Source organism: Paramisgurnus dabryanus, chromosome 1 (assembly GCF_030506205.2).
Source record: "Paramisgurnus dabryanus chromosome 1, PD_genome_1.1, whole genome shotgun sequence".
NCBI classification, from domain to species: domain Eukaryota; kingdom Metazoa; phylum Chordata; class Actinopteri; order Cypriniformes; family Cobitidae; genus Paramisgurnus; species Paramisgurnus dabryanus.
The window spans coordinates 66687026-67263741 of NC_133337.1; the positions used below are offsets into that span (position 1 = coordinate 66687026).

General features: G+C 38.0%; 16 protein-coding genes, 2 long non-coding RNA genes and 1 pseudogene across 22 annotated transcripts; 12 read left to right on the forward strand and 7 right to left on the reverse strand.

Moving 5' to 3' along the window:
* Positions 1-5298: 5298 nt before the first annotated feature.
* Positions 5299-8284, forward strand: LOC135734502 (uncharacterized). Its single transcript, XM_065253349.1, has 6 exons — positions 5299-5575; positions 5700-6050; positions 6199-6228; positions 6362-6514; positions 6667-6701; positions 7235-8284. The coding sequence occupies exons 1-6, from the start codon at positions 5533-5535 to the stop codon at positions 7343-7345; spliced, it is 723 nt and encodes a 240-aa protein (XP_065109421.1). The 5' UTR covers positions 5299-5532; the 3' UTR covers positions 7346-8284.
* A 1539-nt stretch (positions 8285-9823) lies between these two features.
* On the forward strand, positions 9824-14041 carry LOC135734501 (uncharacterized). The gene is made up of 6 exons (XM_065253348.2): positions 9824-9906; positions 10049-10402; positions 10779-10826; positions 10944-11096; positions 11265-11299; positions 11997-14041. The coding sequence occupies exons 1-6, from the start codon at positions 9864-9866 to the stop codon at positions 12099-12101; spliced, it is 738 nt and encodes a 245-aa protein (XP_065109420.1). The 5' UTR covers positions 9824-9863; the 3' UTR covers positions 12102-14041.
* A 27447-nt stretch (positions 14042-41488) lies between these two features.
* LOC135734500 (uncharacterized) lies at positions 41489-43700 on the forward strand. The gene is made up of 6 exons (XM_065253347.1): positions 41489-41534; positions 41696-42046; positions 42234-42281; positions 42408-42551; positions 42728-42762; positions 43103-43700. The coding sequence occupies exons 1-6, from the start codon at positions 41495-41497 to the stop codon at positions 43202-43204; spliced, it is 720 nt and encodes a 239-aa protein (XP_065109419.1). The 5' UTR covers positions 41489-41494; the 3' UTR covers positions 43205-43700.
* Positions 43701-64721: 21021 nt separating this feature from the next.
* LOC135739210 (uncharacterized) lies at positions 64722-66801 on the forward strand. The gene is made up of 6 exons (XM_065257460.2): positions 64722-64775; positions 64935-65285; positions 65454-65507; positions 65642-65800; positions 65969-66003; positions 66514-66801. Exons 1-6 carry the CDS (start codon positions 64733-64735, stop codon positions 66613-66615), a joined length of 744 nt encoding a protein of 247 aa, XP_065113532.2. The 5' UTR covers positions 64722-64732; the 3' UTR covers positions 66616-66801.
* A 9502-nt stretch (positions 66802-76303) lies between these two features.
* On the forward strand, positions 76304-79229 carry nitr12 (novel immune-type receptor 12). The gene is made up of 6 exons (XM_065253346.2): positions 76304-76397; positions 76477-76827; positions 77137-77511; positions 77743-77862; positions 78009-78058; positions 78329-79229. The coding sequence occupies exons 1-6, from the start codon at positions 76349-76351 to the stop codon at positions 78428-78430; spliced, it is 1047 nt and encodes a 348-aa protein (XP_065109418.1). The 5' UTR covers positions 76304-76348; the 3' UTR covers positions 78431-79229.
* Positions 79230-80616: 1387 nt separating this feature from the next.
* mettl9 (methyltransferase 9, His-X-His N1-histidine) lies at positions 80617-94403 on the reverse strand. Of its 2 annotated transcripts, XM_065253505.1 has the most exons (6): positions 94268-94403; positions 93963-94124; positions 87102-87292; positions 85129-85338; positions 84842-85026; positions 80617-81371 (listed from the first exon to the last, which is right to left on the reverse strand). In XM_065253505.1, exons 2-6 carry the CDS (start codon positions 94122-94124, stop codon positions 81163-81165), a joined length of 957 nt encoding a protein of 318 aa, XP_065109577.1. In that variant the 5' UTR covers positions 94268-94403; the 3' UTR covers positions 80617-81162. The 2 variants fall into 2 exon arrangements, with proteins under 2 accessions (XP_065109577.1, XP_065109576.1); XM_065253504.1 differs by lacking the exon at positions 94268-94403 and having other exon boundaries at positions 93963-94139.
* A 677-nt stretch (positions 94404-95080) lies between these two features.
* Positions 95081-102996, forward strand: cdr2b (cerebellar degeneration-related protein 2b). The gene is made up of 6 exons (XM_065257459.2): positions 95081-95151; positions 95254-95338; positions 96143-96255; positions 98566-98714; positions 98799-98960; positions 100813-102996. Exons 2-6 carry the CDS (start codon positions 95260-95262, stop codon positions 101585-101587), a joined length of 1278 nt encoding a protein of 425 aa, XP_065113531.2. The 5' UTR covers positions 95081-95151; positions 95254-95259; the 3' UTR covers positions 101588-102996.
* A 448-nt stretch (positions 102997-103444) lies between these two features.
* polr3e (polymerase (RNA) III (DNA directed) polypeptide E) lies at positions 103445-122910 on the reverse strand. Of its 2 annotated transcripts, none has more exons than XM_065253502.2 (21): positions 122754-122910; positions 121756-121833; positions 121613-121663; positions 119120-119197; positions 118909-119024; positions 118730-118812; positions 117538-117645; positions 117187-117236; positions 114795-114914; positions 112763-112848; positions 112597-112641; positions 111515-111606; positions 111305-111425; positions 110669-110750; positions 110497-110556; positions 110252-110409; positions 108533-108594; positions 107002-107480; positions 106435-106512; positions 105756-105881; positions 103445-105122 (listed from the first exon to the last, which is right to left on the reverse strand). In XM_065253502.2, the coding sequence occupies exons 2-21, from the start codon at positions 121792-121794 to the stop codon at positions 105066-105068; spliced, it is 2091 nt and encodes a 696-aa protein (XP_065109574.1). In that variant the 5' UTR covers positions 121795-121833; positions 122754-122910; the 3' UTR covers positions 103445-105065. The 2 variants fall into 2 exon arrangements, with proteins under 2 accessions (XP_065109574.1, XP_073671983.1); XM_073815882.1 differs by lacking the exon at positions 122754-122910 and adding an exon at positions 122326-122390.
* A 1256-nt stretch (positions 122911-124166) lies between these two features.
* On the reverse strand, positions 124167-135524 carry LOC135734636 (WD repeat domain phosphoinositide-interacting protein 1). The gene is made up of 12 exons (XM_065253498.2): positions 134960-135524; positions 134602-134684; positions 133758-133927; positions 131000-131096; positions 130748-130845; positions 130567-130659; positions 130412-130482; positions 130135-130242; positions 129310-129468; positions 129098-129205; positions 128837-128958; positions 124167-124897 (listed from the first exon to the last, which is right to left on the reverse strand). The coding sequence occupies exons 1-12, from the start codon at positions 135091-135093 to the stop codon at positions 124776-124778; spliced, it is 1365 nt and encodes a 454-aa protein (XP_065109570.1). The 5' UTR covers positions 135094-135524; the 3' UTR covers positions 124167-124775.
* A 496-nt stretch (positions 135525-136020) lies between these two features.
* Positions 136021-170584, forward strand: LOC135734637 (arf-GAP with dual PH domain-containing protein 1). Its single transcript, XM_065253499.2, has 11 exons — positions 136021-136439; positions 145905-146029; positions 147306-147397; positions 153351-153433; positions 159531-159643; positions 160898-161044; positions 163574-163657; positions 163859-163921; positions 164156-164227; positions 167732-167960; positions 168151-170584. Exons 1-11 carry the CDS (start codon positions 136361-136363, stop codon positions 168177-168179), a joined length of 1116 nt encoding a protein of 371 aa, XP_065109571.1. The 5' UTR covers positions 136021-136360; the 3' UTR covers positions 168180-170584.
* Positions 170585-172942: 2358 nt separating this feature from the next.
* On the reverse strand, positions 172943-176840 carry sox8a (SRY-box transcription factor 8a). Its single transcript, XM_065253497.1, has 3 exons — positions 176238-176840; positions 175653-175837; positions 172943-174332 (listed from the first exon to the last, which is right to left on the reverse strand). Exons 1-3 carry the CDS (start codon positions 176624-176626, stop codon positions 173656-173658), a joined length of 1251 nt encoding a protein of 416 aa, XP_065109569.1. The 5' UTR covers positions 176627-176840; the 3' UTR covers positions 172943-173655.
* A 563-nt stretch (positions 176841-177403) lies between these two features.
* On the forward strand, positions 177404-220878 carry lmf1 (lipase maturation factor 1). Of its 3 annotated transcripts, XM_065253494.1 has the most exons (11): positions 177404-177641; positions 178098-178407; positions 178570-178580; positions 182580-182728; positions 189808-189873; positions 208692-208859; positions 213701-213881; positions 216425-216578; positions 216709-216892; positions 219350-219462; positions 220245-220878. In XM_065253494.1, exons 1-11 carry the CDS (start codon positions 177422-177424, stop codon positions 220417-220419), a joined length of 1731 nt encoding a protein of 576 aa, XP_065109566.1. In that variant the 5' UTR covers positions 177404-177421; the 3' UTR covers positions 220420-220878. The 3 variants fall into 3 exon arrangements, with proteins under 3 accessions (XP_065109566.1, XP_065109568.1, XP_065109567.1); XM_065253496.1 differs by lacking the exon at positions 208692-208859; XM_065253495.1 differs by lacking the exon at positions 189808-189873.
* A 3161-nt stretch (positions 220879-224039) lies between these two features.
* LOC135734633 (ras-related protein Rab-26) lies at positions 224040-391252 on the forward strand. The gene is made up of 9 exons (XM_065253493.2): positions 224040-224658; positions 226840-226950; positions 305908-305949; positions 311253-311319; positions 329636-329688; positions 385912-385977; positions 386390-386446; positions 386912-386988; positions 389468-391252. The coding sequence occupies exons 1-9, from the start codon at positions 224488-224490 to the stop codon at positions 389568-389570; spliced, it is 747 nt and encodes a 248-aa protein (XP_065109565.1). The 5' UTR covers positions 224040-224487; the 3' UTR covers positions 389571-391252.
* A 33100-nt stretch (positions 391253-424352) lies between these two features.
* Positions 424353-428648, forward strand: LOC135734496 (uncharacterized). The gene is made up of 5 exons (XR_010527367.2): positions 424353-424523; positions 425053-425147; positions 425912-426043; positions 426126-426185; positions 427571-428648. It is a non-coding gene; the product is annotated as an uncharacterized lncRNA (long non-coding RNA).
* Positions 428649-430623: 1975 nt separating this feature from the next.
* LOC141282197 (uncharacterized) lies at positions 430624-437532 on the reverse strand (annotated as a pseudogene).
* Positions 437533-463599: 26067 nt separating this feature from the next.
* Positions 463600-547489, forward strand: pemt (phosphatidylethanolamine N-methyltransferase). Its single transcript, XM_065253491.2, has 7 exons — positions 463600-463622; positions 463784-463888; positions 496337-496452; positions 514402-514547; positions 520137-520248; positions 542547-542621; positions 545010-547489. The coding sequence occupies exons 2-7, from the start codon at positions 463784-463786 to the stop codon at positions 545062-545064; spliced, it is 609 nt and encodes a 202-aa protein (XP_065109563.1). The 5' UTR covers positions 463600-463622; the 3' UTR covers positions 545065-547489.
* Positions 504068-507954, reverse strand: LOC135734632 (uncharacterized). The gene is made up of 6 exons (XR_010527436.2): positions 507862-507954; positions 507090-507117; positions 506139-506246; positions 505826-505993; positions 505548-505643; positions 504068-504447 (listed from the first exon to the last, which is right to left on the reverse strand). It is a non-coding gene; the product is annotated as an uncharacterized lncRNA (long non-coding RNA).
* An 11700-nt stretch (positions 547490-559189) lies between the features above and the next one.
* On the forward strand, positions 559190-560564 carry rasd1 (RAS, dexamethasone-induced 1). Its single transcript, XM_065257632.2, has 2 exons — positions 559190-559542; positions 559650-560564. Exons 1-2 carry the CDS (start codon positions 559272-559274, stop codon positions 560174-560176), a joined length of 798 nt encoding a protein of 265 aa, XP_065113704.2. The 5' UTR covers positions 559190-559271; the 3' UTR covers positions 560177-560564.
* Positions 560565-560699: 135 nt separating this feature from the next.
* med9 (mediator complex subunit 9) lies at positions 560700-561890 on the reverse strand. The gene is made up of 2 exons (XM_065257633.2): positions 561769-561890; positions 560700-561575 (listed from the first exon to the last, which is right to left on the reverse strand). The coding sequence occupies exons 1-2, from the start codon at positions 561843-561845 to the stop codon at positions 561356-561358; spliced, it is 297 nt and encodes a 98-aa protein (XP_065113705.1). The 5' UTR covers positions 561846-561890; the 3' UTR covers positions 560700-561355.
* Positions 561891-576716: the final 14826 nt, after the last annotated feature.

Here is a 576716-nt window from a genome sequence, read left to right on the forward strand (position 1 = left end):
TAAGAGGTTACAAGAGTGAAAAGTCAACTATGATCCAAACCAAACTGCAAATTCAAGTTTCATGGTGTTCATCTATGACCTTTCAATGTTCAAGAGCTTAACATATACTTGTAACTAGTTTATTTGTGACAAAGAGAGAAAGTGAAAATTATTATTCCTATTTATTCTTAATGCTTACTTTTTCATTATGTTGTTATGCTTATCATTATATTTGTGATGACACAAAAAGTAAACATTTTGGTAATGACACCTGCTGATTATTTAGCCTTGTTTAGTTTTAATGTTGCAAAAACAATAAGCTACTGTACAGTCAAAAGATAATGAAGCACGCACAGGACTTTAACTCATTTAAACTTAACAGATACTCATTCACATGTTTTTCCTGCGGTTTTCTCTGTAACATAAGCAAGTAAAATGTTGGTTTACATAAGTTTTTACACATTACAGGAAAAACATATTATGACTGACTTGACAGAAACGCTACTTTCCAAAGTACGTCTGCTAAAACCACAGACCCCTGTACACATGCACAACTGACAGTGTGACATTTAACACAAACATTTGAGTTGTTACCCTGTGTTTATGTGATTTAGATTTGTTTCCACTTAAATTTATTTATTTGAAATATAATCCTGCTTGACTAAAATTTATTGAGATGATTAAAAGAATTTAAGTCTGTATTTTATCCAGTGACCTTCATAGGTAAGGAATAATTGATGACGGTCTGTTAAATTATTTGAAAATAATGCACACCCAAGGTGGTAATGCGGCACGAGGCGAGTTTAAAGGAGGAAATTATATAGTGATGGGTAGCTTTGCGATACTGTACATTGCAATGAGTCATCCCAATGAATGAATTTCTAAATTAAGGAAATTCTAAATCAAACCAACATACATACAAATATTTGTAGTTCTAAACGTAGGTTCGAGAGGAGCCTAAGCGTTCAGGTCTGTCAATCATGATTATGGGCATATATAAGGCAGCCTTCCCCCCTCTGGGTCCAGCTGCAGTTTTTCCGGCATCCCTCCTCCTCCCCATATCCTCCTTATTTGCTCTTTTTCTTCCTCTGTGCATTTTTGTTGCAAGGGGGATGTGAACTTGGGGCTCAAGCCCCGGCCTCAGGTTCGCTCTCTCTGAAGGTTCAGAGCTCAGCTGCAGAGCTCCCTTCAAGGACAGCAAGACAAGTTTGTTTATCATTAATCATTAAGATCTGAATGCGCAGGCGAACTAGTGAAATATTTGTCATTGTCATTTATCATTGCCCCTCCTGCAGCCATGGTACGGCAGAAAAGTCCTTGATTATTACACCAGAATGAGAGTATAGTTCACCATATATCGGCCTAGAAAATCACAACTTTTAATTTTCCGTTGGTCTTAGTACACGATGTAACTACAGAAGAGTCAAGTTTTAGATAAGAAAAATATTGAAACTATTTGGTTATTTTTGAGAGCGATGCTAATGGTCTAATCAGATTCAATGGATTGTGCTAAGCTATGCTAAAAGTGCTACCTTTTTTTTCTTAATGTAATTTCGCAGCTTTTTCACAGAAATAAATCAAAGAGATTTGGTGTCATCATAGAAGTGTGATCACAATTATACGATATAGTTTTTCTCAAATATGGCTTTTAGACTTTTTTCATCACACTACAAAATTAAAGAGTATTTTGTTTGTGGTTATGGAAACTGAAATCCATAGTGTAAATGATGTTTATGTGGTTTAGCTGCAGCGAGAGGTGTGAGTAAATGTTTGGTCACTCACTGGCACGCACACATTTATTTTTTTACAGTGCACTTGTTAATTTATTGTATACTGTATTATTTGTAAACCATGTGTATTCAAAAATTAATGCATCACCTTAGTAAACATCAGTGACTCATCAACATGTGGGTTTTTACCATCACTAGTTGTATGAATACACAATTCTTTGTATCTTTTAACTCTCATTATTTTCTGATGAGCCTCCTGTAACAGAATTAAAGGTCTATTCAAGAACTTGGAGAATCTGACTGGGCCAAATTTTTGGATCAAATTTAAGGTTTCTTAAATGTTTAAGCTATGGGGAGCTGGAAAATTAGCATATTTTCAAATAAGTGGAGTGTCCCTTTAACTTAAAACAGCAGTGTTAGCAGTTGCCTGTTTGATTCATGGTGACTTGATGTAATTGCTCTCTCTCTCTCTCTCTCTCTTTCTCTCTCTCTCTCTCTCTCTCTCTCTCTCTCTCTCTCTCTGTCTTTTCGTGTCAGACTTTACAGATTCACACCAAGCTTTATGAGTAATTCACTATTGTGCAACACTGACACTTTAGATCAGATCTTCAGACTCCCTTTTGTGTTTGGCTTTTGTGTTGTTTTTTTCTCTTTCAGTGCACAACTGTAAATGCAATTTTGTGTTGATGTGCAGTAGCACACAGGCCTTGACAATGCACAGCCAAAGAGCACATTCACATTGAAGACGTTAAATTCAATGCGTCTAAGCTGCGGTCAACCTTTGACTCTGAAAACAGAAAAAAAACACAGGCCTTAAATGCTGCTTTGATCTCTGTGGGCAAAAGTTTCCATACCTCATATACTGCAACCACACCTCAGTGTCATAGTTAAGGACAAAGTTGTGATCTGGCCATATTTAGTATTTCTCCACTTACATGATCAACCATACCTTCACACACAGTCATTATTTAAAGTCCTTATCTGATATACTTAATTGTTTAGTCTGAATTATTTATAACTTACTCATTAAAAGTGAAGTGATTATTGTTTTTGTGGTTATCTAAAATAGAGTATAATACAGTATACTACATATGAAATCATGGAAGTATAATCAAGAAAGTAATGCAGAAGTGATTAAAAAAAATGGTCAAACCACAGCTGTCACTGAGGCGGTATCCTTTTAAAAGGTCTTCATGTTCCAATACAGTCAGAAATTAAAACATTTGGTACCAATATTTACCTTTGAGATGCCAATATGAACTCTTTAGATGCACAGCTGTACTTTTGAAAAGGCATACCCTCAGTGATGGCTGGGGTACATATTTTGACCCCTTTTTTAACTTCTGGTCTCTGTTTGTTTAATGGTCGGACTAGTGATAATAGAACTCTGGAACAAATCCCTAGTTAAAAATAATAAATGTTTTGGTTTCCTAAAGACGAGGGGAGACAGCGATCATGAATCACCGCTATATGAAGGGAGGTTTGGCAGATGATCGGTAGTTAATATTGTATACACTATACAGTAGACATTTTACACAGTAACGCTTGCTCAGTGTAGTTTTTTATACGCTTTAGCTATAATTTGAACTAAGGTAATCTGCTTGTTATTTATTTAGCTTTGCTAAATAAACGGATAACAAGCTAACTTGTTGTTATTGATTCTTTGTGGAAGTTTACCTGAAGTTACGCTTGTTCCACAAAAGCCATTTATGTTTTTATGTTTTATGCTATATTTGTTTATGTTGTTACTGCTGAAACCGTCTATAAGACAACAAAAAAGGGTGGAGACAAGTGCACTTTTCTGCTGATGTTATGTTGGTGTTATATTGTCTTCACAAGTCTATTATACAGTAAGACTGAGTGATTTTCCCTGACATTAGAAAGATCTAGTGAACTGGATCTGAAGTTGGATCTCTGGCGTCTAACAATTTTGATGCAGCTATAGTTGGATCAATAGGGAAACAGAAAAGTCTGTGTTTAATGTTTTGCTCTCAATTTATGTCTTAAGAAAACTTAAGTTGGGGCCTGTGTAGCAGTTTGGTCCTGGATAAATGTTGTAATGTGTTTTAACATTTAAAGAGCTTAGAGAACTGAAAAGAAAATAATTTTATAATTACTTAAGTGTTCAATGTAAGATAAAAAATGTATGATAACCAAAGTGTTAGGATTTTTGACGTGCAGTGCAGACGTTAAAGAAACAAAAAATGGATTTGGGCTCTGGTGCCGCCGGTCACTAACGTGATCTGTGAAATGATGTAAAATTGTAGAATGTTTTTTATCTTGTGCATCCTCACATTGGAGTCCCAAGTTCATGTACAAAGTTTGGTTTCAATATGTGAAAGATTTCCTGAGAAATGAACTACTTCCTGTTTGGCGACTACACCACAGGTATCTTTTGGACGGTGATGGGCAAACGCTTCTAAAAAAATAAAAAATCCTTCTAGTAAGTTTTGTGAGACTTGGTCCAAGGATCATGTATACGTCCAGTTTCGTGAAGTTCGGACAAAATTTGTAACCTGTGAATCTTTTTTTTAGCTTTTCTGTTCAATCCAATATGGCGGAAGAACGACATTGATCTGTGACCTCATGTCTTCAAGCAACTTAGAGCGGCACTGCCTGCCTCAAACGGTCTTGTCACAGGAGCTGGTCAAAAATTAGGGCGGAATAAGAAAACTTATGAAGAACAATAAGTGCTTTTTTTAAGTTTTGTAAGCACACTTAATAAGGGATTTTATTAAACAAACTGGGAAAAACAAAACCCACAAGGGGGTAAAACAAGAAAAGATAAATACAACACTAGACTAACACTAAACTAAACGTGAAAACAAACTTTACAGTGACATTCAACAGATCAGACTAAGATAACTTTAAAGAGAGAGAGAGAGAAAATTGACAGCATAATTGAGTTTCAATTTCATCAAACCATCATGGCAATCAGTGTCTGCATTTCATCAGCTCATTTGCATTTAAAAGGACACACCCAAAAGGGAAGGAGGAGTTATGCCAGAAGAATTGCAGCTAGCGCAGAGGCATGGAGATGGCCTTACATGTTTTTAATGATGATTGACAGTCCTGAATGTTTAGGCTCCTCCTGAACCTACGTTTAGAACTACATTAAATGTAAATAATGTAACCATAACTGTTACCAATGCTTAACTAAGTATTCATTTTTGGTGTGTAACAAGTCCCACAACATTAATGTTATGAATATATTATGTTATCTCAAATCATACAGCTTAATGAAGAGATTTGAGCAACCGCATCACTCATTATGAGAGCTATATGACTTAGATCATAAAATATATTTTAAAAGAAATTTCACAATTTTTATCCAAAAATCAGTGTAGGAAAAGATAAGGAAATTGTAACATCAGCATTAGAGACGAATTCAGACTCAACCACAGCACCATTGCACTAAATGTTGTCAAAGCCTTTGACCTCTAGGTCACATCTCCTAAACTGATTTAATCTTACAGAAAACAATTAGATGACAGACAAATCAACTATACACCAATAAGACACAAGGCCTGTTTTAATGTTAAGCCAGTATTTAGGAAAGGAACCATTATAAGGTACAACACTGATTTATTTATGATATGTCACTGTATGTTTACGCTCATGTTTATTTTTCGTTATGTTTAATTTCATATTTTGTGATTATTTTGTCTCTCTGCAGCTGTGGGTCTCCTGTTGATATTTTTATTTGGAGTCCAATCACAGTTAGTTTTTGACAAAGCCACTCCTCCTTCTTCTACCGCATATAAAACACATTGATATTGCCCACCTAATCTTCTCTCCAGCCCTGTTTTGACTCAGTAAAGAAATGCCGCATATTTCAACTACAAGTTTAATGCTGTTTGGCACAGGTAAGAATGATTATTTACTGTAAGATACAGGTTCAATTTTAGATACATAAGAGAGCTTTAAATTGTGGAGTCAGATTTTAATAATGCAAAGTGTAATCTTTTTTCTCACTTTTTTGGGTTTCAGGATTTTTAACACTTTTGTGTCCAGTGGTCAGTATAGAGGTTCTGAAAGGAGAAAATGCTGCTATATGGTGTGAACACAACATCCATGTTATTGCAGACTTGTGCTGGTTCAAGCAAACATCTTATGTTGTACCAAGAAAAATTGTGTGCATGAAGTACACTCATAGTTTTCAAAGTGGTGAGGCAAAATATTTCTCCAATTTCACAATAAATCAGATGATCATGCATCTGTACCGTAAATCCACCTCTTTAACAATACTGGATGTGAAAGTTTCTGATTCTGGCTTCTACTTTTGTGGAGCTGCTGAATATCAAATGAAATTTGGCAATGGAAGCAGACTTGATGTGAAAGGTAATCTGTTTAAGAAATATTACTAGTTTATTGTCTTGTCCATTTTGTTTTCATCTCATTTAATTGAGTCTGCATTGTGAAAAAGTAAATTTTGCAAAGCTTTGTAAATGTCATGACTCATAACAGTAAATTGTCTTTATTTATTCAGATAAAAATGACACAGAAACCTTGAAAAATGGTATGTTTGATATTTTAGTTCAGTTTTTAATTTAGTAGTGAAAATGTGGATGTTGATTTGTGTTTACTTTCATATTATTGCTCTTTTGTGAAGTCATTTGATTGTAAGAGTAATATTATGTCTATTTTTATAGATCATGATAAATCCTCTGTGTCTGTTGATGATTGTTCTGGAAACATCTTTTTAATCTTGACATTCATATTTGGTGGATTTATTATTTTTACTTTCAATATTCTGCTCATTTGGGCAATTATCAGAAAACACAGAAGACTGAAACAAAGAAAAGGTGATGGTCCTTTTGGTAAATGGTTAAACGTTTTAAATATATTACAATGAATTACAAATATAGAAAATAATATTTTTGTAAATAAATACATAAAATTCGGAAACAAATTTTATTTATCTCAAGATCAAAACAATTAATTTCAATTTCTCTAGCGGCTGAACTCCAAGAACAACAGCAAGATCACAAGGTAAAACTTTAAAGGGGGGGGGGAGTCTTACAATTTGAAACACTAATGAAAATAAAAAATATTAAAACATAAAAACTCAAAACATTTCAATCTCAGTTTATAAGTCAGAGCAAACCTCTGATTAAAAAGTCATCATAATTTGTGTTTGCATTTCTTTGACACGTTAGATATTTTCTACCGCTGGGTAAATTATTGATGTGGACAATATGCAGATGTTATTGGTTAAATTACCCCTTCAAACATCCAAAAAATATACAGTAAAATAAACCAATCAACTATATTACTCCAACTACTTTATTGTATAGTTAAACTAATTCATCATTATTATTAAAATTTAAAGCTATTCAGATTTGTTTAAGTTTTATTATACAGTATGCCTGTTCTAAAGATTGAAATTATGTGTTGTTTATATCAGCTTGTAAATTTTTATATTTTGTATTTTTTTTGTATTAACTTCTGGAAGTTTTAGTTTAAGGCCTATATTTTCTATATTTTTGTCTGTATATGAATATGTTTTTTTTTTTTTTTTGCAGGAGCAGGAGTCTGATTCAGTGGAATATTCTGCTGTGCACTTATCAAAAAAGAAACCCAAGAGAGCCGAAGAGCGTACTGATATGTATCAGATGTATACTGATGCCACATGATGCATAACTCACTTATTCAAACTTTTGTTCATAAAATATTTATTTTTATAATCAGCACGTTACTGTTACTATTACACTCTAAAAAGTGCTGGGTTGTTTTAATCCAGGGTTTGGTCAGTATTGGAAAACAGCTGGTTTATTGTTATTTAACCATGAGTTAAAACAACCCAGCACATTTTGTGCTATTCATTTATTTATTTTGATACATGCTTTTTGCTAATCCTGATACCAACAAAATGCTGATATTGCTGAAGTTATAGTATAGGAATATGTGTAATAAGTGAGTTTTATAGAGAATATGGTCATATTAGACAGATTTGAATTGGTCGGGGCTGAGTTTGTCCCTTTTAGACCCAACGCTGGGTTTTTAAATAACTAAGCATTTTTACAGTGTGTGTTTGCCAAGAACTGCTGTTTTGTTGTTGATCGACAGGTTTGGCATAGTTTTATAAAATAAACCACACCCCTTTAAATAAAACCACATTACTCTCCTTCTCCTACAGTAGTTTGGCATTTTAACACTTATAAAAGGTTTTAATGGAGCAGCTGAAGCTGTAACATGCAACCATTCACTTGCAGGATGAACAAATAACAGCCAATAATGTTAATACAAAAGTCAATTAATCAGAAAAATTATTTGTAAAATCGTAAAACACATTAAATAAATTAAGTTGTAATTAAATACATGTTGTTTGAATAAACAAAAATGTTTATTCATGTCATTTGAATTTCTGGTTGAATGTGTGTAAAAGTCTACTTGAGCTGCATTTCCTGAGCTTGACATTGGTAACCAGCCATGAGTTTCATGACAGCCATAAGTCATTGTGCACATCTAGCCTGTATGCCTTCAGTTTGAGGTTTACCAGAGGACTTATGAGGTAGGGTGAGTCAAGTTTAGGTGTGATTCATTCCGGCCCTTTCACAACACAAGAAAATGTTTCCCTCCAATAAATAAGAACAGACAATAACATCCATTCAAAAGTATACACTACACTGTAAAAAAAATCCCTAGAAATTACAATGTTATTGCAGCTGGGTTGCCGGTATACCGTAGATTTACATTTATGTTATTTACTGGCAAGAGTTTGTTCAAAGTTAAATAAATTTTAAATATTAACAAGTCTTTATCTTTACAGAATAAAGCTATACAATAACAGCCTCATGCAAAGCATTCTGGGAACCAGAAATGATCATCAACCTTTTTCTGTTTTTTGCTTCAGATTTTGTTTCCCAGAATGTTTTGCTTGATGCTGTTTTTTTAGTTTTACTCTGTAAAGACAAAGACTTGTAAATGTTTAATGTTCATTTAACTTTGAACAAAATATTGCCAGTAAAAAACTTAAATTTAAATCTACGGTAAATTACCGGCAACCCAGCTGCAATTTCTACGGAATTTTTTTACAGTGTACATTTCATAGTTACACCAATTTAAATTGTTCAAATGTTTGCATATTTTTCTTCCATTTACTGAACTTTTATTAACTATTTTGTATTTTGATAGCTGTTCAAGTGAATCTGTTGTTTAATGGAAGTTAAATTTTGTTGCAGGACTCTTCAGTCTATAACGCTTTAGTTTCTAAAACAGAAAACCACAAGTTATGTTTTTTTGCAAGAAGATTGATGGTCAAAACCCACAGCTTTAGGTGAATACACTTTCAAAAAACACATTCATACAAATAATTTTATGATATTAAAAGAAATAGCCAGTGCCCAACTTAAAAATAAATGTTTGTGTGCAGCGAGTGCACTTGCATGGTTTAACCGTTTCTCACAGGACAACCAAACATTCAATCACACATCTCACTGCAGCTAAACCACATAAACATCATTTACACTATAGATGTGTTTCAGTTTCCATAACCACAAACAAAATACCCTTTCTTATATCTCCTTGGTCAATTGTTATCCTTGTAACGCTTTGTTTCATTTGTTTGAAGAACTACTTATTTATCAAAATATGAAGGAATCAATTATAATCTATGTAAATTTAACAATTTATGTGTAATAATTATTTTACTATTATGTATTTAGGTTATTTTATTATCAGTATTCATTTGAGTTATTGTATGTTTTACAATCATGTGATGGGAGAAACAAAGCTTTTCGAAGCTTCGAATCAATTGAACCAATTGCTTTGAAAAATGATTCACTGTTTTGAACCGCTTGAAACACCTAAATATAGCGCCACCTGCTGGTGAAAAACATTGTAAAAGTCCCTATCTCAGTTCAAACATTTTACACTTTTTTCTAAATAATTGCAAAGGTTTTTCTAAAAAAAGAAAAAAATATAATATGATAAATGATGGTAACCACACAGTTGACGATTTATTTAATAATTTCATATTTTGTTTTTTATTATTATTTTTTGCTCTCTGCAGCTGTGTGTCTCCTTTTGACTTTTCATTTTTTCAGTCCAAGCATAGTCTTTGACAAAAGCCACTCCTCCTTCTTATACAATTTATAAAACACATTAAATCGTCCACCTAATTTTCTCTTCAGCCCTGGTTTGAGTCAAGAAATGCTGCATATTTCAACTACAACTTTAATGCTGTTTGGCACAGGTAATTTAAACTGTAATTGATGAGATACAGTTGTTTTTCATTTTAAAATCATTAGACAGTTGTGAAATCACACATTTTAGTAATACAATAATGCAATTTTGTGGTATGTTACGTATTAATTTCATCGTTTAATGGGTTTCAGGTTTTTTCACTGTTTTGTGTCCAGCGGTCAGTATAGAGGTTCTGCAAGGAGAAAATGTTGCAATATGGTGTGAACACAACATCCATGTTACTGGAGACCTGTGCTGGTTCAAGCAAACAGCTTATGCTGTTCCAATAACAACTGTGTGCATGGTATACACAGAGAGTCGTCGTCAAAATGTGGAGCCACGATATTTTGCCAATTTTACAATGAATCAGATGATCATGGATCTGTACCTTAAATCCACCTCTTTAACAATACTGGATGTGAATGTTTCTGATGCTGGCCTCTACTTTTGTGGAGCTATGGGATATAAAATGAAATTCGGCAATGGAACCAGACTTAAAGTGAAAGGTAATCTGTTTAAGAAATAGTACTATTTCATTGTCATAATAATATATTTATCATTATTTGTCTTTCTCTCTCTTAAGCAAGTCTGCATTTGTGATGTAAAGGAATTGTTGAAAGACACCACACACAACAAAAATGCTGTTTTTTACAATCCAGCATTTCGCCAAAATGAACGAAACAAACCTACTGAGTTTAATTTCTGGGTTGTTTTAACCTATTGTTGGGACAAATATAAAAATGTTTTGGGTTAATTTAACCCAATAGCTGGAATTGTCCCTTTTTGCCCCAATGGAAAGCTGGGTTGTAAATAACCCAGTGCAGTTTAGTAAATGCCACTCACTAAATGACCTGTAACAGTAAATTGTTTTCACTTTCACAGATAAGAATGATATGTCAAGAAAAAATGACACAGAAACCTTAAAAAATGGTATGTTTGATATTTTTGTTTTTCGTTTAAATGTGGTTTTATTATTTTCATATTTTATTCCTTAATTGTGAGATCATTTAAATGTACAAGTAATCTACTCTATGTCTGTTTTTATAGATCATAATCAATCATCTGTGACTGCTGAGGATTGTTCTGGAAACATCTTTTTTATCCTGACATTCATATTTGGTGGATTTATTATTTTTACTTTCAATATTCTAATCATTTTTGGTATTATTAGAAAACACAAAAGACAGAAACAGAGAAAAGGTAAACAATTTTTTCAAAGGGTTAAACAGATTAAATGAATTACAAATAAAGAATGAAAACTTTAGTAAATAAATACTGAATAAAAAGTAAAATAGTGAGTAAACCTGCGTTGGAAAAGACAACTGATTTATCTCAAAATCAAAGCAATTTTTCTGCTTTGTGCCGCAGCTGCTGAACACCAAGCACAACAGCACGATTACAAGGTAAACTTTAAGTTTAAGTAAGATGGCAAAGTCTTATCTATAGACTTTAACAAATACACAAGAAAACATGATACAGTAGAATTTAAAACAATCAAAGGAAAGACGTTTATAAAAAATTTTTCAATTAATAATCATGTGTGCTACTTATCATTACACTGGCAATATGCTGATGTTTTTTCACTTTAACATCCCACAAAATAAACATAACAACTATGATACAAGAATTTAAATGCAATAGAATGTATGAGGTGTTATTGTTTTATCAAGCATTTATTGAGTATTAAAAGTTATACAGATTTGTTTTATGGGTAACACGTTACAATAAGGTTTATTAGTTAACATTAGTTAATGTATTAACTAACATGAACAAACCATGAGCAATACATTTGTTACAGTATTTATTAATCTTTGTTATTGTTAGTTAATAGAAATAAAGCTGATAATTGTTTGTTCATGTTAGTTCACAGTGCATTAACTAACGTTAACAAGATTTTAATAAAGTATTAGTAATTGTTGAAATTAACATTAACACAGATTATTATAAGTCTTTTCATTTTAAAATTTTGTTTTATGTGTTAACTTCTGGTTGTGACGCTTTGGAAACTTTTTATTTTGTACTCTGTAGACTTTGAAAATAGAAAATCATACCGGACTTCTGGAATATAACCTTTAAAGCGTATTTAAACTTTTTTTGCAGGAGCAGGAACCTGAGTCAGTGGAGTATTCTGCTGTACATTTCTCCAGAAGAGAAAGACAAACTGATACAGTAGTTATGTATGAGATGTATACTGATGCCACATAACTTACATATTCAAAGTTTTGTTCATAATATATTTCATAAATAACACTTCAATGTACTGATAATAGTACTGATAGTCATGTGTAGGTTTTGATACTCTGTTTTGATAATTCTGGTAACAACCATACCATAACGACAAAGATACATTGATATGATTGAAAGAGTTTTTTATATTCTAAATATGTTTATAGTATGTAAATATATTGTGTTGATGGTTCCTTGTTTTTAAACAATAATCTTATTAAACTTATACACTGTGTATAAATTGAAAGCTGCTCTACTTAAACATTTTTTTTTACAATTGGTAACACTCAATTTAAGTGAAACATTTAGGATAAAAAAGTTTTTTAAGAATATTTTAGGAACTTCTTAAGTTTTTCACTTAAACTGAGAAAAGTTGATACAACTTTTACTTTTTTACAGTGTTTGCACAAATTTTAACAATGAAAATTAAGTTGCTATGCTTAAACAGTTTTCACACTACACTCTTAAAAATTAAACTTCCTAAACGCTTCCAAGCTTTGTTGTTTGGTTTCATAAAAAACTTTTCACACACAGAGAAGCTTTCTGTTGCATTAAATGTCATTTGTCGTGTATAAGGTTCAGACTATAAAAATGTAAGAAAAAAAAAGATTCTTGACTGAATGGTTCAGTTTGGGGAACCAAAAATTAAAGAAAAACAAGAAAAAATGTAAATGCACATCTGTTAAGTTTAAATGAGTTACAGTGGGTGCTTTATTATTGTTTTAATACTGTATTGTTTTAGCAACATTATAACTGAACACAGCTAAATAAACAGCAGGTCTCATCACAAATAGATCCATAAAAAGACATTTAGAAACTTATTCTAAAATTGCAGTTTTGTTTGGATCATAATTTGATATGCATTTAAGAGACTTTTCACTTTTGTAACCTTTTAGTACAGTCAGTTAACTGTATTTCATTTGCAATGTATTTGTATATACAGTACAGGTGTGCAATTTAACTCATTAGAAATTTGATTTAGGAGCGAAATAATTATTATAAATGACCATCACTCTCCTGAAATTATAGTTTTAAGTATTTGTGTAAAATTGATGATAAACAAGGTATTCATGGGTATTTTACAATTATTTTTATTAAGCTAGTAAAATGTTAGGTTTACAATTTGATTAATTTTTTTACTAAATCTTCAAATTAATTTATTGATTTTTTTCTATATAGCATGCACACAAGCTTTTCCACTTCTGTACACATTACAGGAAAAACATATCAAGACTCAACACGTCTGCTAAAACCACATAGACCTCTACATGCACAACTGACAGAGTGACATTTAACACAAACATTTAAGTTCTTAGCCTATGTTTATGTGTTTTTAGATTTGTTTCCTCTTGAATTTGTTGATTTACAATAAAATGTTTGATTAAAATTTACTAAGATGATTAAAAGAATGAGTCTGTATTGTATGCATTGCCCTTGCTAAATCATTTATTCATTTTGTAACTATTAAACTTATTAAAAGTTTGACATTTTCTAACTAAATTCATTTAGGCTTATTTTTTAAAAGAAAAGTGAACCATGCATTTGAGTATTTGCCTTAACACCATAATTACCCTTCAACAGTAGTTTTAGTGCGATGTAACAATAGCACAATTTTTGGCTCTACATAGGTGTTATATAACACTTAAAGTGTTTCCCATATGATCACAGGCCAGTAAATCACTTTTAGTGCTATTTAGCACCGTTTTTAAAGTTTAATTAAATCAGTTTATTTTTTTAAGAATGTGTTTTTATTACTTTTTGCAGATTTTTCTTCTATTTCCCAAACTTGTTTAGATCTAAAGCCTATACTCTTCCCCACACTAGTCCATATAATTCAGATTTTATTGAGCTGTTCAGGTGCATCAGTTGTTGAATTGACCTTAAATTCTGCAGGAGGCTCATTTGTCTCTTTGCTCTCTGCAAAACCGAAAACAATCAAAAGAAGAGTCGAAAGAAGTAAAGAATTGTGTATTCTTAAATACAAGTGATGGTCAAAAACCCACACTGTAAAAAATCTTTGCTGCCTTAATTTTGTTTTGTTTAATCAACCCAGATTTACAATCATGTCAACTTACTCTTATAAATCTTGATAAGATATGAGTTGCTGATGAAGTTGACTTTATTCAACTATATTTTATAAGTTATAACAACTCATGTAGTTATAGAAACAAATCTCTAGTCAAGATAAATAATAGTAAGTTGAAATAACTTGTAAATCTGAGTTGATTCAACAAAAAAATTTAAGGCAGCAAAGATTTTTTACAGTGCACAGCTTTATCTTAATGAGCCATTGATGTTTACGAAGATGAAACATTATTTATTGAATACCAGAGGCAGACACTACTTGAGTATTTTAAGTAAATCTGTGATTTATCAGAGTGTTTGTCTTGGGAAAATTTTTTACTTTACTTAAAAATGTTCACTACATTCTAAAGCATAGAATCATATTGTGTATTCCTTTTATATTGCATATTAAAATTGATTTAAAACCTAATTACATAAAAATTGTGTACTTTTACTTTTATTGAGTAAAAGTACAAAAGTACTTTTTACTTAAGTAAAAATAAAAAAAATACTAGATGTTTGAATGTACTTAAATATTAAATATAAACCAAAAACTTGAAATTATGAAATGTAGTGGAATACAAATTATGATAATATGCTTTGGAATGTAGGTTTTACTAAGAAAAACAATGATAAAATCCGAATACTTAAAAATTTACATTTATGTAGAAAGTAAAAATACTTAAGTAGTGTCTGCCTCTGTTGAATTCACATGGTCTTACAAACAGTTATATAATATATAATTAAATAAACATTGCACAATGTAAAAAAATAAATGTGTGCATGCCAGGACTGACCAAACATTCACTCACACCTCTCACTGCAACCACATAAACTGCCAAATTACATTAAGATGAAAAAGTTTTTTTTTTCCGTTTATTAACTTTTGTGTGGAATTTGTCACATCTCTCTCGCTCTTTCTCTCTGTCTCATGTATCAGACTGTAACAGATTCACACCAGGAAGAAACACAATATTTCTCTCCTAAAGCTTAAGAGTAATTCGCTGTTGTGCAACACTGACACTTAGATCTTCAGACTCCCTTTGGTGTTTGTGTTGTTTTCATCTCTTTCAGTGCGAAACTGTTAATGCAGTTTTGTGTTGATGTGATGTTACATGCAGGGCTTGACAATGCACCGCCACACATCACATTGAGATGAATTCAGTGCATAGTGTCTATGCTGCGGTTAATCTTTGACTCTGAAAATAGAAAAAAACAGGCAGCCTTAAATGGTGCTTTGATCTCTATGGGCAAAAGTTTCCATACATCATCTTATTGCAACCACACCTAAGTGTTATAGTTAAGCACAAAGTTGTGATCTGACCATATCTAGCATTTCTCCACTTACATTACCAACTGTCTTCAGTTCACACTTAAAGATTCATTATTTAAAGAGATAGTTCACACAAAAATGAAAATTCTGTCATCATTATTTACTCACTCTCATGTTGTTACAAACCTAAGCAAGATATTTTGAGAAATGTTTGTAACCAAACCAATCATGAGCCCCATTCACTTTCATACTAGGAAAAAAAAGAATACAAGTGAATGGGGCTCATGAATGGTTTGAAACTATCCCTTTAAAGTCCTTATTAGATTTAAAGGAACAGTATGTAGGATTGTGGCCAAAACTGATATTGCAATCACAAAACTTGTGGCTAAAACTGGTACCGCAATCAGACAACTGGTGGCCAATACACAAAATGACAACATAAACATCAGTTGAGGGCTGCAACTCCACTTTTTAAATGACAATATCCTGGCCAGACCATTGTTGTCAGTGATATAAGTATTTGAAATGAAAATGATTCTTAATGTCTAGTGATATGTCAAGGCCAGATTATTTAATATACATTTCTTACATACTGTTCCTTTAAGTACAAATCATTTAACACTCACTCATTACAAGTGAAGTGATTGATGTTGCAGTGGTTATTTTAAAATAGAGTACACTATAGTGTGAAAGTGAAAGTGTGACATGCTTGTCAAGTATACTCGAAATGTGACCTCTGCATTTAACCCACCCCAGTGAGAAGTGAACACATGCACTGCAAGTCGTAACTAATATAATTATCCAGGGACAGATACAAATGTACAGCGTACAAATTAAAGTCTCCCCTCACTATTAAATTGGGTGCATATAAACTAAACTACTGGTATATTACTACTGGTATATTATAAAGATTTCCTGCTACTATTAAACAGCACCCTCTGGTGTCAGAGCGTTTTAATCAATAATTTGGAGATATATGATAAAAAAAAGAGTATTACCAGCTGGCTGGCTATTGAACCGAAAGTCTCGTACTGGAAAGGAAATACGTCATATCACTTACTTCCGCGTTCGAGAGAAAGGTGGATAACAATATCCCAATATTGCCTAAAGAATATAGTGTTGTATTTGATGCTATTCCAGCTGGTTTTTTAAGACTATTACAGGGTAATACAGATTCTGATAAGCAATTGACCTTTCAAAAATAATTTTTTTTAGATGGGATTAATATTAAAGATTTCAAATGTAATAATAGGTTTTTTAGAAGCTTGATTCATCATCCTGTAACATGTAGAAGCAAACAATATTGGAGAAATATTTTTGGGAATTTGAATTGGCCTTTAGTTTGGACTTACAATAATAAGATCTATTTCGACCTCACTGAGACCGTCACCACAGTCTTACCTTGAATGATGCAATCCTTCAACCTATCCTCGAGACATTATATCAACAAAGTCATGTGACCTCGGGAGGCCTGGCCGCCGTCTATAAAACCCCCCCGGTGGCCACGCCTCTTCCTCTTTGCTTTACTCGCCTCATCCGAGACAGGTAAGTGGTGTATTTTGAGACACAAAACTATTTTGGGACTCCGCTGTTGTTAATCCGTCACTTTTTGTGCAGGTGCCTTGTGTCCCTGAGGATTGTGTGTGGTGTTCCCATTGACAGAGAGTTGTTTTTTCTCTACAGGAGTAAAAACCCTTTACTATTACTATTTTGAGTTCATTCCCGTTTGCTTGCTGTCCGCAGTAAGTGGGGTTTGTTAACTCCCCCCCCCAGCGTGCGTTCGCGCACCTTATATGGGGGAGGTGTATTTTTTGTTAATATAAAATATAAAGTAAAATTATTTAAAAAAAAAAAAAAAAACGAATTTTTGTTTGGCCTTTTTCTGTTTGTAGAACATTGGCAAATTGTGTTTTTTCACTTATTGAAGCTGCCCAGCAGTTAGACTAGTTAATTAATTGTTAAATTAATTAGGTAATTGGACGCATACTGTGTGTATTGCTCTTGTCTTTTGTTACCCTTTTTCCGGCTATACGTAGCTGTTGGGCCCTGACTATTGTGGTTTTTTGTTCGCAAAAAACTAAAACATATCATAGTGATGTCGGCACACTTGTGCCGTTTTTGTCGGGTGGCACTGGATGCCCGTGATGGCCATCGTGAATGCCCCTCTTGCTTAGGCATGGCTCATTTATTAGAGGACATTGAGAACCCCTGTACAGCTGCGCTAGAGCTGTCTGCTGAGGAGCGTGCCCTGAGAGCCCAAAGGGCGGAGAAGTCTGTTCAGGCTTCAGCGGTACAGCCTTCACTGGGTGACACAGGACCTGTTTCTAAAAAACACTCCAAGAAACGTAAACGTGAGCACTCCCCTGAACACAGAAAGGGGCAAGGCTCAGATTCACAACCGGACACTCAGTCCCAGATCTTAGCTGCCATACGTGGTTTGTCTGATCGTTTGGGAAAGATTGAGGCTCAACATTCTGTGGCGAGGCCCACTTCAGAGGCAGGACCCTCAAGGGTTTCCTCCCCTGACAGGTTGACCTCCTATCAACAGGGAGATGAAGATCACCCTGACGCCCTTTCTCTTTATGCCCCAGCCTCCCCTTTTGGAAGTGGTGGGCAGGCTGTAGAGGCCGCTGAGTCTGACAATTTTTTAGATGGACTGTCTGCTTTGTCCGACCCAGGTGACAATGAGCCCTCAACCATGGATATTATCTCCAAGGTGTTGAGTGCGGCAAAGATTGTGGGTCTTGATGTTCCGACTGTGCCCCCGGCTCCGGTGGAGGGAGTGTGGGCAGGTATCTCCCAGTCCCAGCAATCGGTTTCGGTCCCTGTGGCTGGGGATTATTTGCAGATGCTAAGAAAGGCATGGAGCGCCCCTAGTGGGGCCCCTCAGTTCAATGCGGGCTGCCGGAGATTGGCTAAAATACCATATGCTCCCGACACTGGTATGGGAGATATGCCTCCTGTTGAACGGGAAATGGCAGCCTTGACGTCTCTGGGCCCGGAGCGTGTGACGGCTACTCCACGCTGTCCGGTTAAAGAGTGCGATAAGACTGATAGTCTGGTGTGTCGCACCTACAATGGCGCCACAAGGGCGGCTCGCTCTGGTAACGCGCTTGCCATTTTGTTGGCGGCCCTTAGGAAGACTGCCAATCCTAATGACAAGGATACTATGAGTCTCATAGACTCCGCCCTTGTTACCCATTCTCAGCTAACCAGAGATATTGGGTCTACTATGGCGTCAGCTGTGATGTCACAACGGCAGGTTTGGTTAGCGCAAACGTCTCTACCGGAAAATATCCAGAAAGAGCTTGTGCAAATGCCGGTTGTCCCAGGACAGGTTTTTCATCCTGACTCCCAAGGATTGTTGGATAAGGCTGAGCAGTCTCGGCGAACTAGAGATTGTGTTCAACGCACTTTCGGCAGGGCTGCTGTTGCCAGGTATATGCCCAGGGGCTCCCGGCCTCCGCACCAACCCAATTGGGGGCATGGCAAGCAGCAGACTGTGGCGTTCTCACCTCCCGATGGTGGTTATGGACAGCCACCCCAACGCAGGCAAGGTTTTCGGCCCTACCCTCCGGCCAGAGGTACTCCTCAGAGAAAGCGCATCCCCAGAGGCTCAGGGCCTCATGGGGGTCACCCCTAGGGGTATGGGGGTAGACGCCGGAACTCGCCCCCAGCTGTGCCTGGACAGCTGGGTGAGAAAGATTTCAGACCCGTGGGTACTGGCTACTGTATCAAACGGGTACCGGCTACAGTTTCGGCGCCGTCCCCCTCCTTTCTCGCGGGTCCGCATGACTCTCGTCAGGGATCCGGTCCAGGCTCAGTTTTTAAAACGGGAGATTTTAATCCTTCTACAGAAGGATGCAATCATGAAAGTCGATCCCAGGGAACAGCTCGCTGGCTTTTATTCCACGTATTTCCTCGTTCCAAAAAAAGATGGCGGGTTGCGCCCCATCTTGGACCTAAGGCGGTTAAACACCTTCATGAAGGTTTTGCCCTTCAAGATGCTGACCACAAATCAGGTTTTGGAATCTCTAGAGAGAGGAGAGTGGTTCACCTCCATCGATCTAAAAGATGCATACTTTCACGTGCCCATCTTCCCAGCCCACTGGCCTTTTCTTCGGTTTGCTTTCCAGGGACAAGCATACCAGTTCAAGGTCCTGCCATTTGGCCTGTCCCTCTCCCTGAGAGTGTTTACCCGGGTGGTAGGAGCTGCCATGTCTCCACTCCTACTATCAGGGATGAAAATCCTTCCCTATCTGGACGATTGGCTGGTTTGCGCTCCATCTCCCAGCCAAGTCTCAGAGGACACGAGGTCACTTCTCTCGCATATCCAGTCCCTGGGCTTCACAGTGAATGTGAAGAAAAGCAACCTCAAGCCAAGGCAGCAGGCAGTCTTTTTGGGTCTCTGCCTGAATTCTGTCACAATGTCAGCGTCTCTCACTGTGCAGAGGGTGCAATCGATTCTGACCCTCTTGGTCCAATTTCAGCTGGGCAGGCGGGTGAAACTGGTTCAGTTTCAGCGGCTACTGGGCATGATTTCGGCTGCTGTGGCTGTCGTTCCCTTAGGCCTTCTCAGGGCTCGGCCGCTGCAGAGATGGCTGAATGCCCTCGAACTCCACCCGAAGGTGGACAGAAACATGTAAAGATTCGTGTGTCACGCACATGCCTCCAAGCTCTGTGTCCGTGGCAGGACCAAGCACTTTTGGTCCAAGGAGTCCCTCTGGGGCTCATTCCTTCGCGCCGAACGGTGGTGACAACAGATGCCTCCCTGACCGGTTGGGGAGGAGTCTGGGAAGGCAGGATGGTGCGAGGTGTGTGGGAACCACCTTGGACGGAAGCACACATCAATGTTTTGGAGTTGAGGGCGTGTCACCTTTCTCTGAAGGCTCTCCTCCCTTTTATTCGGGACAAACATGTCCTAGTGAGAACAGACAGTTCCTGCACTGTGTATCACATAAATCACCATGGAGGCTACAGGTCTCTACAGTGTCTCCAGGTCACACAGGAACTCCTGTTTTGGGCCATTCAACACCTGGCTTCGCTCAGGGCAATTTACATTCCGGGAGTCCTGAACCGGGCAGCGGACCTTCTGTCCAGGTCTGGCCCTCCCCCAGGAGAGTGGAGACTCCATCCGGAGGTAGTAGCCCTCCTGTGGACTCGGTTTGGCAGGGCACGGACCGACCTGTTTGCATCAACAGTGACTACCCACTGCAAGATGTGGTTCTCCATGCTGGGTCAAGGAGGTCCCCTGGGCTTGGATGCACTATCTCGAGAGTGGCCGGAAGGATTACTGTATGCTTTTCCTCCGTTCCCTCTGCTTCCCAAGGTTCTCCACAGGGTCGCCATCGGCCATTACAAGGTGCTACTGATAGCTCCTCGATGGCCAAGAAGGCATTGGTTCCCTGCACTCCTTCGCTTGGTGTATGGGGAGCCTTGGGCCCTGCCAGTCAGAGCGGACCTGCTTTCTCAGGCGGAGGGGCAAATATGGCACCCGAAGCCAGCCATCTTGCAGCTCTGGGCTTGGCCCCTTCTCAGCCCCTCTCTCAGGGGCTAGATAAAGGGGTTTTGCACACCATAGATAACGCCAGGGCTCCCTCCACTCTTTATAACTATGCCCAGAAGTGGAGGGTGTTCTCAAGATGGTGTCGCAGTAGGCAGGAGGATCCAGCAACTTGCTCTGTCCAACATGTTCTTCGCTTTCTTCAGTCGCTTCTGGACTCAGGGAGGGCGTCTAGCACAATTAAGGTGTATTCTTCTGCAATATCCCTTTTCCATAAAACTGTAGAGGGTGTTACTGTAGGGAGACATCCCTTGGTGTCCCAATTCATTAAAGGCGTGTGTAGACTACGCCCATACAGGTCCCCTAGATCTCCTTCATGGGAGCTTCCCTTGGTGCTGAAGGCCTTGACTCAAGCTCCTTATGAACCCCTAGAACAGGCTACACTTAGGTTTCTGTCTCACAAAACAGCCTTTCTCTTGGCTATATGTTCTGCTAAGAGGGTTGGCGAACTGCATGCTCTATCCGTTAGTGAGGACTGTTTAAGATGGAAGGCCGAAAACACTGGTGTGTCTCTCTGGCCGAACCCCTCTTTTCTACCTAAGGTGGTCAATCCTCAGACTCTTAACCAGGTGATTGAGATAAGCTCCTTTCAGCTTGACCCGGCTCTTCCACCGGAGGATGCAAGCTTGCTTACTTTATGTCCAGTAAGGGCGCTGCGGGCTTATCTTGCCCGCACTCAGGCTCTGAGACGCTCTCATACCCAACTTTTTGTTTGTTTTGGTGACAGGAAGTTGGGGCTCCCTGTGTCTAAACAGACCTTGTCCCACTGGATTGTGGACACCGTCTCTGCAGCCTATTCTGGACAAGATCTCCCAGTTCCAGCTAATCTGGTGGCCCACTCGACCAGGGGCGTGGCCGCTTCCTGGGCTGCTCTTAAAGGAGTTCCTCTTTCAGAAATTTGTGCTGCAGCAACATGGTCTGCTCCCTGTACTTTCTCCAGGTTCTACAGAGTGAATGTGGCATCCCCTACACCACTGGGTTCAGCCGTTCTCCTCTCGGCCGCGGGACGCGTTTGTGACGGGGCAGAGCCCCCTGTTCCTCGCGACCCTGATGGTACTTGTCATCCAAGGTAAGACCGTGGTGACGGTCTGAGTGAGGTCGAAATAGATTGTAAGTTATGACTATAACTATGGATCTATGAGACCGAACGATGACCGTCACCATCTCTTGTCGCTCGGAACGGGCTGAGGCGTTCCAGGCAAAAGGAAGAGGCGTGGCCACCGGGGGGGTTTTATAGACGGCGGCCAGGCCTCCCGAGGTCACATGACTTTGTTGATATAATGTCTCGAGGATAGGTTGAAGGATTGCATCATTCAAGGTAAGACCGTGGTGACGGTCATCGTTCGGTCTCATAGATCCATAGTTATAGTCATAACTTACGTTCTGTATTACTAACAAAGTTACTGAGGTTTATTTTAAAATTATACATTTAATTTACCCGACGAATCAATTCCTGCAAAAATTCAAAAAGGATCTTTCAGACTCTTGTGTATTTTGTAATATTAACACTGAAACTATTGTACATCTTTTCTTTGATTGCATATATACAAGATTTTTTTGGATCGACATTGAAAATTTGTTTGAATTATTCTGTGGAGAAAAAATCAAAATACAGAAAAAGATGTTTTTTTCTTTCATGGAGAAAATGATTTCCTTAAAGGTCATATCTTTTTATTAAATCTTATTATCTTATATGGTAAGTTTTACATTCATAAATGCAAATGGGCTCGGACTAAGCCCAATATTACCCAATTTAAGGTTCAGATGAAGAGTTATTTTGAAACATTGAAAGGACTTTCAAACCCTAAAGCTACCAAGACTATGATATATTACAATGCGTTAAATTCCTCATTTTGAAAGTATTGTATTGTATACCCTCTTTATTTTTATTTTTATTTATTTTCTTTTCTCTTTTTTTTCCTTAAAGTGTATTTCTTTTACTTTAAATGTTATTTGTAATTCTTTATGCTTGCAATGGTGCTACATGATGCTTTGATTGTACAATTATTTTGATACAAAATAAAGCACAAAAAAAAAATCACGGCAAAACATTTACCACAATAAGCCGATTTCTGGAACCGCTTAAAAAAAAAAAAGAAAAATAAGAAATGTGGATAACATCCCTAGGTTCTGTCATTCGGAAACACGACTTTCCTACCACTGCTATTCGGATGACACACAACGCCACTTGTCAATCCACCGTGATGATCCAACAGGTTCTGCATGCATCTCGGCATGCCTAAGTGACATTTCAATCTGGATGAAGGATTATCATCTGCAGCAGAACCTAACAAATACAGAACTGCTTGTGATCTCGTCTGACCCAAAGATCCATTACACTCTTTCCATTCAACTAGATTTATCAACCATTACACCTTCCAGGAGAGCCAGAAACCTAGAAGTGGCAATTGATAATCAGCTTAGCCTCACGAGTCATGTTGCCATCACCAGTGGCGGTTCTACGCGGAGGCCAAGGGTGGCCCGTGCCTCTGTAGACATGTCCCTGGCCACCCCGTGCTGACCAAATAAAAAAGTATAAATTTATTTAGATTTTACACGCGAGCGCCAAAAGCGGAACTAATGCGACGCAACGTTCTACGCGGGCAAATTAGAGCGGCGCACCTAATCACTGTAGCCGCCTGCTGGTGCTGCTCGGCGAGTGTCTCAATTCGTTTTCCAATCTCCCGATGTTGAGAATGTGTATGCAGGTTTGGTCACTGGTAAGGACTCTAGCTCACTTCACATTGGGACACTGTTCACTTGTTCTCCTGTGACGTGGCTGCTTAAGCGCGTTGTGATCATTCACAGCTGTTACTCATTAACAACCGGCAAAACCATCATATCTAACTTTTTAAAGTTTACACATTGTAAAAAGCGCTGTAATTATGCTCTTACATATACGTGCATAAAATTGGAGGAATATAATTAAATGTTACATATAAAAATGTTTACAATTAGAATAAATATTATTTTAAATACTGATTAGATTGTGGCCCCTAACTGTCTAGCAATGTGTGTTTATATGTAAACTAAAACAAACGTTTGTCTTTATAAAAGTTTGCATTTCATAAAGTTTATTGAGTAAGCTCGCATGATTTTCAGTTGGGGGGCTTTAGAAAAGAGCCCAGCTCCCCTTTTGCACCTGCACTCACTCTTGTATTAAATAAATACACTAGTCAACATTCGAAGTGGATCAAAACCATTCAAAAAAGTTGACACAAAACCAATCCCTAATACCCATTCTTGTCTCTGGACAACTTTGATAAACTTTTTTGATCCACTTCAAATGTTGACTAGTATATTTATATGATTGTAAAGTAAAATAAAGTTTACGGGGCAGTTTCCCGGAAAGGGATTAGACTAGTCCTAGACTAAAATAAATGTAAGAGCTGTCCAAACTGAAAACAACTTGCAATGCCATATCCTAAAATACACCAGTGCCCTTTGTTTTGCTTCAAAATGCACACAAGTAATGTATTTAGTAAGGCATGTTTGTTAAAACTATATATATTCTATATTATATTATATTTCCTAATTTAACTAAGGCCTAGTCCTGTCTTAAACTAATTCCTGTAACCACTCCTATAATCTTTTAATATAATTTCTTGCCATTTTTTATGTGCCCCTCTGGTAAAACCCTGGCCCCTCCTTGGCCCCCCTAGTGAAATTTGTCTAGAACCGCCACTGGCCATCACTGCCCAGTCCTGTAAATGTATCCTTTACTATTTAGGAAAACAAGACCTTTACTATCTGAGCATGCTATGCAAGTGCTAGTCCAGGCTCTTGTCCTGTCCAGACTGGACTATTGCAATGCGTTACCGGCTGCACTACCAAAGCTCAACAGATGATCTACAATGCAGAGTGGTTATCAGTGAGCTTAAGAGGGCTGACATCAATCCTCTCTTTGTTAAGTTATTGGTTTCCTAAAGTTGTTTGCATCAATTTAAAAACCCTGGCCTTCAAAACCACCACCCCCTTACCTTCACACGCTTATACAGACTTTTGTGCCTTCTAGATCCCTGCACTCTGGCAACGAGCAATGCCTTGTGGTATTGTCACAGGAGTGACGATCTTTTAGGCGGAACCAAAAATTTGGAAGTTTTGGTTCCGCCCGGATGTTTCCGCCCGGACCGGTAAGAGAAAACACCGGACATCCGGTGGCGTCGCGAACGCTGTAATCAGCCAAATTACACACAGCTGGGAGCTATTAAGAGGAGCGCCGGGTGATTGGAGGAGATCAACACCCAGGGGAGTATTTAAAGACAGGTTAAACCACAGTCTTGGCTGATGTTATCCACTGTTGTGTTGGTGTGTATTGTAGCGCTGAGTTGGGCTCGCCGGATACGCTATATTTGGATCGTTGTATTGCTCTCTCTCTCTATGTTCGGATCGTAGATCGATGTAAACGAGGATATCGAAGACCTTATAGGTGAAGTACTAGACGGACACCGACATTGGATGAGAGAAACGGAAGAAGAGGAAAAACTTACCGTTGTGAGTATACATCTGTGGAAAAGTGGTGTTGGTGGCTGGAAAGCGCCCTGTCTAGGTACCTGGAGTTATTATAGCGTGAAGACAACCTAGGACGAAGAAAGACGGAGATTGTGAGTAACCAAATCCCTTGAAGTAGGTGTTTGTACATATTTGACTTATACATCGTTTGAGTGTTTTTAAGAGAGATTGAGTGGCCCTACCCCTGTACCAGCGTGGTGGGTGAGCCGAAGGTTTCGTGTGAAAGCAGCTACAGCGACGACAACAAACAAACGCTAGGCCGTCTGCCATCTCCCTATTCTCGCCCAGAGCGAAGTGGAAGAGGACGGGTGTCTATTGTGTGCACTGAGCGTGGTGGGTGAGTCTTTGGAAATTTTCACTTGAAGTGGTGCTGTGTAATGCCGTGTATTGCAGTGTGAGTGCTGTGTCTTGTTTGACGTAACCCCGCCTTCAGTCACTCGTCCCGGGACGACGAAGAGGAAAGAACGGCGCTAGAGAATACCTGTACAATAATGCTGTAGTGTGTTTTCAGTTTCACAGAATTACAGAGTGGCGGCGAAGAACTGTGCGAGTGGCAGTGTGTGTGAGTATTACACCTACTATTGTTACCTTACTTGTGTCCTTTTCATCATCACAGAGTAGAGGCGAAAGAGATCCGCTGGCCCGAGGTCTCGACGAAAGGGCGCCCCGGTCCAGTTTTCGATTGACCAACGGGTCTCGAGGAAAGGGCAGCGCTCGACCCGGTGTGCCGGCGTGGCTTTCTCGCCCCTCTGCCCATTAACGAGTTCGCCGAGAGGGTCTTGGCCCCCGGCGTCCCATTACAAATCATTGCTAAATCGCCGCATTGCAGAACCAGCGCAGAGGTGAGCGAACGTCTTGAGAACGATTCACTGTGTCCCTGTATCCCAACAGCCGTCTGTGGAGAGAAAGAGAGCCAACGTGAACACTGAGATATTGAGCTGTGGAGAGAGCCATACCTACCTAGAAGCTGTAACCAGCGCAGAGGTGAGCGAACGTCTTGAGAACGATTCACTGTGTCCCTGTATCCCAGCAGCCGTCTGTGGAGAGAAAGAGAGCCAACGTGAACACTGAGATATTGAGCTGTGGAGAGAGCCATACCTACCTAGAAGCTGTAACCAGCGCAGAGGTGAGCGAACGTCTTGAGAACGATTCACTGTGTCCCTGTATCCCAGCAGCCGTCTGTGGAGAGAAAGAGAGCCAACGTGAACACTGAGATATTGAGCTGTGGAGAGAGCCATACCTACCTAGAAGCTGTAACCAGCGCAGAGGTGAGCGAACGTCTTGAGAACGATTCACTGTGTCCCTGTATCCCAGCAGCCGTCTGTGGAGAGAAAGAGAGCCAACGTGAACCCTGAGATATTGAGCTGTGGAGAGAGCCATACCTACCTAGAAGCTGTAACCAGCGCAGAGGTGAGCGAACGTCTTGAGAACGATTCACTGTGTCCCTGTATCCCAGCAGCCGTCTGTGGAGAGAAAGAGAGCCAACGTGAACACTGAGATATTGAGCTGTGGAGAGAGCCATACCTACCTAGAAGCTGTAACCAGCACAGAGGTGAGCGAACGTCTTGAGAATGATTCACTGTGTCCCTGTATCCCAGCAGCCGTCTGTGGAGAGAAAGAGAGCCAACGTGAACACTGAGATATTGAGCTGTGGAGAGAACCATACCTACCTAGAAGCTGTAACCAACGCAGAGGTGAGCGAACGTCTTGAAGTCGATTCACTGTGTCCTCGTGTCACAGTTGGAGTCTGTGAAGAGAGAGAGAATAAGGAAGGCGAGTCAGTCAACGAGCAAGGATCTGTGAGAAGTAGGCGGTGCACCGCCGTGCGCTAAGTCAAGGTACACTGACAGAAAAAGACCCATACCAGCACTCATTGTGTTTTATTCTGCCTCCAGGAAGGAAGAGGAGCGCGCCACGGGTAGAGGGAACCCGAGGCAGGAGCCAGTTCCCCCACGTAAAACCCCCCACCCTCAGTCATTCATTTGGCCGTGGCCCCCCTGGAGGGCGGATCCTGAATTTAGTTTTAATTCCCCCTTTCCCAAGTTCCCCTATATTTTAACTATTTAAATAAATAAAGGACATTTTATACTTACTTGTACTCGTTGTTGTCTGGTCATTGGGTTGGTTTTGGGGACCTCCTCGAGGTGGAAGTTTAGAAGGGGCGTGGCTTAATCACTAGTAGCCAGCCCCTGGCTTGTGACAGATTTTGGCGTAGTCGGCAGGATTCCACCTCGAGTTGAGTAACCAGACTAGCCCAATGACCGACAACGCGGGGCCCGCAGCCCACCCCCGTGCGGTGCCTGTCTTTATGGGCAGCCCTTGGGTCCAAAAGTATGGAGGGACAGAGTCGGGAGTACGACTAACTGAATGGAAGGCCCAGTTGGAGTATCTAGCCGACCTGCAAGGCCTTAGTGTAGCCCAGCGGCTCCAGTTCGTGTTAAACTCCCTAGAGGGAGAAGCGCGGCGAGAAGTACAGGCCGCCCCTGAAGCTGTCCGAGCCAGTGCCCAAACGATATTTCAGTTCCTTACCGAGCAATATGGTGACCACACCCCCGTAGCCGTCCTCCGTTCCCAATTCTTTAATAGTAAACAAGGCCCCCGACAACCCATTAGAGCTTTTGCCCTGAGACTGCGAGAGCAGTTCACCCGGCTACAGGCCCGCCGCGATCATGGATTGGGAGATGGAGAGACTTTGCTGCGCGACCAATTCCTTCTGGGGATGAAAGAGGGCCCCGTGAGACAGAGTTTGAGGGTCCAGTTTCGGAGAGACCCCGACCTCACATTTGAAGATCTAAGGAAGGAGGCGCTAGCCTTGGAGGGCGACGAGGTCGAGGTGAGTGAGACCCCAGTATGTGCGGCTGTAAACGAAAGCGTGCCACCACCACCAGAGCGCACGGATTGGAAGCAGGCTCTAAAAGTAGAACTGTTGAAGGATGTCCGGGAGCAGATGTCAGAATTATCTAAAGCTCTTCTGGGAGAGCTGCGCCAAGGTAGGGCGCGGGAGGAGCCAAGGCCGGCACCCCGAGAGCAAGTATACTCGGAGAGGAGCCGAGAGCCGCCGGGACGCCCAAACCGCTATAATCGGCCCCGTTTCGAATGGGATGACCAGGGGCGACCAATTTGCAATCGTTGTGTTGAGCCCGGGCATTACAGTCGTCAGTGTGGGCCTCGCAGGGCATCGGAAGGGGTTTTTTAGGACGACCGGCCACAGTGGGTCGTGTGGCCGGGACCCCTCAAGAAGACCCGGGAAGAAGGAACAGTTCAAGGCAACAGATGATCGGGCATAGCCCGGTGGCAGAAGTAAAAGTGTGTGGCAAGTGGATTCAGTGCCTGGTAGATACGGGCTCACAGGTAACGATGTTTGCAGAAAGCCTCTCCAAGGAGATATTCGGACGGGAAGGAGTACAAGGAGCGGAGGCCCCCTGGTTGACGTTGAAGGGCACTAACGGCCTGGAAATCCCCTACATTGGCTATCGCCTAACGGATCTGGAAGTGCATGGGGTAGTCGTCCCCCAAAAAGTTGTGGTCATTGTGGAGGATAGGTGTTTAGGCACCCACAGAGCCCTATTGGGCATGAACGTCCTCTCTGAGTGCTGGGAGGAGATATTTCAGGCTAGGCCTGGTCCAAGGATCTCACCTGCCGAGAGGCCCAAGTGGGAGCGCGTAGTGGCCGACTGCCGCCGGGTCCAAATGAACCAGGTTCGTAGAGATCGGGAGGAAGTGGGAAGAGTAATGTGTCGTTTTGCTTTGTCTATTCCCCCTAGGAGTGAAGCTATCGTATGGGCAAGAGTGCCCCTTCGGGAAGCGAACCCAGAGGAGTGGGTGTTGGTAGAGCCACACACGGATTGTCCACAAGTGGAGGTGGCACGGGGACTAGCGCCGGTCTACCGGGGAAGGATCCCTGTGAGAGTGAGAAATGAGCACCCCTATGCAGTCCAATTATATCGACACCAACGACTGGCCCGGCTGACGATGGTCACGCCTCACCAGGTGAGAGAAGAAAGGGACGTCAGTTTTCGTCAGGTGTGCCCCACTGTGATCGAGGTGGCCCTGACCCAGATGGATGCCCCGGCGAGTAACCAGGGGGGAGGTGTGCCGAAACATCTGGCGGGTGAGTCACTGCAAGGGGATGACCTGGGACAGGTACAGACACAGAAACTGCAGGCACTCCTTCGGAAGTGGCAACATGTGTTCGCAAGGCATGATGAGGACTATGGGTGCACCCGGGTGCTGGAACACCACATCCCCACTGGGGATGCGGGGCCAAGCAGGGAGAGGTATCGACCGATCCCACCTACCTTATATGCGGAAGTACGTACACTTCTGCAGGGCATGTTGGGCCGGGGCATCGTCAGAGAGAGTAGTAGCCCCTGGGCGGCCCCCATCGTGCTCGTACAAAAGAAGACGGGAGCCTGGAGGTTCTGTGTGGACTATCGCAAGCTGAACCTGGTAACAAAGAAAGATGCTTTCCCTTTACCACGAATTGAAGACTCCCTCGCTAGCCTCACGCAGTCAGCCTGGTATTCCACCTTAGCTCTGGCCAGTGGATATTGGCAGGTGCAAGTACCCGAGGTAGACCGGGAGAAGACGGCCTTCACGACCCCATTCGGATTGTTCGAATGGGACCGGATGCCTTTCGGACTCTGCAACGCTCCAGCCACCTTCCAACGCTTGATGCAACGTTGCCTTGGAGGTCAGTTGATGGAGTCGGTATTGGTATATTTGGATGATGTGATTGTGTATTCCCCAGATTTCGATTCCCACCTCCGGCACCTAGAGGAAGTCTTTCGAGCCATGGAAAGATACGGGCTGAAACTGCAGCCGGACAAAAGCCAACTGCTGCAGCGAGAAGTGAAGTTCCTGGGCCATGTGGTCAGTACAGCGGGGGTGGCCGTGGACCCCGAGAAAGTCTCTGCAGTAAAGGAATGGAATGCGCCTAAGACTGTGAGGCAAGTACGATCCTTTTTGGGGTTCGTGGGATATTACAGACGGTTTATTAAAGATTTCTCCAAGATTGCCAAGCCTCTTAACCAGTTGCTGGTTGGCACGGGACGAAGCCGGGGCCGTGGATCGCCCTCTATTAGCTGGGATGATGATTGTGAGATGGCTTTTCAGAGGCTGAAGCAGGAATTGTTACAGGCCCCCATCTTGGCGTACGCTGACTTCTCTAAACCTTTTTTCTTATATACAGACGCGAGCAACCTGGGACTGGGGGCGGTATTGGCCCAACGACAAGAAGGAACTGAGCGGGTGATCGCCTATGCGAGCCGAAGCCTCCATCCGGCAGAGAGGAACGACGCCAATTACAGTTCCTTTAAGCTGGAACTGCTGGCCCTGAAGTGGGCCCTGAGCGAAAAGTTCAAGGACTACCTTTGGGGAGCTGAGGTAACAGTTATTACAGACAATAACCCTCTAGTGCACTTACAGACGGCGAAGTTGGGGGCCGTGGAACAGCGATGGGTGGCTCAGCTGGCCAACTTCAACTACAAATTGCAGTATCGGCCCGGACGCGAGCACTCGAACGCGGACGTCCTCTCAAGATTGCCGGAGGCAAAGAGCCCTAGACGCCAGGGGTATCGAATGGAGGATAGCCACGAAGAGGGCTACATGATAGGGGCCGTGGAAGCGCCAGGAGGCCAGAAGGAGGCCGTACCAGGGAACTGGGGGTGGGACCCCCGCTGATGGATAGAGAGGCAGGCCCAGGACCGGGACGTGCGCCAGGTGAAGGTGTGGGTGGAACAGGGCCAACGGCCCACGCCGGCGGAAAGACTAGCCCAGACGGAGACTGGGAGAAGGTTACTGGGACAGTGGGAAAAGCTGGAGCTACAGGAGGGGGTGCTTTGCCGGAAGACCCGCGACCCGAAATTGGGAGAAGAAGTGTGCCAGATTGTGGTGCCCGCCGACCAGGTAAATGCATTAGTCTCAGTCTATCATGACCAGTTGGGACACCAGGGACAGGAGAGAACCGTATCCCTACTACGTAGATTCTTCTACTGGCCGGGGCTGGAGGCGTCTGTGCACAACTTAATTCAAGCTTGCCCCCGGTGCATGTTGTTTAAGTCTAGACGAGAGGCCCGAGCACCGATGGTACCCATCCATGCGAAAGCCCCCCTCCACATAATGGCAATGGACTTCCTGACGCTGGGCCGCCCTCAGGACCGTTATCAAAACATTCTGGTAATCACCGATCTGTTTACCAAATACGCCTGGGCAGTTCCGACGCTCGATCAGACAGCCAATACCACCGCCACAGCTTTATGGCGCCATGTTTTTCAGACATTTGGATGCCCCGAGTTCCTGCACTCCGACCAAGGGGCGAATTTTGAATCCAAGGTAATCCGTGAGTTGTGCCAGTTGTATGGATGCACGAAGACCCACACAACGTCGTATCATCCCCAGGGGAATGGAAGCTGTGAGAGGTTTAATCAGACCCTATTGGGGCTACTGGGGACCTTAGACCAACAGCAGCAGAGAGATTGGGTGAGTGCTTTACCGAGCCTTTTGCAAGCATATAATAACAGTGTTCATAGCACAACGGGGTATGCCCCTACTTACCTGATGTTCGGCAGGCACGTGCGAATGCCCACTGACCTGGTCTTGGGAGTAGCAGCAGACCGGGAAGAAGTGAGTGTGACGGAGTGGGTGGGGCGCCATCACCAGCGCTTACACTTTGCGTATGAACAGGTGTCGAGGAGAATACAGACGGCAGGAGAAAGGAACAAACGGCTGTATGATCGGACTGCCCGAGATGCCCCCCTGTTACCAGGTGAGAGGGTCCTGGCGAGAGATAACCGGCGGCAGGGAAAGGGCAAGCTAAGCGACCGCTGGGAGGCTATCCCGTATGTGGTCTGCAAGCAGCAGAGGCCGGGACAACCGGTGTACACTATCCGGCCCGAGGGAAAACCTGGCCCCGAACGTGTGGTACACCGTAATATGCTTCGCCCTTGTCCAAACTACCCTGAGGCCGTGATGAAGGGGCCCGCTGAGCCAGTACCGGAGGCCCCCTGGATGGAAGGGTGGGCTGTGGTACCAGGGAGACCCATGGTAGCGCTACCCCCGGCCGCCCAGAGGCAGCCAGAGATGGCACCCGAGCCAGTTGAACCCCCAGTGGCCCAGATGCAGCCTGAGCTGGCACCTGAGCCGGTTGAGCCCCCGGCGGCCCAGATGCAACCAGAGGTAGTACCCGAGCCAGCCGAGCCCGATTCACCCGTAAGGCGCTCCCAACGGGAGAGTCGAGGACGCCCCCCTGCCCGGTACGGGGAGTGGACAACGCCGAGGCATTCTAGGGACTAGAATGCATTGGTGGGGGAGGATGTCACAGGAGTGACGATCTTTTAGGCGGAACCAAAAATTGGGAAGTTTTGGTTCCGCCCGGATGTTTCCGCCCGGACCGGTAAGAGAAAACACCGGACATCCGGTGGCGTCGCGAACGCTGTAATCAGCCAAATTACACACAGCTGGGAGCTATTAAGAGGAGCGCCGGGTGATTGGAGGAGATCAACCCAGGGGAGTATTTAAAGACAGGTTAAACCACAGTCTTGGCTGATGTTATCCACTGTTGTGTTGGTGTGTATTGTAGCGCTGAGTTGGGCTCGCCGGATACGCTAGATTTGGATTGTTGTATTGCTCTCTCTCTCTATGTTTGGATCGTAGATCGATGTAAATGAGGATATCAAAGACCTTATAGGTGAAGTACTAGACGGACACTGACATTGGATGAGAGAAACGGAAGAAGAGGAAAAACTTACCGTTGTGAGTATACATCTGTGGAAAAGTGGTGTTGGTGGCTGGAAAGCGCCCTGTCTAGGTACCTGGAGTTATTATAGCGTGAAGACAACCTAGGACGAAGAAAGACGGAGATTGTGAGTAACCAAATCCCTTGAAGTAGGTGTTTGTACATATTTGACTTATACATCGTTTGAGTGTTTTTAAGAGAGATTGAGTGGCCCAACCCCTGTACCTGCGTGGTGGGTGAGCCGAAGGTTTCGTGTGAAAGCAGCTACAGCGACGACAACAAACAAACGCTAGGCCGTCTGCCATCTCCCTATTCTCGCCCAGAGCGAAGTGGAAGAGGACGGGTGTCTATTGTGTGCACTGAGCGTGGTGGGTGAGTCTTTGGAAATTTTCACTTGAAGTGGTGCTGTGTAATGCCGTGTATTGCAGTGTGAGTGCTGTGTCTTGTTTGACGTAACCCCGCCTTCAGTCACTCGTCCCGGGACGACGAAGAGGAAAGAACGGCGCTAGAGAATACCTGTACAATAATGCTGTAGTGTGTTTTCAGTTTCACAGAATTACAGAGTGGCGGCGAAGAACTGTGCGAGTGGCAGTGTGTGTGAGTATTACACCTACTATTGTTACCTTACTTGTGTCCTTTTCATCATCACAGAGTAGAGGCGAAAGAGATCCGCTGGCCCGAGGTCTCGACGAAAGGGCGCCCCGGTCCAGTTTTCGATTGACCAACGGGTCTCGAGGAAAGGGCAGCGCTCGACCCGGTGTGCCGGCGTGGCTTTCTCGCCCCTCTGCCCATTAACGAGTTCGCCGAGAGGGTCTTGGCCCCCGGCGTCCCATTACAAATCATTGCTAAATCGCCGCATTGCAGAACCAGCGCAGAGGTGAGCGAACGTCTTGAGAACGATTCACTGTGTCCCTGTATCCCAACAGCCGTCTGTGGAGAGAAAGAGAGCCAACGTGAACACTGAGATATTGAGCTGTGGAGAGAGCCATACCTACCTAGAAGCTGTAACCAGCACAGAGGTGAGCGAACGTCTTGAGAACGATTCACTGTGTCCCTGTATCCCAGCAGCCGTCTGTGGAGAGAAAGAGAGCCAACGTGAACACTGAGATATTGAGCTGTGGAGAGAGCCATACCTACCTAGAAGCTGTAACCAGCGCAGAGGTGAGCGAACGTCTTGAGAACGATTTACTGTGTCCCTGTATCCCAGCAGCCGTCTGTGGAGAGAAAGAGAGCCAACGTGAACACTGAGATATTGAGCTGTGGAGAGAGCCATACCTACCTAGAAGCTGTAACCAGCGCAGAGGTGAGCGAACGTCTTGAGAACGATTCACTGTGTCCCTGTATCCCAGCAGCCGTCTGTGGAGAGAAAGAGAGCCAACGTGAACCCTGAGATATTGAGCTGTGGAGAGAGCCATACCTACCTAGAAGCTGTAACCAGCGCAGAGGTGAGCGAACGTCTTGAGAACGATTCACTGTGTCCCTGTATCCCAGCAGTTGTCTGTGGAGAGAAAGAGAGCCAACGTGAACACTGAGATATTGAGCTGTGGAGAGAACCATACCTACCTAGAAGCTGTAACCAGCGCAGAAGTGAGCGAACGTCTTGAAGTCGATTCACTGTGTCCTCGTGTCCCAGTTGGAGTCTGTGAAGAGAGAGAGAATAAGGAAGGCGAGTGAGTCAACGAGCAAGGATCTGTGAGAAGTAGGCGGTGCACCGCCGTGCGCTAAGTCAAGGTACACTGACAGAAAAAGACCCATACCAGCACTCATTGTGTTTTATTCTGCCTCCAGGAAGGAAGAGGAGCGCGCCACGGGTAGAGGGAACCCGAGGCAGGAGCCAGTTCCCCCACGTACAACCCCCCACCCTCAGTCATTCATTTGGCCGTGGCCCCCCTGGAGGGCGGATCCTGAATTTAGTTTTAATTCCCCCTTTCCCAAGTTCCCCTATATTTTAACTATTTAAATAAATAAAGGACATTTTATACTTACTTGTACTTGTTGTTTGGGCATTGGGTTGGTTTTGGGGACCTCCTCGAGGTGGAAGTTTAGAAGGGGCGTGGCTTAATCACTAGTAGCCAGCCCCTGGCTTGTGACAGTATCATCCAAAAAAGGGAAAAAAATCGCTAACACGTACCCTCTCTGGATCTGTCCCACATTTGTGGAATAATCTGCCTGTTGTGACAAGATCTGTTGACTCTGTAGCCATCTTAAAGAATCTGTTAAAACCCACTCTTTTCTGACCACACCTGGCTCGCATAACAGATTTTGATAATCTTTTCTATCTTTTTATTTTCTGTTGTTAAAAAACGTAGCTTTGTATACTGTGTTACTGGATGATAAGACTAGTTCTTGTAGACTTATTGCTGCTCTTGTGTTGTTCTATTTGCTTCTATTGTTGACCTCATTTGTAAGTCACTTTGGAGAAAAGCATCTGCTAAATGACTAAATGAAAATATAAATGTACAACATTTTCCTGTAATATACATAATAACTATCAATTCCTGCTTCCTTGACTACATTTAATCATAACAAAGACAGACATACATTATATACACAGACAAATTATTTCTATTCATAACTAGTTTTTATATTTAGTTTATTAGTTATATATTCATTTCATTATACCTATTATTCTATTCCACATAACTTTCCATTGTTGATGTTTTATTTTTATGTTGGTTTAATTAACATTGTCTTCACAAGTCTATTTTAGAGTAACAGACTGAGTCATTTTCCCTGACATGAGAGACAGTGAACTGGATCTAAAGTTGGATCTGTGGTATCAAACAATTTTGACATAGCCATAGTTGGATCTATTAATGGGGGGACATTATTTAAGGAGCTTAGAGAATTGAAAAGAAACGTATTTTGTCCTAAAATTATTTAAGTGTTCATTGTAAGATCAGACATTGATGATAACCAAAGTATTTAAAAAATGCACCACTAGAGGGCCACATTAAATCTGTACTCAAATGTGCTCACTGTAGGCTTAACATGCTCTGTATATATAACAAGATAAAATTGTAATATTACAAACATAGCAAAAAAGATTAATTAAAAATATTTGTGAATATTATTCTGTGATTCAAGAATTCAGAAATACATCTGTGTTATATTTCTTTCTTAATCTGGTTTTGCTAAACGTATCAATTAATAAATCTATTTTCATTTATATTCATTTTATTTTACTTATTCAAAACTAAAAAAATGTTTTTTTATTTTTATTATTTTTGCTACTGCTTGTTTTTGTACTTAAAGGTGCAATTTGTAAGATATTTGCAGTAAAATGTCCAAAAACCACTAGGCCAGTGTTATATATTTTGTCCAGCTGATTACTATCAATATCTGTAATGTTTTCAACTACTTGTAAATCATGAGAAAATTTCCATTCAAAACATTGACACGGGGCAGTGCAGTCTCCTGTCAATGACGTTAATATCCATGTGACCCTTTGTCACCGCCTTTACTGACGTAAACCACATGACAACAGTGGTCGAGCTCGAACAAATAAAATGGCGGCCAAGGAATCAGCTGGAGCACAAATTTAGTGAAAATAAACGTATATTTTCGCTTTTTAAGCATTTTAATTGCATTTCTAGCGAGAAATTAGTATTGTAGTTTTCAAATATGTGATTAGTTATCACAAAGGCGCTCTCTGTTTATATTTCAAACACGCTGCCTTTGAAGTGCGTCGGAAAGCCTTTCTCTGAGCGGCCTTCAGGCCTCCGAGGCCGAAGTCATTTCCTCAAGAGGCAGCGAGGCAACAAGTCCTCACTGCCTTGAGTTTTCGGACGCAGCGAGCCAGTGTTGTGGACAAATGCGGAACTATGCGAAAGCGCCTGTCGGGCTACGCGCTTGCTTATGAACTTATGGATATCTCTGTACCGTCTGCCGCTGGTTGTGTCAGCTCCTGTAAGCGTACGGGCCAACCAAACGACCCAAGAAGAGTTTGGAACAAAACAAGGGAGGATCAATTTGTTGCATTATCTGGATGGAGAGAGCTTCACGACAACATTTAACTAGACCGAGATTCTGATCCTGCTTGTGTTTTACGCGATGGGTGAGTTGTTTTGATTCGTAACCCTTCAAAAAACGTATGCTATTATATTGATCACAACATTAGTGTGTAGATTGTAATCAGCGCGTCTTCCCGCGGACGATATGCACATCAAAGGTATTGTACAGCAATATAAATGGTCATTTTAAGACACTTCACAATAAGATTTGTACTGTCAATAATTATGTCAAAAATCATTGTAGATTGTAAGTTGAAAACTTAATTCTGTGCTGTGTTTACCATCGAATTTGGACTAATAGTGTAATATCAATATGACTAACAATTTCGTTTTGAACATCACATATAAACTTACATAATGAAATAAACGATGTCATCAAACGCAACATTTATAAGACTTGATTACCTTACGTGATTTCTCGTTCGCGTCTGATTGATGGCCATCAGTGGTTGAGTTAAAGACTACAAATCCCATAATTCCACGCTGCTTCAGAGCGTCAGTAAACAACATCATTGTTATTGTTTGATCTGGCGCCATCTAGCGGCGAAAATTTTACAAACTGCATCTTTAAGTGGGGACATTACCAGACTCTTACATTTACATTTAGTCTTAGCAGACGCTTTTGTCCAAAGCGACTTACAAATGAGGTAAACAATAGAAGCAATTTTAGCAACACAAGAACAGCAGTACATAAGTGCACTGGAAATAGTCTCATCAGGTCCAACACAGTATACATATAGAGAAAGATAGTAAGTCCTATATTAGGAAGTGAGGTAATGATGGGTCTTTAGCTGATTCTTAAAGACAGTTAGCAGTTCCTGTCGCGACCGGCAGATCATTCCACAGTTGTGGAACAGTTCCTGAGAAGGTGCACGCTAATGTTTTTTTCTCTTTTTGAGATGGCACCACAAGCCGTCGCTCGGTGGCAGAGCATAGGAATCGAGAGGGTACATAAGGCTGTTTAAGCAAATGAAGGTAAGGGGGTGCTGACCCAGTGGTGGTTTTAAAGGCCATGAGCAGAGCTTTAAATTTGATGCGAGCTGCTAGAAGCCAGTGTAACTTGACAAAGAGATGAGTGACGTGCACCCTCTTTGGCTCATTGAAGACCACTCTTACCGCTGCATACTAAATCATCTGTAGGGGTTTGATTGTGCAGGCAGGAATTCCAGCCAGTAGCACATTGCAGTAGTCCAGCCTGGACAGGACAAGAGCTTGAACTAGGACCTGCGTAGCATGCTCATTTAGGAAATGTCAAATTTTCCTAATATTGTAGAGGATGAATCTACTAGAGCGAGCAGTGCTGGCAACATGCTCCGTGAAGCTAAGCTGATCATCAATGACCACTCCCAGGTTTTGGCTGTTCTGGAAGGCGTGATGGTTGAGGAACCTAGCTTAATGGAAAGGTTGTGCTGAATCTTTGGTTCAGATGATATGACAAGCAGTTCTGTCTTCGCAAGGTTAAGCTGGATATGGTGATCCTACATCCAGAGTGAGATGTCCCTCAGGAATGCTGAGATGCAGGCAGAAACCGTGGGATCATCAGGGTGGAACGACAAGTGGAGTTGAGTGGCAGTGGTTGGAAAAGCCATGTTTTCGAAATGACAGAACCCAGGGATGTCGTATATCGAAAAGAGCAGTGGTCCAAGCACAGAGCCTTGAGGCACCCCGGTACCGTTGGGATTCAAAGATGTCACCTCTCCAGGATACCAGAAATGACCTACCTGAGAGGTATGACTTGAACCATAGAAGCACTGTGTCAGAGACACCCATAGCCATGAGGGTCGACAGGAAGATGTGGTGATTGACTGTTTCAAAAGCGGCAGATAGATCCAGTAAGATCAGCACAGATGATTTGGAGGCTGCTCTTGCCTGCCTTTGGACTTCTATGACTGAGAGCAGTGTAGTCTCAGTGGAGTGACCACTTTTGAAACCAGACTGATTGCTATCCAGGAGGTTATTTTGTGTGAAGAAAGAGGAGAGCTGGTCAAACACAACACATTCAAGAGTCTTGGCAATGAAGGTAAGAAGAGAAACGGGTCTGTAGTTCTCTAGCATAGCAGGATTGAGTGTGGGTTTCTTCAGCAGCGGGTTATACGGGCCTCTTTAAATGCTTCAGGGAAGGTTCCAGTGGAAAGAGATTAATTGTTAATGTGGGTTAGAACAGGGATAACCGATGGAGAGATGGCCTGAAGGAGATGGGTGGGTATTGGATCTAGCGGGCAGGTAGTCGGATGGTTAGAAGCAAAGACCTGGCAAACGTCCGCTTCAGATAGGAGAGAGAAGGAGGTAAGCGAGGATTCCTCAGAGGTTTGAGCATGCGTAAGATGTGGCGGTTCAGAGAACTGACTACTGATAGTATTCAATTTCTTTTACAAAAAAGGAAAAAAAATCATCAGCCATTAAGTCAGATGAAGGTGGGGGGCAGGCGGACAAAGAAGAGTAGAGAAGGTCTTGAAAAGAGTGCGAGAGTCAGGTAAGCTGTTGATTTTAGAGTGATAGTATTGGGTCTTAGCAGAAGAGACATCCACAGAGAAGGAAGCAAGAAGAGACTGATAGGGACAGAGGTCAGCAGGATCTTTCGATTTGCGCCACTTCCTCCCTGTAGCCCTAAGTCTGGAGCGATGCTCACGGAGAACCTCGGATAGCCAAGGGGCAGATGGTGTGGGCCGGGCCAATCCAGATGTCAGAGGGCATAGACTGTAGAGACAGAATGTAAGAGTGGAGCATAGAGTGTTGGTTGCGTTACTTGTATCTAACAGAGAGAGTAGGTTGGGAGGGGGGAGCATGGAAGAGACCACAGAGGATAAGCGGGAGGGAGAGAGCATGGGCAAGTTGCGCCGGAACATGACCAATGGGGGAGCATGTGAAGTGACTGGGGGAGTTAGGTCGAGTTCAAGAGTGAGGAGGAAGTGATCAGATGTGTGTAGTGGGGTGACCTGGGTGTGGTAAGTAGAACAGCAGCGTGTGTAGATAAGATCTAAAAGGTTGCCTGACCTGTGGGTAGGTGAAGTTGGGACTCGCTTGTGGTCAAACGACACAGGGTGTTGATGTCCGCTGCCTGTGGTTTCTCAAGGTCGATGTTGAAGTCACCAAGTACTACTAAAGGAGTACTGTCCTCTGGGAATGAAGACAGAAGTACACCCAACTCCTCCAAGAGGTGTCCAAGTTTACAGCAAACTGAAACTCAGCAGGCCACGCTCGAGAACAATCAACAACTAATGGCCGAAACTATTGCGAGGACGCACTGGAACAAACGGGATTGCAGCACGTGAGTCAAAGGTTAACAAGACAGCGTAAAACTTTACAAGTCTATAAACAAATACACTCACACATTACTGTAGACTCCTGTTGATAACTGCTTCACCTCAAGACTCTTATAAAAGCTCTTTACATAGCATTGTTTAGCATGTAAATATTTATGACTATGTTTTTCTCATGTGGATTATTTGTTGCTGAATGTAGCAGATTTCAGCTTTTGCTACTGTGGAGAAATCTGGTTGCAAACGAATGAAAGCAAAGAGAAACATAGAAAATAAAGCACATCATTAAAATATTCTTCTGACTCCATTCAGCTTTAGATGGCTGATAAGTCACAAATATATTTCACTAGTTCACCTGCCCATTCAGTTCAGTAACTTTGCATTGTATACATTTTTAATGATGATTGACAGGTTTAAATGTTTAGAATATTATTTATTATCATTCACCATTTTTATTCAAAAATCAGTTTAGGAAAAGATTAGGAAACTGTAGGATCAGGAAATTATATATTTAAGTTGAATTAAGACTCAGGTCATTTAAAGCACCATTGCACTGAATGTTATCAAAGCTTTTGACCTCTAGGTCACATCTTCTAAACTGATTTAATCTTACAGAAAACAATTAGATGACAGACAAATCAACTATACACCAATAAGACACAAGGCCTGTTTTAATGTTAAGCCAGTATCTAGGAAAGGAACCATTATAAGGTACAACACTGATTTATTTATGATATGTCACTGTATGTTTACGCTCATGTTTATTTTCCGTTATGTTTACTTTAATATTTTAAATTATTTTGGTTCTCTGCAGCTGTGGGTCTGCTTTAAATTTGTAGTCCAATCGTACTTAGTCTTTGACAAAGCCACTCCTCCTTCATATACAGTATTTAAAACACATTAAATCGCCCACTTAATTTCCTCTTCAACCCTGGTTTGACTCAGTAAAGAAATGCTGCATATTTTAACAACGTTAATGCTGTTTGGCACAGGTAAAATATTATTTTCTATAATTTCTGTAATTGATGAGATATATTTGTTTTCATTTTAAATATACATTAGAGAGTATTATTTTTTTGTGGAGTCACACATTTTAATAATGTAATAATAAAATCTGACGTGCTAAGTATTATTTTCTAATATTATGTTTCAGGTTTTCTCACATTTTTGTGTCCAGTGTTCAGTATAGAGGTTCTGCCAGGAGAAAATGTTGCTATATGGTGTGAACACACTATTGATGCTTATGCAGACTTGTGCTGGTTCAAGCAAGCATCTTATGCTGTACCAATAAAAATTGTGTGCATGAAGTACACTTATAGTTTTCAAAGGGCTGAGGCAAAATATTTCTCCAATTTCACAATAAATCAGATGATCATGCATCTGTACCGTAAATCCACCTCTTTAACAATAGTGGATGTGAAAGTTTCTGATTCTGGCTTATACTTTTGTGGAGCTGCTGAATATCAAATTCAATTCGGCAATGGAACCAGACTTGATGTGAAAGGTAATCAGAAATTCCACTAGTTCTTTGTCTTATAATATATAATATAATAATATATTTATTTATTTATGTTTGTCCCCATTGTCTTTAACTCTTTTAATTAAGTCTGCGCTGTGAAAAAAGTAAATGTTGAAAAGCTTTGTGAATGTCACTAAATGACTCATAACAGTAAATTGTTTTATTTATTCAGATAAGAATGATATGCCAAGAAAAAATGACACAGAAACCTTGAAAAATGGTATGTTTGATATTTTAGTTTAGTTTTTAATTTAGTAGTGAAAATGTGGATGTTGATTTTTGCTAACTTTCACATAATTGCCCTTTTGTGAGGTCATAAAGAGTAATATTATGTCTATTTTTATAGATCATGATAAAACCTCTGTGTCTGATGATGATTGTTCTGGAAACATCTTTTTAATCTTGACATTCATATTTGGTGGATTTATTATTTTTACTTTCAATATTCTGCTCATTTTGGCCATTATCAGAAGACAGAAAGAAAGAAAAGGTAAAGATACATTTGGTAAATGGTTAAACGTTTTAATTAAGATTAAAATTAATTACAAATGTAGAAAATGATATTAAGTAAATAAATACTCTCAATAAATTAATTTGCTTTGTAAAATTTTTTTTATTTATCTTAAGATCAAAACAATTGATTTCACTTTTTCTACTTTTTGATAGCGGCTGAACGCCAAGAACAACAGCAAGATCACAAGGTAAAATTAGACTATCGAACATTAAAGCAAATAAACAATAAACATAAATAAAAAATAAACATAAAAATCAAAACAGTCCTCTGTTTTTAACGTCTGTGTTTGCTTTTCATTTTCTACTGCTGCTGGGTTTATTATTGATTTATATGCGGACAATATGCAAATGTTCTTGATTAAATTTCATAATTTTACTGAGAATTAAAAGCTATAAAGATTATGTGTCATTTATATCAGTTTTTTAATTTTAATATTTTGTTATTTTTGTATTAACTTCTGATGTTTTAGTTTCAGGTCTATATTTTCTATATTCTTGTCTGTATTTGAATATGTTTTATTTTTGCAGGAGTCTGAATCAGTGGAATATTCTGCTGTGCTCTTCTCAAAAAGGAAACCTAACAGAAGAGAAAGACAAACTGATACAATAGATATATATCAGATGTATTGAGGTCACATGATACATAACTCACTTAATATAACATAAAATATTTATTTTTTATAATTAACACTTTACTGTTACTATCGCACTCTAAAAAGTGCTGGGTTGTTTTAATTCAGGTTGGGTCAGTATTGGACAGAACACTGCTGGTTTATTGTTATTTACCCATGAGTTGAAACAACCCAGCATTTTTTTTGTGCTATATATTTATTATTTTGATACATGCTTTTTGCTAATCCTGATAACAACAAAAGTATGCTGATATTGCTGAAGTTATAGTAAATATGTATAATAAGTGAGCTTTATAGAGAATATGGTTAAATTACACAGATTAGAATTGGTTGGGGTTTGTCGTTTTTAGAACCTACGCTGGATTGAAAATAACTCAGCATTTTCACACAAATCTCTTAGACACTTTATAGCTAGGACTTTCTGCTGTTATATTTTTTGATTGACAGGTTTGTCATTTTCTGTTTATAGAATAAACCACACCCCTTTAAATAAAACCACATTACTCTCCTCCTCCTAGTTTCTTTATTGTGTTTAGTGTGATATACCACTGACACACATATATATGCATTTCATCTCTGTTGTTCTGTGTCATAGGGTTAGATAACCCACTTCAACTGATCAATACAGTAAATAAACTGGAGATTAAGAGTGATTTTATTTATCTACTGCAGTGATTCCCAACCTTTTATTCCAGTGTTATGATCCTGTCTCTTTGTCACAGTTTTCTGGCTCTTTGTGGCAGGATCATGGCAGGTCCCTGTGTTTTGTGTGGAAGTACATGGCCATTGGCTGTTTTTAGTGTGCTTCCCTGTCTCGTTTCCTGACCCTTTCCTTGTCTTTTTGTTAATTATCTTGTTACCGTTTCTTGCCCCTCACCTGTTGCCCTCTTAGTTTTCTCCCCTTTTTATTGTCCTTGTGTTTGCTGTCTTGTGCAGATTTGTTTTAAAAGTCTACCAGTGTTTAGTGAACTCTTGTCGTAGTCTAGTGAGCCCGTTGTGTATCCATTGTAAAGTTTATTGTTTTGTTTAAGTCTGTTCATTAAGTTGGATGCATGCCTTCAGTTTGAGGTTTACCAGATAAATAAATCAGCAGTCATGAGGTTGAGTCACGGTTGAGGGAGGTGTTAAGTCCGGCCCTTTCACAACACAAGAAAATTTTTCCCTCCAACCTTAAAATGAGCAATAGACAATAACATCTATTAAAAAGTTGATACATTTGATTGTTAAATTTAATTACAATTTTTAAATATCTTGCATATTTTTCTTTAATTTCCTGAACTTTTATTTATTTCTATTTTCTGATTTTGATAGCTGTTCAGGAGGATGTGTTGTTGAATTCACATTTAATCCTTTTGCAGGAGTCTCAATCTATGATGCAGAACAAAAAAACAGGAGTTATGTCACATTAAAAAAACAAATTATTTTACAACACAAAATTACATAGCCAGTGCCCAACTTCTGTTTATGAAAACAATAAATGTTTGTGTGCAGTGAGTGCACTTGCATAGTTTGACTGTTTCTCATACACAGAAATGACCAAACTCACACCTCTCACTGCAGCTCAACCACACTTAATTTACACTAGATGTGTTTCAGTTTCCATAACCACAAACAAAATACCCTTTCTTATTATAGTGTGATGAATAAAAGCCAGAGGATTAAATTAAAAATGATCAGATAATTATGTATAAAAATCTTCTCTCTTCAGAATAAAAGTGAAACTGCTGAACTCCATTGGGACTGTCAACTGAATAGATGTCATAGACAGACAGACAATCTTAAGTCAGACTAAAACTGTAATGTATAAATAATTCAGTTTATGGTCATATGAGGACATTACACGTTTGTTTTGATATAATATTTATTGTTAAACAGCTAGACAGATATTTTAAAATGAATTAATGTCACTAATTGACTGTTGAATTCTGGTGACTCAATGTCATTTTTGATTCAGCTAAAAAATCCAACAAACAAATAATTGCCCACAAATAAAAATTAAAAACAATCCCTTCTCAATTTGTCACTTATCACTCTTTCATGTGTAGTTCAAAATAACCAGATTAACACAATAAAGAGACACAATATTTCTTCTAAAGCATTATAAGTCATTTACAGTATTATTGTGCAACACTATTGGGATCTTCAGACTCCTCATTTTTTTCTTTGGCCTTTGTGTTGTTTTCTCCCTCTCAATAATTTTGTGATGATGTGCAGTTGCACACAGGCCTTGACAATGCACAGCTAAAGAGCACATTCATATTGCAGACGATGAATTCAATGCAGTGTCTAAGCTGCGGTCAACCTTTGGCTTAAAAAAACAGGCAGTGTTTTCATCTCTGTGGGCAAAAGTTTCCACATCATCTTATTGCAACGATACGTAAGTGTCATATTGTAGTGCAAAGCTGTGATCAGGCCTTATTTAGCTTTTCTCCACTTACATTTTCAACTGTCTCTTTACAGTCATTGGTTGAATCCTTATCTGATGTACTTCATTGTTAAGTCCAAATAATTTTAGCATGAAACAAGTGAATTGATTAATGTTGCAGTGGTTAACAGAGTAGGCCTACACTACAGAGTACTATGTATGAAGTTAAGCTGTAAGTGTAGAAATCAATAGTAGATTGCAAAAGTGATTGTTGACCACTCTCATATCACTCCCACACTGTTAGATTTTTTTTTTAATGTATCTTAAATATTTTAAAATATGTCAGTACACAATGTTTTTAAATTAAAAGGGACATTTCACAAGACTTTATTAAGATGTCAAATAGATGTCACGGAGTGACTTTTGAAGGGCGGAACCTAAAGTGATGGAGATTAGTTCTGCCCGGACGACAATCCCCGAACACCAGTCACTTCCGGGAACTCCGGGCAACCTAAATCTGGGTTTTATTGGCAGCAGGTGTGCAGATGAGTGTGGCGATTGTGGATTGGGCGATTCAGAAAAGAGGAGGCGTATAAATGAGGCATGCGGGGAACAGCAGAGAAGAGTTGTCTCGGGAGTCGTTTCGGGCAGTCCTGTGTCTGCAGCCCGCGCTGGGCGGCCGCGGGGGACACCGTGAAAAGGGGGACGCCGAAGGCCTGAAGCCGCAGCCATGAGTAACGCCAAGGGTGGACAGCACGTAAACCTTTTAAGAAGGAGTCGGAAGGCCCTGTTGATCCGGCGGTTGCAAAGTAGCGAAGTGGAAAGAGGATGGGGCTGAAGAAGACGAGAAATACGAGAAGGTTATTCCAGCAGTTATTGTGGGTGCAACGGAGCGGTGGAGACGATTGGAGAGACGAGTGTATGGTGGATTTTGGAGATTGGGCAAAAGGAGACACACACGGAGTTGAGTATATGGATAACCTTTATTGAAGTGTTGTATTTACGTGCGTTGTGTTCTGGAAAAGATAACACGCATTGAAGAGCTGCTAGGACTACAGTTGAAGGAGATTGTACTGCCAGCCGTGTCTGACGTCAGATATCTGGAAAGGAAGTGAAAAGATCCAGTGTTAATGAAATCGTGAGTACATAGAAACATTCATTGTTTCAGTGTTTACCTTGAAAGTGTGAAATATCAGTGTACCTCTTGTGAGTTGTGACTAGTGTGCAGGCGGCCCCACCGTGAAAGGATTGGTGGGTGAGCTGGAAACAGCTGATGAAGGAGTGTTGCCTTTGTCGTGGCTGTGACGCTTTCATCTGGCCATCCGCTGCACCGGTGCCCTCAATTTCACAGGACGAGTCCCTGGTCAGATGTGGTTATGACCTTATTTCACTGTGAGCGTGTGGAGTGCAGTAGTTGAGTCTTTTCTTTGTGTGTGTACACTTGGAAATTGCAGTGTCGTGCTGTGTCCATATTGTCAGCAATCACCTCCTAGGCCAGGAAAGAAAACCTGTCAGAGAGAACCAGTACTGGTGCTGGTGGATGACCACTTTCTTATGTACGCTGCTTGTGACTCCTGATCCCTTTTCCCTCATTAGTATGCCCAAAGCAAAGATCCTGTGTGCCCTTCTGTATACTCACCATACGCCCAAAGCTAAGAGCCAGCGTATTACCTCTGTATACTCACCTGTATGCCCAAGTAAAGACCCAGTTTCACCTTCTGTATACTCACCGTACGCCCAAAGCTAAGAGCCAGCGTATTACCCCTGTATACTCACCTGCACGCCCGGAGCCAAGAGCCCAGTGGACCCAAATGCCCCTCCCCGGTGTGTGCCCATGAGACTGAAAATCCCCTTTTTTTAAAGTATGTAATTCCCCCTACATGTTTTTTTTTAATATTTAATAAAACTTGTTAATTTTTATTCTTTTGTCTGTCTGGTCATTGGGGTGTTTTGGGACCTCCTCGGGGTGGAAGTAGAATGAGGAGCGTGACCCGCGACAGGGGCGGTCCGCTCCCACCTGTGACATAAATCTGCACATACACTATATTGCCAAAATTTTTGGGACACCCCTCCAAATAATTGAATTTAGGGTTTCCAATCACTTCCATGGCTTATAGAGACTCTTAATGCTTCATCATACCAAGACATTTTGGAAAATTTCATGCTCCCAACTTTGTGGGAACAGTTTGGGGATGACCTCTTTCTGTTCCAACATGACTGTGCACAAAGCAAAATCCATAAAAACATGGATGAGGAAGTTTGGTGTGGAGGAACTTGACTGGCCTGCACAGAGTCCTGACCACAACCCAACAGAACATCTTTGGGATGAATTAGAGTTGAGACTATGAGTGAGGCCTTCTCGTCCAACATCAGTGTCTGATCTTACAAATGTGCTTTTAGAAAAATGGTCAAAAATTCCCATAAACACACCCCTAAACCTTGTAGAAAGTTTTCCGAGAAGAGTTGAAGCTGTTAAGTGCAATGGGTGGGCCATCTCCATATTAAACCCTATGGATTAAGAATGATGTCATTCAGGTTCATGTGCATATAAAGGCATGTGTGCCAAAACGTTTGGATAGTGCAGATTAAGGGGTGGTATTATCCCATTTTGACATCACAAGGGGAGCCAAATTTCCGTGACCTATTTTTTCACATGCTTGCAGAGAATGGTTTACCTAAACTAAGTTACTGGGTTTTTCTTTTTCAAATTTTCTAAGTTGATAGAAGCACTGGGGACCCAATTATAGCACTCAAACATCAAAAAAGTCATTTTCACTATATGTTCCCTTTGAGACCCTTTATTCTGACAGTGTAGAGTAAGTTTGTAATCTAGAGTTAAAGAATCAGTTGTAGAGTTTGACTGATGGTCTGGTTTAAAATAAGAGGATTTATGAAAAAACTGTAGCTAATTTGGACAAAGAAATTAGACTGATTGATAACCTATCAAGGGACAGATAAAAATGTACAGAGTACAAAATTAAAGTCTCCCTTAATTTAGGGTGAGTACACATTGCTTAAAATCCCCATTGGGTGTGTATATGCTGGAAAAACTGCTGGTTTATTATAAAGATTTCCTGCTACTATAAAACAGCACCCTCTGGTGTCAGTAATCTGACAAGAGTGTTTATATATATATGTGAACCTGGTAATTATCACGTTGTGGGGAACAATTGTCCTCACAAAGATAGGAATACCCTTTTTGTGACCTTGTGGGGACGTTTTGATGTCCCCATGAGGAAACAAGCTTGTAAATCAAACAGAATGATGTTTCTTGAATATGTGAAGTCGGAGAAGGGTTTTTTGTGATGGTTGGGGTTAGGGAATGGAGTAGGGAAGGGGAATAGAATATACAGTTTGTATGGTATAAAATGCATTATGTCTACGGAATGTCCCCACAAAACATGGAAACCAGAATGTGTGTGTGTGTGTGTGTGTGTGTGTGTGTGTGTGTGTGTGTGTGTGTGTGTGTGTGTGTGTGTGTGTGTGTGTGTGTGTGTGTGTGTGTGTGTGTGTGTGTGTGTGTGTGTGTGTGTGTGTGTGTGTTTGTGTGTTCATGAACATTTCTTTATATATTTTGTTTACTAGTTACCAGGGCCGGCGCCACGAGGGGGCGTGAGGGGGCGTCGCCCCCTCACTGGCACTATCCCGCCCCCTCAGATCACCATTAATGTTGAATGGGATTTTAATGATAAAATGCGCTATTTAAAAATCACGTTTGCCTTGTGTATTGTCTTCCTAAAGGGAATTTTAAAGTCTAATTATTTAACAAAACAAAAAAACAAGTGTGCATGTATTCTACCGTGACACACGCCCACTCATGTGTAGCCTATAGGCTTGTTCGAATTCATCAGGCGAAGACGTCAAAATGCCGCGAGAGCGAGACGAAACGACACTTAGTATGATTTCTCGAATCGTTCTCGCGGTACTTTGACGTCATGTGGTTGTTGGTTCTTGCAGCCGCGCCTGAAGTTGAACAAGTTTGTGTTGACGGCTTGAGGCACGCCGACAATGAGCCCGCGTTCTGAGTCTCAGAGGGAAATCAAGATGTCGAAGTGGGAAATTATATAAAAATTTACAGACAGGAGTGTGAGAGTGACCTGGGCCTGCCCTGTAGCAATGGATATATGGAAAATAGCATTGGAAGTTCTACAAACCGGACTCCGGATTGTCACACATCAATTAATGCCGTGGCGTGGATGAATTATCGGAGCATTTCAGGTGCAAAGATCCAAATATTCGGCTGTCATTAAGTCAATTCGGGCACCATGAACTTCAGCCAGACTGTACATAGTTTTGAAAAGTTCAGATGTTCATGTTCTTCAGCATCCTTGCAAGTCAACGTACAACCAACAGCCTATTATTGTTCTGCATTTAACGTTAAAGGTAAGCCTGTACGATCTCTCTCTCTCACACACCTGTTTATCAGGAGTAAATAGATAAAAAACAGACATTGTTAAATTTATAATTAACGAATTTGAATTAGCCTATCCTACAGCATAGCTGTATATGTAAACGAGTTATTGCCATTTTGCTATTGTGGTTCTCTAGCTGCTTAATCGCTAGCTTGGTGCATTACTTGTGGCAGTTAAAATAACTACGTTATATGATCAAATTGAACCAAAATGTTGATAAAATGTTGCGTTTGGACCGTTTTTGGGCTGAAAACCATCAACTCTATTTGCCAACACTGCCCCCCACCATTACGTAAAATGTATTTCTACCTCTGGGTCTGCACTTCTAATGAGTAGTGTTGTGCTAATATGTGACGTTAGGTATGCGTTTTTTTGTTGTTGTTGTATTGTTCAGAGCTCTGTACGTTGCTCACTATAGCTGTAGTTTTTGTGGTTGTATTACAGAGATGTTTGTTTATAACACTTTAAAACTTAATGTACCAAACCTATGTATTTTCTAGCTGGGGGAATTATATGCATTCATGTGATCGCCCCCTCTGGTATTTTAGACGCCCCCTCATCAGCGCTCGGCTGGCGCCGGCACTGCTAGTTACACAGTCATGTCATTCATTTTTCTATTTTGCATGACTTTTCATGGCTGATGTTTAATCTTGTGTTTGTGTTGTATTGTCTTTACAAGTAGATATGGGTTACAGAGTTGACTATCTACCATGGGCGGATTGGCCATGGCAATCCTGGCAAATGCCAAAAGGGCTGGAACATTTATTAAAATGTGGGGCCGTCAGATTTCTTTATAAATATATACCCGATTATCAGAGGCTATGTAGCACTGGGAGTTTTCCCCATAGATATGTATTAAAAGTGCTAGATATCTTATGGTGGAGTCTCGTTATAATGCCATCACTGGCGGCCATCTTGTCTCAGGCAGCTCGCTCACTTGCAGCATTGTGTTTTAATGGTGGATGTACTTTTAAATAACCATAACTTGCTCAATTTTCTACTGATTTTCAAATGGTTTGGTTTGTTATAAACGTGGCTATAATTCTGTATGCTTGAACATGTTTCATATTCTTCTTCCTTTATTCCTTTCAGCCATTCCAGCACCTACGGCTATATAGATGGCGAGAACCAGTTAATCCATACACAAGTTTTAACCAGACAAAGTTGATCCATACACAGGTTGGGGGGGGACAGCAAAAGTGTAGTGAACAGCACGGGAATCCCCAAAGTGCTCAGTGTGATGGGCCATGGCAGTAATTGCGAAAGAGTCTGTGAATAGCATAGTTAGCAGCGTGGGAAAAGAAGATATCTTATATATTGTGACTTTTATTTTTGTTATATTATTTTCACACATTTAAACTGTTTTTATTGAAATCACATTTATTTTCATTTAATTCATATTTTAAATGCTCATGTATTTAAAATTTTTTTGTATGTCTCCTATTTGTACATACTTTTTTCTTTTATATTGTCTTCTAATTCTAAGCACTTCGAATGACCTTTGTCTGAAATGTGCCTTGCTGCTGTTATTGCTGCTTCCGTAAAAACACACAGTGGCTTAGTGCAGAGCACATCAGTCTCAAAATGTTAAAGGAGTAGTCAACTTTATAGATGGGGCCCATTGACTTACCATAGTATTTTTTTTCCTACTATAAAAAGTCAATGGACCCCATCTTTAAAGTGGACTACTCCTTTAACAAATCAAAATGAAAGAAGGCGGGAGTTTCTGTTCATCTCGCATAGAAGCCATGTGAACGACTCCCAGCCAATCGCATTACATGCAGAGCAAGATTTTTAACCAATCAAATGAAAGAAGTCGGATGTTTCTTAAGACGAACGCGAATTCCAGTTAATCATATTACAGAGCTAAGCCGAATACCAACCAATCAAATGAAAGTAAGCGGGAGTTTCTGCATCTGTTTTCAAAGCTGCATTACAGATAAAGCATCCTTATTAAAAACAATACAGATAATTAGCAAATCCAGGAATCATGCAAACTACTTACCTTTAGGTGAATTTTGTGTTTTTAAATTAAAAAACAAATTAAGATTTTTTGCCATGTAACGCTTTTGCTGGAGTAACTGTCAGTCAAGCAAATAGAAACAACAGATGTTTATAACATATAAGATAAAGTATGAATGTATGTATACTGTGGATTAAATAAAGAATTCACGAGAGGCCAGAACTGTTATCACAAGTAATGAAATGACTTGGTTGTTTTTTATTTTAGGCTTAAGTTATTTACTGTAGCTCCCTTTCAGTCGGTCACTACGACGTCACGTCATGACCGACGAATTGGGAACGAGTCTCGCGAGACCAATATACTTCGAGAAACTTCTAAAACGCCAATGAACTTGGCATGCAGGTATTTGCATCTGCCGGCTCTGATTCGCCGCGCGAGTATTTAACGAGAGGCAGGTGCGAATATGAAATCACAATTTTTCGCTTCGAAAGCCGCAGATCATCTGCTATTGAGATGCTCTCTCTCTCTGCTCGTTGGATACGCTGCGTGCTGATGTTGTTGGAGAAAGAGCACTTCTGCAGGGGCTCGTGGATTTCCACCTCTTTACTTTCGGTTTTGAACGTGAACTTGAGTGTGTGCGTGGCACTCCCCTATGTCCTTCATCAACTCAGCACATCAGAGATTTCCTAAAAAGAGCAGCACGAATTGAATTTGTGTCTTTTTAAAGACAGCCATTCTCTCGTGGCATAGCGAGTGCGTCTTTTTAAAGATGTCATTCGTCCTTGCAGTTCCGGATGTGACAGATATATGATTCCTCGGTATGGCCGCGATCATTGTCTCTCGTGCCTGAGCATGCTGATGCAGTGTTCGTGGAGGGATAGTGTTCCGCATGCGTGAACATGAACTTCTTGGATTTGCAGAGACGGGTTTTTTGCCTCTGGGAACGTCACCCCCCCTTTCTGTTGCGGAGCCCCGTTAAAGGTGCGGTGGCAAAACTCCGGAAAGACGATCTCCGTATAACAGTGCTGAATCGGTCTGCTGGTTCGTCCAGTGGCTCTCAGCACCCTGATCCATAGCCAGAAGTCCCGTTGGAGACTGGTAGCACGTGTTCTACGACGCTTTCATTCTCTGTTGGTCCTCACAAGGATTCTGTGTCTGTCCCAGCGTGGGAGAGGGGGCCGTCTATTTTGGATGCCGACTCGGATCCGCTCCCTCTTGTGGGTAAGGTTTCGGAGCCTGGGTTCGACTCCAAGATGGCGCCCATGTTCGCTCGGGCTGCGTAGACGATCGACTGGAGTGAAGAGCTCCTCCCCCATCAATTCGTCTCTGATTGGTACTGGGGGCCGCAAAGACAGCCCCCACCTGTACCTTTCTTTCCTGAGGTTCATGATGGTTTACGCGGTCACGGAAAACCAGTTTTCCTCCCGGAAACCGACTGTCCAGCCATCTCCTCTCACCTCTCTTGATGGGGGAGCCGCTAAAGGGTTACTTTGGCATACCAAGGGACCAGCCACCCTTCCCTCATGGGCCATGAGCCTTGTGGGGAGGCGGGTTCTGCCCTACACGCCATGGTGTTTCTGCAGGTTCACCAGGCTAAGGCACTGAGGGACCTGCACAAGAGAGGTCACGATTCAGCGGTCTTTCAGACACTGTGCCGTCGGACGTGCGATGTCCACCCTTGGTGGTCCAGGAACGTCACCTCTGGCTGTGTCTTGCGGGCATGAAGGAGGTCGACAAGAATCATCTTCTGATTGCTTTGGTTTCTTAGACCAGCCATTTCGGCGACGTGGCTGAGAGCCTCATACAAAGTTCTCGGGCCGCCCAATAGCAGTCTGAGGCCATCATGCCAAGTCGGAACCCAGCTGCCCTGTCCACTACGTCGGAACCTTAGCCTGCCCCTTGCCGAGGGCGTCCTGCTACGGCGTTTTTCGATCCTCCATTCTGGCAGCTTTTGAAGAACCGCCGTTAGCAGTCTGCCCACTCAGCCCGCCAAGATGTAGAAAATTATATCCAAGCGGCCCTTAGACCGGCGACCTGGAGATGGAGGGGATCGCTCTTCGGGAGATGGTTAAGGGCCACTCCTTGATTTTCACGGGAGCTACGGACCGGCTCATAACCCAACGTCCTCCCCCTCCTCTATCGCCAGCGGGTGTGTCACAGCGGCCTGGGACCCATACTACAGAGTCTCTCCAGCTCTGTCACCCATCAGCGGAGCCAGGTGAGTGTTGCATTTCACAACACTTTTGTCCATGTGGCCAAAGAGCATTCATTCGCATTCACCTCTGCTCCGCTCACCGCGGTACACCGATCGTGTCGTTAATCCCTCTCGTTCAGTGTCTGGAGACTTGGAAACAGCTTTCCAGCCCGTCACATTGGCTTTTACCACAATCCCTCTCGCCTACGCAATTCAGTTTACCAGGCTCCCCCCAAATTTGTACGCTTTACTACAGTGAAAGCCCCCAACATGCACGTACTACGTGCAGGAATTGCTGTCCTACTGGCGAAGGACGCGATCGAGCCGGTCCCTTCAGCCGAGATGAGGTCAGGGTTTTACAGCCCTTACTTTATTGTACCCAAGAAAGTGGCAGGTTGCGACTGATCCTGGACCTGCGTGTACTGAGTCAAGCACTTTAGAATACTGTTTTTAAATGCATATTTCAATGTATCCATCCACAGGATTGGTTTGCAGCCATCGGTCTAAAGGACGCATACTTTGATGTATCCATACTTCCCCAACACAGAACGTTTCTTCGTGGTGTTTGAGGGGCGGGCATATTAGTACAAGTCTTACCGTTCGGGCTTCTTTCTCTCTCCGTGTCTTCACGCAAGTCGCAGAGGGGGCTTTAAGACACCTGAGAGAGAGAGTGGTGTTCGCATCCTGGAGTATCTCGACGACTGGCTCATAATAACATAGTCACGTCAGATGCTTTGCACCAATATAGATCGTGTGCTCAAACATCTCGCTGTCTCGGCCGTGCAGAGGATCTCTTTTCTCGGTAAAGAACTGGACTCGGTCGGTCTAACAGCGCGTCTAACGGATGCGCATGTCCAGTCGATTTTGTCTTGCTTGAATACGTTCAAAGACAAGACAGCGGTCCCACTGAAACAATTTCAGAGGCTCCTGGGGCATATGGCTCCTGGGGCATATGGCTGCAGCGGCGGCTGTGACATCGCTTGGTCTGCTGCATATGAGACCGCTTTAGCATTGGCTTTACGACCGAGTTCCGAGGAGAGTGTGGCTCAGCGGGTTTCTACGGGTAACAATTACACCGACATGCCGCCTTACTTTCACTCTGTGGTCAGACCCAGCATTTCTCAGGGCAGGTGTACCACTGAGATAGGTCTCCAGGCATGCCATTGTGTGCACAGATGCCTCTACCACAGGGTGGGGGGCCACGTACGGCGGGCTTGCAGCCTCGGGGGTCTGGACATCACCCCAGCTGCACTGCCATATAAATTGCCTTGAGTTGTGGGCTTTATATCTTGCTCTCGGCCGTCTCAGCAGTGAGTTGCAAGGCAAAGATGTATTAGTTTGCACCGACAACATTGCGACTGTTGCAAAAATCAATCGCCAAGGCGGTTTGCGCTCTTGTCACCTGTCGCATCTCGCCAGTCATCTCTTCCTTTGGAGTCAGAAGAATCTGAGGTCTCTTCGTGCCATTCACATCCCGGGGTCGCTCAACACAGTGGCAGACACGCTTTCACAAGCAGCGTGCCCTGGCAGGTGGCGACTCCATCCCCAGTCGGTTCCGTTGATTTGGAAACCTTTCTGCATAGCACTCCTTTGGAGTCAGAGGAATCTGAGGTCTCTTTGTGTCATTCACATCCCGGGGTCGCTCAACACAGCGGCAGACACGCTTTCACAAGCAGCGTGCCCCGGCGAGTGGCGACTCCATCCCCAGTCGGTTCCGTTGATTTGGAAACGTTTCTGCATAGCACAGATAGATCTGTTTGCATCTCCAGAGACAACCCATTGTCGCCTGTTTTTTTTCACTAACCGAGGGAAGACTCGGTTTGAATGCACTGGCACACAGCTGGCCGCGGGGTCTGCGCAAATACGCGTTTCACCCAGTGAGCCTCATTGCACAGATCTTGTGCAAAGTCAGGGAGGACAAGGAGTACATTCTTTTAGTTGCTCCATATTGGACCACCAGGAGTTGGTTTCCAGAGCTCACCCTCCTCGTGACAGCCCCTCCCTGGCGGATTCCCCTGAAGGAGGACCTTCTTTCTCAAGAAGGGGGCACATTATTGCACCCACACCCGATCTGTGGAACCTCCATGTGTGGTCACTGGACGGGGCGCGGAGGTTCTAGGTGATTTACCCCAAGCGGTATCTAACAACATTGCTGCAGCGCGAGCACCGTCTACGAGACAGACATATAGGCTGAAATGGAATCTGTTTGTTGACTGGTGTACTTCTCAACGAGAAGACTGCCGAGAATGCTCGATCAGAGTTATGCTTTTATATCTCCAGCACCGCTTGGAGAAGAGACTGTCACCATCTACTATAAAAGTAGATATCACGGCCGATAGATGGTAGGTCTGTGGGTCAGCACGATCTGGTCATTAAGGTTTTAAGAGGTGCTCGAAGGCTGAATCCTTCGCGCCCTCCCTCTATCCCTTATTGGGACCTGTCCATGGTGCTGAAAGCCCTGTAGGACGCCCCTTTTGAGCCTCTGCATACTGTGAGTATTAAGTTTCTCACTATGAAAACTTTAATGCTCCTCGCATTGGCTTTTGTTAAGAGGATAGGGGACCTTTATGCATTTTCGGTCAATGACTCGTGCCTTCAGTTCGGGCCCGCTGAATCCAGTGTTACACTGAGACTCAGGCCTGGCTACGTGCCTAAAGTTCCCACCACTCCTTTCAGAGATCAGGTGCTGAACTTGCAAGCGCTGCCTTTGGAGGAGGCAGACCCAGCTATGGCTTTGTTATGTTCTGTACATGCACTACGGTTTGTATGTGGATCGGACTCAAAGCTTTCGCATCCTCAGAACAGCTCTTTGTCTGTTATGGTGGTCAGCAGAAAGGGAAAGCTGTTGCTAAGCAGAGGATGTCTCATTGGATTGTAGACACAATCGCCCTGGCTTATGAGAAACAGGGCATTGCTTGCCCCTTTGGGTTGAGAGCCATTCAACCAGAAGCGTGGCTTCATCTTGGGATTTGGCTCGTGGTTCCTCGCTTTCAGACTTTTGCAGAGCTGCTGGCTGGGCAACACCTAACACATTCACTAGAATACAGTGTTCGTATTGAGCCGGTATCCTCTCGAGTTCTCTCTTCAGATCAGTGAGAACATCTAGGAACGGCTCCTTTGTCGGCTTGCAGCCTTCCTTTTTGGTGCTGCACAACCGCACCACTATGGAAGGCCTTTAAGACAAAAATGTTACAAAAACAGTTTTTTGTCTCCTCTACCGCTAGGTGGCCGATGTTGCGGAGCATTGGCTGCCAGCCTCTCACTAGATGTTTCCTTGAGAACCTGGGTGAGGCTAGCGTCCACATTGCGTCCCCCTTAGGGTTCCTATGTGAGTATTTCCGTGGAAAGTTCTTTTTTTACCACGCTTCCCTTAGCGGAGCTCGCTCCATGCCTTTCTAGTACGAGATATTACTAAGGGAGTTCATGTTATGAACTTGAGTCTTTAAACCATCACCTTAGTAGTTGACCCCTAGAGGGTACTCTTTCCCGCCTGACGAGTTCGCTTCCCAGTTCGCCTAGTTCACTTTCGTGGGTTAAGGAACAAGTAGTGACGGGCCTCTGCTCCAACCCCATTTCTGTCTCCCTTAAAAGGAGGGTCAGAGGGTTTACGCAGGCACTGGAAGGGTCAGCTTCAGTGGCGCTTTGGTAGGGATTCCCAATTTGTTGGTCACGACGTGACGTCTTAGTGACCGACTGAAAGGGTCTCGGTTAAATATGTAACCCTCGTTCCCTGAAGGAAGGGAACAGAGACTTCATGTCCCGTCGCCACAGTTTGCTGTTCCACTGCTGATAACGGCCGGGCACTGATGCTCGGCTTTCTCAGCGAAAAGAGTGATTTGATATTCGCACCTGCCTCTCGTTAAATACTCGCGCGGCGATGTGGCGCCGGCAGATGCAAATACCTGCATGCCAAGTTCATTGGCGTTTTAGAAGTTTCTCGAAGTAGATTGGTCCTGCGAGAAGCGTTCCCAATTCGTCGGTCACGACGTGACGTCTTCGTTTCCTTCCTTCAGAGAATGAGGGTTACATATGTAACCGAGGCGTTATCTTAGTTTGTGTTAATACAATTGTATAAATCTTAATAAACAGTTTTTACATATTTTTTTAAATGTTTTCTTTGAAAAAGAGATTTTGTTTGTACATTGATTTCATTTGTTCCCTTTTGCTTAGACAAAAAGAGTCGTATATGATTGTTGGAATCATGCAATATCCATACAGTATATCCAAAAACAATGTATCTATAAATAGACTTGCGTCCTCCTCAGCATCTTTAGCAAAGTCTGTTCACACCATTGATGTAGCCTAAGACAGCTTGCCCACTGAAGCTAAGCAGGGCTGAGCCTGTTCAGTATTTGGATGGAAGACCACCTGGGAAAACCAGGTTGCTGCTGGTAGAGGTGTTAGTGAGTGCTCACCCTGTGGGCTGCGTGGGTCCTAACACCCCAGTATAGTGATGGGGACACATTATATGTGAATGCAGGGTTAACCCCAAAAAGAGGTGCTAACCCTGCTTCAATTTCAGGGATAACCCTGCTTCTAAATTACAAGTGTGAAATGATCCGTGTTAAAAGCAGAGTTTAGAACGAAGACAACCCAGGGTTAAGTGTGAAAAGGCCTTTTGGGTAAGAAAGTCCGGGCCACTTTTTAGTCCCAGTCTGCCCCTGCTATCTACTACAGTGGTTTTCAAACCCTGGGTCGCGACCCTCTGGTGGTAACTCCTAAATAAAAATAAAAATGTGTTTGGTCTGATTTAAAAAATATATTTTTAAATGTATTTGATTGGTTTGTTGATAGTGAGCACGGAAATGTTTAGTTGTTTGCTAAGCAGCGCCACCGTAAAGACACGGTTGAGTGTTGCAGTTAGACTGACACGTTATGGTTCTGCTGTTATCTTTGAACTATTTTCGCTGCTGAAACAACAAAAACAGTCAACATTGCGTCTAAAATGTAAGTGACTAAATATGAATTACTTGTTTCGTGAACTGTCATATGAAATCTGTAAATTTTCAACTAAGATGTGATGCTGCTTAACTGTATCATGTTATTAAAAACTTCACATTTTTACCGCAGTATGTTTAACCCACTGTTAGCTCACTATGTGTTTGCTGTGCTTATTTGTTTAACTTAGCGTTATTACATTATGCACTTTCAGTTGCCATAGAGACTAAAGGATGCAGAATCATTATCGTGTTTTGGTGATTGTTATTGGTGTTTTAATCTAACGTTACTTGTCCCTGATAAGCGGACAAGTGTTGATGTAGAGCCCTGCGACGTGTTTTTAGACTGCTTCAGTAGGCTAGGTCCAATCTTTACGACTCCTCCATTGTGTTGCGTACGTCAGTTCTTCCTCGTTTTGTGTCCATTATCTTAATTAATGATATTGTCACGGAGTGACTTCAGTAGGGCGGAACCAAATGAGAGGGAGTTAGAAGAGGCACGGCTTTGTGTTATTATTGAGTTTGTCGAGTGCGTTGGGCAGACGCTGGGCCACCTCCATTGGATTAAGCTGGGACTGCAGGGAAAGTGGTATTGGGCGATTGCTGGAGATCTGCACAGAAAGAGAGAGACACAGTGAGAATCAACGAAGGGTGAGCAGCAGAGTAAAAAGAACATTACGAACGATCGGATTGTTGTTGTGTCTACGGAGGCTTGGGCAAGCTGTCTCCACGGAGCCGTGTGAAGCTGAGGACGCCTAGAAGAGAAGAGAAACAGAGGAAGAACGCGACATAGTCGTAAGTACTGTAAACACCGTTGTTTGAGAAGGTTATAACATTAGAGGAGGGTGTGCTTTACCTTCTTAGCGGCCCCATTTAGTGGAAGTCCGTGGGAGAGCCGGACATTGAGTGAGCTGGAGGGAAACCACAGAGCCATGAGTAACTGTACCCATTGTTGTTTGGAAAGTCTAAAGTGTTAAAGGAGTGTGTGCTTTACCTTCTTAGCGGCCCCACCAAGTGGAAGTCGGTGGGTGAGCTGAACATCGAGCGAGTGGGCAGAGACCGTCAAGACGTGAGTACTGTAAATACGGTTGTCTGAGAAGTCTGTAACATTAAAGGGGTGTGTGTTTTGCCTTCTTAGCGGCCCCACTAAGGGAAGTCAGTGGGTGAGCCGGACGTCAAGCGAGTTGGATAGAAACCACAGAGCCGTGAGTAACTGTATACCTGGTTGTCCAAGAAGTCTAAAATATTAGCAGTGTGAAGAGTGATCGGTTGACGTGAGTACACTAAGTTTGCAGTGTGGTGCCTTATTGTCTGTGCTCCCCCTCAGGGAAACGAAGCTTCCTGTGAGTACCATCGGCAGCCGCCGCGCCGACGAATACCCAGCCCATCTTACACACGCCAGGATATAAGTCCTGTAGGGACCCACGGACGCGGTAAGGGAGGCACTGAGAGGAACGTGGTAGACTGCTTGAGAACCATCGGCAAAGGAGCCGCTAAGAGGAGGGCCAGGGGCCCAGGAGCTGTGGATACGCTGTGTGTGGCTCTTCGCCTGCCCTAGGAGAAAGGGAAGAGGACGTGTGGATCCCGTTAGCTGGAATTCACGGATAGCGAGGCGCCGCCGCGCCGGCCGCAGTAACAGGAGGAACCCCCGCTCCCGTGCCAGGCTCCGTTGGTGATGTGGTGACGTATACCCCTTTTCTCCACTTCCTCCAGTGCCATACTTACTGTGCAACGAACTAAAGCTAAAACTTACCCAGCCCGTCTTGAATGCCCTGTAGAGAGGATATAAATACTGTGCAACGAACTAAAGCTAAACTTACCCAGCCCGTCTTGAATGCCCAGAGATATTTGTTGGAAGAACATACTTACTGTGCAGCGAGCTAAAGCTAAACTTACCCAGCACGTCTTGAATGCCCAGAAATATTTGTCGGAAGAACATACTTACTGTGCAGCGAGCTAAAGCTAAACTTACCCAGCACGTCTTGAATGCCCAGCGATATTTGTCGGAAGAACATACTTACTGTGCAGCGAGCTAAAGCTAAACTTACTCAGCACGTCTTGAATGCCCAGAGATATTTGTCGGAAGAACATACTTACTGTGCAGCGAGCTAAAGCTAAACTTACTCAGCACGTCTTGAACGCCCAGAGATATTTGTCGGAAGAACATACTTACTGTGCAGCGAGCTAAAGCTAAACTTACTCAGCACGTCTTGAATGCCCAGAGATATTTGTGGGAAGAACATACTTACTGTGCAGCGAGTTAAAGCTAAACTTACCCAGCACGTCTTGAACGCCCAGAGATATTTGTCGGAAGAACATACTTACTGTGCAGCGAGCTAAAGCTAAACTTACTCAGCACGTCTTGAACGCCCAGAGATATTTGTCGGAAGAACATACTTACTGTGCAGCGAGTTAAAGCTAAACTTACCCAGCACGTCTTGAACGCCCAGAGATATTTGTCGGAAGAACATACTTACTGTGCAGCGAGCTAAAGCTAAACTTACTCAGCACGTCTTGAATGCCCAGAGATATTTGTGGGAAGAACATACTTACTGTGCAGCGAGTTAAAGCTAAACTTACCCAGCACGTCTTGAACGCCCAGAGATATTTGTCGGAAGAACATACTTACTGTGCAGCGAGCTAAAGCTAAACTTACTCAGCACGTCTTGAATGCCCAGAGATATTTGTGGGAAGAACATACTTACTGTGCAGCGAGTTAAAGCTAAACTTACCCAGCACGTCTTGAACGCCCAGAGATATTTGTCGGAAGAACATACTTACTGTGCAGCGAGCTAAAGCTAAACTTACTCAGCACGTCTTGAACGCCCAGAGATATTTGTCGGAAGAACATACTTACTGTGCAGCGAGTTAAAGCTAAACTTACCCAGCACGTCTTGAACGCCCAGAGATATTTGTCGGAAGAACATACTTACTGTGCAGCGAGCTAAAGCTAAACTTACTCAGCACGTCTTGAATGCCCAGAGATATTTGTGGGAAGAACATACTTACTGTGCAGCGAGTTAAAGCTAAACTTACCCAGCACGTCTTGAACGCCCAGAGATATTTGTCGGAAGAACATACTTACTGTGTAGCGAGCTAAAGCTAAACTTACCCAGTACGTCTTGAAGGCCCGAGATACCTGTTGAAAGAATATACTTACCATACAGTGAGCCAGAATAAACTTACCTCGCACGCCCGAACACCTAGCGATACCTGGAAGAGAAAATACTTACCGTGTGGTGAGGTGAAGTGACACGAATCCAGCTCGGCCCGAGAAACCTGAAAAAGAGAAAAAGAGAAAGGACTCAGCGACGAAGACGTCGAGTTAGCCCAGTTTATCATAGCACTCACCCTGTGTTTTATTCTGCACCCAGGAGGACGAAGCGGGCCGCGAGGAGACTGTCTACACAGGAGGTGGGCCGAGGACGAAGGAGCTCTGCTCGACCCTTGCCCTGTGATTCCTTGGCCCTACAGAACTGACCTCTCCCCTCCAACGTCCCAGGCCCGTAGTATTCCCTCATCCCTTATTAATGTAAGATAGAAAATATATAACCAATTTTTTTTAAAACAAAAATGGACCACTAGAGGGCGATATGAATGTAGAACTCAAATGGGCTAATAGGCAAAATTTTAATTTTGCAGAAATACAAAAAAAGTAAATTTCACTGAAGGATTTTTAGTTCTGAGCTTTTCAAAGAAACCAGTGTCTGTATGTCTATTTATCTATTTTTTTGGGGGGGACAAATATGTACCCAAAAGTGAGCAAAACCTCAAAAAACTCCCTTTGGGGACATCCTCGTTTCTAAAAAGTAGAATATTGTAAAAAGAATTATTATGTTTTTTAAATTGTAAAAATGCTGAAAGTTTTGGCTTAGGGTAAGGTTACACTCTTAAAGGCGGAGTACACAATTTCTGAAAAACGCTTTGGAAAAGGGAGTCAGGCCGACTACCAAAATACACTTCAGCAGTAAGGGGCGTGTCTTCTAACCGACATCGTTGCCTGGGTTCCGTATGTGTGGGGCGGGTCTATCAAAAGAACATCCAGATTCTATTGGGGTAGGGGCATGATTGTTTAGGTGATTTTTAAAATATCAACACTAGTCCCTTTCACACATACAGTCTTTACTGGTAATTTACTGGTAAATTGCAGTTAACCTGTCATGTGTGAGCAGAACCTTTCCGGTAAATCAGTGCTCCCAATTTACCAGTAAGACAGGTTGTAAGATTACCAGTAATTTACTGGTAAGCGCTATGTGTGAACGAAAAATATAGGATTACCGGCATTTAGAATGGATGACGTCAGACCGCGCTGAAAGCTCGGGCCAATCAGAAAGTTTTTAATACAGCCCCGCACTGTTTACGTTCGTTTCCACAGACATGCTGCTTAAAATTCGAGCACACCTGAAGTTAACATCCACATTTCTTCACCAAAGTTGTTTAAAACAGCTTACCATCTATTTGCTATATTGCTGACGTCCTTAGCACACCATCTGTGAAGCCTAATGTCCAAACGCAGGTTCCATTTGACGCCGCCTAACGCAATATATTTTGTCACGAGCAACTTCGCGACCATTTGCCACAGATGTGAAAACAACATAATACGGACCGTGGATATTAAGTCATAACTCGCCATTGTTTACAAATACGACACGGACGGAGCTCGGCGGCCGCGCGCCACAGGTACTTCCGCTTTCTCTCCGAGTTTACCGGTATTTTGATACTGATGTGTGAATGATGTCTTACTGGTAAAAAGACGGAACGTCACTGCATGTGTGAACAGCACATTTTTGTATTTACTGGTAAATTCATTCTGGTAAATTTATGGTATTTTACCAGAACTACTGTGTGAAAGAGACAACTGGCTTTCAAACATTGTGCACTCCGCCTTTAAGGAATAATCTTTGCATACTTAATAAAACATTGTTTGCCATGTAAATATTTATGACAATATTTTCTCATTGTTTGTTGCTTAATGTAGCAGATTTCAACTTTTACTATGGAGAAATTTGGTCAGAAATCACCCTAAATGTTATCAGAGAGGTGCATTACCCACTAGGCCACATCTCCTAAACTGATTTAATCTTACACAAAACAATTACACCCTAAAGATATGGTGCTAAATTGCATTAAAAGTGGTTCAATGGCTCATAATTATAGGGGCAACCACTTTAAGTATTCACTCTTAAAAATAAAGGTGCTTAAAAGGTACTATACAGTGATGCCATTGAAAAATCATTTTTGGTTCCTCAAAGAAATTATTCAGTCAAAGGTTCTTTATAGAGCATTTTTTCTTACATTTGTATAATCTTCAGATGTTAAAGGTTCTTTATAGAACCATTTAGACAAAAAAGGTTCTTCAATTGCATCAAAAGCACCTTTATTTATAGCACCTACATGTATGTAGAACCATAAGTTGTGATATAGCCTGAAAACCACAGTGATCGGCCAACTTCAGATAACCATAACTTTTGTTACAGACAAGCTATAAAAATAAAATCAGTTTTGGAAAGGATTTGAAACCAGCTTTCATAGTAACATTTATAGTCCAATCATACTGTAGTAACTTTGACAAAAGCCACTCCTCCTTCTTGTACCATATATAAAACACATTGATATCGCCCATTATCTTTAACCCTGGTGTAACTCAATAAAGAAATGCTGCATATTTCAACGACAACTTTAATGCTGTTTGGCACTGGTAAAATGATTATTTACTATAAATTATACTGTAATTCTATGATAAGATACAGTTTTTACTTTAGATACATTAGAGAGTTAAATTTTTTGTGGAATCACATATTTTAATAATGTAAACATTTAATCTTGTGGTGTAATATTTTTTATTATTGGGTTTCAGGTTTTCTCACAGTTTTGTGTCCAGCGGTCAGTATAAAGGTTCTGTCAGGAGAAAATGTTGCTATGTGGTGTGAACACAACATCCATACTACTGGAGACTTGTGCTGGTTCAAGCAAGCAGCTTATGTTGTACCAATAAAAATTGTGTGCATGAAGTACACTCATAGTTTTCAAAGTGCTAAGGCAAAATATTTCTTCAATATTACAATGAATCAAATGTTCATGCATCTGCACCGTAAATCCACCTCTTTAACAATACTGCATGTGAGAGTTTCTGATTCTGGCTTCTACTTTTGTGGAGCTGCTAAATCCCAGATAACATTTGGCAATGGAAGCAGACTTGATGTGCAAGGTAATCTGTTTAAGAAATATCACTAGTTTATTGTCTTGATAATATATTTATTTATATTTGTCCCTTTTGTCTTTATCTCTTTTAATTAAGTCTGCATCTGTGAAAAAATGTATGTTGCAAAGCTTTGTAAATGTCACTAAATGACTCATAACAGTATTTTTTATTCAGATAAGAATGATATGCCAAGAAAAAATGACACAGAAACAATGGTATTGAAAGATGGTATGTTTGATATTTTAGTTCAGCTTTTAATTTAGTAGTGAAAATGTGAATGTGGATTTTTGTTAAATTTCATATAATTGCTCTTTTGTGAGATCATTTGATTGTAAGAGTAATATTATATCTATTTTTTTTAGATCATGATAAATCCTCTGTGTCTGCTGATGATTGTTCTGGAAACATCTTTTTAACCCTGACCTTTATACTTGGTGGATTTATTTTTTTTACTTTCAATATTCTGCTCATCTCGATCATTATCAGAAAACACAGAAGACTGAAACATAGAAAAGCTAAAGGTACTTTTTACATGGTTAAATGATTTTAAAGATTAAAATGAATTACAAATGTAGGAATTAATATTTCAGTAAATAAATTCTGTGAATAAATTATTTTGCTTTGTAAAACACATTTTATTTATCTCAAGATGAAAACAATTGATATTTACTTTCTCTACTTTCTGATAGCGACTGAACGGCAAGAACAACAGCAAGATCACAAGGTAAAATATAAAGGGGGGGGGGGGTCTTAGACTATCAAACACTAAAGCAAATAAACAATAAACCTAAATACAAAATAAACATATAAATCAAAACAATCCAATCTCAGTTTATGAGTCAAAGAAAACCTTTGTTTTTAACTTCGAAATAATCTGTGTTTGCATTTCTTTGACATGTTCATATTTTAAATTATTGATCTGTGCGGACAATATGCGAATGCTCTTGGTTAAATTCCCTCTTCAACATCCCAGAAAATACAGTAAACAAAACACATCAACTATATTACTCCAACTCATTAAATGTGATATTTTTACTCAGAATTTAAGCTATACAAATTTGTTTAAGTTTTATTATATGCCTATTGCCTATTATAAAGTCTTAAATGATTCGTCATTTATATCAGTCTTTTAATTTAAATATTTTGTTATTTTTGTATTAACTTCTGGATGTTTTAGTTTCAGGTCTATATTTTCTATATTCTTGTTTGTATTTGAATATTTTTATTTTTGCAGGAGTCTGAATCAGTGGAATATTCCGCTGTGCTCTTCTCAAAAAAGAAACCTAACAGAAGAGAAAGACAAACTGATACAATAGATATATATCAGATGTATTGAGGTCACATGATACATAACTCACTTATTCAAACTTTTGTTCATAAAATCTTTTTCAGAAATAACACTTTTAATGTTTTGCTATTAATATTTATTTATTTTGGTACTGCCTTTTGCTAATCCTGATACTACCATAACAACAAATGTCATGCTGATAAAGCTGAAGTTAGTATGTACATATGTATAGTAGGTATAGCCTACACATTACCACATTACACAGATTAAAATTGTTTGGTGCTGAAAAATAGCAAAACAAACATACCTTACAGAAAACAACAGTGGTGTGCATTTTGAGACAAAAAAAAAATGTCACTGGTATAAGATATGTCAATGCAAGCTGATTTCAATTAGGACAACTCAAGCAAGCATTTTTGTATTTGACTAGACTTAAGCCCTGCCTGGGAAACCACCCTATAGTCTGTTTATAAAATAAACTTCAAATAAAACCACTTTACTACCTACAGTAGTTTCCTTATTGTGTTTATTGTGATAAACTAATAATATACTGTATTTGGCTTTCAGCTTTGTTGCTCTGTGTCAGTGTGTCATCATGGGGTATTACTGTACTTACTACACTCTCAGTAGAAAAAACGTACAAAAGTTGTCATTGGGACAGTACAGTACCTTTTAAAAAGGTCCTATTATCATAGACCACTTTGGTACAGATATGTACTTTTGAGGTACCAGTATGTACCATTGTGTACCTCTGGGGTACCAATATGCACCTTTTAGGTACAAAAGTGTACTTTTTGAAAAGGTACCGCCCCAGCAACAACTTATGTAAGGTTTTTTTGATAACCCACTTCAACTGATTATAGTATACAGTAAATAAATTGGAGATTAAGAAATCTTGGCATGGTTTCCTGGACAGGGATTAGTTTAAGCCAGGACTAGGCCTTAGTTTAATTAGGAAATATAACTAGTTTTACCAAACATGGCTAACTAAAAACATTACCTGTGTGCATTTTGATGCAAAACAAAGAGCACTGATGTATTTTGTATGATGTATGTCAGAGCAAGTTGTTTTCAGTTTGGACAGCTCTTATATTTATTTTAGTCTAGGACTAGTCTTGTCCCTGTATGGGAAACCACCCCTAAATTTATCTACAGTGATTTCCTTTTATGCCAGGAGACACTATTTTATTGCTAAAACAACACTATTTTGTGTATTTGGTATAATACAGGGGTGTCCAAAGTCGGTCCTGGAGTGCCTGTATCCTGCAGAGTTTAGCTAAAACTTCCCTCAACACACCTGCCTCAAAGTATCTAGTCTGCCTAGTAAGACCTTGATTAGCTGGATCAGGTGTGTTTGATTAGGGTTGGAATAAAACTCTGCAGAGACACCGGCCCTCCAGGAGCAGGAGTGGACACCCCTGGTATAATACAATGTATTTGCGTGGTTTATGGTTAAAAAACACACTGTAAAAAATAAAAAGTTGACTTAACTTAAATTTTCAAGGCAACTTGCTGCACAGCTTTTTTGAGTTTACTCAACTCTTGGATGATGTAGTTCACCTAACTCAATTTACTGAGTAATGTCAACACATAAAAGTTGAACCAACTTAAACTGATTAGGTAATAAGCAAATTTCTATGTTTACTCAACTAGTGACTAAGTTGGGTAAAGAGTAATTTAGTATATCCAAATTTAACTAATCTACATGTTTTGGATTGTGGGAGTGCACACAAAAAGGTCTCATAAACAAAGTCTTTGTCTGACTTAAACCAGAGACCTTTTTGCTGTGAGGCAACAATGATGCGTGCTAACTCATTGTGCTGCCCTCTACACTGAACAAACACTTCTCAATCATGGTAACAATGAACAAACATAATTCTTTAAAAATTATTCTAAATACAACATATAACTAACATTAACAACATAACATAAATAAAGCCAGCAAACATTAAAACAGTCATCTTTTTTAGTAAATATTAACCAAAGAAGTGAACATGTCGCAATGCATGCTGGGACACATTCTGACCATTGTTTTTTTTTAAATTGCTTGTTCAGATTACTCAGTTTGGCAAGTTGGGTGAACGAATTGGACAAAACCTTATACATCTAAGTCCAGTCAACAAAATAATATTTGTTAGCTGAATGATTATGCTCTTTTCATTCAGTGAACACAAAATAATCAACTGAAGCCCTTCAACAAAGAAATCTTTGTTCAAGTTACTTAATGTTCTTTGTTGAATGAACATTTTAAAGTTGGATTTTTATCATTCTCCACATACCGTACATTTTTGTAACTCCAGATATCCCTGCCTTCCTCAAACGCTCTGATTTGTTACAAAGCTCACCGATTTGAAAAGCGCAGTGTCCTCCGATTGGCCAGCATACCAGTATGTTGTGATTGGCCTGAATACCTCAGACGTTCGGCGAAAATGTTACCATGTTTTGAAGTTCAGCTCCCAATGAAATATTGACAGGAGTTAATATCATCTTTATCAATACGAGCCGAATCTGATCTAGAAAATGCAGTGGCCAAGCTGATCTATCAAATTTACCAGCGCGGCTTGAGCAAACAGATTGGTAAAGTAATGATTACTAAAACTTAAAACCATGTGTGCATGTGTGATTGTATAAACAACAAACCACAAGTTCTACTCCGCACTGCACAAAACTTGTGTTTGAATCATGGTTTAGTCAGTAGTACAGCCTGTTAGTCCAAGCGGGAGGAATTATGATAATGAACAATGTCTCCACGTCAACAGGTCAAGAAAGTAAACTGTTGCATAATGCCTACAATACATGTGTTTGTTATAATCCAAGAAAAGAGATTTACTTGGGAGAGGAAAACTCGCATCATTGTTCACTTTGGGGTTTCTACCTTTTTATATCGTTCACATGTACTAGTACACACACACAAAAGGAAATGTAAAATGGCGAATCAGATAATTGGTGCTCTTTAACATTCACATTTTTAACACTAACAAAGTTTTTAATGGAGCAGATAAAGCTCGAATATGCAACCATCCACAGAAATAGATTTTTTACTTTTTTTAAACTCAAATTCTAATCTATTAATATAAATGTCAATGAATCAGACAAATTATTTGTAAAATCTTAAAACATACATCAAATAAATTAAGAACAATAATGTAACTAAATTAATGTTGTTTGAATATTTATACATTATAAATGAAATGATAAATGTGTGTGAAAGTCTATACACATCTAGCCTGCATGCCATCAGTTTGAGGTTTACCAGAGAATTTGAAGCAGTCATGAAGTTGAGTCATGGTTGTGGGGTTCAAGTTTAGGTGTGTGAAGTGAAGTGATAGACGATAACAATCTGTTTAACAGTATATACTTTTGATAGTTACATCAATAATGTTTTGCACATTTTTCTTCCATTTTCCGAACTTTTATTAACTATTTTGATAGCTGTTCAGGTGAATATGTTGTTGAATGGAGCTTTAATTTTGTTGCAGGAGTCTTCAGTATATGATGTTCTACAGTTTCTAAAAACAAGTTGTTTTTGGCAACTAGATATGTGATAGTCAAAACCCACAGCTTTTTGAAATGTTTCACCAGTAATGTTTATTAAAGCGACACATTTGTTGTTTGAATACACATTTGATAAACTTGGTCATACAAATGATTTAACAATATAAAATGACATTTTATATCCTGCGCCAAACTTAAAACACAAATGTTTGTGTGCAGCGAATGCACTTGCATAGTTTGACTTTTCTCACACACAAGATTGACCAAACATTCACTCACACCTCTCACTGCAGCTAAACCACAAAAACATCATTGTGTTTCAGTTTCCATAACCACAAACAAAATACCCTTTCTTATTATAATGTGATGAATAAAAGTCAGAGGATTAAATAAAAAATGATCAGATAATTATCTATAAAAATGTTCTCTCTTCAGAATAAATTTTTTAAAAGTGAAACTGCTGAACACCATTGGGACTGTCAACTGAATAGATGTCATAGACAGACAGACAATCTTAAGTCAGACTAAAACTGTAATGTGTAAATAAATCAGCTTAGGGTCATATGAGGACATAACAAGTTTGTGTTGATATAAAATCTATTGTTAAACAGCTAGACAGATCATTTAAAATGAATTAATGTCACTACTGTATATTAAATGTAACTCAATGTCATCTTTAATTCAGCTAAAAAAAAGAAGTGAAACCTTTTTCACGTTTTGCTCTTTCATGTGTAGTCCAAAATCAAAAATCATATTAACAACAGGATGATACATATTATTTCTCCTAAAGCATTATAAGTCATTTACTGTACTTTTGTGCAAAACTATTGTGATTATCAGACTCCTCTAATTTTCTTTGGCCTTTGTGTTGTTTTCTCTCTCTTAATAGTTTGTGTTTATGTGCAGTTGCACAAAGGCCTTGACAATGCACAGCAAAAAAGCATTGAAGACGATTAATTCAATGCATAACATCTACGCTGCGGTCAACCTTTGCCTCTGAAAATAGATATAAACAGGCAGTGTTAAGTGCTTTCATCTCTGTGGGCTAAAGTTTCCACATCATCTTATTGCAACAATACCCAAGTGTCATAGCAAAGTGCAAAGCTGTGATCTGGTCTTATTTAGTACTTACATATCAACCGTCCCTTCACACAGTGTCATTATTTTAATATATTTGAATGATTTAATATCCTTCATTTTTAAGTGTGAATGGTTTTAACACTCATTTAATATAGGTGGAGGGACTGATGTGTTTGATGTGCTAACTGGCAATATACAGTAGGGCTATAATAAAAATCCTCTTTGGTCTCGTATTCATCATAGTCCACCAACAAAACATTGAGTGTCCATGGGACTTTTCCATTAAGCAGCCTTGATCATCTCATGGCTACACATAAATGACCTCTTTTAAACTTTGTGTGTAGTTTTGAGACAATCAAGGCTTTTCAACTAAAAAAGGGTATGTTTATCTAGTGTTTAATAATGTTTAGATACCTTAGACTTGTTACTCTTTCCTTTAAGAACCCAAGATCTTACTCAAATCGGTTACAAATTTTTTTTAACCAGATTTCACAATCTCATGTAACTCATGTTACTGCCTGCAAGTTTAGTTTAAAGACAAGATGGCAAACCTTTAATTTATGTATTGTATATTTTTTATTTGATTGATTGATTGATTACATGGGCTTTTGCATTTAATATGTAGGGAAGTTGAGAACAGACACTGGATGGAGGGAGAAAGAATGAGAGATATCAGTGGGTCCAACAGGAGCCAGCATACGGGACTAAAAGGGCCCACACTGTAAAAAATCAGCATTTGGTCAAATCAACATCTATTTTTGCTACTTAAATTAAGTTAAATAATTTTAACTTGTTTTTTATGCTGCATTTTTTTACATACACTCTAAAAACAAACGGTCCTATATAGCACCAAAAGTGGTTCTTTGCTCGAAATCATAGAAGAACCATTTTTAGTGCCATATAGCACCGGTGAAGCACCTGTAAAGCACCTGTGTAGAACCATATAGGAGTCATATAGCACCAAACATGGTTCTACATAGCACTATATGGTTCTACACAGGTGCTTCACCAGTGCTATATGGCACTTCAAATGGTTCTTCTATGATTACGAGCAAAGAACCACTTTTGGTGCTTTATAGCACCGTTTGTTTTTAGAGTGTATAAGATATTTAAAACAGGCAGTTCTGGTCCTTCATTCTGATTGGTTGAAACGCGTTCTAAGCCATGATAAAATACCCCGGTAACCATAGATAGGTATAAAGGCTAGATGTCTCGCCCGCGCTGCTGGTCAATTGAGTGGAACGTCAGCCTTTGGCAGCCATCTTACCACAGGGCGCTCACTTACTCGTAGCATTGAGTTTTATTGGGGCAGGTATTTTTAAATGACCATAACTTGCTAATTTTTCTACCAATTTTCAAAGCATACTTACAAATACAACACATACATTTTTTTTTCAAATTCATGAAACATGTTAAAGCACCCAGAATTATAGCCACGTTAATAACGTTTGTAAGGAACCAAACCGTTTGAAAATTGGTAGAACATTGAGTAAGTTATGGTCATTTTAAAGGTGTAGCGGAGGATTTTCTCGAATTTTAGAAAACAACCGCCTTCTCCATGTTTTTAAAAAATGCAATTCGGCAACACTCCTGATTGACAACAAGGATGACCAATAGCCTTGATGATCCACCCAGAAAAAGAAAATCCTCCGCAATACCTTTAAAGTACCTGCACCATTAAAACTTAATGCTACGAGTGAGCGGGCTGCCTGTGGTAAGATGGCTGCCAGGTGATGACGTTAGAGACTCCGCCGTAACACATCTATCCTTTGGCTGCGTTCCACTCCAGTTTTAGACATGCACTCGCGAACTTCCCCAAACACTTCCCCTCGGGAGAATCCCTTTTGCCATTTTGAAGTGCGTTCCACTTCGTCAAGTGGACGAGGGAAGTTTGTATGGACAGACCCTCGCTCCCTCGATTTTGACTGTTTTTTGTATTTTTGACAGAGTCTACTTCATATGTACACTTCATGCAGCTCCATATCCCACAATGCAACATGATTGTGACATCACTTTAGCAACTCACGCTTTGCACAGTTCAAATGATGGAGGGGGTGGTCTCCACTTTCCATGTGATCAAGGACTTAGGGCGATGAACCTACTTCAAGTGTTCCAGCAGTAGTGGGCACTTGAACAAAGTAAGCAATGACGTACATCCAAGTAAATGAGACTAATAGCCACAAACCTTATATACTTTTTAATGTTTTAAATAGGTTAATTAATCCTCCAGATCAGGCTGGTATTGTCCCTTGCGCTCTTTTGTGTGACAGATTTTGTAAATTTTTCATTGATAAAGTGTCCAATATCCGAACTGCAACCCATCATGTTGTGCCTGATCCAAGCATTATATCACTATGTACAGCTGTCTTTGAAGATTTTGTACCAGTATCTATTACCGATTTATCCAAGACGGTTCAAGGTTTAAGATATTCCGTTTGCTCTTTGGATAGTCTTCCAGCTAAACTATTTAAAGATGTTTTTGAGACAATTGGGCCTTTTGTTTTAAGTCTGATAAATATGTCCCTATCAGCCGGATATGTTCCAGTGGCTTTTAAAAAGGCCATTGTACAACCCTTACTGAAGAAACACAACTTAGACCCCTCCGTTTTGTCTAATTATAGGCCTGTTTCTAAGCTCCCCTTTCTATCCAAAGTTTTAGAAAAAGTGGTATATGCCCAACTACAATCACACCTAAGTTTAAACAAAATCTGTGACAAATTCCAGTCTGGTTTTAAATCTGGCCACAGTACTGAAACTGCTCTTTTAAAAGTTTTTAATGATCTTCTGCTAATTTCGGATGCTGGTAGATCTGCTGTACTGGTACTTTTAGATTTGACTGCAGCGTTTGATACTGTTGACCACAAGATTCTATTGTCCAGACTTGAGTCTTGTGTTGGCATTAAAGGTACTGTTTTGAATTGGTTTCGGTCATATCTGTCAGAGAGGTCTTTTACAGTGAACCTTGGACCTTTCAATTCAAAAAGCGCCCCAATTACTAGCGGGGTCCCTCAAGGATCAATTTTGGGCCCAGTTTTATTTTCATTGTATATGTTACCTTTGGGATCTATTTTCCAAAAATACAACATCTCTTATCATTGTTTTGCGGATGACGTCCAAATTTACTTACCGTTGAACACTACAACAAACTCAGTCGAAGTACTGAGAAATTGTTTGGGTGAAGTAAAGGATTGGATGTCACTGAACCTTCTGAATTTAAACAATGACAAAACTGAAGTTATAATTTTTGGAGATGCAGATATCTCAGGCTTGGATGCTTTTGGCCCAACATTTTCAAACTGCTGTTCTTATGTAAAAAGCCTTGGCGTTTTAATTGATAGCACTTTTAAACTTGACAGGCAAATTAGTTCTGTGGTAAAATCAAGCTTTTTTCAACTTAGACTTCTTAGGAAGGTCAAACCCTATCTGCCACATAGCCAACTGGAAAAAGTTGTGCATGCTCTGATTACAAATCGTCTAGACTATTGCAATTCATTATACTATGGTCTTGATCAGGGCTCGATCCGCCGTTTACAATTAGTTCAAAATGCAGCGGCACGTCTTTTGACAGGTAAAAAGCGAAATGAACACATAACCCCTATATTGTCGACTCTACATTGGTTGCCTGTTGTTTTTAGAATCCATTTTAAGATTTTATTGTTTGTTTATAAATCTTTAAACGGATTGGCACCTTTATATTTATCTGACATGCTTACTTTGCATACTCCAAGTAGGACTCTGAGGTCTACTGGCCAGCTGTCTTTAGACTGTCCAAGGTCCAGACGAAAAACAAGAGGAGACAGAGCTTTCTCAATAGCAGGTCCAACACTTTGGAATTCGCTCCCTCCTTATATTAGAGCAGCTACCTCTGTGGAATGTTTTAAATCATTGTTAAAAACCCACTTGTTTGCATTGGCTTTCGAATCATGACTGAGCAGTGACATTTTATTTTATTTTTTTGGTTTTTTTAATATTGTTGGAATATTTGTATCCTGTGTTTTTACTGTATTTTATACTTGTACAGCACTTTGGGGCAGTGGTGTCTGCTTGTAAATGTGCTTTAGAAATAAACTTTGACCTTGACCTTGACCTTGACCTTGAGGGAAGTTAGCGAGAGAAGGTCATAAAAAAACAAACTGGAATGCAGGACTAATTATACATATCTATGCTGGAAACCCCATGGTTCAGACTCCATTGCATAAGTATTACTGCACCACTGTTGCTATTTGATATATTTTATGTTTATTTAAAGAAGATAATTCTTCTGGAAGCCATTAAACTAATACTGGGTGGCAACTTTTTAAAAAAAACGCTGATGGGGAAAGAGTTAAGCATTCTTCCAAGCATATTTGATCATCACTTCAACAGTTGCATGAAGTAATGAATACAGTATATATATAATATATAATATGAAGTAACCGTTTTATAAAAGCAATAAGCCCCGCGAAGCAGTGAGGTTCCAGTGCATTTTATAACCGCAAATATAACAGCTGATTCTTCTTATGCTTCATTTTATAGTCTTTAAATAATTATAAAATTAGGTATTTCATTAAGCAGACTAATTTTAAATAAACTTAATTTAAAGTGTGGTCTATGGTTTTATGGTAGTTTGATGGATATGTTATGGTACCATGTTATGACCGTGATTTCATGTAGGGGGCGCCAGTCCATTAGTTGTCTTGTAAGCAGAAACGGTAAGGGAAGGTAATATTTTAGAAAATAAATGTAGCTTTATAAACATTTATAATTAACATTTTACCAAGCCATTTAGCAATGTAAAGCAATTGATATAACAGTCATGTATGTTAAATAATAACTGAGCTACATTACAGGTATTTACAATGAGAAGACTCCATGAAATGGATTGACCAGAGCAGTTTCATTTCCTGTATTGATGTATTTTTCACTTAAAAGTTTTGAACTATCTTTTACTTGTACTAGGAACATTGGTAAAATGATGTGCACAGAAATGCTATATTATGCACATATATTTTTAGGACTAAACTTTGAGTAGCAAATGCCATTGGAAATTCCACAAGAAGCATACAAAAAAACAAATAAGCCACATCACATGATAAACTTCTCAGGTCTGAATGGAAAGACGACAGCCAATCAGACATCATCTATATCAGTAAAAAAGAAACACCCCTGAACCCAGAGGTTCCACACTTTCATCCAGTTGACAAAGGAGGGACATTAATCTCCAAAAATGTTCAAACTACTTCTAATCATTTTTCTAACCTTTAGGACATGTGCATGTGTGTAACTTTATTTTGTAGTCACTTGTCATACTGTGCTATTCAGACATAACATTTCTTGTCATTTTCTTCTCCACAGGTTTCATCACATCTGCTGCTGTATTTCAAACTGAAGTCATGAAGACTTTTTCTGCAGGTGAAACTGTGACTTTACAGTGCTCAATATCTCAAAATTATGAAAATTACTATTATTGGTTTAAACAGTCTTTGGGTGAAGCTCCAACCTGCATCCTCAGTGTGTATGGCTCTGAAATGATAACATTTACTGGAGACTTCAAGAGTGACAAAAGATTGTCTGTTAAAAAGAAAAAGGAGTATTTTGCTTTAATTATAAACGACACAAGATCATCAGATACTGGAATATACTACTGCGGTGCCCGGGACTATGATCAGATCACTTTTAGTAATGGGATGTTTTTAAATTATAAAGGTAAGCAATACAAAAAGCAAGTTAAGCATATTCATATTGCTCAGAAAATATACAGTGACCTCAAGAAGAATTTAAGGCTAAATTTATAATTGTATAAAATTTTGAAATCACTTGTTAATGAGCAAGTATTTTTTGTGAATCTGAATCAGCTCAGAAAAAGGTAACCATAGTTGTTTTTATCACATCTTTTATTATTACATGTTTTATTTTAGCATGATTGTGCTTGTGTCATATTTCTGTAAAATAAGTGAGTGCTGTAACATTTATAGATTTGGTCTAAATTTTTAAATATGACCTTGCATTTTCTAGTTTCAGGGGAAAGTACAATACAACAATATATACAGCAATTTTTGCCAAAAATGGACTTAGCTACTTCAAATAAGCATGCGTTTAATCCAGGAGACTCTGTGAATTTGCAATGCACAATTCTTACTAAACGATGTGTGGGAAATCACAGTGTATACTGGTTTAGACATGGAGCAGGAGATAGCCATCCAGGAGTGATATACACACATGAAAACAAAAATGATGAATGTATGAGAAACTCTAGTCTAGACTCACACTCCTGTATCTACAATCTCCCGAAACTCAAAGTCACTTCATCTGATGATGGGATGTATTACTGTGCTGTGGCTATGTGTGGAGAGATATTGTTCGGGAAGGGAAGCAGGCTTGCAATCGAAGGTAAAACAAAAATATATATCACATAAACTGTTTATAAAAAGCTAAATAAAAGCTAAATAAATAAAATTAAGTGTTGAGTTTGAAATTGCATTAAAACTGAGTTAATTACAGATTATAGTCTAAGAAGGTAAATGAATGGAAACAAATATGTAAAAAAAAAATGCTTTAAAAAATCTTACACAAAATATTAAAACTTGACATTCTGTCTACTTTTCTTGTTTTTTATCTCAGCACAAAATTCCCTTTGGAGCGACTTAAAGGTCTCAGCTTTGGTAGCATCAAATATTTTATGTTTGTTGATCATCGCTGCCCTTTTATATAAAAGGAAATCAAAAACAAAAGAAACCCTTGGTGAGCTGTGTTCACTATCACATAACTGATATATCATATTATATAATAATGTTTGATTGTTAAAACACAATTAACATACATTTTAGTATGAGGATGTCTATATTTAATTGTGTGATTGTTACTAAAAAAATATATATTCTGTACAGAAACTTCCCATCTATTACATCAAATGCCATCTGTGGTTTCTGCTGATGAGGTAACACTATACAGCATATAACATACTGTAACAATTTAAAACCTCACATGTGTTTTTTTGTAACATTTTTATGTGTATCCCCATGTAAAACAAAACATATTAAAAAACACACATTTCACATGTGATCACTTGTTTTTCACATGTGAAATTGATGTTGTTCTCAATTTTTCTGTTAGATACATATGATTTTACCGTAATAGTATTGTTTTCTTTTATATAATTTTTTTTTGTCACATTCTGGAGGTGTAATTGTCTTAATATTGGTTTTAGGGTGCATTAAGCTATGCAGCAGTAAATTTCCCAGAGAGACGCAAGACTGAACGAAGCACAGACACAAATGTGGTTTACTCCACTGCCAGACTGGGCAAATAATATATCTGGAAATATACAGCAAAGTAAAGGTATAGTTTTTAAAAGTGCAACACTCTTAAGTGCTCTTAATACAGTCAGGACCTTAATGTATTTGTAAGATTTTTTTTTACCAATTGTGATATAGCCTACTTACCAAAATGTTTAAAGAAAGTTGTACAGTGCTGCTACAGTGTCAAACATCCAAAATGTTCTCTCAACAAAAGTAATAGGGTAACATGAACAAAGATTTTATTTGTATTTTTTAGTAGGAAGGGTAAATGTATTATTTTGTGTACACTGAATAATATTAGTCATCGGCATGTTACTAACAAAGATTATGTTGTTTGACTGAACTTACAATATACTCAAGTTATACTCAAGTTTGCCCAAACTATTTTACAATAAACAAAGTTTGAAAATTCCCAGCATTCAATGCAACATTCAAAATTATGTTGTTCATATTTTTAAAGTATTGCTGTTGTTTTCTGGTTTTGTTGTTGTTGTTGTAACTGTTAGTTGCCTGTCGCTATAGTTTAAAAAATCTTTTCTTTTTTTTGAGGTTTGTGTCAAGCGTTGAGGTCTCAGTGCATGATGCTGTGTTGCTTTGCATAAAAGTGCATGCAACACGTTTTAACAGTTAATTGACCAGTAGTGTGGTCTCTCTTACTGTAACCGTTAAAAAAAGTTTAACATAAAAAAGTAAGTTACCTGGTTGCATTACTGAATTTTGAGTTAATTCAACTTAAAAATATTACTTAATTAGTTACACAATTAACAAAACTTTTTTTAAGAAAACAAATATTTTTAAGTAAAATTTTAAGGCAAATGTAACTTACTTTTTTAAGTTGAACCAACAAATCTTTTTTTACAGTGTATAAACCGTATGTGTATGATAACAATAAACCAATGCTAAATAAAACTTGACTAAATTGCCTAATTAAATTGATTAAGCCTAATTAAACTGATGAAACAGTATTTTCAATTAGGTTAACTGCTTTGCCCGAAACTTAAAAATGTCCTGAAGTGCAACCTCAGATGTTTTTATTGTGTACACTTTCACCTCTCAAGCACAGTGCATCAAAGCCACAGATCAAAATCTGAGACCACAAATAAGAAACACCAAAGCTGTATGGCCCTTTTTCAGAACTGCATGTCCTTATGTCTTAAAACTGTTGATTCATCCGAGTTGATGAAATCATTTCTTTGAATCAATTTATTTACAGCAGAGTCAAGATTGTTGTTTTGTTTTTACCCAACCATAATATAGCAGTTGAGTTGAACAAGCTCAGCATTGGGTAATTATTAACCCATCACTGTGTTCTGTCCAATATCTACCCAACACGGGGTTGAAGATAACCTAGTGTGAGTGAATTTTGTGAATAACAAATTAAATAAATTTTCACGAATATTTACTTTAGTTTGCTTATGCACGGTTGAATGACATGTTTTCTGGAAACGGTGTGCAACATGATATAGGTTTTCTCTTGTTTGGTGGCTGTGTCAAAAATGGCAGCCCAATCAGCAGGAACATCAACTCGCACAATGGGTCCAAGTAAAGTCGTTTACAAATGTGTTATCTTATATTGAGGACAGCGGGTGTATTTTACAGTATTAAACGTGTATTTATAATGATTTCCTCAGGTTCTGAAAAATTTTCACAATACAAAGCATGGCCTTCTCAGCTGCCATAGTTGCAACTGTTGCATCATCAGAACAGCGTGTTCAACCCACCTCCGTTTCTGTTTTAGTTTCCGTTTCAGGTCATAGTTTAATTAAATGGATAAGCACACAATTGACGGTGACCTCCGTAATAGCAAAAACAAATACTATGGAAGTCAATGGGTACAGGCAACTGTGTGCTTTACAATCACTTCTCAAAATATCTTCTTTAGTGTTCAGCAGATTAAAAAAACAAAAACATGAGGGTGAGTTAATGTTTACAGAATTTTTCATAAAGAATTTTGACAGACACTTTTTTTAGGTGATCCATCTCTTTAAGAGGGCAGTCATAGCCCTGTTCCTACACTCTTGACTATTTTAGATCCAACTCTGTTTTCAGCACACCTGCCTCTAATTTTTGGATAGATAATTTTTGGATTCTTGCACAAAGGTTTCCTGAGAAAGTACAATTTAGTTTTTCCTTAAGCCCTGCAGAGGATAATACTACAACACAAATAAGAACTAAAAGAAAATTCTGAGATCAAAAGTAGTTTTGTGTAAAAAGTACTAATTTAATCAATTTTAGGAGAATTAGCTTCAACAATATAATCTGATATATGTACACTAACAGAGCATGACAGATACCCATATAGTGTAAATATTAGCAACAGTTACAGTACGTTTAAACACTGTGTTGTACACAGAACAACAGACATTATTAATATTATTGAATATTGTTAATACAGTACAGATAAATCTTACATTGGTCCAATGATTCATAAGAAATTCAGGGCGATATGAACTCAAAAAGTTCAAAAAGAGTTTTTAATACCTCCCTATTCACAAAACTAATAAGTTAAATTTCTTGCTTATTCTTTCTTGGAAATATCTCTCTAAACTGTGCTACAGTGTAGTATAATTACAGTACAGTACATAAGATAAAACTTTTTTATTTCAAGGTTTAGTTTTCCTGAGATGTTAAAGAAAAGCAACGCTATTTAACTTGAGCTATATCATCTCATAAAAATGTTAACATTTCTCTATAATTCAGTAATTCCATTTCAAAGTCAATGATTGTGCATGGCCACACAACTTTAATCCTGAGGCTTCAACACAAACACGGCATCATCCAGCACATAGTAATCTCTGTACATGTCTCCTTCACACAAGTATGGGACGCGTGTGATCGCCTCTACATCAAATCCGTTCTTCTGAAAGACTTCTGTCGTCAGGTGCATCACCTGCTCTTCCCACATTTTCCCGATGACCTTGATATGTTCTTTTGGTCGCACCCAACTCCCACCTGAGAGAATAATAATAATAATAATAATACAATCATACACAAACTACAGTATTATTAGCATGAACTACATCCTGTAAAGTATCAGTTGTGGGTTAGGGTTTGTGCAACATTTGTGGGGGCACAAAGTCACAATTTATGAACTACTAAATTTACTTCTCTGTTTACTCCATTAATCTTAGTTAGAATGTAACGATGTACAAAATAAATATTTACAGAAGCCTAAATTTCTTTGCGAGCCGCTGTTCAGCAAGAAACCATCCTAAACAGCGCACATCTGTGTGCATCCCTAAAAAATAAATGTAATTTGTAATGTTTTATTACTTATCAGTATTTATTTATTGATGTTTAATGAAGTTTATTTAACTAAGTTCGGGAGGAGCATGGTCATGTGATCCAACCAATCAGTGCAAAGAGGTGCCTATAAATGGCAGTCCCTCACCTCTGTCCGGCGACAGATTTTTTGCAGCATCCCTCCTCCACCCCATCACCTCACTCTCATCTAGATTAATTTATCACAGTTAAAGAGAGGGGAGTACTCTGGGTTCGGGATAAAATTCCGAGCTCGGAGCCCTCTCCTTGGACAGCACGCCAAATATGCTTTAACTCATTCCCTATCGATTACATGTTAATGCGAACTCGTGAAATGAACTAAAATACACTAAAATACAAAATGAATAAAATACAATAAAAAAGATGTACCTGATATGTACCTATTATACACCTATTACACAAAAATACCTTTTATGTTATTTATGATTAGGTAATTTTTTGTTTTATCAACTCAGATTTGCAAGTAATTTCAATTTACTATTATTTATCTTGGCTAGAGATGAGTTGTTATAACTTATAAAATATTGTTAAAATAAGCCAACTTCATTTAATAAGTTGTAGCAACTCAGCTCTAGACAAGATAAATAATAGTAAGTTAAAATGATTTGTAAATCTGAGTTGATTAAACCAAAAAATTAAGGCAGCAAAAATTTTTTTACAGTATAGTGTTGAACAAGCTTATTTTATAAGGATGCACCAAAAGAACAATTATTGGCTGAAGTCAAATTAAATAAAACACTCAAAACATTAATTTTCCCAATTGCTCTTCCAATTTTTCACCATTAAATAAGTTACGTTTTCAGAATGTCTCTTGTAACAAAAAACAATATTTATTTCACAATGAACAGTTTTTTTTTTATTGTATTTTTACCCTTGCTGAGCGGATTGTTATATTTACATTCGGCAACATTAATAAGTCTTGGCTAAATGAATAATAATCTGATCCTCTATTCTATAGTATTGCTTGGTACAAAGTATGCTTGCTTCAGTGCGCACTACTGTACAGAGCAGCGGGAGAGTGAAACGGCACAATGATTGACAATAGCATGACAGGAAAAAGTGCATAACAAAACACTGCTATCTAACAGAAAACTTTTGTTAATAGATATTTTATTTCTTTGTTTAAAATAAGTGTGTTTGCCATTTTATTGGTTCTAGAAAGTTTATATTACGCACTCCTATCACTCTTCATCGTTTTGGGGTGTACACCCCAAACGCGAAATCAATGGTTTGTGCGAGTAGATTATTCATGCGCGATTGCCATAAAACACTTGTCTTTGCGCAAGTTGAAAACATTCAACTTAAGTGAAAAAATTGCATAACATAAACCCCAACCTCTCCATGTAAACAAATGGGACGTTGCCAAACTTTAAAAAAAATCTAATTATACTTCAAATATTTTCCCAGTGATGGTTTCTGTTATATTGTGTATATTTTCATGTTCATTTTTTAACAAGTTTGGTTTAAGTTGTTTCTTAGATGCTATTAAAAAGGGATTTAACAACTTGATTTGTGTGTTTGTTTTGGAGTCAAAAGGGTAAATGGGAGGGGCCTTGATACCACGGCTTCACCTCACAATCACTACTGTGCAGACTCTGACTCAAATTACATCATCGGCGCAAGATGTCAGCGGATATTTTGGAGATATTTCAGCTTCTTTTTTTACAATCGACATCTATGGAGACACTTTATCCTTCTGTTTTACAGTCTATGTTCTGCCTTAAAGGGATAGTTCGGCCAAAAACGATATTAAACCCATGATTTACTCACCCCCAAGCTGTCCGAGTTGCATATGTCCATCGTTTTTCAGACAAACACATTTTCGGATATTTTAGAAAATATTTTAGATCTTTCAGTTGATTAAATGTAATGTTACGGGGTCCAGCAATAGTCCACGACCTTCAAGTCCAAAAAAAGTGCGTCCATCCTTCACAAATTAAATCCAAACGGCTCCAGGATGATAAACAAAGGTCTTCTGAGGGTAATCCGTGCGGTGTTGTTGTAGAAATATCCATATTTAAAATGTTATTAACGTAATTAACTACCTTCCGGTTTCGCCGCCATCTTAGAGTGATGCGCATTCAGGATGAGCGCTTACGCAGCATACAGCGGTTTCTCTGTTGCTGCTCTGTCCCCCGCCCTCCGAATTTGTCATACGTCACTAAGAAAAGTGCGTACACTACGCTAATACTCTCTCCTGAGTCTAAGATGGCGGCGAAACCGGAAGGTAGTTAATTACGTTAATAACATTTTAAATATGGATATTTCTACAACAACACCGCACGGATTACCCTCAGAAGACCTTTGTTTATCATCCTGGAGCCGTTTGGATTTAATTTGTGAAGGATGGACGCACTTTTTTTGGACTTGAAGGTCGTGGACTATTGCTGGACCCCGTAACATTACATTTAATCAACAGAAAGATCTAAAATATTTTCTAAAATATCCGAAAATGTGTTTGTCTGAAAAACGATGGACATATGCAACTTGGACAGCTTGGGGGTGAGTAAATCATGGGTTTAATATCGTTTTTGGCCGAACTATCCCTTTAAGAATACATGGTGGAAATAATAAAGTACAAAATTAGTTAAAACTAGCAAAAGTTTCATTTTTTTCTACAAAATATAAAAATTATAAAGGTGAAAATCTGACGGTGTGCGTACAGTGCACACTATTCTGATGACAAAATATGCATCAGGTTATTATAGTACTTAATAAATAAATAAAAATTTTGGGAAATGGAAAGACATTATTGAAAGATTTAATTGTCAGAAATAAGACAGAAATTATTCAGAAATAAGTTATAAATTATAGGGGTGGTTTCCCGGACAGGTATTAGATTAAGCCAGGACTAGGCCTTATTTTAATTAGGAAATATAACTAGTTTTAACAAACATGCCTAACTAAAAACATTACTTATGTGCCTTTTGAGGCAAAACAAAGGGTACTGATGTATTTTAAGATATGTCAGTGCAAGTTGTTTGCCGTTTGGACAGCTCTTACATTAATTTTAGTCTAGGACTAGTCTAATCCCTGTCCGGCAAACCGTCCCATAAAGAAACAAGTGTTAAGACTAACTATGTACATTCTGGAAATATCAAATGTGGTGAATGACACAAATCATTTTGGTTACATCTTACCTATCTCCACATATGGCTGAAAGGGCAAAACAGCCGCTAAGATGAGCCGCCCTGTTCCTGGCACAAGTGATTTCTTTATGTCGCTTAGTAGTTTAAGTGGTTCGTCACATCGGTCCAGCAAGTTTAGACAGCTGATGAGATCGTACTTGAACCCTGTTCTGTGCCATTCATCAATTCCTAACACGCTGCCAAATTGAAGTCATTTGAAAGTCATTATAAATTGACAATAAGCAAAAAGCAAAGATATATAGATGAAAGGAGGCCGAGGATCATTCAGGTGTCTATACCTGTAACGTTTTCTTTGAAGCTGCCATTTCATCGGTGTAGAGACCTCTGTTGCATACACTTCTTTAAAATGACAACCCATCACTTCTGTAACACCGCCATCACCGGCTCCTAGGTCCAACATCCTTTCCCCTTTCCATTCTGGGCTGATCCGAAGCAGACGTTGAAACTGTTCTTTAGAAATGACAAACATGGAACCCCGGCCCAGAAAGCTGTGGACAACACAGGGCACTACATTAGGGTTGCCAACTTTGTCACTCTAAAATACGGGACGAAATGTATTTGTGTGAATATACAGTTTTTTGGTTTTAACCCATGTGTCAAAATGATAGCTAATCTCCAAATTAAATATTAATTTATAACTCTTATGCTGGCAACATACTGTAGGTTTATTAATAGTTTGTTCATTTACAGCAGGTACCTTTAACACTTTGCTTCTCTGAAATGCATCAATTGGTTTAATTTAACCATTACCTTTACTAGCCTTTCTGTCTAAAACACTTGTGACTCCTGCATTAAGGGTTAAAAAACTTTATTCCTTCATGTTAAAGCATCACTTAAGAGTTTTTGCTCTTTGCTCCCCCTACAGGTTGGAAGCGGAATTGTCTATTACCACTGTCGTAAATAATTTAGCCTACTGCAGCAAAGCTGGCTCTGATTGGATTGTCTGCCTAAAGCAAGTTTTTGTAGTTTTCACTCGAACTACAGGACCACGACCCGACGGTTGGAAACTTCTTTAGTGCGGTTTTGGCCAATAGAAGTGCCGTTCACCCTCTTTCAAGTGGATGAACGACTGAAACTTTTTTGGAAACGTTATTTTAAAGTAAAAAAAACTCTTTGGTGTTGCTTTAAACTTATGTGTGACAAACTAAAAATAACACAGATCCTGTAAGTTGTAGTTTTGCAGAGTAAACATTAAAATACACTTAAAGGCTGTGAATCAGAAGCGAGAGAATGGCCTAGCAAAGTTGGAAATGCGTTGGGGCATTTCAGATTGAGGTGTAGATGCACGGAAAGCATGTAATTATATTGTATTATATGATCTCTTTAATGTTTACTGATTGTGCTTGAGGTGGTCTGTGATTGGTAGACAGGTATCCCATGTCTGTGATAATTCTCAGGCGTCGTGATGCTGTTGCTGCTTGTTTGACTTCATGCGGCGCTATAAGAACCGACACTCGGATTACATCAATGACAGCATTTTGATAGCAGTCTCCTCTGTTTGATTTCTCGAATCGCTCTAGTGGGATTTTGATGTCATCTGCCTCTCGTGCCACATGAAGTCGAACAAGGCTGTTGTATCAGTCACTAGTTAAAACACGTTAACTGCCTCTGTCCCGTAAGCGGGACACTGGAGTTTACTTCAATATTCTGCAAGTAAAAGTTAATCTATAATGACAAACTATATATTGTTGGGAAGGTCTTATAATGTAGTTTTCATATTTCAAAACCTTTTAGCAGTAATAATAATGCAATGCAGTGACTGTAATTTAATAATTTTTGAATGTAAAGAGTAAAGAGTATGCAGGAAACCTTACAGCAACCAACACAAACCTCTTTGTTTTATAATTTTCTGTACAAAATAATACTATAATTGCATTATTTTTATTTATTACAATACATTTAAACTGCTATAAACTTTTTTTTATTTAATATTTCACCTCCAGACACTTCCGTAAAAAACTTGAAAGTGTCGTCTTTAAAGCACGACCGAAATTAGGCTTCTAGACCAAAAAATGACAGAGTTAATTGGAAGGTGTACATCACCTTGTCACCCCCCACCTAAAAAGGGCTGTGCCAGGTAAAGGGTATGCGGTAGGTCCTGTACAGGACAAATCAATTAAGCCCAAAATATGGGCCATCCCGGCTAATAATAGTTGGCCGTCTAGATGCATGCTGTCAAGTGTGGAATAAGTGACTATGAAAGAATCAGAGACTACTTAAAACAGAAAAAGGGCAGAGGCTACTTACTTACCCATTAATTGATGTTCGAGAAATGACAGGGCTAAAGATGGTGGAGAACAGTGAGTGATACAGCTGGGTAAAAAGCCAACTGGATTTCTCTACACTCCTGTTGAGAAATGCCTGGGTCTCAGTATCCAAATGGCTCTGCACAAACAGTGATCTGACCTTTTCTTCAAGCATGTCTGGAGAGCATTGGTACCACTGCAAAGATATTTAAGGTAAGACTTAAATCCCCATAAACAGCATAGAAATCTCAAAGTGCAGTGGTTACAATTTATTTTTAGGCAAGGCAAGGCAAGTTTATTTGTATAGCACATTTCATACACAGAGGTCATTCAAAGTGCTTTACACAGAAATGAGAAAACAATATATAAAAATGAAAAATGTAAAAATAAGAGATACACGATAAAATCACAATAAAAACAAAGATATATGAGAATTTAAAATTACAATTAAAGAAGATAAATGTGATTTTAATAAAAACAGTTTAAAATGTTAAAAAGAATAAAACAGGAGTAAAAGTGACTTGAGTTAAGATAATTCACTTCAAAATGAAAAACCCTGCCACCATCCACCCATCCCCACGCTGCTCCAAACCCGCACACACCCCCCCCCCCCCCTCCGACGAACACAAAGAAGATACCACGAGAAATGATGGCAAACAAACAGCAGCAAGCAATCATAGACCTCCATAGTAGGAAAAAAAAATATTTTGTAAGTATTTGGATAAATGACTAAGAAAACATTTTGTTAAATGATGGTAAGAATACCATATTTTTTTTCCTACCATGGAAGCCCACGGCCACCCACCGCTGCGTGCCCACCACCACCTCCCAAAATACCCTCCCCCATGCCCACCAGAAAAAAAAGAAACCCACACAGGTCCAGAACAACACGAGGATGAGAAAACGATGACAGAGCCCCCATTCCAAAGTGCAGTCAGTGTGAAGCAGCACAGTGCTCATTCAGTAAATGCAGAGTTAAACAGATGTGTTTTTAATCTAGATTTAAAAGTGTTTACTGTTGAAGCACATCTGATCTCTTCTGGAAGTTGATTCCAGCTAGAGGTGGCATAATAACTAAATGCTGACACACCTTGTTTTGAGTGAACCCTTGGTATTTCTAACTGACCGGATCCTAATGATCTGAGTAATCTTTTAGGTTTATATTCAGTTAGCATATCTGTCATGTATTTGGGTCCTAAACCATGAAGTGATTTATAAACGAGTAACAATACTTTAAAATCTATTCTAAATGTGACAGGAAGCCAGTGTAAGGACCTGAGGACTGGAGTGATGTGCTCAGATTCTTTGGTTCTGGTCAGAATTCTGGCAGCAGTGTTTTGTATGAGCTGCAGCTGTCTAATGGTCTTTTTGGGGATCCCAGTAAGGAGTCCATTACAGTAATCCACCCTGCTGGTGATGAAAGCATGAACAAGTTTCTCTAAGTCCTGTCTTGAGACAAAACAACTAATTCTGGCAATATTTCTGAGATGATAGTAAGCAGATTTGCTTATCGCTTTCACTTGACTACTGAAATTGAGGTCAGACTCTAAAATTACACCAAGATTTCTGACTTTATTTTGTGTCTTTAGACCCCTAGAGTCAAGGTATGTGTTAACCTTGAGAGTTTCATCTTTATTTCCAAATACAATGACTTCAGTTTTGTCTTTGTTTAACTGGAGGAAGTTTTGACGCATCCAACAGTTCATTTCCTCAATGCATTTACATAGAGAGTCAATGGGGCTGTAGTCATTGGGTGACAGGGCTAAGTATATCTGGGTGTCATCTGCATAGCTGTGGTAAGCAATTTGGTTCTTTTTCATTATATGACCAAGTGGGAGCATATACAAATTAAACAGAAGCGGTGCAAGAATTGAACCCTGTGGGACTCCACATGTCATGGATGTCCACTCAGATTTATGGTTACCCATGTTCACATAGTAACCTCTCCCTTTTAGGTATGATTTAAACCATTTGAGGACCATCCCAGAAACCCCTACCCAGTTTTCCAGTCTATGTATGAGTATGGTGTGATCTACTGTGTCAAAGGCAGCACTAAGATCTAGTAGCACCAGCACTGATATTTTACCTGAATCAGAGTTTAAGCGAATATCATTTATTATCTTTATGAGCACTGTCTCTGTGCTGTGATGCTGACGGAAACCAGATTGAAAATTGTCTAGATAGCCATTTGAGTTTAAGAATTTGTTCAGCTGATTGAAAACAACCTTTTCAATGATCTTGCTTATAAACGGAAGATTTGAGATAGGTCTGTAGTTGCTAAGTATGGTTTTGTCTAGGTTACTCTTTTTTAGGAGAGGGTTAACAACTGCTGTTTTTAATGACTCTGGAAAAGTGCCTGTGATCAAAGAGGTATTTACTATTTTTAAGAGGTCAGTTTCTAAACAGTTAAGTACCTTTTTGAGAAAAGATGTGGGGAGCGTGTCAAGGCTGCAAGTTGACGCTTTAAGAAGTTGTACTGTTTCTTCCAAGGTTTTTATATCAATTATGTCAAATTCTGAGAGAATGACTAATTTCTGAGGTTGTTGCAATGATATCTGACTGACCAAAGTACAATTTGAGGCCGTATTGATCGCCATTCTGATATTACTGATCTTCTCAGAGAAAAACTTAGCAAACTCATTGCATTTGTTGTCAGAGAGCATTTCACTAGGAACTTGATTTGGGGGGTTTGTTAGTCTCTCTACAGTAGCAAAGAGAGTGCGAGTGTTGTTGATGTTGTTGTTTATAATGTTTGAAAAGAAGGTCTGTCTAGCTGTGCCTAGTTCTACATTGAAAGCACGAAGACTGTCCTTATAGATGCTATAGTGTACTTCAAGTTTTGTTTTCCGCCACATACGTTCAGCTTTTCTGCATGTTCTTTTCATGTGATGTACTGCTGTTGTGTTTCTCCAGGGTGCTTTACGTCTGCCAGTGATCACCCTGACCTTTACTGGAGCTATACCATCAATGGCATCTTTAACTTTTATGTTAAAGTTTTCAAGGAGAACATCAACAGAGTCTGCTGATATGTTTGGCAACTTTGATATAGCATTCATAAATACCTCACTGGTGTTCTCATTAATGAGCCTTTTTTTGACATAGACAGATCTAGCATCAGTGGCAGGACAGATCAATAAATCAAAGTAAACACAGAAATGGTCAGATAGCGCTTCATCCTTGATTACAGTGGATGAAATGTTTAGACCCTTGCTAATGAGCAGATCAAGAGTGTGTCCCCGATTGTGTGTAGGACCTTGCACGTGCTGGGTCAGATCAAAAGTGTTTAAAACATTTAACAGTTCAATTGCAGTATTGTTTTCTGCATTGTCTATATGAATATTAAAATCTCCAGCAATAACAAAATAATCAAATTCAGAGGAAATTGTTGATAAAAGTTCTGTGAATTCATCAACAAATGCTGAGGTGTATTTGGGAGGTCTATAAATAATTGTAAACAGAATGCGTGGTGTACCTTTTAGAACAATACACAAATATTCAAAAGACTGGTAATCACCAAGTAACACTTGCTTGCATTGAAAGGCATCTTTGAATAAAGCAGCTATTCCTCCACCTCTTCTAACAGCTCTACAGACATTTATAAAGGTAAAGTTGGGTGGGGCTGATTCATTGAGGACTGTAGCACTGCAGCTGTCATCTAACCAGGTTTCATTTAGAAACATAAAGTCCAGGTTGTTAGTGGTGATAAGATCATTAACTAAAAAGGATTTGTTCTTTAGTGAACGGATGTTCAGAAGTGCTAACTTAACAGTCACTGGTTTTGGCACTGTATCAATCCCAGAATGACGTAAAATAGGAAGTAGATTAGATAGAATTGCTTTGCGGTTAGAGAGGGCCTTCGTCTTTCTATCACATGTCAGGACAGAGATAGGGAAAACTAAAGGGACATCGGGCACCCGCTTGTTCTTAAAATATTTATGATTGTTACTGCTGACGTAGCGGGAACCCAACACATATCAGTTACCAGTGCTGTTTGCAGATGAGGGCTGGTGTGATCCCTGACGTTGAGGCAGAGGTCGGAGTGCTCTCTCAGATGGAGGGGGAGGGCGGGCTGGGCCCGAAGGCTTTGGTGGTTGAGGAGCCCGCCGTTTCTTGCTTGATATTTGGGGACTCGCAGCAATAGAGTGGGAGAGCTTTGTTCCAGCAAATACCAGTTTCTCCATTTTCTCTGAAAAGCAGAGAAGTGGTGATGTTGGAGAGAGGGAGAGAGAGTGTGACGACATCAGCTGTGATTCTGGTGTTCCTGAAGGCTGGGAGGGAGTGTTGTCATTCCTTATTTCGTTGTTATCAACAGAAATGTCCTTGGGTGTTGATTCACAATCCAGCTGTAGCGAGGTCTGTGGGCAGGGCTCAGTCTGAGCTGTGTCTGTGAACAGTAGTTGTTGTGACTGCAGAGTTTTATCCTTGTCATCTGAATGTCCATCCAGGTGCTGGTGTAAAATCCTGTGGTCATTTCCGCTGTTCAGTAGTGGACTGGCATACTCAGCTGATGGATGATGCATGAAGAAAAATATATTGTCTTTAAGCAACCTAGCACCTAGTTTGTTTGGGTGGATACCATCTGTGTTAAAAAGTTGCCTTTGACTCCAGAAGATATTGAAATTGTCAATGTAATTCAGTCCTCTCATGGTGCAGGTTTTTTGCAGCCATGAATTTAAACTTAATAGCCGAGAAAACATATTTTTAGGCATCCTTGTTACAGTGAAATTGCACAAATAAGTGTCTGTAATAAGTGAGTACTACTAACAACAAGCACTTGATATTAAAAGGGGACATTTGATTTCACAAGACTTTTTCAGATGTCAAATAAATCTTTGGTGTCTCCAGAGTATGTATGTGAGGTTCTAGATAAAAATATCACATAGATAATTTATTATAACTAGGGCTGGGCAAAAAAATTGATTTTTAGATTAATCGTTTTTTCAAAAAATCGATTCTCAAAGAGCAGAGTCGATTTTTTTCATATTTATTTCCGCAAACATTTAATGGAGGAATGGAAGCATTTTAGATTTCGCAAGCAAGACGTGTTGTGGCTTTTAATTTTGTAGTGCTGCACAATTAATCGCATCGCAATCGCAATCGCGATGTCAGCCTGTGCAATTATAGGACAGCAAAATGTTGCAATTATATTAAATAAATAAATGTGTGGACTTGTTAACACAAACTTTCTGATAACAGTTTGATGATTTTCCTTGCTGTTTAAAAAAAAGAAAGAAAAATGAACAAAAACGGCAATGCACGTGTGTTGTGTGCTTCGTCACTTATACCAGAGCGAAGATGGATGCAGAGGAGGTTGACAGTGATCTGGTAGCTAAAAAAAAACTCTATGTCTGTTGTATGGCGGTATTTTGGATTTAGGATTACTGACACTGAGCAGTTGCTACATCACGTGGCAATACGAAAACATTTCTAGTTTTACAAATACAAATTTGAGCTAAACTGTGTGTGGATTTTCTTTAAAACCCATCAAGTTGACTCATGATACCATTTAGTATAATCGCAATCGCACATCGCAATTTTAGCATCAATAACCGCAATGGGAAAAATTACCCAAATCGTGCAGCCCTACTTTTTATTAATTACCCACTTGTAAACTGCTGTTCACTGTTCTTTTTTATTAATATAGTATGTGTATTAAATCTATATTCATTGAGTTGAATCGAGAATAAAGTATAAAAACCTACCTGAGAACCGGAATCGAAAATTTAATCGAGAATCGGAATCGAATCGATTTGATAGCTTGTGAAATTTCTACTTTGTAGGTGTGAGCAAAAATGTGCAGTTGGGTGTGTCCTTTAAAATGCAAATGAGCTGATCTCTGTATGGCAGTGCCGTTGTTGGATAGTGCAGATTAAAGGGCCATATTACCCCCTTCTGACATCACAGGTGGAGTAAAATTTTAATGACCTGTTTTTTCGACATGCTTGCAGAGGATGGTTTACCAAAACTAAGTTACTGGGTTGATCTTTTTCACATATTCTAGTTTGATAGAAGCACTGGGGACCCAATTATAACACTTAAACATGAAAAAGTCAGATTTTCATGATATGTCCCCTTTAAAGTTAGGTTTATGGATGTTACGTGTAAACTATGTATAATGTATTTTCGGATTCTACCAAAACTATTACATATAAAGGTACCTTCTGAAAGTGCTGGATATATACACACATTCAAAACTTACTATTACTGTAATTGCAGTATACACTATATTCACAGAACTATCTTGTGATTACTACACGTTTTTAGTAAAGTTTCAGGGTACACTGATGGTTGTAAATGGAAATATAATGCCATGGTATTTTAGAAATAATTGACGACAGGCCATTGAATTATTCAAATGTAATGCACGTGGCTTTATTTTCAAATAATTTAAAGGACATGATAAATTTTTCCACTTATACCAGTTCAACACAGATATTGCTAGAACATTGCCCTGGTCGTTTTTTTAAGATATTTGTCACGTTAGGTGTGCGTTTAACGAAAAATAATGCATACCCATGGAACATTTCTCATCCAATAAGAGTAAAGCATTCAACATCCCTGTGGTATAATGTGATATTTACAACAGTAATGGATGAGTACTTTACTTATTAACTATGGTGATTTTACAAGGTACTATAGTAGAATTGATAGAAATAAAATCATGGCATTACCCATGTAAATGTTTAAATAAAAAAAGTGTACATCTCTAACATAATATGAAAACACGATGAGCACCATATCTACAACCTTACTTCTTGTTAGCGTCTATTCAAAACAAGTTCATATCAAAGATCTGTGATCTAGTTCAAACTAGAATAACTACTGAATATTTTCTGAAAAACCCAAACAGAAAAGGCTTCACTTACTTTTTGGGCTTCATTTCCAGATGTGTCACTTTCAGTCAGCATGTTCGTGAAGAGAGTACGAGCAAGTGGACTACGAACATACTTCCCAGTCCACATTTTTCGTATTGACAAAAGAAATGACACGTAAAACAGCACCCACCCCACAAATATCAGCGTCCTCATCTGTGAAAGACACATATTAAAGACAGAACGTCTGTTACTGTCGGTGTGTGATCAGCTGATGTGTCCTAAACTAGTGAAAAACAATGAGAAGGTGAAACAAGAAATACCCCAAACCCCCCACTCCGACAGACAAATAAACAAACCTGAAGGTGGGGTGAGATTTAACCGGCGACATCATTGTTAGGTGTAATCCGCAGGACAAATAATTTGACAACAAATCAATGGGCTTCCAACAGCAGCAGACGTGTACTTCCTGTGTTACATGTAAAGAGTTCGTGAGAAACACGCTAGGCTTGTTCGATTTCATGCGGCGGCAGCGGCGCAAGAACTGGGAGGCGGATGCCGTCAAAGTACCGCGAGAGCGAGGCGAAACTAGACTTCTCTGCATTTTTTTCTGAATCGCTCTCGCGGTATCTTGACATCATCTGCTTGTCGGTTCCTGCGGTGCCACATAAGTCAAACATATCAACTATTTTTTTTTTCATATGCGGCACTACCACTAGATGGCGTATATCAACAACATCGGAACTTGCAGCCACAATTTTGTACTAGAAATAGTTTCTTCTTGAAAACCACAAAGTGCGAAAGTAGATTAATAATAGATTATTTGTATTTTTAATACATGCTATTTCCGATACCACTATATAATCAAAATGATTATACATTGTATCCTTTGGATTATACATTACCTTTTATTTTTTCAGACTTAAAATAAGTATATATGAATTTATAATAGTCGTATTACATTATTTTGGGGTTTCAGAATGTATGTTTTTTCTAGATATAGATATATATGGATCTTTAAGTGAGGATAAAGGCAAGTCAGAAACATTTTACAGAAAGATTCACAACCTCTGTGTATCAATTGTAAGATTCGCTGTATCACAGGAAATCTTTGCTCTCACCTGCAGGTGACGTCACCGTGTACTTTACAGTACAGAGATCGCGTGCCACGTTGAGTTCCTCCTGCGCGCGCTGCTGATGCGAGAAGAACACCGCGCTCTCATTCATTACAGACTGAGCTGAGGTTATTATGCACAGACTTTATTAACATTAAGTCTTATGAAATAATTATTTTTAATTAAAATAATTAAACCTACAAGATTTAAAGACTTTCCTGCTTTTACAGACTGAAATGCTCACAGATATGATTGAAGAAGAATTTGACATTAAGGAGGAAGAACCCTGGTACGATCATCGGGATCTTGAACATGGTAAGTTATTCTTTATCTAATATATACATTTTGTGCATCTATAATATATTATACTACAATATATATAATAAAAATGCAAGCTTGTAATAATTTTCAAATTAAATAGATTATTATTTTATTGACAATGCTGTGTAGATTACGTATCTGTTTATTTTTTTTATTTTGGGTAAAGTGTTCTTTGAAATTAAATTTAACTAAAAACAACAGTGATAAAAAAATAAGCAATGAAACATGTTTGTTTTTGCATGGCTCTTTACCACATCCTGTATGACAGTCAGTTTTACACAAAACAGCGAAGATCAGTTTTGTAATGAAAATTAGCTGACACAAGTGACAGTTAGATTGGCAAAGGGAAATTAGTAAAAAGGAGAACTAACATGAGCTATACACTGACAGTGTAGCTAAACTAAAACCTAACCCTCAAATCTATAAATCATATACTGTTGCGCAAGGATAGATAAACACTAAAGTTCTTTTATTAAAAACTACTGAATAAATTAACTAGACGTTTAAACTGTGACCAATCTAAATAGTGCAAAGCCTTATATGGTCATGAGCCACAAATGCACTTTAAACTTATAAAAGTCCATTTAAATTACAGTAGGTCTATAAGTATAATTTATCACTCCAGATACCTCCTCTTATAGCAGGCTTATCTCACCTGCATCAGTGATTTCACATACATCTTTACTGGCTTTAGAGACAGCATGAGTTATAGACTATTTGTTTAAATGGCTTTCCCTTTAGACTACATGTATACATGTATGATGTGGAAAATCATTTTCACTGTCCGTATTTGTGCAGATCTCCATTTGGCCGCTGAACTGGGTAAAAACTTACTGGAGCAAAACAGAGAGTTAGAACAGAGACTTCAACAGAAGTATACCACCAACCAGGAGCAGCTTCAGGAAATAGAGGTTCAGTACCAAACTATTATACAATTAAAGGGATACTTCAAATATCAATATCAAAATAACCCCAAGATTTTCTCACCCTCAAGGAATCTGAGATACTTGTCCATCATCTTTCAGATAAACACATTTGAAGTTATTTTTGAAAATGTTCTTGTTCTTCCAAGCTTTATAATGGTAGAAAACAGGCATCAGTGAACAACTTCTGACTTCAAACACCCAAAAAGTGCATCCATCCTTTACAGAAGTAATCCACATGGCTCCAAATGGTTAATAAGGACTTTTGCTGGTAATCAATGTGATTTTGTAAGAAAAATATCAACTATATAAACTTTAATAATAACTTTTTTCTGGTAACAACGCCATCCTGGACTGATGCAGTTCACGAGAGAGTTTTAGTGTAGTGAGCGTTAGTTGCCATAGGTACGTTGCGCAGTGACTTTCATGAATCACGTAAGTCCAAGATGGCGTTGTTACTGGAAGCTAGTGATTATAGTTTAAAATATGAATATTTGTTCTTCAAAATCACATTGATTACCCACAAAAGACCTTAATAACCCTTTGGAGCCATGTGGATAACCTCTGTGAAGGATGAATGCACTTTATTTTGGCTTCAAAATCAGAAGTTGTTCCCTGATCTCTGTTTTCTATTATAAGCTTGTAAAAGCAGGACGTTTACTAAAATAACAAAAAATGTGTTCGGTCTGAAAGACAGTGGATATCAGATTGCTTGAGGGTAAGTAAATCAATAATTTAGATTTTTGGCTTGAGTATCGCTTTAAGGAATATGCAAAGTAGACAGTGTTTGTGAAACTAAAGGGGTTGCATGTATAAAGCCCTCATACAGTATGTCTCTCTTTGCATAAAACAATGTTTCAATAATCTTTGCATGTGCATTATAAACATTTAACTAAGACATGAAAGTGTTTTCGTCACTCGCCTATTTAGCTGTATGAAGAATGTCAAAGGGTATTACATTTTTATTTCAAATGATAACTGAATGAAAAAAGGCTGAACATTTTCCTTAAAGGGATAGTTCACTCAAAAATGAAAATTCTGTTATCATTTACTCTCCCTCATGTTGTTTCAAACCTGTATACATTTCTTTGTTCTGATGAACACACAGGAAAATATTTTGAGCAATGTTTGTAAACAAATTATTTGACTTCCATAGTTTTTTTCTTTCCTACTATGGAAGTCAGTGGTGTTCATTTTTCTGCTTAAAGGATTAGTCAATTTTCTTAAAAAAATCCTGATAATTTACTCACCACCATGTCATCCAAAATGTTGATGTCTTTCTTTGTTCAGTTGAGAACGAATTATGTTTTTTGAGGAAAACATTCCAGGATTTTACTCATTTTAATGGCCTTTAATGGACCCCAACACTTAACACTTAACTCAACACTTAACAGTTTTTTCAACGGCGTTTCAAAGGACTCTAAACAATCCCAAACAAGGAATAAGGGTCTTATATAGCGAAACGATTGTAATTTTTGACAAGACCAATAACAAATATGCACTTTTAAACCACAACTTATCATCTATCTCCGGTCCTGTAATGCGCTCACATAATTGCTTAGTGACGTAGAAAGGTCACGTGTTACATATATGAAACACACATTTGCAGACCAATTTAAGCAATAAACTGAAACAAAGCCATTCATTATTATCATTCGACATACAACAACATCGGGATGGTCCTCTTTCTCCACACTTTTAAACACTGGGGCGTAGTTTCGCAAACATCTTCCGTAACCTCTTGACGTGATGAAGTATTTCGTGAGGTCGTGCTGAGCCATCACAGGACTGGATATAGGATGAGAAGTTGTGGTTTAAAAGTGCATATTTAAAATTTTTGGTGTCAAAAATGACAATCGTTTCGCTAGATAAGACCCTTATGCCACGTTTGAAATAGCTTAGAGTCCTTTGAAACTCCGTTGAAAAAAACTGTTAAGTGTTGTGTTAAGTGTTGGGGTCCATTAAAGGCCATTAAAATTAGTAAAATCCTGGAAAGTTTTCCTCAAAAAACATAATTTCTTCTCGACTGAACAAAGAAAGACAACAGCATTTTGGATGACATGGTGGTGAGTAAATTATCTGGATTTTTTTTAAGAAAATTGACTAATCCTTTAATTACAAATATCTTACGTTGTGTTCAACAAAACAAAGAAATTGATACAGGTTTGTAACAACTTAAGGGTGAGTAAATAATGACAGAATTTTTATTTTTGGGTGAGCTATCCCTTTAAGAAAAATCGCTACGTGTATTTGTACGTATTAATTCGATTTTTCTCTAACATCCTTGTTTCCCTTCAGCATTTGTCTAAACAGGTGGATTTGTTGAGGTCAGTCAATGATCAGCATGCTAAAGTATACGAACAGCTGGATGTGACGGCACAAAACCTGGAGCAGAAAAACCAAAGACTGCTTCAAGAGAACCGAGCTGCTCAGCTGAAGATTAAGGGGTAAGATTGCAAACAAAAATAAACAAATCTGGGGACATATGAAGAGGACTGTATAAAGTAAGCTCATGAACCTTTTCACTGCAGGCTCACAGAGACTGTGGATGGGCTACAGATGCAGGTGGATGAGCTCCATCGAGAGATGAAGAAGTTGGTTTCTTCTGAACAGAACCGTTCCAGTACACACTCACAAACCCTACAGCCTGATCATCTCCAGTGTCACATGTGCTACAAGTGCCAATTGCACAAGTAAGATTACATCATATTTTGCTTTTCCTGATTACATTTTCATTGGTTTTGGTTGTGAAACCCGGGTTTGTCAACATCCTGGTTTTCTGCTAGTTCAAATGAAACTAACTTGACTGTTCTAAAACAGCCATACACTCTAAAAAACAAACGGTGCTATATAGCACCAAAACAGTTGCTTTGGATCGTAACGATAGAAGAACCATTTTTAGTGCCATATAGCACCGGTGAAGAACCAGTGAAGCACCGGTGAAGCACCAGTGAAGCACCTGTGTAGAACCATATAGTGCTATGTAGAACCATATGTGGTGCTATATGGCCCCTATATGGTTCTACACTGGTGCTTCACTGGTGCTTCACTGGTTCTTCACCGGTGCTATATGGCACTAAAATGGTTCTTCTATCGTTACGATCCAAAGCAACTGTTTTGGTGCTATATAGCACCGTTTGTTTTTTTAGAGTGTAGTTAAGTGGATTAACAGACATTACACATTTACACCATGCTTAACCCTGGTTTGAACTTCGTTTTAAATCTCATTCGACACCGCAAGGCAGGATAACCCAGCAAAACCAACAAGATTTCGTACCGGGGTTTCATAACCTTTAAAAACTTTTAATCTCATGTGTTGACAGAGTTTAGTGTTAAGCAAGTGTCTTGTGAGTATTTTGTGAACGTGAGCAGCAGGCAACATATTTTGACATGACACATTATGGACATAATTCACATGACATAACAAACACATATTTTGACATGACGAGCAACACACGTGACATATTTTGAATTCGCCCCCCTCTGAAGAGAAGTCACCGCCACTGAAATTGAATAAGGGTTTTTCTCCAACAGGATGGTCTTACCCAAAGTAAGAGGCTCAATAGGATTGTCACTTTGATTCTAATGAACATGTCAGTGTACAGAATTAACACAGGACGATTAACTTGACCCCTCTCAACCTGAATAGATCAATCTCATTTAAACATCTTAAAGGAGTAATTTCGGAGTCTTTATACAGCTTTTCTCCATAAAATGACAACATCTGTCAAGCTTCAAAAAAGGAAAAACATCCACACAAAGGTACTGTATATTGATGGTGATACACTCTCAGAAAAAGTTGTACAAAAGTTGTAACTTGGGTAGCACCTTTTCAAAAAGTACAAATTGGTAACTTAGAGGTACATACTGGTACATCAAAGGTACATATCTGTACCAAAATGTTACATATAGGGACCTTTTAAAAAGGTACCATCCCAGGGACAACTGTTGTACCCTTTTTGTTCTTTGAAGTGTATCTATGAAGCAGGTTAAACATCAATGATATATCAAAGTTCATTGATTGTCAGGTGTTTTGTGACCAACGTCACTGATGTCAAACCTGACAAGACATCTTTTATGTGGCATATGTGATATAAAAGTGAAATGGAGGAGAAGATTTACAAATAGATCAAATATAATTTCATTGTGTTCCTCACACAAAGCTATTTTTTGGGCAGCTGTGGCCATTTTGCATTTCTTTGCAAATGTTAACTGTACCATAAAATTTTTACCAAAAGTTTTTAACCATAATAATATCTCACATGTCAATTAAACACCCATCATGAGGGGTTTAGGAAAATATTAACAGATTACTAATTACATTGTTTTAGAAAGTTTTGACTGAAAATGTCATATCCATAATGCTTAAACTATTCTAAACTGTTCACAATCTCTTATAGCTAAATTTGTTAAAAACTAATACAATTTTGCTTTGACCCATACAATATGTGTGGCATTGCGATAATTTACCATTTCTTTACAATCCAACAATCTTCATTGATCCCACTGACTGCTCTTAATTTAACCTTGCTCCATTTCTTTCAGAAACTCCCCTGAGCACTCCTCTTCTGCCAGCCATTCAGCTTTAAAAGAGGAGGTACAGGATGAGGCATGCATTGACCTCATGCGCTCCCTGAATTCCCTGCAGGCCCAGCTAAACACAGAGCGTTCTCTGAGAGAAGCTGCGGAGCGGGAAGCCGATGCTCTCACTCGCAACCTCAGCGAACTGGAGCCAAAACTAGCACTGCTGGGAGACTACAGGGATCGCATGGCTGAGATGGAGGCCGAAGTCAAGGAACTACGACAAATGCGGTCTAACACCATAGCTCAAGCCACATTCCCTCATAGCCTGCCTTTAGACACTGTATTCCTTGCGTCTGATGAGGAAATGGGCGTGGTCAGACAAAGGGGGCGTTGCTTGAATCGCTGTAGCAGTGAGAGGCAGTTGCACAGTTCTGGCTATGATGAGGGAAGGGCTACAGATGAGAATGGACAGGGTTGTTTTAAACAGGGCGAGGGTGCGAAACATCACGGTATTTCTTTGCTAAATGAGGTGGATGCGCAGTACACAGCCCTGCAGGAGAAATATGACACATTGCTGCGGCGATGCGAGAGTTGGATGGGACAACAGAACCACAAAGCCGTTCAGACACCCGTGGACAGTTCTGCCCAAACACAAACACACTCCCAGGGTGTAAATACACAGGAAGATGCCCCGCTGCCTGAGTATAAAGTCCTGTTTCAGGAGATTTTCACTTTTATTCAGAAGAGCACAAAGGACCTGAAGGAAAACAGGATCAAGCCCAGTCAGGCTAAATGAAGCTATTTTCCAAACCCTAAAGACATGTGCTCATTGAACTTGGTATCTCTGCCAAAGGGCATTAGTCTGACAGATATAATCAGTAATCTGATTGTCAGAGTTAAAGACCTTATGGGTGTGATAAAACCAGCTCTCACCTGAAATCACCCATGCACTTATTGAAAAGTGACTCCAGAAGTATTTGGACACGCCAGAAGACAAACTTAAAAATGTATGAATACCATAACTTACTAATGCCCTTGATCTAAAAGTTTTTATACTTTCTTTTGTAGTTACTTTAAATAGTACCCACTTTAGTGGGTGTATGAAGTACTGTACTCTTAGAAATAAAGGTCTTTGCTGGGAGATTTGGTTCCATAAAGAACCTTTAGCATCCACATAACCTTTATGTTATGAAAAGTTTATTTTTTAAATGGATAATGATTCTTTTAAGAACCTTAACTAAGGTTCAACCTACTATTTTAAGTTTTGACTTGTGTGTGATAAGTTGACAATACTTATTGACAAAACAAGTTGCAATTGTTTAACTTAATTTGTTAAGTTAATTGAAAGGAGACATTTCATGAAAATCTTACTTTTTCAATGTTTAAGTGCTATAACTGGGTCCCGACCCGAGTGCTTTTATCAACCTAGATAATGTAAAAATAAACAATTCCTTTGTGATGTCAGAAGGGGATCATTTTATAATAATACCGCCCCTTAATCTGCACTATCCAACTACAGCACTGCCATTTAGTGCAGAGATCAGCTCATTTGCATTTTAAAAGACGCACCCAAAAACGGCACATTTTTGGTCACACCTAAAAAGTTGAAATTTTATCATGTTATAATATATTATCTAAAAACAAACGGTGCTATATAGCACCAAAAGTGGTTCTTTGCTTGTAATCATAGAAGAACCATTTTTAGTGCCATATAGCACCGGTGAAGCACCTGTGTAGAACCATATAGGGGCCATATAGCACCACACATATGGTTCTACATAGCACTATATGGTTCTACACAGGTGCTATATGGCACTAAAAATGGTTCATCTATGATTACGAGCAAAGAACCACTTTTGGTACTATATAGCACCATTTGTTTTAGAGTGTATTTTGAGCTAAAACTTTACATATGTACTCTGGGGACACCAAATATTTATTTTACATCTTTAAAATGTCTAGTGAAATGTCCCCTTTAACAAAAAAAGATGTGATTTGACGTTTTTACAGTGTAGATGTTAAAAACAAAAAGATTTCTGTTTCTGTATTTTGAAATCAAAATACGTCTATTTTTATTGCACATTTCATATAACAATGTCCATTACTTAAGGCAGACCTTTATCTAATAAAGTAGTCAATCAATTTTTGTTGTCAATCTTCAGAAATTTTAATAAATAAATATTTTTATAGTATTTCCTTTTTGATAAATACACAAACTGGGCTAGCACTCTAGCAGTCTGCAGTGAGGTTTAAATCATTGTATCTGTTCATCTTAATCATCTGTATCTGTTCAGAACACAGCATGGACTTTGAACCTTTAGATGTATTTTTAGAGCGGGGACATCAGAGAACAGTCGCCCTTCTGGTGGCAAAGCTTCCTCTAATCAACTCACTTGATAACATTATAGTGACAAAGCATGCAATTAGTAACATCATTATCAGGCTGAACTGAAAAAAAACACACTGTAAAAAGACACACGTGCTTCCTTATCTTCATCACATGGGGTAATAGTGCAAGTGGGTTTTCAAATTTATAAATGTTGATTTTATTATGTACGGAGTGTGTTTGAGCATTTCAAATGTAAGTATTCAGTTTTTCTGAAAATTCAAAAGTGCTTTAGCAAAAAAATAATTACTGAAGACAAGATTTCAGCTGCAGCTTTTATTGTGTATGATAGAAAAAAAAAACCTGATGTCTGCCTTTACTTGCTGAAACCCTCCTCTTACAGTATATGATATACAGAATTGGCAAAGAAGTTTACAATGTGTCCAAATCTGAGGAATGCTTAAAAAAAGACAGGTGATGTTTTATACTGATGATACTAAAGTTAAGTAACAGCTATACAATAATTCCCCTGAATATTTAAGAGGCACTTTCTTATACACCCAGAAAAGCAGTTTAGGAAGTTTCTCAAACAACTATACTGTTAAAGTTCCTTCATTTTTTAGTTTATAAATTACAATTAATTTCAACTTTCTTTGTCTAGTGATAATAATATATATATTTTTATCATTTATAGCAACTTCTCACTAGACAAGAAAGTTAAAATAAAATCCCTTTAATTTTCAGAACTTCAGTTTTAACCAGTATGACAAGGAACATTTGCATTTTCTTGACACTTTTTATTTAAAGCCTTTTGTGGCAGTAAACCTGAATGTTCTTCAATGTGGCCATTATTGCAAGAGAGGCGAGGTCTTTTAATGTTTTAAATGGTTTGAAAAGAACTGGACAAGTCTGCACTTAAATATAATTTTATCAGACACAACAGCAAATGACATAAGTGTCTCTTCAAAATCTCTGATCTGCCTCTGATCGAAATATATCTTCAGATTCAATCTCAAAAAATCACACCAAAAAACCTTAGGATCAGTTGTATTCATTATTAATAATTAATACATTTACCTTTCAGCCAGTCATCTGTGACAATATTCATAATCTTTGATCTAATCTGCTCACAGAATCCAAAATATCGAAATGTTTTATCCCACGAGAACCACTTATAGTTGTCAAAAGCTTTGGTTTAACTGATACATTTTAGTAGGGGTGTAAACATATTACATAGAACATGGCACCAAAGTGCATAAAGTGGAGCCTAGAAATTAATTTATTTAACATGACCTACTGCCCTTTTATATCTTATAAGTGTTATGTACTTGTAACCTTTGTTCCTTGGTTACAGTACATCATATATATATAAGTGTGGGACAAAAACAAAATAAACACCAAATCAAAAAATAACCAATACATAAAATAGTAATCATTAAATGTCTTTTTTTTAAGTTAACTTACTGTTTGAAACAAGGCCATAATCAGTCAAGAAGCTCTCAAAGGCCACAACCAGGATAAAATCATATAACCATTATCTCTGCATTTCTTGTATAGTAATAACTTTTTATATTAGCTCATAAAATAACAACAAAAAGCCATTAATTCACAGTCCACGTATGCATTCAGCATACAACATCTCCTTTCTATGAACTTAAACATTTACATAGGATCAAACAGATCCAGCCCTTTTTTCTGAGATGGTAATGTGATTTTTGAGCTTGGACCAGATATGGTCTTTAACCCTTCTGGATGCATAATCGAGTGTTAATAACATATGCAGATGGCTCCAAAGTGGTGGATTGACGTCCCCTACCCTGGTCTTCTTCAACCGAGGGCAATGATTGGTTTAGGTGTCTGCTCGGCCTCCCTGTGCAAAGTTTACTCTCACTAAACTCTAAAGGGGCAGCGTTGATCGATCTGATACCCCGGACTGCTGTCCAGCCTGTCAGGAGTGGACGGTACCCTTCAGGTACCACATCCCTCCTAAACTAGTACAGCATTCCTGAAATAAATGAACACGAGAGAGTCAATGACTGACAGCACAACAAATAAATACACAATACAATCCATTACAAAGAATGATCCCAGCAGCAATTTTGCATTTATAAGATGTCGAATAGCTGTACAAACTAAAATATGGCAAAATTTGAGCTGTCAGTGAAAATTTTTAGATGTCAAATTATAGCCCAAAAATAAATTTAATAAAAAAATACAACTTGTAATCACCGTTGACTTGACATGATGTAGTAATATACATCTTCCAAAGTTATTTGGGCAAAAATGAGATGATGTAACTAAATTTAAGTGTATTTTGGCTAGATATGATGGGAATTTTTTTTATTGAGATTTATACATCATCTGAAAGATGAATAAAGAAGCTTTCCATTGATGTTAAGGACACTATTTGGCAGAGATACAACTATTTGAAAATCTGGAAACTAAGGGGCAAAAAAAAAAAAAAATTTGAAAAATCGCCTTTAAATTTGTACAAATGAAGTCCTTGGTACTGCATATACCATAATAACAACAAAAGTTTTGATATATTTACTGTAGAAAATGTACAAAATATCTCCATGAAACATTAACTTAACATAACATCCTAATGATTTTTGGCATAAAAGAATTGTTATGGTACCTTGAGCAGTCGATCCACGTCTGTTTTAGTGACGGCATCCCCGAGTTCCTGCGTGAGACGAGATTGGATCACATTTCGCCTGGCACGAAAGTTCTTCATGAAGACCTCAAACAAAACCTGCCGGTGCTGTGGAAGAAACAAAATGCTGACCTACATCTACTTTACAGTCCTTACAGAAAGAAATGTCCTTCCAGAAAAACAGAGTTTTTTGTGATTGCGGGCAAAAATCCTTGATCTTGCGGCACGTTTTCTTAAGAAATGCGATGGAATTTGCAGGATATTTCTGCAATTTTATTCGATGAAATAAATGCAAAAAACTGCGGGAATTTGCAAAACCTGTTTGCAGCTTTTAATGATGTTGACGTCACATAATCACATCACTTCATAACGTTCCCATGGCAACAGGAGACATTGCTGCGCTTGTGTGAAGTAAATGCAACATTTTTCAAATTTCTGCTTAGATTATCATTTATCATCGTCACAATAAAAAAGAAAATTAAAACGGCATGTCTAATAACACTGCTTTGGTTTTATGAAGATTAAAGAAAAAGTGGATTTCTCTCATTGTAAAGTGGTTGTGTTCACACACTGCCAACACACATTTATGTCCAAACACCTTGTAAAGGTGGATTTGCATAATAGGTGCCCTTTAAATGAAGATTTGTTTTTTAATTATTACCTTATCAAAGGTTTCTCCACTCTCCCACAAACCAAAGACTTTCTGCTCATCTGCTGAAGCACTGCTCTGAGGAGGAAACTACACACCATACACACAGACACACACAATCACAGATCAGCCAAGAAAAAAAAAGAAATAAACTATTGATATTATTACTATTATAACTATTACTATTGATTGATCAGAATTTGTCAGGTAGAATGTGGTCATTATTTTTTTTATATATAAAAGTGACCAATTGTGTCTCAGTAAAATAACATGAGACAAACCAAACACAGACAATCAGATTAGGTTCTTAGGAATTAGTCTCTACGACTAATGGGTTTTAACTCCATTAATAGTGATTACATAAGTCCTGCTTTCCGTGTACCACACCCCCTAAATCTTAAAAGCCCCAAGAAGTATTGTGCCAAACCTTAAACTCAAACACATTACATCTTTATCACTTCGACAGACAGTGGATCACACTTTAAAACTGGTTCAACCCTACTTGTATTTAAGAAACAAACTTAACTAATAAAATGAAAGAATCAAATATCTGTATCTTACAGATCACTTAATACTTACAGGCAATAAGATTTGTTTGCACTGGCTCATAAGAATGGTGTCCTGTAGCATCCGGTCTGTTACGTGACCGTACACAGCGTGACCCGTGGGCAAACTGGCCAGATGCAGGTTAAAGAGCCTTTTTAATTCGCTCAGACTCAGCACATAATGTTTTAGGAAAGTATTGCGCACAAAGGCCTGGAGCTCAGGGGTGGGTGCATGGCCAGACCCGTGCCCGTTATGAGGGTCCATTATCGGAGAGTTCGGGTAACCGTTTGCGGTACCATTTGCGAGAGAGCCTGAGGTGTCCATGGGCTCTTCAGAGTCACTCACGGGCTCCTGTTTGACTTGCACTAGAGGGTTGGCTTCACCGGAGGCACTCGGAGTCTTAGATGTCTTCGATTTACGAGCATCCATTTCCCTCTGCAGAGCGGTGTGCTTCTCCCGAACGTTGTCCTTTGCAGCTTTCAGTCGTTGCTCACCACTAATATGAATAGGCTCTGTAATAAATACAGAACTGATTAGTATATGTGAGTCACAATAGATGGGCGATTATATAATTGCAGGTACATATGGTATCTTAAGTCATTACTTTCTGCTTTTTTCAAATGGTTATATTTAAAAAATGTTATCATTTGGTACTCATTGTCAAAAATAACAAGATGTTACAGACCATACCAATATGATTTTTTGTAAAAAGTTTCTTATATAGCTGATAATCATGATTACCTAGTACCCCATGGGTCAGGTCGTGCCAGCACACTTTACTTTAGCTTGGTTAGCTTTTCTATCGAGTTTAGTAGCACTGCTATAACATCATACAAAAAGTGGGAGCGAGCAACAGAGGGAGCATAGTTGGAATGCAGTTTCTCATGCAATTTGCAACAAAATCAAAAGAACACCAAAAATAGATGTTTGCACATCACATTTTATCACTACCTCTGTCTCACATGACCGTTTCTGTACAAACACCCGTGGCATCATTCGACCTGCTCTGCTGACCCTCATTTATGTTGCAAAAATGCTGTGCTACTATGCGTCACGGTTGTGCCGTCAAAAACTGCAAGTTTGTTAAACACTGGTATGGTGTTCCAGATTCTGGATGTTTTCACCACTAAAAGGGAGTTTGGGCAATGAAAACAAAGCACAGATGACAACAGGTTTGCTTGAGACATTGCACGCACAAAGGTAAAGCTAATCTTGCATTATAGTGATGAATATGGTAGTGACAATTCTCTCAGACCAATCTGTGATCTACAGTGTTCACGTCACGTTTTAGTATCAACTCGGCTCACTTGGAACTAAAAAACGTATCTGGTACTACGTACTGTATCCAGTGGAAAAGCCCCCAAAAGTGAGCTGACCCGACCCGTGGGGTACTACAGTATGCAATGGAAAAGCGCCAGGGGCTGTGACATCTTGTGATTCATGAGTAACAAATAATTTGAATTGAAAAAAGTTGAATTTGAATATCAAAATGTACCAGCAATTATATAATCACCCATGTGACGTTCTCAACATCTCATATTATGCATTTCAATTAAAAACATACCCATCTGCGCATCCTTTTTAGGCACAAAGTCATCTTTAGAGAAGCTGAAAACTTTTTCCAACCTGTAATATAGTGCTTTATTTAGACACACTGAAAGACAGCTACAGTATTATAACCTTCTTATAAAAGGCAAATTAATCAATTGTTCAACCTTGTGTGATTTTAACCCCTTTTTTTTTTACACACAATTATTTTAAAGTAGTGGTGCAACGGATCGCAGTTGATCCGTGATCCGTACGGATCACGACCCACGGTTCGGCTCGCATGTGATTCGCGGATTAATACGCAAATTTAAATAGGGAAAGTTTATAATTTGTAAGTGTTATAAAGGTTTGCAAATGTTAACATTCAAGTGATTTTAAACAGTTTAACTGCAAAACGGCGCTAAAGTGATCAGTTTACTTTACGCACAAACGCACGCATGCGGTTAAATGCGTCCGGTCCAGCTCGAGTCAGACGTAATCATCCTTCAAAGATCAGAACTCTTGATGTTTAAATTTCAGAGAGTTGCGCTACTCTCTCTCATACTGTAGTGTATTAAAATACATTTGGCTAATAGAGCAATGAAAAACAACGTAACGTTTTTATGTGGGACGACTGTAATGCTGCGCCGTCTGTAATTCACCCTTTGTCTGTGTCTGTGCGCTCGTTTAAGGGGACTCGGTAGTGCACAAACAGAGAGATGCAGTCTGTGCACATTTGGTCTTAAAGAGACAGTAAGCTCAATTGACCTACTTAAGTCTGTGTCATTAATGTTAATCAAACAACCCAAGACAAAGAGAAAATCACTTCTGAAGCTTTAAAAAAATAATAATTACATTTAATTAATACAATAAATGCAGTGTTATTATTCATTTGATTTCTGTAACTAATGATTTTAGACCTTTCTTAATGTGCAACCTTGTTCTTTTTATAAATGTTTGTAATTTCTTGATTTGTTATTAGAATTTTCCCATACTTTTTTTTTTGCTGATCCGAAAAATGATCCGATCCGTGCCTCAAAATCCGTAATGTGATCCGAACCGTGAGTTTTGTGACCCGTTGCACCCCTATTTTAAAGCTAATTTTGCACTTAAATAGCAAAAAATATTTTCTGTGGTCAAATAAGTGAAAAAAATAAAAAAAATTTTTACAGAACAATGCAAAGTGAGAGGCTTGCATGCTTTATAAATGCAGTAAGCTTTTTGGAAGGGCTGTTAAAAGATTAATCGGGATTAATCGCATACAACATAAAAGTTTGTTTGTTGGTGCACACATGAATGTAAATATGTAAAAATATAAATATCTAATATATAACATATATACATACATATATATATACACACACACACACACACACACATATTATATATTAGATATTTATATATATAATGTTATATATTAGATATTTATATTTTTAAATATTTGAAATAATACTCTTTATATTTATTATATAAATAAAAAAAATACATGTATTAATTTAAGAAACATTTTCTTTATGTTTAAACACAATACACAAACAACTATATTATGCAAACACAAACTTTTATTTTGTATGCAATAAATTGCCATTAATCTTTTTACAGCCCTACTTTTTTGCTTTTTTAAGCATTTTAAAATATCTGAGAAAGAGGTTTATTTTGCTATCTTTGGCCGAATAGTTTTGGTTGTCGAAAATTCAGTGCAACCCTACAGTACATGGGCCTAAATATTGATCGGAGTGAATTATAAGAGACTTACTTCGACTGAATGCCTAGCCAAAGCATGTGTTGTCTTTGTGCCACATCAGGGTGCTTTTTAACAAAGTCGTGATCTGTAGGCAGCAGGAATTCCCAGCCTCTGTTTAACCTAGGCACAGACATCTGCTCCAGAAAATCTTTCACATCTTCTGGAGGCAGCTGATGTCAACATGAAGAAAACAAATATCAGAAAGTCACATCTAAACAAATCACATGATCGCCCTCAGATGAATTCAACACACCAACCTTTATAATAGCAGCGACTTCTTTTCTCATCAGGGTTCTCTCCTGAGTAAACCTCCACATCTGAGAAGACAAAAGAAACCTTATTCATGAAAAAAAAATCATTTATTCTGAAATGTCTGTTGACTATTTAGATACAAAATTCAAGCTACAATATACACATTTTAGTGCATACCACAAAGTCTCGACCCCGACAGAGGACTTCAGCTGGAACTCCACTGTGTGAACTACATGTGTTCTTAGGATACAATACATCACTGCCAAAAAAAAAGATTACATGATTTTAATGACCTTCACCAAAATAAATCTCTCAAAAATACATGAATATAATATCATTTACATGTACGCATTTAGCAGACACTTTTTTAATGAAAGCAACACTAAAGAGTTATTGCTCTTTGCTCCCCCTACAGGTTAGAAGCGTAATTGTTCATTACCACTGTCGTAAATACTGCAGCATAGCTGGCTCTGATTGGATTGTAGGTCTGCCGTAAAGCAAGTTTTTGTAGTTTTTACTCAAACTACAGGACCACTACCCGACGGTTGGAAACTTCTTTAGTGCGGTTTTGGCCAATAGAGGGCTGCAAAGCGAACGTGAAAGTGCCATCCACCCTGTTTTGAGTGGATGAACCACTGAAACTTTTTTGGAAACTTTATTTTAAGGTTAAAAAAACTATGACCTAAGAATAAAACCAATGACCTTTGCGCTGCTAATGCAATTCTCTACCAATTTAGCTAAAGAAACCATTTAATCTAATAAAAGTTCAATTATGCACCAGTTGAAAATTTGGTAGGCAAAAAAACCACTCACCTCTTCACCACCCAGTTCCCCTGGACAAGCAGCGCCACCTGCTGTATGCAGCGCAGTACAGCGGTGGAGTCTGTGCCTGATGCAAGCAGTCCCATCAGATTGGCAAATGGCATAACCTTGACTGGGAGAAATAAAAAGCTCACATTAACAAAACAGAAACCGGCTAAACTGACACAACAGCCCAGAGATGATGTTGTAAACCAAGCTAACCATTCTTCATCAGCGTCTTGACTTGATCACCCAGAGGAAGGGTGCGCAGTTGGGCCATGGAGAGTACGTTGCTAGGACCCACAGGCTTGACACTAGGGAACGAGGAAAGAAAGAAATGGACACAAACACCCATTTAAAGATTTTATAAAGCAGAATGCCAGAGGAGGCCACGTAGTTTTATTGTGCTTTTATTATGCAGCATACAAGTAATACTATTAACTTGTTTATACAAAGCAACTTGCCATATGTGGCAGTCAACAATACATTGTATTGGTCTTTTTTATTCAAAATCAAATATAACTAGAATATTAAGTAAAGATTATGTTCCATTAAAATATATTGTAAATGTCCTACAGTAAATATATAAAAATGTATTTATGGTTAGTAATATGTTGCTAAGAATTTAATTTGGAAATTTTTAAAGGCGATTTTCTCAATATTTTGTGATAGTTCTTGGCCAAATTTTGTCCCATCCTAACAAACCATAAATCAATAGAAATCTTATTTATTCAGCTTTCATAGTATGTATAAATCTAAATTTAAATGACCCATATGACTGGTTTTGTGGTCCAGGGTCAAATATTACATTTATGGATTTAGTAGATGCTTTAATCCAAAGCTATTTATTTTACAGTGACACATTTAAACGCTTTGTGTTCCCTGGAAATTGAACCCACAAACTTAAACTAAAATAATAACATAATACTCTACCAATTGATCCACAGAAACACTATATTATCATTGGTACCCCATTAACACTGATTGAGGGCACAGGCGTCCAATCAGAATTTACACAACTAGGGTTGCATAACAATTCATCTCAATTAATCTATTGCAGAATAAAGGTTTTTGTTTACATCATATATGTGTGTGTACTGTGTATAATAACTTTATATAAATATATTTTTTCTTAAAATTATACATGTATGTGTGCATATTTATATACATAATTATTATTTACAGTTCACACAAATATATGTTGTAAACAAAAACCTTTATTCTGCAATAGATTAATTGAGATGAATTGTTATGCAGCCGTAATCAAAACTATTTGTTTCATAATACAGCATACATTTACTTACACTTTTTCTTCCGCCAAAGGTGGCATAAGCATAGACAGATATTCACTGTGAGAGAAAAAAATTGTATGAGCTAAAAAGAAAATATTCATTCATGCCATTTTGTTATAAGATATAATGACTCTCCCAGCGTTTAAAGATATAATACAGTTTTTCCCCATGTACTAACCTTGGGGTTTTCACCAGCTCTGTGTTCTCTGTGGTATCCATAGCCTGACAGTAAAGATACTGCCGCTCATGTTCAGAGCGTGAATCCTTCATGAAAATAATTAAATGAGAAGTATACATGATCATAATTTGCATTTATATTATTTCATTCAATTACTGAAGTTATTGCAAATACAGTACTGTGATGGTGGTACAATAGCTCTATACTGTATGAAATAATCTTTTTAAGTGCACATTTTATTTGGTTTGCTCAATGGCATTATATCATTTTGTATGATGCTGTACTGTAAATTGTGTACTGTATATTACTAGGTTGTTTAGTAAGTTGTGCATGTTTTGCATTACATACAATAAACTATTGTACATGCAAGGGAGGGAAATCAGCAATAATATTTTGTTTCTTAATGTTATGTTAGCGTATTTCAATAATTTGATATATTGCGATTTAAAACAATTGCCAAATGGACAAAAGAGAAAAATAATTATTTTTTGGAGTATTCATAAATAACCATGTATTACAGCACATTCAAAAAGTATTCTCACACCCTTAACCTTTACTAATTTGATAAGTTTGATACTTACAATCATTAAAATTCATTTTGCATTAATCTCCACTCAGTACTCCATAATGAGAAAGTTAAAAACTAATTATAAACATCGGTAAAAATATTAATAACAAAAAAATTAAACATCACGTTTACCCAAGTATTCAGACCCTTTGCAACAACACTTTGAAATTTATTTACAAACATGTAAATTGTAGGCAAATACACGTCCGGGTAAACTCAGTCTCTGAGCAAGACTTCAAGGGGCGATTTTCTGGACAGGGTTTATTCTAGTCCCAGACTAAAATGCATCTTTGATTTGCTTTAATTTAAAAACACCTTGTACTGTTTAATTTCAACATATTTTGTTGACAGTGTTTTGTAGAGATGCACCGATAGGATTTCTTTGTTACCGATGCCGATACCGATATTAAACACTTGTATACAATACTATACAGTTGGTCTATTAGCTAGTTTATTTCTGCATCAAATAATTTTTACTAATCATGGATTGTATCTAATTAACATTCAACTGACCAACATATTAAGAGAGGCACAAATTAAAGCAATACTATGTAGTTTTTTTTACCTTTAAATAATGTCTTTAAAATTATTTCAGTGATAGAACAACTTTTAACTGGACAAATTGTACTGTTGCTGCAACCTGAGCAGCCTCCTAGCTGCTACAAGCACACTCTGAAAGTGGCGGTGGAGGGTAGGAAACACAGCCCCGCCCCTCCCCCTGCCTGCAGAAGAGTGTCTGATACCAGGCACTGTTGCGCTTTTCAACCACATGGGGGAGCTGTAAGTCATTTTTACATGGAAACTACATAGTGTTGCTTTAAGCTAAAACAAATATAAGACGACAGCATGACAACCTTCAAAGGTGGTTTTTGCTATTCAGCATTTATTTTATTAACAACATTAACTCATTTTTTACATATAATGGATTTTTTATGCAGTTAATTAATAAACAATCGGTATCAGCCTTTCTCATGCTATTGCCGATATGCCGATGGTTTCAAATTCATCAAAAATCGGCGGCCGATACATCGGAGCATCACTAGTGTTTTGTCTTAAGATGCAACCCTGTAGTGTTTTTTGTAATGACCTAATATTAATAGGGCCTAGTGCTGGATTAACATAAACCCTGTCCGCGTAACCGACCCAAAATGTGTTAAAGCCTTGTTTAATAAGCATTGATGTGAGAACCAAATTACCCCCCAACCACATGTAGTTTGTGTAATGCCATATCATTTACATAGAATTTACATTATAAAGCATTTTGCAGATGTTGTTATATAACTCTTGACCTTTGTACTTATAACACAATGCTCTACCAGCTGAACAACAGGAACAGCGCATATAACACATATTGATTCGGCATGCTAACTGTGATCTTAGGATAAATCCACCCAGTCAAGTTTCGGTGCTTTCTTTTTAACTGATTTGTTTGTTTTGAGATTAGCCTGTCACGTGACGCCTTACCTTTATACCGTGATAGTGCAGATGGGCCCAGGGTTCTTCAGCCTGTTTCTTCTGCAGGAACTCGTATGACTGGATACGCCGCTGACGGGCCTGTTCAGACTCGGGTCTGGAAAACCTCACCTGGTCAAAAACAGCAGGAATGAGGATGTGTACTGATTCGGACTAGGGCTGTCAACGAATATTCTAAATTCGAATATATATTCGAATAGTTAAAAAAAAACGAATTTCGAATATGAAAATTAATATTCGAATAAATTATTATATATTTTTTTAAAGCCCGCGGTAGTAGATGCGTGGCTGTCTGCTTTGTAAGTGGGCGCACTAATGCAGTGACAACCGCGTTTACAGAAACTTTGCATAGTGTGTAGCCTACATAACCGAAATGAACAACTAGTTAATACAGTGTTTAAACGTGCATCATGGACACGAAAGGTCTCTCTTCTGAAGAAATAAATTATTACAAGGGGGAAAAGTCTTCTGTATGCGCGGTACAAAGAATGACAGGGGCACAAGCGTTTGCTGACTAGTGTTGCCAGATCTTGCACTAAAAACACAGCGAACAAGAAAAATCCAATAATAAACTAAAATAAATCCAAACGCTTTACCTCAAAGATCTAAATATTGGGGCAGGCACCTTCACATTTTAACAACACCAAAAACTTGATCGCTTCATGAGCCAAAAGCCATAAACGGTTCAGTGCTAAAATGGTGTGCGAGTACAAAAAAGACGAGGACCTGGCAACACTGCAAGAGCGCGCGCAGCCTCACAAATGCGTACAATACACAACGACACGACGGAGGTTTATTGCAAAACATAATGCTGTTAAATTATTTTCATCAAAGCTGTGAGTGATAAGCATGTGAGACGGCAGACCGTTGCTATGGTTATCTCCGTGTCAATCATCATATTTTCACATTTAAATGCGGTTGTTGTCACTCCTGAAAGTTTGCATTGTGAACGAGACCACAATTGTGGAACTCCAGCTAAACAGTCACGTCTTAACACTTACTTTGCATCGCCCGCCACAAGCTATTTGTCTGCAACACAACAAGAGGTCATAACGGAGAAATTAATTTCGTTCATTTGTAAGGACATGACACAGATCATTGTCGAGGATGGAGCAGGCATCAGAGACTTTTGTCAAGCAATGTAACCGAGGTACCATATCATTTTGATGTCTCTTGATTTACTTGTTTTGTGTATGTAATATACGTTGTCAAATATGTTTAAACTTAAATAGACTACCTATAGAAGCAGTTATGTCTCTTTATATTAATTTGTCCTGTTATTGACGTAATGCGTCATTAAACGTCGTTAAAAAAAATGGGCTACCAGATATTCGAATAGTTCGAATATTCGTGGGTTTTTTAGGGAGAATATTCGAACGTCATTTTTGAGCAATTTTGACAGCCCTAATTCGGACATAGACAAATCTCATTCGAGTATTTTGTGTAGGGGTGGGCGATAAACCGGTAGACAAAATTAACCGGTAGAAATTTGTCAACCGGTAGAGATTTTGGACTATCGTTTCTATCGAGGTTACGTGCCCACGTCACGCTCCTGTGCGTGTGGTCGCGAAAACGTAACGTTTGTACACGTATTTAAGCACTGCAGTTTTAAAACAAGTTATTTTAAGCCATTGAAACACAGACAACAGATCTGTATGCGTGCGTTCTTTCTGTGTGTCAGGAGCGGACAAGTCGCGCAACCGCTGCTCTTTCTGTCTGTGAGGAGCGCGCAAGTCGCGCGACCTCTGCTTATTAAGCTCGTGAGCATTTTTCCCGCTTTATTGGCCTTAAATACACATATGCGTCAAAATTCCAGTCTTTGCAAGCATCATCATAAACACGACCAGTAAGGTCTTAAGAGAAAGTAAACAGCTAAAAGAGAAAGCGCATGTGTAACAGTGAATTGGATCCGGACTTTGGTCTTAAAGGGGAAGTTACCTAATTTTGCTCCTGTCTGTCACTCGTGTTAATCAAACAGCATTGAGAAAAAAATCTCTCACTGCTCCTGATTAAATCACTTTTCTACCTTAAATAAAAATATATATAGGCCTATACATACATGCATAATTATTTATTATCATTCTTATTGACTGTGTATCTTCAGAGAGCTTGAGTTTTGTTTGTTTTTATCTTCTTTCTATGCTTGTATATGTTTTTTGTGAGAATTATGAACATTTCTATGGTATTAAAGATTTAAACCTTATTAAAACATAAAAAACTCTACCGTGATACATATCGTTATCATGATATAAAATTAATCCTATCGTGATAGAAGATTTTGGTCATATCGCCCACCCCTAATTTTGTGTGCATTAAAGTTCCGTTTCGGTATGTCAGTTCTTTGCAATTGTATAAAAACATTTGAAACGTTTGCAAGTCTTACTGTGATTTGTTTCACGTCATCTTCGGCCTCATCCTGAGAAGAGTCTCCAGCTGTAAATAACACAAATGTAAGCACTAGCAGCAAAACCATCATAAAATGGCTTTAAATCTTTTAATTATTACAAGACGATGAAGAAAGTATTTGATGAACGTATTATCTAATATTTTAAAAGTGGTGGCATTTAGCAGCTTTTGCATCTGATCTCTTCATATATGTGTGTGCGTGCGCATTTTATTGTTTGCTGCCTATCTACCGTGTCCACTTATGAGTTAAAAACAGAATAAGATTTGTTTGTAACAAAATACATGACAGTAAAGATCTTAAATCTTGAAAAACATAAAAACTGTCTACCTTCATTGGCCGCTTCTCTTTCTCTATGTTTAGTATCAGCTCTGTCCAAGTATGTGAAGCTTGGTTTCATCTGGAGAATTCCTTGCAGAGGAGTAAGATGAAGCTCTCCTGTCAATACAAAAATCAAAGTTTCATAAAGCACATTCATGGTCTCATTGAACATGATTCAGTGTGCACATTATCCTTATTTGTAATGTTTCTTTTTAAAACTAATGTCACCAATGTTTCTTTTACAACCTCCAATCACCTTGATTTATTCTGGCTTATTACACGGCTCTCTGGAATGCTTGATTCTGATTGGTCAGTTGAGACATTTGCAGGTTCGTTCTTTTCAAATAATAACCGCTCCAAAATAATAACGCATAGCCGGACTACTTGCACGAGTAAAATCGCTCCGCGCCAATAAAGATCAATAAAGATTACTGTCTGTTTGGCGCCATCTTGTGACAAACACTCGACAACCACGACAAGACACAGAGAGCTTACTGAGACTGAACTTGACAAAATAGAGCATGACAGCCACGAAGCCAACACACAAAAAAATACAGAATGGGCATTAAAACTTCTCAAAGACTGGTTAAAGAGAAAAAAATGGAGACAGACAAGTATGAAGCAGAGGATCTTAATAAGGTATTACGATCATTTTATGCATCTGTGCAAAGTTTCGCGGAAGGATAAAAATGTTAATTTAAAACAAACATGCCAATAAAATGTTTCAAATTCATATTCATGTCCAGTTTTTTTTCTTATGTGGCAAGTAGCCGTGTAATAAGCGGGATAATGTAGAGGCAGCCGGTAGGTATTGGGAAATAAGCCCCTTCAGTGTGATACAAGACCCTCCGCTTCGCGTCGGGTCCTGATCACACTGTCGGGGCTTATTTCCCAATAACTACCGGCTGCCTCTACATTATCCCTTACATGTTATGCCCACTTTTCACAACCCAATTCAATTAAACTCACATTTATTTCGCTTTCACAATTTTACACAGCAGCAAAGCAGTTTTACAGTAAATATAGAGTAATACAGCCAAAACTACATAAAATGAAATATATAGGATATATCCAACTAAAATAAACTTAAGTCCCACTTGGAATAACTCACTGTACAAAAGTAAAGCAGACTGCAAACAGTTCTTCTCCTACACTTAAAAAAAATGACATTTATGCTACAGAAATGAAATGGTAACCATACCTTTACGAAACACTGCTGCAGCATAGCGAGATGTATTTGTGGTAGCCTGAATTGATGAGAATGTTTGCTTGTCCATCATTTTCCTGCATCCATCGTATTTGGAGAACAAAAGGACAGCTTTATATTATAACTAATACTAAGAACTGAGTCTAAATGTGTAAAAACTTGATAATCCTCACGTGGAGTAAGTATTTGAATCCTCTGAGGAAGTGCCGTCTACATTAAGGGCGATTTGCTCCCCTTTACTGCGGCAGTAGTTTGGGCTCAGGGTATCCATGGCGACCTCAAGTTCAACCTGCATATGGGGAGGAAAACCAATGACTGTGAATGACTGTTTCATAACACACATTTGACTTCAGCTTAAGTTACGAGCAGTTAATGGCATGTTACCTTTTGCTGCTTGGGTTTAATTCTGGCTGCCAAATGAGTCGCATGATTGTAGCTCATACTAGCAGGACGCACGGGGTACTATGAGATGAAAAATATAATAAATGTAAGTAATAATACATCGAATAATCAGATATCAGAGAAGCATTAGACAGGGCTCAAAATTGTGACTGTTTTGGTCGCATATGAGACCGAAATTTAATCTGTGCGACCTTAAAATATATTTGGGAGCATTTTTGCGACTGCCTTTTTTGTTGTGGTGTGACTTGATTTGGATTGTGTATGCTGTGTGCTGTTCCAGGTTCAGTGTTCTCTCCAGCATTACATCCCAATCATACCAATCAAATTTCACCATTAAGTTCTTGCGTTTAATTGAAGAGTGCAGATTGGCTGATATGAATGTCAATCATTCCTTGTTGCCATGCTACGTTGGTACATAAAGTGCGAAAATGTGAAAAGACGAACTGCGAGCATGAAGAGAACGAGCCGACTACAGCCAATGTTACTACTGTATTAATTCATAACGACAGTCCGGATTTAAATGTAACTTCACCACCGGAAAATAAGGCTAAACGTTAAACCTTTCGGAGAGACTGGCTTAAAGATTACAAGCGGCTCCGCTATGAAAATGACTCGATGTTACTGTGTTTACTGTAAATCCTGTGAAACGGAGGTTGCAGGTAAAACAGCGTTAGTGGCAGAATCCACACATTTTACGAGCGAGACCCTGCTTAAACATGGCGAAAGTGCCAAAAACACAAGAAGTGTTGTGACAAATGTGTTCATTATTAATGGAGACACCGACCTGTCAAATAGTGTTTGATGTATGTGTGCATCCTGCTTGAGGGACATCCGACAGACATCCTTGTATTCCAAGTTGAGGTGGAACACGACATACTGATGGTATGTTTTTAAAAACATTGCCTAATTAGTAGTAATAGCATCCTGGTAATGCAGTTACCAATATATATTAGCCTTCTATATTAGGGTCACTTTTGTAATGTCACAATAAATCAGTGTTTTACATGTTTTCTATTGTAATCATAATGATGTTACCTGTAATTGTTAAATTATTATTGCTGCTATATTATTTAAACAGCATTTGGGTATTATTTTAGAAATCTATGCAGCAAAAAAGACCACATTTCAAATCCTGGCCATAGGATGTGTATAGCCCAGCTGTGGTGTTTAATTTTTGATAAAATAAATCTATTAACTTATACATTGTAATTGTGGTGCTTCATAATTTTTGGATTAGTGCGCCTAAATTTTTGCTGGTACTCCTAACTCTTTAAAGTTGGGAGCGCCAGTGCTACCAAATAAAAAAAGTTAATTTTGAGCCCTGATTAGACATTATAACAGAAGTGTTGTCCAATAAATTTATAGTGAATGGATAATGTCAATGGACAATAATTAAGGTTAAATTAAAATTTTACTAACTTTTGAAACATGTACCAAATAATTTAATGCAATCTGTATTATGTATATGCAGGCACCCAAACAAAATATTAATTTCAATACCCTCCCGCTCTATAGGTGACACTTAGAGGCTAGTTTGCCAAAAGCCACAAACATCACAAGAAAATGCACTCATGTTTGGCAGATTTGCTTTTTGAACTCTCAAAGTGATGGAAACCATTGACTTGCATTATATGAATCACAGAGCACTAAGATTTGGGCAAAATATCTTCACTAATGTTCTACTGAAGAAAAAGTTACTAAGATATCAGATGGCCTGAGCTTGAAAAAATAAACAGCTATTTTTTTATTTTGGGTAAACTAACCCTTTAAGAGGCGGTTTCCCGGACAGTGATTAGACTAGTCCAAGATTAAAATAAATTTAAGAGCTGTCCAAACTGAAAACAACTTGCACCAACATATCTTAAAATACATCAGTACCCTTTGTTTTTCCTCAAAATGCACACAGGTAATGTTGTAACATGTTTGTTAAAACTAGTTATACTTCCTAATTAAACTAAGGCATAGTCCTGGTTTAAGCTAATCTCTGTCCGGATGCCCTTCCCAGAGCTGCCTTCATGCTGCCGAAGTCAATAAGCTTGTTTGATTTCATCCAGTGCTGCAAGAACTGACAGGTGGATGACGTCAGAGTACAGCAAAAGAAATCATTCGGAGGAGTGTGCTTTTAAATCGCTCTCACGGATCCGGCTGTCAGATCTTGCGGCGCTGCTTCAAGTCGAACTAGCCTATTGCCTCATAAGGCAGCAAGTCAGCTGCCTAAGCTTTCGAATGGAGAAATAGTGAAAGGCCTTGGTCACTACCCCAGTTCCTGGAGATCTACTTTACTGCAGCGTTCACCTCCAACCCCAATCAAACACACCTGAACCTGCTAATCAAGCTTTCCATGGCTACCTAAAAATTAGAGGCAGTTGTGCTGAAGCAGGGTTGGATCTAAAGCATGCAGGAGGGTAGATCTCCAGGAATAGAATTGGTGACCACTGGTCATGTAAACGCACTCATTTTATCCAACACTCTTACCTGGAACAAATACAGCTTTTCCACGAGACTTTTGGCCAGGTACACATCAATCTAACAAGAAAGCAAAAGCAGTAAGAATGTTTAATGTCGTGTTTATATACTATGTAAGAAAAACAGAAGAAAATGTAAATGTCCATATGTACCTCTTGTATAATTGGGTCGTCATCATCACCACTGGCCATAATGAAGAGACTAGAAACCTTTGCTGGTGGACTTCAAACCTGCAGACACAGCATTCCTACATCACTCACTAATATATTGAAGCAAAGTAAATCAAGATTTAAGGTTTGTTTTGGACTGGGAAAAAGTAATGAATGTGTCAATTTCCACATTATAATAAAAGTTTTTTTTAGCATTTATTATTTTGGTTAATGTTAGTTAATGACAGCACAATTGTTTATGTTGGTTTATTGTGCATTAACTAATGTTAACAGCCAAAACTTTTGATTTTACAATGTATTTGTTAAATGCTAAAATGAATGAATGCTGTAGAAGCATTGCTGTTCCTTTCAGCTAATGTATTTCCTAATGTTAACAAATACAACTTTATTGTAAAGTGTGACTAGATTATTTAATTCTACATTATTTAGCTAACAGCATAACCACTTTTCAACATGAATGAAACATACATGTTTCTCCAATATCATCAATAACATGACATAATAGACAGGTACTGGTTACTTCCTATGTATATAGAGGATAATAATACTTACATGATGCAATATACACATATTAAACTGTCAGTCACTTGTTATTGTCATGACCAAGTAACGAGATACTGAGGGCCAAGAAGAACTGTAGAAAACATACAGATCTCGCTACAGTAACTTACACTACAATTTATCGACATAATAACGATATAAAACGCACTTAAATAAAACAGGTCAGCAAAATAAGCAGCATGCTAAACTGTTAGCAGCTCTGTCAAAGACAACATAAAAACTCGTTTAGCACAAAACGGATCATTTGACCACCATCCTCAGTCAGTTTATGCGCATATTAATGTTTTTACGTTGGTAACTTTGATACAAGTGTTAACATTTCTAGCATGCTGAACACAACTGACTGACACACAGACAGCCGAGGCCTCTGCTGTGTCAATAAATAAGCAAATGACTGAAGTTAAAGTGATCAAACTAACCTGTAGTTTACTAGACAAACGTGTTTATTGCTTGAACTCGGGGGTTTTGACTTCTTCAGGTGCTTCAGTCAAGCGATGTGCGTGTATGTGTAAATCACAGGAACCGCTGTTGCTACCATGTTACTGATCGCAGAGCTACAGTCAAACACGTGGGGAGGAGCTGTGTGTGCAGGAGACATATCCCAGCATGCAATGCGCCAGCGACACACGCGTCACCCACTACATTATATTTAAGCATTTAATAAAAAAAATTGTAACAATAAAAAACCCACTAAAAAGGTACGTTACTTTAATATAATTGTAAATTGTGTATTTACAATACGTAAAAATGTAGAATAGAAATGGGTATATTTAATGTTCATTTTATTTTTCATAATTTAACATTTTTATAGTTACTTATTTTATTATGAATATCATATACGTAAAAACATAGCTCTTTGCAAACATCAATTTAATCATAAAAATTAAAGATACACACATGCATTTATGATTACTATTTAAGAACTTTTTTAAAGATGAATGGGCTTTATAGAAAATAATCAAAAATACTACAGCTTTTGGTGAAAAAAAAAAAAAAAACACTTAAACAGCACTCCGTACCAAAGACCAATGCAATAGGCAAAAGCTATATTTTGCAAACATAATTTTATTTGGTAAGGGTGCCATTTAAAAAATAATCAATGCATTATTGACTTTACAAACTAAAATTTGTATATGTAATAAATATCTAGTGTCAAGATCCAACCTTCTTAGAAATAAAGCATTAAAATGTATTTTTCTACCCGCTATCCAAAGTCAGTTTCACTTCATATTCAGTATTTTAGCTTGCATTTGTGTATTTACACACAGACAATTAAAATATTCTCTTATAATATATACATTTGCATTTTAAAACATATGGAAATGTATGGAGAAATATTTTACACTTAGGCCTGGCTAATGGATTTTATAAACACTCACGCACATACGAAAAATAGCACTGTTTGCTGTGGAGATATTTTTATGGGGATATCAAATATTGTGAAAAACATTCAAATATACTGAAATGTTGTTCAATAAACAACATCTTTTAAACACATTGTTCATGAAAAATATGCTATACATCCATTTTTAAAAGATGTTTTGTCACTGACCCATTATGTTAAAATGGGTGCCTTTTAATTCTAAATAATTTCCTTATTTTAAATTGAGGTAGCAAACAGAATGCTGAATTGTAATTCAAATTTGTTATTCAATGATAAAAAAGTTCACCTATAAAAATGTATTTATTTTATTTATACTTATCTCATTTATACTTTGTGCATTTGTGATTATTATTTAGCTCCCAGAATGCTCTTTCTTACCTCAAATTTTGTGTGTGTCTGAAAGCTCTAAAATTGTGCCTTCAGAGACAGCATTCCAAGGCATGAAGGCATCAAGGCACATCTAAATCCAATGTTAGGTTTACTTCCTGTCTCCTGAGATGCCTTCATTGTCCTGTCCCACAATTCTATGCGTGTGTGTGCACGAGTAATGTGATTGGTCAAGCCTGGTCGAGTTTGAAAAAAAAAAATGGCGACCAAGAAAGCGGCTGAAGCACAAATTTAGTGAAAATAAAGTTTTCATTTTTGTTTTCACACCTATTGATTGCATTTCTAGCGAGAAATTAGTATTGTACTTTTCAAATATGGGATTGGTTATAGCAAAGGCGCTCTCTGTTTATATTTCAAACAGAACTCGATTACGCTGCCTATGAAGTCTGTCCGAATGCCTTTGCCAGAGCTGCCTTCATGCCACCAAAGTCATTGCCTCATGAGGCAGCAAGACAACAAGTCAGCTGCCTAAGCTTTTGGAGTCAGATGTTTTGTGCTTGCTATAAAATAAAAATTACTTAATGATATTAAGATCTAAACATCCAAATCCAGCACTGCATACAACACTTTGTTTGCCACATCCTTTAAAGATGTAGTTTAAAAACAGAAAGACCTGCCAAAATGAAACCCAAAGTCCTGAAGATATAAAAAGACACATGGAGTTTACTCTTCAGGTATTCTGAAAGTTAACTGGAGGAAACTCCTGTTCATCATCGAGACAGACCGGTCCATCTGCAAACTCATGTTCTGGGATCAGCTCTCCTTTCTTTGCACCTCCATCCTCAGAATAACCTAAAGAAAAGTTGACCATCATCAAGTCATTTACTTTAAATGCTGTACACAATACATGCTACTAACGTATCTGGGTCAATGAGCTAATGATCACTTATTTTAATATGAACATCAATCACCATTACTCAAAACCCACTTACGCTAAACCCTTAAAGGGATACTTCACCGATTTAGCATTCAGCTTTGTATTTGTAGAAACCCGGCAGTATTACTGAATGACCATGTTTCCCTCCCTCATTTCCCCCTGAGAGGAGAGATATCTGCATTTTGGTTCTGCAAAAAAGTCCTCCGATGATGTAATATGACGATTTTTGCATCATCGGAGGACTTTTTTGCAGAACCAAAATGCAGATATCTCTCCTCTCAGGGGGAAATGATGGAGGGAAACATGGTCATTCAGTAATACTGCCAGGTTTCTACAGATACAAAGCTGAATGCCAAATCGGTGAAGTATCCCTTTAAGTATTATGGTGCAAACAACAACATAAAATGATGTCCACGTATGTGGACATACAGGTCTTAGGATGTTAAAGGGGACATATCATGAAAATCTGACTTTTTCCATGTTAAGTGCCATAAATGGGTCCCCAGTTCTTCTGTCAACCTAGAAAATGTGTAAAAGATCAACCCAGTAACTTCAAGCATGTGAAAAATTAGGTCATTGAAATTTGTCTCCCCTTAATATTGTCAGAAGGAGATAATACGGCCCCCTTAATCTGCACTATCCAACGGCACTGCAATTTAGTACAGAGGGAAAGAGAGAGAGGGAAAAAATTATTGACAGCACAATTGAGTTTTAATTTCAACAAACCATCATTGTGATAAGTGTTTGCATTTCATCAGTTCATTTGCATTTAAAAGGACACCCCAATACGGCACATTTTTGCTCACACCTAAAAAGTGGCAATTTTAACATGCAATAAAAATTTATCTATGGGGTACTTTGATCTAAAACTTCACATATGTACACTGTAAAAAAAATCCGTAAAAATTGCAGCTGAGTTGCCGGTAATTTACCGTAGATTTAAATTTATGTTATTTACTGGCAACATTTTGTTCAAAGTTAAATGAACATTTAACATTTACAAGTCTTTGTCTTTACAGAGTAAAACTAAAAAACAGCATCAAGCAAAACATTATGGGAAACAAAATCTGAAGCAAAAAACAGAAAAAGGTTGATGATGATTTCTGGTTCCCAGAATGCTTTGCATGAGGCTGTTTTTGTATAGTTTTATTCTGTAAAGATAAAGACTTGTTAATATTTAAAATTTATTTAACTTTGAACAAACTCTTGCCAGTAAATAACATAAATGTAAATCTACGGTAAATTACCGGCAACCCAGCTGCAATAACATTGAAATTTTTACGGACTTTTTTTACAGTGTACTCTGGGGACACTGAAGACTTATTTTACATCCTAATAAAGTCTCATAATATGCCCCCTTTAAAGGGATACTTCACCGATTTGGCATTCAGCTTTGTATCTGTAGAAACCCGGCAGTATTACTGAATGACCATGTTTCCCTCCATCATTTCCCCCTGAGAGGAGAGATATCTGCATTTTGGTTCTGCAAAAAAGTCCTCAGATGATGCAAAAATCGTCATATTACATCATCGGAGGACTTTTTTGCAGAACCAAAATGCAGATATCTCTCCTCTCAGGGGGAAATGAGGGAGGGAAACATGGTCATTCAGTAATACTGCCGGGTTTCTACAAATACAAAGCTGAATGCTAAATCGGTGAAGTATCCCTTTAATTCTGTGTTACTGGAACCTGTTGTACACAAATGTGGACAATTACACTGATTCATGTTCAAAGAAAAATATTTGGTTATTATATTTATTAGTTCTTCCTAACCCCAAAATAGCTGGAAGAAATCTGAAAAAAAAAAGACAAACCAAAGCTCTGGTCTTAGGAGGTTAAAGGTGAATAGTGTCATTTTTGTTCCACTATAGTCACTAAACGAAATGGCAAAACTGAATACCACAGACAGGTTTCCCAAACATCACCCTAAACTCAAAGCACCAATGTTGCTGTGTCTGGCTTAACGTTATTGTATTGTTTATAGGAACACAAAGATGTAGTATACACTTAAAAACTAAAAATCACTCTTACTAATGTCTCTGCATAGTAAACTGGGATTCAAAAGTATTTTAACATTAAACATAACACATATCCCCTTTAAGATCTGCAGGCTTAGAAAATACCAAAACCCTATGAGGAGAGGACGTTTAAGAACTTTTAATAGTCATACTGATTGATATATATATATATATTATATATAGATATACAGTGGATATAAAAAGTCTACACACCCCTGTTAAAATTGCAGGTTTTTGTGATTTAAAAAATGAAAACAAGATGAATCATTTTGGAACCTGTTCCAACTTGATTCCGTACTTCCAACCTATATATTAAAGTAAATAACAATAAGAAAACTTTTGTGGTGAAAAAATGGCAAGTAAAGTTGTATAATAACCAGGTTGCATAAGTGTGCACACCCTTAAACTAAAACTTAGTTTAGGCACCTATAGATTTTATCACAGCGTTCAATCTTAATGGGTATGTGTCAATCAATTTCACACTTTTTGAATTTGCAATATTTTGCCATTTCTCCTTGCAAAAGCATTTTAAATCTGTCAAATTGGCTGGGTGTCTCCTGCACAGCCCTCTTCAGATCACCCCATAGATTTTGAATGGGATTTAGATCTGGACTCTTGCAGGGCCATTCCAAAACCTTGATCTTGTTTTGGTGAAGTAATTCCTTTGTTGATTAGATCTGTGCTTTCTGTCATTGTCATGCTGTAAGGTGAAATTTCAATTCATTTTAATTGTTCTGGCAGAAGCTTTTAGGTTTTGGGCCAAAATTGACGGGTATTTGGAGCTACTCATTATTCTATCCACCCTGATTAAAAACCCCAGTTCCAGCTAAAGAAAAGCAGCCACAAAGTATGACGCTGTCACCTTCATGCCTTACAGTGGGTATGGTGTTCATTTGGTGATGTGCTGTGGGTTTTATTGCACCAAATATATATTTTGGTATAAGGGCCCAAGTTCAACTTTGTTCTCAATGGACTATAATACATTATTCCACATGGATTTGGGATATAGAAATATTTGTTTTTACAAACTTTAGATGGACTTGATGATATTTTTGGTTAAAAAATGCAAATAGCCCGAACATAAGGAATTCAGGAGATTTTCGTCACATGTAGGGAGCAAAAAGTACTTGCCAGATATTGTTACAATTCTTTTAATGTTGCTGTAGGCCTCTCGGCAGCCTTCCTTACCATTTTTTTCCTGGTTGTCTCATCAATTTTAGGTGGATGCCTGGTATTAGTAATGTCAATGTTGTGCCATATTTTCTCCACTTGTTGATTATTGTTTTTACAGTACTCCATGGTATATTCAGTATCTTGGAAATGTTTTTAACCCTCTGTTGATTGATATTTTTCAACAATTGGATCATGTACCTGCTGAGTAAGCTCTATACAGCCAATGGCTTTTCGAGTTGGATGATACTCAGAAAAATCCTTTAGGACCAGGCACACTTCATTAATAGTTAAAAAGTAATTTTAATTGATGACAGGTATATGTACTACTTCATATTTAACTTAAGTCTAAATGTGATTGGTTGCTTCTGAACACTGCCACAATCACTATTGTAAAAGGGTGTGCACACTTATGCAACCTGGTTATTGTACAACTTTACTTGCCATTTTTTCACCACAAAATTATTCTTAATATTATTCACTTTTATATATAGGTTTGAAGTAGGGAATTAAGTTGGAACAGGTTCCAAAATGATTCATCTTGGTTTCATTTTATAAATCACAAAAACATGTAATTTAAACAGGGGTGTGTAGACTTTTTATATCCACTGTATATTTCAAGCATAGAAATAACAGATTAATGCATAGTTTAACATTCTGACAAACCCGTGAGTGAACTGGAGGATGGAGAGTCTTGGTGTGCGGTTGTGGCAACAGTTGCGGCATATGATGGGCTACCAACATCTATGTCTGACACCACTGGATTTTCATCATCACTGTCAAACAATCTGTTGAATATATAAAATGCAAAATAATGACGATTGAATTTTTACATTTTAAATGAAAGCAGCCAAAGTGTGAATCTGATGGAAAAATTGTAACTCTGCGCCAAAAAAATTATGATTGCACATATAGCAACTAGCTCACCTGTGTTTCTTGACTAAATGACACTCTCCACCTTCCTGGAGATCTAAAGTGTAAATGTAGAGATGACCATCTAAAGAAGCCAACAAAAGATGTGGGACCTTCTGGATACTGAAAACCATGACGCAGAAGTGCAAATAATAATATTTAGATACTTTCTCATACTTGCAGCTTCTACTTCATATACAGTAATTACTATTATCCTTTCGACTCACATGGCAAGAGCCGATACGTTCTTCATGCCGGACACACTGAGACGGACGGTAGCAAACGCTCTGTCCTGATGCATCATGTCTGACACTTGAGAGGGCAGGTACGTGCTGGCAGCAGAAAACATCTTTCCCATATATGCTGACCATGTTGGACTAACCTTACTAGTTCAAATAAGCAAAAATAACAAATGATGAATAAGGATAAGGCTTAACATGATGCAAAGACAAATACTTCTTGTCATCATCAGCACATGTTTTAGCTTATGTCTTATCTATACAGGGAATTTTTTTCTTGTGCTCGAGAAAATGCAAAAGTGTGCAGAATAGTTAAATTACTGTTAGTAAACAGTAATGTGTATTATGTTCGGATTGTGATTTACTCTTTTTCTGCTTTTTAAGCGATTTAAACATATCCTTTGTTCAAAATTAGTTAACTGTGGGAGTCATTCTTATTATTTATTATTATTACATTATTTATTTATATGTCGATAAACACCTGACACTAGCGTCACATCAAAAGTAAACATGTTTATACTTTAAATCTGCTTGCTGCCACATGAAGCTATCGCAAAATATAAAGTGGGTTATTTGTTGGCCTTGAATCTTGTTTAGGGTTTTAAGTTACTGTTGCTGTTTTTAAGAGGTTGCATCTTCTGTGCTGGTGGTCCAGACTGTGTGCCTAATTTATGCAACCGGTCTTTTTTAAATCACAGAGGTGTAGATATTTAAAAGCTTACCTAGAACTTCTGAATATGCACACATTGTGCGGATAAAATAATACAGCGTCAAAAACTAATATTGATGCTTGGATGAGAGGTGTGGTTGTACCTGGGACTGTGGGGCTCCAGTTTGAAGATATGAACAGTCTCTGTGTTACTAGAGGCACACAGAAACTCTCCATTGGCACTGAACGACAAAGAACTGATGCTAACGTACCTGGACAAAAAGATAATAGGATACGCATTACACTTAAAAGAAATAGTTCACTCAACAATAGAAACGGTCATCATTTAATCACCCAAATGTCATTCCTTCTTTTTTTTGCAAAGGGATGCACAACATTAGAAGATTAGTACTAAATCATCAGACTTTACAGTAAATGTACCTCTTCATTCCTCTGCGGAACTCGAACAGTTTGACTCCATCGGGTATGCTGAAAACTCTTATAACAGTGCCCTGGGTTATCACAAGATTAAATAAAGAAACCTGGTATGATGAAGATATTTCATTTTATCGAAGTAGATAGCTTTTCCATCTTACTCTTTCTGAAGCACTGGCAAGATTGGTTCCTGAGGCATTGAATGAGATGGCTGCCACAGGGCTGGCATGAGCAGAGATCGTGGTCACCATAATCTAAAACAATTAAAGTGTATAGTGTAGGTGTAGATTTCCTTATAAAGCAAACTAAAGAAGTTTGAATTTGGGCTCTAAACATCCTTACCTGATTCAAAGCATCATAAAGGGCAATTTCTCCGGCAGTGAAACTGTAAGGGTATGCCAGGTATGAGTTGGAATAATTTACAGAAAGTGCGCACAGACCTGTCAAAAAGAAGCTTTGATATTGTTACTACAAATTTACTTCATATGAAAAAATGAAAATAATGGTTTTAATGACCACAATGCAATCTTTAATACACAGATAGTTACATTTTAAACTTCATCTGTTTGTTTTTGATGCACTGATAGTGTTTACCTCGGGGGTTTGGTGGCGTGTTGAGAAGAGACTTCAGAAGTTTCATATCCTTGATATTATGGATGTACAGGGCCTCCTCCAAACAAACGATAAGTCTCTGAAAAAAATACATACTACTGCCATACTGAGTAAGATCAAACACTGAAATGAATCACTAAAACAATTTACTTTACCCAAACCAGCAGCAACCCAAGACTGTAAATTTAGGTGGGGCAGATTATATGGCTAACCTGTGATTAACTGCTAGTGAAATAAGTTTTACATCTAAACGACTGAACGCATGCAGAAGAGGTCCAGTGTCCTTGCAAAATCAAAGTATTTTTATGGAAGTCGCATCACAGGTCTGTTTATGTTTAATGTTATGAAGTACTACGGCTGTTTGAAAGGGTAATGGCTAACCAGAACTGTTAACATCCTAATCCTACCCCCAAACCTAACCCTAAACAAAACATCTCGCAAGATTTTAGGCCAAGGATTTCTCATTTTAGGACACTTTAACACTTTAGGAGTTTTAGGGCCAGGGGGTGTAGTAGATGAGGGCTTGGGGTGAGGATTCCGGGCAAGCTTGATGGGGGGCTTAGGAGAGACAGGCTTGGTGGAGGGTAATCGGAATAGGATAGTTCCCAGGGGGGCATCTGGGGCCAGGGCATGGCAGGGAAACCAGGCTGTGGTAGGGCAGGACCGGAAGTGACGGAGGGAATGGAAGGGAACAAGGCAGGGTTCCAGGGCAGAGGAGGAGTTGGAAATGGGACGGGTAGGGGAAGTCCAGGGCTGATTGGGTAGGGAAGAGAGTTCAGGAAGGTCATACAGACAGTCGTATGGGACCAGGCAGACGAACAGGACAATGATGGTGCACGGGAGGAAACTGCTGATGGAGCTGGTGAGACAAGGGGTGCTGCAACTGGCAGCGGAGGTAAGACAGGGACAGAGACAGAGGGCGCTGTAGCGGGCTGGGAGGCCAAGACAGAAGGTGCTGCAACGGGCTGGGAAGCCGAAACAGGGAAAGCTGCAGTGGGCTGGAGAACCGAGACAGGGAAAGCCGGGCCAGTTACCAGGGTTGTCAGCATCCTCTGCTAGCTAGACGTGAGGGGCTCATCGAGGCATCTAACAAAGATTATCTTTAATTCGGCAGTGTTGAACCTGGCTAGGTGTGCCTCCCCCAGGAACTTCTAGGCAAAGGACAGAATATCTGCGCCCTTCTGCCACATACTGAACAGCAGGTGGGCATGTTGACTGCAGCGGGCAACAGAGGACGAGTCCATAATGTCTGCTGGGTTCTATTTATGCTACGTTCATTCTGTCAGGGAATTTGATAAACGAACCCAGGCGCAGACAGATATAGAAAAAAACTGAACACTTTATTAAACCAAAACGAGAAAACAAGAACCAAAGAGGAGGCAAAACAACATTAAACAAAGCACTAGAACATGAGAATGTTAAGCACTAAACTAGACAATTGTTTAATCTAAACAAGTGGTTTTCAAACTGGGGGCCGCAAGATGGTGCCAGGGGGGCCCCAGTTTTATGACATTTTATGAAATACATTAATTTATCATGAATTCTGTGTAATTAAACCTAAAAAAATAAGGCTACTAACCAAAAGCACTACTTTTTGTATAATTTAATGTTTTTTTTATTAAAATGTTGAGTTTTTTGTCACAAATTTTCTTTGGGGGGCCGCAAAGGAATGCACCGTACACAAGGGGGGCCGCACGCTGAAAAAGTTTGGGAACCACTGATCTAAACAATACAGAGACCATGCATTCCCCACACAAACATTGTCCTGTCAGAATCCTGCCATGCTGAACTGGATATTAATACTTAACAAGAATCTGGCAGGATCCTGACAGTTTTTACTGGAATACACCCAAAAACATCACTTCCCATTGGCGTGTTGCATGCGGTGTAGTCGCACAAGTTAGCCAACTGTGCAATATGCACAACTTACTTATGCATTCCTGTTAAACATAGTAGATCGCTTCCGGTTCTGTATGCTCTACGCTGACATGGTGCTGTTTTCATACATGAAGCCTTTAGGAGCTACCAAAGACGAGAATAACTAATGTCCAGAGGATATGCTTGTTAACATCTTAAACCTAAGTAAAAGAAAATGTACTACCTTTTTTAAACTTTATAGCTTTTGACAAAGGCATTATCACATACATTTAGATATTACAATATAAAGAACATAACACAAATAATTATACTATGCGTCTAAGTAGAAAAAAGCTGCTCAAGTAAAAGTACACAATTTAAATGTAATTAGGTATTAAATAAATTTTAATATGCAATATTAAAGGATACACAGTATGATTCTATGCTTTAGAATGTAGTGAAAATTTTCCCAATACAAATACCTTAATAAAGCACACATGCTTGTAAAATTGAACTAATGTAACTAAGTATTGTCCACCTCTGCTATCAAGTCCAACTAAATTCAATTTAAGCGTATAATAGTCCGTTTTACTGGCATTTGCGTCGCAGCCGCTATGAAAGCCAGCCATTTTGTTGAACGACAGGGCGAGTTTGGCGTGGTCACGTGGAAAAGTGACGTCAATGCATACAGTATTCCCATACATATTTCATCTCACTTTACGACTTAAAATAATGTAAAAACTCTGAAAATATTTAGCATTTTATATATTTTCAATAGTGGATTAAACCTTCCCATATCGAGGAGACACTGAAACTGATGTTTGTAATAGCAGGCTATAGAAGCACTAGGATGCCAAAGTGGACATACTGAGCTAAATGTTACCTGTCGGTTAAGTTTGACAGCGAGGATGTTGCTGGAGTAGCTGTAGTTACAGATCTCTGTGCCTTTCTTGAAATGGTAGATGTTCATTCTGAATGGTGTAGATTTGCTCACAACTACCATTAGACTACTGGAGAAGAGCCGTTCTGCAATGTACACATCAGGGCTTTCGACTACTCACAAAAAGACAAAAAAATCACTTTGTCAAAAATAAAAGATTTAAACACTCACTTTTTCTTTTATTAAGTATTTAAGCCTGACATTTAAGTCTGACATGACCTGACCTTTGCCTTAGTTCTGTTTATTTTAGAAACTTCACAAAACGCTGGCAGCAACCAAATGTGTGCCTGCCTTAAAGGGGACATTTCAAAATACTTTTTTAAGATGTAAAATAAAGCTTTGGTGTCCTCATGTGTACGTATGTGAAGTTCTAGGCCAAAATACCATATGGATAATTTATTATAACATATTAAAATTGCCACTTTTGAAGGTCTGAGCAAAATGTGCAAAGTGCAAATGAGCTGCTCTCTGCACTAAATGGCAGTGCCGTGGTTGGATAGTGCAGATTAAGGGGCGGTATTATCCCCTTCTGTCATCACAAGATGAGACAAATTTCAATGACCTATTTTACATGCTTGCAGAGAATGGTTTACCAAAACTAAGTTACTGTGTTGTTATTTTTCACATTTTCTAGGTTGATAGAAGCACTGGGGTCCCAATTATAGCACTTAAACAATAAAAAGTTTCATGATATGTCCCATTAAGTCACAAAACCTCCTTTTGTAGTTAAAATAGTAATGGGTCGTAAGGTAATTGGTACATAACATGATGTGCTATTTTAACTTACCACTCTGATGAATACAATTCATTCTTTCAACAGAGGACAGAGAAAAAAGTCTGTAGCCATCCTTACAACCAACAACCAAAGACCTAAAATAAAAGTATAGAGTGTGGTGTAAATGCAACATAAGTCAGTAGAGAGTACAGAAAATTCTTATTGTATGTAATAATTATGGTATAGTATTCATGTATGTGTGGATGGGCAAATAGGCTTTTATTCACACAATAAAAAATACAGGAGTTTAGAAGATTTTCCCCAGACGTTGTGGCATTACAGAGGACTTTTATTGTTTAACTGGTAATAAATTGCATTTTAATGTATTTTTAAATCCCACAGGCTATTGTAAAGCAGTAAGTGCTCTCACGTTATGTCCTGGTTGAAGGAAGCACAGAGGAGTCTTTGAAATTTCGGAGATCCATCCAATCTCTCCCTGTGGAAGGAAGAACCAGACTTTTGTACCTCCTCTCCAGTTCGGACGTCTGGGATTGTTTGGATCATGTCAATCTGTCCCGCACCGCAAAGATTACAAGGGCAACTCAACTAGTTTGGCTAATGTGTGCCTATAAATATCGTCCGTTAAAAAAAGAAAGATTTTTTTACTTGGCAACACGTAAATGTGTTATATTAATATTACATAGTTGATTAACGGCACGCACAGTAATCAGTTAACGTTACACTGGGAAAAACAAAAACCAAGTGACGTTATCGGGTCCCGTCACGGAGCTACTAAAAGCCTTATTGGTTGAAGGTAACGTCTATCTTGCGTTGGAAGCTTTGTCTGATTGGCTCACACACGTGTACCTAGGACGGTGAATGGGCGTGTTTTTGCAAGACGTTTGGTGATTGGCTGCTTTCACTCTCAATAACAGCACGAGGAGTTGTTTTGGTCAAGTCATACATCAACCGCAGTTGGAAGCAGCACATACAGATACAGAAACAAGATTATAAATATTAACCATAGTTTAGTTATGATTTTTTGTATCAAAACCATACTAATTTACCATACTTTACATTTTTAGTAAAACTAATAGCTAATAAATCATGGTTAATTTTCCTATCATTTGTATTTGTAAGAGAAACAAAGTTAAGTACAGAAGTATACATTACAGAAAATAAACAAGTGTAAATAAAATAGTGTAAAAAGGAGTCATAAACGAAAAGTGCAAACAAGCAGACACACACGTTTATAAGCATCCAGTGTATTACAAAGTATGTTAATAAGTTAAATGGCACAATAAGCTCATTATAATAATATGCGAATGGTCTTCGCAGCGACATATGGCATCAAAGAACCGCAGGCAGAGCGATGGGAAAGCTAAGATCTCGCGGTTTTCTGATGTCATATTACGGTCAGTCTGCGCAGCACCGCAGTCGAGCACAACTACGTAATAGACAATGGCGCAATTCCAAAACTCACCACTAGGTGTCTCTGTTTTTTCTATCTGATTTTGGTAAAAAGAAGGGAGGTGGTAAGACGCTCAATTCTCTGGAGCGAAAGAAAAGGATCTCTCTCTCTCTCTCTCCCCGCCGTCTGAACCTTGCGCGCAAACACAAAGAGGAAAAGAAAGATTATAATTCGTACAATTTCCATTGCTGTACTATCTGGAACAACACAACCTCAGAGCAGACGTGCTTCCGAATATTTTGCGGATATTCAGCGTAAAATCTTTGACGTGACCATCGCTGTCCCATTCATCAACCTGCTCGCGATAGAAAACCCCTGCGGAAACGTATCGATCCCGTTCTCCGGTTGATAAGGCGAGTCATGGAACGGAACAGCTGCGTGCTGCGCGATCTTCGGCAGCAGCCCGGTAATGACATTTGTGCGGACTGCGGGGCTGCAGGTAAGAGCATCTCACCTGGTCAACTGCTATACTGTATGTGCCGCACCTGTCACTGATCGATCCTTTTGGTTGGGGTTTGTATGGCTCGTGTGAGATCAGTCAGGCCCAGAATGAAGTAAGATAATACAGCTTTTAAATGCATAAATATTTATTAGTTATGTTTATTCATTATTTATTATGTTGTACTTTTGCTGTTAATCATATATTAATATTTTTGGTTTAGATTGCATATACATTTTAAAAAGGATAATTAAATTATTTTTATGTTTTAATTATTAAAAAATATATGCCATAATAGTATATAGAGAGGGAGATAGATAGTGCTGCTTTAAAATACATTTATATTGTTATCATGTAAGCTGCAACAAAATGGTTATTAAGTTAAAAAGCATTGTTTATAGCACAGATACTCATTGTAAACACACAAATTCATGAACACGTAATGTAAAGTGTGACAGAGGGAAGCTTTGCCTGTGACCACATGTTTGCATTTCCATTTTGGGGGACTTTTAGAGTGTCATTAAAGTGATTCAGCATTGCGTATGATGCTCCAGTCACATGTCATTATTGTGCCTTAGGGAAACAATATGAACCTTTCATTGACACTAAGCTATTCGTAACATTGGTTGGCCCCTCGGTGTCAGGAGCAAATCTGTGATCCAGATGATGTCATTAATAATATGTGTCGCTGCCTGTGAAAACTCATAAAAATAAGTCTTTAGTCACAGACAGGGTCACATACAGTCATATACTGTATACAAAACCATATACATCCACCCACTCCTAAAAGTAGCTAGGTAACAGACAGTATGGAGTCACCTATGTTGTTTGTGATGTGGGTCTTTCTTGTGGCCCATTTTGAGGGGTGTTGTCAGAGCAGATGTGCGTGTATGTGAGTCACATAGTGGGTGACTCAGCTGTATTTTCAGGTCTCTTTGGATTTACCTGTAAAGCTCCTTATTGAGTTTGAATGAGAAAGTCAATGTTTTTAAGTTTAATGGCTCTGATGTCATCTTATACTGTACATACTTTTCTGCATTGCAGATTTTCCGTACAGTAACACATACATTTGCGTATACAGTACTTAACCTTCCATATGCATGCTGTCCTATTAAGACAGTAATAATATTGTGACTCCCATAAGAGAATTCTGGGATTTTTGCCCAGCATTGGATGTCAGCCCTTTCGCTCTGTTTTACAACTGCGGGAGATTTATGGGCTGGATGAGAACTTAGCATATAGGCCAGACAGACAGCAGAAGTCACATCAGACCGACCAATGCTTGCCCACCGGTATGAATAGCACATTAGACAGTTGAGATCAGAGTTATCTATTTTCTACATTAAAATGTATACCGTATGTGTGACAGGCACTTCAGAAGACCTATATTCATAAAACATCCCACAATTCAACTCAAAACACCTGAATATGTGTGTCAAAACCTGGGCTGCGTCCGAAATCACATACTGTGACAGTAGGTACATTTTTTAAATAAAACAACGCCCTCCGTCTTTCTCTTCATTGGTTAACTCTTCTCCTGGGGATCACGGGATAGCAATGTGTACATCGAATGAACACTTCAGGATCAGTATCTGGATACTTTTCTCCTTCTGTTTTTCTAAAACGGTGAATTCGGACATACTACTTACAGTACCTCGCCTTCTGCTTTTTGCCTACTACTTAATAGTATGGAAGTAGGTGGTTTCGGACACAGCCCTGGTCTTCCACTTTTTATCACATCAAAATAAATAGAGGCATATCTGTCTCAGAGTATCATGAGAGGGTTTTTACAGAACTCATTGTGAAATAGTGTCAAAGAATTTCCCTAAAATAGGAAACGCTCAAACCACTTCTTTCACAGGCTTTTGAAGTATCGGTGATGTAATTATTAATTTCAGTGCAATTTTTGCCACAGAAATTTCCACATACTGCCTGTGCTTCAAACATGAAGTATGTTTTTAGGAAAAGGGTGCTGTTACTTTTGTAAATAAGAGAAAAACAGGAAGGTTCCTTATTTAGTAAGTAGAATAGTAAGTTAAAGGGTGGGTGAGTACCTATAATTTGGGCAAGGAAGCAAACACCCAGCAACATATCCAGAACAAAGTACCACTCGGAACATCTAAGCAACCACATAGCAACACCCTGACAACCACATATTGTCATGAAGCTAACTATAGCACAAGATAACACCACTTAAAATCTAAAGAGAAATGTCAAAAGGTAAAAGTCTAAATTTTTAGCTATATTTCATCAAATATATTGTAATCCATCCATCTACGCATTTACCTTGATTTATGCAGTATGTAAGAATAAGATCTGTATTGTCACTGTACATGTACAACCTCCACATGGCACAAATACTAGGGTGACCATACGTGCCATTCTTCCCGGACGCATCCCGTCCAGGATTTCGGTGTGTCTTCCGGAAGTCGTATTTGTTGACCGCATACGCCATTCAGTTAAAAACATAAGATATACAATCGTAGTTTCATTAACCTTAAAATGTAACGGTTGCTTTTCTGTAATAATAATAATAATCCTCTATGACGTATGCGGTCGACAAATACGACTTCCGGAAGACGAACACAAAATCCTGGACGGGATGCGTCCGGGAAGAATGGCACGTATGGTCACCCTAACAAATACATATATACAAATAACCATGTACAAATTAAGTTTTATACTTTAAAGGTTATGCTATTGTACAATACACTATACACAATACAATGCAATATACACAATATAATACAATACACTTTTTTTATCCATGAGGCCACATGAGCTTTTCCAGATTCAAAAAGAAAATAAATTCAAAATGCCAGATACTATAATTGTATATGTTTAACATCACCTGGGTAAATTATGTTTGCGGTTGTTGTTGAGGGGGAAAGTTTACCCAAAAATTAAAATAATGTCATTAATGACACCCTCATGTCGTTCCAAATTCATAAGACCTTCGTTCACAGTTTAAGATGTTTTAGATTTAGTTCGAGAGCTTTCTGACCCTCCATTGAAAACGTATGTACGGTATACTGTCCATGTCCAGAGAAGTAATAAAAACATCATCAAAGTAGTCCATGTGACATCAGTGGGTCAGTTAGAATTTGTTGAAGCATCAAAAATACATTTTGATCCAAAAAAAAAATTATGACTTTAGTCAGCATTGTCTTCTCTTCCGCGTCTGTTGCGAATGAGCGTGCACAGTGATGCTGCTGACGTATGATGCTGCTGACGTGTTATCCTCAGACATGTTTGCGAAGATTTTTTTCACACTTACAGCATGTGTCTCCCTCTGACTGTAAGCGAAGATAACACCAGATAACACCTCAGCAACGTTGTACGTCAACAACGTCGTACGTCAGCAGCATCAATGCAGTCTCATGCACGTGGTTCACAACAGACCCGGAAGAGAAGATAATGCTAAATAAAGTCATAATTTTTGGATCGTTTCAACACATTCTAACTGGCCACTGATGTCACATGGACTCCTTTTATGATGTTTTAATTACATTGCTGGACATGGATAGTATACCGTACATAGATTTTCAATGAAGGGTCAGAAAGCTCTCGGCCTAAAACTAAAACATCTTAAACTGTGTTTCCAAAGTCGAATGGATTTCTTACGAGTTTGGAACGACATGAGGGTGAATCATTAATGACATTATTTTCATTTTTGGATGAACTATCCCTTTAACATGTTATATGTTGACAAACATACAGTTCACACGACAATGAAAAGATGCTGGAAAACATAGGATACCGAACACACACATACTATACAAAACGCTGTGCTCCAAAGGGGTGGCACACCAAAGTGTTTAAACGTGGTAGACACAGATTGTAGGCGCTTGCCAGCTTTTTTTCAGCCGATCGCTTCGTTTATCAGTCGTTGAACAATGCGCGGGTTGGTTGTTGTGATATTTGTCGCACCCCTCCTTCACTGAGATTGGACGAGTGAGAAGTGACATTGACGAGCCAAGCTTTTCACCCAAAGTTTTTACACCTATTTACAACTCTTTGCATGGAGAAAACCCACCAGCTGCTGGCTTTTTTGAATAGCATGATGCCTCTATTGGAAACAATTGAAAACCTATGCCTGCCACTGGAGTAAACGCCTTGGTGTGCACGCCCACTTAGGGATATAAGCCCGACAGTGTGATCAGGACCCGACGCAAACCCCCCCCAAGGGGTTTATTTAAATACTGTATTAAATACTGATATTAAATGTTTTATTTGCTCAATTTTAATGAATGTATGAGGAAAACATGTTTATTTTAGGTTTTAAGATAAGACAAGATGTTCAAATGTCACACACTATTTGGTTTAATCATTTGTAAATATAATGTCATATATGTTATTAAAAGACATATTTATGTTAATTTTTTGTGTAATATTGAACTGGACCTGTCAAAATGATTTGCAGTCAGGGATACCATGTGTTATTAGTTTTGAGCGGTTGTTATCTGGGAATTACAAACTTTCAAATGTCAGGACTGGCCAATCGGAATCAAGCATTCTAATGAACCATGTAATAATGATCGCTAAGTAGGTACTTTATAATGTCACAGTATGCAATTTCAAACAGGAAGAAAGACGAATCTTTTGAAAATGTGTCAAATCCAAAATAAATATAGCCGTGAACTAAGAACACATATAGCACGATTCAATCTATATACAGAAAGCTATCATTTGTTGGGTGCTGTAGTTTCACAAGTGCTTTTTGCAACTAATGTAGCAGCTCAAATTGTAGGCTTTTTAATCTCTGGTGCAGCACACTTTTCGCACTTTGTTACTAAGCAAAGGTCATAGCGAATAGTAAGTGCACATGTGCACATGTTCTCGAGTCGCTTTAAGAGTAAATGTCACTGTCTCGGCTGTTTCTCTACTCCCTCTGTGTTAAATGAGCTGTGTTATAGAGGCCGCAACTCTTGCCCTTAAAAACCCGATGAGCACGAATCCCAGTTTCAGCTCATTTTAAGAGGAATTGTAAGTAATAGTGGATAGTCAGGAGTTTCCTGGTTGCAGACGGAGCCACACCTTGATTAGCAGATTATTGGCCAAGAATTCAATCTTACTAGTGAAAAGAAAACACAGAACAAAGTCCATTTCATTTGGTCACAAGTGTGTCTATCTCCCTCTCTTTTTTTCTTTGCCTTGTCCTCTTTCTCGTCTAAACAATAACTTCAGTGTTTTTTGTACACAGTTGGTCCTAGAAACATGCATATGATACAGCTTCTCACAGATCTCATCATTTTCAGAAGTCAAAAAACCTGACTTTCAATTTATGTCTGACTGTTTTGTCACAGTCGAAAGCCGGCACGCCCTTGCATGCCCCCGGGGTGTTTAACCTTTGGAGTTCCCAGCGTTTAGATGCTAGTCGCACCTGTAATTCATGTGTAAACCATGATTTTTGCAGTTTCTTTGTGACACAGACTGAGCTGTTGTGTTGGGTGTGAAGAGATGTCTGCGTGTGTAAAAGAGGGCGTGTATGTGTGAATTATGGGTGACGTCGCAGACCTTCCTGTCAGCCTCTTTTTGTGGGTTGGTGTTTACCGTTTGGCCTTTGTATTCAGAAAGTTAGCTGACTTAAATGGGTTATAGTTATTATTATTGATATTATTATCCGTGCTTTGTCTGCGTTTTTTAAAGCCACTTAACTGCAGTGAACAGTAACACATAACTGGATTGTTTTGGCCAGTATTAAAATGGGGTCTTGCTGCAGTTAAATATACCATAAAAAGTGGTAACCTACTTCTACTATGCATACTACGGTTTATTCAGTTATGTTATATTTTATCTTTAAACACAGTTAAACCTGTTCTTTTACAGCATGAAGCATGTTTGATAGGTTACCTAACGAAACATTTGGCAGTGGTGCAAGGATGGCGAGTAATGTAAATCTAAATTTAAGTGAAAGTGAAAATCAAACATATTTGTCGAGTATGGAGGACATACTTGAAATGTGACCTGCATTTAACCCATCCCAGTGGGTAGTGAACATGAACCACACCTGGAGCAGTGGGCAGCTATCCTTACAGAGCCTGAGGAGTCTGCCCCATGAATATAAGGGAATCTTAATTTTATCTGCAACAGATAAGGAGTTGGTCGATTGTAATGCTTTCATTTTAGTTTTATTAGTTAAACACTTTTTCTAGTTAATGTGTTAAACTTATAAACCTTTGATGTTTTATATAGCCAGACCATTAAAAGCTAGTGGTTCAACGGATCACAAAACTTATGGTTCAGATTTGGTTCAGCACAGTTTTTGAATCATGGATCGGATCATTTTTAGGATAAGCAAAGAATGAGGTGGGGTGAAAATAAAATATGAACAAATCAAGAAATTACATGCATATATATAAAAAAGAACAAAGTTACAAATAAAGTAAGGTCTAACAGCAGTACAGACACAGAAATGGAATCAAATGTCTTGATTGTGTCAATACAAAAATAATAATTGTTATTTAAACCTATACATTTTCTATTTGTCTTCTGTTGTTCATGGACACGATTTTCCTCTTTTTTTTTGTCCTGCCAATAATCAATAACAACACATCATTTTACACTCTAAGAGGCTGGTCACACCAAACACGTTTATGGCAGTTGCAGGCGTCGTTTTTGAATGATTTTCTATGGGGGGTAAGCATTAGGCGTTAGGCTAGGTTTTTGAAGGAGCGCTGAGAGCGGAAAGCGCTCGACTTCATCTGCATTTTTCCATTGTCCCACGAATGAGGGGAGAGGCGCATCTTCCGTTGGGGTGAAAGAAGTTTACAGGTACTTGCTTGGAAAAACCTAATCGGACAGCAGTCACTCATTGTCTTCTGTGTGTTTGTGCACCTCTAACCTTCATGACTGTTACTGTGCATTCAGACCGCCACCGGCGAGAGCGTCAAAGTGGCCGGAAGTCATTCATTTTCAATGAGAGCCGGCGGTTAACTCCGGCGAGCAGCGGCGCGGCGCGTCATGTACAGCGTGAGCGTCGAGAAGAGTTGAAATCAGCTCAACTTTATGGTAATGAGATATGACGCGGTTCGGCGGCAACCAATCAAAAGGCGGAAATGTTCACCGGCAACCAATCGGAAGGCGGAAACCTCCGCCTGAGAGGAGTTCAGAGAATGCATTCGAGCGTCAGAGCGTCCACTACAACTTTTCTTTAGCGTCGTTGTCAGGGAAGCCAGAGCTTTTATTGACGCTCTCGCCGGTGGCGGTCTGAATGCACAGTTAGCAGCAAAAGAGCGCTCACGCTATAATATTTGATTGACAATATTTGATTGGCAGGCCTTGTGCTTCCAAGCATTTAAAACACGTTTGGTGTGATTGGCCCCTTAATTGGGGTGCACACCAAACCTTTTAAATGCAGCTGAAAACGGCAGGTGGACGCCAACTGCCAGCTTTTTTCAACTGATCGCTTTGGCTTCAATGATACTTTTGCTTTGTTTATCAGTTGTTGTACTATGCGCCGGTTGGTTGTTGGGATGTTTATCTCACCCTTCCTTCACTGTGATTAGACGGCCGTGTGAGAACTGACACTGACGAGCTGAGCTTTTGACCCAAAGTTTAATATTTTTCAACTCTCGGCGCTCAGCGCTGAGCATGGAAAATCCGCGGAGGCTTTCAGCGTGGAAAAATTTAAAACATACGCCGGCCACTGGCGTAAAAGTTTTGGTGTGCACGCCCCCTAAAAATGGCTGGGTAATTTTTGACCCATAAAGGGTAAACATTTTACAGAACACACCGCTGGGTTACAATTATCACATTTTTACCCATTAATTGTCAGAAATAACACAGCCATTTTATAGTGAACAGTAGTTTATTTCTATATGAACTTAATTTAAATTATAGGTAAAGAATATCATACTACACAAAGCGTTACTGTATAAAATTAATGTATACAATGTTAACAACAGATTGGCTGCCAAACGTCCCTTCATATAGGAGTGGTGATCCATGATCGCATCTCCCATTGTCTTTATGAAAAAATACATTTGTTATTTTCGATGAGGTATCTGTTCAAGAGTTCAGTTTAGTCACTAGTCAGACAAAGTTAAGTTCAGGTCAGACCCGTAACCACGACAATGTGTGCGCTTTTGAACACGTGCGTCCGAGCACCCAGAAAACAGCTCATTTTGGCTTCATCTGAAAGCGTAGGCAGCTGACTTGTTGCCTTGCTGCCTCATGAGGAAGAAAGACTTCTGTGACATAAAGGCAGCCCCGAGAAACGCATTCAGACAGACTTCACAGGCAGTTTAATGGAAATAAGTTTGAAATATAAACTAAAGAGTGCCTTTATGATAACTAATCCCATATTTGAAAACTACAATACTAATTTCTCGCTAGAAATGCAATCAAAAGGTGTAAAAAGTAAAAATATAACCTTATTTACACTAAATTTGTGTAATTTCACTCCAGATGCTTTCTTGGCCGCCATTTTATTTATTCGAACTCCACCAGGCTCGACCAATCACATTCCCCCCACGCCCACGCATAGAATTGTGGGACTAGACAATGAAGGTATGAAGTAAGGAAATAAAACAAACACTGGATTCAGAAGTGCCTTGATGCCTTCATGCCTTAAAATGCTGCCTCTGAAGGAAAGTCTCTTGCCAGACTTAGAAACTTAACAATTAACCAGCAAATCGTATGCGGCTGAACTATGACGCATCGACTGTGATGCATTTAACCTCTATTAAAAGACACACGCTGTCTGACTGACACGATACGTTATCAGTTACAGTTTGCTTTGTTTTACATTCTGTTTATGGCCGGGCTTGTCAGAGATAATAATAGACCAATAATAGACTCTTGTGATAAAATGTAATAGCATGGCACAGTAAATGAGTGTACATAAAATAAGACATGGATACGGATTGTGGGTGGCTATGGTGGATGCTGAGACTTTCTCTGTTGGATACTATTTAAACAGCTGTTTATGAGCACTATTTATTCTTATCACACATTTAAGCAAAAATTTTGTATACTGGGGTCTCCAGGCTCACTGAATCACAGACTGCAATATATTAATAATTCGTAAAAAATCCATGAGTCCATGTCTGGTCATCTCAGATTTTGTTATGGAGATAAAAATTAGGATCGGGTGTTTTTGATGGGTTTGCATTACGATAATTTTTTTGTTATTTCCCTATGCAATTTGAGATCGGTTGCATGACGTCAAACTTAACAAGTGGATTGCAAAAACAGCTCAATTAGATTTCACTTTAAATTCTATCTCTATTCCTTAACAGGTTGTGTCTGTATGCTGCAACTTTGTAAGCTGATTGTAGCTTCATACAGTAGTTATTGCCTCCCTAAAACAAATTTCTTCCTCACTTTTTGTAAGTGGCTTTGAATAAAAGCATTTGCCAAATGCTTAAATGTAAATGTATGTAGGTCTATAAGTATGTGATGGGCATTAAATAAGGACATAATATTAATCCTTCCTTCTGTCCTTCTTTATTTTTCTGACAGAGCCGGATTGGGTGTCTGTGCCTCTGGGCGTGTTTGTGTGTCAGGGATGCTCTCTCATCCACAGAAGTATCCCCAACCAGGTGAAGTCTGTACTGCAGGACACATTCGATGATAAAGAAACAGAGGTGAGTCGAAATTCATTGGTTCATATAATAGAAAGGGGCCAAGTTTGGTTTTTGGCTCAGAACCGTTGAGTCAGATTTGTTTGGGCTGTTGGCTCCTGCAGGGCTGGACTTACTACAGAAAAGCTGCTCTCTTTGATCTCCTGCAAACCAGCCAAATCTGCAATCATCTGAAGAACGACTGAGATCAATTGGCACTTTGCCTTCTCAAAAGATTACAGATGAAAATCATTAGGACACAACATGAGCTCTGGCATTTAAAAGATGATGTTTGTGATAATCCTGACATGGACGTGATGGCCAGAAAATTAAAAAGCATAGTTTAGCCCTATGATGTAGAAATGCAAAATATGTGACTATGAAAAGTCATGCTATTCACTCTTAAAAATATAGGTGCTTGAAAGGTTCTTCACCGTGATGCCATTGAAGAACCATTTTTGGTTCCACAAAGATCCATTCAGTTAAATGGTTTTCGAATAACCATTTCTTTCATACATTTTGATAATCTATAGCAGATGGTTTCAAACATTATGATGGCAGAGATCCCACATATAATGAACCTTTAGCCAGGGACCCCTTTCTTAAAACATGAAAGGCTCAGATACAAAACCCTCTAAGTGCGTCTGACATGTTTTCTTGTAAATGATAATTTTTCAAGACTCCTAATGAATTTTGCCAACAAACCGGTATTTCTGAATGGCCTGAGGCCAGGATTCACTAGTTTCACAAAAGTATTTGATGAACCTATAATAGGTTTCGAGAGCATTCGGCTTTTGTATCTGAGCTTCTCATATACGTATATCTGCATATTTTGTATGAAACAAAAAATGTAAATGTTTTTCATCATGATATTTTCTTGTTAACCCTTTAGAACTCTCTGGGGGATCCTATGGGTCTAAAATATCAAAACCCCTGATCTAAAGAAGCTTTTTCCACTACAAATAACCTTTTTTTGTAACTTTTTGAAATCATTCAGCCAAAAATGTAAAGAGAAATGTGTTATAGAGTGTTATATTTCTAAGCAATCAAATTGACAAGTGATACACCAGGAAAAAACAGGAAGTAACTTTAGACTTTAGAGTTATAGACCTACAGGTAGATTTCCACTGTCTACTAAATAACTTGGCAGTAACAGCCCAGTCAACTTTATAGCAACATGGTTAAAACCACTCCTAGTAGCAACATTGTTCAAAATCTTTGATACCTGCCATGCAAGTCATTCTGTATTAGGTATTGTAATGCTTGAACAATATTTCCTCAATACATTCTCTTTTTTTAGTTTATTACCTCTATGGGGAATGAGGCAGCGAAGGCAAAGTACGAACAGCAAGTTCCACCATTTTATTACCGCCCCTCCCACACAGACTGCAGGTAAGACTGCGATAAAAAACTACATCACAATTTCTCCTATATGGGAGAAACAAACTGATCTAAATATCTATATTACTTTATTCCTAATCTTGTTTCCTGTAAAACATGCTTACGTACATTTGCCTACATTTATGCGTAACTTGAAATACGTTACTCCAAGTTCCGCTATATATTAAAGCCCCCCTAACCTAAAAAATGCACTTTTAAATGTGTTTCTATAAGAAAATGAGTCATTAGTGTGTGTGCAGAAACATTCTTCTTTGTGTAATCTCCTTTAAACTGCAACATTCAAATAAAACAAGTTGTTGGGGATCCCCTATCGATGTGGTGTCACATTGATTACACCCCAGCCATGAATACTCACAGACTCCACCTTATGAGCGATTAGTTCAACACATGGGGTGCTTCTCAATATGCTTCCTCGTTTCCTCGCTCCTACGACCCGGAAACCGATCAAGCTCTGCCATCATGTAGGACATCTCAATTCTTTAATTGCACCCGAGGGACGAGGAGTTAGGAGGCAATCTGAGGAGTCATGAGCACATGTGTATCCTATGCGGAAGTGTTTTATCAACTAAACCTGACGCACGTATAAATCTCCTCAGCCTTCACATCGTGCCGTCATTAAACACACATAAATCTTGCTACAGTATTATTCATTCAATTATTGTAAATGTATACTCGTTTCAGACAGTATATTTATTTAATATTTATGTATCAGCCACCGATCTATATACATGATCAGTGGTATAGATACATATATTCATTTTACAGAACTTTTAAGATTGTCTTTATTTTAATGTAAGTAAGGATATGAACTCTAACTCAAGTATGTATTTAACTTTATTTTATTAAATATTTTTTATTAAATATTTAACGCACTTGATAATTTGATAACAGAGAATAGACATTATAAAGAGAGTAAGGAAAGAGGATATCATTTCACTTAATACTTCGTCTCCTCCGTCCTTGCGTCTTTCCTTGGGTGGAGCTAAGACGTGAGGAAAGGAAACGAGGATGCACAAATAAGAACTGAGAAGCACACATGTTTTGATGTAGTCCAAATGTGTAAGTTCTCTACCACCTACTTTGCGTACGGGAAGGAGAACAGAAGCTTTTTTTGCATTTAAAGAGACACACAAAAAAATTTTTTCATTGCAGCCACAAATGGCCAGGTTCAACATCATATAGCGGGAGATGCTAGAACTTGCATACATCACATCACGCGACACAGCTTTGTTTAATTTCAAAACTCAACAATGGCACAAAAGAAGAAAAGTGTTTTTGTTAGAAGAAAGCCAGCCTTATAGAAACAATGGATATAGTGTATTATCCGGGGTAGCAGCGGAGTTTTGCGTGTGTGTTTGATGTGCCGGATTTTTAATTGAAAAGTCCCAACCGGGTCATGAGTTGCATGCGGTAAGTAAGATTTCTGTCTTATGTTGGAATTAGGCGCATGCATATTATATAAATGACACAAACATGTAGTGAATCATAAGTTAAACAGTGTTGTATAGTAGAGATGCGCGGATGGGCTATTATGTCATCCGCAACCGCATCACAAAACTCATCATCCGTCCGCCATCCATCCGCACCAACGTTTCTGACCAGTTTTCAAAACCGCACCCGCCCGCCATCCGCTGACTGGGCGATGCAAAGCGCTGCTGATGACAGCCGCGAGACTAGAAAGATCTAATATCAGCAGTGAATCCGTCTCCGTTCGGCACACAGGGACAAAAATAAATAAATAAATATTAAATAGCCTAAATTAAACGCACAAATATAGCCTGCACTGGTGTCATCCTGATTTACCACTTTGTAAAACTTATTTCAGGCAACCCTTTTCTGACCTTCTATTTCCTTTGTTTTTAATTCTCATTTTTTGAGTTTGCCACGTACCTCCTTCGCCGGCGTTGATAAGAGCTGTGTCAAAATGCGTCCTCATTTCTGCGCTGTTAATGATAGAACGAATGGATCCTTAACAGCTGAGGCTATATCCCAAACAATACAAACCTTTATTCAATAAAATTGTGTATTTATTAGAAAACTTTTTCTTGTCACTGTTTTAGTATTATAAGTTATGTTTTGTGTTAATATTATTCTGTTTATGTTGCGTGTATTTCTAAGGTTGATTATTTGATATACTGTTGAATAGTTTAATCTACATCAATGTGTCATATTTTCTAAAATAAATAAATATTTTTCTGATTACATATTCATTTTAATAAGTCAGAAATGTCTCCGCTGTTTTCTGCTGACAGGCGCGGTGGGCGGCTACTGGGGGCGCGTGCAACAGGTGACGCAAATAATGGGTCCTCAGAAGGCTAGACCGTCTCATTTCAGTTGTCTCTGCGAACTTCTGAGACTGCCACCTTGAAAGCCAGAGTGCTCACCTTTTAAGATTGCATGCTTAGAAGGACACAGCTAATAGCAAGCAGTCAATCCGCCACCCGCCCGAATTTAATTAAAATATTATTTTTCGTCACGTCATCCGCCCGATCCGCGGTTTATCCGCGGAGTCCGCGGCTGTAACCGTCAACCGCGCATCTCTATTGTATAGTGTTGCAGTGTTCTTCATTTTTTCGTACGTTATCGCAAAGATTTGGTAAAGCTTATATTTTTTTTATAAATCTGATTAAACTAAAGACTCTTTGGAGATATAAAGGATGTAATACTACTCTATAGGCACTCCAGATTAACATCAGAAATGCAGAAACAGCGTGTGCTATGTGAGCTTTAAATAACACTTTGCTGTGTAACACAACATAACATTATGTTAAAAAGTGAACAATGATTGGTCATTTTACTGTCTGTCTGACTTTGGCTTTACATCTGAGTGTCTTTTCATTACAAACAACAAATTGAAGTAACAGAAAATGTAGTGGGTTGATTGAAAAGATTTATCGGCTGATGCCATAGAGAAAAATCCAAATATTGACTGATATACCGGCCACTGCAAATAAATCGGTCTCTCACTAGTATATTTCACTGGACCTTTCAGTCGGTGTCCACTAGGGGCACTGGAGACACTTGTTTTTTTATGAGTTTTGATGCTGGTTATCCAAGGTTACAAAGCAGACAATACTGAACATTATTGGTGTATATTCTTTAGTTTGTGCTTGTGTGACTGTGGTGGATAAACGTTTGATGTCTTTCCTGTCAGGATTGATCGCGTTTGGCAAAGTAATGTCAAGAACTTAATATAGTGGCGACTTACAGAAGGGGCAGTAATGAATGGTTGAGAAATGTTCCACGGGTGTTGATTATTTCTCTGGAAACCACACACCTAACCTGTCAAATGTCTTAAAATAACCACCAGAGAAATGTCTGCGGTAAACGTGGTATAAGAGGAATAATTGACTTTTGAATTATTTACAAATAATGCACACCTGCGGTGTAAGTATTACCACATTGGGTGTGCAATATTTTTAATTAATTCCATGGGCATTTTTTACAAAACCACATGGACAGCGTAAGTCATACTAAATGGCACAAATTTACTTAACATAGGCGTGCAGGTTTTAATTCATGTATGTGTTTGTTTCTTAATTTTTAAAAATCCCGCATCAAAACAGACAAAAACGAAACGCCTCTAGAGGACATTTTAACGAATGATGCAGCGTTATGTAGCAACCTGCAGCAACATATTTTAGGCAATGCAGTAATGTAGGCGCAGGTACATATTGCGAGTGAGCCTGGTTTGAAAAAATAAAGTCTTGCTAAAAATACTGTCTTGTACTGTAGTTGTGTTTTTTGGGGTGGTATGGTTGGTCATTATGACATCAGCTGCATAATAAGTGTGTTTGATTTATCATCTCAAGGTGCCCAGAGCAACCGTCTGGCTTGCAGAGTTGCTTTCTCAGGCTTTAGAAAGATAAATGTGGTCCAGAGGTGTAGAAGTTTATTTCCTTCCTGTTGGTGTGCCGTTGCTATAGTTGTGTTGTGTGGTCTGTGGTTTTTTGGCTGAAATATTTAGTTTGCACCCTAAATATTGCTTCCACATAGAGTGCTTTGGTTTTAGGTAAAAAGAAAATCAAAACTGATCCAATTTACTTTGTACTGATCTTAATTTCTGACATTTATTAATCCACATGAGCTTACAAAACAAATGAGCAGCTCAGATGCAAAAGCCACTTCAAAAAGGAGATAATGATATTAACCAAATGCTCTTGGAACGTATTATACGTTATGTTTATCAAATACTTTATCTTAAAATCCACTTAATCCCAGCCTCATACCATTCAGAAATACAGCTTTGTTGGCAAAATCCATTAAGAGTCTGATAAAAATGCTCATTTACAAGAAAATGTGTCAGGCGCACTTAGAGGGTTTTGCATCTAAGCTCTTCAAATATATCATAGTCTTTCACAAAGATACAGCACCTATCAAGCACTTGTGTATTTGGGTGTCATAAGAGATTTTAGTCTTACACCCCATTCAGACTGTCAGCGATTATTAATAGCAGAGCGACACAATCTCATTTATTTCAATGGAAACTTGGCAACTTCCGGCGACACAAGCTAAAGTGACCGTTGGCGACTGGATGGGTGTTTTCAGCAACACGAGAAAGTTTAACTTTATGCAAATGATAAGTGATTTTCGGGAGCGTACCAATGGGAGCGAAGCAGTGGAGTTCACGTCATTATTCTCTTGTCAGTTACAGGAATGGACGGTACTCATTTGTTATTGACAACCATCACAAACGCCTCCTAACGACCAGACGAGCTACACAAAGCGACAAAATCGCTTGTAATGTGTATGAGGCTTTACACTGTCAAAGAAAATGCCCAAAAAATGGTCATTGGGGCAATACCCTTTCAAAAGGTCTTAATATGTACCATTTGGGTACAGATATGTGTCCATTTGGTACCATGTACGTTCATCGTACTAACATGCACTTTTTAAGTGTGAAGTTGGTCTTTTTGAAAAAGTACCTAAAACATTACACTGTTATATCAGCAACATCTAATAACTGATAGCTGGAATTGAATTTTTTTTTACACAGCTTGGTTAGTTGTCACACAGTGTTAAGCCTCGGGTATACAATGATAATAAAATGAAAACACTGTAAATACTTTTCATTAAAATGATAACTGTTAATACAATATCAGGGAAAGTTATTTACAATTATGATTTTTTTGTTTTAATTCTGCAACCCTTTAAAAAAAATCTATTTATATGCATTGATGCTTAATACAAGGATGGTTAGATGAAGGATCATGGATGGATGAATGTGCGGATATCTATTTATTATAGGCAGAAATATAAACAATATCCACCTTTAGAATTTTATTGAATTATTTGTGTTTAAAATAAATTTTCTATCAGGTGTTACAAAAAACCCTCTGTTTGTTACAATGAACCCCACCTATGGGGTCACGTCTGCACTCCTGTCACTTTTGGTGTAATTGTACGTTAATGGTAGGTCCGACAAATAACTTTAAGTGTTCATGTGTAGCAGATATTTATGTGTTTATTTTATTGTGTGAAAAAAAATATTCATCTAACTTAAATATTTTTTTAAATAATAGAGCCAAAGCTAAAAAGCATTAGGTTGTGCCCGCTCTCCCCTACTGTATGTAGACTTTTATAGTACAAATCATATATATGTATATCTTTAAGATTATTTACAGTCCTTTAGTCCTGTTTTTTGTGCATTTTCTTTAGTTTCTTTTTCACTATGTATGGTGTTAAAGTAACTTTGAAATTAATAATCGTACTCCGGTTTCCTCCCACAGGCCAAAAACATGCAAGTTAGGCAAATTGGAGATACCAAATTGTCCCTCCCCCAATTTGTGTATAAATCAACACAACTGAATAAAACTTGTGTATGGATTACCTGGTTCTCGCCATGAATATAGCCGTAGATGCTGGAATGGAGTTAAGAAATAAAGGAAGAAGAAGAAGAAATTAATAAACACATTCATTCCCGTTGTTTTGTTTTCATCTGCAGAATTTTGAGAGAACAATGGATCAGGGCCAAATACGAGAGACAGGAGTTTGTACACATCGAGAAACAAGAGCCTTATTCAGCAGGTGAGAGCCAGCACACACGACACTTTCTTTGTTGTCTTCTTTGTCTCCGCCTCTCTGTACTATTAGTTCTTGTTATTGTGGGTGACGGTGCCATGAGATCATTCTCACATCTCTCATTTCAGCTTCTCTAGAAGTTTATTTGTTCCTGCGTATGCACAATTGACCCTGTGAGTTTTGTCTCAGAGGTCCATGCTGCCTCTAACCGAGAGAGCCAGTTTTATTACCACTTATAATATCCTGTTTCATGCTTTATAGTCTTATTTACTGGGCGGGGGAATCTTATTGGCTGACAATGATGTCATCTTTGATACACACAAGCACACATGCACCCGCAAACACACGTTACCATGCATTTGTGATGTATTTAATTTCCTTCCCTGTTATTTTATGTGTGGGAGATTTGCTGAGGCATTATAGCTGTGTTTAGACATTCAGCCCAAGCACATTTCTGTGTGTGCTGGGGTTTTGAATATCTGCACACTGTGCTACATAGCATGGCTGTTTGCACTCTAATAATGTTACAGACAAAACTGCAAAAAATGCAAATTTGTAATAGAAGAAGTGGCCTGGAGGGTAGAGTACTCAGTACTGTATGTGTGCTGGTATTTCTGCATGGGCGACCTCAGTTTGAATTTGGCTTGTGACATTTTCTGTTCCCACTGACACCCAACACATTGTTTCATGACTCCATTTCTCATGCTTGTTGTCTGTATTATTTTAAAGGCAAACCAAACATTGTATTAGTATTAGAGTAAAGTGTTATTGAAATGAAACTGTATGATGTTATTTTATTGTTATAAGAGTGTAATTACATAATGTAATTTAATACCACAATGGTGCGGTTTCCTAGCCTAGAAATCTAGACGCACCCTAGCGGCCGCAAAATATATTTGCTGCCAGGGTTTAGTCTAGGCACTCACAATACACTTAACAGCTCCAAAAACCAAAATTTGGTCAGGCCAATCACATCGTGTGTAGCGTATGTGGGGCGGGCTTAACATGATGACGACAGAGCTGCAACGGTTCCTACTTGAATGGCTGCTGCTGCTGCTGGCGAACAGCTTTCTTTTGAAGCGGCTTTGGCCGCGACTCTGGAGGACTTAGACTTATGTTTTTCTTTGAGAGAAGAGCAAATAACCCTACTGAAGTCCTTTTTAAGCAAGAAAGATGTGTTTGGAGTTTTGCCGACTGGTTACGGTAACTACGTCACCTTCTTCGTTGCTCTGATTAGTCATAGCGCTATCCTATTGCGTGCAGAGGCATTTTGAGGGACAACCTTATATCCCGCCCCTTGCATTGAGCCGTTTGTGTGAAGAGTTGCCAGACCTTACATCTTGATGTAGGTCTGGCTAACCAGGCTAGCGGTTTCCCGCACAGGGTTTAGATTATTCTAGGACTAGACCTTAGTTATATTACGGTATTACATTATTACAAACAAACCTTACAAAAAACAATAATGGTGTGCATCTTTAGACAAAACAATGGCATTGCTATATGTTAAAGCCCACCTATCCATCTGTTTCAAGCTGAAAATGAGTCACCAGTGTGTGTGCAGAAACATCCTGTTATTATACAAATACATCTATTCTTTTTTGTGTAATCTCCTTTAAACCTCAGCAGTCACACAAAACAGGCTGTTGGGGATCTTTTATCAATGTGATGTCACATTGATTATGCCCCACCCATTACCACTCACAGACTCCGCCTTATGAGCGTGTAGTTCAACCTTCTGTCAGAAACACATGTTTTGATGTAGTCCAAATGTGTAAGTGCTCTACCTCCTACTTTGCATACGGGGAGGGGAACAGAAGCTTCTTTGCATTTAAAGAGACACACATAAAAATTTTCATTGCAGCCACAGATGGCCATGTTCAACATCGTATAATGAAAGATCTGTGGTGTATTTTGAGCTGAAACGTTAGAGACACATTCTGGGGATACCAGAGACTATTTTAATATTGTTGAAAACACCTGTTAGCGCCCCTTTAAAATATTTCAGTACAAGATTTTTAAATCAAAGCAGCATTTTAGTCTGGAACTAGGGTAAGCCCTGTCCGGGAAATCACCCCAGAATGTTATTATAGCTATTAGTCTCTTTAGTCTGTTTGTTTTGAATGTCAGAACTCTCACCCAGCCGAGATTTTTATTGCAATTGACGAGACGAGTAGAGCACAAGACACATAACACTATATATACACACATCCAGATATGTGTTAAAAACAAGTCGGTATAGCGTTTAGAGTCTGTGTGATAATAGTTGGTGGCAATAAATGCACTATTAGGATGCAATCCCTGTTAAAAAGGGTTTAAATGATGTGCTGTCACTTATATAACCGAAACATGAGAATATTTTTGCTCTCATTTATTATAGTACTTATGTAACATGAATAAACACACAATGTGTTTAAAAAGAGCATTTGTGCTGGTGAAAGTGTGAACGTCGGCTCTGGAGGCAGCCTTTTCAGGTCACAAATTTGTGACCGCATGGCTCAAGAGGTTAAACAAGCCTATTTTATTTATGTGGCCGAGTGTAAAGGGCCATTCACATAATGAGCAATAACTATAACTATAAAACTATAGTTTTAAAATCGTTTTATATTAAAGAGAAAAGATGAGTTTACACCACAATTTGTAACGGTCAGCCTTATCTTTGATTTACAAAAGTTAAAGGGGTCAGATCTTTCTGAGTGAGATTAAAATGATGTTGCAAGAAAGTGAAATCAATTAAATAAATGTAATTACAATGTTCACAATAGACTTAAAATAACACACTTAAACACAAAATGTTAAAGCGACAAAAATAGGCTTATTTTCCAGCTAACCCTAGAGTTAAACATTTGATTTTTACAGTTTCGGAATCGATTCAGGCGCTCTCTGGGTCTGGCGGTGCCACTTTCAGCATAGCTTAGCACAATCCATTGAATCTGATTAGACCATTAGCAGCACACTGAAAAATGACCAAAGAGTTCGGATATTTTTCCTATTTAAAACTTGACTCTTTTGTAGTTACATTGTGTACTAAGACCGACGGAAAATTAAAAGTTGTGATTTTGTAGTCCAATATGACTAGGAACCATGGCCGGACTTACCATTGGGCTTGATTGGGCTTGAGCCCAGGGGCCCCGGCCAATAGGGGCCTCCGTGCTTGCTTGCTTACAGCCTAAGAGCCTATTGGTTGGTGCGGAATTGTTTGGTGCTGCATTTAATTCGCTAATATATATGTCAGTCATCTTGGTGCTGAATATGACGCGCTGAGTTTACCGCTTTTGAAAACCATAGATGCTAGTATAATAGCGAATACGCGAAATGGGAGTCATGAATGAGCTTTACAGATAATGAGAAAGAGCAACGCGAAAATGAAGCGCTCAGTATGAAACAGATTACTAGAGTAGGCTATGGTCTTGTAACTCTGTTTTTTCTTGTTTGTTTGTAATCTAAGGTGATACGCCGTTATACGCAATTTACCCACAAATGGTCAAGGATTTCCGTATACCCATTTAAAAAGGCGTGAAAATACTTAACAGTGTGTGACAAACCTTTGACACTTTCATTCATAAATTGACATCTGAATCACTCACCATTCGCATGCTCCACTTGCTACTTTGGCAGGTTTAACCTCATATACAGTCGGCTATTTGGTATTTGGTGCATTTGACTTCATGCGGCACTGCGCGATCCGATCATCATATGAAATCAAATTATCACGGCGCAAAAGTAACTGTAAAGCAGACGGGTGTATTCATGTTGTTCAATAAAAGCCAAAAGAATGACATCAGAGTACCGCGAGAGCGATTCGAGAAATCACATTGAGAAGTCTGCTTTCTAATCGCTCTCGCGGTACTTTGACATCACCAAGCGGTCTGCGTAGCGCCAAATGAAATCCAATCTGCTCGCAGTCTGCAGCTCACACAACACTAACCAAACAGTCCCTGTGGAGAAATAAACGAGTGAAGCAGAGCTACGAAACATAACAAAAAAAAATCTAAAATTCCAAAAAAAAGGTCTATCTAATCTGTCTATCTAATGTGAATTTAATGTAGCAGTTACGTTCATGTCGTCAGATAACAAAGGAAAATAAAATTAGCAGCGGGCCAAATTAGATGCAAGGCCAATGTTTTTTTTTCTTCTGTCTGATTTGTGCATGCGAGGATGCAAATTGCGCACACATCGGTGCCATTTACATTTGGGTCCAGACGGGTTTAAAAAATAGCCACTGGTTCGGGTCGGACTCAGGTCTAATCACAGGTCAGGTCTTTCTTTAAAAAAAAAAAAATGTATGCACGTCGGGTTCGGTTAAAAAGTGATTCGGGTCATTTTGGGTCAGATATACTTCTTTGGACCCGAGAAGTCCTCTAGTTTGCACCCTAAATAGTGCACTTTCTGCTACCAACTTTTAGCACAGACTATAAACTGATGAATATATAAGCGCTCATTTTAAAGGTGGGGTGTGTGATTTTTGAAAGACACTTTGGAAAAGGGAGTCGGCCGAGTACCAACACACACTTTTAGCCAATGAGATGTAAGGGGCGTGTCTACTAACCGACATAGTTGCCTGGGTTGCATATGTGTGGGGCGGGTCTATCAAAAGAAGGTCCAGATTCTATTGGGGTAGGGGTCGTTTGTTTAGGGGATTTCAAATATCAACATTTGATAATGGACCACGCCTTTAAACTACCTTCAGCCTCACGATCTTTCTGTAAAATAAACGACTGTAAGTGTTACCCGTCACCCTGGGGTTCGGGTCAGTGGTGGAAATTAGTAGTTCTGCTCAAAAGACACTTTTAAAGAGACTGCATATATAGAGACTACATTGTTTTATTTTTTGTGCATTTATCTCCACATTTATCTGCACTTGTGCTTTAACACTGTTGTATGAATGCAATATTGCTCTCGTAGTGGTATGATCTTTTTCTGCCATGCTGATAGAGAGGGTATTACATTCCTACTCAAATGATATTGCTTTTTTTAAGTACGTATTAGCTTGTTTTGGGTTTCTATATCTATATATTTATCTATATCTGTCTGTCTGTCTATCTATCTATATATCTATATCTATATATAAAAGACAAAAGGCCTCTATTATAATTTCTCTCTCTCTCTCTCTCTCTCTCTCTCTCTCTCTCTCTCTCTCTATCTATCTATCTATCTAACTATCTCTTTACTCACCACTAAACTTCCTGTTATAATCAATAATTAGGATGTTTTTTCAAATCGTGTTACTCTCTTCATAGAAAAGACTAAGTCCTTGCCACAGTTTACATCTAACAGATAGAAAACTTCCTTCGTGCTGCTCTCTATCGCTTTAAGATAAGGTACAGTGAATGTCGACACACTTTGCATGGACACAACAGGGTGTGTTTATTTGAAAGTATGTGTGTGTGTGTGTGTCCACGTAATCAAGTGTTATTGATCGGTTATGTGGGGAAGGCACGGTTATTGATTAATGAGGTAATGCAGAGTGAATGATTCATGAGCACTTGTGCAGTGTACCAGAATACTACCAGCAAAAGAGAAAATCTGAACAGAAACGATTTTAAAAAAGATTTTAAAAGACCTTTTATTAAAAAAATAAAGTAAAAATGTTAAGTTTATGAAACTAAAGTAAAAATATACTAGCGCTTAATTAAAATATGGGTATATGTGTTAATAACTTTAAAATCTCACTGGTTCTTGTGTGTCTTGTGAATAGTTTGTCGATTTAAATGTTCATTTTGGGGTGAAGTGTTCCTTTAAGTTGTTGGCCCTTTTAACCATGGAGTCATTGAAAATATCCTAGAAAGCAATGCCCTAGGAAGTGGCCAGAACACCCTAACAACATCATGCTACTGTAACACATCACCTCATTGCATCGCCATAGCAATGACCTGGCTACTACCCATATTGTTTAAGCACCATGGTGTGAGTTTTGCAATGGCGTGCCATTCACACTTCCTCTTTTTAATTTTGGCCTCAGACTGTAAGTTGTAGAGTAAACTTCCTCTCTTTAAAAATATTTTTTAGGATGTAGATATTTATAGACACCACATTCATTCTTAAATGGCAAAAACTCATGCCTCATGCTTTCTTTCTGTGATCACTCTCCTTCTTGCTTTTATAGGGTACAGAGAGGGGTTTCTATGGAAACGCGGTCGAGACAACGGGCAGTTTCTCAGTCGCAAGTTCATTCTGTCTGAGAGAGAGGGAGCGCTCAAGTACTTCAACAAGCAAGATGTTCGTTCTGGTCTTCTTACATTTATATACACACATCATTTAATCTGATTTATAAACCGTTTTTTTTGTCATGGGGACCAAAACGTGTCCCATAAGGTCCAAAAAAACTGATGTTACTATCAAACATAACTACACCAAAGGGATAACTAGGTGCACACACACACACACACACACACACACACACACACAAATGTTTATTTAGCTATCTAAAGGAGCGCATATTATAGACTTGTTTTTATGTGAGGTTAATTATGAATAGGAAATAAAGATCAGAGATTTGTAGTGTTTCTCCTGCTGCCACTTCCTTTTAGTTTGCTGCATTACAGACATCTTAAACAAGTCACAGAAGAGGCAGTGCTGCTCTGTGATTGGCTGATTTATCCTCTTAGTGAGATAAGAGGTGTGTTCGACATCAAAGTACCGCGAGAGCAATTCAAGAATTACAAGGAGGAGTCTGCATTTGAATTGCTCTTGCAGTACTGTAATGTCATCCACCTGTCACATGAAGTCAAACACATCTAATGCCTGCATGTTTGCAAACTTCTGCAATCTTCATCAATATGTCAACCTTTAATATAACAATTCACTCAGACTTCTAAATGAAAGTTATTTTATAAATCAATGTTTTTAGTGACCCTTCAACTCTCTGTAAGTTGCACCTGCTATGTTTAAAAAAGTTTTAAACAATATAATAAATAATAATATTTTTATTGGCCTACAAGAGCTAGTATTGAATAGTAAAAGCTATACAAAATGTGCATTTACTGTCTAATGTAATTATACAAAAATTACATGGAACTGAATTATTATTATTTGTATTAATAGTAGTAGCAGTTGTATTGTTAGTAGTATTAATAACAATAATGATAATATTGTTATTGCTCTGAATTAAACAACTAATGCAGCTACACTAATCCAAACCCCTTACCTATAAGAAAACCTTTGGCTTTTTAAAATAAAAACATGTTTATAAATTGTATTTTATTTTTAGTTTATGAGTCTTTTTCTCTTGAATCTCTCTGTATGTCTTTAGAAGGAGCATATGTCAAATTAAGAGCACTTCTGGGGACAATTTTGTCTCTAAAGCATAGTTATGTAAACTCACATACACACATACACAATCATTTTCACACACAATGCTTACCCAAACATAACAGTCTGTAAAAAATATAATGTGGGTCTAGGGACTCTCTGGTTGGTTCCCGAAATATTTTTGCCATTCAGAAAGCATGTGTTATTTTCTTTATCTTCCAGGCAAAAGAACCAAAGGCCATAATGAGGATTGAAACTCTAAATGCTACTTTCCAGCCAGCTAAAATAGGCAACCCCTGTGGACTGCAGATCACATATCTCAGGGACAACAGCACCAGAAATATCTTTGTGTACCATGAAGACAGTAAGGTATCATGGCATTCTGTTTACTAAAATACTTTTAAGAATCAAACCCAACCCATGCATTTGCCTCGCCACACTCTACCAGCGGCACCAAAAATGATACAAGATTATTATGTTCTTGTAGAAATGTATCAATAGGTTGAAATGCAGAACATGCACTGAAGAAAAAGTAGGTGAAGTAAGTTACCTGGTCGCCCTAAAATGTTGACTTAATTCAACTTAAAGTTACAATGAAATAAAATAATTTATTTGGAATATTGTGATATTTTTTCAAGTGACTTATCTGTGAGCTTCATTATTTTAAAAAAATTGTGCCCTAATAATCTTTAAACAAAAGCTCAAATCTTGAAACGATCACTCTTTGCTTCTGGTCATGGGGAATGGCAGGAGGGCGGAGCCTGGGAAATGATCGCAAATAGCAACATGACCCAACTTTCAACGATCCAATCAACTCTCGATGGAAGAATTCACGTCCAGTCCTACCTTTTTTTTTCGTTTTAGAAGCCTTGTCTCTCGGATATTCGTCACAATTGGGAAAATATGACAAACCCTACATTTCCTGGTGACTTTAAAAATATTCGTTGACACAACAATTTTTACACAACTTTTTTGACTTAACTGAGATTTTTAAGTTGAATTTCCTCAAAATTTAAAGGCAACCATGTAACTTACTTTTTTAAGTTAAAACAAAAAGGTCATATTTTAATGGTAGGTTGTTGCATAATTAAATCTCGTAACTCAAAACCATCTTATTATATTTTATATCATTTTATGTTGTCCTCTTAGGTTCACTAACAATATTAGTCAAATTTTCTTGTTATAAAACCAATAACCAATCATAGTTTGTATGAACTTTAAGACTTGAATTTGAAATAAGATTAAATGCTGGCTTACAGGTTTGCCTGGGGGTTTGCTGTCGGCTTATAGTTTTGAAATTGCTTCATCCATGAATAGCATATTTGCAAATCCTGCATTACAGATTTAAACAATCAATGCTAAATTGTGAAGTTTGCACATTTCAGTTATATACTTTAATAATAGCACATTTTTTCCCTCCTCCTTTATTTGTAAATGTTAAATAGGTGTTGTTGAGATTGGAAATATGGACATTAATTTAATGTTTTAACGCTATCTCATGGCAATTCGTACGAATTTTATGAGGTGGCTAATTTGTATTAATCAGCATCCGTTTTTGTACGATTTGTTTTTGCTCCTGTGACCTTTGGGTTGGTGGCAGGGTTTCGTTATTTTTTTAATGATAATCGTGTGCTTTTGTTTGACTCACTAGCAAACTCGTAAAAACCTTTCGCGTCATTTTTTGACGAACTGGGGACTTCAATACTATTACGTCCGTTGCATTCTCTTTCCTATTTTATTACCATTTGCGCGTCGGTTTAGGGTTAGATTTACATAATGACATCCCTACCCAAACCTAACTCTAACCCCAACGCCAGGTGACAACTGTTTCTAACCCCAACGCCAGGTGACAACTGTTTAATTTCGCGTACACTGTTTAATTTCGCGTACACTGTTTAATTTTGCGTAATCTAACCCTAAACCGACGCGCAAATGGTAATAAAATAGGAAAGAGAATGCAACGGACGTAATAGTATTGAAGTCCCCAGTTCGTCAAAAAATGACGCGAAAGGTATACCCTTCACGTCAACATATGACGAATGGTCAAGTGTCGTCAAATATTGACGAAATGGGGTGAGACTGTGTTAGTAAAATCGTTCATTTTTAAAAACACCTGCATGACTCAAAATATAGCTTTGAATACGTTTTCAACCTTTATTAAAAACATAAAGATGCATGATTGGGGGACAACCCACTCATTTCCAAACATTGGGGGACAATTTTTATCTTACAAGATAACGGAAAAATTTATTTTGCATAACATGAACGGTTTCAATTTTGGCCTAATGAAAATCAGATCAGCCGAACATCCACATAAGCCTCTTAGACTTCGGCTTTTTAATTTGTTTTGTTGGATTGTAGATAAACTTGGCTGGAGAAGCATGTGTGGGTATTTGGGGCATTTCTTCTTTGTAAGCTAAACCAGATGATGAACTGCTTCATCAGTCATTCGGGCGGTTTTACCGCATAGTATGAGCATGTGGTTTTTTGTTCTAAAGAAGCTCTTCCTCTTGCACCTCACCATTGTGCTTTATTTGTTATCCTCAGACTTTGTTAACAAATATTTATCATTCCAACCCGAAACATAATCTTACTTTTAAAAGTAGTTTACAGTTGAATCTACAACAAGCGCTTAATCTACTGAAAAATCAACACTATTTGTTTGCAAGCCAGTTTAAGAGTTATTTTTTTCTTTTGTAAGATATAAGATATGACCTGAGATATGAGTTGTGGAAGATGCACAATGTGAAAGAGTTATAGCATCATAAAGCAGCCTCTACTGGCTACAGCTGTACACTGCAAAATCGTCCTGTAATTCATGTGTGCGTGTGTGTGTGTGTGTGTGTGTGTGTGTGTGTGTGTGTGTGTGTGTGTGTGTGTGTGTGTGTGTGTGTTCAGGAAATGGTGGACTGGTTCACTGCAATCCGGGCAGCACGGTTTCATTACCAGAAGGTGGCATTTCCTGGAGCTAATGATGAGGACGTATGTGGACCAAATTTCTGACACATACACATAAAATTGACTTATGAGCGTGACAGCATTTCTGTCATTTAATACAAAAATAATCGAAATATTATCCATGTTTCCATCTTCAAAATAAGGCTGTAATGAAGTGTTCACATAGGCACTGACCTCTTGACATTGAGTATGTTTTTTTCTGGCCTGTGCATGGTTTTCATTTAGCTGGTACCAAGACTTACACGGAATTTTATGAAAGAGGGTTTCATGGAGAAAACTGGCCCAAGGGTAAGTATTTTCTAGTAGTTTGTGTCTCATATTACTCTGTGCTCTTTCAAATTAATATTTAAAAAGACTGAATAATAATAAAAAAATATTAATAATTAAGATGGATAATGTTGAGTATAGTCCACTACTGTTTATCTCAGAAATAAAACCCTTAAGCGTGATACACCTGACCTGCTGACTGTACATTCATTCTGATGTTTACATTGATTTACATTGCAGTCTTCTCTTTTCTAGCATACAGAGGGCTTTAAGAAAAGGTGGTTTACCATGGATGATAGGAGGTTAATGTATTTTAAAGATCCCTTGGTGAGAAAACAATGCATATATTTTTCTATTGAAATAAATTCGATTTTTTTCCTAAATGTCATATTGCAATCAGTGTTGGGTAAGTTACTCAAAAAAGTAATTAATTACTAGTTACTTATTACACTTTTAATCATGTATTTATATTACTCTACAAATTACTTTCTCCAAAAAGTATGTAATTACTTATTACTAATTACTTTCTAAATGCTATTTAATAAATGATACAAAGATAGGCTTAAAACGGCTTGAATAAATCATATAAAAGTACATAAATTATTCTGGTCACACTTTTTAAGGTCCAATTCTCACTATTAACTACCTATTAACTACTTTAGCCTCAATATACTCTTAATTACTGATTATTATTACTTAGTAAAATAATTAAGTTTAAGTACTGGTGAAAATTGGGTAGGATTGGGTAGGTGCTTTTTAAGTATTAATAAACAGCCAATATCTCAGTAATATTAATGCTAATAACCAATCAGTTAATAGTGAGAATTACACTATAGTGTTACCTGTCAGGAATTTTGGAGGGAGAGAACCCAAGCGAAGACAATGTCGGGGGAGTGAACAAAGAACACTTTATTAACATACAAAACACAGAAAACAAAAGCCCACGTGGGGGCAAACAACATTAATCAAGGTTTCACTAGAAGACTGACTTAACACTAAACTTGACAAGACTTTGATATAAACATCAGACAGGATAACACATGAACAATACAAAATTACCCAGCACAGGACAAAAGACATAAGGGGATTAAATAGGAAAAACTAACCAAGAAAACAAGGAAAAACAGGTGAGGGGAATGAACTAATGATTACAATTAACAGGGAGAACAAGGGGGCGGAGAAAAGAGACGAGACACCGAAGGCACATGACCCGAATTACAAGATCATGATTCTTCACATAGAACATGAGGCTGTAAGAACCCTGCCATCATGACAAAACATAAATATAAAACAAGACTCTTTGGCAGGATCCTGACAGTTACCATTATTCTTATTAACTCACCAAAGTATTTAAAGTGAGAAGGATACATAAAAAACATGCATTTTAACCTTAGACTTTAAATTAAATGTTAAAGCTCCCCTTCTTTCTGTGTTTTTGAAGCTTTGGTTGTGTTTACAGTGTGCAATATAACGTGTTCATGTTTCATGTGTAAAAAAAATTTTCACACAATTGACTTATCTCTATTCATGAATATCAGTCATGTGACCTTTTACGTCAATCGACTTGCCTGCCGCCATCTTAAGTACCTACCAGTAGGCTATGGCTAGCTTGCTACATTTTAAGGATTTCTTATTTTTTACTGTCTATGAATTTTACAGATATGGGAGATGGCTACGAAAGACAACATTTCACACCTCGAATGTCATGAAAAGAAACGCTACTTAAATTAAATATCTTATAGGATGCGATGCCTACCCGATCCCTGATGCGTTCTTCCAGCCGCTGTCCGCTGCTACCGAACTACCACTATTTTTACAACACTGAACGACACAACATGAAACTTTGCTCAAAGTATCACCTGTGTCTCTACACATGAATGCGAGCATTGAGAACATTGTTTGTGTACACAGAGTTTACTAAAAATGGTTTTGAACAACTGACTTTGGCTGTTATGGTGTCCACTCGCCCTCTCTGCCAGACATAAAGAATCGATTTTTTGAATGCAATTGAATGAATCTCATATGAGGCTCCTTTTTTAACTAGAAAGTCAATATTGTTTTTCACTTGCGACAAAACAACAAATTATCCATGCATTTATATGGAACTATGCTTTAGGAGCTATCCATCTTTTCTCTCCTCCCTTCTTACGTCGCATTTGGAGATCGATACATCTTGACTGGCAAGATGGCGGCGAGCGGACGCCAAAACAACCAAAGTCTGTTGTTCAAAACCTTCTCTTTAGTAAACTCTGTGTACACAAACAATGTTCTCAATGCTCGAGTTCACGTGTAGAGACACAGGTAATACTTCGAGCAAAATATCATGTTGTGTTGAGCCTTCTTAGTGTTGTAAAAATAGCGATTTTGATGCTCACAGCATATTGAAGGCATAGCTTCTAGTTCTTTTGCGACCACTTCAGGTACTCAAAATGGCGGAAGCCAAATTTGAGATGTGAGTGAAGTCAGCTGATGTTTTTGAATAGGGCTGTTTTAAAATGGGCTGATGTCTTCCTTGTTCTATAAAGTCCCTCCATCAGAAATACGTATCAAGTTCTGATTGTGTAGTTTGTTTAGTGTGTTGTGATTTGGTGGCAGCTTAGCTTGCCATTAGTTTAGCTGGCAACTGACGTATTCCTGTGGGCGGAGTTTAGTCAAAAAACTGTTCTACTGACATCATTAAAGGAATAGTCTACTCATTTTCAATATTAAAATATGTTATTACCTTAACTAAGAACTGTTGAATCATCCCTCTATCATCTGTGTGTGTGCACGTAAGTGCTGGAGCGCGCTGCGACGCTACGATAGCATTTAGCTTAGCCCCATTCATTCAGTGCTGCCATTTAGAGATAAAGTTAGAAGTGACCAAACACATCAACGTTTTTCCTATTTAAGACGAGTAGTTATACGAGCAAGTTTGGTGGTACAAAATAAAACATAGCGCTTTTCTAAGCGGATTTAAAAGAGTAACTATATTTTATGGCGTAATAGCACTTTTGGGAGTACTTCGACTCGCCTGAAAGGTCCGCTCCCCTTCTCACCCTCATAATGGGAGAGGGAGGGTGTTACTGCGCCGAGTCGAAGTACTCCCAAAAGTGCTATTACGCCATAAAATATAGTTACTCTTTTAAATCCGCTTAGAAAAGCGCTATGTTTTATTTTGTACCACCAAACTTGCTCGTATAACTACTCGTCTTAAATAGGAAAAACTTTGATGTGTTTGGTCACTTCTAACTTTATCTCTAAATGGTACCATTGAATGAATGGGGCTAAGCTAAATGCTATCGTAGCGTCGCAGCGCGCTCCAGCGCTTACGTGCACACACACAGATGATAGAGGGATGATTCAACAGTTCTTAGTTAAGGTAATAACATATTTTAATATTGAAAATGAGTAGACTATTCCTTTAAAGCAGGAAATATAGGGCTGTAGTTCAAACCGGCTGTTCGTTGTAGGCTTTAAAAAGCGAATTCTGTTAAAGAAAATATATCCCCTGGCAGTGAACTTTGAGCTTTATCATTTTACAGGTATTATTTATGCTATTATAGCAACATTACACACTAACTAGGGTTTATAAAATGGGATCAGGAAGAAGGTGACCTTTAAATCCACTATTGTGTTATATATAATTGATCTACAGTCCATACAAAGTATTTAGTTTAATTACATCAGAAGTAACTGGAATTAAATTACTGGAAAACAAGAGTAATCCATTACTTTGTCCTTTCAAGGAAAATGTCATTAAAATACAGTAACTAATTACTTAGTAACTAGTTACACCCAACACTGGTTCCCATGCACAATTCTTATAAGCAGCCGTTCTTCCCTTCTCAGGATGCATATGCACGTGGAGAGGTGTTCATTGGCAGCAAGGAGAACAGCTATAAAGTCGTACCCGGGCTACCACCCTCCATCCAGGGCTACCATTGGAAGTATGGCATCACCATAGAAACACCAGATAGGAAGTTTCTGTTTGCATGTGAAACAGAAGCAGAGCAAAAAGACTGGATTGCAGCCCTTCAAAGAGTCGTCAATCGACCCATGATGCCGCAGGAATACGCAGGTAGATATTATATATTATTGGACTGGTTTTAGACACGCCCATACAAGCAATTTCATATTAAAATGTTAAAGCTGCTATGTAATTTGTCTTTGCCTGTGAAAAAATAGATCTGTCTGACCTGAAAATGAAAATAGAGTATTTCATTTACATTCTCATTTATTTATAATACATATATTTCTTTTTTGTCCAGTTGAGGCTCATTTTAAACACAAACCTTGATGCTGGCTGTAGACCTGCCTACATGCTACAGGCGAGACTGGACAACGAACAGTTCTGTCCAGTGAATACATGTACAGTATACTGTAGGGGATGTTTGGGGTGAGCTCTGGACCAAGCAACGTCTCAACACGTACAAAGGAATGGCTTCCTTGCAACTTTGATTTAGTACTAATTCACTGGACACTATGTTAAGGGTGTCAACAGAGCAATGACACTGAGGTTTAGTAATCTTGAATGTCCCTTCGTATGTGTGAATACCAAAGCAGACATACTAGGTGCCGTCAGCCAAGCTACTGTATAAATATGGCATGTGAATGTTGTTTATCCCTCTTTAACATTTAATCTGTACATCAAAGGGTTGGCATACAGCTCATGTGAACTATTTCGCAAAACTTCTGTTATTTATTGGAAATACTGTATTGTACTGTACATCCAAGCAAATGCTGCTGTGGACTTCTAAGACGCTACGCAATGACTCATTTTGAATAACCCTAATGTTATATCTGTTCAGATGCAGTTAAAGGGGTTTGTGGCTGGTTCGGTGCTCAGTAAAGTACTTATCATTCGAATGTGTTAGTAGTCATTTGAATCATGTTGATAACTGATACTGTATGTGCAGCTATGATCCTTCAATACAACCTTAAAGGTGGGGTGCGTGATTTTTGAAAAACACTATGGAAAAGGGAGTCGGGCTGACTGACTACCAAAACACACTTGGCGTGTCTACTAACTAAACTGACATTGTTGCCTGCGTATGTGTGGAGCGAGTCTATCAAAAGAAGGTCCAGATTCTATTGGGGTAGGGGCGTGTTTGTTTAGGGGATTTTTAAATATCAATATTGGCTTTCAAAGATCATGCACCCTGTGTGAGGGTGCATGATCTTTGAAAAAGATCATGCACAAAAACAAGGCATGAACCTCCACACAAGGCCAGGGACTGCCAGAACTCTGCCACCATGACAAAATACAAATATAACAAGACTTCAAGGCAGAGTCCTGACACCCTGCCCTTATGGGATAATTTACCGAAAAATGTACATTCTGTCATCATTTACTCACCCTCAAGTAACAAACCTGTGTACATTACTGTGTTTTGCTTAACACAAATAAAGATACTTTGGATATAGATCTGCAGCAGCATTCACTTCAATCGTATTATTTTTTCCTACTATGGAAGTCAGTACTGCTGCAGATATGCTTGGTTACAAACATTCTTCAAAATATCTTTAATTGAAAAGTGTTAATAACAAAACATATCTGGGGCACCATTCACTTCAATAGTATTATTTTCTTCTACTATAGAAGTGCCCCAGATCTGCTTGCATACAAAAAAAATTCAAGTTATCTTTCTTTGTATTCAACGTAACAAAGAAATGTATGCAAATGTAAAAACTTGAGGGTGAGTAAATGATGACAGAATTTTTATTAATCGGTGAACTATCCCTTTAAGGATGACTTGAAATTTCATAGCAACATACTGTAATAGTTTCTACTTTTCGTGTCTGTAATGGGCGACCAACAGCCTTTATTTTATCAGTTATACATCCACACACTGTATATATGGCAATGAAGGTACTGTAGTTCTGTTGTTGATTTATTCTTCTCCACTAGGTGGCGGTACATCACATTTTAGGATGCATGTATCCATTCCTATCTTTCTATGCAGAATGGTGTTGTTATTAGTGATAGATTGATTTATTGGCCAATATTTGGCCATTTTGAGATAATTGCCATTGGTCAATAACCACACCCATCTGGCTTATTAAGAAAAGTGTCAGTTCCTCTTGTGTCCGGTAAAAACTCCACAATCTACAAAATAGATAACATTCCTTATTTGATTGAAGGTTGAGTAAATATTACGGCATTATTTAATGTATCATCAGTTAAATCAGCCATTATAGGCTCTATTATCTGTACATAGATCAGCCATTGAAAACTCATACATCTTCAATTTCTACCTGTTTAAAGAATGCATAAGAAGATTCTTCTGACTTTATAATCAACATTAACATCTGAATGACAAACTCCATTACCATTAACGTGATACTGACTTTACCTCCATGTGTTGTCTCTTCAGGTCTCCATGTTTAGTGATGTTCTGTTAAAAGCGTTTGGACAGTAACGGTTCCTTTACTGTTCATGAGTTTTGTTTTGTTTAGGATAAGGGTCTGTAAATTTTTACTAGTTTTTTTTTGTTTCTTTTTTATGTGCACTATATCATAGCATGCATACAGTAAATGTGAAATGGTACAAAGGACTATGGTATTTCATCATGAACCCAGAATGTTTTTTTTTACTTTTACCTTTTTATTGACCGGTTTCTCATTTAGTGCACTAAAGTCGCCTGGCAGCAGCAGTGCAAATGTTAAAAATGCATATATAATAAAACTAATTTAATTTAATTACACTGTTTTCACGTTTATATAATGTATATTAGAGTATGATTATGTAAATGTACCTGAGGATGTTTCTTGTGGTTACTTGAGGATATGAGCGAAACATTGGTTTGTGTGTGTTTGTCTTTAAGTGCGTGTGAGTCTTTTAAGTGTTTGTGTGTGTATAAGTTGGAGATGTTGTCAGACGCTGTTGCCTGACTTGATACATTTCACTGCCTTTCATCCCCATCAGCGTGGCTCCACTGCCCTGTGGAATTGTGGGTAAGTCAATGTTGGTTCTGTCTGGCTGCTTGTTGTCATTGGCGGCTGTGGTGTGCAAGCAGACTTGGGAGACACTAACTTACACAGACACAGCAGGAGGCTGTTTTCAACCCAGCAGGAAATCATTAAATTAGGGTGGAGTCGCAAGTGCTGGCCATCCTATTTACTTCTTAGGGTTGTCCAAGAAGGTAAAGGCTCGGGCAACCATCATACCACCAACTGCCCATCATGATGCCAAACTTAAACGGGGAATCACAATAGACGAAATGTTTTTTTGAAGATATTGTGAATCTTTTTTTGGAAAAGGAGTATTGTTTTATAATGTGATATTTTATTTGGCTTCAAAGAGAGCATAATGTTTGTCCTTATCATCCAATGTAAAATACAGCTACTAACGTTTAGTTTTTTTTAAGGAGATATTGGTAAAAATGCAATTTTAGACCACAAGTCACAGTTTCATGTGTTATCCATTGAACTTTGACCTGCTGTAACCATTTTCAGCTTTTCCTCTTTAATGATTTTACATTCTTTTACAGTATGTGGGAGTCTCTTCAATGGATCAGCATTGTTTGCTTTTTATTGTGTATTGGCTTTCGGTCTGGAAATTGCAATCACCATGTACCTCATATGTCAAGAAAAATCTTTAAGAAATAAGTATCCAAAAATCTGAGCACAATAAGAAATGAACATACTGTAATACAACATAATTGTGTACACTAGTACATCTTGAAGTGCTTACTGCCTTCACAACTCCAGTTTTATAGCTTGGTCACGTCAACAGGTGTAGTGATGATGAATGTACTCAAAATACTCAACTTTCAAATTCATCAATGTAAAAATTTTAAATAAGTCCTAGTCCACCCACACCCATCTGCTTTGGAATCACTGGATCATTTCCACAGCATAAAGAACTTATTCTGCTATCCTGCACTAATGCATTTTCTGCTGATTTTGTTGCTGTTTACCCAAATAGCAGTGGGTAATGTCTGGTCCTGTGTTCTTCAGTGGTAATGATTTTCTGCTTTCTATTTGTTTTGTGTCACTATCCCCCTCTCCCTCAATTAAAGCCTCTTTTATATTTAAAACAAAGGGCCCTTTGAGACGGTTTCATTAGGAATCAGCTCTGTTTTCTGCTCACCCTCGCCCGCCTTCTCTTAAAGCTCTCTTTAAAAATACAGATTTTATATACACGTATGTTCGATCTATCTACAGTAAGTATTGTCCGTTTTTGCAATTTATCACTGATTGTTTCAGTTGTACCAAAAGTTGATTGCCAATTTTATTCTGCACTGTCAGAAGAAAAATGGTCAAAATATGTACCCCAGCTGTCACTGAAGTTGTACCCTTTCAAAAAAAAAGTACAGTTTTGAACGTAAAGAGGTCCTATAGTAGCTCAAAGATACATTTAAGGATCTCAAAGGTACAAATTGGTACCAAATGTATACATACCTGGGGTACATATTTTGACCATGTTTCCTAACAGTGTGAATTGTTGCACTTAAATTTTTAAGTTAAATTAACTTTTTTTTGTTCATTTCAACATTCTTGACTAATGTGGAGTTGCTATAAATTATACAATTAAAGTTGAATTAGCTTATGTTATTTAAACTTTATTTTTATAATTTATAAATGCAGCTGTTTGCCCGTAACTTACTGTAGATTTAAATGTAACTTATTAACAACAGTTTGTTTAAAGTGGAATGAACATTGAACATTAACAAGTCTTTTCTTTACATAATAACAGCATCATGCAAAGCATTCTGGGAACCAGAAATCCTCGTCAACCTTTTCGTTTTTTTCCCTTCAGATTTTGGTTCCCAGAATGCATTGCATGAGGCTGTTATTTTAGTTTTATTCTGTAAAGATAAAGACTTAATGATTTTTAATGTTAATTTATCTTTGAACAAACTGTTACCAGCAAATAATACATTTAAATCTACAGTAAGTTACTGTCAAACAGCTGACATACTGTCATTTATACAGAAATATTTTTTAGTGTAGTCAAGAAAGTTTAAATTAATAGTAATTTCAAGTTGATTAAACTTTAAAGTTTAAGTGCAACAAGTTTAACACTATAGTACAAATGACAACATCACACAGTAACTTTAAATAAAAATTTTAATAGCATAGAAGTAATAAGAAAACTGTAATTGCGTTTTTAAATAATGTGCTGAATATTGACTGAAGTTATTGGCTTCTACAGTGTCCCACTTTTTATTCAAACCAGAAAAGAATAAAACAATAACTAAGCCACATGCCGCTTTGCTTCGTGACCCCTTTGATGGTAAAATCATTGTAACTAACAAGTGCACTGTAAAAAAATGCAGCATGAAGTTAAAACAACTTGGTTTTGCAAGTCAATCCAACCTATTTTTTTAAGTTTCAACCTGTGATAAGTTGGCATAACTTATAAAAAAATTGAAATTATTTAAATTAAAGTAACATAAAAATATGTTGATTAGACATAAACCTGCATTTTTTTACAGTGTGTGATTCAATGTCTTCAGAAAACAGCAACATGTTCAGACACAGTGTTTTATAAACAGTTACATTTATTGATGATAATAATAATCTGACATGAAATACTTTACATTGACTTCAAACTTGTTTATCAAATCCTAATTTCGAACTATAACTTGTTTATATAACTCTGAAGCATTCTGTAAAAGCAAATACCAGAAAAGTCTATTAAAATGCAACATAAACATTTATGTCCAAAATCAATGGGTCACACCCCTCTCAGTGAGCTGCCGACAATGGCATTTTTGGGTATCCTACTGCACAGTATATACATTCAAATGCCACACACAACAAAAACATTAGGGCCGCGTTAAAGTCGTGTACACTGGCTGTTCCCAGCTTGCCCCGGGACTATGGGATGGACTGGACAAAGTGTTCAATACAGGGGTTACATATGACCTTCTGGAGGAATGGAAGTATGGATACTGATAGATACTGGAAGGGTACCCTGAAAACGTAGTATAGTAAGTGGAGTTGTGTAGGTCAGAACAGTCAGTCAGGGAGTTGGAAACGGAGGATGATCCCAGTTCAGATTGGATCGGTGACCCGTGTGACTCTCCATAATGAGAGGGGCTTAATTGTTCTGTTTTAATGAGCGGCCTTTGTTGGCTTGACTCATTTGTACCATTATGCAAGGATGTGGATGGTGAACCAGAGTCTTTGTTCCACGTCGAAACACTGCTGTGGGTATGATGATGATGGTAGGAACTGAAGCAGCCAGGACTGGAGTGCTGCCCACTGCTGTTTTCAATGTTAACCGCTCCGTGGCCGTTTAACGGCAGGTACTGATCGAACTCACGTACATCAAAGGGTCCCATGCTGCAAATGACATCACTGCTGAGCTCTGATATATCCACGTTGCTGAAGTCAATGTTCTGCCTCACATTTTCTGATGCACGTCTTGACTCTAGTTTCGCTCCTTGATGCTGATCTGCCTTAGGGGTGGTGGGAGGCGTAGGAGGGCCATGCGATTGCACTATGTTGGAAATATAAAGTATAAATATTTTTTAGTTAATATAATGCAACGTTAACGTAAATAATTGTTGATACAAACTTGTCACGCGTATAACAATACAGTGGCATAAAGTAGCTGTTGCACTAAGTTAAAGTAAAGAATATATTGAGTGCACAATCAGATGCATAAAGTGTTTATGTTATTTAAACTACAAAACATACAGTTACCAAAGACAGTTTAATACAGTTAACTAAAAGCTATAAACAATTTGATTTCCTTGAAAGCACGTTCAGTGATTAATTAAAGGGGTCATATTATGAGATTTTTTTAAGATGTAAAATAAGTCTTTGATGTCACTAGAGTACGTATGTGAAGTTCTAGCTAAAAATACCTCACAGATAATTTATTATAGCATGTTAAAATTGCCACTTTGTAGGTGCGAGCAAAAATTTGCCATTTTTGGGTGTGTCCTTTAAAATGCAAATGAGCTGATGAAATGCAAACACTGATAGCCATGATGGTGGTTTGTTGAAACTGAAACTGAAGTTACTGGGTTGATCTTTTTCACATTTTCAAGGTTGAAAGAAGCACTGGGGACCCAATTATAGCACTTAGTCACGGAAAAAGTCAGATTTTCATGCTATGAGCCCTATAAAGGGACAGTTCACCCAAAATTAAAATTAATAATTTACTCACCCTCAAGTTGTTCCAAACCTGTATAACTTTCCTTGTTTTGCTGAACACATATTTTAAAGAATGTTTATAACAGCAGAACAGCGGCACCACTGACTTCTATAGTAGGACAAATAATACTATGGAAGTGAATGGTGCCCCAGATCTGCTCTTTTACAAACATGGCTTAGCAGATCAAAAAAAGATATTCAGGTTTGGAACAACTTGAGTGTGAGTAAATGAGGAAAGAATTTTAATTTTTAGGTGAACTATCCCTTTAACTTTGTTTTGTATTAACTGTAAAGCAATATGTTTTACATAAAGCTCTATACATGTGACTTGACAATTACAATTCTATTTTAAATCTGTTCTGAAGAAAAATGTGTGCAATTGATTCTTGTCTTTGTCAAAACTCACCAACACAATGTTAACGTGGTTACTTCTGTGTAAGATGCTTAGTGACTGCAATATTCTGGTCCCTGTACGTAGTTACACTCCCTATGTCAGTGTACATCTAGACTATTTTACATTTGTTTTATGCCTAAAGATAATGCCAAATGAGGTTTAATATACTTGCATGCATGTATATAAAATGCATTTGATGATGTAGTTCAAGAACATTTTTCACTGGTAAAGTATGGACCAGTTAAAGGTGCATGCATCTTATACCTGGTTCTGCCTTGTATATATGATCCGAGGGATGATGATTCTTCTCGTCTGACTCACTTTGACCCGGCTTCATGCTCTTTCGTCTTCGTGGCTGGTATTTATAATCTGGATAGTCTTTCTTGTGCTGGACCCTCAGTCTTTCTGCCTCTTCTATAAACGGTCTCTTCTCATTCTCAGAGAGCAGCCTGGACATTTACAAATTACAGGATTGAATGTAGTTTTTATTATCCAATTGAAATGTTGTGCAATAAATAAAAATATTTGATTTGAAAAATAAGAGCGAAACCAAGTTTTGTTTGATGAGATTACTGCACATTACAATTTACAACCTTAGTTAAAGTGCAGTAACCACGGCAGATTTGCAGACTGATTATCATTTATATTACCAACTTCAAATATCACAGTTAGACTTCATGTAGTAAGACTATACATGGTAATTTTGTAGTTACTACATATACAAAAAAAAAAGTTATTGCAGGGGATTGTTCATGTTACATGCAAATACATTCATAACATCATATTAAATAGTTTTACCAAAACAGAATTTCAAAACTTTATTGAACGTTTTTAAAAAAAACCACTTACCTCCACAACTTGCCCAAGGTCTTGCTGAGCTCTGCGTTATGGAGATGGGGGTACTGATCTGCCAGTTTTCTGCGCGCAGCCTGCGCCCACACCATAAAAGCGTTCATGGGTCTCTTTACATGAGGCTTATCTTTTAAAGACCTGTTACCATGCATAGGCATCGGGAGCAAGGACCAGTCATAGCCTTTGAGAACCTGCGACACAGCATCTCTTATGCACGGAGGAAAGCGGCCATCCTCTTCAATATTCGGCTTATTACTGGTGCCCAGTTGCGAATGGGATTCTTGGTCGTCAGACATTGATGGAGACGACGCGCAATCAGAGTCTACATCGCCAAGAAAAGCTGAGCTTTCTGTCCCAGTAGAAGTTTTATCCGGTTCCTTAGACATGTTTAAAATCTTCGTGGAATAAAGTTTGATAAAGGAAAAACAAAAATGTAACGGTGATTGGGCGATTAATCGCGTGTTTTACGCGCAAGGCGCTTTGGATGCTGAGAAGATTGTAACACTGATAAACCGTTATATTCCATAAAAACTATTCCTTGTTTTTCGTATCTTCGGCTTACAAATTACACGGTCAACACTAGCCTATAAAATGGCAACATGTCACAACTGGCTGGTATGTGAGAAGTTTTTGAGAGCTTTCTAGCCTCGCACTCCTCCTTCTGTCATCTCATTGGTGGAGAAGCTTTTGGTGGAGAAACACAACTTCTCCAGTTGGTATGTCTGGTACATCAGCAACTTTTCACTTAATTGAACATAATTGACTAACAAATTAGATCATAATGCCATGCTCATGGGGTTTCCTGAATAATTTCCGTTATGAAAAAAAAACTTGTAACTTTAAACTCACTCGAACAAAGCACACTTAAATAGGTAAAGATTTTGTAGACCAGAAGCAAATAACCGATATATTTTTTAAAGTGTTTGAATGTTTAGGTTTGTGCTTATTCGTCGAAGAAAGAGATGAACCTTTAAACTCCTGAACACTATATAATTAAGTACATAAGCTAGATAAAATTGTTACTTCTGATCTCACATGCATCAGTTATTAGTTTATTAATTAATCAAATATTAATATTATTTTTAACTTGGTTATGCCTGTGCGTTATGTGGCAGAAGCGCACTGTTCTCTGATTGGTCAGCAGGCTGCGCGTGACCTCTTGCGCAAGCGCTCTGAACAATATGGCGGCTTCCAGCAAGAGCACAGAAAACAGTGAAAGTTTCTTAAGAAAGCGGCGTGCCATTCCGCTTATTTCAGACAGTCATTCAAACGAAGACAAAAGTGAAACAGTGCAAGACGAGGACTTGAGCAAATATGATAAAAAAGAAGGCGTGTCGTTACAAACAGGGACTTACTGGCTCACGCGAATTGTACTGCTGCGAGCCATTGCTTTTATCTACTGTAAGTCTGACAGTTGAGGGTGTGCATGATGCTGTTGCTAGGCGATCAGATAGTTAAAGTTAACCCTTAGGAAACTTAACGATGTTTTCATTATAGTAAAAGTGAAGTAAGCGAGCATGTTTTGTGGCGGATTCACTTATTGCCATAATTCAGCTGCATGCTTATGGTTCCTGTAGTGAAACTATGGTAAAATTTTGGCTATATACTTTTAACTACAAATAATACTAAAATATATGGTTACCATAGTTAAGCCAGTGTTAATTTTTTAAGGGACATCTAAGCATTTGGATATAAGCAGCAGTGATGTAACATCTCATATATTATATGAATATTAAAGCTGTATCAAACTCCTAGTTTCAAACCTATGTATGTACAGTATGTTTAATTTAAGTGTTGTTGTGTCATTGTGCAAGTAGTAAAAATGAATTCAACGACACCTCATATCTTCTTTTCTAGTTGTGGCTTTCACTGTAGCATACAAGCAAAACAAACAGCTCATTGGAGAGAAAGGTCTCATGCCATGCAAGGACTACTTGAGAAGTGTCAAGCGCTATGTGGGTGGCAAGATTGACTTTAAAGCTTTGGCATACACTCCTTCAATCCTCTGGTTTATGGACTGGAATGACATGGATGCCAACCTGGATGGCATCGCTCTGGCAGGGATGGCAATTTCTGGCTTTGTCCTACTGATGGGAAGGGCCAATATGATCCTAATGGGATTACTTTGGATCTTATATCACTCTATAGTGAACGTTGGACAGCTTTGGTGAGCAAACACACATGCATGCACAATCAAATGTGAAAACAGTTTAGATTGATGCATTTCTACATTTAAATTGAGTATTGCTATAAAAATAATTGATGTATTCATAATTTTGTGACGATAATACAATTAATCAAATATATTTCTTTGTTTCATCTACTGTAGGTACTCTTTTGGTGAGTAATCATTTTTCATATTGTGTAATAATAATAGTGGCACAGGCACCTTAATGTTTTTTCGTCTTGCAGCATGTCTTTGATTTGATTTCTAGTAGCAACATATCTAAAAGTCCACATGAAAGCAATGCTTATGAATCATTGGAACACATAAGTCACAGCCTCTCCCCATTAAGTGTTTAGGTTTGTGATTTGGAAGATCCACAAGTTGGACTGCTACAGGCGTAGAAGCCAAATCTGTTTAGTAAAATGGCGTTCGAGCCAAGTCACAGTGGAGAAATGCACATTTATACCGAATGATTCATTTGAACTTTTAGCCCAGCCCAGCCCCACAACTGCCTTTTCGCTCACCCACTTTGATTTTCCAGTCCTTTCATAATCCAAATTCTCCATATAAACAAGTAAGCTGAAGTGGCCGATCGGGACTTAATTAAGTCCATTAGTGAATTCAGCAGCGTTTTGAGAGAGAAGGAAAAGATGTGCATGTTCGTTTTCTTCAATGTTTTACACCAGTTTTGCCATTTTAATGTTTGATTTTAGGAATGTTTCAATGGAATTTATGCCTTTTTATAATATGTATATTGTTGTATACTGTAGGGTACGATTTGTGAAAAAATCAGAGGGGGGAAGTTTTTAAAATATTTTTATTTCGGAAAAATCATCATGAGAAGTCATTTAGTTGATGCTTTTGTCCAAAGTGACTTAAAAATGAGGTACATAAGCGCACTAGAACTAGTCTCATCAAGTCTAACACAGTATGCATAGCCAAGGGCTACATTTTTAAATTTTTAAATAAATAAATAAATAATGAAACACGGGCTTATGTTGATTATTCAGGGTATTTAAGGGACACTGTTTTTTGAAAATATGCTCATTTTCCAGCTCCCCTAGAGCAGCCCAATCCTGGTCCTTAACGGCGCATTCACACGGGGCGTAAGCATTGACGCTTCCCATTCACATTTAATGGGTGACGTTTAGCGTTGGCGAACTGAATTGTGGATCCGTCTGCACCGCGTCAGTGCCGTTGCTCGCGGCAGAAGTTGAACATTTCTCAACTTTTCAAGCGGCAACGCGTGCATCAGCCAATCATATCGCCTTATGCAAATAACCTAGGCAGAGCCAGCCAATTACGTTTACGGAAGACCGGAGCTTGTGTTGCGGTCACAGTGATTGGCTGTTGGCCACGCTTCAGACAAGCCTTCCGTTAAGCGTTAACGCTTACGCCCTGTGTGAATGTACCGTAAGTACCCCTTCCAGAAAGTTTTAGATGTCTCCTTATTTAAAACACCTGATTCAACTCATCAGCCTCCTTCCAAAATGGTTAACATGTCTCCCTAACATGCTGATGAGTTAAATCAGGTGTGTTAAATAAGGAGACATTATTTTGGAATCCATTCAGCCGAAAATAGTCCTCTGCTTGAAAGTTACCAAGGAGACTATTTTTGGGGACTGCGTAATATCATTGCGCCTCCTGCAGCCATGTTACGGCAGCAAAGTCCTTGATTATTACGCCTAAATGAAAGTATAGTTCCTAGCCATATCTACCTAGAAAATCACAGCTTTTAATTTTCCGTCGGTCTTAGTACATGATGTAACCACAGAAGAGTCAAGTTTTAAGTAGAAAAAATATTGAAACTCTTTGGTTATTTTTGAGCGTGATGCTAAATGGTCTAATCAGATTCAATAGATTATGCTAAGCTATGCTAAAAGTGGTACCACGAGAACCGGACATCGGCTGAATGAATTCCAAAATGGTAAAATCTGGGTAAGTCTTTAACTCTAGGGGAGCTGGAAAATGAGCATATTTAAAAAAAAAAGTGGAGTGTCCTTTAAGCTATTTCTTGTAACTGTTGAAATAAAGTATGCCTTTTGATATAAAGACCAGAGGGGGGATAATCGTCCCACCCCCCAGCAAATTGCACCCTGATTGTACAGTATATACATAATATACGATCGTCTCTCACTGCTATAGCTATATTTGTGCTATAGTCTCGAAAATATACATCTAGTGATTTATGTTCATGGGAACGATTTCCCTCAACTCTCGTGTCACTCAGCGCAAATTTCTTTTTCATTTTACTCATCATGAGTATCAATCAAAGTATTTCTAGAAGAAGTATCACTTATGCCTCTACCACATTTTTCTTCTGGCCATTCGGGAGCACAGACGCTGTGTTGTTTCTTTTCATTTGTTAGTCATTGTTTTAACCGTTGTCACCTTTAAATGTTATGGTTAGGGTGTCTCATATCTAACAGTTAATAGTACAGATGAGCCTTATTGATTGACCATTACCATGGTGAACACAGCAGCTCAAACTGTAGCTGAGAGTCGCGAAAATTAAAATAAATACTGATCTGAAATCAAGGAATATGTGTCCATGATCACAGATCGATAGATTTAAATTGCAGTGAGACTGGATTGTAATGTAAAATATAGGATATACAATATTTAGGTCACACATCTGCCCATTTTGTCACATCTTAATCTAACTATCCTAATTTTATGTTCCATTTAAGAAATGACTCAGGAACCCCTTACCAAAGTCCAGTTAGACATAAACTAAATTAAAATCAGACAAAACATGACAGGGTCTTAGACAAAAACGCTCCCAAAACTCGAATCCAATTAGATCTTGTAATGTTTCATGCCTTTTCTCTTAAACTGAATAAATGTGTCTATAGAGATGGTGAAACAAAATGCAGATAAAAAACCAAGATATCTGATAAAAACCAAGATAATCTCAGTGTGTGATACTGTGGAGAGAGATAAATGTATAATATGTCCAACTCCCCTCATATCACTATTTCTTTCCACTTTTCAGTGTGAGTTCATGCAAACTACCTACAGGCTGTGTACACCGTAAACAGTGCTTTGATGGTCTTCATGCATGTACAAAGGCTGTGCCAGAGAGACTCTGTGATAATATAATTTGAGCCATTGGTAGCCCGAATTCTGCCTAGCAGCTTTTTGCAAGTGATCCAATTATTGCAAAACATTTTGATTTAATCTCAGTGATGCAATGCTTCCAATGTGCTTAAGGCCAGATGAATTTACTTGCATGACTCTTTTGTATACGCTTTATTCTCTATATAGGGCAAAGTAATGCAGTGTATTAATGCTGTACTCCTGCGATTGATACTGATCACTGCAGTTCTCCGAATATTGCACAGATTGGATCCCCTAAGGCGAAAGTGGCAGAAATTTAGAGATTCAGAGCACGTTCTCCTTGCTTTAGAGTTTCTTTTAAACAAGCCAGACAATAGGAAAGGGAGATGTGGATGGGGTTGAATGCAAAGTAATGTGTTTAAAGGAACGTTTGCAATGTTCGGTTGAACTTTCATCTCAAATCCTGTTTGATTTTATATTGTTAGAGTAATAATAAGAATTGAAGAGCTCAGATGCAAAACCCTTTTTTTTGTCTGACATGTTTGCTTGTAAATGGGCATTTTTTTAAATAAGACTTATAATTGATTCTGCCAACAAAGCAGTATTTCTGAATGGCCTGAGGCCGGGATTAAGTGAATTTGAAGCAAAAATATATAATAAACGTATAATACGTGCCGAGAGCATTCGGTTAATATCATTATCTTATTTTTATTAAATACACATTTTCTTACTATATCTTTGCAAAGCAAACAGATTCAATTGGCTCAAAACTGATCACCTTTCTAATTTTTTTATTAAGACTTATCCATTAATTACAAATAACTAAAAAAGTAATGGAAATGTATTGCTCAAGAGGTATGGAATACTGTCTTTGGATGAATTAAGACACCACAGCATGTGGAATGATTTAGATTTCATAAAAAGGCTTTCTGTAGTGTTTTGGTTAGCACGATGTGCTGTTTTTATTTTTGTGCAATAACATTCATTTCCACTCTCACTGCTAACATAAAAATCTTGTGCAATATGATTGTGGTTTTTATTGTGTATCCTCAGCATGTGCATGTTTGAATATGATTTGGATGTGTAAGCGTGTAGCTGCTCTTTTTCTTCAGGTTGGGAAAGTCAACTTCTGGAAACTGGGTTCTTGGGTATCTTCCTGTGCCCGCTGTGGAGCCTCGAACAGCTGCCACGTCACTGCCCGCCTTCTCTTATCTCTATCTGGACCTTCCGCTGGCTCATAGTTCGCATCATGCTGGGTGCGGTCAGTACACACCTATATTTTATATATACAGCTGGGAAAATAATTAAGAGACCACTACAGTTTTGATTGGATTAATAATTTCTAGATGTATTGTGACCATTTCAGTCCAGTGTCTGATGAATTTGAACAAAAGCAAAATTTGGGAGTGACATTGAGTCACATGACCACAGTCACCCAACAGAAAATTTAAAAGACTGAGAGCATGACTAAAAACATTTTGTCGTTAAGAAATGAATTTAAACGTATTTTCTTTGCAGTATTAAAGATCGTAAAACACTGCATCTTTTATTGTTATTTTTACCATGGTTTACCCATTTCAATTTTCAATAAATAAATGCAAATAAAAACATAATTTTGATTAAGAATTTGGCAGAAATGTTCTTTGTAGTTGACAGAAGGAAACAAAATTATTATTTTACTTAAACATACCTATAAATAAATAAAAAAAAAACCTGAAATGGACCATTTAAAAGTTGTCTTAATTTTTTCTTCGGCTGTATTACGCATGCACACACACGCACGCACGTACGCACGCACACACTTTCTGTGATTCTGCAACTGTTTGCACACCTGCATGCACTTAGAGGGTTTTGCATCAAAAGACAGTCAAATTTGTTAAATACTAATGAAATGACTGAAGTCACATTTGTAGGAAGTAAGACATTTCAATGACTGACTAATAGCTTTCGTATTGTTATTAAAGTGAAATTGCTGAAACTAAACATAAACGACCGATAAAAATCATTATTTGCAAGAAAACATGTCAGAAGCACAGGGTTTTTATACGGTATATATATTTCCCCAACCATCTGTGGGGATAAAACCTATATGTTGGGATAAAAGAGTACATGTGTATTGCTAATGCACACTTTAAACACGCTGTCAGACGACTTCTGTCTGGATTTTTTATGGTTTCTATGACTGCTGTAATGCTGGCCTATAACTATTGTCAGCCAAAGTATGGAGTTGCCATGTAGATGAAAATGTTTTTCCAATTAGAGACACAAATGTGGAGAAACAAGGAAGGGGAGCTGCACGTTCGGTTAAACAAGGCCAAGAATATAATTGCCTTTAAGTACTTACAACTGTAAAAACCCTACAGCCATTTCCCTTCAGACACAGGACGCATAAAAAACTCCCTCAGACTGAAAGGTAAAGTGAAAAGCTGGTTTTAATAGTATGGTAATGATTATCATTCATTTGCGCTGTCTCCTCAGATTTCTTTGCGTTTGTTGTGTGAATGTTGATGGAAGTAAGAAACTGTCTTAAGGGGCCCTGTAAGATGAATGAATCTTGTCCATATCACTTCCCAGTTAAATCATCTAATTAGTTTTATACGCAGTCAAGTCACTAACTGATTCTTAATTTGTGCATTGGGAATTTACTGATGAAGGTGTTTGTCAGTTTTTCAGCTTGATGCATATGGTGAAGCTAGCTCATATTAATACACAGGCTGTAACAGGTAGTTCTCACTGGTGATTTGGACTTTTAGCTTGGTGGATCCTTATTCCAACTGTGTAAATAATCATCAAGGGTGGTCAATTACCCTGCATAATTCACAAAGCATTTTCTTTTCGTATTTTCATAGTTCAGTTAAATCAAATCTGTTGTGGCAGAACAATTATTAGCACCAACTGTGTGCAGTAATTGGGGCCAAACACCAAAAGTTTAGCAAGTTGTCCGCTTTTCCGGGAAAAATGAAATGAACGCCAGCGGTTTATGAATATAGTCTACCCAAGGTCGTAGCCGGATCAGCGGCCAAGCTGTCGCTCACGATAATTTTTTCTTTTCTTTTTCCGTTTCTCAGCAAGGGACGTTTTTCAGCACACATCAAAGCGCCTCTTGAAATCCTTCAGACTTGAGACTTGGATTTCTGACCGGACACTGTTTCTTGTGGTTTATACGATTCCCTCGGCCCTACGCATTTATTATCTGCTAAAAACGGTTTTTTTTTAATGTCCGTAGAGATTTTCTTCATGTTTGTCAGATTGTTCAAGAATTGTTTCACTTAGAGACTGAAGTTCACACCTTCCATTAGGAGTCAAACCTCTCATGTTTAAAATTTTCAACTTAAGTGTCTTCTCCATCTGTTCATATTCATTAGCCATGTATCTTTCTTAGGAAGAAATCATTTAGAAAGTGTAGATGAATATACTGGCTCCTCTTTTCTGTGTAATATGTGACCATGGACCACAAAACCATAAGTCATACCAGTATATTTATAATGATAAATGATTGTATGGGTAAAAAAAATGTATGCCAAAAATCAAAGCACGGATAGATCATGTTCCATAAAAATATTTTGTAAATTTCCTACTGTAAATATAAAAAATTTATTGATCATTAGGAACATGTGTTACTAAGGACTTCATTTAGACACCTTTAATGGCGATTGATATTTAGATTTTGTTTGCACCCTCAAATTCCAGATTTTTGCATCTAGACCAAATATTGTCCAATCAATGGAAAGATTATTTATTCAGCTTTTAGGTGATGTATAGATGGTTTCATCGGACGCACGTGCGGTGACGCGATTATGCGTCTGGTCTGGTCTCTGTTTGTTTAATGGTCTGACTAGTGGCTAAACTGTAACTCTGTAACAAATATCTAGCCGAAAATAATAAATGTTTTGGTTTCCCAAAAACGAGAGGAGACGTAATCATGGATTATTGGTATTTGATGGGAGGTTTGGTCTGATCTGTAGTTATACAGAGTGTATACATTATAGTACACATTTGACACCGTAACATTAGCTAAGTATAGTTTTTGATATGCTTTAGCTATGATTTGAACTAAGGTAATCTACTTGTTGTCTAAGGTAATCTACTTATTTTGCTTGTTATCAGAAATAAACTACTCTAAAAGATCTTTGTTGTTATTCTTTGCGGAGTTTACCGGAAGTTACGTTTGTTCCACGAAAGATGTTTGTTTATGTTGTTACTGCTGAAACGGTGTATAAGTGACCCTTATGACTGCTTTAGTTGTCCAGGGTCACATATTGAATGAAGATGGGTGCAGTTAAAAAAAATAATCACAAATGAATCATAAAAGTAGCCAATAAGACCCTTGTGCTATATTCTAAAGCCATTCAGTAGCATTGTTTGATGAATATATATATATATATATATATATATATATATATATATATATATAGATATAGATAGATAGATAGATAGATAGATAGATAGATAGATAAACACACACACACACACACACACACACACCATCACATCATACTTCCTGCAATGATTACAGTATAGTTTAACTCTTTCCCCGCCATTGACAAGTTAACGCGTCAAGAGAAAAATGTTCCCAGCCAATGATGAGTCTTTACGGCAATCCGTATTTCCAGTATTATCCACCAGGTGGTGCTCTTAAACAACTTATAAAACCCGGAAGAAACCCCTTAGGTCAAACAGATCAAACTTTGTGTATGTTTTGATGATCGCTCTGAATCTGATCTCTATTAAAAGTCCTTCACAAAAATTCAATTATCTCAGCTCGTTGCTCAAAACGTGGTATTTTTAAAGAAACCTGAGAGGAAATAAAAAAAAACAAATGAAGATGGGATGAAAAGTGTTTTTTAAAGCAGAGGGTCTGTTCTTTCATTTGATATATTGTATGTTTATATATTTAAAGAAGACAATTTTCTGGAAGGCATTCAACTTTTGTGAAAATCATAAAAAATGCTGGCGCTGGCTGGCAACTTTTTTTTAAAAACATCGGCGGGGAAAGCGTTAAATTCTCTGTCCCTATGAAGTCAATATAAAAAAATCTAAACGCATTATAAATGTTAGAAAAGTTTTTACACATGTCTATGTTCAGTATTATTTGGGCGGGGCTAAAACGGTAGCTTGATGACGCACTTGAGCCACTGTGCATGGCCCCGCCTCTAACCTAATCGCAAGCATCCATTCAGGTTGTATCAATGTTTGAAAGTTTAGAGAGATGGCAGCTTTCCCGCGAGTTGGTGTGGTTTCAGTACTGACAGCGGACACGCCCCACCGCTTGAGAGCAGAAAAGATTTTGATAGTTTATTTTATTTTCTTAATAATTAACAAATTTTTCTTTGGTTTACAAACTCAGAACCCATTTAATATCTGATTTTACACTTAAAAAATTAATATAGATTATACCACGGGTTTGTTGAATGCTGTATTTTGATGTTTGTGGTAACCGTGGTATAAGAGGAATAATTGACTCCGGTCCTTTGAATTATTTGAAAATAATGCACACCCAAGGTTGCGGAGTGCCGTTACACTGCATTATTTTCTTATAATTCAATGGCCTGTCGTCAATTATTCCTTACACATTTGTGATAATAAAGAAAATTTGTGATATCAGTCTAAGAACATTTAAAACATCACTTTTTTTGTCTGTTGCAGATAATAACTTTGTTAAATAGTCCTCTCTGTTAAAGACTCTTGCTTTAAAAGGCTTATTAAACTTTAAAGACCAGGAAAGCATTGCAGTTTTCCATACATTTATCATTTACCCATTTAAACTCGTTGCATTATATTCTGGATAACCCAATTAACATTTGAATTGGTAATTGCACTTAAAAATTAGATTAATTTCAAATTCTTGCTGCATAGACATTTTGTTGTACTCTATGTCTCTCTTTAAATCTGTAAAAATCTATTACTACTGTAGTTTATGAAAATAAGGCACGCATTGTTTAAAACTGCCCTGTATATAATCATACAGCAGATACGTTTTTTACTCCAAACTAATATCTGTGTATGGGATTGAACAGTTTGTGGTTTCAAATATGCTGTTTGTTAGTAGCAGTTTGCTGATTTAAGGTCTGTTTAAGCCTTTGTCTTTTCACAAATACATTTAATATGTTTTAAGTGCATGATTGTACAAATTTATCAGGCTTTAAATGCAAAACATTAAGCTCATTTAGTTCAGTGATTTGCATTCAGCTTATTGTGCAGATTCAGCTGGGGACATTTTGTTTTAAACGCATATACCCGAGTATGTTCTGTTTTCTGGGATTTATTTCCCATTTCAGCCGTTCTGTGTGTGTGTTTGACTTTTTCTTTTTTGGATGCTTGGCATGAGCTTTTGGCATTCGAGCTGTGTCAAGTATGGGCACAGCAGATCTTGGCTCTGTACCGTCTCCTGTCAGCAAAACTTTTTTCAAAAATTGCAGTTTACAGAAGTTAATGGATTTTTTATTTATCCATTAGTGAGTGCCCATCAGATAATATGAAACTTCCTGTCACATGCACCTGTGTGCTTAACACAAGTCCTTGGTTTTAGCTGTTAAATGGGATACATGGATATTCTAACCATGACCATAACTGGAATTACATTTGGAAATGTGAACTGAAATGAAGAGAAATTGCCACTGGAGTTACTTATAGGACCCATCTGCCAAGTGTTGATTTCTATACTGTTTTAGAGGAAAAAGTTGAATAGATAATTATAGTGCCTACTGTTGTATAATTGAATAGTTGGGGTGTTAACTATGTGTTTCACTAAAAATAAATAAACAATTTAATGTTCAATTCCAGCCTGCTATTATAAAAACAGCCATATGAATAAGAAAATGAATCCTTATAGTTTAATTCTTTTGACAATGCTAGAGAGATACAATCATATTTAATCTAATTTCTCCGTAATTGTGAGTAAAATGGGAAAATAGTACATAGGATGTGAATTGAGATCATTAAAGTAATGTGACTGTCAGACGGCAGTGCTCCAGTTGGACAGCCTTCATTCTGGCTTTATTTGTTGGCCAGCTGATAGGTGGGTTGAGGGTGGGAGGCAGTCATTTTCACATTAGTGCAATCACATTTTAAGGAGCTAATACTCATTCCAAGGTTCTTTATTACATTATCCTTAATGTCATAAATGAAAGAATGTACTTGATAAGCAACAAAATTTTATGATGCATTAGTTTTTCCCTCGGGATGGGAGCACCCGTTGCATATCAGGTCACTTGAGTCGAGGGCATGAAGGTGGGGACAGTTGGGGATGTTGTCCTGGGTCCTGTGATGGTTCTTCTGGGTCCTCTTAGGACCTCCATGGCACTATTGTAAAAATAAAGATGCTAGAAAGGGATCATCACAGCGATGTCATAAAAGAACCATAGTTGGTTCCTCAAAGAACCTTTCAATCAAAGGATCCTAAAAAAAACATTTTTTTCTTACCTTTTTATAATCTATGGAAACTTCTTGCACTGTAAAGAACAAACTGGGTTATTTTCAAACAAGCATGTTTGTTTATTTATATACACATAATTATTATAAACAGTACACACACATATATAAACAAAGTATAAACATATAAACAAAAACTTTTATTCTGCAAATGAAGAGTTGTGTTTAGTTGTTATGCAGCCCTACAATAGTGTTAATAAATTTAGACACATCTAATAAATCAGATAAATTTGCTTATCATGGTTTTATACATTGACAGTTCAACAGCATACATGATATATATGTGTATATATATTTTTATTTCTATTTTCTATATATATTGTTTTGTCTGCTATAAATCCTTCTAAAAATCTGAACTTTATATCGAACCAAAACAATGTTTCTCATCAGTCACTGGCAGCTACAGTGTAATATGCAATAAATATGCAATGTATATAACAGCTGTATATATTTGACCTTTTCTGTGGAGCTAGTAGCTTTCTATTGAGCCCCTGCGGAGATTTGGGCCCATGTGAATCCTCTGTTTTATTTTATTTCATGGATTGCAAGCAGAAGTAAATGCTGAGCCTGACGTGGTCTATATTGTGATTCAACTTGTAGTTGGCTTTCCTGGTCGATTTGGTGCAGCGAGATCCAAATCACTTCAGGTTAAGAAAAACAGCTGTCAGGAGTTAAAATGTTTGAAATCTGCCATCAATAATATAGTTGATGGGTGGAGAAAAAAATTGACACGTTTCAGTTCGAATGAAAGAGGGTTCTTTCTGAAGTTTATTATTATACTATGTAAAAATAATCTCAGAAAGTCTTTTGTTTGTTTATAGACGTTCATTAGAAGCTGAAACATTAGCCATGTGCTGAAATGCTAGTTTATTTAAATCAATTTGAATTTTTTTTGTGTGTTCTCATCAGGGTTTGATAAAGATCAGAGGTGACCGCTGTTGGAGAGACCTTACCTGCATGGACTACCATTATGAGGTTTGTGTATTAGATCTAACTTACTAACTTCTGTTCAATTCTGTACACTTCTGTAGCAGTTTACTTTCCCTGATTTTAAGTTTTTAAGTAGAAATGCACAGATCGGCAGGTAAAAAGATTTTTTTCCTACTAGTACTGGGCGATATGGCCAAGAAAAAGATTACAGATTTTTTTTCCTGAATGAAAGTTCAAAGTTTAAAGTTATTCAGAACATGACAAGTACTTTCCAAACAAGTAATCAATTAAGGTAGAATACAGATTTGAATATTACTAGTAAAATTAATATCACAATGTTGTCTTAATGCCCTTGCTGCTAGTGCCTGCATCATGAATGCTGTATTCCCTCTTCTGTGCACAGCATTTAGTTTGGCAATTACAAGCTGCACTATTAATAAATGAATAACTTGCCCTATCGTGACTACATGCAGTCCTGTCTCCATCTTTCAAGCGTGCCTTGTTTTGGAAACCGAATATCGGTTTTGGCACAGAAATTATATATCGGTGCATCTCTAGTTAAAGGTCAGTTTTAATGACTTTACCTTAAATTGTGTAGCTTAAATTGTGTAAATTTTCAATTTTTGAAGAAAAGTTCCCATATTTAAAGAACATATATTGTCCGATTAACGTTTTTAAATTTCCTTTAGTGTGTAAGTGTGTATTAGTAAATCTTAAAAATATGCAAAAGACTAAAAAAAAGGCTGGTAGGGTATGAGTTAAACATGTAAGTTAAAACAACTTATTAAAAAAGTAAGTTAACAGATTTCCCTAAAATATTGAGTTAATTTAACCTAAAAATTACTTTTTGAGTTAACGAATATTTAAGGTATAGCGGAGGATTTTCTCGAATTTTAGAAAAGAACCAACTTCTCCACTTTTTAAAAAAAATGCAATTGCGCAACACTCCTGATTGACAATTAGGAGGACCAATAGTCTTGATGATCCACCCGGAAAAAGAAAATCATCCGCAATACCTTTAAGTTTGAAAATTTTGCGGCAACCAGGTAACTTACTTTTTTTTAAGTTGAACCAACATATCTTTTTTACATTGTATAAAATTACAACATTAAAGAGTCTAAGCAATATGTAGATACTGTAGTATAGATAAGTAATTAATAAATATTTTAAAATATTTATTTCTTAAGTAGCCTATTCACCTCGTTAACATGACACACCTAAATTATTCCAACCAAATTGATTTAGAAAAAATTATAACATAAATATTATAAGGGGATTGTCTTTGTGTGGTCAAGGGATTTAAAATGATTGTAGCATAAATACACCCAGAAGGTCAAAATTCTGGTGAGTCAGTATTGTGGCCGAACTTACACCACGGAGAAAAAAATAACACTCAAGAACATTTTCAGCAAAAATTATAGAAAAGTAATTAAAAAAGCACAAGGCAGGCGATTGTAAATCTACCTATGCAGGCTGTCCTCAAAAGCACAGTGACCGTGCAAGATGGTATAGAAGGGCACCAACAGACCAATAACAACTTTAAGGGAGTTTCTTGCTTCAGTGGCTGATATTAATGGATTAGTCCATTTTCGTAAAAAAATCCAGATAATTTATTCACCACCATGTCATCCAAAATGTTGATGTCTTTCTTTGTTCAGTCCAGAAGAAATTATGTTTTTTGAGGAAAACATTCCAGGATTTTTATAATTTTAATGGACTTTAATAGAACCCAACACTTAACACTTAACTCAACACTTAACAGTTTTTTTCAACAGAGTTTCAAAGGACTATAAACGATCCCAAACGAGGCATAAGGGTCTTATCTTGCGAAACGATTGTCATTTTTGACAACAAAAATAAAAAATGTGCACTTTTAAACCACAACTTCTCGTCTATCACCAGCCCTGAAAGCGCCAGCGCGACCTCACGGACTAAGTCATCCCGTCAAGAGGTCACAGAGGACGAACGCGAAACTACACCCCAGTTTTTACAAGTGTGGAGAAAGAGGAACGTTCCGGCGTTGTATGTGGAATGATACTTATTAATGTCTTTGTGTCAGTTTATTGTTTAAAATGGTCCGCAAATGTGCGTTTCATATATGTAACACGTGACCTCTCTACGTCACTTCGCATTAATGTGAGGTCGCGCTGGCGCTTTCAGGACCGGAGATAGACGAGAAGTTGTGGTTTAAAAGTGCATATTTTTTATTTTTCTTGTCAAAAATGACAACCGTTTCACTATATAAGACCCTTATGCCTCGTTTGGGATCGTTTGGAGTCCTTTGAAACTCCATTGAAAAAAACTGTTAAGTGTGGAGTTAAGTGTTAAGTTCTATTAAAGTCCATATAAATGAGAAAAATCCTGGAATGTTTTCCTCAAAAAACATAATTTCTTCTCGACTGAACAAAGAAAGACATCAACATTTTGGATTACATGGGGGTGAGTAAATTATCTGGATTTTTTTTAAGAATATGGACTAATCCTTTAACTGCTGTGCTGGTACTCCACCAGTAACAGCTTCATGGGAAACTGGCAAAAAGAAGCCATTGTTAAAAACACATCATATGGCAACTTTGCCATAGTTTCCCAGAAGGCATGTGGGAGTCTCTGGAGGCAGCTGAAAAATTATATTCTTTCGTCTCATGAGGCCAAAAATCATCTTTTGCCCATTGGATTAACTGCATGTTTGGTATAAGTCGAATGTTAGGTGTCATAAAAATACAACCGCGTAAAACACGGTGGTTGTCGCATCTTGCAAGCTTGAAGACATGCATGCTTTTCAGCATGCGGGGCTGGAATGCTTGTGTGGGTAAAATGAAAGCAAAATTCAAGCGTTTTCTGTTGGAAAACCTAATGGAAAAGATGTTTTGCAGTAAGATAATCACTATTAACATTCTAGCATGGCAAAGTCAGAGTCCAGATTTTAGTACAGTTAAGATTTTACGGTCTTTACAAAGGTGTCCACTCATGATTTCTGTGCAGTGTTCATTTTAATTCAAATTTATTTTTCAGTTTTGCATTGTTGCAAAGCAGCTGTACAGTAAACACAGTTTTGGCATTAAGGCTCAAGGCTATAAATGCGTCCAAAGATGTTTACATTTATGCATTTGGAAGGCACTTTATACAAAGTTGCTTACCATACATTCAGGCTACTGTATGTGCATTTTATCCAGCCTATAACCATATGATTGTTTTGATCGTTTGTCCATTCCCTCAAATACGACCAACAGATGCGTTTACTAAATTATTTATTAGGGTATAATCTTGCTATGATGACATGATTTGGGATATGATTTTCAATTTAAACTGGCAGGATTAATTGTATTTATATTACACATTACACTATTCAGGCCCATAATGAAAGAACTTGTACTTGTGTACTTATCTCCCAGTACCATCCTGTGATACCAGTGGCACACATTTGCCATGAAGAGTGTAATGCAAAGATCAAGACTTTGGTATTGGACTATTGATCATCCTCTCGATTGTGCTGTTGTACTGAATACCAGCATAGCTGTGATTTGGCTATTGGCACAAAGTGGCAAGCTGACAATGACAACACACTTGCTCATGTGATGTCCCTTAAACTGAATAGGGTCTTTGTTATCATCTGACTGGGACTGTTGGAGTTTAATACAGCAGGACTGGGACTTCCATATGAGATCACCGTAGAAAGATGCCATGTTGTTAGGTCATGAGGGCAATCCCTAAAGATCAACCTTGGGTTACAGGGTTAGTTCACCAAAAATTTAAGTTCTATCATTTATTTAACATTCATGTCGTTGCAAACCAATACAATTTATTTAAACACACAATAAAAGATATAGATTTTTTCAAAAAATCTCTTAGATTAATGTCATTTTTAATTGAATGGTCCTTATATTTCCTAAATACATTACTTACTTATGTCTGTTCTACAATGTGTTTTAACTGAAAAGTGCTATATAAATCAACTTGAATAATAAAATAGAATGATTTGCTTTTTCCATTGCAGATATACAGTAAATTGGCTCTGTCAAGCTCTAAAAGAACAGAAAATCACCATAAAAGTAGTCCATATGACAAAGTGCCGGGCTATATACAGGTTCAAACAATAAACCAGTCTCAATTACGCACATGGAATGAATAAAAAAAACAGTATACCCAAAGAAGTGGCTAAGCACTCCTCAAAATGATCTCATGAGAATAGGTGTGTATTTTTATGTAAGGTGTGGTTGCACCACATGCACCTTTAATTACGTTTATAAACACTGAAACGTAAAATATAGACGTGTTGACAGGACTAATATGTTAACTGTTTTTGCATTAACAGCTGTACAGAAGTACAGATTTGTACGTATTACTATTCATACATTCCATAACAATCGTGGGCATTGGTGTTTCTTACTCATATTAATGACATGTTTCATTGTATTTTCTGACTTATTTAAGACATTTTACCTAATGAAATTTTTATTAATTTTTAGAGAATTACACAATATAAAAGACTACACTTTAAAACCTTAAAATGAATAACATTTCTGTAATCATTTAATAATTTTGTAAAAGACACACAAAAGGTATTTTCTCCTATGCAACATTACTTACACCAAAACCAAGGCTTTGAACCGATTCACGGAACGAAAACGAATACCAGAAACTTTTGATGTTTTGCAAGGAACAGAAACGAAACCAGAAACTTTCAAAAAATATATGTTTCGAAACAGAAACGTTCATTTAAAATAATGGTAACCGGTTAATAACGTTTTTTTTTTTCGTTCTTTGACAAGATTTCTGTGCAATACTCGGTAAAGTTTACTTCCGTTTTCTTCCCGAAGCACCGTTTGGCATTCGTCCTCCATCTGTGTGTGTGCGCATGTTTAAGTGCCCTCAACAAATGTAGGCATGTCAGAATTACAGTTATGCTGTTTGCATAATGTAGCCTTTTTTAATGTTTGATGACAAGATTTAAGTAAAAAAGAGACTTAAGTAAAATTATGTAGACTAATAATTTAAGTTTAATGTCCTAATGATTTGTACGTATTTGTATGTCCCACAGATGACATGGAACGTTATTAACCGGTTCCGGAATTAAATTTTTTTGTTCTAACCGGTTCAGGAACGTCAATTTTAGGGTTGAACCGAAAACCGGAAACGTTAAAATACTGTTTCTGTTCAGAACAAACCAATTGGGAAACAATTCTGGTTCAAAGCCCTGACCAAAACACAACATAAATTCACAAAAAAATGTTCATTTGATTAATTTGCTGTTATCAACATCTTAAAAATTCGTACAATTGTGAGGAACAGATCCAAATTCAGCCTTTTATCCAGCGATCTCGATCCCAGTTCTACTCAGTGACCGTAAACGGCAAATCTTGGGTTCGTTATGAATTAAAATTCAAATATTGCGCCTCAAGAAGCTTTACGATACAAGCATTGGCTCTTGTGTGCTACGTCACAGATTTGTGACTGCCGTCTTTCAGTCGATGTACTTTTGAAATTTAGCGCGCCTTGATAGAGAGTAGCCGGATTAACATTCTCATGGATTAATACGTTTAATATTTCTATGTATTTCATTTACTCCTGAGAAGGCAGAGGCTGCAGCACAAAGTTATTTTAATTACTTTTGGTACTACTTTTGAAAATTCACAATAAATAAATTATTGTGATTACACTTGTCTGTCTGTTATGCTTTTTATTTTTAAAGCTGTAGTCTACGATGTTGAAAATCGGTCGAGAAAGCCTGAGACGGTTAGTAAGTTTTAAAAAACTCATCCCGCCCGTCTGTGATATCTGATCCCTCCCACCGGGAAACGACCTGAACAACGTCACTCAGTCAAGCTGTGATCACCGGTAGTAAACATCGGAACAGAGATTTACAGAGCAGTAAACACATAAAGCCTTGAAGGAATGAACACTTACAATTATGACTGATTGACGTTATTTACTTTCACAACAACGTTTGGCATACGTTTCCCCTCCTGAGCCTCGTTTCCCCTGGTCAAAAGTGCTACCTAGCGCACATTAATTATTAGTTAGTATTGCTAAGGTTTTGAGTAATTGTTATAGCAGCACACAGCGCATCTTCAAAATGCTCAACAAAAAGTCCGCCATGAGCATGTTGTCAGACTGATATAAAGATATTTATGTAACACCGCACACCATAAAAGTATAAATAAATGCGGACCTGCTCAACAAAAAGTTTGCTGTGTCAGCATCGGTGTTTAGTCTCCCTGAAGCTTCCTCCAACGGTCAATCGCGGACCCTATATTAATTCGACTTTGAGTCCGGCGTTTGAGTCTTCGCTTATATCTCTGCTCTTTCTTCTACAGACTTTCTCTTTCTTCCAAGCATGGGCCGCTTGCTGCTGTCGGTTTGCTTTTTCTCCATTTGTGAGCTGTTGCTACTTTGCTAGCTACCATACACTGTCAGAAATTTCATGTCGCAGGCGGGGTGGGGTGCGATGGGGTGGAGACGCGAGTGCAAGGTGGAGTTTCAAGTGGAGCTGAGATTGGATGAGAGCAGTCGACCAATGTAAGCTGTCCGGCCGGACAGCTTACATTGGTCAACTTCTCTGCCGCTGTACACCCAATAGAGTGAATGGATTTTTTTCATTCTTTATTCTCTTTATATTGTTAGGATTTTACTGTAGAACCATAACCAGCATCTAAACAAGGTTATTAAAAATGAACAATCTTTGAAATCGTAGACCATAGCTTTAACAGTGCATGATTTAAATAAATAAAAAATGTTTTGGGTAGGACTGTATTGGCTTAACAATTTTTTTAAATGTTTTGTTGCAAAAAATTTCCAACACATTTCTGTATTTTACGTTGCATTTTATAAAAATAATACATTTTGTATTTTTAACATTTTTGTGTAAAAGGGTTTGAGTTTAGGGTAAGGTTTGGGTAGGGTTAGGGTGGTAATTATCGATAAAATGGTTAAAGGGAAAGTTTACAGCAATCTTTATGGTATGAAATATTTGTGAATGTGTTTTTAGCTGTAAAATGTAATAATGCTATGATTGCAAATATGTCTATATTGTACACTTCTGCATCTATTTAAACATAATAAAAGTAAGCTTTGTGTTTTAAAAAAAAGTTACTTATTATTACTACGTATTAACAGTGAGATCAGGCTGTTCTATGCAATTAAAGTTAGGGGTGTCTGCTGTATACAGCAGTAGTAGGAAGTAACGATTTTTTTTTATCGGTATAGGGATCATGCACCGAATCCAGGATTCGGCCGAATACTGGGCTTTTTGACGGGGTTCGGGTTCGGCCGAATCCTAGATTTTTTTTCCACCGAACCGAATCCTAGGCGGTTCACATTTTGATAGGAGCACAAGAACCTCCTCACCTGGAAAAACGAGCGTGTCGCACCGCATCGCTTTCATTATGGTAATGGTAATTGTAAAAATAGTTTTTCCCACTTGTCATCTTGGCATAATGTTGCCTATTCTTTTTTTTTACAGTTAAAATTAAATAAAATGAAAAATACACTGCTGTGGATGTTGTTTACTTCATTAATGTGTTTTACTGTGTTAATGGATAAGGATGCGATTAGGATTCGGTATTCGGATTCGGCCGAATCTTAAACAGTGGATTCGGTATTCGTCCGAACCCAAAAAATCTGGATTCGGTGCATCCCTAATATCTGGACGTATAGCCGAGTGAAACAGTTTTTTTTTTTTTTAACCAGGAAGAAATTTAGTCCATCAAGAACTGATTGCTTCATTAGACGTTTGGCCATGTTCCTAATTGCCATAATCGTCTCTGTTAACACCGCCGTCTTGCCATTCCTTTTGACAGGAAGAGAAAATAGGCCAAATGTGGGCGTGAACCTGTTCAGAGACATTCTATGACGTTGCGCCGGTTGTGTGTATTCGAATAAGGCAGAGGTCTTTCAAGGGGATATATATATATCATATACAGATGTCAAACCACAATTATATGACTGCTGAAGTAGCTTTTTATAGGTAGTCATCTTGCTCTTAGCCATTTCTTGTATCAAACCTGATCATGCATATACTCAAACTTATCTCGGTCAGAAAGTTTCTTTAAATACAGTTTTAACCATAGGACATGCAGTGTTTATGAAATCTACATCAGTAATGTGAATTAAGGGTGTGTTTTCTGGGCAGCATTGCAGGGCTGTTAGCCTGATAGTGGTAATGCAAGTCGATTTGGGCTCACCGCTCAAGGTCCGATGATCTTGGCCTTAGATGTTTAGCTCGCACTGGCTCACATAGTGGAAAAGTGGCATTCAGTGTCTAATGAGGTTTTTAAATCTTCTATTGTTTTCCACCAAAGAAAAAGGTTATACAATTTGGAACGTTATGAGGGATAGACATGGAGGACATAATATTCATTTCCTAATAATATTAGGTATAAGTTAAAGAGATTCTCCCTCTGGATCAAATCGAAGGTTGTTTCTCGAAGGCACTGTGGTAAGACATCTTGCGGGTCTCAAACCACCTTTTAGGTTAACAAATCTTAACCACTAGACTACACCACCCACATCAATGTCTTTGATGTGGCATCAACATGCACTTGAGCAGTTGTAAGAGCACATTAGGAAGAGCCACACAGACCTGACAAGTGGTTTCTTTGTTCATTTTGAAGAATTCTCTTTTTGTTTGGTGTCTGTTAGTTTTTTGAGTTTGATTACGCTGAGGGCAAAGGCAGAGGTTTTGGAAGAGGTCCTTGTGCTCTATTTACTATCCCCTCTCCATGGAAAACTGAAAACAGAACATGTATCAGTTCCAGATTGAAGGAATCATTACTACGGTTTGAAAATGACTTTCTCGCTCGGTTCGTTTCTCCCAAAAACTTCTGAAAAAATGCTGCATGGCCATAGATCAAAACAGTGAATCAGAGGCGACTGAAGAGAAAGGCCAAACTGTACGTGTGTGTGTGAAGGTCAGTTTAAGCATTAAAACCCCTATCAGTGTCACTCATGGGATCTTGGTTAGTCCATTACTGGACATCTATTATCCCAACCTGCCAATTCACTGAAATACTGTAGAAACTGTTGCTTGGATACCTAGGATATCATCAGAATGTGTATAAATCAATTAAATAAACAAGTAAATAAATATATTTCTGTTTGAAAGTTTAGGGTCACTTCTCATGATCTTTAAAAATCTTTAGCTTTTTGAATGCTTGAATGTTTTCTGTTATTTAAACATGTTTGACACTCTGTAGGCTTGCATGTTTTAAATTATATTTGTAGACAAAAATATTGTTGTGGCAACATGTTCATTTTTCATAACATTTTTAAAAAGGTAACTTGGGGTAACCACATAATGAGGTTAAAGTAGCCAATAGAGCCCAGAATAGACAGGAACGTCCTCAATACTGTTTGAAAAGGATGAGACCTTACATTTCAGGATGAGATTTTAAGAAGCTGGCTTATAAAATGTCAGTACTGCTTTAGAAAGACTAAAGACCTTAACTTGCTAGATTGAGAAAAAAAACTTTTTAGTTACTTTTAGTTGTCAGTTATTTTCTTCTTAATTTTTTTTTTAACAATGAAATTGACTCTTATCCACATAACAAAGGAGGTCTTGTTTTTGCCCCCCCAAAAAGTTACTCCCTTTTGCCCTTGTAGGGCAGAATAATAATAAGGTTGTGTGTCCACTAAAGCACTTTTTTTTGCAATGGAAACAGCGGTTTTGAGAAATGGCTGCCCCAAGTGGTTATTCCACTATTTTTATGTTGCCATAAATTGAAAACTGAACTTTGGGTTGAACGTTGCCCTCATTAATGTCACTTTTCTTAGTCATCCAATCACAGAGCAGGATAGGTGGGACAAATACCACATTAACCTACCAGCAGATCCTGGTTGTACAATTGTATCTCATTTCGATGCCTGCATCCTCCACATGGTCACATTTGAAGACCGCATACCTCAGTGAGGTTGTCCCATTTCAGCAATTAAACCATTATAAAATTAATATTTATTCCTTGTGAGACATAATCACTGCAGTTTCATTTTTACTTTGAAATGTGATTGTTGCTTCTCTGAGATAAAAACCTATAATAATAAATCTCAGTAATGTATGCAGCCAACAAATGCGAACTCTGGAGGACACAGGCTTTGATATGATTTGCAGCTTTTTATGTACTGTACGACTTAAAAAACCCTTGGAGAATGTGAAGTCCCCCTGTCGTAAAAATCAAGTTGTTGTAACTATTGTTGATTATATGTGAATTTTTTTTAGCTAATTTCAAAGTACAGACATTAAAAAATAATCTCCCAAAGTTTCGTAGTCCAAATAATTGAGTAAAGGTATTAAAATGACTATTAAAGTTTTACTTAATTCGCTGGAAATGAACATTGCTTTTCTCAGCGTTTTCGGGACCAGTCCTGCGCAGTAGTGAGCAGGAAGTAAAGCCACGAAATCAAGGACCCGCTCTCGCAGAATGCACATATCACAGCTGTCAATCATGATGCGACACCACCATTTTTATAGCGTTTAATAATTAAAAAAACATATTTTAAAAACAAACACTTTTATGTACATCAGCGTGATAAAACTACAGTATATGAGAGAAACCATCTTCGGAAAAAAGATAATTGAAGTGTAAATAAATTGTTTAGTTGGTCTCAAGTCCCATTGAATAACATGGGGGAGGCGGGGTTTATGACCTTTAATGGGACCAGTCACTGGGGGGCGATCGAGATGTTTTGGCTTCACTTTTCAGGGCTTGTGCAGCATGCTTGGGGCGCACACACACACACGCACACACTTACACACACACACGCATTCTGGTTTCCATGTTTTGTGGGGACATACCATAGACGTAATGCATTTTATACCATACAAACTGTATATTCTGTTCTACTTACCTACCCCATTCCCTAACCCCAACCATCACAGAAATCCTGCTCCTACTTCACATTTTCAAGAAACATTTTGTTTGATTTATAGGCTTGTTTCCTCATGGGGACATCAAAATGTCCCCAAAAGGTCACAAAAATACTGGTATTCCTATGGGACAATTGGTGATAATTACCAAGTACACACACACACACACACACACACACACACACACACACACACACACACACACACACACACACACACACACACACACACACACACACACACACACACACACACACACACACACACACACTTCTGTTCATTCTTTCTAATTTTTGTAAATCTTTGTGCCTTATAAACTATTTATTTAAACAAATACCTCACAATAATTTGAGCTTCATCCTGGTTTACTTCAATAGCATTTATAGTAATATCTTTGGTTAAATTAAGCTGTAAAATAAAGAGTTTATCCCAAAAATGCAATGGATTTTGAAAGATATCTAAAAGAAACGGGCAAAAAACTTTAAGGCGATTTTCTCAGGTTTTCAGTTGGAAAACGAGGGCAGACAACCTTAATTCAAATGTCTATATCGTTAAACTTTGACTGGGATATCATTTGAAAGCTTATGATCTCCTCTTTCCATTGATACCTCTTTCCATTGATATGAAATTTGGGTCACTGTGACTCATTGCTGGATCAGGTCACATATGTCTATTTGATGTTTTAAAATGCCTTAAGACAAACCATGTGCAAATTCATAATTCAGCACAATTGCTGAGTATTTTCTTCATAAAGTTGCAGTGTTTCAAAGACAGACTCAAAATGAATTTAAAATCACCTTGGTTTCCTACATCACAAACATGCAACCAGTCACATCAGTGCAGTTGAACTAGTGGATCAGGCAGCCTGAACCATAGATATGTAGGCCGCATAGACTCGACGCTGAAACGATCGCAATGCATGCAAGAATGTGCTTGCTCACACGTGCAGTGTGCTATGTAGATATATATCTATTGTATGAGGTAGAGAAATTGATAGATCTGCATATACTAAATGAGGCAAGCATGTAGAATTACATTCAAGCTGGCATGAAATTATTATCACAGAAAAAAACCTTTACATATTATGATGCTCAAAGATGAGTGATAAAATTATTAACAGGCAGACTTTAATACTTCTGTCTCTGAGGATCCAATTCTGTACCACATGACATACCTGGACTACCACGATATAATAATTGTTAATTAAACAAACTATCTGTGTAATCAAATAGTAGTAACACGTTATGTTGATGGATATTCTGTATAATAGCAACCAAAGTGTCTGAAAAAGACCTAAATGCAAGACTTAGACTGCAGAAGCAATGGATCAAACTGATACTACACAATTTCTGTGTTTCATGTGTTAACAATTAATGCATGAGGACACAGCTCATCACTTAACACTTGTGAACCAATGGTCTCAATATGCTCACATTAGATAGAAGTATTAAAATCCAAACGTGTTCATATTCATCTTTTAATGTTTAGACATTTCTTGACTCCACAGCAAACAGAGCAATTTTGTCTTTATTGTCCCAATACTTACTGTATGGGGGGCACTGTATGTATAACACACATTGCACACATTTGTGTGGCACTTACGACAGGTTCTCATTCAAATGTCTACCAGTTTGTGGTGGTGTCTCGGCTTAAAAAATAACGAGTCTTAAAATGCTAATGTCTCGAACATACACCAGAATTTAACAGTTGACTTGAGTTAACAGTATATGGAACTAATTTGCACTCCGGTTTTAGGGCTACAACTGAACAGTGTAATAAGCCCAAGGATTTATGTCCTTACAAAACCAGGCTGTTTCCCAATTAGAACAGATCTGCTTTTTCAATCATAACATTTCACATAAACTCGAGTCGTGGGCCGGGAGCCAGCAAGCATCTGAGCATTCGCGCGACTGTTTATTGCATCTGTTGTTTTGGTCACATCATTGTACCATCAACAGAAGCTTTCGGATAAATGAATTCAGACGTTCATCACTTTATTCTCTTTCACGGGTCTCAATCCCTTTACCTTTGTTGCTTCACCAGACCTGCTGTCTGGCATATGGCCCATGGCTCTTGTTTTCAATTTTTTAATGCTGTATTACAGTGACTGGGCAGAGCCTCTGTTTTTTTCCTCCCACTTCTGTTTTTCACGTTGGCAAGCTAACAGGAAGTGATGTTGAATTATTTTGTATTAATCCCATAAGGGAGTCCCCAGTTCATTATTTTTTAGCTGCGCTGCTCTCGACTGTTTTGTTCTCACGGGAGCTTTAACAGGTATAAGGCTAGGGTTGTTTCTATACCCCCAAATTTTACCAAACAGATAACTTGGAAGTGAAATGGTAATATGACAATGATTAAATTCACAATGTCTGTCCTTTCAGGAACCATGTTGCATAAGTACATTGCCCTTTGGCACAAAGGTGAAACAAAAATATGATCTCAGTACGTCTGAAGTGGTTGGCTCGTACAAGCCACTCGTACCTTTGGATGAAATCCTTGTTTCTTTTTCTAAAAGCTTAAAGTTTAACCGTCATAGAATGCTTCTAGCTTTAAATGGTGTAGATTTATGATACAATTTATTAGCTTTATGTAACCAAAAGTACAGCAGCACTTGAGAGGACTGTCACACAATGTCCAAAAAAGCTGTACAGAGAAGGTGGATGAAGAGGGACTGTTAAGTAACAGAAAAACCACATGAAAGAACCATAAAAGTAGTCGTATTAAAACCTCCTGAAGCCATAAAGTAACTTTGTGTGGGGAATGAAATGTGTCATAATTCATTGAAAATCTCAGCTGTGGCTCTCGAATCTCAACTGCGCTTGTGTCCAAAATAAAACATCTAAATGCAGATTTATTTAAGGTGATGCCTGCCATCTCATGCCAGTAAGAGTTAATTCAATAACACTCTGCGTCTTTGTACTAACTCAAAGTTATTGTATGGCTTCAGAAAATGTAAAATCAAAATGTAGTTTGCAAGTTAAGTGGACTCTTATACTTTATTTATTTGGAGCCAGAATGTTAAAAACTTTTGAGGAAATGTTGTCAAAAAAAGATTCCTTGTCGATGCCAAGCAAGTATGTGGCTAATACCAATTGCTGATGTTGGCTTTAACCATAGACCATAGTAAAAAATATGGACGTAGTGTCTGTGACATCAACCGTATGTTTCTGGAGAGCATTTTTGAAGCCCAAATTAGGTGGAGCCTGCTGTCAGCATCTTGGCAGCGAGTCACTCGCGGATAACCAAAAATGGCCAAAGAGGCGGGACGTGGGTGAACCTGAGGTGTCTGGTTGCTAAAACCACACCCACCTAGCTTGATGTAGTGACAGCAGCGGCAGTTCAATCCTATCACTTAACTCTTTCCCCGCCAGCATTTTTAAAAAAAGTTGCCAGCCAGCGCCAGCATTTTTCATGATTTTTACAAAAGTTTAATGCCTTCCAGAAAATGTTCTTCTTAAAATATGAAAAAACAGACCCTCTGCTTAAAAAAAAAACTTTTCATCCTACCTTCATGAGTTCTCTTTTATCACATCTCAAATATGGGTAGGTTTCTTGAAAAACACAAAATTTTAAGCAAAAAGCTGACTTTTGATAGAGATCAGATTCAGAGCGATGATCAAAACTTACACGTACATACAGCTGAGAATAATAAGTTGCGGAAGGGCGCCACTTGGTGGATAATACCGGTATTGCGGAAAGCAGTAAATACTTGTCATTGGCCGGGAAGCAGTTTTTCTTAATTGACGAGTTAACTCAACCTTTGTACCTCAGTACTTGACGAGTAAACTCGTCAATGGCGGGGAAAGAGTTATGTGATCACGCCCTGAATTAGGCCGAACTTTAACCTCCTAAGACCCGAGATTTGGTTTGTCTTTTTTTAGATTTCTACCAGCTATTTTGGAGTTAGAAAGAACCAATAAATATAATAAGCAAATATTTTTCTTAGAACATGAAGCAGTGTACAGTATTTGTCCATGTTTGTGTACAGCAGGTTCCAGTTACAGGCTTAATATCATTTAAATGGATGAGTTACAAAAAAATTCACCCCCTCACAGTTGTCATGAAGAGAAAAATTTGTTATATAGACCAAAAACACTTTTTGTACCAGGCTGTAAACACATTTATTTCTGCTGTAAAGTTGGGCATTTTAACATGAGGGGGTCTATGGGGGTCTCCCTTTAGAAGGCAGCTTCTAGCGGCCAGTCGATCAATTGCACTTCTGTGTTTTTTTAAATGTCCTTTACTATCTTTCTCGGATGCATTTCAAGCTGTTTTCAGTAGTCAGGGCACTGATCAGGGAGTTTTTGAGGGCTGCCGCAATTGCAAAACCCTTCTAATGCACAGAGACATTTGGTCCCTTAAAACATTCCTCAATCCAATGTAAAATCCAGAGAGGGTTTCAACTTTCAGTTTCCTTACTGGAAGTTGCGTGACACTTTTGAAGTTCTCAGACTGAAATCGCACGACCCATCTCAGTAAACATCATAAAACGCTTATTGAACTTTTATTATATTTTAGATATAAACACACATTGCTATACTGTCAGGAAAATATCCCAAGCTGTCATTGTGAAAGTAATTTTAATTTTAATGTATACATTTGGTACCAATCTTTGAAGTGCACTCATTAGGTACCTCGGAGGTACACATTGGTACCAAAATGCACTCTTTAGGGGCAAATGTGTACTTGTCTTGAGGGCACTGCCTCAGTGGTGGTTATTTTTGACCATTTTCTCTAACAGTGTATACAGGTAGAGAACTCTATAGATTCTATGTAAAAGAATAGTGTGTTTTCACAGATGAGAGACATCGATTCTGCCTCCTGTTGATAAAAACCAGTGATGGCGTGCATAAGTAGTCCCATCACAGTAAAATAAGTCATCAGTGTCCCAGTGTGTACTGAACCATGGTCCTTCCCAGTGCCCAAACCTATGTACATGATACATGTGGGTTTGAATCCCAAGAGTCATAAGTGACTTCCTCCACAATCACCCATGACTTCAACAGTCTATGTGACAGAGGCCACCACAGGCGCCAGTCAATACACCACCCACCCTCCTTCCACACTGCTCCCATTCACCCTACCCAAACACACCGCATAGCATCCTGGGAAGGGATATCCAGTAGGTGAGAGGGCTACTGTTTTCATGTTTATTCAATGAAGGCAACAGACATGGTTTTAGTTTAGTTATTTAAAGTAGGCATGGGCTAAGATGGGCACATGGGAAGGAAAAGGTGAGAGTGGGTGTGTGTCGGCACGTCAGGCCTGAAAGACGTTACAGAAGCCGTCTGTTTGCTTTTGTGAGTAAAGCTTGTATATTTAAGCACTTGATCTGTGTGGTGCAGCACGACATTAATCTTAATTATCACTTTGCATAATGCAGTCAGCAAATTAAGACAAATTTGATGATATTACTCAGACTGATTTAGTTTTTTGCACTTAATGTACATGTATGCAATGCCTTGACAGACAGTGTTTCTGTAGTTTGGTAAAATCTTATGTAAACAGCGCAAAAGGTCATGGGTTTGAGTCCCAGGAACATACAAAATGGATACTTTGTAATGGATAAAAGCGTTTGGCAAATGCATAAATGTCAATGACAGATAAGTCAACACCATTATAGATAAGATTTTATTTTGTTTGTGCACATTGGTATGGGCAAGGTTAATCTATGCAAACACACCTGTCTTGACCTAAGGTTAAAGTTATCTCAAGCACACACACACACACGTACGCACGCACGCACGCACGCACACACACACACACACACATCAGACTGGCTGTTAGAGTTAAGTTGTGCCACCTGGGTGCAGAAAGTTATGATTTGTGTCATATACCTCCCGTCAGACGCAAGTTCCATTTGCTAAGCTATGCCTCATTTGCTTCCACAACTGAGTACAAAATTGGCTCTAAAACTTTTAAAACCAACCAAGGTTTCGAGCTAAAAGCTAATGGGCTTTTTTAAGCAACACTCAGGAGACTTAAACATCAACCAAAGTTTTGGTTAAAAACTCTCTGGCTTTTTAAGCAGCACTAAGATTCTCTGACTGATTGGTATGGATGTGATTTTGGATTTTTTCCCTAGTTTTAGTATTAAAAGATACATGCAAATTTTTAGGGTATTAACTCATTCCCTGCCAGCCTTTTTTTTAAAGTTGCCCACCAGCATTTTTTGTGATTTTCACACAAGTTTCCCAAAATGCCTTTCAAGAAAATTTTCTTCTAAAATTACATAAACATACAAATATATAAAATGAAAGAACAGACCCTCTGCTTTCGAACAAACAATAAACAAACAAACAAAACGAAAAAACATTTCAACCTATCTATATTTTTTCTCTGGTGATAAACTCTTAAATTATTTTTCATTAAAAATATTTTTTTTTAGCAAAAAGCTAAAAAAATTGCATTTTTGTTTGAGATCAGATTACACAGAGGTTAAAATTAGTAAATAAATGTTTTTGCTTCAGTATTTTTATAAATTTGGTAAGTCATATACTGTCGTTGATAATCGCGGTCTTACAGATTAACATTAAAATTTATCAGGAATGCATATTTTATGCAGATGTTTTCTCTTAATTGACGAGATAACTCGCCAATGGCGGGGAAAGAGTTAATAGATTTGCTATAGCAAATATCCTGATGAAGAGATTGGCACCACATGATCGTCCTTTCAATGAAGATAAACTAATTTTCGCATGCATGAAAGCATAACACAATGGAATTGTAAAGAATAACGACTGCTTTCCAAAAACACTTTGTTGAACAAGCAGATGGTCCTGGTCCAAACTTGTTTTCCTGTAGCTCAATTGGCTGACAGTTATTAAAAATAAATTTTTAGGCACATCACTAACGGGTGTTCTTGACTTCATGTAGCGCAGCAATGGTCAAAGGTCAAATGGTTAAAAGCATATAATCAATGGTGATTATAATATCAAGGTATAGGGAGAACAAGTCAAGAAACAGTGCTTAATCCGGTTGGTCTGTGCAGTGCCACAGGAAGTCGAACTCCATCCAAACTGAAACATGATGGCGTCTCAATGACGATAAATGAGACTGGCTTGTATGTAACTAAAGGCAGGTTAGGAGGATGAGGTGAAATAGGAACGGGTGCAAATAAATAGAGTGACTGAAAACATCAACCTAGCTAGCATGAATTTAAAAATCAGGATACCTAGCCTTTATAACTGTATTCTGGCCACAATATAAACCTATTGAATCGTTATCCTATTGAGAATTTTGCATTCGTCACAACAAAAGACCATTCATAAGATGTTATGTAGAGAGCAAGATATTATGCAATGTCAGAAAATGAGACTCATAACATAATAACTTCTAACAGACTATAAATATGGTAAATATGAGTTCATCATGTGTTATAAATCATCACACTTTTGTGGGTTAAAACCACAAATAGGTAAGCATTATAATGTATTGTAACTGTTGTTATGATTATTTATTATTAGATGATGAGTAAGCAATAAGGTACTAGAAGCAGTGCTGAATCATGAATAAGTCTGCTTTGCGTCGTGTCTAACTACACCCTTTCGCCATGACTTATTCACAATACAGCACTAGCTTTGAGTACATTATTGCTGTTAAAAAACGGTTACCACACAATACAAATATTAAAGCAAAAAATATATATCAACGCAACTTTTATGAAATAAAATCAAGTTGTCCTTCCGCTTGAAAATAGTTCCTGATGGACTGTTAACAGCAGCAGAATGTTTCCCTTATGTTTACGATGCTAATATACAGAATCGTAGTTTTAAATAAAAGTCATTTTAAATAAAACTGTCATTGACCAATCAATATGCTTAATTAAACATATTTTATGCTTTTATAAGCCATTATGCCTGCATTATAATGCATTAAAAATGCTTCATGGAAACTGTGTCTAAATGTTTTAACATTAAGAAAATTAAACCCTTCAGCATCATTCAAATAATATTACACACTGCAAACTGATAAGCTGTCTTCTGTCTCTCTTGCCCTGTTTCAGACCCAGCCGGTTCCTAACCCCATATCCTACTACCTGCATCATTCCCCCTGGTGGTTCCATCGGTTCGAGACTCTTACCAATCACTTTGTTGAGCTTGTCGTGCCCTTTTTTACCTTTATGGGACGCCGTATGTGCATGGTAAATGGGGTACTTCAAATTCTTTTCCAGGTAGGTTTTTACTGTTAATCTAGTGAGATAGCAGTTTTGCAGTTCCCTTTCAGTAGGTCACTACGATGTCACGTCGTGCCTGACGTATGGGGAACGTGCTTCGTGGGACCGATCAACATCGAGAAACTTCTAAAACACCAATGAACTTGGCATGCAGGTATTTGCATCTGCTGGAGTCGCCTCCCCGCGCGAGAATAAAACGAGCTTCAGGTGCAATACCAAATCAGCTTTTTTCACTTTGAAAGCCGGCATCATCTACTATTGAGAAGCTCTCTACCTACTCGAAAGTATGTTGTTTGTTGGCGAAATAGCACCACAGCGGAGGCTTGCGGATTTCCACCTTTTTACTGGGAGCCTGGCTACAGCTTCCCAGCCCGTTGCATTGGCTTTTACACACTATTCGACTCGGCTATGCAATTCAGTTCGCCCGACATTCCCCCAAATTTTTGGGCATCCACTTCACTATGGTGAAAGATGCCAACGCCCAAACACTGCGTGCAGAGATCGCGATCATACTGGCAAAGGACAGGATAGACCCTTTTACTGTTTGTACACAATGATGACGTGGCAACGTATGCGCACGCAGTTTGGAAAAAGTATGGCAAGGATCATCAGTGAAGCAACAGAGACAGAGAAAGTTATTTTAAAAAGTTGACTTATCAACTTTTTCAACACAGCTACCAGATAGTGGAGTGGACAGAAGACGTTAGCAGATGGCCAAATATAAAGCGCCCAGATACATATATACGTATATTGGTAAATTATATTAGTCCAATCAAACGCAACAACAAGACATTTTGATGCTGCAAAATGTTTTAATAAACTTTCTGAGTTGCTAACACGTTAGAACCACTGGGTAACAACACCACTTCCGTTGACGAAATGCACGCGCAGGCTACTTGATTATGTGGGCTGTAAAAGAGTCTCTAGAGCTGGTCCCTCTAGCTGAGATGAGGTCAAGGTTTTACAGCCCTTACTTCATAGTACCCAAGAAAAGCTGTGGGTTACGACCGATCTTAGACTTAAGCTCGATAAACTGTGCACAAAATGCTGTACAAGAGGCTGACGCAGAAAAGCATTTTTCAATGCATCCGTCCCCAAGATTGGTTTGCAAACATAGACCTGAAGAACGCATACTTTCATGTCTTGATTCTACCCAACACAGGCCGTTTCAAGGTGCGGGCATAACAGTACAACCATTTAGGGCTGTTCACATTCTAGCTCCTTTCCGACAACAGGCTTATAATAGCTCAATCTCGGCAAACACTTTGCAACCACAGAGACTCAATGCTCAGGCGCCTTGCTCGTTTAGGTCTTCGGGTCAACTGGGAGAAGAGCAAGCTTTGACCAGAAGAGAAAAACTCTTCTGGGTATGGAACTGGACTCTGAACTAACAGCACGTCTAACAGAAGCATGTGTACAGTCAGTGCTGACTTGCTTGAATACATTTAAAGGCAAGACAGCAGTCCCACTGAAACTATTTCAGGGGCTCCTCTGGCATATGGCAGCAGCTGCGGCCGTGACACCACTCGGCCTGCTTCATATGAGACCACTTCAGCTGGCTCCACGACCAAGTAGTGAGGAGGGCGTGGCACAGCGGCCATCACACCACTATCCCATCGCACCTTCACTTCCGTGGTCAGACCCATTGTTTCTTCGGGCTGGTGTACCCCTGAATGTCATAGTGTGCACAGATGCCTCCACCATGGGGTGGGGGACCACGTACAACGGGTGTGCAGTCTCAGGGGTTTGGACAGCACCCCAGCTGCACTGGCATATCAAATGCCTTGAGTTGTGTGCTGTATATCTTGCATTCGATCGTCCATCAACAAGCTTCAAGGGAAGGGCGTTCTCACGAGCAGTGCGCCCCGGCGAATAGCGACTGCACCCCCAGTCGGTTCAGCTGATTTGGAGACATTTCGGCGAGGTGCAGATCAACTTGTTTGACTCCCCGGAGACAACTCATTGTGCAAAGTCAGGGAAGACGAGGAACACATCTTACTGGTGGCTCCTTACTGGCCAACCAGGACATGATTCCTCCGGTGAATTCCCCTGAGGAAGGACCTTCTTTGTCATTGAGGGGGCACAATATGGCACACGTGTCCCGACTTTTGGAAACTCCATGTATGGTGATGCTGAAATAAAACCTTTTCAACAAGAGCACCCCAGAGAATGCCCTATCAGCACTGTGCTTTCTTTCCTTCAGCACAGTTGGAGAGGAGGCTGTCCCCCTCCACCATTAAAGTAGACATTGCTGCTATCACTGCTCACCATACCCTGATAAATGGCAGGTCGGTGAGACAACACAACCTGGTCATTAGGTTTTTAAGAGAAGCATTAAACCTCCTTGCCCTCCCTCTATCCCTCCATGGGACCTGTTCATGATGCTGAAAGCCCTCCAGGACGCTCCCTTCGAACCTTGGCAGTCAGTGGGTATCAAATTTCTTTCTATGAAAACTCTGATCCTGGTTGCATTGGCCTCCGTCAAGAAGGTACCTCCATGCATTCAGTTCGGAACTGCTGTCTCTAGCGTAACACTAAGACCCAGGCCCGGCTACATCCCCAGGGTTCCCACCACTCTTTTCAAAGATCAGGTGGTGAGCCTGCAAGCGTTGCCTTTGGAGGAGGCAGACCCAGCCCTGGCTTTGTTATGTCCCATACGTACACTGCTGTTGTACGTGGACCGAACTCAAAGCTTCAGGACCTCAGACCAGCTCTTTGTCTGTTACAGTGGACAGCAGAAATGGAAAGCTGTCACTAAGCAAAGGATGTCTCACTGGATAGTAGACTCCATCTCCCTTGCTAACCAAATGCAGGGCACATCATGCCCGTTTAATTTGAGAGCGCACTCCACGAGAATTGTTGCATATCTTGGGCATTAGCTCATGGTTTCTCGCTGACAGACATCTGTAGAACTGCAGGTTGGGCGACATTTAACACGTTCACTAGATTCTATAGTTTTCACGTAGAACCGGTTTCCTCTCGTGTTCTCTCTTCAAACTGGTGAAACACTGAGAACCGGCTAGTGTGTCGGCTTGCATGCGCCATGTGATGCTACATCAGTGCCTTATATTCTTGTATGACAAGAAGAATTTTGTAATCCTCAACCATCCTTGGCAGTCGATGTTGTGAAGCATTGCCTTTAAACCTTTTCATCAGCTGTATTCATTGTAACCTGTGTTAAGGCCTGGCATCTGTATGAGTCTCCCCTACACAGGGGTTCCCATATGTGTATTTTCTGAGGGGTTAATACTAGTAGCCAACGTTTTCCCTAAGCAGGGCCCACTCTGCTTCTCTGTTAAGTATTTGTAACTAGAAACTTCAATATGTGAGAACCTTGTGGTTGTTCCATATTATTTAATACCACCTATTGAAACCTTCTTAGGGGGTGGTTTCCGCAACGTTCCTAGTTACGCCTAGACAGGGTTCGCTTCCCAGTTTGCCTAGTTCACTATAGTGGGTAAAGGAACAAGTATTGACTGGCCTTCTGCAGTAAGCCCAGGTTCCGCCTCTTCAGATCTAGAGACAAAAGGTTTACGCAGGCACTGGAAGGGGCAGCTCTCTTGGCACTTTGTAGGTATTACCAATACATCTATCATGATGTGACGTTGTAGTGACTGACTGAAAGGGAATGGCTAGGTTACGTATGTAACCCTGGTACCCTGAAGGAAGGGAACGGAGATGTCACGTCCCTTTGTCACAACTCTGCTGTACCATTGCTGATGTTGGCCAGGGACTAAATGCTCGGCTTTCTTAGCAAAAAAGCTGATTTGGTATTGCACCTGCCGCTCATTTTATACTTGAGCGAGCCATGTGGCACCAGCAGATGCAAATACCTGCATGCCAAGTTCATTGGTGTTTTAAAAATTTCTTAAAGTTGATTGGTCCCGCGAAGCACATTCCCAGTATGTCGTTCACAACGTGAAGTCTCCGTTCCCTATCTTCAGGGAACGAGGGTTACATACCTAACCGAAACGTTTTTCTTTAGTATCAAAGTGTGAAACTCCCCTACTGTGTGCTATAAAATGTTTTATGAGCTTGATGTGCCTCTTAAGCTTTGTAAGCAAATATTTTTTTACCATATCTGATTTAAATCATTTAGTTGTTTGTAGTCTGAACAGCAAATGACCACATGCAATCTGATTTACAAACCTGATTAAAACCACATCTAAATGTGGTTTAATGTCAGATTAACATCAGATTTTGGAAATGTGTTTCAGTCAGAACAGTCAGAACAGATTTCATAGTGTTCCTGTTATGTAGGATGTGACCTGACTGGAACATCACAAAGAAAACTACAGCTGTGCCTGAATTCATTCATCTGTGGGCACATGTGGAATTCACTATGTGTTGAATAGGGAATGGTTTCAGGCGCAGCTTTTGCATGGATATGTTAAATACAATGAATGCAATGCTCATGAACCTCATAAGTTCTTTTCAGTGGCAAAATGTCAAGATAGACATGAGAAGATCTTGTCTTTCCACAATAATACCTTCTGTGTTACATCTCCTGAAGTAATGATGAGACTGAAGTCATTACTATGGCAACTGATGTAGATGCATTGAATACTGACATTACCTTCTTAACACACAGATGTTATTTTATCACACATGCAATCAGACTGTCGTAAAGGTTAGACACAAAGAACTAAACAGATTATTTGTCCAGTGGAACAAAACCTGCCAATCACAACCACAGTGCCATCTAGTGGTAAATTTGTGTTATTAACTTACACCTATAAGCAGAATTTTAAAGCTATTTGAATTTAGCTACCTGTTTGTATGTTTTTGTATAATTTTATCACATGTGTACATACTGTACAGTGTATATATCTTCACAGATTGCTCTGATTATAAGTGGGAATTTGAGTTTTTTGAATTGGCTGACTATAGTGCCCAGCCTGGCCTGTTTCGATGATGCATCGTTGGCTTTTCTGTTTCGCCATTCTGGGAGAGCCAGACAGACTTTACTGAGGATACAGACAGAGGCAGCTGCAGGTCACAGTCCACCACCCACTAAAGGTCTGTATTTGTTTATGTACACTGGCAGTCAAAACGCTAGTTGCTTTTGACCCTGACCACAAAAACAGTCATAAGTCAGACGGGTGTATTTGTATCCAACAATACATTGCGTGGGCAAAAATTATTGTAAATATTATAACTATTTAAAAAAAATAATATGAATTATGATTTTAATGCCAAAAATCATTAGGATATCAAATAAAGATTATGTTCCATGAAGATATTTTGTAAATTTCTTAGAGTAAATATGATCAAACATGTATTTATCATTAGTAAAATGTGTTGATAAGGACTTAATTTGGACGACTTTAAGGGATGGTCCAGCCAAATATCAAAATTACCTTATGATGTGATCGTGTGTCCAAGATGGGGACGTTACTGTAAGCTAGTTATTATAGATTATAAAGTTTAAAGTATTAATATTTTTCTTACAATATCTCATTGGCCATGTTTACATTAACAAAATGTTGTCAATCCGACTGAATTTAATACGATTGAAGGTTACGTTGATACAGTTTACATGCACCCTAAACATTGCAGTCTGATTAAAATGTTCGTTTACATGTACATTCTATAGAATCCGAACCGCAATGGCAAAGCCAGGGTTGCCAGATTCGCGTATCAGAACCATCCCAAATGGACATTCAAAACTAGCCCAAAAATACCAGTAACTAATGAGCTAAATCCTTTCATCTTTAACCCGCAGAAAACAAAAAAGCTCGAAAATAGCAGAGGACTTGGCAACGCTACACTGCGGACAGCATCTCTCGTCGAGTTAACGCTTTATCTCTGGATTCAAGTCAAAGCGGAGATGGAGAAAGTTGTTCTTAGGACTTTTTCAGATATAGGTGATGAAAACATACTTTTCAAAAGGCACAACACTATTTTAAGTAGCCTAATGTTTTAAAAGTACACATAAACGCGGCAGAATGTACATAATGCGTGATGCGTTACCTTGTTGTTGAGTGTTTCTGTGAGGAAAATCATGTGATATAAGAGGTTAATATAAGACGTGAACTTGAGCACAAATGTTCTGCGCATGTGCACAATGTATTTTTGCATCCGATTGAGAAAATACTACGATTCACGCATTTGCATGCATACCTTTCTCCTACTGATCGGATCACAGCTCGGAGTACACCACCCGCTTCAAAACGATCCAAATTTGCATCCGATCGTCCTCAATAATATTGATTAAGGTGTTTACATGAAGGCTTTTCAATACGATTGAGGCATCAAAACGATTACAAGTGAATTATTTGGTTGCATGTTAACGTATTGAGTACTTGCAATAGATCTTTATTAACCCATTGGAGCCGTGTGGGTTACTTTTGTAAAGGATGAATGCACTTTTTGGGAGTCTATAAAGTCAGAATTTGTTCCCTGTTTTCTGCCATCATAAGCTTGGAACAGCAAAGACATTTACTAAAATAACTACAAATGTGTTTGTCTGAAAGATGATGGACATGTGTATCTTGGATTGCTTGAGGGCGTGTACATCATGGGGTAATTTTGATATTTGGCTGAAATATCGCTTTAATATTTTTTTTGCACCTTCAGATTCCAGATTTTCAAATAGTTGTATCTCAAACAAATATTGTCCTGTCCTAACAAACCATAAATTAATAAAAAGCTACTGCATTCAGCTTTATTTAATTTAAAAAAATGACTGGTTTGTGGTGCATTTTACATATGAATTATAAACGTCTAAGTTGGATTACTAATAAATAAGCAACTCAGGTGCCCTTGAGCAAGGCACCTTAATCCTAGTCTTGCATAGCCAGACCTTCAATACTGAACAAAAGTCTGTGGGCGTGACGTCTGAGGCTGAGACTACCTTGATCCCAATTGCTCTCCAGGCACTGTAGATATCCTTGTGTTCATGACTTGCAGTGCGTGCGTTCACTTCTCACTGGGATGGGTTATCCCTTCAATAAGATTGTTTTGGTAACATTTGTTGATTCTCTCTCTAAGCAAAACAGAAAAAATTGGCTAAATTACACCTGTTTTAAAGATTAAACCCTGGTTACCAGTTTTCAAATGGATTTCACAGCATATGAACTCCAATTAAAACCAATTTTTTTAGTCTGGCTTCCCCTTGAACTGTCTTAAATTATGCTTCTGTATTTATAATTTTATTCTTAATCTTGTATTTCACAGGCTCTATTTGTATCTAATATTTTCTTTAATTTTCTTTATACTCATTTTTGTATCTAGAGCACTTTGAACGGCATTCATTTGTTTGCTACTGTACATAAATAAACTTTCAGCTTTCTTACTTGCTCGTCAATTCATCCGTTAACTGAGCCAACATTGTTTTATCTTATATGGCTAAATGCGCTCATGCCTTGGGTGAATGTTTGGTCACCTAATTAATATTCATGAGTCAAGATAAAAAGGTCTTTTTATATCCCCTTAAATTTTTATATAGCTATTTTGTCCCTGGTGCATGTGCTGCTCTTTAATGCACAATTATTTAGCATGCTTAGCCTGGTATCGTCTTTTCTCTTGATATCTTGTTGTGGTCTCTCATTGGTTATCAGGTATGTTGATAAGGCGCGTGGTGAATGTGTCTCTGGGGATTCTGATTGGGTATCTGAGCCTGCCGGTGGTTATGAACTTGCTGAGCTCCAGACAGGTGATGAACACCTCGTTTGATCCCTTACGGATTGTCAACACATACGGAGCCTTTGGGAGGTATCCCATTCCTCTTTGTCTCTGCTCCGCATCATTTCATGTAGTCGTAAATATGTGCTTAATAAAACCTCATCAATAACATCACTATGGCATACTTGGGACCAGATTGTTTTCCTATTTGTCTGTGTAGTGTCACAAAGGAGCGGACAGAGGTGGTGTTTCAGGGCACGCTGAGCGTGAACCACACTGAAGAGGGGGTGATATGGGAGGAGTACGAGTTCCTGTGTAAACCTGGAGCTCTGAACAGAAGACCTTGCCTCATCTCACCGTATCACTACAGATTGGACTGGCTTATGTGGTTCGCTGCCTTCCAGGTTAAAATGCGTGATAATATTTATTTATTTTATTTATGCATTTGGCAGATGCTTTTATCCAAAGCGACTTACAGTTGTGGCCAAAAATATTAGCACCCTTGGTAAATATGATCAAATAAGGCTGTGAAAATTCATCTGCATTGTTAATCCTTTTGAATTTTTATTAACAAAATTCACAAAAATGTATTCTTTTATTGGATAATAAGAATTTAAAATGGGGGGAAATATGATTATGAAATAAATGTTTTTCTCTAATACACATTATCCAAAATTATTAGCACCCTTTTATTCAATACTTTTTAAAACCTCCATTTGCCAGTTTAACAGGTCTAAATTTTCTCCTATAATGCCTGATGATGTAAGAAATCACCTAACAAGAGATCAGAGACCATTCCTTCATCCAGAATCACTCCAGACCTTTTAGATTCCCAGCTACATGTTGTTGCTTCTCCTCTTCAGTTCACTCCTCTCATTTTCTGTGGGGTTCAGGTCAGAAGAGTGGAATGGCTTTAGCAGAAGCTTGGTTTTGAGCTCAGTGACCCATTTTTGTTTTGTTTTTGAGGTTTGTGTTTTGGTTATTGTACACTTAGAGGATCGAAACATGGCCCATTATAAGAATTCTAACAGAGTCAGTCACTTACGGATTTTTTATCTGTTGGTATTTGATAGAATCCATGATGCCATGTATTTTAACAAGATGTCCAGAACCTCCAGCAGAAATATAGGCCCACAACATCAAAAACACAGCAGTATATTTCATTGTACACATGGGGTACTTTTTTTCTCTGTGTTTACCAAACCCATCTTGAGTGTTTGCTGCTAAAAAGCTAATTTTTTAGTTTCATCTGACCATAGAAGCCATTCCCATTTAAAGTTCCAGTCATGGCTGATAACAGAATATGCTTTAGTTTTTTTTTGAATGAGCTAGGAGAATTTTTCTTGTAACCCTCCCAAACAACATGTGTTGATGTAGGTTCTGTTTGACAATTTTTTAAAAGGTTTTCTGAACCAGAGGCTCAACAATTTTCTGGAATTCTTCAGCTGTGACCCTAGGAGAGTCTTTAGCTACTCAAACTCTCCTTCTCACCGCACATTAGGACGATATAGGCATAGGTTCTCTTTCAGGCAGTTTTGTAACATTTTCTGATGGTTGGAAATTCTTAATTATTGCCCTGATGATGGAAATGGTCATTTTCACTGCTCTAGCTCTTTTCTTAAAGCCACTTCACCAATTTGTGAAGATCAATTATCTTTTGCTGCACATCAGAAATATATTCTTTGGTTTTTCTCATTGTGATGGATGATTAAGGGAATTTAGGCTTTGTTTCCCCTCCTCTTTATATTTTTGTGAAACAGAAGCCAGAGCTGAATGATTTTGTGTTTACAATCATGCTGGAGTTCTGAAAATTGTGAAAATGAATGGGAATATACTTCAGAGATATTTTACCAATAAGAATTTCTAGGGGGGCTAATAATTCTGTCCAACGAGTATTTGAGAAAAACATTCATTTCATAATGATATTTCCCCTCCATTTTAAATTCTTATTATCCAGTGAAAGGATACATTTTTGTAAATTTTTTAAAAGAAAAATCAAAAGGATTAACAATGCAGATGAATTTTTTACAGCCTTATTTGATCATATTTACCAAGGGGGCCAATATTTTTGGCCACGACTGTATATACAAGCTATACATTTTTATCAGTACTTTTGTTCCCTGGGTTTGAACCCATGATCGTTTGCACTATACAGTGTATGTAAAAATGCCACTGCATTTGGGCTTTAAAGTTGAAGCATCATATATATACAGTATGTGTGTATATAAAATATGTTATTATGCCTTAGTATTTGCTCTGTCTGTTATAAAGCCACAAACGACACTTGATGTTTATACATTTCTACTTATAGGGAAGATGAGCGATGAGGACAAAAATAAGCCAGGGTGCAGAGGGGAGTTAAAAGATGATTTATAATCCTTACATAACTCTTACAGACAGAGACATAATATTTCAGTTTCTCAGACAATGAGATCATATATCTCCTCAATAGCTTTCCTCCAGAACCAGCAGCGCTTTCAAAAACTGCACTCAGATTTCAATTACTGAGCCTTATGTCTGTGTAGACTGTTCCTGTGTCTTTATTTCTGATCTCAGAACAGCTGCTTTTTAATATACTGCATAATAAAAGCCCTCTGACTTTTAGCTCTTGCAGATAATCTAAATAGCCTTCCAGTCCACCCAAAAGCCCCCATCTTTAGCATCTAACCCTGCTGTTTTTGCACCCGTGCAATAATGGTAACTTTTGAAATGAATGTAAAGTTGTACCAATGTAATTTCAGTTCTGAAGTAGTGCACTTGATTTAATAATGAAGGATGTGAATTAGTGCATACTTTATTGTTGGAATGATTGGGATGCTTATATGATATGGTGATCATTTCTATCTCTCTCTCTCTTTTAGACGTATGAACAGAATGAATGGGTTATTCAAATAGCAGGCAGATTGTTGGCAAATGACTCTACGGTTCTTTCCTTGATGGGACACAATCCATTCCAAGGCAGAGAGAAACCAAGGTATTAAAGACAAACAGATCCTTAAAGATATCAAAAGACCACTGAATATGCTCAGAACATATATAAGGCAGTTACATTATATCATTCATTACACTCTTAAAAACAAAGGTGCTTCACGATGCCATTAAGGAACCTTTTTCTAATTTGTTCCATAATGAATCTTGAACATATGAAGATCCTTTCTGTTTCACAAAAGGTTCTTGGGAGTAAAAAAAAATGTAAGAAAGAAATGTTTTTTTAAAGAACATTTAATTGAATGGTTCTTTGTGGACCCAAATTAATAACTTTTACCTATAAATAAATAAAATAATGAAAATTGGTGATTTGTAAGTATAGACTGTAAAAAGCAAAAATGAATTAATTTTGCAAAAATGTGTTAAATTGTTAGTAAAAGGTTAGAGATTAATGCCTTGAAACATATCTGAGTTGATTTGAGTATTATTATAATGTTTTACATCTTGAAACCAAGATTTCATGAGAATCACCCAGAAATGTTTTATTTTTATTATGTAGATTTTTTTAAATAATATTGTTAATAGTGTTTTATATTTTAAATCTGTCTATATATCCATATGTTGAAAATCATATTCAAGACTATAGCTCCATCCTGTGGCTCCTTCAGTGAAACTACTGAAACACTTTAAATGCAGTGCATTGTACAGTATGTGTACTCATATGTGCACAAATGTTCTTCTAGGTTATTTTGATTTAAAAAAAAAATATTTTGACATATTTTTCAGAAGTGTGTATGAGTTTTAAAATCCCTGCTGACTTGATTTCAGGTGGATACGAGGAGAGCATTTCAGATATAAATTCACTCGGCCTGGCAGTTCTGGTGCCGCCCAGGGGAAGTGGTGGGTCAGGAAGCGCATTGGGCCCTACTTCCCCCCTGTAACCCTAGAGAACCTCAGAGGGTATTTTAAATCCAGGGATTGGACATTTCCAGACAGGTATTAAGCCATCATACCGGACTGAAGAGTATAGGAGATCTCAGACGCCGGATGATTTTCCACGTGTTGTGTCCGCACACTGAAGTTTATTCTGTTTTGCCTGTGAACTGTGTCAAAGACGATCTGTTACATAAGGGATTTCTTTTAACAGTCTGTTTGAGGAATAATGATGTGGTGAATGTGTGCCACTAGTCAAGGGCTGTTTCAAGTCTGCCAACAAAAAAGCCTCAATGGCATCAATATGATTTTTTGAATAACTAAGGGAATAGAGTATATACTATAAATGCTTTGAAGTAATATTCAATAAGTAAATTAATGGCAATCTGTTACCTGAATGTACTCTTAGAATGTAAAGACAAAGAATGACATCATTCCTATACTGTAAATGCCTTGCGAAACCATGCATTGTACACAATTTTTGATGGAAAACCATTTCTTCTTTTCAATTAAACAGATGAGAAGAGTACACTCAGAGTTTTATTTTTTGTTCCTATAGGTTTCTGAGACCCCCACCCTGTTTCAAACACTCGGTAGCTGCTCTAGATTATAATAATTAGCATAATGTCTATGATGATGTACTTTAATCAACTGCTAACGAGGGACGTCTTGGGATGCCATCCCAAAAAGGGTCTCACTAATATCTTTTTTTATCTTTTCCTTTTCTAAAAAAAATTGTGTTGGGGTTGATGAGACTAAATTACTTTTTATAGTGTACTGTACAACACTCGGCATGAGTTTTGGAAAGCACGTAATGCAATGCCTCTATCATTAAATACATTAAAATATACAGTTATATGTCTGATACAGTGTTATTCACATAACTCACATGGTCAGAAAAAAGTACAAAAGCTGTCAATGAGATGGTCCACCTTTAAAAGGTCCAAATAAGGTATTATTTAGGTGCATACTGTATATGTATTTAGATATTTACCTTTGAGGTACTAATATGCACCCTTAAGGTACAAAGATACAAAAGGGTACAACCTCAGTGACAGCTTTTGTATCTTTTTATCTGAGAGTGCATTAGATAGAAAAATCACAGGTGAGATGTCTTCATTGTCTCATTGATCTCTTAAAGAAATCGACAAGATTAAATGGAGGACAATTGGAAACTCTTGCTCCCTTGCATCTTAGATAAAAAATCACAGGTGAGATTTAAAGTATGCAATTAAAACTCAATCTGATTGAAGATTTAAATAGGAACATAAATATTTCTCATTAAATTAAAGTTATTTTACCTTTAACAACCCACAGGTCAAAACTTAACATGTTTTAACAATTGTCTATGTTGTTTTTACGGTAACACTTTACAATGAGGTTGCATTTGTTAACAATTACTTATTGCATTAGCTAACATGAACTATCAATGAACAATACTTCTACAGCGTTTGTTAATCTGAGTTCATGTATGATGTTAATGTCAGCATTTAATACATTTATAAAATTAAGCATTGTATCTGTTAACATAAATGAATGCACCATACCCTAACATGAGTAACTGTATTGACATTAACTAACATTAACAAGAATGAATAAGTGCTGAAAATGATATTGTTCATTGTTTTTTTCATGTTAGTTAATGCATTTACTTATGTTTACTAATATAGCCTTATTGTAAAGCATGAGTGTTTTTACTTTTATTTCTTGTAAGCAATTTTAGAAGAAACTTCTGAGATTAAGCTGAGATTTATTCCTGTTCATTTTTGGATTACTTGGTCACACAAAAATGTGCAATATCATAAAACACATTTAACTATTGGAAATCATAGTGCATCATATTGACTTTTTGGCCAGATTTAAGCCATTGAACTGCTCTTAGAATATATATATAAAAACTTAGTATGCATATATTTTGCTTCTAATGTATCTTTATTTAGCAGCAGATCTTCAGTACATGTGCAATAACAAAATCTGTTCTTAAATTGCAGAGTGTAATGAACCAAAGTTGGCACTGCTGTGTCCACAGACATAAGACAGACCAATCAGTGAAACCCTGACCTGCTCTAAACTGAGCTTTCACAGACTTCCAAGGCATCTGTTTCCAGCAATTATCGCTTCTCGTGTCAGTTGAGCTGTTATAGTCACTGGACAGATCCTTTATTTACACCAACGAAGGAAGGAATGACTCAAGACAAGCAATTATATTTGAATATGACAGTGAGAAGAAAAATTGTATTACCTGTTTGAGAGGTTGGTTTAAGTTTGATACACATGTTGGACCGAGCCTGAGAAAGGAAGACATCAATTGGAATGTAACTATAGCAACTGATCCAAGTGACAGGTGTAGGCTAAAAATGACCTTTGTGGGATAGTCATTTACTTCAATGCATGACAGTACCAGATGGTGAAGAAAAAATCTTAAAGCCTGCCGAGTCCATACTTGCAAATTATATTGTTAGATTTTTATTCAAGATATAATAAATAGACATTCTTGTTAAGATTGAGACAAATGAGAGCTTTCTTTAGACCTGTCCTGTTCTCATCTATGTGAGTCACCCGTAGCTGTACTGTACATGTACTGAAGCTTATGTAAGGGGTCTATGATAAAAATGTTAAACTGGTCTCACATTGTCCTCGCTTGGAACATGACTCATATATTTACGTAGTTTCGCACAGCAAGACTTTTCACTATGTGCATAAATACAGGTTTATTTAGCAGCTTATTCTGGTCAGGAAATGCATGCATAGACGGGAAAGATTTGTCTGACCAACATGAAATGTGACTTATTCACAAATTTGACAATTTGTTGCCCTCCACTCTGCACTTTATGTAAAATATTTTGTTTGAGCCCTGCTCTGGACCAGATGAATGCTTTGCAGGTTTTAAGCATCAATATGGAAATACTGATACTTCTGCAAAAATTTACCATGGCAACCATGTTTCTGTCAAAGTTACAAGTAGTTACCATAGCTACTACAACTACTATAGTAGGGGAGAGCAGGGGCGAAAGTCCCATTTTCTGAAAAACGTAATTTTAAAGAGATATATTTTTGCTGTGGTCAATAACTCACAAGTGTAGTCTATCAATACCAGGTGGAATTTCAAACAAAGGTAAACAACTTCAGTATAATTTCACTTTGAACATAGGGAGCGCATTGTTACTTTTGACCCTGTCAGCTGGGACGAAAGTAACACACGGGTGGGTAACACAACAAAACAAGATAGATTTTTGTTTTAATTAAATATACATGACTATGACCTTAATAATATGTAACTGCAAACATATTTTGTAATTTATCTTTACAAAAATAATTAAATTACATTTTCATTTCAGTTTCATCAAATGTTTCAAAAGCAACCAGACAGTGCAAACCTAAAATTGCTGAGAATAAAAAAAAAATTCAACAGTATGAACACTATGAAAATTAAATTGTTTTATTTTTTTAAATAGCATTAGTTGTGCTAGAAATGTTTTAAATGCAGTGTATGTAGTGTCTGCCGAATGCGTATGTAATATGATTTTTTTTTAAACTTACTCCTACGGTTTACAGAATAACAATAATAATTTGGCGTGGTCAAAAAAAATAGGCATATGGGATACTAAACTACAACAAATCTTGATATGCATTCAAAATAAGACACTGTGCCTTTAAGAAGGGTTTGTATTTCAACAAGTGAATAGTGAGCGCTCGCGCTGCTAGGATGCTGTGTGGAGAGATGCGCTCTGTGTGCGCGTGGACACTTCGACTGATTGTTGACAACGCGTCCGGGGCGCGCTTAGTACTACACTGCTTAGAGGGCTGAAACACTAAATTATCAAACGAAAAAACATCTATAGGGTATATTTACAGACGGACTGTGTTAACAGACGTATTTTCTTTTCTAAAACAACCGCAAAATTAACGGCTCAGTCAATACGTTAAACGGACCGCCTTCAGGAGCAGTGAAACAGGTGCAGTGCTCGTACCCTTTATTTAACGGAGCCGAAAGTCATGCGCGCGCTTATTGATGAAAAGTTAATTCACGCGTACTAGTAGTCAACATCAACCGGGAAAAGTAAGTCTAATTTGAGCGCATAACGCTACTAATAAATTACGTACAAGCGTCGCGCCCTAAATCGTGTGAGAAAAAACGATGTCGAGGAAAAAAGCTGTCAAGGGAAACGGGAGTTCAAATACACCAAACTCATCTCCTAACAACGATAAAGAGAAGGGGAAGAAAGTCCAGACCCAGTCCAACGGAGTGGTCTACCCCAGCCGACCCTCTCTGAGCAACAGCGGAGAGTTCTATGACATCGCCTTCAAGGTACGGACTTTACGCACGTTTTTGAGTTGACTAACAAAACATGTAGCATTAAAACATATGTATATGCGTTTAAATATTTGGCCTGCAAAACATGAACATAGGAACCAGCATTAGTAACGTAGTATAGCCTATACGTTAATTAAAAACGATGAAATGTTATCCCGCTGCCCATGTGGAGCAGTGTTACGCGCATCGTTTGACTTCAGCCTCTAATTGAACAGCTGTGTCAATAAAGATAAGCGCGAGCCCAGCAGCTGCTTTTATCCAGCTCGACACAAGTATTCTCACTATATAAGCATTCACATGGAGACAATATTTTTTCCCAATCACAACATGAAGTGTTTCAGGCAACGCTAATCTGAGATGAAACTTAGATCTTATGTCCTGAATCACGCAGAAATAGTTCAACGCAAAATGAACATTTATTTAACCACTGGAGTCTTATGGGATACTTTTATGTTGCTTTATGCCTCATTTAATGGCATTACAAAGAGCCAGACTATTATTAAATATTACTCTAATTGTGTTCAAAGAAGAAAGCAAGTTAATTATACATGGGAGGTCATCATGGGTCAACTTTCTATCTTAGGTCTTAGCTTAAGATATGATAGGCCTATGTTAAATTTAGATTTTTTGCAAATTCAAATAACAGAAGCCAATCTTACATTGATTTAGGGTTATAATCTTATCCCACCAAATCTCATTTTATCTCTAGTTAGGAAATCTTAAATTGCTTAATCATGTTCGGCTATCAACTCTTAGGTCTGTTATCAAGCAATCAACAATGCCTGAGCTGCTGCTGTACAGTAAATAAAATAATTGTTCTTATTATTTCAATAGGTCAGATTTTTTTCAGACTGTGTATTGTTTTAGCATCAATGCGCAGCACATCGTGCATTAAATTGAAACATTTAGCAAATGTGACTTACAAAAATGAGAAAACTATTCTTCCTAAGGTGGAAATAAGTGCTATAGGATACTACTGTACCCTACATTTCAACATTTGATAGATACATGAGAAGAAATAGAAGCAGAGTAACCAGAGTTGAGTGTGTACTGTATTCATTATGATCCCATCAAGTGTTCACAGATAAGATAACTTAAAGTGGACATTTCACAAGACTTTCTTAAGATGTCAAATAAACCTTTTGTGTCCCCAGAGTGTGTATGTGAAGTTTTAGCTCAAAATACCATGTAGATCATTTATTATAGCATGTAAAATTGCCACTTTGTAGGTGTGAGCAAAAATGTCCCATTTTTGGGTGTGTCCTTGTAAATGCAAATGAGCTGATCTCTGCATTAAATGGCTGTGCCATGGTTGGATAGTGCAGATAAAGGGGCGGTATTACTATAATAAGATCCCCTTCTGACATCACAAGGGGAGCCACATTTCAGTGACATATTTTTACATGCTTACAGGGAATGATTTAACAAAAATAAGTTACTGGGTTATTATTCTTCACATTTTCTAGGTTGCAGTGCTTTCTAGAAGCACTGGGGACCCAATTATAGCACGTAAACATGGAAAAAGTCAGATTTTGTAATGGAGTTGTTACAGATGGCTTTCATGTAAGTTTTCAGTAAGAATACCTGTGGGGTTACCCTAAAGTTTAGACCGTTTTAGGATGTTTTGTGAAGTTAGGATGCTTCTAGTTATTAAAGAGAAAAGAAAAGATCCTAACGATCCTTTACTTTCTGTAAAACGCCCCATGTAGCTCAACTTTAAGAAGTGCTAAAGCTGTGGGCTTTGATTCCCAGGGAACACACATGCTGATAAAATGTATAGCTTGAATCTATAGATATTTATAGTTAGTCTTCCAGATGCAAAAAAATAAATTATGAGATAATTTTATTTTGGTGTGAACTATTTCTTTAACATATTCATGTTGAGAAATCATTCACTGGTGATGTTGACTAAGACAGAGAAACTGAAATGAATACAAATCTGATTGGCTTGTTTTAATTGAACATTATCTCTTTACAATCAGTTTGTTATTGCCCACTGCTCATTATTGCACGCACTTACATTTTATAGCACTGGCAAAGCATTAGAGACAAAGAGTTGTTGTTTGATTGACATACTGATTGAAAGATGAGAGGTTGTTTGTGTCTTAATAGATTAAGTCAGGAAATACAGAGAGATGATGTGATAGATTGTGTGCTCTCTCTCTCTTTCTCCAGGTAATGCTGGTTGGTGACTCTGGAGTGGGAAAAACCTGTTTGCTGGTTCGTTTTAAAGATGGAGCATTTCTGGCTGGAAGCTTTATCTCAACAGTCGGTATAGACTTCAGAGTGAGTAGATAATACAAAGAAACAACATGCATTGAAGATACACACATGCAGACATCATTGCATTAAACTTCATAATGAGTTGTTTATTATTTTATTATTTTTTCAGTCATCTGATGCATCATGTCACTCTGTCATATGCTATTTAAGGATTCAAGTTTATAAAATGTACTGCCTTTATATTCTTTGGCTTAAGGATAGTAAGAGTTGTTCCATCTGGCAGTAAAGTACCCTATTACAGTAGCACTTTCTTTTGAATGAGGAAAATCTGTCATTATCCACAGATGCTCCTCTGGGCTTTCATTTTCCGAGCATTCTTAAAGAGCAGACCAAAAACAGATGAAACATTGGTGCGCGCAGAGATTGGCCATCCTAAGATGCGTATCATTTCAGCACCTCAATTGCATCACCACTGCCAAAGGCAATACAAGCTCAATACTAATCTTGACTGTCCTACTTCATCATTTATGTGAAAAAAAAATGGAGTATGGGACACTAAAAACAAACGGTGCTAAATAGCACTAAAAGTGGTTCACTGGCTCGTAATCATAGGTGAGGCATTTTAAGTAAAATATAGCACCTATGTAGCACCTGTGTACAACCATATTGTGCTTTGTAGAACCATAACTGGTGCTATAGTGGTGATATATCACCCCATATGGTCCTTCATAGGTGCTATATAGCACTAAAAATGGTTCACCTATGATTACAAGCATGGACTCTCTGTATTGATGGCCATGGTAAGCATTGTTGCTCATGTAGGATTTATTTGTCACTTTACTACTTCTCCCCAAAATAATTTCTTGTCACTTGCTGGAGATCGAAGTGAAAGTTTTTTTTTGGATTAGGTAATAATGCGCTGAAGAAGTGGCACAGATCAAAAGATCCTGCAGACCTCTGTCCCTATCAGTCTCTTCTGGCCTCTTTCTCCACAGATGTCTCCTCTGCTAAAATTCAGTACTATCACACTAAAATCATCTGACACATATGCTCTTTTTAAGTCCTTCTGTGCTCTTCTTTGCCCGCCCCCACCTTCATCTGACCTAACAGCTGATGATTTTGATTATTTTTTTTGTGAAAAAAAAAACAAACTCAATCAGCAGTCAGTTCTCTGTCCCACTGCCTCCCGCACAGGCTCAATATCCTGATGCATGCCCGCTCCCCTCTTTCTCTCTCCTATCTGAAGAGAATGTTTTCAAGATCTTTGCTTTGAACCACCCGACTACCTAGATCCATAGCCACCCATCTCCTTCAGGCCATTTCTCCTTCGGTCATCCCTGCTCTAACACACATTAAAAATTCATCCCTTTCCATGGGAACATTCCCCACAGCTTTTTAAGAGGCCAGGATAACCCTGTTGCTGAAGAAACCCACACTTAATCCTGCCTAGTCGAATTACAGACCTGTATCTCTACTTCCCTTCATTGCCAATACTCTTGAGCTTGTGGTTTTTGACCAGCTCTCTTTCTTTACACAAAATAACCTCCTGGACAGCAACCAGTCTGGTTTCAAGAGTAGTCACTCCACAGAGACTGCACTGCTCTCTGTCATTGAAGCCCTAAGACAGGCAAGGGCAGCTTCCAAATCATCTGTGCTGATCCTGCTGGATCTATCTTCTGCTTTTGACACGGTCAATCACCACATCCTCTTGTCGATCCTCAAAGCTATAGGTGTCTGGAACGGCGCTACCATGGTTCAGGTCATGTATGTCATTTAGAGTATCCTGGAGAGGTGACGTCTCCGAACCCCAATGTCTCAGTACTGGGGTACCTCAAGGCTCAGTGCTTGGACCACTTCTCTTTTCAATATACATGACATCCCTGGGTTTTGTCATTCAGAAACATGGCTTTTCTTACCACTGCTATGCAGATGAAACACAACTCCACCTGCTGTTGTCCTGTTCAGACTGGACTATTGCAATGCATTATCGGCTGATGTTGTATTTTTAATATCTTATAAGCTTCATTCCTCTACTTTGGATTTTTTTCTCTTTGCATAATAAAACTTTATTTGTTATGCGTTATTCATAACCAGCTGTGTTTTTAGATGCTAATGATAACACTTTCACTCTCTGTTGCACACATGAGAAATATCCCAAAGTGACACATTTTTATCCTTTTTGGCGTTTTATTGCAGATACTTGCATTTAGATGAGGATTTACTCTGTAAATATGCTGTAATTGAGCTGTTTGATTAATAATTCGTTACACTCACACACACAGTACATTTTTATTTTTATTTTGTACATGCCTGACTGCAGAAAGTATGGTTGAAACCTGTGATCTCTCTCTCTCAATTCCTTATAAGAGCCAGATGTTATTGAAAGAATCTGCACTCATGAATATAGTAACTGTGGAAAATGTATGTTAGTTGAGAAGAGCATTTGTTGATCAGTTAGATAATTCTTAGAGTCCCTGAGCTTTATGACTTCAGATGCACTGACAGCACTGTTGTAATGGAAAACAGTAATACACTTTATGAATGATGAATTACGCACTGAATGAAATGGATCTGTTCATATTCAAGTTCATGTGTCTGCTGTTCTCTTGTTGTCCTTGGACTTGATAGTAAATAGATTTTTAGCCAAGGTAACTCATTTTCTGAACAATGGACCCTAATAAAGTCAGTTTGATTAATCCCGGGATACACTGCACGATTATTGGCTGTCCCAGACGAAAGATTGCCATCGTGAAACAATCGTTGCGATTTCTGTGATCGTGGCTCTTCATCAGTGGTCCTATGCCGTACAGTGAGAGAGCTTCAAAGATGGCCGTTTTCCCAGTCTTGCGTCCAAAGATAGCCTACGTTAGTTTTCTGACAGTGGCAGAAATTCAGCATGATCACCGCATTGTGTTTGCTGCTACGACCTGTGTACTGGTATTTGTTTACCACTAGTGCATGCTGGTGATGTTGCGCTAACATGTGATGCAGCCGCTGAAGCTTCCATGTCATCATCGTACAGTTTACATGATTGTCGTACCTGAGTTTAAATTATCCATGTAGCACATTTTTTTACTTAAAGCTCCACTGTGTAGGATCTACTCCCATCTAGCGGTGAAAGTCTATATGACAACTGAATATTACTTTCTAGCCCCCCCATTCGGAATGCGTTTTAACTCGTACGGTGGCCCGGCCGTGTCATGCCAAGGTTAACATGGCTTCCAGTAGCTACAAAGCAAAAGCAATGAGAAAAAAATGAACAACTTGCAATGTCCTTTGCCTGTGATCCATCAAAGCACACAGATTTATGTTTAACATGAAAAAAGTCTGATTGTCATGATATGTCTGCTTAAAATCACATACAAAAAGCAACCATGACAGGTTTAAATGGACGCGAACTAATATTATGTCAAAGTACAATGCTTATGTTTTAAGTAAACGTTACATGTCCGTGTATATGTAAGAGCTTTCTCTCATATTGGTGAAAAAAGATCGCGCAACTTTCACACGCTTGTAAAATGAAACGAAAGACCCGCAGATCAGACGCTTTTATCAATGAAAGGCTAAAATATGGCTGTCACCGTGTGTTTGTGCTAGAGGTCAGAAAAGATGAAAAACATTTATCTCAGTACCTCAGATTACATAAATGGGCGGAGAGACGGCGTGTGTCTGTTCGAACACATTAAACCACATGCATGTTTACACTAACAAGTGTTATGCATAATCATGCTAAAGTTAGCCAAGTAACCATAAAACTTCAAGTTTACAACATGGACTGTATAGATGTAAACGAATATGCTGAATTACCTGTGGAGAAGATATAAAGTGCAACTTCAGTGTCCCTTGAGCCCCATCTTGGAAAACTAACTCCAATAGTGACTTTGGTCTTGATGTTTTTCCTGTCACGTTGTCGTTTAAAATCCCTGTTTTTCTTCCTTGGCGATTTGTTTTAATGTCCTCGAGAATATGTCTTCAACAGGCTTTCAAATCAAAGCATTAGATCGCAGGTTCATCACGGTTTGCAGCTGTCGCAGCCGAAGGATTCAGCTACGCAGGTCACAGGCTGGATACGTCATCAAGCCTGGTTTATATAAATCAACTGAGCATTACATTCGCAAGTCATATGCATATTACATCAATTTACAATTAACTAAGAATAATTGTCAGCTTTATTATTGTCTTGATGACGTATACCGCCTACACATGCAACCTCCGGAGGCTTCAGCTATCGGCCAGCGTGAGTGTAGAGAGAAAGCGCGAAAGGCGGAGCTTGAATTTCAGGAATGTCCCTCGTCGGCGAATGTATTTCAAAGATGGAGGCACAACATGGATTCAGCCAGAGAGCGCTTCGACGATATGCATTTTAAATAGCAGATTATACACTTACGAGAATACTTTGATTAGTGGGTGGGAAGTAATTACACATGAATGAGCACATACTTGGGTTTTTGTTAAGAATTAACTCAATAAAGTACACAGTAGAGCTTTAATGAAGCTATGAATATGAAGTGTTCTAAAAGTATAAACCAAACACTCAACGTCAACATGAAAGCACCGTAAATTTTACGTATTTGGTAGACGCATTTATCCAAAGCAACTTTAGTTTATTACATGGTATACATCATATTTTTTATATCAGTGTTTGTGTTCCCTGGGTTCAAACCCATGCACTAACAGAGGTGTATAGTACTTGAGTAATTTTACTTGATTACTGTACTTAAGTATTATTTTTGGGGATTTTTACTTTACTTGAGTACAATTTAAAATCAGTACTTTTACTTTTACTTAATTACATTTTTTAAGAAAAAAAAGTACTTTTTACTCCTTACAATTTTATTTACAGTCAAAAAGTACTTATTTTTTAGAGATCACTTTATTCTATTTTCCCTTACTCGCCACCAAACCAATTGAATTGTGCTGACGGCCAGTTTAATTTAAATGTTATTTATTTTCCTTGGCCGAGATACAGCGTGCCACTCCCTGAAATTCATACGGTCATAGCTCAGGCACCTTAAGTCCGGGGTGTTCGCCCTTCGGGTCCCTTATCCTACCCGAGAGGGCCTTTTCAACGAGCCAACCCCGACTCTCTAACCCTTTCTGTGGCCGACGGTCTCCTGAATTTCAAACGTCCGTGGCTGGTAGCTTTAAGTCCTGGGCATTCGCCCTTGGCGTCCCTTATCCCACCTGAGAGGGCCTTTCCAACGAGCCAACCCTAACGCTCTAACCCTTTCCCCGGCTGAGATACAACGGTCATTCCCCTGATTTTCCCACGACCGTAGCTTGGATGCCTTTGGGTCACTTATACCCGAGGGGACTTAAGGTGCCCGAGCTACAGCCGTGGAAAAAATCGGGGAAAGGACCACCGTATCTCGGCCGGGGAAAGGGCTAATGACTCGTGGGTGGCTTGTTGTCGCTTCTTTGAAACCGACAACACATTAAGCCAGCAAAGAGTTGGATGGATATCTGGCCTGAGTTTCAGACACCAGGAAGTCTCTGCTCACGTTCCCTGCTATTTGCAGCCTCTCTATCAAGACTAAGACCTTGTTCACGCTGTAGGGGTGTCCTCGACTAAGGATTTACATATTCGAATCAGAATTGTCGAATCTTTCCATAGTCGACCGATAGTCGAATCATCTATGTTTGTGTGCATGCGTTGGGAGGGGGCCAGACCAGGTACAAATTGGTAACTTTTATTTTCTTTCACAAGCAGCACACATAAACAACTTTCTGATAAAGTGACCAAAACTGTCTTTCAAGTAATAAACGAAGACAAAACTGAGGATGCATTTATATTTTTTTAAGGTAAAATGTAAGGCAACATTTGTTTAATTATTCCTCATAACATTTTAAAGCCACGATCTACAGAACATCACACAAAAATACATTTTGATAACTAAACCTAAAAAAATAACAAAGGTGATCCTGCCTTGGAAACTCCGGCTACAATTCAGTGTTTTTATTTAATTTGGAGATAGCGCGTCAAAGCAGTCATGACCAAAAAAACCCGACAAATGAGAAATGACAAATAATTTGTGATTGTGACTGTAAATGATAAAAACTAATCTTTATATACAATTCATTAAACGTTAATTTATAACAAGAAAAACACTGAAATTAATGATTTTATAGACACTACGCGTTATTATTTAGCACAGAAATACCTGCTTGCTTGCTTTGACTTTGATCATCTCTGTATTAACTTAAGATACAGAAAGACCGGATGATATTATTTATTTAAGGAATCTCTTTGCTATCATTTGAAAGTGAACACCGCCCGACCATAATATTAAATCACAAGAAAGACATTCGTGTCAGGCAGAAATAGGTTCGGTGCAGTCGTGCAGATAGTTTCCGTTTCATCACCGAAATTTAAAAAAACGGCTTACCTGTTTTGTAGTTTAACTTTTGACAAGATAACACCTTTGTTTTAAATACATTTTAAAAACTTATACTCGTCGAAAAACATCCGTTTTTTAATGTTTAGTTTGATGAACTCCTAAATATGAGACGCAGAGAGCACCTTACCCGTTCGGCTAAATTACATGCGCAAGCATATCCAGCACGCAACAGCGCAACATCCATACAACGAAAAGCTATCCAAAATTTACATACTTAAATTAGATCAGAATTTACGTTTATAATAAATACAATTTTTTAAATAAAATAAGGTCAGAAGTAACAAAGTGCAGAACAAATATGTAAAATGCCTCAAGTGCACGGAAACAAAACACAAGCCAAATAGTTAAATCAGATAACCCAAAGTCATTCATAAATAAAATAAAATATAGAAATTATTAAAAGAACGAAAGGCATAATATAATTTGCCAGCTTTGTCTTTTAAATGTAGAAACAAAGAGGCAATGGTTTATTAACATAGAAACCTCTTATGCACGTGTAGCCCGGACACAGGGGTTCTTGGATTTATAAACGCATTTTAAAAATATTTATTGAAAGCTGCTACTTCACATATTATTTGCAGCATTATCATCATATGCAGTATATTAATATATTGTGAGAAAGATGTTATATGTTAAATCAGATAATGTGTGCACCCATATAAGGCCAAAATTGAATGATCCTCATTTCATAACACATCTGCGACGATTCGACTGTGAGATTGGTAGTCGAATCAGGCTTCTCCTATCGATGCATCGAATCTTCGACTATTCGGGGTCACCCCTATCACGCTGTCAGTCCAAATCTGATTTTGTTGCATGTCTGACTGGACAGACTCACTGTCCACATTGTGTATCACAACTGTTTAGATCCGATCTGTGTGTCCTGTAGGGTTTTGCCATTTTCTGGATTATCTGCACTGTTTCTATGGCAATGACGTCACACTGGCACAACAATCGTGTTTACATTTTACGTGACGCAACAGCATGACGTAACCGAAAAGCTACAAAAATACGATCAGAGCGGTCAGACTTAAATGTATTTCTGGAAATGTGATTTGAAAAGTATTTCAAACCACCTCTGGATATAGCTTGAAACAGAAAAGAAAAAAACTGATTTCATGTGGGTTTTAGCCGTTCACACGTTCTAAATGTGATTGGGTTCCAATCGAATATGCACCAAAATCAGATTTGGACTGACAGTGTGAACAAGAACTAATACAACTCTTTCTGCACTGGCTGTCTGTGAGATGCTTGATACTCAGTTTTGAAAATCAGCTTCTGCTTTAGTTAAATTCAATGTTTCACAACTTTGAGTAGCATGTTGCATACTGAAATTAGGTCGTTTTATAGTTTTATAATGAAATACAATTGAATACAAACAGTTGTAAAGCAGGATAAAACCCTGTATGTGGTGCATTCACTTCATGTTTTTAGAGACTAAAAGCTTAAACAAGAATCTCTAGTTTAAATTTTTCCTGTTACTTTTACTTTTTTAATACTCAAGTACAATTTTAATGTGGTACTTTTTACTTTTACTCAAGTATGATTCTGGCCAGATACTTTTACTTTTAATTGAGTAAAATTTACACTCAGTACTTGTACTTTCACTTGAGTAACATTTTTGAGTACTTTTTACACCTCTGTGCACTAATGCACATCAAATTATAGTGTGGAAATCAGTTTCCACACTGTAATGATAATAATAAATAATACTTCTTCCTCCTGGTCTTATGTTTCTTGTATGGTGATTCTTTACTGTACATCTCACAATGTGACATCATAATCGTCCAGCATTTTCATGACCATCCACTCATGCTCGAATGATAGCCCTGCCCTTTAATTTAATTAAAACTGCAGCCAGCAAATGTTATCTCCGGCTGAATGTATTCATAAATATATATTAAATATATACAGTGGTTGAATCTGCCAAAATGCCAGAGCGTTTTACATCCGAATGTTGTTGGAAAACATGGGTTCACTTTCTTTCTCTTATGGCTCGCTTTACTCATCATGACAGTTGGCGTATACCGATATATTGCTTGCTTTCTCATTGCTAACAGAGCTGGAAAAAACAAGTCTATTTATTCCTTTTTGTCTTGCTGAATAAAGGATTAAAAATTTATATGACTGAACTCTTCTCACTTCAATCAAATTCCACTTTGCACAAATCACTCATGAGACTCCATGTAATAAAATAGACTAATCATGATTGCAAATCACTGCACTACATTCACACATGCACACATTAAATGGACTAAAAGCCACTGTGCAGCAGTCTTAAATATTCTTTTACCACAGGGGCGTCGATTTGGGTAGGGACGCTAGGGACATATCCCTACCAATATGGGAACACTGAATTGTCCCTAGCAATAATTTAAACCAAACAGATGATCTTTATTCATAACAACTGATGCCTGTCTGTTTCTTGTGTTTTTTACTTATTACTTATTAAATTTAACATGAATTCATTCAGGAATCATTTAAATGAGATTTAAACTCTTATAAATTTCATTCTCGCTGGGAGAGCCCGTATCAGACAAAAATACAGATTTTGAGGAACAACTAATTGTTAACTAATAGAACTTCAGCTAAATGCTAGCATATAGCATTTATTGGCATGTAGCACTACCTCAGCAGTCACAACTTTGTAATTAATTTAATGTGGAATTTAATGTTGGGGCGTACATCTCAACTGTGATGTCACAGTTGGTGTAGGGCTGCACGATTAATCGTATTTTTATCATGATAACGATATGCGCGCCCCACGATTAATTAATGACAATCGTCGCGATTAATGTGCAAAGACCAAGCACAAAACACACGTCTAGAATCAAGCAAAGTGTTTGTTATGGACGGAGTCAGAGTAAACATAGTGTTTCTTTGCAAGTGCAAAATACGTTAGCATCACGAGATTTACAGTCATTCGAACATAATGGCAGAGCAACACGAAGAAAGTGCAGAAATATGTTTAATTCCCAAAAAGGGTCATATAGGCTTACTCCATTGTTTGGATATTTCGGATTTGAGGAAAGTGATGTTGATCAGGTAAGTCACGAGACTTGTGCAAACTGTGTTCTTGTTCCGTCCAAACGTGAAATATCAAGAGTTTCAAAAGCTGAAGACACAAGCCGCAACCATAAAAAAATCCCCGACCATCCACGACACAGACAACAATAACGGATCGCGTATCATGTAAGTTAGCCAAGGATATGTGTCCAATAAGCACCTTGAGCAGCAAGGGGTTTAAAAAACATATTGCCATATAAAAGGCATATCATAGGCATTTTTTATTCAAAAATGTTTTGTTTTTATTTTATTTTAATTTTAATTTGATATAAATATATATTAGAGCCCTGCATTTCAGCCTTTTTACGCCCATTGGGTCGGGTTTCAGACCAATTTTAACATCACAGTTGATATGCGGCCAGGCCTCTGGTTTTTTTAGGCTTCTCCACCTTTATATATAATAATTTAATTAAAAGAAATGTTGAGACATTGATAAATTATAAAAGAAAGACGTTTAACCTATCGCACGAGTCCACCACGCACATTTACAATGCACCTGTTGCAACGGTGTTTAGCGTCTCCGCCAGCAGCAGGACCTTCAGCGCATCGGGGAATATGGAGAACTGAATAAAAACCTTAAATACTGTGCATAATCTATAAAAGACTTCTTTTTAATTGATGACTTCTTTCCTTGAATTTGAATTGATGCATAGCGAATGTATAAGGTAAGGCAACCTGCATGTTTACTTCGTTTCATGTTTATTTCGTTTTGTTTTGATTCATTATTTTTCTGCACCCCGCCGAGACTGCGAGCAACAGAGCAGCCCCCTTCCGCTTTTTAAAATAGTGTGTTGATAATAAACATTTAAACTAACATTGTTATATGCTGATAATATATATATTATATAGACGTTATTGTAGGCAAGTGAATTGTTGATTTGAGAGGCTCATTTGATCAAACAAGTCGTCAACATGACGTTAGCTGTCGGCCGCTATCCGCTTGGTCAATATCAAAAACCTTAATTTAACAAACAAAAAAGGCTCTAAAATAAATAAAAGATATTTTATAATTTTGACAGTTAAAACTGAACTGCTTTAATTGCTGCAATAGTCATACAGCTGTAAGGAATCTGTGTAGGAGTTATTTTTGTTATTTCTGCGGATTTCTTTTGCAAAATCTATGCGGAATTTTGCGGAATTATTTTAAATGTTTTAAAAAGATCTAAGACAATGGGAGCTGTGGATATTACAATACAATAAAATATTTCATAATATAGGCCTATAAAATGTTTATAATATTATATAAATGGCTGTAAAGTGTAATAAAAATACTGAAGTAAATAGAAGTTCTTCACTAAAAGAATGATCGTATTTTTAATCGTGATCAAAAGTTTGAGCAAAACAATCGTGATCATCATTTTTCCTGTAATCGTGCAGCCCTAAGTTGGTGTTATGTTGAGATTGTTCTGTTTTCCAGCAGTCTTTTGTGTGCAAGGTTTATATAAAAACTGAGGAAACAAATGCATTTGAGGCTCATGATATGTCATTACCTGTCACGATACGTTAGACAGAACCCAAGTGCAGACACGGGTGTACAAAAATAGGGAATTTATTAAAGACAAAAACAACAACATAAACAACCCACGAGGGGGCAAAAATAACTGGGAAAGACTAAACCAACAAAGTACTCACACGTATGAAACAAGGCAATGAAACAACAATGAACAGGCACAGACTAACAAACACAAGGACCTTAAGGGGAGAACTAATGAAGACAACAGGTGACATGGATTAAACAATGAGGGTGACAAGGGAACGAGGTAAAAGTGACAAGACACCGGGAACACATGGTCTAGTAAAACCCATACTAGGACCATGTGATCCCACACAAAACATGGGCCTGTCATGATCCTGCCACAAGACTGGATTAACCAAAAGATAAGATGGCAGAACCATGACATTACCATGAACAGAGCTCTTATTATTCACATATGCCTATACAGTTTTTCATTCTATAGCACCTTTAATATAATGACATTATTTGCGTCCCCACCAATGTCAAAATCAAAACTACGCCCTTGTTTTACCATGTGCTGTATTTGGGCAAAGGATTGCTAAGATGGAAACCAGTGGGACTGTCTGATGCATGTTGTACATTATAATGGCAATTTTTGATCTAATATTTTTGGCTGCTTCTCAACATGAATGTGTCAGGAGTAGATTTTGGTGATATATTGATGTTTGTGATATAATATGTTTAGGAGACATTAAATTATTTTTGATTATTTTTACGTCATGCATTAAATATCTTCAATAATACATACATGTTTTTATACATATTTAATGTAAGCCATACCTATATATAGTGAGACTGAGAGCCAGGCCCTATCATTCACTTTGAGCTTGACTTGAATTGGAGCAAAACCCTGCAGCCATGTTCCAACATCTATTAGAAAGCTTTTCCAGAAGAGCGGAGGCTGTTGGAGCAGCAAATGCTGTTTACTATGTCATTACCTGACCACAGGTGCTACGAAACGCCTCCATAGATGTACTGGCAACCCCCATTGGGCTTTAAAGTCACAATCAAATTGAAAACGTATTTATTTTATTTTCTTTACACATGACTTATCTGTGAGCTTCATTATTTTTTAAATTCATGTGCCCTCATAATCTTTAATCAAAAACGCAAATCTCCTCCTCAATTCAAAATGATCTCCCTTTACTTCCGGTCATGGGGTATGGCGGGTGGACGGGGCCAGGGAAAAGATTGCAGCAATTAGAAACATGACCCAACTTTCCACGATCCAATACATTTTTGATGAACGAATTCAAGACCAGCCCTACCTGTTTTCATTCCAAAAAAGCTTTATAACATTTTGGCTTTTTAAACCTCTTGGCAAATTTAGAGGTAGAGTACTTCCATACAGCAGATGCCTTACTGTAACCTCAGGTTTTGCTTACAAATGTAAAAGTTAATTTCTGCATTCATTTTTGTTATGCAACAGATTCTATCAATTGATCTCAGGCCATTTCTCAATATGTGTTCTTGTCTGTACTTGTGTTCTTGTGGACTTGTAAAACGTCATCAGTCATGGCCCAAGTATTGTTTCAATTCCAAGTTCACATCAAGCCAATTTAACATAACATCACCGAATGTGTTCTTGATCCGCTTGTTTTATCGAGGATGCATCAGAAGGTGACTTGTGTGTAATTATACCAGCCAAGTTTCCCAGAATACATTTTGCGTCAACGGCAATACAGCTGAAAATCTGCACAATATTCAAAATACTTTTCTGTGTAATTGTCACAGTTGTCAACTGTGTTCTCTGTGTGTTAATTGTGTCAGTCACTGATCATCAGCATCACCTGGACTCATCAGTTAATTACCTGCCTCATGTCACCAGCTGTTACCTATCACCTTGTGTATAAATGCTTTGGCTGTTTCTCAATATGCATTCTTCAGCGATCTTGCGTCCTTGTGTCCTCGCTCTACATCATCATTAATAGTCGAACTTCAATTCCAATTCTCAAGAACACAAGTACACAGGACGCATGAAAATACCCGGATGAGTTCTTGATATCGAGGATGCATCGAGTGCAGACTTGCGCTGAAATCTGGGGAGGTCATGTGACTAGCAGAAAGATCGAACACATCTCAATTCTCACAGGTGCGTTCTGTGTTCTCGCGACCTTCTGAGTTCGTTCTTCCGAGGTCGCCTTGCAAGATCAGTCCCAACGAGAACACAAGTCCGTTCTTTGCGTTCTTGCAATTGAGAAACAGCCTTTGTCTTGGTTTGTGTCTTTTATTGGATCGTTGTTCTATGTCATTGGTTGTTTGCCATCTATGCTACTCCCGGGAATGTCTACTGTTTGTACTGCTGTGAGTCTTGATTATGTTTATTAAACTGTTTAACCTGCACATCCTTCTCATCATTACTACCGTGACAGTAATAAGTTGTATATATGTCGAGAATATAAACTTCAAATATGTGGTCAGTTAGTCAAGATGGTGCCTATTTAAAAATATTATTTGATGATTTCAGATATGTGAGTTTCAGGTGACCAGCATGTACAACACCGAGGGTGGCCTCATGTCGGCTAGTCCTTCCGAAATTAGCCGCTGGCTTAGTGAGCAGCTTTGCCCTCCGGTGTCTAATAGTCAAACATGAAATATTCCCTTTGGTTATATCTGACATTTTTTGCACTTTTCTATTTATTTCTCTTTATCATACATTTGAAGTCTGTTATTTGTTATTATCGTTTTATAGAGGTTAAAGTTAAGTACTTAAAGGGCCATTCCACTTTTTGTCAAATATGCTTATTTTCAAAAAGTTAAAACATTTGATTTTTTTCCATTTTTGGAATCCATTCAGCTGATCTCCGGGTCTGGTGGTAACACTTTTAGCATAGCTTAGCACAATCCATAGAATCTGATTAGTCCATTAGCATTACCAAAGAGTTTTGGGTTTTTTCTATTTAAAACTTGACTCTTCTGTAGTTACATTGTGTACTAAGACCGACGGAAAATTAAAAGTTGCGATTTTTTTTTTTTTTTAAGCTATGCTAAAAGTGTTAGCGCTAGACCCGGAGATCTGCTGAAAGGATTCCAAAACAGTAAAAATCTAATGTTTAACTCTAGGGGAGCCGGAAATGAGCATATTTTCAAAAAAAAAAGTGGAGTATCCCTTTAAATCACACATTTCAAAACAAAAACAAGCAGTTTTTTATAACATTCCGTTTTTTTATAAAATAACATTAAAATAACAATAGCCAGGACTGCACGTATTGTTAGACTGAATGACGACCTCAAGTACTGTGCTGTTCCATTTGCAATATAACCAGACTGGACTCTCTAGTCCTGTCCACTTGCCAAGTCCGAACTACGAAGTCTAAACTTGACGTTCTTGGTATTGAGAAATGGCCTCAGTTTGTATTGAACCTGGAACATTCTTTTAATTGGCCATGGGGGCATACTGTAGTTATCTGCATGTCAAATATAGTTCGATAAATTGATCAACCACTACAAAGTACATTGGAATTCTTTACCATCTCTTAAACTAACTCACATTTTGGAAGCTTTAGCATTGTCTGACCGGCTTTTGGCTTGAGAAACTTGCCTTTTCTTTGACCGCTGGGACCTAGAATGGATGTCCTCATCTTGGCTGTATGAATGCATCTCCAGACCCATCTAAGAGAAGCTTTCACAAGCTATTGATCCAAAACTGAAGGCTTAGAGCTTTTGAAGCATTTTGCCGCAGGACACACAATCACGCACAGAAAACGCACAATTACTTATTCACTGATTTCTTATAGATGATCATAGAAACATGCATATATTCAACAACAAAACATACAGTATTTTTTTATACTGCAGAGCTACAGTAAAACAGCACAGAATAAAATAATGTATATATGTATATAAAACTGTATATATTGTTTTATTTTACATGATTTTGACTCATCCTAATGCATATAAAAAGTTTCCTTACGCTTCTTTTCTACATTAATCTTAAATAGGTTTTCTTGCATGATCTTTCACTATATTTTGAGTTTATTGCTGTACGCAACATAAAATTATGATTCGTCTTACTTATGTAGGTGAATTTTAACTTTAGTGCATGAGACAGCAGATGTATCTGAGGAGCTGTGCGAGTATAAGATACTGAAAAGGTGCATTTGCATAAATATTTAATGCACAGAAATGGCACATTTACATAGTCATAACAGTGGAATTGATGATTGAATCTCTTGCACAGCTGACAGAATACAAGACTCCAACTGATTGTCATGACAACGGCAAAGTTTATTGTGGCTTATATAGTATGATATGTTTATAGATGCTCAGTAGCACAAAGGAAAAAAAACAACTTTGGTGTTAGCATGGTGGTGTATTCAAAACCATGGTTATTTTTACTTACACATTGCATGTACAGTACTTTGTGATACTTTTTTGTTATATAAATATTTAGCTTTATTAAGTGAAAAAAGTTAAAGTGACATAATTGTCAGGTACGGTGACCCATACTTAAAATGTGACCTCTGCGTTTAACCCTTCCCAGTTAGTAGTGAACATACCCACGCACGCACGCACACAAGCACGCACGCACGCACGCACGCACGCACGCACACACACACACACACACACACACACACACACACACACACACACACACACACACACACACACACACACACTCACTCTCACTCAGAGCAGAGTGCAGCTATTATTGAAGCCCTTGGGGAGCAATTGGGGGAAACGTGCCTTTCTCCAGGGCACCTCAGGTTCCAGTTACAAGCCTGATAGCCTCTCTATGACTGAACACTACTGCACCTAAACTATTTGCTGTATAAACGGTTTCACCTGATGCATCGGATGCATGTGCATTTGTCACCACCAGGGGCTGGCTGTTTTACTACTAAAGCCACGCCCCTTTGCAACTCCCACCTCGAGGAGGTCCCCAAAGCCAACCCAATGACCAGACAAACACGGGAACAGGTAAGTAAAATTTAAAACAAGCTTTATTTAGTTTAAATATTTAAAAGAACTGGGAATTTGGGGTAAGGGGAAATTAAAACTAATAGGTCTCTTCTTCTCCCTCCAGGGAGACTGCAGCCACGGGCAGACAGGCCAAGGACAACAGGGGTGCCAACCACCCTAAGCCGGGGGAGAAAGGGAAACGTCAGGCTCCGGCCTGGACCCTGCTAACCGTGGCGCCCTCCTTCTTCCGTCCTGGAGGCAGAATAATTTGGTGTGACTGGTAAGGAGGATCTCCACTGTCGATGTACCTTTCCTCGGGTCGGCAGGGGGTCCTCGCCCCACGTGCCTTTACGTTCCCTGTCGTACGTCCGCCCACGTTCTCCTTGTGCCCCACAGATAGTCGCTGTGACACAAAAGCACTGTTAGCTTACTCTTAGGGTGTTTCTCACCGGCTCTGCTGCTTGCAGCTCTCTGGGTAGGTATCACGTTACACAGTCTGTTCTCCAATTGTTTCTCCTTGTTCTCCACAGGCGGCCACTAGGACACAAATGACACTATTACTTGGGCTCCGGGTATTGCTCACCGGCTCTGCTGCTTACAGCTCTCTGGGTAGGTATCACGTTCACAGTTTGCTCTTCAATGATTCACTCTCGTTCTGCTCTCTCTCCACAGGTGGCCGCTAGAACACAAAGACACTGTTACTGAGACTTCGAGTATTTCTCACCGGCTCTGCTGTTTACAGCTTCCTGGGTAGGTATCACGTTCACAGTTTGCTCTTCAATGATTCACTCTCGTTCCGCTCTCTCTCCACAGGTGGCCGCTAGAACACAAAGACACTGTTACTGAGACTTCGAGTATTTCTCACCGGCTCTGCTGTTTACAGCTTTCTGGGTAGGTATCACGTTCACAGGTGGCTCTTCAATGATTCACTCTCGTTCTGCTCTCTCTCCACAGGTGGCCGCTAGAACACAAAGGCACTGTTGCTGAGACTTCGAGTAATTCTCACCGGCTCTGCTGCTTACAGCTTTCTGGGTAAGTATGGTTCTCCTCCGTAGGTCAGCAGAGGGGCGAAGGTCACACACCACCTCACCGGGTCGAGCGCTGCCCTATCTCCAATGCCCATAGGCCGATCGATTCCTAGACGGGGGCGCCCCTTTCGTAGAGACCACGGGGCGGCGGACCCTTTCGCCTCCGACTCTGCGACAAAACAGACACAGGTAAGTTCACACCACGAATGTTTCCAATGGTTTACTCACGGTCACGGACAGCTCTGAGTCTGCGTCCCTTCGTACTCCAAACAGCACACTACAAATAGTAACAGTAGTTTCTGAGGTCGTTGGCCTCTCCGTCCTCTGCCCAGTGGAAGAAAATGGATGATGCGGGGCTTCGTCTACAAGACACACAGCAACCCACAGCAAATACACAGCACCACTCCAACGTGAAAAGATTTATTACACAGTCTCACTCACCACACTATAAGTGCACCACAACAAGGGAAGCGCCCGGTGTCCTCCACTGCGCTTGGGCTACGATAAGGCGATGGGAAATACGACCACAATAAGTCTCGTTGCGGCGGCTGTTTGAATGTGTACTTCTAACGGCTCGCCCACCACACTCTTGTAGGGGTAGGGCCGCCCTCCTTTTCCTGGAGGTTTCCAATGGCTACACAAGTTAATCTTTGCCAGTTACTCCACACAGAAAGGGTATACTCACGGCGGATAGCCTTTATTTACGTTGCACCAGACGGTCAATATCTCTTCCTGCTTTACTCCTTCAGTATTGGTTAGAACAAAGTTCCTTCTTACCCATAGGACTTTCCTGTTCACTCCAGCAGGTCCACAATAAAGACTGAAACGAGAGAGAGAGAGAGAGAAACACAGATAGCCACCACGTCCAAAAATGAGCACAGCTCCGTTTCCCAGCACACACTAAGCACCCTTAACTGTGTTCTAACTGTGCTTTATATACTCCTCTCTGTACTATAATCATCCAATTACCCGGCGATCTCTTCAACTAGGCACAGCTGTGCCCAATCGGCTGATTACAGCCTCCGTGAATCTGCCGGATGTCCGGTGTTTCCGTTTTCCGGTCTGGACGGAAACATCCGGGCGGAACCAAAACTTCCTCAACTTTTGGTTCCGCCCTGAAAGATCGTCACCCCGTGACATCCTCCCCCGCCAATGCATTCCAGTCCCTGGAATGCCTTCGAGTAGTCCACTCACCGTAACGGGAAGGGGGTCGGCCTCGATTCTCCCGTTGGGAGCGCCTCACAGGGGAGTCAGGTTCGGCGGGCTCGGGCACAACCTCAGGTTGTCTTTGGGCGGTCGGGGGTTCGGCTGGCTCTGGTACTGGCTCTGGCTGTCCCTGGGCGGCCGGGGGTTCAACTGGCTCAGGTGCTAGCTCTGGCTCTCCTGGGGCGGCCGGGGGTGGTGCTACCACGGGTAGGCCTGGTACCACAGCCCATCCTTCCATCCAGGGGGCCGTCGGTGCCGGTTCCGCCACTACCTCCTTCGCGACCTCGGGATAATTTGGGCAAGGGCGAATCATGTTTCGGTGCACCACACGTTCAGGGCCGGCCTTTCCTTCCGGCCGGATGGTATACACCGGCTGTCCCGGCCTCTGTTGCCTGCAGACTACGTACGGGGTGGTCTCCCAACGGTCACTCAGCTTTCCTTTGCCTTGCCGCCGATTGTCTCGTACCAAGACTCTCTCTCCTGGTAACAAGGGGGCGTCCCGGGCCGTCCGGTCGTACAGCCGCTTGTTCTTTTCCCCTGTAGCCCGGATCTTCTGGGATACCTGTTCGTAAGCAAAGTGCAGCCGTTGGTGGTGGCGCCCCACCCATTCCGTCACGCTCCCTTCCTCTTGGCCAGCGGCCACTCCCCAGACCAGGTCCGTGGGCATCCGCACATGTCTGCCGAACATCAGATAAGTGGGGGCATACCCCGTCGTACTATGAACGCTGTTATTATAAGCTTGCAAAAGGTTCGGTAGAGCACTCACCCAATCGCTCTGCTTCCGTTGGTCCAGGGTCCCTAGGAGCCCCAACAGGGTCTGATTAAACCTCTCGCAACAGCCATTTCCTTGAGGGTGATACGACGTCGTATGGGTCTTCGTGCATCCATACAGCTGGCATAATTCTCGGATCACCTTTGATTCGAAATTTGCCCCTTGGTCTGAGTGCAGGAACTCTGGACATCCGAACGTTTGGAAGACGTGCCGCCATAGAGCCGTTGCGGTGGTGTTTGCCGTCTGATCAAGGGTGGGAACTGCCCATGCGTATTTTGTAAACAGGTCGGTGATTACTAAGATGTTCGGATAGCGGTCCTGTGGCCGGCCCAGTGTCAGGAAATCCATCGCCATGATGTGGAGGGGGGCTTTGGCATGTATGGGCACCATCGGCGCTCGAGCCTCTCGTCGAGATTTAAACAACATACACCTGGGGCAAGCTTGGACCAAGCTGCGTACTGATGCTTCCAGCCCCGGCCAGTAGAAAAACCTGCGCAGCAGCGATACTGTCCGTTCCTGTCCCTGGTGCCCCAGCTGATCATGGTAGGCGGACACCAAGGCTGCTGCTTGATCGGCGGGCACCACGATCTGGCGCACCTCTTCGTCCAGCTTCGGGTCACTAACCTTCCGGCAAAGCACCCCTTCTTGTAGTTCCAGCTTGTCCCACTGTCCCAGCAGTCTTTTTCCCGTCTCTGTTTGGGTCAGCCTCTCAGATGATGTTGGCCGTTGGCCCTGCTCCACCCACATCTTTACCTGACACACATCCTGATCCTGGGCCTGCCTCGCTTTCCACCGACAGGGGTCCCAGCCCCAATTCTCCGGTACCGCCTCCTGCTGGCCTCCTGGGGCCTCCACGGCCCCTATCAGATAGCCCTCCCTCTGGCTTTCTTCTTCCTTGCCTCCCCGGCAACCGGGGTTGTCCGCCTCTGGCAATCGGGACAAGGCGTCCGCGTTCGTGTGTTCTCGCCCAGGCCGATACTGCAGTTGATACTCGAAATTGGCAAGTTGTGCCACCCAACGCTGCTCCACAGCTCCCAACTTCGCTGTCTGTAAATGTACCAAAGGATTATTGTCCGTAATCACCGTTACCTTAGCACCCCAGAGGTAGTCCTTAAACTTCTCGCTCAGGGCCCACTTCAGGGCCAGCAGTTCCAGTTTAAATGAGCTGTAGTTTGCGTCGTTCTTCTCAGCTGGGTGGAGGCTTCGGCTTGCGTAGGCAATCACCCGTTCTGTTCCCGCTTGTCGTTGGGCCAAGACCGCTCCCAACCCCAGGTTGCTAGCGTCTGTATACAAGGTAAATGGTTGAGTAAAGTCTGCATAGGCTAAGATAGGAGCCTGTAATAATTCCTGTTTCAACCTCTGAAATGCCCCCTCACAGGACTCATCCCAGTCAATCGGGGGTGATCCCCTTCCCCGGTTCCGCCCTGTACCGACCAGCAGCTGGTTAAGTGGCTTAGCGATCTTGGAAAAATCTTTTATGAACCGTCTGTAGTATCCCACAAACCCTAGAAATGAACGTACTTGCCTCACAGTCTTGGGCGCACTCCAATCTCTTACTGCAGAGACTTTCCCAGGGTCTACAGCCACCCCAGCAGCGCTGACCACGTGACCCAGGAACTGGACCTCTCGCCTCAACAGATGGCATTTATCGGGTTGCAACTTCAGCCCATATTTCTCCATTGCCTGGAAAACCTCTTCGAGGTGCCGGAGATGGGAATCGAAATCTGGGGAGTACACAATTACATCATCCAGATATACCAAGACTGACTCCATTAACTGACCTCCCAGACAGCGCTGCATCAGGCGTTGGAACGTGGCTGGGGCGTTGCAGAGCCCGAAGGGCATCCGTTCCCACTCGAATAATCCAAACGGGGTCGTGAAAGCGGTCTTCTCCCTATCAGCCTCGGCCACTGGCACCTGCCAATACCCACTGGCCAGATCCAGAGTGGAGTACCATGCAGACCGCGTGAGACCCGCAAGGGAGTCTTCGATCCGGGGTAGGGGAAAAGCGTCTTTCTTAGTCACCAGGTTGAGCTTACGATAGTCCACACAAAACCTCCAAGCTCCCGACTTCTTCTGCACAAGTACGATGGGGGCCGCCCATGGGCTACTACTTTCCCGGACGATGCCCCGCCCCAGCATGCCCTGCAATAGTGAGCGTACCTCTGTATACAAAGTGGGTGGGATCGGCCGGTACCTCTCCCTACTGGGTCCTGCATCTCCAGTCGGAATATGATGTTCTACCACCTTAGTGCATCCGTAATCCTCCTCGTGTCTTGCAAACACATGTTGCCATTTCTGAAGGAGGGCTTGGAGTCTTTGTGTCTGCGCCTGTTCCAGCTTTTCCCCTTGCAGGGACTCACCTGCCAGGTGTCTTGGCACGTCCCTCTCCCCGTTGTTCGAAGGGGCTTCCATCTGCGTCAGGGCCACCTCGATGACAGTGGGGCACACCTGACGGAAACTGACATCTCTCTCTTCCCTCACCTGATGGGGCGCAACCCCCGTGAGTCGGGCCAGCCGCTGGTGTCGGTGTAAATGTACTGGGTAGGGGTGGTCATTTCGAACCTTTACAGGGACCCTCCCCCGGTGGACCGCCGCTAGGCCTCGTGCTACTTCCACTTGGGGGCAATCGGCGTGGGGTTCAACCAATACCCACTCTTCGGGGCCAACTCCTCGGGGGGCCACTCTCACCCACACCATGGCCTCACTCCTAGGGGGGATAGATAAAGCATAGCGACACATTACTCTCCCTACCTCTTCTCGGCCTCTGCGGACCTGGGTCATCTGGACCCGACGACAGTCGGCGACTACTCGCTCCCATAAGGGCCTCTCAACAGGGGAGATCCTAGGGCCGGGCTTAGCCCGAAATAACTCCTCCCAACATTCGGAGAGCACGTTCATCCCTAATAGGGCTCGATGGACCCCCAAACACCTGTCTTCCACGATGATCACCCCTTTTTGGGGAACTAACAACCCGTGAACTTCTAAGTCCGTCAGCCGATAGCCAATGTAAGGAATCTCTAAGCCGTTGGCGCCCCGCAACGTCAGCCAGGGGGCCTCTCCTCCTTGGGTTCTCTGCTTCCCGAATACTTCCTGCGAGAGACTTTCGGCAAACAATGTCACTTGGGAGCCCGTATCTACCAGGCACTGTATTGTCTTGCCACATACCTTCACCTCCGCCATTGGGCTATGCCCAACCATCTGGTCTCTTGAGTTATCACGTCTTTCCGGGTCTCCTCGAGGGGTCCCGGCCACACGACCCACTGTGGCCGGTCGTCCTAAAAACCCCCTTCCGATGCCCTGCGAGGCCCACACTGACGGCTATAATGCCCTGGTTCTCCACAACGATTGCAGATTGGTCGCCCTTGGTCATCCCACTCGAAGCGGGGCCGGTTAAAACGGTTTGGGCGCCCCGGTGGCTCTCGGCCCCTCCCAGAGTAGACTCGCTCTCGGGGTGCCGGCCTCGGTTCCTCTCGCGCCCTACCTTGGCGAAGTTCTCCCAGAAGAGTCTTAGATAGTTCCGACATCTGCTCTCGGACATCTTTCAACAATTCTACTCTCAGGGCTTGCTTCCAATCTGCGTGTTCAGGTGGTGCTGCGGTGTTCCCACTTACGGCTGCACATACAGGGGTTTCACTTACTTCGACCTCATCACCCTCCAAGGCCAGCGCCTCCTTCTTTAGGTCTTCAAAGGTGAGCCCAGAGTCCCTCCGAAACTGGACCCTCAGACTTTGTCTCACGGGGCCCTCTTTCATCCCCAGGAGGAACTGGTCACGTAACAATGTCTCTCCGTCTCCTAGCCCATGGTCTCGTCGGGCCTGCAGGCGAGTGAACTGCTCTCGCAGCCTGAGGGCAAAAGCTCTAATAGGTTGTCGGGGGCCTTGCTTACAATTAAAAAATTGTGAACGGAGGACAGCTACGGGGGTATGGTCGCCATATTGCTCAGTAAGGAACTGGAACACAGTCTGGGCGGTGGCTCGGATTGCTTCGGGGGCGGCTTGTACCTCTCGCCGTGCTTCTCCCTCTAGGGAGTTCAACACAAACTGGAGCCGCTGAGCGGCGCTAAGGCCCTGTAAGTCGGCCAAGTACTCTAATTGGGCCTTCCATTCGGTCAGTCGTACCTCCGACTCTGCTCCTCCATATTTCTGGATCCATGGGCTTCCCATGATAATAGATGTAGCACGGGGTGGGGCTGCAGGCCCCGCGTTGTCAGTCATTGGGTGACCTTGGTTACTCAACTCGAGGTGGGGCCCTGCCGACTACGCCAAAATCTGTCACCACCAGGGGCTGGCTGTTTTACTACTAAAGCCACGCCCCTTTGCAACTCCCACCTCGAGGAGGTCCCCAAAGCCAACCCAATGACCAGACAAACACGGGAACAGGTAAGTAAAATTTAAAACAAGCTTTATTTAGTTTAAATATTTAAAAGAACTGGGAATTTGGGGTAAGGGGAAATTAAAACTAATAGGTCTCTTCTTCTCCCTCCAGGGAGACTGCAGCCACGGGCAGACAGGCCAAGGACAACAGGGGTGCCAACCACCCTAAGCCGGGGGAGAAAGGGAAACGTCAGGCTCCGGCCTGGACCCTGCTAACCGTGGCGCCCTCCTTCTTCCGTCCTGGAGGCAGAATAATTTGGTGTGACTGGTAAGGAGGATCTCCACTGTCGATGTACCTTTCCTCGGGTCGGCAGGGGGTCCTCGCCCCACGTGCCTTTACGTTCCCTGTCGTACGTCCGCCCACGTTCTCCTTGTGCCCCACAGATAGTCGCTGTGACACAAAAGCACTGTTAGCTTACTCTTAGGGTGTTTCTCACCGGCTCTGCTGCTTGCAGCTCTCTGGGTAGGTATCACGTTACACAGTCTGTTCTCCAATTGTTTCTCCTTGTTCTCCACAGGCGGCCACTAGGACACAAATGACACTATTACTTGGGCTCCGGGTATTGCTCACCGGCTCTGCTGCTTACAGCTCTCTGGGTAGGTATCACGTTCACAGTTTGCTCTTCAATGATTCACTCTCGTTCTGCTCTCTCTCCACAGGTGGCCGCTAGAACACAAAGACACTGTTACTGAGACTTCGAGTATTTCTCACCGGCTCTGCTGTTTACAGCTTCCTGGGTAGGTATCACGTTCACAGTTTGCTCTTCAATGATTCACTCTCGTTCCGCTCTCTCTCCACAGGTGGCCGCTAGAACACAAAGACACTGTTACTGAGACTTCGAGTATTTCTCACCGGCTCTGCTGTTTACAGCTTTCTGGGTAGGTATCACGTTCACAGGTGGCTCTTCAATGATTCACTCTCGTTCTGCTCTCTCTCCACAGGTGGCCGCTAGAACACAAAGGCACTGTTGCTGAGACTTCGAGTAATTCTCACCGGCTCTGCTGCTTACAGCTTTCTGGGTAAGTATGGTTCTCCTCCGTAGGTCAGCAGAGGGGCGAAGGTCACACACCACCTCACCGGGTCGAGCGCTGCCCTATCTCCAATGCCCATAGGCCGATCGATTCCTAGACGGGGGCGCCCTTTTCGTAGAGACCACGGGGCGGCGGACCCTTTCGCCTCCGACTCTGCGACAAAACAGACACAGGTAAGTTCACACCACGAATGTTTCCAATGGTTTACTCACGGTCACGGACAGCTCTGAGTCTGCGTCCCTTCGTACTCCAAACAGCACACTACAAATAGTAACAGTAGTTTCTGAGGTCGTTGGCCTCTCCGTCCTCTGCCCAGTGGAAGAAAATGGATGATGCGGGGCTTCGTCTACAAGACACACAGCAACCCACAGCAAATACACAGCACCACTCCAACGTGAAAAGATTTATTACACAGTCTCACTCACCACACTATAAGTGCACCACAACAAGGGAAGCGCCCGGTGTCCTCCACTGCGCTTGGGCTACGATAAGGCGATGGGAAATACGACCACAATAAGTCTCGTTGCGGCGGCTGTTTGAATGTGTACTTCTAACGGCTCGCCCACCACACTCTTGTAGGGGTAGGGCCGCCCTCCTTTTCCTGGAGGTTTCCAATGGCTACACAAGTTAATCTTTGCCAGTTACTCCACACAGAAAGGGTATACTCACGGCGGATAGCCTTTATTTACGTTGCACCAGACGGTCAATATCTCTTCCTGCTTTACTCCTTCAGTATTGGTTAGAACAAAGTTCCTTCTTACCCATAGGACTTTCCTGTTCACTCCAGCAGGTCCACAATAAAGACTGAAACGAGAGAGAGAGAGAGAGAAACACAGATAGCCACCACGTCCAAAAATGAGCACAGCTCCGTTTCCCAGCACACACTAAGCACCCTTAACTGTGTTCTAACTGTGCTTTATATACTCCTCTCTGTACTATAATCATCCAATTACCCGGCGATCTCTTCAACTAGGCACAGCTGTGCCCAATCGGCTGATTACAGCCTCCGTGAATCTGCCGGATGTCCGGTGTTTCCGTTTTCCGGTCTGGACGGAAACATCCGGGCGGAACCAAAACTTCCTCAACTTTTGGTTCCGCCCTGAAAGATCGTCACCCCGTGACACATTGTCATGGTAACCCGCCTGGCCCAGTCTGTTTGTTTATCAATCTGGTTGGTGGCTTAACTGTCCTCAGGAACAAATATTTTGTTGAAAATAATTTTTTTTGTTACCTAATGACAAGGGAATCAGCAAGCAGGGAAGATTTCAAGAATCTGTAGCTAACATTATTTTACACACAAACGTTACCTCAGTGTAATGGTTGAAACCCTTTAGCTAGTTGAACCACTGGTTATTTACTTTGCTTGTTATCAGAAATAATCTAAACTAGAGGGACTCTATTGTTAACGATTCTTTGCAGAAGTCTACCTAAAGTTAAATTTGGACCACAAAGGCCCTGTCCAGCTACAGTACTGTTGGCTTTGTTCGGGCATTGGTGGGCCTTTAACCTGCAGCAGAATAAAGACGCCTCTTGAGTATATAATCTGTCACTTTCAGACAACAACAAAAACTGAAAAATGCTACAAATTTCTTGTGCAATTTTGCAATTGCTTTGGCCTGTCTACAGGCCCCCATCAATGTTTACAGCACTCAGTCGTCTCCAAATTTATTTTAACCACAATGCACAAATGGTAAATAAAATTTATTTTTTAGTACTGCATGTTTATTTAACTTTTGATTGGGAAGAATGATAGCCCACCCTTGCCTTTGCCCAGCAGGCAAACAAAGCTTGGCTAATCTTTTTAAAATCACAGCTTGAACATCAAAACTGTGGAAATGCAGCCATGTCCCAGTATTTGTTTCCTGAGAATTTTTGTCTTGTAAACTGATGTGGTCTCAGTTGTTAACAGTCACTCAGATGTAATGAGTTGAGTTATTGTCAGTTAGACAACTGCGTTCCAATTTTCCCATTGTGGATTTTTTAACCACATTTTTCAAACAAAGTCTCCAACCGTAATAACAACATAAAAAGCAACATAAAAAGCATAATTTGATGTCCTGTTTTCATACTTTCATACAAAAACCACTGCTTTAAAATGTAACAAGCTGTCTTTTCATATGATGATGTTATTGTCATCTTGGGGTCATTTATGTTTAGAGAGCACCTTCCTGTCTAGTGAATCAGTCTGGAATTACCTACAACTAACATCTTTATTTCAAAGCATCTTTATGTGAACTCAGTGTTGTCAAAGAATAGTTTTTGCAGTACCTTGGTTTATATAGGGCTTTTAAGAATAAATACCACTTATACGTTTGGTGTTTTGTATTATGAGTTATTGTAGTGTTGTGAAATGGTCACATGCAGAATAAACAAATTGTATATATATATATATATATATATATATATATATATATATATATATATATATATATATATATATATATATATATATATATAAATCTTAATTTTACATAAAATCCAATAACCGCGGTGTTATTCTGTCATCTTTTTTTCCTTTTTTTCTCACAAAACGCGATAAACGCCACTCCTCCTTCTATGCAGAATGCAATAAATCCGCTCAACAAATCACAGCACACCATCAAGCTTCTGTCATGCTAACAAATTGGCACCAAGGGATCTTATGAAAAACTTTTCATTATTTTACTCAAAGCCAATGAAAATCGAGCAGGACCAAAACATTTTACTGCTGATCGCTATCAAAAAAGTTCAGCAACAGCGTCCCAAGGATGTTAGCAGCAATGACAGTGGTATTAATATGACAACGTAAGTGTTTTGATTAATGCCATTAATGTTTATTAGTGTATACCACTATTAATCTATGAATATAACATGGCAAAGATGAATGCACATTTATAAATTGATTCAAGAGATTTATAGCAATTTGAAACAAACTTGTAATGGATTTATTGCATGTGGAAAAAATAATACATTTTTATAATAAATCTTTGAAAATCAAATTATGGATTTTATTTTTTATGTTTTTATAACCTAAAGATGCTATGTAAAAGTTTGTAACAGAAAATAGTGCTTTTCATATTGTCACTTTCTTGGTATAGAAAACAAATTTTTACTCAAATTAGTCAAAATGGATTTATTGCGTTTTGGAACCAAACTCTTCATTTGTTAGTAAGTGTTTAATTTTTTAATTTAATTGTAGTTAATTGTTTTTCATCATCATCTTACAAACCCCCTGCAATTCCTTTGCAAAACATCAGGGGTTTGCAAACCCCAGTTTGGGAAACCTTACTAAGAACCATCACTGCCTGTGCATACAATCCATCCTAAATAGTATTAAAAAATTTGAATTAGTATGTCCCAAATCATAGTATGTTAAAATGAGTATCCAATGAGTTCCCTTTCAATACGGTTCACTTCGCATTGCGTCAGTTAGCTGACGCTATGGGGGAAACTCCTGTTTACTCCGTGACTGAAGCCTATTGGTTAACGTCTGTACAAAGTACAGACCAATGACGTTTGAACCCGCGCGCGGGAGGAACGCGTCCTTATATAAGCGCGGTTCAATCGTCAGGAGCTCATTATTTTCTCCTTCAGCGCGAACCTCTCGCTGCTCCGAAGAAAAAGAAGAAGCCTTACCTCGCCGTTGACAAAAGCCCTGCAGCGGAGTCCAGGCCTAGCGTCTTCCCCTGCCGTTTTCCGGCTGAGAACCGAAGATAGCAGAGTCCAGGTCTAGCGTCTTCCCCTGCCGCTTTCCGGCCGAGAACCGAAGATAGCCTTCGCTTGCCGTGGTTCGAGCCCTGTGCAGCGGACACACACCTGAGAGGTCTCCCCTGCGGCCGCCCGGTAAGATCAATATTTTTAATATAAAGCTATAAGCTAAAAGAGCAGGCGCTGTTGTAATAGCGTCCAGCACAGCGGCTCGGTGAGCCTCTCTGCTATGAATTTCCTCCGAGCGCGTTACCGGTCTGGCACCTCCCACGCCGGGACCGCGCTTATGCTTTGGTTGTCTTATCCATGTTTCGTGCTCCCCCTGCTGTTCCTCTCTCGCCGGGATGAACACACGGCGAGCCATGAGACTAGATGGATGCATAGACAAGCACACACGGACTAACCCCCCCTGTGTTCTGTCACACCGCAACCGTTCATGCTTACAGAGTCCCTTCGCTCCTTTCACATTCAGTGGCGAGATCTCTGGCACATATATTAATCCCCCGAGTGCATCGGGTGATACCGTCACGACGCATGGCTGTTCTGTCTGTGTTGCTGCTCCCCTCTGCCGTTCCTCTCTTGTTGAAATGAACAAGCGGGGAACCGTAGACCTGGATAGATGCATACGACAAGCAAACACGGGCGGTCTGCCCCTGTCTCTGTCATAGCACAGCCACTCGTGCTCCACGCTCGCGGAGTCCCTCGCTCCTTTCCCCACAGTGGTGAGGTCTCTTAACGGCTTAGCTAGCACGCGGTATTACGGCTCGCTGCCTCTAAATGCAGCTGTCCAGTGTTCAACGATTACAGAGCTTCATGCCCCTCCCCTCCTGGAGCGGCGCGATCTCATTCGTCTGCTCGATAGGGCCGATTCGCCGCTATTGGAGCACCAAGAACACTCATTATAAGAGAGCTTCATGCCCCTCCCCTCCTGGAGCGGCACGATCTCATTCGTCTGCTCGATAGGGCCGATTCGCCGCTATTGGAGCACCAAGAACACTCATTATAAGAGAGCTTCATGCCCCTCCCCTCCTGGAGCGGCACGATCTCATTCGTCTGCTCGATAAGGCGGACACGCCTCTATTGGAGCGCTAAAACACTTATTATAGAGCTTTACTGGCCTGAGCCGATCTCACTTCAGATAGCTCATTTTTCGTCTGCCTGGTCATTTCTCTCTGGTTTAGACGGAATCAGAGGCAGAACGAATTTGTTTATAATATACTGAGGCCCGAATACCTCCCTTTATTCAGTCCCGTCCTATATCAGTGCGCTGAATATTGGTACATTCTTATATATATACCCGGTTTTTCTGCCCTTTTAATAAACGGCAAAACCGCGGGCCTCGCGGCAGACTTCCTCTCTGCGATGGGTTCAGTCTGACATTAAACTACCTAGACATACTACCCTGCTCCGTGAGCCGTTCGGTCACCGTCACTACTGAGGCTTGTGCACCTGAACGGCTGAGCTCTGGTCTCCGCAGCATAGCTGCATCAACAGAGAACGCAACTGTCTGGGAAAAAGGGGTTATGTCGCGCCTCGGCTGGACTGCCCTGAAATGTTTTCTGTGTGCTGTTTATCCAAACATACTGTGTAATACTGTCGGCTATGCGACCTCACTATAGTGGCGAACGGTATTTAATTCCTCTAAAAAGAGTAATTTCCGTGCTTACTATACTGTGTATTGACACCCACGGTTGTACGGTGTCTCTAAACACTGTATCGCCTTACTGACAAGCAATCAGTAATACGCACACACGGCCCGCTGTCCATAATTCTATCGACGCTAGCCGAAAAAACCCCGGTTTGGCCATATACTGTGTATTGACACCCCACGACTGTACGGTGTCTCTAACACCTTTCTGCCAAATTCGCTCGCAGCCCACCTCAGTTTCTCCGCTACGATGCTGATGGCGCAAACGAGCACGGTCTTACGGCTGTTATTCTCTCTTCCTAGAGGAAGGACAGCCTCAGACTTTTGCATGGCTCCAAGCGTTTGAATCGCGCCCTCTCCGGACGGCCACTCAAAGGCTTACAGCCAAGCGGTTTATGACGTTTTTCGGCCATATAGCTGATTTATATTAGCGGTCCGAAGACGCTCACACCTCCGCTCCAATACTCGGAGATATTAAGGGTAATATCAACTTGAGCTTGCTACCCGCCACAATAAGTTTCAAAGCTTAAAGCGCGCGCACAGTCAGACGCGCGCGGCATCTCGTTTAAGACGGGCGCACGTACCCCTCTAACGAGCTTCAGAAAGCTGAACATCGTGGCATTGTTCATAAGTCCACTTCAGTTTGACTAAGCAAAGGTCCCGCCCCGAGCTGACGGCCGGGAAGCTTGCTTAAGTTACACACTGCTGCATGAAGTGCTGTCATCACGAGCTAGCCCAGCATTTGCTGTGGGTTGAACACGCTTTACGACGGCAATCAGCCTTCGGCGCGTGGAACGCCGTTTGTCTCATATAAATCACCTTGTACTGTGAATACGGTACATTAAGAGGATGATTTAGCACTGCAGCACTGTCGACCGTGTTATTGTGATAATGCGGTCGGGCAATCTACGGTGGTTTCATTATTTACCGAACCAGACTGAGATCTCGCCCCCTGAACAAGCTGACGAGTCATCTCCTTTATAAACTCATTGCATCGCTTTATAAGCTATGTTCAATCAGAGTGATACGCATCTCATGCTTAAACTACCAATATTAACCCATTACGATGGGCGTGCGGAGATGGCATCCGTGGGACACGACCTACATTACGTGCCTTATGACACATTGACACAAGCTGCTAGGACCCCTTTCACGAGGCGTCCTTATGCAAAGTCTGATCCATTCTGTCTAGTGACATTTGAGAGTCAATACCCCCCGCGAATCGTGGGTGGAACACTTTTCTCCTCACTACAGAGGCACGGCGGCTCTCTCCCCTACCTATATCTATGTGGCCGTGATAACAGCGAACCACGCTTTTACGACCGACCATTCATTTAATTCACAAGCCTGTCATCTCTCAGATGCGGACGGCGGCGGTAACAGCGAACCATGCTTTTACGGCTGGCCATTCACTTTATTCATAAGCCTGTCATTTCTCAGATGCGGACGGTGCCCGAGGCACAGCGCTCTGGAACTGTCCAAGGTCCTGGATGACACATACGTCTGACGTACATCAGACGATCAGCTGTTCATCTGCGTCACAGATCACTCACTAGAGCACCTGTCAATACAGGCTATTTATGGATCGTTGACGTTATCACCTCCCGTGACAATTATGCTCACTTGTCTTAGAGCATGGGCATGGTCTTAGAGGTTTCTCATTTGACAATTGTGACACGGCCGGCTGGTCCCCGCCGTCCACGTTGTCAGTTTACAGCTTCGACATCCCTGCTTCGCACTACTGTGGTTTGTTGCATTAAAGGTGCGCCCATTAGCTCACCTGTATGCACGATATGGTTTTTAATTATATGCGTCCACCGTGCGCTTAGAGAAGCTCACATGTACACGCTATAACATTTTGGTATACAATAAGATGCGCTTGGGAAAGCTCACCTGTATACACAGCTGTGTTATGATTTGTGACACATACATTGTTGTTCATCTGTGTACGTTCACGGTGCGTTGGGTGCCCACCGTTACGTTCATCAATCATATTTGTACACATTCACGGCGCGTTCTGTGCACTGATTTATCTATACGCATTCACGGTGCACTGAAGAGTTCACCCGTGTGCGCACAATTTATTATCAGAACACATGACGGCGCGCTCGAGAATCTTGCCGGCCTGTGCATTATAACACTCTGATTCATCTATATGCATTCACGATGTATTCAAGTGTTCACCTGTGCCCGTGCAATTTATAGTCAATACACATTTACGGCGCGCTTGGAAAGCTCACCGATCTGTGCACTATAATACTACCTATATGCATCCCGATGCGCTCGAGGGTGCACCTGGGTTCACACTATTGTGGTATCTGTATAATCCCACGCTACGAACCGTTCAGCCGCATATTATAGTCAGATCGGCCGTTCGTGAGCTTCGCAGATCACTCACTACGTATGTCTGTTGCTAACAGTGGTTATTTAGATGGATCGTTGAAACCATCGCACTGGCTCACGCCCCTCTATGAGCTATGTCCTATATAGAGCCCACTCTCTGCGAGTTTGGCTTCTTCATGAACTTGGTCTACAGGGGTATCTATATCTATATTTGATATCTGCTACGCGGCCGGCTGGTCTTCGCCGTCTACGTTGTCAGATTGTACAGCTTAGACGTCCCTGCCCTACGAGCGCAGGTTCTCTCGGCTCAATCATGCACGCTCATGCGTTTTATGTGTACACCACGGTGCGCTCAGCGAGCTCACCAACGTGACTCTGAATTTACTTATCTCGCACAGCCGCGGCGCGCTCAGTACCTCGCCGTCTTGTGCTATGTTATGTGCCCCCGGTGCGTTTAAAACCCCACCGTGTGCGCGTCAACAATTTATATGGTGCTTACACATTTGCTTTTTAAGCTGTGAATATGCCGGGTATAGGGCCACACGCAGTGTCTCTCCGGTAAGGCACTTCAGTACGTTGTGTATGCACGGCGTGATGGGATTACGTTCCCCCATAGCGTCAGCTAACTGACGCAATGCGAAGTGAACCGTATTGAAAGGGAACGCTTAGGTTACTCACGTAACCCCGGTTCCCTGAAATAACGGGAACGAAGCATTGCGTCTCTTGCCGTGCTACAAACGTCTACGCAGCGAGTGTTATTCGGCTGCGCGCTTCAGTCGAATATAATGAGCTCCTGACGATTGAACCGCGCTTATATAAGGACGCGTTCCTCCCGCGCGCGGGTTCAAACGTCATTGGTCTGTACTTTGTACAGACGTTAACCAATAGGCTTCAGTCACGGAGTAAACAGGAGTTTCCCCCATAGCGTCAGCTAACTGACGCAATGCTTCGTTCCCGTTATTTCAGGGAACCGGGGTTACGTGAGTAACCTAAGCGTTAACATTACAGGAAAAATCATGAATGAAATAAAGCTTAAATGCAGCGTCATCCAGGCAACAGTCGTCACTTCTGTTTTGTTTTAGTAAGTCTCAGTGCATGCACACTGTGTTGTTCTGCACTCAAATGTAGCTATTTTCCAACACAAATGCAGTAGGCGAATTGGGATGGATCTCTTTTTTTTTGGCTGTAAGATTGAATATAGAACCTTTAAGATGTAAAAAACTTTCTGTTTTACAAAAAGGTTTCTTTTTTGAGAACCTTTGACTGAATGGTTCTTAAGTGGCATCTCTGTAGAACCCTTTTGTAGCACCTTTTTATTCAAGAGTTTAAATGAATGATCTACAGTACCTGTTTTGACATACACACCATTCAGTCAAAGGTTCTTTAAAGAACCATTTCTTTATACATTTTTATAATCTAAAGAACTTTTTTTGCAACAAAGAACCTATTGTGAAACAGAATGGTTCTTCAGATGTTAAAGGTTCTTTATATAACCATTTAGACAAAAAGGTTCTTCTATGGCATCGTGAAGCACCTTTATTTGAAGAGTGGTTTTAGTACGAAAGCAACTTTCATAGACGTTTCATCTTTACAGTATTTCCTGTCTATGTTATGGCTGTTGTAGCTATTCTGTTTATCGTCTGTTTTGTTTTTCTGCTGTGTTAAAGCAGATAGTGTACAGTATGTCTCTTTAGTATTTGCACCAGTGGATCTGCGCTCTGCCCTTGAGTGTAGCAAACATTCAGTAAATATTTGCAGCACCATGTTGACAAATCTGTTTACTTTACGGTGGTGCGGAATACGCCGTTGGCTTTTTAATATGTTCCCCCCACGCCTAGAGAATGCCCATTAAACATTTTTAAAGTGTTATTTAGACAGTTAATCATTCAATTATCTGTCCTGCAGCACCTAGAAGCAGTCTTACTCAGCGACTTACAACATTTGGTGATCGGGCTTAATAACCTGCAGTAATACTTTGAAGGTCATCTGTTTATTCGCTACAAATACACTGACCTACAAAATCGTCTTCATTTTCAAAAATGTTCCTGGAAAATAAGGGTGTTGATTTTAATTATCTGTTTATATTGGATGAGGTTGTCTTCATATCTTCTTTGAGTCCTGCTTACTACTCACTATTTTGGAAGTGTTTTGCATGTTGTTGGCATCAGTTTGTATGGCAGTGCCACCTGGCCTCTCTGTAAAGCATTAAGGATCAGCACAGGCAGGCTTTAACACTGCAGACATGGCACATCAAACACAGGACTCCGCTCTAGCTGCGCTTGAAAGTGCCGGCAGTGATGCAGTACGTGTGGAAATGAGTTTAGACAGCAGTAAAGTGCTACAGTGGCCGCCTACTTGTTCAGCAGCCTCGATTCTGAAAGTTTTTCATTCATTTTCTCCACAGGGATCTTAAAAAATGCTTCAGTAGTGTTTTAAACCATGAAACAAACCAGACAGCTATGAGATAAATCATAGATACTATACTAACTTTGATTTGAAGCGAAAAATAAAGTATTTGAAATAGAAAAGACAAAAAAAATGTCTTTAGCTTTACTGTTACTCAAAGTTTTGAATATTGTGCAATATTAAACTATTGATTATTTATATACCTAAAACAATAGAGTTTATTTTTTGGGAACATGCATAATGTGATGTTGCTTTGTAATGTCATTGGCAGGGCATTATTGGTGTAAATGTGACTGCTGAGCTTTTATATCCCAACACAACTCTGAGTGATTTTCAGGAATATGGGGAGTGTATTTATTCCTTGGATTTTGGGTATTAAATGAAATATGTTTTTCAGAAGCATTATCATATCAAACCTTATCATTTCTATGTTTTGAAACTTTTATAAATTATCACTAAAATATGTTTCTCTGTGGAGAGATATGTACTTCCATCCTTTGTGTTCATCATAATAAATTTGGGTAAGAGTGAGTAAATAATGACAAAATTAAAATTTTTGGGTGAACTATCCTATTAATTTTAGATACACTACACAAAAAAGGTTAAAAATGGGTTAAAAATAACTGAGAGTCTAGCAAAAGATATCGAATGTTACAAGATTTAGCACTGCTATATAGGTTATGCATTGATGTCACTTTTCCATGGGACCATGCCAAAACTCGCCCTTGGCAAAACATTCAAACAAAATGGCTGGTTTTCATAGCGGTTGTGCACACTGTACACAAATTCTGCCACTCTGTCTTTTGCCACTCAGTGGGTGTAACTGCAGTCACTTTTGCCGAAGGTGCCATCACATGCATACTCTCTACAGGGGGATGATGCAACGCTCAATATGGCAACTGAAGTCCCAACTTCCAGTTAAAAGAACCAATCATCCATCAATAAAGACTGATGATTCTCTGGGGGAGGGGCTCTATAGTCGTGTGAGGCGATTGCCAACCTGTGCGCAAACGCAGTAGCTAAAATTACTTTAAAAAATGTTGTTTAATTGTGAGTTTAGCACGCGATTTTAGAGATATCTGTTTTTCCCAATTCAAGCAGATATTACTTTAGTTTTATGATGATGCAAAGATGGCCGTTTAGCTCCAGCTCTAATCAAGTACACTTGAACAAGTAATCAAGATCTAAAGAGTCACCTGATACAAGAATGCAAGGTTTAATAAGGGTTGGAGCTAAAATCTGCAGGACATCGGCACTCCAGGACCGACTTTGCCTACCCTTGGTGTAGTGTAAAGATGCCCTCAAACAGAAATTAGACTAAAAACCACAAAACAAAAAAAGGACTTTATTTCACAGTGCCCTTAAAATACACCTTGCAGACTGCATTAAGTTGTCTTGTTGAACAGTTTTAAGGTTTTCCCCTAAAATAATCATTCCATCAGTGAAGCAAAACAAAGTCTTTCAAAGCTTTCCAGAAGACACTAAAAGAATGTATAGCAATTGTATCTGATAGCAGACCTGTTAATCATTATTAAAGCTAATGAGGACCACTTAGCAAATCTCTCTCAGGGATGAGCCCATATGGCACATCTGTGTGTGTGTGTGTTTCTCAGCACCTGTGTAGGCATCTTGTACTGTAAAGATGGATTTCTGCTCCCTTTAAACTGGTTTAATTTCAATTAAATAAGTTGAGAAAACTGGGTAGCCAATATTTCATAGAAACCAGCACTTACTTAGCTCTACTAAAGGCACTGATCTACAGTAACTTTCAGAACAACACCCATCTCTGTGTTATTATTGAAACAACTTTTGTGTTATATTTTAACAGAAAATGACACATCATGTGTTAAAATTACACATAATGTGTTAAAAGCTTAACGCACAAAGATGTGTAAATCTTTTCTAAGAGTGTAGAAACCTGTTTTCATGCAGCAAATCAATAAACCGGCTATACAGAAAACTGCGTTTACATAGGATGTGGAGATTTGTCTAGTTTCTCGCAGGCAGTGACGTCACCACCTATAGTACATAATAGTCGTCCCAAAAGCCGGCAGGAAATCTATCTTAAGCTATACTGTTGTTTCTCTTCTTATGTCTGTTTCGCAGTTTCTCTGCCAACTGCACGAGTCAAGTGCAGACTTTGCGCTTACTCCCACATGTGACGTTTATTTTTCACATGCAAGAGACATGCACACATGAACAAAACCGCGAGAAAGCCGGTTAAAGTGTTTACATGCAACGCGAAATTGGGGTAATGAGCAAAATACTACCTGTGCTGAATGGTTTTTGCTTATGCCGTTTATGGGCTTTCCCCGATAAAAACATTTTACGTGTTTACATAATCTCACACCTCACACCTTTCTTCGCAAGGAAGGAAAACAGCAACATTACACTTAAAATGAATAAAGTTTATACAGTGAAAAAACATTTTGCAGTATACATCCATCCATCCATTTTTTTACACACACACTTGTCCCCTTCAGCATCGTGGGTGAGCTGGAGGCTATTCCAGCATCATGGTCCACAGGCAGGAGACACCCGGGACAGATGGCTAGCAGTAGCCTACTGATACAATATCACTTTAATAACCTAATGTTTTTATTTAAATCAATACTATGAAATGTTGCATTGCATGATGCTGGAATAAATCAATAAATGATTAAATAAGTAAATAAATAATATAGGGCTAACAGTTCATTATCATACTCTTATTGATGTGATGTTGGTCGCAGACATTTCGCTCTGGATGGTCCTAGATTTCCCAGAGGGCAGAAACAACGTTTGCTTCATCATTTTTTTCTGCGATTGTGTAAAATCACAAAGTCTGAATACAAATCTCCCAAATTCCCCATCCTCAAGGGAAACCATTGTCTGAATAGGACTTATGACTGTTTTCGTTGCTAAAAATCACAAGTAACATTAGAGTGTGCTTTGGGGTGAAATAAAAAGAGTGTATGGCTCATTTAAGAAGATTAGATTTAGTGCATGCATTGCAAGGCAAAGTATTTAATTCTCTGGCAGTCGTTGTTTAATATGACCATTATGCACGTTTTATCATCTCACAGTTGAATTAATGGACTTCATGAACACAGAGACTGATGGATGTTTAATGTTTAACTCACACCCGAGATTTTATTCAGCCGAGTGCACATGCCTGCAGGCTTAACGCGTGTGTGTGTATTTGTGTGTCTGTATGGTGTCGAAAGTCTGTGCATCTGTTTAAGCATATGTGCATTTCACCGCATGCTTGACTGACAAACCCAAACGCTTGCAGTCACATATGTTATGTAATTTTGGATACTGTTCTTCATATTGAAATAATCCTTTTGCGAGTGGCATCCATCAAACAGAGTGTTCAAAACTGACATGCTGTCAGAGCCAAAGATAAAGCTGCTTTCTCATTCATAAGCCCTGTGTCTTCTAAACCAGACAGTCGACTTACAAGTTTGTTTAAGATTTTGTGACAGCATTTGTAATCTGTTCACAAGCTTTGAAATGACATGACATTTGGCTCTAGAAGAAATAGTTTTGGTTTTGCAGATGCCGTAAAAAGTTTAAAATGTTTGAAATGACTTTTGCAGTCAAACAATATGAACTAAATGGGCCAACACTGTGAAAAATAGTTGAGGCAACTTTAAAAAAATAAGGCAAGTATTTCGACAAGATCAGACATAAGTTTAGCCGCTAGACCGATAAATAAATACAGACTGGAAGTTCACTTCGGTTCAGGCACATAACTGCGACAACACGTGTGCTATATATGAAAGCAGATACAGATGATTTCATCAAGTATGTGCGTTGTCGCAGTTATGCACCTGGCCCAAAGTTAACTTCTGGTCTGTGTTTGTTCTGACCTCTGGAAGCTTTGTAGAAAATACAATTTTTTATGTTTCCTAAAGATGAGAGGAGATGACAAGCATGGATCACCGCTGTGCAAAGAAAGGTTTGGCAGTCGATCTGTAGTTAACATTGTATACATTCATTTTACACAGTAACGTTAGCTATAATTTGAACTAAGGTAATTTACTGGTTATTTTATTTTGCTTGTTATTAAAATTAATGGGGCGGTTTCCCAGACAGGGCTTAAGCCTAGTCCCTAACTTAAATGTTAGTGTTGTCTTGATCGAAAACAAAATGCTCCAACATATCTTAAAATATACCAGTGCGAGTGTTGTGTCTTAAGATTAGGCATGGGCCGTTTACCGGTTTCAAGGTATAGTGAGGTTTTAAAGAGTCAAGGTTTCAAAACCACTAAAATTTTCTGTGATACAGTTTTCAAGGTATGAACTGTGTTTACACAAAATTAATTAAATCATGTAATCAAATTCATGTTTGCATATTTTTGAAAGAATATTATCATTTAAAGGGATAGTTCGGCCAAAAATGTTATTAAACCCATGATTTACTCACCCCCAAGCTGTCCGAGATGCATATGTCCATCATTTTTCAGACAAACACATTTTCAGTTATTTTAGAAAATGTTTTAGATCTTTCAGTTAATTGAATGTGAAGTTACGGGGTCCACGACCTTCAAGTCCAAAAAATGTGCATCCATCATTCACAAAATAAATCCAAACGGCTCCACGATGATAAACAAAGGTCTTCTGAGGGTACTCCGCGCGGTGCTGTTGTAGAAATATCCATATTTAAAACTTTATAAACGAAAATAACTACCTTCCGGTAGGGCCGCCATCTTAGACTCCTCTGTATTCAGGAGAGAGTATTAGCGTAGTGTACGCACTTTTCTTAGTGACGTATGACTATTCGGAGGGCGGGGGCAGCAGAGAAACCTCCGTACTCTGCTTAAAGCTCATATCTTGAATGTGGACGTGACTAAGATGGCGGCATTACAGGATGCAAGTTATTTTAGTTTATAAAGTTTTAAATGTGGATATTTCTACAATGAAACTGCGCGGATTACCCTCAGAAGGCCTTTGTTTATCATCGTGGAGCGGTTTGGATTTATTTTGTGAAGAATGGATGCACATTTTTCGGACCCCATAACTTCACATTTGATTAACTGAAAGATCTAAAACAACTGAAAATGTCATCGTCTGAAAAATTATGGACATATGCATCTCGGACGGCTTCGGGGTGAGTAATTCATGGGTTTAATATCATTTTTGGCTGAACTATCACTTTAAAGGCTTTATTTTACCTGACATAAACATTGTATGTTGCTTAAAATTAAGATGTATTGTGTCCAGTTGAAATGTTGATGTTTTTATATGCAGACATTTGAAAATAACACATTTTAGTGTTATAATGGCAATACCGCAAAACCGTGTGGTTTTTTTGCTTACGGTTATCATACTGCCAGAATCTCATACCGGCCCATGCCTTCTCAAGATGCACACCAGTAATGTTTATTTATAAATTATGCTTTTAAAAATTATTAAAATGTTCTAATTTAACTAAGACCTAGTCCTTGCTTAAGCTAATCCATGTCCAGGAAACCGCCCCAGTATGGTCTAGACCAGTGGTCACCAACCCTGTTCCTGGAGATCTACTTTTCTGCAGAGTTCACCGCCAACCCTTATCAAACACACCTGAACCTGCCAATCATGCTTTTTACGGCTACCCAAAAATTGGAAGCAGTTGTGCTGAAGCAGGGTTGGATCTAAAGTAGGCAGGAGGGTAGATCTCCAGGAACAGGGTTGGTGACCACTGGTCAAGACTCTATAGGGACTCTTGATTCTTTGCAGAAGTCTACTGGAAGTTAAGTTTGAGACACGAAAGCCGTTTGTTTATGTTGTTGCTGCAAAAAGTTTATGTAGAGCCCCTCCCCTATTGATGATTAGTTATTGGGTCAACAGGGCGGTCATATTGAGCGTTGCTTACGACAGCATAAATATGCCTTTCGAAATTCTTAAACTGTAATCTTTAATGATACTAGCCATGAAATAAAACATAATGGAATGCATGCTGGGAACTGGATGAGAAATTAAAATATAAAATCTTTTTAATGTAACTTTCAGAAAGAAGTTTAGGTTTTTTTACCAGATACAAACTATTCTGCACATAAAGTAACGTTAACTATTTAAAACCATTAAGGTACTATATGAGCAAAGAAATATTTCCTTTTCATGCGAGCTGAAAAGGTTGTTTTTTCTTTATTCTGTGCTGCATGGTCTCTGAATACTTTGGTCAAAGTGTGATGAAGGTGATTTGCTTTTGACAACCTTGGACATTTTTGGTATGAAAAGAGGATCTATCATGTGCTGTCAATGAGTATTTAGAGGCCACACTGCTCCACCTTTGCGTTAAGGGGAAAGAATGAAAAAAGTTTCATATTTGAAACGCTGCAAATGATAGCTCAGTGCAAACCATCTTTAGTTGACCCAGCATGAGTCATTCCTTCAGACTTTATATGCTAGCAAAATTGAAACTTGTAGATGGAATGAAATTTTTAAAGAAAAATGATTAATTTTGTTCTAATGTTGGTGAAAAAAATGTATTCATATTGAACCTGTTAGATTAGCATGCAAATTACAGTACAAGGACGATTGCAATGTTATTGGCAATTTTTGAATGACATGAATTGGTGAGTCAGTGTACAAAATTAAACCTCCGCTGTTTTTTTAAGTAGTGTTTTTCTGAAACTTTTCCTTTTTGTTGATGTCACTAAAACCTTTTATATTTCAACCTTTATTACAACAAATCATCTGTTTGTTACAATTAACCTCACCTGTGGGGTAAGTTGTAATGTTTGCACTCATGTCAGTCTTCTGGTGTAATTGTATGAGAACGGCTACTACGAACAAACTTTAAGTGTTCATTTGTAGCAGAGATGTGTGTGTTCATTGTGTGAAAAAAATATTACTGTAACTTAAATATATTTTGAATGATAGCAAAAAAGTGTTGTGCCCTGCTTTCCCCTACACTATAAAAGTTCAATATGGCTGGGTAAAATATGGACCCATTTATTTCCAGTGTAACTTTGGTTTATTATTTTGTTTTATATTATGCAAATTACAAAAGCCCTTGAGCTACAGTTCATTCTGAGGTACAGTTGTATAATAAGTCCATTAATAAGAGTGGTCCTGTGTCTGTTATATAAAGTTTCCGTTTTTTAGATACTTTTCTGTTTTCAATGCTTTTACACCCACTATATCGTGTAATACATACAGACGAACCACTCACCTATGAAATGAACCAAGCTTAACAGTGAAACGTCCCATAAAGGTTTCCTTTTCATTTGCACTCAATGCGTTAAAAAAGCTATTTTCAGCAGAAACCTTCGTTTGACGGTTCTGAAAACTGTGGTCAGAATGTGACACGGGTGATTCGCTTTTAACCGCCTTGGAAGTTTAAAGGTGGTCTTTTATGTACCATCAGTAAGTACTTAGAAGTCACAGTCCTCCACCATTGCATTAAAGGAAAGGAATGAAGAAAGTTTCAGCTTTGTAATGCTGCATGTTGACGTCTTTTGAAAATAACAGCTCAGTGCGAACCATCTTTGTAGATGACCCATGCGGGTCACACCCTTAGACTTCATGTGCTAACAAGCTCATTAAACGCAGCAACCTCTTGATATCTACAGATAGCGCTTCACACTGTTCTGAAATATTCCCTCGTGTCCCTGAGCGCACGTGTGTTCAGAACTGCTGGATCATTTTAACCAGAAGAGAATTGATGCTGCATGGGCACGTAGAGAGAAAAGAAAAGAGTGTTTTAGCCTATTTCAGACAAATTAATTTCAACAGCTTTTAGGGCAAAACAGGCAGAAAGGATGGGGGGGAGTAAGTGAACCCTTCTGGGGATAGAGACAGAAGTAGTGATTGGCTAAACTCATAATGATCTAATGGTGCTGATTAATTGGACTGTGCATTGAGGTAGAACAGAGTCTTTTAAAGAGAGGGTACACAGACATTGAAATAAATAACCTAGCCTGCTTTTTCATTGCAATGAATTGGATCTGAACTAAGCCTCATTGCTCTCACAAAGTTAAGCATAATTACGAATTTAATACTATGTTAAACTAAAATTTGTTTTGGCACTTTGCAGGAATAAAGTTTACTTGGATGTAGGGATGTTAACAATTAATCGATATTTGATTAATTGTCGATAATAATTAAATCGGTAAAACTTAAAGGTATAGCAGAAGATTTTCCTTTTCCGGGTGGATCATCAAGACTATCGGTCATCCCAGTTGTCAATCATTCTGATGATATGTTGACGTTTACGTTGTCGTATGTGCTCGTCCCTAGGTTCGGTTTCTGCACATGCGCACTTTCAGGTGTATATGTGTGGCTGTCTAGCGGTTTCTCATTAGCCGTTTCTCAATATGCGTTCTTGTCTGTACTTGTGTTCTTGTGGACTTGTGAAACGTCATCAGTCGCGGCCCAAGTACTGTTCCAATTCAAAGTTCGCATCAAGCCCAAGTTCACGTAAAATCCCCGGATGTGTTCTTGATCCGCCCATTTTATCGAGGATGCATCAGAGGAGACTTGTGTGGACTTATGACAGCGAAGTTTCCCAGAATGCATTTCGCGCCAGGAGTTCGTTCTTCCGAGTCTGAACTTGCTACGAAGGACACAAGTCCGAGTTCGGCGTACTTGGTTTTGAGAAACAGCTATTGTGTTTTTTCAAAATGTCTGAGGGTCGCAAGAGAAAAAGTGTCTATGAATTGTATGACAAGAAGAGAAAGGCATCTCAAGAAAGAAACAAGACCACAGTGTTTTTGGGAGACTATTTCACATGCTGGGGTGCGCTAAAAGCACAGTTTGGGCTTCCCACGCGAAGTTTCTACTCGACAGGTAAAATTTGGCATGCTATTTGGAGAAATTCATTTAAAATCACTGCTAGTAAAAGTTGATGTAAGCTATGATTAGCGATGCTAGCCCTGGCACAACAACATGTAAACAAAGCGAAGAGAAGAGCCATTGAACTTGTTTTTTTTTTAAACCTTTTGTTTTCTTTTAGTCATGGAAGTAAAATTAGCAGTCTTTTAATTGCTGTAAATGTATGGATAGCCTACATGATCATTGTAATCTCTTTCTATATATATAGAATAATTTACAAATATGCAAGAAAAGGTTTGTACTCTAAAAATACTTTATTTGTAACAAACAGGAGATGAAGATTTTACAAACGTGTGAAAACCTAAATGTTTCAGCGCTCGGACTTTTAAAAGCATTACTTAAAAAGGTTCTCATCTCACTGTATCCAGAGGTACAGTATACAATAAATTTGGGGGTAGCATTTAAAAAAAAACATTTAAAAATAAATGCAATATTTAATTACTTACAGGCTACAGGTGAAGCAGCTCTTTAACATCTTGTAATTGGTTCTCATTTATGTCCAAGAGACTCAATAATCTTTTAAATTTTAATTCTTTAATTTATTATATTTAAAAATGTTTGTGTGCTGCTGTGCATCCATTGTGTGTAATAACCAAATGCGCGTTTTCGTTCCGTTTAAAGGCGCATATTACTAACACGCTCTTTAAATAACAAAAACAATATTTTTCCATTGATTTTATAGACTTTAGACCAGGTTTTAGTTGGTTAATGGCGTAGTCTATTTTAGTTATCTCAAATGCCCCTGAACACACCTCGTTTTCAGACCAGAACGCTCATGGGAGCACAAATGGGTGCAAATGCATTTGCTATTTAAACAAATGGACGTGAAAATGATAACTGCCCCAGGCTCAAACTAGCAAAAACACTTGGTCGCGCATTGCGCTGCATTGTGCTGCATTGCGCTGGGTGTATGATAGGGCCCTTTTTCTGACATGTCATGGACGCATGGACTTATTTGCGACTGTTACCAGAGTGCGCATGAAAGGCTGAGTTATACACTTTAGTTATATATTAGTGTAAATTGATGATTTTATGAAAACACCAACTACATAGACTCATTTGCCAATCCCACTAGCATGTTATTTAGACAAAAAATGTACATTTGCGTTAGGAAGCTGGGGCCGGATTCACAAAACATTCTTAAGAAGAAAAATCTTCTTAACTGCCATTTTTATCTTAAATTCAAGCTTAAGAAAAAAGTTAAGAATATTTTGTATTCTCAAAAAAGCTTCTTAAGAAAGTTCTTATTTTTTTCCTTAAGTATGTTCTTAAGAAAAAACTTAAGAAGAATTCCAATTCTCAAAAAATAAACTGTCTTAAATAACATCTTAAAGTTAGGATAACCTTACAGTAGTCTTAAATCTCAAAATGTAAGATGTTTTATAAGTTAATGTGATTGTTTTAAATGTGACATGTTGTATTTTGTAGTCTGAAATGGCAATTTTATCAGTTTACTTCACATAGATTAGTTTAAAGAGGAATTCCACACTCATATAATGAAGTTTAATGGCTTACTCAGTAATATGTCATACAACACAAATAAGTATTAGTGATAATATTAGCAAACATGTAACTTCCTCCGTAATAGCCTACATTCATTATGAAATTACTTAACAGCTTAAAGTCGCTCTAAGCGGGAGGCGGACCGGTAATCGCTCCGTCATGTGAGTCGAGGGCTCCGAAACTGCGGGCACGCACGCTTGACCCTCCGCGTCCGTCTCTTGACGCGTGAGCGCGGGTCGCGGGAGACGAAAGCCTTGGGCACGGAGAGTGAAGCACGCACACTCAGAGCGCTCGGCCCGCACGACGGACCGATTGGGACATTATGGATTTATATTTACGCACCGCACCGCCTTAATACTAGCTGACCTCTGTTACAACAGCGAATAACATCCTGTGGTAGTCTTAATGCATCACTCGTTTGTATCGCGTTAATGATCGCAAGGTAGTCAAAAGATTAATGGATACATTTATTGTTACCTCATTAGCAGGGTATAATTCATTTAAAGCTTGTCATTTTATTCTTAAGACACAAAATTAAGATATTCTTAAGAAAAAAATTGAGAACTTCTTAAGAAATGTTTGAGAATTGCACTTAGGAACATTCTTACGCACTTCTTATAATTTATCTTAAGAACTTTCTTATTTTTTGTCTTAAGAATGTTTTCGTGAATCCGGCCCCTGGAGTTTTTATGCACACTCATTGTTTCATTTATGCATGTCATTGGCTATATGCCACTACAATAAAGACTTATTGCACTATTAGAGGTAACAATTATTTGATTGATTGATTGATTGATCCTTAATTTAAACAAATATGGGAAATTGCATTGACATCCCTATTTTGATGTCACATATGTTTTTTAAAAGCATTACAGACAGGAAGTTTAGGTTAGCTTTTAGTTTTACATTTCTAAATCATAGTTCCTAAATGAAATGTATGTAGGATGATTAAAGTCCCCCTTTACCCGATAATGTTGTCACTTAAAACTCATCTTTGAACATAATAATAGCATATCTAAAAGTTTTACCGTAATTTCTTCATGCTTTAAAATAGCTTGAATGTAACTCTACACCCTTGCCTAATTTTGTAAACGCGGACTTATGAATATGCAAATTAGTGCCCAACTCAACTCAATCGCACAGCTCTGAACATATAAATGAATATGCAAATTAGTCTCTGCCTCCACTTTTTCGGACAACCTTGGATTTGTAATATATTCTACATTTGGCAGTTTCAGAATCATAACTGCTAAATCTGGTTTCACAATGCACATGCGAGTTGCTTGTTTGCTGCACTATTTGTTTAGCGTTGATTTTACAGGTTAGCGCATTTACACTACCCTTACGAAAAAGAAGTTTATTCAAGTGTGCTATAAGTATACTTCTTTTAAACTTAAAATAAGAAAGTATACTTTTAGTTTACTTTTTATGTACTTCTCTAAAATGTACTTTAGGTACTTCTCAGAAATATACTTAAATTGTACTAAAGTATACTTGACCTATACTGACCAAAATTTCTAAGTATACTTGGCCTATACTTGTTTACTGACATATACTTAAAAGTATAAAGTAAAAATGCAACAACAAAAGCTACATCAAGAAAGCTGCAAAAAGCCATATGAATAGGTGAAAAATAAATATACTTTATTTGGGCAGATTGTATTTCAAGTATATTTAACTTTGCAATAGTACATTACAAATATACTTAGAAAGAAATCTACCATCTTTGTATATACTGAAAGTATGCTTACAACATATTTGCTTACAATAAAACTTTTAACATATTTCAAAATAATTATAATTTAGTATATTTTCTAAAAGTATACTTTAAAAAAATATACTTGGAGTTAAAGTTCTGTGCAATTTTTAAAGTATACTAATTTGAACTTATTTTAAAGTTTATTTTACGTATACTTTATCTGTTAAAGTTATCTTTATAATAATGCACTGACAGCATATTTATAAAATACATTATTTAGCATCCTTTAGAAACAGTATATTTTAAGTAAATTTTGAAAGTATATGTAGTGTACAAATGTACATTATCTTTATGAATCTTTAGTGTTGGTAAGCTAGTAGGTTATTAATTTTGTGCTGCAGGTATACTTGCAAGTATTCTTTTACTATACTTTTAGTTAACTAGTGTACTCATACTGAAAGTGTACATGCAATTGTTCTGTTAGTGTACTCTTAGTAAACTAGTAAGTATATATATATATATATATATATATATATATATATATATATATATATATATATATATATATATATATATATATGTGTGTGTGTGTGTGTGTGTGTGTGTGTGTGTGTGTGTGTGTGTGTGTATATATATATATATATTAGTGTTGGGCGATATGCCCCATTTTGAGATCGTCCTATCGTCAGCCTGTGAGATCGGCGATACACGATAGTATCGGGGGGCGGGGCAGTAGTTTACTCATTTATTTATTTGTTCATTTATGACAAGACTTGATTGGTGGAAAAAAGAACAAGAGCAACACCGTCATGAATGCATCTTTCTTAAAACTAATGCCATTAATCTGAGTGCGTCATTAAAGCCCAGACGCTCTTTGCGTACCAGAGAGCGAGAACAGGACACGCGCTGGTTTTAACCCTCTGCGCGCTAACAACCTCTCTAGTGCAAGGAAATGTCAGAGATAGGGCTGCTCAATTATGGGAAAAATCATAATCCTGATTTTTAACACGATTACTTAATGACTGTAAAAACATGCACCTGCGCAGACACACGCAGCGCACATAAAAATAATTAAATGCATTTGTTTAGTGCTGTTGCAGAAGGTTACACGTGTCAAGCAGTGGTGCTCTCAGAGGTGCCTTTTTAAACACACTGGTCCAGCGGAACACAATCATATTTTAAACACGAGGGATGTATTGCTAAAACTCCTTGAAAAGCATATCATAAACAGGATTACTATCTGACTTCAAGTTCAGACAGAGCGCAGCTATCTGCACGTAAGCGAGAGTGGCGCCAATATGCAGCGGGTTATATTTTAAACAAAAGGAATAGTTTGCCTCAGCTCGCATGAAACGCATTAAACCGCACAAATACATAAGGATTACTACTTCAGTTAATGTTTAGACTTCGGACAGATGCGAGAGCGCGTGCATGTGAGACAGAGGGAAGCGTAGCTGCTCATCCACGCGCTGGATTTAGGTGCTAGAACGAGTCCGAGACGCGCGCATTAAGTGCATCTGCGTGCAAGAAGGAACTCTCTCTCTACAAGCTCTCCGCGTAAAGTGAAGCACAAACCCTCATGCGAGGAAAAGCATGCAAAACTATGATGATGATGATAATAACAACCATTCGCCAACTATCGTCATGACTATCGCCATGAAAGCCTGCCATTGGCGATATGTCGGACGATCGTCGATACACGATACTATCGTCTATCGGCACAACACTAATATATATATATATATATATATATATATATATATATTGCACTTAAAGTACAATACAATGTTCCTGTGTATTAATTTTTAAACTTGACATATTGTACTTTCAATTTGAAGCTAAATCTTTCGTATGCTATCAGTGAGCTAATCAAACAAAAATAATAAATAAATAAATTATTTCAAAATGTCTCACTTTCTAAATTTGATATGTTATCTATATTCTATTGTGAATAAAATATAAGTTTATGAGATTTGTAAATTATTCCATTCCTTTTTTACTCACAATTTCTACAGTGTCCCAACTTTTTCTGATTCGAGGTTGTATATATATCTATATATATGGCTGAATCCCCTGAATATTAACTTTCGTTCTGGACTCCATTTCCCATAATCCCGCATACCTGGACTGATTACTCTGCCACCTGAAACTCATTGGACAGCCTATATAAACTCTCTGGAAACATTCAGTCAGTGCAAAGTCTTGATTTGTACCGGCTGTCATTGCTGAGCAGTTTGCCTGCCTGCATATCTATCTGTATTTATTGATCTTTATCTGTTTTACCCGGTTTATGAGTATTTTTGTTGCCTGCCCTGACCCTTTTGCCTGTTTCATGACTACGAGATTTGCCTGCCCTACATTGCTGTGTTTGTTGTTGTTTGACCTTGCCTGTTGGAATATGAGTGTGTTTAATAAAAACCTGCAGATGGATCCTCAGTGTCAAAGTGCTTTATTACACAAGCAGTATACAATAAGTAACCTACTAGTTTACTAAGAGTACACTAACAGAACACTTGCATGTACACTTTCAGTATATGACTAATAAACTACTAGTTAACTAAAAGTATATTAAAAGAACACTTGGAGGTATACCTGCAGCACAAAATAAGTAACCTACTAGTTTAATAAGAGTACACTAACAGAACACTTGCATGAACACTTTCAGTATATGACTAGTAAACTACTAGTTAACTAAAAGTATATTAAAAGAACACTTGGAATTATACCTGCAGCACAAAATTAGTAACTTTCTAGTTTACTAAGAGTACACTAACAGAACATTTGCATGTACACTTGAAGTATAAAGTCTAGAAAACTACTAGTATACTCATGAGTTCACTTGCAATACAAATGAAGAACTAATTGTGCACTAGTTGTACACTTAAAGTTGACTACTCTTACACTTATAGTACACTTAGTAGTATACTTTTATATACTAAAAGTGGGCCAATTTAGTCCCAAGCGGTATTCAAGCAGTACACTTACAAGTATACTCCTAGAACATAAATGTTAGTACACTTACTACATAAAGTATACTTAAAACTATACTCCAACATTACTTAAGTATACTTAATAAAATGAACTTGAAGTATACTTCTTTTTCGTAAGGGTAGATCACAGAAGTAGAGCTGAAGCATCTATGCTGCGATTGTTTCAGTGCCGAGACTATGCTTCATCCAAACATAATATCTATGTTTGAACTACTGATCCACTCATTTAACTGTAATTATTTGAATGGTTGCATTGTTTGTGACTTAGAAACCAAAGCAACGGTTTGGAGACTGTCTTTGTAAAACTCCAATTTTATGGAAAAATACTCTGGAAAGGTGATGAATGATGAATCTGCATATGGTATGTCTTAAAGCATATTATAGATACCACAAAAACATATAAACAACAAAAACTTGATTTTCACCACATGGGGACTTTGAAATTGGTTCAGTTGTAATGCTAATCAATTGTAATACTATTTATCAGAATAGTAATGATTAGCATGTAGTGCTCTAGTCCTTGAGGATGGAATTATGCAGGCAGTGATCAATAAAGTGTCCTTCGCTCGCTGTTTGGGAGGTATATGCTATAGATCTTTAATAATTTATAATCTCTGGAGGCCATCCTGAGTGTCTGGAAGAGTCAGGCAGTGGACAGTATAGTACGTCATTCAATAAACAAAATAAAATAATGTTTTTTGTTGTTAAACTATTCAATCAAACCAACTTGAGCTGAGACTATGATTTTAAACATTAAAAATATAAAAAAATGTTGCTATCTTTTACAGAGTATGAGCCTTTGGTTGTGTTTAGACTGCAGGTAAATATACCCAAATATGACTTTTTCATGTCTGTTTTTAATAGTGCCACAAACCAAAAAATATCTGATCTGTTCGATGGGGATTTCCATATTTTATTCTTAATCAGATACAGGTGTTATGTTTCACAGTACATCCTCAATCTGAACCAGGCCACACGTCTTGAAAAGTGAAGTAAAAACATTTTGATCGTCCCTGCTGGCCGGCTGCACTATAGGTCAGAAACTCCGCCCTCTCCATGTAAACGAATAGCTTGTTAGCAAAACTTGCTACGTTATTCCCAATGGTTACTGTTTCTTCAGTTATTTCTTATCTTGTTGATGTTTGTAGGTGTTTATCTAATAAGTTAAGTGGGCTATTAAAATTGGGTGTGACAACTTGATTTGTGTTTTTGTGATTGAGCGATTGAGGGAAAATGAGCGGGGTCTTGATAATGCAACTCCACCTGAGGATTTCTTGATCATCCCCTGGTGGCTGGCTGCAGTACAAGTCATAAACCCCAACCTCTCCATCCAAACAAATGGGACTCTGCTAGGGGTGGGCGGTATGAGCAAAAATTCACTCAAGGTATTTTCCACTCTTCAGCCGGTATAGCAGTATTACGGTATGTTGCCATATGAGATAAAACATTTTGGAGTCACACTGTAGTAAACCTTAGTTAAATTACTGGCAAAATGTGTATTTTTAACCTTATGTTACTAATAAGTGAGGGATTGGACATGGACATGATTTTTCATCTTTTCCCTTTTTTTCCTTTAAAAGTGCCATTGTGTGGATGTGTGGACTCATATTGTCACTAATATGGAAAGTATGAAAGTATGGAAATTAGTATGGTCATTTGCTGGTAGGCTATGTGCCTTATTACAATGTTTTACGCTACATCCAACAACTTTAAAGCTGTGTGCTGTGTATATCTTGTGTCTGTTTGATTTATAAATATACAAAGAACAAGATTTTCTTTTTGTTATTAATATGAACATCTGATGGGAGATGCCATCTCACTTTAAATTATTATTAATCCCTGAACGCATTTATAAATGCAGTTTATTAATACAAGTTAGTTATATTAATAAATGTATTTATTGCATTTAATTTAATTAACCAGCAGATTCACAGTGCCAAAAACACTCCACTCATACGTTTTTAAGCGTAAATATGCATAAAATATGTATGTATTATTTAATAGCCTCTCTAATTAATAAATCTGCATTAAGAAAACGAAATTTACCAATAAAGGCTGTTTTTAATGTGTTTGGTATGTTGCTTACGTTATCCGCTAAAGGACTCTGTTCCTAAAAGAAGATAAATTGCACTTTTTGGCAAATTATGTTTATTACGGTAATTTCTTGCTTTCCGTCCTCCAATCGCTGCTGTTATCTGGAGAGCGCAGTAGAGAGCAGATCTGAGTGAAAAGGGAGTAACACCGTTAAACGCCTTTAAAGCAGTGAGGTAAAAAAGCCTCCTAAATGTATAACACTGTTGACGCGCTGTTGGTGTCTTGGGACTCGACAGCCCGACTGTTTAAGTTGATTTTCAATAAAGCAGTGTTGATCTTGTTCGCTTCTGGGTCCTCTATGTTTCAAAACCTGGTAATGCTTAGGTAAGCCACGGGCTTGTTTCTTGCCAAACTTGCTGTATACAGATCACAACACCTGAAATATAGCCTTTGGCAGGATTTGCGTGCACTATGATGTGCATCCTTTTAAAAAAATAATGATTAAAAATGGATTCAAGTCCGATCGGAGCTTTACGTTTTGTGTTTCCGTGGACAGCGCATCTCGGGAACGGAGGTATGACTTTTAAGACTTGGGTAAACTCCCGCGGGGTCTTAAAAAAGTTAATTTAAGTCCTGTGATGAAGATCTAGGCGTTTTAAGGCCTTAGATAAAACTTTCTGAAGGTTAGATTTTTAACACCCCGCGGGAACCCTCATAAGTGCAAAAATAGAATTTAAAATATGTAACGCCGGTATCAACGGTTTTGCAAAATCCATATAATGGCGTGACACAATACCGGTAATTACTATCATACTAGTTTATCGCCCACCCCTAGACTCTGCTCTAAATAAAAAAAGTTTGATACCGTGGCTCCGCCTCTGGCTCCCCAAATGACTCCCTCTGCGCATGCTCTGGTTCCAACTGTCATTTTTACGTAACATGGCAGTGCCTATGGTCGGACATTTTAGGCTTCAATTATTACAATTACGTTGTCCATCTTTTTTCACAGTCTATGGTATGGTTGTGTGTAAGAGAGAAAGATTTGAAAGAAAGAAAAAATGTAGAAAAAGGACATTCATTCATATGAACAACATGAAAATTTACAACAAGTTACATTGCCTAGTAAGAACGTACTGTATGCAATCAAAAACCATTAAATCCAATTAAAGTTACATGAGATTTGTGTTAAAATCAGGTGTAAACAGTAATGTGCCTCATCTGGCCACTTAAAGTATAGAATAACCCAAGATGGATGTAAGGGCCATATTGTTGACACTGGCTGCAGAAAATCTTCACTGGTTGTTGGAGATAAACAATCGAGTGCATTGACTCCTAGAAGCTTCATTTGGTTGTATCTAGGGATACACGGAACATCGGCCGGTGATCGGTATTGGCCGATAATGGCATTAAATGACTCGATCGGTACTCGCTAAATGTACCAATCTTTCTGTTTAATTTTCTATGAGGACACGCTTACTTTTAAGACATAAACCTTTTTAAAGAGATATTAAATTTCACTTTGCAGAAGAAATATTAGTAATGCTTATTTATTTGATTCTCTATTATAATAATATACCTAATTACTGCAAGTAATATAACAAAGACAATATCTGTGGTATTACTTTATCTAAAAAAAAATGTAACAGTTACGGTCATCAAAGAGCTTGCATATCAGCTTAAAAATTGGTATCGGAATCGGTATCGGCCGATCACAAAGATAACAAATAGGTATTGGTATCGGCTGCATAAATCCTGATTGGAGTATCCCTAGTTGTACTGTATGTGCAGAGGTACAAGCGAGATCGCACAAAAAACATTTTAAATGCTTACAGAAGTATATTCTGCTTCAGTTTTAATCATCATTTTTTTATGATCATAAAGTTTTAAAAACATGACAAGGTCTTTGCCAATTCAGACAGCCCAGAGCACAGCTGTCAGGGTCTCCAATTGCACCCAACCAGAAAGAGAGAGAGAGAGACGATAGATTTGTAAGCTTGCAAAAGCACAGAAACTGCAAGTTTTAATGTCAAGGTCTACATCATCAGAGACCTTGCGCTGAAAATTGGTTATTGGAAAAAGGAAAGTCTGTATAAAAGAAAAATCTATGTGTATTTGCTGGACTTTCTTACTTTGCCTTTATATGGGCATCTATTCAGGCTGGCTTGTTCATTATGTGTCCATTTGTTCAATATTTGAGTCCATTGTAAGCCGGATGATGTCATTTTGCCACTGTGTGCTTGTTGCTTCAGGTATGGAACTATTTGTGCGGGCTTGGCTGATAGCTAGAATATTTGGTTGTATGAGTTACCGATTAGAAGGGAGGAGAAAAATGAGTAGCAGTACAAAAATGAAACAACCACAAAATGTGAGATACATATAATTATTCTGAATCGCACAGCCAATATTATTCACAGCTATTTCATGTACTACAGCTGTTGATCAGTAAGTCCTTATCAATCTAAAATCACTGTTAGTTTAAGTCGTTTATAACATGCATTTGAAAAAGTAACACTCCTCAAACATAATCATCATACATATTTTTTATTATCATGAAAATACCTGAAAAGGTTTGAAGAACAGCAGTATAAATATATCCTTAAGCCATTTCCTGGAGCTGCGTGTCATACATAGACAGTAAAAAAATGGACACAGCGACCCCATTGAATTCAACAGAGACAAGTGAAGTAGAAGCACCCACTTCCTTGGTGTCGAGCGTACTGCGCAGACTCAAACTGAGCTTGATGAAGTAGATATCACGTGAGCAACCTGTCTGACAATTGTAAGTCTTCTAATAGCCATGCCAAGAGAAATTTGAATCACCCAGTGAATCTTGCAGAGACGGCGAGCGTGAACAGGAACACATTTGGGTAAGTATTCTGATTAATAATCTCCCTTGACTTTATGCCTCCACGTCCACCCGATTGCCTCATATACAGTAAAAGATTGCCTCCGAGCTTCTCCTCCTGTCCATACGGTAATTTCTCTACTGTGCGACAGAGAGTCGCAGGTTATGACGCAATCGTTAGCATATTTTTACAAAAACTGCTTCTACTGGCACATAACGTAAGATATAAGGTAATGGAGCCTTTAATACATTTTCGTGTTTCTTTAGAAATAATTAAAGGACAATTGGAGTCTTTAAACCAGTGATTCCCAACCGGGGGTACGCGTACCCCAAGGGGTACGTGAAGAGTTTCCAGGGGGTACGCGAAAAGATTTACATTTTTTTTTTGATCTCATTTACTTTTAATAAAAATGTCTTTCGTTTGTCCAGTCATTTACCTAAGATTGATTTTTGTGAGGAAAGCATTGTAAAAAGGACAACTTTGTAATTTTAATCATTTTATCATTAATATAATTTGCCGTCAAGAGTAAATGCGCTGCATGATCCAAAACGCAATGGTGATGTCCAACTCAAGAACGACTATTTTCAATGAACCTGAATAGTTTCTAAAGACACAAAGTTTATTAACTATAAATAATGTTCAAATAATGTTATAATATTCATTCCAGCTGCCATTGCATTTTCAAATTATGCAAAAAAACCTTAAGCATTGTTTTTGGCTAACATATTTTGTCCCGTATGATGTCTTTTGTATTTATAGAGAATGTCTTAACACATTTTGTTTCTCTTTTATATTTGAACAGAATAATTTAAATTATTTGCACACTTTAATTATCAGTAACTTAATTGAGATTTTAGTAAATTTAGGGCATTTACTAAAAAGGAGAGCTCAAGCGCCGGAGCGGAAAATTTGCGTTTGATTTACTACAAAGGCGCAAATAAAATACAAAGGCACAATAATGTCATCAGCACATTTCTACAATGACCATTGCAATCTGTAAGAGCAGCGCAAATTAGTACAGGGTCGCAAATAAGAGACCTCGGCAGGACATCGCAATGAAAATGCGGACTGCGGAGTGTGAAATTCCAGCTAAGTAAAAGTACACTGAGAACCGGAGGACGAAAGATGAAGGTTAAAAGAAGTTTTGAAATACCTGATTTGACTTCTCCTCGTGAGTTCTTCTCCTCTTTTCTTCAGCAAATTAAACATAGCATGGCTTGGCAAACTATATATATATTTTTAAAGTATGTTCCTCTGGCAAAATGTAATATTATCCTCGCATTAATGTTGCTTCTAAAAGGAAAACTTCCACAAATGCATATGCAATAAGGTCGCAAAAATAACACCCTTTCAGAGCTAAATATCTACTGCGTGTCTTTAGTAAGTTCAGTCGTTATTTAACGCCAAAATGATGGTTTGCGCAAGCGGTTAGTAAATCTGGCCCTTAAAGGGGTCATATGATGAAATTTTTAAATTTGTAAAATAAGTCTTTGGCGTTCCCAGAGTCCATATGTGAAGTTTTATCTCAAAACAACCTACAGATAATTAATTATAGCATGTCAAAATTGCCCTTTTGTAGGCCTGAGCAAAATGAGCCATATTTGGGTGTATCTTTTAAAATGCAAATGAGCTGATAAAATGCAAACACTGATCGCAATGATAGTGGTTTGTTGAAAAACATGCTTCATCAGTCAGTGCTTTTTACCTTAATGTTTAAAATTAATTAATATTACTAATTATTTGTCTTTAAACACAACTTTGGTTTAGTTTCGATGAAGGGGTACTCGAGCCTTACTGATAGGGCTGTGGGGGTACTTAGGGCTAAAAAGGTTGGGAACCACTGCTTTAAACGCATCAGATGTAAAGTTATTCGCTGTCAAAGTGAAGCCAAAATGAATGGGAGTCAATAGGATGCTAACAGCAGGTGGGTGTTCGTTAAGGAATGGCGGCGCCCAGGGAAGCTTCAATAAAATATGAAACCCTGCCGCCCTGGTGTCATAGCTGTGTGTATGGTTTTTCGTCTGCAGTGCATATTGTTTTTGCACGAGAGCGCCCTCTGGCTTTTGGATGTAGCGGCATTTCACTGTGATTCATTGAGAATAGGGTTGTAACATACCGTTATCATGTATCATGTTATCATACCGTAAACATTTGCTAAAGAGAAATAACTTATTTCTTATTTTGTTCAAATGAGTGATGCAGCATCATTATTATTTTTTTTTTTCAAAGTTTTTTTTTTTATATATCTGTTTTCATTCATTTAAGGGTCTTATAGCTGATGATTATAATACAAATAATAATTTTATAACATATACCGTGAAACTACAAACACCGTGATAGTTTCTGAGACAATTAGCATACCGTGACAATTTCATACCGTTACAACCCTAATTGAGAAGCATAGCAAGCATCATCAGCCAATATCGGCGCACCCCTACATATAATACATCCTCATAGGGTCACGCTGTCCAGCAGTGAAAGTTTCACAGGGAGCCTTGAGCTTATTGTGTTCACACCCACACACTGCCTCAGATCCAATACAGTCAATACTGAGCCATCTTTCAACAGGTGTTTCTTCGTGAACCCTATGTTCAAGTGAAATGCTCCGAATATTACATCTTTTGAAGCGATCAGAGATGCTGTAATGAAAATACATCAGGCACTTGTTTATAATGTAGCAATGCTTCATAAAGCTGCACAGATACGTTGGTTCTCCGTATAAACAAGCAGTACTTAAAAAAAGCTGGGTTATTTTTTTAACCCAAAACTTGGTCAAAATGCTGGGTTGTTTTAACCCATTGCTGGGTCTAAATATATTCATTTTTGGGGTTAAATTAACCTAATGGCTGGGTTTGTTCCTTTTTGACCCAACGCTGGGTTTGAAAGTTATCCAGAATTTTTTTGAGTAAGGATTGACGATATGACATCTTTGTGCAGTCTGATTAAAAGTGTAAAGCAAAAATAATGTTATTTTAGCTGTACAGTACAATTTACTACAATTTATCCAGCAACATGAAGGTTCTTTACAACTCTCTGCATTATCAAAGGCTGTTTCTCAATATGCATTCTTCAGCGATCTTGTGTCCTTGTGTTCTTGTTCTTCTACGTCATCATTAACCGTTGAAGTTCAATTCCAGTTCTCAAGAATGCAAGAACAGAGGACACATGAAAATACCTGGATGTTTATTTGATATCGAGGATGCATCGAGTGCAGACATTGTATTAAATACATAAAAAACATACGCAAATTTGATATTTAAATGTATGTTTTATTGCCATAGAACAACTAATCTTAATTGAGTTTTTATTTTAGATTTATTATTATTTTTGAAAATAATAATAGTATCTGAAATATTAACATATTTGCCATTACAAAATAACATAATAAAAAATTAAATAATGTATATAATAATGCAGATAATGATATGTTTGTCACTTTATGAATGTTGCGATGTTGAATCTGGGGAGGTCAAGTGACCAACAGGAATATCACACACATCTCAATTCTCACAAGTGCGTTCTGTGTTCTCGCAAGCTTCTGAGCTTGTTCTTCCAAGGTTGCCTGGCAAGACCAATCTCCATGAGAACCCAAGTCTGTTCTTTGCTGTTCATTTTGGTACACTTTCTGAAAAATTTTGTCCATATCTGTCACGGGGGCTGGACCTTTTCAAAAAGTACACTTTTGGTCATATTATTATCTCAGAGGAACATATTGGTACCTCAAAGGTGGATATCGGTACCAAATGTAAACTTACTTTTGAAAGAGTACTCCCGAAGTTACAGCTTGGCACCCTTTTCTGCTGAGAGTGTAGGTTTTGCAGAACAATTGACTGGTTTCTGAGTAACCTTATATGTAATTTCTTCTAGCAGTAATTTATTGGGCTACAAAGCATTTCTCAAAGTGAATCATATGTAAATAGGTTTACCTGCAGTGCATTTGTTCAAAAGCTACAGTTTTTCATCAGAACAATAAAATTAATTTTAGATTTTGTTTTAGGTAAAAGCAGATATTGCATGCATCCACTTTATCCCTTACTCTTTTTCCTTTCTGTTTTCTAAAGTGTCCTGTTATGTAGTATTTGACTAATTGAAAAACATTGCAAATGTAAGCTTTCTGAATTATTCATACTGAATAGCAATCTGATTCAAAGTGCCATCACACCGATTCATTTTTTGGTTCACAGAAGAAACTTAAAAGCAAAGTTCATTTGCAAATCATGCATAACTACTGTAAAACTTCAAATAATAGCCGAGTCCCAAATAGACGCCTGTTTCTTTTAGACGCCTGGTGTGACGACAGGTTTGGGTAAATAAACACCTGTCTCAAATAAAGGCCTGGTCTGTTTTTTAGTTTCGGGTTGTATTTAATCTTCTAAAACCTGTCAGATAGTCTGTTTAAGACAGTTCTATGTGCAGATTGAACACGCTAAAGTTTTTTTTGCTTACCGGTATGTCACGTGACAGACGCAGTCGTTCCCTTACTCATCACTATGACAACACAACAAGCTATTTATCATATTTAATATGCTGCAGCACCCAAAATGTATCTGGCCGCACTGCTCTCTCTCTCTATCAAGCCCGTCTTCCCTAGAGTTCTAGTCGAGCGAGCCAATACAGAAAAAGAGAAAGAGGCTACAAAATAGCCAATCAGAAAATAGCACTGTTGTATCTGGGTAAGATTTCACGCAACAACCAATAAAAAAAACATATCCTTGTTTGCTTTATTTATACTGCCATTAATTTAAGACTGTTGTTATTACACGAACTAATTTGTTAAACACATTCAAATTAAAAATAAAACGTAATAAGTGGTAACCTCCTGCTGTCATGCTGGAACAATTAAATTAAAAGCCTGTCTCTTATAGACGCCTGTCTCTTTTAGACGCCTGGTGTGATGATAGGTTTGGGAAAATAAAAGCCCGGGCTATTATTTGAAGTTTTACGGTAGTTAACAGAACATAGGGCTTGAAAAGATTGTTGAAATATTACATTAAAGGGGCAATCAGTAGGATCTACCCCCATCTAGTGGTGGAATTGTATTTTGCATTCAAACGAACAGTGCTTACTAGCTCCTCCCCTTTCCAAATGCGTGTTGCAACTACGGTAGCCGTTATGTAATCGCTGATCTCCTTGTCCGTTGCAGCTGGTTCACGTGTTCTGAATGAGGCAAGTGCTTTTTGTCCCTCTCTGCTATTATAGTTTATCAATACGGCGGAACGATATGGATGCCTCCTTGGACTTACCCGTTCAATGTAAGTAAAGAGAAGAAATTCTAAGCTTACAAATAGTGATGCACCAATGTATCGGCCACCGATATTTATCGGCCGTTTTTTGATGAATTTGAAACCATCGCTATATCGGCAATAGCACGAGAAAGGCCGATACCGATTGTTTATTAATTAACTGCATAAAGAAATCCATTATATGTAAAAAATTAGTTAATGTTGTTAATAAAATAAATGCTGAATAGCAAAAACCACCTTTGAAGGTTGTCATGCTGTCTTATTATATTTGTTTTAGCTTAATTTGTGCCTCTCTTATTATGTTGGTCAGTTGAATGTTAATTAGATCCAATCCATGTTCAGTAAAAATAATTTGATGCAGAAATAAACTAGCTAATAGACTTAATTTAATATCTGTATCGGCATCGGTATCGGCCAGAAGTTGTCTGTTTAAATCGGTATCGGTATCGGCTCAAAACATCCTATCGGTGCATCCCTACTTACAAAGAAAAGTCAGATCACTGGCAGAGGTCATTTGACACCAACGAGGACATATTTATGAATAAATACATTGATTTTGATTAATAAAACACTTAAAATCCTACTTATTGCCCCTTTAATGCATTGGCAAAAGTTTTTTTTTAAGCAACTTAACAGTAGCCTGGCGCCGCCCTCCTACGTGCTTCTGCTTAATTTTCATTTTGCTTCAGCAGTACGTCTGGGACTGCTCTGTAGAGTTTCGTTTTCTCCTGCAAAAATCTGCAGGTCCAATCAGCGAACAGAGGGGGGTGGCTAAAAACGATGACATTGAGGTTGTGCGTCAGTTTGAGTTGTAGTTCAGTAATGGCAGCGGAGAAAGACGTGAGAAAAGCTATTCGGTCCGTTGTTGCAAAGCTGCCGAATATACAGAAGTTAAAGCCGGAGCAAGAACCAGGTTTGCTAAGTTTGGTCTGATTATTCGTACTTGTTTTTTCCGGCCGGTTTTGGCGAATGATATACGTCACAACCACACGTTAGCGACTGCGTATGGCAGATCCTGAGTGACTCTGGGCAGATCCAATAGCTTTAAACTTCAACAATGGACCCTCCTTAATGGAAGTAACGCTTTGCAATGGAGCGTGGCCAGACTCTCTGTACAAATGAAATGAATATTACAGTCTGGTTGGACCAGGCTAACTTAACAATGCATTTAAGGTATACATTTAATAACCATTATTTGTGTTTTTTGGAAATCCTCAACCTCTGAACTGGTAATGCTATGCTCTACCAACTGAGCTAAATAAGTGTCTATGGAAAAAATATTATTCTGGTCAATCGAAGGAGTTTGATTACAGTCGAATGATTACAACCTTACACCCTGCAGTCACCAGAAAATGCAAGTGAAAGTCATGTAAAAGAAGGCAGAATGAATAAAACCTTTTTAGCACAGTGATTGGCTGATTGCCCTCTCAGTTGGATAATGCCAACCTGTCATGTTCACAAGTGATTCATAAATTGTCCTGAACTATATAAGATTAGCAACCTGCCCCGAAAAGCAGTGGCGAACCGTGGGTACTTCAGCTGGGCCTTCAAAATATGCAATGAAGTGCAAATGCCTCTCCATCCATAATACTAGGCTATTCGTATTTCGTTAAATCATACAGTGAACGTGTAAAAATTCTGAGCACGCAAAGTTAAATTACAGAATGGGCATTGTCTGCCTTTAAATGCAGTTTTAAAGTTTAAAATTACTTTAATCTAACTGATAAACACAAATACAGACTCTGCTGCTCTGTAATGACAGGGGCTCTGTAAATTTGCATTTAACAAGCTTAAATTATGTTCTTTAATTTATTTTTTATTTTTTGGAAATATATATTTAGCTGTAGGATACCTTGTTTGTCTTTTTCATAAGGGGAAATAGCACCCTGCGTTCTCAGTGCACCTCCTTGTGGCTTATAACTGTTGTTATAAGATATCCAGGGCTCGCAAAACCAAAATGTATCTCCGCCCTGCCCATCGGGTATAGCGAGGAAAAAAATATTTGAATGTTTTCGCATTCTCTCAGATTTAGTTAGGAAATTATATTGTATGTAATTCGGCGTCGTCTGTCAGTCATTACTATCCTCACGTAACAAGTGAAACTGTCAGGAAGTAAAAGTATAATTAAACCCATTATTTTTCTCGTGTTCGCGTCATATGCACAGGCTCCTCTGCACGCGCTTCTCCCAGCTGTGCTCTTCACGAGTACGCGCTTAAGTAATTTCGTTTTTACCTCAGCTCTATCAAGCTAGCCACAACGTCAATCACGTTTTCCGCCATTTACCTCAACCACTCTCACCGCAGAAATTCGGGCCAAGACTGTATTAATATTAACGGTCTATGATCTTCGTCTTTGGTGTTTTACGGCAGCTCGCATCCAGTTTGTTGCATGCTTAGGACTTCATGAAGGCTTACAATGTTTTGTTTTTTACCCGCCCACTTGAAATCAAAACGTGATTGGTCAATTTGCCCGTCACTCTCCACACCAAAACACATAGCTTGGCCTTCCCTGGGATTCATGAAGTCCTAACCAATGAATGAGCCAGATAACCGGGCCTTAATAGAGACAGACGATTCTGATTGGATTAGATGTTTTCATGACATGAACCTGACAGTAAGCTTAACGTCAGAACATAGATGAGAGAAAATATATTACATGTATTGTATTAAATAGAATTAAATAGAAATTAAAAAATGTAAAAACATATTTTTATTGAATACTATATTATTTATTTTTTATTTATAAAAAATCTTTTTATTAAATTTTTAAGGCCTTCTCTGAAGGCGTAGAAGGCCCTGAAGGTTCCCCACTGCCGAAAAGTGTCAATGAGGGTAATAAGAAAGCGTAGTTGCTGGATGGTCTGGTAGGATGCTCTTTGTTCTGTAAAATCCAACATTATAGATTGGGCTGAATACACGTTTCTAATGAACGAAAGATGGTGTCCCATTTCAGCCTCCAACAGTAACTAGCTCGAAATTGCACACAATATTGTTCAGCAGGATATGAGGAGACATTAGAGCTCAAACTGGGGCACACGGGGTGCAGAGTATCTCTCTGAATTTTTCATGAGGTGCCCACACTCGTCTCAAATACAGTAACAAGAAAATGAACAAGTGGTGTAGCTCTAAAAGATGATTTTTTTTTATTGAAATGAGAATTGATGACTTGTAGTGTAACATATTAGTGTCATATCCAGTGCTGTAGGATAGGATAAATTTCATCAGTAAGTAAGATACACTTGTACTATGACATTGAAAAGCATCCTTGCTTTTTTGTCCTAAAAGTTTAATAGACATAAAACATTGCAATAAAAATGCTTCATCAGAGAAGGATCGCCACAAGAGGCGAGAGTACATTTTCAGATTTTGATTAACTGTCACCTGTTCCTCTCGAGGAACGCCTAAGTTTACTTCAATATTTTGGATGTAAATGTTTATTGAATCATGACAAATTATATATTGTTGGAAAGGTCTAAGCCTTTAGAATACAGTGAGTAAGTGATTTATTTATGATAAGCGTGTGCCTTAAAATGTAGATAATGCTGTCACTGTTCCACCAGCGGGAGGCCTATGTTTACTTGAGTGTTTTGCATATGAATTCTTATCTAATCATGACAAATTATATATTGTTGGAAAGCCCTAAGGTGTAGTTTTCATTTATCATCATCATTTTGGGAAAAGACTGACATAGTGCTAGTCATTTTCTAAAGTGTCATGGGCCCATAGGTGTTTTTACATATTTATAAGACTAATACCCTAGTCTAAACATAAAAACTTGACAAACTATATATCTATGGAAAGCTCTAAGAGTGTAGTTTTCATATTGCATCACCATTTTTGGACAATCATGATGTAGTGAGAGTCAAGGAACAAGGAACACAGATATGCCCAGTTTGTTATTACATATTTATAACACTAAAACCCTACTCTAAACCTAAAAAATCTTGATAAACTATATATCACTGGAGAGCTCTCAGAATGTAGTTTTCTTATTTCAAGGTCATCTGATGATAGAAATAATGTAGTGACAGTTTTTATTACATGACCTCCCTCCCATAGGAATGCATATACATTTTATATATTCATAAAACTATGTCCTATTAAATATCTTCAAAAATGTTTACAAACTACCGGTATGTATCATTGGAAATCTTTAAGAATGTAGTTTTCATATTTCAAAACCTTTTTGCATTGATAATAATGCAGTTACAGTAATTTATGAATTTGTGACAAGAGTATGCTGCAAACAGTTGACACCTAGTGACCTTTGTTGGTAATACTACTAAAAGTGTGACACAAATCTTATTTTTTTTTTTTTTTTTATTTGGATCACAACTACTTGAGACTTATGGCTTTCTGTTTACATTATTTCTTTTATGAAATATTTAATTTTTTATTAAAAAAATTAATATGTTATTGGCTTCTTTTTATTAATTAAAATAAATTTAAACCCCTATAACATTTTTTCTTGTTAAAGCAACACTATGTAGTTTCCATGTAAAAATGACTTACAGCTCCCCCATGTGGTTGTAAAGCGCAACAGTGCCTGGTATCAGACACTCTTCTGCAGGCAGGGGGAGGGGCGGGGCTGTGTTTCCTACCCTCCACCGCCACTTTCAGAGTGTGCTTGTAGCAGCTAGGAGGCGGCTCAGGTTGCAGCAACAGTACAATTTGTCCAGTTAAAAGTTGTTCTATCACTGAAATAATGTTAGAGACATTATTTAAAGGTAAAAACTACATAGTGTTGCTTTAATATTTTCACCTTCATTTTTCAGTGAAAATCCTTAAATTGTCTTCTTTAAAACAAGATCAAGATTAGACTTTGAGACCAAAAAATTGAAGAGTTATATTAATTTGAATGTGCACATCAACCCCCCCACACTTAAAAAAGGTGGGGTGACAGCTAAGAGGTTGAAGTTTATGTGGGCATATATAATTTTTTAAAGAATGAATGACGCCAACACATAAATTGTTTAAAATGAACACCGCAATATACCACAAAGTTTTGATTTCATGGGGACTTATATTGCTTTTTACAATATCAAAGCTTTAAATACAAAGCAGTACAAACATATGTAAAAAAGAGGATTACAGAAAATATAGAGAATATATGGTATTATCACAAAATTATCAGTATATAGTAAGAAAATATATCTATGCAGGGGTGTAGCCAGAATGCTTATTTTAGGGGTGGCCCTAATACACAGTGATTTTATCGGGGTGGCAAAAAAATCACTGGAGACATCATTTCTATAGACAATTTCAGCAGTAACAACATAAACAAACGGCTTTCGTGAAACACACGTAACTCCAGTAAACTCCGCCAAGACTTAATAAGAACAAAGTCCTTTTAGAGTAGTTTATTTCTGATAACAAGCAAAAAAACAACAAGTACTGTATATTACCTTAGTTCATATTTCATAGCTAAAGCGTATAAAAAACGACACACCCCTAACGTTGCTGTGTAAGGGGCCTTCACATCAAAGCTCACGGCCGGCGCATGTTCTCAGTTGTTTCCAATGGAAGTGCAGCGTTTTTCAAAACAGCCAGCAGTTGTTGGTTTTTTCAGCCGCGTAAAAAAGCTACGGTGTGTACAGCCCCTAAATGTGTACTATAATGCATACAATGTTAACTACAAACCGGCTACCAAACCTCCCTTCACATAGTGGTCATTCAGGATCGCTGTCTCCCCCTGTCTTTAGGAAACCAAAACTTTTGTTATTTTTGTTATTTGTTATTTTCAGACCATTAAACAAAATGAAATAGATCATTTCATTCTGGGGGCAAATCCTAGGGTTGTTAAAGGAATATTCCATTTTCTTAAAAGAAAAATCCAGATAATTTACTCACCACCATGTCATCCAAAATGTTGATGTCTTTCTTTGTTCAGTCGTGAAGAAATTATGTTTTTTGAGGAAAACATTGCAGGATTTTTCTCATTTTAATGGACTTTAATAGAGCCCAACACTTAATACTTAACTCAACACTTAACAGTTTTTTTCAACGGAGTTTCAAAGGACTCTAAACGATCCCAAACGAGGCATAAGGGTCTTATCTAGCGAAACGATTGTCATTTTTGACAAGAAAAATATGCACTTTTAAAACACAACTTCTCGTCTAGGTCCGGTCCTGTGATGTGCCAAGATAGCTAGTTTCTTCAACTATGCATCGTTCTATGGGGGTTCAGCAGCGAGTTACGTTGTTGTTCGAGAAACGCACCCCTCGTCAGCATGGCATCATATCAAACACATTTTACTTGAAACTGCTTTTCCTAAAAAGGGTGGCCCTAGCTACATCTTTGTATATGGTACTATCAAACAATCAGTTGCTTCAGTTTATTTTATAAAAAGTAAATATTAGCAGTACTAAGTGAAATGCATATCAGATTTTTTCACAAGATGGAAATAAGCTTAACTAATTTTAAAGTCTCTCATCCTCATTCATCTTCCTCCATGATTCTCCACACTTCCACACCAGTGTCTTATCTTCAATCATCCTCACCTGCCAGCCATTACCCTGATCAGATCCACTATTTAGTTCTCCTGTTTTCCCTAGTCGTTTGTAAGTTCTTTCTAATGTTGTTTCATGCGTGTGTTGCTAAAGTTTGCCTGTTTAGTTGTTTTGTCATTAAAGTTCCACGTTCATTGTCATCCGAGTTTCCTCTCTCCTGCCGCACGCATCCCGACAATAACCCACACATTTCATTGCTTTGTCATTATGCAAGCTTGCCGAATGCTTGTTTATATGCTAACTGCCAAAGACGTGTCATTTCATCAATCATTTAAGATCTGCTAGAAAGGTCAATTACACTATGTTTCACACAATTAAGCAAATGGCAAACAACAGGTACGTCTACAGATTAAATCTTTAATACATTTAGCGGCTAAATGACCGATCGGTCATTGTAAATGCACACAGAGCATTTTTTTGGAGATCATAATGAGGACAATACGTGTCGGACAGATTTGCTGAGCTCTCAAGGAGTTTTACTGCGACGTGCTGATGAATATTTATAAGATGTTATTTTGTCATGTTTTGAGTGACAGCTAAGCCCAGCCCAGCAAGTTTAAGGGTTTTTGCGTTTGCTTGTGATGCATATAAATAAGCACCTGCTGGCATCCAAACACAGGTCACTCATAAGGATAGATTATGAAGATGTCCATTCACGGACCACTTACTCGCATGACCTAAAACACATGCAGCATAGGTAACTATATGTATTAGAAATATACACTAACCATAACAAGTCATTTTAATAATAAGTATTTTTGTATTTATTTGCAGTTTAAATGTTATAACATGAAAAATCTATTTGCCATATGAGTAATAAAAATATAAAGTTTTTTACATTCACTTTCTATGACAAGTTTTATCATTGTGCAGTTGTTTGTTACGTGACGTTAACAGCAGTCTTGTTTTTAGTTTATGGTCTTTAAGCAGTCAATTATAAACAGTTTCTCTGAACCCTATACTGTATGGATTGCCTTTACACAGCTGGTCTGGTATACGAGCAAATCCAATAGAGAGACAGGTTCGTATCAAGGTCTGCAAATGAGTAAGGACACGTTCCTCCATCTCTGTTGATTTGCTAGTACTGTTGCTGGAGGAGAGAGACACACATTGTATGAGCTGTCACTGTCCAACAACAAGTTTCAGCTCTGCATTCATAACCAGTCCTTACTCCTTTCCTACTATGAATGGAGATTTTCGACACGTTGTGAAAAAAGTACAAAACTGTACCTTTGGCTGGGGTGGTACCCTAAGATTCTGCTTTGTAGCTTAACATGTATACTAAACATTAGTGCTGTGTTCAAAATATCGATACAACCATGTATCGTTACAATACAGCGCCTTCAATATCGATTCACATTAACTTTTGAAGGTAGGGTGACGAATCAGTTGATCTGTATGGAAAGGACGCATATGTGACCACGCGGAGTACGTAGAGTGAAAGAAATGTAGCGGGATATACTTGACTTTCAGTGTTCGTCTCGCGCACTTGTCTGCACACCTTGCATAAGCGTGCCGCGTTCTCTCTCACAATGAGTTTAGTAGAAAAGAATAGATATCTTAACCTAAATTGCTGCAAAGGGTGAGTCATGAAGTTAGCGAGGATATTTTAGACTAAACTGCTGCAAAGAACGAGTCATAAAGTTAAAGTAGTGTTGAACGTCGTCTCGTAATCAATCCTTAAAAAAGCTATTGCGTGCATTTAAAATCAGTGAAGTGCGGTCTGCTTTATTACTCGCTCTCTTATAATGCAGTCAGGCATTTGGGAAGAACCACGAGAAAAAGCTGCACGTGTGTGTCTAGGTAGGAGAAGCGATATAGAGCTACTTCAAACTATAGCTGTGATATCTGATTTCTATAGAGAAATAGTATTTATTCTGAATGCATGGTGATACATATATTCATAGATATAAAAGAATTAAATGAAAGAATATAATATCTAGGGTAATACACTATCTCTGTAAAACTGCTTTAAAACAACATGAGGTAAGTACTGCAGCTCCGATATTTTATATCTTTCTACAAGTTTTCCCAAAAGCGAATAAATGAATGGCAAAATCAAAACTGTTACAACACTGCTTATTCAATGTACAATAAACAGATAATAATAAATTCTGAACAAAAATGTAATTCAGAATGGTATATATACCGTGATGTGTATCGTATTGTGGCACTGTATCGGGATACGCATCGTATCGGGAAATTGTTGGTGATACACAGCCCTAGTAAACATAATTCAATGTTGTACATTTTGGGGTACATTACTGTGCCTTAAGGACCTATGGTGTACCTTTAAAAGTACAGTTAAAAATGTTGTATCCCAACATTTAACCAGTACAAAATAGGTCCTCAAAGATATCAACTCGATCCTTAATAGAGACTATAAAATGCTGGGTTATTTTCAGCTCAAAAAAGGATGAACCCGTTTCATCCACTGATCTATATAAATGACCGGATTGCGCATGACGTCACAATTGTGAAGCCACCGCGCCGCCATGTTGGTATACCCAAACATTCTATTAAATCAATGGACGTTATCAGATTTTAATGATAAAAGATCACTTTAAGTCTTCATTTTTATATATCTGAAGTTACCCTGTACATTATTACAACGCAAACGTCCTAAGCATGTACATAGTTATTTACTGAAAGTTGTACATTTTGCTTTTTAATCAGTTATTATACATTCATCTTTGTTACAGTATCAGATCAGTAGACAGACCGCAGCATATTTAGTATTAATGACAAACGTGCTCATTCTGAAATCTAAATAAATAATCATGCTTTGTACCGTATGTGCATGCAATAATTTGCTGGTTTTGTAATTATGTTATCTGAACTTAAGTTACCTAAACTTATTTAGAGAAAAAACGCTGACTGTGTAACTGAATGTCAAAGAAACTTTATTTATTCCCGTGTCATTAACAGAATGCAGCAGACACACTCACCTTAACGTTATTTTATAAATGTGTTTTAGCGTTTAACTGTGATTTTTATGGATCCGGTGTTATGTTGAAGTCTATTTCCCCTATGTTTCCCTTTTGTGTAATGTTTCTAAAACGGTTTTATCACGTTACGTTTATTTTTTAGATAAATTAAAAGTTTAAATGGCTCGGCTACTGATATATGTGTGTGTATGTAATGTATATGTATTGTTCTTTATTGTAAATCAATTATTTTTAATCATGTATTCTATATAATACAATTTATTAAATATTTCATAATTTTCCTGTTTTCTATTATTTCTCCATATATAAATGTATAGCCTACATATTTGTTCTAAAACTATTATGTTTACATACAAATTAATATGCATAGCCGTGTTTATATATTAATAACACTTTACATTGTGTGTGTGTGTGCTATATTTATTTATTTATTAAGTATGTAAACATAATCATTTTAGAACAAACAGGAAGAAGACTTAAGCTAAGATATAAAGTAAAACGAAATAATAGAAAACGGAAACATTATTAAATATTTAATAAATGGTGATATTTTTGCTTTTTCAGCATAACTCATTCAAAACTGTAATCTTTCTAAATAAATTGTAAACGTAATGTGATGAGAATGCATAGAGGGAACAGACTTCGACAGAACACCGGACATCTTCTCTAATTATTTTCTATTCTAATTATTAAAAGATTTTCAGATGATTTCATCACTCCAGGCTGACCGTTTAAGGGCTTACTGCAACCATAAACACCTACGTTTATCTTCAAATGATGTCTTCGACGACGGTATTTTATAAAAATGAAGGCAATCTTTTTTTGGCATTCCTATTCTGACACTCAACAGCACAAGACAATTGAGTTATCTTGCCCTTTCACTTGTGTGTAATTCATTTCCACTGTTTTTCTGCCACCACATCACACAACCAACTTGCAGTGACGTAACTGTGACGTCTTGCAAAAGGTCTATAAAATAAAGCATTATGTTAATGAGATTTTAGGGGACAGTGTTTTATTGTAATGGAAGTCACATTAAAATAGACTATTTCTTCTTTTGTATTTTGAGGTGGATGGATGACCTGGATATCTTTTTATGAGATTCACCACATTAATACAACTGTGTTAACCTGCAGTGTGTACGTGGCAAATGAGACATCTGTTAATCGTATCAGGCTAGGCTTTGAAGTATCTTAGGATGATTCATAGACAAACACAGATCTTTGGTTTGTCATTAGTGTTCTTCAGACACAGCCAAATGTTGCTTAACAGATTATAAAACACACAGTACTTGATTCTTTGAAAGCAACATGCTAGAAACCAAACAAAAAGCTTAAAGTAGTTTACCCTGGCTGAACTACAAATATCATAATTTTAGAAATAACAGCATTGAATAAATGGACCTTGGTTAGATTGCAAGCAATATTTAAATACTTGTGAATAATAATAAGGCTGTGATGGATGAACATTGATGTTGATCATTTAGCTCATGCAAGATTTAAAGCTTGAAATTTCTGAACAAATTCTTACTGGTGAAGATTAGTAGGCAAATTAGAAGTTAGATTTGACATTTTAGTCAATTTATATATTTTTAATTGACTTTTCATCATTTTTTGACCTTTTCACCACATCTAAGTAATCATGTTCATTAAAGTAATAACTTTTTCTAATGAAATTAACAAATAGCTTTCAACTTTAAGTATAAGAAACCAATCAGAGAGGTGTAAGATATGCACATGGGCCCTGTGAAAGAGGTAGGCATCAGAGAGAAGGGGGCACAGCCAGTCCTTAGCTTTTAGGGGCCCTAAGCAAAAAAATTTTAGGAGCCATGTCAGCACGTTCATAAAAACACACATATATTTCCTATACTCACCCATAGATATAAATATAACATCATAAGTTGTGTTATCTTTTAGGTGTGTGTTGTCACCACATGGAAATTACACTGAAACTAATCTCTACATAATATAAAAACATTCGAAAAAAGAATACTTCCTGATTATAACATTGACACAAGCATTAAAGCTTCTGCCATGAAGCAGAAGACCACATACATAAAAGCACTCTGTAATTTTCATTGCGCATAAAAGTCACCAGTGCTCTGCCGATTCCCAAACTTTCACTGGCATTAATCTCAGCACAAAAACTGTGCGGTGGGAGCTTCATGAAACGTCTTTCCATGTCTGAGGAGCTACAAGTAAGCCTCACAATTCCAAGTTTATTGCCAAGAGTCGGATGGAGTGTTGTAAGCATGCCACCACTGCACTCGTAGCAGTGGAAACAGATACTTTGGTGCAATGAATCACTTTTTCTGTTTGGCAGTATGATGGTCTGGGTTTGGCAGATGCCAGGAGAACCCCAACTATGTAGTTGTGGAGGGATAATAGTATGAGGCTGGTTTTTAAGGGTGAAGGGAAATACAATATATTTTGGATAGTGCTATGCTTTTAACTTGGGAACAGTTTAGGGGAGGCACTCCCAGCATGACATTGCCCCAGCGCATAAAGCAAGGTCCATAAACAAACGGTTGAATGTGTTTGGTGTGGAAGTGATCTCAGCCCCATCAAACACCTTTGGGATAAACTGGAATGTAGATTGCAGGTTTTCTCATCCAATATCCCTCCCTGACCTCGGTTGCTCTACTGGAAGAATGGGCAAAAATTCCCACAAAACAAAATGAGTAAAAGCTGTTATAGCTGCAATGTCCCTGTCAGGTTTATCGATGTAGTGTATTACATTACATGTATTACATACAGATTTAGTTTGTCTGGTTTTGTAATGTAACTGTCTTTCTAAATGTGATAACAGTACTGTAAAATATTTTATTCAGGACCTCATGTTTTCATTTAAAACATGTATCTGTATCACTTGCTGTTGAATTAACCGATTGTTAAAGCCACACAATTTGCTTCTGTAGACCTTTGTACTAAGTTTTGAAAATTGACCACTTACCTCAACACATGACAGAACAGCTTATTAATATCACTATCCTTCACAGTCCCATTTGTATTCACAAAAATGATGGTGTCTACCCTGACTAATGGTTATAATGGCAGAATTATCTGTAATCTTGGCTTTGCGATGTCTGTAAAGCCCCGGCTAATAATATGAAAGTAAAGACTTTGTCAAGATGGAAAAGCCAGAAAGAGTGCCATAAACTGTATGAGCCGAGCACAAATAAAATGTACTGCAATTGCTATGTGAGAAAGGGAAGTAAATTTGAAGCTCAGGCTTTTAGAAGTTTGTAGCCCTCTCATTACCATTTTCTTCTTCAAAGACCTCTCCAGCATCAGCTTTTAAACCCACTCACTTCAAGAGCAAGAGAGACAGAGAACAACAAAAACAAAAGGATACATTTATTATCATATATCCCAGAGATGTTCACAAGTCTTTTATCTGAAGTCCGAGTCAAGTATGAAGTCTTTTAGCTGGAGTCCGAGTCAACTCCAAAGTCTGTATCCCTGAAGTCCGAGTCAACTTCAAAGTTTTTTTTCCTGAAGTCCGAATCAAGCCTGGAGTCTTTTGCCACGAGTCTGAGTCGAATCTCAATTTAGCTTTGCCATCACAGGAATAATCATAATTTATATTGGGTTAATACACTGATCAGCCATAACATTATGGCCACCTGCCAAATATTGAGTAGGTCCTCCTTTTGCCACCAAAACAGTCCTGACCCATCGAGGCTTGGACTCCTCTAGACCTTTCTATCAGAACCACAGGTTTCTCACAGATCCTTGAAATCCTTGAAATTTTGTGAATCTGGTGGAAAAAATTCAAGGCCCTGGGAAGTTTTTGAAAATATACAAACATAGATACATTTTTTTGAAAGTTTTCTGAAAAAAAAAATCCATATTATTCCATGTGTAGTGTCGGATAATATCATAAAATTCACACCTGCTAAATTGTTCGCTTTAATTGCTTATATCTTCTGCATGCAAATGTTGACCAAAATGCTTTTTTGCATAATTGTGTTTAACACATGAAAACATCTTGGGTTACTTATGTAACTGTTGTTCCCTGAGAAGGGAACCAGACGCTGTGTCTCCCTTGCCATAATTCCTGCATCCCTGTAATGCTGTCTTTGGCAATATTTCAGAGAGTGATATACTTCCTGGCTCCCGCGTCACCCTGTGTTTGTCGTTAAGCCTCACCATTGTTTGAATTTGATATACACATTCAGACACACTTACCCCTGGAGGCATCCCCAAAGTGTCACTGCAGTGATGCAGGGCTAGTGACCTCAAAAGGGAACTGTAACAATGTATCTTAAAAGGTAACACGATGTAACCTTGCTCTCACTTGAAATGTGTCCCCACACTTAGTCCTTAAATTTGAGGGTAGTGGACCTGGAAAGACCTTGAAAGGTCCTTAAATTTGAAGTTAACTAAGGTGTGGGAACCCTGGAACCAGCATTCACTTTTTCAGCAATTCAGCTACAGTAGCTCGTCTGTTGGATCAGAGCACACGGGCCAGCCTTCGCTCACCACCTGCATCAATGAGCCTTGGCCACCCATTACCCTGCTGCTGGTTCACGCCTTTTAATCCTTAGACTACTTTTGATAGGTACTGACCACTGCAGACAGGGAACACCCCACAAGAGCTGCAGTTTTGGAGATGCTCTGCCATCACAATTTGGCCCTTGTCGAAGTCGCTCAGAGTTTTCCCGCTTGTAACACATCAATTTGAGGACAAACACGTCATCGTAGACTTTGGGATTTGCAACTTTGCAGATCGTTAACATGTACTAACGCACACTTACACACCAAAGGAAATGTAAAATCATGAAAAGGAAAATAGGTGCTCTTTAACACATTTATGGTTCATGTAGCCCAGGTGCTCAGAAGATAATTAAAACACGGTGATGCCCTCTGCCACCTGCAGCCTTAATGTCAGTGTGATGATACAGCTGTGAGCTTCAGGGTGGAGTTAAGGTTTTTCTGACTGATGATGAAGAGATCCTCACAGTGTGATCTTTGCATTTCATTTAACCCTCACTGAGCAAGGTATACTCTCTCTGTAAAGGGCTACGCACAGGCACACACACACTCACACACACACACACGCACACGTTTAATTTATAAGCTTGTTTTCTCGTGGGGACCTCAAAAAGTCCCCATAAGGTCAAACATTTACTTGTATTACTATCTTTGTGGGGACATTTGGTCCCCGCAACGTGATGATTACCAGGTACACTCATACACACTAAATGGAGCAGATACTGTTGGCGACATCGGTGTAGTTCTATGTCAGGTCACTGGCTCTTACAGTACATTCACACAGAGCACAGCGTTAACACTTCTCATTTACTTTTAATGGGTGACGTCATGCGTTGCCGAACTGAATTGTGAATCCGTCAACGTCACTTCACTGCCGTTGCTTGCGGCAGGAGTTAAACATTTCTCAACTTTTCAATAGCCAACGTTTGCGTCATATGCAAATAACCTAGTGCAAACCAGCCAATTACATTTATCCAAGACCGGAGCATGTGTTGCGGCCACTGTGATTGGCTGTTGGCCATGCTTCAGACATGCCTTTTGTCAAGCGTTAACACGTTCGCTCATTGTGAATGTACCGTTACCGATTATTAAAACACCTGATTGATTATATCAATGTTTTAACCCATGAATGAAATAATAAATGACTGAATTAAATAAAAATTTGTCATTTAACCTCATTTTCATTATTTGGGACATTTACAAAATATCAGCAGGTCTGCTTTATTTAATGGATTAACTTTAGTAAGGTCCTTCATTTAATGGATTTGTATCATTTTATTCATATATTTTAAATTGTAAGAAAATACCTTCCATTAAGGTTTTAGCCACATCTCTCTGTACAAATCTGATGGGCAGGGACCTTATTGTAAATAAAACACTGCTCTCTTGGTTTGTAATTGGCTGGGTCTCGATGTCAGAAAGACATTGAGAAAAAAAGTAGGAAAGAGTCTCTTTCTTTCTCTTCAGTATTTATGACCCAAACTAAGTGCCAAGGGACCTGTTCCTTATCTGTCAGTATACTCACCTTGAGCTGAATGTATTGCTTACTTGACTCTGACAGAATTATGTTTTAACAACACATCCAAAATCAATAGTGTGAACTGGTTGTTACTGGGACAATAATGTTCTTGGCCAGTGTATTACCACCTATAATTATGGCTTCAGAAAAGTTTTTAAATTGATTGTACATATACATGTGTTTGGCAGACACTTTTATCTAGTACTGTAACTGCATCCAATGTATACATTTATCCAGTATGTGTTCTCTGGTAATCTAACTTATGACGTTTCTGCTGCTAATGCTATTACTTTCATAAGGTGCTTCCTAGCAAGCTAGGAGGCTAAAATGTAGTTATGTTCATCAAACACAAGCCCTCTGACATTCCCCAAAGTTGACCTCAGTAAATCATCTGTATATGTATTTTTAGAGGTCTACTGTGCAGCTTCCTTGGTCTCTATAAAAGCTTTACCAGTAAACTAGGATCTGCTTTGTTTGTCCTATCCTACATTGTACTGTATGTTATTTATTTACTGCATGCTTTTTGCAAATATCAATAAAACTTGTTGACCATGCAGACCTACAATTTCTGCCACATTTAAGGAATATTTTGAATATTGAAAGATTTGAATACTTGCTTAGAGTAGATAAAATTTAAATCCAAAACAGTCAGTGCTGGAGTCCGTGGGCAGTGACTTTGGCATGCTAGGGGATTCAGAGTGTGAGGTTTTAACCTGTTTATTGAAAAATAAATATTATTTAAAGCTCACATAACACAACACAGTGTTTCTGCTAATTTCATGTTAATCTTGAGTACCTATAGAGTAGTATTGCATCTAAGGCTGCAGCTATCGATTATTTTAACAATCGAGTACTACTGAGTATTTCATCGATTACTTGTATAATCGGATAAAAACACCTTTTCTTTAATAAAGAACATTCTATAGGTCAGATTTACTAAACGGGGCAAATTAGCATGAGAGCGCAATTCTAAAAAAGCGCAGATAAGAGTGGTAATATCTGTGGGTTATTTATTAAATAAATTATACATTAAATTACAGGCGCAACGGCTGATGACCAACACCATCTACTAAGAGCAACGCAAATTAGTTCAGGGTCGCAAATAAGCAAAGCTGATCCTCGATCTACTAACGCCACTTGCGTTTGAGTTCAGCAACTCGGATCAAGTGCTCTCTGATTGCTGCCAAGCCTTTTTAAGCGCAAAATGATTTAAGACATATTTTTTTTCTTTGTTAAATCATGGTGCACATATCACATGCATAAACATTAGTTAATCGCGTTCATAATGGACCTGCCCAAGTCCCAGATTAACACCTGTGTACTAGACATCGTGGATAGGTTCTTGAAGGGATGCAAGTAAATACCACTTCCCAAACTGCCCATTGCCTTTGAGACCGTATTCCACCATGTGTTCCGAAACTTTGGTATCCCAGAAGATATCGTCTTAGACCTTGGGCCACAATTCATCTCAAAGGTATGGAGAGCCTTTTTCAACCTCCTAGGTGTTACCATCAGTCTATCTTCCGGTTATCATCCTCAAACCAACGGTCAGACTGAGCGTAAAATTCAAGAGATCAGTCGCCACCTCCATACCTACTGCCATCAGTACCAGGACAGCTGGAGCCGCTATCTCCTCTGGGCCGAATATGCTCAGAACTCCTTACCTCAATCCACCACAGGACTCTCCCCGTTCCAGTGTACTCTGGGCTAACCACCTCTATTCCTTTGGTCAGGAGAACCTTCAGCGGTTCCAGCTGTCTATCACTCGTTCCATTCACCTACAACAAGTCGTCAGACGTCATCAGGATCAATCCAACCGTCATCGTTCAGACCCACCAGAGTACCAACCAGGCCAAAATGTATATCTATCCACTTGAGACATCCACCTTCATCTCTCCTGTTGTATGATGATTCCTCGATACATCGGTTCCTTCACCATGCAGAGGCAGCTGAATGAGGTACAGACTCAACCTACGCCCGGAATACATGATCTCCCCTTAATTTCACGTTTCTTTGTTAAACCCTCTCACTGATCCTGTATCTCCTCCTTCCACAGACCACAGCACAGATGACATACCTCCTCCTCCTGTTCCCATTGAAGAAGACCCCATCTACAGGGAACAGGAAATCCTGGACTCCCAGCGGCGAGGCTCCCAGTTGGAATACCTCGTGTACTGGGAGGACAACAGCCCAGATGACCAGTCGTGGGTTCTCCGGGAGGACATCTGAGATCCAGCCGTACTTACCCAATTCCACTCCAACCACCTGGCTGTCCTGCCCCCAGACCTCAGGGGAGTCCTCGCCGCTGTACTTACCTTTCTCATCTGGCATCAAGAGCCGCCTCGGGAGGAGGGGGTAGTGTCAGGATCCCATCTCCAGAACCATCAACCTCTTCATTCACTCCTCCCACTCGTTCACATTCCCCTGAGTACTAATCATCATCAGCTGTGCTTCATCACCATACCCCTTTAAATAACTCACCTTCTCACTCAATCCCCGTCTTGTCTCATTCCTCAAAGGCTAGACTCACCAGCTACACTTACCTGGACTCTCTTTTGTATCTTCATCTCAGAACTGACCACTCTGATCATCATCCGCTCCTGCAAACAAAGACATTGTTACTAAGTGCTGTCATCTACCACATCTAAATACTCACCTGTCTACTTTATATACCGTGTGTGTTTACAATAAAGATAATTTCTACTTACATCCAGTCTACTTCCTGGTTCACAGCGTGAAACACACGTGTGCCATGTTAAACAGTGAAACTTATTCACTGAAGAGACACGCAGAACAAGCGGATGACACATTTTAGAAAGCAGACTTTAATCTATATCACGACATATGCCTGAATTTTGCTGCGGAAATATGATGAGGTTTTAAATGAGCTCAATGCAGTGAGAAAACAAGATTCAAAAGCAAAACAAAGTGAAATAGTGCTGATCCATTGATTAACATCTCACACAAACACAAACAAGCGGCTCATGTCTCACGCGCCTTAAGCCTTAGACTCTAAAATAACCATATAATATCTTGTGGAATATTGCTTTAATACATCTCTTATGTTGGTATTATTGTGTTGGTTTGTTCCTGAGTGAAAGTTTTCCGGTGTGTTGTCTAACTTTTAGCTGCTTATACACCTCAGTTTGACAGCAGGTTTATTATAATGCATCCCCACCAAGAGCCATAATGTTCTGACGCAGTGACAGCTGTACTGACCCAAGTCCTGATGCCTCAGCCTCAGTGCTGTAACAGAATATGCCCAATATAGACTTGCTCTTTTACTAAAACTGTCTTCCAAAGTGTGCTTGAACAGAGTTGGCTATTTTACAATGATGCTAAACATAAAGAAGAAATAAAAGATATAAAGGAGAAACAATGCAGATTTTTATCCAGCTTTCTTTGCTTATGTTTATCAAGGGTGCAAATATTTGTATCCACAACTGTTCATGCAAAAAATTAAACACACTGTGTTGTGTTTCATCATACAGAATCTCAACAAGTCAACAGATTGATGACTTAAAATGTGTGCATGTATGTGTGATAAGCTAAATGGATGTGCGTTTAAGTCTCTTTTCTCACTTATCATTCTGTGTGAGAGGGACAGTATAATAAAGGCATATAATATTCACACTTATTAAATTGTGTGGAACAACCTTTTCTAGCCTCAGCTCCCGAAATGCTTATGAAACAGACTTTTGCCTCAATTAAGGCCTGACAAAAGTTTGAGCACTGCCTTATTGTTATTATGACCTTATAAAAACAGCACATTTGGATAATGTTTGGATTAAAACAGAACAGAGCCATGTAACGTATCAGTATCATCTCTGAATATATGTTCAATATCTGAAAAAGGTTCAGGCAAAACAACAGCACACCTTGTGCTGACATATCACTTTCAAAGCACAATGGATCTGAGGTTTTTGGAGCCAGGCAACCTGAATCGCTTGTGCTCAGTGATCCGGAGTTGATGTTAATGAGACATCTCCGGCAACTTTTGAAAAATCTTTGCAAGGCTGATTTTCCTCTCTTCCTTCTTGTTTTGCAGAATAAGGTGTTGAGCATTGATGGTGTGAGGGTTAAACTACAGGTAAGCATCATTTCTCTTATGCAATATTTAAGATGCCAATTGTAAACATTTAAATGGTTGACCACCAGCATGAGTGTACTGGTGTGTCGCATTCAGGCTTAACCAGAAAGCCATGCTTTGTCAACCAGGAGGCCATGTTTGTTTATTTTCTTTACCAGCTGCCTTTATGCATACACTCTAAATTTAGCTGGGTTATTTTTAACCCAATGCTGGATAAATATTGGACAGAACAGATGTTGGGTTAATAAATAAACCTATGCTGGGTCATTTCAATGCAATGCTGGGCTGTTTTAACTGATGGTTGGGTTAACCACAACTCAGCATAGGTTTATTTATAACCTAACATTTGTTCTGTTTAGTGGTGAGTTCTGTAAATATTGCACAGAACTCACCACTGCCCTACTTATGTTTCCATGAATGTTATGAAGTGACGTGATTATGTGAAGTGAACATCATTGAAAAGATGCAAACAGTTTTTGCAAGTTTCCACAGTTTTTGCTAATTCCCGCAGTTTTTGCAAGTTCACGCAATTTCATTGCATAAATTTGCATAAATATCCCGCATATTCCGTTGCATTTTTTTTTTAAGAAAACGTGCTGCAAGATCAAGGATTTTTGCCCGCAACAATCTTTTCTGGAAGGACTGTCAATTGGTAACACCTAAAAAAAAGTTTTTTAACATTTTCTCACTTTCAGTGAAAATTTTAAAGGGGACAGTCAATGAAAATCAGACTTTTTCCATGTTTAAGTGCTATAATCGGGTCCCCAGTGCTTCAACCTACCCAGAAAACATGAAAAATAGCAACCCTGTAACTTTGTTTTGGTAAGGCTGTCTCTGCAAGCATGTGAATATATAGGTCATTCTGATTTCGCTCCCCCCATGACGTAGTTAGGGGATCTTATTATAATGATACCGCCCCTTCATCTGCGCTGTCCAACCATGACGCTGCCTCACGAGTGCGAGAGTCAGAGAGAAAGGATGACTGACAGCACAACGCGTTTGTGTTCCCTCAAACACAAACAGTAGCCTACAATCTTATAACTTGAAGATGAGGATTAATAACCTTAGTGTAAGAGAGAGAGGGAGTGAGTGAGCGAATGAACGAGAGAGAGAGAGAGAGAGAGAGAGAGAGAGAGAGAGAGAGAGAGAGAGAGAGAGAGAGAGAGAGAGAGCTACGCGACGGTTCACTTTCATCAATACAAGTATGTTGTTTAATATGTTTCTCTGAAGTTTATATGAATGAACACGAGGATTAATGCACTGCATGAGACAGAGTAAGAGAACAACGCGTATTCACTATCATACACAATAAGCATAAATATGTTGTTTAATGTTTCTCTGAAGTTTCAAATGAATACGAGGAATCACAAGATAGAGAGTGAGAGACTGACAGAAACACGAATGTGTTCAATATGTGTACACAATAAACTTAAACATGTCATTTGATCTGTTTCTCTAAAGTTTAAGCATTAAAAGTGTTGTTTTATTACAGATCATTTAAATGTGCTCGTGTGGTTTGGTCAAAAAGTAAACTTCTGAGTGTTTGTGGAAGTGGATTTTATTGTAACATGCTGAAAATCATTGTGCCTGTTTAAAACACTGGCAGCATGAGACCTTAAAGTCTTTATTTTTATTCCACAAAGTTCCCCATCTGCTGATAAACATGTATTTAGTATGCATAAAACAGATAATTTACTTTTTAAACTTCTTTCGTGAGAGAATCTCCCTCTTGATGCTCTGTCATGTCTAAACCTCAAGCCCTTGAGACCCCGCCCACCGGAGCAGCTCATTTGGATTTAAAGGGATACACACAAAAATGGTGCATTTTTGCTCAGCCCCATAAAGTACCTATTTTAACATGCCACAATAAATAACCTATATGGTATTTTGAGCTAAAACTTCATAGAGCTGACCAAACTAAAAACAACTTGCACTGACATATCTTAAATGCCTCAAAATGCACACAACAAGTAATGTTTTTAGTAAGGCATGTTTGTTAAAACTAGTTATATTTGCTAATTAAACTAATTAAGGCCTAGTCCTGGTTTAAGATAATCCCTGTCCGGGAAACCACCCCAATATGTTTAAACATTTCATCTTAAATTTTTCACTTTAGGCTTTACCAATTGAAGTAATTTTTTAAGGTCATCCAACGTTCTACAGTGTAGGTCAAAAAGGGACAAATCTCACCAATGGGTTAAATTAAACCAGATAATGTTTATATTTGACCCAACAACTGATTAAAACAACCCAGCTTTTTGGGTTGAAACAACCCAGCATAGGTTAAATTAAACCCAGTGGGTTAGGTCTGTTCCTTTTTGACCCAACTCTGGGTTGAAATAACCCAGCATGTTGTTTATACATGTATGCCTAACACAAATTTACAAAAATTATACTGTACACTGAAAAAAGATGTTCTTATTCATACAGTAACATGTAATTGTAAAGATGGAACATGAAGCATAGTCATCTGGAAAGATTACACTCTAAAAATGCTAAGTTATTTTCAAAAAGGGATGAACCCAACCGTTTGCTTAAATTAACACAAACATTTTTTATATTTGACCCAACATTGGATTGAAACAACCCAGCATAGGTTCAATTACAACCCAACGTTCTGGGTTCATCCTTTCTTGACCTAACGCTGGGATAAAAATAACCCAGCATTTCTTGTAGAGTGTAAACTTGCCCTGATGAATATATTGGAATTTTTTATAAAGCCTTCATGATCACATTAATAGAAAATTGCTGACGTTACAAAAACCAGCTACAGAACTGAATGCAATCAAAATGATCCGATCCCATTACTTTTGAACTTGATAAGACGTTGCTCTCTATTCCCAACACTAAGCAAGTTATGAGTTATAAACTTTATGTCATTTTCTGTGTTGATACTGTACTTTCAATCCATCAAGGTTTTAGGTAGATATCTTCTGTCAGCATTTTTGTAACAACAAACTCTTTGATTTGATCACGTTTCAAAGCAGCATTAATAATCTTTGCTATTTTGAGTAATAAGGCGATACATTTTGATATTCCCTTGCTGCTTTGCTCTCTCTTGGTTATATTGACAAACCAAACAATAAATGTGCATCTTGAGGATGAGCAGTAATGAGAGTTTAACAAGGCTGTCATTAATCTTTAACGCCCTATTAGCCACATGGATCGCACTGGTGAGATACACACACACTTTGTAGACTTCAGCAGATGTTTAATTTAACAAGTCATCCAGTTTAATAACCCCAGTCACCTGAACATGTATTCAGCGTTTAACGGCTTTTAAGGTTGTTAGTGTAATTATCACGGACTGGGCTTGCAAACAATTAGTAAATTAATGTAAATTTGGTCTGCTCAATAGATATTATTAAAAATGGCGGCGTACTTCTGTGTCAAGTTAAAAGCGATGAAACCTCCTATAGTATGGTATGGAGCACGTATGATCCTCCTATTTGTGTTGATTGTGATCTGTCTTTGATTGAATTTGTTAGGATTATTAAATGTAGCTAACGTGAGCTAACAATAAGTAATAAAGCGCTTGTGTTTATTATTTTTATATATGTTAGTTAATGCCAATACAATTTGTTCATGTTAGTTCATTGCTGGTATTGTTTTAAATGTTTGTATGTTGATGTCATGATGTTATTCATTTTATTAATTTATTTTTATAATTTTATTTTTGCTTTTTATCATTGTACAGCACTTTGGTCAATGCTACACTGTAAAAAGTTATTAAAAAATAATTATGCAGCTGGTTGCCAGTAACTTACTGTAGAAGATAAAGACTTAAAAATGTTTCATGTTCATTTAACTTTAAACAAACTGTTGCCAGTATATAACATAAATGTAAAATCTACAGTAAGTTACTGGCAGCTAGTTGCCAGTAATACCCAGTTATACTGTAATTTCTACAGAATTTTTTACAGTGTATGTTGTTTAAGTAGTGTTTTATAAATAAATAAACAAACAAAACAAGGGGGGTTTTGAATGGTAGCTACTCTGTTGTTATCGTGATTCCTTTTTGTTTTGTTTTTCTTTTAGTTTAACATTTAATGTAAAAGATAAAAGCGCAGGCAATGTTTCCTCTTTTTTTATGTTTGTTTCTTTAATGATTTAATGTAAACTTGTCTGGATAATAAAATTGGTTTGAAAAAAATTTACACATCAAAAGCTTGACGCACAAAGATGTGCAAAAACTTAACACATCCTTAAGAGTGGTTTTCTAGCACCATTCACTTCCTCATGTTGTTTCTTCTGTGGAAAATTATATATTTTATGCAGAATATATAAGGCTATGATCTGGGGAAATTGTGGCTTTAAGCTTTTATTCACTGAAGATCAACCCAAATCCTCTGCAGTATCTTTTTTGTAACATCTTCCTACACTCTAAAAACAAACGGTGCTATATAGCACCAAAAGTGGTTCTTTGCTCGTAATCATAGAAGAACCGTTTTTAGTGCCATATAGACGGTTTCATCGGACGCACGCGATACACGTCTGGATCCGAACCTTACTTCCGGTTTTGTTTTTTTAATGGTCTGACTAGTTGCTAAACTGATCTCTTGAACAAATGCCTTGTCGAAAATAACAAATGTTTTGGTTTCCTAGGTAATCTATGTGTTGTTTTGTTTGCTTGTTATATAAATAAACTACGTTTAAAGAACTTTGTTGTTATTTATTATTAGCGGAGTTTACCGGAAGTTACGTGCGGACCGCGACAGCCGCTTGTTTTTGTTGTTACTGCTGAAACGGTCTATAGCACCGGTGAAGCACCTGTGTAGAACCAAATAGTGCTATGTAGAACCAAATGTGGTGCTATATGGCCCCTATATGGTTCTACACAGGTGCTTCACCGGTTCTTCACCGGTGCTATATGGCACTAAAAACGGTTCTTCTATGGTTACGATTCAAATCAACAGTTTTGGTGCTATATAGCACCGTTTGTTTTTTTAGAGTGTACCTTTAGTAATTTTAGGCTGCTCTGTGCATCATCTGTACTCTTGTTTTCCTTGCTGTTAAATATATGACCTGTCCGACAGGTCTTTATGTAAGGTGACAGGCTATTCTTATCAGGACTTGCAAAGTGCACTGTGAGGTAGTTTTGACCCCAGCTGTAATCCAGCATTCTTGTCTTCTGCCTTACACTATTATCACATCATTAAAGCTTTTCCCCTTCCATATCACTCAGAGTGTAATCTCGCTGAATACTCATATCTGATCTAAAAGGCCCTGTGTGTATGATGGATGGATAAATCAATGAAGCATCTAAAGAGACGAGTCTATTTGCTCCTTCTGTTTTTCTGTAGATTTGGGACACAGCGGGACAGGAACGATTCAGAAGCGTGACGCATGCCTACTACCGAGATGCACATGGTGAGTTGCATTTTAATCCGTGTAGACTTGGGGTTGAAATGCAGACATGTTCTGTGTAGGAATGAAAAATGATTAATAGTTTCCGATTCAGAAGCGCTTTCCCAGTGTTTCTCTGTGAAGTATTCAAGTCAAAACCCCTGCTGGGGCTTATTTAATGCTTTTAATAATAGAATAGAAAACTGAGCCGTTTGCCACCTCTCTGTTATGTTTCACAGTTTCAACATTGACTTTTATACATTTGGCAGACACTTATTATTTCTGCAAAGCTGCTATTGATTCTAAATCCCAAGGATTAAACTTTTGCTGTTCTATCAGCCCAAACCATTTAGCATTACACTTATTCAGTTGATTTTATATCTGTCTTTGGTTTGTTTTTGTTTGAATGTTGTATACATTTTTGGAAAATAAGATTAATGTTCAAAAACCTCCCATGCATTTGACTTACATTGTTGAAATGTTCAACATATTTAATTAACCACCTATAGATGCCATTATGCTGCACAACTACTGTTGATCTTGTGTACAGCAAACAAAACAGAAGACACATGCTGAGCACCCACAACAAGCAATTTCGCATTTAAAAGATGTCTAATAAGGCCTTTTCACACAAGATTATGGAAAATGCGTCCCTGGATTTGATTTTGGTTAATTCCCACTGCCAATAAGTTTCCAGAATCTGATTCACACACATCCCCTTAAGACATGTGATGTATTTAAAGGGATCCCTCGGCCAAAATTGAAAAAAAAAACATGATTTTCTCACCCTTACGTAGAGCTGGGCAAAAAATCGCCTGCAATTCTTATGCGTATCTCATCAGTAAAGCGGTTTAGTGAATCGCCATCACCTGCTTTCAGATGTAGCGGCATTTTCTACACAGAGCCGTATTTCATAGAGAAGCTAATCAAAATTCCATACCTGTACATTATTGGAGGCAATTTTCCACGATTATCAACGCGGTTTTGCCTACAGTAGCTTCTTGGTGAAATTCAGCTTTGTGTAAATGCCACTCCATCTGAAATCAGGTGATGGCGATTTACTACTAATCACCAAACTTTACAGATGGGACACGGATTTGCAGGCAATTTCTTGCCCAGCTCTACCCTCACGCCATTCAAGTTACATGTCCATCCTTTATTATACAAACACATATTAAGATATTTTTGAAAATGTCCTATCTCTTCCAATCTTTGAAATTAATTAATATGGGGTCCAGATCCTTGAAGTCCACAGAATGTGAATTCACCCTTCTCAAAAGTAATTCACATGGCTCCAGGGCGATGAATAAAGGCCTTCAGTGGGTAATCCATGCATTTTTTTTTTTCGTTGAAATATCAATAAGATTGTGGCATTAATGGAAGCTAGTTATTTTAGTTTGTAAAGTTTTAAATATAAATATTGGATAACCATCAGAAGGCATTTATTTATCCCCCTGGGGCTGTGTGGATTACTTTTGCCAAGGATGTATGCACATTCTTTAGACTTGAAGAAGATGGACCGTCCGTTTAGATAATTGAAATGCTGAAAATTCATCCATTATAAAAATTGGAAGAACTAGTACATTTTCAGAAATATCTGAATATGTGTTAGTATGAAACAAGGATGGATATATGTAACTCGGATGACTTGAGGGTGAGTAAATCATGAGTTAATTTTTATCTTTGGGCAAACTATCCCTTTAAAGTCCTGAGCTTCAAACTTTTTTCTGCAGCGTCTAAAGATTGTTTTTTATCCATGATTTCTCTCGAGAAACCACATGCATGCATTTTTGTTTATTATAAGATCATAAATGAGCGTGTGATGTGCTGTTGTCATGCTGGTGAAGGGGCTCAGCTTCAGGGTAGATAGCGACAAGCTCCCTGATCTCTGTTTCATTTCAGTTTGCAGACATTTCTTATTGTGAATGCTATTTTCCATTTAAAAACCTGGTCCTGGTTCCCCAAAACATTCTTATCACTAAGTAGTTCTTAAGCTATTCCTTAACCTTAAACTCTATGGCACGATTCTCAAAACATTAGTATGCTAAGTATATCTTCTGTAAGTCACACTTTCGTAAGGTTGGTCTAGACCATTCGTAAGCTCTCTCTTAGCGTTGTTTGAGCGCAAAATGCTATCGCCGCCACTGTGCAGCAGTCTCTAGAAATCAGCGCAGCGCAGTATCAGTCAAACTATGGTATGTTGACAATGATTTGTTATGTTATGGACATTTTAAGCCTTATAAAGCCTTATTTATGCAGTTGACTTTATTTGGTATCAGAACTAATGAATCAAAGACGGCACTCATGATTTGGGGTTGTATTTGTTAACAAATAACTTATGCATTAGATACCATGAACTAACAATAAACAATACTTACATGCATTTATAAATCTTAGTTTGTTTTAATTTAAGAATTTACTAATACATTTATACAATCAAGCATTGTATCTGTTAACATTAGGCAATGCACCATGAACTAACAAGAATAACTGTAGGCTATTGAAATGAACTAACATTAACAAAAATGTATACATACTGAAAAACTATAATTTTCAATTGTTTGTTCATATAAGTTAATGCCTTAGCCAGACTACATCGGGTCTTTTGTTAACTTAGACAGTGAAATGACAACGTCATTTATTGCTTGCTGGGTCAAGAGGTGTTCTTTCCTGTAATGAACAAATATATGATTGTCTGAATGTTGACTTTCTTCAGAACCGTTGTCAAATAAAAATGGACATTAGATGACAGAAACAGATTTTCTATTGCTAACATCAAAGCAGCAATTTAGAGAAGAAATAAAGGATAGTCATTTGTGTGTCCCTGGAACATAATTTGGTTTTGTCTTTTCTTTCATTCCCTTTATTGTTCTATCATTTTCTCTTAAGTTTTTGCAATGAAATGATAATAAAATGTTATACTGTGGTATAACAAAATTTGCAGCAACACCAAAAACACACCAATCCAGGTTATGTTTTTGGCCTCAATAAATTTCTGTACTTCTTATTGCACTTAAACATAGTATAATTTATACCAAGGGTCTGTTGAATGCTCTATTCTGATTGGCTGAGAAATGTTCCGTTGGTGTCGATTACTTTTCTGTGAACCGCACACCTGACCATTTAAATGTCTTAACAATAGGCACCAGTGCGATTTTTGTGGTAACCATGGATAAGAGGCATAATTAACTCCACTCCACTTCGTGTCATGCCACATTACCATCTTGGGTGTGCATTTTTTTCAGAATAATTCAAAGGACCGGAGTCAATTATTCCTTACATATTATAGTAAACATATTGTATCCTATTTAATTGAATTTCAATTATTTGAGTGAGCTTTTGTGCTTGCATTTGAACTACAAATGTACCTTGACATAAGTCTTTTTATGCTGCAGTGAAAGGTACAGTAAGTGCTTTTAAGTACCTACTACTGTATTTCAAAGCAAAATGACAAATAGTAAAGTCAGATGTTTTTAACAGAAAAGCTTGGCAGCGTAAGACCATATTATGTATCTCTGCCTGTAAAAGCCCAGCTATAGTCAATTTTTGTGATTTGCTATTTTCCACATAAATGTGTCCTACATAATGTAAATAACATTCTGTATAATATAACCCTTAATATCTTTAATATTGACTAAGTAAGGTCATGTCAAAGATTGAAATCTATGTAAAATCAATGAGAGAAATCAAACTGATGCTCTTAATGTCATTGCAAATATTGGATTTTCGATTTCTATGGCACATATTTGAATGCACTGCTAGTCGCTTTGTATAAATGTCCAGAAAAATGCACAAATTTTCCCACACCTGTCACATGCAAACTGTCAGTAGCACATTAACCAAAATAACAGTCACCGGAGATGTCTTTTTTTTGCTCTTAATCATGCTGTTTTAGGGTGCTAAACAAATGTGAAGAGAGAGACTCTACTGTACTCATGACGCCCACAGAGAGCCTCACCCATCTGTGCCATGCCTGTGTGCCATCCAGCTCACAGAGAGACATGGCATTGCACCACAACATACTGTACCGCTGCCATAGACATGCCTATAGTTAAAGTGTTGAGAAGAACTGACAGATGAATATATTTGAAATGTTGTTGTAGGCTTCTAGGTTGAAATATGACCATGACAATGTTATTTATATCAGTGAGAATAACACATAATGATGCCGATGTCCCCAGCTCTCCGCACACAACATTATCATCTGATTCTCAGTATATTATTCATTCTGTTCATCAGATAAAACAAACACAACACAAAGTGAAATGATTAAAATAGACACTCTGTTAGATGAGCTGAGAGAAACGTTCGACGTCTATGATTTATGAAGAATATTCATTTGATTTACATTATCAGCAGGCTTTCATTTCAAGCTCCCGTCTTGTTTACCTAATTTGATTGTTTTTCAACCATATAATAACCAAAAATAAAATTTGTATCAACAGTTAAATGGGTTTCTGAGCTCGGGGATTAAATGTGATGCGGTGTGTAGGTAGTTTCGGTTGAGTGTGCGAGCTGTTTACTAGGGGCTGATTGCTCTCTCGCGCTTTTCTCTGCATTTCTGTCTAATCTACGCTCTCTCTCTTTCTCTCTCTCTCTCCCCTACCTTTCTGGGTCAATACTAAATGATAGTATTTTGGGAAGGGATTTTGAGAACAAGACAATAATGGCCCTCAAAAATGCTTTTGACATAATGATTGTTAATTGCAGTCATTATCAAAGTGCCATTCACATGTGTCACTTGCTTTGAAAAGGCTCTTTGTGATGAGCTCCATTTTTGTTGTTTATACAGCCCAATAGCATACAGATTTTGCATGTGCTTCGCTGACATACAGTATAGAGGAGGAACAGACATCACTTATTATATACAGTAGAGTTATAAAGCAGTCATATTTCTGCTTAATCTCATACTGTATTGAGTGACAAAACATTCAAGCTTCTTAAGAAGGACAATATAGACGTGAGCTGCGTATCCATTTTTGGGCATCATAGAGCATGAATGTGTGTTGATGGTCGACTAGTCACAGCAGACTATTGCAGAATAATTTGTTAGCACTTTAATTTAATAGTCCATTTTAGACTTTTCATGCATGATAGTTTTTTGCAGAATTTCTAGAAACAGTTTTTCTGTATTGTGTCATTTTACAATATATGTTTTTTTCTCATTGTTTTTCCTATTTTTAAATCATTGTTGATTATGGTTAGGGTTAGATTCGGGGTTTGCGTTAGGATGTACTTTTATGTATTGGTTTCTACATGTTTTTGCCGCTTTTAAAACTATTCTCGCCTGGAGTTGGGGTTAGGATGTCACAGAATATAATAGGACAAAACAATGAGAAAACATTCCAGGGGCACAAAAAAACTGCTGAAATTTGGGTAGCACTTTATTTTACAGTACGTGTACTTACAGTGTACATATATGGTAAATAAGTTGTACCTACCGACAAATGTGTGGTACTTACTTTTAGGTATCTACAAGGTAATTAATTGGTATCATTACTGTACTTACCAGTAGTACATACTTGGTAGTTAAAATGTAACTCTAGATAAGTACTGGGTAATAACATATACATACTTATAGTGTAGGTATACTGTAACTAACTAGAAACACTACTCTACTTACAAATGAATGTACAATATAAGTATTTAGTATTTACATGCAAGTTAGGGTAAATGACAGGTATTTATAGTGTACATATATGATAACTAATATCAAACACTACTGTACTTACAAATTGTATATACATGATAAGTGTGTGGTACCTGTAGGTCATAAATTAATGACCGGCACATATGGTGTATGTATACTGTAACTAACAAGAAACACTACTGTACTTACAAATAGTATATACATGATAAGTGTGTTGCACCTGTAGGCCAGTGTAAGTTAATGAAAGGCATATATGGTGTATGTATGTATACTGTAACTAACTAGAAACACTACTGTACTTACAAATTGTATATACATGATAAGTGTGTTGTACCTGCAGGTAAATGTAAGTTATACTTATACCATACCTATATGATAAGAACAAACATTACTGATGTGCCATTTTGGTACTCAGTATCTTTGTCCTTTAAACCAAGCATTAAATAACCGTATGCATTAACTACTGGGTACATTCACTAGTACATCCATGGTAACTACATGGAAACAGGACTGTAAAATAAAGTGTTGCTTTTTACACAGTTATTATATAGGACCTACCACCTAAGATATAGCATCATATACATGTCACTGTGAAGCAAACCCAACCATTGACTATCATACGTATTAACTACTGGGTACATTCACTAGTACGTCCATGGTAACTGCATGGAAACAGGACTGTAAAATAAAGTGTTGCTTTTTACACAGTTATTATATAGGACCTACCACCTAAGATATAGCATCATATACATGTCACTGTGAAGCAAACCCAACCATTGACTATCATACGTATTAACTACTGGGTACATTCACTAGTACGTCCATGGTAACTACATGGAAACAGGACTGTAAAATAAAGTGTTGCTTTTTACACAGTTATTATATAGGACCTACCACCTAAGATATAGCATCATATACATGTCACTGTGAAGCAAACCCAACCATTGACTATCATACGTATTAACTACTGGGTACATTCACTAGTACGTCCATGGTAACTGCATGGAAACAGGACTGTAAAATAAAGTGTTGCTTTTTACACAGTTATTATATAGGACCTACCACCTAAGATATAGCATCATATACATGTCACTGTGAAGCAAACCCAACCATTGACTATCATACGTATTAACTACTGGGTACATTCACTAGTACGTCCATGGTAACTACATGGAAACAGGACTGTAAAATAAAGTGTTGCTTTTTACACAGTTATTATATAGGACCTACCACCTAAGATATAGCATCATATACATGTCACTGTGAAGCAAACCCAACCATTGACTATCATACGTATTAACTACTGGGTACATTCACTAGTACATCCATGGTAACTACATGGAAACAGGACTGTAAAATAAAGTGTTGCTTTTTACACAGTTATTATATAGGACCTACCACCTAAGATATAGCATCATATACATGTCACTGTGAAGCAAACCCAACCATTGACTATCATACGTATTAACTACTGGGTACATTCACTAGTACATCCATGGTAACTACATGGAAACAGGACTGTAAAATAAAGTGTTGCTTTTTACACAGTTATTATATAGGACCTACCACCTAAGATATAGCATCATATACATGTCACTGTGAAGCAAACCCAACCATTGACTATACTACGCATTAACTACTGGGTACATTCACTAGTACATCCATGGTAACTACATGGAAACAGGACTGTAAAATAAAGTGTTGCTTTTTACACAGTTATTATATAGGACCTACCACCTAAGATATAGCATCATATACATGTCACTGTGAAGCAAACCCAACCATTGACTATCATACGTATTAACTACTGGGTACATTCACTAGTACATCCATGGTAACTACATGGAAACAGGACTGTAAAATAAAGTGTTGCTTTTTACACAGTTATTATATAGGACCTACCACCTAAGATATAGCATCACATACATGTCACTTTGAGGCAAACCCAACCATTGACTATACTACGCATTAACTACTGGGTACATTCACTAGTACGTCCATGGTAACTACATGGAAACAGGACTGTAAAATAAAGTGTTGCTTTTTACACAGTTATTATATAGGACCTACCACCTAAGATATAGCATCATATACATGTCACTGTGAAGCAAACCCAACCATTGACTATCATACGTATTAACTACTGGGTACATTCACTAGTACATCCATGGTAACTACATGGAAACAGGACTGTAAAATAAAGTGTTGCTTTTTACACAGTTATTATATAGGACCTACCACCTAAGATATAGCATCACATACATGTCACTTTGAGGCAAACCCAACCATTGACTATACTACGCATTAACTACTGGGTACATTCACTAGTACGTCCATGGTAACTACATGGAAACAGGACTGTAAAATAAAGTGTTGCTTTTTACACAGTTATTATATAGGACCTACCACCTAAGATATAGCATCACATACATGTCACTTTGAGGCAAACCCAACCATTGACTATACTACGCATTAACTACTGGGTACATTCACTAGTACATCCATGGTAACTACATGGAAACAGGACTGTAAAATAAAGTGTTGCTTTTTACACAGTTATTATATAGGACCTACCACCTAAGATATAGCATCATATACATGTCACTGTGAAGCAAACCCAACCATTGACTATCATACGTATTAACTACTGGGTACATTCACTAGTACGTCCATGGTAACTGCATGGAAACAGGACTGTAAAATAAAGTGTTGCTTTTTACACAGTTATTATATAGGACCTACCACCTAAGATATAGCATCATATACATGTCACTGTGAAGCAAACCCAACCATTGACTATCATACGTATTAACTACTGGGTACATTCACTAGTACGTCCATGGTAACTACATGGAAACAGGACTGTAAAATAAAGTGTTGCTTTTTACACAGTTATTATATAGGACCTACCACCTAAGATATAGCATCATATACATGTCACTGTGAAGCAAACCCAACCATTGACTATCATACGTATTAACTACTGGGTACATTCACTAGTACATCCATGGTAACTACATGGAAACAGGACTGTAAAATAAAGTGTTGCTTTTTACACAGTTATTATATAGGACCTACCACCTAAGATATAGCATCATATACATGTCACTGTGAAGCAAATCCAACCATTGACTATAATACGCATTAACTACTGGGTACATTCACTAGTACATCCATGGTAACTACATGGAAACAGGACTGTAAAATAAAGTGTTGCTTTTTACACAGTTATTATATAGGACCTACCACCTAAGATATAGCATCATATACATGTCACTGTGAAGCAAACCCAACCATTGACTATCATACGTATTAACTACTGGGTACATTCACTAGTACATCCATGGTAACTACATGGAAACAGGACTGTAAAATAAAGTGTTGCTTTTTACACAGTTATTATATAGGACCTACCACCTAAGATATAGCATCACATACATGTCACTTTGAGGCAAACCCAACCATTGACTATACTACGCATTAACTACTGGGTACATTCACTAGTACGTCCATGGTAACTACATGGAAACAGGACTGTAAAATAAAGTGTTGCTTTTTACACAGTTATTATATAGGACCTACCACCTAAGATATAGCATCATATACATGTCACTGTGAAGCAAACCCAACCATTGACTATCATACGTATTAACTACTGGGTACATTCACTAGTACATCCATGGTAACTACATGGAAACAGGACTGTAAAATAAAGTGTTGCTTTTTACACAGTTATTATATAGGACCTACCACCTAAGATATAGCATCACATACATGTCACTTTGAGGCAAACCCAACCATTGACTATACTACGCATTAACTACTGGGTACATTCACTAGTACGTCCATGGTAACTACATGGAAACAGGACTGTAAAATAAAGTGTTGCTTTTTACACAGTTATTATATAGGACCTACCACCTAAGATATAGCATCACATACATGTCACTTTGAGGCAAACCCAACCATTGACTATACTACGTATTAACTACTGGGTACATTCACTAGTACATCCATGGTAACTACATGGAAACAGGACTGTAAAATAAAGTGTTGCTTTTTACACAGTTATTATATAGGACCTACCACCTAAGATATAGCATCACATACATGTCACTTTGAGGCAAACCCAACCATTGACTATACTACGCATTAACTACTGGGTACATTCACTAGTACGTCCATGGTAACTACATGGAAACAGGACTGTAAAATAAAGTGTTGCTTTTTACACAGTTATTATATAGGACCTACCACCTAAGATATAGCATCATATACATGTCACTGTGAAGCAAACCCAACCATTGACTATCATACGTATTAACTACTGGGTACATTCACTAGTACATCCATGGTAACTACATGGAAACAGGACTGTAAAATAAAGTGTTGCTTTTTACACAGTTATTATATAGGACCTACCACCTAAGATATAGCATCACATACATGTCACTTTGAGGCAAACCCAACCATTGACTATACTACGCATTAACTACTGGGTACATTCACTAGTACGTCCATGGTAACTACATGGAAACAGGACTGTAAAATAAAGTGTTGCTTTTTACACAGTTATTATATAGGACCTACCACCTAAGATATAGCATCACATACATGTCACTTTGAGGCAAACCCAACCATTGACTATACTACGCATTAACTACTGGGTACATTCACTAGTACGTCCATGGTAACTACATGGAAACAGGACTGTAAAATAAAGTGTTGCTTTTTACACAGTTATTATATAGGACCTACCACCTAAGATATAGCATCATATACATGTCACTTTGAGGCAAACCCAACCATTGACTATACTACGTATTAACTACTGGGTACATTCACTAGTACATCCATGGTAACTACATGGAAACAGGACTGTAAAATAAAGTGTTGCTTTTTACACAGTTATTATATAGGACCTACCACCTAAGATATAGCATCACATACATGTCACTTTGAGGCAAACCCAACCATTGACTATACTACGCATTAACTACTGGGTACATTCACTAGTACGTCCATGGTAACTACATGGAAACAGGACTGTAAAATAAAGTGTTGCTTTTTACACAGTTATTATATAGGACCTACCACCTAAGATATAGCATCATATACATGTCACTGTGAAGCAAATCCAACCATTGACTATAATACGCATTAACTACTGGGTACATTCACTAGTACGTCCATGGTAACTACATGGAAACAGGACTGTAAAATAAAGTGTTGCTTTTTACACAGTTATTATATAGGACCTACCACCTAAGATATAGCATCATATACATGTCACTGTGAAGCAAACCCAACCATTGACTATACTACGCATTAACTACTGGGTACATTCACTAGTACATCCATGGTAACTACATGGAAACAGGACTGTAAAATAAAGTGTTGCTTTTTACACAGTTATTATATAGGACCTACCACCTAAGATATAGCATCATATACATGTCACTGTGAAGCAAATCCAACCATTGACTATAATACGCATTAACTACTGGGTACATTCACTAGTACGTCCATGGTAACTACATGGAAACAGGACTGTAAAATAAAGTGTTGCTTTTTACACAGTTATTATATAGGACCTACCACCTAAGATATAGCATCAACCATTGTACAGTAGGTTTCTAGTTAGTTACAGTATACATACATACACCATATATGCCTTTCATTAACTTACACTGGCCTACAGGTACAACACACTTATCATGTATATACTATTTGTAAGTACAGTAGTGTTTCTTGTTAGTTACAGTATACATACACCATATGTGCCGGTCATTTATTTATGACCTACAGGTACCATACACTTATCATGTATATACAATTTGTAAGTACAGTAGTGTTTGATATTAGTTATCATATATGTACACTATAAATACCTGTCATTTACCCTAACTTGCATGTAAATACTAAATACTTATATTGTACATTCATTTGTAAGTACAGTAGTGTTTCTAGTTAGTTACAGTATACCTACACTATAAGTATGTATATGTTATTACCCAGTACTTATCTAGAGTTACATTTTAACTACCAAGTATGTACTACTGGTAAGTACAGTAATGATACCAATTACTTACCATGTAGATACCTAAAAGTAAGTACCACACATTTGTCGGTAAGTACAACTTATTTACCATATATGTACACTGTAAGTACACGTACTGTAAAATAAAGTGCTACCGAAATTTGTGTCAATAGCACAAATACATTAATCAAAAATTTTGTGACTATAACAAAAATTTCTGTGAGATTGGGTTGCTACATTAGACCTCTTTGTCTTTTCCGGAACATCAGTCCACACTTTCCACTTCACGCAAGCCAGGACCCGAATCCTACACTTGCCCCCAACCGGCGAGACATCCACTATTTTCCACCTTGGTTGTCCACTTCTGCCCATTGAGCTGAATCGTTGAAGAAGGACTGATAAAACGAACACTATTAAACAAAAAAAGCAGTTTTACCGCTCAGTCAAATGACTTAAATGTCTTTCCTTTGTCTACTTACCCTTTACCATTGCGCCTCTTTTGTCTGCTTGAGCAAGCAAGGCTGCCGGGCCAAAAACACGGGTCCTGCAGCTTCCACCTTACTCTGTCGAGTACCGGGTTCTTCCTTTCGCGTCTCACCACCGGTGACAGCCGCACCAGCCCCAATCAGTTCCATTGCCCGCATAAATGGCGGTTTTTGACCAAATATTTTTTATATCCACCAACGTCGCGATCCGCCATTAACTTTTTCTCATGTCTACACTTTTTTTGACCATTATCTTCAGGTCCTTCCTAGCGTGAGGTTTTCTCTGCTAGTGGCTCAAGCCCCGACGCCGCATTTATCTTTCATATTCTGTAGTCTTCACTTCAACCATTTCTAATATCACCAAATCTGGCACGAGGTTGCCTCCGCAGACGACCCAGCCCCACTTCCCTCCTGTATTTTTCAATTTCAAGCCATAATCTCTCAATAACTCCTCTGCCGAATGCAGTGCTTTGAAACTCACTGATTATTAATTTAGGGGCTGGGTCAAAGCCAAAGCTCCTGTTGGATGCTGCTGGGCCCCCGTGTCAATTTGCCTCAATTCGTTTAATACCGTTCTTTGTTCAAGTACGTGATTGTGCTCCCCGTTTGACTGCCGGTGGGGCTTTCCCATCCGATGATGGGAGCATCTCAGCCAAAGCCCTTGTTGGATGCCGTAAGAGCGCTCCCAGTCAAACCACTAGTTTTCCCACCACTTTCTTTCGGATTTACGCTTACACTTTTTGGAGATGTTTTTCTGGCTGCTGTCCGTCATGTACATGGCATTTTTGGGGAGCGCCATGGTTCGGGCTAAAATTCTGAGCTTGGAGCCCTCCCCTCAGACAGCACACCAAATATGTTTTTTCTCATTCAATGACATGTTAATGAAAACTCATGAAATGAAGTTTATTAAATAAAGTTCGGCAGGAGCGTGGTCATTTGATCCAACCAATCAGTAGAAAGAGGTGCCTTTAACTCTTTCACCGCCAGCGTTTTTAAAAAAAGTTGCCAGCCAGCGCCAGCGTTTTTCATGATTTTCACCAAAGTTTAATGCCTTCCAGAAAATGTTCTTCTTTAAATAAATAAACAGACGATATACCAAATGAAAGAACAGACCCTCTGCTTTCAAATAAAAAAAAACGTTTCATCCTTCAGTGGTTCATTTGCAATCAGCTTTTGAATATGGGTAGGTTTCTGCAAAAACACCACATTTTGAGCAAAAAGCAGAGATAATTCCATTTTTGTGACGGACTTTTCATAGAGATCCCATTCAGAGCGATCTTTAAAACAGACACGGACATGCAGCAGCTTGCCATAGGGCAATACATCCGGTTTTAAAAAGTTGCGGAAGGGCGCCACCTGGTGGATAATAGCGGTATTGCTGAAAGACGGAAAATCTCGTCATTGGCGGGGAAGCGTTTTCTCTTAATTGACGAGATATCTCGTCAATGGCGGAGAAAGAGTTAAATAGCAGTCCCTCACCTTTGTCCTGTGATAGTTTTTTTTTGCAGCATCCCTCCTCCACCCCATCACCTCACTCTCATCTAGTTTTATTAATCCCAGTTAAAGAAGGAGGAGTACTACTGAGTTCCACAATAATTCTGAATATTTTGCTCCTCGATGTCTGTAGATAAAAATGTATTAAATGACTGTTTGATATTGTGATTTTATGCACACATATTATTTTGTTATGCTTTATCAACCCGTAAGTCTAAATAATTGGATGACCTTATTTATCATTAGTAATATGTGTTGTGAACGGTACATTCACATGGGGCGTAAGCGTTAACGCTTAACGGAAGGCTTGTCTGAAGCGTGGCCAATAGCCAATCACAGTGGCCGCTACACATGCTCCGTTCTTCCATAAACGTAATTGGCTGGCTCTGCCTAGGTTATTTGCATAAGGCGATCTGATTGGCTGACGCACGCGTTGCCGCTTGAAAAGTTGAGAAATGTTCAACTTCTGCCGCGAGCAACGGCACTGACGCGGCGCAGACGGATCCACAATTCAGTTTGGCAACGCATGACGTCACCCATTAAAAGTGAATGGGAAGCGTTAACGCTGATGCCCCGTGTGAATGCGCCGTAAGGGCTTTATTTGGACAACCTTAAATTGACCATTTTGACTTGTTTTGTGGTCCAGGGTCACATTTGATTAATAGAAATACAGGGATAGTTGATTCTAAAAAACTGTGGTTTTGCACATCCTGATTGTATATAAAGTGGTTTTGACAGCTTATGTGACTGTAAATATTTAGCGATAAATATCTAGCTTTACGAATAGCTTTACAGCTTGTTCTTGTGACTTTGTTTGCAAGCTTTTGGAAAATCATTAGAATACAGTACCTGTTTTACAACACAACATGAAACCAAATCTGACTTTGTTTACATTCTTGAAGGTATGGTTTACCAATACTGTAGATAACAATTCTTCATTTGTTTTCTCATTCGTATGCCATTCCAACCCCAGTGTTACAATTTCAACCCCAATGTTACAACACAAAAGTTTTTTTTGTATTTTAAAATATTGTACTGCACATAGTGACCAAGGTTTGTTAAACATACTGTAAGAATGTTTTTTATCAGGAAAGTTAAAATAATTTAAATGATTTCTTTAATACGGATTACTGATCCTACAGTGCACATTTCATCAATGCACATTATTTAAAGAGCCAATATAATGGACATTTTTACAAAATGTTATATAAGTCTCAGGTGTGCCTACCATGTGAAAGTTTCAGCTCAAATTATCCCAGAGATCATTTGTTATAGCATGTTCAAAATGACCCTATTTGCGCTAAAAAAATCTGTTTTCATATGTGTACTAAATGCAAATGAGCTACAGCTTTTGGTTAAAAATAGATCTGATTCCTGTGAATACAGTCTGGAACAATAAGTGCTACAACATGCTGATAACGTCTCGGTTACGGATGTAACCCTCATTCCCTGAAGGAAGGGAACGGAGACGTCACGTCGTGACCGACGAATTGGGAACTCGCTTAGAGAGACCAATCTGCTTCGTTTACTACTAAAACGCCAATGAACTTGGCATTGAGATTTTGCATAATGTTGGCGGCGCCCCGCCAGGTGCTTATATAAGCAGCAGGTGCAAATATGGAAATTAGCTTCATTTCGCTGAGAAAGCCGGAAAGTGTGACCGGCCGATAAACAGCAGGGAGCAGCCCTGTGGCGACGGGACATGACGTCTCCGTTCCCTTCCATGAGGGAACGAGGGTTACATCCGTAACCGAGACGTTTCCTTTCAGTCAGTCACTATGACGTCACGTCACTCTTTTGTGCCGTCGGGAAAGAAAGGCACAGGAGATCAGGACCGAGAGGCCCGAGCAGCTCCGAAGTACCAATCATAACCCCTCCAACTCTACCGCTTCCACCGCTCGAGCGGGCACGGCCGCTATCTCCGGGACGACTCCACCTCGGAGGGAAAAGTGGGCACCCCTCTGATGCTGCAGAAGTGATGGGACCAGAAGGAGGTCCAGTGGATTCGGCAGAAATCGTAGAACACGACTCTGCAGTCTCCACCGGAGCCTCAACCAGCTCCGTCTTTTACTCAGCATAGTGATGCGAAGAGCGTCCTGCGAGCGCTTGACAGCCGCACCATGGCACCACTGGAGCCCTTATACTTCTCGTATCCAAGATCGCAGGGACAAAAAGCTATCCTGAAAAGGACGCTGATCTCCGAATATACGAGAGAGTGGCTGTCTTTAAAAAGACACAGAGCTCTCACACATCACTCTTTTTGGGAAATCACTCTTTAGGTGCTCAGCTGATGATGCGCACAGAGAGAGGCAACGCACACACTAAACTCAAAACAAGAAAGATGCAGAGCAGTGGAATACTGCGAGCGTCCGCAGTGTTAGTACTGCTTGTCAATCAACCTCAGCAACCGTTCCCATAAGAGCAAGTAGCTTCTTAGTAGCAGATAATGCCGGCTTTCGAAGCGAAAAAGCTAATTTCCATATTTGCACCTGCTGCTTATAAGGGCACCTGGCGGGGCGGCGCCAGCATTATGCAAATATCTCAATGCCAAGTTCATTGGCGTTTTAGTAGTAAACGAAGCAGATTGGTCTCTCTAAACAGGTTCCCAATTCGTCGGTCACGACGTGACGTCGTCGTGACCGACTGAAAGGGAAGCACATTTAGAAAAGCTTTTGGGTAAAATTAACCAGTCAGTCAGTGGCTGTGGGCGGGGCTTTATTAGTATGACATCACATTAACTAAAGAATCAAAACAGCATGTCTAATGAGACTGCTTTGGTTTAATAGGGATTAAAAAGTGAGAGGTTGGATTTTTTTCATTGTAGTGTGGTTGTGTTGACACACTGCCAACACACATTTATGTTCAAACACCTTGTAAAAGTAGATTATGCATATTATGGACTTTTTAAATTAGAAAAAAATTGTAATTCAATGACATTTGTAAGTAACATGAAATGACTTTTTCCCGAAATAACTTTCCTGGTCTTATTCGGTTGGAATTGCAATTACCTTTACTTTCACAAAGTTTTAATACAACATTGTTGTATTTCATTCTGTTTTATTAAAAATATGAGAAAGACATACACAACATGTGAAAAAAAATCAGATCAAAATGGCTTCTTCTGGCAAAACTCAGTATTTTATGTACCTCTGTTGGCTTTAAACACATCTTGAACTCTTTTAAGAAAACTGAAGTCCTAAAGTCATTAGATTAGAATTAGAAATTAGTCTTTCATTTCATTTAGGTTTAAGAGAGCTTGTAGGTTTCTGCTATTGCTCAAGTATAGGGAGGTCAAATTTTAATTTCAATCTGTTTCTTAATACTGCATACAGTTCCCTGTATTTTCTAGTTGTATTCTAATAAAGAGATAATAGTGGCAAGACTGTTGTGCAGTGCTGCACATCTAATAATGAGTAAACTAACTGAAGCAAACAGAATTTTACTTTGACAAAATATTTTAAACATGTCTGTTCATAACAGTGAATATCAACAGTGTACAATTATAATTTATACAGTATATTGCAGGTGGGACGTGCCCATAGCAAAACCAAATATGTGACATTGATGAAAAGTTTCTTGATTTAAGAAATAATGTTGCAGAAATCTCTACACATCAAATATTCTGTCATTTTTACAATATCCTTCACATAACCCTATACACTGTACAATGAAAAGTCTAATTAATAATGTGGCAGAGATCTCCACACACCATACAATCTGTCACCCTCAATCTCTTTTATATAAACAGCCAATCACACTCTCAAGCAGTTGTAAATTATTTCAAGGTTAGATATTCTGCCTCAAATACCGTAGATTTGTTTTGACAAAGTAAACAGAGAGCACCTGGCTTTTGAGATGCTTGGGAACAACCTGTCAATTATTTCTGTCTTTGCAGCTGAATCGCTGTCTGATCCAGTTTAACTGAACATGCAGACTCTGATGGGTTGTTATGATTGGACGCTTTGACAGTGCAGAACCCCAACAAATTGCTGTCATTTCCTATATTTTTACAGCAGATAGGCTCCTGTCACTCAACGGATACGCAGCATGAAATACTTGAGGTTTGAAGGAGTGGCGTGTGGTGCTTTAGTTTCCGCTACCCTACCGTCTCACCAAAACAAAGGTTTAATTAAAGTGTCTTTGCACATCTTCACACAAAGCTGTTATGAGCTGATAAAGACAATCTCCATTCAGACCTTTATATCCTCCATTCTTAGCTGAATAACAGGCAGGCAGCTTGTCTTTGTATGTGTGCATCTGTGTGAAAAAGCACACATTCGGACTTTGTTTGTTCCTGTATGCGCACTGCCTCCTTTTACCAGGGATAGTAATTATCCTTTAATGTTTGCCCTTTACAGACCCGTCTTCTACAAAACCAAAGTAAAGGATTCAATCCATAAATACATCACATGCTGAAAGCACCAATAAATTGTTGTAGAGTGCTTAAAATGTGTTCAAGGTTAAAAGAGTCTGACTTTTACTACACTTATATAAACTACATTTATAAACTTAGAAAAAAAAAGAAAAATGTTGTCTGTTGGAATAATGAAGAATAAAAGCGCAAAAGGGCTTTTATATTTAGAAACAATAAACATATGGTATGCATAATTGGACTGTTTCTCCGTCTTGTACTAATACATTTTAATTACTGGCTTGTCTTTTGTCTTTTAGCTCTTTTGCTGCTCTACGATGTGACAAATAAATCATCCTTCGACAACATACAGGTAAGACTCATGTGGCATTTAAAGGCAAGAAACCTATTTGTCATCATAGCTACAGTACAATTTCTATTATAATAAATCCATGAAGTCCTTTTTCTTACCGTCAGACAGTCATTATCCCAATGATTATCCCAAATTATCCCAAGCTGTCACTGGAGCAGTACCCTTTAAAAAAGTCTTAATATGTACCATTTGGGTACAGATGTGTATACATTTTGTACCAATATGTACCTCTGAGGTATTAATATGATCTTTATCCACATGCATGTGATATGCAGTGAGCACAGTGTGTGTGTAACGTACATTGATCAGTAAATAAATAAACACCTCTCACACACCTGAGGGGTTATAGGGAAGTGTGCTTTTATTTTTGTTGCATCATGTGATACATGAATCAGAATGACAGCAACCTAGCAGTACATGCGAAATGACCGGGACAAAAACTTTTGGGCTTCTAAACTGTCCAAATAAAATGGTAAAAAATGGTCCCAAGCCGTTACTGGGGCAGTAACCTTTAACTCTTTCCCCACCAGCATTTAAAACTTTTTGCCAGCCAGTGCCAGCATTTTTATGATTTTCACAAAAGTTTAACTCTTTCACCACCATTGACGAGATATCTCGTCAATTAAGAGAAAACGCTTCCCCGCCAATGACGAGATTTTCCGTCTTTCCGCAATACCGCTATCATCCACCTTCCGCAACTTTTTAAACCTGGAAGTATTGCCCTATGGCAAGCGGCTGCATGTCCGTGTCTGTTTTAAAGATCGCTCTGAATGGGATCTCTATGAAAAGTCCGTCACAAAAATTTAATTATCTCTGCTTTTTGCTCAAAATGTGGTGTTTTTGCAGAAATTTACCCATATTCAAAAGCTGATTACAAAAGAACCACTGAAGGTAGGATGAAACGGGTTTTTTTGTTTGAAAGCAGAGGGTCTGTTCTTTCATTTGGTATATTGTATGTTTATATATTTAAAGAAGAACATTTTCTGGAAGGCATTAAACTTTGGTGAAAATCATGAAAAACGCTGGCGCTGGCTGGCAACTTTTTAAAAAAAACGCTGGCGGTGAAAGAGTTAATGGCTTCCAGACAGTTGTACTTACAATATATCAAATGAAAGAACAGACCCTCTGCTTTCAAAAAAGTTATATCCTTTATTTGTTCTCTTTTTACCTCTTAAATATGGGTAGGTTACTTTAAAAAGACCAGATTTTGAGCAAAAAGCTGAGATACAGTAAATGCATTTTTGTAAAAAACCTTTGAGATCAGATTCAGAACGAAGATCAAAACATAATTTTTTACAGTTTTAAGGTTTTTGTTGGGTAAGACTGCCATCTAGTGGATAATAGCAGAAATATGGATTGCTGTAAAAACATGTCATTGGCAGGGAAGCGTTTTTGTCTTAATTGACGAAATAACTAAATGGCGGGGAATAAGCGTGCATGCACACCAAAGCGTTTATGTCGCCGACTGCCGTATGTTTTCAATTGTTTTAAATGGAAGCATGGCGCTTTTGAAAAAAGTCAGCAGCTGGCGTTTTTTCCCGCAGCAGTCAGCGTTTTTTTCCGTTCTCAGCTCAGAGTTTTCAACTTTGGGTGAAAAGCTCAGCTTGTCAATGTCAGTTCTCTCTCGGCCGTCCAATCACAGTGGAGGAGGGACGGGATAAACATTACAACAACCAACCAGTGCATCATACAACGACTGATAAACAAAGCAGACGTATTATACATGTAGCAACCAAAACGCTTAGCTGAAAAAAGCTGTCAGTCGGGGTTCGCCTGGTGTTTTCAGCAGTGTTTAGAAGCTTTGGTGTGCACACCCCCTTAACTGTCAACGGCGGTTAAAGAGTTAAACTTTTTTAAATATGTAGCGTTTAGGTAGATATATGTAAAAATTTGGTACTACTATGTACTTTTGAGGTATATGTATTCTTTAGTGCATTATGTACCTCCATGTACTCTTTAGTTGCAAAGGTGTACTTTTTGAAAGGGTACTGCCACAGTGACAGCTAGAGACAGTTTTTTCGGTCAGTCTCAGTGTGAAAAACAGATGCAAGTTTAATAAGTTATGAAAGGGTGGTATTGAGGACAACCATCGTATAGCATTACAGCTGCAGGCCCAGTTATTAATACATCATGAAGCATTGCACCATTTGTAGGGGGGGACTGATACACCCTCAAGCTTTTAAAAATCATTATTGATACATGAACATGAACGTACACAAGCCCTCACTCCCACACATATTTTACACACAAAAATACAAACAAATATTTCAATCACTGTTTCAATCACACATTGACATGCACAAAAGAAAAACAGTTGCTCAGACCAAAGGTCGGTGCTTACACCCACGGGCATTTGCATTTCACAAAGCTTTTGTCTGCTGTCTTGGACTTGTAACCATAAGGGACATTATGAGTGTTTTGTATGTGGTAAACAGCACCTGTTCATTTGCATAGAGGCACTCAAGCTTTACCTCTGCTGCTTAGGTTAATTAATGTAACTCCATGCTGATCACCGTGACAAACTGAGAACCAAAGGCTGAGATGCAAAAAAGCCAAAGCCTTAGCATTACGCATATTAAACCTACTTATAAGCACATTCATTGTGTTGCCATGTTTGTTGATACTTTTTCGCTTCTTTAATAGCTACCAAAAGCATTTGGACACATTCGGACACTTAAGTCAAATTGAATCAAGATAGCGATGGGGTACAAGTGCTTCTGGAGCATTTCCCAAAAAATAATACAGAGTAAATCACTACATTATCACTGGTAGCATCATATTCATTACTGTCTGAGATAATTTAGTGCTAAATAGTATAAATTTGGATTAAGGGAGAGAAATGAATTAAGGATGGTTGCATCAGTTTCTTACAGTACTGTAGGTATAAATTTTTTGCACACACTGGCTAAATCGTATACTATGGTACATTTAATTTTAAATGTGATCTGCCTTCTTAAATGCTCATCATTTCTTTTATGGTTTGTTTATCTGTGATCGATGTGGGTATATTGCCTTGTTCAGAAAGGGGCACAGATCATCCCATTAAAACCAGTGATTCCTAATCAGGTGTAAGCTTACCCCAGAGAGTACTTAAGCAGATTTATACGGGTACTTCAAGACTTGGTTTACAAAATTGGCCTTATTATACAAGACAGGTATGTTGTTATTATTTTATTAGTATATATATTATGCTGTTTCAGACCAATAAGATCTGACGGTGGACAGGGTTAAATGACACTTATTTGACTGTGCTTCATTGGCTAATACACGGATGTATCTCTATAGTTATGATTCAGACCAAATGGCATTAGCATTTTCTTGCTGTTTTTGGCACATATATCTATATTTAACATTTAGAGCATGTGTCTCCTATTTGCAGCAAGACTGAATGACTGAATGTTCTGTCTTCAAGTGTTCAAAAGATCCTTCTGGTGCTGCCTTTAGCCAGGTGGTTTGTAAGATTGCATGTTGCACTCACATAACACTTGCTTGGTATTCATTAATCCCCGCCCCTCTTCATCCACATCTCGCTGTCTCCCTCTCTTTCTTAAGGCTCTTGGGTTGCAAATGTCTTTCTCATTTTTGCCGCAGAGTCTCAGCAGCTTGAATATAATGCTCAAGTGATTCACAGATCATCCAGCGAGTGCTTCAGACACAAACTGGCGAACAACGATAAGAGTTATCACTTAGTGCAATACAAAGTTCACGCCACCTTTGGTTGAATTTACTATAGGTTGTTTAAGACATGCATAGTGTGGCTATTCTTGTTTTTTAGGAGGACGGTGCTCATCTTTTATTCATAGGGGAGCAGATTGTGCTTTGATATTGATTTTAATCTTTGACATGGTCTTACTCGGTCAATATTAAAAGATATCAAGGTTGTTTTTACACAGAATGTCCTTTTATTATGGGACAGATTGGATTTTTGTCATTGAACAAGACAGAAGAACTGAAAAACCTCAAAAGCATTTACTGCTTTGTATAAAGTTAAAGTCGCCATGAAACGGAAGTATTGATTGCCTAATTTTTGTGTATCCGAGTGAAACCGGCTTCTGAAATAAAATAAGGCAGGGCTGGATTTAAAATTGTCCATTGAGATCTGATTGGATCGTTTGAAGTTGGGTCGTGTTGCTAATTGCAAATCGCAATGATCTTCCCCCAGACCCCGCCCATCTGCCATACCATGACCGGAAGTAAAGAGTGATAATTTTGAGGAGGGGAGGAGATTTGCATTTTTTTATTAAATATTATGAGGGTACATGCATTTTTTTAAAATAATGAAGCTCACAGATAAGTAATCTGAAAAAAATACCACAACATTTCAAAACAAATTACAGTTTTTCATTTTAATTTAATTTCGTTTTTTCTTTAATTAATTTTTGAACTAACTGCAAACTAATATATATATATATATATATATATATATATATATATATATATATATATATATATATATATATATATATATATATATATATATATATATATTCGTCCCTGAGGTTCACTAAAGTCCACTATATGGTGAAAAATACTGGAATGTTTTTCTCAATAAATAAAAAAAAAAAAAATGTATTTCTTCTCGACTAAACAAAAAAAGTGAGTAAATTATAATTTTTTTTAAAAAAAGTGGAATAATCCTTTAACCATTTCTGGCCTTGGCTCTTGAACGGATCAAGTTTTTGGTGTTATTAAAGTGGGAAGGTGCCGGTCCCAATATTTAAGTTTTTGCGGTAAAGCATTTGGATTTATTTCGGCTTACCTTGGGATTTTTCTTCTTAGTTGTTTTATTCATGCAAGCTCTGGCAACGCTCGTCACACACACACACACAAAAAGTGAGCAGTATAGATCTTGTAATACTGTGATAGTTCCTTCAGGTAGTGATTTGAGCTGAGAAATAGCCGCTCGACTCTATTTGCTGTCTCCAAGTCCACCAAAGGCAAGTGAGCTGCACGTCACTCAGTCCCTGATTGGATTTTTGCTGTTCCTGCTGTATGATTGACTGCTGTATGACTGTATGAATGTTCACAACGCCAGCCTTTCACAGTGTCTGAAACAGAGTTTCCTGCTGTGATTATTCATTCACAGCCTTTGTTTCTGACACTTCTGTGATCTGGCTCTTATTGATTTGTTGTGTTTACTTAAATCTGTAGATGTAATCTAAAATGCTATTGTTTTGATCAATTTTGTCCTGAATCGTAGCAAATTGCAGTCTGAATGCATAATCAAACACAATGGCTCTAATGAAAGCGTGCAGATTGTTTTGCATAACCATTTTGTATAATCATTTGGTACAGGCCATCAGCTTAATCACATATTTATTTATTATTTTTTTGCATAATGATTTAATGTGTCCGTCCATACTAAAAGCGAATATTCCAGACAGTCAAAACATATTTGATGTGGAGCTGTACAAACCAGGTGATTGTGCATTGTCTTTCTGTGTTGTACATTTAGACATGGATGTTGGTTTGTTTACTTAAGCTGTTTGAGAATTGTTTTCTATGGAATTGTTTGCCATTTAATCTGACATCTTATTCACATTAGATATGCGTGGAGCATGCAGACGTGTCAAAAGAAAATTACTCACATAATAATCGATGAATCTGTGTACAGGTTTATTCTAATCAGATTTTAATGAAAACATTTGTCATTACAACGCACTTTCAGGTGACAGATGCCCTGTACTATTAGGGCCCTCCTAAGAGCTGCTCCAGTCACTTTATTTTAATATGCAGTAACACAACATGAACTTTGTGATTAATAATTATATAATAATTATAAATCTATTATCACCAGTAGATTTTTGTTAGATGTAAATAGTTTGTTTTGCTGCACAACCATAAGTCATGTCAAGTGTTTAAACAAAGTCACTGCTCGAGTAAAAATGCAGAAAGCAGTGCTGTGAAAAAAGTTTCTGATGAATTGACCTTTGATAATGTTGGTGTGTCTTTAAAGAGGGCATGAAGAATGATTTCTCTGTCTGCAGAAACACCCCGAGTAATGCATCAGTGCTCTTCTGAGGACTGCCTCAAACTAATCTAATTGACCAGCTATACCTATCTTTATACAGTAAATCAAATGGACTATGTTTTTCCACAATGCAGCATTTTCATTTTTCATTTATTTTGAAAAATGTCGTGTTTATGATAGCTATTCATTGGTTTTTCATTTTTTTAATTGGCACAACTGCAGCCCCGTATTTTTTTATTTCAAAGTTTAGACTGCTGTCACTATTGAACTCTGAAATTTCAACATTTATTGTAACTCAATTAGCAATACTGAAAAAATATTTTTGTACTTGGACACCAGCTTAAGAATGGTGTTAACTCTCATTAAACCCAGTGGTGGGGTGGTGCCTGGAGAACTACTCTTAGAACGAATGTGTTAAAAACAACACATTAATGTTGATTGTGGGACGACACACTAAATGCGTTGTCTCAGAATTCACGCATCACTGTGTTATTATTGAACACATTTGGTGTTACTTTAAACACAACTTGTGTTATATTTTAACACAAAATCAACACAAAATGACACATAATGTGTTAAAATTACACATCATGTGTTAAAAGCTTAACACACAAAGATGTGTAAAAAATTAACACATCGTTTCTAAGAGTGTAGGCATACTCTTTAATTTACACCCCTATTTTTTTAAAGGAGCCCAACTAAGGTTGAACACCCCGTAATATAAACATTTACATGTAAGATAGTCTTGCATAATTAGTTCACTCAAAAATGGGCTATTGTCACTTAACTTCTGCTGCTTGGCTATGATCAATATGAAATTAATATTTAGAATTTAGAAGTGGGTACTCCATGCCATCTAATAAAAAAGTGGGTATACTCCATATACCTGCATACACTATACACTAGTCCAATGTACAAACCTATCCATTTCTTTGATCTGATGAACACAAAGGAAGCTATATTGGCAAAAGTTTTGGGACACCCCTCCAAATCATTGATTTCAGGTGTTCCAATCACTTCAATTGAAAGGAACTTAATGCTTCATCATACCAAGACATTTTGGACAATTTCATGCTCCCAACTTTGTGGGAACACTTTGGGGATGTTCCAATAGTGCAAAAAATAAGGTCCATAAAGACATGGATTAGGGAGTTTGGTGTAGAGTCCTGACCTCAACCCAATAGAACATCTTTGGGATGAATTAAAGCGGAGACTACGACCGAGGCCTTCTCGTCAAGGTGTCTGACCTTAAAAATGTGCTTTTAGAAGAAATTCCCATAAACACACTCTTAAACCTGATAGAAAGTCTTCCAAGAAGAGTTAAAGCTGTTATGTTATGAAGCTTGTTTGTTCACTTGTCAGAGTGCCATCAGTCAAATCCATTCCACTGGAAGAATGCCCTAATAAATTAAACTAATTTCAGCCACAGCCTTGACTTCCACGCTGCTGCTTCCTTAAATACATTCCACTTGCCTCATTTAAAGTCCATATAAAAACATTTTTGTTTTTTCAGGCTATACAATTGTTTAATTAAAAGTCACCAGAATACAAGAAAATCTACTCAGTAAATGCTTTGGACCCACCCAGATGTTTTTGCTTCCAATGCCAATGCAATTTTATATGCAAATATTAAAATAAAGTCATCACTGTTGCATTTTGAATGCTATTGATCAATGATAAAAGGCTACACTATCAGATAAAATGGTCAAAAATATGTATGTAGCTTGGTCCTAATACATTTGCGGTAGTATTCACTCCAACTAGTATTCACTCCTTTAAAGGTACTAATATGAACTCTTTAGGTAAAGAGGTATAGGGACCTTTTTAACCCTTTTTTCTGACAGTGTATGCAAAACCGGGGCTGAATGAAAAAATAAATAATGAAATTTTAACTTTTTTTTACTCCTACACAGCAGGGGCGGAGTGGGACCAAAAAATCTACCGGGAAATTTTGTGTACCACTGGCTCACCGTGGTTACTTAAAAAGGTCCTGTAGCCTATTTGTAGTAAAACTAGGGCAATACAAATCGTAATCAATCTGCCCAAAAAAAAAAAAAACATTTTCATAATAATAATAAAATCATTAAATCATGGTTAATTTTCCTAAATGAGTAACTATACAAAATGATACATGTTTGAAAGACGGAGATGCGCACCTATATCAGCTATTACATAACAGAGCGAGGCCAGAGATGAACGTGCTCATAAATGGGAGTAATAAAGAATTTTTGTCATATAAAGTTTTGAGAGATAATAATGTTTTTCCACTGTTATTACTTATTTATTTTAACGTGTTTGGCGCATTTACCTCAGAGATTATTTCAGAAATATTGCTGTTTTTCCGCTAATAATAATAATAATACAATTTTCATGCCAATCCTGCTTCCTTGTCTGTTTATTCATTTCATTATGCTGTTAAGTTAAGTTATATGTGGATATTTATTGTCATATGAGACGTTCATTGCCGTTATATACTCTCGTCTAATATTCAATCATATGCGGAATAATGTGCGCATTTTGAATAACTGTAAGAATACAGTTCCTTTGAAAATAGTTTTTGTCAAAGTTTTGAGAAAAATAATGTTGTGAGGATATTTATATATTGCAGTTGAATACTCTCGTCTTCATTATTAATCTGACCGCATATGTACTGCAATAAACAGACATTCGGCCGCGCAGCTTTTTACATCAAAGGCTGATAGGCTATGCAATTTGGAGAGGGGCCGTTCAATGATCCCCCTATATTTAAAAAAATCCTAAACATGGTTGGACCTGCCGAACAGGTTGAGCACTTTTATATAGCCTACTGTGTTGAGCAAAGAGGCTGCACAGTTTGACCAGAGGGAAGCGGCCGCACATCAGGCCGCTAGACGGGGTTGCTATATAACTTGCAATACCTATTATCAGACCGACCCTCGCAGCCTCAAAACACTCCGCTACTGCTACACAGCATAAGCATGACTCATAGCTATGTTAATGTATGTTTAGCTTATGTTCAACCTTGCTTCTGTTAAAAACAATTAAAAGCAGTGCAGACTGAACATATTCACCTACATTCACACCTTGAGACGAACATCACATGATAAATCTTTTCAATTTCCTGCATGGATACGTCACTGGGACCAAATGAGAGGTGAAACATTGATTCCCACTGATATCAAATGTAATTTCATAGGTTTTTAATGAATTTATCTCTAAAACAGGTGCCAGTCTTTTTTTACAGAAAGATGTACAGCAGCTCTGGTCTAACCCTATTATCACCTCATAAAGTCTATCAAGGACAGAAATCACTGATCGGAGCACCACTTTTGTTTTCTGACTTGCTAGCAATATGTTAAAGCAAATCTACTGTAATGCTTACTAGAGAGATTTAAAATGCAGCAGTTTTTTGTCTAGATGATTTCATAAGAGAAGAACCTTCAGACACTTTGTTTCTATTAAAAGAAAAAAACACATAATAATGTATTGCACCACACACCCCTCTTTTTTAAGACTCTATATTACTTACATTCAAAGCTACTTTAAGGTAAATATCTTAAAAGTATGTGCATTATTAAACACATGGCCTTGGCATTGCTAGCACCATACTGAGCTACAGAAAACAAATAGATTAGCCTTCAAAAATCTTGACTCTTGAAAACAACTCAATCAAGTTGCATCATTTTTTTTTCATTAAAGATCCCTACTATATTTCTTTCTGCCCATATCTAAATAGCACACACAGATTACTTTTTAGCTCTAAAATGAAGAACCACAGACTGCTATGTCATGAATGTTTGGGTCACTAAAAGAGTGTATGTTTACAGCACAGACTGGCTTTTAAAAAGCATTTTAGTTGGTTCAATGCTAATTTTCCTTCACAGTCATGAATCTATTGCATTGCATATTGAAACCCTGAGGGTATACAAATGATGCTGAAAGTGATGTTAATGTAGCTAATCATTTCTGTAATATTTTCTATTTTTTTGGCAATCATCTGAACTCTAGCCTGGCTGTTTCCTGATGGGCAGACACACTCGTGCTTATGCATAACAATCAGATGAGCATTACCTGAAAATACCTGAAAGCACTTCAGTTGAAGCTCATTGTCTTAATGCATTTTTCATGAGGAGCTGAAGGAGAAACCACAGTGCTATTTAAGTCAATATAGACAGTCGCTGTGTTTCATTCTTTTCTACTGGGGATGTTTTCTTCTTTTATTCACTATTTAATGTTCTTGTTCCCTATGTGGTCCTGCCAGTCTCTTGCGGCAGTGCTTCAGGAAATTAAACAGCAATATTAATAACTTGTGAAACTAAAGGTGGTGTCACATTGCTGTGCAATACATTGTTGACAGTAATATCCAGTCACATTGATTCATGCTGTTCTCCTGTTTCTTGCTCTCTGAGGAAACTACTTGGTTTGCATTCACTTCATGTGTTGTATCTTGTGCTTCAGCATCACCAGATGTTACAATCCAATTCAACACTATTGTACTACAGATATAAAAATTATATATAAAAATAGCTTTTCCTTTATACTGTACAATGAATTGTTAAAATGTGTTCTTCTTTGCCCATAACTCAATATTAGCCATCACCAACTGCAACATTCATTATACTTTTTTATATATCTATTATTTTAATTTAATGAAGGGATAAACAATTGATTTCTTTTTAAATTTAATTTTATATTGCATGATAACATAGTGTATATTGATTGTAGACATATTCTATATCTAGCAGACCACTATATTGTATGAATGTCTGTAGCCACAAACAAGAAGTTTCAGTGTAAATGGGGAAGTAAAGTTAATTTTTTATGTGTATGTAAGTATCCGCATAGTGCGCATGATACAATTTTCATCACCAGAAGAGTGCATCTGTACTGTACGTGCACTGTCGGATTATTGAAACACTGTGTACATTGCATGTGCCTACAGGAGAGTGTAGTATATAACCCAGAAGATGCATTGCACGCGTTCAACTGTGCACAGACTTTTATGTACACTTAAAAAACAGACTATACTCTGGCTTTGAGTCTTTTTAATTCAAGTATACTGTTTTCAGCCTAACTTCGTGAATTGTGGGTGAAAAGAAAAGCAAGCCAACAAAAGAGTAACATCCTCAGAGTACACTTTGCCTTATCAGTAGCCTAGACAAAGCAAGCAAAAATCAGTACACTTTAACTGATTCACGCTGTTACACAATTTGAATTTAAAGGATGTGAACACCATACATACAGAACCTTATTTGAAACATAAATTTTAGTTGAAGGTGCTGTGTGTATTGTAAATTTTAGCGGCGTCTAGCAGTGAGATTGCGGATTGTACACAGCTCACACCTCTCTTTCAAAACACATAGAGAAGATACAATAGCTGCCACAGTACAAAGATGTCATTTTCTGAGACAAAGCCCTTTGTAGAGCAGTTTGTCCATTTATGACTACTGTGGAAACATGGCAGTTCAAAATGGCAACATCCATATTGCTTCCCTGCCAATGACAAGTATTTCCGGCAATCTGTAATACCGCTATTATCCACCATCTTCCGCACCCAGAAGCATTGCCCTAGGGCAGTGGTTTTCAATCTTGTCCTAGGGGACCCACAGCTCTGCACATTTTGTATGTCTCCCAAGGGCGTAGGTTTGATTCTGGCATTGGTGGGGACATAAATAAAATGGTCGCATTGCAAAAACTGTTTATCACCGTTTACTTGACATAAACAACAGACAACTCCGTATGCACTTTACTCAGTGACATCTGACTCGCCACCCCCGGCGCCATCCCAAATTTAATGTACTATAATAAACAATTCGTTATGTCCTAGAGCCTAATAAACAGTAGCTGTTTAAGTCTTTGTCAAAAAAAAAGAAAATCACATTGTAATATATATGAATCCATATTAACTTTATAACATTGAAGAATATGCAATTAATATTTAGGTATGTATATCATGCTGTTTCCTGAACAACGTTTATTAACTTTTCTGTAGTTCACATTAAATCTTCTTTTCATTAACAGACAGTTAATCAGTGTGAAAAAAATAGTTTGTTTAAAATGCAACATTATGTCTACATCTGTGCAAGTAATGACCACAGTGCAGTAATGTAAAGTATTCAGCAATCATGACATGAATTCATGTTTTACCATGTTGGGGTTATTTTCTTTCATGGATTAGGGACCCTCTAAATAACCTTGCCACCCCATTTATAAAAGGTTGACACAAGTTTGCAACTCCTCAGGGTTAACATGGGATTGTCGTGTATTGGTGAAAACACTGTCCTTGAATCATTATGTGGCACAACTTTTTTTGTGCATGAAACAGTTAGTTACAGTGGGTATAATAATACTTTCTTCCTCACTTACCTGTAGCCCGAATAATCACGCGCGTCTTGTTGAGTGAACTTTGGCGCGTTGTACAAAGTGAAACCATCCTATCACACGTAGCGAGTAAAGACAAGCCCATCAAAAAGTTATGTGCGTTAGAGAGGCGGGACTCAAGAATGCTAATCCAATCATATTAGCAATGTGCGTTAGAGAGGCGGGACTAAAGAAATGCAAAGCCAATCATATTAGCGATGTGACTTACGGAGGTGGGCATTGCAGAGAACGAAAGCTGTTAACCATTTGTGTACCACATAGAGCGTTATTTTTACAGAACGGGATTGCAAAAGATTTCTAATCTAATTTAAATGATTTCTGACAAAAATATAATAAGTAAAAAATAGAAAACACAAGAATAAGAAGGACATTAGTGGTTATATATAAATACAGATTAATTGTTTGGTCGAAATTATTGCTAGGGACAATTCAGTCTTCTCTGAATATTGGTAGGGACATGTCCCTAGCGTCCCACCCTAAATCTACGCCCATGACATTGTCTCCCTTAACTGACACACCCAGTTCTGTTCATGGATCTCTCCCTTAATGAGCTGATGATCTGAATCAGGTGTGTTAGATAAGGGAGACATGCAAAATGAAAACCACTGCCCTAGGGCAAACAGCTGTATGTCCGTGTATGTTTTAAAGATCACTCTGAATCTGATCTCTATCAAAGTCCTTCACAAAAATGCAACTATCTCAAAACTATTAAAACCTACCCATATTTGAGAGGTGATAAAAAAGAACAAATATGAATAAGATGAAACATTTTTGATTGAAGGCAGAGGATCTGTACTTTCATTTGATATATTGTATGTTTATATATTTAAAGAAGAACATTTTCTGGAAGGCATTAAACTTGAAAATCAAGAACTGCTGGTGCTGATTGGCAACTTTGAAAAAAAAAAAAACGCTGGCAGGGAAAAAAGTTAAAGGGTACTGCCCCAGTTACTGCTTGACAGTGCAGATACCAGACATTTTAACCAAAGAATCTAAATCATATTTTAATAATGTGTATAATTTTGAGAATTATTTTGAAAGTTTAAATCATGTCACAGGTTTTTATCATGTTAATCAATGTTTTTAAATCTGAAATCTAAGCACAACATGAACTGACAAAATTCTATTTAAAATGTAAATACCTAAATCAGCAGAACAATTTCCTTTCTTTTATTTATTAGTCCATAGAACCATGAGGAGCCTGCGTTGTGTCCATCACAGATTGATTTGCCTTTTAGAAATATCTGATGGTATCTAGAGGAGAGTAGGGAAGAAAGTAACAAAGTGATTTTTTCAGAGCTCTGAATACATTTGCATTCCAAGCTACAAAATGACAGCACATTCAGCACGCAACCATTTACGGAGCTGACAAATATCTTGTGATTTCGTTGTCATTTATGGTTAGGTCTGGAAAGCTTTTTCTGATCATGAAAAGTAAATCACTGAAGCTCTATTTTTTCTGATTACTGAATAAGTTGTGTTTCTGGTTTCATGTGTTACTGATCAATTTACAGGTTATTTAGTTCTCTAACACATCCTGAAGTTTGACATCTCAGAGTCAGTATAAAATTTAATTGGGTGTAAATGTTAGAAGTTCCTGTGAGGATGAAAGTACTGTAACACCTGTACCATACATACCACATGACACATTTCTTTTAGTGTGAGGCTTTTGTCCCATTGTGGTGCATTATGTTGAGATTTTATATTATGCTCATTTAATTAAATTAAATTTTCATATTGATCATACTGTTAAAGTAACATACACTTACCTAAAGGATTATTAGGAACACCATACTAATACTGTGTTGGACCCCCTTTCGCCTTCAGAACTGCCTTAATTCTACATTGCATTGATTCAACAAGGTGCTGAAAGCATTCTTTAGAAATTTTGGCCCATACTGATAGGATAGCATCTTGCAGTTGCTGGAGATTTGTGGGATGCACATCCAGAGCACAAAGCTCCTGTTCCACCACATCCCAAAGATGCTCTATTAGGTTGAGATCTGGTGACTGTGGGGGCCATTTTAGTACATTGAACTCATTGTCATGCTCAAGAAACCAATTTGAAATGATTCGGGCTTTCCTGCTGGAAGTAGGCATCAGAGGATGGGTACATGGTGGTCATAAAGCGATGGACATGGTCAGAAACAATGCTCAGGTAGGACGTGGCATTTAAACAATGTTGTTCTAATTGTTTTAAATGGAAAATGCTTATCAGTTACATTGATGAGTTCAGAGTGAATAAAGGTCAACGCATCTTCCACAAAAGGAATTAGTTGAAACCTGTTCCAATTAATAGAGATCAAATCTTGTATAAAACAGTCAACATTGGTATTCTTACTTTGACGTATTTTAATATATTTCGGGGAGAAATGAGGCATTTTGAATTTCCAAACACAATAAATAACTAAGTGATCACTAAAATAATCAGATAAAACACCAGATTTAACTATCCTTCAAGTCAAGTCAAGCAAAGAAGAAGACTTACCATCCACTCTAGTGGGTTCCTTAATAAGCTGTGTAAGGTTAATACTACTAAATAAGTTTTTATCACCAGCGGAGGAATGATTCAACCAATTGCAATGAAAATCACCAAGAATAATCAATTCTTTATGCCTGCATAATGAGTTAATAGTAGACAAAATACACTTTGTGGAATCTGATGGGGCAGAGGAATCTTGTTACAGTGGTAACAAGACATGATGGATCCATGTTCTCATTCGGTTTATGCCAAATTCTGACTCTAAAATCTGAATGTCTCAACAGAAATCGAGACTCATCAGACCAGGCAACATTTTCTTCAGCTATCCAATTTTGGTAAGCTCGTGCAAATTGTAGCCTCTTTTTCCTATTTGTAGTGAAGATGAGTGGTACCCGGTGGGGTCTTCTACTGTTGTAGCCCATTGTTGTGCGTGAAAATCCCAGTAACTGAGCAGATTGTGAAATACTTAGACCGGCCCGTCTGGCAACAACAACCATTGCTTAAGATTGCTTAAATTAGTACTTATTATATTTCATCATTAGTTTCAGAATTAGGTTTTAAGCAAACAGCAGGTAAAATTGTTTAACATGTTTAGTTCACTGTTTTAAGAATCATGGCTGTGCAGAAATAAAATGATGGCTGAACTAAAAAAAATGGAAGAAATGTTGAGACTGAGCAAACACTCTGGGGGATTTTGAAATCTTTTAAAGTGTTTGGCCTGAACTGAAGAGCTCACATCTTTTTACTGACAAAGAGCAGTAAATCAAATCTCTATGTTGAAAGGATAAAATATTTTGAAAACCTTAAAGCCACACTGAAGTGCACAAATATTTTACATTCTGGAAACGTATTTTATAACATACTTGAATAGAATATAAGTAAGAAGTTACATATCAACTATTCTGCATTTTCTTTCCTTCTGCTTTAACTACTCCATTACTGAGGTATTCTACATTTACATTTAGACATTTAGCAGATGCTTTTATCCAAAGCGACATACAAAGATTAGAAAACAAAGCGATTTGTCATAGGGAGGCAATAAAACAAAAGTGCTTATTCCATAAGCTTATTTTTCCTTTAAATGAAGATAAAGAGATAGAAATGCAGTCAATATACTGTATGTCATGTATTTTTGGAAGAGATGGGTTTTTAGTAGTTTTTTTTTATGTTGCAAGAGATGAGGCTTACTGGATTGCTATAGGAAGATTATTTCACCAGCAGGGAAAAGTGAAGGAAAATGAGTGGGAATGTGATTTAGTGCCCCTTTGTGAAGGTAACCCAAGCCGCAGCTCATTTACTAAATGTAACGTTTGAGGATACAACTGGTAGACATTTGTAAACACCTGCGTCAACCCCCAAACCTACCTGTTTTTATAGACCACTGGTCGGCAAGTTAGTTTAGCATCGAGCCAAAAATTGCCGTTATTGTTTGGTTAGCAGCTTATTGCATGGAATAAACAAGACGATTGTTTGAACATAAATTATCTGCTACAAACTTATGGTCATATTAAAATGTGTCTTCTGTACCTAGATTGACTGCACATGGATTGTGGAACAAAAGATTATGCGTGTCACTGATTAAATCAAACAACCAATCACAGGTGTGAAGACACCAGTCAATGTCCCGCCCCAAAGTCTTTAAAGTCAATTTGATCGAGCAAGTGTTGTTATCCTTCTGGCCTGAAGTATTAATCTGGCTAGTGACCAACCTCTGGAACAAATACCTTGTGGAAAATAAAAAATGTTTCGGTTTCCAAAACATGGGGAGGCATGGATCTCTTATATAATTAAGAAGAGTCTCACATTATAATCATTGTGAGAAATGTGTTCTTGCTTATATGGATTTGTATGAAAACACATGCAGGCATGAATGAGGCTGCTTTGCAGTGCAGTTGAGCTCAGCATAAAAATCTGCTATTCTTCATTTTTCGATCTTATGATTATGCATTCCAGATTTCTTTCCTAAATTTATTTGTTTACTTCTAGAGCAGTCCTGGTCCTCAAGGACCCCCTACCAGAAAGTTTTAGATGTCTCCTTATTTGACACACCTGATTTAACTCATAAGCTTGTTAGGGAGACATGTTTACCATTTTGATAGGAGGCTGATAAGTTAAATCAGGTGTTTTAAATAAGGGGGTTTTGGGAGGGGGTCCTCAAGGACCAAGATTGGGAAGCACTGCTCTAGAGGTTTATTACAACCTAAATTATACCACATAGTTCTAAAAACAACTTTTCCATCTTAGTTTAGATGTGTTATTTAAAGTGCATCTCAGTGGTACCGAAATTGAGTGAAGTCTGTCAGAATGTGAGTCTTTATCCAATTTGCAATGAACTATGATGTAGACAATGCTCACCATGCACATGAACGCTCACACCTGCACACATAATCAGGTCATGTTCATTTCAACTTGTCTCAAAGCAATGCAATTTGGGTCAAGGCTATAACACCTACACCTACAGTTTCATAGAAGTTTAGATGAAAAAATAATTTATAGTAGACCATTTTTATTTAAAAAAAAATCATTCATCTGAACTAGCATTATCTGGCAGTGACCACAATGAATAAAGTTTCAGAGGCAAAAAGATGAATTTTATGAAGATGAAAATGCATCGGTTTGATTTCATGTCTTTTGTGTTTGTGATGACTTCCTGTTTATAGCTATGTCAATGTATTTTTGTAGTATTTTTATGATGTCCCCCCCTAAATGTGTCATGGTTTGTCTTGTTACCCTTATAACTGTTTGTGTATATACCCCGGCCTGTGTTTCCATCACATCTGGTTGGTCAATAAATGGGAATGTGTTGTGAATCTGTCATCTGTTATGTCTTGCTGTAATGCTTATGGATGTTTGGGATTTATTACTTGTATTTCACGTTGCATTTATTAAAGACAATTTGCATCCGCACATAGATCCTGGTTTTGGCCTAATGTTTGGAGAAGTACATTACTGCTTGACATAAGACACTTTTAATATGATTTCTCAGAGATCGCTTGTAAAACTGTGAAAAAGAGTCAATATTAAACATGCTGGATGGTGTGAGAAAGTCTGTATATCCATTAACTCAGCAGGCTTTTGAATCACTAGGGCTGATAACATCCACCTGCTGAGAGATGTGGCCATCTGCGCAGACTCTTCAACAACTATTTAAATAAAGCTAAAGAAGTCAGAAGCCAGATTAAAATAGATAACAGATAAAGTCAGAAGTTAGACTAATACAGACTTTCACATCTATTCATATCACATACCAACACTCTCATGGCAATTCATACATATTTTACACGGTGGCTAATTCTTATTAATTCCACATTTGTACATTTTTGTATGATTTGCTTTTGCCCCTGTGACGTTGAGGTTATGGGCGGGTTTTTATGATAATTATATGTTTATGATCAATTTATTTTGTACAAATTTATGAAATAGCCAACTCGTAAAATACGTACACATTTTTGTGAAATCAAGCTGCACAGATCCAACAAATCTGTTTTCTTTTTTAACCATAAGCAGGCAAACATAGCTTTCTCTTTATTTAGAGAAGTGACTGACATACATTATACAGTTGCTTGTCCCCTTTATTTCTCCCGTGCCCCGCCTACTCCTTGCCCTTCTTCTCATAGTGTTCATGCCCATTTAAGTTGCATTTCTCAAAATGATTGTGAAGAACACTGGAGCTGAAAGAGGGGGGTTTCATGACCCTTTAAACTGATAATTAATATTAATAGATTAATAACTAATAGTTAATAGATAAATAACTTTAGTGTAAATAAAAATATTGTATTTTAAAGCAACATCTAAAAATGTACAGAGCTTTTCAGACCATATTTGCCAAAAAAATCTAAAAAAGTTAGTTTATGCTCATCCATCAATCTGTAAACATGACCACAGTTTTGTTTTGCAAAGGGAAAATCAATGTTTCTTTTAAGCTTCTGTACTGCAAAACAAAGTGGAGCGGCTTGTAAGGGCCCAGGCACTGACAATAATATGAAGAGAACAGCAGGAGGATTGTGGAATAAAAGCTTTTCGACTTGTCATGAAAAGAGATATTTTTTTCTGTTTTGCTCCCTCTAGTTGCAGGTAATTCACCCTGAATGCATGGCAAATTTAAATGCTGTAACATTGGCTGTGTTTGGTTAACATAGTTATGGCTAGTGGGGATTTTACCTTGGATTGAGGTAAGGATATTGACTAGGTGTTGACTAATGAAATCATGATAAATCATAATAACTCTTATATTTAACACATGCATTGAGCAGCTGTCACTGCAGTGGCCAGGGAGCCACATCGAAGCTCCTTAGGAGGCAACCTGCATGTTACAAACCCGACTATTTGACCATGGTCACAACCAGTGTTGGGGAAAGTTATGTTTAAAAGTAATGCATTAAAATAATAAGTTACTTCCCAAAAAAGTATCTAATTGCGTTACTTGGTTACTTTTCATGGAAAGTAATATTACATTACTAGGGATGTGCATTTATGTAATTTTTTCATTTCGATTAATCCATAGGTCTAAAGAACGAGTACTCAATTAACTGGGGGTGGGGCAATCAAAGGGGTGGGGCGTACACGTCATGGTGAAAATGAAAATATTTTTATTTAAAACACTCAAATAAAACTTAATTTTGAAAAAAACTATGACAGAACAATGAACACATACTAGACTATTAATGAATTAAATGTTTAAAAGTTAAACTCCCTTTGTGGATGTGCATAATAAACAGCGCACTTTTAAACACGTCCAGTCAAAGCACAAGCTTCATAACATTAAGCAGCTAAGTCTTTTGATATCATTTACCTGTTCTCAGTCAAGATGTAATGTTAATGCTCGTATGGCTCTCTGGTATCTCTTGACATTTTAAATATGAGATGATAACCCATTGAACTTTGTACATTTTGCACCTCACTGATTGTATTTCAGAAAATCACTGCATCCTATTAAACCATAATGCCTCAGTGATGTGAGGTGTGGCCGGCTTCACGGGATCGGCGGGCTGCCACGGCGCAGTCGCGCAGAATTATCTGTTTGTTTTTGAATCACGCATGGTAACGTTTCTGATGTCATACGCCAGTCTGCGTAGCTCAACAAAACGTCAAACACGCATCTCCAGATCCACTCTTTACTACCACATGCGCTTGTAACGCTAACCAGCCATCCAAATGCCGCCATATCCATAATAAATAAATAAATAAACCCACATGATCCTCGTTTTCATGATTGATCATCGATGCCACGTTCGAGTACTCGAGCAATCGATTATATTCGATTATATTCGATAAAATAGATTATATTTTAAGTTACAATAACACCATTCGCGTCTGGTCCGAACTTTACTTCCGGACGAAACTAACAAATGTTTTAGTTTCCTAGGTAATCTACGTGTTGTTTATTTTGCTTGTTATATAAATAAACTGCATTACTTTATTGTTATTTATTCTTAGCAAAGTTTAGCGGAAGTTTCGCATTGACCACAAAAGCTGCTTGATTATGTTGTTACTGCTGATACCATCTATAGAGTGAGGGAGGGGGAGGGGGAGGAGTTAGCTACGCTCCGTCTGTTTGAAAACAGTTCAAACGTCAACAATAACTAACGTCTCGCAGATTCGCTTAGAGAGCCTTTAATGTGTACATTTAAAAAGAAATGCGTTACTTCAGAAAAGTAATATTATTAAGGCATTAACCAAAATACTACAAAAAATGAATTTGTTTTCTCTTTATATTCCTATTTAAAAAAAAATGAAAAGGTGGAATAGATTGACTAGCTGTCTAGGTGGGTCCCAGATTGATAAAGTTTAAGCATCCCTTATTATAATATTATTTGCCATAGTGTCTTCATTTACTCCACAACCACTGTGGATTTACCTACTCATAAGGCACAACATGCAAAACATATTTTACTATGCAGAGATGAAGAAGGAAAGAGAAGCCGCCATCACGAAATAGTGAGATTATTCGCTGTATAGCTGCCATAGTTTCACCAACTACTCCAACCAAAATCATTCTCTTTAAATAGTCTCTTAAGTCTGTATATCTCATGTACACACTTTCATTTCATTTTATTATTTTCTTCTTTGTTGTTTTAAATTTTCATTTTCTTACTAAATGTGTTGTTTTGCAACCATAATCAACTCTAATTTTCAATAGAGAATTGAAATCCATCTACCGTGGCCTCTTTGATGTCCTACAATCAGCTTTACAATTGTGTCTGAACAACGCCACTGATTATAACAACACTGAGGTTTAAAAGAGCACCCAGACCAATTAATTAAACACAAGTACAGTTGGAGCCCAGCATCGCACTTTTAATCACACAGGCTTTTTCTTGACAATGGTTATACAATAACTACATATTACTTATGTACAGGTTTATCCAGTAAGTGGCAGTAATGAGTTTGCATGGGTGTTGGAGGAAAAAAACCATATAGAGTGTAAGAATGTTGGCGAAAGAGAAGTAGTGAGATTTTGCTCTTCTCTGTAACTCCTATGTGAGTGGTGAACAGTGGATATAAAGCGGGGTGCAAAAATAATACCCATATAGGCGCTTTTCCATAACTGTGCCAAACGGTTCTCGTAACCGTTTGGTTTGTTGCAGACTCAACCTAGCCGGTACGGTTATAGTGTCATTTTTTTATAGTGGGGCTGATAATAGCGTCCTTTGGATTGTAATACAAACATGTCAGTTGTCGCAGACGGTATGCAATGAATGCATTATGGTGGATGAGGCTACATAGGGCTACTTTTTACCCACTCTGTGTGACAGAGAGAAACTTGTACCCAAATATTCACAGAAAAACTTTACGGTGGATCAAAAATGGACTGAAATTTTGCTAATAAACTGTAGTGTGGCATAAGCAAGGAGCATGAGATGGAAAACTCAAAGTAAATTGGAGTGAAGTTTGGAGTGTTTACAGAACACTTAAATGAATATCGCTTGACTTAATTGGCATACTCTGATTTTCACTCTTGCAAAGAATCATCAGGTGGCAGCGGTGCGAAAAAAACATATAGCGAGAAAGACAATGTGAAAGGAGGCTGGGAGGTAAAGCTGCAGAGCAGATGGGAGGTCAGTGAGAATGACACGTGTGGGAGAGACCTGCTTGCCATCCAAGCGAGTTGTGACTCACGTTTTCACGGCATGAATTCCAGAGACATTCCTGTGTCATGCAGTGATGATAGTGCCCGCAGAGCTGTAAGTCAAACAAGTCAGAAGAGATGGCAGATGAGAAGGCCCGAGCTAACCCATGAGACATAAACCTCCCCTTTCTTCCTGCCACATATATTCTCCAATATTTAATATTTTCTTTAACCTCACTCTGAATGTTTTCATGTAGCGCAGTGCTTTGAAACCAGGGATGAACTACACAAATACAATCCTGTACAGGCTAATCACTATGGAAGTTTTTTTGCCAATTTAAAATAACATAAATAAATAATATAAGCAAAATCAAAAAGGCAAAATATGTGCAAAAATGTAAAATGCAATGAAATAATTTAATTTCCATTTTAATTTTCCTTTCCTGTCAAATTGAAAACCAAAACCAATTGATGATTTGACATTTAATCTTCACTACAATCTTGAAGCAAGACTGCCAGTATTAACATTAAAAGGCAAACGTGAAAAATATATTTTAAAAAGGTTTTTTATCCGCATCTGACTTAACGGCTGACAATTTTGCTTCTTTCTTTGTGAAGAAAATGAACACTATCAGCAGTCAGTTCTTTGCACAGCCACCTCTTGCACATGCTCAAACTCCTGATGCATGCATGCTCACTCCCCTCTTTCTCTCTCCTGTCTGAAGCAAATGTTTCCAAGATCTTTGCTTCTACCCACCCGAATACCTGTCTGTTAGATCCCATACTCACCCATCTCCTTTGGTCCATTTCTCCATCCTGCTCTCACCCAGGTTATCAACTCATCTCTTTCCCCTGGTACATTCCCACAGCTTTTAAAGAGGCCCGGATAACCCCACTGCTGAAGAAACCCACACTTAATCCTGTAATGTTAGAGAACTTCAAACCTGTATCTCTCCTTCCCTTCATTGCCAAGACTCTTGACCAGCTTTCCATCCTTCTTCACACAAAATAACCTCCTGGACAACAATCAGTCTGGTTTCAACAGCGGTAACTCCACTAAAACTGTGCTGCTCTAAGGGTGCATTCACACTGCAAAATTTCAGAAGTGACAACTGCATTTACTAACAGGTGTGAGTCTGGAAGTGTCCTTTTCACACAGCAAATTACAGACACAAATAGACACAAACACTGTCTGTATGAATGAGCAACAGACCTCAGACCCGTATGCCATTCACATGCAGTTATTAACAGTTATTGTATTTATTGTTCACTGGCAGCTTCTGGATGGGGTACACGTGGGCCACATACAGTACACATTCAGCTCTTGTGTGTGTTTTATTGTTTAAACAAATGTTTTGTAGAGATTTACTGCATTTGTATCAGCTATTATTGCAATCTTCCTGGATTTTATAACAAACATTAAAAAGCCAGTCAAAACAGCACACTTGTGTCCCTCACAATAAGACCACCATTAGCTGAAGTGGCTCACCGGAAGTCTTACACAAAGGAGCTCAAAGATGGCAGCGCCCACATTTATGTCAAAAATAAGGTGGATAGGGGGCACTGAGAGGTTTGCCAAAAGGAGGCCAAAATGAGCACGATCTTCTCCTTGTAGTGTTTGCAGTCAACTCCACCTATAGAGCGGGAACGTAAAGCAGACTTCATATGTTGTCGAGGTTGTGCATTAACGCGTTAATATCTTTATCTTATTTTTGACAGAGGTGGTATTTAGAGACTTCTGCAGCTTCTCATTTATTAAAACTGAGTTTAGACAGAGTACAGTCTTTAAATAAAGACTGTATTCTCGAAATAACATTTATTCTGACTTTTTTCTCGTTAAATTATGACTTTATTCTCGCATTTTAATGACTTTAATCTCGAGATGGTTTTATTTTTTTATTTTAGCTTGGCCCTAATCCTCCTTCGTAATCGTTTGTCCATCCTAGCTGAAATAAAGGTTTACCTCAGCTTAACGTGATATAGCCAGAAAACTCGGGTGGATCCGGTGCGTAGTGATTACAGAACGCTTACAGTGGAGAGAGGAACAGGATTTGGCTCCACTCCAGGCTTTGATCACATCCCACTTAATACACGTCGTCTTTATGAAAAGTGAATTTAATAATTTTGCAATTGACGGAAATCCGTCTAGCGACGGAAAACTTTAATCCATGTAAAGATGAGCACCAAGAATATTAATGTTATGGAGTCACTGGTTTGTGTCCCACTAATCAAGAGTGATAAATGAGACTTGTTTACCAGAACCGGTACCGCATATCTCCAACAAAACTCATCCAGAATATCAGTGGAGGAGAAAAAAGAAGTCACAGGAACGCTGTGCAAATAAGCAGGGCAAACGACAAGTTTAATGGATAGATTACACTTTTTCCAAAAGATTAGCCAGAGAATAATAAAAGAAAGTTAATGAATGTGTGAATGAAGATAAAGAAGTGAGATGATGAGAAGAGGAAACAATTACACAGAAGTAATTGGTTAGACAAACCTGAAAAAACTTTTTAGCTGGTATACCAAGCAATATAAAGAGAAAAGACAGTTTTGATAGTAGGAGAGTTACATGGAGTGTAATTGTGTTTATGTGCCCACTTGTTATGCTGAGAACATATCTCAGTTAGTAATTGGATAGGATCTTCAGCATACAAACAAGACTGCTTATAAACCAGAACTGTAAGCATACGATAGTGATGTATTCCCCAGAGCAACCTCTAGTTCAGCATGGAAGTTTTATCTGCCAATTTCCTGTCAAATTAAAAAATAAAATGCAATTCATGATTCAACAATGTCAAAGCAAGACTGCCAATATTAAAATTTAAATGCAAACATGAAAACAAAAAATTTCTAAACAAAACAATTTTTTTTGCATGTCAAGCTCATTTACACATCAGCTTGTATGGTCTAATCAGGCCCGGATTGGCCATAGGGAGATATTTGCGGGTGAGATATGTCCTAGCCGCTTTATGCCCATGTTGATTGTCCCGAGTCCCGACCACTCATTGGAAGTATTTTTGCATTAGGGTTCATTAACATCTAAAACACATGGAAAACGCAGGACGTGCCGCTTTTTCTGCTTTTGAAAGCGCTTACTTGTGAACACGATTTTTTGTTTCAGACGCGTCTATATTTGAGTTCGCTTGCTGGCCTCGTCTATATTTAAAATAAACTTGAGCACGTTTTGATATGAACGGCCTCTAAAATGAAAAGGATTTACAAATCGTATTTGTTGATCCAAGTCATAGATGTGGCAAAGAATCCTCTATGAATAGTAATTATTCATCGTTTATTGCAAGAGGAACAAAAATCGATTTGATGCAAAATAAAACTCATCAGTTTATTGGAAAAAAGTATGTTTTAAAAGTATGTTCCAAGATGTTTTCTTTTTTAACACAATGTACATTAGCCTACGTTGTTTGGCAATAGACAAGATCTAAGTACTAAAAAAATAAGATACAGATTTTTCCATTTGTTTCCAATGCATACTTGATAATCTTGCTTGTGTATTGTATATCAGGGGCTTCCAAACTTTATCAACCCAACAGGTAATCTCAAGACCCACCATTTTTTAGAAATAAAAATATAGGGGAAAACACAAACACATTTGTTTTCTTTAGTTTTTGATTAAGTTTACTTAAAATGTCTTATGGTAGGGCTCCACGATTACAGCTAAAATTATAATTGTTTGCAAACAAATCTTACAGAAAACAATACTGGTGTGCATCTTGAGACAAAACAATGGCGCTGATATATGTTAAAATACTGTGTGTCAGGTGTTTTGGAATTAAAGCAGCTCAAACATGCATTTAGGCTGGGACTACTAGGATAAGCCCTGCCTGGGAAACCGCCCCATATGCCAAGAGAGATGCACATTTCACAGGGAAAGCAAGGCACGACAGTCATGGGGTGGTAAAGTAGCCTAAGCTAAGCTAAGGTTTATCCAAACAGTTGCTAGGTTTTGCGCGTGAATGCGTCCAAAAGTCGCTAAATGTATAGACAGTTTCATCGGAACAGTTACTGCTGAAACCGTCTATAGCAATAAAGTCGCTATTAGGCAACACTGCTTCAGACAATCGCCATTATGTGGGCGACTAACTAAGCCCCACCCACTGATTAACATAGAATTAGCATACAAGTTGAAAATAAAAACGAAAAAGAGAACATAAAATAAATTTAACATTACATTTTAATTAGATTTCGTGCACTCGTCAAAAGGATGTGTTAATGAAAAAAAAAAATCTGTTATGCTTTTAACATATTATGTGTCATTTTAACTCATTATTTGTAAAATGTCTTGTACCAATAATAACACAGAGATGTGTGGATTCTGGGACAAGTCATAGGCCAGATTTACTAAAAGGGGCAAATTAGCACAAGAGCGCAATTCCAAAAAAATGGGAGTGGTAATATCTGCGGGCTATTTACAAAAAAGCGCAAATTAAATAACACAGACGTAACAGATCCACCACTTTGGAAGCTCAAAAAGCAAATATATCCACTAAAAAAGTAATCCCATGACCCCTGGTGACATATGGATGTCATGTGAAGCAAATTGATCAGTTTTTGCAAGATTTTAAACGTAATTTACAACATTATTAACTGAATGCTCTTGGCATGTATTCAAATACTTTGCTTAAAATCTGCTTAATTCCAGCCTTAGGCCATTCAGAAATAGAAGTTTGTTGGCAGAATCCATTAAGAGTTTGATAAAAATTCTCATTTACAAGAAAACATGTCAGATGCACTTTTTTTGCATCTAAGCTTTTTAACACTCTTTTTAGAGCAAAATATTTTGAATATGATCATTGCCATACTATTTTTTACTATAAATATTTTTGAGCTGTAAAACAACAAGTTTTCAACTATTATAAACATCTAATCTGATATCTGGATCTTTCTTTGAAAGCTCTGTGTATAATATAACTTCTAAACCCATCTTATGTTTTGCAATGATTTTTAAGCAGTTTTGTAATCCTTTGGCACAGCTGTGTGAACATAACTGTGAACAAACACATAGACTGCCGAAGTGTCACACGGAGTAGCTCAAAACTGACAAGAAACACACACAAACGTTCATGTCACCAATGACTGATGGTAAAAGTCATTTTTTTCAACCATAAAGCTATACTTATAAACCGCATTTTGTAATCAGAAACGTCCAACATTGAACAGCTGAATATTGTAACTTTATTTTACTGTTTGCTATAACAAACATGCAGTATGCTTAACGGTCACCTATTATGCAAAATCCACTTTTACAAGGTCTTTGGACATAGATGTGTTTTGACAGTGTGTGAACACAACAACCCTACAATGAAACAATGAATTACACCAAAGCAGTTTCATTAGACATGCTGTTAAACAATGCTCCGCCTATGGCCACTGACTGACTGGTTAGTTTTACCCAAAACTTTTCTTAATGTGTTTGTTAGCACAATGCAGAATTCATGTGGCTAAAGATCCCATTGTCTCAGACTGTATTTTTAGGAATCAGATCTATTTTTAACCAAAAGCAGTCACTGTCTGTTGGTAAGGGAGCGAGGAGCTGTAGCTCAATTGCATTTAAAGTTACATACTGAAAACAGGGCTTTTTGCTCTCACCCAACTAGGGGAATTTAACAAATGATCTGTGGGGTATTTTGAGTTGAAACTTCAGACACATTCTAGACACACCTGTGACTTATATTACATCTGTAAAAAGAGGCATAATAGGTGTCCTGTCATGACTAACAGAATCAAGCATTCCAGGTAGTTCAGGTAGTCTTGATACAGATGGAGTGTAGGAATAAGATGTCCTGGGTTTGATGGAGGTTGTGGATAATGATTTTCCTGTCCATGTCCTCACTACTATAGATCCTAGAAAGTGGGCAGAGGGGGAGCATCAATAATCCTCTCATCTGTCATATTTAGTCTTCTTATGTCTGATTTTGTAGCCAAACCAGACAGTTATCGACATGCAGAGATTCAGTGAGAACTGAGTAGCTTCTCCTGGGGTTGGTGAAACTTCCTCAGTTGGTGAAGTAGTAAAACCCCCACAATGAAATGAAATCAAAACTTAGTACAACATATTATAAACCCTTATAGTGCCAATGTCACGATTGCTTCATTGTTCTAGCTGGAGGCAAAATAAAAGGAAACCTGGAGGCGTCCAAAACAAACCAGCACAGAGGCAGCTACACAAGGGACATGAATGATGTTGTGACTAAATATTTCTTTAAAGATTTGTTTAGTTTTAATGAAAAAGATTAAGTTGTTTGTAAGGGTATTGAAATATCAAAATAATATGTTATTTTATGCATTTTATATTATGATAAGAAATGAGGGAAACTTCTTAATGTTTAGTATGTTGTTATATTAGTATTTGAAAGCATTTCTATTTTGTTGTTGGGTTTTCAAAGGTGTGTTTTAGTGTTGTTAGGGTTTTTAGTGTTTTTTTCATAACACTGTTATAAAACTATATGACAGAGTATTAACACTTACTGACATTTTAATGACAAATTCAATTTATATAACTGGTAAAAAGTGGTCAGTTATGTTTTCTTGGTAATGTCAAGTTGTCATAACAAAGACATCTCAAAGAATGTCATCTTTTGCATTAAAAATGACACAATTAAACAAATGGCACTTAATGACAGTTGTCATAAACATGCATAAAATCTCCTTCATGTTCATGGAATGTCATGATTATGAAGATGTCATGTCTGTCTTATGAACACCCCTTCAATTAAAGTGTAACCGATAATTTAGTTGCGTGCAACCAGGGACGGATTGGCAATCTGTGCGTTCTGGAAAAGTCCAGAACGGCCGTTCAACGGAGGCCCGTCGCCCGGCCGATGGCAAAAAAAGTCTAATAACGCAATATGAACAGCCAACAGCAGAGGCACTAATACGATCACTTATATGCTGCTACGTGTAAAAAAAAACAAGGAAGAAGAGTCGGCCTACTAGCCGTGATTGGTCCACGGATTCCCGGAATTCGCGAGCGTCTATGTTTGCGAGCCTGAGCATCCACAGCCTGGTCATGATGAGGGACAGACCGAGTTAACTTCACATCAGCAAGAGCTAAGTGCCAGTAGTAGCAGGACACGTGACATTAAAATATAATATACACGATATAAAAATAAATAAAACTCGTGTGTAAATTAACGTAATGAGCAACTAGTGTTAGAGAAAGACGTGATGTGAGTGTGTGCGCACGCGCGTGTGTGTGTGAGAGAGAGAGGCGCGTGCGCGATTGAACAGTGGAAACATAAAAACAATACATACTCTGTCATTTTGTTCATATGGGACATAATTCAAACGGCAAAGTGTTTGCTTATATTTGTATACAGTCGCAATAAAACAAAACATTTTGCTTTTGTCAAACTGTAAACTCTTGTCAAACTGTAACCTACAACTGTCATCTAACCAAAATCACACACATCAAAGCAAAAAATATTTATCCAACCCCGTTTAAAAACAGTCTGTGGGTGGATATTCATCGTATTGCATTGGTTTTTATTTCTTTCATTGACTTTATTGTATATGAGAGGTTGTAGTGAGCTCACATTTTCTGCTACAATGAAGACTAAGGTATTGAATTAAACGGGTAAATATCAGGCATGCATTGCAACCACTCTAAACGTGCTAATAAGAAAGGGGGCTAAATAATTGACCAAATATTAGTTTAACAAAAAAATCCTAGCTTGCACTTTCTGTCTGTCTGTCTTCCATCAGAGAGCAGTTTTTCCTTGTCTTTTATATTTGTGTTTAGTATTGTGGAATTGGCAAAGACCTGGTGGTTGTTTGTGAAAGCTGTACAGACAAAATTAATAGGCCTAGCTATTTTCATTATTTCACAGCCTTATTATACATCAAAGTTTAATATGACATGGACAAAATATTAAATATCCTTGTCTAATAGTCTGACAGTATTGTGGCATAGTATCAGGACATCCTTGTGTCTGTTGCGCACGGCTAGGGGCGAATGGCCGGATGATGGGCCTATTTGGGAAAAAGTCCAGGGCTGTTTTTTAGCCCCAGTCCGTCCCTGCGTGCAACCACCACTTACCTTAAAAAATTGAATGCCAATGCTATTTTTTTTGTGTTTCAACTGTTAAAGTTAACTTTTTCAAACATCATTTACTGTCCTGGACAGTAAGCGACCTTTTATAGTTTTATAGTATAAAATCGTATTTGTCTGATTCTTTAAAAGCAAACTAACAAAACTTAGCCAGCTAGCTTTAGCGAAGCGGCCAAGAAAACCTTTGGCTGCGTCGGAAACCGCCTACTTCCATACCATATAGTAGGCGAAAAGCAGTAGAAGAGGAAGTGTTCACTCAATAGACACTTTGCTATCCCATGATCCCCCAGAAGAGGAGTTATCCAATCAAGAAAAAGATGGAGGGGCATTGTTTTATAAAAAAATGCCCAAAGCGGTAACAAGGCTCTTTTCAAATGCAACTACAGATATTAGACAGCTGTCCCTTGTGGTTAAATTGAGCTTGTTTAACATCATTCCAGTTAACGACTAACTTGTTGTTTTGACGACACATGTCACGTGATGTATCAACATGGCAGATGTAGTACAAACAAATTCATTCATACTATCCATATTCATACTATGTAGTACCTACTGTTTTAGCAGTGGATGAGTAGGTACTTTATCTAATTCAGGACCTATACTGTCACAGTATGTAATCTCGGACACAGCCTTTCTGATCCACCTAAACTCCGCCAACAAAAAAGGGGAACGAAGGCCGGCCCATGTAGTCCGATCCAGAAGATGTAACACAGTCTCACCCCATGTCGTCAATATTTGACGACACTTGACCATTCGTCATATGTTGACGTGAAGGGTATACCTTTCGCGTCATTTTTTGACGAACTGGGGACTTCAATACTATTACGTCCGTTGCATTCTCTTTCCTATTTTATTACCATTTGCGCGTCGGTTTAGGGTTAGATTACGCAAAATTAAACAGTGTACGCGAAATTAAACAGTTGTCACCTGGCGTTGGGGTTAGAGTTAGGTACGCGAAATGAAACAGTTGTCACCTGGCGTTGGGGTTAGAGTTAGGTTTGGGTAGGGATGTCATTATGTAAATCTAACCCTAAACCGACGCGCAAATGGTAATAAAATAGGAAAGAGAATGCAACGGACGTAATAGTATTGAAGTCCCCAGTTCGTCAAAAAATGACGCGAAAGGTATACCCTTCACGTCAACATATGACGAATGGTCAAGTGTCGTCAAATATTGACGACATGGGGTGAGACTGCATTAACTCAAATTGCTGAACAAGTGAATGCTGGTTTTAATAATAAGGGGTCAGAACACACAGTGCATCACACTTTCATGTGTGCCCATTCTTCATAACTTGACAATCCAAACCAAAGTTAACAGCAAAAGTTTTTGAAAACAGCTTCTGAAACATCATAAATGTGTCCTGGAATCCTGAGATTGTTCAACTTTTATTGTGATGGTTGTTAAATTGTGCTGATATTTCAGACCTTTCTCTGGATCTGATTCAATTGTAGGGTTAAAATGGGACAAACTCAACCTATTGGGTTAATTTAACCTAGAAAATATTTATATTTGATGGTTCAAAAAACCCCAGCATTTTGGGTTGAAACAAACCAGCATATGTTAAATTACAACCCATTGGGTTTGGTTCATCCCTTTTTGGCGCATGTGTTGAATATATCCCATATTTTTAAGAGTGTACTGATCTGAGTTGGCAATTTCATAGTAACTTTTTATACTTTTAAATTTACTGCCCAGAAAAATGATTAATTTAAACTTGTAATAAAATTATGTCCATAATTGAATATTGAACATTATTTGCAATATTGACATATTTACCTTTCAGACTATACAGTACATAACTCTTGGCCAGAACCCTCTCACCTTCATTCTGTTCCAGTTATGCATAATAAAAAATGGCGTGTATCAGAGAACTTTGATTAATTGTGCTTAAAAAAGCAAGAAAGTAAATTATAAAAAAAACATGGTATACCAAGATCAAAAGTCTCTCTCTCTCTTTCGTACTTTTTTCTTCCTGTTCAAGGCCCAGGGGAAGATAAACATGCACACTGATACAGTACAAGGCTTTTATGACAGATTGCTAAATAGCACTGTTATGCTCTTTAAATGCAAATAAGGGTGAATGAGTTTCAAAGTTGGAGAGAGCGAGCGACCCATTTATAGAGTCTGTAATGATGAGTCAGGGGAAGAGAGCGTAGGAGTTGTGCCACATTTCACCGAGAACGAAGGGTCCGTTCTGAAGATGTAGAAGTATGAGTGGATCAAAACAAAGCTACAAGGATTTAAATTTCACATATTCATTGTCTACTGCATCCACTTGAGAATTCATCTTTCCTCCACCTCCAACTTTTCTAGATCTTCAATTTCAAGTTGGTACTTTGGACAGGACATGCTATGACAGATTCTGTTGCGATTAGAAGTTGCTGATTTCTGTGCTTGAGGCAATCTTGCAACACATACAATTGTTTTGGTCATTTATCCATTCCCCCAAATACAGCACGACAAAAATATGTGCTTAAAATATAGCACCTCTACCTTGAAACTTAAAGGTATTGCGGAGGATTTTCTTTTTCCGGGTGGATCATCGACTATTGGTCCTCCTAGTTGTCAATCAGGAGTGTTGCACAATTGCATTTTTTTTTTAAAGTGGAGAAGGTGGTTCTTTTCTAAAATTCGAGAAAATCCTCTGCTACACATTTAATATATTAGGATATGACATTATATATATATATTGGCATATAATTTTGCAATGATGACGTACTGTGATATGATTTTCAATTTAAACTGCCGGATTAATTATATTTTATTACACATTACACTATTCAGGCATTTATGGCAAATAACGTAGCCATTTATTTAAAAAGTAGGGGAGAGTGGGGTAAGTTGTCACACTGTTCATAACTCCAACACTACAGGATCTCAAAAATCAAATAGCCACTTTGTGATGACTTCTACTGTAGTCAACTTCGTGTTCACATGTGGTCAAGATCGCTTTAATATGACGTTATCACAATTTCTTATTTTTGGCTTAAAAGTAAAACATTTGCACTTTAAATTTTCTGTAATACAACTAGGTATGAATGTTAACTCTTTCACTGCCAGCGTTTAAAAAAAAAAGTTCCCAGCGCCAGCGTTTTTCATGATTTTCACAAAAGTTTAATGTCTTCCAGAAAATGTTATTCTTCAAATATGTAAACATACAATATACCAAATGAAAGAACAGACAGACCCTCTGCTTTCAAAAAAAAAAAAACGTTTCATCCTACCTTCAGTAGTTCTTTTGTAATCAGCATTTGAATAAGGGTAGGTTTCTGCAAAAACACCACATTTTGAGCAAAAAGCAGAGATAATTCCATTTTTGTGACAGACTTTTCATAGAGTTCCCATTCAGAACGATCTTTAAAACAGACACGGACATGCAGCAGCTTGCCATAGGGCAATACTTCCGGGTTTAAAAAGTTGCGGAAGGGCGGAATAATAGCGGTATTGCGGAAAGACGGAAAAACTCGTCATTGGCGGGGAAGCGTTTTCTCTTAATTGACGAGATATCTCGTCAATGGTGGTGAAAGAGTTAAAAACTATTATTTTGCCAAAATAGAAGAGACAATAACATGCCTTTTGATACTTTAGCTGATGTGTTGAGCTTACTCTGAGATTTAGTCACCATTAGCACACATGTCAGTTTAGGGCAAGTTGTCTAAATGACTTTGGGTCGTAACATGCTTTTCACACTGGAAATAGTTAACCCTAGGTTAATGCAGGGTAAATTCCACAAAAGCAGGGCTAGCTCGGAAGCAGGGTTTTATAGCCCTGGGTTTATTTCAAGGATAACCCTTCTGTTACAGCCTTGCCTATTTTCTCTTTTGTTTAAGATTGCAGGTTCCTCCTTGATGGGCGGGACTCCAGGGTTGATTATTGGCACCTGTTGCACCCTATTTAAGAAGCTCATGGAGCTGTGATCATTCTCTCTCATTTTTGTGTGTTTGTTTGAAGAGTGGGTTGATATTTTGTGTTCTCATTTGTTTTCCACAACTCCACAAACCTCAAATTCTAACAGTTATTTGATTTGATTCTTTTGTTATTCTTTAATATTTTGACCCTAGACATTTTTTGATTAATTTGACATAAAAAAAAAAAAAAAATTTTTGCGCGTAGGGTTTTACCGGAGTTGTTCTCTAGTGTCCATGCCAATTGGTGTGGTACTTTGAATCAATGGCTAGTGTTGGGAACTTGTGAATTTTATTTGTTTGTTTTGAGAGGGCATTTTCTTTCATCCCCACTTTCTTCAAATTTGTAAGTAATTTTACACCAGCAACAAATGTAAGTAGTCAATAGTTAACATGCAGTTTTGTGGTAGCTACCTTGTTAAAGATTGTCAGCAGTTCAGGAGCGATTGCGTGACTTATTAATTAATCTCTTTCTTTGGAAGAGTATTATGTGGTTAGCATGTTACTTGCGGAGAGGGTTTTGTTAAACCTTTGTATTTGTTCTCCATAGAGGAGATAAGGTGACTGATTCTGATTTGTTAATTGGTGTAGATTAAATTACTATTAAGTAGCTTTGTGGAAATGGAGTTGTGTATAAATTAAATCTTTTTTTGGTGGAGTATATTTGAAGGATATTGTTCTGATTTGTGTGAACTCCTAAAGTGGCTACTTGTTTGAAAACTTAGAGGTTTTTAGCAATGGTATGGAATAAATTTCCCGCCTAATGTATTGAGGTCACGGATTAAAAAATAATATGCATGAATAAAATAATAATAAGCGCAAATCAAAACTTTAAACAGATTTAAAGTTATATTGCACAAAACTGAAAAACGAATGCAAAGTTATCCAAATTACATACAAAATGACGTTTTCTTTGTTTATATTATTCATTTTTTTCTTCTCTCTAATATTTTCTGCTCATGTTAAAAAAATTTCTATGCTTGTACTGTTTTTCCCTTTCTCTTATTTCCACATTCTGCGCTTGCATTTCCAAAGGTTGCAGTTAGAGTTTCATGCAAATCAGGGCAGACTTTAAGTGTCGCCATTGGTCCGCTAGTTTTAGATTGACAGCTCCTCCTCTAGCCAATCAGTCGAAGAGAGGGTGTTGACGTCACTTCGGTGCGACTCAAAGCAGGCGATCGTGCAGGTGAAGATGGATAACCGTCAGATGGGCTTTGATAATTTCAGATAACTTTTTGTATATTCACAGGTAGTGAAGTATGCATGTACAGTTTCTTTAAATATAATTATTGGCATTTATAGTGTCCGTTTTGAGAGAAAATTTAATTTTTCTACTGTTATTGAGCTTATTTAAACATAGCGGTTAGCGCTTAGCGTATTTACCTCAAAGTTTACTTCAGTAATATTACCTTTATTTAAGTAATAATAGTACAGTTTGCATATCAATGCTGCTTCTTTATATGTTTATTCATGAATTTATGCTGTTATGTGAAGTCATGAGAGCTATATTTATTGTAATACAAGACATTAAATGCCGTTATATGAATACTTTTGCTTTTAATGTGCTCATTATTTGTGCTGGATTTAAATGCATGTTTATATATTTGTTTTTACCTTTTATATTGCAAACTTTTTAGCACAATATAACGTGGTCTTATTGCAAAAGGTCCTATAAAACTGTACACTGTACACGTGCCTTCCCGTGTACAGTTTGAAACACATGTAGCCTTTCTACAACCCTGCCTGTCGCCTTAATAATCTTAATATATGTGGAGATAAATAAACCTTTGCACTAAATCTGGCTACTTTCATCCATTTCTGTGTTCTGGCTCTGACACACCAAGAGACATGCTGGAGATTTTAAACATCTTTAAACCAATCTCCTTATGTACAATATTTATATATGTCCAATATTTAAAGTATACTATGTGTATCTATTTATTCACACACGTCATATGCAAGAAAGTAATGCAGTGTTTTTAAACTTATTTTCTTTGTATGCTGTCAGAATATGAATATTGGCTTAATAAAGGACTATTAATGGAAATTCACAATTCAGAGATTGTTGGCAGATATATTTAGTTTCATTTTGTGCAGCTTGCTGGATACTTTGGAGCTTAAAGCATCAGTTTATAATTTATGTAAATTTAGCATACAGTTATTTTAATGTGTGTCATTTAACTCGGTTATGCAGTTCATCTATACCTAGCACAGATAATAAACAAAGCTTTTTCTGTATTGTTGAGTTGTATTATTTATTTGTATTAATACAAATAATGTAATGCCCGAGTAAACACAATGGGTCTGAAAATAAAACAAAAGCAATTGGTTTGAAAATGCTTTATTTCTTATCAATACTGGGAAATCCCCTACAGTAGTGTTAAACACACAAGCTTCCTTTTATAACATGTTATAACTACTGTACATTTATTCAAAATAAAAACCTGAAGCACCACACTGATATTCAGGCCGTTTGCTATTATGTTTTTTTTTAGTCAAGATCGTTCAGATGTACAACTTGGCTGAAGTCTACCAATGGTAATTTCATAAATGTATTTGTCCTAAAAAGCAGACAGCCATCTATGAAAGGTCTGAATGCCTATGATATCGTAATATTTTTAGTTTTATACTGTATACGTTTGCATATACTTTATCATTATAGTGTACTGAGCATAGAATGTGTAAAGCCAATGTATGTAATTCATTTTAGCCTTAAACTGCAAAGATACACTCCACTGCCTAAACCTAAACTAGCTAAAAGGATTCGTGTTAACGGACTTTCATTTACTTGGATGACACATTATCTTAAAGAACTGACAAAGAGTACTCACAACAGACATAAGTGTATTTCTGTCAAACACTAACAATATTTTGTTTAATGATATTTAATTGTCTAATATTTGCCAGCTGACGGTTACCCATCCTCTCCTGCACAACTATGCAGCCGGGAGTCGCACTGGAGTGACGTCAACTTCCTCTTCAACTGATTGGCTAAAGGAGCTGACAATCTACATCTAGCGGACCAATGGTGACACTTAAGTCCGCCCTGATTTGCATGAAACTCTAACTGCAACTTTTGGAAAAGCAAGCGCAGAGTGTGGATATAAGAGCGAGAGAAAAAACAGCACAAGCATACAAAACAAATAAATATGAGCAGAAAATATTAGAGAGAAGAAATAAAGGAGCAATATAAACAAAGAAAATGTCATTTTGTATGCAATTTGGATAACTTTGCATTTGTTTTTCAGTTTTGTGCAATTTAATTTTAATTCTGTTTAAAGATCAAATTTGCGCTTATTATTTTTTCATTCACGCATATTATTTTTTGATCCGTGACCTCAAAACCTTCAGTGGAAGCGCTTGAGAAGTGCACTAAAGAGCAGCTTTTGTTGGTTGCTGCTCATTATAATATAGAGCTCACTAACAGTGATAAAAAACTTAAGGAGTCTATCTTAAAGAACTTAAAGGGCACTTTAGAGGAAAAAGGAGTTCTAGTTGCTAAGTTACATGTTCCAAGTAACACTGACAGTGAAGTAAAGCTAAAAGAGATGGCGTTACGAGAAAAGGAGTTAGAATTGGAGGCAGTGAAGTGTCGCTTGGAACAGGATAGAATAGCTTTGAAAGAAAAGGAGTTGCACAGAGAACTTGAGTTGAAGAAATTGGAGGGCCAAGAAAGGGAGTGTGAGCGTGCCTTTGTCCTTAAAAAAATGGAGTTAGATTTGGCAGGTAGGACACCTGAGGGTCAGGCCCCTGTTTCACCTTTTGTAGTACCCTCAGAGTCTTCTCAAAGTGTAGGGCAAACTTTTTGATATTGGTAAGCATATTAAAATGGTTCCTCCATTCTCTGAAAAAGAGGTAGAGAAGCATTTCTCCCACTTCGAGAGAGTCGCTACTTCATTGAAGTGGCCAAAAGATGTTTGGACGTTGCTTTTACAGTGTGTGCTTACAGGTAAAGCTCAAGAGGTATATTCATCACTTAGTTTAGAACAGAGTGCTGTGTATGATACACTTAAAACTTCTATTCTTCATGCTTATGAGCTAGTACCTGAAGCATATCGCCAACGTTTTCGAAATTACATCAAAAGTGATAGGCAGACGTTTGTGGAATTTGCTCAGGAAAAGGAGAACATGTTTGTTAGGTGGTGTGCTTCTAGGCAAGTGGAGACTAAAGAACAGCTTAGTGACTTGATTCTCTTAGAGGAGTTTAAAAATTGTGTCCCAGCAGTCCTTGCTACATATTTAAATGAACAAAAGGTTTCCAAATTGTTTGATGCAGCTGTTATGGCTGATGAGTTTACTTTAACCCATAAGGGGTTATATGGAAACCATAACCCAAGAAGAAATTATCAGAGTCATAGTAAGGCTGTTGTGGCAGGATCTGACTCTGTTCCAACTTCTTCTAGCAAGCTTAGTGCTGTTCCTTCTAAGGCAAACATCATCTGATTTTACTGCAAGAAGCCAGGGCATAAGATATCAGAATGTTTTGTTCTGGGTAAAAAAGCAAAATCTACCAAGCCAGTTGGATTGGCTTCTGCAAGCCATTTTCCAAAAAGTGCTGAGTGTTTTGGGGTTCAGTCTTTGAAGTTTGGAGACTTGGGTAGTGACTGTTTAACAGATTATGCTCCTTTTCTTACAACAGGAGTTGTGTCTCTACCAGGGCAAGAAAGTGGTGTTCCAGTGAGTATTCTTAGAGATACAGAAGCCTCACAGTCTTTATTACTTGAGGGAATTTTGCCTCTCTCTAACCAGACTGCTACAGGAGCTCAAGTGTTGGTAAGAGGAGTTGAAATGGGTTGTGCTGTTGTTCCTCTACATAGCATTGAGATAAAATCACCATTAGTGTCTGGTCAGGTAGTGGTTGGTGTACAATCCTATTTGCCAATTGAAGGGGTTTCATTTATTTTAGGCAATGATTTGGCTGGTGTCAAGGTCACACCTAATGCTCAAGTTATTGAGGTCCCTATGTCAAGTGAGAACTCTGATCTGTCTCAATCTTTTCCTGATGTTTTTCCAGTATGTGCTGTGACTCGTGCTATGCAGAGGTGTAAAGTACTCGAGTAAATGTACTTCGTTACTGTACTTAAGTATTTTTTGGGCTACTTTGTACTTGTACTGAGTATAAAAAATATAGGCAACTTTTACTCTCTACTCAATTACATTTTTGATTGGGTATTTGTACTCTTTACTCCACTACATTTGAAATGACACTTAACGTTACTCGCTACATTGTTTTTTCGTCAAATAAAAACGAGACGAAAGTGTCAGAGGGTGATGATGGATAGAATCTGTGGTCGCGAGGTTACACGCACACACACACAACTTAATTTGGCGCTGCGCAGAGCAATCGTAGAAATCAAAGTACTGCGAGAGCGAATCAAATGCATATGGAGAAGTCTGGTCTCGCGGTACTTTGATGTCAAACGCTGAATAGCTTGCGTTGAGCCACCGTAGCGGGACATCTGCGTGCTGCGTATGTCATAAACTGTAGAGAAAAGTTTGCGTCTGGTCTGAGAGAAGAGATAAAGAGCAAACATATGGATGCATATCACATTTGCTTCAGTCAAGGGACCCTTTGTTAAACTTGTGATGCTACAATCAAAACAAAAGTGATGCGCGATTGCAGGAGGGTCATCCCGCAACTCAAAGGCAAGCACAAATGTTTATATACTCTGATGCTACCTTATCAGCTAACCTGAGCTGGTACATAACTTGATATAACTTACTATATAAGCCAAAATAAACCAGCGAGGTCCTGTACTGATTGCCCAGGTAACTTAAGTACATTATAAGATTGATAATAAGTTAATTTCACTGTCCTCACATTTAATCAAGTATGCTGTAATGTATTTACTGTAAAGAGGGATGCATGACGGAAGAAATGTAGTGCACTTGTGAGAGTGGTGTTACGTACTACATGTGTTTACAATTAATCTTTCAAATGAACAACTTCACGTTTTTAATATGCATTATTATATTTCTGTTAGTGTAATTTTAGTTTACTGGAATTTTTTAAATATTAAAATGATATCTTTTTTAGGATAGGCCTATATAAGAATATTTGTTAACACTTTACAATAAGGTTCATTAGTTAACAGTAGTTAATGTATTAACCAACTTGAACAAACCATGAGCAATACATTTGTTACATTATTTCTTCATCTTTGTTAATGTTAGTTAATAAAAATGTAAGCTTTAATTGTTTGTTTATGTTAGTTCAGAGTGCATTAACTAATGTAAACAAGATTTTAATAAAGTATTAGTAATTGTTGAAATTAACATTAACAAAGATGAATAAATGCTGTATAAGTGCAGTTCATTATTAGTTCATGTTAACTAATGTAGCTAACTAATGTTAACTAATGAACCTTATTGTAAAGTGTTAATATATATTTATATCACAAAGTTAGGCTATATATTTTTCAGCATGGCACATTCAAGTACACAATGACACTAGACAAAAACTAAATGGGTTTAAATTAAATGTAATTTAGATGTCTAGACTAAAATCTCATGGTATTTAGTTGAATAAAATTAGACTAAAACTAAATCAATTCAGATGACAAAAACTTAATTAAATTTTAGTCAAAAGACTGTGACTATGTTTAATCTGTGTTTGTTCTGCCAGGTCAAAATTTTGAGGTGTTTGATTTCTTTTCTATATTAGGAAATAAAACCTCATAAATAAACTTTCTTAGTTTTCACTGCCCAGACCTACAATGTCTCTTTGTGTTGAGGACTAGCGCATCTTTGAGCCAACATTCAGTACGAGTAAAAATACTTGAGTACTTTTAAATTGGGTTACTTTAATACTTTTACTCAAGTCGTATTTAAATTGGTGACTTGTAACTTGTAGTGGAGTAATTTTTACAGTAAGGAATTTGTACTTTTACTCAAGTATGGCTTTCAGCTACTCTTTACACCTCTGGTGCTATGTCTAAACAGACTTTTAAATCCACAGATAAAAAGGGAGCAGATTTTAATTTCAATCTGGCTGATACCTTTTTGATGGAGTTTGATGAAAAGAAGCGAGATGAAGTTGTGCCTGTTAAATCTTTTATAGGTAAGGCAAAGCTAGAAAAATCCCAGGAGATTCCTCCTAAAGAGACTGCAATTACCAGAGATCAACTCATTTTAGAGCAGAGTAAGGATTCTTCTTTATCTTCTCTGTTTGAAGAAGTGAGCACTGAACAAGAGGTAAATTAATTGTCATGTGGTTATTTCCAAAAGGATGGGGTTCTTATGCGAAAATGGCGCCCACAATCATTATCTAGACAGGATGAGTGGGGAAATGTCTTTCAGATTGTGGTACCTCAAGTTTTCCGTAAAGACATACTCAAGTTGGCACATGACTGTAGCATGGCAGGACATCTTGGTGTGAATAAGACTTATAATCGTATATTGCAAAATTTCTATTGGCCTGGTCTAAAACAAGATGTTGTAGCATATTGCAGGACCTGCCATGTTTGTCAGATAGCTGGTAAACCTAATCAGACTATACCTGTTGCTCCTTTGCATCCTATTCCAGCTTTTGAGGAGCCATTTGGCAGAGTTTTAGTAGATTGTGTTGGTCCATTGCCTAAAACCAAACATGGGAACCAATACTTACTAACTGTTATGTGTGCTTCTACTCGCTTTCCAGAGGCTATTCCTTTAAGAAAGATAACAGCTCCCGTGGTAGTGCAGGCCTTGCTAAAGTTTTTTTCAATGTTTGGGCTTCCTAAGACTGTTCAGTCTGACCAAGGATCCAATTTTATGTCTGGGATTTTTGGGCAGGTGTTGGATCAGTTAGGAATTTCACATTGTCATTCTAGTGCTTACCATCCAGAGTCCCAAGGGGCTCTCGAGAGGTTTCATCAAACCTTGAAAACAATGTTAAAAACCTACTGTCTTGAGTTTCAGCGGGACTGGGATGAAGGAGTACATCTCATGCTTTTTGCGGCCAGAGAAGCTCTGCAAGATTCTTTGGGGTTTAGCCCTGCTCAATTGGTCTTTGGACATAATGTCCGGGGTCCTTTGAAATTGTTGAAGGAAAAGTGGCTGGCTGAGGTAACAGATTCTTCCAACTTACTGGACTATGTTAGCCATATTCGATATCGGCCTTATAAAGCCTGTGAAATTGGCAATTCTAATCTTGCTACCTCGCAGAAAAAGATGAAGGCCTGGTATGATAGGTGGGCTAAAAAGCGATCTTTTTCAGTTGGGGATCGAGTATTGGCTTTGCTTCCTGTCCATGGTTCTTCGTTGCAGGCACGTTTTTCAGGGCCTTACACAGTTGAACGCAAGGTTGGTGATCTTGACTATGTCATTTCTACTCCAGACAGACGAAAGAAAAGTCGTCTCTGTCATATTAATATGCTGAAGGAGTATTTTACTAGAGAAGGGAGTTTTTATTTAACCAAGAAGATGGTGGTGTTACCTTGTACTCCAGTAGTTTCAGAAGGACTCAGTGAAGTGACGGTTCCTACACCTCGGTTAAATAATTCTGAAATCCTGTTTGATCTTGAGGCTTCTCTATCTTATTTGCCTCAAGTTGAAAGATCTGTTCTTGTAGAGCTGATTCGCTCTTATGAACCACTGTTTCCAGATGTGCCTAACCAAACTAATCTTGTAGTGCATGATATTGATGTTTCAGGTGCTGCCCCCGTGAAGCAACATCCCTACAGGGTGGGTCCTGAAAAGCGTGCACTGTTGAGTAAGGAAGTGACTTATATGGTTGAACATGGAATTGCTGTACCAAGCCAAAGTGCCTGGAGTTCTCCATGTATTTTGGTGCCAAAGTCTGATGGGTCTATGAGGTTCTGTACAGATTTTCGTAAGGTTAATGCTCTAACCAAAGTAGATTCTTATCCATTACCCTGATTGGATGATTGCATTGACCGGGTGGGTCCTGCCAGGTATGTAACCAAGTTATATCTTTTAAAAGGTTACTGGCAGGTTCCCCTCTCGGACAGAGCCAAAGAGATTTCAGCATTTGTTACTCCAGATGGACTATGGGAATATCAGGTTATGGCTTTTGAAATGCAAAATGCTGCATCTACCTTTCAAAGGTTAGTTAACCAAGTAATATCTGGGTTAGACAATTGTGAAGCCTATCTGGATGATATTGTTGTATATAGCCCTGACTGGAGTAGTCATGTAGCTCAGCTTAAAGCTCTCTTGGACCGTTTGTTGGCTGCTAATCTGACCGTTAACCTCGCCAAGTGTGAGTTTGCCAAAGCAACCATTACTTATCTGGGCAAAATTGTGGGGCAAGGTCAAGTTCGAACTATTCGGGCTAAAGTTGAAGCTATAGATAACTTCCCTGTTCCTCGTAAAGATCTAAGGAGATTTTTGGGAATGACCGGCTATTATCATGCCTTTTGTCCCAATTTCGCTAGTGTAGTGAGTCCTCTAACAGACTTGTTAAGTCCAAAAATTGACTTTGCGTGGACAGACAGTTGCCAGCAGGCATTTGATAATGCCAAGGCCCTGTTAGTTAATGCCCCTATCTTGGCAGCGCCAAATTTTAAAAACGCTTTCAAACTGGCAGTAGATGCAAGTGAAAATGGGGCAGGAGCAGTTCTTCTGCAGGACGATGATCAAGGTATTGAACACCCAGTTTGCTTCTTTTCTAAGAAGTTTAATTCCCATCAAAGAAACTATTCTGTAATTGAAAAGGAAGCTTTGGCAATGATTTTGGCAATTCAGCATTTTGAGGTTTATTTGAGTAGTGGCAACCCAATTGAAGTGATGACTGATCATAATCCGCTAGTTTTTTTGCAGCGAAGTTGCAACTCTAACCAGTGGTTGATGAGATGGAGTCTCTTTTTGCAGTCTTTTCTTTTACAAATTCATCACATCAAAGGAAAGGAGAATGTTTTAGCCGATGCACTGTCTCGCGTATGATATCGTTCTATACTCCTGTTTTTTTTTTGTAAATATTTTCTTTTGATACATTTGTTTATTAATTTATTATTTGTTTAATAATTTATTGTGTTAAATAATTTGGGTTATTTAACATTTTGTTGATGGAGGTGTTACAGCCTTGCCTATTTTCTCTTTTGTTTAAGATTGCAGGTTCCTCCTTGATGGGCGGGACTCCATGGTTGATTATTGGCACCTGTTGCACCCTATTTAAGAAGCTCATGGAGCTGTGATCATTCTCTCTCATTTTTGTGTGTTTGTTTGAAGAGTGGGTTGATATTTTGTGTTCTCATTTGTTTTCCACAACTCCACAAACCTCAAATTCTAACAGTTATTTGATTTGATTCTTTTGTTATTCTTTAATATTTTGACCCTAGACATTTTTTGATTAATTTGACATAAATTTATAACTTTATTGGAACTTATTTTTGTCCAAGTGTCCTCTTTATGTTGTGACTTTGAGCCGGGTCGTAACACCTTCTTAATTACAAGTGCGAAACGATCCTTAACCTAGGGTTAAAAGCAGGGTTTAGAACGAAGATAACCGAGGGATAAGTGCAGTGTGAAAATCCCTAAAGCAGGGGTCTTAAACTGGCTTGGGGCCATTTCTGATATTGACAGTTTATCGGAGGGCCGCAGATCTATTTTAACGTTAAAAATGTACAATATTTCTGTAAATGTACTGTTTAAATTCTATTATTTAAAGGGGTCAAATTGTCATATTGCATGTTTTCCTTTGTTTTTAGAGTGTTAAATGATGTCTGTGCACATAAATGATCTGTAAAGTTGCAAAAATTTAAGTTTCAAATCCAAAGAGATATTCTTTTTAAACGTTAAGCCTCATCCACGCCCACCTAAAACGGCTTGTTTAACACGCCCATGCAGTTTGACGTTATACTGGTTTGAACATTTTCATAACACCGCCCCCATATATACGCAAAGATAGAGGGTGTAACTTTCAATCACGCTGTAGTATTGTTTTTTCCGCCATGTCGAGCAGACGCTGTGTTTCGTTGCAAAACTACTTTGGTTGGCATTCCAACAGAGTAAATATTAAGAAACCAGTGGTTAGGTTTTATTTACAACACTGTTTCAGAACAGTACAGCTCAAATGTTCGATGGTGTGCTGCACATTTTAAGGAGGATTACTTTCTAAACATCGCGGAGTACAACCGCTGGATGTACACAAAGGCTTAGTCTAAAAAGTGGAGCAATTGTAACTTTGCAACTACACTGACATCCTGTAAGTAGCCAATGTTTTCATATTTAATACATTTCCTCACTGACGATTTAAAGACAAGTTTTAAGCAGAGACGCGCCTGGGTTTTAATGCATTTCCTAATGATGATCCAAAGTGCAGATTAGTGCTTGTTTGTTGTTTCTACGTTCACAAATGCAAACATGGTTTATGTTTTAGTATCCTTACCTTACCATCTGTTACGTTCTGCTCACATCGCGCTGGTAAAGTTGATCGTTTAGCTTAGCCATCCGTGTTTTCTGGGTCAGATTCATGCTCGTGTTGATAAGGTAGTAGTAAATACGATAGTATCTTGTGGCTTTTATTATTGTTTTGGGAGCTCATCTTCCAAAACGTGGCATAGGAGCGCCCCCTAGCGTGTCTAGCTATTAATGTGGAGTGCGCTCCCCGAATTCCTGTTTATTGAAAAGAAAATCCCTCTCTTAGTTAATTAATGCACTAAATGTAATTTCAAAATGATAACCTATTTGTAACCGTTTACCTTAAATGCAGTGTTTATCTTAAAGCAAAATGGCCTAACAGTGTCTTTATATTTAAACAGTAAAACACTAATTGTATGCAACTATCTGAAGAGTGGGTTAAATAAACAAACTGTTATAATTACATTAATAGAACACGGGTTTTTTAAATGGCTTTCAATACTATAAGTGCAATAAACAACAATATACTGGTCACTTATCTTAATCAGTAATGATTTAAGACTTTCACTTTAAACCAATCTACTGTAAACTCAATATTGTCTTACTTCAAGTATCAAAATGACCAATACCACAAACCCAATGTAATGTAAATATTCAGCAGTAATTTGTTTTAACTATTTACTGGAAAAATATAGTATGTACATATATACAGTTCAAATATCAACAGTGCACATTCAAATTAAACACACTTCAATTCAACCAAATTCAAAGCTAAGCCGGCAAAAATGACTGAACGGCCACTCAATGAAATAAAATAAATACCCCAACAGTCAGAAGAAAACACGGTGCAGGCCTGACGCGTTGCTTGGGAGCGTGGAGACCTTAAACACAATGGTCACTTCGCGCCGTGGCGCAGAAAAAAAAACTCACTGCTGTCGTGTTGCTGATAGGCGCGTCGTCAGTCACGCGGCGGCAACGCGATGCTCACGATGCGGGTGACTGAAGACGTCGTCTAACAGTAAAGCAATGACTCGTTCTGGAGATAAGGGTCTCTTCAGACGATGCACAAAAGGGCAACCGAGCAGGCTACTCGCTGGCAAAGTCCTTAGAACTGAATCGTGCTGACTAGTTGTCCACTCTTTCTCCTCGTGGAAAACTCTAACCGAGTTCTTCCAATCAATAACTTTCACACTGTAAACTTAGTAAAATGTCTGTAACTCACTTTTCGTGCAGTCCACAAATACATCTACTATCACACGCATTAACTTGGTGTTTTACCAATTTCTAATGTGACAGTCACAGCGTGATTTTCCCTCGTGTCTCTCCATCATGTTCTCTCCTCTCTTCCTGCCTTCCCGACCTCTCACCCTCATTCCTGATTGGATCTTTTTTTCGTGTAACTAAATTTTACTTAACTCAATTTTTAACATACATAAACATTATTTAAACAGTTTTTAACATCATGAAATGTACATTTTAAAGAAAATAAACAAAAATAAAATTATTGATTTTAGAAAATACCCAAAATTCCACCAGGGCTACATCCTCCCCTTTCTAAATGTCTAAATGTCCTCATTAGACATAAAACATAATCCCCACATTCAACTATGTAGAGCAATAAACTTTTTTTTTTTTTTTAACTATGAACACCTTATTATGAATTAAGTGGAAACCTAATGTTTCCCTAGTTTAATAATTACTCCTCTATGAACAATGGTAAGTGGTTGCTCGCTTGCCTTTCCAGGCTCATCATAGGTAAGTCTCAATACTGGTTTTATTTGTCTTTTCTCAGTTAAATTTGGTCTAGATACTCTAACTTTTGTTTTAGAGCTCAGTTTTTCTTTAGGTGCGTGGACAGGATTTCTCCCAGCATCCAGGTCTGTTCCGGAATCATAAAGATCCGACTCTGTCACTGCCTGACCTCCTTCATCACCTTCTATGTTGGACTCTAGCTCTTCAGCTGACAGCACAGGATTTGGTTCTATATTGTCTTTGGACACTTCTTTCCTCTTCAGTAGACGTTCCACATAATCCTGGTATGGTATACTGGTATGGTCACACTCCACATCAGATGAGGAATCCGTCATCTCTGAGACGACTTCTCTTTGCCTCAAGATTGATTGTCTTTGTCTTGTTCGAATTGAACGTGTTTTGCGTCTCACAGGGGTTTCTTCACAGGCTTGCTCCACTGGGATCCTGACAGATTGTCCAATAGGTAATATGTGGTCACGATGGATGGTTCTTATTACGCCTCTGCCTCCTTCAGGTCTCACACGGAATACTGGTAAGTTCGGCATCCTTCCTACCACTACATGGGGTATGGAACTCCATCGACTGTCTAGCTTGTGTTTCCCTCTAAGACCTAGATTCTTCAGCAGAACACGGTCTCCTTCCTGTATGTTCTGAAAACTGACCTTTTGATCATAGGCTCTCTTGTTCCTCAAGTGAATCTTGTCAGCAGCTTGACTAGCCAATTGATATGCTCTTTGCAGGTCTTGTTTAAGACTTTTGACGTACTGGAAGTGGTTCCTCTCCTCAGTTCCATCTTTTGACGTTTCAAAGCACAGGTCTACAGGTAGTCTAGCTTCCCTACCGAACATTAAGTAGTAAGGAGAGTATCCTGTTGCATCACTTTTTGTGCTGTTGTATGCATGCACTAATGAAGCTACATGCTGACTCCTAACCCGCGGCTTTCTTGGCAGGAGTTTTGCAAGTGATGCACAGTCCACAATTCCGCACATACTCCTCAGTATCATGGGCCATTTTGGGCCAGTAGAATCTTGCTCTTAGGAGTTGAGTCATCCTCTCCACCCCTAGGTGGCCCATGTCATCATGAAGAGAGCGCAACACTACTTCTCTGAACTCAGCCGGCAGCACAAGCTGTAGTGCCTCCTCTGTATCTTTCTTGCTTACTCTGTACAGAAGTCCATCTCTAATCACAAGTCTACCAACCTCTCTTTTCATCAGTAGCATCTCTTGGTCTAAATCCTTGTTGCTAGGCCAGACTCCCTGTTTCAATGCCTCCAGCACTTGTCTGATTACAGCATCCCTCTTCTGGGCAGTTATCAAGTCTGCTTTTGATAATTGCTCCAAGGAACTAAGGTGTAACTGAGATGGAAAGGCATACACTTCTGGAATACAGGCTGGCGAAGCTCCTAATTGTTCCACATATCTTGGCGACGAGTTTGGATTCACTTCCACTTCCACCCTCTGACATATGGACTTCACTACATTTGGAGACAAGCCATCCCACTCCCCATCTTCAGGCAAGTTGCGAGACAGCAAGTCAGCGTCGATGTTTGCTTTTCCAGGCCTATATTTTACTTCAAAGTCATAAGTGGCCAGGGCTGCAAGCCAACGATGACCCGTCGCGTTAAGTTTGGCCGTGGTGAGTACGTAAGTCAACGGGTTATTGTCGGTGCGTACAGTGAACTTGGCTCCATAGAGATAGTCGTGAAATTTATCAACGACCGCCCATTTCAGTGCAAGGAACTCTAGCTGATGTACAGGGTACCGCTGTTCAGAGGAGCTCAACTTTCTGCTGGCGAATGCCACTGGTCTTAACCCTTCTGGATGTTCCTGATAAAGTACGGCACCGAGCCCTTTGAAACTTGCGTCAGTGTGTAGAATATATGGCTTATTGGCATCAGCAAATGCCAGTACAGGTGCATTGAGCAGACACTGAATGATACGATTGAATGCATCCGTGCAGGACTGATCCCATCGGTCACTGAATGGTTCTGAGTCCTTATAATACATCTGGGTCTTGTCAGTGGATTTCTTCCTTCCACGCTGGGTGGGTGCATAGCCTTTTGTCAGTTCAGTGAGGGGCCTAACAATCACAGAGTAGTTTGCTATAAAGCGTCGATAATACCCACAGAACCCTAGAAAAGACCGCAAAGACTTAAGGTCTGTGGGCATAGGCCACCTAGCAACAGCCTCTAGCTTCTCAGGGTCAGTAGCCACCCCATCAGCGGACACTATGTGACCCACGTACTTAACCCTGGGTTGACAAAATTGACACTTGTCAAGGGAGAGTTTTAGGCCTACCTCTTCAAGCCTATCTAACACTCGCAGGAGGCGTTCTTCATGTTCTTCTAAGGAACGTCCAAAGACTATGAGATCATCCAAATAAACTAATACTTGAAGGAGATTCATATCGCCGACAGCTTTCTCCATTAGTCTTTGGAACGTTGCCGGCGCTCCTGTTATCCCTTGAGGCATTCTTTCAAATTGGAAGAATCCAAGGGGGCAAATGAAGGCGGTTTTTTCTTTGTCCTCCTCCGCCATGGCGATCTGGTAGTAGCCACTACGTAAATCGAGGACAGAAAACCATTTGCTTCCAGTCAAACAATCTAACGCATCGTCTATGCGAGGAGTCGTGTACTGGTCTGGAACTGTACGCCTATTAAGGGTCCTATAGTCAACACACATTCTGATACGCCCAGTCTTCTTTCTGGCTATCACAATCGGTGATGCATACTGGCTACGTGACTCCTTAATTATACCAGCCTTTAACAACTCTTGCAAGTGTTGACGAACATCGTCAATATCTGCTGGAGCTAAACGTCTTGAGCGTTCTCTGAATGGCTTTGCATCGGTCATTCTGATATGGTGTTCCACATCCTTTGCCAGACCAACATCCCACTCATGCAATGAGAATACATTTGCACGCTCACATAACTTCTGACGGAGTCGTGCTTTCCATTGTGGTGGTATGGGCGAGTCGCCAAACTGGATCAGTTGAGGGTCTAACTCTATGGGTACAGTGACTGCCTCAGTTTCAACTTTTAGAGATGGAACGACTGGGTCAACGTGACACAGCTGGCCTAGGACAGTTCCAACTGGAATGACGGTGTCTTTCATGGACTCATTCTGTATAAGGACAGTGAGGTGATCATCCACTGCAGTTCCATGCACGACCATAGGCTGCAACAGTACTCCAGATGGTAATGGAGCGGTGGGTGATGCCTCAACCATCAACATGTCTTTACCCAGAGGGCTCTTCAACTCCACTTCACAGATGACACAGCATTCACCACCAGGAGGTAAAGTAAGTGAGCCGGGACCCATCCACTTCACACATGCAACTTCATCCTCTACATTCTCAATGGTAGGCTGGTCCGTGTGAACAATGGAATTCTTTGCCTTTATGCCAAGGGTCTGTGCAATGTCCACTCCTGTGGTCTCCCGGCAGAGCATGGACAGTCTCTGGAACAGGTTGGCATTTGTGCCTAGGATCACAGGGGTCTTTTCAGGACTTTTTGAACTTGGGCAAATCAGAGCAAGGACGGAAAGTGTCTCCTTTGCACCGGTGACCTTCTCTGGAAATTCGATCTCCACTACGACATATCCCAGGTAAGGGTAACTTGTTTCACTTAAACCCCATATTGCCAACCCTGACACTGGCTGGATTGGGACATCAGGTAAGTGGTGCTTATACCAGGGCTCGAAGATAATTGTGATTTGAGAGCCACTATCCAGAAGTGCATCGCAGCACTGACCATTTATCTTCGCTGGGATGACGGAACAAGGCCCGATTAGTCCTGGAGGAATGCCTCTTTTAAGGGTGGTTACTTCACTTTTCTTGGTGGAGCACACTGTGTGAGAACCCTCTGATGCTTGAGAAGATGGATCACCCTGTTTAGCTTTCTTTAGAGCATGTATCAGCTTTCGAATTACTTTTGCTTGATTCTCTGCATTCTGGCATTTGGCAGAGTAATGGCCGTTTTCACCACAACGATAACAAAAGTTCCCTTCAGAATCGTTAAATGGTTGTTTTTTATTATCACTAGGGGCTTGTCTTGCTGGCTCTACTCTAAGAACTGAAGTAGGGGATTCAGAGACTTTTTTTTGGAGGTTTTTCACTTGCTTTCTCAAAACAGCTACTTCACTATCACTACCTGTCTCTGGGGTGGTCATTTTTGTCATGGACACAGGTCCATTGCTATCTGCTACAACCTGGCTAGGCAAAGTACTCATGGCAGGGAACATTGACTTGAGTTCCTGAATTTCGGTTCTCAAACATTCAACCTCATCCTGTCTATTGTCTGTAGAAGGGTTTGTGTGAATTCGCTGGACAGAGGTGTTCAGTTTCGTCCTTGATGACTCATACTCTTCTTCACTTCTGATCTCACTCAGCAGTTCCAAGAATGATGGAGGGTTTTCCTTCCGTTCCCTGAGTTTGAGCTGGACAAGCATCATATCGGAGTGAATAGCCCCTCTCAGCAGCTGCTCCACTCGAGCACGGTCAGCACGGCCAGCAGGGAGGCCTCCGCGACGAACTACCTTGGTCAACGACAACTCTATACGCCTAAGAAAGTCAGACAACTTTTCCTTTGGCTGCTGTAGCAATCTAAAGGCAAAATATAGGTCTTCGCCTGTCTCCGCAGACCCGAAAGCACTCTCAATAGCTTCTAAGCACAGAGCAGGACTAACCTCTGGATCAGCAGTCCGCACAGCCTTCACAACAGCTAGCGCGGGACCTTTCAGACTTTCCATGATACGTCGTCGTTTCTCCTTAGCGGAACACTCGCTCTCCTCAACCATCAGGCGTGCGTGTTCCAACCAATGCTCGAGAGACTCTTCTCCAACTGGAGTTGGCAAGGTACCTGAGAACACTCTCAGACGACGGTAACTGCTGTTATCACCTGATGGTTTTCCCATCTTAGTCAACAAATCACCAACCGCTCGAATAATAGACTCTGCCGAGCCACTCTCTGGAAGTTCTTCCACTGGGCTTGAAGAATCAGGGCTTTCAGATGCAATAATAATCGTCCATTTTTTCATTTTGCCCTCTGGCAACAGTTCAGGGGGGACTTTGTTGGGGTCCACTGTCTCTTTACACTCACATAGCACCCGGTGGGTCTCCAGCTTCAGACTAACTGTCCTTCCTCTCACTCGAACTCGCCCTAAGGCTTTGATAGTTCCGAGGGCTTCTTCAATCTGTGCATTCGCCACGTCTTCTGGAATAAGTACCATGAGGGAATGGGCCTCATCTAACTCTTCTCTTCTGCACCAGTCTTTCAGCTCTTTAACTAAGTCTGCAGTGCTACACTTAGTCTCCATTTTCTTTTAGATTTTAAGCTTAAACTATTAGACTTACTTTTCTTAAAGAAGCTAATAACAAATTACAAGCTAATTGTTAACAGACATTATCTTAAATTAGCATTTTTTTTTTTAGCTTCTCAGTACCCCAAGTCTTAATTCCTTTATGCAACTAGCAACTTTTTAACAACTACCACTATTCACGTCAAATAACAAATTAGTTAATTGCATTAATTAACCCGATGCCGGACGAGCCCCCATTTATGTAGCGCCCCCTAGCGTGTCTAGCTATTAATGTGGAGTGCGCTCCCCGAATTCCTGTTTATTGAAAAGAAAATCCCTCTCTTAGTTAATTAATGCACTAAATGTAATTTCAAAATGATAACCTATTTGTAACCGTTTACCTTAAATGCAGTGTTTATCTTAAAGCAAAATGGCCTAACAGTGTCTTTATATTTAAACAGTAAAACACTAATTGTATGCAACTATCTCAAGAATGGGTTAAATAAACAAACTGTTATAATTACATTAATAGAACACGGGTTTTTTAAATGGCTTTCAATACTATAAGTGCAATAAACAACAATATACTGGTCACTTATCTTAATCAGTAATGATTTAACACTTTCACTTTAAACCAATCTACTGTAAACTCAATATTGTCTTACTTCAAGTATCAAAATGACCAATACCACAAACCCAATGTAATGTAAATATTCAGCAGTAATTCGTTTTAACTATTTACTGGAAAAATATAGTATGTACATATATACAGTTCAAATATCAACAGTGCACATTCAAATTAAACACACTTCAATTCAACCAAATTCAAAGCTAAGCCGGCAAAAATGACTGAACGGCCACTCAATGAAATAAAATAAATACCCCAACAGTCAGAAGAAAACACGGTGCAGGCCTGACGCGTTGCTTGGGAGCGTGGAGACCTTAAACACAATGGTCACTTCGCGCCGTGGCGCAGAAAAAAAAACTCACTGCTGTCGTGTTGCTGATAGGCGCGTCGTCACTCACGCGGCGGCAACGCGATGCTCACGATGCGGGTGACTGAAGACGTCGTCTAACAGTAAAGCAATGACTCATTCTGGAGATAAGGGTCTCTTCAGACGATGCACAAAAGGGCAACCGAGCAGGCTACTCACTGGCAAAGTCCTTAGAACTGAATCGTGCTGACTAGTTGTCCACTCTTTCTCCTCGTGGAAAACTCTAACCGAGTTCTTCCAATCAATAACTTTCACACTGTAAACTTAGTAAAATGTCTGTAACTCACTTTTCGTGCAGTCCACAAATACATCTACTATCACACGCATTAACTTGGTGTTTTACCAATTTCTAATGTGACAGTCACAGCGTGATTTTCCCTCGTGTCTCTCCATCATGTTCTCTCCTCTCTTCCTGCCTTCCCGACCTCTCACCCTCATTCCTGATTGGATCTTTTTTTCGTGTAACTAAATTTTACTTAACTCAATTTTTAACATACATAAACATTATTTAAACAGTTTTTAACATCATGAAATGTACATTTTAAAGAAAATAAACAAAAATAAAATTATTGATTTTAGAAAATACCCAAAATTCCACCAGGGCTACATGTGGAAAAATATTAATAAGTGAACGTGATCCTAAGTTTTTTTGAATGGTTAGTAGAGCTGTGGCGATTATTCATTTGTCCCGTTAAAAAGACCTGTCTAAAATCGATTCTGAATTGCAAGGCTGCGATTCTGTGTTTCATGCACTGCTTGTGCGTGTACTTTAGCATTTTGGTTAATAAGAAGTCCTTATCAATCTAAAATCATTATGAGTCTGAGTCGTTTATAACATGCATTTAAAAAAAACTAAACTCATAAAACAAAATCATTCAAAATATTCTTTATTATCATGAAAATACCTAAAACAATCTGAAGAACTGCAATATAAATATTCTTTTAGACATTTCCTGGAATAGCGTTTGTAATGATACATCTTCTGTGGCACAATTGGAGTTTCTGCATGAAAGCGCCCTCTGGCTTACAGTAGGATGTGCCGGGATTTCTCCATAATTCATTATAATTCATTCATTGAGAAAATGCGCATTTGCACGATTAATTGTTACAGCCCTAATGGTTGGTCAATGTTACATATAGCTAGTTGGACAGAAAAAAAAATACTACTCTATGTGTAATTGCATAGCAAGCTACATAATGATATAGCCTACTGTATAAGATATACTTCATTATGTACTTCATAATATACTTCATTATATAGCAGCATACACACTTTTATCCTCTGTAGCTTACATTTCACCTCATCTTTCCTCTTTTCCTTACCTGGGCACTTTGATGGCTCTTTTTTTCATCCATCGTTTAACACAGTATGTGTTGCATTACATCTACCACTCTGCCTTTCTATGCGGTGTCTACATTAGAAGCTGTGACTTGATGTAAACTTATCACATTGTAGCACTTCTCTGACTCTGAGTAACAGCTGAGTATCCCCCCGGAAGTAACAGATTTTCTCTGGACAAACACTTCAAAGTTCTGACCACATTAACTGATGGTCACGGTGACAATGATATGATTGATGAGGTTAGAAGTAAAGTAAAAAAGTAAGAAACACCTTGACTCGTTTTAACAAACGTTGTTAGATGCGACATGTAAACAAACCCTTAAAAGTAAATAAAAATCTTTCTGCAGGCCAGATTATGTTATATTGTTGAAAGGTTGATGTGGGCCGCAGAGAGGAGGAGGGCAGGGCGCAAATGGCCGCGGGCCGGGAGTTTGAGACCACTGCCCTAGAGTTAATATTTCCAGTTCTGGTTTAAATTTAAAAATTAAGATCAATAATCACAATTAAGTAGTTGCTTTCTTCTTTTTAGATAATCTAGTGTGACAACTTACCACCGATGGGGCAAATTGTCACAAGTGAACATTATCTATTCAACAGTCTACACAGCTCTGTAATGAGATAAGATATAAAAATGTAATGAATACAACACATGTGCCCAAGACTTCCTTCTTTCATTTGGAATGATATTTATACCATTGTGATAAATGGTGCTCAGTAAATGTTAGACAGTGTGAAAAGTGTGACAATGTACCCTGTCCTCCCCTACTTAACCCCTTCAGACTCTGCTTCCAATGGAATGGACATCACATGTTTTGTGGTTCAAACCAATACAAATGCTGATCAACCAATCAAAACAAGGCATAGATAAAACACCTGAAAAATCAGGTCTAAAGGGGTTCAAAAATAAATGTGTTTTAAGATCTTTAACTTGTTCATGGATCATTTCATGGATTTTACGGTATGCCATTGTGAGCTAGTCAGTTTTAATAGTCTTGCAAATACATGTGGTTGTTTAAAGAGTCCACGTGAAATATGTGATAATCCTGTCTATAGATATAGGTTTGGGTTGTTCTTTATAAAAGCAATGCTTGGCTGAGCAAAGACCACTAATTATGGGACATAACAGGCTTTGCTTTAAGCACTGAGGCTGTGTGTGTGATTATTATATGAGTCGGGATCTGAAACGACCCTTGCTGTGTAGCTCAATGTGTCATACAATTTCACTCCTATGATTCAATGCTCCCAATATTAACAGGAGGCTTTCATTAACCTGAGGTCATACATGTCCCCAGGGTCATTCATCATTCTGTCTCTCTCTCTCTCTCTCTCTCTCTCTCTCTCTCTCTCTCTCTCTCTCTCTCTCTCTCTCTCTCTCTCTCTCTCATTACCACATCCTTTTTCTTATTCGCTCTTTTCTTTGGTGAAAATACACTTATGAAAATGCCAGCTTTTTATTGATTTAAATATCTACTGTCTTTAGCATGACTTTCACTCTCATACTATGATGAAATTATGGCCTTTTCAGGAACTCAATTCTAAACTTTTTTGGATCGACAATTCACTGATTTGTGTGTGTGAGTGTATGTGAGAGAGAGAGAGAGGAAGAGAGAAAGAGAGAGATTACTGGTAATTTCCTATACAGTTACAGTACAATTGCTGTTGTTTTCTTTCCGCAGGCCTGGCTGACAGAGATTCACGAGTTCGCTCAGCAGAACGTAGTGATCATGCTTCTGGGTAACAAGGTGAGTGAAGCATGCTGGGTCACGTCTAAATTTTACATCTGAAACATGTCGACCTTACTCATTTGGGATCTCAAACTTTATGAAATTTCTATACTTAGATGTGCCCCAGCAGGCATATGACCGACCTTCAATGTTGAAAAAAAATATGGTTGAAATAATGTCAATTGTTTGTTCAACACTGATTCTATTTGCAAAATCAAAAGGTAATTCAACGTTGATTCAACCTTGATGTTGATTCAACGGGAATCAATGTTGAAATGCTTAATATGGGATAGCTGTGAATTCATTAATAATTAATACAGTAGCAAACGTGATTCATTTTAGCTGATTAGAAATCATAGTCGATGCATAATGCATTGTAATTGATTAATTGATAGTGTGATCGATTGATGATATGATTGATTTTTTTAAGGCTGATGCCACAACTGAAAGGGTTGTGAAGAGAGAGCAGGGTGAGAAACTAGCCAAGGTTAGTTATCACACACACACACACACACATACATGCACGCACACACGCACACTTTATTTACTAATTACACTATGAAAATTAATTATATAAAACACATTATCTACTCAAACTTGTCAAGGGCTGTTTTGCTCTCAACATCAGCTCTCAGTAGTCTTTCCAAGCAGGTGCACTCGGATGCATTTATCTAACCTGTAACCAACTACACTTCAGGCTAGGTACATGCTAATGGCTTGCTTTATTTAACCTATTTTGTTTCCTATTAGAGGCTGCCTATTCCAATGTTTTACTTTGACACACACACACAGATACATACATACACCTGTGTGTAGTAACATGTACTGTCATGCTACATGTCATCAAGGGAATCTCTTAAGTTATTTTTAAAGAGGAATTTTGAATACAATATGCATTAAACAGGTATGGACTGCACGGATGCCCCTAAATCTTTTCACTTGTTGTCTACAGGAGTTTGGTGTTCCCTTCATGGAGACCAGCGCTAAGTCTGGTCTGAATGTGGAGTTGGCTTTCACTGCCGTGGCCAAGTAAGTCACTTGTAGGCTGGTCCAGACAAAATATGCTGACACCAATACCTATAAAGATAACAATAAATATTTTAGCATCCACACCACCGGATGATAATGTTGTTTATTTACTGCACAATGCAGTTTTACATTTTAAATTCGAGTGCCATTTAAAATCCAATGGACTTTGGCTGTTCATGGTTTATTATTCATCAGCTTGGAAAATATTGCTCTGAAAATGATCTGAACAACATAGTTCTTATAGCTTTATCTCTATAGTCGTGGTGTGGACTACACTATTCCCCTAAAAATAAAAATATATTTTACAACTTTATCTTTATTTTGTAGTATTGTTATCATCCTTGGTTTAAAAGGGCTTTACAGCCTGATTTCCTGGGAATTTAGAACCTGCTCGTGAAAACCCAGCTAAAGTCATTTTTGTGATTACTTTATGTGATTTACATAAAATCATCTTACATAATATAAAGAACATTCTGTGAAAATATCACCTTGATATCTTTATTATTGTCTGAGGTCATGCAAAATTTTAAATCAATGTGAAATTTATCTGTGATTCTCCAAATCTCATTATAAGATGTTTGATATTTAACATGGATTTGACAGACAGGGTCACATTTTTACAGGGCAGCTTATTAATAAAAAGGTATACAATACTCTAAAAATGACTGGGTTGTTTTTGACCCATGTTGGGTAAATATTGGACAAAACACATGTTGGGTAAAAATGACCCAGTGTTGGGTTGTTGTTATGCAACCATGGATTATAATAACCCAGCGGTGTGTTTTGTCCAATATGTACACAACATGGAAGTGAATATGACTTTATAGAGTGAATATGACAAAAACAATCATACAAAAACATATTATTAGAGAGGCAGTAATGAAACCCCACCGCCCGCTACAAAACGTACAACTGAGATTTCATACAGTACAAATTCATACAAATTCGCTTCCTCTAAAAATACGAATTACAGATTGCAATGAGATTATATAAGGCCCTAAGAAGAGTTTTTTGTTTGTTTGTTATTATCAAACAAGATTTTATGGAAAAATGTATCAGTACATCAGTTTTGTATTAGTTTGGCAGAAAGGGGCGAATTCAGTAAACAGATTCTTGTGAGGTTACAGTGCTGAGACGCTACTTATTCACTAACCTCATGCATTGTATTTTAACCATTATTTGTGATGATATAGCACAGCTATCCATAGTAAATTTAAGTCATTGTCTTTACTTTTTGGATTAAAATATGCATTTATTTTTACATATTAGGTACTGTTAAAAATTGCTGTAGTTATGCAGCTGTTTGCCAGTGACTAACTGTATATTTAAATTTAGTAAATATTGTTTACTGGCGACTGTTTTTTCAGAGTTAAATGAACATTAAACATTAACAAGTATTTGGGCCAGATTTAATAAACGAGGCAAATTGGCATGAGAGCGCAATTCCAAGAAAGCGCAGATGGTAGTGGTAATATCTGCGGGGTATTTACTAAAAAAACACAAAATAAAAACTGATGATTTGCGGGTAATCTACTAACGTAGATTCTTGCAAATCCTTGGGAACTTTTGTAATAACAACTGCATTAAATATATCACACTTGCATCTGGCTTTTTTAAGTATTTTTTTTTTTTTTTACAAAAATCTTATATATTGTGGCTATAAAAGTTTTCATATTTTTTATATTCTAAAGAACCTTTTTCACTACAAAGAGCATTTTTTTTAAGGCACACTCATATCATACCCAACCAAACCATGCCAGAGCACAATTGTCCCCCCTCTTTACTCCCCCAGAAACACACACACTGTACTTTGACCGATCCGAGCCCTGGGCGTGCTTCGGTCATTAGGATGCAATTGATTTAAAAAAAAAAAAAACAGGAAGCACTCACTTAACCTCCTGAGACCTGGTGTGTCCACATATGGACAATCACATTTTTGGTTGTTTGCACCATAATACTTAATTCTGTGTAACTGGAACCTGTTGTACACAAACACGGACAATTGCTTCAAAAATATTTATATTTATTGGTTCTTCCTAACCCCTTGGGTCTTAGGAGGTTAATACTGGAGTCATTCACAGTCCTCACACATGCCATCATATTGCTTAGTTGGTCTGTCGCGTGTGCAGCTCAGACATTTACGTAACCCTTCTGCGTGCATCAGAAGGTTTTTACAAAGGCAGATGAAGGTTTAGTATCCTCCAAAGCTGATTTAGGTGTCTGGTGTACAGTGTGTTTGTTGGAGAAATGGTATTCAGTAACAGACCTCCAGTCCTCAGAGGCTGAAACTGTCCTTTCAAGAAGCGTGGCAACTTCAGCTGACATTTTTAAGCATATTCAATTTTGTATTAATTACTTGAATAAACGTGGCACTGAAATTACACAGACAGCATGAGCAAACTAAGCGATGTGTATAGTGCTTAGTGAATTCCCTCCAGTGTTTAATAAGGAAACTCACGTCTTCCTTCACATTCATCAGGGAACTGAAGCACAGAGAAATGAAGGAGCCCAACGAGCCAAAGTTTCAACTGCAGGAGTTTGTTAACAAGGAGATGAAGGGAGCCGGCTGCTGTCGCTCCTAAAGCCGCATACACATCTGTCTGTTTGTGTGTTTTTCTCTCATCCTCATCTCTGGCATATATTGGATATCTTTGACTCTGGAGAATTTCCCCAGACCTCTGTGTTCCCCGCAGCTTGCAAACAGCACAATTTAAAAAGCAGCAGGCATTCTTTTTACACAGATGCTTTTAATACAGATGTGTGTTTAAAGAATAGCGTATCTCCTGACCCACCTCTCCAAGCAGCTGTGAATGTATCTTCAATACTCATCATGACAATATGGTGGTTCTTTAGTTAGGGGAACTTTCTGTGTCTCTATTTTGTCTTAATAAAAGTTTAATAGCTTAAACTATAATGGCTTTAAAACTGTTATTGGAAGGTAAATTAGCAATTTTTTGATTTTGAGTTTGTCCCCTAACCACACATTTTCACTTCTCTGAAGGGGAATATATATAACACATTAAAATCAGTATCTGCCAATTTTGTAATTGTCTTCACAGAAACAATGCACCCAAAAGTGCTGTCATTTTTAAAGCCTGATTATAATGAAAATGGCACGCCTTTGCCAAAACAGCAGAGCTGTTTTTACATCCTGATTTAAGAGTAGGTGTCAATACAAAACCAATTAGTATTTGAGAATTGTAAATCTTGATTTGTTGCTATATCTTGTTGTTTTAGAATGACTTTCGGAAAGGTTAATCCAATGTTTGAAATATCTTTATATTAACATGTCATTACCATCACAAAAAAAGCAAAAACATCACACATACAGCAAAACTCACTTGAACATTCATCAACACTGTGATCATCTGTTTTGCAAATGTGATGCATTTTCAAACATAACTGAATTATTTTAATTTCAGTTTTCCAGGCTTTAAGTGGTCAAAAATGCTCCTAATGAAGAATCACTTCAATATACAATTTAGTCAATCCTTACACAAAGCAACACACATGCACGCACACACACACTTTCTCTTACAGTATACACATGTTCAAGAATGACATTTTCTTCACTCATTGTTTAAATTTGACTCATTTTATTAAATGTTATAAAATGTAATGTACAAATTGAAAATTATAATATGGCACTTAGTTTGCATAACATGTAATTGATGCTTTGTTAAATGCTTTTAGTATTGTCCTGTATACTTAAATAGAAACAGCTTTAACTAGAAATTAGTTGCCTCAAGTGATGTTGAAAACGTGCCAGATTTCAACAAATTGATGTTATGTCAAGATACTATGCGTACTGTGGATTGTTTAATATATTGTGTTATATTGTGTATACATATTATTTTTGCATTAATAATCATTTGGAGAGATCCAGAACTATGCCTTTTGCACTTTTGTTGTTGTTTAAATTGTTATGTCATGTCATGCCAGTCTATTGAAAGATTGCTACATATATAGCCTGAAATGTATGTTGTTGGTCAGAAAATTTGTACTGACGTTTCATTTTGAGCTGCTCAGAGGATTTTGACAATGAATCACCTGTATATATGGTTCAGTTGTTTATTTTCCCCTATACAGAAATAGATAAAGAGGTCATTACAGAAACTACAAGCAATGATATACAAAACTCTTTTGTATCTTCATGAAGGTCAGCTTGAAGACCTATATATATATGTCGATCTACATGTTGTTTTTCCTCAAGGTTTTTATGTAATGTTTACTGTATTCCTCATAATAAATCAGTGAAGTGATATTTGCGTCTCGATTCTCAATAATGTTATATTACAGTGACCCCTGCTGGACGCAGAATTGTGTTGCGACTCCTCTGTGGTTACCATGGCAATCACAAATAAGAGAATAGGTATAACTACCATTACAATTATTAATTTACTACAAAACATACGTTTTTGGCAAAACCTCTCAAAAAGAAAAAAAAAAGTGTTTGTTCAGTCAGATTAATTCAATTAATGAAAAACTTTCCACACATTTAGTTTATGTCTGTTCAACAAAAGAAGAGACTCTAGATGAACACAGTTACTGCTCATTGAGTGAAGCACCTCACAGCACAAAATCACCACGCTTTACTCGAGAAAAAATAATAATGCTGGATTTGTTTCATATAATTTAAACTGGGTTGTTTTAATCCATTGTTGGTGTGCATAAACAATTTAGGTTTATTTAATCCAATGGGTTTGTCCCTTTTTGGCCCAATACATGGGTTCAGCTTGGTGGTCTTCTAAATCTCTAAGATAAATGAACATTAGACACTAACAAGTCTTTCTCTGTACTTAATGCCTAAAATAACACTTCATTTAATAAATTACTTTTCCAATACTTATTTAGTAATATTAACAAAAATCATTCACATAGTCCCAAGTTAACACAGAATGATAATATGTAAGTGAACTTATTTTTTGTTGTTGTTGTTGAACATGATAAAAATATGACTAAACTTAAAAATTCGTGTACACTCTAAAACACTGTTGTTATTGATCCATGCTGTGTAAATATTGGACAGAACACACTACAGGGTTAAAAATCACCCAATGCTGGGTTGTTGTTACCCAACTATGGGTTGTAGGAACCCAGCATGGTTTAAAAACATCCCAGCATTTTCTTTTTTTTGTGTGTAACTTGTTTCATTTGCATAAATTGAACAGGGCTCAAAAATCATTAAAGGTGTATAGATGTAAATGTTTCATATTATAACAGTAATGTGGAAAAGTACTGTGGAAAAGTCTTAGGCCACCAGCACCAGACTTGTTGTTTTAGAAGTTTTAATGTCCATCCATATTTATTTTTCAATACTTACTTACTTATTCATTTAGTAAAACTTTTTCATAACTAAATGTCTTATTTAGGAATCGTCGATGTTTAGCGAGACCTCTCTTGGCACTAAACACATCTTGAGAATTTTAGAAATAAGGATTTAATTTTATTTAGGTTTAAGAGATTCTGCAGTTATATTGCTCAAGTGGATGGGGAGTTTACCCTAAATACTTGACACTTCAGCTTGTACTTTTATACTATTTTTAATACTACATACACATTTCCTGTAATTTCAGGATGTATTAAAGAGACTGAGAAATTATTATATATGATCACTATAACATTGCAAAAAAAAAACAACAAATCTAATTCTGGCAAGACTTTTGCACAGTACTGTATATCACAAAAGTTGGTGACACTTTACAATAAGGTTGTATTTGGTAAAATTAGTAAATGTATATTATATTGTCTATATCGTTTTTCTTAATTTATATAGATTAATAATGTTAACAGACACATTGATTTTAAACATGTATTAGTAAATGCTGAAATGAACATGAACTAAATGTCAGGATGGTAGGATGGAGGCAGAACCCAAATGCAGGGTTAAACACAGGTTTTATTTATCATCTTCTTCTTCCTTTATTTCTTTACGCCATTGCAGCATCTACATCTATATTCATGGCAAGAACCAGTTAATCCACATGTTTTATTCAGACAAGTTGATCCATACACAGGTTGGGTGAGGGACAATTCGGCATTTCCAATTTGCATGTTTTTGGCTTGTGGGAGGAAACCAGAGTACATGGAGTAAACCCAAGCTGACACATGCAAACTCCACTCACCTGACCTAGCCGGGGCTCAAACCAGGACCTTCTTGCTGTGAGTCAACAATGCAACCCACTAAGCCACTGTGTCACCCCCAGTTTTAGTCCTATGAACAAATATCCCAACCCACGAGGGGGCAAAACAGACAACAAACTAGAAACACACAACAATGAACTGACTTGACAAAATAAAACACTCAACTAGACAAGACCAGATAACTTTGACTTTAACAGCATTCACTAGACACAGGGAGAATTGCAAAACAATTCAGCACAGGACCACAAACACAAGGGCATTAAATAGGGATCAAATCAAAAAGGCATCATGACACTTAAGATTAATAATGCTGTAGAAGTATTGTTAGATGATGTTAGTTAATGCATTTAGTAATGTTTATAAATACAACCTTATTGTAAAGTGTTACCCAAGTTACTTTTAGTTGCTTTGTTATTTTAATTCTTTACCGTAGACATTATTGCAGAGAAATATTTCAAGCCATTAAAAAGCTACAAAATCTGAAAACCTTTCCAAATAAAAATACTGTTTATTATGATGTACATATCATCTTTAACAGACCTCAACCAACAGTTGCTTTCAAAACACCTAAACCCCAAATTACACAATATCAAAAATTAAATTTATTTTTTTAATGTAAAGTCCTTAAGAATAACCACGCTGACTTCTTAATGTATCAATTGTTTTATTAAATCTGTTTTGTATGAAAGGTATAGCTGAAAGTGAGCACATCATTCAAATAAAATTTAAAGTACTGTAAGAGAAATATAGAAGGTCTTCTTTTGGTCTGAATGTATCTAGAAAATGATAATTGATGGGCATTTTCACCCATTAAAATAAAGGTTTTATAAAGAATTATTCACAACAATGCAATAAAAGCAACTTTTTGTCTGAATAACATTTTGCCACTACCTATTATGTAACAGAAAGGTTGTGTTTATGTTTACATTTCATTATAAAACCTCATAAAAAAATAATAATATTTTTTTTACATTTTTCAAGTGAAACTCTCATCTTCTAGCTGAATTTGTAATGTTGAGTTGTATCAAACCAATTATCTAGCCTTATTCTCTGTTTGTTATCAGATTAAACTCCTGATGCTCATTATTAGCAGTGATCCTGGCAGTAATCTTTCCCTAACAATTGCAATAAGGGCAAATTGAAAAAGATGATTCTGGTGACATGTGCTAAAGATGAACTTGGCGGTCAATAGTCCTGCAGATCACGGTCAAGCCCACCTTTAACTGAAATAACATCTATATATGGCTAAACGCCCCGAGGATGGCTCAGATTCTTGTTCCAGTGTTGCCATGACCTTCCGCTCAGCTTGAATGATTGATAGGAGGACGTTTAATCAGTCCTGGCCCTCGAGATGTTTTCCCGCTGTTCTGTTTTGTACCGGTTTGTTATAACATCGTAAGGAACAAGCACAGAGGGTTTTGGGTCTATGTCATGTGCAATCAAAATATTTCCATTAATAATAACACATGGCATGTTGTGCCTTGGTCGGTGGGATATTAGTTTGCTACCCGAGAAGGAAATGCTAAATTGAAATATGTATTCAAACAATGACCCTACATCCTAATGTCCAAAACATAAACAACCTATTAAACGACTGTTATTGTAGCTCTTACCATGGTCTAACATCATTGATAGGAATGTTTGTTATTAAGAAAACACTTTTATAGTCACATCACGAGGAAACGTTTTGGGTGCATACCCAGTACACATTATTCACTATACATACATCATACAAAATATTTACATGATATCCAGAATAAAGATTACACACAATATTCAGTGTTGTTACCTGTACAATAGGTATGGACAGTACACCAAGAGTTAAGCAGTTAAGGAGTTAATCCCAAACCTCTGTATTCATTTTTTTGTTGTAACATATGTAATATTTGAGCTAAACACAAGAGGACAATGTTGCGCAACAATTTTCAATCGTCTCCTTGAACTACCACTGTACCTATAATGTAGTCCAGACCTACACCTACAGTAAGCAGCACCAACACACTACACAGATGTCTTTGAAAGATGTGTTTCCTTTGATTAAATAAATTGATACATGGTCTGTTGAATAACAGCTTATGGATAAAAGGAGGAGATCATTACATTCATTCAGTATAAACCGAATGCATGCTGACAGTATGTCTCTCTCTGTCTGAAGGTTTCTGCAAGAATAGATGCAAATCAGATTATGAGAGCACTTGGGAGATACCTTCAAACTGCTAATAATGCATTATTGACCATGCTGATCGGGTTTTAACCTTTAATCTTAAGTTTTATTAACTGTTTGTGTTGGCTGTTAATTTAAATACAGTCTGTACATAGAGTCAGGGTTGGGCAAAGATACATCAAAACATATTTTAAAATGAAATACCAAATACCTTAGTTTTAAATGTATCAAAGTAAACGACAAAATACAGCAGCCACAACATGTATCAAAATAAACTACAGTTTTTTTTTTGTATTTTGAAAATACAAAAAAGTATTTTTCAAGGGAGCATGACATTTCTTCGCAAATCTTCCATCAGTTGGACTATTTTATCTATTGCTTCACCATTCCATTGACACTGATTGAGTCATGCACAAATCTGACATATGTAACCCGAAAACGAAGGGCCTACTTTGCATTAGCAACACTGACAAACAAGTCATTCATAAGAACTGATGGCACCTGTATTTATAGCAACTAGTTTCTAAGTAATTAATCATTTGATTGTTATCATAAATATAATAATATATTGTATGTGTCAGGCAGTCATTCATGCAATGGTATGCAAACCAAAATATCATGAGACAACTAAACAGCTACTTCAATCAGGGGTACAATACTCAGCAATCAATTATTTATCAAATCATTGGACTCCTATTTAGCAGTTGGAAACAAACATTTTATAATTTCATCAAATTATAAAAAATTTGTCAGAATTTAAACTAAATTTTATCGCATTTCTGTGATGTCATCATCTAGACTTCTTACAAAGTATTTTACATTATTTTTAAAAAAAAAACTCTCAAGTACCCTATTTTTTAATACAAAATAAGGCATTTTCATAAACCCTATCAGATATAAATGACAAAATACTATTTTGTAAATACATATTTGAAATACATGTATCAAAAATACTGCCCATCCCTGCATACAGTCCTGTAATAATGAATGCACAGTATAGGAAGTAAGCAACTTATGTTTTCTGTATATAATTTAACATTTAGTTGCAAGGACAGCTACTGAATGTTAAATATGAAAATTACCATGATGAAAATAAGGCATGTGTTTTACTGCAGTAACCATAGTTTAACTACTGTATGTGACCTGCCTGTGAAAACCCAGCTAAAGTTTTGTTTGTCATTGACTGTTTTCTACATCAAATCATCCCACATAGTGTAAAAACATTATGTAAAAATATAACCTTGATATCTTTATAAAAGATCAAGTCAAAAAAAATTAATTAATGTAAAATCATTGAGACAAATAAAACTTTGATGCTTCAAATCTCATAGTTTGAGACATTAACATGGATTTTTCAAGGTCAAGGTTAACCACAAATTTACCATTGAGACACTACAGTAACAATCGTTTTAAGCATGGTATTTGTAGTAAAACTATGGTAATGGAAATGATAATCAATCTGCAAAAAAAAAAAACTGTGTCATAAGTGATGTGGACCAAAACCCCTAAAATGTGTGTAATTTTGTGTGACATTTGGCAACTATGCAGGCGCTGATGCATTCACACAGTTGCAGTGTAGACTAGAGATAACAGAAGCATCATGAGGCGTACAGTACATGTAGTCAAGTGTGCCAAGTTTAAGGGTGTAAAACAGTGATGATGGTGTGAAGGAAGTTACCAGAGCATCTCATTAAGCTAATTTTAGCACTTGAATTGTTGAGAACATTGCTTTCTTCGTTTACTATTGAAATTTTAAACTTTTATTATCTATTATTGTTTTCTTATCAGTTAGACATTATTAAACCTTATACTGTCAGAAAAAGTCCATCTGTGCACCTAAATACTTCATATTAGTTCCCTAAAAGGATATATTTTCTATTAAATGGTACACATAAGGACCTTCTTATACCACCCCAGTGACAGCTACAGGTATGGAGCATATTTAGACACACATGATCTCCTGATGAAAACATCACATAGGGTATTTATAAAAACAGTAAAGATCATGTTACATATACAAATATAAAGATTGTGTCTGTTACATTATTGATATTAATGAGCAATGCCTTTCCCATTTGTGACATCACTGCTATGTGTGCACCCGTCAGGTGAAACTGCCGTCACCTTTGTTTATGTGCTCAGGTTGATGAGGAGCAGGTCTTATCTCCACAACTCTGCATTACTCTGTCTCCATAACACACACACAAAGTGTTTGCTTTTCTCCCTGTCACATGGACTTTGTTTTTACTCCTCACACATCTGCATGATGAGACATCTGATTTAAAGGCAATAACTGGAAATGTGGAAACAAACACACACACACACACACACACACACACACACACACACACACACACACACACACACACACACACACACACACACACACACACACACACACACACACACACACACACACATATTCACTGAGTTTTTATTGTTAGTAGGTGTCCTTTACGTAGTGGCTTTGGATAAAGTTAAGTGAAGTGGTTGCTAGGATGTTGCTTGGTGGTTGCTAGGTGGGTTTGCAGGGCTTTGCTAGATGGGTGCTTGCTGTGATATTCTGTGTGGTTGTTAGGTGATTCCTAGGTTGCTTTTAGTGGTTGTCAAGGTTTTATTTGTTTGATTGGGATTTCTGGGTGATTGTTACTTTATTCCTTTTTAGTTGCGAGGGTGTTCTTGGTGGTTGGAAGGGTTTCCCGAGGGTTGACAGGGTGTTATGTGCTTGCTTTGGCTTTCTGGGTGTTTGTTACGTTAGTGTTGGGTTATTGCCTGGGTGTTCTGGCCACCCTCAGGCCCCAGGTCACTATAGTCACTGGATATGCCTACGAACATCTTCAATGTATTTTTTTTTGTTAAAATTTTCCACTAGCTTTATTTTCCATCAGGAAAAATTGTAAATCAGTATTTAAAAATTTTCCAGCGAGCACTCAGGTTTTTACCACACAAATGCACACACACACAGTCCGCTTCACTCATTTCCTGTCCATTATTCAGTAAGGGTAAAGTCATCATGCTCTGTGGAAATCAAGAAAGAGTGGCACCACAAGAATATTTGCTTTTCCACAGAAAGCAAACAGTTACTCTTGATAAAAAAACATGATTCATCTGAAGGACATACAGTAAAAGGAAACACACACACACACACACACACACACACACACGCGCGCACACACACACACACACACACACACACACACACACACACACACACACACATTGGCACATATTGGCATATGTGGTTTACGGGGACAATTCCATAGACGCAATGCATTTTATACTGTACAAACTCTATATTTTATTCCCCTAACCTACCCCAGTCCCTAACCCCAACAATCACAAAAACCTGTTGGCAGTCTTTAATCTATGAAAAATTATCATTTAGTATGTTTTCATTTTATGGGGACACTTCCTGTGTTTATAGCACAATAAATATATCATTATATTCATGTCCCCGTAAACCACATATACCAACCCACGCACACACAATAGGATGATAACTTTGGCATTATTTTTATTTGATTAAGGCCCTTCTCTGTAAAGTCTTTGGCTGCAGTCACACCAAAAGCGCTTTAAACGCTTGCAAACGCAAGGCGCGACGCACTGCCCTTTTTAAAAAAAGAGCAGTGCGACGCGGCTTTTTATATTGCTAAGCAACCACCGAGTCAGCTGTCTTGTCAATCAAATATTGAAGCGTGAGTGCTCTTTTGCTGTTAACTGTCATATCAGCAGAAACTTTAAAAAGAGGACGCTTGCTCTGACCTTGTTTGAGGATGACAGGTGCACAAACACACAGGAGAGAGTGAGCTAGTGGTGTCCGGTTCTTCAAAGCAACTGTAAACTTCCCTCACCACAACGTAAGGCCCGCCTCTCCCCTCATTCGATTGGACAATGGAAAGACACGAATGACGTCGGGCGCTTCTCCGCTCTCAGAGCTCCTTCAAAAACGCGTGCGCGGCAGGCGGCAAAAAACCGAAAGGCGCTCGGCGCGCATAAACAGCGCGCAAACGCGCCCTGCCCATAGATTATCATTCAAAAAAGGCGCCTGCAACTGTCATAAACGCTTTTGATGTGACTGGCCCCTTAGACTGCTGTCTGCTGACTCAAAATACCATATACATAATTTACATAACATGTTAAAATTGCCACTTTTTAGGTGTGAGCAAAAATGTGCCGTTTTGGGGTGTTTTAAATGCGAATGATCTGATCTCTACACTAAATGGCAGTGCCATGGTTGGATAGTGCAGATTAAAGGGCGGTATCTTCCCCATCTGACATCACAAGGGGAGCCAAATTTCAATGAGCTATTTTTTCACATGCTTGCAGAGAATTGGTTACCATATAAGTTACTAGGTTGATCTTTTTCACATTTTCTAGGTTGATAGAAGCACGAAGGACACAATTATAGCAACATGGAAAAAGTCAGATTTTTATGATATGTCCCCTTTAAAAAAAAACTAATGAAACAAATATATGAAAATATAGAAATATAATAGGCAATTGTACAAAGTAATATGTATCCTTTGATTATATTTACAAGAGACTGTCCTCCAAAAATAATGACCTAATTGTTTGTGCAAGCACAATATTATGACATCAAGGTACGTGTATTGTATTGATGCCCTCTAGTGGACAGTAACTTCCAACCAATGGAACTCAATGGTTTCAAGGTTTTTGCTTTATACGCCAGATTAGACACATTTTATATTCTGCCTTTGTAAATGTAAAATGATTTTCAGTCACAGGTATTTATTGCATAAATTCACATAAAAAAACAACTGTTATGTTGTACACCGGATCTGACGTTTACGGCGGATTCTCATCACTTTTGTGTGTCTTTCGCGATATAAATCGATTGTTTGACCTTGGTACACTTGGAATATTTTAACTTTTTTATGACTAAAGTTGCAACTGTTTTGTATGCTGTATTTTAAATCATATAATAAATAAATGACTATAATTAGCCATTAATGCATGCATAGTGAAATAAAATACAATGAATTCTGGCAGTTTCAATTGAAAATCATATCCAAATGCATGTCATCATAGCAAAATTATACCCCAATATATAATTTCATACCCTAATATATTAAGTTTCACATGCTGCCGTATTTGGGAGAATGGTCAAACCACCAAAACAACACACATTGAAGAGTGTTATATTCATATTTATACGGATGACACACAGACAGTAATTGATTTGAAGTGATCCTTAATGATTTAAGCAGCAACACAACAAACATCTGTAGACCGTAGTATTTTAAAGTGCCCATCTTATGACTGCTTTTCCACAAGTTATATAGGTGTATGAGTTCCATAAAGCATGTTTCAAAAGTTGTTTGCTCGAAAAAGCTTGTAGGAAAAGATTGTTACCCATCTCTAGTAGCCTCTGTTTCAGGGCAGTTCAGATTGTGCCGTTTTGAGCTGGTCTTACATATTTATGAGCTGCTGCTCCTTTGATCACGCCCCACTACTAACGTCATGTGCCCGTGCGCGTGCTCAGTGGTATCGTGAGCAGTACAGACCATACTGTGTTATTATTTTATATATTATTATTATTAACGGTTTATGTTGCCAACAGACAAATCATGCAGAAAAGTATCACTAATAAGTACACTACAGGAGAAGAAACTCATGACACACAATGATTCCAGAGTAAATTGTGATGTTACGTTAGCAGTCACAACAATAAACTCGTTTTCCCTGGACAATGCTAACATATTCCCATTATAAAACATTTTCAAGCGCATTATTTTCGCAAATTACAGAAATTAAGACCCGGCGGGGGATGTATACTGCTTGTGGACCGCGTGCTAATTGCTAGAAGCTAGCGGGAGGTCCGGACCGTAAAGTTATAAGAGGCTCGGGGGTTAGCCTCATCAGAAAAGCGTCTCGGTGTGTCAAACTCATCATGACACACAAAGATTCCAGCGTAAATTGTGATGTAGCAGTCTGAACAATACACTCGTTTTCCCTGGACAATACTAAAATTTCCCGTTATAAACATTTTCAAGCGCATTATTTTCGCAAATTACAGAAATTAAGACCCGGCGGGGGATCTATACTGCTTGTGGACCGCGTGCTAATTGCTAGAAGCTAGCGGGAGGTCCGGACCGTGTATATATCTATGCGGACCGTAAAGTTATTAGAGGCTCGCATCGTCAGAAAAGCCGGGGCGTACGGTCTCGGTTAGTTTGGCAAAAAGCTTTTAGCTCTAGCATCATAAATGTAGTATTTTCTGACAGAAGATGACAACATGCAAAATATAACGTGACTTCTTACCTTTTGTGATGAAACAACGCGATCGCAAATCGAATCCAGTCTGTTTCAGATGTGTGAATGATCCATGAAAGTCCAATAAAATACATCCAATTACCATTTTTGTCCACAAATGCTTATAATCCTTGAAATATAGATACATAGTCTGTTGTTTACATCAGATTTCGCATGAAGGTCTTATCGCCTACAATCTGAGGACTGTTTGCGTCGTAACACACTGTATATAAGATTACTCCGGGTTCCAATAACCACGCGTTAAAACTTTGTTTTTAAAAGTAGGTGGGAGTATAATCCATAATATCCAAATAGCGCTGTTATTTCCGTGAGAGATGATAACAGCACAGAGGGTCTCATTCAAGTGACTGCTCTATGCTCTCTAGCTACCTGGTGGGTGGAGACCTGCGAGTGGGGTGGTGGGCGGGAAAATTCAAACTGAATGTGACGAAACGGTTTGTTACGTCACAACGGAGCTGAGTTTTAACTGGCGCAATCTGAGACTCAAGGCAGAGGACATTCAGAAACCTGTATCTCACTCAAAACAGCATGGATGGATTTTTTTCCAAGTTTGTATGCGCGTGGGAGCATCAGAGACACAAATGAACACCCCAAAACCCAGAAAAAGTGAGTTTTTCATAATACGGGCACTTTAAAGGTACAGCATAGTTCACAAAAAAAAAACATTTATTGTCTTATTGCATGGTTTTGGAAGAATTATAAAGTTGCACTTTTGTTTTCTGATATTATGATGATTTTTTTTTTGACACAGTCTACAACATAAGTGTGATAAGAAACATAAAAAATGTAATATGAGTAAATTTATATTAAAAATGTTACTACTCAGCAACCATTTTTGATTGCCCACATGGTAACACTTTACAATAAGGTTCATTAGTTAACATTAGTTAACATTGCATGATTAACATGAACCAATAATGAATTACACTTATACAGCATTTATTATTCTTTGTTAAAGGAATAGTCTACCCTTTTGCCATATTAAACTATGTTATTACCTCAACCTAGACGAATTAATACATACCTATCTTTTTTCAATGCGTGCACTGTACAGCACCAGTGGCGCCCCCAAGGGGGGGCCGCGGCCCCCCCATAAAAGTCACTGGCCCCCCCAGTGGCCCCCCCAAACAGAATGAGATTAAAAAAAAAATTTTTTTGTTGAGATTTTTATATTTAAATAATAGTAGTAATATGTATTCATTAAAATGTACACTACAAGCACTATGTAAAAAAATAATATGCATTTGTATAATGTGTTAAATAGAATACGATCTTAACCCCTCCCCTCACCTTTACCCGCAAAGCCGTGAGTACGCGCAGCCGCACTGCCATCCATGACATCCTGTTCGCTCCTGTTAAGCCATTGGATGCATTACAGAAGAAACTCACAAACTAGTAAGTAAAACTCAGTTAATTATAGGTTATATAAAGCATATTGTTCCAAGCTTAATCACTGTCAGGCAGGCCCGGATTGGCCATAGGGAGAACCGGGAGGATTCCCGGTGGGCCGGTCTGTTTTTTTTGGCCACGAGGGCCGGTGTTGTCATGCCACCGGGATGACGCGTATTTGCGGGTGAGAGATGTCCCCGCCGCTTTATGCACAAGTTGATTGTGTCCCGAGTCCCGACTCATTGACATCTAAAACGCATGGGAAACGCAGGACGTGCCGCTGTCTTCTGGTTTTCAAAGCGCTTACTTGAACACGAGTTTTGTTTCAGACGCGTCTATATTGAGTGCGCTTGCCGGCCGCGCGTCTATATTTTAAATAAACTTGAGCGCGTCTTTTAACAAACGGGCTGGTCTCTAAAAGGAAAAGAATTTACAAAATGTATTTTTTATCCAAGTCATAGATGAACTCTCTATGAATAGTCATTATTCATCGTTTATTGCAAGGAACAAAAATCTATTTGATGCAAAACTCATTAGTTTATTTGAAAAAAGTCGTTTCAAAAGTATATCCATTATGTTTTCTTTTTTTTTTTAACACAATGTACCTTAGCCTACGTTATTTAGCAATAGACATGATCTAAGTACTAAGAAAATAAGATACAGATTTTTTTCCATTTGTTTCCAATGCATACTTGATAAATCTTGCTTGTGTATTGTATATCAGGGGTTTCCAAACGTTATCAACCCAACAGTTAATCTCAAGACTCACAATTTTTTAGAAATAGAAATATAGAGGAAAACACAAACACATTTGTTTCCTTTAGTTTTTGAATAAATTTACTTTAGTAATATTATGGTCTTATGGTAGGGATGCATGATTATGGCAAAAAATATAATTGTTTACTGCATTTGCACGGAATATGAAATTATTTGAAAAATACAGTGAATTGCAAGGCTGCAGAGAACAGTGCACTACTGCAGACTTATACTACTGGGGGTTTAAAGATATTATTTTAATAGTCAGTCGTGAACTAAAGTGGGCCGGTCTAAGGCATGAAACTCCAGGGCTGAAAATGAGTCCCACTCCGGCCCTGCGCTCTACTCTTGCCAGTGTACCTGCTGCGCCTGCGGTGCCGCGAAGGGAATAATGTGTTTCCATTCATTATGGGGCATACTCACCAAACGCAAGTTCAACGATTTGCGCGAGTAGATTACATACAAAGTCAATGCAAAGACGCAATCAGACAGACGCGTCCTTGCAATGGGGGATGCGAATGACGCGAATTGGGCTGCGCAATTGCCGAAAACACGCGCTTTTCCCTTCAAACGCGTCTTTGTGTGTGTGTGTGTGTGTGTGTGTGTGTGTGTGTGTGTGTGTGTGTGTGTGTGTGTGTGTGTGTGTGTGTGATTGTGTGTGTGTGTGTGTGTGAGAGAGAGAGAGAGAGATAGAGAGAGAGAGAGGTAAGATTGGTGCCCACGTCGAGAAAACTTAAGACTAGAGACGTGTTAAGGACTAAAGTATGTCACTCATTTAATTAGAGTATGTTAACTGGATAACACTACACAATTCAAACGGTGATCGGTTGATACTCATCTTTGATAGATTAATACTATTCCACCATCTGATCTTTAAATTATTTGCAATTTTTATTTGTCTCTAGTAAATCATATACTAGTAATAAATAAGAATAACTATACTCCAAGTAGCATTAAAAGCAAAGGGAAAACTGTTGACCATTAGATTCAGGCATAATTACATTTTTTAATTGTGCCACCCTAAGATTTGTGCTGGCCCCTTTGTGCCCCCCATGAAAACAATCCTGGGGGCGCCACTGTACAGCACGTTGTGAATGTGTTAGCATTTAGCCTAGCCCCATTTATTCCTATGGTACCAAAAAAAGTTTTATTTTGTGGCACCATACTTACTGGTATAACTCCTCATGTAACAGTCTTTAAATAGGGAAAACACAGAAGTGTTTGGTGGCTTCCCTGTTTGGTACCATAGGAATTAATGGGTCTAGGCTAAATGCTAACACATTCACGATGCGCTGTACAGTGCACGCATTGAAAAAAGATAGGTATGTATTAATTCGTCTAGGTTGAGGTAATAACATAGTTTAATATGGCAAAAGACTATTCCTTTAATGTTAATTTCAACAATTACTAATACTTTATTAAAATCTTGTTAACGTTACTTAATGCACTGTGAACTAACATGAACAAACAATTAAAAGCTTTATTTCTATTAACTAACATTAACAAAGATTAATAAATACTGTAACAAATGTATTGCTCATGGTTTGTTTATGTTAATACATTAACTAATGTTATCTAATGAGCCTTATTGTAATGTGGGTCATACTTTATTTTACGGTGTCACTGTTACAGTGTAATTATACATAGTAATAATCATTAACAACATGTACTTACAAAAGGATTGGGGTTAGGATTAGGGTTTGGTTTAGGGTTAGTTGCATGTAGTTATGCATAATTAACTGTAATTACAATAATAATTACATGTATCATGTGTAACAAAGACACCGTAAAATAAAGTGTTACCGTAAAGTGTTACCTCCCACATTTATGTTAATTCACTATCCATACTACAAAACAACTGAAGTGATATTACTGCAACTTTGAAACAATCTTTATATATCGCTCAAGTTGACCTGATAATACCACCTTTAAAACTGGCATGTAGGTGAGGTATATCAGAGGATAGACCTCTTGGGTCAGTGAGGACAGTGAGAGTAAAAATACTGAATTTTAAATATTGTGACATGGGCGATACACTTATCGCAACGTATTATGTTTCTGCACTCGGTCACGCTTAAACCCGCCGACCCTGAGATGAGGTCGGAAACGGGATAAAGTGTAAACTGAGGATGGGTGTCCAGGTGTTGTGTAGTGAGATGAGATGAGATGCACAGACCACAGCTACTACACACCTGTTGCAATGTGCGGATTCAGCGTATGGTAGAACCCACGTGGGAGGAGTTTGTCTGGCATTTCCAGGAACACCAAAGCCAGCTCATTTCTATTAGGAGCCAGTGGGAGAACACTTGTGTGCTGAAACACAGGCCTGGATAAACAATCAACAGAAAAAGAAGCACTGATGGCCACTTTCCTTTACTTGTGTCACCTAAATCACATGCCGTGCAACTTTGCACAGTGCTAAAGCCAGCCTGTTCCTCAGTGAGACTCAGTGTTCAATTAATGCAGCTAGTGATTAAACACAATGTTCGTGACACCTGAAAGCTATTATTGCCTTTGAATAAAAAGTTCAAGTGATCAATGCATGCATTGCAATAGTGAAACTATCACAAAATGCCAGAGAAGTCCACAAAAAGGTCCAAAAGTGAAATAAATAAATTTGCTAATTGTATTCACTAACCAGCATCTCAAAGGACTTCAAACAACAGTGTGGGTGGTTGAACAGCAGGATGCTGGGCTCTAATATAATGGCTATAAGTATGGGTGACTCAGAAATCATAGTGTTATGCAAGGCACTCACATCACCAAAAGGACTGTACAGTAACTTAGTTTGAACAGCAACATTTAAACTAAACACCTGCTAACTAAACTGAGCAAGCCATGCAACCATTATTTATTCTTTAAAGTGGATTTCTATAGCTATAGTTTTAATTCTTCTAAATATATATATATATATATAAATTCAAATATGGCACCATGCCGTATATTATATGGTTCATTGGAATGCTTGATTCTGATTGGCCATCGTGACAAAAAAGCAGGTTTGTTATTCCCAGATCAAAACTGATAACATATTAAATTGAGCAAATAAAATATTTCAAACTAATATTTAATGTTCTTTACCTTACTTATGAGGTAAATTGCCCTGTAATAAGTGAGATAATGTACAGGCAGACGGTTGTTAGCCCCTTCAGTATGATACAAGACCCTGTCGGGGCTTATTTATGAGATAACAACCAGCTGCCTCATTATCCCTTACAGATCAGCACTGTAAGTTCAGATATGACGCCATGCCGATAATGTTAAATCTCATTTGTTCCTACGTACAAATTAGTCATGAGACACACAGTGAGATTTTAAATTATCAATGTGCAAACATATTTGAATTTTGAATTTTTTTATAAACTACTCACTTATAGCATTGCTTGCATATTGTTGAGCTGGTCAGGAAGCCCATAAATACTGATAAGTGCTACAAATGGATTTCTTGCCAATTGTTCCCACAGCTCAAATTAAAAAGTTAGTTACCTTGTTGCCTAATGTTTTAGTTAATTCAGCAAAAATATGTTTTGACACAACGACCTTTTTTGAGTTACCCAATATGTTTAAGTTGAATTAACTAAACATTTAAAGGCAACCAGGTAACTTTTTTATGTTGAACCACTTTTCTACAGTATATAGCATTGTGTTAGCAGTGCAAAGGTTGTGGGTTTCAATTCCACACATACCTATAAAAAAATTGCACCTTAAATTGTAAGTCACTTTGCATAAAAAATAATTGTTTTTTTTTATTTTAAGCTATGGGTTAAAAAACTAATCATTATAACAAAATGCTCAAAACAAATGGCAGTCTCTAAAATAATAAACCTAGAAAATAGGGTCTGTGTTTAACAACAGCACACTATTATGTTTGACATTAAAGAGCTTCATGGTCCGGTTCACAATTTTACATTTCCTTTGGTGGGTAAGTGTGTATTAGTACATGTTAACGATATGCAAAAGGTACGAATCCCAAAGTGAACAATGACGTCTCCAATGTAAATCTTATTTCTTGTATTACAACAAACACATGGATTGTAGGCAACAGTTTACTTCCTGGGATTGGGGATGTAGTAAAAACCGACATTATCATAATTCCTCCCGCTTTGGACTTACAGTTTGTATGTTAACTCCTGTTAGCATTGCATTGTGAGCTTGTGTGCCAATCATAATTTACAGATTAACTGGCCAATCAGGGACACAGAGCTTTTTATCAATGAGTTTTGTACAAAATCAGAGCATTTAAGGAAGACAGGGTATATCTGGAGCTACAAAAATGTACGGTATGTGGAAAATAATGTTTTTCTTTAAACCATAAACCGTATTAACACATTGTATTATACCAAATTCACAAAAAAATGTTGTTTTTTAGTAATGAAAAAGGTGCCCTCTAAATGAACTTGCATGTTACATAAGCTTCTTGATTAAAGGTAATCGAAACCTCTTTAAATCAACCTACTGACAATGTAAACACTGTAATGAAGTCCTATCCCCATGTACTGTATGTCTCGAATTAAAGTTCACAAAAGATCACATGAAGAACAAAATGATACTCAGCAGTATTTGTCACAAAGATGAGTGGTTTGCTTTGTTGCAAGTCGCCATAGAATGAATGACTCCATTAAACTGCACTAGATGTACTAACCCAGTTTCTCTTTATTAGCAAACAAGAGATCACAAGACTGTTGTTCATCATTAACCAGGGACCATCTGAGTCTAAACGTCTGCTGGTGTGATTGACAAACTCTTGTTGTCAGGCACGCTTGAGTGAGATCAGTACTATTGCTCATATGGAGACACAATAAAGAGCAGATGGGAGCCGATGATGATGATGATGATGGTGGCTAATTCAATGTAGAGATCAAGTTGAGGAGTCTCGGAAGATATGAGATTATCTATCACTGTTATCTTCTGATAAATAGAATATAACTAGGACATAGTTCAACTTTAAGGATTTTTATTAAGTATAAAGGGTGATTTATAGTTTTGCGTCTGACCTCTATGCCGTAGCCATATACTGTTATATTTTTGGAGAGGTTTGCGTCAGGTTACGCCATAGGGTGCAGCGTAGGCTATGGCATAGACTCGATGTAGAGGTATAAATTGAACTTATGATTTTAATATAACAATATAACTTGTTTGAAAATAAACTAAAAGCTTCTAGAAAGATTACAGAGCAAATAAAGGGTTTCTTAGTATTTTTGTCTTGTTTCCAAAAATCAAAAAAAATAATAATAATTTTTTTGTTTTTTTTAGAAGCAAAATGACCCATGGTATTAATTCTTGTTTTCTGAAAAAAAAAAAAATCGGAAAATGTGGTACATTAAAACATAAAAAAAAGTTTAAAACTGTACATTTTCTGTCAGTGGGGTGGTACCCCCAAAGGTTCAGTTTTGTACCTTTTATGGGTATACAACACATTGAACTATTGTACCTTTTGTGGTACAATATTATACCTTAAGGACCTATTGTGTACCTTTAAGGACCAATTTTGTAATTTTGTAAAACATTTAACTGTACCTTTAAAGGTACAAAATAGGTGCTTAAGGTATAATATTGTACCCCAAAAGGTATATTTCAATGTGTTGTATACCCATAAAGATACAAAACTTAACCTTTGGGGGTACCACCCCAGTGACAGAAAAGGTATAGTTTTAAACCTTTTTTCTGACAGTGTAAGAAAAACTAAATATGTATCTCTTATAAAGTATTGTTAGTACGTTTACATACCCCTCAATACACTGTCAGAAAAAAGGGGAAAAAATGTACATTTTCTGTCACTGCACTCTCAGAAAAAAGGTACAAGAAGGTATAAAAGTCACTGGGGCTGTACCTTTTCAAAAAGTACATTATTGTACCTAAAAGGTGCATATTGGTACCTCAAATAGAGACAGAGCGCAGTTATGCAAATTTGAAAAACACGCCCACCGGGGGGGAAAACAATCCAACCGTCTCCATTGACTTTGTATTGCGAGAGGCTGCCTCCTTGTCATTTCTGGCTTATAACAAAAAAAAACGAATAATGCCTAAAAGCTGCTGTGTGACAATATGTACAGCTAACAAGCCAAAGAACCCAGAAATAAGTTTTTATAAGCTGTCGAGCAGTAAAACCCAACCTTTAAGGAGAAAAAAGTGGATCGCCGACTACATTTCCCCCTAGTGGACGCAGTTCTACTAATAGGAGTACTATGAAAAGTTGCCTGTTTTCCACTTTTGTGTCTTTAAACGCTCGTTTTTTGAGGTCGACATCTTATAAAAACTTATTTCTGGGTTTTTTGGCTTGTTAGCTGTACATATTGTCACACAGCAGCTTTTAGGCATTATTCTGTTTTTTGTTATAAGCCAGAAATGACAAGGAGGCAGCCTCTCGCAATACAAAGTCAATGGAGACGGTTGGATTGTTTTCCCCCCCGGTGGGATTGGTTTTCAGGTTATGACGCGCTGCGCTCTGTCTCTATGTATGCATTGGTACCTTAGAGGTACATACTGTTACATAAAAGGTGCATATGTACCAAAGTACATACAGTATTAGGACATTTTCAAAAGGTACCATCCTAAAAACTTTTGTATCTTTATTTCTGAGAATCTGGGATGGTACGCTCAAAGTCTCAGTATCTTAGTACTGTTTTGACTTATACATTACAGTAGTCTAAAAGTTTTGTCCTGTGTGTGTGTGTGTGTGTTGTCACTATGAGCATGATACTCTATCTGCCGTCTGAACATCACACTACGTTTGCTGAGACTAATGTCACCGCATGTTCATCACAAACCTAAAACAATGTGTACTAACTGATGTTACTTTTATCTGTGAACTGTGCTTTCAGTAACAGTTGATGTTCTATACAGATTTCCTCGTAAGAATGTTTGAAATGTTATAAAAGTAAACAATAAGGTATGAGAGGCATGTGCTGTATCATGAATAAGTCGCAGCTGCAGGGCTGGACAACATGTTACTTCAGCTGCGACCCATTCATGATACAGCTCTAGCCTCAAGTACCTTATTGCTTTAATAAAATGGATACCACACAAAACAAACATTAAAGCAAAAAGAAAATGTTTGTTTATATTGTATCAGTGCAATTTTCATGAAGTGAAATCATTAAACGTTACTGGCAGCCAGCATGAGAAACTACATGACCTGAAATAATCCTTTCAGCCACAACGTTAAAACGTTAAAACACAAGCAGTATTGTGAGATCCCATTATGTGTTGTTAGAAATTTTAAGTAAAATGGAATCTAAACCATTATGTAGAATCATGAGTGAGCAGTACAAAAGAGCTGTTGTGTTGCTCAGTACTTGCGTCATTTGTAGTCCATGTGGACAATCACTTTAAACAGTGTATTAAACTGTTAAATGTCAATTTTGGTCACAGATTGGCAGAAAATAACAAGACTGAGCTGCTTTTTATCCTGGCAGAGACTATTTGGCTTTTTTAAAAATCACATTATTCAATAAATTGTATTAAACTTCATTTATAAAGTTTGGTTTCACAGCATAAATCTGATAACATGTGTGAGTTGACAAAAATTACATAAATCGGGTGCCAGAGATTCAGGGAAACTTTATAGTTGATGCTCCATTTGAATGTCCACTGGTTACATAAACAGCTAAATTATTATAATGTGTCAAAGGGGTTTAAATAAGAACAAACTGTACTGACAAAAGAAGAAAATTGGTCACAAATTAAAGCTTACACACATGGATAAACGGGCACTTCACCCATATAAGTACCACAGCAAATACCTAGAATTGGCTACAAAATTGAAGCCGCTCTTCTTGTGTATGGAGCATAAACTGTGAAGTGGAATTGCAGTGAAATGTGGCAGGAACAAAGCTTTAATGTTTGATGAAATTGTTTCTTGGCGTACCTGACTGTTTGGTGCACTGTTGTTTATCATGTCATGACGTCTTTGCTTTTCTGGTTATTATTGTTATGAATGCTGCTCATTTCAATTAGTCAACAAGGTAACGTTGCTATTGGGGAGAGCGGGGCACAAACGCTTTTTGACTTTGGCTTCATCATTCAAAAAATATTTAAGTTAGATTAATCATTTTTTCACACAATCAACACACATCTCTGTTACAAATTAACACTTAAAGTTTATTTTTGGGACGTAACGTACAGTGAAAATGACAGGAGTGCAAACGTTACAACTTACCCCATAGGTGGGGTTCATTGTAACAAACAGAGGGTTTGTTTGTGCCCCGCTCACCCCTAATGTTAAAATTTCTGTAGAAATAACAGTACTGACAGCTGTTTGCCAGTAACTTACTGTAGATTTAAATGTATGTCATTTACTGGCAACAGTTTGTTCAAAGTTAAATTAACATTAAACATTAACAAGACTTTGTCTTTTCAGAATAAAATTATAAGCATTCTGGGAACCAAAATCTGAAGGAAAGAACAGAAAAAGGTTGATGATTATTTCTGGTTCTCAGAATGCTTTGCATGAGGCTGTTATGTTATAGTTTTATAATATAAAGACAAACACTTGTTAATGTTTAATGCTCATTTAACTTTGAACAAACCAGTAAATAACATCAATTTAAATCTACAATAAGGTACTGGAAAACAGCTGCATAACTGCAGAATTTTTTTACAGTTTACAATGTGTTGAAAACTATTAACAAATTCTGTATTAATGGATATAAAATTTGTATGAAACCTTACGCACCTTCATTTTCAAGTTAGGTTTGTTTATGAAGCTGTGATGAATTTATACACTTTAAATTCTGCTGGGTTGTTTTTAAATGAAGTTTTAAGCGTAGGTTCGGGATGAGCCTTAACATTCAGTCCTGTCAATCATCCTGAGAGTCTAAGCAAGTCATTCTCCACACCGTGCCGATTCATCTGGCATCACTCCTCCAGTTCTCCTCCTTTATTTTGCTCATTCCTCTCTCTGCACAGTTTAATCAGTGGGGGGGGGGGGTAGTGCTGAGCCTCAGGTTTGAAATCCAAGCCAAGTTTTATTTTACCATCATTCAATAGACTGAATGCACAGGCAAACAATTGAACCAGCATTGGGTTCACTAGTCCAATGCTGGGTTTAATAGTTCGCCTGCGTATTCAGGTCTTAATGATTAATGGTAAACAAACTTTGCTTGTTGTCCTCGAAGGGAGCTGAGCTCTGAACCAGTGAGAGCGAACCTAAGAGCCGGGACTCGAGCACCAAGTTCAACCCCCCTTGCAACAGAACTACACGAAATAAAGCAGTGAAGGAGGAGATGGGGAAGAGGAGGGATTGCTGGAAAAATTGCAGTTTGACCAGGAGGCCTGAAAGCTACCTTATACACTTAAAAAAACTTTGTCAAGTGGGTTCCACATAGCTTTGTTAAATACTGTAATCTCAAGAAACAATAATTTAGTTCAGTTTTACAAAAGAAGTTTCAGAAACTTAACAAACCTTAGTAGAGTCAACAAAATGATGTTAATTTTACATGAAAAATGTAATATTTCATGACAAAAAATTTTGATAATTACATTTTATAAACTCCACCCCCATTAATTAGGATTGAATAAGTCCATAACACTGAATCAATCAATCAAAGTGCAGCTGCTCAGTACAACTCATCATATAGACTTTTTTATTACAGTTTATCAAACATATCACAAACATATTTGAAATGCAATGTTACATTCCAAACCGTTTGTTTGTTTTGTTCTAAAATATATCAGAACAAGTTCATTGACTCACCACTTATTACCCATGGGTTTTTAGAGGCAAGGTCACAAATAATAACACAATCATCCTGTTCAGACGCTCTTACTGTATCACATTGGCTTCTCAAGCACCAGTGAATGTTTGTATCTTTTTGTATGAGTTTCTCAAATGTCATCAGTGTGAAAAAAGCAGAATCTCAACATTCTGTAATACAGTGAAAGGGATCAAATATGCAAAAGATGCTTAGGAATGTAAAGCACCTGTGGGATTTTATGAAGAACAGTTAGCAGTTCAACAGCTCAGATTAAACAAGAAAATCATAAACACCTTCACAAAACAGTCACTGATTGTCCAGGTAACATCAAGAGGTGAATGCAAACGTTTTAGTTTTTGCAAGTTCAGTTATAGCTTTTAAACTTACTAGTAGTACTTCATAAGAGATAAAATAAATGCTGCAGAACAGGGTTTCCCAAACTGAAGTTAACAGCACTCTATCTGGGGTATATCTGGTAAGCACCACTTCAAATATGTCCGCAAATGTAGGAGTTTCCTGGTAAATAGGGAATAAGTTGCTATTTTTATTGTACTTACCTTAAAAAAAAAAGATAACCACATTAAATCAGCTGGACTTTTGTTATTAAAAGCAAGTAATATATACTAAAATAAAAGTGATGTGCTGTTATATTTATTTGCCAATGTGGCTCGTAGACATTGACTGTAACATTCAGTAGTCAATATGAAAAATTCACAATAAAAAAAATAAAACATAATTTTCCCATAGACTTGACTAAGTCATACATACCACGTAATATTACAATAGGTACCCTGTTGTTATAAAATACTTCGAGTATAAATAATTTATAATTTTTCATATTCTTACCCCCTTCTTTCCCCAAACTTAAAATATTATTCCCTTATACCTACAAGTACGTACTGTAGAAGTACCCTGTTGTTACAAATAGGTACGCTGTAAATTCGGTTTAATTACGCGGTACTTTGCGGGTCGTAAAATAAAGTGTTACCAATGTTTTCTACAGAAAATCATCCTACATGCTGATTTAAGTAACTTTGTAACGTAATATTTTTAGTTGAATATTTTTTGTGTGTGTGTTACAAACCAATTGAAGTAATGTTTTAAGTTGATCCAACTTTTTACATTTTACAATGCACTTTTATTTGTAATATTTTAAGAGTGCACAATTACATGACTTATGTGCATGCTTGATTTCTGTTCATTGCAAGCTTATATGTGCACTTCTCCAAAGAAACATGAGGTAACAAATTTGGTATCTTTGTTAAAATATATAAATGGCATGTTAATAAAAGCAGACATTGCTAAAAATTTACTTTATAATGGTATTGCAGTTAGCAGAACAGTAGTTGCACATATTTCTGTCTTCAAGAAATAATGACGATACATTTAGAGGAATTAAACAATTATACAATTCCTTAAATCAGATGGTACAAAAGGTGAATACTACAAGAATACTCTACTGTGATGCCCTAAAATTATATTATGACAAAGTAATTGATTTCCTCAAGGGAGATTTCATGGCTAGTTCTAACCAGACGTTTGTGGCTTAGATGACATATCCTGAATCTGTGGCATTAGAAATTTGATTAAAGAACTCTCTCATCAAGCACACTTATTAATGTGGATACACATGATTCATCTGGCTGGTTAAAAGATCAAAAGCAAACATTGTTCTACACTGCTGGTGTAGGCGAATGAATTCAATGCAATTACAGTTATATAATCCTTCATTCATTCACTACTTCTGTGTCTCAGCGATGATGGTCAAAGCAGGGAGAAATCTGCACGTGTTTGGCCTTGACCAACAATACAAATGCAGAATTAGATAAAAAGCTTTTACAGGACGAAAAAATAGCCATTTCTTCAAACATTCAAATAAAAGTCCATAGATATTCATAAAATTGAATCTAAGCCAAAATAAAAAATCTTTTACCTCTTAGAATTAGGGATGAAATTTTCAGACACCTCCTACACAGCTGGCAATACTATGTCATGTTTAAAAACTGAAGGACTTTGAATTGAGTTTGGGCCAAGATGTCCTTGTTCTGGAGAGAACAATTTTTTTGGGTGAAATTGGAACCAGGGCCATACACAGAATTTTATGAACACAGAGGTCTGAATGAGTGTTTTGGTAGGGCATGCATCCCTGAAAAAAATTTGATTTCCCTGCTCAACACATACGCTACATATGCATTTGAATTTTAAAACATCAGAAAACCAAAGAATCAGATAACTATACTCTAGATTGGAAACCATGTAAGTCTGCAGTAAATTGAGTAAAAAAAAAAAAAAAAAATATATATATATATATATATATATATATATATATATATATATATATATATATATAGTGCCCTCCTTTAAAGGCCAAAAAAGAGAAATGTCTATACAAGGTGAATATGTGATCCTATGGAAACAATTGTGTGTCAAGTGTTGAATGATGAACTGTGCCTTAATGCATTAATTGTTTAAACATGAAAAGCAAATAATGTGTACTATCAGTTTGATCCACTGCTTCTGCAATCCCAGTCTTGCATTTGGTGACATCACACATTAGTCAGTATGAAAGGTTGTTGTTCTTTGTTGGAAACATAATCAAATGTTAAATGTAACATACTGTACTTTTGCCTGAGCAAACGGAGAAGTGTTGTCTTTATGGTTCCAATAATTATGTGTACACTGTATGTGTGTTGTAATAATGCTCCATCCTGGGAACAGTAGACTGCATCAGTAAAGTAAACATAATGTTACTGATATTATTATATGTATGTTTCATGAATCCATTTCTCAGACATGAATTAAAGTGAATTTACTAACCAAAAAACGTAGCTTATTAAGAAATGTATTCAATTCAGTCTTCACAATATGTACACACTTGTTATTCTCACACATAATATGCTGCAAAATGACACCATTAATGTGTCATTCATAGGTGTCATTTACACTGGGGACGCTGGGAACATGCCCCCACCACTTTTTGAAATGGTTGATTTAGTCCCCACCACTTTTTGAAAGCATTTGGTTAAACTGTTCTGAAAAATCAAGCAAACCAAGAAATATTAAAGGTTTATTTGCACAAAATAAAACATGCAATGCAGTTTAGATACAGAAAGAAACAATGTATATTGTCCTAAAAAGTTTCTTAAACAAAATAAACTATTACTGATTCTAAAGTGACCCAAAAACATGCAGTAACTTCTTGACACAGTTTCTTCTTGTTAAAGTTATAAATTTTCTCTCTGTAAACATGATAAATAGCCACACTATTGAGTTGGATATGTGACATTGAAGAGCAGTCTTCAGGCATCTCAAGGCACAGAAGCTTCTCTCTGCTTCAGCAGATGAGGCAGGAACAACAAGCAACAAACCCAGAAGTGCCTCAACTTGATTGAAGAGACCATGGACCTCTGGAATTGTTGGCTATTGCTAAAAATATATCTGTGCTACTTACGACTGGTTTTGTGGTCCAGGGTCACATATGTTGCTTTTTATGGTTATGCCCTACTGAAAAATCCAGCTAAGTCCTGCATAAGCTGGTGAGCTGGTTTTAGCTGGTCTCCCACTCCCTGCTTGGTTATAGCTGGTATTGCTGGTGTAGCAAGCTGGTCTAGCTGAGTTTTTGGTCACTTTTTAAGCTGGTCTAGCTGTGTTTTGATCACTTTTTTAAGCTTTGCCAGGCTGGGAGCACCAGCTTAGACCAGCTACTGCCACCTTAAACCAGCTAAAACCAGCTACCAGGTTGTGCTGGTCTTTGCTGGATTTTTCAGTAGGCTGGTTTGTTTTCTTTTACATAGTAGACTGTAAAGAATAATAGTGATTTAGAGAAAAGACATGCACTCATACAATCCAGAACCAGCAATAAGGCCATGTCCAAACAACTATAAAGTTCCAGTCCTCACACATGGCTTGAGTCCAACTATAATCTAATAGTTTTTACCTGTTCTGGTCATTCATTTCCATGACATCGTTTTTTGGGGAACATTTTTTGAAAACTGCAAGTTTTGGAAATCAATACAGTTGTCTCGGCATTGTCACTACAAAAACATCATTAGTTTTCACCGTATTTTTCCAAAATGTCTGAAGGTCGCAAGGGAAAAAGTGTTTACGAATTGTATGACAAGAAGAGAAAGGCCTCTGAAGAAAGAAACAAGACCAGAGTGTTTTTGGGAGAATATTTCACACAGGTTGGACTTCCCACTGATCTGATGCCTCAGTCACGAAGTTTCTACTCGACAGGTAAAGTTTGGCATGCTATTTGGAGAAATCCATTTAAAATCACTGCTAGTAAAAGTTGATGTAAGCTATGATTACCAATTCTAGCCCTTGCACAAGTCACGAACCGCGCAGACACAAACATCTCATTGTATGAGCCATGCCGACAGCCACTTGTAAACAGATTGAAAAGAAGAACTAGGCTCATGAATGCTCCCTTGTGCACACGTTAATAGACATTCTCTCTCAAAAGGAGGTAGAAGTGGAGGGGCGGTTCTTTTAAAAAAATCGGGAAAATCTTTCGCTATACCTTTAAGTGATCAGACATTGTGACATTGCCAACTACTGCCCTGGCATGCATAATACATTCTATATAGTCATTTTTATTGATCACTTGTGAACAACGATTGTTGTCCTTGTGCAAAAAACACAAAAGAGAAACTTCTGTTTGTAGCACATCGATGTTGTGTAAACACACCCCAAGACAATACAGTTATTGTTACAACCATACTGAGAAATAAACCATTCTCAACCTGTCAACACTGTACAGCTGTTTGTCTCTATTCTTGGCCCATCTCTCCGTCTGTTGGTAAATTAGACACTAAGCACAGATTTCACATTGCATTTGGGAAAGATGATTAATAGCTTCAGCCATTTTTATTCCAATCTGGAATATTCTCTTAACAATGTAATATGATCACTCTCATCAGGGGCTCTTCTAGTGAGGAAAAAGGCCAATCATATTCACAACTGTCTCTTTGCTTGCTCTATTTAATAGTGAGGTGCCTTTGAGCTTTATTACATACAGGGGCGGACTGGCCATCTGGCAAACCGGGCAGTTTCCCGGTGGGCCGACGTACTTTTTGGGCCGATACATCTCATACTATATTTGTCTGAGCAGCTGAGCAGCCCAGTTAGCGTCTTTTTTTCTAGACAGACCGGCCCACTGACATTTAAGCAGCAGCCCATTGGTTCTTTTTTTTTTAAACGACATGAAGCTGGCCCAATGACTGACCAGCACAGTCATCATCCTTTCTTTTCCTAGATAGACCGGCCCACTCACATTTAAGCAGCAGCCCATTGGTTATTTTATTTGAATGACATTAAGCTGGCCTAATCACCGCTTTGGTCTCTGTGCAAGTGAGCGTGCATCGTCGGTCAGTTCACGTGTCAAAACAGAGAGAGAGAGAGAGAGAAAACGCAAGGGAGGCGCAGAAAAACTGCGCGACAAAAAGAAGCAAGCTCTTCAGGCAGACGCTGCAAAATGTGTTAAAAAACACAAATGTTTTCTGCGGCAGCAGGACCTTCAACTCGCGTCGCTGGTGATGATGATGGTGGCGGCGGTGGCACTGTCAGCACCAGCACGCAAAGTGTCAGTGAGGAGAGGGAGAGAGACGAGGGAGAAGTGAGTGTGACTGCGGTAAGCAGAACTGCTTTCAAAACACAAGTTTAGATACCCCTTGATAAAACTTGAGTCAAAAACACAAAATATAGTGATAAAGCTGCAATAAAATAATTGCACTCTTTGCTCTGTCGCTACGAGTGTATCTGATTCGTAGATTTTTCGTTGATTGTCTGTTTCAAAACGTATCATTTCTCTTCAAGCAAAATCAAACAATCTTTTTCTGCTTACAGAAAAAGATATGTTTATTGTATAACAACACACTTGACAGATAATGTTAAAAATCTCTATTACTGTAATCACACTAGTTTAGTTCAGTGAATGTAGTGAATACTTTCCTGTAAGTACTGCAAGTAATGATCAGTTTTCAATATTAATGTAAGCAGCACTTTTATTTTGTAAAAAGTCAGCAATCCAATGGCAAATTTTGGCAATTGCATGAAGCTTGTTTTAGGATTCATAAGTGTGGATTATACAGTTTTATTGCATTAATAAATAACACGTTCTAGCATTGTTTGTTGTGTCAACTCTCACTCTTTTCTACCTGCTAATGCTATTAATTGGGTTTAGTGCTTTTGTGGAAGTGGAGTTACTATTGCTATACATATTTAAAGATGGGTGGTATTTGTAATTATACACTGCAAAAAATTATTTTCAAGAAAAAAAATCTTAGTATTTTTGTCTTGTTTTCAGTAAAAATATCTAAACATTCAAAAATTAAGATGGTTTTTCTTGATGAACAAAACGACCCAAGAAAATAAGTCTTTAGATAAGTTTTAGAAAATAAGTTTTTAGACCTAAAATTTAAGTGATTTTGTGCATAAAAAAAGCAAAAAAAATCTGCCAATCGGGTATGCACATTTTTCTTGCATTTAGTGTAAAAAAAAATGTTCAAGAAATTTTTGCTTACCCCATTGGCAGATTTTTTTGCTTGTTTTATGCACAAAATCACTTAAATTTGATATTTTTGGTCTAAAAACTAGACTTATTTTCTTGGGTCGTTTTGTTCATCAAGACGAAGCATCTTAATTTTTGAATTTTTAGATATTTTTACTGAAAACAAGACAAAAATACTAAGAAAGTGTTTTCTTGAAAATCAATTTTTGCAGTGTATGTAGTGTGGGCCGGTTTGGGCCAAAATGCCAGGGCCGAATTTTTGTCCCAGTCCAGCCCTGATTACATATAACTGTAGCTGTGACTATTCAGAAGCAATGGTTTTAACAAGTCATTATTCACAATTTTAATAGCTGCTCATTGTGGAGACTCTCTATTTGAGTACAAAAACAGTGATTGGTATGACGTAATAACTCAGCCCTTGTTTGCAAAAAAAAAAAAAAAACATAGTACTTACTAACTGCATGTGCATGGAAAAAACTGGAATGAGATTACTATTATTATTTTTCCAATTACCCCCCCCCCAGAAAGCTGCAAGAAGGGGGAGCAACTGAACATCTAAAAATCCCCATAAGATGCTTTGGGTAAAAGCCTTTAAATGTACTTCTAAATTCAAATTGATATAACATAATCATCCACTCCCACCCTAAGTGATCCTCAGTTTAAAAGACAGATGAATAATTATTGGTTGAATATTTTGTTTCTGCCTTAGACCACTTGGTCAGGTTGTTGATTTTCCATGCAAAAACAAACCTTCATCTCATTTACACCTAGGGCCCTATTTTAACAATCTGAAACGCAAGTGCGAAGCGCAAAGCGCAAGTGAGTTTGTGGGCGGATCTTGGGCGCTGTTGCTATTTTCCCGGCGGGAGAAATAACTCTTGCGCCAGGCGCAAATCAATAAGGGGTTGTTCTGAAGTAGGTTCATTATTCATAGGTGTGGTTTGGGCGTAACGTCAAATAAACCAATCAGAACGTTATCCAACATTCCCTTTAAACACAAGTGCGCAAGTTCCATGGCGAGTTGCTATCATTATGACGGATTTACCAGGCGCACGCCAGGAGCGGTTCACAGCCGAGGAGACCCACGTTCTTGTAAGAGCAGTCAAAGACAAAGAAGTTGTTTTGTATGGGGATAGGAGAAATCCGCCCAAATCAGCATAGGTTAAACAGGCGTGGGAGGAAATAGCCACAATTGTCTCATCAGCTGGCATCCCCAGGACGTTGCGCCGCAAGCGCTACAATGATGTCAGTAGACGGGGGAATCCGAAGCTTGCCAGCATAAATCGGGCAAGCCGTTTAATGGGAGGTGGATCTGCCTACACAAGACCTGACGCCAGCAGAGGACATCGCTGCGTCCACCCTCACCGCTGAAAGGGTTGAAGGGTTTGGGGGCTTTGAAATCGAACGCAAGCAGTCCAACCCCAAAGTACACTTACAAATCAAGTTCACATACATTAAGGTTTCTTATGAAAACATTTTAATTACTATTTACATAAAATAAACGTAATACAGCCACACAACAAACTTATGAAAATATTTCGTTATTTGCATGATAATTTTTTAACGCAGCCACACAAAACAAATAAAAACTATCACCACGATGCTCACCACAATGATTTCCCTTATCTCATGTGGTAATATTTTTTATTGTAACAATATATGATTTGCAAAAATAACTGTTGCATCTGTGATAAGCATCTGTGAATAAGCAAACCCTTAAAATAGCATAATGAACAACGCGCAAGGCGCCACTGACTTAGTTTTTTCTGGTCAGTGGCGCAATTGTTTTTTGAAACTGCAAAATAGCATCAGGGATGGTTTGCGCCGGAACACGCCTCCTTTTTTGCGCTGAACCGCCCAGGGAGCGCAAGTTCATTCCCTAGTTTGCCGACGTGCGTCTGTGGAGGGAAAAACCCGCTGTGCGCCGGTGCAAAATACGAATGATACATGCGTCACTGACAGACTCTATTGCGCTGGGTGCAAGATAGGGCCCCTAGTTTTTTTGTTTTTAAATTAGCAGGGCTCACCATTGCACAATGTGATGTCAATGCTGTCGTGTTTAAACTGTGCTGTATATAGTTCTGGTGGGTTTTATTTCTTCTTTCATTACACCAGGCCTCAAAGGTTCTTTCATAAATTGATTCATCCTGTGCTGCTGAACAAGACTGATGAAATATGTGCACTTTAATTCAAACAGACAGTAGATAATGAGAGAAAAACACAAATATACACACATGCACCACACACCACCAAAACAATTATTGACAGAACTCAAAATAAAAAATCTTCAATAATTTCATCATTTTAGCAAGAACCATTATTTGCTCATAGGGTTCTTACATTCCTACTAAATAAACATTTTTACACAGATCCAGCTATAGCAGAAAAACAGAATGTGTATTACACTTAAACCATTTACTGGCTTCATACTGTGGTATATTACATATTATAAAGTGGTTAGTTCCAGTCCTTGATTCTAATAGCACTATCTGCACCCAACGATTATGTGAACCACCATTAGCAACATACACATGTGAAAAAAGATCATGGGTTGCTTTGTTCACAGTCGGTAAGGGAGTTTTTTATGTTTTCCAGCAAAAGGAAAGCTTTTAGTGATTTTACTTTATGAAAGTTGCATTGATATATATATTTATTTTTTGCTTTAACATTTGTATTGTGTGGTAACCGTTTTATAAAAGCAATATGGTACTTCAGGCTAGTGCTGTATCGTGAATAAGTAATGGCTGAAAGGTTTTAGGCACTCTGCTTCTTGTTGTGCCTAATGCCCTTCAGCCACAATACATTACAGCTAATTCATTTAGTGCCACCTACAAAATGATGACTATTTAGCACACTGCAAATAGTTTTTGTGTGATTTAGTGCATATAAATAAATTCACTCCAATAATTGATCCAGTGATGAAACTCATAAGAGAAAACCAATGTTGTTATTTTACAGGCTATTTTTAGTGATTAGTGTTTTGCATCTGACATTTAAAGCAAATTGAATCTTCCTGTAGGACTAGAAGCATTGCTTAATGAGAATGCCACATCTAACACAAACTCACAGAATGCCAAAACCAAGTGTTTTTTCACTTTGGTATCACACAGTGAAATGTGCACATTTTCCCCTGCCTCTGGCTGTTTCCATTATATTGTAACAAATACTTAGACAAACACATATGTATACATTAATCCCATATCCTGGAAGTGGTGGTGAGACAGAGATTTTCATTAATTTAAAACGAGAGAGACAGTGAGAGACCTTTATCTTTTATAATCAGATAAATACCCACATTACATTATTTGTCAATTAGTACAGTACATTCAGTACTTGTAACAGAAAATTACTGCATCCAATATATCCATTGTTTTCACATGTTTAGATTTAACCAAATTATAGTCTAAAATAGCTGGGTTATTTCTGACCTATAATGGGTAAATAATGGACAGAACACACAGCTGGGTTAAAAATAACCCAATGTTGGGTTATTATAATCTATGGTTGCATAACAACAACCCAACATTGGGTTATTTTTTAACCCAGCAGTGTGTTTTGTCCAATATGTACCCATTATGGGTCAAAAATAACCCAGCCATTTTTAGAGTGAAGTATCACATTTAATTACACTCTTGACCATGTATACACACAACACATACATACACAATAAGTATAATGTATCAAATCCTTTTTACAATGTAAGTAAGTAGCTGATAAATGTTAGAAATCATGACTATTACTGTATCTTGATTTTTGCTTTAAACATTTAAAGGACAATTGGTGACAGACAATGCCATTTCATCCAGTGACACAAGAGGTGATGCTTCTGTTGCATTTTATAGTACCCTTAAAGGTTCATTATACCCTAAGGACATATTGTGTACTTTAAGAAACATAACCAGTTAAAGGGGATATTTCACAAGACTTTTTAAAGATGTCAAATAAATCTTTGTTGTCCCAAGTACACTGTAAAAAAAAATTGTTGGCTCAATGAATTATTTTTTAGTAACTAGTTCCACAGAAATTTTACGTTCACTCAATTTCTGTCTCCAAAGTGTTACCTGGATTGATGTTTTTTACACTCTAAAAAACGTTGGGTTGTTTTTTCAACCCAACTGCTGGGTTGAGCCAGTTGGGTTATTTTGTTGGGTTGTTTTATCAGTGTTGGGTAGTTTTTGTGTAACCCAACTTGTTGGGTTATATGTTGGGTAATTTTGAAGCAGAGCCAACTTAATAGATACATATAGCTGTTTCTCAATATTACTTTGTCTAGTCCACAAAATGTATTTTAAACATAAGTTCAGGCGAGAATATATATGTATAATGTTCAAATTTGCAGTCGGTTTGTAAAGTGAACGCCAATTTTAAAGTTTAATTAATCAAAGTCGGAATGTTACCGGCCACCGTTACCGGCCACCGGGTGTCAGTGTTGTTCTTCCCCAGAGAGAAATCCTCCCTTCCCCCACACAGACGGTCAGCTGAACTGCTTCTCACTGCAACGTTACCTGACGCGGGAGTTTATTACCTCAAGATTCATGAACGGTTTTTCGTCGACTTATCTTTGATTTATTTTAAGGAAAAGGTTTGTATCATTGTTTTTAATCATTTAAACTATTTCTGAATGCAAAAGTATGCAAAATGATGGTTCACATGACTCTTATTAAAAGTTTTATTAGCTTCCGTTGGCTAGTCTGTAATGCCCAGTAAATCTGAACTATGTTTATGCTTGCTTTTAAATGATTTAAATATTTTGTTGGATTAAACGTTTTATGAAATATGTCTAAAACATGGCTTTTTAAAATAATTTTAGAAACGTTAGAATGTAACGTATTCGAATGGTTTAGAAATTCAGTTTAAAACAGATAACGTTAATATGAGGAAGAAACGTGTACGTTTTAAATAAATAATCGTTTGTTGTAAAAGTTGAAATCAAACTGATGCTTTTAATATCATGTTTAGATCATGAAACTTTAGCCTTGAGTTCACAGACAGGGTATCACAACACATATTGTGAACTCTCATTTGGTCTGTGTAAGTTACAGACATTTATGTCTTTTTGAAAAGTTTTTGATGATGCCCACTTAAATTACAGTTTTGGCTTTTTTCCACAGACTCTGATGGATAAAAGATGGATATTTTTTCCTGGAGAAGCTAAAACAATGTAACTTTGAGGTTCTGATACCAGCTTTTACAACGTTATTTACAGGTAACATGAAAATGCACTTGTTTTTTATTATTTAAAGTGATATGTTGATATTACAATGAGGCATATCAAAGCATTTCTTTATTAAGAATCCCTGCTTATTTTGCTGTGAGTATGTCATTTTCAAAAGTGGTATGTAAGGTTGCACGATTAAAGGAATAGTTCACCCAAAAATTATATTAAACTCATGATTTACTCACCCCCAAGCCATTCGAGATGCATATGTCCATCATTTTTTAGACTAACACATTTTGAGATATTATAGATTATATTACAGGGTCCACTCATTCACGTCCAAAAAAATGTGCATTCATCCTTCACAAAAGAAATCAAATGGCTCCACGATGATAAACAAAGGTCTTCTGAGCGTAATCCGCACCGTTTTGTTTGACTTGAAGGAGTGGACCCCATAACTTTACATTTGATTAACTGAAAGATCTAAAACATTTTCTAAAATAACTGAAAATGTGTTAGTCTGAAAAATGATGGACATATGCATCTTGGACGGCTTGGAGGTGAGTAATTCATGGGTTTAATATCATTTTTGGCCCAACTATCTCTTTAATTGTATAAAATTGTCAAGCCTATCTCATCTGTAAAGCCGGTTCTGTGATTAGTAGTAAATTGCCATCATCTGAAAACAGGTGAAGCACCATTTACTTCACGCAGCCGTAGTTCACTGACACGCTAGCCCATATATAATTCATTATAGCATACATTTACATTAAAGTTTTATTGAAAATGAATGCATGATTTGTCATTTTCAGAGTTCACAAGACTTCTCTGTGTTATTCCCTGGACATGCCGAAAAGCTATTTGAAACTTGGGCACTGCATTTTACAGACAGAATCCTGCAACTTCCCAGCCAAGAACCAGGAGCATCAACAAATCACCTCCAGGTACACTTGGGAATACAATAGTTGTTTGCTGAGTATTATGACAGTAAAGTTACTAATTTAACCTAAACATTTTTCTCTACAGAACCCCATGATGATATTCCAACTCCTGTCTACAAAAGTGGGAAGAAAATCTTAAGTATATGTAAGTAATGGAAGTATTGCACACTTTGCTTTGCAAGCAACCTAAAACATTTAATATTTTGTTTGTGAACTAGCAAGAAGACATGTTTACAAGTAGGAATAGAGTTAAAACTCGGACAAGAAAAATTGTCTTTTACTCGCAACTCTAAAACATTAACTTTAGGGACAAACGTTAAAGAAATAGTCTACTCATTTTCAATATTAAACTAGTAAGCCCAATTTTTTAGATTTTGCAACAACCTGCATACTTGGCCTTATTACTTAATATAGCCAACACTTTATTAGCATATATTATGTAATGAATGAATACAGGGCTGGACATTAACGTTTGTCCCTAAAGTTAATGTTATAGAGTTGCGAGTGAAAGACAATTTTTCTTGTCCGAGTTTTAACTCTATTCCTACTTGTAAACATGTCTTCTTGCTAGTTCACAAACAAAATATAAAAGGAATAGTCTACTCATTTTCAATATTAAACTATGTTATTACCTTAACTAAGAATTGTTGATATATCCCTCTATCATCTGTGTGCGTGCACGTAAGCGCTGGAGCGCGCTGCGACACTTCGATAGCATTTAGCTTAGCCCCATTCATTCAATGGTACCAATCAGAGATAAAGTTAGAAGTGACCAAACACATCAACGCCTGAAAAGTCCGCTCCCCTTCTCCCTCTCATAATGGGAGAGGGAGGGTGTTACTGCGCCGAGTCGAAGTACTCCCAAAAGTGCTATTACGCCATAAAATATAGTTCCTCTTTTAAATCCGCTTAGAAAAGCGCTACGTTTTATTTTGTGCCACCAAACTTGCTCGTATAACTGCTCGTCTTAAATAGGAAAAACATTGATGTGTTTGGTCACTTCTAACTTTATATCTGATTGGTACCATTGAATGAATGGGGCTAAGCTAAATGCTATTGAAGTGTCGCAGTGCGCTCCAGCGCTTACGTGCACGCACACAGATGATAGAGGGATGTATCAACTCTTCTTAGTTAAGGTAATAACATAGTTTAATATTGAAAATGAGTAGACTATTCCTTTAATGTCCAGCCATGTATTCATTACATAATATATGCTAATAAAGTGTTGGCTATATTAAGTAATAAGGGCAAGTATGCAGGTTGTTGCAAAATCTAAAAAATTGGGCTTACTGCCAGGTAAAGTGACGTGGTAGAATCTGAAATTACTGTGAATCTGAGTTATTGGCATTAACAAAGAGTATATTGTAAGGTTATTGAAATAAAAAAGAAATTTATAAATTTCATTACAAATAAACTACATACTACATTTGTGTGTATGAAAATGAATTGTTTGGTTTTGTATAATAATGCTGCATAATGCATTTAGAGTCTTTGCCTGCATTCTAACAAGTGTTTGTCTGTTTTCAACAGGTTGGGACCAACATGGTTGCATTCTTCTGAGAGGCTGAGGTGACAAAACCATTCCCATTTGTCCTTGGATTGGAAGATGACGATCTCTGCCATAAAGCCTTCGTTGTTTTTGACAGACAGTCACTCCAGCAATACACCCTCCTTGGTGATGTTGACATGTTTTAAACTTTTTTTTATGTTTTGGACATTCATTTTACTAAGCAGTGCACATCAGTGTGGGTGTTTTTGAAGACTGTTGTTTACAAACTCCCAAGAACAGAATCCCTTTCTATAAGAAGTCTGTGTACTGTAGTTATTTGTCATGCTAAGGCGATAACTCATGTTGATCATATATTGACTGTTTGTGCAACTTTGTGTTGATCTTATGTGTTACATTAACCATTTCTTATTACACGGTTCTCTAAAATGCTAGTTTCTGATTGGCCAGTCGTGACATTCTACTACTGCTCAAAACTAAAAACTCTAATGCTGCAAATCAGTTTGACAGGTACAGTTTTATATTACACAAAAATTAAATATCAATGTCTATTAATTACATATCCGACAATAAATTTACAAATGATTAAACCAATGTGTTCGTGACATTTGTCCTGAAGAAACTGTTGGGACTTTTTTCTGTGATGACATGCTGCCAATACATTATCCCTTACTTGTACAACTTTTTACTTGATCTAATTGTAATGTTAACTGTGTATCTGTCATTTTAGATTGTGAGATATAATACTAATATATTTTTTATCAGAAAGTTGATTGTTTGTGTAGGGCTATGTACTCTTTTATTGTTCATGTGCAATAAATATGCTTTTTCAATTAAATCTATGCTTTGTTATTTATAGACACCACAATGAAAGGTATGAAAGCAATTTAAACCACAAAATTTCAGCTTTAAACACATTAACCAAACGTTGGGTTGTTTCAACCCAACAAAAAGTTATTTCTACCCAACAGATGGGTTAAAAAATCAACCCAACTGGTTGGGTTGATTGTACAACCCAACTTGTTGGGTTAAAATAACCCAGCGTTGGGTTGGTCCATATTTAACCCAACGTTGGGTTGCAAAACAACCCAAATTGGGTTAATTTTAACCCAACGTTTTTTAGAGTGTAGTTGGCCCAAACTTGACTCAAATATAAAAAGTATGTTGGCTCAATTAGCTTTATAGTTCATTCAACTAAAATGTTTTAATCAGTTGAATCTTTAAAAACTTACAGCAAATACTCTGTCAATTAAAATGTAAGTATTCACTCAATGTTTTATGTGTTACTTCAATTAATATTTATTATTTGGGATTTTTTTTAATAACATTTTAAAATTATTTATCAAATAATTTATGCTGTGTTGTTAACAAAATAATTAACTTCAGTCACATGAAAACAAAAGCTTTTTATTCACTTATGATACAGACTGAACATACAGAATTAAGTCTTCTCTAAATAGAGGGCATAAAACAGTCCAAAGCACTCCAAAGTCAGTCAGAACATCTCCAGGGCCATTTAGGAGACTTTCTTCAGCCCTCTGGTCTGCCTCTCCGCCTCATCACCGCTCTGGTTTGATAAACAGAGGAATATAAACACACACACATACATAAATAACATGTTTAATATAATAAAGTTTGACGGTGAAAGACTTTATTAATGTTAGGCCAAATTTCCCTCAGACATCACACATAATTAAACACTATTGGGTGGTTTTCTCAGACAGGGATTATCACTGACTAAAATAACTGACATCACTTAACATATGAGTGCTATTGTTTTGTCTCAAAATGCACGCCAGTATTGTATTTTATAAGGTTTGTTTGTAAAAATGTCCCAATTATAATAAAGACCGAGTTCTAAACCCTGTCCGGTATATCCAGGCTATCTTTACTAAAATAGCTCCACTTTACTTCGGACACATAACATAACACACTTTTAAATATATCTTTACAAAAATATCATTACAAAAACGTCGAGTATTTGCGTCTTTGCCGATTAATATATTCTAAAATTAACATTTAATTACAACCACTTACCTGACGTGAACTTGAGGAAACGGCTGTTGACTTGTGTCCTGTGAATCAGTAAGTGATTCCAGCTGTTGCGTGCGGATTGATCTCAGATGAAATGACCTGTGATCCAGATCCTTCCGAGTTAAGACATTTTAAATTAAAAACTCACGCACATACTGTACATACACACACGCGCGCGAGTAGGTCGCGCGCACACGGGTACACACACGGGTATATTTAGAAGTTTTATCTAAGATTGTTATGATATTGGGACTATTTCTCCATCCACTCCTTCAGCTCTGAAGTTCAAATTCGCATACTGTCCGGTTATAACAAATGTAAAAGATATGAAACATCACTCAACAGCGATATCAATTAAGTGCAATCCTAAAATATGATTTAAAACATAACCCTTTCATTGTTAAGTATGAGAAATTTAAATGAATTAAATCACGTTTAAACGCCACAGAGATATCAGAGCCAGCAGTCGATTTCTGATGCGCTTGCCGAGGCGAGGCTGCGCTGGGCGGGGTGTGAGCGCTTAAGCACCGGTGATTTTCTGGAGCTCTTCTGGAGCTCATCCCCATCCGAAAGTGTCCGAGCACACTTTTAAATAGACGCTATCTTTATTAACCGACCGCATATTAAAACTTTAAACTTTAAACCGTCCAACATGTCATTCATTGGATTTTTTACAGTGTATGTGAAGTTCTAGCTCAGAAGACCATATAGATCATAAAAAGTCTTATTGCATGTTAAAATTGCCAGTTTTGGGTGTGTCCTTTTAAATGCAAATGCATTAAACTATTAAGCTTCTAAGTGCTGTGAATGGATAGTGCAGATTAAGGGGCGGTATTATCCCCTTCTGACATCACAAAGGAAGCCACATTTAAATAACCATTTTTTTCCACATGCTTACAGAGAATGGTTTACCAAAACTAAGTTACTGGGTTACTCTTTTTCATATTTGGTGTCAGGAAGGAGAGAGAGAGAGAGAGAGAGAGAGAGAGAGAGAGAGAGGATTCAATTGCAAGCAAAAGTGTTTTTTATAAGGCAATTCACTTTATAAGCCAGGCAGCGAGCGAAAGCCCTTCTCAGGCCAGATGGCGTAGGTGATGTCAGGAGATGGACGCAGATGAGGAAGTGAGCGAGACCGATTGCCAAGGAACAGTTCAGAGCGAGGATCCCAGAGTAACACAGGCTGAGGTGCCAGGGCAGATGGAAGGGGATAGTGCGCTGGAAAATAACAAAGAAAAAGGGAAAGGAAGCACACGAAAAGCACTGGAGACTAAAAAAATGATGGTGAACAGCAGGAAGACAAAGTCTGTAACTAGGACTTAGCTCAAAAACAAAACTAGGCAAGGGGGACTATGATACAATTCAGACACGCACAGGATAAGAGGTCTAAATAGTGAAATAATGAGATAATAAGAAGCAGGTGTGCAAGGAGACACGCTGCGAGTATAAGAATGCGATTAAAACAGGAGGGAGGAGTCGAACGGGAATGACAGGAATCCACGAGGAGAGCTGTCAAAACAACAACACATAGACACACAAAGAAATGGCCGATTAGAGAAAAACACTTCTCTGCCAATGATGAGATTTTATGGCAATCCATATTTCCGCTATTATCCACCAGGTGGCGATCGTAGCCAAATGCTGGCACTGGCTGGGAAAATGCTGGCGGGGAAAGAGTTAAACAAGGAAAATGTCAGATTTTCATGATATGTCCACTTTAAATGTTAGGGATACAAAACTGTACCTTTAAAGGTACACAGATCCTTAAGGTACAGTAATGTTAATGTAGCATGTTAAAGTACAAAACAGATTCTTAGGGTACAACCACAGCAACAGAAAAGGTACAGTTTTAACCCTTTTTTTTTTCTGACAGTGTAGAAGCCCTGGTGTACAGCCATAAAAGTGTGAGTCAAATTTGGGAGATATAACATCCTTCACAAAAGCAAAATTTGGATCCACCTTTTGAAGTGTACTTTATTATTTTGAGAGGTTGGGTCTTTGTGACCTTCAACAATCCATCTAGAACTGCGTTTCCCAACTCCAGTTCGTGTATAACCCCTCCCAGAATGTTTTAGATGTTTCCTTACATAAGACACATGATTCAACTTGTCAGTTTTGCGTTAATAGGGAGACATTTAGGTGGTGTTAGATTTAAATTGATTTATTTAGCAGGTGCTTTTATATAAAGTGACTTACAAATAAGAGAGCATTTAACAAAAGCGTTTGTAACAAAAAGGTTGGTTCAACTTAAAAAAAATAAGTTATCTAGTTGCCTTAAAATTGTAAATTAATTCAACAAAGATACAAATTGATAAAATATTTTTACAAAATCTTTTTAAGTTAACTAATAATTTTTTAAGTTGAACCAACAAATCTTTATTTTACAGGGGTTTTACCGACTGGTTCACATTTTCTGTTTGCTGCAAGGACTATTGGAAATGTAATGCTATAATTATTCGGCCCAAACAAGTGTAAACAGGCATGTACTTCAGTGTTTTAGCCTTAAACCCTCTTCTCCACATATCAACCATTACTTCTTCACTGCATTAATGTGTGAAGAGAGCTGGTGATGCACTTAAATGGGCAGAAAGAGTCGAGCAGAGCAGTTACAAAATGTTTCTTTTCTATTTCTATCATTTCTATTCTTTCTTCAGTTATTTATTTATTTTGTAATTTGATTATTGTTCCAAAAAACTTTTCATTTTATAGTGCATGCAAAAAGCACCATTTAGCCTAAAAATCTCTTATTAATAACAACCCATAACCCAAAATTAGCATTCATTTGAAAAGTGCAGTTTAATTTTGTTCCGCATTTACTCTAAATATTTCGATGTGAGTTTATCAATAGGTGGTCATTAACCCTTTTTGCTCACATCCCATAAATAAACGTAATGCCAAAAAAAGAAAACACACTGACGTTAGTTATGCCTAAAGACAGCCACTTACGTTCTTCCCTGTAACCATGGCAGAGCTGGTCACATTATTTCCCCAGCAACCTTGAATCAGAGACCTTAGATAAACAAGAAACTACTTTTATCACATTTAAAAAATATTTTTAGGAACCAGGTGGATTAAATAAAGTACATTTTCAACATTCTGCACCAATTTGATTACAACCAGCCATTTTTGAGCAATTGGTATGAGGTAGTTTGGATGATATAATGCAAACTGTACAATATTGAGAAATGGCTTTCTCTTGTGTTTGCAAAACCAGAATAATACCCTTTCTTTGTCATGTCTTACATCCAAGTCCTGGAACACAAAACGGCAGGAACACAATTTTAGTGTTAATAAATGGTTAATAAAGTTACGTTTTTTTTATACCTTTTAATAGCATTTAGTAAGAAATTATATTATAGTTTTCAAATATGTGATTAGTTTTCACAAAGGCACGCCGTTTATATTTCAAACAGAATTCCATTATGCTGCCTATGAAGTCTGTCCGAATGCATTTCTCTGAACTGCCTCACGAGGCAGCGAGGCAACAAGTCAGCAGCCTTATAAGTCTCAGACGTGCGCTATGCCTAGATGGTGCAACAGGTGTAAATTTTACATATGACGTAAATCGCATTTTACATCCAGACGGATGTACGGCCATGGTGCAACTGGCCTCTAGTGATTAAAATGTATAATATATTTTAGAACTGGTGGAGTAATAGTAAAATGGAAATCCTCAATAAATTATGTTAAAACTACAAATATGTACTTATAGTTGGATTCCACCACTGATAAAATGAAACATATAAGACGAGACACTATTTACTGTAGGTGTCATAAATACGAACATTATAATAATACTATAAAAATACTTACTTTATAATACCATTTCCTAGAAGGTACACATAACTTTACATACAAAGTAATAAATGAATGCAGCAAATTAATTTAATAAGCAACTTAGTATCATATTCATATAAATCATTTTTATAGTTTCTATGGCTAGGGCTTGCAGTTCCTAAAATGAATTAATTTTATTACACTAAAAAACAATAAAAGTTAGTAAAAAACGATGAAAGTCACATTAGCAGGGTTTCCATCCAAACGTGAAAGCAAATCTTTTCAAAATTTTCAACAAAGAAAAACAAACAAATGTGAATTAGATGCATTTCCACCAAGTTCTTCAAGCGAATAAGTATGGTATTGGTAACTTAGTTACCAACAGTAAAACAACCAAGGCACGCTTAGAAAATAGACAGGACTGCATCTAGTCACGATGGGGCAAATTGTTAATAAATTAAAAAGCTTGTAACTGCCAAACTGCATGTGGGCACAGAAGAAAAATGCAGCATTATTGATGTAGCAGAAAGGGCACTGCAACGACGTCAAGCCCCATATATGGTAAAGACAACATCAGCTGATACAGCTAGACCATCAGTATCGTGGGTTTAATGTTCGCTACGTCAGAATTTTTTCTGCAAATACGTTTCCATCTTCCATTATTCGCATACTCTTTTTTACATACGTCAAAAACCACTTCAAGAAATTTGGCTTTTCAATCATTTCCAGTGGACTGACGAAAATTGCATTCTTTTATTCGACTTTGAATTGTGTTTTGTGGTCATTCTGTGTGTGCTGTTGTTGGAATTCTCACCCAAAAATGGCGGCCATGCTATACGAAGCGCCACCTAGTAAAAAGTATCAAAGATTCGCCGCTTGTGTTCTACGCTCTTTGGGACAGCTTACTTTTAGGCGGTTTTTCACTGGGTACAGTACGTAGTACCGCATTTTTTTTTGTTACCACCTCGGTTGAGGTTCCAAGCGAGCTGCAACGTTACTAAAACTTGATGTGTAAAGACTGTAGATCACTGATTGGTCAGAGAGAATCATCACTGCTTACCATCCCAAAGCCCTTATAGTGGTGAAAACCATCCACAGGCTAAGAGTCAAGAACCCCATTACAGAGTTCCCACTGACTTGCAGTTTATTTGTGGTGGCACATCCAACCATTTGGATAGGTGAATAATGGAATAATGGGTTTCTGATGCGGAGCCAGGTGCAGTTACAAAAATGCACAACGTCATGCACAATTCAGCATGTGTGCACTGCATTTTTGTTACTTTGTGTGTGGCTCTGCATCCGAAAATGTACAAAACTATAAGCGACTGACCTCACAGGTGTTTGTACAGAACCTGTCACGTGAAAGAGGTAGTGAAAAATCTGATAAGCAAAAATCTATTTGTGGCAATCCATTTGTATTTTGTGGCGGACCGACAAGAAATGTTCTCAACTCCCATTACTTACTTACTGCCCTTAACGCCGAGGGCGCATAGGGCAGCAACAAAATCTTTCCACTTTTGTCGGTCTTGGGCTAGAGTGCCTATCGTTCTCCAGGTGTGGTGGTGGTCTTTCAGTTCTTGTTCCACCATTCGTCGCCAGGTGACTTTTGGCCTTCCTCTTTTTCTCCTTCCATCTGGTGTCCAATGTAGGGCTGTTTTAATTATGGAACCATCCTCTTTTCGAAGCACATGCCCAATCCATTGCCAGCGTCTTTTCATTATCATTGTGGGCATGTTCTCTTGGTTACAGCGGGACAGTAGGTCTTCGTTAGAAATTTTGTTTGGCCAGAAAATCTTTAGTATTTTCCTGAGGCTCTTGGTGTGGAATGTGGACAGCTTTGTAAGGTCTTGTTGCGTCATTCGCCAGCATTCTGCTCCATATAGGAGTACTGGTATAATGCAGCTGTTGTACAGTTTTAGTTTAGTTTTGACGCTGTACTGTGAGGACCTCCAAATGTTGCTCATGCTGATAAAGGCACTTCTTGCTTTATTCAATCTGTTCTGAATGTCCTTCTTACTACCACCATCTGGTGTGATGATGCTACCAAGATACACAAAGCTTTCAGTAAAAGTTATCTCGTCATTATTGATCTTGATGGGAGCTTGTGTAGTGGTGTTCAAAGTCATCACCTCTGATTTCTTCTGGTTGATCTTTAAACCAACTTGGGAACTGTACCGGTTTAACTTATTGGTTTTGTCCTGCATATGTTGATGGGTGTGGGAGATTAGTGCCACATCATCCGCAAAGTCCAAATCTTCGAGTGTGGAGAAGAGCATCCATCTGATGCCGGTATGTCCTGTCTCTGTTGAGCGTCGCATCACCCAGTCAATGACAAGATTGAAGAGTAATGCAGACATCACGCAGCCTTGTCGGACACCGGTCGTCACCTCAAACCAAATGTCACTTCCACCCACACAACAGCTATAGTTTGTGTAGAAGCTTTTAATGAGCTTCACCAGGTGTTTTGGGATTCCGTAAGCCCTCAATATGTGCCACAAGCTATCTCTGTGTACACTATCAAATGCTTTCTCAAAATCTATAAAGTTCACATGGAGTTGTCTTTGCCATTCTGCACTCTGTTCGATGATGTTCCGCAAAGCAAATATCTGTTCTATACAACTCCTGCCTTTTCTAAATCCTGCCTGCTCCTTTCTCAATGTTGAGTCAACTGCAGTAGACAATCTGCTTATGATCACTTTGGCAAGGATCTTGCTGGGGATTGACAAAAGGGTAATACCGCGCCAATTATTACAGTCGCTTAGGTTGCCCTTCTTTGGAATCTTGATAATCACCCCTTTGGTCCAGTCCTTGGGTACGCAGGCTTCTCTCCAAATTGTTCTAAAAAGTGGTTCCAATATTTCAGCTGCTGTCTCTGGATCTGTCTTGAATAATTCTGCATTTAAGTTATCAAGTCCTGGGGCTTTATTGTTCTTCAGCTTCTTAATAGCTGCTATATTTCTTCTTTGGTAGGTAGTTCGATGCTGATATCTAGGTCTATCTCTCCTTCTGGAATATCAGCGTTTTCCTCTGGTGATTTTCTGTTCAGTACTTCTTTAAAATGTTCAGCCCATCTTGCATCTTGTTCTGCTTCAGTTGTAAGAAGCTTTCCTTCTTTGTCTCTGATTGGTGGGCTGACTGTAGAATGGTATTTGCCGCAGATCTGCTTGGAAATTCTGTGTAGCATGCTTTGTTCTCCTCTGGCTGCAGCTATTTCAGCCCCTCTTGCGAGTTCTTCAACAAAAGCACGGCGGTCAGCACATACCATTCTCTTCACTGTTTTGTTGGTCTCCTTGTATTTCTGCTTATATTTTTCCTGCAGTCTTTCTGATTGAGAGCTGAGTGTTTGGTTCTTCAGCTTGCGTCTTTCATCTATTACTTTCCAGGTGTTTGGCTTGATCCATTCTTTTGATCTCTTCTTCTCTCTGTATCCCAAATATTCCTCTGCACTCTGTTGGTAAGCAGTCTTGATGTTATTGAAGGCTTCATTGATGTTAGCTGGATTTATTTCCGTATTTAGATCCTGTAGCGCTTGGATCTTGTTCCTCACTTGTGTAACAAAACGGTGTTTTAAGCGAGGGTTATTCAGCTTCTGAGTGTCGAATTTCCGTTGTACGTGTGTCTTGTTCTGGGCTTTTCGAAGCTTTAGTCTAACCATTGCTGTTACTAGTTGATGATCACTTCCAACATCAGCCCCTCGCTTTACTCTCACATCCAGCAGTGATCTTCTCCACATTCCGTTAATAAGCAGGTGATCAATCTGATTCTTGTCTCTGTTGTTGGGCGAGTACCAAGTCAGTTTGTGGATGTCACGGTGTGGAAACAAGGTGCTGCCAACAACCAAGTTATTGGTGACGCATAACTCTATTAGCCTTTCTCCGTTCTCATTCATCGTCCCACATCCATGTTTTCCTATTGCACGCTCGCAGTTAGAGTTGTCGTTCCCAACCTTTGCATTCAGGTCACCCATGATGATCATCATATCGTGCCTTGGTGTTGCCTTAATTTCTGCCTCTAACTGTTCATAAAAGAGGTCTTTTACTTCATCATCACTGTCATTAGTTGGACTGTAGCATTGGATGATAGTTAAATTCACGTGTTTTCCTTTTATTCTAACTCTCATTAGTCTGCTGTTAAGAGGTTTCCATTCTATCAGATTCTTTTCTACTCCTTTTCTCAAAATGATGGCAACACCTTCTTCGTGATTATTGTCTCAACTCCCATGTTGTGTTTCATATCATGGCAGGAAAGGTGGCGCGACTGTTAAATTAAGTCTACAATTCCACCCACTCTGAAGTGATACTAATCTGTAGTGGAAAAGCAATAAAGCGAGCCGAGCCGCATCTTGTCAAGCCGAATTGTACCCCGTAATAGAAAAGTGCCAGAAGAATACTGTGGCAGTAATTTAGACCAGGTTGTAGTTGGTCAAGTGCACAATCGATTTTAGCGGCCTCAAAATAGCAACACACCAACAAACGCGCCTGAACACACCCCATTTTCAGACGAGCACACCTATTGGCGAAAAGATGGGTGCAAGTGCATTTGCTATTTAAACAACGTGGCGCAGAAAAATGCTAACGGCGTTGGGCTGAAAATATCAGAAAACCCTTGCGTTGCACCTGCCGTCACATTGTGACAGGTGCCACAGGGCCCTGTAAGTGTCCACAGCAACAAGCGATAATGTCAAGTTTATACTAATCTTACATGCTGCAGTTTAAGTCAGTAAAACTAGATTTCAATTGGCTGTAAATGTTTATTGTTTATAATCTTTGTATTTTGGACTTTAGAGTTATCATCCCGTGTAAACAATTGAGTGTTATTTTATACGTTTTGGAGCAAGATGCTTTTCAGGGAGCACACAAATTTGTAAAGAAAATTTTTAGTATGCACACTTGGAATGTGGATAAAAGTCACTTGGATAAAAGTGTCTGCCAAAATGCATAAATGTACAAGTAAAGATTAAAAATGGAAACAATTTGTTGGTGTTTAATGCTCTGTTATGTTACACTTTCGGTCAGTGTGATTTTACCTATTGTGAAATTTTTTGTCCAAATACTTATAACTTCTCCTAATATCTTCACTTTATTAGACTTCATGTCAACATGTTATACATACCTTATTAAACAAGCAATAAAAATATATTGTTTTTAACATTTACTGTATGTTACTATTGCTAGCAAAAGAGATATACACTCTAGAAAATGCTGGATTATTTTTAGCGTTAAGTAAAAAAGGGACAAACCCAACTCACTGAGTTGTAATTTAACCTATGCTGGGTTGTTTCAACCAAAAATGCTACAACATTAACGATAATTTAAACAACAGCTTTAAACTTATTTAGCTTAATATTTTTTATTTATTATACGCATTCATAGCAGTTGTACCCTTCTGGTTGCACCATCTGACCTCTGCAATGAATTTAGAATTAAACAAGAAATCTACTTGGATGCTGGTATACGCTTTTGCCTGTGATGTATCAAATTAATAAATATACTTTTAAAGAAAATTAAAATGTGTTTGATAAAATAGTTTTTTTTCTAGTTTTACAAAGTAGCTATGTGTATTTGAGTAGTAATTAGAGTTTAAATGTGTGTGTAACAGCTGTCTATGAATTTATTTATTTATTTTTTGAGTGTGCAGCTATGAAGCTGAAATCTGCACATCAAAAACCAGTAATAAATGTGAATGTCAGACAGAATGTTAATCACAGACAGCTAGCTGGGAGTTGGCCAAAAAATAAGTGTTTTAGAACAGCCAATATTTCTATGTAAACCGAACCACCTGTGGTTGATGATTCATACACAGGTCTGTGACTGATAGCTCGCTCTCTGTGACACAGCTCATCTTCCTCTGTATATTCAGCTGTTTGCTGCTTGCCTCATCGGATTGGGCGACACACACTGTGCCAATCGCATCACAATATTAACAGAGGCGTGTTAGCGAGCTGGATCCCAATGGAGTGATCAGTGGGATGTAATTGGATCCAGAGAGAAAGATATTCCAGCCCAACAAGGTTTTTGAACTCTCTGATCCATCCTTGCCGTTCCCGCGTGACGCAAAGACCGAAAGAAAAACATAAAACATTTCCTGGAGAGCGCAGGAAATGCATCATTTTTTTTTGTAGTCTGCCTTTTATTAACGCTCGGTCCAGGATCTGCTGCCTAAGGCAAACAAAGATGATTGTTGGTGTAATGATACCACAGTGGTTTTTCAGTTTTTACCACATGGCAAAATGTCACTTTTTACATTTGTTTCAATTAAAGCAATGAACAGAAATTGTATGCCAACTAGTTAACGTTTCTGTGACAGAAATCTTAAATACGTTTTTAAAAATAAGTGTGATGATCCACAAGAACGATATAAAATAATGCAGGAAAAAATTCATCTATAGAGCAAATGCAGCAATTTACAGTATATAACTACTTGGAACTAGTCCACCCACAAATGTAGCGATAGTAACCTCTATTTATATCGCATGAAGATGCAAGAAACAATCTGAAATGCTCGTAGAAGTACACAGTTAATAGCATGTCAGGTTACAGCCTTGAATTCATTCATTTGTTCCAGTGTGGTGACACAAGAGTGTTAACTTTAGCATGACTACAACAGGTGAAATGTTTTTGGTTCTGCTTGATAAATAATCTTAGTTTTAATTCAAAGGCATAGTAATAAGATCTCAACCAGGACTCTCTGTGTCTCTGTTGTTCAATGCATCACATACAGAAAGACTAAGCATAGGGAACTGACTGTACTCAAAGAGATTCACAAATCAAACTACTCCTGAGGGAAATACATGTGATAGTGCTTGTAAGTGGTGTTTTAAGTTTAGCTTTAAAATGCTGCATTAAAGCCACTTTTCTAATCTCATGAAACTTGTTTGGACACTAAGTTAACATTTTTAAAAATTTTGCTTTGTCTTCCTATGACCTACCATGCATTTAAAATTGTCTGCGTACATACTACACAATATGCATAAAACCTCAATATGCAAAAACCAGGATGCTATGAAGTATCTAGTCTACTGCTTACGTGAAGATTTCTCACTGTGCACTGAATGGACATTTTTTCGAACCCACGAGACCACAGGACCTGGGACCGGTTGCATAAAGCACATTAAGTGTAATTTCCCTTAAGTTCACCCTTATATTTCCCTTAAACTTAGGGGTGTTGCAGAAAAAAACTTATGTTTTCTCTGTTGCGTCTCCATGGCAACCATAGTATTTTATAACAGCAAACCTGGGTCACTGTCGTGAAACGATTACCCTTACCTAAGAGAACCGTTTAAGGGATTATACTGTATGCCACACCCTTAAATTATTCTCTTAGGTAAGGGGAATTTACCCCTTATTTCCTATACTTGGGAAAACCTTAAGGTGCTTTATGCAACCGGGCCCTGAGCTGGGCCAGTCTGATCTCACAAGAATTTGTAGCCTACGTATTTTACGAGTTGCCTTATTAATTCGTACAAAGTGAATTGTACGAAAACATTAAACATTATCAATAAAAAACAATAAGAAAACACTACCCCAAACCTCTGCGCTAACTCTGATGTCAAAGGGGCAAATTGTCATGAGATAGCGTGGGCCGGTCATCTCTGTGCAGTGTAGGTTAAACAGGTACCCAGAAATCTGTAATGACAATGATGTGGTTAAATTTCAGAATTATTTTTTTGCGGTTCTAAGTACATCATAAGTGAGTTAATGTACACATTATAAATAAATACATGGTGGATAAACGTGATGTCTATTTCAATCATTGCTGTTATTCTGTCTTGTTGCGAATTAGAAGCAGGCAGTCATATTACACAGCGTGACATGGATGGTTATAATGTAATTGTGGTCTATTATTAGCACTGTACTCTATTTTTAGCAAACCATAGTGCACAACATCTCCCAAAATAACCAAGCTGCACTAAAAATGAGCTCTTACATTTGGAATCATATTGTGGAAGAAAACTTTAAGACTTTGGAAATGCTTTGTATCCAATCCTAGAGTCACAGCAGGCAGCACTTGGTATCTCTGAAGCTAGATTAGTGGCTGATGAGCCCAACTCCTCAATCTGTCACTCCTGAACTAAGCTCTTATTGGATTCATGCAGCTATAGCAACCTTACAGACTAGGCAATGCTCCCCAAAATAGGCTCTTTTTATGGGTAGCAGCATCCGTACTGATTGCCTCTGAATGGGTTGCTCAGCTCAAATGAAAATTACAATTTTTCATGCATCTGAACACCTAATGCCACCCTTTGCTCGCTTTTGTTGTCTGTGAGAGTCACAGTTTTCCTTCTTCACTGCATTAATATGCTTAATGTCCTCTTATCAATTCTAACAATTTGATCATGTGTTGTTGTTCATGTTATCAGATCACTCAGCACTATTCCCAATTATCTGTTTAAGACAGGAAAAAAACACATCAAATTCGTCACTAAAAACAGTAATAAAACAATAACTTATTATAACCTAATACTACAAACTTTTATTTAGACATAAAGCACTACAAAGTGTGGAAAGTCATAGGATTTAACACAAGTTTAAGCTCTTCTTTTTTTTCTCTAAGATTTTATTAAATTGGATAAAAAACTCTTTCCAGCATATTTTCGAAATGTGGTTTTGTTTACACTATACACTGTAAAAAAAATAGGTTTACACTGTTAAGGGGGAGAAATGATGCCCTAAAGTTAAAGTTATTTATTTCCAATAATAAACTGACTTTTATCTCTAAAAGTGAAAATAAATGTCTTCGAAAAATGGTTAGGATTACTAATGAATTAATAAATGTCCATTTATTCATTTTAAACTTTCTAAAAAAGGGAGCTGTCATGTCATAGCCAATGTTTCGTTAAGACGAAGGAACTCAATTTCCCATAGTTCATTGCGTCGTAAGTAGGTCAAAGGTAAACCGTCATGTCCGCTGTGTTACCTTTGGCATGCAGAAAGTTCCTAAGCAATACAGTAAAAAACGTTATTGTCGTTTACACAGAATGTTGCTGACATATTGTTGAAAGGGATTACACTTCCTCTTTTATACCTGATCATTTACGAGCGGAGAGTCCTTGTTCGACAGAAAACCCGAACTGGATTGCTGTGGAGGCTTGAATAACGTGGATTACAGTCAGGTCAGGAATAAGTCTTTATCCGACTATCAGGCAACCTTACCTGTCTTCGTGTCTTGTGTATATCTGGGTCCCGTTGAAACAACAGAAAGCCAGTGCTCATTTTTCTTAAGTGTCATCCGTTCGCCTAAATTATAATGAAGAATATTAATATACATGCGTTTGATTTATTTTGCACGTGAGCGCTGACTGGGCACGTGTTGTTATTTAGTCGGATGTCTGATAATTATCAGTGTAGCTTGTGGGGAAAATAATTTATGTGAACAAAAACATTTGCCACTTCTTACAAATGTTATATAAATTAACGCAGGATGACAATGAAGTATACGTGCAATATAAGACTCAATGAATCAATGAAAGCAGAAGTTTCACAAGTTAGTAAGCGAAAAATGAAATGGCAGCTAATGCCTCGTTAGGGTAGTGGTATCATTAATAACTCAGTTTAAATGTCCCAACTTAGATCTCAGTCACATAACGTTAAGGGTGTGCCTCATACCTATACATCGGCTCTAAATAAAAAAAGTTACACTTCCAATAACATTTTTCTAAAGATGTTGATATATGTTCAATAGTTATTTTTGTGATAAGTTTCATATTAGCTAATAATTTGATGCTATATAAATGGGGCGTGTCGTTATGATTGGCGTGGTTGAATCGGGCGCACGAGCGTTTGGGCGGAAGTTTGATACCGCAGCTCCGCCTCTGGCTCCATGGATAATTCCTACGTTTTTACGTAATATGGCAGCACCCATGGTCTGACATTTTTGGCCACAATTTATTACAATGGAAGGAAGCAACGTCACGTCGTCCATCTTTTTACAGTCTATGGTCACACATCGCGCCACATTAAACATCGCCCACACATTATTTATTCTTTAAATTTAATACTCAAACTTATGAAAAGATTTTATTTTATATCAGTGTGCTGTGAAAAAGTACATATTTATACTATATAGTACCTACTGTTTAAACGATTGGTGAGTAGGTACTTCATCTAATCAGCACCTACTGTCACAGTATGCGTTTTCGGACGCAACCTTAAAGGTATAGCGGAAGATTTTCGTTTTCCGGGTGGATCATCAAGACTATTGGTCATCCCAGATGTCAATCATTCTGATTATATGTTGACGTATAACCGTCGTACGTGCTCGCCTCCAGGTTCGCTTGCTGCACATGCGCACTTTCACGTGTATGTGTGTTGTGCTACGGTTTCAACCATTCATTGAAGCTCGCGTTCTCGCTGTGTTTTTTTTTCAAAATGTCTGAGGGTCGCAAGAGAAAAAGTGTCTACGAATTGTATGACAAGAAGACAAGGGACTATAAAGAAAGAAACAAGACCAGAATGTTTATGGGAGACTATTTCACACGCTGGCGTGAGCAAAAAGGACAGGTTGGGCTTCCCACGCGAAGTTTCTACTGGAAAGGTATATTTTGTCATGCTATTTGGAGAAATCCATTTAAAATCACTGAAAGTTGATGTAAGCTATGATTAGCGATGCTAGCCCTGGCACAAGTCACGAACCGCACAGACACGGTAAACATGCCGACAGAAACTTGTAAACAGAGCGAAGAGAAGAACTGAGCTCCTGCATGCTCTCTCTCTGTCTCTGTCTCGTGCACGCGTTTAACAGTCGTTTCCCTCTCGGAAGGAGGGAGAGGGTTGCATGTGCATTGTTTAAAAAATATCGAGGGGCGGTTCTTTTAAATAATTCGGGAAAATTTTCCGCTATACCTTTAAGCCGCCTTTCCACTGTACATGACATTTGGACTTCACTGCCGGAGTTCGCTCCCTAGTGGCAGTCGAAGTTTCAGTTTAATCTTGACATGGAAGAGAAGCTCATTCCAGCGCAAGAGGCTTTATTCTAATATTCATATGAATAAATTAATGCAATTGAATCAAGCAATAAACAGCTATGCATATGGCAAAGACTGCCAGTAATTTTTGGAGAAAACATATGGAGACTCTACTCGATTAATATTTCACCTTATACAGTGTTTTGATTGGAATACTGAAATACATCACTTCCTGTCTGCGTATCGCAAACAGTGTAGTCGCACACGTTCCGATTTTTTAACAGATTCAACGCTAAAAAACGGATCCGAATATTACACATCTGCAGATGGTTGGCACCTCATGCAGTCACTTTGTTACTATCAATATGGAAGGAATGACTTCAGGTTTATCGGCCATCATTTGTGTCCAGTGGAAAGGTGTACAGGCTTTTTTCTCAATCCGAAGGCTGTAGCCTGCGGAGGTCGCATATGCAGGCTGCAAACGTCATCAATCCTGGTTTATTTAAGTTAACTGAGCAATACATTTGCATATTTATAGTCATACGCATATTACAACAATTTAACTAAGAATAATAGTCATGTTTATAATTGTTAATAAATACATCTTGATGACGTATGCAGCCTAGAAATGCAACCTGTGAATGCAGCCTAGAAATGCAACCTGAGAAACGGCCATAGACAGTGTTTCCCACAGGATTTTGAGATACTGTGGCGGCGATGACGTCACACGCTGATTAGCATATATGTGACGTCATTGCGTCGTGTTTTACTCTTTGATCAGTCACATTATATTGCATTTTAACACAACTAAGATGCTATTTTTACATAGTTTCTGTTCTGTTGTCTATAAAATAGTGACTAAACAGGACCCAGTAACGACCCACGACTCAGTAACTCTTTGTTTAATCCAATCAGCTCTTTCTTAAACTGCTGCTAAAAACGCGACCTTATCTGAAAAAACCATCATACGTTTACATTGAGGCTGTACTGGTGTTGCTCTTCTCATCAGTGTTGTTGTGTTTTGAGCGCTTTATTACTAGAAATACGAGTGGTATTTTATTGTATAGCGCAGACAATTTGTTGCAAATTCAGAAATATGAGAGAATACACAGTTGCTGTTACTACAGAACACGTGCATGGGCATGCCGCATAATAGGTAGGGAGAGAGCTCGGACACAGACTCGCATCAGAACGGGTATATGTGGGAAACACTATACTAACCTTTTGTTAAGTCACTCTCATGATGAACTTAATCAGCCACCGACTTCTCTGTCGGTAACATCCGTGACTGTTGACGTTTACGCGAAAAAGAGAAAGTACACGGAGGAACACGGAGTTAAATACTTTTCACTGTTATGTGAGAGAGGCGTGCAGGCTCAGCAAAGAGAGGGGAGGGGGCCGCGGGCGCGCGCTGTTGCGCTGCACACAACGAGAGAGGGAGGATGGAGGCGCGCTGAGCGCTCGATGCAATGAATTAAGCCGTTTTAAATAGTAAAATTAATATGTAAGTGGGAATCATGAAAAATCTATTTGTGGCGGCCAGTGTTGATTCTGTGGCGGCCCGCCACAAATAAATGAATATATGGGAAACACTGATAGATTGTGGAAGTTTATGAATATTCACGCAAGCTCCGCCTGTGAAACGAATATCTTAAACTAAAAATCTCTTAAATTGACGTATGCAGCCTAGAAATGCAACCTGAGAAACGGCCATAGATTGTGGAAGTTTATGAATATTCACGCAAGCTCCGCCTGTGAGACGAATATCTTAAACTAAAAATCTCATAACATCGGTCTAAAAGTTATTGGAAGTTAGGATACTCTTTTCAACATCCTAAGATTAGGACATACTTAAGTACACTGATCCAGTCTACTATTCAGGTAGCCTGGGAAAACCCAGACAACGTCCGGCAAATTTAGATTTGCTCTGCAAGTAGTCTGGCAAAGAGACCATTCAAGCCCATTTCTAATGCCAAGAAATCACGGCACCAATCAGAAATGTTGGGGCGAGCTTTACATGAAGACTACCCTCTGGTAGTGGTGCATACGTCATCCCCTTCATCGCTGTGATTGGTTTTAGGTCTGTCCAATAGGCTTTATGCCCAGCTGCACTACTTCCTGAACTTCAGCCAGCTCCTTGTTTCCTGTATGCTATTATTGGACAAACCGATTAATCCAGGTGTGCCTGACCTCAGTAGTCACAACAACAATAATCAGACACACCTGGATTAATCAGTTTGTCCAATAATGGCATCAAGTCCAACAAACCTATTAATTCATTAATGCTTCTCTGTCTAAATGAATGAATTATAATATATAGTAAAAATGTTAAAAATGATGAGTGCAGAAAAACTGCAATACAAGATCGAGTTGTATTTTGATGTGTTATTGTTGACAAGCATAGTGTGCATCTAGGGAAAAACATTCACTTTCTTTAGGTCTTTGTATGTTACAATATTTGCATACTCTTTTGCTACACTCTGTCTGATCTCAGATGTATATTGTCATTATTGTGCAAGGACAGAGCCCAGATGCAGGTGGAGGAAAACAAAAACCACGAGGGGGCAAAACAACAACACCATATAAACAGGACACCAAACTGACTAGACTAACTTTGGCAAAAGACTTAAAAATAAACTCGACTTCAGCTTTCTATAACTTAAATGAATACAAAGACAAGGTATTTTCCAAAATGAATGAGCAGGGGACAGCAAACACAAAGGCATTAAATAAGGGAGCAAATCAAGAGGGGGACAAGTGACACGAATCAAACAATAATAGGATAATTAATGAGGAGGTGAGGGGGCGGGGTCAGGATTATACGAGACAAGGAAGCACATAGCCCAAAACAAAGGCCATGTGCTGCCACACAAAACATGGGCCTGTCATGATCCTGCCTCAAGACAAGAGTAAAACAAGGACAAGTGGGCAGAATCATGACATATATATAGACCAATTTAGAGTAGACGTCACAGTTACGTCACTGCAAGCTGCGCGCGCAATGCGGTTGCAGAAAAACAGTGGAAATGAATTAGACACGAGTGAAAAGAGCAAGATAACTCACTAGGAAATGTGCTGTTAAGTGTCAGAATAAGAATGCCAAAAAAGATGGCTTTCATTTTTATAGAATACCATCGTCGAAGACATCATTTGAAGATAAACGTAGGTGTTTATGATTACAATAAGCCCTTAAACGGACAGACTGGAGCGAGGAAATCATCTGGAAATCTTTTAATAATTAGAATAGAAAATAAGTAGAGAAGATGTCCGGTGTTCTGTCGAAGTCTGTTCCCTCCATGTGTTTCTTATAGCGTTTTTATCACGTTACAATTATAATTTATTCAGAATAAATGTTTTTTATACTGAAAAAGCAATAATATCACTTTTTTTTTTAAATATTTCATAATGTTTTCGTTTTCTATTATTTCTTTTTATTTCCTTATATCTTAGCTCATGTCTTCTTCCTGTTTGTTCTAAAATTATTATGTTTACATACTTAATAAATATAGCACACACACACACACACACACACACACACACACACACACACACACACACACACACACACACACACACACACACACACACACACACACACACACACAATGTAAAAAGTGTTATTAATATATAAACATGCCTTTTTAATGTATGTTTAAACATAATACTTTTATAATAGTTTTAGAACAAACACGTAAGATAAATATAAGGAAGAAATAATAGAAAACAGGAAAATTATGAAATATTTAATAAACGCTATTATATATAATACATGATAGTATTGCTTTTATATGTACTTTAGTGATTCAGACTGTAAAAATAATTGATTTAGCAAAAAAGAACAATACATATACATTACATACATGGATATCAGTAGCCAAGCCATTTAAACTTTTTATCTATCTAAAAAATAAAAGTAATGTGATTATAAGAAACATTGCACTAAAGGGAAACATGGGGGAATCAGACTTCAACAGAACACCGGATCCATAAAAATCCCGGTTTAATGCTAAAACACTTCACAACCCTACTGTGGAGCAGTCACTTTCTGCAACCAGTTTGGCTCCGCCCACAAAAAACGTCATCTCTGTTTGCAAACACGAAATTGGTCTATACTTTTTCATAGCAAATGCTGTACATATTTTTTAAGAGCATGGTAGCAAAGATGTGTTTCTGCGGCGCTGACATCAAAGTACTAAGAGATCTTTTGCTAATATTATTAAGGACAGACAGCTCAGGGCAATATCAGCCCTTTGTACCTGTAAACAAAGAGCTGTCTTTATCATATCATATCAATTTTATTCAAGACACAAAGGTTCATAGAGACAACACAGTACAAAAATAAAACATACAAAACATTAAGAATGAAGCATTTAAACACTTAAGCATTTGAATGGCTGCTTTGTTTTGCTTGATTGCGAAATTAAATCTTGTGAATACGCCTATGTACAACATATTTATTTATTTATATATTCTTAATACCATTCCAATGTTTCCCACAGATTTTTTTGAGACTGTGGCACTGATGACGTCGCACATGTTGGACTTTAATTGTCCTGCATGTTCTTTGAATGAGGAGAATAGACACGTAACTCAAATCAAATTATTTTTAATAAGTATCTCAAATGAAATATTACAGAGCTCTGGGTCAAAACTGTCCCTGTCTTTACACAACACCAATGCAGAAACAAATCCCCCGAGGAGCGGTTGATCTGATCTGCCTCTCCCTCTGACCCAAAATATATATATGTGCAATTGGGTGGGGGCCTGTTCGATGGAAAGTTTTACTTCTTTCTTAAAGGTTCACCAGACCCGTTCGATGGAAAGTTGTACTTCTGTTTTAGAAGTTCATCCTGTTATAAATAGCTATGACCGTTATTTCACCCTGCCCCGACATCCTGTTTTTCTCCCCAGGTGTCTCTGCAAAGCAAAAGTTAAAAAAACACACATACATACATACATACCGAAAAAACTCCAAGCCTGCTAAATTTGCACATGACATTTAAAAGTCAACTATCAAAACCCATATACAATGGAATCATATCTCTAAGTCTGCTAGACTATTCTAACTTTAGTACTATATGCTAAAGGTTAATACTCAAAGCTATTCTTAAAATCTTTATGATTAAAGGCAATGCAATCATTAATAATGCAATAATAAAATCATGATTATTCAAAGCACGGTTAATATTCATATTTCAAGGATATGCGGATGTGGGAATGTTCTAATTTTCCTTCATTCCCCCTTTTGATCTCCTTTACAGGAGATCAACCTCTGACTCCTCCTCCTTTGGTTCTTCTTCGTTTAGCCCTACTGCTCCCAGCAGTGGCATCTGATACGGTGGAGGATCCTTCCCCTCCACCGTCTTCACCATCCACCTGTTACACAAAGATCTGATACATGGAATACAACAACACCCACAGTTTACCAGTATTACTGCCGCCACCGCAATAGACATTATCAATGAGGTTATCAGCATGCTGTATTGCCCAAACCATTTTGTCATCCAGCTATTACATGGGTTCTTAATCCCTGAATTTTTGTCAGTTTATTTATATGTTTGTTTATTTTTTTAAACAGGCACTACCGCAAATATATGATTTCTTGTAAATATTATCTCTGCTTGAAAATATTTTAAGAAGATAGGCACAAACCTTATACAATATACATTATCTTCGTGCACCTCTTATTATTAAACCTTATAGATTATCATAAAAGAACTGTGAAATATTTGGTGAACATGTATTATAAACGTCCTGTAAAATATAGCAAAAGTTTATCCTCCACACACTCAAATATAACCAAAATATAGTAAATATTCCTCTAAAACTGTCAATTAATAAAAATGTAAAATATCCCAGAAATAAAACAATTATGAAACATTTGTAAAAATATAGATGAAGGCTGTAAAATATAGTCAAACTGGATGTGAAATAATTTCAAAACACACACGTTAAAAGTAAAACTGTCAAACACAACTCTATAGCAAAAGAATCTATGTTAATTTAAAATAATTGTAAAATATCTTCAAAATGTCCTTGTAAAAGAATCTATAAAAAAATGCAAAACGATGTTATGATATCTCCGAAAATACCCCTGAAAGAATATATATCATCAAATATGTTCAACAATGCTCACAAAAGGATATATTAAAATGTAAGTCCTTTGAAAATCATAAAATATTGTAAAATGCAAAACCCTTAAAAAATCACAATATGTAGAAAAATGTAAAATTTTTGAAATGCTCAAAAACAGTCACGTGTAAAATACTTGAAACTCATGAAAATGATCAAATGTAACACCTTTAAAAACCACCAAAAATAGTAAATTGTAAAATACTTGGAAGTTGTAAAATATTGAAATGTGAAATCTTAAAATCTGAAAGTAGAAAAGTGTCAAATATTGGAAAACATGAAATAGAAAAACGTAAAATATTTGAAAACTCTCAAAATGGAAAAATGTAAAATATCTGGAAAATCTCAAAATAAAAATTTAAAATATTTAAAACTCGTAAAATACTTCACAATCTCCCCTTTTTCACTTATTATTCCCTTACATACACAGTAATGATTATTTCTGTGTTTTGGAACTCTTCTTTGATTAAATCCCTTACTTTTTCCCACTCTAATCTATCCCGACAACACCCAATCCTGGGTATAGCCAACTTTTTTACCCTTTGTTCTTCACAGTGTTTTTTGAGTTCATGTTCTGGACTGTTTAATAAGTCCCCCTTTAGTTCTTTGTGTGTTACTTTTGTGTTCTTTTGAGAAATGTCAACCTGCTGTTGTTCCCCTGTGTTGGATTCCCCCTTTTGGTCCTGCAGTTCCTGCAGGTCCAATCTTACCATATCCCGTAGGATCACCCAATCCGCCAATTGAGTGATTTCTGCATCTGGAGAGATGTGCATGAGAGATGGTTTTCTGTTTGGAAAAACTTGAAACAATATCATTCAGTTTGGTTAATTATGTTCTGTGATCAAGATTTTTATTTGTTCAGGGTGCACTGGGTTGAACGGACCAGGAAATGAACGACCCGTCAGAAGTTCAAATGGTTTAAATGAGGTCATGCGGTTAAGATTCATACGTTTAACTTTTCCCTGTCATTTAGGATGGTATACGGTCCCGAAACGGAAACTCAATCCCAGTTCACTCTCAACCTTTTGTAAATCCGCATTCTTAAAATTTGTACCGTTGTCTAAGCGATTTATTCACGGAAAACCGTAACGCGGAATTTATTGGTTAATCAATCACTGAAATCAAATCTTCCTCCCCCGTGGGCCACTCCTTTGGCCAACCTGAAAACACATTCATGAAAACTAAAAGATAACGTTTACCTTCCACTCTCTCCCCCATGTCTGTGTAATCGATAACCACTTCCTCACCAGGTCCCCGTGTAGGGAAGACTCCTGGGGCATATTTCACTCCAGCACGTTCATTTTGTATGGAGCATACCTTGCAGTTAGCGATAAATTCTTTAACTGTAGCAGCCAGGTATGGGTGCCACCACTGGTTAAGATTGTAAATGGTTTGTTTGATTCCAGCATGTGAGGGGGTGTGTGCTTGAGTGAAAAGGGGTTTTATCATACTAGGTGGAATAACTGGTTTACCGTCCGGTCCTACCCAGCCGTTGTTCAAACGTACCGCCCCCTTTTGAAGCCACATAGACTTTTCCTCAGGTGATGCTTTGTGTTGCTCTACTGCTATGTCTGGGTCAGGTAAAATGTTATTGGTACCTTCCTGTTCTGCATCTTGTAACACCATTTGTGTGACGTACCCTGCACCTTGCTTTGCCGCCATGTCGGCTATCCGGTTACCCTGTGCCGCATCTGAGTTACTGTTATCATGACCTTTACATTTTATGATTGCCACCTGCTTGGGTTTCAAAATAGCTGCTGCTAATGCTATGATGTCTTCCTGATGTTTAATAGGTTTGTTGTTAGCTGCCATAAAACCACATCTTTTCCACTTAGGTAATTCTGTTACAACTGCACCCACTGCATAGGCAGAGTCACTAAAAAGGTTGATTATTTTTCCTTCTCCCCACTCTAGCGCCTCTGTCATTGCCACAATTTCTGCTCTCTGAGCTGACTGATGTCCCTGTAAAGGTTCTGCTATCAATATTTCAATCTCTTCCTCTTCCAGTGCTGCAATACCTATTCCTGACCTCAGTGTTCCACTCGAATCTCTGAAACAACATCCATCTGAAAACACCATAACTCCCTCTGAAATGATTTGTGTCAACAAATCTGGTCTAATTTTCTCTTCCCTTTCCACGGTCATACAACAGTCATGGGGTTCTCCTTCTGTCCAATATGAGGCCATGTTTATGCCCTCATGTGTGAAAACCAGATTTGGTTGTGCGAGACAGTTTTCCAACCGTCTTTGTCTCAGAGTGGAAAGTGTAAATGATGCTGAATTAACATAAGCTACCACTGAATGTGCAGTGAGAACTGTTAAACAATGTCCCTGTACTATGTGCCCAACTTTGTCCACAATTTTTGCCAGTCCTGCTGCATATCTGGTACATGGGTGTTCTCTTATCTCAATGTTATCCAGTGAGATGCTGATGTACATAAGAACTATCCGATTACCCTGATCTTTCTGGAACAACACTCCGTTTACTGTAGTCTTACCCTGTGAAACATCTAGGAAAAATTGCTTGTCATGATCTGGTTTTGCCAAATCTGCTGCCATGGATAAACTGCTCTTCACATCTATGAATGCTTTTTCTGTCTCTGTGTCCCATGCTAACTTTGCTCTTAGTTCCCTTGGCCCTGCCTTCCTAACCATTTCCCTTAGTGGGCGTGTCAACTCTGCATATGCTGGAATATAATTCCTGCTAAAACCTGCCAAGCCAAGAAATGATAACATATCTTTTACTGTAATTGGTTTGGCATGTTGCAAAATTGAGGTTCGATGTTGGCTGGACAATCCTGATCCCTGTGCTGACAATACTCTTCCTAGAAAAGTAACTTCCCTTCTACATACCTGTAATTTGCTCTTGTTCACTTTGAAGCCTTGTTCATACAGTCGTTTGAGCACTTCATGTGTGGCCTGGATACAGTGCTCTGCTGTTTCTGCGGCCAGTAACAAATCATCTACATACTGAATGAGAGTCGTGCCCTCCGGCAAGTTCACTCCCTGTAACATATCTTTCAGTGCCTGGTTAAATATCCCAGGGGATAAAATGAATCCCTGCGGAATGCGGGAATATCTTATTTGTCGCCCCCTGTAGGTGAAGGAGAAAATATCTCTTAAGTGCTCTGCAAGGGGTAAACAGAAGAAAGCATTAGCGAGATCGATGCAAGTATACCATGATTGATTTTGAGTGATTTCATTCAGAGAAGTGTATGGGTTTGGAACAGGTAAAGTTGGAGTTTTAATGATTTGATTGATTGTTCTCAAATCATGTGCCATTCTGAATTTTCCTGTGTTTTGTTTTTCCACAGGCAGAATGGGTGTGTTCCAATTGGAATCAGCATACTCTAAAACCCCTGCGGTTAACAAACCTTCAATGGTATCTTTGATACCTTCCTCTGCCTTTGGTTTGTGCTTATACTGAGGCCTCCAAATTGGATCATCACATGTCAGCTCGAACGAAATTTCTGGGTAATTTTTACAAAACCCTACATCTGTGGGACTCTGAGTCCATAACTGGTCGGGCAAACTTTTCAACATTGTTTCAGCATCTTCATGATCACTTTTCTCCCTACCATGCCATCTTGTGAGCCATTCGTGTTCCAACACTACAGTGTCTTTTGTTTCCTGTGTGATCAAATAATACCCTGAGCTAGATGAATATTTTACACCAGGAAGTTGGGTTTCCCTCCAATCTGTTAAGTGTATTCCCTTCTTTACCATTGGTTCTAGATCTTTAGCTTGGTGTTGTGGGTGTACTAATAATGATATATAGGGTGATGCCTCTTCCCTCATTTTATACCATTGTTCCTGTTCAGGGGTAAGTTTTACTATAGCTGCCACTCCCTCTTTGCCTATCAATATTCCTGCCCCAAAAATTTCCCATTGTTCTCCTGCAATGTTATCAAATTGTTCTTGGTACCAGTACTCTTGTGTTCTATCATAAAACAGAGTGACATGCAGTGGATCTATTAGCTGGGTGTATGGCGCTAATGATAATTATATCAAAAATTGGATAATATCCAAGGTTCCCATTGAGAGTACAGATCGTTCAGGGTGTCCCCTGTGTCCCCCAGAAGCACCCTCCCCCAGTAAATGTCAGCTCCCTGTGGAGAGGTGTTTGCAGAAAGTAACCATTGTCCATGCGTTCTCATTGTGGTCATGATGGAACAGTTCATGGTGATACCATTTTTCATAGTTACTATAATCCCCTCCGGGCTGCATAGGATTTCAGCTCCAAGTTTCACTAGCAAGTCTCTTCCCAACAAATTTGTCGGTGAGGAATATGACAGCAGAAAAGAGTGAGTCAGTGATTGTTTTTTCATGCACTGCACTGTGAGTTCTTTGGAGAATGGCAGTCTAGTTATAGCCCCGGAAAACCCCCTTACTTCAGTGGTTTCGTCTGAAATAAGATTTTTTGGAAGTTCAAAGTTCAGTGTGGAGTATGTTGCCCCAGTATCCACCAGGAATTCAACAGGACGTGTGTTTACCTCCAAAGTCAGCAAGGGTTCCGCCCTAACCCTGCTGAGGTCGTTCCGTGGGCTGTCTCAGTACCACTCCCTTTCCCCTCCATTGGACAAAGGGTACTGCGAGTGTGGTCGTGGTGCTTTTTCCACGTTAGGGGCCATGTGTGGGTTATGGCCTCTGCCCCGAGACGGTCTCTGTTGGGCTCCGAGTTCAGGTTGCCGACAATCACGGACGAAGTGTCCCGGACGACCACAACGGAAACACCCTTCCTGATACTGCACTCTTCCCCTCCCCCTATTGTAATCCCCACCCCTACCTCTATTGGAGTAATACATTGGTCTTTGGGTGGTTCTTTCCCATTTAACATTTGATGGGTCAACTTCCTGTTCTTTGTTATATCTTGGAGGGGTTTTTCATTTCCTGAACTACCATTTGTTTATCCTTCTTTTTCCCTTTTTCTTCATTTATTTTAGATCTGGCCTCATGCAACTGTAATTTTAGCAACTGTTTTTTCAATTCCTCTACTTCCCCTACTTCTTCTTTTTCTTTTTCGTTCGCCCTCGACATGTGATGAAGGAAATGTCGTTCCCAAACCTCACATACAGCACCTGGTAAATCGGGGTTGGCTTTTATTTCATCTTGTACAGATTTAGGAGTCCCTTCCAATACAGCAGCTCTGAGCACCTGTTCCTGTATTTTGTCTGCATGTGGATGAGCCCCAGTGTGCTCTTCCCATTCTCATTTGCATCGACTCAGGTATGCTGCTGCTGTTTCTTCCCCTTTTGGAGAAAATTTGATATTATAAAGAGTGCCTGCTGGCGCTGGGTACAGCTTTCGCAGGACCTTTCCCCAGACTGATGCCACTTGACAATATGGGTGGTCAACATATATCCCAACCGTTCCTGCCTCTTGCTCAATTTCCGTGATCTGTCCTACAGTCAGTACCTGTCCCAATAGGGCCCTCACGTCTCCGATCGCCAACGTATGACCTTGCGAAGGTAGCTTTGCAAGGATTGCTCCCATGTCTGTGAATGACCATGGTTTGTATTCTACCTTTCCACTTGTCTCCACCAGTGGGCAGATATTTGGTACCCTACAAATGAGATGTAGCTCCCTACATTCCTGTTCATCTCTTTCCTGTTCTTTCTTTGGTGTCTTTATAAGGGAGTCATATCTGCTCTTCTCTCTCATCCTCTTACCCATCCTCATTTCTCCTCTGATTTCAACTGGATATGTTCCCTGATTTTCAACCTGTATCTGACTCCCAGTCTCGTCCACTGTTATAAATCTGCTACTCAATGTTTCTCCTGGGGTGTTTTTGGCTCAAATGTCTTTTCCTGTACTACGCTGTTCCATTGTTCCCTTATTTCTTTCTCCAGTGCTGCTTTCACCTGTTCTGCCTGCACAGCCAGCTCTTTATATTGTCTCATCAGCTCAGCTCTCTCTCTCTCTCTCTTTCTCCTTAGCTTCGCATCTCTTCATTTCCTCTCATGTTTCTTCTTACACAAAAACCCTACTTCCTGTACATTCTTTCTCAGAAAGTTGAAGTTTGCATCTGCTTCCTGTATTCTAAAGCCGAAAGTATACTCGGGACGTCCGCGTATGCGCGCCGTCCGCATGACATCATTTTCGTCATTTTCGTCATCAGGAGGGTGCGCGGATGGCCGCGCGGACCGTCCGCGTGCAGCCCAAAATTTGAGACCGCGCGGACAGTGCGCGTACAGTCCGCGTACGACAGCGCATGCGCGTGAAAATATTTAGACAGGACACTCCACTATAAACAATTATACAAAGGAAATAGACAGCATTTGCACACACACTATCGTTTTTCATCTTTAACTTTTACTTCTTCCAAGAACAGAAAGCTGTGGAGCATGTTTGTTTGATTCCTGTTCTTTGTTGTCTTGTTGTTTGTTCTAAACTGTGTTTGCAATGGTGGATCAGTTACTTTTCTTCACCTATCCTAATGTTTTAATGTACTCTAAATGTCACCAAATCAGTGCTGCCCTGACAGCCTGTTAGACTAATAATTTGAATAAGAAATCATTCGTATTGCGTATAGTGTCGAACGCGGCCATCCGCGTGTAGCCGCGGGGACTATACCCGGAAAGCTGCGCGGACGCGGACGCGGAAAAAAAGTATACCCGGCCCTTAACTTCTTTTCAGACTTAACTTTTTTGTCTTCATATCCTTTCGTTTGCTTCCAATCCTCATATATTTCTTTAAATTTCTGAATTTTCTTCTCCCTATCTGTGTTCTCCCATTGTTCTTTAATGGTTTTCATTTTATTTTCCACAGAGTAGTTCTTACCCTGAATATGTTGTTTATTCTTCCTCTCAATGTTATTTGTTGCCAATCCTTCTGTAAATACACAAAAGAATCTCACAAAACTATTTTATGTGTTTTCTTAGTCAGACGAACAACAATCACCTCTTCCTATTAAAATTAAAGTTCACTTTAATACTATAGCCAGACAATAAAATTCAGTATTGTTACTTCTTCTTGAAATGAAAATGCAAAAGTATTCAACTCTTGCTTGATGACGGTTAAAAAGGATTCAAGATGTTGTCAAAACTTAAATCAAATTTAATCTGGCAATATGTAACTTCTGTCAGAATTCAAACTACATTCACTATATAAAACTTGTCAAATTAGAAATTTAAAATTTAAAAAATGTAACAATATGTCATACTGGTTAAAGTTAAAAATAAAATTTATCAAAATTAAAATGTAAGAATATGCAATGCTGGTTTAAGTAAAAAACAAAATTTATCAAAAATAAAAATGTAATAATATGTAATACTTGTTAAAATTAGAAACTACAAATAAGCTTTGCCAAAATTAAAAATGTAAGGGCCTTCAATACTTGTCAAAATTGAAAATAAAGTTCACATCAATAACATTTATTTCTTATCACTCGTTCAAATGTCAATTTCCATAAAACAACCAGCACTTCTCAAATCTCTTGCTGATCTCACTAATTTTCTAACGTTTTCCTGAAAGTTACAATATTCTTATTACGGCTCGAAATAATGCATCCAATACGCGTCTCAATCAATTCACAGGCACCATATGTTTTTTATGATAACCACGGCTTAGTTTCAGACAAAGTCGGCTAAGTTTTATTAAACCCTGTTCCACTACTGCAATCGAAATTATTAAATATCAGTAATCGTTTGAATCTCTCTACTTCTACACTTTTCGTCTATTATCTCTCTCGGACTGGGTGTATTTCTCTTCCGTACGCCCTTTTCGGCTTTGACAATCTATAACATATAACTTCTTTCAGTTGTATTTTTCTTCAAAATGAAAGTAAAACTACCAGCCCGTCACGGAAAGGAACCAGAATGAGAGCACAGCTTCTAAAGTGAAACTAAATTACGCTCCGAGCTGAGAAGTTCACAGTTTTCTCTTCCTTACTCTTAAATCTTGTTAGAAATGAAACAATCTCTTCTTGTAATCAATTCACCGAGAACAAATATCCATTTCAATATATTTTGAAATCAAGTATAAAGAAACTACTCTTTCTTCCCGAGTCACACCCCGGAATGAAATAAGAAAATGGACATCCACACTAAAATACAATAAACATAAAATATACTGCAGAAACGTCTACTCCTTTAAACATGAAATGACACTAGACAACTCCGGAGAATCACACATTCACATCAATAAAACTAAATAAAAACTGGATCCGTCTACGCTTGTACCGTGTAAATGAAATAATACTAAACAAAATCCCCCAAATACACACAACAGTAAAATACAATATACACAGGATATAAAATATGCTTTTCTACAAATTGAGTTAAAATTTGCTGACAGTAAATTGCAACCACACTAAATTTTCTAAAGACGGAATCCGATGGCTTTTAAAACTAGAAATTTTATTCCAATTTCACTTACAGTAAAACGATTAACAACTGAACACATAAAAACTGAATTACGATTTTACTTATAATAATTCTAGACAATACTCAGATTTTAGGATGCTAAATTAAAATGTACTGATCATAACTCTGACTCAAAATAAAATGTCTTCGTAGAAATAGAAAATTGAATTAAAATTTAAGATATACAATTAAGTAAAAATTACTGATAATAAAATTGAATAAGAAAAATAGAAAATTTAATTAAAACCTAAGATATAAGATTAAGTAAAAACTTGTTAATAGGAAAAATAGAAAATTGAATAAAAATGTACTAATCGTGGAATTGAATAATAGCAAAAATATTTCGTAAAAAGATAACACTGAATTGCAATTCACTGGCAGCAAAAATCAATAAAAATATTTATCCAAAGAAGAAGTTGAATTAAAATATACTCACAGTAAAGCTGATAATATACCGGTAGCAAACAGCGCAAATAAACACCACATTTAAAAATAAGCAGCCATTTCGTATAATCTTCAGCAAGTTTCAAATTCCTATTCTTTAGCACAACTTAACAATATTGCTTACAATAAAACTTTTTCAAATACCAATATTCTCTTCGTATTTTCGACTATTTCGTGGCTTTCTTACCACTTTCGCTTTCTCTTTATGCGGTCCAACCGCTGCGTTGCCCGTGGTCCCTGACCACTTTCTCGGGTATGAAACCCACTTCAATCTCTATGTATCGCGGTCCAACCGCTCTGTCCCAGAACACTAAATCCTATTCTACTGTATTCTATTCCCGCGGTCCAACCGCAACGTGTTCCCAGAACACTAAGTCTTATTCTACTGTATTCTATTCCCGCGGTCCAACCGCAACGTGTTCCCAGAACACTAAGTCTTATTCTACTGTATTCTATTCCCGCGGTCCAACCGCAACGTGTTCCCAGAACACTAAGTCCTATTCTACTGTATTTTATTCCCGCGGTCCAACCGCAACGTGTTCCCAGAACACTAAGTCCTATTCTACTGTATTTTATTCCCGCGGTCCAACCGCAACGTGTTCCCAGAACACTAAGTCCTATTCTACTGTATTTTATTCCCGCGGTCCAACCGCAACGTGTTCCCAGAACACTATCCTAATCTAATGTAATTTTATCCTGCGGAAACAATAAAAACCGCTACGTGTTCCCGGAACACGCGTCCAATTTTACTACGCTAAAAAACGTGGTACGTGACCACGTCCGGATCCCGGATCCTCAGTTTCTGGAATGAACCATTTTCCAGGGAATTTAAACCCGGAGGTTAAGGACACTCGTCAGTGCCGGGTTTCCAACTCTGCGTTCTCCGCGTTCCAAACGCGCCTGGTCCCGGACCAGTTATTAATTCCTTGTATTGTTTTTTTTTTTTTTCTTATTTTTCTTTTATTTTACTATTTTTCTTTTATTTTATTTTAATCGTTTTATTGCTACTTCCCTTTTTATTTAATTGACACATTTAATAGTTCATTTGAGATATACAATTTAGATAAAAATGACAATAATCATTGTATCATTAATTATTCTTCACGACATTTAAATAAAGCAGAATTTTGATATAACAGGTATCTGCTTACCTTTCCTATTTTGCGCAAGTGGAATGTCGAGAAGAAAAATCAATGATGTCCAGTCCTCCTCATCACGTCGGGGTCACCAATTGTTGGACTTTAATTGTCCTGCATGTTCTTTGAATGAGGAGAATAGACACGTAACTCAAATCAAATTATTTTTAATAAGTATCTCAAATGAAATATTACAGAGCTCTGGGTCAAAACTGTCCCTGTCTTTACACAACACCAATGCAGAAACAAATCCCCCGAGGAGCGGTTGATCTGATCTGCCTCTCCCTCTGACCCAAAATATATATATGTGCAATTGGGTGGGGGCCTGTTCGATGGAAAGTTTTACTTCTTTCTTAAAGGTTCACCAGACCCGTTCGATGGAAAGTTGTACTTCTGTTTTAGAAGTTCATCCTGTTATAAATAGCTATGACCGTTATTTCACCCTGCCCCGACATCCTGTTTTTCTCCCCAGGTGTCTCTGCAAAGCAAAAGTTAAAAAAACACACATACATACATACATACCGAAAAAACTCCAAGCCTGCTAAATTTGCACATGACATTTAAAAGTCAACTATCAAAACCCATATACAATGGAATCATATCTCTAAGTCTGCTAGACTATTCTAACTTTAGTACTATATGCTAAAGGTTAATACTCAAAGCTATTCTTAAAATCTTTATGATTAAAGGCAATGCAATCATTAATAATGCAATAATAAAATCATGATTATTCAAAGCACGGTTAATATTCATATTTCAAGGATATGCGGATGTGGGAATGTTCTAATTTTCCTTCACACACTAATTAGCATATTTGTGAATTCATCGCTTTGAGTTTGCGGTTGGTCTACTGTTGGTACTTAAAAATTAGTTTTTCTACTCTGTCTGATCTGACTTTCATTGATTGTAATATTGTATTTTATATTGTATATTATTGCTATTTTCACATATTATCTGTTCTGTTGTCAGACATAAAGAAAGAGTTTTAAGAAGTGACTAAACACGACCCGATAACACCTCGTGTTTAATCCAACCAGCTGTTACTTTAACTACTGCTAAAATCCTGATTTATAAATGCAACATCGTCAGACAAAATCACCATACATTTACATTAAAGAGCTGATATACGAGGTGATTTCTCTATTACACTGTAACTGTTTGTCTCATGCAGTGCAGAGCATGTTGCTCTTTTCATCTTGTTGTGTTTATGGGCGCTATTAATTTTAAATTGATAGAAAAAGTGATAGTTTTTTGCAGATCGCATATAGCAGACAGACAATTCAGCGCAAATTCAAAAATATGAGATAATACACTGTTACACAGAACTACAGAACGCACCAGCCATACCGCACCATAGGGAGGGAGGGAGGGAGCACAGAGAACCGATGTGTGTGTGGGAAAAGACTACTAACCTTAACTCATGATAAACTCAGCCGTCTTCTCTGTCAGTAACATCTGTTGACGTTTACGTGAAAATACAAATACACGGAGGAATGCACATGGAAACACCGCCAACTTTTAATTCTTTCACTCAGTGTCATGTGAGAGAGGCACTGTTGAGGTGCCGCACGCGGAATGAGCGCTTGCAACAGTGAATGAAGCTAAATAGTAAAATGTAAATGGTTATCATGAAAAATCTATTCGTGGGGGCTTGCCACAAATAAATCAATGTATGGGAAACACTGCATTCCACACCCAATGACAATGTGCGACTTATCCAGTGAATCACAGTTCAGATGGTATAAACTGCGAAAGGTTGGCCAATTGCCATCATATTTACGCTGCCTACTGCTGTGACATAATACAAAAAGTGGGAGGAAGCATCGTTGGAATGCAGTATTTCCCATACATTCATTTATTTTTCGGTCCGCCACAAAATCTAAATTGACCACCAAAATAGATGTTTGCACATCATGTTTATCACTACATCTGTCTCACATGAGTCTGTACAAACAACCGTGGCGTAAGTCGATGGTCTCCGCCAAGTTGCAAAAATGCTGTGCATAAGTTACATGCAGACATGGATGTGCTGCCAAAAACTGCAAGGAAAACACTGGTATGGTGTTCCTGATTCTCAGCCTGTGGATGATTTGCACAGCTAAAATGGAGTTTGGGAACTTACAGCAAAGCACAGATGACAACGCGTTTGCTTGAGATAGCGCAAGCACCAAGGTAAAGCTAATCTTTCGTTTAGCAGTGACGCTGGTAGTCACGATTCTCTTGGAAACAAATCAGTGATCTACAGTGTTTTCATGTCACATTTTAGTATCAGCTCGGCTCGCTTGGAACCCCAACCCAGGTGGTCCTAAAAAAGTATCGGGCTCTACTGACACTAAGAGCTATGGTAGCGAGATATGGAGATAAACAAAGCACGTCTTTGCGAAGTTTCTTTGCTTTAACGGGGCATTGCGCAACTGTTCTATTAAAGCCCTTCTCACAGAGCCGTTTGCTGAAAATCCCATATATGTCACTATTTGTGTGTGTGGATTACAGCTGTACATTTATGAAATCATCAGCCCAAACCTTAATGAGACAGCGATTCTCTGCAACGGACCAAAATCGCCCAAAACTGCCACTCTCTGCCATGTTTGTTGTTAACCCACAATATAACACCCGGCTCACGACGGAAACCCAGTGGCTCGAACATGTGGAGAACTTCCTGTAATTGATTTGGCCCGAGGTCGAGCACCTTTCACACCACAGATGGGCCGCACCTGAGTTTGGCGACAGCCTCTCTGAGACCACCTGTTTAGAGCAGTCTCAAAGCTTCCTTTAGTGCACACCAGAGTGCGGCTGTTGTGTTTACAATCATCCAAACGAACCGTACTTGGGTCGAAAGCTCCTTTGGGCCTAAACAGTGCCAGTTGGTAAACACCTTGATTTTCATCATTTGCAATGTTATAATTGCACCTTCAATGATTTTGCAACTGTTTACTATATCCTGTCCAGAGAATTAATTAAAAACCTTAACATTGGAGCCTGATAAAAAAAATATTTACAAGAAAACATGTCAGACGCACTTAGAGGGTTTTGCCTTTGAACTTCTTTGAAATGTGTAATTGTACAGATTAAATGCACAAACATCTATAATACACATTAAAGAGTAGGTAAAGTAAAAAAAATACTCCTTAATATTAGCCAGTTGTGCAAAGGCAACATAAATAGGCCATGGCAGGTTAATTTTAACACAATGTGTATCCAGACTCTGTCAACACATTTCTCTGTTTGCTTAAACATTCTGGTCAGCCCGACACAGCAACACTGACCCAACCAAAGGTGTGAGCTTTGGGTAGGATTTCTGTTTGCGTCAAGTTTTTTTGTTGAATTAATATTTAACTACTGTTGGTTCCCAAAGATGGAACCTTGATCATCTATGTTTAGATGTCTATTTCATCTAATCTATCATACGGATGGAAAATTATATAATATATGTTTCCTTTCTTTCCTCAGATGAACATGTCTCTGGCAGTCCTGTCGAGGTTCATAGACCTGACAGAACCCAGGTTCTGCGTGGCTGTTGTTGCCATCATTTTCAACCCATTCTTCTGGAATGTGGTAAGTGTTCTGTGTCTCTTCATCTCTGTGTGTTTTTTGTTAGTAATAACAGGCTTATGTGAGCAGGTCATTCTTACATAACATGCATACACATTACACTGACTTTGAATGACTCCCTGCATTTCAATTGCACATCATTTACAGTACAATCAGAATGCTGATTGCTCTGCTTTGGAGTAGAAAAGCTTGCGTCTGTTTAAGGATGGATCTTTTGTGTGTTTAATATTGCTTTTTAGGGGACCCACGTCATAAAGCTCTTATCTATGCTGAATGTGTTTTATAGGTGAATTATTTTTCATATTGATGCGTGTTAGCAGGCCTTATTTTATGTGTACAAGATCTGCAGATCTTGTTCACAATATCTGACTAAGGGCCAGATTTTCTTAACAGGGCAAATAAGCATGACAGTGCAATTCCTAAAAAAGCACAGATGCACACAGGTGCGTCTTAAGTAAATCTCGACATTGTTATTTACTGCCAAAATGATGGGTTGCGGTGGGGCAAGCTGTTAGTCTCCTAAAAGCATATTTGTTCAAAGATGTATTTCATTGATCATTTGAAATAAAATGCCATTGATTTATTATGCAATGCCTTCTTTGGAAATTGTACATCATACATAATTTTACATAATGATATGTAAAGATTTTGGAGGTACTAAAGAATCAAATCTGCCCATATGGCTCTTAATATCTGTAGGCCTCGCTTTATTTTCATTTTTCACCACAGATTTACATTGGAAATGTGGGCTGCTGTTGACTTTAGGAGGACAGAGGGAGCCTCTTCACCGCTTTGTTCGATCATTACAGTAGCCAACCAAGTTGTGCACTGAATTTCCATATATTAAATATTTATCTTACTTTATGATTAAAAATTACATAGAAATGCGTATTTTAGACACACTTACGAGTTAACATTTCAGGTACCTGCAGACTTGACAGCTGTGGCAAATTTGCCATTCTGACATTGAAATAGTCATTTAAATCCGAGGTGGGACTTTTTGTTTGTCTCACAACTCAGCTTTGAGAAAAAAGCAGACTTTTTGATGACAAATTGCTTTTGATTATGGATGATGATAATTCTGTAATAAGATAACAAGTTGTCAAGTTAAACAATCCCTTATTCATTTTAAAGGCATGGTATGCCAAGGGCTGTCCCTAAATCTAATTGTCACTAATACAGCATGTCTTGTTACAGTGTTTAATTAAACATAATTCATATACCTTGGAGCGATCTAGTTTTGTGTAAATAAGTTTCGTTTGTGTTGACCGCATCTTTAATTCTTCTTTTTGACTTCTTCTTTTACTGCAATGTATTTGTAAGATGATTTAATTATTAGCCACATCTATTGCTAGGCAGAACTGTATTATGGATAATACGTATCTTTTTGAAATCATATTCTCGGAAGCATTGTGGGACTTGACTAATCTTGATTAAGCTTCTTATTAGAATCACTCTCTCCGGGTGCCTTCTTTGTCCATTTCCATGGTGGCTTTAGACTCAGGTTTTCCAGTTGTTTTTGTCAGCACATGCAGATGTTGTTGGTAATAATGGTGCAATTTAGAATTGAATTAAGGTTCTCAATTTAAACTATGATGTATTCATTTATTCTTTTTTCTTTTTTATGTAAATTTGATGGATTTTATTAGCAACTTGATTTAAGTCTAGGAAAAAAGGAAAACAGATTAGAATTCAGAGATATAGTTTTTATGAAATACTCTATGCTTAGTTTTTAACAAATTTATTTCATTTTGCAGTATGAATTAACTATTAACTTGCTGACATACATAGCATATTATTTATGGCTGCACGATATTGATAAAATATGTGATTCTACTGTTTAATGTTGTGATAAAGATATTTATTGTGATGTATTATTTCCCTTGAGAAATGCTATTTTATCAGCAAATTTTTTTTCAAATAATTTAGATACAGTATGTAATTATCAAACTGATATAAACAGGTAATACATATTCTTATGATGTAATAAAATTTAATTAAGGCCAAAAAAAACCTATTTCAGATGTACTGATCTTTTTGGGCAGATGCCCGTCTCTGCTCCTGCCATATTTATATTCTGCTCTCTGCTTTGAACCGCTAGGTTCACCTATTGCGCTTATATATTTTTATATAGTTATATATTTTTAGTATAACCACTTTTGCATACACACTAACCCACCGTCCGTTTAAAAAAAGCTCAGTTTACAAGAAAGAGAGCTTTTTTTTCCCAGAACATATATGTCTATGCTTGTTTTCTTCTTTCTTTCTTTCTTTCTTTATTTTACTTTTCCTGTATTCATGCTGTACTGTAAGTGCACACCATTAAGAGTGTGTAGACCTTTTAAAGTATTTTTTTTATTATTGTATTCAAGATGCGGCTTTCAATATGCTGTCAAGCTAACATTAGGGTTCCTTTTAAACAAATTACTGTGGGGCAAAACAAATTCAGGGCTCTTTCAAAGGTAATGGGGATAAGGGCCAATCACAACAATGCAGCGCAGAACATTTATTAGGCCATGTAAGAGCTACTTTTACCTGCTGGGATAATAATAAAAAACGTAAATCAAGCCTTTTTAACTTGCACCGATGAGTGCATTTCCTATAATTTCAGTTATTGGGGGGCCGCATACTGTTCATATATACTATACTACATTTATTTATACTACTATAAATACATTTTTAATCATTCTTAGAAAATCCTGATTGCCATAGGTTGTTGTGAGTACTAGCCTGGGTGTTGAGGTGTAATTGCTAATGCTTAAGTGAACAAAGTGGTACCAAGTTGTGCCACTATTACCAATAACAGGTGTTATGGCAAACATCACTGAAAAGTACAAAAATGTACAAGCTGAAAGTTGTAATGCTGTACACTGTGCGATAAGGCAATAAAGGTTCAAGGCTCACTTTGTTTTTTTTTCTTTCTGAAGCTTATCTTATTATAGCTTGTGTGAAAAAACATGGAGGTGCCGAATCGTGTTCCTACGCCATTGTAAGGGAACATGGTGTTTCCCTGTGTCCTCTGTAGTTGAAGAAAGAGTGTGATCGAGATGTCCTCTCCTTTAACATGACCTTTTCATTTAAGACAGATCCTGCCTGAGCTTAGCAGTAGCCCATAGAAGCCATTCTGTTCTGCATGTTGGCATGTACGCTAACTGTAAATAGGAGGCAAAGTAGGCCTGAAGTGATTATTATATAATCTCCTGATCACGGTTATTTGATGTAAACATATTAAAAGTAATCATGATTATTGGGACCTTAACATACATTGTCATCTATTAATAATATATTAATAGTATTTTTTATAGCCTGAAATCTATTTCTAATAACCTTAAATGAATAGTTTACCCAAAAATGGAGATTAACCCTCTGGAGACTGAAGGTTTTGGGAAATAGTAGGGTAGGAAGGGGGGGTTCACCTGCACCCGAAAGGTATATTTTTTTAACCTAGTTTTTTGTAATCCTTAAGGTGTCTAGAAAAGGAATTTTGATGTTCCCCATGCAAATTATTGTCCCATGTGTGATTATTTGTATCATCTTTTGTGTCCGTGATTGATTTTCGGCTGTGAAAAGGGAAAACTTTAAATCAACATAGAATCTGTACAATACATTCTACAGACACAATCCACCCCATTTCCTCTTCGTCTTTGCACGAAGATTTGATAGATATGAGGATTGTCATGATGTATAATGCATAAAAACTCAAATAAACATAATTTTTTTTAAATAAAATTGTGACATTGGATCACTGAACTCCTCCCCTATGGACCCTATTGATATATGTCTTCTTACTTTTGTATTTTTACAGTCTGTAAGATGTCTAATAAACAAACGTTGATGATCCACACCTGAAATATTGTCACGTGTATGTCTTTTCTGGCTATATTGGTTGCCTCCTTGGATTTCCAAAAAAAGCAAAAAAGAACATTTACACAATGTCTTAACTGTACATTATGTAATGACAAATGTCTTTTTCAAACTGGTATATATTTGTAATGCTTCAGGTGTCTGATAAACATATTCCACATTAAAATATTGTGCCAAGTTTTTTATTTAGATTGGAATCAATTTGAAACTTAGAGCAATAAGTGTGGTCGAAAGTTAATACCTCTGAAGGCCTTCAGAAAGTCCAGACTTAGCTAGCCCAAAATACAAAAAAAGCTGTTTGGAGTAATCCAGTGCCACACTGTATCAGTGCCGGCCCATCTTCCCAGCTTCTCTTTTTTTGCAATTGATGCATGCTAATTATCCTCAAAAAAGAGAAGAGTGATATCGATGGTGAGTCTGAAAAATATACTCCTCTACCAAGTTTGAAGCTGCCTTGAAGACATTAAGGAAAAATAAAGTCACTTATTTAGCTAATTGGCTAGTTGGTGATCATTGCTAATCATGCCCAAGTCAAAGAAACACAAGGAAGAATATTAGAGTGAGTCTGAAGAGTTTAATCCTGCTACAAAGAAATCCAAGAGAGATGATGGTGTCAAATAATAATAATAATAATAATTTGTTACATTTATATAGCGCTTTCCGGCAGCACTCAAAACGATTTACATATGAAAGGGGGATTCTCCTCAACCACCACCAATGTGCAGCATCCACCTGGATGATGCGACGGCAGCCATATTGCGCCAGAACGCCCACCACACACCAGCTTATTAGTGGAGAGGAGACCGAGTGATATAGCCAATTAGTATGAGGGATGATTAGTAGGGGTGGCACGGTTCACAAAACCCTCGGTTCGGTTCGTATCACGGTTCTATGGTCACGGTTCACGGTTCAGTACGGTTCTTGTTGTTATTTTTTCTTTAAATTTTTAACACTCCAGAAATGTATTATCTTATTAATGTATTAATTATCCATAATTTAGGATACAGTATTAAAAAAAGTTATATCATGTAATCATGCACAAACTGAATTTGACTTTAAGCACATTATTGGGACCATCCCTGAGGAAAGCCAGATGAGATTTTGATAGAGCAAGAGGGGAGACATTGATGATTTCAACATGCTTTTCATTTAATTGGCAAAAAAGAGAATGTGTATTGCCATCTACATAAACTTTATGTGCTTTTTAGCACACAAAGATAACTTGCATTTATTAAAATGCCAACTTCAGTGTAGCTCTTAGATTTATCACTGAGAGGCTGCTTTAATACTGAGAGTTTATGTGGACAAGGGGGAAACATAACCTTTGCACCTGTAATATTAAAATCTCTTTAAGTCTCTTTTGTCCACTTTTGACCACTTCTGATTACTTTGAGGGGCAATTTCTGAAATAAGATCGCGCAACTTTCACACGCTAGCAAAATGAAACTACGCGGAAATCAGCCGCTTTAATTTTATAAATGAAAGGCTAAAAATAGCGCTGAATATGAAAAGACGTAAAACATTGTTGTCAGTACCTCAGATTAGATAAATGGTCGGAGAGAAGGCGATCTCCTGTGGCTGTTGGAGCATATTCAACCCATAGACTGCAGTTCAATCTATTGTTTTATTTCCGCTGTCATCATAAGTAACATGAAATAAAAATATGTTTCCACACACCAAACTTATACGACGCTGGCGCATCCTCCAACTGCGGGCAGACTTCCTTTTCTCTCCCACTTGCCATTTCTACACGTAACATAACCCGCAGTACTTATACTCCAAACCAGTCACCTCTTCTTTCGCGCGAAAGGGAAACACGCTATCTGAGGTCACATACAGGGCATGAGACTACATTGCGCGTGCCATGAACCGTTGAACCGTGCGGTACACACGCGCTCCGAACCGAGACAAGCGAACCGAACAGTTCGGATTTTTTTCATGGACCGTGCCACCCCTAATGATTAGTAGGCCAACGGGCAAGTTTGGCCAGGATGCCGGGGCACACCCCTACTCTTTTTACGAAAGACATCCTGGGATTTTTAATGACCACAGAGAGTCAGGACCTTGGTTTAACGTCTCATCCGAAGGACCACACTGGTGGCCATGTGGAAGGACTATGTGAGATACCTCAGTTGGATTCAACCCAGGAAGAGACTGACAACCGGGTTGTTCTGTACTTGCTGTATGTCGCTCAACTGGGGCACAAGGTGGCTGTGGTGAAGACTTCAGACACAGACATTTTCTTCATCCTCCTACACCACGCCCAATTCGTCCCGCTGACCATCTATGTCGACATTGGGATCGGAAAGCACAGGCAAATCCTAATGTCAGCGAACTGGCAGAATGTAAGGGGGCAGACTACTGCACAATACTCGGCCTCTACATCTTCACAGGGGAAGCTTTACAAGTACCTTTAGAGGCAAAGGGAAGGTTGGGTCTCTGAAAAAGCTGCAGAGTAATCCAAGTACCATGCAGCCTTCAAGTGAGTTTTTAGATATTCTGTAGCATGTAATGGCAATTACAGTTTTTTACAGATGCTAGGACACATTTCTCATTACATAGATCACTTTTGCAAAACTCTTCACACAGTTCTCCTATCCAACTTTCAGCTTGGCAAAGCAGTTCATTTCACATTCTAAATGCACTACAACTATCAAAACCCTTTATTCAGGTCTCAAATCAACTCATTCTTCCAGAACACTAGCAAATGTTGACAGCCAACAAACACACTTTGTCACCCACAAAACAATGACCTAAAAACACTAACAACATGTAGCATTATACATTGTTTTCTTGTGTAAAACAAGGACACATCTCTGTTTATAATTCACTTCAATATATGTTACTGGAATGAATCAGACATGATGCAGAATTCTTCAATATTTTATATAGTTTACTTTTTATTTTTTGCACTGAGTAATTTCAGAATACAAGAATTTGTATACACACCATCCACTGATACAGATACAATAGTAATGCTAATCTACTCGGTCTTCCATATTTGGCCAATTGTTTTTATAGCATTTAATTTTAAGATTTAAAATATATATCATTAAAATATTACTGTAGAAATGTCTTTTTCAGTTTTGTATTATGTTATTGTTTTGAACATAAGTTTAACAGTATGTAAGCATGTGCAAATTGGCCTGTATGTAAAAGAGTTTTGTCAGTTGTTGTGTCTGAGTGAGAAAAGAATTCATGAAATTTGAGAGATGTAGTTATTGAATGCATTTTGTGCCAAAGCAATGATAATTGATTCTCAGTTTACCCCACATAGACTTCTGTTGTGCTCACTGTGTGAAGAGTTTTGCAAAAGTGACCTAAGTATTGAGAAATGTGTCCTAGCGCCTGTAAAAAAAACTGTAATGCTGAACATAGGTATTGATACATTGTGACTTTGTAATACTATAATTATTTATGTCCTCAGAAAACTTTGTGATCAATGGTCTGTGGAGCCAGATGTGGTGGAGGACATCGAGACTTTAGATGTGTGATGAATGGCCAGGCTCGCGAAAAATCTGTGAACAACGTGCGCAGCATCATGCTGAAAAGAATGATTGGAGAGGATGAGACGCTTACCACCAGATCCAAGGTGTATCTGTCCGGGCTCCCACCCTGCAGAGACAACCTGGTCCCACATATCAACTGTGTCAATCACCGTTTGGCCATGTACAAGAGAGCAGCCACGCCGATATTCTGGTGTCCCAAGCCCCATGATCCTGGCCAAGGCTGGGAAAAGACTGAAGAGGGTACTCTGGAACCAGTGTGGTCTTGTGGACCTATCCTCCCCACTTCACTCAGTGGCTTGCTGGAGGAAACAGTCGAGGAGATGGATGGAGATGGTGAAGATGACGAGGAGCAAGATATCGATTATGAAGACCTGGGCTGTTTCTCAATTCCAAGAACGCAAAGAACGGACTTGCGTCCTTGTGGAGATTGAACTTGCCAGGCGACCTCGGAAGAACGAACTCAGAAGGTCGCGAGAACACAGAACGCACTTATGAGAATTGAGATGTGTGCGATCTTCCTGTTGGTCACCTGACCTCCGCCATTGTTTTGCCTCAATGACTTCTGGGGCGTAAAGCGATTTCAGCGCGCAAGTCTGCACTCGTTGCATCCTCGATATCAAGAACACATCCGGGTATTTTCATGCGTCCTCTGTACTTGCGTTCTTGAGAATTGGAATGAACTTCGACTGTTAATGATGACGTAGAGCGAGGACACGAGAACACAAGATCGCTGAAGAATGCATATTTAGAAACAGCCCTGCTGTATGATGGATAGACTTCATTGCCCTTGACCTTTTGACCTTTGATTAGAATCACTTTTTTCTATTTCAGTTTATTCTAATGGGGATTTTGTTATACCCTATATATACACATATTTGACTATATGAGTGGTTTTCTCTTTTGTTTCTATAAATATAATACCAAAATAACGGTTTGAATAGTAACTTCTTATTATGGAAGATGTTCAGTTGGACCAACATGTGACAATATTTTAAGTAGGGAATATCAACATTTGCTTCTTAGACATCCTAAAGACTGTAAAAATACAAAAGTTAGAAGACATATATCAATAGGGTCCATAAGGGAGGAGTTCCAGTGATCCAATGTCACAATTTTATTTAAATTTTTTATGTTTATTTGAGTTTTTATGCATTATACATCATTTAATCATGACAATCCTCATATCTATCAATTCTTCGTGCAAAGACGAAGAGGAAATGGGGTGGATTGTGTCTGTAGGATGTATTGTTCAGATTCTATGTAGATTTAAATGTACATTTTTCACAGCCGAATATCAAGCACGGTCACAAAAGATGGTACAAAAAATCACATATGGGACAATAATTTGCATGGGGAACATCAAAATTCCTTAACTAGACACCTTAAGGGTTACAAAAAACTAGGTTAAAAAAATATACCTTTCGGGTGCAGGTGAACCCCCCCTTCCTACCAGACTAAAACTGGCAGAAGTTTTGACATGCTCTTACATTTGGTTTTTTTTTCAGTCACTTAAAATATATTAATGGCTAACATCACATAACACTGTATATTCAGCACAAACTGTGCTACAATTATATCCGAGTAACATGTAGAGTTGTGAACAAAAATATTGGCACCCTTGGTAAATATGAGCAAAGGATTCTATAAAAATAAATCTACAGTGTTTCTCCCTTTGCGCTTTAATTTTAAACAATCAGTTAAAATCATAAAAAATATTTGAAAGTGGGGGAATCACATGAATCACAAAAAATCTTTGCTCAAATAGACGTTGACCACAATTATTGGCCCCCTCTTCATTTAATAATACCTCCATTTTCAAAGATAACAGCTAAGAGTCTTCTTTTATAATGTCTGATGAGGTTAAATTATTCATGTCAAGATCTTAGATTATTCCTCGGTACAGAATTTCTCCAGACCCTGAAACTGTTGCTGCCCTTTCCTCTTCAGTTCACTCCAGTCATTTTCTGTATGATACAGGTCAGGAAACTGGGATGACTATTGCAGACATTGATTTGACCCATTTTTGTTGTTTTGATGTTTGTTTTGAAACAATTTCTTGATGAAAGAACCTCAACCCATTATATGATTACCTTAAAATGATCCTTCAATTTTTCTGAACTTTAGCCTAGTTGTTTGCATTAGAGGTCTTCACAGAGGACCTGTATGGTTCCGGGTCTATATTATTAATTGGCAGATGAACTTTATGCTTTGTTTGGGATTGTTTGGACAAACAAAACGATGATGAAGTTTGGATACCAGTAGGTCGCCTATTAATTTCCAAATGACTACCCAGTCTCATGAAATTCTGTACCTAAAGTCACGTAATTTTTTTATTCTTTTTTGTTATACTGTCATGAATTTCCTAGTTTTTTTTTTTTTGTGATTGTATCACGAATTTCTGTTTATGTGTCATTGTCACGTATTGGTTACTCAACTGTTTCTTCAATTTTTTTTTACACCTCGGTTGAGGTTTCTAGCCATACTGAAACGTGCCGTGTAACACTGCAGATAACTGATTGGTCAGAGAGAATTGTCACCACTAGCTTCATTGCTAAATGCAAGATTACCCTCGTTCACTGGCGAACAGACCAAGTAATGTTGTCATCTCTGATTTGTTGTCCAAGTTCCCAAACTCCATTTTAGCGGTGAAAAACATCTACATGCCGAGAATCAAGAACACCATTCCATTGACATGCTGCGTTGCTCCTGTGTTGAGTGTTTGTTTTTATCGTGTTTATGATGATGTCAAAGTAGTAGAGGCGGCACAATTTTATCGATATCAAGTCTATAATCCCACCCGCTCTAAAGCAGAACTAAACTGCTATGGAAAAGCAAACCGAGGCAAAGTAAGCAGAGCTGCGTGGTACAGAGTTGCGTCATAACAGACCATAGAAAAGTGCCATTAGTCATTTACGCACCCTCATGTTGTTTAAACCCCCTACTGCTTAGTAGATTTTAAGTTTTATAAATGACATCTCGTAAGATGAACTAATAATACTGATGACTCATCCTATAAGTGTGTATTCAAATTGTTCTCCAATGAAATTTGCTGTAGTTATGTCCTTGTTTGGACAACCGCTTTAACACAAGCCAAACTATGACGTTAAACTGTCTCAGCAAAACCAAAATATCTTGTTTGAAAGGCTCTAAAAATACAACTTATCTAGCATTGTGTTTCTAGTTATAACGTCTTCCTACACTTTTAGCAATACACTTGGCATCTTTTTTATGGCTTGGCAACTTCAGATTCACACAACTACCGCTGTGTGCCAGAAATGTTATTTCCGGCCTTGCATATGGGCCACTGCAGTTTCTGTGACCACTGCTGATAACATACACATCTGTTTATCAGACCTACTTTCTCTGCCTCTTCTGACACACTAACACCACTTACCATCTCTTCAATTAGGTTTTTAGGACAGGAAGCAGTTATTGAGTTATGGTGTGTTAAAGCTAACTCTTATCACAAACTAGAGTTTCAATATTTGTGGCTATTGCTTATATTTTGAATTTCTGAAAGAAGGAAAAACTTTTCAACCACCATGTCACCATTATGATCAGAAATACAGGACATTTGTATGCAGTATTAAAAAGTCAAAATAAAAAATTAAAAGATCAGGGCTCCAAGATTGCACGTAAAATGGTTGAGTGATATTTTGCCAAGAATGTAAATGAACACATCACTATTAAAAATGTGCATGCTGTCATGTTTTAGATGCGTGTTCTGTGAAGGTTTGCCTATCGTTTGTTGTGTTGATATAATAATATGAGACGCTACATGTGAAAGTTTGACAGAGTTAAAGCACAAAAATATGGATGTGTAAAGCGAAACTTGCCTTTCCACATCAGAAAAACCATGTACAAACACAATTATCAGACTTTATTTAACATGCATCATTTAAAATAAAAAATGAACAGGTTTATTATTTTTTAGAAATTCTGTTATTTTTGTTGTATTACGAATTTTATGTAAACTTATGTGTTCTTGTTCAGGGCAGGACTAAATTAAAAATCAAAACCTTAATTTTCAAAATTTCTCATCTTTCTCCAAAATGTTTTTCAATGAGATAAACTAGGCAAATTTCAGCTGGTATTTAAATGACTAACTGCACCTTTACCTACAGTATTTTTAAACGGCTATTTAGACATAATAATCATTTTATTCTTCATAATGGAAATAATTCCTAGCCAGCGGCATTCAAATATTGCCAGACATGATCTACAGTAATTGGCTGTTTTCCATCTCTCAGTCTCACTCAGTTATTTCACTGCTTGAGTTCAGGTATTTTTTTCATTTATTTTAGATTTTTTATATCCCATCTTCTTAGTTATATTTGACATTTTTATATAGTTGCATTATCTGTCCAACTGCAGCCTGAAACAACCTTTCTTTTTCTTGGCATTGCTTCAACTCTTTTTATATGACTTTTTACTTGTATAGCACATTTTGGGTCTAAAGTTTGTAAAACAGCTATCACTTTGCACCATAGTCTTAGAAGTATTAAATCTACAAGTGGTTATGCTCTATTCAGGTGTGTGTCCACTGCTCTTATAGTCTTACAGTTAGTAAAGTATTTTTTATAAAAAGTTACATAAATATATGTAGTACTGTTTGGAAGTGTGTAGCATAAAAATTTTAAACTTGACTTATCCTTGTATATTTGAGTTTTCTTATCCTTAACAAGGATAAGAAAACAGAGCAGAGTGACTCTACAAACACACACGCAAGCTGCGTTACCCTTCACATTGCGCAAACTGAAATAGCGAATTAAAAATGCATTCAGTGGAAACACTGAAATTTCGCATAACCTCCCATATATTGCAAAAAAGTTTTAATGCTAATGACTTTCGCAAAACTTAAATAAACTGAACCGAAATGTTTGGTTGCACTGTAAAAAGTAAAAGCTGAAAATTACTAACGCCTAAAATTTTAGGTTTTTCTCACTTTAAGTAACCAATTGAAGAAATTTTTTAAGTTGATCCAACTTTTACTTTTTACAGTGTGGAGGTAAAGACAGAAGAGGTATGCTTTTTAGTCGCACAACATCAGTTAATAGTTAATAGACACTAGGGCTGCCCTTGTCCTAATACAGAGACGCATCCCTCCGTTTTCCTTGTGCAGCTTAAGGTAGTTGTTATATTTTTCAGCTTTTAAACATCTAATAAGTGTCTCCTGTAATTAAGTTTCATGATTATTATTCATAATGTGCAGAACCTTTATTTAATGAGATCTCTGAGGCAGAGCTGTCAGCCGCGACATCGTTTCTAAAATAATATAAACAGCAGTCTTTTCTTTTAAAACGAAATTGTGGATATATTTTAGAATATATCAATTTAAAGGAACAGTATGTAGGATTGTGGCCAACTCTGATTTGCAATCACAAAACTTGTGGCTAAAGCTGGTACTGCAATCACACATCTGGTGGCCAATACACAAAATGACAACATTAACATCAGTTGAGGGCTGCAACTCAACTTTTTAAATGACAATATCCTGGCCAGACCACTGTTGTCAGTAATATAAGTATTTGAAATGAAAATGATTTCTTAATGTCTAGTGACATATCAGGGCCATTTTATGATTAATTGACATACATTTCTTACATACTATTCCTTTAAGTCAATGAATAAATAAATATGCAGCAAATTTAAACCCTTAAAAAAATGACAGCACTAACGTCAAGTGAAAACTCTGAGGATATATATATATATTTTATATGTGTATAGGGCTGGGATAAAATATAATTTTTTTAACGATTAATCTAGCGATTCTTTTTTCGGTGCATCGATTAATCTAACGATTCATTTTATCAGTCCGATTCGACTTCGATTCGATTCTCGATTATCTCCCCATTAATTAACTAATAGCAATTTATACATGTTGATTTACATATCTGAATGTAAACATTTCAATGTTGATTGCTCTTGAAATTTCAAAATAAAAAAAGTATTATATATGCACTATACAAGTGCAAAATAATGCATTCTTAGTCAGAGGTAGCATTCAATAAAGCGTTTGTAGCGATTACTGTGCAGTTTAGTAACAGTCTAAAAATCTCAAGTTCAAATTACTTTATTTTGCATGCATTTATGAGCAAAACCTCTTCAATGTGCCTTTTGATGGTCACACAGTGTAATTTTTATAACTTGATTTGTTTAATCCACATTGTTTTCGTGCTGTTCTAGTCCATGTAATGACAGATATAAACACAATAGACGTAAAAAGCACATACATTATTAAATCTCTTTCTCTTAAGTTTATCAAGATAGATGAGGACTCATTTACTGCTGTACAGAGAGTGAATGAAAGCGCAGTCTTCTGGCAACAGTGTGTTTTTACATATTTCATTGCTTTTTGTTAAATTGCTCAAAGTCATGACTGTTTAAAACACACTTGGCATCACATTCATGATTTTATAGTAAAATGACACTCTTTCGCGTCAATCCACGAGCATTTAAACCATAAACAAAGCACTTTCACTTTAATTGAGCTTGAGTAGCTCACCAGAACCCACGCAGAAACGATCGCAGCTGTTGCTACAGAGCCGCGAGCTCGCGCTGCTCATGCGGCAGGGTGCATGCTTGTTAACATGGGTGCTGAAAAAACATGCGCCGCTTACGCACAGTCACACTTGCTGTGAAGCCGGTGTGGACTGGAGCCACTCACGTTGCTACTACTCTACAGCGTCGCTTTTTTGGGTCTGAGGAATCGACGCGCATATTTTGCGTCAACGCATTTTTTGCTTCGACGCGTTGACCCAGCCCTATATGTGTAGGATATATATTTAATTAGAAAGAAATGAATAAATACATGTATGGCTTATTAAAACACTTAAAATATCAGTTGCAACTTGCAATACACTTGCCGATGGCTTTACAAAGATCAAAACACAACATAAACATTGTCCAATATATTATTTAAATGATTAAATAAATATCCTACACCAAATGGCAGTCTTATAACAGCCTACTATAAGAAGGAACCCGAGTTTGTTCGTGTTTTCAGGAAAAACTTAGCTTTTTGTCCAACCACGGCACTGCCATTTAGTTGCACTTTAAAGGACACCAAAAATGCAAATTTTTGCTCACCTACAAAGTGGCAATTTTAACATATATAGCGAATAAATTATTTTGAGCTAAAACTTGACTCTGGGGACACCAAAGATTTATTTGACATGTTAAAGTCTTGTGAAATATCCTCTTTAAAAAGTTGAATTTTTTTTAACTTAAAATGAAAATGTAGTAAGTATAATAAACTTAACTTTTAGGTGTTAAGTAACTTTTGAAGTTGATCCAAATTTTTACTTTTTACAGTGAGTGTCTTTTCCCAACTTGTGTGTAGATTAGCTAATTCTTGCCATAGATGCTGTTAATAAATAAATAAATAAACAAACAAGCAAACAAACAAACAGAAGTGATGCAAGATTAACATCATTACATGAAGTAGTGGATTGATGGCCTCTGTTTAACCTTTAGCTAATTTATCACAAGATCATCTCACTGACCCTCTAATTCTCTCTTTACTATGTCCTAGGGGTGTCCTCGACTAAGGATTTACATATTCAAATCAGAATTGTCGAATCTTTCCATAGTCGACCGATAGTCGAATCATCTATGTTTGTATGCATGGGTTGGGAGGGGGCCAGACCAGGTACAAATTGGTAACTTTTATTTTCTTTCACAAGCAGCACACATAAACAACTGTCTGATAAAGTTACCAAAACTGTCTTTCAAGTAATAAACGAAGACAAAACTGACGATGCATTTATATATATATATTTTTTTTAAGGTAAAATGTAAGGCAACATTTGTTTAATTATTCCTCATAACATTTTAAAGCCACGATCTACAGAACATCACACAAAAATACATTTTGATAACTAAACCTAAAAAAATAACAAAGGTGAATCCTGCCTTGGAAACTCCGGCTACAATTAAGTGTTTTTATTTAATTTGGAGATAGCGCGTCAAAGCAGTCAAGACCAAAAAAACCCGACAAATGAGAAATGACAAATAATTTGTGATTGTGACTGTAAATGATAAAAACTAATCTTTATATACAATTCATTAAACGTTAATTTATAACAAGAAAAACACTGAAATTAATGATTATATAGACACTACGCGTTATTATTTAGCACAGAAATACCTGCTTGCTTTGACTTTGATCATCTCTGTATTCACTTTAGATACAGAAAGACCGGATGATATTATTTATTTCAGGAATCTCTTTGCTATCATTTGAAAGTGAACACCGACTGACCATAATATTAAATCACAAGAAAGACATTCGTGTCAGGCAGAAATAGGTTCGGTGCAGATACTAGTTTCCGTTTCATCACCGAAATAAAAAAAACGGCTTACCTGTTTTGTAGTTTAACTTTAAGATAGACAATATATGTTTTAAATACATTTTAAAAACGTATACTCGTCGAAAAACATCCGTTTTTTAATGTTTAGTTTGATGAACTCCTAAATATGAGACGCAGAGCACCTTGCCCGTTCGGCTAAATTACATGCGCAAGCATGGCCAGCACGCAATAGCGCAACATCGATACAACGAAAAGCTATCCAAAATTACACACTTAAATTAGATCGGAATTTACGTTTATAATAAATACAATTTTTTTAATAAAATAAGGTCAGAAGTAACAAAGTGCAGAACAAATATGCAAAATGCCTCAAGTGCACGGAAACAAAACACAAGCCAAATAGTTAAATCAGATAACCCAAAGTGATTTATAAATAAAATAAAATATAGAAATTATTAAAAGAACGAAAGACATAGTTTAATTTGCCAGCTTTGTCTTTTAAATGTCGAAACAAAGAGGCAAGGCTTTAATAACATAGAGACCTCTTATGGACGTGAAGCCCGGTCACAGGGGTTGTTGGATTTATTAACGCATTTTAAAAATATTTATTGAAAGCTGCTACTTCACATATTATTTGCAGCATTATCATAATATGCAGTATATTAATATATTGTGAGAAAGCTGTTATATGTGAAATCAGATAATGTGTGCACCCATACGGCCAAAATTAAATGATCCTCATTTCATAACACATCTGCGACGATTCGACTATGAGATTGGTAGTCGAATCAGGCTTCTCCTATCGATGCATCGAATCTTCGACTATTCGGGGTCACCCCTACTATGTCCTCAAGGTTTTTTGTAATGTTTTTGATATTGGTCATGCACATGAACAGCTGACAATGTATCACACACTCGCCAATGTGATAAGTTAATAGGCTTGACTTTGAGTTTATGCAAAAGAGATTTAAGCTAATAATCTTATAAGACCTTTGTGATGACAAGAGAGACAGAAAGACTCCAGTGTAGCTACTCGAAATCTTTTTCACAAAATGATCAGTTAGGAAAGCAGAAACACAGAGGCTTTAAAGCATTGTTTTCTGTGGGTGAAGACATTTATAATTTATATGTTTATTAAATGACTTGAAAGAAAAGCAAAGATACAGCAAAGTTAGTACTGTTGTGTACTTATCAGTCACCCCTAAAACAAAAATGTACCTGTATGCATTCTGGGGTTTATGTTTTGTACAGACATTTCACATAGATTGTGTGGAGTTTCGGGAACGATTCTTGCAGGTTTCTGGTACGAATGATTTGTTGAGCAAAGATGGTGTTAAAGAAACATCAGGAGGAAATGCTGATGTGTTTTCCATCCAACAGCTCTTATATGTAAGACGAAAGCACTGTACTATTTGGTAACCATTTACAGGAATCTTGTACATCAGCTACTAAAAGCTTCTCAGAGGACTTTGTTTGAAATGGATGATGAATACATTACATAAGGGTTTTTTTATCGACCTCTGGAAATGGGAAGACATCCACCTGACGGGTCTGAACCAGCCAAATCTGCCTTAGACGAGTGCAATGGATGACCACCTGCCTCAGCCTTCAAACTCAGAACAAAGAACAAAAAAGTAGAGGAACATAAGAAGTATAAATTGAGAAATGGATGGGGTGTAGTGTAAAACAAAAGAGCAGAGATTGAGAATATAAAGAGAGAAAAAAGATTGTTATAACTCCAGCCTTTTTATCCTGGCCCTTAAAATATTTAACTTAGCCACATTTAAAAATGTATTTTTTTGAGTTTTGTTCCAAAATAGCAAAGCATAAACACACTTTTCAAATAAAATATTTTATAAAAAAACATTTGCTAAAAAGCTATGAAACATATTTAGATTTAATATAGGGATGCACTAGCATACTCTTCTTAAGCCCGCAACACGTGTCATCTTCGTGCTATTTCACAGAAAGCACCAATCAAAACTCCACATGGCCAGCAATGAGCAAGTGAAGTGGTACAACAAACCGAAATAATCCATCATTTATTTTCTTTCATTTATCGGCCTAATTTTGCTATCAGACCGATAACCGATAATATTAAAAATAAGCAGTTATCGGCCGATAACGATATGTCGGCCGATATATCGTGCATCCCTAATTTAATATGATCAATCACACCATGGGGCCCTATTTTAACGATCTGAAACGCAAGTGCGAAGCGCAACGCGCAAGTGAGTTTGTGGGCGGATCTTGGGCGCTGTTGCTATTTTCCCGGCGTGAGAAATAACTCTTGCGCCGGGCGCAAATCAATAAGGGGTTGGTCTGAAGTAGGTTCATTATTCATAGGTGTGGTTTGGGCGTAACGTCAAATAAACCAATCAGAACGCTATCCAACATTCCCTTTAAACGCAAGGGCGCAAGTTCCGTGGCGGGTTGCTATTATTATGACGGATTTACCAGGCCCACGCCAGGAGCGGTTCACAGCCGAGGAGACCGACGTCCTTGTACGGGGGAATCCCAAGCTTGCCAGCATAAATCGGGCACGCCGTGTAACAGGAGGTGGATCTGCCTCAGGACCTGACGCCAGCAGAGGACATCGCTGCGTCCACCCTCACCGCTGAAAGGGTTTGGGGGCTTTGAAACCGGACCCAAGAAACGCAAGGTCCAACCCCAAAGTAGACTAACAAATCAAGTTCATATACATTAAGGTATCTTATGAAAACATTTAAATTATTATTTACATAAAATAAACGTAATACAGCCACACAACAAACTTATGAAAATATTTTTATCGTTATTTGCATGAGAATTTTTTAATGCAGCCACACAATAAATAAAAACTATCACCACAATGCTCACCACTATGATTCCCCTTATCTCGTGTATTAATATTTTTTAGTGTAACAATTTATGATTTGCAAAAATAACTGTTGCATCTGTGTAGATTAGATGCAAAGTGTGCGCGTTGTGCACGCTATACATTATGGTCAAGCATGTGCCCTTAAAATAGCATAATGAACAACGCGCAACGCGCCACTGACTTTAAACTTTTTTTTTCTGGTCAGTGGCGCAATTGTTTTTTGAAACTGCAAAATAGCATCAGGGATGGTTTGCGCCGGAACACGCCTCTTTTTTTGCGCTGAAACGCCCAGGGAGCGCAAGTTCATTCCCTAGTTTGTCGACGTGCGTCTGTGGAGGGAAAAACCCGCTGTGCGCCGTTGCAAAATACGAATGATACATGCGTCACTGACAAAGTCAATTGCGCTGGGTGCAAGATAGGGCCCCATATGTTTCTGGGGCAGTTGCGAGTGAGCCGCCCTTGAGTTTGTTTTATAATTTGAAAAAGCAGGAAAAAATGACTTTGGACAGAAATGTATCTGCAACTATATAATCACCCACATCTACTATTTTACTTGAGACCAGTTGATTATAATGAGAAGAATGTTATTATTCTAAGAATTGCTTTAGCGTCGTTTGTGTGCAGATGTCACTTTATTACACACACACACACACACACACACACACACACACACACACACACACACACACACACACACACACACACACACACACACACACACACACATTTTGTCTAATGCAATTACACTCAGACAAGCGACTTTAGTTCGAGGCTTTCATATCTTCAAGTGACACTATTTTTTCCTCAGATTTGAATTCATATAATGTTTAATATTCATTTAATGAGAATATAATATAAAAACGACATAATAACCAATGCATTAGTTTCAGAAAATCTTTTAAATTTGCTAGTGTCATGTGGTTATATGCTATTCTGACTATAAACACAATACTTCATGCATTGACGTCATTTGCACTTAACATATGCATGGCATTGACTTTTGCTGCAATTATGGAGCTAATGCATTTACAGGTGGCAGCGAAGTCAAGTACATACTTTACATACACCTTAATGGATGATGTCTGATTGCCACAGATTCAGAGTATAAAATCAAGTTCCTTGTAATATTATTCAGCTGTAATGCGCACAGAAACTCCTCTCAGACGTATAATGTGCGTGGCAGGTTATGCACTTCAGCAGGGTCCTGAAAGAAAATATGTGTTTTGCAGCCACTCTTTGCATGCTCTTTCAATTTCTAGATGCGTTTTATTCTTCAAAAAACAGCATATTGAGTGTTTTGTGATTTCCTCTGCAGTGTCTTACATAATAGCCAGGTACGGTTTAATAAGCAAGCACATATGTCGCTGAAAGTACAGTATGTTGTTTATATCACATATGGCCACGGCAATATTTTATGAATTACATAAGGTATCCACCATATGAATTTAGTTTTTTTTAAATAGCAAATTTTAACTTGAATCCAAGTGTCTTTAGTTCATCCATATTTTATATTTGCAAAGACGCTTGTCATTCCAAAACCACCAAGAGATTTAATTAACGCAACTTTAATAGGCTTGTAAATTGTTGTTGGCTTTAGTGTGGAAAATGTGTGACTCACAATAAGCAATGCGTTTAAGTCTCTTGTAACAAGACTTATTTTTAGCATAATTACAGACCTCAGGCTGAATATCATGCGTCACATGTAAGAGAGGTGTCATAATTTCACTGTATATGACGTTTCACCTTTTTGAGGTCGTGAAAGTGTAAGTGTGTGTTCATGTTCTTATGTTTATATTGAGGAATCTATGGCTCAATTTACACCATTACTCCTTTATCATTTTTACAGTCAGACGTCAGAGACATATGAGGTTGAGACGTGAGTCATTGAGGTGTCGGTCACAGATTTCGAAAGGTTTCACAAAATTAACCTTGGCAAAGCATACAAAATGCCTATGCCATTCAACTTGTAAACCATCCACTGTTGTGGTGTTGGGACTGAGAAAACAATTCATACAGGAGCAAAAGTATGCACACTGAAATTTAAAGTTCAGGAAAGTAGTGACATCTTATTTTTTTTTCTTTATGTAGACAATATAGTGGTATTGAATGGGGGAAAAGTGCAATGCTCAATGCAGCGACTTTAGGAAAATGCATTGCGAGCGAATTTTTCAAACATGGTAAGGAGCATCACATTTCCAGACCGTCAGAGACCGTCAGAGATATTCAGGACGATCACAACGTAGAGATTAGCTGGCCAATCAGGGACACAGAGCTTTCAGATAGGCCTGTCGCGATAAACGATAAATCGATTAATCGCACGGTAAATAAAATGAGCCCGATAATTTTTTTAGGCCGCGATAATTCACATTTGCATGCTTGTTTGTTTTCCTTGTCTCTATCTCTCTACCAAAAAGACTGGATGACCGCTCCGTGCAACGAGTGACAAGGAGTGAACCCTCGTCAGTCATTTGTCAGTCGCATGATCTGTGTGGGGAGGGGGGACTCCTGGCGTAGCCTATCACAGTAGGCGTACTGAGGAGGATGAGCGCCGCGTGAGGAGTGTAGCAGGAGAAAACACTAGTTAAGACGAGAGTTGGAGAAAAAGATGGATTTACTAGAGGCTGTTTACACTTGTCATTAACATGCGTTTTTATCGATCGGATCACAATGTTTTACGTCTTTTCTGACTTTTCTGACACAAGGTGAACAGTGCTATTTTTAGCCTTTCATTGATAAACTAAAGCGGGTGATCTCCGCAGTTTCATTTTGCAAGCGTGTGAAAGTTGCGCGATCTTATTTCATCAATTGCGCTGAAAATTCAGAGAAAGCTCTAACATATACATGTAGAAAATACTGTGCAGCATGTTTACTTGCTAAACAAGCAGTGGACATAATATTAGTTTGCGTCCATATAAACTCATAATTACTCCCGCTGGCGTTCAAATGACAGCGGAGAGACTCGCCCACTGTCTCGACAGACCACCCCTCACAGTATTCAGCACAGAAGCGGTCGAAAGTGGACAAAAGACACGGATTTAAATACCAGGTGTAAACGTGATAGGTCTCTCTCGTCCACTTGTGATCTGATCAAAAACACATCTTAATACCAAGTGTAAACAGCCAAGTTTCAAAACCAAACGCTACAGCTGCAGTGTGGGAGTACTTTGGATTTAAACCTAATGGCCGAGGTGAACCACTAAACCTGAACGAGCCGTAATGTCGCATTTGTGGTAAAAACGCAACACGACAAACATGCATATGCACCTCAAACGCAATCATCCTGTTATTTTGTTCATTTCTTGTGGATATTTAAAATGTCTTCCAGTTCCAGTAGTACTTATTGTTTAGAAATAAAAGTTTATAGATCTTTGAAAAGGTGTATCTGCATTATTGTAATGGTCCCGGAGCATGAATTTTATCGTCTATCGCGATAAATTCTGAGGCAATTTATCGCCTAGCAAAATTTGTTATCGTGACAGGCCTACTTTCAGATAAATTTTTTTGTACAAAATCAATGTGTTTTACCAATAAAATAGTTAAAAAATATCTGAATGAATGTTTTGTTAACACAAAGAACTTTTTGTGCAACAAAAATCTTATTTAGAAACTTATGTATGGTTCTTTATGGCAGTGGTTTTCAAACTGGGGGCCGAGAGATGGTGCCAGGGGGGCCCCAGTTTTATGACATTTTATAAAATACATTAATTTATAATGAATTCTGTGTAATTAAACCTAAAAAATAATAAGCCAACTAACCAACAGCACTACTAGGTATAATTTTATATGTTTTGTTTCATTAAGATATTACATTTTAAAACTATTTTTGTCATAAATTTTCTTTCGGGGGGCCGTGAAAAAATGCACTGTACACAAGGGGGGCCGCACGCTGAAAAAGTTTGGGAACCACTGCTTTATGGAACCATTTAGCCAAAAAATGGTTCTTATATGGCATTGTGAAGCACCTTTATCAAGTTCAAGTCTGTTTTATTGTCAATTCTGCCACATTTGCATACAGAAAATTAAAACTGTGTTACTCTCACGCCCTAAATGTACAAAGATAACTTTAAACACTATAACATTAAACACTAACGGCAGAATATTAAACAAATGACAAATACAGTCAATATTTAAAGCAAAAAAAAGGTAAAAATATAATATAAAAAGGCACAAGGCAGATAGAGTGTCAATGAGTAATAGTGCAATAATGGGTATGGTGCAAAGAAAAAATGTACAGACTCAATTAACTTTATAGTTTAAAGTGACACGGTGCGCCATACCACACAGTGATGTAGCTGGTCAGGATGCTCTCGATGGTGTCTCTGTAGAAGGTGCCCATAGGGGATGGGGCTCTGGCTCTCCTCAGTTTGTGGAGGAAGTGGAGTCGCTCGTGTGCGTGTGCTGTCTTGGCCAGTGATGCAGTGTTGTCAGGCCAGGAGAGGTCCTCTGAGATGTGCACACTCACTCTTTATGTGGCAACCATACGTAATATCTATAACTCAAACTTCTCATCCACTTGTTTTATGTGAATATTTACATGTCTGTAGGAAACCATTCTGATAATGATTCTGAATTGCCAAGTCGATATAATGCACAGCTCTTTCATACAGGCTACTACAGCTCTTTGATCAGTAGGAAAGTCCTTATCAATTTAAAATCCCGGTTAGTTTGAGTCATTTATATCATGCATTTGAAAAAGCAACAGTCGTCAAACATTATCATTATAAATATTTATTATCATGTAAATACCTGAAAAGATTTGAAGAGCAGTGATTTAAATATGCTTATAGCAGGTATGATGACAACATTTTCAAAAACCCCAAAGCTTAAAAATGTATCACATGACTAGACAGAGCATATTCCCATGTTCAAAGATATATGGATTGTAACAATACGTTAAGGATTGAGAAAGTTATGCTTTTTTAAATATTAGAAATCAAGAGGAAAAGTTATATATGGATGTCAATGGAAGGTGTGTGACCGAAAATGCTGCTTATTCACGTGTTTTTGCTTGTAACTTTCTCATTTGATCAGATATTTGCATGAATTTGAACAGAAGGTAGAACAGGGCTCGACATTAAGGCTTGTCCGCTTGTCCGGGACAAGTGGATTTTTTGTAGGACAAGTGTGAGAGAAAATTAGTTGTCCGACTGGACAAGTTAAATTTCAAACAATGTTACTTAACGTTATGTGCCGTTAACGACAGAGCAGAACGCAAAGCGCAAACACCGAGCGGAATATTGAACAGAGAGCGCAGCGCGCCGACACACACCTTGCTGTTATTAAACAAGCTGCGCGCGCATGAAACCTGATCAACGAACACCGAGGGGCGGGAGTCGCGGGATGGAGTGGAGAGTGATGTTTCCTCAGGCTCCTTCATGAATATAAATGACAGACACTTCAATCGTGTTTTCATCACTGCGTTTTCTCTTCTAAAGTTCGGTAAAAAACACATAATGGGCTTAAAATCTTGTTTAAGAATCTGTTTTATAATGAGAATCTCTCTTTCTGCGCGTCTCTATGTGTGTTTGCGCCGCGCGACAGCCGATTTGAATCTGACAGAGTTCGTCACTGTACATTAAAAATCCCACACAAACATTACAGCGTAAATGCTAGGATTAAGATTGATTTTATATATAACAGATAATCTAGATACATTTACCCTAATAAGTTTTTTAAACATTGTAATGTTTTAATGTTTTGCTTTAGTGTTTTAATTTCAGACAATCATTGAAATGTGGGAAAAATGAAGAGAAAGGCAGCAGATATAGCATCCTTCTTCAGAAAGAGTAGCAAGAAGCAGCCAAACGAATCTTAGTAAAATACATTTCAGTGGTCTACAAAATTCATGTGATTTTCTGGTCTCTATAGTTTTTTCAGCAATGGGAGATATAAATTCTGGTTTCAAAGTAAATTTCAAAAGTTTTATTTGATTAAATAGATTAAAAAACATGGAGGTTAAATTATGACTATAAATTATATGTTAATCTCAATTCATTTAAATAAAAATTAAAGTATTGTAGCAATTGTATGTTATAGATTATTCTGATTAACACACCTAAAGTATTTTAAGGTTGGATGATAGAGATTTTATGTGCCACCCCAGAGTAACTGCTGGCCCCTGCCTGGCCACCCCTATGAAAAATCCCTTGCTCCGCCACTGATTAGCAAAACACAAAAAATACATTATATTATAAATCTTTACCCGGACAAGTGAAACACAAATTTACTTGTCCGAAGGACAAGTTCCTCAAAAAGTTAATGTCAAGCCCTGTAGAATTTTGTTAGTTCTTTCAAATTAAATCATGAATATGTACTGTTTTAGTTGGAATGGGCATCAGACTTTAGTTGGAATTTGCATCGGACCCATGGTAACCATGGTTTTTAAAATGATGCCTGCAGTGGACATTCTGACAGGACTGGGAAACCCTACCCGCCTTAACTAGGTCATCCATAAACATAATAATTTGCTGCACAAACGGCCGTCAAGTGCATCTTGGAGAATAGCACGGACACACTTCCCAACACGAGCGGGCACGCGCGCCACACGGCCGAAATAAGAGAAGACGTGGTCTGTCACTGTCTGGAGGATAACCAGCCTGTTGATAAAACATCTTGGAGAATAGCGTGCACGCGAGAACTGTAAGTGGACTTATGTTTTGGGTTTATTTAAGCCTGTTATTGTAGTTCTTTCAAATTTAAAGTAAGTTAGCTGGTGATTTTGTTGTTTGAGCAACCTGTTAGCTAGGTTTCACGTGCCTGTTGATTCGATATAATTGTTGAGCACTCTTGCTCACATTATTTATGTGCATTATTTACATGATACAGTAGTTACACTCCTTTAAGATAATGTAATTAATAGTGGGAAATAACAATTTTTACAATCTTCGCGCTATCTATCATCGTTTACCGGACGTTCTACAACATCTGCTCGAGGGGCAACCTTCCGATCTCTCTAATGAAGCCAATACGGAAGTGACTTAAACTGCAATTCATCGACTGGCCGCTTGAGGCTGGCTCCAAAAGGGAGTCAATTCCCATAGACCTTCATGTAAAAAATGCCCAACTTTACAGTAGAAAATAATATGTTTACAGCCTGGTAAAAAAGTGTTCTTAAAATAACTCGTCAGTGGCGGGGAAAGAGTTAAAAAGGAGCATTTTCTAGAAGGCATTAAACCTTTGTGAAAATCATGAAAAATGCTGGCAGCGAAAGAGTTAACAATGTTCGTGTTAAGTAAAATGAACATGATACTTAAATAATTTTAAATAAATGTAGGAATAGGTTAAGCAAAGGACATTGTATAAAAGTGTTAAAAAATAGGGGGCATGTGCCCCAGTAGAGCTTTATATCTAACAACGCTCCTGCTAAGTCCCTTTATTGTAATTTTATGTAAAATTTCCTTTTTTTCAGTGACAGACCTGCAGTACAAAAGGTTCAGTTAAGCCTTAAAATGTTAAAATTCTTTATTAAGTTTAATGTAAAACAAAAAAGTTAATGAAACTGTTAATATTATGAAAATTAATCTGAAATTTAAATAACAGTTTAATTGTTTTAATTTGCTCCCAAAAACCGTGATGTGTACCATGAGCCAAGCATCGAGATACAGATCGAACCCCGAGCTTAGTGTATCGTTACACCTCTAGTTTTACTTCAGCATGCAGCTATTCCTGTTAGAGGTATCTGTTAAAAACATTTAATTCATTAATAATCTATTATGTGTTCATTTTCTGTCATAGTTTCTTCAAAAGTAAGTTTTATTTTGAGTGTTTTAAATAAATTTTCATTATGACAGGTACACCTTTGATTGCCATGCCCTATGGGCCCGCCCACCTGCCAAACCCTACCACCTTAACTAACACATTTTCTGCGGGAAAGCCTGGTACAGTAGTCTACTGTATTACCAGAAATGTAATATTCAAATTTCTGCGATTTATTTAAATACCTTCTCCTCCATAGATTTAGATTACCATGTTTCATTTCCAAAATAAAAAATATATATTCATGTCCACCTACCTTTCATTAGTGCCCAGAGTTTAGTGGAAGCACACCGACCGGTTGAAAGTGACAAACATTTTCAAACAGTTGCTGTGAACTTAAAACACCTCTGGGTTGAAAGCTCAAAATATCAAATGCTTCCGGTGGTCTAACTTGACGTATTAATTGTCGTATTTAGTGAAAACATACTACAACCATGCGACAAGGATTGGATTTTGCATGAGACTCGTTGTAAAAGTCCCGCCCGGGCGGAAACATATTTAATGCCTAAGAATTTCGACACGTGTGCCTGCGATGTCAGCATTGCTTCTTATATGCATTTCCAGGAGCTGCATGTGTAAATGGTTCTTCTTATGCGGCGGGAAATATAGCAAGTTAATGCCACAATTTATCGTACCAACCCTAGTTAAAACAATTAATTATGGGTGTTGTTAGTAAAAATCCAAAACGAAGGCATTGGTACATGTCAACTTAGCAATTTTAAAATCTCTGATTCACCACTGCATTTTCTGCCCGAACATACTGCAGAAACGCACAGTAATAAGCACAAACAGACAGCTGTAATTGAGGCTTTTGGCGATTATGTAATTGTGTCACCCATAATTATAATCCTGATTAGTTTTTCAATCAATTGTGGAGTCCTATTTTCACCACAGGGGGACTTTAATATAAGGCTTCACTGATTTACATTTGTATTAACAAAGTGCCCTTGTTTTTAAAGCATCACATAACTCATGTTAACATTTACTTAAGAATAGATTCTTGAAACCCCTTCATTAAGTTTAATTTTATACAAAATAAATGGTTTGAAAAGACTTTGGTAGAGCCTTTGATAGTGCCAAAATAATAGGAATCTTTAATTTTTCAAAATACTTCAAAATCGCAGATGCTTTGCTCCTACAAATGACATGTTTTTGACAGGGTCAAAAGTGTCCGACTGCAGACGAAGCCATCGGGTTTACCTAGTGTGATTGACAGATGTGGCAGCGTCGGAAAATACGTGCACGATTTTTGCATGTTCTGTTCTGTTCTATTTGAGCGCTGATGTGCATTAATGTCTTTCTAATAAGGCCTAGACTTCATTCCAACTACATACAATTGAATTCTAATGAACTTTTATATCATTAGCCTTGATTATCGTATACAGAACATTCAGTCCATTTCAACAGCATGTTAGCAAGCCATAAATTCTTATATTTATAGTAATTAAATCCTTGAGTGCACTCTGTTGCAGTAATCTGTCGACCCCTTGATTGGGATTATGAAACTAATACATTACACAACGGTTTCTGGACACTCCATGAATATGCCAGATTTGGCACAACGTTTTAGAACACAATGACATTATTCATTATGATGTCCTGTCACCAGTTGTAAATGTATATAGTGTTTCCAATTCTAATGAATAATCAATGTTTCTGATTGACCTTTGATACTAAGCTAGTGTTGCAGAAATTTCACTTTTTGTTCTCAAAAATTCTGTCATCATTTACACACCCTCTGGTGCACGCAAAGGAATATATGAGAGCAATGTTTGTAACCAAACCATTTTTAAGCCTAAACTGCAATTCATTGACTGGCCGCTAGAGGCTTGCTCCAAAAGGGAGTCAATTCCCATAGACCTTCATGTTAAAATGCCCAACTTTACAGTAGAAAATAATGTTAACAGCCTGGTACAAAAAGTGTTTTTGGTCTATATGGCTAATTTTGGTTGGGGGTGAATTTTTGTGTAATTCATTCTTTTAAATTATATTTAGCCTTAAAGTTCTGCATAATTAAGGGTGTGGCCACTTGAGTGGCGGGTGAACTGCCTCTACTGTCACTACTGTCAAGCTAGGTGGGCGTTGTTTCAGCAGTCAGCCACCTCAGCTTCACCCACGGCCCGCCTCTTTACCCATGTTCGGTTATCCGCGAGTAATGCATGGAGACGCATTGCCAAGATGGCGACGGCAGGCACCGCCTACTATTGGCTTTAACAAACCTATGGGTGACGTCACGGACACTACATCCGTATTTTTAACAGTTTATTAGCATTGTGTGCAAGAAGAACTTTCTTAATTGTATGTATGAGCACAGAGAGAGAGAAAGCGAGCGAGAGAGACCCAAGGTGGATTCACTGGCGCTTATTATGAAATGACACAAATAACTCATAAAATAACTCGTGCAGTTAGTCAAGGAAACTTATTTACATTCCATGGTATAGACGGTTTCAGCAGTAACAACATTAACAAGTGGCTTCCATGGTCATCACGTAACTTCCGGTAAACTCCCCTAATAATAAATAACAATAAGTTAACAACTTTTAAAGTAGTTTAAATATATAACAAGCAAAATAAACAACAAGAAGATTACGTAGGAAATCAAAACATTTGTTATTTTCAAAGAGGTATTTGTTTAAGAGTTTAGTTTAGCAACTAGTCAGACCAATAAACAAACAGAAACCAATGTTCCAAAGTTCTGACCAGATGCGCAATCGCGTGACCGCACGCGTACGATGAAACCGGCTATAGATAGAATATAAAAATCTGTTACATCTGACATTTTATTCCACAGTAATATACTGTCATATCACCCAACCATATTGTGAAATACGTCACTCATTACTGCAGCCATTTAAGAACTTGTTAGTCAATAGCTTTCCCAATTAGCAGATGTCACCCCACCTGACCTACAGTACAGTACATGCAGATTTGGAAAACAAAACAAGTACGTTTCGCTATTTGCCTGTAAAGTGGTTTTAATACATAACCACCATCTGGCTTCTCTTCGTCCTCTTACAAGTCCTTAATTACTGATCAGTGCTGTGATAATCACTTCATGTGCCGTTGACCCCGACTGAACTGGGAACAGCTGAAGAGTGACTGTATGTGGTGAGCTGGTGTGGTCTAATTCAGTTAAGTGCTTCTGGCGCAGCAGGTTTTTGTCTCTACCCAATAGATGCATGCACTATAAATATCCATACAGTGAAGGAGATTCATTTAAAAACAAATTGAGAGGCATCTGATGGTTGTGAAATAAAGGAGAGATTGGGTTTTGTGGTAAGAATGAATTAAAGATTTCAAACGCTGTTTTTCTGTATTTTGCATTTAGGAACGGGGGGTGGGGGCAGGTAGGGTTAATTACGGTAAAAGAGATTCACAAGAAATAACTCTTACCTGTGCCTATTGTATGTTTATGCACAGTAAACATTAATTCAGACAGCTTGCGTAAGACAGTCTGATGCATAATGTTCACAAAATTTCCAAAATTACAAAATAATTACAACCATATAGTTTTTTTCTGTTTGATGAGGGCTGTCTTCAGTATTGTGGGAACATTGTTTTAGGGACTGTGATGTGAGGACGGGTCCTTTAAGGTACTTAATATAGTTTTAAATCAGTGTTTTTAAACCCAACCATTTTTTACCAAAATAAAATTAATAATTACTATAAGCTTCAATTTTAACGAAAGAGTTACGAGGGACCATTGCGGCGTGTTATAGGAGAACTGGCTGGTTTCTCAGAAGGTTTTTTCTTCACCAATGGAGTTTTGATTCCTTGCCACTATTATTAGAAAATGTCCTGTTCTTTCAAGCTTAATAATAGTAGTAAATGGTGCTTCTAATTTAAAGCACAAAAAAATGCATCCATCCAAGTGCAAGAAATTCACAAGGCTCCAGGGGGGTTAATAAAGGTCTTTTGATGTGGAAAGGGGAAATCAATGTGATTTTGTCAGAAAATATCAATAGTTAAAACTTTACAAACTATAATAACTAGCTTCCAGTATCGCCGGGCCATCGTTCATGAAAAAGTGGGTTTCCATTATGAAGTAGTGTACGAGATGTAGCGTGGTGACGAATGATGAGAAAAACTCTATACTAACTGCTGTTTTGTTTTGCTCACTGTGCTTCCGCCTTCGTCACTACCAATTTTGTAGCTGTGTGGTGCTGGGACGCACTTAATAATTTTGCTACCCTTTTTTTCTATATGCTTTTTACACTGCTGTTCGGGAATTGTGTAATCCAAAACTCAAATATATATTTCTCTTTTTTTAAGAGTCATTTTTAAGTAAGATGGAAAACATGTCTAGCTTAAAGGGGACATATCATGAAAATGTTGTTTAAGGGTTGGCTCCTCAGTGCTTCTGTCAACTTAGAAAATATGAAAAAGAACAACCCATTAACTTAGTTTTGGTATTTGGTTCCCCTTGCGATGTCAAAACGGATCTTACACTCTAAAAACAAACTGTGCTATATAGCACCAAAAGTGGTTCTTTGCTCGTAATCATAGAAGAACCATTTTTAGTGCCATATAGCACCGGTGAAGCACCAGTGAAGCACCTGTGTAGAACCATATAGTGCTATGTAGAACCATATGTGGTGCTATATGGCCCCTATATGGTAATACACAGAATTATTCTATGATTAAGAGCAAAGAACCACTTTTGGTGCTATATAGCACCGTTTGTTTTTAGAGTGTATTATAATAATACCGCCCCTTAATCTGCACTATCCAATCACGGCACTGCCATTTAGTGCGGAGATAGGCTGTTTCTCAATTCCAAGAACGCAAAGAACGGACTTGCGTCCTCGTGGAGATCGAACTTGCAAGGCGACCTCGGAAGAACGAACTCAGAAGGTCGCGAGAACACAGAACGCACTTATGAGAATTGAGATGTGTGCGATCTTCCTGTTGGTCACCTGACCTCCGCCATTGTTTTGCCGCAATGACTTCTGGGGCGTAAAGCGATTTCAGCACGCAAGTCTGCACTCGATGCATCCTCGATATCAAGAACACATCCGGGTATTTTCATGCGTCCTCTGTACTTGCGTTCTTGAGAATTGGAATGAACTTCGACTGTAAATGATGACGTAGCGCGAGGACACGAGAACGCAAGATCGCTGAAGAACGCATATTGAAAAACAGCCATAGAGAAAATAATTGAGAGCACAATTGAGTTTCAATTTCAACAAACCACCATTATGGAGATCAGTGTTTGCATTTCATCAGCTCATTTGCATTTTAAAGGACACACCCAAAAAAACATATTTTTTGCTCACACCCACAAAGTGGCAAGTTTAACATGCTATAATAAATTATCTGTGTGGTATTTTGAGCTGAAACTTTACATATTTTCTGTGGACACACCAAAGATTAATTTGACATTTATTTTACAAGTCTTCTGAAGTGTTATTTATCATATTAATTGCATGTCTGATTGTCAAAGAAAGTGATGTGGTTACTGTTTTATAAGATTATAATCTATTCGTGAGGAATTTGAAATACTATATATTTTATTTCATATACTATATATTTTATAATTTCCCGCTTTCTGTGGTTTCATTTTTCCATTTTTATTTACATTTCATGCAAAGTTGCTTTGAAACATTGTTAAAAAGCTCTAAATAAATACATTTGAAAAACACCACACCAGCTCACCAAATACATAAATTGAACCAGATAAAAAAAAAATGAAATTAAAAAAGTAGATGTACTTTAGTCACCTGTACATTTTTATAAATACATGGAAACATCTTTATTATAATTGAATGCTTACATGCATAACTTTTATCTCTCTGGCGGCATTCCTGTTTAAAACAAATTTGCAAGTTACTTTATGTACTTTACATAGCTTTAAGTCAAAAGACACCAAACTGACGTTTCCCGTAAAATTGGTCAGCTCAAATCATTATCATAAAACTACTTATGTAAATCAGGGTTAGGAGTTTGAAACACTCAACACTCATGGACATGCTCGATACATTGTTTTTGAACCAAAAAAAATTATGAATTACAGCTTTAATATCACTATAAAAAGAAAATTTTATGAATAAATAGTAGGCATGTCTAGACATAATGTCACGGTAATCATGTATTTATCAGTTTTGGGCTTTTTGCTTATAATGTATGACCTATGTATATGTTCATATTTCAGGTTGCCAGATGGGAACACAGGACACGAGGACTGACACGACTGTTCGGTAGTCCTTATACAGCCTGTTATTTCCTTGGATTTCTCATCCTGCTCCTAAATGTTTACCGTAGTCACAGGTAACCCACAGCTCAAATAAATTACTAAGTAATATAATGTATGCATTTTTACTGACCTTACTTAAATGTAAGGTAAAGCTTTTTTTTAATTGTAAAGCTTTCCATTTTGTGTTTAACACAAACGAGATTTCGTCAATAATTACACTGACATCTATGCCTGACATGGTCTTCTGACTACCGGCTCTTTGCTTCACATTTACCCATCTTACTTTATTTCGTTTGGACTCATGAGCATGTCGACATTGCCATGGCAACCTCGGTCTCCATGCTGCAGTCGCTGGTGTCATCGACATCGCATGTGACAGCCCACAGCTCGGTGTGTTAGACAAGCTGGTGCTATTTTCTACCCCGTTCTGAGAGAAAGAATATGTTCTCAGTACAACTGCAGCGCACACAGTTGACGAAAATGTCACTGAGCTTAAGCTGGGGACACACCTAATGATTTTCGCACAGATTATGAATGTAATTTGACCATAATGACTGATCATGACTAGTCTTTCCCAGTTGTGCTCAGTCTTTGTTTACAATCACAGATAAAAATAATTAATGCAATAAAACTTATAGGGAGGAAAAATATATTTAAATGCTTTTGCATTCTCTTCCAGATTTGGATGGGTAATTATGATGTAATTATGGCATTGTGTTTGAACATTGTGTATGGCATCGAGTTTGAACGTGCGCTCACGTTTACTTTCTCTTTCCATTCGCGATTGCACGCGCATGTATGGTGGCACAAAACAAAACATGGAGATTTTTTAAGTGGATAAAAATGAGAACTATATTGTATGGTGGAAGAGCACTTAGTTTACAACACTTGGACATCGGTGTGAAGTTAACAACATTGCCCCTAACCACTCCCCCTCTTGCTCAGTCTTCCGTCAATATATCCTGCAAAATAAGTGAATTTCAATTCGGTTAGAAGCATTTATTTGTATTGATGATTGTAATTATATTATTTTATGTGTTGTTTGTGTTTTGCTAAATCTTTTGTCTCAATATTCTCTCAAAAGTAATGTCTTGTTTATTCGGGCTTGCATTTATTTTGGGCTACCAAAAACTAAAGAGTGCATGGCGAAGGTCTACCAGGGATTTTGAAAATTTTTGAGCCCTAAGTATACAGACAGACAGCTGCGACCCAGTCCGTAAAAGCAAAACACAATGAACGTGTCAACGCGAGCTTCATCCACGCATTCAACCTGCCACTTGTGCATCCGTGAAAGCAAAGCATAATGAACGCAAGCTTCATCTGTGCTTGAAATGCATCGTACTTCACAGGAATTAGTCAGTATTTTAAGTGATAGCTAACATATATTAATTTGTATGATGTAAAATGTGAATTGTATAAAAAAGTTATTTTTATAAGAAAAAAAAAACTATAATGAAGGGGATGCCACACCCCAACCCCACACTCAATGTATAAATGAGGTTGTACAAATTCATATGAATTCGCCATCAAATTGCCATGACATTGTGTTGAAAGGTCAGCTTTAATCTGATTGTCTGGTTGTCTGTGTGAAGGAAAGAATGATAGAAAGACAGTATTCGCTTGTTTGTTGAATCTAAAGTGAACCTTGATGTCACGGCTCAGAAAGAGTAAGAGTGCATGGAAAAATTATGCCTTGAAGAAAACTCAAGTATAAGCAGCTATTATTTCAATCCCAGACGTCAATGATCTTGCTGCCTGGTTTTAAACAAGAAAATGAAGAATTGTAAAAGATCAGATTTCTTCTGATACATTATCATGCTAAACATATGTGGTTTTGTGCATTCATATTTACATGTATGGCTGACTTTTATAAATAATTGATGTGTTTTGAAAGCAAAAGATACATGCCACTCAGAATAAAGGTAAAAAAGCTGTCACTGGGGCAGTACCCTTTCAAAATGTGCACCTTTATACCTAAAGAGAGCATATTAGTTCTGTACCTATAGGGTTGTGCTGATAGATGATACTATACTATTCGATACTATTAAGGATAGACGTGGCTGATACCGCTAGCCTTCATGATGATAGTTTGCATGTTTGCCCCATTATAGTTTTAAATTATCATTACGCTATTACTATTATCCTAGTTTCACATTAACATTCCTAGAACCCGAACTTGCTACACCAATGTGCATTGCTTGCTTTTCCTCGCTTGGGAGAGCTTGTAATGCACGCAGCTCGGACTCTTTTTCGCACCTGAACTTGTTATGCGCTTGTTTAGCACTCTGACACTAGAGAGGTTATTATGCATGCAGGGGTTTAAAACCATTGAGTGAGCTGTTTCCATTCACTGGCACACAAGAAATGTCAGAGTGCCTGGGCATCAATGTCAGATGAATGGCATACTGTTTAAGAAGGTTGCGGTCGTGACAGTGTTGCCAGCTACCCTCAGAGTAAAGCATCTTCTGTTTCTTTGTCCACCAATACAGTGGCTTGTCATTAATGAGGAAAAAAAGAAAAAAGTACTCACACATCAATAATCACCCGCTGACGATAGGAGGATCTCACTATGGGGCATAATCGCCCAACACTATTAGAACCTTAAAGGGATCATTTTCCAGCTCTCCTAGAGTAAAACATTTGATTTTTACCATTTTGGAATCCATTCAGCTGATCTCCGGGTCTGGCGGTACCTCTTTTAGCATAGCTTAGCACAATCCATTGTATCTGATTAGACCATTTAGCATCGCGCTGGATCAAAAGTAACCAACGAGTAAATATTTTTTATTTAAAACTTGACTCTTCTGTAGTTACATTGTGTGGCTGCAGCAGGGGCAATGATATTATGCAGCACATAAAAGTAGTCCCCTTGGTTACTTTTAATAGTTGGGGACTTCTTTCTGGCACTGCGTAATATCATTGGGCCTGCTGCAGCCATGTTATGGCAGCCAAGTCATTGATTATTGCGCCAGAATGAGAATATAGTTCCTAGCCATATCGGCTTAGAAAATCACAACTTTTAATTTTCTGTCTGTCTTAATACACAATGTAACTACAGAAGAGTCAAGTTTTAAATAGGAAAAATATGTGTGAAATTAAATGATTTATTAGGATATTTTTAAAGACCACAATCAATGACAGCTTTGGTACCATTTTTTATGAAAATGCACTTGCTTGACTAGTCTGAGCACTCCGTACCGATCAGTCTCACACTGGCCCGCTTGCAGAGGTTTAAGTGAAAAATATGACAGAGTGCAGATCTGAAGGTGGGATGTGTTGTACAAAGTCATTCAACTACATTTGCTTCAGTGAAAACTTTCTTATGCATGCTTGTGAATGTCTAAGCGGCATAAGCGATAGATCGACTAAGCAATATAAGGGCTGTCTCACTGAGGACTCAATAAAAAGCAACAAATTTAAAATTACCATGGGCTCCAATGTTGTGAGAGCACAATTGCATTTAGGCATGGTTCACACCAAGGCAACCATGTCAAATGGAAGTGTGCCCTTACAGCCTCTTATGCATGTTGTATATATGTTGGCTTTTAAATCAAAAATTATATTATTGTTATTTGTAATGGCAGATTTTATCACATATTTTCATTTTTTTGAGATATTACACAATTCTGTCTTTTAAAAGCTATAATTTAGAAAGACCCATCTGAAGCCATTTAGCATATGGATTAAAATCTATTATATTTAGCCTTATTCCTTTTATGATTTCATTTACATTACTGAATAATCATTGCATATATAATGTCTGTAATATCATCTATGAATCATTACACTATGCTATCTTACATTTCCTCCGAGAATTAATGCACTTACAGGTGACGGATGAAAGCTATTCATAGCCAAATCTCTGAAGGTTTCAGATTCCTCTGACAGTTAAACAAAACCGTCTGTCTGTTTTATCATTGCGTGCTAAAAATTTTTTTAATCATTTCCTCTGAGCATCAGATTAATATTGTTGTTGATGCTAAATTTAGAAATGGCAATGCATGACAAGACTTATTATTATAAATCCAAATCCCACTGGATGTCAATGGATTTAATTAATTGAAGAAAGAATAACTAGCATTTATCAAACTTTAGTACTACAGCACATTACTTTTTTATTTTATATATGGTGGTTTCATCTTTAGACTCCTTTTTTATTTATTTTTCAAATGACGAACATTTAGATGTGCATTACGAAATGAAATAAAGCTACGCAAACGTAGAGCCTCGCCGTTTGAACACTTTTCACAAATTATTATTGCTTTTTTATTAGGTTTCATTAAAAGATAAATTTTCTTTGGTAAAACTCTGCTGCATTTGACCGTTACCTGAATATGACCTTGTTCTTCATTCTTCACAGACACCATTAGTTTCTTATATCCTGTGTTTTGTAGAGTTCTCAAATCAGCACTGCGTGCTTTATATTTTTTGCAGTCCTTGTCATTTGGTCCATTACCTAACATCAAACCTGCTGCCTTGCTCTGGTTTCTACAGGTCAACTGTTACTGTTTTAAATGACTCAGTCTTGGTTACATCAGCTCACCCGAATAAAGTCAATTACTTCACCCAATTGTTTTTCAAGCAATGTAAAAAATATAACCTATTTATTTACTGACCTTATTTTTGACAGTGATGTAACTTACTTCGCTGTCGCCCTCTCTCAAATGCTATAATTTTAAAATATAGTAGTGAGTAACGGATTACATTTTGATTTATGGTCGAATCATTTTCAGATTAGCAAAAAAATTGTGTGGGGGAAAATAAAATAAGAACATATAAAAAAATTACAAGCATATAAAAATAGAAAAGAACAAAGTATAAAGTAAGGTCTAACAGTATTGAGGTACAGAAATAGATGAAAAGAATAATAATGTCTTCATTTTATAAATTAATTATCTTTTTAAAGCTATAGTAGTCTTTTGTTGTTTGAAAAACAGAATGACACAGACATAAGCAGATTTATTATTTATGTACTGCCTCTTTAAGACCAGATAAGCAGACCCAGATAGCCTTACTGACATATAGCTGATTTCTTTCTGAACTTTTTGGGGTGAATTTCCTGAACAGGGATTATCTTAAGACAGGACAAGGCCTTAGTTTAATTAGGAAATATAACTAGTTATAACAAACATGCCTTACTAAAAACATTACATGTGTGCATTTTGAGGCAAAACAAAGGGCACCGATGTATTTTAAGAAATGTCAGTGCAAGTTGTTTTCAGTTTGGACATCTCTTACATTTATTTTAGTCTAGGACTAGTCTTATCTCTGTATGGGAAACCGCCCCATAACTTTTACTGTTAATAACTGTAATGAGATATGTAAGTGAAGAGGAAGAAGGCCGAAACGGGAACACATTTAACACTTTAATATTTAACAACAAAACAAAAGTAGACGCCGGCAGCCCCTCACAAACGACTGCCAGCTAAAAACATCCAAACACATAACACAAATCCTATAAAATAATGTCCAGCCCTGGTCCACTCTCATTCTCCACCTTCGTCGTTCCTTCATTTATACTTCCAGACTCCTCCGTGGGATACGAGACCGGTGTGCTTCAAAGGTGATGCTCATTAGCAATCGCACCACCAGCCTCATGCCCACAGCTTTCACCCGTCCTGCTTGCCACAATAACTAACAGTTTTTGCACATACACACGTGAAAGCGAAAGTTTCACGTGCGCATGCAAAACTAAATGCAATAGTTTTTGTGCGCACACGATAGTTTCACGTGCCCACGCCAAACTAAACTTTATTTCATATTTGCTCCATGTCCCCTTAGGGGCTCCGTAATTTTCTCTTTGTCTTGGGTTGTTTAAAATAACATTAATGCCTATATTGTGTCTTTCAAGTCCTGAGTGCAAGGGGATGGGTGAGGGAAGGGGGGAGGGCCAGGGATAATAATAATGGTCTAATACTTTCTATTTCTACTTTGTACTCTGCTAAATGTTCTATATGCTTTATCAAAACCAATAAACACTGAATTACAAAAAAAAATAACATTAATGAGACAGACTAAAGTAGGTTAATTGAGGTTACTGTGACTTTAAGACCAAATATCACAGATCTGACTCTAATCTATAGACCCCTTTACTGTTTGTAGTGTACACAATTATGATGTACAGTAGGAACGTTTGCGTGTGCATTTTGGCAATGGAAGTATGGCGAGAATCAGCATTAAGCAACACAGACAGAGAAAGTTATTTTTAAAGTTGACTTTATCAAATGGTATCCAGCTACCAGATCCGTACTATAGTGGAGTAGATACGTATTAAGTTGAGAAACCGAGCGTGTACACCCGAGAGTTGCAAACACATTAGAACCACTGGGGAACAACACCACTTCTGTTGCCAAAATGTTATTTGATCACGTTGGCTGAAAAAGGGTCTATAAACTCAAGACATAAAGAAATGTTTTTTATTAGAAAAAAATAGTGTGGAAATCATTTTGGTTGTATGTCCTGCCACAACAAAAAGATTTTATGTTCGCTTGCTCTTTGAAATGCGTCTCTCAAACACATTCAACCACATGTGTGTCTGTATGTACAGAAAACTGCTCACTTGAGGGACGTTTTTGTGGTTGAATTGTTTAAATCACTTGAATGTTAACATTTGCAAGCCTTTGAAACACGTGCAAATGATAAACTTTACCTATTCAAATTTGCGTATTAATCCGCGAATCGCATGCGAGCCGAACCGTGGGTCGTGATTCGTACGGATTTTGGATCAACTGCGATCCGTCACAACACTATCTCTGTGTGTGCACCGAAAACAGCTCACTTTTGCATCTTCTTGCACTCAAAATTGTTTAAAATCGCTTGAATGTTAACATTTGATAGGCTTAGAAACAAGGGCAAATCATAAACTTTGTAAATCGTTTTTTTTTTTATGTTGTGTATTCGAGCGATTATTATTAAAGTGATTTTTTTGCCAATGTTCTTTCCTTTATAATTTAAGCACCATCTGAAAACATATTATTTTATGACAGCCTTTAAATAGACAGGAGTGTTTTTTGTTTTTTACAAAGGTATTTTTTTACCTTTTGAGGTATTTTTACTTTGCTGGTTTGCATTTGTTTTACAAAAAACTCTTGTGATCCGAATTGTATAAGTTGTTTGTTTTATAATGTTGTTTTACTTTGATTACTGGGTGGACCACACTGGCCTTTATGTAGCTTGCAACTGCACTGTAAACCCAAATTAGTAAGCAGAACTCAAAAAAATTAAGGCAACTCGTTGCCTCAAATTTTTTAAGTTCATGAACTTAAAACACAATTTCTTTTAGAGGTTAAATATTTTGATTTCTTGTTACATAAACCTTTTGATTATAATTAAATTAAAAGTTCTTATTAAAGTCTACTCAATAATTTTCAGTTACATTGACTCATGGCATTAAGTTAACATTACTAAAAAAAATAAGTACACAAAGAAGCACTTTTAAGTTATGTAAACTCAATGTTTTTATTTTTGTTCAGTTTTTTTTTAATTACACATTACTCAAAACCTTTGACACGCAAAACTCAAAATCATATGGCTTAAAACTTAATTTTTTTGAGGCAACTCGTTGCCTCAAATATTTTGAGTACAGACAACTTAAACAGTTTGAATTACATTGTGTTTCACAAAATTTTTGCCCTTTCCATTTACAATGGCAGTGTCAATTTAAAAGACCAACACAGACAACATTTCAAGTCACAAATACCGTTTGAAAATACAAAGGCACATTGTGCATATTGTGAAGAAAACACATTTTTAGATACATTTCTACATACACATCAAGTCCTTTTTGAGACTCTGTTACTTAGATGACACTTTTCCATCATTAAGGCAAAGTAACATTTGAGTGAATTCAAGTGTGTTGTCAGTCGCCTGGGATAGCTGAGGTGTAGTGCATAGATCAGTCCAAACATTACCAGAAAGGCATCAGTAAATCTGTAGAGGTTGACCAAATCTCGCTTTCAATGATGACAGATTTTCTCAGGCTTGAAGTGAACTGGACTTGTGTCGTCATCTATGATGACTGTAAGGAGGGCCTTTACAACATCTTAAAGCTCTGGCTCATCAGATGTGTCCTGCAAAATAAAACAGATATTAAAGCAAAAACTGGTTACACATGGCAAATACCAAGGGTAAATAGTTTTTTATTAATTAATTTTTGACAAATTTTCAATTATTTACAGCAGGTTTAGTGCAAAAATAAAGGCATAAAGCTAGTCATGACATATGTTAAACAAACAATATTGCTGCAGAACAACAGACAGAAAGTGATTTTAAAAGATGTGTGAACAAAGAACACATAAGGATGTGAAAAACAGAAAATCAGTGTTCTAAAGGAGCCAGCCAAGCTACCAGTACATCCAAGTTGATAATATGCTCAAAAACATATAAAGATAAATGCCTTATCTTGTTTAAAGAGCACCTATTATCCGATTCATGATTTAAATTTTTTGGGGGGTGTTGTCAGTGTGTATTAGTACATATTAAGTAATCGATGACGCAAGTTATCCTCTCCAACTTAAATCTCTTTTCTTGACTACTACAAACACATGGATTGTAGGCAACAGTTTACTTCCATGGTCTGTTGACGTGAACACGACGGTCATTATCATAATCCCGCCTGTTTCTGACTCACAGCCTGTAAAGAATTTTTAAAGATTTAAAGAATTTACTACTGACTTAACCATGACTCAATCACGAGTTTTGCGCAGTGCAGAATAGCGCTTGTTTGTTACGCAGAACATAACAGATTGGTAAGGTAAGGATACTAAAACGTTAAAACCATGCCTGCATTTGTGATCGTAGAAGCGACAAACAACCAGCGCTACTCTGCACTGCTCAAAACTTGTGTTTGAATCATGGTTCAGTCAGTAGTAAATTCTTTAAATATGAAAACATAAGCGGGCGGGATTATGATAATGACCGTCGAGTCCACATCAACTGGCTTAGGAAGTAAACTGTTGCCTACAATCCATGTGTTTGTTGTAATCCAAGAAAAGAGATTTAAGTTGGACACAATAACTCATGTCATTGTTTACATTGGGATTTGTACATTTTGCATAACATTAACATGTACTAATGCACACTTACACACCAAAGGAAATGTAAAATCATGAAAAACATGTTCTTCTAATAATAGTAGTGTATATTTTCCACAAAAAAAAAAAACACTCACTGTGCAGGTCCTGAAGAACCCCGAGACGTCCTCATGTTGATAGACTGGAAGGAGATGAAGAGCAGTGATACACTTGGTGTGTATGTCACGTACCTCCTATAATGATAAACCACCATGGAACATAACTGAACTGTAAATGTTAAACTTGTAATGCAATCAGACAAATAAGTGAAGAAAATGTAGCATTCAAAATTGAATCATTAAACTTGTCAAATGCTTTTCAACTTTCCTCTTTCAATTAAGAATTACACCCATAAAATCTTTAACAATATCTTTACCTGTTAATCGTAGATTCTTAGGATTTCAGTCAAAGCATTTGATGTCTTCCCAATTTTGGTTGTCCTTTTAGACTGATGACTCTTTTCAGAAAGAAGATGTCGGTCAAGCTCAGAGCAGAATATGTTGGGCAGGTTCTGTATTGTAATTCGTTGGAACTCTAAATACACCTACATTTTTAAACAAAGACAACACAGTTATTTTAATTATGTGAATCTGGTAAATCTAACCCTCCCATAAAGCATAAAACAGCCCCTGATTGTGGTATAGGTTATCAGGAAAGGAATAACAAGAAAAACTGCCACTACACATTACCTCAGACTCTATTTGAGTGCAGGCCAGAGTTCCATGAGGTTTTTCACTGGTGGGCATGTCTTCACTATGGTCTGTCGCCGCAGGTCAAATGCTGTCTGCATCCTCTTTCTTATAAGTGAAGAGGATGAAATATAAATCTTTAATGAAAGTGTGTCATATTTGTAGTTGAAATGTAACATTCATTTCAAATTTTGTGCCTATTTGACAGAGAAAAGGAGTGTTTGTAGTCTCACCCATAGATATGTATAAAGGCTAGATGTCTTACGGCAGAGTCTCTAACGTCCTCACCTGGCGGCCATCTTACCTCAGACAGTTCGCTCACTCTGAGCATTGAGTTTAATGGTGCAGGTACTTTTAAATGACCATAACTTGCTCAATGCTATACCAATTTTCAAACGGTTTGGTTTCTTACAAACATTATTAACGGGGCTATAATTCTGGATGCTTCAACATTTTTCATAAATTTTCTATTTTTTTAGTATAAGCATGCAGTGTCATAGGTACATCTTTGACGTTTATAACAAACCAAACCGTTTGAAAATCTGTAAAAAATTAAGCAAGTTATGGTCATTTAAAAGTACCTAAACCGTTAAAACTCAATGCTACGAGTGAGCGTCATGTGGTAAGATGGCCGCCAAAATGCGGACGTTCCACTCAATTGGCCAGCAGCACGGGCGAGAAATCTAGCCTTTATACATATCTATGGTCTCACCCCCTCAACAAAGATATTGGACTTCCTGCTTTCAATGATGCAAAATGATGATTTTTACATCATTGAAAGAAGGAAGTGCAACACTGAAATCTGTATTTCTCCTGTCTCAGTGGCAACTGAGAAAATGATGCACGACCATTGAAAAACATGTTCTAACTATACAAAGCTTAATGCAAATGGGTGAAGTGTCCCTTTAAATATTTGCAATCTTTCAGTAAAAGAAGATGAGCACAACTTACACTGCCAAATCATTTTGCAGCCAGCCACCTGAAAGGCAAACAAAATGAATGTTAGCAAGTGTATAGCTCAATTAAAGCAGGAAAACTTGAAACAGTTTGAGTAGAATTCCTTATACTTAATACTGAGTAACGTATAAGTTAACCAACAGTTTACATTATTATTGAACTTCCGAACACATGTGAAGGCAGCAAAAGTTGCAACTTTAAACCTATTTCTACGGTCTGATTAAGTGATTATCATTACATGCATCTTGCGTCTTTATATATTTTCTGCTTCTGTTGTCAGTTCTGTTTCATAACCAAGACATCGATGATAAACACACACCTTAAAAAAACTGAGATTTGGCTATATTTTATCACACACACAGCGCATGCACAGCTTATGTCTTTGCAACCATGTGTTTATTTACAGACGAACTATGTTCGTGCTTATATATCCAAACAGTTGATAACAGTGACAGGTTTTAAAAACGCTGACCGCCATAGGTTGATCTGAATATGCTGCTTCTCCCTTCCGATTAATCACACACATTACATTTTAATGTTTAATCACACACGCGAGAAAAGCGAGACCACGCGGGGCAGTACTGACGTGTTTCCCACTAAAAGGAAAGCGACTGTTTATCCAAAACCCAGCCGCCACGGCAACGCGACTTCGGTGTTTCCAGGTTATTTACTTTATGTCCAAATCAGACAACATTGGCAACGGCTGTTTTTTGTATCGCGGGGACGCAATCAACTGTTCATTAGAAAAAACACATTTAACACTTACCGTGAAACCGATGGTGCTGATTACTGCAGACAGCTTGAAGTTCGACTGCAGTCAATTGTGGCGCCAAGCCGCCAACGTCATTCCCACGTTGCGCGTTCCGGTCCTCACGCACGCGCTGATCTTGGACCACGTGAGTGTCGTAAGCCAATAAAATGATGGACCTAACCTAATTCGAAATTAAACTTTTTTCAAACGTATATTAATGTGATCTGTGATAAATTCAAATAAATATCTAATGTTGAACCCACTGGCATGATCAATGAAATTACAATTCTGAGACCCTAATTTGAAGTGAACGTGTGTGTGTATATTTTAAATGTTAACCCTTTTAAAATTTATATCATTTAATGACACTGACACACGCACACACACGTTACTGATGTCAGACGCTTGACAGTTGAAACAACAAAAATAAGTACAGTGAAATTATACTCTTAAGTGAAAATCAACTTAATCTGCAAAAAGTTTCAGTAAATTAAAAATATTGAGTTTAATTTACTCACAATTTTAAAAAAGTGTCAGAAACGCAAAACATTTGAGTTAGTGGAACTGTTTTAGAAAATTAAGTTTATACTACTCAATCAATTTAATTATTTTGAACATTTGGGTTTACAGTGTGGGACAACAAAAAGATGGGGTCAAATTACGTTTTATTTTTTTATTATATACATTGATTGTGTCCCCTCCTCTATAGGTGCAGGTACACCCGTCCATTCTGCCCCAATTAACACATTATTGCCTTAAAATTTTGAGTTAACACAAAATTTTTACACAACTTTTTTGAGTTAACTAATATTTCTAAGTTGAATTAACTCAAGCAATTTAGGTAACTTTTTTACGTTAAACCAACTTTATGCATACTGGAGATTTTTTTGAAATATTATGAAACATTATGCAAGTTCAATAATACAAGTTATGATACCATCTTCAAGTCTGGGTTTTATAAGTGTTTAAGTTAGTTTTTGTGAGATTCTTGGAATCTGAGCTTGATTGCAATATTATAATATTATATTTTAATATTATAATACTTCAAAATATTAGTTAACTCAAAAAAAGTTGTGTAAAAATGTTGTGTCAACTAATATTTTTAAGTTGAACCAACGTTTTTTACAATGTATGAAATGAGATTTTTTTAAGATTATGAAACATTATGTAAGATCAGTAATGTAAGTTATGTTACACTCTTCACATCTGGGTTTTTTACGTATTGTGAGATTCTTGAAATCTGATCTTGATCGGTCTGGATCTATTATAAGACTGCTGAATGCACTCTGGAAGGTTACAGTGAATATAAACATCTCCCAAATGTGCTATACACTGTAAAAAAATTCCGTAGAAATTGCAGCTGGGTTGCCGGTAATATACCGTAGATTTAAATTTATGTTTTTAACTGGCAACATTTTGTTCAAAGTTAAATGAACATTAAACATTTACAAGTCTTTGTCTTTATAAAGTAAAACTAAAAAAACAGCATCAAGCCAAACATTCTGGGAAACAAAATCTGAAGCAAAAAACAGAAAAAGGTTGATGATGACTTCTGGTTCCCAGAATGCTTTGCATGAGGCTGTTATTGTATAGTTTTATTCTGTAAAGATAAATACTTGTTAATATTTAAAATTGATTGAACTTTGAACGAATTCTTGCCAGTAAATTACATAAATGTAAATCTACGGTAAATTACCGGCAACCCAGCTGCAATAACATTGTAATTTCTACGGAATTTTTTTACAGTGTATGCATTGAGTGTACAGTACAAAACACATTTATGCAAATCCATTATTGAATGCTGTTTTGATAACCATTATTTGTGTAAAACAAAAGGGAGCACTTTAACTTTAGTGATTTCGTACACCAGAGACCTTCAGATTACATATACAAGTAAATTGTTAATAAAGATGAATTATTAATGCAAAAAAAAGAGTTTGAAGTAATTTTAGTTAAAACTAAATTGAAAGTATCTCTTTTAAAATTGTTATCGTTCTTTTAGTGCATCGAGTGCATGTTGTATCATAGCGGGAGAAGTCATAAAACACAACAAATTAAACCGTTTATCTGCCCTCCTATAGCTTAAAATAGAGTATTATGGATCCTTTATCTTTCTGACCAATGAATGCACGTTTTCCTCAATAAAATGGATAAAGGAACAAATTAAGGGTTTGACGCACATTCCTAAAATGATCGATAAGTCCACTTAAAGGCATAATAACTGCTTTTCATTTCCCGGTGTCTCACTGGAGTGTGGAAATGAAAACTTCACAGATCTGCCATCTGTATTTATTGCTCATATAGGCAGAAAGATGGAGGACAGTAGTCAATGTTCTGTCTATTTTAAAAAAAAAATAGCAGTACTACACGCTTCTCATTGAAACCCATGTTAGTAAGTTCCTGTGTAAAGGTTTGAAATACAGACTAAAGATTGGGGTTGTGGGATTTTTTTCTGTCTGACAAGTTACTAGAATTGTAGCTCAACTAGTGCTATCTGCACTAATTTAAATGATTTGATTTGTACTGCTGAAATGTGTAGTTTGAATGGCACTGTAAATTGCTTCATGCCATCATTTAAATGTACATTTGTTCATTGTATTTTATGTTGTTGTACATTTCATGGAGCCTGGGATAAAATTGTAAAAGTGAGCCATGGCCCAGATATACACACCAGCTTGAAAACAAATTTTAACATTTAACAATGTTTCTGGTTCAAGACCTTGAGCACCAACATCACCATGATTAAAAATGTTAAAATAACTACTTTTTGTACCTTGTCAAAACTGTAGGCATGTAAGAATAAAAGCAGGTACAGAATATTATGACCTGATATTTTTAATTAAGCGTAAATGGACATGACACAGACATTGGAATCACATATTACAACAAGTTTCTGTGTGGGTTTGACCTGACCTGGCTTAAAGTCTTTGTACCAAACAAATCCGCCTGCCTGCTTTTAACAGAATTTCTGTGCAGTAAAGCCTGAATTCTCAAAAAGAAATTTCTGTTGACATCCTACGAAATGTCCTTGAATATCATAAGACCTGAAAAGGTCATAAAAGCACTTCTCAAGACTCGAGTCTATCGACAGTCATTTAAGTAAAGTGAATAGCAAAGCTTAGATAAACTTACTATCCTGAGTGATTCTAATGAGAAACATTTGAGCTGATATAGAAATTGTTAGCTTTGACTTTCTAGACTTAACTAGACGTTCCTATCTTAGTAAATCTGGGCACAGTTTGTGACATTGTCGAGATTTTTTTCTGTGAAGGAGAAGGACCCTTAAGCAAAGTCTCTTTAATTCCATTAAATAATGTTGTTTGGCATTTAACCTTATTAACCTGCTGTCCTTCACTGCCACATGTTATTACATTACACTGAAAAAATCGTGTTTCCATTAAGATTGTTTTTATGGCTTGATCTTAAATGTTATGCCTTCAATGTATTTTGTTACACTTATGCCTTACAGAAAATTGGTTTGCCAGCTTTTTACCTTGGTTCAGGGATTATGGCAAGGTTGTGTTGCACTGTTGTGTGATTTACATAATCCATTATTATTATTATACTGAAGATCTGTCATTTAAACTACTGGCTGAGCTCATTTGGCTGCTGTAAATATTTACATTGACTGAATATCGTGATCAACAATGTGAGATGATTTTATCTATCTGACACCATTAAACTCAACTTTAAGGTGTCTACCTGAAGAAGAGAACTAAACTGCAGCAGTTGTGCTGGTTATGTTTACATTTATACAGCAGATGCTTTACCCAAAGTGAGTTGCAGTGAATTTATTTATAAATTTTTATCCCCATGTGTGTTACCTGGATATTACAAAAAAACAATAATAACCTAAACCAAATGTTGGACTGGTTAGGATTAGTTAACTGTAATTATAATATCTAAAGGCAAAAGCATAGTTCTCTAAACAAATAGAGAATATTTCAGAATTTTTGACTATTAATAAATTAAAAATAATAATAATAATATATATATATATATAAGACACTTACGGGAATAGATGCATTTTCTTGTATTCTGATGCCTTTTAAAGTCCCCCAACCTAGAAAATGCACTTTTGCATTTTGCAAAACGGGCTGTTGGGGATCCTCTATCAATGTGATGTCACATTGATTACGCTCCCCACCCATGACTGCTCACAGACTCGCGCATAGTTCAACATACCCGCAAAGTTCAGCACCAGATCTGACCTGTTACCCCGTGATGATAGTAAAATTAAATACAAACCCGCCCAGGCCCCAGACCCATTAATATTTGGCCGGTTACCCGATCTCTAATCCAAGCCGCTTATGATGTTATTTTCCTGATCTCGTATTACAGCACACTTTCTCCACACATCCGGTTTTGTCTTTGAAAACTCGTTACAATTTTATATACTCCACTGGCCAACTTTACTTCATCCATAGCTACTTCTTCAAATCTCGCATCAACTAAGCTACGAGAACGAAGCATTAACAAAAGTTGCAGTGGTGGTAACGTGATGGGTCAAATGTCATGTTGTTGCGTATTTGTAATAATTAATTTAGACGTACAAATATTGCACATATTTTTCATCCGCGCTATTACACACCCACAAGGAGTAAATTATCCGCCCGCATACCTGCCCGTGAATTTTAGGAATGGCACAAACCACCCATTTTAGCCACTTTTATGCAGGTACAAAACCCGACCGGTTGCAGGACCTTGGTATCCACTATGGATACGTGGAGGGCAGCCACAAAATGACCATAGCCGTTTCTCAAAACCAAGTACGCCGAACTCGGACTTGTGTCCTTCGTAGTTCGAACTTGCAAGTTCAGACTCGGAAGAACGAACTCCTGATGCGAAATGCAGTCTGGGAAACTTTGCTGTCATAAGTCCACACAAGTCTCCTCTGATGCATCCTCGATAAAATGGGCGGATCAAGAACACATCCGGGGATTTTATGTGAACTTGGGCTTGATGCGAACTTTGAATTGGAACAGTACTTGGGCCGCGACTGATGACGTTTCACAAGTCCACAAGAAAACAAGTACAGACAATAACGCATATTGAGAAACGGCTCATGTTCAACATTAATGCACAGGTGTGCCTCAGGCTTGCCCCAATAAAATGCTACTATATATATTAAGTAGGCTACTATATAATATAAACTAATGTTTCAGTGCTTTAAATCTTCCCAAGGTGCATCCAGTAGTCATGGCCCAGAGACCTAGAAAAATAAACACAATGGTCCTCTTCATAACAATGACCTTTATCTCTCTTTTTCCTTCTTCAAGCCTTATTTTCCTTTGCTACTGGACAGGCTTCACTGCCAGGTGGCTTTCAAAGGCAAAAGTGAGCAATGAAGTCCCAATTACTTTCTTTCAGTCTAGGTGTACAGCCAAAAAATCAAGAGATCGAGGAAAGATACGGGGCATAATTATTTCTTTCCAGGAAAAATCTTCCCTGCTGACGGTGAAAATTAATAATGGACAGGATAGCTTAGAGTGTGTCTGTTTGTGTGTTTGTACAGTCTTCTGTTTCTATGCCTTCAAAGTAAATATAATAAGACACAAGTCTTTTCAGCTTTGCATTCTGTCTCAGTTTAGCATTTGTTTTCTATATGAAGTATGAAAATGTAATAATGCACCACCATTTACATTTATTCATTTGGCAGATGCCTTTACCCAAAGCGACTTACTGTGCATTCAGGTTATACATTTTATCATTATGTGTGTTCCCATGGTTACCCATAACCTTTTGCGCAACTAACGCAATGCTCCACCAATTGAGCTATGGTACATGAGTTATCAACATATGTGGGTTAACTTGTTTATGGATTAACCAGTTCTTGTCATGAATATAGCCATAGATGCTGGAATGACGATAAGAATTAACAAACAGTATATGATCAAAGATCCAGAATCTTATATCTAGTCTTCCTTTTCCAGATGTATACTATGCATAAACAAATTTTTGCTTTAACTACTGTTCGGCAAAAAAATGCTAGAACTTTATTGCTTAAATACAATATGCACTTTTAAAACTTGAATATATAACACCTGGATTATGTTTTAGGTAATAAAAGCGTTGAGTGTCTGATTTCATTTACTGTAAAATCAGTTAATGACTTATTATTTTTTGGGGGGAAATACAATGTTGCCTGCTCTTATGGCGATTGAGACATTATATACATGTCCTAATTGGTGTCTTGACAAAATCCCAGTGACTAAACAACTGAAGCAGCATGCATCCCATCTGTATCTTTAAATGAGCCAAGCATAAGCCAAGATCTGTAAGAAATCATTTCAACAGGATAACTGCCGGTTTTCACCCTGACCTACTTTCACTTTGACACAAATATCTTTTTAGTCAATTGAAGTCATTCAAACACAGTGTAAGACAGCTGTACCTGTGGATGGAGGCAATCGGAAGTGTGGCTCTTTTCATTTAACTGTCATGTATTACGTGACAAGACAAAACCAGACAAGATTGGGTATTTTTGGAGTCATCCTTTTTTGTTTTTAATGACTTGCCATGTTTTTCATGTATCTCTTTCTCTCTGTGTCTTAGTATTACAGTAGCCATGAAGGGACAACCACGCTTGGACATGCTGGATAATGTACAGGTGTACTACACAGGAGCAGCTCTTGTGGCCTTTGGTTCTTTGTTTGTTATCAGCAGCTTCCTGGCCTTGGGTTTTACTGGCACCTTTCTGGGTAAATCAACTATTCATTATACATCACATACATCACTGCTGCTCTCAATTGGCTATGGAAAGCATCTGAAATAGGATTGACAGTGAATCACAGCGAGCATAAGCAAATTTGTTGTAAGCTGCCACAGTTCTGAGAGCCTCTCACTGCTCTTTGTGACTAATAATGCCCATTATTATAGTAAACAGCAGCTGAGAGTTTCAGTATGAACAAATGATAACATGAGATCGAGGAATCATAAAGATAATGTAACAAAATGTTTCACTGAAATACAGCAGAATCAACATGACTTTTGACATGGAATTTATGTTAGTAATAAAATCTGTCAATCAATTTAGCTTTATTTCTATAGCACTTCTTACAATTTTGCATTGCTACAAAGAAGTTTTACAGCAAATACATAGCAGTACAGTCAGTAGAGACATAAGAGAAACAGAAATACAGAAACTTTTGAAATATATACAAATATAATAACAACCAGTGTTACATTATTTTAGTCATAAGCTTTTGACCAAAGTGCAATTTTGTTTGTCATATTTAAGTCATCTGCAATGTTTTAGTTTTAGTCGACTAAAAACCATAAGATTTTTATCAACTATTCTACATTAAAACCTTTTCTCTACAAAAAAACAGCTGGTCCCAGTTAAATGAATCGCTGGCTGTTGTTTGCTTCATATCAGTGAAATAACCAATAATTATGTGATTTATGAAGTGCTTTTTACAATGTCCATTCTTGCAATTTCAGAACACATTTTAGCACAAAAAATTGACATACTTTATATAACTAAAGATTTATCCACATAATTATATAGAAATAAGAAAATTATGGTGAAAAAAATCATGAAAATGTCATTATTTAGCAATAAAGACACCTTTGGTAAACTGAATGAAGTAGTCCAAGATCTGTCTATTAACCCCGTGATAGGCAGTGCAATTCATTAAAATAATACATTCAATTTATACTGTATGTATATTTGATCCTACAACATGATCAGCATGGCCAAAAAATAATGTTGTTGGGACAAATATAAACAGTTTCCCGTTTAATTTAACCCCATAGCTGGGTTTGTCCCTTTTTGACCCAACACTAGGTTTAAGGGGTTTCACACCAAAGGTGAAACCCCAAAAGAACAAATTATCCAGAAATATTGTTTGCCAAGCCATGTTACTTTTAACCTGCTGAAGAAAAAGCCCTCAACTAGGAGGCAGTGCCGTAGTTGAGACTACCAAGACCAAGATAAGCTGTAGACCAAAGACAGTCAAGACCAAGACCATCATAAAGTGGATGGAATTGCATCTTGAATGTTGTGGGTCTTTGTATTAATATGTTGACAGATTTCTTTTTGGACAAAGTAATCAAATGAGAAATAAATCAATGATTGCTTTAAAAACCAGATGTTTTTAAGTGTTGCACATAAATCAAACAAATGCACAAGCAATTTTGTGTAATTCCCGCATACCTGGTCTTGAAATAAAATCCTGAGAGCACTAAGTCTGAGACCAAGCTGACATTGAGACTTTGCACTGCTTATTAGATTGTATAGTCATTGTGGAAATGAGCGGTTGTGTCTGTGTTATTTAATTTGTGCCTTTTTAGTAAATACCCTGCAGATATTTCCACTTCTATCAGTGCTATTTTTGGAATTGTACGTTTACGCTAATTTGCCCCGTTTGATAAATCTGGCCCTTAATGCTCTGTGAGGCAAGATGTGATGACAAGTTTTGTGATTTACACCTCTCACCTCTAAACCTGACTTATACTGACCATGTTGTGCTATTAGTTGTGTTCACGGGAAGCACTGATTGGGTCTCACATAAAAACATATAACATTTAAGTTAAAAGAAGGTATTGATACAGTAGCATCATGTCACATTAGCTTTTACAAAAGATATGATTGTATGTAAGATTTTAACCTCACAGGACCTTTTGATGTCACCCCATTTTGAAAAGTCTATTATTTTTTATTAATGTATTATTATTATTATTATTATTATTTTATATTATTATTATTATTATTTGGCGTTTAATACAATATGTACAAACAGTTTAGTTTGTTTTGTCATAACACACAGTTACTTCTGAATAGCAATCGATGAAGAAAGACGTGTGTCCCTTTACCCACAATAGCAAACGAATGACCTAACAAACGAATGAACGTAGAAGCTTTTCCACCTGTTGAGCTATTACATTATTCACTATGTAATCGGGTGAATATTGTTTTGGACTTGTGAATGAATCGCCCCTTTTTCATTCAGAACAGGTGGGCATCTTCTCCACCCTGAGCAATCGGAGGTGTCAGAGTTTATATAAGGGAGAAAAATTAATGTCCCAAAAATGAAACCCAAATAAAAGAACTGCTGGAAGCTCGAACAACCAGGTGCATGTTATCAGACCTTTGTCCAAAACTGGGTCAGAGAGAAAGAGATGACAGGGGTTGGTTACATAGCCCCTGTGACAAAAGGTTGCTCTACTTCTTTTTCAAAGGTTAGGTGCAGGGTTTTTGGAAGTGGACTACAAATTCAAAATGGGTATTTTATGTAGGTTGACCTGAAAGAAGCAACTGTCATGAAGTAAGCAAGTACAGTGTTTACAGTATTTTACTTAGTAATGTGTGCAATGTAATCATAATCTCACCAAAATGCTATTAAGGATTTTTTTTTTTTAATTAAGGAATATCAGGAAAACAATCATTTCAGGGAGCTTTTACTGGGTCATAAAGTTTTCTAAAGAGCTTGTCATTAGACTAGATCAACACAATTAATCCTTGTCTCTATAAAACAGTGGGACAGTGTATTAAAACAGCACGTGTGCTGTATTTTCCCTAAGAATTAAACCCATGACCCTGGCATTGCTACAACTTTACACGTTCTCTAGGAACTAATTAGTCATTTGATGAGAATTCTGACCTCTGTTTTACTGTATGCTATCCGATACTGTATGCTTAACCTTTGAATTTTCATGTGATTATTTGCCTTAGGCAGGCATGATCTGTCTGGTTCCTGGAAGTCTTCTTGAAAAGTTTAAATCCAGTGTTTGCATCACATTTTGTGGACGTACAAATATACTGAAAAAACGGATACTAATTTCAATGGTAGTTATTGCAAAAAAAATTATAGAAGCCACTAACAAATGAGTTCAAGTAATAGTCCAGTTCAAGGGTGTACCAGCGCTGCTCACTCTGTGTGCGACCCCCTTTACATGTACATGAGACCTGTACTTGAGAGTACAATGACTATGTTTACATGCACACCAATAATGCAATTATTTCCAATAATTAGATTGAGTAGTTAATCGCTGTAAGATGTTTACATGACTGGAGCTATAACCTTTTCAGTTTTCATTTTCTGATAATTCACACATATCCCAATGCAGAGCACAAATGATGAACTCACATATACTGTCCACTCTTTTAATTTACTTAAGTTAAATGACACACCCGTTCTTATGGAAGTATTTTGTTATTCTGTGCCGTGATGAACACAGAAATATTATGACAGCGCCTGTAGCGATTTTATACGCTGCTGTCGCTTTAATTGAGCTGTTTTTGGATGAAGGCAGACTGCTGACAGCAAGCCGTGTTGACAGAGTTCAGGGAAAACTTCATAATGTAAAGTTTGAATTTGAATGAATTTCCCGCTTAAGTTGCGTGAGAAAAACACATGCGCAGTTTAAGTATGATGACCTCTTATATAACAACAAATCAAGTTAAAATTATTTATTTTAATCACTACTTCTTTAAGTACTGTGCGAATTGTCATCTTTGTAATTTGGTGCGTTTGCATATAACTTTTCAAGTTCTTTACCTGTGCTACTTTTTATCTATCTTATCTATCATTTTTCTCTGTTTGTGCACTGCTGGTTCTGCAGCTAAGGAGCGCACACATAGGCCGACTGTACAGAGACGCATCCCTCTTCCGCTATTAATTGCTTTCCTTGTGCAGCTTGAAGGATTTGTTATATTCAGCTTGTAAACGTCTAATAAGTCTCTCCTGTAATCATGTTTCATGATTAATATTCATATTCATAATGTGCAGAACCTTTATTACATGTAAATGAGATCTCTGAGGCAGAGCTGTCAGCAGTAACATTGTGAAATATTATTTAAATTTAGGAAATATAAATTAGAATCAAACAAATGAATACATAAATATGCAGCAAATTTAAACACTTAAAACAAAACGACAGCATTACCATTAAATGAAAACTCTGGGGTTAGGATGCAAAAATAGCCTTTAAAGGTGCCAAAGAATGCATTGAAATAATTTGTTTAATATTCTTTGAAATCTACACTGAAGGTATGTGGCTTTATTAACTCTTTCCCCGCCATTGACGAGATATCTCGTCAATTAAGAGAAAACGCTTCCCCCGCCAATGACGAGATTTTCCGTCTTTCCGCAATACCGCTATTATTACCGCAATACCCTTCCGCAACTTTTTCAAACCGGAAGTATTGCCCTATGGCAAGCTGCTGCATGTCCGTGTCTGTTTTAAAGATCGCTCTGAATGGGATCTCTATGAAAAGTCCGTCATAAAAATGGAATTATCTCTGCTTTTTGCTCAAAATATGGTGTTTTTGCAAAAACCTACCCATATTCAAAAGCTGATTGCAAAAGAACCACTGAAGGTAGGATGAAACGTTTTTTTTTTGTTTGAAAGCAGAGGGCCTGTTCTTTCATTTGGTATATTGTATGTTTATATATTTAAAGAAGAACATTTTCTGGAAGGCATTAAACTTGTGAAAATCATGAAAAACGCTGGCGCTGGCTGGCAACTTTTTTTAAAAACGCTGGCGGTGAAAGAGTTAAGTGCAAAAATTATCCAGAGATGGTTAAGCATGTCCATTTACAACCCTAGGATTTGCCCCAAGGATTAAATGGTCTATTACTACCTTATTTGAAAGGGTCGTGAATAATAATTTTGAGCTTTGCTCTGATTTGCTGCACAGACCGTCCGCAAGAGCGAGTCCAAACACATGTGTTTGTGGATCAGAGAATAAATCATGGACTGACCGGACAACGCTGTCTCGTATCACTTTACAGATGATTGGTAGGAGACTTAAGAAATTTAAGAATGACAAGACAGTCACTTCATGTTACTTCCCTCAACAACACAAGCTCGCGTTCTTTGCGTCATACGTCATTACGCCAATTATTGCACATACACCTTTAAGTGGGTTTGCCAACTGCCATTAAAAAGAAACAAAGAAGAAGATCGCACATGAGCAGAGCATCCCAGTTGTAGTGATCAATCCGATGAAGTGTTTACATGTCGTTTTAAGTGGGTTACAAAAGGTATAAACCACCCCTCACAAAGCGATTTGATTTTTAAGCAGTTTGGTTTTTTTAATTGAGGTGTTAAAATGGAGCATTTTCATTTGTATTGAACATTTAAACTGATTACAATTGTCCTTGTGAACGCAGCTAGTGGGTGAGTGATTTTTCACACAAGCTATGTTCAAGACCATAATTATTTTAAAATAATACATGTGTGTTAGAATAGAGCTGGAATTAGAGCTAGATCTCTTCTATCGGATGTATCTGGGTTCACTGGATTTACAATGACAGTGGTTGTTTTTTACTTTCTTTAAACAGGGGACTATTTTGGAATCCTCATGGATCAGAAGGTGACTGGGTTTCCCTTTAATGTGATGGACAACCCGATGTACTGGGGCAGCACTGCTAACTACCTGGGCCTGGCCTTAATGTAAGTCTGCGTTCATGGAACACCCTGTTCTGCATTAACCAATCCACATGCAATTATTGTTTGGCCTAAGAAAAAGTTGTTAAAAATGCTTTTAAATTAATTATTATAGTTTCATCCAATCAGTCTATATTATCATCTCTAATATCTCTAAACTATGAATGAAAGGGAAATCAAAAATGTTGGGATATTTTCACCCCAGCTTTGGCTCAAAAAGGAGCAAACCCAAACCTTTGGGTTATAATTTAGCCTATGCTGGGTTGTTTCGACCCAAAATTATGGATTGTTTTAACTCATTGTTGGGTCAAATATAAATATTTTTAGGGTTTTAAGGTTCATCTCTTTTTGATAAATGTTGGGTTGAAAATAACCCAGCATTTTGTAGAGTGTACATTACACAAAAGATAATTTAATCAATTTCACAAATCATTTCATTTGATTGGTAATGAAATACGAAGACAACATTTTAATTTCTTTTACATCATTACAGATTTTCCTTTTATTAAATTTTCAAACAACTTGTTTAGTTCAAGGTCTGCTTTAGATTTTGAATCAATAGACTGTAAAAAGAAAGCTGTAAAATCTACAGGAACTTGCTGGCAGCATTTGGCAAGTATGTTGCTGTAGTCTACTTCAGAGTAAACTTATTGTAGATTTAATCACAGTTAAAATTCTATACTGTAATTTATATTATTACAATAATAATCACAGAATTGTAATTGGAATTAGAGTAATAAAATGCTGTATATTATACACTCACCTTAAGGATTATTAGGAACACCTGTTCAATTTCTCATTAATGCAATTATCTAATCAACCAATCACATGGTAGTTGCTTCAATGCATTTAGGGTTGTGGTCCTGGTAAAAACAATCTCCTGAACTCCAAACTAAATGTGTCAGAATGGGGTGAAAATGGAAAAACATCCAGTATGCGGCAGTCCTATGGGCGAAAATGCTTTGTTGATGCTAGAGGTCAGAGGAGAATGGGCCGACTGATTCAAGCTGATAGAAGAGCAATTTTTACAGAAATAACCACTTGTTACAACCAAGGTATGCAGCAAAGCATTTGTGAAGCCACAACACGCATAACCTTGCATAAGCTCACCAACATTGGACAGTTGAAGACTGGAAAGATGTTGCCTGGTCTGATAAGTCTCGATTTCTGTTGAGAAATTCAGATGGTAGAGTCAGAATTTGGCGTAAACAGAATGAGAACATGGATCCATCATGCCTTGTTACCACTGTGCAGGCTGGTGGTGTAATGGTGTGGTGGATGTTTTCTTGACACACTTTAGGCCCCTTAGTGCCAGTTGGGCATCGTTTAAATGCCACAGCCTACCTGAGCATTGTTTCTGACCATGTCCGTTCCTTTATGACCACCATGTACCCATCCTCTGATGGCTACTTCCAGCAGGATAATGCACCATGTCACAAAGCTCGAATCATTTCAAATTGGTTTCCTGAACATGACAATGAGTTCACTTTACTAAAATGGCCCCCACAGTCACCAGATCTCAACCCAATAGAGCATCTTTGGGATGTGGTGGAACGGGAGCTTCATGCCCTGGATGTGCATCCCACAAATCTCCATCAACTGCAAGATGCTATCCTATCAATATGGGCCAACATTTCTAAAGAATGCTTTCAGCACCTTGTTGAATCAATGCCATGTAGAATTAAGGCAGTTCTGAAGGTGAAAGGGGGTCCAACACAATATTAGTATGGTGTTCCTAATAATCCTTAAGGTGAGTGTATATTATATATTGTATTTTAACAAATACAAATTAAATAGTAAATGCATTTAAAAAAAATAATAATATTTTAAATCCTAAAGTGAGATGAAAATGTGTTTGGAAATTGGGCACACGGCTCGTTTGGCTACTGTATGGATTAACACCACCCCAAACACCGTTCAACACCGCCCCAAATTTTACCCATGTGGTGAAAATGGAATTGCAGCGAGCCCCAACTGAGAGCCAATTTCAGTCTGTATTAGACTATCACGCTCAGCCTGAATTGCATAAGGACACTGGAGCTTTGCTCAAAGTGTTCTGCATGCGTTCAGTCATTTAAATGTAAAACGTGTAACACTAGCAGTTAATCATAGGTTTGTCGTACAGTCACAAACACAATTTTAGATTCATTTTGCATAGTCCTTTACCAAACTATTGACATTGTCAAAAAAAATGCCAGATAAGAAGATATTTTAACATTTAATGTGTTTTTTTTAATGCAAACACTTACCAGTTAATGTGGATGTCCTTCTCCATGTTTGTCTTGCTATAAAGGGCCGTTCACATTATAACGGTAACTATAACTATAAAAATATAGTTTAAAAAAAAAATTATATTGAAGAGAACAGCAGAGTTCACACCACAACTATAACGATAAAGATACAATAAACAATATCGTTGGGATCACTTTCTGTGCGTTTTTTGTTTTTCCACCAACGATATGATGAACGATAAACCATTCAGTGGCGGAGCCAGAGGGCTATTTGGGGTGGCAATTGCCACCCCAGACGAAGTCCTTGCCACCCCTGTTGCCACCCCGCTGAAAACATTACACCGTTTGATTTTTACGAACATTTCTCAAATCTCCCAGCGGACGTGAATGCATCCTTCAGCACGCACAAGCGTGCTGTTGCTGCTATCTTTTCATTACGCTTGTTCGACTTCATGTGGCACCGCAAGAACCGACTCCCAGATGACGTCAAAGTTCCACGAGAGCGATTTAAAAGCAAACTCCTCCATATGATTTCGCGAATCGCTCTCGCGGTACTTTGACGTATTCCAGCTGGCGATTCTTGCGGCGCCGCATGACGTCGAACAAGCCTATTGGTTAAGCTGACACGCAGCTCCTTGATGCTCCAAAACATAACGCGGCAGCACGCACATGATCGATGAAGAGCGTATTGCTGGTATGTATGGCTTTTATTGGTATTAAATTAAACGAAGTACTGTTTTAACGGGAAGTAAGGAAGACATTGCACTGTAGTGCTTAGCATTAATACTTCAATGATCCCTACTAGTCTTGTGAAACTGACTAATACTGTCACGCCTGCGTGAAGATGCTTAAAACAATAAAAAACATGTCGTTAGCAAATGTTCAGCAACAATCACAGACATTAGGTAGGCTTATTCATATTGTCACGTGTAATGCAGCATATTGAACTTAATAATAGACCGTGGATATAGTACAGGGATGTAAACAGCACGCTTTTCGGCGCCTCGCGCTTTTTACACGTCAGTTTGGGTGACTTGGGTCTGAGAGAGTTGGATTATAATTTCAAAAAGTCATCTGAAGCCATTCCATAGCTTAATGTGAGGGACAGAAGTCTATTTACATTATTACATTGAACTTAAATGGAAACTCGTTCCCTCCTCCCTTAACATAACATGTCCAGACGTCTGTAAACAATTTTCCTTGTGTTGTCAAATAGGCTAGACCTCAATATACTCAGATTTTGTCGTAGTGTATTGTTTTAATATTTGTATTATTAGTAACGGCGTACTTATGGTTAATAAAAACAAGCAAATTGTTCAAAATGTTGGTTTCTTCATGAGGTGTGTAACTATAGGGACAGTGAAATTACCAACTTCTTTCTAAAGAAGCAAAAGTCAGGTGCAGATCAGGGCCAAACAGATCCCAGATGTTCTATTTTTGCTGTATCCTTAATACATATATAATTGTGTACATTTTGGAAAATAAACAACTTTAATTTAATCTATATACATTTTGTGGAAAATAATTTATTTTTAGTGTAATTGAACACTTTGTATATTGACCCCCCAAAATAATACCTTGCCACCCCTTTGCCACCCCTGTTTTAAAAGTCTAGCTCCGCCACTGAAACCATTGACAGCCAATCAAATCTATTTGAACTTTAAGTGCACACGCATTTGAGATCACAGATGACACAGTGGAGAAGCTCATTGCTAAGGTCTATAACATAAAATTACCTCATGTATTCAGCGCTGATGCAGTTGCTGTAAAATTCACTATGTAATACATTTTTTCTTCTGTACCACATTGACTACGGCAAAAGGTAAGATATTAGATTACACAAACTACTAGATTCACACCCGCTACGTAAATGTGACAAGAACATTACATTAACATATTCAGTGACAGTAAACAATTTAAAAAGTTTTTATTACAAGAAATATGCAGTATTAGTTAATGCCATTAAAGGTATAGGTGATTTGCGTGAGTGCCCTGCACGACCGAATTAGCATAAAGTTATCATTACCGCCAGGTGATGTGGATGCTAATATCAGTATTGTTATAGTTAACGCTACAGTTATGGTTATAATGTGAAAGGACCTTAACTGCCCTAAAGATGTCAGGTGAAAATGCTTATATATGAGAAATAATGTAAAATAATGGGCAGCTATACCTTTCTGAAGTTGGACAAAACGTGTGCACGTCAATATGTCACGATCCATCTGAGAAAATACTCCAACTAAAAATTACTGAATTACAATTCACATGATAAATAAATTAAATGTAAAATTTATGCCCACCACATGATGCTTTGCAGATCTACAGCAACTTTCTTTATAAATGTTCTACCGTAAAAATCTGTTCATTTTACAGTAATAATGCTGTGAAAACTACAGAAATTTGTTACAGTGTACTTTTGGACACAACTATACTGTAAACATGTTTGTAACTATATTAAATACACTATGCAGCAAACAATCCCTAGATAATAATTTAAATGTTTCAGAAAAGTTTCTGATATTAAAAATGTAAGAAATATGCTAATCAACTTCGATTTGATCATGGTGACACATCCACCGGTGTCGTGCTGCACTCCGCAGGTATTTCCGAATGTCTTAACTATGATCTCATTAATAAACCACATTTCATTTCATCTTGAAATCCCCAGTACACCTATTTCCATTCCTCTGTGGTCCCATCATAACTGTGTGTTACATAGAGAGAGAGACGACACTCCTTGAGACGAGCGGCTGTTATTTTCAGTAATAGATTTCTCAAGAGCAATATGCTGCTATTTCTGGGTTATCTCCCACCCAGATAACACATATGAGCACGAGTGATGTCTCGCAGGCTGATAAATCTCTTTATCAGCATAGCAGAATCTCATGCTGAGAAAGAAATGTGAGTAATTTGAAAATGACTTAATAATGCAAGAAATCAATTTTTTATACCGAATTTACGCAAATGTGACGACAAAACGCTGAAGCTAAACAAGCCATCCTTATCAGAATTTAAAAAGTTGGAGTGGGTATGCTGGTGATCACCTTGACAACGGTGACCAGTCTGCTGATGACTGGCTTCTTTGGTTGCTAGGCAGCAACTGATGGAGCAAGTGACCCATGCTCTACTAAACTATAAACCTCTTTACTGTTTGCTATTCTGTCTCTCTGTGTGTGTCTCCTTCCGTCTTACGGTATACTATTCGTTTCTAAAATCGATCAAACAATCTCTCCCCATGTGCTTGTGCGTCAGACACCCCAGAGAGAAAAGGGGCTGGTTGCTAACCTTGCGTAAAAGTGAAATTTGAACACTTGTAGCCCATTCACCCGCATTGGAAGCATTTGTGCACGCATGAATATTTCTGTTTGTTCATTTTTGCATGCAACCCTGGTGTAATAAACATCATATGTTGTGTTTAGAAAATATTATCATCTGTTGGATGATAAGCGTAACTAGTTTTTCTCGATAATTATCCAAATAACTGTTAGTTGCATGGATCATGGATTGGGTTTTACACTAAGACAAACTGGAATGCATGTTTTCATTTGGGTGACACATCAAATACTAAAAAATCTCAAATTCAAGTCAACTTTTCTGTCAAGTAGCTATTCATATGATTTTCAATGTAAAGAAAATAGTTTTGGACCACACTGTGGAAAAGCATTTATCTGTGATCTCGACAATGCTTAAAAAAGGATGTGTTAATAAATGTTTTTTGCATTCTGCCTACTTTTTGTTTCCACACATTAAGACCCAAGCGACAAAAAAGGAAATGCTATTAGACGTCCACCAATGTTCCACGTCAACACACCTGCGCAGGGCACACTCTCTCTTTTAATGTGTTTCCAAGCCCCCTCATATGTCGTCTCAACCACTTTTGCTCAGGAAAAGCGTATGCAGTACGCCAACTCATGGCACACACTTAAAAGACCTCCAATATTCCTTCTTCCATCAATGTTATAACCTATGCACTTTACTATCTTCTCTTCTTACTGAAAGATCACTAAAGCTTTTTATTACATGCACTCCGTAATAAGTTGAAATGACCTGCTTAGTATAAAAACCTCTACAATGCTTTTCTCATTTGGAAAGTTATTTACTCTAGGTAAATAAAGATGAAGTAATACATGAAATGATTTGGATTTTATATTTTTTAAACCTGAAATGGAGTAAAAGCAATATACTTCACTTAATGATGCTTTCAGACATCTTGTGTTCAGAAAAAACTGTCAGGGTTTTTGGTTTTATGTGACTACCTAATGCTGAAACTCACGACAACTCAAAAAACATTCCCAAAGCAAAGTCACAAATTGTAAATGATGTATTTATTTTACCATCTACAGTAAAGCAGTTACAAAGTTATCATGGCCATTAAATGTCATACACCGTAAAGCCAGACAAGTTGAATTTACATTTAAAAAAATGTAGAAAGAAAGACTTTAATTAAAAATTTATAGTGATTTCAAAATAATTCAGCAAGAACATTCTATTTTATTTTTATTTTATTTTTATTTATTTTTTTAATCAAATGCTTTGTCCAACATATCCACTTAGTTAAATTAGTTTAAATATAATAACTTATAATAATCACTGAATAAACTTGATTCTTTTCAGAAACACAAGCAAAATTGCTTTTTTACATAAATTGTCAGTACTGTGAAGAGAACTAAAAACCCTATTCAGCACATTTTAATGAAAGTAAACACTGGTCTGCTGAACAGTGATGTCACAAAATTATAATTTACAACAAAACAACATTAAATATAATAACGTAAACCTTTGGGGTTTTATTAACATATAGTTAAGTAGTTAAAGTTCTTATCCATTCTTATTCTGTGAAAAATAATAAATTGTCAAAATATATTCAGGCACAAAGGATTATGGGTATTCCTCACAACATGTACTGATAATTGATTCTTAAAAGTAAAATGAACTTAAGATTTTAAGTATATGTCCAAAACAGTGTAGATGAATTATAACTTATTTTATTTACACAGTATATGCACATAAGTAATTGAGGCATGCTTTAATCAACATACTTGAGGGGTTATAAATATTATCAGTGTGTAATAATAAAAGAGAATAGCTCTGCACATAATCCAAATTTGGCATTGTTCTAAAGCCTTTGTCATTACTATACTATTTATATGTCGGACATGCAGTTCTGCGTAAAGGCACTGATCCCTTGTGTTTACTTGGATATAACAGAGAAGACGGTCAGCCTAAAGATTGGATTTATAAAACAAATCAAATTGTCTGTGGTGTCTGTGTGATGGGTAGTGACGCTGCCATGAACACATTATACTGTGTTTACTGTGCTGTGTACGTGCAAAATATCCTTGTGTCCCAGATAGCTCAACTGGTAGAGCATGGCACAATAACACCAAGGTCATGGGTTTGATTTCTAAGGAAAGCACGTACTATTAATATCTAAACCTTGAAATAACTAAGTCATCTTACTAGGGCTGTCAATAGATTAAAATATTTAATCTAGATTAATCTCATGATTTCAAGGGTTAACTCGCGATTTACTCGGTCATTACAACAGCCTGTTTTCATTTTCAACAGAACCATCAGCCATAGTTTTATATATGATTTTCCCTTTAGAAGACCTTGTTCTTTCTCCATTTCTGTTTGCTGCTGCATCATTTGTGACCTGTGCTGGCAAATTGAGTTGGGATGAGCAAATAAAAAAAATTATTTATTTATATTTCAACATTAAAAAACTTCAAAATAATGCCTGATTTGTTGGAATCTGACAAACATGACAGAACTACACCTGTTTACGCAAAGCAAAAACAATATCAATATATGTTAAATATATGTTTTTCTTTTATTGTTTATTTTGACATTGAGACAGACTGCTTTAAGATACTGTAGGCTAATGCAAGGGTTTAATATAATGATACACAACAGATATCGTATATTTTTAAAACTGTAATTTTGTGTAGATTAGCGGGGTCGCGCACTCACGCGTTTATGTGCATGCGCTTCAGACATCGGCATCAGATCACTTTGAGTCTTATCACTCTTAATAACTCTTTTAACATCAATCAGGTCCTGCAGTCTATTTTCTATCATTTCTGCATGCTTTTACAAAGAAACCAATACGAGGAAATGAATAAAGACGCATCTTTGCTTTAGATTATGAATTTGGGACGGTACACCTCTCAAAAAACTTACAGATAAAGATCATTTTAGATGTTTAATGACCATTTAGAGCATTGGATTTGCTAGACGAGAGCTTAATGTTCTTTTTTTTATGAAAACCTCCGACTCATCTAGACAGCGTGGGTCACTTGCTGGGTCTCAATTTATCCAGCTGTGGGCTAGACCAAGGGTCAAACAAAAATTGCCTTTTGTGTTAAATGCGCGTTAATAAAATTAGTGGCGTTAAAATTAATTTGCGTTAACGCGTTATAAACATGTTAATTTTGACAGCCCTACATCTTACATAATTTTCTGACAAATCACTTAAACTCCTTGTTATTTTTATTACATTATTTTTTTTGTGTATATGTGTGTACTGCATTAACATGCATATTTTTTAAAAGAATAGCTGTTTTTGATCAAATAACAGATATGAGTGTCTCTAACAGTTAATTCAACTTTATTTTAACTCCTCCTCACTTGTTAAGAAAGTTGAAATAAATTTTAAGTTCAAGTTGATTAAACTTAAAATTAAGTGCAACAAGCAATTGTTTTACAGTGAATACTAAAAATAGTGATCTTGTGATAATGTGATGACGGATGCTTGTCTGGCACTAGTCCCACGTACCAGCTCTTAACACTGGCGGTCAAAGCCCTGGCTTATAGCAGCTTTTGTTGGCCAAGGATCACCCAAGAGGCTGTCTGAATGACACGTTAAGCAACCAATCACAGTTCGGCTTTATTATTAGGCAATTGAAAATCCTTAAAAATCAACTAATCAAAACGACTTCAGAACTCCTAAAATGTTTCCAGTTTTGTGTGCTTTATGCATGAGATGTTTTTGCAGTCTGTGGCCATGACATCTGAGGCTGAGACTAGACTGGCACAGGACAAGAACATGGTTTATATGCTAGCATTTCTGTTTATGGACATTCAGTTTTAGTTTATGAGCTGGTTTATTACTTTTTAAAAGTAGTTTTTTGCTTTAAAAATGTAATATTAAAAACAAGCTGATTTTATCAGGCCCTGGCCAATGACCTCTATGCACACATTATAGACTGACTCTAGAAGAAGGGTTGCATGCTACAGTACAGCATTACTGACCGCCCACCAGCATGCATCTTATTAACCCACTTCCTCTGGCCATTAAACTCTAGTGACGTGAAAAAGCAATTTGTTGAATAACACTTACATTGCACGTGTGTAACCGAGTATCAGGATGAAAGGGTTCAATTTAAAGAGGTAATTTAAAGCAATTTTGGTAGTTGTTATAAAGATGATGTTTGTAAGACTGCTGTGGATATAATAAAGCATGGAGTCCATTGACCATTAGTGCAATATTTGCACTGTTCAGATAAAATTGTCAAAATAAGTGCCCCAGCTGTAACTGGTCCTAACATGTACCATTAGATACATCGATATGTATATATTTGGTACCAATATGTGCCTTTGAGATAGTAATATGTATATTTGAGGTACTAATAAGCACTCTTTGGTACCAATACGGTATGTACCTTTGAGGTACTATTATGATTTTATTTTTTTGAAAGGATACAGCACCTGTGAGAACTGCGGTACAAATGTTGATCATTTCTTTAGACCGTGTGGATATCAGTGCCATGAACTCAAGAATAGGATCAGTGTGCGTAGAATTTATATAAACTGATACATTTTTTCTTTTAAGGGTTTGAAAGAAGCATTTCATAAGATCACGTGTCACTGTTTGACATCTACAGAGCGTAATGGCTTCATGCCCCATTAGGTTCCTTTTCTTTATAATGAAGCTTAATCCCTCAGCATATTAGCCCAAATATGTTTTTATTACCCTACACAAGGCTACAATTAGGTCAAGAGCTGTACGCCGTTGTGGTAATGACTGTATCTATATCATGTTGTACTGCACCCAGAGGCACGAATATTGAGCATGACATCACTGCTGCGATTAGCCAGCCTGCTTGTGATTGGCCAACAGAACATGCATTATTTCATTCAGACATTTCTATAAAAGCATACAGGGTGTCTTTCGGGAAAGGGCACTGGATGTCTCTTTACACGCATGGAGCAAATGTTTCCCAGAAGGTTATATAAGGCAGCCAGGTGCTGGCTACTTTAGTACCTGTTTCACAACAAAACAGGATTCAGCTTGCTTGGGATATGCTAAAGGAAAAAAGTAAAATACAAATAGTAAACATACTGTATCTGTCTTTGTTCATCAATGCTCTTGACAGATAAATTTTTCCAAACTGACTTGCGTTGCATTAAAGGTATATATTTTATGGGACTTAAACCCATGACCTTTGCATTGCTGGCACCACCAGAACAGCTATAGGAGTAATGTAATTAAAAGCTACTAACAACAAAGCCGATTCCAAGAACTGCGTCTGCTTTTAATGTTATGGGTCACTTACCACATCAGCACCAAGCTGTGAACATCAGGTTTTTTAATTATTTAAATGTGTTCACTGATTCATCATGATTCATCATGAATATTTTTTTTTTTTTTTTTTTGCTTTTTATATGTATGTGGGCATTGCTTTTTAAGTCACTCAAGGAAAGAAGCTTTGACAACCAGCTTTGACAAGTTGAAAATTGGGACACAATGTTTGGTTGGACATCCTCGTGTATCTATTAATATCACTTAGACAAATAAAAAAAACAAGGCATCTGAAATTGTCATGAATTTTTGTGGACTGTAATAAGATGTTTATGTATAGTACATTTTATATAAATCATGCACACAGTGGCTCTACATTTGGCAATTTTATGTTTTTGATAACAGTCACTGCTGTGCACGAACGAGTCTTGGAGGAAGCAAGTCTGAGTCCAGACGGAGTCGAGACCAAGACCATGACAACATGTCAGTTTTCATATTCATGATTTAACATCACCTTAATAATCAACAGTTAGGCCTACAGACTAAGCTAGATTGGGAATTGTTTAGAGGAGCAGTTTTAAGGTACATTGACATTTCAAAAGAGGTGTTTCTATATTGGTTGTCATAAACAAATGAGTAACGTCCACTAGTGTTGTAGTCAAAACCACCTAAACCGAGACCAAGTCATGACCAAGACCAAGACAGACCGAGACAAGACCAAGACTTTAAAGGGTCGAGACCAAGTCAAGACCAAGACCATTGCAAGTCACTGCATTAAAACACTTATGATAAAATGTGGAAAATGCATATGATTAGGCACTTCTTGTCTGTGTGTGTGTGCTTGCGTGCGTGCGTGCGTGCGTGCGTGTGTGTATGCCATCAGAGAAGTTGATCAAATAATCAAAGGTATTGCAGATATGTGGGAATTTATCTTTGTCTATAAGCAAATAAAAGTGAACAAACACTATAGAGCTGAAATCAACTTAACCATTTATTCTGAGTCTTTCCATGGCTTGCCATCCACTTAACACAATGCAGGTGTTTTTAGTAATAAAATTAGAAAATTTGTCATTGGGAGAAACTTAAACAATGCTTAAACAATGCCAACATCATATGCCAAATCTGAATAAACTGCATAAAATTAATGATAAAAAATAAATTAGTGATGTGCACTGCAAAAAAATTATTTTCGAGAAAAAATGTTCTTAGTATTTTTGTCTTGTTTTCAGTAAAAATATCAAAAAATTCTTAAATTAAGCTGCTTTTTCTTGATGAGCAAAACTACCCAAGAAAATAAGTCTAGTTTTTAGAGCAAAAATATTAAATTTAAGTGATTTTGTGAATAAAACAAGCAAAGGTCAAGCCTCTTAATTTAAGAATTTTTAGATATTTTTACTGAAAACAAGACAAAAAAACCTACAAATTTTTTTCTTAAAAATAATTTTTTGCAGTGTGCCTGTGCCATCAGTTGTGGTCTTGACCGGTCTTGAAATAAAATTCCAAGTCCTCTTTGTCTGAGACCGAGACGAGACCGAGTAAAAATGCGTCCGATTCCAAGACGAGACCAAGACCTTTAAAAAGTGGCCTTGAGACCGAGACCAATCTCGAGAACTACATAACGTCCACTCCAGTAACTGATGAGATGCGGATTACGTGAACTCCACTGTTTTCTTCTCATTGGCAGTCGCTCCCGAATGTCGCTTATAAATTGCATAAAGTTAAACATTTCTGAACTTTGTTGCGCGACTGGACACACCCCATCCAGCCGTCAACGGATACTGCCAATCTTTCATTAAAATCAATGAGATCCCCTTATGCAACAAACATATACTGCAGTATATTGGAAAATATCATGTAATATATTAGGCAATATATTACCATATATCGGATTTAATATTTATATTTCCCAATATATTGTAATATATGCATAGAAAATATCATGTAATATATTAGGCAGTATATTCCCATATATAGGATTTAATATGTATATTTTCCATTATATTGCAGTATATGAATAGACCATACATGTATATATTGATACAAAATATATTGTAACCAAGACCAAAAAGGGCACTATGTTTTTCCATGTAATAGTTTGTCTTTATATGATTTAATATACTGCAATATATGCAGGGGCATCGCTAGACCCCTTTAACCAGGACACATGCCCCAGTGTAAATCTTTTGTGCCCCGATGTAAATCTCAAGTTTAAATTTTAGCAGTTAAATAGTGTATTCCTTTACAAAGATAATCGCGGCAAAAACGGATCTATATGCAATGTAGTTACCCAATTTACGCTTGTAACGAAGCAGTCGCATTGACTCGTGCACGCACGTATCCATGTCCGCGCACGTCTTGCGCTCATCCACATTGCACACAACCGCATTCAAAAGGTGATGCCACGCGAGTGACTTAGCTTATGAAAACATGACCAGACTAAAGTAAGTTTCTAAATAATAATAATAATCTTATTTTGACTCGATCATTATTGGCTTCTTTAGATGAACATGTTTTGTGCAAAGCAGGGAAAGCGAAGCAGACAAGAGAGATGATGAGTTTTAAGGAGGTAAGACAAACTACATCCTCACCCGATCAGGTCTGAAACATTAGAGGAAAAATCTCAGGAAAACCTCGTCAAGTCTGTTGAATTGAATTGTTGCTGAGACAGATGTAAGATGTTCTTAAGATTATCTAAGTGTACTTCACTGTGCTATTTTGAGGCACCATGAATATGAACTAACATGCACTTTTAACATACTATCTCTGTATAAAAAAACTTATTTAGTTAACACTTGTATTAATCTTGAACACAACTTTTATACAAAGATGGGTTCAAGTTTACTACAAGTGGTACATAAATACATTTTTTAAATACATTTTTAGCACATTTTAGTTCATATTTATGGTGTCTCAAAATAGCACAGTGAAGTACACTAAGATGATCTTAAGAACATCTTAATATACTAAAAATTTGTCTTTAGTACTTCTTAAGTACAAAATTAGTGTGCGAAAATAAAGCACTTAAAATACACTATGGAAGTGTACTACTTTTCACCTTGGTTAACACATGAGTCAGTTTTGGTGAACTGTTACTTCAAAACTCTACACACAAATCCTTACATTTCTCAGTGCTTACACCATCTGGTCATATGGAAAGCACTAGCATTCAATACTGTTCACTCAAGTCAGCACAGCTTAGCAAACAATTACCAAGCTGGAAACACTAAAAGTCAAAATTGAACACACAGCAATCAGATCCTTCAATAGATACATAAAAGGGCCTGAATCTGTTCATTGAGCTTTGAAACAATGGATCCACAGAGAAATGAAGGAATAGGTCGAGGAAGAGGAGGAGGAAGAGGAGGAGGGAAAGAAGAAGGACATGGTGAAGGAGGAGAAAGAGGACATGGTAAAGGAGGAGGGAGAGGACATGATGAAGAAATAGGTCGAGGAGGAGTAGGAAGAGGAGGAGGGAGAGGAAGAGGCAGAAGAGTAGGGAAAGAAGGAGGACGTGGTGAAGGAGGAGGAAGAGGACATAGTGGAGGAGGAGGAAGAGGAGGAGGACGTGGTGAAAGAGGAGGAAGGAGATGAAGGGCAAGGTTACAAGCAATTTCAAGGTGAAATACAAGCCACTCTAGTTGACCATGTCCTGGTCCATGGTATGACTATGAGGGAGGCTGAGCAACGAGTAAGGCCTAATTTGAGTCGCTTTACTTATGCCTCCATCTTCAGAGCCTTCAGGGAGGAAAACAGATAGGTGTACTTACAGTAAGACTGCTCTATACAGTAACTTTAGTGTGCATACACTGTTGGACTATGCTACTGGAATAAAGAAATGCATCAAATTGCCTTCCATACAGATAGACATATCAGCAGATGAATGCAAGGGGTGGATCAGGCAAGAGGATTTTACCCTTGCTGTTTGGCTAGGACCAATATAGCCTGTGATGTGGATGAGATTCTCTGGCCTGACCCAGAACTAAGACGGGATGTTGAGGCGAAATATTACAATTTACAGTTGTGCTGTGTATAGCACATGAATGAATAAAAATGCATACATTGATTGTGTCTTTTTGGTCATGTGAAAAGGTTTTTGAGGGGGAGAACCACAAGCAACTTACCAGTTTTGGATATATTGTTTTGAATTGATTGCACAAGTGTGTAATACTACATTGTAGTGTGTGTGTTTTTGAAAGCTTGTGTGTGTTGTCTGAGGGAAAAGTTTGGTATTTCAGTAAGAGTGAATGGTTTGGAGTGTAGAGCTTCATTTTGACCTGAAAATATGATGTTTGGAGTATTGTGTGAGACTTTATGGAATTGTCTTTACTGTTTTGAGAATATGAGGCATAGTTTCAAGAAATGTGTAATAATGTTAGGTATAACGAAGATTATACTTGTATATATGTATCTTTTGCAGTAACTGTTGAACTGTAGAATAGTGGGTTGAGCAAAGGACATTGTATAGAAGTGTTGCACACTTCTTGCACACAGCAGGCTTTCAAAAAAGTCAGCAAAAAATGGGGGGCCTGTGCCCCAGTAGAGCTTTATATCTAGCAATGCCCATGAATATATGTATGTGCTATGTATGTATGTATGTATGTATGTATGTATATATGATTTAACAATTTTTACTTTCCAAATAAACAACTACAGCATATTCATGAATATGCATGGCATATAGCCTAAAGAAAATATTAAAGACAAAAATCTGCATTACACAAATAACAGTTTTATTGAAACAGCAGAGACCTTTCTTTCATTTTCTACGTTTGTCAGTACTCTACTCAGCACCGACTGCTTCAACCAGAATGCGTGCCAAAGGCGATGGAGCATAATGCTTGAGTAGGAAGCTGAGATTCAGGCGCGAGGAGAGGACAAGGACACATACCTGTGACTAGCAACAATGAGGCTGATAGGTCCTGTCCTGACCTATAGTCCTAACTCATACTCCTAATCAGTAGGTGGCGGTAATGCACCTAAAAGTTGTTTGAAAACCACCAGCAAAACTTGAGAAGGAGACTGATCGTTGGCATGCTCTCAACCCAGGAAAAACTTCAAGCTTTACAAGGTACATAGTTTTCAGAGGTGGTGCTTTCCAGTTTTGATTGCATCTCTTCCAGGAGAGATTTTTGTGAACCAGAGGGGAAGGAGTGAGAAGGGAGAGAGTAATCGTTGTTGTTTTGTTCCACAGATGCTGTTTTAAACCAGTTTCCACGGCCGAAGCTGATGTTAGAAAATCCATCAACAGTAGAATATGCGAGCTAAGACACCAGGTGAAGTGCAAAAGCATGGGTATATAAGTAATTTAAACCAGTGAAGAGCCAAGATGGACTCCTAGCCAGGATAAAGGCCTGTTCTTTTGGTAATTTATGTCTTTGCTTTTTCACATTGCCAAAGCTCCTTGAAAGTTTGTTTATTATTTATTTATCTATTATTGTCTGTGCATTTTGTTTATATTGTATTTTTAACTGTATAACGGCACTGCAGAAAGTTTGAAATAAATAGACCTTTGTAATTTAAATTGCTTTCATTTATATTTTGTATATTTTCTGTTTTATGTCACTCTTTTAAAATGTAATTTATGTTAATGTAATGCAAGACATTTATGTAATGTAAAGCAAACCACATTGTCTGACCATGTGCAAAATCTCTTGTGGTTGTAATAGGTCTGTTTAGCTCTCTACCTCAAATTAGTTTTAGTATGTGTGCCTGATTAAAAGAAAATAAAGGTGGCTTTTGATAGATTATCCATTAGTTTGTGTTAATATGTGGTATAAATGTGTGTACATATTTTTATGTATATATTTCTATATAATTTTACATATTATTTAAAATATATTCTACAATATAGTAAACATACATGTGACACTATATCTGTACATATATTGTTAGTACATTTTTGCATATCAATCGGAATACAATATGGTGGATATTTGTAAATATAATATTGCATATTTTGAGATATATAAACACATATATTATATTCACGTGCAATATATTAAAAGCGACAATTATTTATATTTATCAATATACTGCAATAAATTACATATATATAGAATATATGTATCAACATATTACTCATGTATTTTACAATATACTGCAATATATTGCATACATAAAGAATATATGCATCAACATATTACTCCATACATTGCCAATATATACTGCAATATATTACATAGATAAAGAATATATTTATCAACATATTACTCCATATATTGCCAATATATACTGCAATATATTACATACATTAAGAGTATATTTATCAACATATTACTCCATATATTGCCAATATATACTGCAATATATTACATACATATAGAATATATTTATCAACATATTACTACATATATTGCCAATATATACTGCAATATATTACATACATAAAGAATATATGTATCAACATATTACTACATATATTGTCAATATATACTGCAATATATTACATACATAAAGAATATATGTATCAACATATTACTCCATATATTGCCAATATATACTGCAATATATTACATACATTTAGAATATATTTATCAACATATTACTCCATATATTGCCAATATATACTTCAATATATTACATGCATTTAGAATATATGCATCAATATATTACTTCATATATTTCCAATATATTATGGGATATATTAAATAGTATAATGAGATGTATTTAATCAATATATGAAAACGGCAATAATTGCAGTATTGTATAATATATTGCAATATATCACTTACATATATATAATATATTTTTATATAATATATCAAGATATTAATTATTTGTAAATTTCACAATATATGGAGACACATTAAATATATTGTCATGTAATATATTGAGAAATATATGTTTGTTGCATAAGGGTCGCTTCGCTCTGCTACTGCTAGTCGCTTATAATGTGAATGTGCCTTTAACGTCTTAATATGGCCTATGCTTTTACTATAATGAAAAAAAACCTACCACATGCATCATCTTCTCCCTATTTTTCTAGAGATAAATAAACTGCTCTAATGGCAGTATCTTTGCATTGCACAATGGGATGTCATTTTCAAATAATGCCCGTAAACATTGCATTTTATTATTATTGTTATGTGCTGTGTGTTTTTTTATGTGAACATAAAAAATGCGTTGGTCTCGAGGACTCGGATTCAAATTACGAGTCCTCCTCCCACTGTGGTCCGAGACCGAGTCAAGAACGAGTTTTTGTAGGAACAGGTCCGAGATGAGTCCAAAAAAAGCATAAATCTGTTTTGAGACCGGTCTCGGACTCGAGTACTACATCACTACGCATTTGGCCAACGCTTTTATACAAAGCAACTTACAGACATTATAAAACAAAACCCTCAAGTTTTAAAAGAAGTAAGTCACAGACTTTATAAAGTGATGAGGAACAAAGCAATATTAAATTTCAGACTGTAAATTAAAAAGGGAAAATCAAATCCCTGGATTACAGTGCAGGGAGCCTTTATGTATTCAGGTCAGTGGGCTAGTGATTCACAGAGGTGTAACCAAAAGTAGCTCAGGTGCAAGAGTTGTGAGTGAAGTTGTACCTCGAGAAGTAGAATAAAAGAGAATAATCTGAAAGATGGAGCAAGAAGAGTAAGACTACCAAGACATAAGGATCGTTCTTTCTCTCTCTTTAAAATAATTGTTGTAAAAAATAATATAGATTGTGTAGATAAAAAATCTGTATATAAAGATTTGGGGAAATTTGATAATATTGATCACGGTTCTCACCTGTGATTTTTCTTATTAGCTGTTCATTTAAGGATTATAGTTTAAGTTGAATTGGAATGATAGGGAAAAGACCAAGACGACAGTACAATGGGCAAGAACAGATACACTCTTAAAACGAATGTGTTAAAATAACACATCTTGTGTCTAAGGGCCTGTTTACACGAGAACGCTCGAGGGTAAAAACGTAAAAATATTTTATCGGATGTGCCTTTCGTTTACACGGCGACGGCGTTTTGGGGGCTTAAAAACGCAAAAAAGTGAAACCACCCTTCAGAGTGGAAATCTTAAAAACGATCTACCGTCGCGTTCTCGTCTAAAGAGTAAAAACGCAAAAGTCTGCTCACGGTGGCTCTCGTCGCGCACGCGTTTACGTCACAGGCATGCACCAGTTCAGGAAAATAACAACAAACATGTCAGATTATTTCCACACGTCGGACCTTCAAGTTGCCATAGCAGCTCTGATAAATATACAAGTCTTTCCAGCAGTTGTACGAATTATTCACAGCAAGTATTACTGATCAGAGAAGGCACATTAATTACCTCAGTGAAACTGTTGATGCACCAATTCATCGGAGGCAATCCAGACGGCTTTGAATGAGACCTGGGAGAACCAGGAAGAAGGTTGTACACAGGCTCACGGACTTGGTGTTGTTGTGTGTCAGTGCTTCACATTGCCACCTAGCCGCCTGGAGTGCATACTACATCGAATATCACACACTTTTGCGTCACCATATGCACGCAGATTTCCCCCTCAAAATGCTCGTATAAACGCGGAATAAAAAGTGATAACGCAACACCACTTTTGCGGTTTCTTTTCAGATCGTTTCCATGTAAACGTAGCCTAAATAACATATCTGTGTTATTTTTGGAACAGCACACTTTGTGTTGTTTTAACACATCTTGTGTCATCCCTTTTATTTATTAGAACACAAAATCAACACAAATGACACATAATGTGTTAAATAGGATTACATGAAACAATGTGTTAAAATTGACACATTCTTTTAGAGTGTAGACGGATGATTTATCATTTCCATTTTCTAAACCTTTGTCATGTTGATTGGATCTTTCTGAAGACTTTTACATCAATCTCCATATAGATTTTAGAGTTTGTTTACACTCAAAGTCCATTTCTGAATGCGAATGCTACGACCATTTTGATCAGTTGTTAAGCGTTTGTCTTGCCTCAGTTTGATGGTTTTTCATTCGTTTTGATTTAATTTCGTAGGATCCTGGTTTTATTCCTGATGTGCTGTCTGTCTGGAGTTTTTTTTTTTGAGTTATGTTTTATCATTTCTTTTGTGTTTCTGTAGCTCAGTTGGAAGAGTACAATTACGTACAATACTGATGCAAGGCATCCGTTTGTGATCTTACTGTGACACAATCCCTTGTCTGTTGCTGCAACATTGTCTATCTGTGTTTAAAGATCAAGATGCATTGTTTGCCAAGAGTGTGATGTGTAAAGTAATGTGATGGTCTTACATAATGTGGTAAGTAACATTTGATCTAGATAACAGTCTAGTCTTATAACATTTTGACCTGCTGGTTAATACATCTTGTGCACTGTTTTAGACTAATAATCAAATATAAGTAATGGGAGTAAATGGAAATTCCCTTAAATGATGAGAGAAGATTATTATAAATTGAAGCCCCTTGAAATGTATTTGAGGAGTTTCAGGTACATATGAATGAATCGCACATGTAATTCTTGACTAGTGGGCTGGCCAGTTTGCATTTTTTTATACTTGCCAATAGTTGATTAAGAAAATTTATTTTTTTAATTTCTTAAAATCTTGACATGTAATTTTTCCTATTCTTTGTTTCTGTTAAGACCCGTTATGGTGTTTACCCCTTGTGTTTGGAAATCAAACTTATGACCTTTGCTCTAGCAATTGAGCTAAAGGAACACTAGGTAAATCTTTAATGGTGAAACATTACAGGACATGTGTCAGTATGTTTCAATAAAACAAAGTAGCAAGGAAGAGTTGGATTTAGTGACTGCAATCCCTGAACTGTTTTCTACTAAAGTTGATTTTGCATCTTTCCAGACTCTTCCTTACAGTGGTACCTTTGTTGCCATAATGTGTCCATGCCATTATGACCTTCATGTCAAGTTGTCTTTTTCTGTTTGCCTGGTCACATGATATTACTGCAGCTATTGCACTGATGTACAAAAGGCTTTGAATTATATCATTTATCAAAAGGATTTAGGGCTCAGCAATAGTAGAATCAGGTCAAGGATGAGACTGACACACAAACTGTACTGTAGTATATACTTGCTTTAACAAACCATCAGTGAAACCCCAATTGTTTTTTTTTTACAAAAAGTCGTGCTACAGTCTGTGAAAATATAACCTTGATATCTTTAATATCTTTAACACCATGTCACAATTGAAATAAATGTTTAGGGTGCCATGACTATGAATAATTTGATGTTTCTGATCTGATCTCATAATTAGATTATGAGACTTCAATCTGGATTTCACAGAATCACATTTATTTTCAGTGCATTTCCTAATAAAATAGGAATATTAGGTCAGAACAGTGAATGTCTCCAGTAGCCTGTTTGGATCAGAGCCATGAGCAATAATTTATTACTTGTGAAGATATTGCGGGAGGAGACATTTCGTAGACAGCATTTAATTGGACAACAAACATATGTGTGCGAAAAGTCATATTTTTCTCAAATAAAGTACGCAATGTTTACACAAGACTGTCTTCCAAAAATAATGCCACCATAGGTTGCTTGTGCAAGTCAGTTTTAGGATTAGCACCTCTTAGCGGCATGCAACATATTACAAACTGTTTTTTTTGTCAGATTAGACACATTCGACACATAATTTTCTGCATTTGTAAAATTAGAAATTGTTTCATAAACATTTATGTAGATATTTTCGAGCAACTTACCCCACCACTACCTTAAACCCAAATACTTTTTAATCATATAAAACACAACACACAAGTAAAAGTACAGTCACAGGTATTTATTGCATAAATTTACCAAAAAAGTAAAAGTATTACAACAAACTAAAGCAATACGATCCTTGAGCCATATGTTATTTGCTCAAAATGCTGAATAATTTGATGTGTAATATAAAAACAACAAATCCTGGCAGTGTAAATTGAAAATAATGTGCCATCATTTTATCCCAATAAAACAAAAATCATCACCCCAATCTTTAATTTCATAGCCCAATGTATTAAGTTTCACCTGCTGCCGGTAGAGGCATTAATCTAGTAAACGCTTCTGTGGGTCGTGGGGGAATGGACAAACAACCTAAACAGTCGTATGGGTTGGAGGATAGGTTTGTTTTCACACATATCTGCTAATGATATAAAGGTTAAGATATGTAGCCACAAAAGTCACATTTTTATTTTTTGTGGTGTTTAAATAATAAGTAAAAATTTGGATATAGCTACTCTTTCTAAAAACCCTGCTTGAAACTGATGAGTGTGTTTTTTTAAGATATTTCATTCAAGATGGATTTAAAGTTAAATTTAAGTTGTAATGTTGTGTGAGTCATTATTTTATCGAAGTTTAGTTTTGATTGGGATATATACGGGCATGTGACTCATGTTGCTTTAAACCTGATGTGTCACACAACTAATATGTTTGTGTGTGCGTGCGTGTGTGTGTGTGTGTGTGTGTATGCACAAAGCTAACTTGCCAGTTAAAGAGGAAATTACTTTTTCTTCTGAGTTTCTTAAAATGGCAAAGGGTAAAACAGCGACACCACTGCTTTGTAAAGGTATTTTTATTCCTTTAATTTTTTGGACTTCTGTGTTTGTAAATGTCTGTTTCTTTGCATGTGCCGTAGGAATGCCAGTCCTGTAGGGTTGGTCCTGACTGCAGTGGTTGGTTTGTCTTACTGGATAGCTATTGCATATGAGGGGTAAGTGTATACATTTTGTATAATAATCAAAAGATTATACAATAAAAAAAATTCCTTACATCGTTCTTACCCAACAAAAGTATTACATGTATTAAATGTGGGTTAGGTTAAGGGCTGATAAGAACCTGGTAGTACATACATGTAGAACAGGAGTGTAAAAAATGCTACCTGAATTTTCTGTGTTAACTCCAGTCAAAGCTCTCATGTCACAGTGTAAAGATGTGCCAGCAGCTACTATGTGATCATAAAATAATCAGTTTTGAGAGAAGCTCTTGGCTAAAAGTAAAAAAATACAAGTTAAGGTCAGCCATCTCAACACCTCTTCTGCAATGAAAGGTTAAACAGAAAAGCTGCTAACTTTCCTCCATAGAGACAGCAATAAATGCAGGGCTAAATCACGCACACACACACACACACACACACACACACACACACACACACACACACACACACACACACATACATACACACACACATACACACACACCTACACACTGTAATGTTGCTATGGTTACCATAGATCATCAGTGTGCTGAACTTTAATAGCACGAAAACAAAAACAACATCAGCACAGACAACAGCTGATTAACAGTCTGTCCTGTCTGCACACTCATGATGATAGAGAGCTGTCTGATAGGAAAAATTATCTCCCACACAAACACAGAGCGTCAACACCTCGTCGAGATTTAGCTCTGTCGTTTTGGACTGAAATAAAAGGTCTTTCTGTGTCTGATGAATGGGTTAATTTGTATCCACACATTTCATATTAATGCCCATGGTTTCTGCTAAACTTTGAAACATCACGTCTTCAACACAATTCATGACGTCAATTCATAGGCCAACCTGATGTGAAATAGTAATTTATGAATTAAATAAATCCTCGAGCAGCAACTTAGCAGTAAGCTAAAAGTTTTTTGGTATGAAATATGTTATCATGTCTGTGAAATCTCAGTTAGTCTTCTTTGTCATTTACTGTTTTCTACATAAATTCATCCCACATTATGTAAAGAACATTGTGTGAAAAATAACCTAGATATTTTTAATATTCACTGAGTAAGATCATGTCAAAGATTAAAATCAATGAGTGAAATCAAACATGATGTTCCTAATTTTACAGATAGGGTCAAATGCTCATTATGAGTTAATGAAGAAACTAGGACAGTGTTTTTTGTACACAACCAAAAAGCATTTTATCATTTTGAAGTTTATTTGTATTTTTAGATGTATTGCAGTGAACTAGGAAGATGCACATTATTGTATAATATAACTTTAAATGCATACAGCTGCAGAAAATAAGTTATATACACCTAAGATGGCTTTGATGCAGTTTTCTCATTTGTGGGTGAACTATTCCTTTAAAATGGCACATATTTAGCAAAATCCACTATTACAGGATGTTTGGACATAAATGTGTGTTGTTAGTGTTTGAACGTACAACCACCCTACTTTAAAAAAAATATTCACTAATATACCTGCACAATTTTTGGCATCATATAAGATCATTACCTTATAACACTACGACATGGATCATTTAAACTTGGGTACGACAAGCATGTAGACTGTACCATGATAACACATATTGAATCGGAGGCTTTGACGGCTGCAACACACGTTAGCATAGCATCATTAGCATGCGCTACTGGTAAACAAATACAACAGGTACGCAGGTCGTAGCAGCAAACACACTGTGCGTTGATCATGCTGAATTTCTGACACTGTCAGAAAACTAACGTAGGCTATCTTTGGACGCAAGACGCAAGACCCTTTCACTGTATGATAGAGGACCAGCAATTATAACCAGAAATCCTCACAATTGTTTCACGATGGTAATCTTATGTCTGGGACAGCCAACAGTCGTGCAATGTGTCCCGGGCTTAATCCCCATTAAACCAAAGCAGTCTCGTTAGACATGCTGTTTTGATTCTCTTGTCAATGTGACATCACACTGATGAAGCCCCACCCAGAGCCGCTGACTTGACTGGTAAATTTTACCCAAAAGCTTTTTTAACCTCCTAAGACCTGGATATCTTGGACATCAAATTATTTAGTTGTTTGCACCATAATACTTCATTCTGTGTAACTGGAACCTGTTGTACACAAACGTGGACAATTACACTGCTTGATGCTCAAAGAAAAATATTTGGTTATTATAGTTATTGGTTCTTCCTAACCCCAAAATTTAGGTTAATGTGTTTGTTAGCGTGTTGTAGCACTAATGTGGGTAAAGATTATACTGTCTCAGATTGTCTTTGCAGGAATCAGATATTTGTGCATACATAACAATGAATTTTACAAGAAAACCTGCAGTTAAACCTGTGCTGTTTAAATAGTCCTTCAACCTCTTGTGCCTTATCTCTTCATGTGTGTGTGCTTACTTTATATTTGCAGACCATTCACTGAGGAGATCTATCGGCAGAGGAGCCAGCGGTGCAAGCACAAATAGAGATGAAACGTGATTGTAAATACACATCACATGTGCTGACACTTTATGCTCACGTTCAGACAACCATATGGAGAAGAGTGGATGGAAACGAGGGATGTTCATGAACTTCCGATGTAAACACTGATGTAGCTGTAACTATTTAAGACACTGTGAACTCTGTCACCCTGTGCTGGGTGTCTTATTGGCATACGAGGAATGACTGAAAGGATAAAGCACAGCTTAAAGAAATCGATTAAAATAAATAATTTACAGACATATAAAAATTTGAATACACTATTATACGTTTTTAAATGAAAAGAAGACCCTAATTGTTGTCAATCTTTCATTTTAGGAATCACATACTTAGCTTTTTCTCATTTGTTCGTTATCTGTAAGTTGCTATGTTCGATATGATGTCATAACTGTAAAGATTTATTTAAGTTTTTGTTGTGTTCTTAATACATTCCTTACATTCATCCTTACTGAATTCAGTTCGTTAAGGGTTCATTTGTTGTAATGTGATGAGACTGAATATGACGACATTTTTGGGTTTGTTTTTCTTCAGTACAGTAGGTTCTCTCCCTCTCCTTTGTTTCCTCCGAAATATAAAATAAATGGATGGATTCTAATCCTGAATTATGCAAATCTCTGTTAATCTCTTACAGGCTCTTGTGGCGTATATCTCATAGTGCACCCTTGAACAACCCAAATTACCAAATGTTTCTTCTTAAATATAATCAAATGTGTCTTTATTAAATATGTTTTTACATATTACATTGATACCTTTTATAAAGTATATCATGTATATAAAAATGTATAAAAAATGTTGTATAATTTGTAAATGCAGTAGGAGTGAAGTAAACTAAACACTAAACAGAATCACACATAACTTAATATTGACATCCATTGCCCCCCAAAAAAGATTTGGAAGAGTACAGATATTTAACATTTGTTGCTGTTAACAGCCTAAAAATCATAGTGTTAAAAAACAATAATTCTTTCTCTTTTCTCTCTTTTATTTTCTGTGACCAATAAGACCGATGCCTCAGGAAAGTGGCGTCCTGATATGCTGACAATTGTAATTACTTGGTAGCATCACAAGGCCTCCTTCTGACACTTTTGAAAGTGGATGTTGATAAAAACATCTACATGTGCTTGTGCATAGCTCAGTGGATATGCATAGAGCACTGCATTAGCAGCGCTAAAGGTCATGGGTTCAAACCCAGGGAACTATGGAGAAAAAGAAATGACTTAAGTGTAAAACCCCCTTAGCATTCCTAAAAAAGGCTTAAAAATGTCTATAAAGGACACAAATTATACCTGCTGTGTTGATTGTATCTTAAAACAGTTTACATAATTCGAATCACAAGATTTTCAGCTTTCTAAAGATATGTGACATGTTTAGCGTTTTGTTTTTGAGTTGTTGTATTTTTTTTACGTTTTCTGTCAAATAATGCAATGTCCCTCCGACGGTACACTGGAATTTTATATGAATGAATAAGTAAATGTATGCATAAATAAATACCCATAGAAATGCATAGCTAAATAAATACATAAATGCTTTTATTTGACTGTTTTTGTAATGATACATTTCTTATTTACATGTATTTATTTATGCATTTACATGTGTGTTTATTCATTTATACTGTAGTAACCCAGATTCTGCAAATCATTTTGATAGCTACAGGTTAATATTACACAAAAATGAAATATACATATGTATTTTAATAACATATATGACATTATATTTACAAATGATTCAACCAAATAGTGTGTTTGTAACATTTAAATGTTTTATCTTAAAACTGAATGGATTTTCCTTGCAGATGGTCTGCATTCATTTAAAAGATGTATTTCAAATCAATATTTAATGTTTCTTACCTTACTTATGAGGTAAATAACCACATGATAAGCAGGACAATGTATAGGCAGCCAGTTGTTGTCACAAAATATTCCCTTTGTGTGATACAAGACCCTCTGCTTGCCGGGTCCTGATCACACTGTCAGGGCTTATTTCTGTGATAACAACCGGCTGCCTATACATTATCATTTACATAACATAATAAAATACTTGCAATATCTATGCCTGCACAAAACTGTGTATGTAAGGTGTAGTAAGAATGATGTAGTAACAGTACCGGGAAAATGCTAACAAGTTGAACCCTGACCCTTTTGATCACTCAAAGTTACAGACTATGTTTCTCAAAGCTTTATCTCATGGACAGTCTGTTGTTATTTGATGTGGTCACGAGACACTCATATGACCCGTCACCAGAGCTGATCAATCTGACATTCTTTCTTGAACCCTAACGTAGCTTCGATTGAAAGTCTTTCCTGAAATGATGTATTACACATGCAGACATTGTGCAATAAGACAAGGCTAGACTTTGTTTTCAAAACTGTAATCAATTTGAATACGCAATTTCATCTGTTTGCACATAACATATAAGTTCCCTTTCAGTCGGTCACTACGACGTCACGTCGTGACCGACGAATTGGGAACCGCTCCGCGGGTGACCTATCTACTTCGAGAAACTATAAAAACGCCAATGAACTTGGCATGCAGGTATTTGCATAATGCCGGCGCCGCCCCGCCAGGTGCGTATATAAGCCGCAGGTGCACAATACCAAATTAGCTTTATTGCTTCGAAGCCGGCAGACATCTGCTCTCGAGAAGCTGTTTAAACTGATCTTCGTAGATCCTGTCTCTAAAGAGGGAAAAGAAAAATCTCAGCTTGCTGAAGCTGGTTGGGCAAAGACACCTCAGCGGAGGCTCGCAGTGTTTTCTCCACCCTTCTCTCTCTCTCTGTCTCTTTAATTTAGGACTTGAGTTCGAGTGAGTGCGTTTGCCTCTCCCTGTGTGTTTCACCAGCTCGCACAAAAGAGTGATTTCCCTAAAAGAGCAGCACGTTTGAGCTTTGTGTCTTTTTAAAGACAGCCACTCATTCGTGTCACGGTTGGGTGCGTCTTTTTAAAGATGGCATTCCGCCCGTGCTCCGTTTCTGGATGCGGTGTGTTCATCGCTCCCCGGGATGGCCACGAGCGCTGTGTTTCGTGTCTGGGGCTCCAGCACGCTGAGGCAGCGTTGCGTGATAGTTCATGCTCCATCTGCGAGGGCATGACTATGGCGGATTTGCGGAGACGGGTGTCGTTTCTCCGGGAACGGCCCCCGCCTTCCAAGCCTGGTACTGCTAAGAGCGCAGTTGCTAGGCTTGCGAAGGATGATCTCCGTATAACGGTGCTGGGTCGGTCTGCTGGTTCGTCCAGTGGCTCCCAGCGCCCTGATCCGTTGCCAGCGGAGGTCCCGATGGAGACGAGTGGCCCGTGTTCTACGGTGTCCTCGCGCTCTGTCGAGCCTCCACCGGAGACTTTGTCCACCGTAGCATCGGAGGGGGGGCTGTCAATCTCGGACGCCGATCCAGACCCACTCCCTCCTTCGGGAAGGGTTGCGGGCCCTGCGTTCGACCCCGAGATGGCAGCCATGCTCGCTCGGGCGGCGGCGGCGGTCGGCTTGGAGTGGACTGAACCTCCCCCACCCGAACCGTCCCGCCTCGACGATTGGTACTTCGGGGGTGCCAGGGCTTCCCAGCCCTCGCCCCCGGTGCCTTTCTTCCCCGAGGTCCATGAAGAGCTGACGCGGTCGTGGAAAACCCCGTTTTCCTCCCGGAACCGGCCGTTTCAGCCTTCACCTCTCACCTCCCTCGAGGGTGGAGATGCCAGGGGGTACACTGGTATCCCGTCAGTGGAGCGGCCGGTCGCGATGCAGTTGTGTCCGGCCGGTGTCGCTTCCTCCTGGCGGGACCAGCCTACTCTCCCCTCACGGGCCTGTAAGCATTCGTCCGCTCTAACCGGCGCTGCTTACAAAGCCTGTGGGGAGGCAGCTTCAGCCCTGCATGCCATGGCATTGCTGCAGGTTCACCAGGCTAAGGCTCTGAGGGACCTGCACGCGGGGGGTCACGATTCGGCGGAGTTCTCCGAGCTCCGTGCGGCTACTGACCTGGCGCTTCGTGCGACCAAGGTCACCGCACGTGCCGTCGGTCGTGCGATGTCCACCCTGGTGGTCCAGGAACGCCATCTCTGGCTGTGCCTGGCGGACATGAAGGATGCTGACAAAACCCGGCTCCTGAATGCTCCGGTTTCCCAGGCCGGCCTGTTCGGCGAGACGGTCGAGGAGTTTGCCCAGCAATTCTCCGCGGCCAAGAAGCAGACTGAGGCCATCGCTCAGATCATGCCACGTCGGAAGCGTCCTGCGCCTGCCCCGTCCACGTCGGCACCTCAGCCTGCTCCTCGCCGAGGGCGTCCTGCGGCGGCCGCCTCCGTTCCTCCCCGGGGCTCTTCTAAGAAGCGAGGAACCGGTCGTCAGCAGCCCGCTCAGCCCGCTTCAAAGGGTGGAAAAAGAAATTCGAAGCGGCCCTGAGACGGGCGACCTAGAGATGGAGGGGATCGCTCTTCGGGAGATGGTGAAGGCACCACTCCCCCCACCGGAGGAGGGCCGGTTGGGGAATCTTTTGTTTCATTTTTCTGTTCCGCCGACTTTTCAGTCGGCACCCACAATTCCACAAAAAGAGCGAATTCCACTTCCATCTCTAGGTCTTCAGATGAGCGCCGGAGACACGAGCGGGCTCATAACCCCCCCTCGTTCTCCGACTCATCAGAGGAGTACGAGAGCAACGCACGGGCTCATAACCCCTCCGCGCTCTCTGTCTTCTCAGGGGAGAGAAGACAATCATGGGCTCATAACCCATCATCTTCCTCCCCCTTCGCCAGAGGGTGCATCGAGTGGCGTGAGGTGTCTTCAGCAGAGCCTCCCTTACTCACCCACCCAGCAGCGGACTCAGGTGAGTGTTATCATGCACAACACTGCTGTCGGTGCGGCCAATACGCACACACCGGCGATCACCTCCGTTGCGCCCGCCGCGGGTACACCGATCGTGCCTTTAGTCCCTCTCGCACGGTGTCTGGGGGCGTGGGAACAGCTTCCCAGCCCGTCGCGTTGGCTTTTACGCACGATTCGTCTCGGCTATGCGATCCAATTTGCCCGGCGTCCCCCCAAATTCTCCGGCGTTCGTTTCACTACGGTGAGAGCTGCCGATGCGCACGTCCTCCGTGCGGAGATCGCTGTCTTATTGGCGAAAGACGCGATCGAGCCGGTCCCTCCAGCCGAGATGAGGTCGGGGTTTTACAGCCCTTACTTTATTGTACCCAAGAAAAGCGGCGGCTTGCGACCGATCCTGGACCTGCGTTCGCTGAACCGTGCACTTCACAGAATGCCGTTCAAGATGCTGACGCCCAAGCGCATATTTCCATGCATTCGTCCAAACGATTGGTTCGCATCCATCGACCTGAAGGACGCGTACTTCCACGTATCGATTCTCCCCCGGCACAGGCCGTTTCTCCGCTTTGCGTTCGAGGGGCGAGCATACCAGTACAAAGTCCTCCCATTCGGGCTCTCTCTGTCTCCCCGTGTATTCACCAAAGTAGTGGAGGGGGCTTTAAAACCCCTGAGAGAGAAAGGTGTGCGCATTCTCGCGTATTTAGACGATTGGCTCATAATAGCTCAAACACGTCAGACGCTGTGCGATCACAGAGATTTAACTCTAAAACACCTCGCTCGTTTGGGTCTTCGGGTCAACTGGGAAAAGAGCAAGCTTTGCCCCGTGCAGAGAATCTCTTTTCTCGGGATGGAACTGGACTCGATCGATTTGACAGCTCGTCTAACAGAAGCGCGTGTACAGTCGATTCTGACTTGCCTGAATACATTCAAGAGCAAGAGCGCGGTCCCGCTGAAACAATTTCAGAAGCTCCTGGGGCATATGGCAGCAGCCGCAGCTGTAACTCCGCTCGGACTGCTTCATATGCGACCGCTTCAGCATTGGCTTCACGATCGAGTCCCGAGGAGAGCGTGGCTGCGCGGCATTCACCGTGTTATCATTACACCTGCGTGTCGTCGCACTTTCACTCCGTGGTCAGACCGTGCGTTTCTCCGAGCCGGTGTGCCTCTGAGACAGGTCTCCAGGCATGCAATAGTATGCACAGATGCTTCGGACACGGGGTGGGGGGCCACGTACGATGGGCTTGCGGCTTCGGGGGTCTGGACGGCACCCCAGCTGCATTGGCACATAAATTGCCGAGAAATGTGGGCTGTATATCTTGCGCTCGTCCGTTTCAGCAACGAGTTACAGGGCAAAGATGTATTAGTTCGCACAGACAACACTGCGACCGTGGCGTACATCAATCGTCAAGGCGGTTTACGCTCGCGTCACCTGTCGCATCTCGCCCGTCATCTCCTCACTTGGAGTCAGAAGAATTTGAGGTCTCTTCGTGCCATTTACATCCCGGGCGCGCTCAATGTAGAGGCGGATGCGCTCTCTCGGGCTGCGCGTCCCGGCGAATGGCGACTCCACCCCATTGCGGTTCAGCAGATTTGGAGACGTTTCGGCAAAGCGCAGATAGATCTGTTTGCTTCCCCAGAGACGACCCATTGTCGCCTGTTCTATTAACTAGCCGACGACTCGCTCGGCGTGGATGCATTGGCACACAGCTGGCCGCGAAACATGCGCAAATACGCGTTCCCTCCGGTGAGCCTCATTGCGCAAACCCTATGCAAAATCCGGGAGGACGAGGAGAGCGTGCTGTTGGTGGCACCGTATTGGACAACCAGGAGTTGGTTTCCAGAACTCTCTCTCCTCGCGACAGCCCCTCCTTGGAAGATTCCCCTGAGGAAGGACCTTCTTTCTCAACAAGAGGGCACATTATGGCACCCGCGCCCCGACCTGTGGAACCTCCATGTGTGGTCTCTGGACGGGGCACGGAGGATTTGAGTGATTTACCGCAAGAGGTATCTAACACTATTGCTGCAGCGCGAGCGCCGTCTACGAGACAGGCTTACGCGCTTAAATGGAACCTGTTTGTCGACTGGTGTTCTTCCCAAAGTGAAAACCCCCGAGAATGCCCGATTAGTGTTGTGCTTTTATATCTCCAGCGCCGTTTGGAGAATAGGCTGTCACCATCCACTATTAAGGTCGATATCGCTGCGATATCAGCTCACCATTCACCCGTAAACGGTAGAACAGTGGGTCAGCACGACCTGGTCATTAGATTTCTTAGAGGCGCTCGAAGACTGAATCCTTCGCGTCCTCCCTCTATTCCTCCGTGGGACCTGTCCTTGGTGCTGAAATCACTCCAGGAAGCCCCGTTTGAGCCTCTGCATAGTGTGAGTGTTAAATTTCTTACTATGAAAACATTAACTCTCCTTGCTTTGGCTTCTGTTAAGAGGATAGGGGATATTCATGCATTTTCGGTCGACGAATCGTGCCTTCAGTTCGGGCCGGCTGCATCCAGCGTAACACTGAGACCCCGGCCCGGCTTTGTGCCCAAAGTTCCCACCACTCCTTTCAGAGATCAAGTGGTGAACCTCCAAGCGCTGCCTTTGGAGGAGGCAGACCCAGCCACGGCTTTGTTATGCCCTGTTCGTGCACTACGTGTGTATATAGACAGGACGCAAAGCTTTAGGACCTCAGATCAGCTCTTTGTTTGTTACGGTGGTCAGCAGAAAGGAAAAGCTGTCACCAAGCAGAGGATGTCCCATTGGATTGTGGATACTATAGCCCTTGCATATCAAAAGCAGAATGTGCCTTGTCCGTTTAATTTACGTGCCCACTCTACACGCAGTGTGGCATCATCTTGGGCACTGGCTCGCGGTTCCTCGCTAACAGATATTTGTAGAGCTGCAGGCTGGGCGACACCTAATACGTTCACAAGATTCTATAGTGTTCGTGTCGAACCGGTTTCCACTCGGGTTCTTTCTACTAACTAGTTAAGAATGCCGAGGGTCGGCTCGTGTGTCGGCTTGGAGCCTCTATTTTGGTGCTGCACATCTGCACCAATATGGAAGGCCAATGGGGCAAAAACGTCAAAAAAACTGTTTTTGCCTCTCCTCCACCGCCCTGATAGCTGGTGTTGCGGAGCATCCGCTGTCAACCTATCACTGATGTATTCTCTGTAAACCTGTGTAGGCTAGGCGTCCACATTTGTCCCCTACGTGGGGTTCATTTGTGTGTATACTCCGTGGGGTACTAATCCTCCACGTTTTCCTTAGCAGAGCCTGCTCTGCATCTCTCTGCATACTATGTTTTGTTCAGAGACTTTTTATGAGCAACCTATCGGTTGTTTCATATTTTTATGTCATCCATTCAACCTTCTTAGGGGATGGCTTCCGCAGTGTTCTAGCTCCGCTCAGTTTAGACGCTTCCCCAGTTCGCTGCTTCACTATCGTGGGTTAAGGAACAGGTAGTGACCGGCCTTCTGCATTTCGCCTTAGGTTCCGCCCCCTATGTGGAGGGCGGAGGGCTTTTACAGACACTGGAAGGGTTCAGCTGCAGTGGCGTTTTGGTAGGGATTCCCAATTCGTCGGTCACGACGTGACGTCGTAGTGACCGACTGAAAGGGAACGTCTCGGTTACGTATGTAACCCTCGTTCCCTGAAGGAAGGGAACGGAGACGTCACGTCCCGTCGCCACAGTTTGCTGTTCCATTGCTGTTTTTCAGGCCGGGCACTGTTGCTCGGCTTCTCAGCAATAATATAGCTAATTTGGTATTGTGCACCTGCGGCTTATATACGCACCTGGCGGGGCGGCGCCGGCATTATGCAAATACCTGCATGCCAAGTTCATTGGCGTTTTTATAGTTTCTCGAAGTAGATAGGTCACCCGCGGAGCGGTTCCCAATTCGTCGGTCACGACGTGACGTCTCCGTTCCCTTCCTTCAGGGAACGAGGGTTACATACGTAACCGAGACGTTTCTTAGCAAATTACTCTGAATTTGTTATTCTATGTTGTGGAAAAAGATAATTTTATGATATCATAACATTTCCCTTTACATGTAATAATATTTCTCTTTATTGTTATGTACTGGCCTACCTGTCAAACCTGTTTGTATTGACTTGTATTTGTTATTCATGTCACTACTACTTAGAATTTTACATTGTACTCTTATCACAGTAGAAGAAGATACGGTAGAAGTGTTATCATAACTTTTCTCCTGATCTGTCATTTTGATCATTCAGCACAGAAGAGACTGTTAATGCAAAACATTATTGTTTTCAATGCATTTCTTTGCAATTTGTAAAAAGTGAAAGTTGAAACTACTTAGAAAAAGACTTGAATTGGTAACACCCAAACAAATAATTTTTGTTTTTTCAACTTAAATTGTTTTCCCCTTAAAGTGAGAATAATATTGAAGTTGAAAAAACTTTTATTTTAGGTGTAACCAATTTAAATATTTTTTAGTTAATTCACTTTCACTTTTTACAGTGTATATTATGAGATGGCTCATTCGTTTGAGTTCATATAACCACATTTGTAAGTTTTTGTACGATTTGCTTTTGTCACTGCATGTGACATCTGGGTTAGGGATGGGGTTTAATTTTTGCTTTTTAATGATAATCGTACATTTTTGTATGATTCGCTACGTAAGAAACTCCCGTGAGATTATGGCTGCTGTTTTCTGCACCATTATTTAAAGTTTTTTTTTTTTAAATACATTTTATTTTTAAAAAACTGTAAAATATCAAACAACAAGTGTATTTTTTTATTTTAGTTTTTAATTTAAAGTTTTATTTTTTGGGTGAGCATTTTCTGTTTTCGGTAAAACTTTACAAAAGGTTGTATTGGTTAACAATTAGTAAATGCATTAGCTAACATGAACTAATGAACAATGCTTCTACAGCATTTATAAATCTTTATTATATATCATGTTAATTTCTGCATTTTGTCGCTTTCCTTCCGAAAGCTTGTATGTCCAAATTCACTCTTTTTCAAGAAAAAGAATAACACTGTATTTTTTATTGATTATGAGTTATGAAAAAAATAAAATTCACATAATATGGAGGTAGGACATCGGTTGGACACCGACAATTTACTAAAACCATAGACTGTAAAAAAACATGGACATAATGTCCGTGACATCACCCATAGGTTTGTGAAGAGCTTTTATTTAGTAGGCAGTGCCTGCTGTCGCCATCTTAGCATTGCCTCACCGCACATCACTCACAGATAACCAAAAATGGGTAAAGAGGTGGGACGTGGGTGAAGCTGAAGTAGCTGGCTTCTGAAACCACGCCTGCCTAGCTCGACGGTAGTGACAGCAGTGGCTGTTCACCTGTCACTCAAGTGGCCATGCCCTTAATTAAGCAGAACTTTAAGGCCTGATATATTATAAACGGATGAGTTACAAAAAAAATTGCCCCCCCTCACAGGAAAAATTAGCTATACAGACCAAAAATACTTTTAGTACCAGGCTGTAAACATTATTTTTTTGCTGTAAAGTTGGGCATTTTAGGATGGAGGTCTATGAAAATTGACTCCCTTTGGGAGGCAGCCTCTAGCGGCCAGTGGATGAATTGCAGTTTAAGTCACTTCAGTATTGGCTTCATCAGAGAGATTGGAAGGTTGCCCCTCGACTAAATTATTTATAAAGTCAAGCGTTGTATCCGTTAACATTAATTAATGCATCATGCACTAACATGATTAACTGTATTGACATTAACTAACATTAACAAGAATTAATAAATGCTGAAAAACTATACTGTTTATTGTTTGTTCATGTTAGTTAATGCATTTGCTCATGTTTACTAATGCAACCTTATTATAAAGTGTTTCCCTGTTTTTTATAGACTAATAAACAGTGGGCACAACTGTGAAAACGTGTATTTAGCCCGTCATGTGTGTGTCAAAATATGTGTTCGGCGCGTCATGTGAACCACTGTGCCTCACACACCATCTCTGAACCTACCCTGTCCTTAAATGCACTCTTGTGTGGTTAAATTAAACAAACAGCTGACATACAGTACACATTCAAAAAAAAAAAAAAACATTTAGGTTCAGGCAGAAAAGTCAGAGCAAAGGTCTAAATTTTTGATGAACTGTGCCGGACTGCAGGGTTAAGGACTTTCTCTCATGGTGCTGACAAAAGCAGGCCTCAATTCATGCGCCTGTGCCATTTAACTTTAATTCAGTCCTTGGGAGGATAAATCAATTCATATTTCTGGGAGCAGCCATTCTGAACTCAATTAAAGTGTCTGTATTAAGACCATTCGATCTGCTTTATGACACTTGACCCATTTTAAGTCTATTACACCAATGTGGATAGAGAATAGCAGCAGTAATGTAATACTCATAAATAATGTTCACTGTTTAAGCTTAATTGTATCCATTCAACACCATGAAAGTAGCAGCACCAAGCAAAGTTGCAAAAATAAAACAAAGTTTCACACTGTCAGAAGAAATGTTGCCATTTGGACGCTACCCTTGGAAAATGTCCTAAGCACCATTTAGGTACTGATATGCACTTCTGAGACACCAATACATGTACGTAGGCTACTTTTAAGGTTCTTACAGGCACACTTCAGGTGTACTTGTTGAAAGGGTGCTGCCCAAGTGACAGCTTTTGTACCTAGCTTTTTTGAGAGTGCACACAAACTGTGTATGTTGCATTGTCAATCCAAACAGATAAGCATATCCCTCCATACTGGTTTACAACACTAGTGGTGTGACAAAGTGTTGGCCTCCATATAGTTTTGGATTTTGTTTTTGTGAAAAATTTGGAGGTGGTAATACTTTTTCACATCAATGTATTTTTCACGATCAAGTAAGTAAATAATTTGTTGACAAGATTTTGATAATATTGTGTACAGCTGTTGCATTTCTTGCACTACAAAAAAGCTCAAAGTCCTTAATTCTCAAAAACAAAAAGCATGACAGATGTGACTTCATTTCACAAACAAATCTAGTGCAAACTTGAAACTACATCACAAGGAGCGATTAATCTTTTCAGATTTTGTTACTGCATGCACCAGAACCAGAAGAGGATGGCCCAGATAATGGGCCAACTCAAGTGCAACTATATGCAATCTACAGAAAAGAACTTGAAATCATCATAATTTTCTGCAAGAATGAAATACAGCACAACCTTCTTTGGTGAGAATGAATAACATAATGGCAAATGCTTCTGTGATGTCACCAGTAATGAACCGCAGATTTCGAATTCAGAAAGGCTTTTTGAAACATCTTTAATCTTTCAGATGCTTGAAATGTAATAGAAATTCTCTATGGTCCTAAAGGTCACTCAGAATGCAGTGTGGTTTCTTTTCAGAATGTGTTTTTTTTAGCATTCCTGTATTTTTTCACATACAGTTAGCATCCATCAAGTTTTACTTCCTCTATTTATTCTTTACACCAGGGGTCTCCAACGGTCCAACCTTTTTGTGAGCAAGGGCTACCACAATGGATAAAACCATCTGGAGGGCTACTTTTTGATATAGTCTACTCAAAACTTCTTTGTTTTACTTATTTATTTTATTTTATTTGCATATGTTTCATCATTATTTAAAATGTTCACATATGTAAACCAAGTTAAGCCAATATAAAAAATATGTAAGAAATACAATTGAGACTATTAATAGAATGTGCATTTGCATTGGAGACCCCTGCTTTACACCACTTCAGCATCTATGGCTATATTCATGGCGAGAGCCAGTTAATCCATGCACAATTAAATACTTCTAACTAGTTAAAAAAGTTAAATTACTTATTAATTTAAGTTGTTTAAACCTAAACTTTGAAATGCATAAAGGAATCTTTTACAGGTGGCAGTCAAGGGTCTCATTTCTGGTAAAAAAACATTTTAGTGTAAATTTTATTACGCATTTTTAGTGTGCAATGCTTTTTATAGTGTAATATCTCATGATGACTACAATAAAAAAAATATTTTCTGCATAAATATTACAGTTGGAGAAAAAAAATAAACAAAGAGGTAGCAAATATTTTAAATGTGTTACCTGCAGGCTTAATGTAAACAAACAATTATCAAAAGGTTTTCTCAGTATGTGCTTATTAATGCACCCTCACGACCTCGTATCCATATATGTTGTGTACCAAATGACACACTACTGTATAAACTTACAATGGACTGTTCTCTCACAATGTCCATCTGGTGTATACATTTTAAAAGGATAGCATTGTCTCAAATGGAACCCTAACTGTTCAATGCATAACATAGTGCCTATCAATAAATCAATTTGTATATTGTACCTTTGACGTCACTGTTACCTGTTTTACCCAATTTGACCTCAGTCAATGCCAGACTGAAACCTAATCGTCTTCTTAGGTGAACTTTGCTCAAGCACCACCTGATAGCCCCTCCTCTTTTTCACTACGTAAGCAAAACTGTGACCACTGAAAGCATGAAGTGTCCATTACATGATTTGGTTGAATGAGTGCATGCATCTGGATAATTCAAATTCACATGTTTTTTTGAGAATTACACTATTACAAAATGGTGTAGAATAGTGTCTAGGTATTTGATTTGAGATGCACCCACATTTTCCAACATTCCACACTTCATTTTTGTGGTGTAAACAATTGGAGACAATCTACTTACTATTTATACTGCAAACATGGCATATAATAGTGCATTATGTGATTCGGGACATACCTTGTAAGATTTAAATGCTTGTATTTTACAAATGCAAATGCACTAGTTTATAGGTAGGAACATATTTATACTAAAAGCAAAAAAAACTCAGTTTCATGGGACTTAAATGACTCAGTCTGACGCTAACGCCGCTGTGTGGTGTGGTGAGGTCGAGCACCTTTGTGATAGGTGGGCTGAAGCCACTCGATGTAAACACGCGCGCACACACAAATGTGAAAATCTGTCATTATAAAACGTAATGTTTTTTCTTCCACTTTCAGGACATGGTAAACACTAACGAATGATGTTGCACAAGACGCCTCTCTTTCCGTTCCCAGGTTTAAGGTCAAGCGTAACCATTAACAACAACAAAAAATAATAATAATAGTAATTCAGTACATCATTAACGCCTTAATAACACCCTTGCATGTTAATGTTTTAACGGGCATATGCTATGTTTAAGGAACTTGTTACACGACGTGACAGTACTTTCTCTCTCTGTACGTTTGTCCTGGTGTCAGCTGTACCACAGAGCCAGTGCTGATCCACACAAACTGACGCATCAGACGTTCAGCACCTGTTATTACACTGTACCACCGCTTCTCCATCACAGTGACGCGCATGGGAGGAGGAGCGCGCTGAGCGTTTAAATAACCGCACTTCAGCCAGAAATGATCAGAGGCACTTTTGGCCAGCACAAATTCAGAGCTTTCTCTTGTTTTCTCTACGGAACTTTCTGGCTCAGAAGCACAGAAACAATGATTAAGAAAATGAGTCCCTCAGAGAATGAGTTTGACATCCCGGCGAAAAACTGTTACAGGATGGTCATCCTCGGGTCCACCAAAGTTGGCAAGACCGCAATAGTTTCCCGATTTCTGAACGGACGTTTTGAGGAGCAGTACACGCCGACGATTGAAGACTTTCATAGAAAACTCTACAGCATCAAAGGAGAGGTGTACCAACTGGACATATTGGATACTTCGGGAAACCACCCCTTCCCAGCTATGAGGAGACTGTCTATTCTGACAGGTAAATATTGTACTTTGCAAACGCCAAATGTGTTAAACTGGTTTGAAATGTAATACACTGCTTTGTACAATGGATATTTAATAAATTCGTTCTTCTTTCTGTTACAGGTGATGTTTTCATCCTGGTTTTCAGTTTGGACAACCGTGAGTCTTTTCATGAGGTGCAACGACTAAAGCAGCAAATCTACGAGACCAAGTCCTGCCTTAAAAACAAGACAAAGGAGAACGTGGACGTACCGCTGGTCATCTGCGGAAACAAAGGCGACCGCGAGTTCTACCGCGAGGTTCAGAGAGAGGAGATCGAACAGCTGATCGCCGGAGACGAGCAGTGCGCGTACTTCGAGATCTCCGCCAAGAGGAACACTAACGTCGACCAGATGTTTCAAAGACTATTCACCTTAGCTAAACTGCCAAACGAAATGAGCCCGGACCTCCATCGCAAAGTTTCCGTGCAGTACTGTGACATTCTGCACAAAAAGTCGCTCAGAAACAAGAAGCCGAAAGACGGCGACGCGTACGGCATCGTGGCACCTTTTGCGCGCCGACCTAGCGTGCACAGTGACTTAATGTACATTAAAGAGAAGGCGATAGGAGGCGGACAAACTAAGGATAAGGAAAGGTGCATCATCAGCTAAGACTGACCTGTTAAAATTACTGGTCCGATCACAATGAGATGCAACCGTTTAGCTGCACTCCTGGCAGAAGTGCGCGCGGTTGATACGCCTATTGCCGTCTGCGGGGACTCTGAAAGTACCGCACTAGCACGGCGGTAACCATAAAAAAAGTCATCGGCTTGAGCTCTCACATCGCCAAGTGGAAGCGCATGTTCTGCTCGCTAGACCTTCTGTACAGAATATTGACTTTGTTCTGTCAGAGCGCTCTGTCATGTGGCTTTAAATTATTGTGAGGCTCTTTTCAACTCCATGCTTAAAAATGTGCTTTATTAGACCATTTGCATTTTTTGAGTGCTGAATGGAGACGCCGAACGTGGGGATGAGTTGCAATGTCAGTTGTTTACATTTTTCATTTTTCCTGATCACAAATAATTGAACTGGAATGTTTTGAACAATTTTTTTATTTTGAATGTATATTTATTCTTCTGTCATTGTTGAATTTATCAAACAGAAATTGAAATAAAATTGTCAAATATATAACGTTTCCTGTTTTTTCTCAACCTGCAGCGCAAAATGATTTAACGTCACACACACCCAATACAATAGCATTAATACATGAATATTGAACAGTCCCACATCCACAAGTGTGCAGTTAGTGAAGAAAGTTTTTGTAGAAAATAATATACACATTATTTTTTTTTACTTTTTATCCATTTGGTAGACACTTTTAAAACGACTTACAGGGCATTTTTAATCAGATTGTGTCTCCAGGGTATGAACCCATGTCCCATGGTCTTTGCCCTGCTACTGTAATGCTCTGACTTATATACACTATAATAATAATAATAATAATACCTTATTTTATTTGTTTATTATGGTTGGGATTAACGCCTCAAGTCATATTTGCACACTATAAAATATTTATTTTTTAGCTTAAGTGAAAGCATTTGTTTAGAAAAGAAGAGCCAATTTAATAAACAAGCTGTAAAACATAAAATAATCCAAAAAATATTTTTTAGTTTAAAATGACCATAACGTGTCAAAACATTTGTCCAAAGTGAAAAATACAAAATATTAACATATAGTACATATATCACTGAACCAGTTCTGCCTTCACATGTGGGACAACTCCATCACAAAAGCGCTGACCGAAGTGAAATAATGTCCGTGTCTCTTTCCTTATTGCAAAAAAAGGCAATCTCATGAGGGTTTAGGGATATCAAACATGCACAGGCTCTTATATTTCTGCAAGAGCTGATTTTTGGTCTGGACCTGCTCTCTCAGAGTCCGTAGTTTATTATCCTGTAGCGCAGGACTCATGTCGATGCCTGGCATAGCTGAAATCTGCTCCCGAGCCTCTTGGATCTTCGTCTTCAGTTTGTTCAGCTCCTGAAGTACGTCTGGACTGTCTTTATCCATACTATTGACAAGTAAATCAAGACGAACCGTTAATAATAAACAAACGGTGACAAAACAGGCTATATGGAAGTCATTTTTGTTCTGAAGTTAGCGTATGCGGCGTAATTCAATGCATCCTAAAATGTAGACATTTTTCTTACGACTAACACGATCTCTCTTTAGCACATTAAAAATAAGTAACATTTAGTTCTCACCATTTGATAATATCATGAATAATGGGTAAAAAGGAATAATCTTCAGGCTCTTCTACAACCGGTGCAGTAGCCGCCATGATGTTTCCGCGCAGGACGTGTACGTCATCAATATGCGTCTGCGTTTCTTGAGGGTGATTGGCTGACACATTCGTTTTTTGTCGCTGATAAAAATCTATCCATTATATTATATTAGGCTATATTATATTATATTATATTATATTATATTATATTATATTATATTATATTATATTATATTATATTATATTAAAATTTTCTGAGCGAACTGGACTGAGCAGATTTAATTTCATTTTGTTCAATGGTTGCACACACCACAAAGACAAAAAAACTCCCAAAAGTCATCTTAGGCCTAAATCCACAAATATTATCTGGACTGTGTAGGCTACATTGCAGATAAGTCCACTCTTTATTCTTTGTTTATGTACTATAAACCTGATGTGCATTTTGTATAGCTTTCACCAAGAATAATCTTCTCTAATATCGAGCATACTTTATTGACCTCTCCCCTCCAACAAAACTCAATGCAGAAATGGACAGCACAATTTATGAGATTTCTAAAATTGCTCAGTGTTTTGCCAGTAATGAATAAATTACAACTATTATGTAACCAGTCTCATTCAAAATGGCATGTGAGTGTAGGAAAAGCAAAAGCTCATAAAATTGATAAAAAGGTTTACAAGGTCTCTGTTGTTTGTTCAGACAGAGTGACAAGTGAGTCTAGAATTTTATTTGATAATTTATTGGCTTATTTTGGGTCTGTGATCTAAAGTATGGGAACTTAACAAAAACATTCCAGGAAAACTAAAAATGTGCTGCATTCTTCCTTTTGTTCTAATTGTTTTTAGCTCACTAAAACATGCTTTGACATTCCTGTAATATTGATTTTCATAATCTATGTTCCTCCAGATACAATATGTGTGATAGGTGTCTACCTATTGAGCAGCATGTGCCCAATGCATGTGACTGCACTGCCAATCTAAATCCACATATTATTAGGATATAAGGAATGCTAATGTTATGATGAAAAGATAAAGTGGGGTAGCCTGGCTCCGCCCTCCTACGTGCTTCCGCTTAATTTTCATTTCGCTTCAGCAGTACGTCTGGGACTGCTCTGTAGAGTTTCGTTTTCTCCTGCAAAAATCTGCAGGTCCAATCAGCGAACAGAGGGGGGTGGCTAACGATGACATTGAGGTCGTGCGTCAGTTTGAGTTGTAGTTCAGTAATGGCAGCGGAGAAAGACGTGAGAAAAGCTATTCGGTCCGTTGTTGCAAAGCTGCCAAATATACAGAAGTTAAAGACGGAGCAAGAACCAGGTTTGCTAAGTTTTGTTGGTCTGATTATTTGTACTTGTTGTTTCCGGCCGGTTTCGGTGCATGATATACGTCACGACCACATGTTAGCGATTGGCTTTGGCAGATCCTGAGTGACTCTGGGCAGATCCAATAGTTTTAAACTTCAACAGAGGACCCTCCTTAACAGAAGTAACGCTTTGCAATGGAGCGTGGCCAGACTCTCTGTACAAATGAAATTAATTTTAGAGAGTCTGGTTGGACCAGGCTAAAAGTGGGGATCATTGAAACACTTTTGATTCCCAACACACACAGGGGTACTTAATTTTGTTTTCACTTTGTTAAACCTGTTGAAAGAGAAAGTATGAGTTTTATTAATTTGTGTATGACAGAACGAGTGATGATCGGTTTCTAAACACACTCTTATAAAAGGTACCAAAGCTGTCAGTGTGGTGGGACCCTTCAAAACACATCTGTACCTAAAAGATGAAAGTCAAAGGTGCATATTGATTTTTTTAAAGGTACACATCTGTAAAAAGGGTACCATTCCAGTGACAGCTTTTGCACCATTTCTTCTGACAGTGCACAGCATCGATTTTTTTAAAGGGACACTCCACTTTTTTAAAAAAAGAGGCTCATTCTCCAGCTCCCTCTCATTCTGGAGTAATAATCAAGGACTTTGCTGCTGTAACATGGCTGCAGCAGGCGCAATGATATTACACAGTGCTCGAAAATAGTCCCCTTGGTAACTTTCAATAGCAGATGACTATCTTCGACCACTGCGTAATATCATTGTGCCTGCTGCAGCCATGTTACATCAGCAAAGTCTTTGATTATTACGCCAGAATGAGAGTATAGTTCCTAGCCATATCGGTCTTAGTACAAGATGAAACTACAGAAGAGTCAAGTTTTAAATAGGAAAAATATTGAAACACTTTGGTTATTTTTAGCACAATGCTAATGGTCTAATCAGATTCAATGGATTGTGCTAAGCTATGCTAAAAGTGGTACCGCCAGACCTGGAGATCCGCTGAATGGTTTACAAAACGGTAAAAATCAAATGTTTAACTCTAGGGGAGGTGGAAAATTTGCATATTTTTAAAAAAGTGTAGTGTCCATTTAAGTAAATATAGTATTATAAAATCTGCTACAGAATTACTATTGTAATATACGTTTTGGCCTCTTTTGTCATTACATACATTATTTTAAAGATATAATCACTACTCTCTTAAATTAAGTGTCTAATGCTAAATCTATCAAACAGACCACAATGCAATATTTTGCCTAATGTATGGGGAACAAGAAGAAAAGATTGTTGAGGTTCGGCTGATAAGCCATAAAATGACATAAATAAAATGACATCAGTTTGCATGCCTTGTTGGCTGTCTCATTTTCGTTTTATGATGTTTAACTCATAAAAGAAGACAAACAGGATTTTCTTTATTTCCTGATATAAGTTAAACAAGAGGGCATTTTCTCCATAGTTCAATCAATAGATTTCAAATAGATACACTACAGGTCAAAAGTTTGAAAATGTTTTCTTCCGTGATCTTAATCTTTTAATCTGAAGGTAAATGTTTAATTGTTTAAAATAAATTGTGTTGACAAAAATATACTTATGCCAAGCATAATTATTTCTTTTATTACAAAAATGAAATGTTTATACAAAAATTGTTATTACATTATTCTGATTTGTGTCCTCCATATATTTGCACATCTGACAAGTTCTGCATTGCAAGTTTATATTGAACATATTGGGGTGGTTTCCTGGAAAGAGTTTAGATCAATCCAGAACTAGGCCTTAGATATTTTAGACCATTTATATTAGTAGTTTTTACAAACAAACCTTACAAAAACATTACTGGTTTGCATCTTGAGACAAAACAATATCACTGATATATGTTAAGAAATTTCAGTACAATATGTTTTGAAATTAAGGCAGCTCAAACATGCATTTTAGTCTAAGACTAAACCCTGTCCGGGAAACAACCCTATTAACTTGTATATAGATTTTGGATTACAAGTCATTCCACTATCAGTAGTAATTCTCAACATACATTCTACGCACTATAAGTATTTTTGCAACTACATGTCTTTTATTCTACTCACATTAACCTCTTTCCTAACCCTAACAGTGAACTTATACTCTAATGTGAGAAAGGTAATCGTGTGTGAAAGTGCATAGTATAATTCCTGTCTTCATTTGTTTGGCATTGGCATGGTTGAACTGTTTGATTGTTCTAATCTGACGATTACCAAACCCACTAAGCACGTGGATCCGTCAATTATTCTTCATTAATGAACAGCCACCTGTGTAACTTTTCCTGGGTACACATTCATTTCTCATTAACAGGATGTTTTGACGGAAGAACATTGTTTGCCAATCACAATTTTTTTTTAATGCAAATATTATGTTTGATCCATTCTGCTAAATGGCACAATCAATAATTCAGTCTGTTAGCTTATTATTTAATGGTAAATTGAAGTCATACGATTTAAACATTGTACGGTTGTATTAATAAACATTAGTTAATGCATTAACTAACATGAACAAACAATATAGTTTTACAGCATGTATTAATCTTTGTTACTGTAAGTTAATGTCAATAAAGCTATTCATGTTAGTTCGTGGTGCATTAACTACTGTTAACAAATACAAGTCTTGATTTTATAATTGTATTTGTAAATGTTTGTTGTAAATTTGTATTGTTCATTGTTAGTTCATGTTTGCTAATGCCTTAACTAATTGTTTGCAAATTCAACCTTACTGGAAAGTGTTCTAATATTTAGTTAAATGATAAAATACACTGTCACAAGTCTCATGCTGTGTTAATGCCTGGTAATGGAGGTAAACTTCATGATGTTTAACACTTAAGTTTATCAAATAACCTTACTGCACAGTGATAATGTTTAAAAACACAAATACTGCTATAGGGTTTGGCCAAGTGTCCTTCAAGGGCGTGACTTTAGCTGGTTAAGGTGATGATACAGATTGTACTGTACTGATGTCCTTCTCTTTTAAGTGTAATCTCTTTAATTCAATGACATTTCCGTTGAACGCTTTAAGTTTACGCCTAGTTTGCCACATAATTTGAATGTACAGGTTTTGATCTTTTGTTTCAGAGGGAGGGACTCTGGGTCACGCTGTTCTGTTGAAACCACCTTAAAGTAATCTGTATGAGTTTTTTTTGGCTAAAGAATAGGAACACCTTAAGGGAAGAATTAAGTTTATTGGCATATTACTGTTATGCAATGAAAATAGAATTTTATAATTGTTAATAATTAAGTGTAACGTGAGGAATGTTCTAGAAATAAACTGTCAAGACATCATGGATATACTTTTATCTTACCAGTTAACTTTTTTCTGGTCAAAATCTAGGTCAGGTCATGTGCACAACACTTGCTTCCTCTTATGAAACTTTCTACCTGTGCAGTTTCACACTTCAATGATTTGTGACATCCGTTTCATAATGTGTCATCTCCTTTAAATTGTGGTTTGACTTTTGACAGGTCAGCTAAAGAGAGTGACCACATAAGTGACCGGTTTTGTTCTATTAATGACACCTGTCAATCATTGACAAACTTGTATAATATATATATATATATAATGCATGCTTTTTCTGCAGAACAGAATGTTTAAAACCTAGGCCAGTGGTTTTCAAACGTTTTACTGTGCGCTCCCCAAAGATAATTCATGACATAAAACCATCTGAAACGTATTAAATTATACAATAGTAGCCTTATTTTAGAAAATGTTTTAGATCTTTCAGTTAATTAAATGTGAAGTTACGGGGTCCTGACACAATGTGACAACCAACCCCAAAACAGGGTATGGGGTTGGTTGTCCCTATAGAGGTTCAATAGGATTTAAGTGATAAATTGAGATCTGAAAAGATAATGTGTTACTTTTTTGTTTTTTAAGCTAGAAACTGCAAAGAAGTTTTAATATGAATACCACCCCCCATAGTTGTCATCATTGCCCCTTATGTTTAAACAATGTGATTAAAGTGGGTGATCAGTTACTTGAATTGTCTACTGTGTTGAGAAATAAAAGGAAATATTTTTAGTCTTTATTATCGTTTCATTATGTAAGTTGCAAACAACACAAACAAACAGACCAACAGTCTTTAAAGGTCTATGTGTCCAATACTCACATGTGACAACCAACCCTGCAAGCTATGAGACAACCATCCCCAACTGACCTCTTGACAAACATGCTAAGCTAGCTGCCACATGGCTTTAACTTGATAACTAAAAGATGACTCAAAATAAAGCTACTACTTTTGGCTTTTTAATAAGTGTTTTGTTTTTGAATGACTAATATCCTACAAGCTCTCAACACAATAAACAAATTACAAGTGCAAATGAGTAAGCTATCAAAGGCTAACAGATTGATATCAAAATTGTACCACAGCAACATGTTGTGTGTCTGGAATAAGCAATGTGACAACCAACCCCCGAGAAAACCAGCCCCCGGTCTCCCCTACCAATAAATTCTCATACTTAGATATTAAGAAAATAGGGAACTTATTAACAGCTTTGTTTAATGAAGGAGACCACACTGGCAAATGTGTGAGAGGAGTTTGTAACCATAGTAACGCGAGTGGCATTGCAACTATCACTGCGATTAAATGCGTTAGCGGGGATGCACATCGTCTACACTGAGGTAGCTGCGCCTGGTTGTTTCAGGTGGTGCAACAGGCAATAATATTTTTTACAAAGCCAGATGTATCTTTTTTACACCCAGCATGGTGCAAACGACCCCTGGTGTGTTTGACTGGGGTCGGAACTGAAATCTGCAGGACAGGTGCTTTCCAAGTGTTAAAGATCCATGGAGGACTGGATATAGAAGCATATGTCATACATAATGTTCATTCAAAGTGCTTTATATTGGCATAAAAATACAAGCTATTTATAGCATAAAAATAAATGAAAAGTGATCAAAACAAAGGCAATAGTAACTGTTAACTGAATATTGTAACACAATAGATCTACAGTATATAAAATAATATATTTGTGACTAAATGGTTAGATAGTCTTGTAATCCAATGGACTCTTCTGCCCTTGAACAAGGCATCTAATCCTGAATTTCTCCCTGGACGCTGCAGTCATACAAAACAAAAATTCTTGACAACCAGTGAAATGGTCTTCCAGGTGCACTTTCAGAAAAAAAGGCACAAACGTTGTCACTGGGACAGTACCTTTTAAAAATGTCCTAATATGTACCATTTTGGTAGCCTGGCTAACACCAGACCAGTCTCAGGTGCTGCGTCCGAAACCGCCTACTTCAAACTATATAGTACGCGAAATGCAGTAGGCGAGGCGAGTAGTATGTCCGAATACATAATATTCGAAAAACATTATGCGAAAAGTACCCGGATGACCTACTACTTCCGGTTAGATTTTGCAGTGTGCATACGATGGACACTTCACTATCCCATGATGCCCTGGCAGAGGAGATATCCAACGAAGAAGAAGAGGCATGCGGCTGTTTTCGCGCTGGAATGACATGACATGATGATGACGTATGTCACGTGAAGACTTCATCTTATTCAGTACCTACTATACAGTATGCTGTTTCGGACGCAGCCATAGAGAATGAGACTCATTTTCTTGTATTTAAGGTGTGGTTTACAAATGCCCAGAGACGTTTATTGGGCGCTACGAATGTCTATCAAATGCGTCTGTACGTAGCTCATAGCCAATCGTTTCAATTATACACAATTATGTACACAATTTAGTGGCACTGTAACAACCACAGTACAGGCATAATGACAATATGATATTAATAAATACCACTTACCATTTACAAGTTAATTGTACTTCGTCGACGACGATGCATAGCAGGTTGGTCCTATAAAAGTCCATGGCTATCATGTCTTTCCATATCCAAACATACTTCTTGGATATGAAATTGTTTAATGCCAAAAAGTTGCTCTTTTTTTGAATAAACTTGCGTTCAAAACTACTTACTGTAGAACACTATCTAAGGCTGTATTGAAAAGTAACTTCGCGTCTGCTGCTGTGCTGGATAAACGAAACTGCTTAGGTGTGTCGCATAGACGTCGAAATTTCCCTGCTGCCCCTTCCCCGTTCTGTGATTGGTTCCCTATTTCGGGGGCAAAAAAAATCCATAGTTTTCATGCTAGACTTGCAGCGTGAATAATTTTGCATGCATGGCACCATGGGGAAACCCAGGCTACCATTTTGGTAAATGTGTACCTTAGAGGTATATGCACCTTTTAGGTACAAAAGTGTACTTTTTGAAAAGGTACTGCCCCAGTGACAACTTTTATACCTTTTTCTGGTTGATCAAATCATTCTTGCTGCTTTAGAAGCCTGGTGGGGACACCAGAACTCCAGGATCCAGAATATAACTTATACTGGTAAACAAGGTATTTATAGTCTTTTTTTATAGGTATTAAGTCTATTACATAAGCACTCAATCCCCCAAGCCAAGATTCCTGAGTCTTCACCCCTAATTTCCATTAAGAGTCAATAAAATGGACCTGCATTGAGTCAAACCGAGCCAAGAGATGCAGCAGCTTTCCAAGTACCTTCACGAAATACACTGTCTGATTGTATTTAGACTCTTCCTTTACTTCTCCATGACGTGTACAGTATGAGCATACTTTCTCTTTCTGGCAGTTGTTGTGACAGTGTACTTTATTACTAGTTGTGCTTGCTCAAGTATTTGGCAAGTCAGTGTCAAACTTTTATTAAAGAGCAATGTTTGCCCATACATCAGATTTTACACTCTAAGAAAGGATGTGTTCACTTTTTATACAGTGTTTTGTGTTATGCTGTTTAACAAATTGTGTTATTTTAACACATTATGTGTCATTTTGTGTTGATTTTGTGTTCAAATAAATAAATAAAAGGGACAACACAAGATGTGTTTAAAGAACAAAGAATGTATTGTTTCAATAATAACACAGAGATGTGTTTAGTTAGAGACAACACATTAAATATGTTGTCCTTAACTAGACACAAAATGTGTTGTTTTAACACAACCGTTTTAAGAGTGGACCATGAAGTAATTTTTTCTAACAGTATATATATAAAAATAAAATTATACTTTCATTTAAAATGTGAAAAGTAGGTAAAAGTTTACATTTTAGGGAATTTTTGTGATTTCTTTAGCAATTTTTACAGCATTTTAATCAAAGCACCTATTCATTTCCTATTGCATTTACTTCATTTTGCATACTTGATAAAGAAACTGATGCACGACCATGAATGCTGCAAGGAACAAATATAAAGAAAGAAAGTGCATTGAAAAGTGTTCTGTGTTGTGTTGAAGGGTGTGTGCGACTCACGTGTTGTCTGCTCGTGTCCTGACACGAGAAGAGAGGATCAAACAGGCGAGACCTTTTCCTAAAATCATTTTTATTGACAAAATGAAGCCTTCAGCTGTAATCAAGCCACTTATCATCTATCAGCTCAGAGCAGCACATTAAATCTGCAAGTCCAATCCTCAGTTTGTATTAAAGCTATAGCTCCCAAAATGCATGTGTGCACTTTTTTAACTCAACGCCACCATTCCTGGCAAGTTTTCTGGTTCGTTACTTAGATTTAAGTGAACTAACATTAAAGGTGCCACTTTTCGTGATTCCATTTTTCAAACTTTAGTTGGGGCCCTATTTTAACAATCTGAAACGCAAGTGTGAAGCGCAAAACGCAAGTGACTTTGTGGTGCTATTTTCCTGGCGGGAGGAATAACTCTTGCGCCATGCGCAAATCAATAAGGGGTTTGTCTGAAGTAGGTTCATTATTCATAGGTGTGGTTTGGCGCACGCCAGGAGCGGTTCACAGCCGAGAAGATCGACGTTCTTGTAAGAGCAGTCAAAGACAGAGAAGTTGTTTAATATGGGGATGGGAGAAACCTGCACAAATCAGCGTCGGTTAAACAGGTGTGGGAGGAAATAGCCACAATTGTCTCATCAGCTGGCATCCCCAGGACGTTGCGCCAAGCGCTACAATGATGTCAGGAGACGGGGGAATCCCAAGCTTGCCAGCATAAATCGATTTATGATTTGCAAAAAGAACTGTTGCATCTGTGTAGATTAGAAAAGCAAAGTGTGTGCGCGTTGTGCACGCTATACATTATGGCCAAGCATGCGCCCTTAAAATAGCATAATGAACCACGCGCAACGCGCCACTGACTTTAGACTAGTTTTTTCTGGTCAGTGGCGCAATTGTTTTTTGAAACTGGAAAATAGCATCAGGGATGGTTTGCGCCGGAACACGCCTCCTTTTTTGCGCTGAACCGCCCAGGGAGCGCAATCTCATTCCCTAGTTTGCCGACGTGCGTCTGTGGAGGGAAAAACCCGCTGTGCGCCGGTGCAAAATACGAATGATACATGCATCACTGACAAAGTCAATTGCGCTGGGTGCAAGATAGGGCCCTTGGTGTGTAATGTTACTTTTAGAGCATAAATATCATCTGCAAAATGATAAAGCTCAAAGTTCAATGCCAAGCGATATATTTTCTATTTTTAATAGAACAGCCCTCTTCTTCCCAAATATATGGCGACAATATTCAGAATTTTAAGCCAAATAAAGGTTTCGACCTTGTTGCGCTTCCACGGAGAAGATAAACATTTTGTTGTTTTTGTCGCCGTGCCATCGAGATGTTGTTTTTTTTTTTCCCCCGGAGCAAATCCCCTTTGTTTGGCCTTTGCTGAGAACAGTTTCCTTAATCTGCTGTGACCTTTTCGGACAACGTGCGCTAAGCTGCTGTCAAATCACAACACATTGGACCAGCTACAAAATCAGAACTCATTACGTATTTCTGAAGGAGGGACTTCATAGAACAAGCTAATTTTTATGACAGTGGGTATACAGATAAGTACTGTGTGAAAAATACAGCGTTTTTTCACACAGGAATCATGAGGCTCAGCTTGGTCTTGAGAACTTGGTCGTGTCTCCAGCCATAACGACCATTGCCCAGGGCCCGGAAACAGAGTTCAAGAGAGCCTGTTTTGGGACGTCATATACTTGGAGCTTTTTTAAGACTATAAGAAATATTTTTGCTAAGGAAATTTGACTGAATGGTTCTTTGGGGAACCAATAATGTTTTTTTTCTACGCCATTGCATGTCAAAAAAACTTTTGTAGCACATTTTTTTGCGAGTATATTGATTTTAAAATAAAGTATGATGAAGTTTATAACAATTAAAATTCCAGTCTGCTCTTACAGAATGCTCTCATATGGCTTCAGAAGACTTAAGAGTGCACAGGTCATATGAAACTACTTTATTTTTTGAGATTGACAGTTGTTCACTAACTTATGAAAAGATCTGTGAGAACATTTTCAGAAGTTCTCATTTGGTCTTCTGTAGAAAAATTTCACCATATGGGTTTAAAAAAGTGAGTAAGTAATTACATTTTATATGATCAAGTATTAGTCTGAATATGGGTTAACATTACAAACTACCAGTTGAGGTTATAAACTTATAAAGGGTGTTATGCACTCATTATTATGCATGCAGCTAGTTTAGATGCGGCTCTACAGTAAACACATGAATAAACTGGTGTGGCTATTTGTTTGGTTGGTCTGTTTGTGTTATTCAAGGACGTTGCCAAGTCTCCATGACGTGTACAAACTAAATGCTTTAGTATCCTGCACAGTCATCACAAGAGATGAGGGTGTACGTCATGTTTAAGTGCTTTTCTCAGAGATCGATGTGCCTTAATTTCAATTATCTGGAATGTCGTGTCTGCCTTCCTGTTTTCTGTTTTAACGTGTCTTTAAATATACTGCATGCATGTAGTATGTCTTCAGTTATGTAGTTTAGCCTACACTGTAAAAAATGTCTGTAGAAACTACAGTATTACTGTGTATTACTGTCCACTAGCTGCCAGTAACCTACTGTAGATTTTACATTTATGTACTGGCAACATTTTGTTTAATGTTAAATGAACATGAAACATATTTAGTCTTTATCTTCTATAAACTGGCAACCAGCTGCATAATTACAGCAAAGTTTTTACAGTGAACTGCATGGGTTTGATTCACACATCAAAAGTGAGAACACATAACTCTCTTTCATTCATTCTTTCTTTCTTTCTCAATAAATCGTTACTGAGACCTAAGGTGCTCAATTTCCTATCCGTTTCCATTCATCTTTCTGTACAAACTCTTATGTAACAGTGGTCGGAGGGAGGGTTTGGTACGTTCCTCAATCACTGTGCCCACGTGGAGGGCAGGAAAACGTGTTTTTGTGCAAGTGCATGTGTTGGACAATTTAAATATTGAAAGGTTCCTTCAATAGTATCACAAATAAATGATATGTATGTCTGCTTGCTTGAGTCTATTATTGGGCAGGGTGGTAGATTAAAATACCTTGGACTGATGGACTGAGAAACTTTTGTTCATTCAGAACAAATCTTTTATTACTGCTTACCTACATAATTAACTCATTCACCGCCTGCCTTTTTGAGAAAAGTTGCCCACCTGCATTTTTGTGATTTTAACAAAAGTTTCACAAAATTCCTTGCAGGAAAAATTATCTTCTATAAATATATAAACATACAAATTATATCCAAATAAAAAAACGTTTCATTATATATTTACTTTTTCCACTTAATTTAACCACTGAAATATGGATATTTTCTCTTCAAAAATACAACATTTTGAGCAAAAAGCTTTTTGTAAAGAAATTTATGTTAGAGATCAGACTCAGAATGACTATCAAACATAAAGGCAGTTAAAATAAATCATTAAATCTTTTTAACTTCCGTTTTTGATAAATTCGGTCATCTAGTGGATAAAAGCGGTATTACACTTTCACTTTGAAATTCGTCCAGAAAGGCATATTTATTAGTTAAATATTAACTCATAATTGACGAGATAACTCGTCAATGGCGGTGAATGAGTTAAACACCATTTAGATTTTAGGTAGCACTCACCACCACTATTATGACTGGAATTTGCAAACATTTCTTATAAATACTGTTTAACTTAGCGCAACTGCAAAAAACATTCTGTGCCAAGCTGTTGTTAACCTTATTCACACAACACTTTGGTCCCAGAAAATACCTGTAAAATTGGCCGACAAGTTTCAGTGTGAAGGCAAACACATGTTCTGGGATCGCTCACGGAAAGAGGACCTAGTAACATTGCCGTAAGATACACGGAAAGCCTTCATTGTGAATGAGACGCAGAAACAATGCTGTAATGGGAGTGTCGAAGTGAGGACACGCGTGACATGGCAACATGAAGTTATGGGTTAGCTCTTTGAAACGAGGAGTTTACATGCAGATTAACATTCACGAAGAGAAATGTCGGCAAACTGGACTGAAGCAGAGATCAGGGAGCTTGTCACTATCCGCGATGAAGCAGAGATCATTAAGCAATATAAAAAAAGCGCGTGACACGCTCATATGAATTTATAATAAACAAAAATGCCCTTGCATAATCTCAAAAAGAAATAACTTTCAGCTCTTCAAAACGTTGTTTTTTTTAAATGCACACTTACATTCACAATGAGAAATGTCCGCAAACTGGACTGAAGGGAGCTCATCAAATATCCACTCTGAAGCTGAGATCATTCACCAGCATACTACAACAGCGCTTCACACGCTCCTTTATAGTCTTATCATAAACAAAAAGGCACGCAAGTGGTTTCTCGAGAGAGAAATAATAGATGATAAGGAGACGCTGCGGAGAAAAAAACTGGCATGTGCAGGACGTCATGTGTCTTTCTGGGATCTTTACTATATCTATGTGAAAGAAAACACAGATTCCGGCAAATCATTGGCAGTGTAAATGAAACAAAAATCTAAAGATCCAAAACAAAAACTGGACGCATTTTCCATGTATTTTGCGTAATGTCTGTGTGGAAATGGCTGTGATGTATTCTTGAGAAAGGCAAGGCCTATTTAATGTGTATTCCCTCAGCATGAGATGTTTGCTCATGAGACAAGAGAGGGCAAGTGGAGGGGAGGGAGAGAGAGAGAGAACGAGAGAGAGAGAGAGAGAGAGAGAGAGAGAGAGAGAGAGAGAGAGAGAGAGAGAGAGAGAGAGAGACAGAGAGACAGAGAGACAGAGACAATATGACTCATACACATTTGTTTGGGTCAAATATGAACAAACCCAACTGCTGGGTTGTAAATAAACCTATGCTGGGTTGTTTTTAACCAGCATATATTGAAATGAACTCAACTGTTGGGTATTCCCAGTTAACAACAACTTTTGGGGTGTATGCTTGCATCCTGCACTCTAAAAATGGCTGGGTTATTTTTAAACCATGTTGGGTAAATATTGGACATGACCTTAGGCCTTAGTTAAATTATGAAATATAACTAGTTTTAACAATCATGCCTTACTAAAAACATAACTTGTGTGCATTTTGAGGCAAAACAAATGGCACTGATGTATTTTAAGATATCTCAGTGCAAGTTGTTTTCATATTGTACAGCTCTTACATTTACTTTGGTTTAGGACTAGTCTAATCCCTGTCTGAGAAACCATCCCTATATATAATTTATATCTACGCTATGTCATTCTACAACCAAACTAAACAGAACTACTTCTAAAACAAAATCTATATTCAATATTAAAGAGTGTGCATTTAGAGACTTGCTATTGGCTGCTGCATTTGAATAAATAATGAGTTAAGTTAGAAGGGATTAAAGGGGCTATTTAGGGGATGATTAGTCTGGAGACCTGTTAAAATTTCAAATATAGGAGGCAATTTGGCCGTTTCAAATTATTGGGGGGGACATTACCCAATGTTGGGTTGTTGTTATGCAACCATGAGTTATAAATTATAATATCCCAGCAGTTGGTTTAAAACAACCCAGCATTGGATCAATGTTAACCCAGCGGTGTGTTCTGTCTAATATGTACACAGCATGGGTGAAACATAACCCAGCTGTTTTTAGAGTGTGAATTTGTCAAATAATGTGACCTGCAAACCAATTCAGTCCCATTCAGTCAACAGGAGTTAGAAATGGCGCCAGATTGTGATATTATTCCCTAGCCCTTGGATTTAAATAATCATATTAAATCTTTTTCCTTCTTTTAATTGTGTTTAATACTGTTAGTTTGTTTTAAAATTGTTTTATCAATAAATTTTGTACTTTTATATGACTTTTGGTGTAAGCCTGTTACTTGTGTATAACAAAAGTGAGGATTCCTGCATGTAGTTGAACTAATTTCTTTAGACAATTTTGGCGTAGTCAGCAGGGTCCTTGACATACACTAGTAATATGAGTCACGGTGAGCAGCCTCAGGTAAATGCATTTATGCCATGGTTTATGGGGGCGCCATGGGTCCCAAAATTTGGTGAAGGGGGGCCCTCTAAATTTCAAGAATGGAGAAACCAAATTGAGGCTTTTATTCGGCTCAGGGGCTGAATGAGGTGCAGCGGGTTGATTTTGTACTGAGTGCATTGGAGGGGAATGCTAAAAGGGAAATTATACTATTGGCTGAAGGAGAACGAAATACTGATGTAAAAATTCTAGATGCCTTAGCTTCATTGTATGGTGGTCAGCAGTCTGTGGCTTAACTACGTATCCAGTTCTTTAATTGTAAACAGCAACCAGGGGAGGGGGTAGGACTATTTACCCTCCGTCTATGTGAGCTGCATCAAAGGTGGCGGGCTAGAGAACCCCTGACTGCTGGAACAGATGA

Coding starts and splice junctions, on each gene's coding strand:
- LOC135734636 (XM_065253498.2), bottom strand. CDS start 135,093: ATGATCCAAACAATCCCAGACGTCCGAACTGGAGAGGAGGTACAAAAG. Junction 131,097..133,757: donor CTGTCAAACTTAACCGACAG/GTAACATTTAGC, acceptor TATTTTTTTCAG/AGACTTATCGTTTGTTTGGA. Junction 129,469..130,134: donor CTGGAGCCCCACAGTCCCAG/GTACAACCACAC, acceptor TATTTGAACTAG/TAAGGTTAGTCCAACATGGT.
- med9 (XM_065257633.2), bottom strand. CDS start 561,845: ATGGCGGCTACTGCACCGGTTGTAGAAGAGCCTGAAGATTATTCCTTT. Junction 561,576..561,768: donor ATTCATGATATTATCAAATG/GTGAGAACTAAA, acceptor ACTTGTCAATAG/TATGGATAAAGACAGTCCAG.
- mettl9 (XM_065253504.1), bottom strand. CDS start 94,139: ATGTGTCTTTCACAGATGAGGACGCTGATATTTGTGGGGTGGGTGCTG. Junction 87,293..93,962: donor CTGGAAATGAAGCCCAAAAA/GTAAGTGAAGCC, acceptor ATATCTTTGCAG/TGGTACCAATGCTCTCCAGA. Junction 81,372..84,841: donor TCAGCCATATGTGGAGATAG/GTAAGATGTAAC, acceptor TTATTCTCTCAG/GTGGGAGTTGGGTGCGACCA.
- lmf1 (XM_065253494.1), top strand. CDS start 177,422: ATGGCGGCTTCCAGCAAGAGCACAGAAAACAGTGAAAGTTTCTTAAGA. Junction 182,729..189,807: donor TTCGCATCATGCTGGGTGCG/GTCAGTACACAC, acceptor TGTTCTCATCAG/GGTTTGATAAAGATCAGAGG. Junction 216,893..219,349: donor TGTGGTTCGCTGCCTTCCAG/GTTAAAATGCGT, acceptor TCTCTCTTTTAG/ACGTATGAACAGAATGAATG.
- LOC135734633 (XM_065253493.2), top strand. CDS start 224,488: ATGTCGAGGAAAAAAGCTGTCAAGGGAAACGGGAGTTCAAATACACCA. Junction 226,951..305,907: donor CAGTCGGTATAGACTTCAGA/GTGAGTAGATAA, acceptor CTTGTTTTGCAG/AATAAGGTGTTGAGCATTGA. Junction 386,447..386,911: donor AGGGTGAGAAACTAGCCAAG/GTTAGTTATCAC, acceptor TGTTGTCTACAG/GAGTTTGGTGTTCCCTTCAT.
- LOC135734500 (XM_065253347.1), top strand. CDS start 41,495: ATGCTGCATATTTTAACAACGTTAATGCTGTTTGGCACAG. Junction 42,047..42,233: donor AACCAGACTTGATGTGAAAG/GTAATCAGAAAT, acceptor TTATTTATTCAG/ATAAGAATGATATGCCAAGA. Junction 42,552..42,727: donor AAGACAGAAAGAAAGAAAAG/GTAAAGATACAT, acceptor ACTTTTTGATAG/CGGCTGAACGCCAAGAACAA.
- LOC135734502 (XM_065253349.1), top strand. CDS start 5,533: ATGCCGCATATTTCAACTACAAGTTTAATGCTGTTTGGCACAG. Junction 6,229..6,361: donor CACAGAAACCTTGAAAAATG/GTATGTTTGATA, acceptor CTATTTTTATAG/ATCATGATAAATCCTCTGTG. Junction 6,702..7,234: donor AACAACAGCAAGATCACAAG/GTAAAACTTTAA, acceptor TTTTTTTTGCAG/GAGCAGGAGTCTGATTCAGT.
- pemt (XM_065253491.2), top strand. CDS start 463,784: ATGAACATGTCTCTGGCAGTCCTGTCGAGGTTCATAGACCTGACAGAA. Junction 496,453..514,401: donor AATGTTTACCGTAGTCACAG/GTAACCCACAGC, acceptor TCTGTGTCTTAG/TATTACAGTAGCCATGAAGG. Junction 520,249..542,546: donor TACCTGGGCCTGGCCTTAAT/GTAAGTCTGCGT, acceptor CATGTGCCGTAG/GAATGCCAGTCCTGTAGGGT.
- LOC135734637 (XM_065253499.2), top strand. CDS start 136,361: ATGGAACGGAACAGCTGCGTGCTGCGCGATCTTCGGCAGCAGCCCGGT. Junction 161,045..163,573: donor TGTACCATGAAGACAGTAAG/GTATCATGGCAT, acceptor GTGTGTGTTCAG/GAAATGGTGGACTGGTTCAC. Junction 163,922..164,155: donor TGGAGAAAACTGGCCCAAGG/GTAAGTATTTTC, acceptor TCTCTTTTCTAG/CATACAGAGGGCTTTAAGAA.
- polr3e (XM_065253502.2), bottom strand. CDS start 121,794: ATGGCCAGTGGTGATGATGACGACCCAATTATACAAGAG. Junction 121,664..121,755: donor ACGACCCAATTATACAAGAG/GTACATATGGAC, acceptor CTTTCTTGTTAG/ATTGATGTGTACCTGGCCAA. Junction 118,813..118,908: donor GATTCAAATACTTACTCCAC/GTGAGGATTATC, acceptor CGATGGATGCAG/GAAAATGATGGACAAGCAAA.
- LOC135734501 (XM_065253348.2), top strand. CDS start 9,864: ATGCTGCATATTTCAACTACAACTTTAATGCTGTTTGGCACAG. Junction 10,403..10,778: donor AACCAGACTTAAAGTGAAAG/GTAATCTGTTTA, acceptor TCACTTTCACAG/ATAAGAATGATATGTCAAGA. Junction 11,300..11,996: donor CACAACAGCACGATTACAAG/GTAAACTTTAAG, acceptor CTTTTTTTGCAG/GAGCAGGAACCTGAGTCAGT.
- sox8a (XM_065253497.1), bottom strand. CDS start 176,626: ATGTCTAAGGAACCGGATAAAACTTCTACTGGGACAGAAAGCTCAGCT. Junction 175,838..176,237: donor ACCTTGGGCAAGTTGTGGAG/GTAAGTGGTTTT, acceptor GTAAATGTCCAG/GCTGCTCTCTGAGAATGAGA. Junction 174,333..175,652: donor TATATACAAGGCAGAACCAG/GTATAAGATGCA, acceptor TTTCCAACATAG/TGCAATCGCATGGCCCTCCT.
- nitr12 (XM_065253346.2), top strand. CDS start 76,349: ATGTTCAAACTACTTCTAATCATTTTTCTAACCTTTAGGACATGTGCA. Junction 76,398..76,476: donor AACCTTTAGGACATGTGCAT/GTGTGTAACTTT, acceptor TCTTCTCCACAG/GTTTCATCACATCTGCTGCT. Junction 77,512..77,742: donor AAGCAGGCTTGCAATCGAAG/GTAAAACAAAAA, acceptor TTTTTATCTCAG/CACAAAATTCCCTTTGGAGC.
- cdr2b (XM_065257459.2), top strand. CDS start 95,260: ATGCTCACAGATATGATTGAAGAAGAATTTGACATTAAGGAGGAAGAA. Junction 96,256..98,565: donor AGCAGCTTCAGGAAATAGAG/GTTCAGTACCAA, acceptor GTTTCCCTTCAG/CATTTGTCTAAACAGGTGGA. Junction 98,961..100,812: donor TACAAGTGCCAATTGCACAA/GTAAGATTACAT, acceptor CATTTCTTTCAG/AAACTCCCCTGAGCACTCCT.
- rasd1 (XM_065257632.2), top strand. CDS start 559,272: ATGATTAAGAAAATGAGTCCCTCAGAGAATGAGTTTGACATCCCGGCG. Junction 559,543..559,649: donor GAGACTGTCTATTCTGACAG/GTAAATATTGTA, acceptor TTTCTGTTACAG/GTGATGTTTTCATCCTGGTT.
- LOC135739210 (XM_065257460.2), top strand. CDS start 64,733: ATGCTGCATATTTCAACGACAACTTTAATGCTGTTTGGCACTG. Junction 65,801..65,968: donor GAAACATAGAAAAGCTAAAG/GTACTTTTTACA, acceptor ACTTTCTGATAG/CGACTGAACGGCAAGAACAA. Junction 66,004..66,513: donor AACAACAGCAAGATCACAAG/GTAAAATATAAA, acceptor TTATTTTTGCAG/GAGTCTGAATCAGTGGAATA.